Below are 559,637 nucleotides of genomic sequence, written 5' to 3'. Positions count from 1 at the left end.
AAACCTGGCCACAGAGATGGCTCAGAGCTTGGCGGAGGGAGGTACTCCTTAGTAAAATGGACCTTACTGTGATGTGAGTTATGTTCGTCCCTCTACCACAATGCCGAAAATATATCTCCCATAACTATCAGATCGATGCAAACCCCAATATTCATCACTGGCCAGTGGCTGCGTCTCAGACAAGCCTTTTGAACAGAGGAAGCTCTTGCATTGGAAGTGTACGTCTCCACCTCTGTGCAATTAAATCCCAGTCTAGGTGGCTGGTTCCCAGAACAGATTCCTGTTGTAACTACCTGGTCCCCACAGGAGGTCCTTACTTCAATAAAGGCTGAAGTGTCAGCTCTCTCTCACTTCCCCAGTTACAGTTTCTCACTTCCCCAAATCTAATTAGTCTCATATGTTCCATGTGACGGTGATTTGTCTCCTCTCCAGAGATTTCTTTATGAATTTTTACATTTTCTCTACGACATTTAGGATTCGGCATCTCAACGTCAACTTTCAGAATTGCACACAGGGGACACCGGTCAGTGTAGGGCAGCAGAGGAGGGAGAAGCTGCTGGGGATGGACACTTGGGCTAGTCATCCTGGTCACATCTTCCCCAGCCGGATATTAAATGTAGGTTTCCTCTGAAATGTCACAATGTCGGAGTAAATCATCCACGGCTGTCAGATCCCTACTCTTGTGGCAAAACAACACTGGAAGCCGTATACGTTACACGCCGCCACTGCTCTCTGCACATCACACGTCAGTGATCAACGCGGAAATAGAAGCCATTCTGTCAATGTAAGGCAACGATAGCAGCTGAGATATATTATGATGTTCTGCAGCAGCTGAGGTATATTATGAGGTTCTGCAGCAGCTGAGGTGTGTATGATGATCTGCAGCAGCTGAGATATATTATGAGGTTCTGCAGCAGCTGAGGTGTGTATGATGATGTTCTACAGCAGCTGAGATACATTATAAGATTCTGCAGAAGTTGAGGTGTGTATTATCAGGTTCTGCAGCAGCTGAGGTGTGTATGATGATGTGCTGCAGCAGCTGAGATACATTTTGAGGTTCTGCAGCAGTTGAGGTGTGTATGATGATGTTCTGCAGCAGCTGAGGTGTGTATTATCAGGTTCTGCAGCAGCTGAAGAGTGTATTTGGTTCTGCAGCAGCTGAGATACATTATGAGGTTCTGCAGCAGGAGAGGTGTGTATGATGATGTTCTGCAGCAGCTGAGGTGTGTCTTATGAGGTTCAGCAGCAGCTGAGATACATTATGAGGTTCTGCAGCAGCTGAGAAGTTTTATAAGGTTCTGCAGGAGTTGAAGTGTGTATTATTAAGTTCGGCAGCAGCTGAGGTGTATGATGAGGTTCTGCAGCAGCTGAGGTGTATTATGAGGTTCCGCAGTAGATGAGGTGTGTATGATGAGGTTCTGCAGCAGCTGAGGTGTGTATAATGAGGTTCTGCAGCAGCTGAGGTGTATATTATCAGGTTCTGCAGCAGCTGAGGTGTATTGTGAGGTTCTGCAGCAGCTGAGGTGTATAATGAGGTTCTGCAGCAGCTGAGGTGTATTAAGAGGTTCTGTAGCAGCTGAGGTGTGTATAATGAGGTTCTGCAGCAGCTGAGGTGTATTATGAGGTTCTGCAGCAGCTGAGGTGTGTATGATGATGTTCTGCAGCAGCTGAGGTGTATTAAGAGGTTCTGTAGCAGCTGAGGTGTGTATAATGAGGTATTGCAGCAGCTGAGGTGTATTATGAGGTTCTGCAGCAGCTGAGGTGTGTATGATGATGTTCTACAGCAGCTGAGGTGTATTATGAGGTTCTGCAGTAGATGAGGTGTGTGTGATGAGGTTCTGCAGCAGCTGAGGTGTGTATAATGAGGTTCTGCAGCAGCTGAGGTGTATATTATCAGGTTCTGCAGGAGCTGAGGTGTATTGTGAGGTTCTGCAGCAGCTGAGGTGTATATTATCAGGTTCTGCAGCAGCTGAGGTTATTATTATTATTTATTTATATAGCACCATTGTGTATCGTGAGGTTCTTTAGCAGTTGAGGTGTATTGTGAGGTTCTGCAGCAGCTGAGGTGTATTATGATGTTCCGCAGTAGATGAGGTGTGTATGATGAGGTTCTGCAGCAGCTGAGGTGTATTATGAGGTTCTGCAGCAGGTAAGGTGTGTATTATGTCCGGTGAATGAGAAAATCATGACTCTTCTTTGTATTATTTAGTGGTAGTTCCTCACCGGGCCGGTTACTTGTAGAGACGTCCTCTGAGCATCGCTCACCACCCCGGACATCACTTTCTTCTTCCATTATGGCGGCAGCAATAAGGTTCCTCAGATCTTTACCCGGATTTCAGAGCTCTGAAAGAAATAATGATAGAAGGAAAAGTCAGGAGGAAAGTTGTAGCGGAGCGGAGGAGATGAGCACAGAGGAGCCGTCCGCTCTCCGGACAATATTTATATCCCGCCTGATCTCTGGTTCTGGAGCTTCTCTCCTGACATCTCTGCGCTGCCCCGTTCCTCTTCTGTTCCTCCTGATAATGTATGACTATAGAGACAGCTGGGTGGTACCGGGGGTCACGGCACGGCCCCTCTGATAATGGGAATGGACAGCCCAGCTGCCAGTGGATTCAGAGCTGAGGACCCCGTGGATGTGGCGTTAGGTCGGGCATTTTGTCATTGTACGGTAAATATGATCTGGAATCATGATCGGTCACGACAATCCCATTACCGCGATGACAAACATGAATCTTTTTTATTATGTGATGAAGAAAATTCAGAATATTCCAGAAATGTCTCCAGGTTTGTGTAGGAACCTTCTGAGAACAGGAGAACCTTCTTTTCTGTTGCTGGGGCTGAGCGGGGGCTTGTTTTTTGGTTTCCCGGCAGTGACGCCAATTCAGCACATACAAAGCTTTGTTGCTCATTTTACACTTTTTTAGGATCGTGAGATAAATAAACAAAACATAATTCAAATGGGGCAAAACTAAATATGAATTTTTATTTTTCTTTACTTTTAACGAGGAAAAACTTCGGTGACCTCCACCTGCAATGCTCCTGAGGGACATAGTGAAGATGTCCGCCTACGGCTGAGGTTCACAGGAGGACGGGATGACAGTGACAGGACTAGGACAGTGGCGGTGGTCTTCAGCAGAGCCCCGACTGTCACAGTAACCCACAGGTCCCCAGTGATCGCACTGCAGGGGGTTGATGGGGGCTCCTCCACGTGGGCACCACCATGCATTTCATTTACATGCTGCTGTCCTAGACTGAGACAGATGGCGGCTTTATAATACAGCTGGTATCTGCCTCGTGTGGACGGAGCTCAGCTCCTGAGCCCCCTCCACCACCGACGACAAATTCCCGGGATGTGAATACTAATACTAGAGAAGAGAGAGAGAGGATTCAAAAAGATTTAAATAAACTGGAGAAGTGGGCAGCAACAAACAGAATGGTTTTTAACAGGGAGAAATGCAAAGTACTACATCTGGGCAATAAAAATGGAAAAAGCATATATAGAATGGGAGGAATAGGGCTAAGTGACAGCACATGTGAAAAAGACTTGGGTATACTAATAGATCACAGACTGAATATGAGTCAACAGTGTGATGCAGCAGCAAAAAAGGCAAATGCAATTCTAGGATGTATTAACAGAAGCATACAGTCTAGATCACGTGAAGTCATTATTTCCCTCTACTCCTCTTTGGTCAGACCTCATCTGGAATATTGTGTCCAGTTTTGGGCACCACATTTTAAAAAAGACATCAACAAACTGGAGCAAGTTCAGAAAAGAGCGACCAGAATGGTGACCGGTCTGCAAACCCTGTCTTATGAGGAAAGGTTGCAGGATTTGGGAATGTTTAGTTTGCAAAAGAGAAGACTGAGAGGAGACTTAATAGCTGTCTACAAATATCTAAAGGGCTGTCACATTGTAGAAGGATCAACTTTATTCTCATTTGCACAAGGAAAGACTAGAAGCAATGGGATGAAACTGAATGGGAGGAGACACAGATTAGATATTAGAAAAAACTTTTTGACAGTTAGAGTGATCAATGAGTGGAACAGGCTGCCACGAGAAGTGGTGAGTTCTCCTTCAATGGAAGTCTTCAAACAGAGGCTGGACAGACATCTGACTGGGATGATTTAGCGAATCCTGCTTTGAGCAGGGGGTTGGACCAGATGGCCCAGGAGGTCCCTTCCAACTCTACGATTCTATGATTCTATGATTCTATGTCTTTTTGGTGGAAGGCGTTAATATAATTTTTTGCGCTTTCTTCTATTGTTGCCTACCTAGCAATCATTGTGGCAACCCCTATACTCTCCTTTCCTGGTTAAATGAATGATTGCTTGCTGCACTTATCCAGGGATATCTAGGAGATTTAGGGAACAGCCGTCGTGGAGCGCGGGCGCCAATCTCGTATATGTTTAGGGCGCCAACCTCCGCTGCTAGGCAGTTTTGATATTAGGACCCCTATTTGCAGGGTCCAGTAGGTGACACGGTTATTTGTATTTCTGTGTGGTAGTGGTGTCTTTTATCAAGACTTTAATAAAGGTTTAGTTTTATATCCTATATTCTTAGTTATGTAAGGCTCCTCGATAATACTATTGATGTTTTTGACCTTACTGGTTATACATTTTTTCAAAAAGGAGTTAATATCTCCATCATTTCCTTCCAATTTGTCTGATAATTTGTAATAAATGTGATTTTTTTCTTGAGATTTCATATTTGTCAGACTGGGAGTCTGGAGGTTGTTTGGCAGTGATAGAACATGCACCAGACCGTAGATACCTCTCTTGTGCTGGTTCCGGAACTGTCGGGGCTGTCACCATTGTTGTCCGGGGGATAGCTTTCCAACCCGAACCGACCTTTGCACTTGACAGCAGGGGGCGTGTCTAAGATAAAAAAGCCTGGGCGCGGGAGAGGTTTGGCGGGAAGACAGCGCGCGCAGCAGGGGATGTTTGGTGCTCCGTCCTCTGAGCGACGTGACAGCGCAGGCCGGCGCTATAGATCCCCTTCTGCTAAGGACAGTGACTGTGACCAGCGACTTGCTGTATGCCCATTGGCTCCTGCAACCGAAGATGCCAAAACGCTCTGGGTCGGTTTTTGCTGCGCGCGTGCCGCCTAAGACAGACCGGGTGACTATTATAGAACTGTGTCCTTCCTCACCCGAGGGTTATTGCCAAGCGAAGTTACGGTTCTAGCAGTGTCACAGACTACTCTTCACTCCGCACGACGAATCCAGATACAGGACCCCGCACAAGTCAGCGAATCAGGGGGATGATGAAAATGCACCCCATGACCCCTGCATTAGAAGCAGAGGTTGCTATGATGGCTTTAGATGCAGAGGACAGGGATTCTGTCATGCTACGACCCCTCGGGAATGAGACTCTTTTAGTAAGGTGTTACAAATATTGGAGGAAACCTGTCAGGAACAAAGCACTGCACTTGCTCACTGAGCCAGTGCGTGTGTCCTGAGTAGAACAAACTATGCTCAAAGATACCTGTGGAGCGGGGTGGCAGCAGTGGAGATGCGTGATTCAGACAAACAGAACCTGAAGCACATGACTGCCAAGGAGTGGAGCCGGCGACAGGTCTCACAGAGGGAGCAGAAGCAGAGAGAGATGCCGGCTCAAAATAAAGATCCTACCAGCAGGTATAGCTCAAAGAGAAGCACCGATGAGCGCTAGACAGGAGGGATGTCAGGGACAGGCTAAGGGTCAAACCGTATGGACAGCAGAAGTATCAGGGGTGTAGACAGGAGAATAACCAGAGACTTAGCCGAACTTAGAAACCAGGAGAACAGACACACAGTACCGACTCAGCAGGCAAGAACACAACAGGCAACAGACCGGGTCAAAAACAGGTAATCAGGCAGAAAAGCAGGCACACAGCACTAACACAAACGCACAGGGGTCACTTAACTAAGCCGAGGGCTAAAGTATAACTGACAAGGATGGAGCTCCACAGTGGCTATAAAAACTCTCCCCATGCCCAAAATGAGGCCACAGAGTTAACCCCTGAAGCTCCAGGTCAAACTTCACCACAGGATCATGACAGTACCCCCTTCTCAACTGGTGACCACTGGACCTCCAGGCTTCCCCGGATACGTGGCATGAAAAGCTCGAACTAGATGGTCAGCGTGCACCAAGCGAGCAGGAACCCACGAGCGATCCTCCGGCCCATACCCCTTCCAGTGCACCAGGTACTGCAAAGAGCAGCGCACCAGCCGAGAATCGATGATGTGCGCAACAATAAATTCGCCATGACCCTCTACCAACAACGGAGCGGGCACTGACCCTGAACTCTCTTTGACAGACTCCAACGGTTTTAACATGGATCTATGATACACATTGGACAAATTGAATGAGTCTGGAAAACGCAACCTATAGGCTACCGGATTGATTATCTCATTAATCTACGCCCCGATGAATTTTGGACCCAATTTGGCCGAAGGGACCTTCAGACTGATATTCCGAGTGGTGAGCCAAACCTTCTCCCCCACCTAAAACATGTGACCCGGTGCTCCCTTTCTATCGGCAAACAGCTTATACCTCCCCTGGGCTCTGGAAATATTACGCCGCACCTCAGCCCACAGATCCTTCAACCGCTGAACAGACCCCTCTGCCCCCGGACAACCAGAATCTAACCATGAGCATTCCCCAAAATGAAGACTAAAGCTGTAATTTACCAGGAATGGGGACATACTAGTGGACTGACATACTCGGTTGTTGAAGGTGACTTCAGCCAATGGTAATGCGTCATACCAGTCATCTTGTCTAACAGAGGTCAAACACCTAAGAATCTGGTCCAAGGATTGATTGGTGCGTTCTGTTTGCCCATTACTTTCCAGATGGTATGCGGAAGAAAACGACAAAGAAATAGACAATTTCTTACAGAACGCCCTCCACAACTTGGCCACAAACTGCACACCTCTGTCAGACACAACATTCAGGGGTACCCCATGCAATCGGACCACATGCTGCACGAACACCCTGGACAATGTCTCTGCTGAGGGTAAAGATGCCAAAGGGATAAAGTGAGCTTGTTTGGAAAACCTGTCCAACACTACACAAATCACAGTATTCCCCCTGGATGAAGGGAGACCGGTAATTTAGTCCATGGACAGGTGAGTCCAAGGCCTCTCAGGAACCAGTAAAGGCATCAATTCCCCCGCCGACCGGCTATGAGAACTCTTGGAACGGGCACAAACCCCACAGGCAGAAATTAAATTTTTGACATCAGAACTTGCCACCGCCTCCTGTGTAGCCTCGATCCCTGGATGGGTACTCAGACTGGCCTCATGGAACTCCTGAAGGAGTTTATCCCGAAATTGGACAAGTACAAACAGTTTATTTCCTGGCTTGGAGGCAGGAGCTAAAGACTGAGCCCCCACAATCTCTCGTTCCAACTCAGATGAGATCTCTGCTACCACCACTCCGGGAAGAAGAATGGAGGATGGCGGATCGCGGGGAGACACAGGCTCAAAACTACGGGACAAGGCATCAGCCTTGATGTTCTTAGAACCCGGACGGAAAGTGATACTAAACTGAAATCGGGAAAAAAAAGTGACCAACGAGCTTGCCTAGGAGTCAGTCTTTTCGCTGATTCGATATATGCCGAATTTTTATGATCTGTGATCACAGTAACAGGGTGAGCTGCCCCTTCCAAAAAGTGCCTCCATTCTTCGAATGCCAATTTGACCGCAAGAAGTTCTCTATTGCTCACGTCATTGTTTCGCTCGGCGGGAGAGAACTTCTAGGATAAGAAAGCACAGTTGTAATAGTTTTAATAAAGGGCGCACTACTATCATTAAATAATAAACAAAATATCAATGGGGTGCAAAACCTAGTCAGTATATCAACACGGAAACATGGAAAAGACTAGACTAATAATGTATGCACAACCACGAGAGTAAAGCTATGAAAAAGCTTCATTACACCTCAGACAAAACAAACAATAAAATCAATTAAAATGGATACATAACAAGAGAGCAACATCCCCTTGTGAAAAGTCAATAGATGTAATACTGTACATACATGAAAGGCATATACTAATAGCAATGCATAATATATCCGAACAATAATTGTTATTATTAGAAAAATATATTGCTCAACCCTTAAATGTGCAGACCTAACAATAGTTCCAGGAGCATAAAAACCGCATGAAAAGTGCTATAAGCCCCAGATTCAATGATCGTAATCCCTAAATACAGGCTAGAGACTGGTCAATGTCTATACATAATGAGGATAAATAAATCACCAAAAACCAGAGATATCTGATAACCACCAGAAAAAGTAGACACACAACCTGATGAAAGGCAGCCTAGTACGGGTGGAGAAAGGAGGCATGATAGCCAAAAAGGAATGCAAGCAATGCCAGTCACAATGCCAGCTCAGAAAGGCTTATAATAAAGCCATATAGATGCAGATGTGCAGAGAGGAAGGGAAAGGGGGGTGGGGAGAAGACCCCACGCGTATCGCTGCTCTCAGGAGCTTTGTCAGGGGAAGTGAGTATGAAGTGATTATATTGCATATAAATACATGAACCAATCAAATTAAAGACATACTGGTGTGGTGTCATGGTGTCACGCTCACCTGTTGTAGCTGTCAGGAGTGGCGTGACAGGCGAGCGTCAGCGGGCCCTGAAGATGCTGAGACTCCAGGGGAAGGTAACTCTTGGTGGCCGGGCAGGGGCGCAGTATCTGAGATCAGGAAAACGGTCACAGGACCTGCGGGAGGGGAGGAGCGATGGAGAGGCACTCAGTACCCGCAGGACCTTCCACCATGTGACCGCTTGTCAGAGGAAGGGGCGGGGCTTACCCCCCCCCCCCCCGGGATGCAGCAGTGACAGGCAGGAGACTAAGTCACACAGGGGATGAGCAGCAGCGATAGTCAGATAAAACAGGGGGACATACGCAAATCTAGCAACGCAGTACAGACTCAGAATGGCAGAGGATCGTCAGGTGCAGCAGAGGGTCAGACACGGGTCGGGCAACGCAGTAAAGAATCAGGATGATAGAGAGCATTCAGGGGAAGCAGAGGGTCATACACGGGTTGAGCAGTAGAGTACCAAATCGGAAACCAAGAGACGTAAACCAAGTCCAGAACAGATCATACACCAAACAACGTACGAGAACAGGCGAGAGGCACTAGCGATGCAGGGTCGGGCACACTCTAGTTAGGAGTATAAACGACAGGGAGGGGTGCTCACCTAAGGCTATAAGAACCCTCCCTGGCGTCAAAGAGAGGCTCTCCCTATTAACCCCTGCACCATCTGTCCAGAATCCTGAATAACTCATGACACATGGTCCGAAAAGGGTGGATACGGAGGGTAGCCATGAGGAGGCGATCAATGCAAAAGCGTAGTGGCTGATGATAGCCGGAAGCCGACAGGAGCGCGTCCCGCGCTTGCGCAGTAAAGCCGTCGAAAAAGCTGTATTTAGGCTCAATCGCTGGTACCAGCAAAAGAATACTGCAAGACGGAGAGATGTAAGTGTACGAGCGTAATGAATTCACGTCCCAAGGAAAGCGCTACATGTGGTGAAGGGGATTATTAACCAACAATGAAAAACCAAGTGTTTTATTTTATTGTATGGATCATTTAGATTGCACAACAAATGCTCCCCCATCAGAATAGAATGGGGCGCATTGTTCGGATGGGTAAAGTAAAGCGCATTATTTTGCAGGAACCAGACAATGATGGTAAATTACAGCCCCAAGTGACCATCCAAATAAGTACTAGATGTAACAAAGGTGATCTTACAAAGCACTAGTAATATAATGCAAAATGGAAGAATTTATTGTATTTCATAGGGTATTTAGATACAGCCAGAAATACACCCCATATGACAATGGGATAACACACATGATATTGAACAATAATATACCAAAAAAGGGGGGAAGGGGGAAAAAAGGGTGGGGAAAGGCAGGGGGAAGGGGAGGAAGGGAAAGAGGAAAAGGTGCCGGACCAGGTTAGAGAGGCCCAGCGCCCGCGCACTGCAGTACTCTGCTCTGACCTCAACAGGACAGATAATGTGTGCCTGCGCCGGAGCCGCGACGGAAGCAAAGAAGAAGCCTTCATCGCTAGAAGATGGGAGGCGCCGGACCAGAATGCATTACAGTATATATATACTGCTTGTTAAATATTAATAATCCGTTAATTTCTTATAAGACCCAGTTCTGTAGAATGCTTTAGCTTACATGACATAGGCTATTTTTAAGCTTGGCTCATGGTAGAAAGACAGCTCCATATATGTAGAGACCACGTGCTTTAGGAGACGTATATAATTCATGGCTAACTGTAGAGGTCGCTCTCTTCTTCCCTCACCATCATGAGAGACAGACGCAAGATGACATGACATAACAGCTGGTATATTACTTGACGGCGATGTGAGAAGCCGAACTGAGACACAGCAGCCATTTGCTATTCAGGATCTCGGAGAGAAGAAGAATACATGTTGCTTTTGCCATGTGGGATCTCAGAACGTGATCTAATGGACAATTTCTCTTTCACCTATTTTTATTCACCTGTTTTTCTGTAATAACCTTTCTTTGATGGAAGAAACCAAATAAACCACTATATTTTTATCTGGTAACTAGTCCTGAGTATTTTACAGGATATGCATTATTTTACACTGCTCAAAAAGATAAAGTGAACACTACAATAACACATCCTAGATATCACTGAATGATAAGGGAGCAATTACAAAATGCAAAAGTGACCAAAATTACAGCCAAAAAGGATGAGAACAAAGAAAAGGTTTGTGGTCACCCCCTGCAGTACTACTCTTTTATAGGGGTTGCATTGTGTTGTTTAAATGTTCCCTTTATTTTTCTGAGCAGTATATATATATAGTTTGGGCACCTTTGGAGATTTGTGTGATCACATAACTTTGATGAAGGTTCCAGACCTTACTTAGCCTGTGGTTCTGACTTGTTCACTATCATCGTTAGGAACGGCCCGGTGATGAAATTTCCCAGCTTTACAGAATCCCATCCTCCTCTAATCCAGAGTTTTGCATCTATTATCAAACTGCCAAAGACAAAAAATCCCGAACCAAAGACTATTAAAAGGTAACTTTTATTTACACTATTAAAAGGAACTCACGATTACAATTTGCAGAGGTCGGTGTCCCCTGATGACGCCAGCTGGTCTGGTGAAACGTGATGGGGGCTCAGGACGGTGTCTTATTAGCATTAGTCGGTTATATGGATAATGAATATAGTAGTATAGGATAGAGTAGGTCCGCGGTGACACGGATAATGAGTATAGTAGTATAGGATAGTGTAGGTCCGCGGAGACACAGATAATGAGTATAGTAGTATAGGATAGTGTAGGTCAGTGGTGACACGGATAATGAGTATAGCAGTATAGGATAGTGTAGGTCCGTGGTGACACGGATAATGAGTATAGTAGTATAGGATAGTGTAGATCCGCGGTGACACGGATAATGAGTATAGCAGTATAGGATAGTGTAGATCCGCGGTGACACGGATAATGAGTATAGTAGTATAGGATAGTGTAGGTCCGCGGTGACACGGATAATGAGTATAGTAGTATAAGATAGTGTAGGTCCGCGGTGACACGGATAATGAGTATAGTAGTATAGGATAGTGTAGGTGAGCGGTGATACGGATAATGAATATAGTAGTATAGGATAGTGTAGGTCCGTGGTGATACGGATAATGAATATAGTAGTATAGGATAGTGCAGGTCCGCGGGGACACGGATAATGAGTATAGTAGTATAGGATAGTGTAGGTGAGCGGTGACACGGATAATGAGTATAGTAGTATAGGATAGTGTAGGTGAGCGGTGATACGGATAATGAGTATAGCAGTATAGGATAGTGTAGGTGAGCGGTGACACGGATAATGAGTATAGTAGTATAGGATAGTGTAGGTGAGCGGCAACACGGATAATGAGTATAGTAGTATAGGATAGTGTAGGTCCGCGGTGACACGGATAATGAGTACAGCAGTATAGGATAGTGTAGGTCCGTGGTGATACGGATAATGAATATAGTAGTATAGGATAGTGCAGGTCCGCGGGGACACGGATAATGAGTATAGTAGTATAGGATAGTGTAGGTGAGCGGTGACACGGATAATGAGTATAGTAGTATAGGATAGTGTAGGTGAGCGGTGACACGGATAATGAGTATAGTAGTATAGGATAGTGTAGGTCCGCGGGGACACGGATAATGAATATAGCAGTATAGGATAGTATAGGTCCGTGGTGACACGGATAATGAATATAGTAGTATAGGATAGTGTAGGTCCACGGTGACACGGATAATGAGTATAGTAGTATAGGATAGTGTAGGTCCGCGGCGATACGGATAATGAGTATAGTAGTATAGAATAGTGTAGGTCCGCGGGGACACGGATAATGAATATAGCAGTATAGGATAGTGTAGGTCCACGGTGACACGGATAATGAATATAGTAGTATAGGATAGTGTAGGTCCACGGTGATACGGATAATGAGTATAGTAGTATAGGATAGTGTAGGTCCGCGGTGACACGGATAATGAATATAGCAGTATAGGATAGTGTAGGTCCGCGGCGATACGGATAATGAATATAGTAGTATAGGATAGTATAGGTCCACGGTGACACGGATAATGAATATAGCAGTATAGGATAGTATAGGTCCACGGTGACACGGATAATGAATATAGCAGTATAGGATAGTGTAGGTCCGCGGTGACACGGATAATGAGTATAGTAGTATAGGATAGTGTAGGTCCGCGGGGACACGGATAATGAATATAGCAGTATAGGATAGCATAGGTCCACGGTGACACGGATAATGAATATAGTAGTATAGGATAGTGTAGGTCCACGGTGACACGGATAATGAATATAGCAGTATAGGATAGTGTAGGTCCACGGTGACACGGATAATGAGTATAGTAGTATAGGATAGTATAGGTCCACGGTGACACGGATAATGAGTATAGTAGTATAGGATAGTGTAGGTCCGCGGCGATACGGATAATGAGTATAGTAGTATAGAATAGTGTAGGTCCGCGGGGACACGGATAATGAATATAGCAGTATAGGATAGCATAGGTCCACGGTGACACGGATAATGAGTATAGCAGTATAGGATAGTATAGGTCCGTGGTGACACGGATAATGAATATAGTAGTATAGGATAGTATAGGTCCACGGTGACACGGATAATGAGTATAGTAGTATAGAATAGTGTAGGTCCGCGGCGACACGGATAATGAATATAGTAGTATAGGATAGTATAGGTCCACGGTGACACGGATAATGAGTATAGCAGTATAGGATAGTGTAGGTCCGCGGCGACACGGATAATGAATATAGTAGTATAGGATAGCATAGGTCCACGGTGACACGGATAATGAGTATAGCAGTATAGGATAGTGTAGGTCCGCGGCGACACGGATAATGAATATAGTAGTATAGGATAGTATAGGTCCACGGTGACACGGATAATGAGTATAGTAGTATAGGATAGTATAGGTCCGTGGTGACACGGATAATGAATATAGTAGTATAGGATAGTATAGGTCCACGGTGACACGGATAATGAGTATAGTAGTATAGGATAGTGTAGGTCCGCGGCGACACGGATAATGAATATAGTAGTATAGGATAGTATAGGTCCACGGTGACACGGATAATGAGTATAGTAGTATAGAATAGTGTAGGTCCGCGGGGACACGGATAATGAATATAGCAGTATAGGATAGTATAGGTCCACGGTGACACGGATAATGAATATAGTAGTATAGGATAGTGTAGGTCCACGGTGACACGGATAATGAATATAGCAGTATAGGATAGTGTAGGTCCGCGGTGACACGGATAATGAATATAGTAGTATAGGATAGTATAGGTCCACGGTGACACGGATAATGAATATAGCAGTATAGGATAGTATAGGTCCACGGTGACACGGATAATGAATATAGTAGTATAGGATAGTATAGGTCCACGGTGACACGGATAATGAGTATAGCAGTATAGGATAGTGTAGGTCCGCGGCGACACGGATAATGAATATAGTAGTATAGGATAGCATAGGTCCACGGTGACACGGATAATGAGTATAGCAGTATAGGATAGTGTAGGTCCGCGGCGACACGGATAATGAATATAGTAGTATAGGATAGTATAGGTCCACGGTGACACGGATAATGAGTATAGTAGTATAGGATAGTATAGGTCCGTGGTGACACGGATAATGAATATAGTAGTATAGGATAGTATAGGTCCACGGTGACACGGATAATGAGTATAGTAGTATAGAATAGTGTAGGTCCGCGGGGACACGGATAATGAATATAGCAGTATAGGATAGTATAGGTCCACGGTGACACGGATAATGAGTATAGTAGTATAGAATAGTGTAGGTCCGCGGGGACACGGATAATGAATATAGTAGTATAGGATAGCATAGGTCCACGGTGACACGGATAATGAGTATAGCAGTATAGGATAGTGTAGGTCCGCGGCGACACGGATAATGAATATAGTAGTATAGGATAGTATAGGTCCACGGTGACACGGATAATGAGTATAGTAGTATAGGATAGTATAGGTCCGTGGTGACACGGATAATGAATATAGTAGTATAGGATAGTATAGGTCCACGGTGACACGGATAATGAGTATAGTAGTATAGAATAGTGTAGGTCCGCGGCGACACGGATAATGAATATAGTAGTATAGGATAGTATAGGTCCACGGTGACACGGATAATGAGTATAGTAGTATAGAATAGTGTAGGTCCGCGGGGACACGGATAATGAATATAGCAGTATAGGATAGTATAAGTCCACGGTGACACGGATAATGAATATAGCAGTATAGGATAGTGTAGGTCCGCGGTGACACGGATAATGAGTATAGTAGTATAGGATAGTGTAGGTCCGCGGGGACACGGATAATGAATATAGCAGTATAGGATAGCATAGGTCCACGGTGACACGGATAATGAATATAGTAGTATAGGATAGTGTAGGTCCACGGTGACACGGATAATGAATATAGCAGTATAGGATAGTGTAGGTCCACGGTGACACGGATAATGAGTATAGTAGTATAGGATAGTATAGGTCCACGGTGACACGGATAATGAGTATAGTAGTATAGGATAGTGTAGGTCCGCGGCGATACGGATAATGAGTATAGTAGTATAGAATAGTGTAGGTCCGCGGGGACACGGATAATGAATATAGCAGTATAGGATAGCATAGGTCCACGGTGACACGGATAATGAGTATAGCAGTATAGGATAGTGTAGGTCCGCGGCGACACGGATAATGAATATAGTAGTATAGGATAGTATAGGTCCACGGTGACACGGATAATGAGTATAGTAGTATAGGATAGTATAGGTCCGCGGTGACACGGATAATGAGTATAGTAGTATAGGATAGTGTAGGTCCGCGGTGACACGGATAATGAGTATAGTAGTATAAGATAGTGTAGGTCCGCGGGGACACGGATAATGAGTATAGTAGTATAAGATAGTGTAGGTCCGCGGGGACACGGATAATGAGTATAGCAGTATAGGATAGTGTAGGTCCGCGGTGACACGGATAATGAGTATAGCAGTATAAGATAGTGTAGGTCCGTGGTGACACGGATAATGAGTATAGTAGTATAGGATAGTATAGGTCCGTGGTGACACGGATAATGAGTATAGTAGTATAAGATAGTGTAGGTCCGTGGTGACACGGATAATGAGTATAGTAGTATAGGATAGTGTAGGTCCGCGGTGACACGGATAATGAGTATAGCAGTATAAGATAGTGTAGGTCCGTGGTGACACGGATAATGAGTATAGTAGTATAGGATAGTGTAGGTCCGTGGTGACACGGATAATGAGTATAGTAGTATAGGATAGTATAGGTCCGTGGTGACACGGATAATGAGTATAGTAGTATAGGATAGTGTAGGTCCGTGGTGACACGGATAATGAGTATAGTAGTATAGGATAGTGTAGGTCCGCGGTGACACGGATAATGAGTATAGCAGTATAAGATAGTGTAGGTCCGTGGTGACACGGATAATGAGTATAGTAGTATAGGATAGTGTAGGTCCGTGGTGACACGGATAATGAGTATAGTAGTATAGGATAGTATAGGTCCGTGGTGACACGGATAATGAGTATAGTAGTATAGGATAGTGTAGGTCCGTGGTGACACGGATAATGAGTATAGTAGTATAGGATAGTATAGGTCCGTGGTGACACGGATAATGAGTATAGTAGTATAAGATAGTGTAGGTCCGTGGTGACACGGATAATGAGTATAGTAGTATAAGATAGTGTAGGTCCGTGGTGACACGGATAATGAATTTAGCAGTATAGGATAGTATAGGTCCGTGGTGACACGGATAATGAGTATAGTAGTATAGGATAGTGTAGGTCCGTGGTGACACGGATAATGAGTATAGTAGTATAAGATAGTGTAGGTCCGTGGTGACACGGATAATGAATATAGCAGTATAGGATAGTATAGGTCCGTGGTGACACGGATAATGAGTATAGTAGTATAGGATAGTGTAGGTCCGTGGTGACACGGATAATGAGTATAGTAGTATAAGATAGTGTAGGTCCGTGGTGACACGGATAATGAATATAGCAGTATAGGATAGTATAGGTCCGTGGTGACACGGATAATGAGTATAGTAGTATAAGATAGTGTAGGTCCGTGGTGACACGGATAATGAGTATAGTAGTATAAGATAGTGTAGGTCCGTGGTGACACGGATAATGAATATAGCAGTATAGGATAGTATAGGTCCGTGGTGACACGGATAATGAGTATAGTAGTATAGGATAGTGTAGGTCCGTGGTGACACGGATAATGAGTATAGTAGTATAGGATAGTGTAGGTCCGTGGTGACACGGATAATGAGTATAGTAGTATAGGATAGTATAGGTCCGTGGTGACACGGATAATGAGTATAGTAGTATAAGATAGTATAGGTCCGTGGTGACACGGATAATGAGTATAGTAGTATAGGATAGTGTAGGTCCGTGGTGACACGGATAATGAGTATAGTAGTATAGGATAGTATAGGTCCGTGGTGACACGGATAATGAGTATAGTAGTATAAGATAGTGTAGGTCCGTGGTGACACGGATAATGAGTATAGCAGTATAGGATAGTGTAGGTCCGCGGTGACACGGATAATGAGTATAGCAGTATAAGATAGTGTAGGTCCGTGGTGACACGGATAATGAGTATAGTAGTATAGGATAGTGTAGGTCCGCGGCGATACGGATAATGAGTATAGTAGTATAGGATAGTATAGGTCCGTGGTGACACGGATAATGAGTATAGCAGTATAGGATAGTGTAGGTCCGCGGTGACACGGATAATGAGTATAGTAGTATAGGATAGTGTAGGTCTGTGGTGACACGGATAATGAGTATAGTAGTATAAGATAGTGTAGGTCCGCGGCGATACGGATAATGAGTATAGTAGTATAGGATAGTGTAGGTCCGTGGTGACACGGATAATGAGTATAGTAGTATAGGATAGGAGCACTCCAAAGACAGGTTCCAAAAATCAAAATAGTTGCTGGACAGCTTGTCCAGAGGGTCAAAATATCACAGCGTGCTAGGCCGCAAAATGTCTGCCAAAGTAGGAAGAGTGCAGTGTGGCACTTTTTTGAACAAAATCCTCATGATCAGGCCAAGGTTATCTGTAAGAAGTGCGCAAAGACCTTTAGCCGAGGGAAAAATCTGAAAAATTTGAATACCAGTTGCATGCTTAGACATTTAACCACCATGCACTTGCAAGCGTGGACACAACACCAAACCTCAAGTACCACATGTGCAACTGATCACAAAGAAGGTAGTCAGCAATGCTACATTGTTTCCCCCACTGTAAGCCCACCGGTCAGCACAGCAGCAAATGTTGAGGTGTCGTTGCAAGGCCACAGCAGTCAGGGAATCCCACTGTTATATCAACGAAATACTGAATCTAGGCCATCAGAAAGAACACCAACTCCATCACCATCATCAACCCTCTCTCAGTCCGCCCTGTCCACCGCTACTTCCACCATATGCAGCTCTCAAGTCCAGCTCACCCTCCCAGACACTATAAGTAGGTCAAGAAAGTACTCAGTCTCTCATCCGCGTACACTGGGTTTGAACGCCCACATTGCCAAACTAATCTCGTTTGAGATGATGCCCTATCGGTTGGTGGAAAGCGCAGCTTTCCGCGAACTCATGGCCTATGCAGTACCACGCTATGACCTACCCAGTCGCCACTTCTCTCGCAAAGCCATCCCAGCCCTCCACCATCATGTGAAAGACCGCATTGTCCATGCACTCAAGCAGTCAGTGAGCGGAAAGGTGCACCTCACAACTGATGCATGGTCCAGTCGGCATGGCCAGGGCCGTTACGTGTCCATCACTGCGCACTGGGTTAATGTGGTGGATGCAGGGTCCACAGGGGACAGCGGTGGTGGGACAGTGCTGCCTAGCCCACGGTATAGGAAACAGTTGGCTGTAGGCGTTCGACCCTCCTCCTCCTCCTTCTCCTCCAGAAGCGAAAGCTCGTCCACAGAGCGCAGTCGTACGAGCACTCCATCTGCAGCTGCCACTGTTGCACACGAGGTGTCCCCCTATCGAGCAGCTAGTGGAAAGCGTCAGCAGGCTGTGTTGCAGATGATGTGTTTGGGCGACAGACACACCGCCGAGGTGCTGGCCGAGTACTTTCAGCGACAAACTGAGTCATGGCTGGGCAGTGTACATCTTGAGGCAGGCAAGGTAGTTAGTGATAACGGCCGTAATTTTGTGGCAGCCATAGCCCTTTCAAAACTCAGCCACATACCTTGCTTGGCTCACACCTTGAACCTGGTGGTGCAGTGCTTCCTCAAAAATTATCCGGAGTTAACAGCCCTGTTCCAGAAGGTGCGAAGACTGTGCGCACACATCCGCCGGTCGCCTGTACACTCCACTCGTATGCAGAAGCTGCAGCGATTACTCCACCTTCCCAACCACCGCCTCATTATCGACATTGCAACAAGGTGGAACTCCACCCTGCACATGGTTGAGCGGCTGTGCGAACAAAGGCAGGCCATAATGCATTTGTGGGAGGATACACGGCCAGGCACTTTGAGAGCAGACATGGAGTTGACAGGTGTGCAGTGGTCAAAGCTGAAAGACCTCTGTAAAGTCCTTCAGTGTTTTGAGGAATGCACACGGCTGGTAAGCGCAGTCGACGCCATCATAAGCATGAGCATCCCACTTATGCGTCTGCTCATGCAAACTTTGACGCACCTTAAGGAGCAGGCGTCTGCAGCCAATGTTGACGAGGAGGAAGAGGAGGAGGGAATCCTTGATGACATTCAGCCATTGTCTGCTCAGGGACCTCTCCTGGACGAGGTGGAGGAAGAAGAGGAGGAGGAGGATGATGATGGGGATGATTACTTAGGGGAGGAGGATGCATCTCATGGGGAAAGTGAAAATGTTGGCGTGGCAAGGTCTGGTACAGGGTTTGTGCGTGACTGGAGGGATGTGGATTTGCCAGAAAGTGCTCCTCCAACCAGCACTCGCAGTGCATCATTGACACCGGGAACATTGGCCCACATGTCAGATTATGCCTTGCAGATCCTAAAAAGGGACCCCCGCATTGCCAAAATGATGAACGATGACGACTACTGGTTGGCCAGCATCCTGGATCCACGCTATAAAGGCAAATTACAAAACATCATGCCACAGGAGAACCTTGACCTAATATTGGCTCATAAACAAGCAACTCTGGTAAATCGGTTGCTTGATGCATTCCCAGCACACAGCAGCGGTGATGGTTCTCACACGAAGCGTACGGGCCGGGGGCAGCTTGGCAGAGGTGTTCGTGGTGCACACAGCAGAAGTGGCGTTGGAGACAGGGGTTTCATGACAATGTTGTGGACTGATTTTTCAAGTACCGCTCACACAACTGGTAATACTGCATCGATGGAAAGTGACAGGAGACAGCAGTTGTCAACTATGGTTACAAACTACTTTTCCTCCCATATCGATGTTCTCCCACACAGGTCATTCCCCTTTGACTGTTGGGCCGCTAAACTGGGCACCTGGCCTGAACTGGCACAATATGCCTTACAGGAGCTCGCTTGCCCAGCTGCAAGTGTGCTATCGGAAAGAGTCTTCAGTGCAGCTGGATCAATCTTGACAGAAAAAAGGACCCGTCTGTCGACCGAAAATGTGGATGATCTAACCTTCATTAAAATGAACCACGCATGGGTTTCCAAGGATTTTGTCCCACCTTCCCCTGATGACACATAGGGTGACAGAAAAATGGCTTGTTTTTGTCCACCTCTTCCTGGGACATGACCTATTTCGCCTTTTGCATCAGCTGAATGTCCAACATCAACATATGCCACTTTCTAAAACTCCCTAACTGTGCTGCCTCCCCCCCCCATGGCCGGGGTCACCACCTAGCGCACGACACCGTGCGAGTGCGTTGCCCTGGACAGGTGGGTAGGCCGACTCTTGGGCGCGGGCACTGGCACAGGGTCCCTCATAGTGCAATCAAGTGTCTCTGACGGTGGTGGTGCACACCCACTGTCAGACACACCACCGTGCTATCAGGGGCCCTGTGCCAGTGCCGTCACCAACGAATGGGCCCCCACTGCTGCCTCAGGATCACAGCACTTGCAAGGTTGAAATACTGTGCAGTGAGATGGAAGATGGGAACGACGAGGAGTCCAGACTAGTACAGGGATTCCCTAGCGAGGAGACTTATTTCATTGTTTTCAATGTTGGGACAGCAATTTTTGGGGAGCACTATACTCTGGAGAATGATAGATGGGGCCCACCATACACTGGAACATTCCAAAGGTGGACATCAGACACTGGAGCAGCATTTACAGGGCCCATTATACACTAGAGCATTAGAAATGGGGCCCATTATGTTTGGAGCATTATTTGGGCCCATAAGACAGTGGAGCTTCATCCATGTGGACCAACATATACTGTAGCATTATGTGGACCTCATCATATACTGTTTCAAACATTATATGGGACCAATGATTCTTTATGGAGAAATAGATGGGCCTTGTCATGAGATGTAAAAAGTGAAGTATTTTTCATTGTACTATACTGCTATTTCTCTGCCGTATCGGAGCATGATGAGTTGTGGTATGTGTTAAAGGGGCGCTCTTTGGCCCAGGGCACATGAAAACCTGGAGCCAGCCCTACCCTCCCACAACTTTAGCCAAATAACCCCCATTTTTCAGTGCGTAACTTGTATTATGAAGTTAATTAAGGTTGACAAGCTTAAGTAAGAAGAATTGATGCTTTTGGCATTCAAATGAGCACTGTTGGTGTATTTCCTGTCCTCCTCTCACTGCCGACTTTTATTCCCCATTGACTTACATTGGGTTTCGTGTTTCGGGACGACCCCGACTTTTCCCTATAGTCGGCCGATCTTGCTCGACCCGACTTTTGGAAAAGTCGGGTTTCACGAAACGAAACTTGACCCTAAAAAACCAAAAGTCGCTCAACTCTAATAATGAGTATAGCAGTATAGGATAGTGTAGGTCCACGGTGATACGGATAATGAGTATAGTAGTATAGGATAGTGTAGGTCCGCGGTGACACGGATAATGAGTATAGTAGTATAGGATAGTATAGGTCCGCGGTGACAAGGATAATGAGTATAGTAGTATAGGATAGTGTAGGTCCGCGGTGACACGGATAATGAGTATAGTAGTATAGGATAGTGTAGGTCCGCGGTGACACGGATAATGAGTATAGTAGTATAGGATAGTGTAGGTCCGCGGTGACAAGGATAATGAGTATAGTAGTATAGGATAGTGTAGGTCCGCGGCGACACGGATAATGAGTATAGTAGTATAGGATAGTGTAGGTCCGCGGCGACACGGATAATGAGTAGAGTTGAGCGAAACGGGTTGAACAATTTCAAAAGTCCCCGACTTTTGGCAAAGTCGGGTTTCATGAAACGAAACCCGACCCTAGGATGAGGTCGGCCACGAGGTCGGCGACTTACGCGCCAAAGTCGCGTTTCAAAAGCTTGTTTTGCGCTCTTTTACAGCCAATCAGGATCCACGGACACTGTGGGCAACGTGATGACATAGGCAGGGGTCACCACCATCTTGGAGAAGGGCATGCAAGTGATTGGCTTGCTTTGTGGGGCGTCACAGGGGGTATAAAAGGGCGGGGACGCCGACCGCCATGTTACTCCTGCTGATCTCAGAATAGGGAGAGCTGCTGCTGAGGAAGATTCTGTAGGGAGAGCGTTAGGCAGGGAAGAAGATACCAAAAACTGATTCGGCTGCTAGCGATTTTGCCTGTACAACACACCAGTCACTGTGCAGTGCAAGGGGAGGCTATATCTTGGTGCATCAGCTCTGTTGGTTATTAGGCTGCCTTTTAAGGCTACCTGGTAGCTGCATTGCTGTGTGCACACTGCTGAGCAAACTGCTTTTTGCAAAGCAATCCAGATTTTATTGTTTTGTCCTGCTGAGGTACTGAGCGTGCATTTTTCACACCATACAGCGGTGCACACTCCTCACACAGTACCGTGTAACGGCTGTTATCACAGCCACAGTGAAGCCATCTGTGTGTCACTCTGTGAGAATAAGTCGAGGACATGTTCCGTTCTTACAGACCTGCACTTTCTAGTTTTGTCTAGCTTTCAAGCAGTTAAATATATTTGCTGTTTGATCACATTCAAAACTATAGAGAGACAGCGTGTGTCAGTCCGTATACTTAAAAAACACGGAGCTTGACAATTTTACGTACACCGGACAGCCGTGTACGTGCATGCTCCTCTCAGTACCGTGTAACGGCTGTTATCACGGCCACAGTGAAGCTATCTGTGTGTCACTCTGTGAGAATAAGTCGAGGACATGTTCCGTTCTTACAGACCTGCACTTTCTAGTTTTGTCTAGCTTTCAAACAGTTAAATATATTTGCTGTTTGATCACATTCAAAACTATAGAGAGACAGCGTGTGTCAGTCCGTATACTTAAAAAACACGGAGCTTGACAATTTTACGTACACCGGACAGCCGTGTACGTGCACGCTCCTCTCAGTACCGTGTAACGGCTGTTATCACAGCCACAGTGAAGCTATCTGTGTGTCACTCTGGAAGGATAAGTGGAGGACTTGTTCCGTTCTTACAGACCTACACTCTAGGGAGATTCCTATTCTGCCCAATTCTATATACACCTTGTAGTTTGTGATACACTAGCCAATTTCTGTCTGTGACATAGCACTGTGATATTCAGTGGGCCTCACACAATCCATAAGTGTCCAGTGTCCACAAGTGTGTGCAGAAATTCAAAATCTCCCTTATCCTGTAGTCACTTTTTTCACACCTGTGCCATCGAGCCTGTGACATAGTGCTCTGATATTCAGTGGGCCTCACACAATCCATAAGTGTTCAGTGTCCACAAGTGTGTGCAGAAATTCAAAATCTCCCTTATCCTGTAGTGACTTTTTTCACACCTGTGCCATCGAGCCTGTGACATAGTGCTCTGATATTCAGTGGGCCTCACACAATCCATAAGTGTTCAGTGTCCACAAGTGTGTGCAGAAATTCAAAATCTCCCTTATCCTGTAGTGACTTTTTTCACACCTGTGCCATCGAGCCTGTGACATAGCGCTGTGATATTCAGTGGGCCTCACACAATCTATAAGTGTCCAGTGTCCACAAGTGTGGGCAGAAATTCAAAATCTCCCCTGTCCTATAGACACCTTGTACCTTGTTTTACATTACTATATAGTTTGTTGGATTTTGTCTACATTTCTACCAAAAATAAGGAAGGCTGGTGGAAGAGGCCGTGGAATTGGGCGGGGGTTGGCAGCAGGTAATGATGGTGTTGGTGGTGGATCTGATGGTAGTGGCAAAAGCAAAATAGGACCGAATGCAGGAGGTGTTGAGCCTGCGTCATCGTCTGCCTCCACAATGCCTCGAAGGCTTACTTTTCTAGGAGTTGGCAAACCGCTTTTAAAGCCAGAGCTGCAGGAAAAAGTTTTGGCTTACATTGCTGACTCAGCCTCCAGCTCTATCGCCTCCTCTTATGAAGTTGTAAAAAGTAAAAGCACTGAGTCGTCATTGGAGGCTCATGTTCATGAACCACACCTTTCCTTGTGTCCTTCACCCCAACCAAGATTGAAGGATGACGCAGTTCATACTACTGATTACTCCATGGAGCTGTTTTCACATACCATGCCTGGATTATCAAGTGAAATGGTGAATTACCCAGGCCAAGATGAATCTGACATGGAGTGCACTGATGCACAGCCACTGATAGATGATTCTGCTGGTACATTCACTCAGAGCACTACATTGTCCTCCCAGTGTAAAGAGCCAGATTCTGACCCTGATGAGACTCAGGTGCCCCTTCCCGCACACTATACCACCATACACGGGGACACAGAGGAAGGTGCACATGACATTGAAGAGGAGGTGATGGATGACCCAGTTGTTGACCCAGATTGGCATCCATTGGGGGAAGAGGGTGCTGCTTCCAATAGCTCAGATGAGGAGCATCCACAGCAGACATCGACATCGCAACAGCTGTTATCTGGCAGGCCCGTAGCACTCCAAAGACAGGTTCCAAAAATCAAAATAGTTGCTGGACAGCTTGTCCAGAGGGTCAAAAGATCACAGCGTGCTAGGCCGCAAAATGTCTGCCAAAGTAGGAAGAGTGCAGTGTGGCACTTTTTTGAACAAAATCCTCATGATCAGGCCAAGGTTATCTGTAAGAAGTGCGCAAAGACCTTTAGCGGTGACACGGATAATGAGTATAGTAGTATAGGATAGTGTAGGTCCGCGGCGACACGGATAATGAGTATAGTAGTATAGGATAGTGTAGGTCCGCGGCGACACGGATAATGAGTATAGTAGTATAGGATAGTGTAGGTCCGCGGTGACACGGATAATGAGTATAGTAGTATAGGATAGTGTAGGTCCGCGGTGACACGGATAATGAGTATAGCAGTATAGGATAGTGTAGGTCCGCGGCGACACGGATAATGAGTATAGTAGTATAGGATAGTGTAGGTCCGCGGTGACACGGATAATGAGTATAGCAGTATAGGATAGTGTAGGTCCGCAGTGACACGGATAATGAGTATAGTAGTATAGGATAGTGTAGGTCCGTGGTGACACGGATAATGAGTATAGTAGTATAGGATAGTGTAGGTCCGCAGTGACATGGATAATGAGTATAGTAGTATAGGATAGTGTAGGTCCGCGGTGACACGGATAATGAGTATAGCAGTATAGGATAGTGTAGGTCAGCAGTGACACGGATAATGAGTATAGTAGTATAGGATAGTGTAGGTCCGTGGTGACACGGATAATGAGTATAGTAGTATAGGATAGTGTAGGCCCACGGCGACACGGATGAGTATAGCAGTATAGGATAGCGTAGGTCCGCAGTGAGACGGATAATGAGTATAGTAGTATAGGATAGTGTAGGTCCACGGTGACACGGATAATGAGTATAGTAGTATAGGATAGTGTAGGTCCGCGGTGACACGGATAATGAGTATAGTAGTATAGGATAGTGTAGGTCCGCAGTGACACGGATAATGAGTATAGTAGTATAGGATAGTGTAGGTCCACAGTGACACGGATAATGAATATAGCAGTATAGGATAGTGTAGGTCCGCGGTGACACGGATAATGAGTATAGCAGTATAGGATAGCGTAGGTCCGCGGTGACACGGATAATGAGTATAGTAGTATAGGATAGCGTAGGTCCGCAGTGACACGGATAATGAGTATAGTAGTATAGGATAGTGTAGGTCCGCAGTGACACGGATAATGAGTATAGCAGTATAGGATAGCGTAGGTCCGCGGTGACACGGATAATGAGTATAGCAGTATAGGATAGTGTAGGTCCGCGGTGACACGGATAATGAATATAGCAGTATAGGATAGTGTAGGTCCGCGGTGACACGGATAATGAGTATAGCAGTATAGGATAGTGTAGGTCCGCGGTGACACGGATAATGAGTATAGTAGTATAGGATAGTGTAGGTCCGCGGTGACACGGATAATGAGTATAGCAGTATAGGATAGTGTAGGTCCGCGGTGACACGGATAATGAGTATAGCAGTATAGGATAGCGTAGGTCCGCGGTGACACGGATAATGAGTATAGTAGTATAGGATAGTGTAGGTCCGCGGTGACACGGATAATGAGTATAGCAGTATAGGATAGTGTAGGTCCGCGGTGACACGGATAATGAGTATAGCAGTATAGGATAGTGTAGGTCCGCGGTGACACGGATAATGAGTATAGCAGTATAGGATAGTGTAGGTCCGCGGTGACACGGATAATGAGTATAGCAGTATAGGATAGTGTAGGTCCGCGGTGACACGGATAATGAGTATAGCAGTATAGGATAGTGTAGGTCCGCGGTGACACGGATAATGAGTATAGCAGTATAGGATAGTGTAGGTCCGCGGTGACACGGATAATGAGTATAGCAGTATAGGATAGCGTAGGTCCGCGGTGACACGGATAATGAGTATAGCAGTATAGGATAGTGTAGGTCCGCAGTGACACGGATAATGAGTATAGTAGTATAGGATAGTGTAGGTCCGCGGTGACACGGATAATGAATATAGCAGTATAGGATAGTGTAGGTCCGCGGTGACACGGATAATGAGTATAGCAGTATAGGATAGTGTAGGTCCGCGGTGACACGGATAATGAGTATAGCAGTATAGGATAGCGTAGGTCCGCGGTGACACGGATAATGAGTATAGTAGTATAGGATAGTGTAGGTCCACGGCGACATGGATGAGTATAGCAGTATAGAATAGTGTAGGTCCGTGGCGACACGGATAATGAGTATAGTAGTATAGGATAGTGTAGGTCCGTGGTGACACGGATAATGAGTATAGTAGTATAGGATAGTGTAGGTCCACGGCGACATGGATGAGTATAGCAGTATAGAATAGTGTAGGTCCGTGGCGACACGGATAATGAGTATAGTAGTATAGGATAGTGTAGGTCCGCGGTGACACGGATAATGAGTATAGTAGTATAGGATAGTGTAGGTCCGTGGCGACACGGATAATGAGTATAGCAGTATAGGATAGTGTAGGTCCGCGGCGACACGGATAATGAGTATAGTAGTATAGGATAGTGTAGGTCCGTGGCGACACGGATAATGAGTATAGCAGTATAGGATAGTGTAGGTCCGCGGTGACACGGATAATGAGTATAGTAGTATAGGATAGTGTAGGTCCGTGGTGACATGGATGAGTATAGCAGTATAGAATAGTGTAGGTCCGTGGCGACACAGATAATGAGTATAGTAATATAGGATAGTGTAGGTCCGCGGTGACACGGATAATGAGTATAGTAGTATAGGATAGTGTAGGTCCACGGCGACATGGATGAGTATAGCAGTATAGAATAGTGTAGGTCCGTGGCGACACGGATAATGAGTATAGTAGTATAGGATAGTGTAGGTCCGTGGTGACACGGATAATGAGTATAGTAGTATAGGATAGTGTAGGTCCGCGGTGACACGGATAATAAGTATAGTAGTATAGGATAGTGTAGGTCCGCGGTGACACGGATAATGAGTATAGTAGTATAGGATAGTGTAGGTCCGCGGTGATACGGATAATGAGTATAGTAGTATAGGATAGTGTAGGTCCGCGGCAACACGGATAATGAGTATAGTAGTATAGGATTGTGTAGGTCCGCGGTGACACGGATAATGAGTATAGTAGTATAGGATAGTGTAGGTCCGCGGTGATACGGATAATGAGTATAGTAGTATAGGATAGTGTAGGTCCGCGGCAACACGGATAATGAGTATAGTAGTATAGGATTGTGTAGGTCCGCGGCGACACGGATAATGAATATAGTAGTATAGGATAGTGTAGGTCCATGGTGACACGGATAATGAATATAGTAGTATAGGATAGTGTAGGTCCGTGGTGACACGGATAATGAGTATAGTAGTATAGGATAGTGTAGGTCCGTGGTGACACGGATAATGAGTATAGTAGTATAGGATAGTGTAGGTCCGTGGTGACACGGATAATGAATATAGCATTATAGGATAGTGTAGCTCCGCGGTGACACAGATAATGAGTATAGTAGTATAGGATAGTGTAGGTCCGCGGTGACACGGATAATGATTATAGAAGTATAGGATAGTGTAGGTCCGCGGCGACACGGATAATGAGTATAGTAGTATAGGATAGTGTAGGTCCACGGTGACACGGATAATGAGTATAGTAGTATAGGATAGTGTAGGTCCGTGGTGACACGGATAATGAGTATAGTAGTATAGGATAGTGTAGTTCCGCGGCGACACGGATAATGAATATAGTAGTATAGGATAGTGTAGGTCCATGGCGACACGGATAATGAATATAGTAGTATAGGATAGTGTAGTTCCGCGGCGACACGGATAATGAATATAGTAGTATAGGATAGTGTAGGTCCGTGGTGACACGGATAATGAATATAGTAGTATAGGATAGTGTAGTTCCGCGGCGACACGGATAATGAATATAGTAGTATAGGATAGTGTAGGTCCACGGTGACACGGATAATGAGTATAGTAGTATAGGATAGTGTAGTTCCGCGGCGACACGGATAATGAATATAGTAGTATAGGATAGTGTAGGTCCATGGTGACACGGATAATGAATATAGTAGTATAGGATAGTGTAGGTCCGTGGTGACACGGATAATGAGTATAGTAGTATAGGATAGTGTAGGTCCGTGGTGACACGGATAATGAGTATAGTAGTATAGGATAGTGTAGGTCCGTGGTGACACGGATAATGAATATAGCATTATAGGATAGTGTAGCTCCGCGGTGACACAGATAATGAGTATAGTAGTATAGGATAGTGTAGGTCCGCGGTGACACGGATAATGATTATAGAAGTATAGGATAGTGTAGGTCCGCGGCGACACGGATAATGAGTATAGTAGTATAGGATAGTGTAGGTCCACGGTGACACGGATAATGAGTATAGTAGTATAGGATAGTGTAGGTCCGTGGTGACACGGATAATGAGTATAGTAGTATAGGATAGTGTAGTTCCGCGGCGACACGGATAATGAATATAGTAGTATAGGATAGTGTAGGTCCATGGCGACACGGATAATGAATATAGTAGTATAGGATAGTGTAGTTCCGCGGCGACACGGATAATGAATATAGTAGTATAGGATAGTGTAGGTCCGTGGTGACACGGATAATGAATATAGTAGTATAGGATAGTGTAGTTCCGCGGCGACACGGATAATGAATATAGTAGTATAGGATAGTGTAGGTCCACGGTGACACGGATAATGAGTATAGTAGTATAGGATAGTGTAGTTCCGCGGCGACACGGATAATGAATATAGTAGTATAGGATAGTGTAGGTCCATGGCGACACGGATAATGAATATAGTAGTATAGGATAGTGTAGTTCCGCGGCGACACGGATAATGAATATAGTAGTATAGGATAGTGTAGGTCCGTGGTGACACGGATAATGAGTATAGTAGTATAGGATAGTGTAGGTCCGCGGCAACACGGATAATGAATATAGTAGTATAGGATAGTGTAGGTCCGCGGCAACACGGATAATGAATATAGTAGTATAGGATAGTGTAGGTCCGTGGTGACACGGATAATGAGTATAGTAGTATAGGATAGTGTAGGTCCATGGCGACACGGATAATGAGTATAGTAGTATAGGATAGTGTAGTTCCGCGGCGACACGGATAATGAATATAGTAGTATAGGATAGTGTAGGTCTGTGGTGACACGGATAATGAGTATAGTAGTATAGGATAGTGTAGGTCCATGGCGACACGGATAATGAGTATAGTAGTATAGGATAGTGTAGGTCCGCGGCGACACGGATAATGAATATAGTAGTATAGGATAGTGTAGGTCTGTGGTGACACGGATAATGAGTATAGTAGTATAGGATAGTGTAGGTCCATGGCGACACGGATAATGAATATAGTAGTATAGGATAGTGTAGTTCCGCGGCGACACGGATAATGAATATAGTAGTATAGGATAGTGTAGGTCCGTGGTGACACGGATAATGAGTATAGTAGTATAGGATAGTGTAGGTCCACGGTGACACGGATAATGAGTATAGTAGTATAGGATAGTGTAGTTCCGCGGCGACACGGATAATGAATATAGTAGTATAGGATAGTGTAGGTCCATGGTGACACGGATAATGAGTATAGTAGTATAGGATAGTGTAGGTCCGTGGTGACACGGATAATGAGTATAGTAGTATAGGATAGTGTAGGTCCATGGCGACACGGATAATGAATATAGTAGTATAGGATAGTGTAGGTCCGTGGTGACACGGATAATGAGTATAGTAGTATAGGATAGTGTAGGTCCGTGGTGACACGGATAATGAGTATAGTAGTATAGGATAGTGTAGATCCGCGGTGACACGGATAATGAGTATAGTAGTATAGGATAGTGTAGGTCCATGGCGACACGGATAATGAATATAGTAGTATAGGATAGTGTAGGTCCGTGGTGACACGGATAATGAGTATAGTAGTATAGGATAGTGTAGGTCCGTGGTGACACGGATAATGAGTATAGTAGTATAGGATAGTGTAGGTCCGTGGTGACACGGATAATGAGTATAGTAGTATAGGATAGTGTAGGTCCGTGGTGACACGGATAATGAATATAGCATTATAGGATAGTGTAGGTCCGCGGTGACACGGATAATGAATATAGTAGTATAGGATAGTGTAGGTCCGTGGTGACACGGATAATGAGTATAGTAGTATAGGATAGTGTAGGTCCGCGGTGACACGGATAATGAATATAGAAGTATAGGATAGTGGAGGTCCGTGGTGACACGGATAATGAGTATAGTAGTATAGGATAGTGTAGGTCCGCGGCGACACGGATAATGAATATAGTAGTATAGGATAGTGGAGGTCCGTGGTGACACGGATAATGAGTATAGTAGTATAAGATAGTGTAGTTCCGCGGCGACACGGATAATGAATATAGTAGTATAGGATAGTGTAGGTCCGTGGTGACACGGATAATGAATATAGTAGTATAGGATAGTGTAGGTCCGTGGTGACTCGGATAATGAGTATAGTAGTATAGGATAGTGTAGGTCCATGGTGACACGGATAATGAATATAGTAGTTTAGGATAGTGTAGGTCCGTGGTGACACGGATAATGAGTATAGTAGTAGAGGATAGTGTAGGTCCGTGGTGACACGGATAATGAGTATAGTAGTATAGGATAGTGTAGGTCCGCGGTGACACGGATAATGAATATAGAAGTATAGGATAGTGTAGGTCCGCGGTGACACGGATAATGAATATAGTAGTTTAGGATAGTGTAGGTCCGTGGTGATACGGATAATGAGTATAGTAGTATAGGATAGTGTAGGTCCGTGGTGACACGGATAATGAGTATAGTAGTAGAGGATAGTGTAGGTCCGTGGTGACACGGATAATGAGTATAGTAGTATAGGATAGTGTAGGTCCGCGGTGACACGGATAATGAGTATAGTAGTATAGGATAGTGTAGATCCGCGGTGACACGGATAATGAGTATAGTAGTATAGGATAGTGTAGGTCCGTGGTGACACGGATAATGAGTATAGTAGTAGAGGATAGTGTAGGTCCGTGGTGACACGGATAATGAATATAGTAGTATAGGATAGTGTAGGTCCGCGGTGACACGGATAATGAATATAGAAGTATAGGATAGTGTAGGTCCGCGGCGACACGGATAATGAGTATAGTAGTATAGGATAGTGTAGGTCCGTGGTGACACGGATAATGAGTATAGTAGTATAGGATAGTGTAGTTCCGCGGCGACACGGATAATGAATATAGTAGTATAGGATAGTGTAGGTCCATGGTGACACGGATAATGAGTATAGTAGTATAGGATAGTGTAGGTCCGTGGTGACACGGATAATGAGTATAGTAGTAGAGGATAGTGTAGGTCCGTGGTGACACGGATAATGAGTATAGTAGTATAGGATAGTGTAGGTCCGCGGTGACACGGATAATGAGTATAGTAGTATAGGATTGTGTAGGTCCGCGGTGACACGGATAATGAGTATAGTAGTATAGGATTGTGTAGGTCCGCGGTGACACGGATAATGAGTATAGTAGTATAGGATAGTGTAGGTCCGCGGTGACACGGATAATGAGTATAGTAGTATAGGATAGTGTAGGTCAGTGGTGACACGGATAATGAGTATAGTAGTATAGGATAGTGTAGGTCCGCGGTGACACGGATAATGAGTATAGTATTATAGGATAGCGTAGGTCCGCGGCAACACGGATAATGAATATAGTAGTATAGGATAGTGTAGGTCCGCGGTGACACGGATAATGAGTATAGTAGTATAGAATAGTGTAGGTCCGTGGTGACACGGATAATGAGTATAGTAGTATAGAATAGTGTAGGTCCGCGGCAACACGGATAATGAGTATAGTAGTATAGGATAGTGTAGGTCCGCGGTGACACGGATAATGAGTATAGTAGTATAGAATAGTGTAGGTCCGCGGCAACACGGATAATGAGTATAGTAGTATAGGATAGTGTAGATCCGCGGTGACACGGATAATGAGTATAGTAGTATAGAATAGTGTAGGTCCGCGGTGACACGGATAATGAGTATAGTAGTATAGAATAGTGTAGGTCCGTGGTGACACGGATAATGAGTATAGTAGTATAGAATAGTGTAGGTCCGCGGCAACACGGATAATGAGTATAGTAGTATAGGATAGTGTAGATCCGCGGTGACACGGATAATGAGTATAGTAGTATAGAATAGTGTAGGTCCGCGGTGACACGGATAATGAGTATAGTAGTATAGGATAGTGTAGGTCCGCGGCAACACGGATAATGAGTATAGTAGTATAGGATAGTGTAGGTCCGTGGTGACACGGATAATGAGTATAGTATTATAGGATAGTGTAGGTCCGTGGTGACACGGATAATGAGTATAGTAGTATAGGATAGTGTAGGTCCGCGGCAACACGGATAATGAGTATAGTAGTATAGGATAGTGTAGGTCCGCGGCAACACGGATAATGAGTATAGTAGTATAGGATAGTGTAGGTCCGTGGTGACACGGATAATGAGTATAGTATTATAGGATAGTGTAGGTCCGCGGCAACACGGATAATGAGTATAGTATTATAGGATAGTGTAGGTCCGTGGTGACACGGATAATGAGTATAGTAGTATAGAATAGTGTAGGTCCGTGGTGACACGGATAATGAGTATAGTATTATAGGATAGTGTAGATCCGCGGCAACACGGATAATGAGTATAGTATTATAGGATAGTGTAGGTCCGTGGTGACACGGATAATGAGTATAGTAGTATAGAATAGTGTAGGTCCGTGGTGACACGGATAATGAGTATAGCAGTATAGGATAGTGTAGGTCCGTGGTGACACGGATAATGAGTATAGTAGTATAGGATAGTGTAGGTCCGTGGTGACACGGATAATGAGTATAGTATTATAGGATAGTGTAGGTCCGTGGTGACACGGATAATGAGTATAGTAGTATAGGATAGTGTAGGTCCGCGGTGACACGGATAATGAGTATAGTATTATAGGATAGTGTAGGTCCGCGGCAACACGGATAATGAATATAGTAGTATAGGATAGTGTAGGTCCGTGGTGACACGGATAATGAGTATAGTAGTATAGGATAGTGTAGGTCCGTGGTGACACGGATAATGAGTATAGTAGTATAGGATAGTGTAGGTCCGCGGTGACACGGATAATGAGTATAGTATTATAGGATAGTGTAGGTCCGCGGCAACACGGATAATGAATATAGTAGTATAGGATAGTGTAGGTCCGCGGCAACACGGATAATGAGTATAGTAGTATAGGATAGTGTAGGTCCGTGGTGACACGGATAATGAGTATAGTATTATAGGATAGTGTAGGTCCGTGGTGACACGGATAATGAGTATAGCAGTATAGGATAGTGTAGGTCCGCGGTGACACGGATAATGAGTATAGTAGTATAGGATAGTGTAGGTCCGCGGTGACACGGATAATGAGTATAGCAGTATAGGATAGTGTAGGTCCGCGGTGACACGGATAATGAGTATAGTATTATAGGATAGTGTAGGTCCGTGGTGACACGGATAATGAGTATAGTATTATAGGATAGTGTAGGTCCGTGGTGACACGGATAATGAGTATAGTAGTATAGGATAGTGTAGGTCCGCGGTGACACGGATAATGAGTATAGTATTATAGGATAGTGTAGGTCCGCGGCAACACGGATAATGAATATAGTAGTATAGGATAGTGTAGGTCCGCGGCAACACGGATAATGAGTATAGTAGTATAGGATAGTGTAGGTCCGTGGTGACACGGATAATGAGTATAGTATTATAGGATAGTGTAGGTCCGTGGTGACACGGATAATGAGTATAGCAGTATAGGATAGTGTAGGTCCGCGGTGACACGGATAATGAGTATAGTAGTATAGGATAGTGTAGGTCCGCGGTGACACGGATAATGAGTATAGCAGTATAGGATAGTGTAGGTCCGCGGTGACACGGATAATGAGTATAGTATTATAGGATAGTGTAGGTCCGTGGTGACACGGATAATGAGTATAGCAGTATAGGATAGTGTAGGTCCGTGGTGACACGGATAATGAGTATAGTATTATAGGATAGTGTAGGTCCGTGGTGACACGGATAATGAGTATAGCAGTATAGGATAGTGTAGGTCCGCGGTGACACGGATAATGAGTATAGTAGTATAGGATAGTGTAGGTCCGCGGTGACACGGATAATGAGTATAGTAGTATAGAATAGTGTAGGTCCGTGGTGACACGGATAATGAGTATAGTAGTATAGAATAGTGTAGGTCCGTGGTGACACGGATAATGAGTATAGTAGTATAGGATAGTGTAGGTCCGCGGCAACACGGATAATGAGTATAGTAGTATAGGATAGTGTAGGTCCGTGGTGACACGGATAATGAGTATAGTAGTATAGAATAGTGTAGGTCCGCGGTGACACGGATAATGAGTATAGTAGTATAGGATAGTGTAGGTCCGCGGTGACACGGATAATGAGTATAGTAGTATAGGATAGTGTAGGTCCGTGGTGACACGGATAATGAGTATAGTAGTATAGAATAGTGTAGGTCCGTGGTGACACGGATAATGATTATAGTAGTATAGGATAGTGTAGGTCCGCGGCAACACGGATAATGAGTATAGTAGTATAGGATAGTGTAGGTCCGTGGTGACACGGATAATGAGTATAGTAGTATAGAATAGTGTAGGTCCGTGGTGACACGGATAATGAGTATAGTAGTATAGGATAGTGTAGGTCCGCGGGGACACGGATAATGAGTATAGTAGTATAGAATAGTGTAGGTCCGCGGTGACACGGATAATGAGTATAGTAGTATAGGATAGTGTAGGTCCGCGGGGACACGGATAATGAGTATAGTAGTATAGAATAGTGTAGGTCCGTGGTGACACGGATAATGAGTATAGTAGTATAGAATAGTGTAGGTCCGCGGTGACACGGATAATGAGTATAGTAGTATAGGATAGTGTAGGTCCGCGGGGACACGGATAATGAGTATAGTAGTATAGAATAGCGTAGGTCCGTGGAGACACGGATAATGAGTATAGTAGTATAGGATAGTGTAGGTCCGCGGTGACATGGATAATGAGTATAGTAGTATAGGATAGTGTAGGTCCGCGGCAACACGGATAATGAATATAGTAGTATAGGATAGTGTAGGTCCGTGGTGACACGGATGATGAGTATAGTAGTATAGAATAGTGTAGGTCCGTGGTGACACGGATAATGAGTATAGTAGTATAGAATAGTGTAGGTCCGTGGTGACACGGATAATGAGTATAGTAGTATAGAATAGTGTAGGTCCGCGGCAACACGGATAATGAGTATAGTAGTATAGGATAGTGTAGGTCCGTGGTGACACGGATAATGAGTATAGTAGTATAGGATAGTGTAGGTCCGTGGTGACACGGATAATGAGTATAGTAGTATAGGATAGTGTAGGTCCGCGGGGACACGGATAATGAGTATAGTAGTATAGAATAGCGTAGGTCCGTGGAGAAACGGATAATGAGTATAGTAGTATAGGATAGTGTAGGTCCGCGGTGACATGGATAATGAGTATAGTAGTATAGGATAGTGTAGGTCCGTGGTGACACGGATGATGAGTATAGTAGTATAGAATAGTGTAGGTCCGTGGTGACACGGATAATGAGTATAGTAGTATAGAATAGTGTAGGTCCGTGGTGACACGGATAATGAGTATAGTAGTATAGAATAGTGTAGGTCCGTGGTGACACGGATAATGAGTATAGTAGTATAGAATAGTGTAGGTCCGCGGCAACACGGATAATGAGTATAGTAGTATAGAATAGTGTAGGTCCGCGGTGACACGGATAATGAGTATAGTAGTATAGGATAGTGTAGGTCCGCGGTGACACGGATAATGAGTATAGTAGTATAGGATAGTGTAGGTCCGCGGTGACACGGATAATGAGTATAGCAGTATAGGATAGTGTAGGTCCGCGGTGACACGGATAATGAGTATAGTAGTATAGGATAGTGTAGGTCCGCGGTGACACGGATAATGAGTATAGTAGTATAGGATAGTGTAGGTCCGTGGTGACACGGATAATGAGTATAGCAGTATAGGATAGTGTAGGTCCGCGGTGACACGGATAATGAATATAGCAGTATAGGATAGTGTAGGTCCGCAGTGACACGGATAATGAGTATAGTAGTATAGGATAGTGTAGGTCCGTGGTGACACGGATAATGAGTATAGTAGTATAGGATAGTGTAGGTCCAGGGTGACACGGATAATGAGTAAAGTAGTATAGGATAGTGTAGGTCCGTGGTGACACGGATAATGAGTATAGTAGTATAGGATAGTGTAGGTCCAGGGTGACACGGATAATGAGTATAGTAGTATAGGATAGTGTAGGTCCGCAGTGACACGGATAATGAATATAGTAGTATAGGATAGTGTAGATCCTCGGTGACACGGATAATGAGTATAGCAGTATAGGATAGTGTAGGTCCGTGGCGACACAGATAATGAGTATAGTAGTATAGGATAGTGTAGGTCCGCGGTGACACGGATAATGAGTATAGTAGTATAGGATAGTGTAGGTCCACGGCGACATGGATGAGTATAGCAGTATAGAATAGTGTAGGTCCGTGGCGACACGGATAATGAGTATAGTAGTATAGGATAGTGTAGGTCCGTGGTGACACGGATAATGAGTATAGTAGTATAGGATAGTGTAGGTCCGCGGTGACACGGATAATAAGTATAGTAGTATAGGATAGTGTAGGTCCGCGGTGACACGGATAATGAGTATAGTAGTATAGGATAGTGTAGGTCCGCGGTGATACGGATAATGAGTATAGTAGTATAGGATAGTGTAGGTCAGTGGTGACACGGATAATGAGTATAGTAGTATAGGATAGTGTAGGTCCGCGGTGATACGGATAATGAGTATAGTAGTATAGGATTGTGTAGGTCCGCGGTGACACGGATAATGAGTATAGTAGTATAGGATAGTGTAGGTCCGCGGTGATACGGATAATGAGTATAGTAGTATAGGATAGTGTAGGTCCGCGGCAACACGGATAATGAGTATAGTAGTATAGGATTGTGTAGGTCCGCGGCGACACGGATAATGAATATAGTAGTATAGGATAGTGTAGGTCCATGGTGACACGGATAATGAATATAGTAGTATAGGATAGTGTAGGTCCGTGGTGACACGGATAATGAGTATAGTAGTATAGGATAGTGTAGGTCCGTGGTGACACGGATAATGAGTATAGTAGTATAGGATAGTGTAGGTCCGTGGTGACACGGATAATGAGTATAGTAGTATAGGATAGTGTAGGTCCGTGGTGACACGGATAATGAGTATAGTAGTATAGGATAGTGTAGGTCCGTGGTGACACGGATAATGAATATAGCATTATAGGATAGTGTAGCTCCGCGGTGACACAGATAATGAGTATAGTAGTATAGGATAGTGTAGGTCCGCGGTGACACGGATAATGATTATAGAAGTATAGGATAGTGTAGGTCCGCGGTGACACGGATAATGAGTATAGTAGTATAGGATAGTGTAGGTCCGTGGTGACACGGATAATGAGTATAGTAGTATAGGATAGTGTAGTTCCGCGGCGACACGGATAATGAATATAGTAGTATAGGATAGTGTAGGTCCATGGCGACACGGATAATGAATATAGTAGTATAGGATAGTGTAGTTCCGCGGCGACACGGATAATGAATATAGTAGTATAGGATAGTGTAGGTCCGTGGTGACACGGATAATGAGTATAGTAGTATAGGATAGTGTAGTTCCGCGGCGACACGGATAATGAATATAGTAGTATAGGATAGTGTAGGTCCACGGTGACACGGATAATGAGTATAGTAGTATAGGATAGTGTAGTTCCGCGGCGACACGGATAATGAATATAGTAGTATAGGATAGTGTAGGTCCATGGCGACACGGATAATGAATATAGTAGTATAGGATAGTGTAGTTCCGCGGCGACACGGATAATGAATATAGTAGTATAGGATAGTGTAGGTCCGTGGTGACACGGATAATGAGTATAGTAGTATAGGATAGTGTAGGTCCATGGCGACACGGATAATGAATATAGTAGTATAGGATAGTGTAGGTCCGCGGCAACACGGATAATGAATATAGTAGTATAGGATAGTGTAGGTCCGCGGCAACACGGATAATGAATATAGTAGTATAGGATAGTGTAGGTCCGTGGTGACACGGATAATGAGTATAGTAGTATAGGATAGTGTAGGTCCATGGCGACACGGATAATGAGTATAGTAGTATAGGATAGTGTAGTTCCGCGGCGACACGGATAATGAATATAGTAGTATAGGATAGTGTAGGTCCGTGGTGACACGGATAATGAGTATAGTAGTATAGGATAGTGTAGGTCCGCGGCGACACGGATAATGAATATAGTAGTATAGGATAGTGTAGGTCCGTGGTGACACGGATAATGAGTATAGTAGTATAGGATAGTGTAGGTCCATGGCGACACGGATAATGAATATAGTAGTATAGGATAGTGTAGTTCCGCGGCGACACGGATAATGAATATAGTAGTATAGGATAGTGTAGGTCCATGGCGACACGGATAATGAATATAGTAGTATAGGATAGTGTAGGTCCGTGGTGACACGGATAATGAGTATAGTAGTATAGGATAGTGTAGGTCCGTGGTGACACGGATAATGAGTATAGTAGTATAGGATAGTGTAGGTCCGTGGTGACACGGATAATGAGTATAGTAGTATAGGATAGTGTAGGTCCGTGGTGACACGGATAATGAGTATAGTAGTATAGGATAGTGTAGGTCCGTGGTGACACGGATAATGAATATAGCATTATAGGATAGTGTAGGTCCGCGGTGACACGGATAATGAATATAGTAGTATAGGATAGTGTAGGTCCGTGGTGACACGGATAATGAGTATAGTAGTATAGGATAGTGTAGGTCCGCGGTGACACGGATAATGAATATAGAAGTATAGGATAGTGTAGGTCCGCGGCGACACGGATAATGAATATAGTAGTATAGGATAGTGGAGGTCCGTGGTGACACGGATAATGAGTATAGTAGTATAAGATAGTGTAGTTCCGCGGCGACACGGATAATGAATATAGTAGTATAGGATAGTGTAGGTCCGTGGTGACACGGATAATGAATATAGTAGTATAGGATAGTGTAGGTCCATGGTGACACGGATAATGAATATAGTAGTTTAGGATAGTGTAGGTCCGTGGTGACACGGATAATGAGTATAGTAGTAGAGGATAGTGTAGGTCCGTGGTGACACGGATAATGAGTATAGTAGTATAGGATAGTGTAGGTCCGCGGTGACACGGATAATGAATATAGAAGTATAGGATAGTGTAGGTCCGTGGTGATACGGATAATGAGTATAGTAGTATAGGATAGTGTAGGTCCGTGGTGACACGGATAATGAGTATAGTAGTAGAGGATAGTGTAGGTCCGTGGTGACACGGATAATGAGTATAGTAGTATAGGATAGTGTAGGTCCGCGGTGACACGGATAATGAGTATAGTAGTAGAGGATAGTGTAGGTCCGTGGTGACACGGATAATGAGTATAGTAGTATAGGATAGTGTAGGTCCGCGGTGACACGGATAATGAATATAGTAGTTTAGGATAGTGTAGGTCCGTGGTGATACGGATAATGAGTATAGTAGTATAGGATAGTGTAGGTCCGTGGTGACACGGATAATGAGTATAGTAGTAGAGGATAGTGTAGGTCCGTGGTGACACGGATAATGAGTATAGTAGTATAGGATAGTGTAGGTCCGCGGTGACACGGATAATGAGTATAGTAGTATAGGATAGTGTAGATCCGCGGTGACACGGATAATGAGTATAGTAGTATAGGATAGTGTAGGTCCGTGGTGACACGGATAATGAGTATAGTAGTAGAGGATAGTGTAGGTCCGTGGTGACACGGATAATGAATATAGTAGTATAGGATAGTGTAGGTCCGCGGTGACACGGATAATGAATATAGAAGTATAGGATAGTGTAGGTCCGCGGCGACACGGATAATGAGTATAGTAGTATAGGATAGTGTAGGTCCGTGGTGACACGGATAATGAGTATAGTAGTATAGGATAGTGTAGTTCCGCGGCGACACGGATAATGAATATAGTAGTATAGGATAGTGTAGGTCCATGGTGACACGGATAATGAGTATAGTAGTATAGGATAGTGTAGGTCCGTGGTGACACGGATAATGAGTATAGTAGTAGAGGATAGTGTAGGTCCGTGGTGACACGGATAATGAGTATAGTAGTATAGGATAGTGTAGGTCCGCGGTGACACGGATAATGAGTATAGTAGTATAGGATTGTGTAGGTCCGCGGTGACACGGATAATGAGTATAGTAGTATAGGATAGTGTAGGTCCGCGGTGACACGGATAATGAGTATAGTAGTATAGGATAGTGTAGGTCAGTGGTGACACGGATAATGAGTATAGTAGTATAGGATAGTGTAGGTCCGCGGTGACACGGATAATGAGTATAGTATTATAGGATAGCGTAGGTCCGCGGCAACACGGATAATGAATATAGTAGTATAGGATAGTGTAGGTCCGCGGTGACACGGATAATGAGTATAGTAGTATAGAATAGTGTAGGTCCGTGGTGACACGGATAATGAGTATAGTAGTATAGAATAGTGTAGGTCCGCGGCAACACGGATAATGAGTATAGTAGTATAGAATAGTGTAGGTCCGCGGAGACACGGATAATGAGTATAGTATTATAGGATAGTGTAGGTCCGTGGTGACACGGATAATGAGTATAGTATTATAGGATAGTGTAGGTCCGCGGCAACACGGATAATGAATATAGTAGTATAGGATAGTGTAGGTCCGTGGTGACACGGATAATGAGTATAGTAGTATAGAATAGTGTAGGTCCGTGGTGACACGGATAATGAGTATAGTATTATAGGATAGTGTAGGTCCGCGGCAACACGGATAATGAGTATAGTAGTATAGGATAGTGTAGGTCCGCGGCAACACGGATAATGAGTATAGTAGTATAGGATAGTGTAGGTCCGTGGTGACACGGATAATGAGTATAGTATTATAGGATAGTGTAGGTCCGCGGCAACACGGATAATGAGTATAGTATTATAGGATAGTGTAGGTCCGTGGTGACACGGATAATGAGTATAGTAGTATAGAATAGTGTAGGTCCGTGGTGACACGGATAATGAGTATAGTATTATAGGATAGTGTAGGTCCGCGGCAACATGGATAATGAGTATAGTATTATAGGATAGTGTAGGTCCGTGGTGACACGGATAATGAGTATAGTAGTATAGAATAGTGTAGGTCCGTGGTGACACGGATAATGAGTATAGTATTATAGGATAGTGTAGGTCCGCGGCAACACGGATAATGAGTATAGTAGTATAGGATAGAGTAGGTCCGTGGTGACACGGATAATGAGTATAGTATTATAGGATAGTGTAGGTCCGTGGTGACACGGATAATGAGTATAGTAGTATAGGATAGTGTAGGTCCGCGGTGACACGGATAATGAGTATAGTATTATAGGATAGTGTAGGTCCGCGGCAACACGGATAATGAATATAGTAGTATAGGATAGTGTAGGTCCGCGGTGACACGGATAATGAGTATAGTAGTATAGAATAGTGTAGGTCCGTGGTGACACGGATAATGAGTATAGTAGTATAGAATAGTGTAGGTCCGTGGTGACACGGATAATGAGTATAGTAGTATAGGATAGTGTAGGTCCGCGGCAACACGGATAATGAGTATAGTAGTATAGGATAGTGTAGGTCAGTGGTGACACGGATAATGAGTATAGTAGTATAGAATAGTGTAGGTCCGTGGTGACACGGATAATGAGTATAGTAGTATAGGATAGTGTAGGTCCGCGGGGACACGGATAATGAGTATAGTAGTATAGAATAGTGTAGGTCCGTGGTGACACGGATAATGAGTATAGTAGTATAGGATAGTGTAGGTCCGCGGGGACACGGATAATGAGTATAGTAGTATAGGATAGTGTAGGTCCGTGGTGACACGGATAATGAGTATAGTAGTATAGAATAGTGTAGGTCCGTGGTGACACGGATAATGAGTATAGTAGTATAGGATAGTGTAGGTCCGCGGGGACACGGATAATGAGTATAGTAGTATAGAATAGTGTAGGTCCGCGGTGACACGGATAATGAGTATAGTAGTATAGGATAGTGTAGGTCCGCGGGGACACGGATAATGAGTATAGTAGTATAGAATAGTGTAGGTCCGTGGTGACACGGATAATGAGTATAGTAGTATAGAATAGTGTAGGTCCGCGGTGACACGGATAATGAGTATAGTAGTATAGGATAGTGTAGGTCCGCGGGGACACGGATAATGAGTATAGTAGTATAGAATAGCGTAGGTCCGTGGAGACACGGATAATGAGTATAGTAGTATAGGATAGTGTAGGTCCGCGGTGACATGGATAATGAGTATAGTAGTATAGGATAGTGTAGGTCCGCGGCAACACGGATAATGAATATAGTAGTATAGGATAGTGTAGGTCCGTGGTGACACGGATGATGAGTATAGTAGTATAGAATAGTGTAGGTCCGTGGTGACACGGATAATGAGTATAGTAGTATAGAATAGTGTAGGTCCGTGGTGACACGGATAATGAGTATAGTAGTATAGAATAGTGTAGGTCCGTGGTGACACGGATAATGAGTATAGTAGTATAGAATAGTGTAGGTCCGCGGCAACACGGATAATGAGTATAGTAGTATAGGATAGTGTAGGTCCGTGGTGACACGGATAATGAGTATAGTAGTATAGGATAGTGTAGGTCCGTGGTGACACGGATAATGAGTATAGTAGTATAGGATAGTGTAGGTCCGCGGCAACACGGATAATGAATATAGTAGTATAGGATAGTGTAGGTCCGTGGTGACACGGATAATGAGTATAGTAGTATAGGATAGTGTAGGTCCGTGGTGACACGGATGATGAGTATAGTAGTATAGAATAGTGTAGGTCCGTGGTGACACGGATAATGAGTATAGTAGTATAGAATAGTGTAGGTCCGTGGAGACACGGATAATGAGTATAGTAGTATAGAATAGTGTAGGTCCGTGGAGACACGGATAATGAGTATAGTAGTATAGAATAGTGTAGGTCCGTGGAGACACGGATAATGAATATAGTAGTATAGGATAGTGTAGGTCCGTGGTGACACGGATAATGAGTATAGTAGTATAGGATAGTGTAGGTCCGTGGTGACACGGATGATGAGTATAGTAGTATAGAATAGTGTAGGTCCGTGGTGACACGGATAATGAGTATAGTAGTATAGAATAGCGTAGGTCCGTGGAGACACGGATAATGAGTATAGTAGTATAGGATAGTGTAGGTCCGCGGCAAAACGGATAATGAGTATAGTAGTATAGGATAGTGTAGGTCCGTGGTGACACGGATAATGAGTATAGTAGTATAGGATAGTGTAGGTCCGTGGTGACACGGATGATGAGTATAGTAGTATAGAATAGTGTAGGTCCGTGGTGACACGGATAATGAGTATAGTAGTATAGAATAGTGTAGGTCCGTGGTGACACGGATAATGAGTATAGTAGTATAGAATAGTGTAGGTCCGTGGTGACACGGATAATGAGTATAGTAGTATAGGATAGTGTAGGTCCGCGGTGACACGGATAATGAGTATAGTAGTATAGAATAGTGTAGGTCCGTGGTGACACGGATAATGAGTATAGTAGTATAGAATAGTGTAGGTCCGCGGCAACACGGATAATGAGTATAGTAGTATAGGATAGTGTAGGTCCGTGGTGACACGGATAATGAGTATAGTAGTATAGGATAGTGTAGGTCCGTGGTGACACGGATAATGAGTATAGTAGTATAGGATAGTGTAGGTCCGCGGTGACACGGATAATGAGTATAGTAGTATAGAATAGTGTAGGTCCGTGGTGACACGGATAATGAGTATAGTAGTATAGAATAGTGTAGGTCCGCGGTGACACGGATAATGAGTATAGTAGTATAGGATAGTGTAGGTCCGCGGCAACACGGATAATGAGTATAGTAGTATAGGATAGTGTAGGTCCGTGGTGACACGGATAATGAGTATAGTATTATAGGATAGTGTAGGTCCGTGGTGACACGGATAATGAGTATAGTAGTATAGAATAGTGTAGGTCCGTGGTGACACGGATAATGAGTATAGTATTATAGGATAGTGTAGGTCCGTGGTGACACGGATAATGAGTATAGTAGTATAGAATAGTGTAGGTCCGTGGTGACACGGATAATGAGTATAGTATTATAGGATAGTGTAGGTCCGCGGCAACACGGATAATGAGTATAGTAGTATAGGATAGTGTAGGTCCGCGGCAACACGGATAATGAGTATAGTAGTATAGGATAGTGTAGGTCCGTGGTGACACGGATAATGAGTATAGTATTATAGGATAGTGTAGGTCCGTGGTGACACGGATAATGAGTATAGTAGTATAGAATAGTGTAGGTCCGTGGTGACACGGATAATGAGTATAGTATTATAGGATAGTGTAGGTCCGCGGCAACACGGATAATGAGTATAGTAGTATAGGATAGTGTAGGTCCGTGGTGACACGGATAATGAGTATAGTAGTATAGGATAGTGTAGGTCCGCAGTGACACGGATAATGAGTATAGTAGTATAGGATAGTGTAGGTCCGCGGTGACACGGATAATGAGTATAGTATTATAGGATAGTGTAGGTCCGCGGCAACACGGATAATGAATATAGTAGTATAGGATAGTGTAGGTCCGCGGTGACACGGATAATGAGTATAGTAGTATAGAATAGTGTAGGTCCGTGGTGACACGGATAATGAGTATAGTAGTATAGAATAGTGTAGGTCCGTGGTGACACGGATAATGAGTATAGTAGTATAGGATAGTGTAGGTCCGCGGCAACACGGATAATGAGTATAGTAGTATAGGATAGTGTAGGTCCGTGGTGACACGGATAATGAGTATAGTAGTATAGAATAGTGTAGGTCCGTGGTGACACGGATAATGAGTATAGTAGTATAGAATAGTGTAGGTCCGTGGTGACACGGATAATGAGTATAGTAGTATAGAATAGTGTAGGTCCGCGGTGACACGGATAATGAGTATAGTAGTATAGGATAGTGTAGGTCCGCGGGGACACGGATAATGAGTATAGTAGTATAGAATAGTGTAGGTCCGTGGTGACACGGATAATGAGTATAGTAGTATAGAATAGTGTAGGTCCGCGGTGACACGGATAATGAGTATAGTAGTATAGGATAGTGTAGGTCCGCGGGGACACGGATAATGAGTATAGTAGTATAGAATAGCGTAGGTCCGTGGAGACACGGATAATGAGTATAGTAGTATAGAATAGTGTAGGTCCGCGGTGACACGGATAATGAGTATAGTAGTATAGGAGAGTGTAGGTCCGTGGTGACACGGATAATGAGTATAGTAGTATAGGAGAGTGTAGGTCCGCGGTGACATGGATAATGAGTATAGTAGTATAGGATAGTGTAGGTCCGCGGCAACACGGATAATGAATATAGTAGTATAGGATAGTGTAGGTCCGTGGTGACACGGATGATGAGTATAGTAGTATAGAATAGTGTAGGTCCGTGGTGACACGGATAATGAGTATAGTAGTATAGAATAGTGTAGGTCCGCGGTGACACGGATAATGAGTATAGTAGTATAGGATAGTGTAGGTCCGTGGAGACACGGATAATGAGTATAGTAGTATAGAATAGTGTAGGTCCGTGGTGACACGGATAATGAGTATAGTAGTATAGAATAGTGTAGGTCCGTGGTGACACGGATAATGAGTATAGTAGTATAGAATAGTGTAGGTCCGTGGTGACACGGATAATGAGTATAGTAGTATAGAATAGTGTAGGTCCGTGGTGACACGGATAATGAGTATAGTAGTATAGGAGAGTGTAGGTCCGCGGTGACACGGATAATGAGTATAGTAGTATAGGATAGTGTAGGTCCGTGGAGACACGGATAATGAGTATAGTAGTATAGGATAGTGTAGGTCCGTGGTGACACGGATAATGAGTATAGTAGTATAGAATAGTGTAGGTCCGTGGTGACACGGATAATGAGTATAGTAGTATAGAATAGTGTAGGTCCGTGGTGACACGGATAATGAGTATAGTAGTATAGGAGAGTGTAGGTCCGCGGTGACATGGATAATGAGTATAGTAGTATAGGATAGTGTAGGTCCGCGGCAACACGGATAATGAATATAGTAGTATAGGATAGTGTAGGTCCGTGGTGACACGGATGATGAGTATAGTAGTATAGAATAGTGTAGGTCCGTGGTGACACGGATAATGAGTATAGTAGTATAGAATAGTGTAGGTCCGTGGTGACACGGATAATGAGTATAGTAGTATAGGAGAGTGTAGGTCCGCGGTGACACGGATAATGAGTATAGTAGTATAGGATAGTGTAGGTCCGTGGTGACACGGATGATGAGTATAGTAGTATAGAATAGTGTAGGTCCGTGGTGACACGGATAATGAGTATAGTAGTATAGGATAGTGTAGGTCCGCGGTGACACGGATAATGAATATAGTAGTATAGGATAGTGTAGGTCCGTGGTGACACGGATGATGAGTATAGTAGTATAGAATAGTGTAGGTCCGTGGTGACACGGATAATGAGTATAGTAGTATAGAATAGTGTAGGTCCGTGGTGACACGGATAATGAGTATAGTAGTATAGGAGAGTGTAGGTCCGCGGTGACACGGATAATGAGTATAGTAGTATAGGATAGTGTAGGTCCGTGGTGACACGGATGATGAGTATAGTAGTATAGAATAGTGTAGGTCCGTGGTGACACGGATAATGAGTATAGTAGTATAGGATAGTGTAGGTCCGTGGAGACACGGATAATGAGTATAGTAGTATAGGATAGTGTAGGTCCGTGGTGACACGGATGATGAGTATAGTAGTATAGAATAGTGTAGGTCCGTGGTGACACGGATAATGAGTATAGTAGTATAGGATAGTGTAGGTCCGCGGTGACACGGATGATGAGTATAGTAGTATAGAATAGTGTAGGTCCGTGGTGACACGGATAATGAGTATAGTAGTATAGGAGAGTGTAGGTCCGCGGTGACACGGATAATGAGTATAGTAGTATAGGAGAGTGTAGGTCCGTGGAGACACGGATAATGAGTATAGTAGTATAGAATAGTGTAGGTCCGTGGTGACACGGATAATGAGTATAGTAGTATAGGATAGTGTAGGTCCGCGGTGACATGGATAATGAGTATAGTAGTATAGGATAGTGTAGGTCCGCGGCAACACGGATAATGAATATAGTAGTATAGGATAGTGTAGGTCCGTGGTGACACGGATGATGAGTATAGTAGTATAGAATAGTGTAGGTCCGTGGTGACACGGATAATGAGTATAGTAGTATAGAATAGTGTAGGTCCGTGGTGACACGGATAATGAGTATAGTAGTATAGGAGAGTGTAGGTCCGCGGTGACACGGATAATGAGTATAGTAGTATAGAATAGTGTAGGTCCGCGGTGACACGGATAATGAGTATAGTAGTATAGGATAGTGTAGGTCCGTGGTGACATGGATAATGAGTATAGTAGTATAGGATAGTGTAGGTCCGTGGTGACACGGATAATGAGTATAGTAGTATAGGATAGTGTAGGTCCGCGGGGACACGGATAATGAGTATAGTAGTATAGGATAGTGTAGGTCCGTGGTGACATGGATAATGAGTATAGTAGTATAGGATAGTGTAGGTCCGTGGTGACATGGATAATGAGTATAGTAGTATAGGATAGTGTAGGTCCGTGGTGACATGGATAATGAGTATAGTAGTATAGGATAGTGTAGGTCCGCGGTGACACGGATAATGAGTATAGTATTATAGGATAGTGTAGGTCCGCGGCAACACGGATAATGAGTATAGTAGTATAGGATAGTGTAGGTCCGCGGTGACACGGATAATGAGTATAGTAGTATAGGATAGTGTAGGTCCGTGGTGACATGGATAATGAGTATAGTAGTATAGGATAGTGTAGGTCCGCGGTGACACGGATAATGAGTATAGTATTATAGGATAGTGTAGGTCCGCGGCAACACGGATAATGAGTATAGTATTATAGGATAGTGTAGGTCCGCGGGGACACGGATAATTATAGCAGTATAGGATAGTGTAGGTCCGTGGTGACATGGATAATGAGTATAGTAGTATAGGATAGTGTAGGTCCGTGGTGACATGGATAATGAGTATAGTAGTATAGGATAGTGTAGATCCGCAGTGACACGGATAATGATTATAGTAGTATAGGATAGTGTAGGTCCGCGGTGACACGGATAATGAGTATAGTATTATAGGATAGTGTAGGTCCGCGGCAACACGGATAATGAGTATAGTATTATAGGATAGTGTAGGTCCGTGGTGACACGGATAATGAGTATAGTAGTATAGAATAGTGTAGGTCCGTGGTGACACGGATAATGAGTATAGTATTATAGGATAGTGTAGGTCCGCGGCAACACGGATAATGAGTATAGTAGTATAGGATAGTGTAGGTCCGTGGTGACACGGATAATGAGTATAGTATTATAGGATAGTGTAGGTCCGTGGTGACACGGATAATGAGTATAGTAGTATAGGATAGTGTAGATCCGCAGTGACACGGATAATGATTATAGTAGTATAGGATAGTGTAGGTCCGCGGTGACACGGATAATGAGTATAGTATTATAGGATAGTGTAGGTCCGCGGCAACACGGATAATGAGTATAGTATTATAGGATAGTGTAGGTCCGTGGTGACACGGATAATGAGTATAGTAGTATAGAATAGTGTAGGTCCGTGGTGACACGGATAATGAGTATAGTATTATAGGATAGTGTAGGTCCGCGGCAACACGGATAATGAGTATAGTAGTATAGGATAGTGTAGGTCCGTGGTGACACGGATAATGAGTATAGTATTATAGGATAGTGTAGGTCCGTGGTGACACGGATAATGAGTATAGTAGTATAGGATAGTGTAGGTCCGCGGTGACACGGATAATGAGTATAGTATTATAGGATAGTGTAGGTCCGCGGCAACACGGATAATGAATATAGTAGTATAGGATAGTGTAGGTCCGCGGTGACACGGATAATGAGTATAGTAGTATAGAATAGTGTAGGTCCGTGGTGACACGGATAATGAGTATAGTAGTATAGAATAGTGTAGGTCCGTGGTGACACGGATAATGAGTATAGTAGTATAGGATAGTGTAGGTCCGCGGCAACACGGATAATGAGTATAGTAGTATAGGATAGTGTAGGTCCGTGGTGACACGGATAATGAGTATAGTAGTATAGAATAGTGTAGGTCCGTGGTGACACGGATAATGAGTATAGTAGTATAGAATAGTGTAGGTCCGTGGTGACACGGATAATGAGTATAGTAGTATAGAATAGTGTAGGTCCGCGGTGACACGGATAATGAGTATAGTAGTATAGGATAGTGTAGGTCCGCGGGGACACGGATAATGAGTATAGTAGTATAGAATAGTGTAGGTCCGTGGTGACACGGATAATGAGTATAGTAGTATAGAATAGTGTAGGTCCGCGGTGACACGGATAATGAGTATAGTAGTATAGGATAGTGTAGGTCCGCGGGGACACGGATAATGAGTATAGTAGTATAGAATAGCGTAGGTCCGTGGAGACACGGATAATGAGTATAGTAGTATAGGATAGTGTAGGTCCGCGGTGACATGGATAATGAGTATAGTAGTATAGGATAGTGTAGGTCCGCGGCAACACGGATAATGAATATAGTAGTATAGGATAGTGTAGGTCCGTGGTGACACGGATGATGAGTATAGTAGTATAGAATAGTGTAGGTCCGTGGTGACACGGATAATGAGTATAGTAGTATAGAATAGTGTAGGTCCGTGGTGACACGGATAATGAGTATAGTAGTATAGGAGAGTGTAGGTCCGCGGTGACACGGATAATGAGTATAGTAGTATAGAATAGTGTAGGTCCGCGGTGACACGGATAATGAGTATAGTAGTATAGGATAGTGTAGGTCCGCGGGGACACGGATAATGAGTATAGCAGTATAGGATAGTGTAGGTCCGTGGTGACATGGATAATGAGTATAGTAGTATAGAATAGTGTAGGTCCGTGGTGACACGGACAATGAGTATAGTAGTATAGAATAGTGTAGGTCCGCGGTGACACGGATAATGAGTATAGTAGTATAGGATAGTGTAGGTCCGCGGTGACACGGATAATGAGTATAGCAGTATAGGATAGTGTAGGTCCGTGGTGACATGGATAATGAGTATAGTAGTATAGGATAGTGTAGGTCCGCGGTGACACGGATAATGAGTATAGCAGTATAGGATAGTGTAGGTCCGCGGTGACACGGATAATGAGTATAGTAGTATAGGATTGTGTAGGTCCGCGGTGACACGGATAATGAGTATAGTAGTATAGGATAGTGTAGGTCCGTGGTGACACGGATAATGAGTATAGTAGTATAGGATAGTGTAGGTCCGCGGTGACACGGATAATGAGTATAGCAGTATAGGATAGTGTAGGTCCGCGGTGACACGGATAATGAGTATAGTAGTATAGGATAGTGTAGGTCCGCGGTGACACGGATAATGAGTATAGCAGTATAGGATAGTGTAGGTCCGTGGTGACACGGATAATGAGTATAGTAGTATAGAATAGTGTAGGTCCGCGGTGACACGGATAATGAGTATAGTAGTATAGGATAGTGTAGGTCCGCGGTGACACGGATAATGAGTATAGCAGTATAGGATAGTGTAGGTCCGCGGTGACACGGATAATGAGTATAGTAGTATAGGATAGTGTAGGTCCGCGGTGACACGGATAATGAGTATAGCAGTATAGGATAGTGTAGGTCCGTGGTGACACGGATAATGAGTATAGTAGTATAGGATAGTGTAGGTCCGCGGTGACACGGATAATGAGTATAGTAGTATAGGATAGTGTAGGTCCGCGGTGACACGGATAATGAGTATAGTAGTATAGGATAGTGTAGGTCCGCGGTGACACGGATAATGAGTATAGTAGTATAGAATAGTGTAGGTCCGCGGTGACACGGATAATGAGTATAGTAGTATAGGATAGTGTAGGTCCGCGGTGACACGGATAATGAATATAGTAGTATAGGATAGTGTAGGTCCGCGGTGACACGGATAATGAGTATAGTAGTATAGGATAGTGTAGGTCCGCGGGGACACGGATAATGAGTATAGTAGTATAGGATAGTGTAGGTCCGCGGTGACACGGATAATGAGTATAGTAGTATAGGATAGTGTAGGTCCGCGGTGACACGGATAATGAGTATAGTAGTATAGGATAGTGTAGGTCCGCGGGGACACGGATAATGAGTATAGTAGTATAGGATAGTGTAGGTCCGCGGTGACACGGATAATGAGTATAGCAGTATAGGATAGTGTAGGTCCGCGGTGACACGGATAATGAGTATAGTAGTATAGGATAGTCTAGGTCCGCGGGGACACGGATAATGAGTATAGTAGTATAGGATAGTGGAGGTCCGCGGTGACACGAATAATGAGTATAGCAGTATAGGATAGTGTAGGTCCGCGGTGACATGGATAATGAGTATAGTATTATAGGATAGTGTAGGTCCGCGGCAACACGGATAATGAATATAGCAGTATAGGATAGTGTAGGTCCGCGGCGACACGGATCTCCATTTAAACCCAAGTGTGTATGACGGGTATATGATACAGACTGCAGACGATGGAATAGATTATTATCCTCCTCTTGGTGGACACCACACACCGACCGCTGCACACTGAAATCGTGGATTCCTCCTAATTGTGTAAGTTACATTTTCGTCTTTAGTTTGGGATTTTTGGCCTCTGGCAATTTGACAATGATTGCACTTATCCTTCGTTGACTTTTTAGAACCTTATGTTCAAACTTTTATATCGGCCCATTTTCCTTTTAGTAATTTTTTAAAATGTAAAATTGACAATTTATATTTGTTTTGTCTAAAATACAAAGGAGACGTGTGACCTGTATCTTCAGGCCTATTACACATCATCTCATCATCAACTTGCTTAACTGTTTACAATAACAATAATTGGAGCAGGGGTGGCCAAACTTTTACATTCCACTGGTTATAGGTGCATATATATATATATACTGTACTAACGTGTCATAATCAATACTTCCCAACTTTTGAAGAAGGGAAAGAGAGACAAAGGATGGCCACACCCCTGACCACACCCATTTCACAATTAGTCACACTCATGTCCACGCCCAGCCGCACCAATTTAGCACTGCTGATCACACTGACTGGTACTGGGGGCACAGTGGTGGGAATTATGGGCACAGTGGCTGGTACTGTGGGCACACTGACAGGTGCTGAGGAAAAAAAGAAAAAGAAAACAGAGAGAGAGAAAAATGAAAACAAAGAGAGAAAAAGAAAGGAGAGCAAGAGAGAAAGAAAGAACACAGAGAGGAGAATGGACAGAGAGAAAGAAGAACAGAGAGAGAGAAAGAAAGAGGGGAAAGAAAGCTAGAACAGAGAGTGAAAGAAAGAACAGAGAGGGAAAGAAAGAAAGAACAGATAAAGAAAGAGGAGAAAGAAAGAACAGAGAGAAAAAGAAAGAAAAAACACAGACAGAAAGAAAGAGGCGACAGAAAAAAGAACAGAGAGAGAGAGAAAGAAAGGGGAAAGAAAGAACAAAGAAAGAACAGATAAAAAGAAAGAACAGAGACAGGAAGAAAGAACAGAGCCAGAAAGAGAAAGGAAGAACAGAGAGAGAGAGAGAAAGAGGAGAAAGAAAAAAAGAACAGAGAGAGAAAGAAAGAAGTGGCAGAAAGAAGAACAGAGGGAGAGCGAAAGAAAGAAGAGAAAGAAAGAACAGAGAAAGAATGAAAAAAGAAAGATTAGAGAGGGAAAGAAAGAAAGAACAGAGAAAAAGAAATAAAGAAAAAGAAAGAAAGAACAGAGAGAAAGAAAGAGGGGACAGAAAAAAAGAACAGAGAGAGAGAAAGAAAGAGGGGAAAGAAAGTAAGAAAGAGGGGAAAGAAAAAACACAGAGAGAGAACAGATAGAAAGAACAGAGAGAGAGTCAAAGAAAGAACAGAGAGAGAGAAAAAAAGAGGGGACAGAAAAAAAAGAACAGAGGGAGAGCGAAAGAAAGAGGGGAAAGAAAGAAAGAAAGAACAGAGAGAAAGAAAGGGGAAAGAAAGAATAGAGAGAGAAAGAAAAAGAAAGAACAGAGCGATAGAGAGAAAGAAAGGGAAAAGAAAGAACAAGAAAGAAAGAGAAAAAAAGAAAGAACAGAGAGTGAAAGAAAGAACAAAGAGAGGGAAAGAAAGAAAGAATGAAGATAAAGAAAGTGGAGAAAGAAAGAACAGAGAGAGAAAAAGAAAGAAAAAACACAGAGAGAAAGAAAGAGGGGACTGAAAAAAAACAGAGAGAGAGAAAGAATGGGGAAAGAAAGAACAAAGAAAGAACAGATAAAAAGAAAGAACAGAGAGAAAGAAAGAAGAGTGACAGAAAGAGAAAGGAAGAACAGAAAGAGAGAAAGAAAGAGGGGAAAGAAAGAAAGAACAGAGAGAGAGAGAAAAAGAAAGGGGAAAGAAAGAACAGAAAGAAAGAGGGGAAAGAAAATAAAGAACAGAGAGAGAAAGAAAGAGGTGGCAGAAAAAAGAACAGAGGGAGAACGAAAGAAAGAAAGAAGGGAAAGAAAGAACAGAGAGAGAATGAAAAAACAGAGAAAAAGAAATAAAAAGAAAGAATGAAAGAACAGAGAAAGGGGACAGAAAAAAAGAATAGAGAGAGAAAGAAAGAGCGGAAAGAAAGAAAGAGAGGAAAGAAAGTAAGAAAGAGGGGAATGAAAGTACACAGAGAGAGAACAGATAGAAAAAACAGAGAGAGAGAAAGAACAGAGAGAGAAAGAAAGAGGGGACAGAAAAAAGAACAGAGGGAGAGCGAAAGAGGGGAAAGAAAGAACAGAGAGAGAAAGAAAGGAGAATGAAAGAAAGAAAGAATAGAGAGAGAGAAAGAAAGAACAGAGCGATAGAGATAAAAAGGGAAAAGAAAGAACAGAGAGAGAAAGAAAGAGAAAAAAGAAAGAAAGAACAGAGAGAGAATGAAAAAAGAAAGATTAGAGAGGGAAAGAAAGAACAGAGAGAGAAAGAACGAGGGGACAGAAAAAAGAACAGAGAGAGAGAAAGAAAGAGGGGAAAGAAAGAAAGAGAGGAAAGAAAGTAAGAAAGAGGGGAAAGAAGGAACACAGAGAGAGAACAGATAGAAAGAACAGAGAGAGAGAAAGAAAGAGGGAACAGAAAAAAGAACAGAGGGAGAGCGAAAGAAAGAGGAGAAAGAAAGAAAGAACAAAGAGAGAAAGAAAGGGGAAAGAAAGAAAGAATAGAGAGAGAGAGAGAAAGAAAGAAAGAAAGAAAGAAAGAAAGAACAGAGCGATAGAGAGAAAGAAAGGGAAAAGAAAGAACAGAGAGAGAGAAAAAAAGAGAAAAAAAGAAAGAAAGAACAGAGAGGGAAAGAAAGAACAGAGAGAGAATGAAAAAAGAAAGATTAGAGAGGGAAAGAAAGAAAGAACAGAGAGAGAAAGAAAGAGGGGACAGAAAAAAGAACAGAGAGACAGTAAGAAAGAGGGGAAAGAAAGAACACAGAGAGAGAACAGATAGAAAGAACAGAGAGAGAGAGAAAGAGGGGACAGAAAAAAGAACAGAGGGAGAGTGAAATAAAGAGGGGAAAGAAAGAAAGAACAAAGAAAGAAAGAAAGGGGAAAGAAAGAATAGAGAGAGAAAGAAAGAACAGACAGAGAAAGAAAGAGGGGACAGAAAAAAGAACAGAGGGAGAGCGAAAGAAAGAAAGAACAGAGAGAAAGAAAGGGGAAAGAAAGAAAGAATAGAGAGAGAAAGAAAGAACAGAGCGATAGAGAGAAAGAAAGGGAAAAGAAAGAACAGAGAGAGAGAGGGAAAAGAAAGAACAGAGAAAGAAAGAACAGAGAGAGAAAGAAAGAGGAAAAAAAGAAAGAACAGAGAGTGAAAGAAAGAACAGAGAGAGGGAAAGAAAGAAAGAACAGAGATAAAGAAAGAGGAGAAAGAAAGAACAAAGAGAGAAAAGGAAAGAACAGAGAAAGAAACAGAGAGAGAAAGAAAGAAATAAAGAAAGATTCTATAAAGATACTATAGCAACCCGGTTCCCTTTGTAATGCCCACCTGAGCCTCCCAGTGCAGGACATATCAAGATCCGCTCACATGGCCGGCATCCCAGAATTCCAAGGTGATCCCGCTGTCCACGCTGTCGGAGGAGGACACAGTGATGGATCTGAAGCATTCCTTGGAGTGCCTCCATGGTTCCGTCACAATCTCCTCATGAAATTACCTAATTTCTGGTCATCTTCCAGCACATCACTTCCGGTGGAACGTCATGTGCGAGTTTTAAAGTGCTCCTCAGGGCTCCGCCGTGTACTCCTGTGTCCGCGGGAAAAGCCCGCTTTGTATGCCTCGTACACACTTGGCTCTGCTCCGTACATCCCGTACACACATGACTACACTCCGTACACCCCATAAACACATGGCTCCGATTGGCATACCCCATACACACGCGGCTCCGCTCTGTACACCAAATACACACACTCCTCTCCGCACACCTCGTACACACACGGCTCCGCTACGTACACCAAATACACACACTCCGCTCACCTCGTACACACACGGCTCCACTCCGCACACCTCATACACACGTGGCTCTGTACACCTCGAACAGATGTGGATTCGCTCCGCACACGCAGCTCCGCTCTGTACACCTCATACACACACAGCTCCGCACACCTAGTACACACGCGGCTCCGCTCTGTACACCTCCTACACACGCAGCTTTGCTCCGTACACCTCGTACACACGTGGCTCTGCTTTATACACCTCGCACCCATGCGGCTCCGCTCCGTACACCTCGTATACACGGCTCCGCTCTGTACACCAAGTACACACGGGGCTCTGCTTTGTACACCTCGAACATGCGCGGCTCTACTCCGTACACCTTGTACACACAGGGCTCCACTTCGTACACCTCATACACACACGGCTCCGCTCTGTACACCAAGCACACACACGGCTCTGCTCTGTACACCTCGTACACATGCGGCTCTGCTCTGTACACCTCGTACTCATGCGGCTCTGCGCCGTACACCTCGTACACACACGGTTCTGCTCTGTACACCAAGTACACACGGGGGTCTGCTCTGTACACCTCGCACCCACGCGGCTCTGCTCCGTACAACTTGTACACACAGGGCTCCGCTTCGTACACCTCATACACGCAGGGCTCCGTACACCTCGTACACACGGCTCTGCTCCGTACACCTCGTACACACGCGGCTCTGCTCTGTACACCTCGTACACACATGGCTCCACTCTGTACACCTCGTACACATGGCTCCGCTCTGTACACCAAGTGCACACGCGGCTCTGCTCTGTACACCTCGTACACACGCGGCTCCGCTTTGTACACCTCGTACACACGCGGCTCCGTACACCTCGAACATGTGCGGCTCCACTCCGTACAACTCGTACACACGCGGCTTCGCTCCGTACACCTCGTAGACACACGGCTACGCTCTGCACACCAAGTACATATGCGGCTCTGCTCTGTACACCTCGTACACACACGGCTCCGCTCCGTACACGCAGGGCCGGTTTTAGGCAAAGTGGGGTCCTAGGCAAAGTTTAAAATGGGGCCCCAAATGCTAACATATTGCACCTCACACAGAAGCATTTCGGCTGTACAGTAGTTATATGCGCTGAGTTCAGGCTGCTAAATGAGTGTGATCGACAATATTGAAATCATTCAACACTTGTTTCCCGGCCTCTTTCCACCGTCTGAGAAAGAATGATGGAGACAGACCAATAACTAATGGATCACTAACAGATCACCATACAGTATCATGTTATCAGCAGCACATCTACAGTTTACACCCCATAGTCCTCCATAATGTATAATACACTCCTCATAGTCCTACATATATTAAAATACACTGCTCAGTCCTCCATAAAGTATAATACTCTCCTCATAGTGCTCCATATAGTGTATCGCCATAGTCATCCATGTAGTACAATTCACTTCCCATAGTATAATGCACCGCATAGTTCTTCATATAAAGTATTCCCCATAGTCCTCGATACAGTATAATGTAGCCCACATATAGTATAATGCAGCCACCCCGTAGAGCATAATACAGCTCCCCACAGAGTATAATGTAACCCCCCATAGACTATAATGCAGCCCCCCTCTTATAGTATAACGCAGCCACCCCTTAGAGAATAAAGCAGCTACCCCACAGAGTATAATGCAGCCACTCCACAGAATATAATATAACCCCCCATAGAATATAATGCAGCCCCCCTCATATAGCATAATGCCGCCCCTCCATAGAATACAATGTAGCCGTCCTCATATAGTAAAATGCAGCCCCCATAGAATATAATATAATACAGCCCCCCCATAGAATATAATGTAGCCCCCATATTATATAACACAGCCTTCCTCATAGAATATAATGTAAAATGTATCCCCCATGGTATATAGCAGCACAGCCCACCATGGTATATAGCAACACAGCCCACCATGGTATATAGCAACACAGCCCACCATGGTTTACAGCAGCACAGCCCAACATGGTAAATAGCAGCACAGCCCACCATGGTATATAGCAGCACAGCCCACCATGGTATATAGCAGCACAGCCCACCATGGTATATAGCAGCACAGCCCACCATGGTATATAGCAGCACAGCCCACCATGGTATATAGCAGCACAGCCCACCATGGTATAAAGCAACACAGCACACCATGGTATATAGCAGCACAGCCTACCATGGTATATAGCAGCACAGCCCACCATGGTATATAGCAGCACAGCCCACCATGGTATATAGCAGCACCACCCACCATAGTATATAGCAGCACCGCCCACCATGGAATATAGCTGGACAGCCCCACCATGGTATAAAGCAGGACAGCCCCACCATGGTATATAGCAGGACAGCCCCACCATGGTATATAGCAGCACAGCCCACCATGATATATAGCAACACAGCCCACCATGGTATATAGCAACACAGCCCACCATGGTATATAGCAGAACCACCCACCATAGCATATAGCAGCACCACCCACCATGGAATATAGCTGGACAGCCCCACCATGGTATATAGCAGGACAGCCCCACCATGTTATATAGCAGGACAGCCCCACCATGGTATATAGCAACACAGCCCACCATGGTATATAGCAGCACAGACCACCATGGTATATAGCAACACAGCCCACCATGGTATATAGCAGCACAGCCCACCATGGTATATAGCAACACAGCCCACCATGGTATATAGCAGGACAGCCCCACCATGGTATATAGCAACACAGCCCACCATGGTATATAGCAACACAGACCACCATGGTATATAGCAACACAGCCCACCATGGTATATAGCAGCACAGCCCACCATGGTATATAGCAACACAGCCCACCATGGTATATAGCAACACAGCCCACCATGGTATATAGCAGCACAGCCCACCATGGTATATAGCAACACAGCCCACCATGGTATATAGCAACACAGCCCACCATGGTATATAGCAGCACAGCCCCACCATGGTATATAGCAACACAGCCCACCATGGTATATAGCAACACAGCCCACCATGGTATATAGCAACACAGCCCACCATGGTATATAGCAGCACAGCCCCACCATGGTATATAGCAACACAGCCCACCATGGTATATAGCAACACAGCCCACCATGGTATATAGCAACACAGCCCACCATGGTATATAGCAGCACAGCCCACCATGGTATATAGCAACACAGCCCACCATGGTATATAGCAACACAGCCCACCATGGTATATAGCAGCACAGCCCCACCATGGTATATAGCACCACAGCCCACCATGGTATATAGCAACACAGCCCACCATGGTATATAGCAACACAGCCCACCATGGTATATAGCAGCACAGCCCCACCATGGTATATAGCAACACAGCCCACCATGGTATATAGCAACACAGCCCACCATGGTATATAGCAACACAGCCCACCATGGTATATAGCAGCACAGCCCACCATGGTATATAGCAACACAGCCCACCATGGTATATAGCAGCACAGCCCACCATGGTATATAGCAACACAGCCCACCATGGTATATAGCAACACAGCCCACCATGGTATATAGCAGCACAGCCCACCATGGTATATAGCAACACAGCCCACCATGGTATATAGCAACACAGCCCACCATGGTAAATAGCACCACAGCCCACCATGGTATATAGCAACACAGCCCACCATGGTATATAGCAACACAGCCCACCATGGTATATAGCAGCACAGCCCCACCATGGTATATAGCAACACAGCCCACCATGGTATATAGCAACACAGCCCACCATGGTATATAGCAACACAGCCCACCATGGTATATAGCAGCACAGCCCACCATGGTATATAGCAACACAGCCCACCATGGTATATAGCACCCCCCCTGAGAATGGCCCCACAGTCCAGTACTCACACTGATATATTTAAATAAAAAAGAAAAACACACTCCTCACCTTCACCTCGTGCCCGCACTGCAGGCTCCTGCTCTGTCCTGGCACACCGTGAGAGTGACGATGACGTCATCGCACACCCACTGCGTCAGAGGCAGAGCGGGGAATGATGGGAGAGGGAGCGTCAGCTGACGCTCTCTCCTCCATTATTGCGGCGGTGGGGGGAGTCGGCACTGGGGGCAGGCGGCGCCCCATAGCAGCGGTGTGATGTGACACTAGCTGGGAGCCCAGGGGGAGCGGGGGCCCTAGGCAGCTGCCTGGTTTTCCTGCCCCTAACGCCAGCCCTGCGTACACCTCGTACACACGTGGCTCCGTATACCTCGTACAAGCGCAGCTCCGCTCTGTACACCTCGAAAAAAAGGCTCTGCTCCATACAGCTCATACAGATGTGGCTCCGTACACCTCGTACACACGTGGCTCTGTACACCTTGTACACACGGGGGGTGTGGCTCAGTGCAGTGCGGGAAAAATAGAGTCCCGGGCGGGACGCGGGTGAGGGGGGTCAAAAACGGGACTGTCCCCCGAGAATCGGGATGGTCGGGAGCTATGCATAATCCTGTGTGTATATACATATATACAGTATGTGGGGGCTCCGGCAATGATGGACTCAGTTATTTATAAGGAGCTTGTTATGTGGCGGCCCCATATACCGGGGAGGAGACATCTGTCGGGGTCTGTTAGACATTTTCTGGGGTGATTTTCCTCTGATGTATCCGAACACATCTCTCCACCTCCTGTTCTCCTTAGAGATAATCGGCACTAGAGACGCTTTCCCACTGCTTGATCCCACCCCATACAGAACATGTGCCCATGTGTATGGGGTCCGGAGAGATGCCCGCACCTGCTGGATTCTACTAATCCTTTACCTCTGGTGTCTCCTCAGACACCATAGACCCCCAACCAACTGTGTGAGCTCTGGAGCCCCCTGCACATAAAAGAGGGCACAGCACCATAATAAGAAAGGGCTCAGCGGCCACAATATGAATAAGTCCTCACCCCCAATCTCACATATTACTCACAATCCCAAGAGCCGACAATTCAGGAGCTGGAGAATGGAGACCTGGACGGCAGACAGCGGGATCCTGGAGAGGCTACTTAGTGCTGGAGGATAGCAGACAGCGGGGTCCTGGAGAGGCTGCTTAGTGCTGGAGGACCGTAGGCAGCGGGGTCCTGGAGAGGCTGCTTAGTGCTGGAGGACGGCAGACAGCGGGGTCCTGGAGAGGCTGCTTAGTGCTGGAGGACGGCAGACAGCGGGGTCCTGGAGAGGCTGCTTAGTGCTGGAGGACGGTAGGCAGCGGGGTCCTGGAGAGGCTGCTTTGTGCTGGAGGACGGCAGACAGCGGGGTCCTGGAGAGGCTGCTTAGTGCTGGAGGATGGTAGACAGCGGGGTCCTGGAGAGGCTGCTTAGTGCTGGAGGACGGTAGACAGCGGGGTCCTTGAGAGGCTGCTTAGTGCTGGAGGACGGCAGACAGCGGGGTCCTGGAGAGGCTGCTTAGTGCTGGAGGACGGCAGACAGCGGGGTCCTGGAGAGGCTGCTTAGTGCTGGAGGACGGTAGACAGCGGGGTCCTGGAGAGGCTGCTTAGTGCTGGAGGACGGCAGACAGGGGGATCCTGGAGAGGCTGCTTAATGCTGAAGGACGGCAGACAGCGGGGTCCTGGAGAGGCTGCTTAGTGCTGGAGGACGGCAGACAGCGGGGTTCTGGAGAGGCTGCTTCGTGCTGGAGGACGGTAGACAGCGGGGTCCTGGAGAGGCTGCTTAGTGCTGGAGGATGGTTGAAAGCGGGGTCCAGGAGAGGCTGCTTAGTGCTGGAGCACTGCAGACAGCGGGGTCCTCGAGAGGCTGCTTAGTGCTGGAGGACGGCAGACAGCGGGGTCCTGGAGAGGCTGCTTAGTGCTGGAGGACGGCAGACAGGGGGATCCTGGAGAGGCTGCTTAGTGCTGGAGGACGGTAGACAGCGGGGTCCTGGAGAGGCTGCTTAGTTCTGGAGGATGGTTGAAAGCGGGGTCCAGGAGAGGCTGCTTAGTGCTGGAGCACTGCAGACAGCGGGGTCCTCGAGAGGCTGCTTAGTGCTGGAGGACGGCAGACAGCGGGGTCCTGGAGAGGCTGCTTCGTGCTGGAGGACGGTTGAAAGTGGGGTCCCGGGAGGCTGCTTAGTGCTGGAGGACTGCAGACAGCGCGGTCCTGAAGAGGCTGCTTAGTGCTGGAGGACGGTAGACAGCGGGGTCCTGGAGAGGCTGCTTCGTGCTGGAGGACGGTTGAAAGTGGGGTCCTGGAGAGTCTGCTTAATGCTGGAGGACGGCAGACAGCGGGGTCCTGGAGAGGCTGCTTAGTGCTGGAGGACGGCAGACAGCGGGGTCCTGGAGAGGCTGCTTAGTGCTGGAGGATGGCAGACAGCGGCACTGACTGCTCCTGAGTTCAGAGAAACCTCCTGAAGATTGGAGGGACGCTCCTCTTCTTGATTGACTCCTGACAGCTGCACAGGAATGGAGTCATATCGAGTATCCTGACAGCCATTGAGGATGATGAGGGTCATGGTGCAGCTGTCTGGAGCCATCGGGGGGGTGGAGGTGGGGAGGGATATTGTCAGCTCTGTGCAGGGGGCGAGAAATTAAGAGAGAAGGATCCCTTGTGACATGGAGACCATCCCCAACCATAGGTCACCAGCCCCCCAGTACTACAGAGAGAGATCATTAGCCCCCAAGTACTACAGAGAGGTCACCTGCCCCCGTACCATAGAGATGTCATCTGCCCCCCCTGTACTATAGAGAGTGGTCACCTGCCCCCAGTACTATAGAGAGAGGTCACCTGCCCCCCAGTACTATAGAGAGAGGTCACCTGCCCCCCAGTACTATAGAGAGGTCACCATCCCCCCAGTACTATAGAGAGAGGTCACCTGCTCCCCAGTACTATAGAGAGGTCACCATCCCCCCAGTACTATAGTGAGAGGCCACCATCCCCCCAGTACTATAGAGAGAGGTCATCATCCCCTCAGTACTATAGAGAGAGGTCACTAGCTCCCAGTACTATAGAGAGCGGTCACAAGCCCCCTAGTACTATATAGAGGACACCATCCCCCCAGTACTATAGAGAGAGGTCATCATCCCCCCAGTACTATAGAGAGAGGTCACCAGCTCCCAGTACTATAGAGAGAGGTCACCAGCCCCCTAGTACTATATAGAGGACACCATCCCCCCAGTACTATAGAGAGAGGTCACCAGCCCCCCAGTACTATATAGAGGACACCATGACCCCGGTGTTATGGACGGCGGAACGCACCAAATATAAATAGGAGGTGCGTTCGCCGCCCGGGGTCCACCGTGCGGTAGGTGACAAGACTGCTGCTGGACAATGGCAAACTAGCTAGGAGGCGGCGCACTACACTCGGGTTAGAGTCACCCGAGGTGCTAGGCGCGGCTTTGTTACAGGCACAGAGACACTCTAGAGGAAATAAGGCGTAAGCGCTGGACCTGTTAATCTCACAGGCTGCCGGCGTGTGGAGTCGCAGCCGCGAACGCCAAGAGATACTGCTGACTGCAGCGCAGCGTAAACTGAGGACGCTTAACGTCAGTGCCGGGGAAGCGGTCACTGACGGATGCTAGTGTAAGGTATGGTAGCTCAGTGGCGCATAGCTAGCCACTACCTGGTGCTGACTAAACCAACACTCTGTCACCATTCGTAATATCCAAGGGTAGGGGTTTCAAATAAGTCAGTCACAAGACACATGCATCCATCACCATTCACACATAGCATAATAAGTCTACACTAGCGCATGGCCGAGGCACCATGCGGGCTTTTTATAGCCATGCGCTTCTGGGACCTTCCAGTACTTTGGGAAGGACCAATCAGATCTGACACAGGACCTGAGCATGTGACCCCTGTTCTCCACTGAGAGGTCATCTTGCGGGCATGCCCAGTAGCACGGCGAGAGGACTTAGCCTCTGGAGCGGTTCCCTGCAAAGCAGGTTGCGCTACCATTGCTGCACCAGAGGTGGCAGCAACATCCAGACTCACAGAGCGGGTCTGAGCAGGACGCCTGGATCACTGAGATTGCTGAGTAGAACCCTGAGCGGTCGGAGGGAAATGGGAGACCGCTGTATGTACGGCTCTGGATTCCTGCTGTGCAGAGTCAGAAATCCGACGCCTAACACCTGGTACTATAAAGAGAGGTCACCAGCCCTCCAGTAGTATAGAGAGAGGTCACCAGCCCCCTAGTAGTATAGAGATACGTTACCAGCCCCCCCAGTACAATAGAGAGAGGCAGGGCCATCTCCAGGTTTTCATGGGCTCCGGGAGAAAGGGTCTCAGTGGGCTCCTTTAACACATACCATGATTCATGAGAAACAGTTATGGCAGAAAAATCTAGGTTATAGTACAAGATTTCACTTACTTATATTACATAAGCGATATCTATTGTAAATTATACAATCGCTCAGAAACCGGACAGTATAGTCCTCCATACAGAATAATGAGCTCCATACAGTATTATGGGCACCGCATAGCGCTCCATACAGAATAATATGCCACATATGTTGCTCCATACAGAAAAATGAGCCCAATATATTGCTCAATATTATTATTTATTTATACAGCACAATTAATTACATGGTGCTGTACATGAGAAGGGAGGTTACATACAGTATTATGGGCTCTACATAGTCATCCATGCAGTATTATGGGCACCGCATAGTCCTCTGTTATGAATGAGTCACCGGAGGAGGAGAAAACAAAAATACAAGCTAAGTCCAGAAAACCGGAGAAGTTGGTAACTAGCGCATTGCAGACCCCTGATCCTATTCACACAACTAACAGTAGCAGTGGGGGGTTCCTACGGTGGTCCTAGACCCCTCGTCACAGCCGGAGAACTAAATAAGCCTAAAGAAAGAAAGGGGAAATCTAAACTGCCCCAGAGCAGACCCCAAAGCAATAGACAGCCCCCAACATGTATTGTCGGTGAAAAACAGATGAAACACAAACGCAGACTGAAGACAGGCTGAGCAAACGATGGGGCCCAACTAACTAGATAGGACAGGACAGAAAAGATGCTGGCTGCAATCCGCAAAAACCCTACCAAAAATGTCCCAACAGTCTGATAGGAAAAAAGGCCCTGAAGTCGCTAGGCTTCAAAAACTCTATATCAGCACTCAGGTATATTCTGAAAACAGAGCAAAGAGATCAACTGATCAGAGACAAAAATGGAATTCAGCCAGTCCCAGCAAGGACTGGCTGAATGCAAACACTAAGTAAACCAGACAAAATCTCATGGAATAATAGCAGGGCAAAAACTTAGCTTTTAGTAGACAGGAACTAAACTGGATGCCAGAGCTCAGAGCAGAAAGGATCACCAGCAACAAAGCAGGGTGTCGGCTGCCTTATATCCACTCAGAGGTTCCGGATGTCCAATCACACTCCACCTGTTCAGATGACAGGTTCTTCCCATCCGAATCAATTTCACTACTTCCCTTCACCAGCAGAGGGAGTTCATCAGACATCACAGGTGAAGGGGAAAATGAACTCACAACAGTCCTCCATACAGAATAATGAGTCCCATATATTGCTCCATACAGAATTATGGACCACATAGTGCTCCATATAGAATAATGATTCACATATTAACATAGCAACATAGTTAGCAAGGCCGAAAAAAGCCATGTGTCCATCCAATTCAGCCTAAATTCCGTCAGAATAAATCCCCAGATCTCCGTCCTTCTAAAGAACCTAATCACTGTAAGATACAATATTGTTATGCTCCAGGAAGACATCCAGGCCTCTCTTGAACCCCTCGGCTGAGTTCACCATCACCAACTCCTCAGGCAGGGAATTCCAGATTCTCACTGCCCTAACTCTAAAGGTTCCTCTCCTATGTTCGTGGAGAAACCTTCTCTCCTCCTGCTTTACATAGTTTTGTATTGTTTGCAAATATCGATATTTTACTGTGTAAACCTTCTACCAGATCGTTAATTAATATGTTGAAGAGAAGAGGTTCTAACACCGACCCCTGCGGTACCCCACTGGTCACAGCGATCCAGTTAGAGAATATACCATTTATGAGAATTTTGTTACTATTTTTCCCTCCATGTATTTCGACCCATATGGACTCGACATCCTCATTCCCTTCGCTAATATCCTCCCTTAAAGTGGACTTTAGACAAGACTTTACATAAAGACAAACCCCTCCTCCTCTCCGAATTTACGATCCTTTCTAAGCAGACTGTAACCCTGTAAGGTAACTGCCCGGTCATAGCTTTCATCTCACCATGTCTCGGTTATTCCCACTATGTCATAGTTACCTGTAGATGTTTCTGCTTCTAGTTCTTCCATCTTGTTTGTCAGGCTTCTGGCGTTTGTGAGCATGCAGTTTAGAGGATTTTGTTTTGTTCCAATCTCCTTCCTGTGGATTGTTTTAGACATTTTCTTACCTCCCTTCATAGTTTGTTGTCTTGGGTCTTCTTTGCCACACCTCATATCATTCATCAGTATATTTTCTGGCTTCATGTTCGAGTCTGTTATTTTTCCCGTCCCCTCTTCTTCAAGTTTAACGCCCTCCTGATGAGTGTAGAAAGTCTTCTGGCGAATGTGTGTTTCCCAAGTTTGTTGAGGTGTAGTCCGTCTCTGGTGAGGAGTCCGTCATACAGATAATTCACACCGTGGTCCTGGAATCCAAATCCTTGTTGTCTGCACCATCGTCTTAGCCAGTTGTTCGCATCAAGGATCCTGTCCCATCTCCTGGTGCCATGCCCGTCTACTGGAAGGATAGAAGAAAAAACTACCTGTGCATCCAGTTCCTTTAGGCTATGTGCACACGGTGCGGATTCTGCTGTGGAACTTTCCACGCAGATTTTGCTAAATCTGCAGGTAAAATGACCTGCACTTTACCTGCAGTTTTAGTGCAGTTTTTGTGCGGATTTCCCCTGCAGTTTTCACCTGCAGATTTCTATAAGGCTAAGTGCTCACGTAGATTTTCCTCCTGCGGATTTTTCCGCGCAGATTTGAAGAAATCCGCAGGTCAAATGACCTGCATTTTTCCTGCGGATTTCTTCCTGTTTTTGTGCGGTTTTCCACTGCGGTTTCCCCCCTGCGGATTTGGAGAATGGAGCAGGTGGAAAACCGCACAAAAGAAGTGACATGCTGCATTTTTTGTACAGCACAAAAACCGCGTGGAAAAAACCGCAGCGTCTGCACAGCATTTTTTTTTTTAATTGATTTACATTGTACACTTTGTGGATCCGCAGCGTTTCTGCGCGGCAAAATCCGCTGCGGATCCGCAGGAAAAATGCATCGTGTGCACATGGCCTAATGAAGCAGGTGGAAAACTGCAGCAAAACTGCACAGAGGAAGCGACGTGCTGCTTCTTTTATTTCGCACCAAATCTGCGCAGAAGAATCTGCAGCATGTGCACAGCGCTTTTTGTTTTACATAGCCTTAAATGGTACTGTACATCACGTGCAGTTCTGCAGGGCCAAATCTGCTGCAGAACTGCACAGAATCTGCACCGAGTGCACAGGGCCTTACTTTCTTCCCCAACTCTTCAAAATCATTGCAGATTGTTGGTAGGTCCTTCCTTGCCGTGTCATTGGTGCCAACATTTATCAGAAGAAATGGATCGACGTCCTTGGAACTGATGAGCTTTGGTATCCTATCAGTCACATCCATGATCTTCGCACCTGGGAGGCAGCATACTTCTCTTGTGGCTATGTTCGATCTGCAGATGGCTGCTTCTGTGCCTGTCAATAGTGAGTCTCCCACCACCACCTTTCTTCTTCACTTCTTGGCTGTACCTTTTGTTGTCACTTCTGGGTGTTGCTCTGTGCCCTTTTCTTGTGTGTTTGCTGGTAATGCCTCATCCTTAGGTGTGCCATCTTCGTCCTCCACAAGGCCTTGGTATCAGTTTCTCAGTTGTGTGGTTGGTGATGTCTCTATGATCTCCTTGCTTATTTTGGTCACATGCTTCCACTCATCTGCTTTTGGAGGTTCTCTGACACTTTCCTCACCTTCTGTGACCAGTAGAGATGCTTCTATTCTGTGTCATGGTCATGCGTGGCTGGACACAGCGCCTCCAACAGGGCGGATTTAGATGACACTCATGACCCTGGATACGCCGCCTCCAGTTGGGCGAATTTAAATAATAAAACGTGCAGCTAGATACGCTGCCTCCAACAGGCGAATTTCGGTAATACACGTATGTCTGGAAACCCCGCCGCCAGTAAGGCGAATTTAAACAATAAAAGGGAAAACCTGGGTAACAATAGCAATGGCGCCCTGCGATAGGGAACGGGGACGTGAAGACCTCCTGCACTCCCCTGAGTCAGTGTCTCTACACTCCTAACATTCCCTAGGCCGGTTCTGCACCAGGCGCCGATCAGGAACCTCAGAACCCTGACTCGACCTGCACCTAAACCCTCACTAGTGAAGTGGACGGTACGGAAACTAATCCCACCACTGCACTAAAACACACATAAGGAAAAGAGACAAAACAGGGAAACACCACTTAGCTTTGCTCTGTTGCTTACGCTCCCAACAACAGAGCCCACCACCTGCGTGCATCTTTTCCTCCGACCGGATCCAACACCATAGTGCAGTTTTGGAGCAAACAGAGTCCACCACCTGCGTGCAGCTGTCCAGAAACAGAGTCCAGCATATGAGTCCAGCTTTCCAGCAACCGAATCCAGCATCATGAGTGCAGCTCTACACCATAGCTGCCACTCCACCAAGCCATGCAAGAACTCCTTGCTAACACCATAGCTGCAACTCCACCAAGCCATGCCAGCCCTCCTCGCATACACCATAACTGCCACTCCAGGACTCTCACTGAGCTGCCTGGATTCTCCTTCAGCTCCATCCTTCACCCAGGCATGCTTGTAACTGAGGACTATCACCAACAGTGATTACCACACCTGACACTCTTTTATAGAGCAATCACACCTGTTTTATAATAACGTGCGCAAACTAAGGTAACCAGAGCGCAATGACCTTAATGGCCACCGGGGGGGAACTAGAACTGAAACCACCACAGTGCAATGACTCTAATGGCCACCAGGGCCAAACACCAAACTTTAGCACACAGCTAAAGGAAAAAAAAGGTTACTTGTGCATTTTCTCTGTCATATCCAACCTGGATCATGACATTCTGTCTAGGAAGTGTTCATTTTCTTTGCTGAGTTTCAAAGTTGCAATTCTTTCTTCTAGACCCCGCACCTTTTTTCTAAAAGGGCGAGTAGTCTACACTATTGGCAGGTGAAGTAGGGTTCTTCACATCTGCCATGTTGCTCCTAGATCCTGCTGACTTGGTGTGTGTGTCTTCCTTCTTCTGTAATCTGCTGTCTTTTCCTTATTGTGTAATCTACTCAATCAGCCAAGCTTTCTTGCAATAATGTCCTATAGGCAAAAATTCATGTGCCGTAAGGAATGTGCAAATTGTCCTCCTCAAGCTTCAATCCCTGGTTAGGTGCTGTTGCATTTTGCTGTTGCATTCCCACACCCTGGCACGACACAAAGGAAAGACAAAGTCCCCGTCTGTTGTGTGTGATGTGTACCAAATAGAACACTCACTCACATTAGAATCCAGGGTTTCTTCTGATTCTGTAATCTCAGCTTCAGTTCCACAGTTCACACAAAAAGTCCAGACTCCATGTTCATACTCAACAGTTCATCTTCACTTGAAAGCAGGGTTCTTGATACAGCCATAGCACAGAACACATACATTGGCATTCCTTGAGCTTTTCCTGCCTTCTCTGACAACTTCCTTCCTGAAGATACTTGTATCCCTGTCTCTTCCGACAATCTCTGTCCCACAGATACTCCTTTCCCTTTTGCGGCATCCATGCCCCTAGGTTCACCATCTTCCTCCCATTCCCCTTGTCTGGTTTTCATTGGAAAAAGGTAAGAGGCGCGCTCAGCTCTGCCTAGTTCCGTCAATTAGCCCCTGATCTCCTTTGGAATGGTTACTTCAATAGATGGTGACCACTCTCATGCTGCTCAGCCTGGGGTCCCTCATTGCCTCAGCAATCTTCACCCCCAGGGCTATCCATCTGCCCTCTCTCACTGCTACATCATTAGTCCTCACTAAACAGGAATTCTCACACTATCATTCACTGCTCTGTAAAACACCCATCTCTAACTCCTCCCAACCTGGAACCCCTTATTCAACTAAGGTTATCCTGGCATTTCCGTTTCCTACCTCTATTGTGCCCCACTAATCTATTCCCAATATTATCCTATCCTACTGCTACCCTTCTATTCTACCTTCTATATCTTTCCCTACTCCTATACCAAGTAAATGTAAAGTACATACACAATATAATAACGTAAACATTCATAAAACTCTATGAAGCAGCTCATATTCCATGCCAATGCTGTTTATAGGGGGAGGCATATGGCGGCCTCTGTCACCCCCTTACAGTTGGACAACACAGCAGAAAATATAAAAAACAATTGTGTTGTTCCTCTAAATGTATCAATAAGGTGCAATGTGCCAGCAGCATATGGAACTACACAATGAATCTGGGGTAAACAATAGAACACCGGAACCAACCACACATCTGCTGTTTGATCCCCATCCACAGCTCCTGCACGGTGTGGGATTTGTCCCCCAAACAGGAGTTTAAGAATAGCTTGCTGCTGTTTCCCCCTGGCTGTGCTGAAGATGGTGGTGCAGGTCTTCCTGTGACCAAATGAGGAGGCGGTGGAGGAAGTGAAGGTATGAGTAGGAGGCAACCTGGAGAGATAAACATCCAGCAATACTAGGTGGTGGTAGGATGTCAGGTAGAACGCCTTCCGCCTCTGTCCCAGCCACCACTACATTTACCTAGTAGGCAGTTAGGGAGATGTAACGTCCCTGGTCGAGCTTACTGGTCCACGTATCGGTGCAGAGTACACACAGAAGCGTAATGGAATGCACTCCCACAGACAGGGGAATGTAGAGTACACAGAGCAGTTTAAAGGACAGTACTCCCACAGGCGGGAGGGTGAAGAGTACACACAGCGTCTTAAATAACAGAGCTCTCATAGGAAGGGAGTTGCAGAGTACACATGGCAGCATAAAGGACAGTGATCCCATAGATATGGGTGCAGAGTACACATGACAGCATAAGGGTATGTGCACACGCTGCGGATTCTGCTGCGGTTCCGCAGCGGATTTGGCCTCTGCGGATCCGCAGCAGTTTTTGCTGCGGTGTACAGTACCATAATATCCTATGGATATTGAAATCCGCAGTGCAGGCGGTGCGGATTTTTCCGCACGGTTTTCCTGCGGTTTCTAAACCGCAGAAAGAATTGACATGTCAATTCTTTCTGCGGATTCCGCTGCGGTTTGCCATCTCCTCCATTGTGGAGATGAAAAACCACAGGGCAAAACCGCAGGCTAATCCACAGGTAAAACCACAGGTCTTTTGACCTGCAGATTTACCTGCGGATTTTACAAAATCTGCGCCGCCAAATCCGCACCCCATTCAGCAGCGTGTGCACGTACCCTAAAGGACAGTACTCCCACAGACAGGGGAGTGTAGAGTGCACACAGCAGCTTAAAGAACAGTACTCTCAGAGACAGGAGATTTCAGAGTACACACAGGGGCTTAAAGGACAGTACTCCCACAGATATAGGTGCAGACTACACACAGCAGCTTATGGTGCAATAGTCCAACAGGCAATGTGTGCAGAGTACACAGAGTGGCTTTTAGCACAGTACTCCCACAGGCCGGGTGTGCAGAGTACACAGAGCGGCTTTTAGCACAGTACTCCCACAGGCGGGGGGTGCAGAGTACACAGAGCGGCTTTTAGCACTGTACTCCACAGGCCGGGGGTGCAGAGTACACAGAGCGGCTTTTAGCACAGTACTCCCACAGGCGGGGGGTGCACAGTACACAGAGCGGTTTTTAGCACAATACTCCCACAGGTGGGGGGTGCAGGGTACACAGAGTGGCTTTTAGCACAGTACTCCTACAGGCGGGGGGTGCAGAGTACACAGAGCGGCTTTTAACACAGTACTACCCCAGATAAGGGTTCCAGAGTACACAGAGTGGCTTTTAATACAGTACTACCCCAGATATGGGATGCAGAGTATACAGAGTGTTGTTTGCAGAGTGCACAGTCACTATCTGTCCCTCACTCCAGCTGCATCCTATCTCTACACTAATCAGAACAGACTGACTTGTGATCTGGCTGTTAGTGGAGTTTTAGTCTTCCAATTAGAAATTGTCCAGACCTGAATAAGTAAGATTCTTTATTGGTCATGCCGGCATGGAGAGAGAATGACAACCACACCATATGTGAGCAGTCATCTGTCTGACTCCATGCAGATTCTTAGAGTTTAAGTAGAAGAATAATAGGGCGTTTAAAATACTGCATTTGCAAAAATAGTACATACAATTGGAATATGCTTAGCTGTTAGCAATCCTTATCTACGTTACCAGAGTACAAAAAGTGATGATTCTTTATTTAGGAAAGCCAGCTAGCAGTAACACCCAAAAGTAACACCCATATATTACATCAGCTGAAAAGAGTTTCAGTCTAAGCATAATAATGGCCTATATGCAATCATGATATATATACATACTTACACACATGCACATAAAAGAAAGAACATTATTACAATTATTATAACATTCCCTCATCTTGTAATAAAATCATTTATCTGTACACATTGGGGACAGATTTCTTTTTGTCAGATTTCACAGAAGATCTTCATATAATCTGAGGAAGAGTAATATGTTCAGTATATTTATCATTGAGTCCCAAAATTTTCATTGTTTCATTGGATTCCAAGGTCTCTGCTCCTTGATACATAGTTGTTGTTATGGCAGAGTCAATCAGTCTTTGAACAAGTCCTCTAATGCATAGAATAGCACAGCGTCCACAAACAATCAGCACTAAGGCCACGATGGTAAGAGATGTCAACGCAGAAGTGAATACTCCGGACCATTTCCCAAACCATCCTTCAGTCCAGGAATATGTCGTCATATCCAGAGTTCTCAGCTAATTCATTAGACAGGGCAGTCAGTCCATCAAGAGCTTTGGAGATACTCCCATCAGGATCTGTATTAGGGATAAAGGTGCAACAAAATCCTCCAAACATTTTATATACACCTCCCTTTTCTGCTAAGAGCTTGTCTAATGCCATCCTATTCTGCCATGCCATGAGAGGAGTTGGTCCTAATTCCTCAGCTATTCCTTTACCTGCATCTCGGGTATAATTAACAAATCTCTGCTGGTTATAGTATAAGTAGTTTATCCAATCTACATTTTTATTTATAGTCACCCACCAAATTATGGATTCCCACCCGGCTGCCACCTGGTTCCTAGCCTTGTACTCGGTGGTCACTCCCCTGGGAACTCCAATGTCATCTCTGTAGATACTAGAATGGAAGGATCCTTGTGGAGTTTCACACTTCTGTCTCTTCCCACTACATACCTTTGGCCATATCCCTGTTGACAACAGGTGGAACGGCATGATTAGCTGGACCACCGCACAGTCCCTTCGGGAACCATGTGGTAGTCAGGCTCTTATCCTTTTATCACCGCATAACCCCCATACATCCGCTCTCAGGGTAGTGTGGTCTGACCATATGGCTGAGTACTTGGCCCTGTGGGAGACAATGTTCCGTTCTCTACAAGAGTCGCCTTGGAGCTCTCCGACGTCGTGCCCATGCCCTGGGAGACTAAAACAAGTATAATTACCAGGATTAGCAACCACCTGTAGTGGGATATCCGGATTCTCTAGTGGGGGATATAAAAATGATAACATTTTACATTTTCCTCCCCTTTCTGAGCAGACATAAGTTTTACTATATAACTTAATTTTTCTTAAGCTTTCTGCAATGTATTTAAGCCATTCTAACCATTCATTCTTCTCCTCACAGCCTCTCTCTAGAGCTAGTTTATCTTCATAAGTTAGGTTAGACAATCTAACTATGAGCCCTATGGACTCTGTTATGGTTCTCTCTGGCATAACTTCCTTGGGTCTATGTATGCTATTATTCTGAACTTCTATGTAGAGATGTCCTATTGGGTCTGTTCCTGACATATCAGCTCCTATAACCTTTGATCCCTCATCTTAAGGTTTTTTAAAGTTCTCAGTAGCTGATTACAATTATTCTTATTTGTGTAATGGGATCTCCTTTTTTCTAATGGAGAATCAGGCATTAAAATCTATGTAGTCATAAGGCGTATACCTATAGTCTCGGGATACAATTGTCCATGCTGCTTTACGTCAGTCACACACATTCATCCCCTCTGCTATTAGAGCTCATAACACAAACATACTTATCAGACTCGGCTAGTTTCACAACTTGTTCCCTATCTCTGCATCATTTATACAACAGACAGAAATCCACTAACATGGCGGCCTCCTGCCCGATTTCAAAAGTAAGATTTAAAGTCTTAAATCTGAAATCATTCTACCACCCTGGACTTTCCTCTCCTGCTGGGTCTATTACTGTCCAATTTCCCATCACTATGGTCACGAAGAATATACATGTGACTAACCCTGATGTACACATCCTAGATCTGACCGTCTTGTCCGGGCAGGGGAATGAATGGGAGACTTCACCAGTTTGAGACAAGCTTTCCCTTGTGGAAAACCTCCCTTTGTAGCTGGACTATGACAAGCAGGTCAGATCCTACTCTGTCCCTACCTGTCTGACAAGTTCACAGTGTGAGAGATGGATCCAGGAGGTGCGCTCAGCAGTAGGAGTAGTCCACAGGACGTGGTAAGGACTTTCTCACTTAGGATGGTGCTGGTGTCTTTTCTTTATCAGTTTCACAAGGACTCAGTCTGCAGGTTTCATAATCTCAGGTTTTGTTAGTGGGTTTCCTGGAACAAAACTACGAGTAGAAACTTCTTCGTGAGTTAATACCTTAGCCATATATTCTGCTAATGTACAATCAACTTCCTCATCTATCCTTCTAAAGAGTTTTAGCTGAGGTAACAGAAAAGGTCTCCCTCTCCCATATATGATTTCAAAGGCTGTCAGCTGTTATGAGCTCATTTTCTGCTCCACCAGTTGAGAGTTCTCCTTCCGTTCTCCCTCTGGTGGTGACAGGAGGTAGTGAGGTTGGTTTAATTGGTGGTGATCTGCCACCTGATGAGGAAGATAATGATTGGATCTCTGGAGTATCAGACTGGATATAAGACAGCCGACGCCCTATCCTGTTGCTGGTGATTCAGTCTGCTTCTCAGGTCTTGGACTCAGCTCTGTCCAGTCTTCTCAAGTTAAGTTTGTTTTTGCTAATGTTCACACTTGCTCTTGTTGGTCAATTCAGTTTTTTGTGTGGTCAGCCAGCCCGGCTGGGCTGTGCTGAATTTCCACTTTTATTTATCTGTATTTGCCAATTTGCCTTTTTTTGTCCCTTATTAGATTGGCCTCTTTTTGATTTGTCTCAGAATATTTCAGAGTGCTGATATACTGGGAGAAGTCTAGTGACTTCAGGGTTAATTTTGCTATCAGTTGTGTTGGATATTATTTTTGGCAGGGTTTTTGGCAGATTGCAGACAGTGGCTTTCCTTTCCTGTCCTTTCTAGTTAGTCGGGCCCCATCGTTTGCTCAGCCTATTTTCCTGCCTTTGTGTGTGTTTTCATCTTGTTTCACCGTCAATACATGTGGGGGGCTGTCTTTCCTTTGGGGTCTGCTCTGGGGCAATTAGTTTTCCTCTTTTCCTGCTTTAGGCTTATGTAGCTCTCCGGTTGTGATGAGGCGTCTAGGACCAACGTAGGAACGCTCCACGACTGCTTCTAGTTGTGTGGTTAGAATCAGGGATCTGCAGTCTGCATAGTTACCAACTTCTCTGGTTTTCTGAGACTTAGCCTTTGTTGTTTTTTTTTCCCTCGGTGACCCATTCATAACAGTCAGCACTACAGATGTCCATGTGACATACATATTTAGTACAACCCATAGGAGACAGTGCAACCAATTTTTCCTGTTTCCTGCATGGTCTTTGTCAACATATTTTTCAAGATCCCACTGTCTCTCAACCAGTCTGGCTGACTGAGGATGACAGGCACAGTGGTTTCCTAACTCAACTGACAATGTTTTTGCTAATAATGACATTATTTAGTTTACTATATTTTTTCTGGAACCCCAAATCTGGGTATGATTTCCTTTAGAAGGGCCTTCGGTACCATTAAAGCATCAGGGTGGACAGCTTCAATCCACCTGCTGAAAGCATCCATAATAACAAGGCCGGACTTTTTCCCTCACACTTGTTCAGTTCAATAAAATCCATACAAATGTGTTGGAATAAGTATTCAGGGTGAGGACATTGTCCTCTCTTTGGTCTCAGGTTCCCTTAGGAATTATTTTTGCACAAGTAATGCAGATTAAACAAATTTTTTTAATAGTTAGTAAAGCCATACATCCTAAATACCTAAGATATGATCTCTACCATCCCTCCTGTTGAGACATAGCTTATGCCATGGCTCAATACTGTGACATATCTCAGGAGGTTACTGGGCAGTTTATACATATAGGGCATCTTTAAAGATAAACCCCTTTGGTTACCAATTTTTTTTGTTTTTGTTTTTAATGCCAATAGCATGTCATCCACATATAAGAGTATCTGGCTCCCTTCTGGTGTCTCACATTGATCTAGGTTAGCCGATTTTACCTGGGAAGCAATAGTAGGTAATTCACAGTACCCTTGTGGGATTCTGGTGAACGTATATGGATCGCCCCCTGCGGTCGGCAGGGGCAGGACCGTGGGATACTCGGTACCGGGCCCGTTGGTTTCAATGGGAGATGTCACGGTAGCTGAAACCCGGTCCGTGGCCTTGGGCGTCACTTATAAAAGGGGAATGTTGGAATGTTGAGCGTGTGGATGATGATTTAAAGTTTATGAGTGAATAATTCATGACGCCACCTGTGGTGTTCGGCAATGAAGATGTTAAACCGACGCTGCAGACAGATCCTCTGGGACAGATGGTGTGGTGCAGCAATGATGTTGTGGCCTTCCACAGGTAGGGCTGTAGTCCCAGGGCAGAGTAGAAGAAGAGGTAGTGAAGAAACGTAGATGGTGCAGTATTAGGCACAGAGATGTAGCAGTGCTGAGTGTGTTGGCACAGGAATAAGTGGAGGACACCAGGGCATGTAGTTCCAAAGCTTTACTCACAGTCTGTTGTGCGTACAGGTGCCCACATCCGTGCCATGTCCTCCAGGTCAGGAGCTCAGCCAACTTCCAGGCAAGATGAAGTACTCCGTTCCAACACTTTGCCAACATGTGCCTTTCCTGAACGTCTCCCTTCTAGCGCCTATTTGAAGTACTCACAGTACTGAGTTACACTGGAGTTCCTCCTTTCAGATTTTCTTAGAACTCTACTTGTATGGCAGACAGCTGTAGCCTGCTTTGGGGACTCCTTGCTACTAAGTCCCGGCTCACTCACGTTGCTGTTGTGCCCCCCAAGTCTTGTGTGGGAATAAAGTGATGACAACTTCTATTCCTCCAGTGTCTGCTGCAGGACCATTAGTATCCATACTACCTCAGGGACCGGACCCCGGCCATGCGCTGAGAACTTGAGGAAGGGCTCTGCTCTAACCCTAGTCCTTAGTTCTCTTCTTCTCCTTACGTTCCATACAAAACTATCTTTCTTATGGAGAATTAGGCTTTCTGAATATCTCTTTCCTGTGCCAGCAGACCCAGGTCACTGAGGTCTGCTGCAGCACTTCCTTCATCCATCCCACTCTGGGGATCTCCTCAGACCAACTACCCTCAATCCTAATGATCTCCCGCTCTTTTGTGCAGACTAAGCTCCACCCACCTCCCAGCATTCTTCGTGTTCCAAGCAGGGAGCCACCAAAGGTGCTTTGCTACATTACTATGTTGTGTGGGATGTAGGTGTTGGAGTGTGGTCAGGTGTCTCCACCTTACCTGGATGGTGGGGTACCACACCTCATGAGGAGGTGCAGTACCTCTGTGGCAACTGAACCCTCAGGGGCGCCACATATACCTGCTCCCCTTATATGTGAATGCAAAACCAAATCTGGCTATCTGGATGTACCAGGATGCTGAAAAAGACATTACTGATATCTATCACTGTAAAGACCTTATTTTCCGGCCTCCAGTCATTCAGCAGAGTATGGGGGTCTGGCAGTGTGGGGGCTCTTGGAATCACAGCCTTGCTTACAGATGGGGGCGCCCTCCCTACTGGAAACAAGGCTGTGTTACAAGGTGAGCTGAACAGGATATAATCACCTCTTTTATCAATCCCACGTCTGCAGGTCATGTGGACCACAAAGATTCTGGGTATGTGGTCAATTCTTCCTCTAATTCTGGGAAAGGATCAGCATTTCTCACTCGCTCCCCTGCCTCGCTGCAGGTGGACACTGGGTTTAGAACTGGTGTTCCACTTCAGTACTTGTGAACATGCCTGCAGTCTGGCATTGTAAAATGAGCCATCACCCAAATCCTCCCATCGTTACTTTCCTTACACTCCAACAAAATCACCAAGGAATTTCCATGATCTACCTTTACATCTGGAGAGGGAGACATGTGGCACAGTGCCTCTAAAAAGCAAAAAACAATTTAATTCTGTTCTGACAGTTTACAACTGATATCACAGTTCCCTTTATAATCCCAGTATACGGTGTGCAAAGAACAATCTAGAGCATGAAAATTCTCATATTTTACATCAGGACCCCTAAATACCTGTAGTACATGGTGCAGTGCAGTTCTTCAGGTGTGTGAACATCTACACTTGTGTACCTTTATCTACTGCTTCCTTGATGAAGAACTCAGTAACTGAGGATGGTCCTGCAGTTATTAGATCTAGACTATAATAATATCTGGATTCTCCATACCCCTGGATCACTATTGTCTCAGCCATGGATTTTACCTGAAGTCCTGCAGCAGCAGTGGATGGCCATGGAACAAAGAGGTGGAATAAGATTCTGCAGGTGAACATCTGGCTACGTCGATGGTGCCATCAGCAAGGATTTGGATTTCTGGATCACGGAGTGAATTACCTATACGATGGACTACTTGCTAGAGATGGGGTGCACCTTACGAAGACTGGAAAACATGTATTTGGAAGTCGCCTTGCTACACTCCTCAGGAGAGCTTTAACCTAGAACAATGTGGGAAAGGAAGTAAAAGACCAGAAAAAGCCATACACCTGACAAATGCTATTGAGAACTCTGATATTAGAAGTGGGAAGGAAGAACAAAGACAAAAGAATCTAAATAACAAAAATATTGGAGAAAGAGAAACCAATCACAAACTAAAATGTTTCTATACTAATGCACAAAGCATGGGCAACAAACAAGAATTGGAACTACTAACACAGGAAAAGAAATATGATGTCATTGGAATCACAAACTTGGTGGGACAATACACATGATTGGAATACAAGGCTAGAAGGATACAACTTATTTGTAAGAAACAGACTTGATAAACGAGGAGGGGGTGTCGCATTGTATGTTAGAAACGTGTATATCTGCACAGAGATTGAAGCTTCAGAGACTGGGAGTTCTGTGGAAACTGTTTTGGTAAAAATACAAGGTCAGAACAATGGAAAGGACACCATTGTAGGCATTTACTACAGGCCGCCTGTGCAAGCCGAAGATATGGATGAACTCTTTATGCATCAGATGGCCAAGTTCTCCAAAAAATATGACATAGTTGTCATGGGAGATTTCAACTATCCAGACATTTGTTGGGAATCTCTCTCAGGCAAAACTAACAGGTCAAGGAAATTCTTATCCTCTCTTGCTGACAATTTTATCTTCCAAAAGGTAGGGGAGAAAACAAGGGGAACTGCTACCTTGGATCTAATCCCTATAAACAGGGAGGAAATGGTTGAGGAGGTAAAAGTGGCTGGGACCCTAGGAGGTAGCGACCATGCTATGTTAGAATTTTGGATAACTAGAGGAGGAAGACCTGTGAAGACTCAGACGTCAAGGTTAGATTTCAGAAAGGCAGATTTTAAGGGATTCAGAAAGAGAATTGGAGGGATCCAATGGCTGGATATCCTTAAAGACAAAAATGTCCAGGAAGGATGGGAAATCTTGAAAAATTAAATTCTCAAAGCACAATTGTTAACAATTCCGAAAAGAGGGAAGAATAGGAAGCATTTAAGGAAGCCAGGATGGATGAACACAGAACTTAAGCACATGCTAAAAAGTAAGAAAGAAATATTTTTAAAATGGAAAGAGGGAGGCATATCTAAAGAAGAATATAATGCTATCTGCAGGACCCGCAGGGCACAAATCAGATTACTAAAGCTGACAATGAATTGAGGCTTGCAAGAGACGTCAAAACCAATAATAAAGGATTTTGGGGATATGTCAAAAGAAAAAGAAAAGTCAAAGATGCTATAGGATTTTTACAGGATGAAAATGATGAAATGGTAAGACAGGATGTTGAGAAGGCTGAACTTTTAAATTCTTATTTTGCATCTGTTTTCTCTCAGAAAGGAAATGTAAGCTCAACTGTTCTTCACTGTCCTATTAAGGGAATAGAAGAATCCAGGATATCTATAAACAGAAAGATAGTGAGGAAACACTTAGCTAACCTAAATGAATTCAAGTCTCCAGGTCCAGATGAATTACACCCCAGAGTGCTGAAGGAGATAGCAGAAGAAATTTTTGAACCCCTCTCCATAATCTTTGAAAATTCTTGGAGAACAGGAGAAGTCCCAGAAGACTAGAGAGGAGCAAATGTTGTTCCTATCTTCAAAAAGGGGAAGAAGGTGGACCCAGGCAACTATAGGCCGGTGAGTCTGACTTCTATACCAGGAATGATCTTTGAACAAATTGATAGGGAATCCTATAAGTTCTCTATCATTTTATGTACTTCTGGGGTCTCATATGCACACACTGTATATGAAAATGCTGTCTCACGATGATTCTCCATTATAATTACCTATAACTTTATTTTCATGAAGAAACTTACATGATGGATGAACAACTTGCTGCAACCAGTTGTCCCAATAGGGGATAGAGTCCACATACTAGATAGATAACGAGGATGTAGCACTCAGTAACCCTCAATAACACTTATGATTCATGTGACTGGAGGATATATCACAAGTTCCATGTAGGCCTAATAAGTACATAATGTTAGGAATAGATGAATCACTATAGATAAAGGGGCTATGAACCCTTGGTAGGACAGGTTAATTAGCGTATTGTATAACCAACACCTGTTTCCACCTTTTTTCTGGAAATTCCCGAAAGTATCTAATAATTAACAGCTAAGTACAATCTGATTGGTTATAGAATATGAATATGATTGGTTAAAACCATTTCCAAACCAGATCCAAAGTTGTGATTGCCCGGTTACTTTTTTTTTTTTTTTTTCCTATATGTACCTATCTACTGTCAATGTAATGCCTTTATGCATCTGTATCTGTACTTGTTCCTGCCTTGCTGCTGTAATGCTCTGAATTTCTTCAATGCTTACTGTTGAATAATCAATTGTCCAATGAAATACGATGATGTAATGTAACCGCCTACTCAAATGAGTATTTAAGATACCTCATTAAATTGGCAGTTAGACATTCCTGCAGATATGTGCCCTGTCTTTGTGTGTGTTTGTCCACTACTCGAGTAGGCCTCAAACCAATAATCTGGCAACCCTCCAGTATATTGATCTCCCATTGAGAGATAAAAGGTCAAAAGGTCAAACCCATCAAAATTATTAAACAACATGTATGTCAGTACCTGGATAAGAATGAAGTGATTAAACAGAGTCAGCATGGGTTTGTAACTAATAAGTCATGTCAGATTAACTTAATTTCCTTCTATGACGGAATCACTGATTGGGTGGATCAGGGAAATGCTGTAGATATAGTATATCTTGACTTCAGCAAAGCATTTGACAAAGTAGCTCACACAATCCTTATTGAAAAAATGACTAAGTATGAAATGGACAAGGCAACTGTAAGGTGGATTCATAAATGGTTTAGTGTTCGGACCCAAAGAGTAGTCGTAAATGGCTGCACATCCAGTTGGAAGAATGTCTCAAGTGGGGTACCACAGGGCTCTGTCCTGGGCCCTGTATTGTTCAACATCTTTATCAACGATTTAGATGAAGGAATTGAGGGTAAACTGATTAAATTTGCTGATGACACAAAGCTAGGAGGGATAGCTAATACTAGAGAAGAGAGAGAGAGAGGATTCAAAAAGATATAAATAAACTGGAGCAGTGGGCAGCAACTAACAGGGAAAAATGCAAAGTACTACATCTGGGCAATAAAAATGAAAAAAGCATATACAGAATGGGAGGAATAGGGCTAAGCAACAGCACATGTGAAAAAGACAGGTAGACTAATAGATCACAGTCTGAATATGAGTCAACAGTGTGATGCAGCAGCAAAAAAGGCAAATGCAATTCTAGGATGTCATAACAGAAGCATACAGTCTAGATCACGTGAAGTCATTATTGCCCTCTACTCCTCTTTGGTTACACCTCATCTGGAATATTGTGTCCAGTTTTGGGCACCACATTTTAAAAAAGACATCAACAAACTGGAGCAAGCTCAAAAAAGAGCGACCAGAATGGTGACCGGTCTGCAAACCCTGTCTTATGAGGAAAGGTTGCATGATTTGGGAATGTTTAGCTTGCAAAAGAGAAGACTGAGAGGAGACTTAATAGCTGTCTACAAATATCTCAAGGGCTGTCACATTGTAGAAGGATCATCTTTATTCTCATTTGCACAAGGAAAGACTAGAAGCAATGGGATGAAACTGGGAGGAGACACAGATTAGATATTAGAAAAAACTTTTTGACAGTTAGAGTGATCAATGAGTGGAACAAGCTGCCACGAGAAGTGGTGAGTTCTCATTCAATGGAAGTCTTCAAACAGAGGCTGGACAGACATCTGTCTGGGATGATTTAGGGAATGCGGCTTTGAGCAGGGGGTTGGACCAGATGGCCCAGGAGGTCCCTTCCAACTCTACGATTCTATCATTCTAACAGGAATTATTCCCTGGCTCAGGGCTTGCATCATATCCCTCCCAAGAAGATTACAGGGACACAGTTGATAATTTAATTTGTATAAATACACTTTTACCTGTGCCGAGGGTCCGGTATCTCCACAGGCGTAGACAATGGTTCTCTGTGTCTTACCACTTGCTCCTTTTACCACTATGCAGGGAGCAGACAGTCCAATAATGGGTCTCTCTTGTATTACTAAGGTCCTAGTGGCTCCTGAATCAACAAGAAAAGTGACCTCATGGCTTCCCACAAGGAGCGTTACTTCTGGAAATACAGTGTTTTATAAATGTATTTCTACTTTAGCCAAATTAAATTTTTCCTCTCTACACTTTTCCATTTCAAGTACCCAATTTTTACATTTTATCAAAGTAAGTTTTATCATCAAATACAACCCATCTGTCCAGGGACACCCTCAGCTCCTCTAGTGGTCCCTTCTTATCTTAGAACCACAACCACATTCCATAGCAATCCTCATGCTCACAGCTTATCTCCCCACCTCAGGACTGTTTGCTCTGGGTGGTGCCTTCTCCTAGTTGCTCAAGATTGTAAAGACAATGTCAGGGATCTACAATGTTTACTCTCTATTTGTTATAACATATATGAGTTAGGCCTATAAGTTAAGCCCCCGTTACAGACTGCGATATCGCTAGCAATATCGCTGTAAAGTCACCGATTTTGTGACGTTGCAGCGATATCGCTGCATGAGATACTTACCTCCGACGCGCTCCCCCGCTGCTCATCGTTGGTGACGCGAGAACTCCCTGGACCATTCCTCGTCGGCCACTTCCTGCTGCGCTTCCTGTGACGCCGACGAGCGAGGCGTGGAGCCGGGCGGGAGGACGCCAGGATCGCCGCGTCTGACAGGTAAGTAGCGACCCCCGACCCCTGCGATGTCGCTGGTGAGATCTGCCTGTGTGGCAGCTCACTAGCGACCACTTAGCGATGCACCAGCGATCCATATCGTTGTCGGGATCGCTGGTGCATCGCTAAGTGTAACGGTACCCTTACACATTGCACATCTGATCTGAAGACTGTTCTCTCTGGGTACCTGATGAGAAAGGACCATATCCAGTTTCATTCCATGGATACCCTCTTGGTACAATCTTAATAACTTTCCAGCCATCAGATAAAATGGTCAATAACAATTCTGCCTTATAATGAGGACAAGATCTTAAAATATAAATATCTATGGGATAAAGTCCCATAATGTTACATGAAATTCTTAAAGACAAACAAAATGAGGACTATTCAATATAAATCCTGGAGCACAATGGATTTCTACCCACTTATAAGAAGTCTGACAAATATCAGTGAAATTCATATGTCAACAAGAAGATAAGAAACCAATAGTAACAATTCAATTACTGCTACTAATATCCAGGATCTAAATAATCCTCCCTGATTACACTATGTCCTGGGTATCTCTATATCCTGCCACCTCCGTCCGATGAAGGCCTGTAAGGGGCGAGTGTGACAACACAGTGTAACAAACATGAAAGTCACCAAGGGCTATGGTCACTGATTTGACAAAGATACATATGCTCACAAGCACTTCTGACTAGTGTAACAAAGAAAAATAAAGGGAGAACACAATAGCAAATGTTTACAATAAATCAGTTGCCCTGATCCAATATTAATAATTAACTAAAAAATAGTGTGCCCCTTTCAAAATTGGATAGCAGACCATCCGGTATACAATACAAAAAACCAACTGATGACGGTAACAAAGAACCTGGAGTTGGACATACGTGTAAATCAAAAAATGCAAAGTTTTAATAAATAGGCCTTTATTAATAAAAAATTTGACCAAACAGCATACAATAATAATGTAAAATTGATACTAGAGGCAAAGCCGCACAGAATAATAGCACAATATTATGAAAAGTCATATAATGAAAATCTCCCTACCACTCAGACAAATCAAGTAGAAAGAATGAGCCCACATTGTTGATCCCTATATTTCACAGCAAAAATGTGCAAAAATAAGTGCAAGACAATCGGTGCAAAAATGATCACTGTATGAAAATATACCAGAAAAAATAATAAAATGACCCAAAATCAAAAGACACACATTACAATAACAGTGCACTATATAGTAAACATGGGCCTAAACAATAATAAAATAACCCAAAATCAAAAAACATTACAATAAGAGTGCACTATATAGTAAACATGGGCCTAAAAAAGCAACACCTTGAGGTGGTGAAGGTGCACTATTTAGAAAAAATGGGCCTGAAAAAAACACAATGTAAGGTGTAATTGATTGCTGCTAAAGAAACAATGGGCCAAAAAGTAAAGCTCATTAAATAGACTAATGCACTACTTGTAAAAATAATGGAGCCCAAAATAAGAGAGCACACATTGCAATGAAAGTGCGCTATGTAGTAGAAATGGGCCAAAAATTGCAGCGTAGTGTAATACCTAGGAGTCGGAACCAAGTGGAAGAGGCGGTGGGAGAAGCGGTATGCCAATTGAATGCGCCCCGACGCACGTTTCGAAAAGCTCCTTCGTTAGGGCGATGGTACACACTCAGTTAAGAAGTTTATTTATAGTGCAATAGATCTGGTGCATAAAGCAATGCGGCGCATGTGCGGTCACCATTAACCTGAGACTGACAAGGTAATTGATGTCATGCAAGTAGGTGCCGCCCAGAGGGGCGTGCTTATAAATACATAAAGACGCCATCACCTTGTAGCCTACCAAAACGTCAGGCCGCTCATGCGCTCTGCTGTATACAAAGCCAGACTATAGTGCTTTTGGATACAGGATTATACAAAAAACTGAATTTGTTAGATTTGGAAAATAAGGAGACCTCTCTTGAACTTAGTTCTAATCCTACTGATGAGTATAATTCATTGCTTCATAATTTGTTGTTGGAAGGGGTTCATATGAATGTTTTGGATGACAGATTGGCAGAATTTTTTAAAAATGATCATCCTGTCACTCCAATCTATCATTCATTTCCTAAAATTCATAAAGATGTATTCCCTCCCCCTATGAGACCAATAGTTGCAGGTATTGGTTCCATAGGGGAAAGATTGGGATCTTGGGTGGACCATTGCCTGCAACCTTTGGTGCAGAATACACCGAGCTATATACGTGATTCCAAATATGTAACTGCAGTTTTTGATCAATTCCACTGGAAGGAGGAATATGCATGGCTAACATGCGATGTAGTGAGTCTATACCCATCAATCCCTCACTCTGTGGCATTATCCAGTTTGACATATTATCTGGATACATATTCTACCTACAGTAATGAGTGACATAAAAAATCTTCTGATATCCGCTGTGGATTTTTTGTTAAACCATAACTATTTTAGTTTTCATAACAGATTTTTCAAACAGCTGAAAGGCGTCAGTATGGGTGTGAAATTCTCACCTTCCTTAGCCAATATTGTCAAGCTCAAATGGGAAGAAAGTCATATTTATGACGATAATAATGATATAGGCAGACATATTGTTTGGTACGGTCGTTACATAGACGATCATGTATCCCATGCCATATATATATTTTTTGTCTTATATCCTATTATTGTTTGTATATGCATGTACCCCAAGTCCATTCATTTGCAGCCTATTTATATGTATATTTTTCTCCCATATCCCTTTATTATATTATGATATATTATATATTATATATTGTGTCATGCCCCTTTGCTTGCCACTACTAGACATGGCTGTTCCGGTGCCTCCCTGCCACACTTGCGCGCCCCAGCCTTGCCGGTACCCTGCCTCCATTGGTCGCCGCTGGGTCACATGGGGCCCCATGTGTTCTTAGTGGCGTCATGTGGGGGGGTGGCCTGCTCGGCGCTATGTGTGGACCGCGCGTGCGCGGGAGCACGGCACTTCCTGCAGCGCCACATATATATGGGCGCTTGTATACTGCCAGATCGTGCCCCCTGAGGAAGGAGCGTGTGTGCTTCGAAACTCGCTTCAGGGAGGGCTGACGACCCCTTCCTCTGCAGTATCTCTTTACCAATCAGGTAATGTCCATGGTATATGGCTGCTTTGCAGGAATGTTGATTGATTATATGGCGTCACAGTGAATCTCTACTTATGAGCTGATTTTATTGAGACTGCATGGCTGCTGACTTCCAATATGCAAATATTGTTGCTATTTTATGAGCACTGTCGCTAATTATATTGCAGCCTATATGCAGAGTTCTGTGATAGTATATAAACTGTCCATTGTATCTTGCGCCATATATTTTTTATTCTTCAATCATATGATTGACAGATATGCCTTTAATAGTTATCATTGCCCATACCATGGTCTGAGTAATTTGGGATTTACATATATCTGCTGAGGTTCTGGTCCTCATGCCCATTATTTGTGTGTTTAATGGTAGTGCATAGTATTTTTCCCTTACCCTTGCCATTGTACTGTGTGTACTTTTAAATTCTATATAATAAAATATTCTTTTTATGGGATCCCATGGCTGCCCCCCTTCTTTCAGTTTCTCTTAGCATTTTTCCCAACAGAGGCGGAACAAGAGGCGCTAGCCATCTTAGAACAACTGGCAAAAGAACACACTGACACTAGTGAAGGTGAGATTCCTGAGACGATTAAAAAATCATCAACCAAATTTCCTTCATTATCCGCATGTCCAAGCATTGATACTTATGTAAAAACTGTCAGTAAAGAGTTTGAAAAAATTGATGTCTATTCTCATGTTAGTAATCTAACCAATGAGGAAAAATGGGTCTTCGAAGGTTATCTGACCTACAAGATATTGTTTTTAAACCGGCGGATAAGGGTGGGAATGTTGTGGTGTGGCCTAAAACCATGTATGAATCTGAAGTTTTCAGGCAGCTGAATAATCCAGCGTGTTATAAAAAATTGACATTCAACCCTCTGTCCAAATTTAATATGGAGCTTAAAACCTTATTATGTGAGGCTAAGAATGAGGGTATTATCTCTAATGACTTATTCCTTAATCTTCAGATTCAAGAACCCACTATTCCCACCCTTTATCTTTTACCTAAAGTACATAAAAATATCGAGGTCCCGCCTGGAAGACCAATTATCTCCGGGAAAGGTAACTTCCTCGAAAATGTGAACAAATATATAGACTTTATCTTGCAACCATTTGTCACGTCTCTCCCTTCGTACACTAAGGATACCGGGGATTTTCTCAGGAAAATTGACAGTATGCATATTGACAGAGACTCCATGTTAGTCACCTGTGACGTGGAGTCTTTGTATACTAATATCAGGCATTCTGATGGCATCATGGCGGTTAATTATTTTTTACAGCATTCTTCATTTTCTAGAGCATTTATTGTTTTTTTCACTAATTTGCTAGAATTTGCTCTATCTCATAACTTTTTTGTTTTAAGGGGTCCTTTTTCCTAATGACAAAGGGAACAGCCATGGGTGCTTCATTTGCACCTTTGTACGCCAATCTGTTCCTGGGTCTGTGGGGAAAGGGACCTCTTTTTGTCCGGTGATTTTGACCAAGTGGAACGTGTTCCATTTTGTACACGTTACATAGACAATGTGTTTTTCATTTGGCAGGATGCATATGATGCTCTGTCAGAATTTATTTTGAAGTTAATCTCTAATGCTATCAACATGCATTTTACCTATCACTGTCACACTGAGACTATTGAGTTCCTTGATGTGCGGATCATAAAGGATTCTGAAGATTGTCTTCAAATGGATCTGTGTTATGAATGGGTCACCGAGGAGAAAAAGACTAAACAAGCTAAGTCACAGAAAACCAGAGAGGTTGGTAACTATGCAGATCCCTGATCCTAACCACAACAACTAGCAGCAGCCGTGGAGCATACCTACGATGGTCCTAGACGCTTCGTCACAGCCGGAGGACTAAATAAGCCTAAGGCAAGAAAAGGGGAAAACTAACTGCCCCAGAGCAGACCCCAAAGGAAAGACAGCCCCCTCACATGTATTGATGGTGAAACAAGATGAAAGCACAAACACAGGCAGGAAATAGGCTAAGCAAATGATGAGGCCCAAACTAACTAGAAAGGATAGGAAAGGAAAGACACTGTCTGCAATCTGCCAAAAGCCCTACAAAAATAATGTCCAACACTTCTGATAGCAAAATTAACCGTGAAGTCACTAGACTTCTCCCACTATATCAGCACTCTGAAATATTCTGAGACAGAGCAAAAAGAGGCCAATCTAATAAGGGACAAAAAAGCAAATTGGCAAATACAAATGTCACGGTCACGTGTGTCTGGTCGCAGATGATGCCGCAAGGCGAACCCACAACACACGTGACCCTGGATACACCACCTCCAGTGGGGCGAATTTAAATAATAGCACGTGCAGGTGGATACGCTGCCACCACCTGGCGAATTTAGGAATTACACGTTAACAAATACATTTCTGGAAACCGCCTCCAGTACGGCGAATTTAAATAATAAAGGGGGAACCTGGGAAACTTTAACAATGGTGGGCCCTGCGATAGGGAATGGGGACATGGAGACCTCCTAAGCTCCCCTGAGCCAGTGTCCCTGCACTCCTAACATTCCCTATACAGGCTCCGAACCTGTCGCCGCACGCGTGCCTCAAAACCCTGGCTCGCCCTGCGCCTAAACCCTCACTAGGGAATAGGCCGGTGCGGAGACTAATCCCACCACTGCACTAATAACACACATGAGGAAAGAGACAATACAGGGGAAACACCACTTATCTTTGCTCTGTTGCGTACGCTCCCAGCAACAGAGCCCACCACCTGCGTGCATCTTCTCCTCCACCTGGATCCATCACCATAACAGGATCCTTCACCTTAGTGCATCCTCGGAGCAGAGTCCACCACCAGTTGCAGCTGCTTAGTACCAGAGTCCCAAGGATGAGTTCAGCTTCTGACACGAAGTCAAGCATGCTTGAGTCCAGCTCAGCAGCCAAGTCGAACATGCTGAGTGCAACTCTCTTCCAAGTCGCCACTCCTCTAAGCCATGCCCGCACCTCCCGCCGACACCATAAACTGCGACTCCACCAGGCCATGCCAGTCCTTCCTGCAGACACCATTAGCTGGCACTCGTTCTCTCTGGCTGACTGCGCAGGACTCCTATCCAGCTCCATCCTTCCACCAGGCTCTCCAACAACTACGCAAGGAATATCACCAGCAGTGAGTGAACACCCTGAGACCCATTTATAGAGTCCAACACCTGAACCATAATTAAGTGCAACCTAACCTAAGGTGCAATACCACTAACCACCACCGGGGACAGTCAAAACACCTTTGAACTTACCAAAAGTAAAAAAAAGTTCACTTTGTGCTTTTAATACCGCCAGATCCAACACTGGATCATGACAGTACTCCCTCCTTAATGAGGGGCCTCTGGACCCTCAAGACCACCCCCATTAGGGAAACACCTACAGCGGGGACGCCCAGACCCCGAGTTCACCCCACCATTACCTGACACTTCAGGTTTATGACAAACACCGCTGATATTGGCAATATGTGTTCCTTTTGGAGGCACCAATCATCTCCACAGCGCCGACCTGGGGAATGAGTTTATGTATGTATATGTTTGCTCAGAGCTGATCAGACTCCACAATACATTTCCACAAGATGTTTTTTAGTGGGCACCCATACATGCTCGTTCACACACAGGTCAGGACCTGAACGTTTATTGCACACATACATTTGTCATAACTTGGTGAACTCACTCTGGACTTGACAGAGGCGTCCCCCTGAGTCACCACACTCACACCCCCACTATTCACCAAGGGACACCACCCTCCAACCCTTTCACCATGAGGACTGCGCCTCCAGGGTTGGTTAATGGCGAGGGTAGAGATTTGTCCCTACTCCCCCGCAGCACACCTGCTGCACACACCAGGAGGAGAAGGGGACCGGGAAATGGAGGAAATATACTCTCGCTGGTCGCCTCCACACGACCAGGAGGGCGGCTTCTTCGATGGTATGAAGATTTGGCGTTAAACCCCGCGGACTCTCACACCAGTCAGCTCACCACAGGGGCGTACCCCTTCACCTCGGGGAATACCAGGCAGCTCCGTGGGGCACCATTCCTCCCACCTGCCTGGGTGCGCCCGCCTGCATGAACCAGTCCTGCTCCCCAGCAGCGACTCTAGGGGGTATTAGTACCATAGCCGCAGGAATATGGAGGAAAATATATATACTCGCTGGTCGCCTCCACACGACCAGGAGGGGTGGCATCGAAGATTTGGCATGAGCCCCGCAGACTATTCACCAATCTGCTCACTACAGGGACGTACCACGTCACCTCGGGGAATACCAGGCAGCTCCGTGGGGCACCATTACTCCCACCTGCCTGGGTGCATCCCCTGTAAGAGCAAGTCCCACTCCCCAGCAGCGACTCTAGGGGCTTTTGCCAGACCGCAGCCGCCATTTTTGTTTCTCTGGTTATCTGAGCAGAGGCCTCAGACCCTGATAACTGCTGCTGCAGCGGCTTAAACACACCTTGCCGCTCCCCACTGCACCTCAGTGAGGCCCGGCAGCAATTACCACAGGTCTCCACATGGCCAAAGCTCACCAGAAAAAAAAGTAAGGGCTGGTGATAATGTCACGGTCACGTGTGTCTGGTCGCAGATGATGCCGCAAGGCGAACCCACAACACACGTGACCCTGGATACACCGCCTCCAGTGGGGCGAATTTAAATAATAGCACGTGCAGGTGGATACGCCGCCACCACCTGGCGAATTTAGGAATTACACGTTAACAAATACATTTCTGGAAACACCGCCTCCAGTACGGCGAATTTAAATAATAAAGTGGGAACCTGGGAAACTTTAACAATGGTGGTCCCTGCGATAGGGAATGGGGACATGGAGACCTCCTAAGCTCCCCTGAGCCAGTGTCCCTGCACTCCTAACATTCCCTATACAGGCTCCGAACCTGTCGCCGCACGCGTGCCTCAAAACCCTGGCTCGCCCTGCGCCTAAACCCTCACTAGGGAATAGGTCGGTGCGGAGACTAATCCCACCACTGCACTAATAACACACATGAGGAAAGAGACAATACAGGGGAAACACCACTTATCTTTGCTCTGTTGCGAACGCTCCCAGCAACAGAGCCCACCACCTGCGTGCATCTTCTCCTCCACCTGGATCCATCACCATAACAGGATCCTTCACCTTAGTGCAGCCTCGGAGCAGAGTCCACCACCAGTTGCAGCTGCTTAGTACCAGAGTCCCAAGGATGAGTTCAGCTTCTGACACGAAGTCAAGCATGCTTGAGTCCAGCTCAGCAGCCAAGTCGAACATGCTGAGTGCAACTCTCTTCCAAGTCGCCACTCCTCTAAGCCATGCCCGCACCTCCCGCCGACACCATAAACTGCGACTCCACCAGGCCATGCCAGTCCTTCCTGCAGACACCATTAGCTGGCACTCGTTCTCTCTGGCTGACTGCGCAGGACTCCTATCCAGCTCCATCCTTCCACCAGGCTCTCCAACAACTAAGCAAGGAATATCACCAGCAGTGAGTGAACACCCTGAGACCCATTTATAGAGTCCAACACCTGAACCATAATTAAGTGCAACCTAACCTAAGGTGCAATACCACTAACCACCACCGGGGACAGTCAAAACACCTTTGAACTTAACAAAAGTAAAAAAAGTTCACTTTGTGCTTTTAATACCGCCAGATCCAACACTGGATCATGACAACAGATAAATAAGAGTGAAAATTTAGCACAGTCCCAGCCGGGGCTGGCTGACCACACAAAAAACTGAATAGATCAACAAAATCAAGTGTGAACATTAGCAGAAAAACTTAGCTTGAAATGACTGGAACAGAGCTGAAAACGAAGACCTGACAAGCCAGAAGGAATCACCAGCACCAGACTAGGGCGTCGGCTGTCTTAAATCCAGTCTGAGATCCCTGAGGTCCAATCGTCATCCTCATTATCAGGTGGCAGATCTCTACTGATTAAATCAGCCTCATTACCTCCAGTTACCACCAGAGGGAGCCTGGAAGGGGAACTCACAACTGGTGGACCGGAAAATGAACTCACAACAGTACCCCCCCCCTGAGGAGGGGTCACCGAACCCTCATCCATGCCACCAGGCCGATCAGGATGGGCCCGGTGAAAAGCACGAACCAATCTATTGGCATGAATATCAGAGGCAGAGACCCAAGAATTATCCTCCTGGCCATAACCCTTCCATTTGACCAAATACTGGAGTCTCCGTCTAACCAAATGAGAATCCAATATTTTCTCTACCTCATATTCCACATTGCCTTCAACCAACACAGGGTCAGGAGGTGCTGCCATAGGAACCACTGGCTCAACAAACCTCTTCAACAGTGACTTGTGAAATACGTTATGGATATTGAACGTAACTGAAAGAGCCAATCGAATAGAAACAGGATTAAGAATCTCCAAAATCTTATAAGGTCCAATAAATCATGGCTTAAATTTTGAAGATGCAACCTTCATAGGAATATTCTTAGATGACAACCAAACCATATCACCCACTTTAAACCGGGGACCAATGGTCCTATGCCAGTTGGAAAATCACTGGGCCTTTTCCTAAGAGAGTGACAACTTATCCACCACTTGGTCCCATATCTGCTGCATTCTCTCAACCAGAGTGTCCTCACCTGGGCAGGATGAAGATTCCACTTGCCCTGAAAAGAATCAAGGATGAAACCCAAAATTACAGAAAAAGGGTGACATCAAAGTGGCAGAGCTAGCTCTATTGTTCAGAGTGAATTCGGCCAAGGGCAAAAATGAGACCCAATCATACTGATCAGCAGATATAAAACATCTTAAATGAGACTCCAAGGTCTGGTTTGTTCTCTCAGTCTGTCCATTGGTCTGGGGATGAAACGCAGAGGAGAAGGATAACTGAATTCCCAGATTGGAACAAAAGGCTTTCCAGAATCTGGAAACAAACTGGACTCCTCTGTAGGGCACAATGTTCTCAGGAATCCCATGTAACCGAACCACCTGTTGTAAAAACAAGGGCACCAACTCAGTGGAAGATGGCAATTTTGGGAGTGGTACAAGATGGACCATCTTCGAAAATCTATCACAAATCACCCAGATAACAGTCATTCTCTGAGAGACAGGAAGATCAGAAATAAAATCCATTGAGATATGGGTCCATGGCCTCTTGGGCACTGGCTGGGGCATCAGCAACCCACTAGAACGAGAACAGGGTTTAGACTGAGAACAAGTCCCACAGGACTGTACAAAATTCCTGACGTCACGAGATAAGGCAGGCCACCAAAAAGACCGACTCACCAAATCTCTGGTACCAAAAATACCTGGATGACCAGCCAATGCGGAGAAATGAATTTCAGACATTACTCTCTTTCTCCACTGGTCAGGAACATAGAATTTTCCCATGGGGCAACGCTCAGGTTTATCCTCCTGAAATTCCTCCAGGGCGTGTCTCAAATCGGGGGAAATGGCAGAAAGAACTACCCCCTCACCTAGGATGGTAGTAGGCTCGGTCACATTAAGAGAATCTGCAAAGAATCTCCTAAAAAGGGCGTCTGCCTTAACATTCTTAGTGCCCGGAAGAAAAGAGACCACAAAATTAAAACGCGTGGAAAACAAGGCCCATCTAGCCTGTCTAGGATTCAAGCGTTTGGCCGTCTCCAGATAAATCAAATTTTTGTGATCGGTGAGGACCACAACTTGATGTCTAGCTCCCTCAACCAATGTCTCTACTCCTCAAATGCCCATTTCATGGCCAACAATGCTGATTCCCCACGTCATAGTTGCGTTCAGATGGGGAGAACTTTCGAGAAAAGAAGGCACAGGGATTCATCTTTGAAGAAACAGGGTCTTTTTGGGACAAAACAGCTCCTGCACCAATCTCAGAAGCATCTACCTCCAACTGAAATGGAAGTGAGACATCAGGTTGCCGTAAAACTGGAGCTGAAGTAAATCTCCGCTTAAGCTCCTGAAATGCTGAGACAGCCTCAGGAGACCAATTCAGCACATCAGCTCCCTTTTTGGTCAGATCAGTTAGTGGTTTGACAATACCAGAAAAATTAACAATAAATTTATGATAGAAATTAGCAAAACCCAAAAACTTCTGGAGGGCCTCCAAAGAAGTAGGCTGAACCCAATCAAAAATGGCCTGTACCTTGGCCGGGTCCATTTCAATAGTTGATGGAGACACGACAAATCCCAAAAATGAAATCATCTGTACACCAAAGAGGCATTTCGATCCCTTAACAAACAGGGAATTCTCCCTCAAAATCCGGAACACAGTCCGGACGTGTTCCACATGAGAATCCCAATCACTAGAAAAGATCAAAATATCATCCAGATAGATGATCAAAAACTTATCCACAAAGTCACAGAAAATATCATTCATAAAGGACTGGAAGACAGAAGGGGCATTAGTGAGCCCAAAAGGCATCACCAGGTACTCAAAATGCCCCTCCGGAGTATTAAACGCCATCTTCCATTCATCCCCGTGCTTGATGCGAATAAGATTATACGCCCCCTGAGGTCAAGCTTAGTAAACCAGCAGGCACTCAACTCTGGAGAATAAATCAGACATCAGGGGTAACGGGTACTGATATTTAACAGTCATCATGTTAAGGGAACGATAATCAATACACGGTCTTAATGAACCATCTTTCTTGGCCACAAAAAAATACCCAGCACCTAAAGGTGACGAGGATGGTCTAATATGACCCTTCTCCAATGACTCCTTAATATAGGACCGCATAGCATCATGCTCGGGTGCTGATAAGTTGAAAAGCCGACCCTTGGGAAATTTACACCCAGGCATCAACTCAATTGCACAGTCATAACTCCTATGAGGAGGCAAAGACGCAGACTTACTCTCACTAAATACATCAGAAAAATCGGCTAGATAATCAGGAATATCATGAGACTGAGGAGAAGTGGAGAAAACAGGAGCGTCCCTAAGAACACACTGACAACCCCAACTCACCACAGACCCAGACTTCCAATCCAAAACTGGATTATGAGTTTGCAACCAGGGAAAACCCAGAACAATAGTATCATGCAAATTATGCAGCACCAAAAATTTACAATTTTCTTGGTGGTCTGTGGCAACTCGCATTATCACCTGGGTCCAAAATTGAGGTTTATTCTCCGCCAAAGGAGTAGCATCAATACCCCTCAAAGGAATAAGCGTCTGCAGAGGCGTCATGGAAAAACCACAATGTTTAGCAAAGTCCAAATCCTTCAGATTCAACGCTGCTCCTGAATCCACGAAAGCCTTAGTAGAAAACGTGGATAAGGAGCAGATCAGAGTAATTGCCAAAAGAAACTTAGGTTGTACACTGTCCACAGCAAATGTGTGTGCAAAACCTTTCTCTCGTTTAGGGCAGACAGAAATAGTATGAGAGGCGTCTCCACAGACAAAACACAGCTTATTATGCCTTCTAAACTCCTGACGTTGCGCCCTAGACAAAATCCCATCACATTGCATAGGTTCAGACGTTTGTTCAAAAGGTGGCAGCGCCTCCCGTGTAGTCTTACGTTCACGTAAACGCCGATCAACTTGAATAGCTAATGACATAGAATCATCCAGACCAGAGAGAACTGGAAATCCCACCATAACATCTTTTACTGTATCTGATAAACCCTTCCGAAAGAGAGCTGCCAATGCACTATCATTCCATGTAGTAAGGACCGCCCATTTTCGGAATTTTTGACAGTATAACTCTGCAGAATCCTGACCCTGGTTTAATGCCAACAGGGTTCTCTCAGCTTGATCAACAGCATTAGGTTCATCATACAACAACCCCAAGGCCTGAAAAAATGCATCCACATTAGTCAGAACAGGATTTTCAGGTGTCAGAGAAAAATCCCAATTCTGGGGATCGCCGTGCAGCAAGGAGATGACAATTTTAACCTGCTGCACAGAGCTCCCGGATGAGATAGGCTTCAAGACAAGAAATAATTTACATTCAGAAATTTAGACCGATCCCCAGAAAACACATCAGGAGCAGGGATCTTAGGTTCAGCAGCATGTGCCTGAATGAGGTAGGTGGAAATTCCCTGTACTTCAGCAGCAAGCTGCTCCACACGATCAGACAATTGCTTAATCTCCATTAGGAAAAAAAAAAATCCTTCCACGGCCACAGAAAAAATAAATTAAAAAAAAAAATTCTGACACTTTTTTTTTTCTTTTTTTAACAACTTTTTCCTGCTTTTGAGTACCCTAAATCTGCGGTATGGCTGGTGATTCTGTTATGAATGGGTCACCAAGGAGAAAAAGACTAAACAAGCTAAGTCACAGAAAACCAGAGAGGTTGGTAACTATGCAGATTGCAAATCCCTGATCCTAACCACAACAACTAGCAGCAGCCATGGAGCGTACCTACGATGGTCCTAGATGCTTCGTCACAGCCGGAGGACTAAATAAGCCTAAGGCAAGAAAAGGGGAAAACTAACTGCCCCAGAGCAGACCCCAAAGGAAATACAGCCCCCACACATGTATTGACGGTGAAACAAGATGAAAGCACAAACACAGGCAGGAAAATAGGCTGAGCAAATGATGGGGCCCAAACTAACTAGAAAGGATACGAAAGGAAAGACACTGTCTGCAATCTGCCAAAAGCCCTACAAAAATAATGTCCAACACTTCTGATAGCAAAATTAACCCTGAAGTCACTAGACTTCTCCCACTATATCAGCACTCTGAAATATTCTGAGACAGAGCAAAAAGAGGCCAATCTAATAAGGGACAAAAAAGCAAATTGGCAAATACAGATAAATAAGAGTGAAAATTCAGCACAGTCCCAGCCGGGGCTGGCTGACCACACAAAAAACTGAATAGATCAACAAAATCAAGTGTGAACATTAGCAGAAAAACTTAGCTTGAAATGACTGGAACAGAGCTGAAAACCAAGACCTGACAAGCCAGAAGGAATCACCAGCACCAGACTAGGGCGTCGGCTGTCTTAAATCCAGTCTGAGATTCCTGAGGTCCAATCGTCATCCTCATTATCAGGTGGCAGATCTCTACTGATTAAATCAGCCTCACTACCTCCAGTTACCACCAGAGGGAGCCTGGAAGGAGAACTCACAACTGGTGGACCAGAAAATGAACTCACAGCAGATCTGTATAGAAAAGAAACGGCCATCAATTCATTACTTCATGCCTCATCTTCTCATCCCAAAGCTTTGATTCGCTCAATTCCGATTGGGCAATTTTTATGTCTTAGGCTGGTTTCACATTTGCGTTTTTTTGCGCTGGAAAAAAATGCATATGTGCGCATGCATTTTTTCCCCTATATTTAACATGGGTGCGCATACCTGCGCGCTGGCATGCGCACATATGCGATTTTCATGCGCTGCGTTTTTTTGGGGTGTGCGTTGGTATTTTCCAGACGCAGCATGTTGCATTTTTTGGCCCTGCAAAAAAGCGCATGCGCACATATGCGCACGTTTTGCGCTAAAAATGGCCATTATAGCCTATGGGTGCGCATATGTGCGCATTGGCATGCTTATGTATGCGTTTTTTTGCACAAGCGTTTTTTTTTTTTAACCATGGAATTTAGGGGTTTGGGTTAGAGTTAGGGTTAGTTAAAGGGGTTTAGGGTTAGGGTTAGGGTCAGGGTTAGGGTTAAGTATGGTTTGGTTAAGGGTTAGGGTCAGGGTCAGGGTTAGGGTTAGGGTTAGGGTCAGGGTTAGGGTTAAGTATGGTTTGGTTAAGGGTTAGGGTCAGGGTCAGGGTTAGGGTTAGGGTTAGGGTCAGGGTTAGGGTTAAGTATGGTTTGGTTAAGGGTTAGGGTCAGGGTCAGGGTCAGGGTTAGGGTTAGGGTTAGTTAGGGTTTAGGGTTTGGGTTAGGGTTAAGTATGGTTTGGTTAAGGGTTAGGGTCAGGGTCAGGGTCAGGGTTAGGGTTAGGGTTAGTTAGGGTTTAGGGTTTGGGTTAGGGTTAAGTATGGTTTGGTTAAGGGTTAGGGTCAGGGTTAGGGTTAGGGTTAGTTAGGGTTAGGGTTAGGGTTAGGGTCAGGGTTAGGGTTAGTTAGGGTTTAGGGTTTGGGTTAGGGTTAAGTATGGTTTGGTTAAGGGTTAGGGTCAGGGTTAGGGTCAGGGTTAGGGTTAGGGTTAGTTAGGGTTTAGGGTTTGGGTTAGGGTTAAGTATGGTTTGGTTAAGGGTTAGGGTCAGGGTTAGGGTTAGGGTTAGGGTTAGTTAGGGTTAGGGTTAGGGTCAGGGTTAGGGTTAGGGTTAGTTAGGGTTTAGGGTTTGGGTTAGGGTTAAGTATGGTTTGGTTAAGGGTTAGGGTCAGGGTTAGGGTTAGGGTTAGGGTTAGTTAGGGTTAGGGTTAGGGTTAGGGTTAGGGTCAGGGTTAGGGTTAGTAAAGTCATGGTTTGGGTTAGTGTGAGGGGCCACCTAATGTTGGAAAAAAACGCAAACGCGGTAAAAACGCACTAAAAACGCATACAAACGCATAAAAATGCTGCGTTTTTTTCATGCATGCTCATAAAAATGCTTGAAAAAAACGCAGCAGTTGTATGCTTTTGTATGCGTTTTTTTAATGCGTTTTTTTGCGGGAAAAACGCGCTGCAAAAAAAAGCAAGTGTGAAACTAGCCTTAGACGTATTTGTTCCACTGAGGATGATTTCTATATACAGACTGCCCTTTTGAGGGACAGGTTTATGGAAAGGGGGTATAGTAAACGTTCAATAAAAAGAGCTTTTAATAGAGCTAGATCTTTGTCACGTCATGACGTTTTGTGTTGTGAATTCGTTTTCCCCTTCGCCATTGAGGTCTGATGAAATCCCTCTTCTGGTGAAGGAAGGTAGTGAGACTGATTACAAAGCACCTGAGCAGAATCATGATGACTGGGTGCCTGGGATCGCTGACTGGATATAAGACAGCCGACGCCCGTCTGCCTTGCGGGTTATTCCTCTGAGGGATTCTTGGAGACCAGTCTGATTCCTGCTCATCTAAAGCTAAGTTTTCTGCTCTACTTTTTGCATTTGTGTTTTTGTTTTGTTTTTGCCTTGTTGGTCTGGATTTCTGCCTCACCCTGCTGGGTGAGCTGAATTCCTTTTTGCTCTGTCTTCAGATAATACCAGAGCACTGATATAGTCTTTTGAAGCCTAGCGTCTTCAGGGCTTTTTTCCTATCAGTCTGTTGGCTCTTGTTTTTGAGAGGGTTTTGGCGGATTGCAGACAGCAGCTGTCCTATCCTATCCTATTTAGTTAGCTTGGGCCCCAACATTTGCTCAGCCTATCTTTCTGTCTGTGTAAGTGTTTTTCCATCTCGCTTCACCATCATTATATGTTGGGGGCTGCCTTCTGCTTTGGGGTCTGCTCTGGGGCAGTTTAGATTTCCCTTTTCTGTCTTTAGGCTATTTAGTTCTTCGGCTGTGATCGAGGGGTCTAGGGCACCGTAGGAACCCCCCACGGCTACTGCTAGTTGTTGTTAGATTCAGGGGTCTGCAATCCGATAGTTGCCAACTTCTCTGGGTTTCTGGACTTAGCTAGTAACTCTGTTTTTGCCTCCTACGGTTACTCATTCATAACAGAATAACCCGCCATACTGACCGCTGATCCTAGGGTACTCAATAGCAGGAAAGAATTGTAAAAAAAAAAAAAAAGTGTGTATATTTTTTCCTCTATATCTCTGAGGCCGTAGGTGGATTTTTTTCTCTCAATGGAGATAAAGCAATTGTCTGATCGTGTGGAGCAGCTTGCTGCGGAAGTGTGGGGAATTTCCGCCTACCTTGCTCATTCACATGCTGCTGAACCAAAGATCCCTACTCCGGATGTGTTTTTTGGGGATCGGTCTAAATTTCTGAATTTCAAAAATAATTGTAAATTATTTTTTGCCTTGAAGCCTAACTCGTCAGGGAGCTCCGCGCAGCAGGTTAAAATTGTCATCTTGTTGCTGCGTGGCGATCCCCAGGATTGGGCGTTTTCTTTGAATCCAGATGATCCTATTCTGACTAATGTGAATGCATTTTTTCAAGCCTTGGGGTTGTTGTATGACGAACCTAATGCTATTGATCAGGCTGAAAAGACCCTGTTGGCACTGAGCCAGGGTCGAGATTCTGCAGAATTGTATTGTCAAAAATTCCGAAAGTGGGCGGTCCTTACTACCTGGAATGATAATGCCTTGGCAGCTCTCTTTCGGAAAGGGTTGTCAGAAGCCGTAAAAGATACTATGGTGGGATTTCCTGTTCCCTCTGGTCTTGACGATTCTATGTCATTAGCCATTCAGGTTGATCGGCGTTTACGTGAACGCAGGATTGCACGGGAGGTGTTGCCACCTGTTGAACAAGTGTCGGAACCTATGCAATGTGATAGAGTTTTGTCCAGGGAGCAACGTCAGGAGTTCAGAAGGCGTAATAAACTGTGTTTTTTCTGTGGAGATGCTTTGTATATTATTTCTGTCTGTCCTAAACGAGAGAGACGTTTTGTACACACGTTTTCTGTGGGTGGTGTTCAACCTAAGTTTCTTCTGGCAATTACTCTGATCTGCTCCCTGTCCACATTTTCCTCCAAGGCTTTTGTGGATTCGGGAGCAGCCCTGAATTTGATGGACTTGGATTTTGCTAAACGTTGTGGATTTCCTATGACACCTCTGCGGACGCCTATCCCTTTGAGCGGGATTGATGCTACTCCTTTGGCGAAAGATAAACCTCAGTTTTGGACCCAGGTGGTGATGCGGGTCGCCCCAGACCATCAAGAAAATTGCAGGTTTTTGGTGTTGCATAATTTGCATGATACCATTGTTCTGGGGTTTCCCTGGTTGCAAATTCATAACCCAGTTTTGGATTGGAAATCTGTATCTGTGGTGAGCTGGGGTTGTCGGTGTGCCCTTAGTGAGGTTCCGTTTTTTTCCACCTCTCCTCAGTCGCATGATGTTCCTGACTATTTGGCGGACTTTTATGATGTATTTAGTGAGAGTGAGTCTGCGTCTTTGCCTCCTCATAGGAGTTATGACTGTGCAATTGAACTGAGTCCGGGGTGTAAATTTCCTAAGGGTCGTCTCTTCAATTTATCTGTACCCGAGCACGAGGCTATGCTATCCTATATTAAGGAGGCGTTGGAGAAGGGTCATATTAGACCATCCTCTTCGCCCTTAGGTGCCGTTTTCTTTTTCGTGGGCAAAAAGGATGGTTCATTAAGGCCTTGTATTGATTATCGTGCCCTCAACAAAATTACTATTAAATATCAGTATCCGTTACCTCTGATTTCGGATCTATTCTCCAGAGTTAAAGGTGCTTGCTGGTTTACCAAGCTTGACCTCAGGGGGGCGTATAATCTTATCCGCATTAAGCATGGGGATGAATGGAAGACGGCGTTTAATACTCCGGAGGGACATTTTGAGTACCTGGTGATGCCTTTTGGGCTCACTAATGCCCCTTCTGTCTTCCAGTGCTTCATGAATGACATTTTCCGAGACTTCGTGGATACATTTTTGATTATCTATCTGGATGATATTTTGATCTTCTCCAAGGATTGGGATTCTCATGTGGAACATGTTCGGACTGTGTTCCGGATCTTGAGGGAGAATTCTCTGTATGTCAAGGGATCGAAATGCCTTTTTGGGGTACAGAGGATTTCTTTTCTGGGATTTATTTTGTCTCCGTCAACTATTGAAATGGACCCGGCCAAGGTACAGGCCATTCATGATTGGGTTCAGCCCACTTCTTTGAAGGCCCTCCAGAAGTTTTTGGGTTTTGCTAATTTTTATCGGAAATTTATAGCAAAATTTTCTAGTATTGCCAAGCCATTGACTGATCTGACTAAAAAGGGTGCTGATGTGTTGAATTGGTCTCTGGAGGCTGTTTCTTCCTTTCAGGAGCTGAAGCGAAGATTCACTTCTGCCCCGGTTTTGCGGCAACCTGATGTCTCACTCCCGTTCCAGGTAGAGGTGGACGCTTCTGAGATTGGTGCTGGAGCGGTTTTGTCCCAAAAGGATCCTGTAACATCTAAGATGAATCCCTTTGCTTTCTTTTCCCGAAAGTTCTCTCCATCTGAACGTAACTATGATGTGGGGAATCGGGAACTGTTAGCCATGAAATGGGCACTTGAGGAGTGGAGACATTGGTTGGAGGGAGCTAAACACCAAGTTGTGGTCCTCACTGACCACAAGAATTTGATTTACCTGGAATCGGCCAAACGCTTGAACCCTAGACAGGCTAGGTGGGCCTTGTTTTTTACACGTTTTGATTTTGTGGTCTCTTTTCTTCCTGGCACTAAGAATGTCAAGGCAGACGCCATATCTAGGAGCTTCCTTGCTGATTCTCCTGTAGTGACCAAGCCTGCTACCATCTTAGGCGAAGGGGTAGTTCTTTCTGCTATCTCGCCCGATCTGAGACGTGCTCTGGAAGAGTTCCAGGAGGACAAACCTGAGCGTTGTCCCAGTGGAAAGTTGTATGTTCTTGACCAGTGGAAGAAGAGAGTGATGTCTGAAGTTCATTGCTCTGCATTGGCTGGTCATCCAGGTATTTTTGGTACTAGAGATCTGGTGAGTCGGTCTTTTTGGTGGCCCGCCTTGTCTTGTGATGTCAGGAATTTTGTGTAGTCCTGTGGGACTTGCTCCCGGTCTAAACCTTGTTCTCGCTCTAGTGGGTTGTTGATGCCTTTGCCGGTCCCCAGGAGGCCATGGACCCATATTTCTATGGATTTCATCTCTGATATGCCTGTCTCCCAGAGAATGACTGTTATTTGGGTGATTTGTGATAGGTTCTCTAAGATGGTTCATCTTGTACCACTCCCTAAGTTGCCATCTTCCTCTGAGTTGGTGCCCCTGTTTTTGCAACAGGTGGTTCGCTTGCATGGGATTCCTGAGGACATTGTGTCTGACGGAGGAGTTCAATTTGTGTCTAGATTTTGGAGGACTTTCTGTTCCAAGCTGGGAATTCAGTTGTCCTTCTCCTCTGCTTTTCACCCTCAGACCAATGGGCAGACGGAGAGAACAAACCAGACCTTGGAGTCATATTTGAGATGTTTTATTTCCACTGATCAGGATGATTGGGTTTCATTTTTGCCCTTGGCCGAATTTGCTTTAAATAATAGAGCTAGTTCTGCCACTTTGATGTCACCTTTTTTTTGTAACTTTGGGTTTCATCCTCGATTTTCTTCAGGGCAGGTGGAGCCTTCTGCCTGCCCAGGTGTTGACACTGTGGTGGAGAGAATGCACCAGATCTGGGACCAAGTGGTGGATAAGTTATCTCTCTCCCAGGAAAAGGCCCAGCGGTTTTCCAACTGACATAGGACCATCGGTCCCCAGTTTAAGGTTGGTGATATGGTTTGGTTATCATCAAAAAATATCGCTATGAAGGTGGCTTCTCCTAAGTTTAAGCCTAGATTTATTGGACCTTACAAAATTTTGGAGATTTTTAATCCGGTCTCTTTTCGTTTGGCTCTTCCTGTCACATTTAAAATTCAAAATGTGTTTCATAAGTCCTTGTTGAAGAGGTTTGTTGAACCAGTTGTTCCTGGGGTGGCACCTCCTGACCCTGTATTAGTTGAAGGTAACATGGAATATGAGGTAGAGAAGATACTGGATTCCCGTCTGGCTAGACGAAGACTCCAGTATTTGGTTAAGTGGAAGGGTTATGGTCAGGAGGATAATTCCTGGGTCTCTGCCTCTGATATTCATGCCAAAAGATTGGTGCGTGCCTTTCATCGGGCTCACCCTGATCACCCTGGTGGCGTGAATGAGGGTTCGGTGACCCCTCCTCAAGGGGGGTACTGTTGTGAATTCGTTTTCCCCTTCTCCATTGAGGTCTGATGAAATCCCTCTTCTGGTGAAGGAAGGTAGTGAGGCTGATTACAAAGCACCTGAGCAGAATCATGATGACTGGGTGCCTGGGATCGCTGACTGGATATAAGACAGCCGACGCCCGTCTGCCTTACGGGCGTCGGCTAAGTTTTCTGCTCTACTTTTTGCATTTGTGTTTTTGTTTTGTTTTTGTTTTGTTTTTGCCTTGTTGGTCTGGATTTCTGCCTCACCCTGCTGGGTGAGCTGAATTCCTTTTTGCTCTGTCTTCAGATAATACCAGAGCACTGATATAGTTTTTGAAGCCTAGCGTCTTCAGGGCTTTTTTCCTATCAGTCTGTTGGCTCTTGTTTTTGAGAGGGTTTTGGCGGATTGCAGACAGCAGCTGTCCTATCCTATCCTATTTAGTTAGCTTGGGCCCCAACATTTGCTCAGCCTATCTTTCTGTCTGTGTAAGTGTTTTTCCATCTCGCTTCACCGTCATTATATGTTGGGGGCTGCCTTCTGCTTTGGGGTCTGCTCTGGGGCAGTTTAGATTTCCCTTTTCTGTCTTTAGGCTATTTAGTTCTCCGGCTGTGATCGAGGGGTCTAGGGCACCATAGGAACCCCCCACGGCTACTGCTAGTTGTTGTTGTTAGATTCAGGGGTCTGCAATCCGATAGTTGCCAACTTCTCTGGGTTTCTGGACTTAGCTAGTAATTCTGTTTTTGCCTCCTACGGTTACTCATTCATAACAGTTTTGTATAATACAAAGATTTCTAGACCCGATAATGTGGTCCGTTTTATCACAGAATTCAATGGACAACATGAATGTCTTAGATTCTATTTAAGCAAATTTTGGCCCATTTTAAAATCTGATCCCATAATTTCCAAGTTTACAGGTGACCGTCCTAATATCACATTTAGGAGATCAACTAATTTAGGTGATAAGTTAGTTAAAAGCCACTACGTCCAAGATACTATTGGTGGCAGTTTTGTTCCTAAACAAACTTCTACCATGGGTTGTAGACCCTGTGGGTCTTGTGTGGCTTGTCCAAACATTATCAGGGCTTGTAATTTTACTATTTCTGATAAATCCCGCACTTTTAATATCACCAAAAACATTACCTGTTCCTCAACGGCAGTAGTCTATTGTGCCACGTGTCCATGCTCCCTCATCTATGTTGGGCTTACCACCCGACAACTCAAGGTGAGGGTGCGTGAGCACGTATTGGGCATAAAGGCAGCCAAGGACATAGAAGATATTTCCTTACTCAAGACACTGCCTAAACATTTTAAAATGTACCACAATAGTGACTCGACTTTGCATAGAGTGATTGGGATTGATATGGTACATGGTGGTATCAGAGGTGGCAATATTAGCAAAAAACTTGCCCAACTTGAGACCCAGTGGATTTGGACGCTTCGTACTGTGTCCCCACTGGGTCTCAATGAGACTCTGTCTTTTATACCATTTTTATAGCATTTTAATTTTCTTTCTATTATTCCTTTTTCTCAGTTTATTTGGTTTGTGACCAGCTCTATGGATCTTCATGAACACTTATGGACCTATTGAAGGCACAAGAGATGGATTTTTTGTATCCTGACTAGAGTTGAGCGATACCGTCCGATACTTCAAAGTATCGTATCGGATGGTATCGGCCGATCTTTAAAAAAAGTATCGGTATCGCCGATTCCGATACCGGAAGTCCCATTCAAGTCTATGGGACTTCCGGTATCGGAATAAGAAAAACCCTTTCCTGCCCTTGTACAGCCTCTCTGGGGTCTGTACGGGCCTTTCGGGGGGCTGTGCCGGCCTGCCAGGGGGTCTGTGCAGGCTCCGGTGGTCTGTGCCGGCCTGCCGGTGGTCTGTGCAGGCTCCGGGGGGCTGTGCCGGCCTGCCGGGGGGCTGTGCAGGCTCCGGGGGGCTGTGCCGGCCTGCCGGGGGGCTGTGCCGGCCTGCCGGTGGTCTGTGCAGGCTCCGGGGGTCTGTGCAGGCATCATCCGATGGGACTACAAGTCCCATCGGGCGATGCCTGCTACCATGACAGTGATTGACACATTAGCCAATGATGGGACAGTAGTAGTCCCATCATCCGGCTAATGTGTTAAATGTAAAAAAAAAAAAAAAAAAATTACATGCTACATACATACAACATGCATACTACATACATGCTACATTCATACTACATACTACATACATGCTACATTCATACTACATAAATACTACATGCAACATACATACTACATATATACTACATGCATGCTACATACATACTGCATGCTACATACATACCACATATATACTACATACATACTACATGCATGCTACATGCATGCTACATGCTACATACATAACACATATATACTACATGCATGCTACATACATACTACATGCTACATACTACATATATACTACATGCATGCTACATACTACATGCTACATACATACTACATATATACTACATACATACTGCATGCTACATGCATGCTACATACATACTACATACATGCTACATACATACTACATATATACTACATACATACTACATACATACTACATGCATGCTACATGCATGCTACATACATACCACATATATACTACATGCATGCTACATACATACTACATGCATGCTACATACATACTACATGCTACATACATACTACATATATACTACATGCATGCTACATACATACTACATGCTACATACATACTACATATATACTACATGCATGCTACATACATACTACATGCTACATACATACTACATATATACTACATGCATGCTACATACTACATGCTACATACATACTACATATATACTACATGCATGCTACATACATACTACATGCATGCTACATACATACTACATGCTACATACATACCACATATATACTACATACATACAATACATTCATACAATACATACATAGACATACAGTACATATAACATAGAGTAACATACTTACCAATACTTGTCACATTGTTCCCCGAAGCCATTGTCTTTTCCGGGATAAATATTAACATAACAAACCACAAAAATACTCACCCACGATCCGAAGCAGTCCACGAGTGTGTCCCACGACGATCTTGGGTAGAGAACTGCAGCATCAGATGATGCTGCCGTTCTCTACGGGCTGCAGGAATCCAATGACGGAAGGTAGGTATCCTTCCGCACTGTATTCCTCCGCCACTTAAAAAAAAAAAAGTCCCTAGTCTCACTTTATGCCATTGCTGTGTGGGAAATTCCCACACAGCAATGGCATAAAGTGAGACTAGGGACTTTTTTTTTTTAAGTGGCGGAGGAATACAGTGCGGAAGGATACCTACCTTCCGTCATTGGATTCCTGCAGCCCGTAGAGAACGGCAGCATCATCTGATGCTGCAGTTCTCTACCCAAGATCGTCGTGGGACACACTCGTGGACTGCTTCGGATCGTGGGTGAGTATTTTTGTGGTTTGTTATGTTAATATTTATCCCGGAAAAGACAATGGCTTCGGGGAACAATGTGACAAGTATTGGTAAGTATGTTACTCTATGTTATATGTACTGTATGTCTATGTATGTATTGTATGAATGTATTGTATGTATGTAGTATATATGTGGTATGTATGTAGCATGTAGTATGTATGTAGCATGCATGTAGCATGCATGTAGTATGTATGTAGCATGCATGTAGTATGTATGTAGCATGCATGTAGTATGTATGTAGTATGTATGTAGTATGTATGTAGCATGCAGTATGTATGTAGCATGTATGTAGTATGTATGTAGTATATATGTAGTATGTATGTAGCATGTAGTATGTATGTAGCATGCATGTAGTATACATGTAGTATGTATGTAGCATGCATGTAGTATGTATGTAGTATGTATGTAGTATGTATGTAGCATGCAGTATGTATGTAGTATGTATGTAGTATGTATGTAGCATGCATGTAGTATGTATGTAGTATGTATGTAGCATGCAGTATGTATGTAGTATGTATGTAGTATGTATGTAGCATGCATGTAGTATGTATGTAGCATGCATGTAGTATGTATGTAGTATGTATGTAGCATGCAGTATGTATGTAGCATGTATGTAGTATGTATGTAGTATATATGTAGTATGTATGTAGCATGCATGTAGTATGTATGTAGTATGTATGTAGCATGCAGTATGTATGTAGCATGTATGTAGCATGTATGTAGTATATATGTAGTATGTATGTAGCATGCATGTAGCATGTATGTAGCATGCATGTAGTATGTATGTAGTATTTTTTTTTTTTTTTTTTTTTAACATTTAACACATTAGCCGGATGATGGGACTACTACTGTCCCATCATTGGCTAATGTGTCAATCACTGTCATGGTAGCAGGCATTGCCCGATGGGACTTGTAGTCCCATCGGACGATGCTTGCACAGACCCCCGGACATCAGCACAGCCCCCCGGCAGGCCGGCACAGCCCCCCGGCAGGCCGGTACAGACCCCCACAGGGTGCACAGACCACCGGCAGGCCGGCACAGCCCCCCGGCAGGCCGGTACAGACCCCGGGCAGTCCACACAGCCCCCCGGCAGGCCGGCACAGCCCCCCGGCAGGCCGGCAGAGACCCCCGGAAGGCCCGAAATGACGGCGCATCATGATGCGCACACACCGCGCATCATGATGACGTCAGGCCGTCAATCAACTGAACTTCCGATTCCGATGCCGAATTCCGATATTGAAAAAATATCGGAAGTCGGTATCGGAATTCCGATACAGCAAGTATCGGCCGATACCCGATACTTGCGGTATCGGAATGCTCAACACTAATCCTGACAAAAGATTATTTGTTGGAATTCTGATATTGTGTCGTAATTTTCTATTCATAAGCCATGATTCATGTATTTATTTATTCATTTCCCATCTATAAATTGCTCTCTGATACATATGAATGTCTTTAACACGTTTTGTCTTAATTCTTTAATCACACATCATGATTCATGTATTTATTTACCCATTTACTATCTATATATTGCTCTTTTATGCATATGAATGTCTTTAATATATTTTGTCAATATAATATTCTAAGTGGCATTATCTGTTCATTTTATATTTCATTACATAGTTCCACGCATTTATTAGATTGCTGGGAGCGCTGTTTTTTGTTCATGTAAACAGTCTGGCTTTGCATACAGCAGAGCTCATGAGCGGCCTGACATTCTGGTAGGCTACAAGGTGATGGCGTCTTTATGTATTTATAAGCACGCCCCTCTGGGCGGCAGCTACTTGCATGACGTCAATCGCCTTGTCAGTCTCAGGATAACGGTGACCGCGCATGCGCCGCACTGCTTTATGCACCGGATCTATTGCACTATAAATAAACCTCTTACCTGAGTGTGTACCATCTCCCTGATGAAGGAGCTTTCCGAAACGTGCGTCGGGGCGCGTTCTATTGGCATACCGCTTCTCCCACCGCCTCTTTATATCCAGAGATGTTCCCGTTCTTAATATCAGGTATTCAGAGCACCACCGGCGCGGACTCTCCTCAGTGATAATTATAAGATCTTAATCTGACTTTGTGTCCACTTTTTAAACAAGGAGGGTTCAGTCACTCTGTGTTATTAAAAGAAAAACATATAACAAAACATAGAATATTCTCTATGGGGGTCAGGTGGCGTGTACCTAGGTGATTTATACCACTATAATAACCTATGATTTGTCTCCAGTCCACAGGTGACTGTTAACCACGCCTACTGGACTCCCTTACACACTCAGGATTTTGTATTCCAATCCTCATACATTCACTCAAGAGAACATTCAAGGAGTCTCGTATGTAACATAAAACATATATTTATGGCGTTTTAGTTCTATAATTTTAAAAGACAGACAAAACAGCACACTTACCAGGAAACAACATTCAACAAAGTACAGAAGACAAAACAAAATACCTGCAAAAATTCATCTTATACCGGATTCCTTAACCCCTTAGTGACGGAGCCCATTTTTAAAAACAGCACCCCCTGACATATTGAAAACCTCTGTCAGGTAGTTTATTAACCCTGCAGGTGATTTTCAGGAATCAATGCAAAGTGGTATAGCAGGATACAGCAAGTTGTCAGCTATAGTGGACAGCCGACAGCTGCTGGATCGTCACCTGTACGGGGATGGTACTCTCTTATAGCTCAGGTCAGTAAAAAGTCGTATTGGCTGTCATTAAGGGGTTAATCTAGCGAGAATCACCCTTGATTCTCCCATCTAGATAAATTTAACGTGCACACGGAGTTTTTTATTCCACAGTAGCCTTCTCACACTGGCTTTGTACCCATTCAAAAATAAAAATAAATACAAAAAATAAAGATTATTGTTATTCAGCGGAATATCTTAAAAGAACAAACAAACCCCAAATCTATGGAGCTTCGCAACTTACAGGAGTTATTATAACTCCAATTGCATGTAAACTTCCAACTTACAGGAGCCTCTCACAAACCCCAACTGGAAAAGTCCACAATCACAGTCCCCATTCAATTCCTAGAATAACATTCATACTGGATTAACAAGGTTACCGAATATAATAAAAATTATTAAATGTTCTTACCTGTATTCAGATACTGACGATTCCCAGAGATCCTTAGACTATACGAAATCCGTCACTTCCCCTCTGCCCGGGATAACTGATAATGCCCCTGGTGACGCCTAATGTCAAGGCGGAGGACTTACTTAAGGAGTTCCAGACTCCCCCGTGCACGGTTTACAGTCCTCACCGGTGAGGTAAAGGTGCTGGATTCCCGGCCAACGCACCAAATGTCAGTGGAGTTTTCATGTTCCAATTAGAAATCGTCCAGACCTGAATAAGTAAGATGTTTCTTTATTTGGTCATGCCGGCATGGAGAGAGAATGACAACCACTCCAGGTGTGGGCCGTCCTCTGTCTGACTCCATACAGATTCTTAGATTTTAAGTAGAAGAATAATAGGGCGTTTAAAATACTGCATTTGCAAAAATAGTACATACAATTGGAATATGCTTAGCTGTTAGCAATCCTTATCTACGTTACCAGAGTACAAAAAGTGATGATTCTTTATTTAGGAATGCCAGCTAGCAGTAACACCCAAAAGTAACACCCATATATTACATCAGCTGAAAAGAGTTTCAGTCTAAGCATAATAATTATGCATGCAAAGAGAAAGATTGAGTAACTAGGTGAATATAATAAAAATACGTCTTTATTGGTTAACATGTATATCATTCAATACAAAAATACAAAGATTAAAATGACACCACAAGATGAAAGAACAGAATAACCCGGGAAAAACACCCAGCCACAGGATATCAAGTAATATAACAATATATATAGAGAATAACCACATCTATATAGATAACAAATGTCTGCTAGTTCCCCATCCCCCCAATTGGGGGTCACTGCGCCACATTATCAGTCCATTGTGACCACCTAGTGTGCATAGGTAAATTTAGAGTGGCCAGTTTAAGGAGATATCTTACCAGATATGCATGGAGGCTGAGTGAGCCCAGGACCAGGTAGGACAAACGCCCGACGCGCGTTTCGCGTGACTACAAGCACGCTTTCTCAAGGGCAGTATACCGGGGAGTGCGCACAGGACCTTCTTAAGCCCATGTGACAAGTCACATGGTTTCCAATCGGCCAATCAGAGCGGTTTGGCGCGGCGCATGCGCACTGTCCACCCAAAGGAGTGCGCACAGGACCTGCTTAAACCCATGTGATAAGTCACATGGTTTCCAATCGGCCAATCAGAGCGGTTTGGCGCGGCGCATGCGCACTGTCCACCCGAAGGGCAGACAATGCAGAGAGAGCGTCATGCGTTGCCCTGGGCATCAGGGGAGAGGAAGTCCCCGGAAGCCCGGAGGAAGGCAAAGAGACACTCCTCCACATATCGGCCACAAACAGGAACAGTGGGCATGCGCACAACCACTGACACCAATGGATGTAAATATACATCATATGAAACAAGGAACACTGGGCATAGGTCAAAAATGAACAAAGATGTAAAAAAGCAACTAAAAATAGAGAATACTCAGAAATTCAGAATATGACATCACAATACATGTTGCTCTCTTCAAATTAAAGCGTCCCAGAATCGTCCATAAACACCGATGTCTGAAATTGATGAACATCCAATGTAGATATTGAAATTAGGGCCAGTGGGATCGCCACATATAATGGAACAGATAAATCCAATTGATGAGTAGAGAAGAGGTCTCACATAGACTAAGAGGGGAAATAAGTGAAACATATATCAAAAATACACATATACAATACAAAATAAAAATTAAAAAAATTAAATAAAACACACCCCACTACCTGGGATATGAGGGAACAAGTAAGAAAAAGGGGTAAAAGGATAAATAACTAAAAAGACCAAAAGAGGCTCAGTATGTACTTTTCAGGATATCCTACAGGAAAGAGGCAAAGGATAAAGATTCGTTAAGTCCTTTAGGGGCCATTGTATCAAGTGTAATAATCCATTTGGTCTCAATTTGAGCCAACCTGCGTTTATAGTTCCCCCCCCTTAACCCTAGATGTACTTGATCAATCCCTCTAATTTTAAGGGAAGTTGATTCCCCATTGTGATATTGTCGAAAATGGCGGGGCAGAGTTTTCAGGAGGGACATATCGGCCACTGTCTTGGATGCACAAATGTCCCGCACATGTTCACGCACCCTCATCCTCAGCTCCCTCGATGTTAGTCCAATATAGATTTTTGGACAGTCGCATGTAGCATAATAGATCACGTTCATACTGCCACAAGAAATTCGATGGCGTATATTGAACTGTCTCCTTCCATCTGTGGTCTTAAAGGTGGTGCAGCGCAGGACATTTGTGCATGCAAGACAGTGGCCGCAAGGTATGGAGCCAGGTGTAGGGCCCCTAGAGCCAAATGGATTGACTTGTACATGTCGATAATGACTCTGCACAAGGAGATCTTTAAGATTTTTAGATCTTCTTGGGGTCATTGACGGATATGAACCCAGAGCAGCTCCCAGGGAGGGTTCGGTACCCAAAACAGGCCAGTGTTTCATAAGGATCTGTCTCATATCCTCCCATTGATGGTTAAAAGTAGATATAAATCTAATAGGTGCCTCCTTATTTGGGTAAGGGGACCTCTTCGAGGATCCCAAAAGACTGCCGCGTGGTGTTGCCCTTGCTCTTAAATAACCTTTTTTAATGCTTCTATTTGAATATCCACGGTTAAGGAATCGCTCCTTCAAATCAGCAGATTGGATCTCAAATCTAGTATCCGAAGAACAAATCCGCCTCGCCCGTAGGAACTGTCCGACCGGAACAGCTCCTATGGTGGAAGGATTGTGGGCAGAGGACGCATGAACCAAAGAGTTAACGGATGTCGGTTTACGATAGACATCCGTCTGGATATAGCCAGAGTGATCAACACTCATGGCAATATCCAGAAAACTGATTTCAGTGGCATCATAGGAATAAGTCAGATGGATGTTAAATTCATTATGGTTCAGCGTCCTCATGAACTCCCCGAGCTGCTGCACCGATCCATCCCACAAAAAGAAAATATCATCTATATATCTATACCAACACAGCACATGGGAGGCGGCCTGTACGCCTGCATCGCCAAAAATCAATCTCTCCCACGAACCGAGGAAGAGATTAGCATACGCAGGCGCACAGGCCGCGCCCATGGCTGTGCCGCGCTTCTGTAGAAAAAACTTATCTTTAAAAGTAAAAAAATTGTGGGTAAGGATAAAGCGCAGCAGCTCGAGGATGAGCCCACACAAGGGGCCACCCAGATCGGAAGCGCCCAGGAAGAGGCGGACTGCCTCCAAACCGTGAGAATGTTCAATACACGTGTAAAGACTTTCCACATCGGCAGTCACTAATAAAGTCCCTTGGTCTACAAAAACACCATCGACCCTAGCCAGGGCGTCCGTAGTGTCACGTATGTATGATGGTAAAGTTTCCACCAAAGGTTTTAAATAAAAGTCAATAAATTGACAAATAGGATCACAGAGTCCATCAATGCCTGACACTATAGGGCGCCCTGGCGGGTCAAGGGCGTTCTTATGGACCTTGGGCAACAGGTAAAAAGTTGGGATCCTCGGATACTTAATCACAAGACCATCAAAGACCTGCCTTGAGATGACATTGTTATCCAGTGCCTCCAGGAGGATGCCCTGGAGGTCGAGAGAGAAGGTCACAAGTGGGTTGGACGGCAGACATGAGTAGGTATTTAAATCTCTTAGTTGACGAAAAGCCTCACACTCATATTTATCGTGAGGCCAGACAACAATATTCCCCCCCTTGTCCGCCGGTTTAAAGACCACATCAGTAAGCTTTTGTAGCTCTTGTATAGCAATACGCTGAGCATGCGTCAGATTATCATATCGACGCTTGGTCGATAGTTCTTTGAAGTCCTCATAAACCAATTTAGTAAAGACTTCAATAGCTGGACATAGCGACAAAGGGGGGAATTTAGTTGACTTTGGAAGAATAGACGTTGGAAACCTACTTGTTGACGGAGCTGCTTGCTCATCCAATAGTTCCTCCAAATTGCGAAGAGCCTCTCTCTCGACCTCACTGATCATCTCCCTGGAGGTCCTCCTGGCGTGTAATTTACGCAATAAAAGTTTGCGTGAAAATAAATGCAGGTCCTTTATGGCTGTGAAGAAGTGGAAAGAGTTAGTTGGACAAAATGACAATCCTCTAGACAACACTTCCAATTGTACTTTGGACAACACATGTGTAGATAGATTAAGTACCTGTACACCTCCCTGGGATTGAGGCACCTTTCCTGTATTAGACTTGTTCTTAGTGATTTGTCTTGTCATGATACGTTTAGTTGTAGAGACAAAACCTGAAGAGCCCGTATTGGAAGAATTTTTTGAACCATACTCATTCTCTCCAGAAGTATTTGACCTCATGGAAGCAGACCTTGATCGAGAGCGTGAAAAACTCCTAAATTGCGATCTAGAACGGTCTTGAGGATTCCGCCATTTATACATTCGTGCTAATTTTTTATCCTCCACATCTCTCTGAAATTTTTTTGCTTTAGTGGACTGAATTTCTTGAGCCCACTTCTGTGAAAGGTCATCCATTTCCTCATTAAATTTTTTTAGGAGATCACTAGACATATCTCTACGAAGAATAACCTGTAGGGCTTCCATCTCAGTTTCAAGTGACACCAAAGAATCCTGGTTCATTTGTTTCAAAAGTTCCATAAAGCCTCTAGAGCATGTGTTAATCAGGGTTTCCCATTTATTCATGAAATCATCATCCTGAATGGGGAACGATGGAAAGACCTGTATACGTAGACCACGTGGTATTAGGTCTTTATGTAAATATTTTTCTAAAAAAGCATGGTTCCACCAAATACGGGTTCGTCTACGAAGTAGATCCTTAAACTGTTTTGTGGTCTCCTGAATTGCCCCACTAGTCCCGCCCCCATCTGTATCATCCTGTAATGTGTCATTAATAAGTGCACGCCATGTCTGGTCACGAGCACGAAAGTCCATATTAGGGCTGAGGTAGGCTGTGAAAAACACAGAAACAATTATTAAATGCAAAAACCTCAGTGACATTATCACTATGTCAAAGAATAGGGTTTTAAGGCTATAAATAGCCACCCTAAATCAGGAAGAACACCTGAAACACCCACTCCAATAGGTATGCATGCAAAGAGAAAGATTGAGTAACTAGGTGAATATAATAAAAATACGTCTTTATTGGTTAACATGTATATCATTCAATACAAAAATACAAAGATTAAAATGACACCACAAGATGAAAGAACAGAATAACCCGGGAAAAACACCCAGCCACGGGATATCAAGTAATATAACAATATATAGAGAGAATAACCACATCTATATAGATAACAAATGTCTGCTAGTTCCCCATCCCCCCAATTGGGGGTCACTGCGCCACATTATCAGTCCATTGTGACCACCTAGTGTGCATAGGTAAATTTAGAGTGGCCAGTTTAAGGAGATATCTTACCAGATATGCATGGAGGCTGAGTGAGCCCAGGACCAGGTAGGACAAGCATAATAATTGCCTATATGCAATCATGTGTGTATATATATATATATATATATATATATATACATACTGACACACATACACATATATACAGTTAGGTCCATATATATTTGGACAGAGACAACATTTTTCTAATTTTGGTTCTAGACATTACCACAATGAATTTTAAACAAAACAATTCCGATGCAGGTGAAGTTCAGACTTTCAGCTTTCATTTGAGGGTGTCCACATTAACATTGGATGAAGGGTTTAGGAGTTTCAGCTCCTTAATATGTGCCACGCTGTTTTTAAAGGGACCAAAAGTAATTGGACAATTGACTCCAAGGCCATTTCATGGACAGGTGTGGGCAATCCCTTCGTTATGTCATTCTCAATTAAGAACATAAAAGGCCTGAAGTTGATTTGAGGTGTGGTTCTTGCATTTGGAAGGTTTTGCTGTGAAGGAAACATGTGGTCAAAGGAGCTCTCCATGCAGGTGAAACAAGCCATCCTTAAGCTGCAAAAACAGAAAAAACCCATCCGACAAATTGCTTCAACACATTAGGAGGGGCAAAATCTACAGTTTGGTGCATCCTGAGAAAGAAAGAAAGCACTGGTGAACTCATCAATGCAAAAAGACCTGGGCGCCCACGGAAGACAACAGTGGTGGATGATCGCAGAATAGTCTCCATGGTGAAGATAAACCCCTTCACAACAGCCAACCAAGTGATCAACACTCTCCAGGAGGCAGGCGTATCAATATCCAAATCTACCATAAAGAGAAGACTGCATGAAAGTAAATACAGAGGGGTCACTGCACGGTGCAAGCCACTCATAAGCATCAAGAATCAAAAGGCTAGACTGGACTTGGCTAAAAACATCTAAAAAAGCCAGCACAGTTCTGGAAGAACATTCTTTGGACAGATGAAACCAAGATCAACCTCTACCAGACTGATGGAAAGAGAAAAGTATGGCGAAGGCGTGGTACAGCTCATGATCCAAAGCATACCACATCATCTGTAACACACGGCGGAGGCAGTGTGATGGCTTGGGCATGCATGGCTGCCAGTGGCACTGGGTCACTAGTGTTTATTGATGATGGGACACAGGACAGAAGCAGGCGAATGAATTCTGAGGTATTCAGAGCCATACTGTGTGCTCAGATCCTGCCAAATGCAGCCACATTGATTGGTCGCCGTTTCATACTACAGATGGACAATGACCCAAAACATAAAGCCAAAGCAACCCAGGAGTTTATTAAAGCAAAGAAGTGGAATATTCTGGAATGGCCAAGTCAGTCACCTGATCTCAACCCAATTGAGCATGCATTTCACTTGTTAAAGACTATACTTCAGACAGAAAGGCCCACAAGCAAACAGCAACTGAAAACCACCGCAGTGAAGGCCTGGCAGAGCATCAAAAAGGAGGAAACACAGCGTCTGGTGATGTCCATGAGCTCAAGACTTCAGGCAGTCATTGCCAACAAAGGGTTTTCAACCAAGTACTAGAATTGAACATTTTATTTACAATTATTTAATCTGTCCAATTACTTTTGGTCCCTTTAAAAACAGGGTGGCACATGTTAAGGAGCCGAAACTCCTAAACCCTTCATCCAATTTTAATGTGGATACCCTCAAATGAAAGCTGAAAGTCTGAACTTCAACTGCATCTGAATTGTTTTGTTTAAAATTCCTTGTGGTAATGTCTAGAACCAAAATTAGAAAAATGTGGTCTCTGTCCAAATATATATGGACCTAACTGTATGTGTATATATATATATATATATATTTATATACACACATGCACATAAAAGGACTTTATTACAATTATTACAACAAGTACTACAGAGAGAGGTCACCATCCCCCCAGTACTGTAGAAAGAGGTCACCTGCTCCCCATACTATAGAGAGAGGTCACCTGCCCCCCCGTACGATAGAGGTCACCAGCCCTCCAGTACTATAGAGAGGTCACCTGCCCCCCATTACTATAGAGAGAGGTCACCATCCCCCCAGTACTATAGAGAGAGGTCACCTGCCCTCCATACTATAGAGAGAGAGGCACTGACTGCTCCTGAGTCCAGAGAAACTTCCTGAAGATTGGAGGGACGCTCCTCTTCTTGATTGACTCCTGACAGCTGCACAGGAATGGAGACATATTGAGTATCCTGACAGCATTGAGGACGATGAGGGTGATGGTGCAGCTGTCTGGAGTCATCAGGTGGGGGCGGGGGGTGGAGGTGGGGAGGGATATTGTCAGCTCTGTGCACGGGATGAGAAATTAGGAGAGAAGGATCCCTTGTGACAAGGAGACCATCCCCGACCAAAGGTCATCAGCCCCCAAGTACTATAGAGAGAGGTCACCAGCTCCCCATACTATAGAGAGAGGTCACCATCCTCACCAGTACTATAGAGAGAGGTCACCATCCTCCCCAGTACTACAGAGAGAGGTCACCATCCCCCAATACTATAGAGAGAGGTCACCATCCTCCCCAGTACTATAGAGAGAGGTCACCAGCCCCCCAGTACTATAGAGAGGTTACCAGACCCCTAGTACTATAGACAGAGGACACCAGCCCCCCAGTACTATAGAGAGAGGACACCATCCTCCCCAGTACTATAGAGAGAGGACACCGGCCCCCAGTATTATAGAGAGGGGTCACCATCCTCCCCAGTACTATAGAGAGAGGTCACCAGCCCCCCAGTACTATAGAGAGATCACCATCCACCCAGTACTATAGACAGAGGACACCAGCCCCCCAGTACTATAGAGAGGGGTCACCAGCCCCCCAGTACTATAGAGAGAGGACACCGGCCCCCAGTATTATAGAGAGGGGTCACCATCCTCCCCAGTACTATAGAGAGAGGTCACCAGCCCACCAGTACTATAGAGAGGTCACCATCCCTCCAGTACTATAGACAGAGGACACCAGCCCCCCAGTACTATAGAGAGGGGTCACCAGCCCCCCAGTACTATAGAGAGAGGTCACCATCCTCCCCAGTACTATAGAGAGAGGACACCGGCCCCCAGTATTATAGAGAGGGGTCACCATCCTCCCCAGTACTATAGAGAGAGGTCACCATCCCCCCAATACTATAGAGAGAGGTCACCAGCCCACCAGTACTATAGATAGGTCACCATCCCTCCAGTACTATAGACAGAGGACACCAGCCCCCCAGTACTATAGAGAGAGGTCACCATCCCTCCAGTGCTATAGAGAGAGGTCACCATCCCCCCAGTAGTATAGAGAGAGGTCACCAGACCCCTAGTACTATAGACAGAGGACACCAGCCCCCCAGTACTATAAAGAGAGGACACCATCCCCCCAATACTATAGAGAGAGGTCACCAGCCCACCAGTACTATAGATAGGTCACCATCCCTCCAGTACTATAGACAGAGGACACCAGCCCCCCAGTACTATAGAGAGAGGTCACCATCCCTCCAGTGCTATAGAGAGAGGTCACCATCCCCCCAGTAGTATAGAGAGAGGTCACCAGCCCCCCAGTACTATAGAGAGAGGACACCGGCCCCCAGTATTATAGAGAGGGGTCACCATCCTCCCCAGTACTATAGAGAGAGGTCACCAGCCCCCCCCAGTACTATAGAGAGGTCACCATCCACCCAGTACTATAGACAGAGGACACCAGCCCCCCAGTACTATAGAGAGGGGTCACCAGCCCCCCAGTACTATAGAGAGAGGACACCGGCCCCCAGTATTATAGAGAGGGGTCACCATCCTCCCCAGTACTATAGAGAGAGGTCACCATCCCCCCAATACTATAGAGAGAGGTCACCAGCCCACCAGTACTATAGATAGGTCACCATCCCTCCAGTACTATAGACAGAGGACACCAGCCCCCCAGTACTATAGAGAGGGGTCACCAGACCCCCAGTACTATAGAGAGAGGACACCGGCCCCCAGTATTATAGAGAGGGGTCACCATCCTCCCCAGTACTATAGAGAGAGGTCACCAGCCCCCCAGTACTATAGAGAGGTCACCATCCACCCAGTACTATAGACAGAGGACACCAGCCCCCCAGTACTATAGAGAGGGGTCACCAGCCCCCCAGTACTATAGAGAGAGGACACCGGCCCCCAGTATTATAGAGAGGGGTCACCATCCTCCCCAGTACTATAGAGAGAGGTCACATCCCCCCAATACTATAGAGAGAGGTCACCAGCCCACCAGTACTATAGATAGGTCACCATCCCTCCAGTACTATAGACAGAGGACACCAGCCCCCCAGTACTATAGAGAGGGGTCACCAGCCCCCCAGTACTATAGACAGAGGTCAACATCCCCCCAGTACTATAGAGAGAGGTCACCATCCCCCCAATACTATAGAGAGAGGTCACCAGCCCACCAGTACTATAGAGAGGTCACCATCCCTCCAGTACTATAGACAGAGGACACCAGCCCCCCAGTACTATAGAGAGGGGTCACCAGCCCCCCAGTACTATAGAGAGAGGTCACCATCCTCCCCAGTACTATAGAGAGAGGACACCGGCCCCTGAGCACATTCCATCCTTTCAACAATCTTGTGAATCGCTGTATACTTAAATATTGGGATGTTCTTACAAACTCGTTTCCCTCTATTCCTGAATTTCTTTCTAAACCCATTATGTGCTTTAGGAGATCAAATAATATTAGGAATTTTGTAATGAGAGCTGATGTTGGCTCTGGTAAGAAGGAACTCACTCAAAAGACATTGACCACATCTCGGAAGGGGACGTTTCCTTGTTTGGGGTGCTTACAATGCTCTAGCGTTACCAAAGGAGACTCTTTTTCGCATCCCCGTACCGGACGACGATATCCGATTAACGGATATTTCACTTGTGATTCGTCCTTTGTTGTGTACCTTGTAAAATGCCCTTGCGGTCTCGGATATGTTGGAGAGACCACCCAGCATGTCCGAGACCGCATCTCAAAACACAAATCAACCCTTAGGTGTGGACGTACATTATTACCCATTCCAGCCCATTTTTTGTCATGTGGCCACTCGGTAGCACAATTGAGATATCAGGTCATCGATCGTGTACCCATGGCTAGGAGAGGTGGTGATAGGGTTAAAAGGTTAAAGGAGCGCAAGTCCTTTGGGATACATACATTACAGACCCTAATGCCACTAGGGTTGAATAGAGAATATGATATAACAAGTTAGTCATATCTTTAATCCTGCTATATATGACGATTTCTTTAATTAATATGGACACATAATACCCATTGCTGAATTTTTCCTTTGTTTTTTGTATGTCTAATAGGTATTGTCCTTTTTACAGTTTTTACAAGTAATTGTAAAAGTATCTTTGTTCCAGTTTTAGGTAACCTACTAGCGCGTGCTTTGGTACATTATCCATGAGTGGTTACGATATTTAAGGAAATATAATACTATTTCTTGGTTAATCTGGGTTACCTTTTTACTAATATTATTTTTTTCCTTCCCCCCTCCCTTCTTTTTTCCCCCAGTTACAAACAGATAGTACCCGCGATAAACAAGTTATTTGATTGTCACATTGACGTTCACGTCTCCGGACATTGGCAGCGTCTCCAATTGAGTTTCGGGACTTTCCGGTGATCTTCGGGTGTGCGGCGCTCTTACATCCGGGAGTGCTTTGGTCTTTTTCGTCAGCCTTCGGCCGCACATGTGCAGTTTGCCATCCTGGATGCTGACATCTATCGCGGAACTGATTTTCTGCCATGACAATTAAGGTGCGCCTCCCTCTACGGCGTTCACAGAGCACACCGCATCACTCACTGGCGCTTCCCGATACGCTTCCTGGACTGTCACTTTGGTGGTAGGTTGGAGCGGGTTTAACCCTCTTTTTTATATGAGACTCTTGCACTTTTTTGGGGCATTGATTTGTGTTACTCTTTAATATAAGGTAATCCACAAGCCACTTGCGTGAAATGAACATAGGAGGAATCCATGTTGTGACATGTGTGGACCTTTACTTATACAGGTATTAGAACCTTTTCCACTAGATGGCGATGTATTGATGCTCTGTAGATGATGGGGACGTATATTTACCTTACCTTATAAAATGGTGGTACTCGATGAATAATAATTTTTCTCATATATGAATGCCTATTAAAAAATGCTATTAATTTTGAGTGCATGTCTTTCATTTTTGAAGGCTAAATATTGTAATGGATATGAGACCTGTATGTAATGTATACATTTATCTCTTTGTTATTTGGGAAATGATTTTCCTCTTATTTGTTGTCATTTGAATTTTTTGCTTTAGATAAAATCTTGAAAAAGGCTGAATATGCCGAAACGTCGATGATTATTTATCTGTACCACATATTTTTGGTCCAATAATATCTGTTTTTCTGGATGAATAAATATTGGATTCATGCAATACTGTGTGCCGACGGTTTTTCTATGATATATTGTATTTTTTCCTCTGAGCACCGGATTAAAAGCAGTGAGCACCACGTTATCTATTATTATAGAGAGACGTCACCACCCCTCCAGTGCTATAGAGAGAGGTCACCATCCCCCCAGTAGTATAGAGAGAGGTCACCAGCCCCCCAGTACTATAGAGAGAGGACACCGGCCCCCCCAGTAATATAGAGAGACGTCACCATCCCCCCAGTAGTATAGAGAGAGGTCACCAGTCCTCCAGTACAATAGAGAGAGGCAGGGCCGTCTCCAGGTCTTCATGGGCTCCGGGCGAAAGAGTCTCAGTGGCCCCTTTAACACATACCACGATTTATGAGGCACAGATATGGCAGAGAAATCTAGGTATAGCACAATGCCAAAGATTTCACTTATATTACATGAGCGATATTTATTGTAAATTATACAATCGCTCAGAAACCAGACAGTATGGTCCTCCACACAGAATAATGAGCCCCATATATTGCTCCATACAGAATAATGAGCCCCATATATTGCTCCATACAGAATAATGAGCCCCATATAGTGCTCCATACAGTATTATGGGCACCACATAGTGCTCCATACAGAATAATGAGGCCCATATAGTGCTCCATACAGTATTATGGGCACCACATAGTGCTCCATACAGAATAATGAGCCCCATATATTGCTCCATATAGTATTATGGGCACCACATAGTGCTCCATACAGCATAATGAGCCCCATATATTGCTCCATACAGAATAATGAGCCCCATATATTGCTCCATACAGAATAATGAGCCCAATATATTGCTCCATACAGTATTATGGGCACCACATAGCACTCTATACAGAATAATGAGTCACATATATTGCTCCATAGAGTAATATGGGCACCACATAGTCCTCCATACAGAATAATGAGCCCCATATATTGCTCCATACAGTATTATGGGCACCACATAGTCCTCCATACAGAATAATGAGCCCCATATATTGCTCCATACAGTATTATGGGCACCACATAGTGCTCCATATAGAATAATGATTCACATATTGACATAGTAACATAGTTAGCAAGGACGAAAAGACATTTGTCCATCCAGTTCAGCCTATATTCCGTCAGAATAAATCCCCAGATCTACATCCTTCTAAAAAACCTAATCACTGTAAGATACAATATTGTTACGCTCCAGGAAGACATCCAGGCCTCTCTTGAACCCCTCGACTGAGTTCGCCATCACCACCTCCTCAGGCAGGGAATTCCAGATTCTCACTGCCCTAACAGTAAAGAATCCTCTTCTATGTTGGTGGAGAAACCTTCTCTCCTCCAGACGCAGAGAATGCCCCCTTGTGACCGTCACCTTCCTTGGTATAAACAGATCCTCGGAGAGATATTTGTATTGCCCCCTTATATACTGTACTTATACATGGTTATTAGATCTCCAGTCAGTCGTCTTTTTTCTAGACTAAATAATCCTAATTTTGCTAGTCTCTCTAGGTATTGTAGTTCCCCCATCCCCTTTATTAATTTTGTTGCCCTCCTTTGTACTCACTTTAGTTCCATTATATCCTTCCTGAGCACCAGTGCCCAAAACTGTCATTTTGTGTACCAACCTCTTGTGTGGCACGGTATCAAAAACTTTGGGAAAATCAAGATCTACCACGTCCAATGACTCACCTTGGTCCAGTCTATAGCTTACTGTACCTCTTCATAAAAGCTGATTAGATTGGTGTGACAGGAGCGATTCCTCATAAACCCATGCTGATAGGGCGTTACACAGTTATTCTCATTGAGATAATCCAGAATAACGTCCCTCAGAATCCCTTCACATATTTTACCAACAATAGAGGTTAGACTTACTGGCCTATAATTTTCAGGTCACTTTTAGAGCCTTTTTGAATATTGGTACCACATTTGCTATGCGCCAGTCCTGTGGAACAGACCCGTCGCTATAGAGTCCCTAAATATAAGAAGTAATGGCTTGTCTATTACATTACTTAGTTCTCTTAGTACTCGTGGGTGTATGCCATCCAGACCCGGAGATTTATCTATTTTACTCTTATTTAGCCGGTTTCGCACCTCTTCCTGGGTTAGATTGGTGACCCTTAATATCGGGTTTTCGTTTTCTCTCGGCATTTCATTTTCCACCGTGAATACTGTGGAGAAGAAGGTGTATAATATATTCGCTTTTTCCTCGTCATCTACAACCATACTTTCTGCACAGTTTTATAAGGCTCCTGTCAGGAACACCGCACTGCACTCGCTCACTGAGTCAGTGCGTGTGTACTAAGTACAAAAACAGAGCTCAAAGATACCTGTGGAGCGGGGCAGCAGCGGTGACGATACATGCTTCAGACTATCAGGACCTGAAGCATGTGACTGCTGGGGGCGTGGCCTAAGTGCAGGGAAACTCCTAGAAAGGTAACTACAGGACAAGTTACCAAGGGGCATAGACAGGAATGTAAACCAGATCAAGCCGGGTTGAAGCACGAGATAGCAAAAGGGTTAGACAGAGCGAATAGTCAGGACATAGCAATAGATCAGAAAACCAGAATGGGCAATGGACGATACAATAGGGACAAACTGTAACGGAGTAACAATAGCCAAGCCAGGAGGTCAGAACCGGAGAAGACAATAGTACCAAAACGAGAGACGGAGAACAGAGTGAGGGGACAGACCGGGTCATACACGGGAAGCAAACAAGAAACGCAGAATACACGCACACCAGGGGGGTCAGACACACCAGAACAACAGTATAGCTGACAGAGAATGCTAGTCTGGAGTGAGTATAAATACCCCTCCCAGATCCAAAGGGAGGCCAGCAAAAGTTAACCCTGTGAGAACAGGACATTAACCATGTCCTAACCATGACAGCTCCTACACTGTCACTTATGATTCTTTTACTATTGATACAGGTGAAGAACAGCTTGGGATTAGTGTTACTCTCCTTTGTGCTCCTCTGTTTCCTTTTTGGAAGCTTTAGTTTTTTAGATATAGTATCTTTCTCCCTATAGTCTTTAGATCTTCAGCGGTGCCTCCTGCTTTAGTAGTGTAAATGCTTTCTTGTTACTGGTAATCGCCCCTCTTACTTCTTTGTTTAGCCACATTGGGTTTTTCCTATTTCTTGTCCTTTTATTCCCACAAGGTATAAACCGCTTACAGCGCCTATTTAGGATGTTCTTACACATTTCCCATTTATTATCTGTATTCTTATTTCTGAGGACATTGTCCCAGTCACACAGATTAAGGGCATCTCTACACTGGTCAGACTTTGCCTTCCTAAAGTTCAGTGTTTTTGTGACTCCCTGACAAATCCCCCTAGCGAAACACAAGTGACACTGTACAATATGGTGGTCGCTATTTCCTAGATGCCGACAACCTGCAGATCTGTTATTCTGTCAGGTCAGTTAGATAGTATTAGGTGTGAAGTGCTGCTCCTCTGGTCGGATTCAGCACCAATAGTGAAAGATAATTCTTCTTGGTTATTAGCAGAAACCTGTCACATTTATGGGTTTTGCAGGTCTCTGTTTCCCAGTTAATATCCGGGTAGTTAACCCCTTTCTGCCATATGACGTACTATCCCGTCCATGTGCTCTGGGACTTAATTCCCAGGGACGGGATAGTATGTCATAAAGATAAGCGGCGCCCACGGGGGGGCGCCACCTATCGCAGCCGGGTGGCAGCTAATTATCATAGCTGACACCTGGCACAATGTGTCAGGGGTGGTCACGGACCGCCCCCGACACATTAACCCCTTGCACACCGAGATCAAACATGATCGCGGTGTACCGGGGGTTAAAGGGAAGCATCGGCAGGAAGCGGGCTCCCTGCGTGCTTCCCTGAGCCCCCCACGGCAGCACAATGTGCAGGGCTGCTGCGGGGGGCTCTTTCCCTGCAGGCCCTCGAATCCAAGATGGCGACGGGGGCCTGTAGGGAGCTGACTTCCTCAGTGCCTGCAAAGCACAGGCAAGAGGAAGTCTGCAGCACTGCCTGTGACAGATCGCTGATCTGTCACAGTGATCTGTGATGTCCCACCTGGGACTATTTAATAAAGATAAAAAAAAAAAAAAAAAAAAAAAAAGTGTTAAAATAATTAAAGAAAAAATCGCCAAATAAATTAGAAAAAAAAAAATATTCCCCCAATAAATCCATTTTTTGGAAATAAAAAAAACAAACCAATAAAAGTATACATATTTGGTATCACCGCGTCCGTAACAACCTGCCCTATAAAACTGTCCCATTAGTTAATCCCTTTAACGAACCTCTTAAAAAATAAAAAACAAAGCAAAAAATAATGATTTATTTTCATACCGCCAAACAAAAAGTGCAATAACGCGCGATCAAAAAGACGCATATAAATATCCATGGTACCGCTGAAAACGTCATCTTATCCCACAAAAAATGAGCCACCATACAGAATTATCAGAGAAAAACTAAAAAAGTTATAGCTCGCAGAATAAAGCGATGCAAAAATAATTATTTTTTATATAAAATTGTTTTCATTGCATAAAACCGACAAAACATAAAAAAAGACCTAAATGAGGTATCGCTGTAACCGTACTGACCCGAAGAATAAAACCGCTTTATCAATTTTACCACATGCCGAACGGTGTAAACGCACCCCCCCAAAAGAAATTCATGAAACGCTGGTTTTTGTTCATTCTGTGTCCCAAAAATCGGATTAAAAAGCGATCAAAAAATGTCACGTGCCCGAACATGGTACCAATAAAAATGTCAACTCGTCCCGCAAAGAATAAGACCTCACATGACTCAGTGGGTCAAAATACGGAAAAATTATAGCTCTCAATATGCGGTGATGCAAAAACTATTTTACAATAAAAAGCGTCTTTTAGCGTGTGACAGCTGCCAAAAATAAAAACCGCCATAAATAGTAAATCAAACCCCCCGCTATCACCCCCTTAGTTAGGGAAAAATAATAAAACTAAAATAAAATGTATTTATTTCCATTTTCCCATTAGGGTTAGGGCTAGGGCTAAGGTTAGAGCTAGGGCTAGGGTTAGGGCTAGGGTTAGGGCTGAGATTAGGGTTAGGGGTGTGTTGGGGTTAGGGTTGGAGTAAGAATTGGGGGTTTCCACTGTTTGGGCACATCAGGTGCTCTCCAAATGCAACATGGCGTCTGATCTCAATTCCAGCCAATTCTGCGTTGAAAAACTCAAATGGTGCTCCTTCCCTTCCAAGCTCTGCCATGCGCCCAAACAGTGTTTTACCCCCACAAATAGGGTATCAGCCTACTCAGGACAAATTGCAAAACAACTTTTGAGGTCCAATTTCTCCTGTTCCCCTTAGGAAAATAAAAAATTGGGGGCAAAAATACAATTTTTGTGGAAAAAATTATTTTTTTATTTTCACGCCCGGGCGTTATAAACTTCTGTGAATCACTTGGGGGTTCAAAGTGCTCACCACACATCTAGATAAGTTCCATGGGGGTCTAGTTTCCAAAATGGGGTCACTTGTGGGGAGTTTCAATAGTTTAGGTACATCAGGGGCTCTCCAAACGCACATGACACCCGCAGACCATTCCATCAAAGTCTGCATTCCAAAACGTCACTACTTCCCTTCCGAGCCCTGACGTGTGCCCATACAGTAGTTTTCTCCCACATAAGGGGTATCAGCGTACTCAGGACAAATTGGACAACAACGATTGCGGTCCAATTTCTCCTGGTACCCTTGGGAAAATAAAAAAATTGGTGACTACAAGATCATGTTTGTGGAAAAAATACGATTTTTTTACTTTCACGCCCGGGCGTTATAAACTTCTGTGAAGCACTGGAGGGGTCAAAGTGCTCACCACATATCTAGATAAGTTCCTTGGGGGGTCTAGTTTCCAAAATGGTGTCATTTATGGGGGCTTTCCACTGTTTTGGTACATCAGGGACTTTCCAAACGCTACATGGTGTCCGATCTCAGTTCCAGCCAAAAACGTCAAATGGCGCTGCTTCCCTTCCGAGCTCTGTCATGCGCCCAAATAGTGGTTTACCCCCACATGTGGGGTATCAGCGTACTCAGGACAAATTGCACAATAACTTTTAGGGTCCTGTTACCCTTGGAAAAATAAGAGTTGAGGGTGAAAAGATCATTTTTGTGGAAAAAATATGATTTTTTAATTGTACGGCTGTATGTTATAAACTTCCGTGAAGCCCTTGGGGGTTCAAAGTTCTCACCACACATCTAGATAAGTTCCTTGGGGGGGTCTAGTTTCCAAAATCGTGTCATTTGTGGGTGGTTTCCACTGTTTTGGTACATCAGGGGTTTTCCAATTGCGACATGGTGTCCGATCTCAATTCCAGCCAAAAACGTCAAATGGTGCTGCTTCCCTTCAGAGCTCTACCATGCACCCAAATAGTGGTTTACCCCCACATGTGGGGTATCAGCGTACTCAGGACAAATTGCACAATAACTTTTAGGGTCCTGTTACCCTTGGGAAAATCAAAATTGGGGGTGAAAAGATCATTTTTGTGGAAAAAATATGATTTTTCAATTGTACCGCTGTACGTTATAAACTTCTGTGAAGCCCTTGTGTGTTCAAAGTTCTCACCACATATCTAGATAAGTTCCTTGGGGGGTTCTAGTTTCCAAAATGGGGTCTCTTGTGGGGGGTTTCCATTGTTTAGGTACATCAGGGGCTCTCCAAACGTGACATGGCATCTGATCTGAATTCCAGCCAATTTTGCACTGAAAAAGTCAAACGGTGCTCCTTCCCTACTGAGCTCTGCCATGCACCGAAACAGTGGTTCCCCCCCACATATCAGGTATCAGCGTACTCAGGACAAATTGCACAATAACTTTTGCAGTCCAATTTCTCCTGTTACCTTTGGTAAAATAAAAAAAATTGAACCTGAACTATTTTTTGTGTGAAAAAATGTTAAATGTTGATTTTTTTTAAATATTCAAAAAATTCCTGTGATGCACCTAAAGGGTTAATAAACTTCTTGAATGTGGTTTTGAGCACCTTAAGGGGTGCAGTTTTTAGAATGGTGTCACTTTTGGGTATTTTCTATCATATAGACCCCACAAAGTGGCTTCAAATGTGATGTGGTCCGTAAAAATAAAATGGTGTTGCAAAAATGAGAAATCGCTGGTCAATTTTTAACCCTTATAACTTCCTAACAAAATAAATTTTGGTTCCAAAATTTTGCTGATGTAAAGTAAACATGTGGGAAATGTTACTTATCAAGTTTTTTGTGTGCCATATCTCTGTGATTTAAGGGCATAAAAATTCAAAGTTGGAAAATTGTGAAATTTTCAAAATTTTCGCCAAATTTCCGCTTTTTTCACAAATAAATGCAAGTTATATGAATTAAATTTTACCACTATCATGAAGTACAATATGTCACGAGAAAACAATGTCAGAATCACCAGGATCCATGGAAGCTCCAGAGTTATGGCCTCATAAAGGGACAGTGGTCAGAATTGTAAAAATTGGCCCGGTCATGAACGTGCAAACCACCCTTGGGGCTTAAGGGGTTAAAGTCCCCCATAACAAGAACCTCATTATGGGTTGCAGCTTCATCTATCTGCCTTAGTAGTAAACTCTCCATGATTTCTGTTATATTTGGGGGTTTGTAACAGACCCCCAAAAGAATGTTGTTACTAATTTTCCCTCCATGTATTTCGCCCCATATGCAGGGCTGCCACTAGGAATTTCGGGGCCCCATACTGTCAAAATTTTCGGGGCCCCCTTGAGACTCTGCCCAGGCTCCACCCCTTGAACTGTCCACAGTCCCACTGCTCTCTTTTGGAAAAACTCCACTTCTCACCTATCACACATTAACAGTTCCCATCACCAGATCACACATATAGCCGGCAGCTTTTGCTTTGGCCAAAAGATTTTTTTAAGCCGCCACCATAACAGGGTAGACACTTTTGGCCGAGCTCTACTCTACTGTAACCTATTAAATATTTGTTAAAATATGCAATACACTTTAGGTATATTTTTATTTATTTTTCAATTTTTAAAATGACCAATAATATCACATACAAGGAACAAATACCGCTACACCATGTCCAGACCACATATTACCACCACATAGTGACCTATAATACCACATACAAGGAACAAATACTGCCACACCATGACTAGACCACATATTACTACCATAGTGACCAAATAATATCACATACAAGGAACAAATACCACCACACCATGACCAGACCACATATTACCACCACAAAATGACCAATAATAGCACATAAAAGGGACAAATACCACTGCACCATGTCCAGACCACATATGACCACCACATGGTGACTGAACACTACAATACTGATCATTAATAAAAAAACATAATACTATCACCATAAGTGGCATTATACACAGGAGATCTGTACTTAGTATGCAGTGTCTGTGTACAAGTAATTCAGTGATCAATGACATTATACACAGGAGCTCTGTATATAGTGTACAGGTAACACAGTCATCACTGGTGACATTATACACAGGAGTTCTGTATATAGTATACAATGTATAGTGTCAGTGTACAGGTAACACACTAACTCACCAGTGATGTCTGTAGGAGAAGTCCTTCATCCTTGCTTTTCATCTTTCATTCTGCGGAATATGTTGGCGCTATATAAATAAAGATTATTATTATTATTATTTCATCCAGCACAGATCGCCATCACGTCTTCCAGCCAGGACTCGTCTCTGCAGGAAATAACACAGCTATCTAGAGCTCGGCTTGCAGAACACATTACTTATTTTTTCCCAACATCTACATTACACCACATGAAGAAAAAAAGGTGATATAGTGTCGCTCTGCACAGTAACAGGACCGCCCCCCCATTTAAAACAGTATCCTCAAAAAATTAAATACATCACTGCAGTAATAATATCCCTTAATTAGCCCCTATGGTAATAATATCCCCCATTCTGACTCCCGTGTATCTTATTCCTGGCTTCAGCCATATGTTCTTCCATCCCACCCTCATGAGTATCCATTCTGCCCCATAAGCTCTCCCCATCCTGCTCCATTTGTCTCCATCGTATCCATCCTGCCCCATGATCCTGTGTGATCTGTCTCCAACCCTGCCCCATCTGTCTCCAATCATGCCCTGTATCTCTAATCTGCCTCGTGTCTCCAATCATGCCCCGTGTCTCACATTCTGCCCCATGCCTCACATTCTGCCCCCTCCTGTGTCTTACTGTCACATTCTGCCCCCTCCTGTGTCTCATTGTCACATTCTGCCCCAGCGTCCAGCATTCTGCCCCGTCTCCCAGTCTGCCCCATGTCCAGCATTCTGCCCCAGCGTCCAGCATTCTGCCCCAGTCTCCAGCATTCTGCCACATGTCCAGTATTCTGTCCCATGTCCAGCATTCTGCCCCATGTCCAGCATTCTGCCCCAGCGTTCAGCATTCTGCCCCAGTCTCCAGCATTCTGCCCCATGTCCAACATTCTGCCACATGTCCAGCATTCTGCCCCAGTCTCCAGCATTCTGCCCCATGTCCAGCATTCTGACCCATGTCCAGCATTCTGCCCAGTCCAGCATTCTGCCCCAGTGTCCAGCATCACTGCCCCATGTCCAGCATTCTGCCCCAGTCTCCAGCATTCTGCCCCATGTCCAGCATTCTGACCCATGTCCAGCATTCTGCCCAGTCCAGCATTCTGCCCCAGTGTCCAGCATCACTGCCCCATGTCCAGCATTCTGCCCCAGTCTCCAGCATTCTGCCCCATGTCCAGCATTCAGCCCCAGTCCAGCATTCTGCCCCAGCATCCAGCATCACTGCCCCAGCGTCCAGCATTCTGCCCCAGCGTCCAGCATTCTGCCCCATGTCCAGCATTCTGCCCCAGCATCCAGCATCACTGCCCCATGTCCAGCATTCTGCCCCAGCGTCCAGCATTTTGCCCCAGCGTCCAGCATTCTGCCCCATGTCCAGCATTCTGCCCCAGCATCCAGCATCACTGCCCCAGCGTCCAGCATTCTGCCCCAGCGTCCAACATTCTGCCCCATGTCCAGCATTCTGCCCCAGTGTCCAGCATTCTGTCCCGTGTCTGCATTCTGCCCCATGTCCAACATTCTGCCCCAGCGTTCAGCATTCTGCCCCATGTCTAGCATTCTGCCCCAGCATCTAGCATTCTGCCCCAGCGTCTAGCATTCTGCCACATGTCCAGTATTCTGTCCCATGTCCAGCATTCTGCCCCATGTCCAGCATTCTGCCCCAGCGTTCAGCATTCTGCCCCAGTCTCCAGCATTCTGCCCCATGTCCAACATTCTGCCACATGTCCAGCATTCTGCCCCAGTCTCCAGCATTCTGCCCCATGTCCAGCATTTTGACCCATGTCCAGCATTCTGCCCAGTCCAGCATTCTGCCCCAGTGTCCAGCATCACTGCCCCATGTCCAGCATTCTGCCCCAGTCTCCAGCATTCTGCCCCATGTCCAGCATTCAGCCCCAGTCCAGCATTCTGCCCCAGCATCCAGCATCACTGCCCCAGCGTCCAGCATTCTGCCCCAGCGTCCAGCATTCTGCCCCATGTCCAGCATTCTGCCCCAGCATCCAGCATCACTGCCCCATGTCCAGCATTCTGCCCCAGCGTCCAGCATTTTGCCCCAGCGTCCAGCATTCTGCCCCATGTCCAGCATTCTGCCCCAGCATCCAGCATCACTGCCCCAGCGTCCAGCATTCTGCCCCAGCGTCCAGCATTCTGCCCCATGTCCAGCATTCTGCCCCAGTGTCCAGCATTCTGTCCCGTGTCTGCATTCTGCCCCATGTCCAACATTCTGCCCCAGCGTTCAGCATTCTGCCCCATGTCTAGCATTCTGCCCCAGCATCTAGCATTCTGCCCCAGCGTCTAGCATTCTGCCCCAGTGTCTAGCATTCTGCCCCCGTCTCCCAGTCTGCCCCGGGCCGCCCGGATCGCCGCGCTCAAAAAAAACCAAACAAACAAAAAAAGCCAAGTTCTTCTTCCTTGGCCACGCTTCAGCGGTGGGCGAGGCTCCGTCCCTCCAGGTAGCTGAAGCGTGTACTCGCCGGCGACTGATAGTGACGTCAGACGCCGGCGAAGTGCGCGCTGCAGCTGACGTCAGCCGCCAGCCTCCGATTGGCTGGCGGCTGTTAACTATTGACGTGCAGGCCGGCGGGCCCACATGTCAATAACATTTAGCCACCGCAGCACCGCGCTAAGGGCCCAGTTTACCTGCCGGTAGGGGCCCGGTGAGCAGAGGAGGCCAGGCTCGATGTGGGCCCCCTCTGCCCACCGGGCCCCATACGCCAGTCAGGGCAGTAATACCCTGATGGCAGCCCTGTCCATATGGACTCGACATCCTCATTCCCTTCGCTAATATCCTCCCTTAAAGTGGACTTTAGACAAGACTTTACATAAAGACAAACCCCTCCTCCTCTCCGATTTTTATGATCCTTTCTAAGCAGACTGTAACCCTGTAAGTTAACTGCCCAGTCATAGCTTTCATCTCACCATGTCTTGGTTATTCCCACTATGTCATAGTTACCTTTAGATGTTTCTGCTTCTAGTTCTTCCATCTTGTTTGTCAGGCTTCTGCTGTTTGCGAGCATGCAGTTTAGAGGATTTTGTTTTGTTCCAATCTCCTTCCTGTGGATTGACTTAGAAATTTTCTTACCTCCCTTCGGAGTATGTTGTCTCTTGGGTCTTCTTTGCCGCACCTCATATCCTTCATCAGTATATTTTCTGGCTTCATGTTCATGTCTAATGTTTTTCTTCCCATCCCCTCTTCTTCTAGTTTAAATCCCACCAGATGAGTGTAGTGAGTCTTCTGGCGAATGTGTGTTACTCAGGTTTGTTGCGGTGTAGTCCATCTCTGGTGAGGAGTCCGTCTTAAAGGTAATTCACACCGTGGTCCAGGAATCCAAATCCTTGTCTGCACCATCTTAGCCAGTTGTTCACATCAAGTTGTTCCTTCTCCTGGTGCCATGCCAGTCACTAGTAATTTCAGGGCCCCATACTGGCAAAATTTTTGGGGCACGCCTTGAGACTCCACCCAGGCTCCACCCCAGCTCCGCCTCCACATTTCAAACTGTCCACAGTCCCACTGCTCTCTCTTGGAAAAACTCCTCTTCTCACCAATCACACATTAACAGTTCCCATCACCAGATCACACACATAGCCAGCAGCTCTTGTTCTGGCCAAAAGATATTTTACATCCACCACCACAAGGTAGATTCTTTTGGCCGTGCCCTACTCTACTCTACTCTACTTTAACCATTAAACATTTGTTACAATATCCAATACAATTTATGTATATTTTTATTTATTTTTCAATTTTTAAAATGACCAATGATATCACATCCAAAAGGGACAAATACCATCGCACCATGTCCAGACCACATATTACCACCACATGGTGACTGAATGCTATAATACTGATCATTAATAAAAAAAACAATACTATCACTATAAGTGCTATTATACACGAGATCTGTACTTAGTATGCAGTGTCTGTGTAGAGGAAATACAGTGATCACTGATAACATTATACACAGGCGCTCTGTATATAGTGTCAGTGTACAGGTAATACAGTGATCACCGGTGACATTATACACAGGGCCTCTGTATATAGTATACAGTGTATAGTGGCAGTGTACAGGTAATACAGTGATCACTGGTGACATTGTACACAGGACCGCTGTATATAGTATACAGTGTATAGTGTCAGTGTACAGGTAACACACTGACTCACCAGTGACATCTCTAGGTAAAGTCCTTTATCTTCGCTTTTCATCTTTCATCCAGCACAGAACGCCATCACATCTTCCAGCCAGGACCCGTCTCTGCAGGAAATAGCACAGTTATCTAGAGCTCCGCTTGCAGAACACATTGCCTAATTTTTTCCCAATTTCTACACTACTCCAAGATGAAAAAAAAGGTGACAGTGTTGCTCTGCACATTAACAGGTCCACTCCCATTTAAAACAGCATCCTCAAAAAAATAAAATAAATACATCACTGCAGTAATAATATCCCTTAATTAGCCCCTATGGTACTAATATACCCCACCCTGGCCCTGTGTATCTCATTTCTGGCTCCAGCCATGTTTTACCGTCCTGCCCTCATGAGTATCCATTATGTCACATATGATCTCCCGATCCTGCCCCATCTGTCCCATGATTCTGCCGCCCCATCTGTCTCCATTCTGCCCCATGATTTTGCACCATGTGTCTCTCATCCTGCCCCCTCTTGTGTCAGGCATTCTGCCCCGTGCCTCCATTTTGCCCCCTGTGTTATCCATTCTGCCCCGTGTCCATTCTGCCCTCTTGTGTCCATTCTGCACTCCATTGTCCATTCTGCCCCCTGTGTCCATTCTGCCCTCATGTGTCCATTCTGCACTCCATTGTCCATTCTGCCATCCTGTGTCCATACTGTCCTCCTGTGTCCATTCTGCCCCGTGCCTCCATTTTTCCCCGTGTCGTCTATTCTGCCCCGTGTGTCCATTCTGCCCGTGTCCATTTTGTCCTCCTGTGTCCATTCTGCCCAAGTGCCTCCATTTTGCCCCCTGTGTCATCCATTCTGCCCTCCAGTGTCCTTTCTGCCCTCCTATGTCCATTCTGCCCAATGTGTCTGTGATGAACGGGGGTAGTTATCCCACCTCTGCCACCAATATGTGATGAACAGCCCACCGCTGTTCGCCCAATATGGTGACTAACGGGGGGACCCACTGCCACAAAAACGTGCGACGGACAGCGGACCCTGTGTCACCACTATGTCACAATCCCACCACTGACACGGGGGTATCAGCGGACGGAGGGACGCGACACACTGCCGGCACACGGCTAACACAGACGCAGTGGGGGCTTATCTTAGTTATCCCACCACTGGCACCATGTGACCAAAAATATCCAGCAAGCTAATCTCGCTCTACAATTTGCCACAGGGGGGGTTATTTTGGATACCCCACCACTGCTATAACCTTCCAAGTACTGTGGGGATTTATGGATATCCCACTTGCTCAGTTCCACTTTGGAACTCGCAGCTCTCCTGCGCCCTCCTTACCCTCAGGTCAGTCAGGGAACTGCACCTAGGATAATTAGTCGCCGGACGGGCTGCCTGCTGTGAACCAGCAATTAGGCTTCTGCTGTAAGGGAATTATCAATGCTGTGGCTGCAGCCCCTCACTCAGCAATATAAGACCCTTCTGGACTGCCAGCAAGCTGCAATAGCCGTACACAACGTGCTGCCACCAGCTCCTGGTTTCTCCGCTTAAGTTATAGACTCAAGAGAGGAGTTCGAAGCCAACCCACAAATTAGTAGCGATTATCTAACAAAGGCGTATAGTTCGATTCTTAGAGCATGGAGACAAACTGATAACTTTATGATTTATTTCCAAAATGGCAGTGGTTATACAGATAAAAAGTTGCTATACAATTGAGACATAAAATATGTACATTAGACAAGTATAAAATAAAAGATGGATGAACATAGAAAGTAACACTCACATGTGGTCAGTTGGTGGTAGGCATCCCATGTGGCTTTAAGGGGGTGGAGGTGGAGCTGCACGACTCCGCTCATCTGCAGTCTCTCTAGCACGAGGACTGGAGCTCTTCTGAGCTGGTTTTGCCAAGGGAATGCCTTATAGACTCTGCTATGTGACATCACGGAGAGATGCATTCTGGGTTAATCCCACCTCTCCCTTTCCAAGGTAGAAATCTTACTAAAAACTTATAATTATCATAACTCATTGGGGGGGCCCGCACAGACATATATATGGGGTCATTGTTTGTGGGTTGTGGAGTCTAATAATTCAAGACCAAACAAGCAGTAGTTCTGACCCATAGTTTAGGAGGGACCCGTATCTCAGGTTCTGGACTTGTTAGAACTTCGAAAGAGACACTGTATCGAAGCAGGGACTGCTCAGATTACAAAAATATGATTTTTATATCTCTACTTTGTATGGTTTTCGCAGTGCAGGCTCTTAAAGGTTTACTTCTTTACATGTCTTAACAAAGGGTTACTTTTCCCTCACTTTTTTTTTCTTTCAGCTGCGCAGGGGGGGCCAAATTGTGTAACAGGCAGTGTCCTAGTTAATTAACATTCCTGCCTCTCCAGAGGAAATGGCCGGGTTGATAACACTTGGGGAAAGGGATAGTGTACTACTGACAGTTTACAATGTAACTCAGACACTGGCAGGCAGCTTCTCATAAAATGGAGGATTTTTTAGCACATTCCAACAGAAAACATATTTTGCAGACATTGTACATCAGTGTCCATTCTGCCCCATGTGTCCATTCTGCCCTCCTGTGTCCATTCTGCCCTCCTGTGCCCATTCTACCCCATGTCCATTCTGCCCTCATGTGTCCATTCTGCCCCCTGTGTCCATTCTCCCCTCCTGTGTCCATTCTTCCCCCTTGCCTCCATTTTGCCCGTGTCCATTCTGCCTCCCTGTGTCCATTCTGCCCCCCTGTGTCCTTTCTGCCCTCCTGTTTCCATTCTGCCCTCCCTCCTGTGTCCATTTCCCCCCCCGTGTCCATTCTACCCCCGTGTCCATTCTGCCCTCCTGTGTCCATTCTGCCCCCCTGTGTCCATTCTGCCCTCCTGTTTCCATTTTGCCCCCCTGTGTCCATTCTGCCCTCCTGTGTCCATTCTGAACCCGTGTCCATTCTGTCCTCCTGTTTCCATTCTGCCCCCAGTATCCATTCTGCCCTCCTGTGTCCATTCTGCCCCCTGTGTCCATTCTTCCCTCCTGTGTCCATTCTGCCCTCCTGTGTCCATTCTGCCCCGTGTCCATTCTGCCCCCCTGTGTCCATTCTGCCCCCCTGTGTCCATTCTGCCCCCCTGTGTCCATTCTTCCCTCCTGTGTCCATTCTGCCCTCCTGTGTCCATTCTGCCCCGTGTCCATTCTGCCCTCCTGTGTCCATTCTGCCCCGTGTCCATTCTGCCCCCCTGTGTCCATTCTGCCCCCCTGTGTCCATTCTGCCCCCCTGTGTCCATTCTGCCCCCGTGTCCATTCTGCCCCCCTGTGTCCATTCTGCCCTCCTGTGTCCATTCTGCCCCCCTGTGTCCGTTCTGTCCTCCTGTGTCCATTCTGCCCCCGTGTGGTCCATTCTTCCCCCGGCTTGCCGCATTCAATAAAAACAAAAAAATTAAAAGACAAACACTTTCTCCTTACCTGGCCTTGGTCCTGCGGCAAAGATCCATCAACTCCATTGTATCGCCCACTGCCATCTACTGACAATGACGCAGACGCTGGCGCGTGCACACTGACGTCAGCTGCCAGCCTCCGATTTCCTGGCAGATTTAACTATTATTATTATTATTATTTATTGTTATAGCGCAATTTATTCCATGGTGCTTTACATTTAAGGAGGGGTATACATAATAAAAACAAGTACAATAATCTTAAACAATACAAGTCATAACTGGTACAGGAGGAGAGAGGACCCTGCCCGCGAAGGCTCACAATCTACAAGGGATGGGTGATAATACAGTAGGCAAGGGTAGAGCTGGTTGTGCAGCGGTTTGGTCGATTGGTGGTTACTGCAGGTTATAGGCTTGTCGGAAGAGGTGGGTCTTCAGGCTCTTTTTGAAGGTTTCGATGGTAATTGAGAGTCTGATATGTTGTGGTAGAGAGTTCCAGAGTAGGGGTGATGCGTGAGAGAAATCTTGTATGCGATTGTGGGAAGAGGAGATAAGAGGGGAGTAGAGAAGGAGATCTTGTGAGGATCGGAGGTTGCGTGCGGGAAAGTACCGGGAGACGAGGTCCCAGATGTATGGAGGAGACAGGTTGTGGATGGCTTTGTATGTCATGGTTAGGGTTTTGTAAAGGAGTCTCTGGGCAATGGGGAGCCAGTGAAGGGATTGACAGAAGGGAGAAGCTGGGGAATAGCGGGGGGACAGGTGGATTAGTGGATTAGTATTGCCATGCACAGGACCACGCACGGCAATAGATAACTGAGCCTGCGTCTCGGACGTAGGTTCAGTTATTTGATGGGCAGTGGGGCCCGACCGGGGAAAGTGACGGGGCCCGATGCGGCCCCTGTGCCCACCGAGTCCATTACGCCAGTCAGGGCAGTAATGCCCTGATGGCGGCCCTGGCCATGCCCGTCTACTGGAAGGATAGAAGAAAAAACTACCTGTGCATCCAGTTCCTTTACTTTCTTCACCAACTCTTCAAAGTCCTTGCAGATTGTCGGTAGGTCCTTCCTTGCCATGTCATTGGTGCCAACATGTATCAGAAGAAATGGGTGGACGTCCTTTGAACTGATAAGCTTTGGTATCCTACCGGTCACATCTTTGATCTTCGCACCTCGGAGGCAGCATGCTTCTCTTGCGGCTATGTTCGATCTGCAGATGGCTGCTTCTGTGCCTCTCAGTAGTGAGTCTCCCACCACCACCTTTCTTCTTCGCTTCTTGGCTGTACTTTTTGTTGTCACTTCTGGGTATTGCTCTGTGCCCTTTTCTTGTTTGTTTGCTGGTAATGCCTCAGCCTTAGGTGAGCCATCTTCGTCTTCCACAAGGCCTTGGTATCAGTTTCTCAGTTGTGTGGTTGGTGATGTCTCCATGGACTTCTTGCTTCTTTTGGTCACGTTTCCACGTATCTGCTTTTGGAGGTTCTCTGACACGTTCTTCACCTTCTGTGACCAGTAGAGATACTTCTATTCTGTCTAGGAAGTCTTCATTTTCTTTGATGAGATTCAAAGTTGCAATTCTTTCTTCCAGACCCCGCACCTTTTCTTCTAAAAGGGCCAGTAGTCTACACTTCTCACAGGTGAAGTTGGATTCGTCTTCTGGTTGAACTGTGAACATGTAGCTCATGTTGCAGCTCACCATGTGGGTTGTCACATCAGCCTTGTTGCTCCTTGATCCTGCTGACTTGCTGTGTGTCTTCCTCCTTGTGTAATCTGCTGTGTTATTTCCTTCTTGTATAATCTACTCAATCAGCCAAGCTTTCTTGCAATGTCCTAGAGGCAAAAATTTGTGCACTGTAAGCAGCTGGTCCCGGCTGTACCCAACGAGCTTCTTGCTGAGGAAAACTCTTCTTTTTCCCAGAAGGCACCTGGAATATGCAAATTGTCCTCCTCAAGCTTCAATTCCCGGTTTGGCTATGCTTTCTAAGCAGCTGGTCCCGGCTGTGCCCAATGTTCTTCTGGCTGAGGAAGACTCTTCGCTTTTCCCAGAAGGCACATGGAATGTGCAAATTGTTCTCCTCAAGCTTCAATCCCCGATTAGATGCTGCTGCATTCCCACACCCTGTCACCCTACAAAGGACACAACACGAAATCCCTTCTGTTGTGTGTGATATGTACCAAGTAGAACACTCACATTAGACCCCAGGGTTTCTTCTGATTGTGTAATCTCAGCTTCAGTTCCACGGTTCACACAAAAATCTCCAGACTCAATGTTCATACTCAACAGTTCATCTTTACTTGAAAGCAGGGTTCTTGATACAGCCATAGCACAGAACACATATATTGGCATTCCTTGAGCTTTTCCTGCATTCTCTGACAACTTCCTTCCTGAAGACATTTGTATCCCTGTCTCTTCCAACAATCTCTGTCCCGCAGATACTCCTTTCTCTTTTGCGGCGTCCGTGCCCCTAGGTCCACCATCTTCCTCCCATTCCCCTTGTCTGGTTTTCATTGGAAAAAGGTAAGAGGCGCGCTTAGCTCTGCCTAGTTCCAGCCATTAGCCCCTGATCTCCTTTGGAATGGTTACTTCAATAGATGGTGACCACTCGCACGCTGCTCAGCCTGGGGTCCCTCATTGCCTCAGCAATCTTCACCCCCAGGGCTATCCATCTGCTCTCTCTCACTACTACATCATTAGTCCTCAATAAATAGGAAGTCTCACACTATAACTCACTGCTCTGTAAAACACCCATCTCTAACTCCTCCTAACCTGGAACCACTTATTCAACTAAGCTTATCCTGGCATTTCCATTTACTACCTCTATTGTGCCCCACTAATCTATTCCCAATATTGTCCTATCCTACTGCTACCCTTCTCTTCTACCTTCTATATCTTTCCCTACTCCTATACCAAGTAAATGTAAAGTGCATTCACAATATAACGTAAACATTCATAAAACTCTATGAAGCAGCTCATATTCCATGTCAACGCTGTTTATAGGGGGAGGCATATGGCGGCCTCTGTCACCCCCTTACAGTCGGACAACACAGCAGCAAATATAAAAAATAAAAAACAATTGTGTTGTTCCTCTAAATGTATCAATAAGGTGCAATGTGCCAGCAGAATATGGAAGTACACAATGAATCAGGGGTAAACAATAGAACACCGGCACCAACCACACATCTGCTGTTTGATCCCCATCCACAGCTCCTGCGTGGTGTGGGATTTCTCCCCCAAACAAGAGTTTAAGAATAGCTTGCTGCTGTTTCCCCTCCTGGCTGTGCTGAAGATGGTGGTGCAGGTCTTCCTGTGACCAACTGAGGAGGCGGTGGAGGAAGTGAAGGTATGAGTAGGAGGCAACCCGGACAGAACATCCAGCAATACTAGGTGGTGGTAGAGCGTCAGGTAGAACGCCTTCCGCCTCTGTCTCAGCCACCACTATATTTACCCAGTGGGCAGTTAGGGAGATGTAACGTCCCTGGTCGAGCTTACTGGTCCACGTATCGGTGCAGAGTACACACAGAAGCTTAATGGAATGCACTCCCAGAGACAGGGGAATGTAGAGTACACAGAGCAGTTTAAAGGACAGTACTCCCACAGGCGGGAGGGTGAAGAGTACACACAGCGTCTTAAATAACAGAGCTCTCATAGGAAGGGAGTTGCAGAGTACACATGGCAGCATAAAGGACGGTGATCCCACAGAAATGGGTGCAGAGTACACATGGCATCTTAAAGGACAGTACTCCCACAGATATGGGTGTAGAGTACACACGGCAGCTTAAAGGACAGTACTCCCACAGACAGGGGAGTGTAGAGTGCACACAGCAGCTTAATGAACAGGACTCTCACAGACAGATTTCAGACTACACACAGGGGCTTAAAGGACAGAACTCCCACAGATATGGGTGCAGAGTACACACGGCGGCTTAAAGGACAGTACTTTCACAGACAGAGAAGTGTAGAGTGCACTCAGCAGAGTAAAGAACAGGACTCTCACAGACAGGAGATTTTAGAGTACACACAGGGCAGCAGCTTTTAGCACAGTACTCCCACAGGTGGGGGGGTGCAGAGTACAGAGTGGCTTTTAGCACAGTACTCCCACAGGCAGGGGTGCAGAGTTCACAGAGCAGCTTTTAGTAGAGTACTACCCAATATATGGGTTGCAGAGTACACAGAGCAGCTTTTAGCACAGTACTCCCATAGGCGGGGGGGGGGGTTCAGAGTACGCAGAGCGGCTTTTAGCACAGTACTCCCACAGGCAGGGGGGGTGAAGAATTTACAGAGCAGTTTTTAGCAGAGTACTCCAACAGGCGGAGGGTGCATAGTACACAGAGCGGCTTTTAGCACAGTACTCCCACAGGCAGGGGGTGCAGAATTTATAGAGCGGTTTTTAGCACAGTACTCCCACAGGCGGAGAGTGCACAGTACTCCCACAGGCGGGGGGGTTCAGAGTACACAGAGCGGCTTTTAGCACAGTACTCACACAGGCAGGGGGGTGCATAGTACACAGAGCGGCTTTTAGCACAGTACTCCCACAGGCGGGGGGGGTGCAGAATTTACAGATCAGTTTTTAGCTGAGTACTCCAACAGGCGGAGGGTGCATAGTACACAGAATGGCTTTTAGCATTGTACTCCCACAGGCGGGGGGTGCAGAATTTACAGAGCAGTTTTTAGCACAGTACTCCCACAGGCAGAGGGTGCATAGTACACAGAGCGGCTTTTAGCACAGTACTCCCACAGGCGGGGGGGTTCAGAGTACGCAGAGCGGCTTTTAGCACAGTACTCCCACAGGCGGGGGGGGGTGCAGAATTTACAGAGCAGTTTTTAGCAGAGTACCCCAACAGGCGGAGGGTGCATAGTACACAGAGCGACTATTAGCACAGTACTCCCACAGGCGGGGGGATGCAGAATTTACAGAGCAGTTTTTAGCACAGTACTCCAACAGGCGGAGGGTGCATAGTACACAGAGCGGCATTTAGCACAGTACTCCCACAGGCAGGGGGGTGCATAGTACACAGAGCGGCTTTTAGCACAGTACTCCCACAGGCGGGGGGTGCAGAATTTACAGAGCAGTTTTTAGCTGAGTACTCCAACAGGCGGAGGGTGCATAGTACACAGAATGGCTTTTAGCATTGTACTCCCACAGGCGGGGGGTGCAGAATTTACAGAGCAGTTTTTAGCACAGTACTCCCACAGGCAGAGGGTGCATAGTACACAGAGCGGCTTTTAGCACAGTACTCCCACAGGCGGGGGGGTTCAGAGTACGCAGAGCGGCTTTTAGCACAGTACTCCCACATGCAGGGGGGTGCATAGTACACAGAGCGGCTTTTAGCACAGTACTCCCACAGGCGGGGGGGGTGCAGAATTTACAGAGCAGTTTTTAGCAGAGTACCCCAACAGGCGGAGGGTGCATAGTACACAGAGCGACTATTAGCACAGTACTCCCACAGGCGGGGGGATGCAGAATTTACAGAGCAGTTTTTAGCACAGTACTCCAACAGGCGGAGGGTGCATAGTACACAGAGCGGCATTTAGCACAGTACTCCCACAGGCAGGGGGGTGCATAGTACACAGAGCGGCTTTTAGCACAGTACTCCCACAGGCGGGGGGGGGTCACAATTCACAGAGCAGTTTTTAGCAGAGTACTCCAACAGGCGGAGGGTGCAGAGTACACAGAGTGGCTTTTAGCACAGTACTACCCCAGATATGGGTTGCAGAGTACAGTGTTGTTTGCAGAGTGCACAGTCACTGTCTGTCCCTCACTCCAGCTGCATCCTATCTCTACACTAATCAGAACAGAATGGCGGCTGACTCGTGATCTGGCCTTTATAAAGGCCTGGTCACATGCTACGCCAACCAATTACAGCTATGTCAATACTTGGAATTGCTGTGATGGCTCTGTAAGTGCCCACAGTCTAAAGGCTTGCTGATTGGCTGGGCTATAGCCTTTCAACAAGCTTTATTAGACTGGCAAACCCAAACAGGAAACTGGACAGACAGTAAAAACACCATGTTCGGCATTCGGTACCGCACACTAGGTGTCCAATACGAACCTCAGACTTTCCAGTTCGGGTTCGCTCATCTCTAATGTCCAAGTCACTTTCATAGTATATGGGGGGAACGGTGCATTCCTTGCTCAGGGGTCATGTGTAGTCTGTGTCCTCCCATGATCCAGCCTACTGACAGCCCACTCGATGGCATGCAGAGGCCGGATGCATTGGCACATCTCAGGGACATATGCTTCACCATCTAGAAATCCATAGAAAATCCAGGATGCGGGCACATCTGACAAGGACAATTCAAACCACTGTGAGACAGTAAAGCTTCCTTTATTGCAAGTAGGTGGCTACAAGATTCATTATATATCATATTGGTATCTTCCCCTGAGCCACAATGACTAACAAATAGGGGAAAAGGACATCAGGAAGAGAAGCCTTCTATGTAACGTGCACATAATCAATAATGATGAAGACAGAAGAGCAGAACACAGAAAAGCAACACAAATTGTAAGTTCTCAGTCACAGGAACGAGATTTCATGAGAACAATTATCAATAGTGAGAAAGTGAAATGTGAGTAATGTGTCTGCTGTCTGGAGGTTACATGAGATGGACGGGACTTCTGTTCATGAGAAGAGGCGCCATCACTCTCCTGCTTATGGTGGATTACTACCAGTGTGGAGCCGCGACCAAAGAGATATTCAAACTATGGTGGAAAGCAGAATAATGAAATATAGGCACGTTCCCCATATTATATGTTATCATAGTGACCACCGCTTGTGTAACTATGATGGACAGCTTGTCGCCAAAGGGTTTAAGAGCAAGAGCATCACTCCAGGAAGGTAATAGGACAATAGGAACCCAAGGTCTCAAGAAGCCATGTTTGTTTGTTATAATGTGACTATAAAATGGCTACTTCTGTGTGAATGTTCTTATGTTTGTAAAGAGATGATCTCCAAGTTAAACATTTCCCACATTCTGATTATGAGTACGGCTTTTCTCCCGTGTGACACCTTTGATGATTAGTAAGAGCTGATTTATGTGAAAACCATTTCCCACATTCTGAACATGAATATGGCTTCTCTCCTGTGTGAATTTTCTCGTGATGATTAAGCTGTGATTTCTGTGCAAAACATTTCCCACATTCTGAACATGAATATGGCTTCTCTCCTGTGTGAATTTTCTCATGACTATTAAGATGTGATTTATATGCAAAACATTTCCCACATTCTGAACATGAATATGGCTTTTCTCCTGTGTGAATTCTCTCATGACTATTAAGAGGTGATTTCTGTGAAAAACATTTCCCACATTCTGAACATGAATATGGCTTCTCTCCTGTGTGAATTTTCTCATGACTATTAAGATGTGATTTATATGCAAAACATTTCCCACATTCTGAACATGAATATGGCTTCTCTCCTGTGTGAAATTTCTCGTGACGATTAAGCTGTGATTTCTGTGCAAAACATTTCCCACATTCTGAACATGAATATGGCTTCTCTCCTGTGTGAATTTTCTCATGATAATTAAGATGTGATTTCCGGGAAAAACATTTCCCACATTCTGAACATGAATATAGCTTCTCTCCTGTGTGAAATTTCTCATGACTATTAAGATGTGATTTCTGTGCAAAACATTTCCCACATTCTGAACATGAATATGGCTTCTCTCCTGTGTGAAATTTCTCATGACAATTAAGCTGTGATTTCTGTGCAAAACATTTCCCACATTCTGAACATGAATATGGCTTCTCTCCTGTGTGAAATTTCTCGTGACGATTAAGCTGTGATTTCTGTGCAAAACATTTCCCACATTCTGAACATGAATATAGCTTCTCTCCTGTGTGAAATTTCTCATGATAATTAAGCTGTGATTTATGTGCAAAACATTTCCCACATTCTGAACATGAATATGGCTTCTCTCCTGTGTGAAATTTCTCATGACAATTAAGCTGTGATTTCTGTGCAAAACATTTCCCACATTCTGAACATGAATATGGCTTCTCTCCTGTGTGAATTTTCTCATGACTATTAAGATGTGATTTCTGTGCAAAACATTTCCCACATTCTGAACATGAATATGGCTTCTCTCCTGTGTGAATTTTCTCATGATTATTAAGAAGTGATTTCTGTGCAAAACATTTCCCACATTCTGAACATGAATATGGCTTCTCTCCTGTATGAATTCTCTCATGTGCAACAAGATTTGATTTAATTGAAAAACATTTCCCACATTCTGAACATGAATATGGCTTCTCTCCTGTGTGAATTTTCTCATGATTATTAAGACGTGATTTCCGTGAAAAACATTTCCCACATTCTGAACATGAATATGGCTTCTCTCCTGTGTGAAATCTCTCATGTATAACAAGATATGATTTATGTATAAAGCATTTCCCACATTCTGAACAGGAGTATGGCTTCTCCCCTGTTAGAGGGCTTTTATCTTCAGGATTTCTTCTGTGACTTTTGTTTTGTTTAACAGTCTGTGATGAATTTGGAGATAATTGTTCATTAAAATAAGAGGATCGGTCTCTGCTGTGAACAGCTGGGAGTATATCTGAGATGTCTTCATGCTGTGTACAAGTATCTTGTGTGATACTCGAATCTTCTGCATTAAACTCTAAAGATATCAGATGTCCCTTGAAGCTCCTGGTACAGTCATCTGTCAAGAATAAAATGTATGTTATTATTTTTAAATAACATGACCTAAAATATTATATTTGCATTTCCTGATGAAGATGAAGAGAATTTTCAACTTTCACCACGACAACGACCATAAGCATCCTCGAAGTCCCCATAAGAACGGCTTCACCAGGAGAAGATGGATGTTCTGGAATGGCCAAACCCCAGCCCAAAACTGAATGCAAATTCTGTGGGGACCTGAAGAAGGCACTGTACACAGGAGACACCCCAGCAATCTGACAGATATGGAGTGTTTGCACGGAAGAGCAGGCAAAGATCGCCAATTGTAGATGTCTCTTGAGATAGATCCAGACCCATATAGACTGAATTCTGCCAGAAATTCAAATTAGACTGCAACAAAGTATCAGTGTAAGGCATCTTTCACATTTTCACTTGTCCTGACTCTTGATAGTTCTGAAACGGGAAAAAACAGTACCGGTGCTATCAGTGTCCACATGTAAAAACCGTGTGGCATCCTTGTGCACCATCAGTGTGACACGTACTGGAATAGAATGCAGAACAGAAATGACAAATGTTTAGGTGTTAGATGTGCAAACAGAGGATAGACAGCTAGAGAAATAGATAAAAGCTATATAATAGAAAGATACAGTTGAAACCAGAAGTTTCCATCCACTATATATAAAAAGACTAGTGTTGAGCTTTCCGATACCGCAAGTATCGGGTATCGGCCGATATTAGCTGTATCGGAATTCTGATACTTAGTTCTGATACTTTTTTCATATCGAATACCGGAATCGGAAGTTCCCATAATGCTAGGAGCCCGCTCGATTTGATTCAGCCAATGGGGATCCTCAGAAATGTGGGCACATCCTGTTAGGCATGTTAACTACTGGCATGGCTGTGATTGGCTGCTGAAATGATGTCATGATGCACTATAAAACCCGCCGCCGCCATTTCTGGTTCACTCTGCTGTGAATTCAGTTAGGGACAGGCTGCTGTTGAAGACTGTGAGGGACAGTTAGAAATAGTGATCATAAAAAATATCTATTGCTTTACCCAGGCTACATAATCCACCACTGTAGCATTTTGTTAGCCCAGCAGCGCTGTTTTAATAGCTGTCTGCAAGGGCTGTGTGAGTGCAGACCCACGCTGTGTAGTGTGTCCTGCAGGCACGTCTGCTTGTAGGCCGCCCAGCGTGTGTCTCTGCCTCATACACATTTTTCTTTTATTGCTGCTTTTTTTTTTCTCCTGTATAGTGTGCTTCCATACGTATCCATATACTTTGGTTGCAAACACTAAAGGAGTGGACAGCGGAGCCTTTCTGCAGCCTTTCAGTGCTATAGCCCATTTCTCTGCACTGTTCTTCACTGTCTGATAGGTCTCTCTGTGTGTGAGTGCAGCTCACATTGCAGTGTGTTCTACAGCCACCGCTGGTTGTAGTCCGCTCAGCGTGCGTCACTGCCTCATACACAGTCCTTTTTTTGCAGCTAATTTGTCCAGATTTTTGCTCATATATTAGTGTGCTTCCATCCGCATCTATTGTCATTGGTTGGTTGCAAACACTATATAGGATTAGATAGAGGAGCCTTTTTGCTGGCTTGTGCCCTTCAGGGCCAGCCAGACTAGTATCACCCTATTTTTTGGAGCCTCATCGATTACATTGTAGGTTAGCTTCCTGCATTGTAATAGCTCCAAAAAGTTTGTGATACTATAGCTCTCAAGCTTTGGTCACATCCTTTTATTTTTCCCCCCAAAAAAAAAAAATGGAAATAAAGTTCACCAAACACTCCACTTTACAGTTGTGTAGGCCACATTAGATCATATTAAAGTGTAGTACACACACTCTTGTCAAAATTAGTGTTTCTTATACTGGTTAGCAGGTGTTCAGGAATAAGAACACTAAGCCCCCCTTTTTCACTTTTCTGCCTATCTTTATCAGTCTACCAAGATGAAGAAGGCAGGGAGTAAGGCACATGGTCGTGGGCGTGGAGTTTCAGGAGGGAGAAGACGTGGGGATTCAGCAGGGAGAGGACGTGGGGATTCGGTGCCTGCTGCGGCCACCAGTGACCCAGCATCCCCCACTTTTACCAGGCAACAGTCCTTTGTGCGCAGCTTTGTAGGACCTCGCCGTACCCCACTGCTGCGAGACGAACAAATTGAAGCAGTTGTTGGATGGATGGCAGCTAACGCATCCACTTCAATGACTTCCGCATCCTCCCAGGGCCAGAGCACTGAAGAGCAACCATCTCTCTCTTCACCACCTGCCAAATTGCCCAGGCAGTCTGAGAGCCCTGGACAGGAGCCATCTCAATCTTTACTTCTGTTCTCAGAATCTGTTGGCTTGGAAAGAGGTGGCCAGCCAAGCAGCAGTCTAGAGCGTGAAGAGGGAGTATGCAGTGATGCGCAACTGCTTTGTCCCTCTGAATCTGAAGAGGCGGGTGGGCCTGTGCCTATTGTCAGCACACCTCAGTACGCATCTGATGATGATGAGACTCAGTTGCCAATTTCTGGTGCGTACGGTGCTGGCGAGACAACCCAGGAGAAGCCGGTGCTTGAAGAGGGTAGTGGAGATGATGAGGTCCTTGACCCATCATGGCGTCAGCCACAGGAAGGTGGTGGGAGCAGTTCTGAGGAAGAGATTCCCCGAACGGCCAAAACAGGAGGGAGAGGGCGGGGGCAGACTTGGTTGCCTGTATCCTCCACTTTGGCACCCGTGAGGAGCAATCCTCTTCCAAAAAACAAAACGGGCACTCCCAGGACTTGCAGTGCGTGGTCTTTTTTTGACACCGTTGCAGATGACATTTGCTTTGTCAAATGCAAGCTGTGTCATCAGAAAGTTAAACGAGGGAAAAATGTGAGCAACCTCAATACCACAAATGTGTGGAAACATGTGCGTACCAAGCACGAGGTGGAGTTACACAGACACACTGAAGATGTAGGCCAACCTTCAGCAGCACCTACCACCTCTTCAGCTCATGTTGGGGGCTCTTCCTCCAGCTCACACACAGCTGGTTCGGCTTCCTCACTGGAACACCATGGAAGAACCTCTGCCACTGTTGTCCAGAGACCCAGTGAAATTCCACCCACTGAACCACGTTCTCAGTCATCATCACACTCCCAGGGCAGTCACCAGCAATCGGTAGCACAGGCATGGGAGAAAAATCGTCCATACTCGGCAAACCATCCCCAAGCACTGGCTCTGAATGCCGGCATTGCCAAACTACTGGCCCTTGAAATGCTGTCATTCAGGCTGGTGGAGACTGACACCTTCTGGAACTTGATGTCATTGGCAGTTCCACAATACAATTTCAGCAGGCAAGCCGTCCCTGCCCTGCAAGAGCATGTGGAGGGAAAAATTAAAAATGCGCTACAAAACGCCGTCAGTAGCAAGGTCCACCTGACCACCGATGCGTGGACCAGTAGCCATGGACAAGGACGATACCTTTCCCTCACTGCCCATTGGGTCAATGTTGTGTAGCCGGGTACAGATCTGGAGAGTGGCTCTGTACGTATTCTGCCAACTCCAAGGATTGCAGGAATGCAGTCTGTACATATTGAGTCCTACTCTAGTTCCTCGGAATCAGCACTGCATGAGCCTGTTAGGACAGATATGAGCACAGGTGTGGCCAAACGTCAACAGGCCATCCTTAAATTAATTTCTTTGGGGAATCGGAGCCACACAGCACAGGAGCTCTGGAATGCCATCAAGCAGGAGAGCGATGTGTGGTTTGTGCCAGCGAATCTCCGGCCAGGTTTGGTAGCGAGTGACAATGGCCGAAATCTAGTGGCAGCTCTGGGCCTAGGCAACCTCACTCACATACCATGTCTGGCACACGTGCTCAATTTGGTCATGCAGAGCTTTCTGAGGGACTATCCGGATCTTGATGCACTGCTGCACAAGGTTCGCCTAGAGTGTGCTCACTTGCGGCGTTCCAGCATGGCAAGATCGCGCATTGCATCTCTGCAACGCCGATTCCGCCTGCCAGAACATCACATCATATGTGACCTCCCCACCAGGTGGAATTCTACGTTACATATGTTTGGAGCGTTTGTGTGAGCAGCAGGCAGCAGTAATGGAGTACCAGCTGCATAAGGCGCAAACAAGTCGCACTGTGCGCCGATAACACTTCACCACCACTGAGTGGGCCACTATGAGGGACATCTGCCAAGTTTTGCGTGCCTTCGAATACTCCACGCGGATGGCCAGTGCAGATGACGCACTAGTCAGCATGACTGTCCCCCTTATCTGTCTGCTTCAAAAAACCTTACAAGCACTAAGTGAGGAGGTTTTTGAAGAGGAGTCACAAATGCCATCTGCTTCTGGAAAGTCTGCGCAACATGGTTCCCCACAAAGGCCTAGGCAGGGGACACTTTGTGAGGAGGATGACGAGGAGTCAATGGAGGAGGAGGAAGACATCTCTCCAGCGGAGGGAGGTACACAAGGCTCTAGTAGTCAGTGTGTACAGTGAGGGTGGGGTGATGCTGAGCAGGCTGAGATGCTGCCTCAAGATGGGGACAGCGTTTCCGGTCCAGTTGGCAGTCTGCAGCACATAGTTGATTTCATGCTGCAGTGCTTGGTAAATGACCGCCGCTTCGCCAACATTCTCCACATGGCTGATTATTGGGTGTACACCCTCCTAGATCCTCGCTACCGGGACAACTTACAAAGCCTCATACCACAGTTGAACCGGGAGCGTAAAATGCGGGAGTACCAAGAAACACTGGTGCAGGCCATCATGTTCTGCATTCCCCCCGTGAGTGTTGCTGGTAGTGCTTTTCAAAGCAGCCATGTGGGTAGAGGCAGTGGAGGAAGCTCTGCACAAAGAGGTAGCAGAGGCAGTGCCGCAGGACAAGGCAAGGCCAGTATGGCACAAATGTGGAAAAGTTTTGTGGGCCCGCCACAAACGGCTACACCATCACAGACGGCTCCAGTCAGCAGGAGGCAACGTTTCCGTCAGATGGTGACAGACTACTTGTCTTGCCCTGTTAGTGTACTCCCAGACGGCTCTTCCCCGTTCAAGTTTTGGGTCTCTAAGCTGGATACATGGCCAGAGCTTAGCCAGTATGCATTGGAGGTGCTGGCTTGCCCTGCTGCCAGTGTATTATCGGAACGTGTCTTTAGTGCTGCAGGTGGTGTGCTAACAGACCGTCGCACGCGACTATCCGCCGATAATGTTGACTGGCTTACTTTTGTGAAAATGAACAAGGCCTGGATCTCACCAGAATTTGCCAGTCCTCTTCCAGAATAAATAATTGGCTGGCAACAGGATCTAGGTCTCTTGTTGTGTTCATATTTCTATGACCTGAACTGTAATTCCTGGGCTACAACAACGCCCATTGTTGCTCAGAAGTGCTGTCCACACAGACAAAATACTCGCTCATGTGTAAGTGGGGTTCGGTAACGTCAGCTGATCCCCTGCTGTGTGTACGGCAAACTGTCCTGCTGCCTCCAACTTCTGACTACCTCTGATTTAAAATGTTCTCTAATTTGCCCTGTATCCACTCTGTTTTGATTATTTCCTCAGGCCTCCAACGACGCCAGTTGCTGCTCTCAAGTGCCGTCTGCACAATCAACACTTGTTCCTGTGTTACCGGGGTCCTGTAACATCTGCTCATCTCCAGAGGTGAGTCCGGCAATGTCTCTTGCTTTGTCTACATTCCCACTACTTGTAGTGGAAAAGTGGACAAAGCAGGAGACATTGCCTGACTCACCTCTAGGGATAAGCTGATGTTACAGAACCCCAGTAAGACAGGAACAAGTGTTGGTTGTGCAGACGGCATTTCAGAGCAGCAACTGGCGTGGTTGGAGGCCAGAGGAAATACTCGAAACAGAGTGGAGACAGAGGCCTAATTGGAGTATGTTGACAGTTAGTAGTAGTCTAGAAACAATCTAAAACTGCCAACAAGTAGGCCTAAACCTACTACCTGATTTTCCCTGGGCTTCGACACCGCCAGTTGTTGCTCAGAAGTGTTATCCACACAGAAAAAACTCTCGCTCATTTGTAAGTGGGGTTCGGTAACGTCAGCTGATCCCCTGCTGTGTGTATGGCAAAGTGTCCTGCTCCCTCCAAAGTCAAACTACCTCTGATTTAAACCTGGCTCCAAGTAGGCCTCAACCTACTACCTGATTTTCCCTGGGCTTCGACACTGCCAGTTGTTGCTCAGAAGTGCTGTCCACACAGAAAAAACACTCGCTCATGTGTAAGTGGGGTTCGGTAACGTCAGCTGATCCCCTGCTGTGTGTATGGCAAAGTGTCCTGCTCCCTCCAAAGTCAAACTACCTCTGATTTAAACCTGGCTCCAAGTAGGCCTCAACCTACTACCTGATTTTCCCTGGGCTTCGACACCGCCAGTTGTTGCTCAGAAGTGCTGTCCACACAGAAAAAACACTCGCTCATGTGTAAGTGGGGTTCGGTAACGTCAGCTGATCCCCTGCTGTGTGTATGGCAAAGTGTCCTGCTCCCTCCAAAGTCAAACTACCTCTGATTTAAACCTGGCTCCAAGTAGGCCTCAACCTACTACCTGATTTTCCCTGGGCTCCGACACCGCCAGTTGGTGCTCAGAAGTGCTGTACGCACAGAAAAAACACTCGCTCATGTGAAAGTGGGGTTCGGTAACGTCAGCTGATCCCCTGCTGTGTGTACGGCAAAGTCTCCTGCTGCCTACAACTTCTGACTACCTCTGATTTAATATGTTCTCTGATTTGCCCTCTGTCTCCACTATGTTTTGAGTATTTCCTCAGGCGGCCAATAACGCCAGTTGCTGCTCTCAAGTGCCGTCTGCACAATCAACACTTGTTCCTGTGTTACCGGGGTCCTGTAACATCAGCTGATCCCCAGAGGTGAGTCCGACAATGTCTCCTGCTTTGTCTACATTCCCACTACTTGCAGTGGAAAAGTGGACAGAGCAGGAGACATTGCCTGACTCACCTCTAGGGATAAGCTGATGTTACAGAACCCCAGTAAGACAGGAACAAGTGTTGGTTGTGCAGACGGCATTTCAGAGCAGCAACTGGCGTGGTTGGAGGCCAGAGGAAATACTCAAAACAGAGTGGAGACAGAGGCCTAATTGGAGTACATTGACAGTTAGTAGTAGTCTAGAAACAATCTAAAACTGCCAACAAGTAGGCCTAAACCTACTACCTGATTTTCCCTAGGCTTCGACACCGCCAGTTGTTGCTCAGAAGTGCTGTCCACACAGAAAAAGCACTCGCTAATATGTAAGTGGGGTTCGGTAACGTCAGCTGATCCCCTGCTGTGTGTATGGCAAAGTGTCCTGCTCCCTCCAAAGTCAAACTACCTCGGATTTAAACCTGGCTCCAAGTAGGCCTCAACCTACTACCTGATTTTCCCTGGGCTCCGACAACGCCAATTGGTGCTCAGAAGTGCTGTCCACACAGAAAAAACACTCGTTCATGTGAAAGTGGGGTTCAGTAACGTCAGCTGATCCCCTGCTGTGTGGATGGCAAACTCCTGCTGCCTCCAAATTCTAACTACTTCTGATTTAAACATTCTCTGATTTGGCCTCTGTCTCCACTCTGTCTATAGTATTTCCCCTGACCTCCAACACCGCCAGTTCCTGCTCACAGTTGCCGTCCACACATTCCACACTTGTTCCTGGTGTTCTGTAACGTGAGCGGATCCCCCAATGTGTGTCCGGCGCTGTCTCCTGCGCTGTCCACCTTCCCACTACAAGTGGTGGGAATGTGGACAGAGCAGGAGACATTGCCAGACACACATCAGGGGATCTGCTGACATTACAGAACCCCAGTAACACAGGAACACGTGTGGATTGGGCAGACGGCTACTGTACGCATAAACTGGCGGTGTTGGCGGTCAGGTGAAATCCTGGAAACAGATGCCTAATTGGAGCACGTTGACAGTCAGTTGTAGTCTACAACCGATATAACACTGCCACCAAGTAGGCCTCGGCCTACACCATGATTGTCCCTGGGCTCCAACATCACCAGTTGCTGCTCAGAAGTGTCGTTGGCACGGGTACTCCCTCCTGCCCAGCCTGGTTCCAGCACGCCAGCTGTTTCCGGGTAGTGTCAAGGTCACTTTGCCACCAATCCGTTGTCCTGTCGTCTTGCAGCCGGGCTAGCCGACTCTACGGTGCCTGCAGTTTAGGGGACTCCTATGTGGACTGCGGGATCTGGCACTGAAGGCTGGATCCGTAGTGCCAATCGGACATGGATCCCCTGTAGGACTGTGGGTTTTGGTAACTGCGGCCGGCTTGCGGCCTGGCTACTTTGCTTTTGATGGGTACCTTCTGCTACCCACCCGGGTTCCAGCACTGTCAGCTGGTTCTCGCCAGAGCCTTTGGCCTAGGTGCCTCCATCTCGGTATCTGAGGTCCAGCAACGTCTGCTAGTCCTTGGTAGTGCTTTCTAGCACAGGTACCTTCTGCTTAGTAACCGTGGTCCAGCACCGTCAGTTTGTCCTCGGTAGTGCCATTGGCTCTTGTTCCTTCTGCTACCCATCCGGGTTCCAGCACTGTCAGCTGGTTCTCACCAGAGCCTTTGGCCTAGGTGCCTCCATCTCAGTATCCGAGGTCCAGCAACGTCAGCTGGTCCTTGGTAGTGCTTTCTAGCACAGGTACCTCCTGCATAGTAACCTGGGTCCAGCACCGTCAGCTGTTCCTCAGTAGTGCCATTGGATCTTGTTCCTTCTGCTGCCACTACGGGTTCCAGTACTGTCAGCTGGTTCTCTCCAGTTTCTCAGCCTTCTTGTACCTTCTGCTACATTTCCAAAATCAAGCTTTTTGAAATTGTCTTTGGTAATCCTTATTGATCTCCATGACAACGACCCTGATGACGACGACCCTGAAGACCACACCAAAGAAGACCAGAAATATGACCCAAAATAATATGACCAAGAGGACAAAGAACATGAAGACAACCACCAAGATACAGAACAAAAGACAGAAGAACAAGAAGCAGAAGAAGCAAAAGCAGAAGAACAGAAAGCAGAAGAACATTAAGCATAAGACTAAAAATCAGAATAGAAGATATCAAAATTATAAGCAGAAAAAGACTAAGCAGTAAATGGGGGTGAGTCCGTTCCTCCTCGTGGAGCCCCTGGAAAATGCCTGCTGCTGCAGGCCAAACTGAACGCGGATAAATCCTGTTGTAAATCTTTTGTGACAGGCAGAACGTAAGGTGTAATCTTATAACTTTTATAGATAAGTACTACAGGAATGCCTGTCACCATAAGAAAATGAAGAAAAAGATGAATAGGAAGAAGATGAAGAAATAGCATATGAAAATTAATAATAGGTGAATAAGAAGAATATGAAGAATGGAAAAAAAAGAATAATGGGAAGAAGGTGAAGAAGAAGAAGATGAATAAGGTGAAGAATAAGTTGATGAAAAAAATGCTACTGCTGTGGATCATGAAGGAGAAAGTGTGGGAGAAGTACAAAATAAGGTGAAGAGCATGGAAGTTGTGAAACATACATATCTGACAAAATATAAAAAAGGATAACATAGTCAATATCTTTTTAACTCCGAACATCTTACAAAAAAAAATTTTGAATTAATGCTATGCCATTTGATTGGACCAAACCTCTATGCCTTTAATGTCTCCTCCACCTCCCACAATACATTCTACATGATTCTTATTTGTTTTAAATCATGTAGAATTAGCCAACAAGGAAATAAAGGGCTTTTTAAAATTCCGATACCGGAAGCCCATTGACTTGAATGGGACTTCCGGTATCGGCGATACCCGATATTTTTTTCGTATCGGGCGATACCATCCGATACGATATTTTTGGGTATCGAATGGTATCGCTCAACACTAATAAAGACACATCTGCATGTGCTTCTCAATATCTGACATTAAATCAGAATAAACCTTTCACATTTTAGGACAATTAGGATTACCATAATTATTAATATTTCCAGAATAACGAGAGAGAATGTTTTAAGGCATTTTTAATACTGCAAAGTCAAAAGTTTCAATCCATTTCATTAGTACTTGGTACCATTGCCCTTATCCTGAATGACTTGGGTTAGACATTTAGGATCTCTTTCCACAAGCTTCTCACAATAGTTGTGGGGGAAACTACCTAGAGTGTGTTAATCGTTGGATAGATTCTATGCTACAACCATTGGTTGAGGACCTCCCTTCTTACCTGAAGGATACGAACCAACTACTTCGCAGGATGGATGGGCTTTCATTAGATCCAGGGACGTTGTTTGTTACAGCGGACATTGAGTCCCTGTATACGAACATACGACACAGTGATGGGTTGTATGCTACGAGGTATTTTCTTGAAATGTCCAATCTAAGTATAGGTATGAGGACCCTCATACTCGAACTCCTGGAATTTACCTTGACTCATAATTTTTTTACGTTTAAGGGGTCCTTCTTCCTACAGCTCCAGGGGACTGCGATGGGCGCGGCCTTTGCGCCCACCAACGCAAATCTCTTCCTGGGGCTGTGGGAGAGGGACCTCTTCCTCTCAGATCAGGAGATGTCAATGGAGCGCGTCCTTTTGTGGACGCGCTACATTGATGATGTGCTCCTGATCTGGCAGGATTCTGCCTTGTCCCTTGAACAATTTATTCTGAAGCTTAATGACAATGACCGTAATATTCATCTTACTGTTAAATACGATCCTGACCACATTGAATTCTTGGATGTCAACTTAAGGAGAGATGCCTTAGGAAATATACAAACTGATATCTTTAGGAAGCCGACATCAACTAATATGTTGCTTCATGCGGATTCCTCTCATCCTGCTCATATGATTCGTGCAGTAGCAACTGGCCAATTTTTTCGCCTTAGGCGAATGTGCTCTACAGATGACTTTGAATTACGGGCAAACGAACTCAAAACACGTCTTCTTGATCGGGGGTATAGCCATCGGGTAGTAAAAATGGCCTACCACAAGGCTAAATTTAATTCTAGAAATATGCTCTTATATAAACACTCCGAACAGTCTACTACTTCACAACCTATCAGGTTTATAACCAACTTCCATAGTCAGGCGGATGAATTACGTATGGTCCTGTCTAAATCTTGGCCGATTTTGTTGGCTGATCCGATTCTTTCTAAAATCTTACCAAATCAACCACTTATTACTTTTCGCAGAGCCAGGAATCTGCGTGATCAACTGGTGCATAGTCACTATGCTCCAGCTCCTCAATCGCATTTTTTTAGTCACATCGCCCCCAGGCATGGATGCGTCCCCTGTGTAGCATGTGCAAACATCGAACGAAGTACCACATTCACTGATTCCTCTGGGTCAAGGGAATTTAAAACACGTAAACTTATTACGTGTACCACCAAGAATGTGATTTACTTTGCTACCTGCCCCTGCTCCCTGATATATGTTGGCTTGACCACCAGACAGTTTAAGATACGTGTCAGGGATCATGTGCTAGGTATATAGGCTGCTGTGGGACACGAGGACGTGTCCACGCTTAAGACCCTACCCCGCCACTTCAAAATCCATCATCAATGTGAAGCAGGTGGTTTGAGGATTAGGGGGATTGATGTATTGGAGGTGGGTATCCGTGGAGGTAGAGTCTCACAACGCCTGGCACAAATGGAGACCCAATGGATTTGGAGATTGAATACAGTGCACCCCAATGGCCTGAATGAGAGTCTCAGTTTTGCTCCCTTCTTGTGATTGTCTTTCTTGCTGCACACTTGTGTCATGTTCTATCACCAATGGTGTATTTTTATTAATTGTTTTTATTCTTTTATCTTTAGTTTGTCGCACTTTGATATCGCTGCTACTGTACCGGTTACCTGGTGGATTCATATGATTCGATTCTGAAGTTGGACGGCATCTCTTTTTCTCATACATTATAAATGTTTATATGACTCCTTATTTTTTATTTATTTTTTATTTTCTATTTTTCATTTGTTATTTTTCATTATTTTTGAGTATATAATCAACATTGTCATATATATATACTTTTTGTATAATTTCTGTATATATATTGTATATTATGGGATTTATATCTATGAGGATTGGTATTAAATGTATTGTTATTCCATAATATACTGGTTATATATTCACTATTATATGTATGACACACTTTTGTAATTCTTCATGTTTGTCTATTACATGTAAAAAAATTTTGGACACATGGGGAGTTGTTTATATGTACACCATGTATATTTATTACTTTGATGTCATGTCCATTACGCGATCGCTTTATAATGTGAACTTCCTGCACTCTGTGCAGTTGTTACCATTTCCTTACATGCCGCATTACCTCATTTTGATTCCTAAGTGGTTCCTCCGCTGACGTGACCCTCACTGTCGCGCGGCTCTCGGCGTCTCCATGCTTCAGGGGTTGCCTTGGTGATTCCCTGCTGCATGACGTCGATGCCGCTCGCCATGGTGGGAGCTGGGATGGCGGATGCGTCACTTCCGGTCAGACGGCGACGCCACTTCCGGTTTTTACCGGTACATATACAGCGCTTGTTTTGCTCTCCGTCACGCACCTTGATGAAGGACTGACCCTCCGAAACACGCGTCGGGGTGGGTGTCTGGATGTTGGTAGCCGCTGGCAATTATCCCCAGGTACACTCTATTTACTTGTTTTTCATCATGACGCTCTTTGGTGGCTTCTTGGTAACTTGCAAGAAATGAGCACAGTTTAGTGATTATTACATCTTCCTGTGGATTCTCATGATATCTACTTTTTATATGAGTATATTATAATATTATCTGCCAGTTGGGCTATCTTATTCCAGCCCCCTTTTTGTTACCCATGTGGTTTTGGATGTGACAGTATCCCTGTCTCCCCTTCCTTTGCTATATGTCCTTGTATGCATTAAATTATTATTATATATGCCAATAAATTCATATATTTTATTACATCAATTTGTGGACCTGGTCTGTTGCGTTTTTGGAGCTTTTGCTCATGTTGTGTTTCAGGTTGCGATAGGTCCACTTTTTGCCATATGTCTTAAATACTCTTTGAGCTATTAGGCTATACATTATTTATGATGACAATTTGTCATGAGCACATTATTAATCATTAGTACTTGGTACCATTGCCCTTATCCTGAATGACTTGGGTTAGACATTTGGGATCTCTTTCCACAAGCTTCTCACAATAGTTGGTTGGAATTTGGGCCCATTCCTCCTGATAAAACTGGTGTAACTGATCCAGGTTTAGTAACATAGTTTGTAAGGCTGAAAAAAACACATTAGTCCATCCAGTTCAGCCTATAAAATTCTGTCAGAATAAATCTCCAGATCTACGTCCTTCTAAAGAACCAAACAATAACTGTAAGATACAATATTGTTGCGCTCCAGGAAGACATCCAGGCCTCTCTTTAACCCCTCGGCTGAGTTCGCCATCACCACCTCCTCAGGCAGGGAATTCCAGATTCTCACTGCCCTAACAGTAAAGAATCCTCTTCTATGTTGGTGGAGAAACCTTTTCTCCTCCAGACGCAGAGAATGCCCCCTTGTGACAGTCACCTTCCTTGCTGTAAACAGGTCCTCTGAGAGATATTTGTATTGTCCCCTTATATACTTATACATGGTTATTAGATCGCTCCTCAGTCGTCTTTTTTCTAGACTAAGTAATCCTAATTTTGCTAATCTCTCTGGGTATTGCAGTTCCCCCATCCCCTTTATTAATTTTGTTGCCCTCCTTTGTACTCACTCTAGTTCCATTATATCCTTCCTGAGCATCGGTGCCCAAAACTGTACCCAGTACTCCATGTGCGGTCTAACCAGAGATTTGTACAGAGGCAGTATAATGCTCTCATCATGTGTATCCAGACCTCTTTTAATGCACCCCATGTTCCTGTTTGCCTTGGCAGCTGCTGTCTGGCACTGGCTGCTCCAGGTAAGTTTATCATTAACTAGGATGCCCAAGTCCTTCTCCATGTCAGATTTACCCAGTGGTTTCCCATTCAGTGTGTAATGGTGATATTGATTCATTCTTCCCATGTGTATAACCTTACATTTATCATTGTTAAACTGCATCTGCCACCTTTCGGCCCAAGTTCCCAACTTATCCAGATCCATGTGTAGCAGAATACTATATTCTCTTGTATTGACTGCTTTACATAGTTTTGTATCATCTGGAAATATCGATATTTTACTGTGCAAACCTTCTACCAGATCGTTAATAAATATGTTGAAGAGAAGAGGTCCCAACACCAACCCCTGCGGTCCCCACTGGTCATAGCGGCCCAGTTAGAGAATATACCATTTATAACCCCTCTCTGCTTTCTATCACTCAGCCAGTTACTTACCCATTTACACACATTTTCCCCCAGACCCGGCATTCTCATTCTGTGCACCAACCTCTTGTGTGGCACGGTATCAAACGCTTTGGAAAAATCAAGATATACCACATCCAATGACTCACCTTGGTTCAGTCTATAGCTTACCTCTTCATAAAAGCTGATTAGATTGGTGTGACAGGAGCGATTCCTCATAATCCCATGCTGATATGGAGTCACACAGTTATTCTCAGTGAAATCATCCAGAATAACATCCCTCAGAAGCCCTTCACATATCACCAACAATAGAGGTTAGACTTACTGGCCTATAATTTCCAGGTCACTTTTAGAGCCTTTTTGAATATTGGTACCACATTTGCTATGCGCCAGTCTTGTGGAACAGACCTCGTCACTATAGAGTCTCTAAATATAAGAAATAATGGTTTGTCTGTTACATTACTTAGTTCTCTTAGTACTCGTGGGTGTATGCCATCCAGACCCGGAGAGTTATCTATTTTAATCTTATTTATGACGAGTTTTCTTCGTCTCTTGACATTTCATTTTCCACCGTGAATACCGTGGAGAAGGTGTTTAATATATTCGCTTTTTCCTAGTCATCTACAACCATTCTTTCCTCACAATTTTTTAATGGGCCTACACTGTCACTTTTGATTCTTTTACTATTGATATAGATAAAGAACAGTTTGGGATTAGTGTTACTCTCCTTAGCAATGTGCTTCTCTGTTTCCTTTATGGCAGCTTTAATTATTTTTAAAGATAAAGTATTTTTCTCCCTATAGTCTTTAGATCTTCAGCGGGGCCATCCTGCTTTAGTAGTGTAAATGCTTTCTTGTTACTGGTAATCGCCCCTCTTACTTCTTTGTTTAGCCACATTGGGTTTTTCCTATTTCTTGTCCTTTTATTCCCACAAGGTATAAACCGCTTACAGCGCCTATTTAGGATGTTCTTACACATTTCCCATTTATTATCTGTATTCTTACTGTATTTCTGAGGACATTATCCCAGTCACCCAGATTATGGGCATCTCTAAGCTGGTCAGACTTTGCCTTCCTAAAGTTCAGTGTTTGTGACGTCCTGACAAGTCCCCCTAGCGAAACACACGTGACACTGTACTATATGGTGGTCGCTATTTCCTAGATGCCGACGACCTGCAGATCTGTTATTCTGTCAGCTCTATTAGATAGTATTAGGTGTAAAGTGCTGCTCCTCCGGTTGGATTCTGCACCAATTGTGAAAGATAATTCTTCTTGGTTATTAGCAGAAACCTGTCACCTTTATGGGTTTCCCAGGTCTCTGTTTCCTAGTTAATATCCGGGTAGTTAAAGTCCCTCATAACAAGGACCTCATTATGGGTTGCAGCTTCATCTATCTGCCCTAGTAGTAGACTCCAACATCCTCATTCCCTTCGCTAATATCCTCCCTTATAGTGGACTTTAGCCAAGACTTTACATAAAGACAAACCCCTCCTCCACTCCGATTTTTACGCTCCTTTCTAAACAGACTGTAACCCTGTAAGGTAACTGCCCGGTCATAGCTTTCATCTCACCATGTCTTGGTTATTCTCACTATGTCATAGTTCCCTGTAGATGTTTCTGCTTCTAGTTCTTCCATCTTGTTTGTCAGGCTTCTGGCGTTTGCGAGCATGCAGTTTAGAGGATTTTGCTTTGTTCCAATCTCCTCCCTGTTGATTGTTTTAGAAATTTTCTTACCTCCCTTCTGAGTATGTTGTCTTGCATCTTCTTTGCCTCACCTCATATCATTCATCAGTATAATATCTGGCTTCATGTTTGTGTCTAACGTTTTTCTTCCCATCCCCTCTTCTTCTAGTTTAACGCCCTGCTGATGAGTGTAGCGAGTCTTCTGGCAAATGTGTGTTTCCCAGGTTTGTTGAGGTGTAGTAGGATTGTAGGTTTGTAGGTCGCCTTGCTCAAACCGGCCTTTTCAGCTTTAATCATAAATTTTCAATAGGATTGAGACCAGGTTTTTGTGATGACCGCTCCAAAACATTGACTTTGTTATCATTAAGCCACTTTGTTCCCAATTTGGCAGTATGCTTCAGGTCATTGTCCATTTGGAAACCCATTTCCAATTGAATTTTTGGAGACGTCGAGTCTTCTTTAGTGGCTTTGCTATTTAGTTTAGTGCATTGACCCGTAAGCGTGGGGACCTTTGGCGCAGGTTATGGGCTCACGTATTTTGGCCAAAATATCAACTAATACCTCACTATTTCTGTATTTTTTGCACTATACTTTTCAGGGTGCAGCCAAGCCCAGACATGTCTGGTCTCGCATGAGGGGTGTTCAAAAGGCTATGAATTGAGAGTGTGCTGGCCAGCCCGCCTAGTCGAAAAGTAGGGGCTTGACTAATAGGCTGTGAACCAGGCACTGTGCGGTACCTTTGTGTGAACAACGCCCTATGCGGGCCTCTATTGTGCAATTGTACACTGGGCAGTCACCCCCTCCAGGATTGGGTAGGTGGAGAGTGTCTGTTGATCTGGTATTTTGCACCTGTGTTGCTGACATCTTGCTATATGGGCTGGCTGCACCCTGTAGTGCATTTGTTTCAAGATCTAGGCAGATATCCAAGGAGCATCATTTCTCCTTGCGGAAAATGACATGCTAAGCATGTCGAGATGAGGAGACTTAAAGCCGCAATGCTCCTCTGGGAAATATGCTAATTATGCAAATTGTCTCTTCAGAGAGGAAAATGACTAGAACTCGAGTCGACACTGACTTTTAGGATTGCTACTTCCAATAGGTGGCACTAGAGTTCTAGTCCTCTTCCTCTCTGAAGAGACAATTTGCATAATTAGCATATTTCCCAGAGGAGCATTGCGGCTTTAAGGCTACTTTCACACATCAGTTTTTTGCCGTCAGGCAGGATCCGGCTATTTTTAGAAAAAACTGATCCGGCATAAATTTTGGAGAACTGTAGAAACGGATCCGTTTTTCTGCCGGATCCGTCTAGCAGGTTATATCTGTTTCCTGGGGGCTGACCAATTGGATCTGAGCATGCGCAGACTTAAAAAAAAACGGATCGGGTGGCTGGATCCGTCTTTTTCTGGATCCGGCGCATTCCGGCGCCCATAGACTTTCATTGTGGCAAAAAGCCGGACGCGTCGGATATGGCGCTTCCAGCTTTTTCGCCGGAGACAAAAAACGTTACAGTAGCCGTTTTTTCCAGACGAGGGAATGAGACAAGTAGCTGGATCTGGCAAAAAATGGACGAAACGCAATGCCATCCGGCGCTAATGCAAGTCAATGGGGAAAAACTGGATCCGGCATTGCATTTTGCCGGATCCGGTTTTACAAAAAAAAAGCCGGATCGCGCCTGACGGCGAAAAACTGATGTATGAAAGAGGCCTAAGTCTCCTCATCTCGACATGCTTAGCATGTCATTCTCCACAAGGAGAAATTATACTTCTTGGATATTGGTCAGACGCCTCTCTCACAGCCAAGCCAGATCTCACACTTTGCACTGACGAGGGGCAGTACCCCGAAACACAGTGTCTGCAAATTGAGATTCTGGCTTGGCTTTTATCCTAAGTCATGTAACAAGGCTCGTTAAAGAGTCGACATTGACTTTTAGGATTGCTAATTCCAATAGGTGGCACTAGAGTTCTAGTCCTCTTCCTCTCTGAAGAGACAATTTGCATAATTAAGATCTAGGCAGGTAAGTGTTGCTGCCTTTTTGTCTGCTGTTTAAAAAAGGCCCATTTCCGCCCAAGCTTTAACTTCCTGGATGATATCTTGAGATGTTGCTTCAGTATTGCCACATAATCTTCTTTTCTCATGGTGCCACCTATTTTGTGAAGTGCACCAGTCTCTCCTGCAGCAACACAACTCAACAACATGATACTGTTACCCCCATGTTTCACAAAGGGGATGGTGTTCTTAGGCTTCCAAGATTCTCCCTTTTTCATCCAAAAGTAACGATGGTCATTATATCTAAAAAGTTCAATTTTAGTTTGATCAGACCACAGGACATGTCTTTCATCCCATGGAGATATAGTACTCGTTACATTGTGGATATTGACACAATCTTACCAGCTTCCACAATCATCTTCACGAGGTCTTTTGCTTTTGTCCTTGGGTTGATATGCACATGTCGGACCAAAGCACGTTCTTCTCTGGGACACAGAACCCATCTCCTTCCTGGGCAGTATGATGGCTGCACATTCCCATCTTGTTTGTACTTGTGTATAATTGTTTGTAGAGATGAACAAGGCACCTTCAGGTATCTGTAAATTGTACCCAAAGATGAGCCAGACTTGTGCAAGTCCACAATTCTCTTCCTAATATCTTGGCTGATTTCTTTACATTTTCCCATGATGTTACACATAGAAGCAGTGTGTTTCAGGAGTGAGTTAAAATACATTCACAGGTGTGTCTCTAATTAACTAAGATGTTGCCCCAAAAAAAAACTATCAAAAGCTTCCAAACACATGACATCATCATGTGGGCAGTCCAGAATTGTTTAAAGGCAGAGTAATTTTAGTGTATGTAAACTTTTGACTTTGCACTACATAATAAAAATGCCTTAAAACATTTACTCTCTCATTATTCTCGCATTTGTAATTTATGTAATAAACTCTCCTTCATCCATGACTTCTTCCTTTCTGATTCTCTTAACCTTCATACGGTGGACTACACTTCTCTCATACCCCAAGATCAGACAATAGAGCAGGTAGAGGCGTTGGTCTGCTCCTATCACCCAAATGTACCTTTCAGGTTGTCCCTCAAGTACCCTCACTTATCTTTCCTTCTTTTGAGGTTGATGTCGTCAGACGCTACATCCCCTTCTCCATGCGACTGGCAGTGGTGTATCGTCCTTCGGGCCCCTCGCATCAATTCCTGGATCACTTTGCCACGTGGCTTCCACATTTTCTCTCCTTTAACTACCTCATCCTCATGAGAGACTTCAACATCCCTATTGCTCTCCCCCTCTCCACATCTGTTACTCACCTTTTATCTTTAACCTCCTCCTTCAGCCTTTTTGCAGCTTACTAGCTCTCCTAAGCATGAAGATGGAAACTCCCTCACCTTGGTTTTCTCCCAGCTTTGCTCAATGGTTGATTTCACAAACTCCCCTCTCCCACTCTCTGACCACAACCTTCTTTCATTCTCACCTTAAAACTGCCATTCCGCTAAGGTCACCCCCACTTATAGAAATATACAGGCCAACACCCAGAAACTTATGAAGAACTTGCAGTCATCATTGGCCCCTATCTCCTCCCTCTCTTGTCCTGATTCTGCACTGAAGCATTATAATGAGACACTGCCTGAATGAAGCTGCACCTCCTATAAAATAGAACAACTCAGCACAGATGGTGACAACCCTGGCACACGCTGCAAACATGTTTCCTACAGCGGTGCTCCAGGTGTGCCATACATCTGTGGAGAAATTCCAATCTACCCAAAGATTTCATCCATTATAAGTTTATGCTTAAAATATACAGCACTGCCCTTCACCTATTTGAACACCCTCATCATCTCACTATCAGTAACCCGAAACATCTTTGATACTTTTCATTCCCTATTCAACCCAAAAGTGCTGGACCCAACCACGGATCTTTGCACTGACGATCTGGCCAAATACTTCAAAGAAAAAATTGACCAAATCCGACAGGAAATTTTCTCCCAACCCCCTCACACCATGCACTGTCCTTCCTCCCCTTCTCGCCCTACTACTTGTACCAGTGACCCTATTTTGTCACATCTCCTCCAGTCCCTTTCCCCTGCTGTCACCACTCACCTAACTAAAATATTCAACCTCTCTCTCTCTTCCGGTATCTTTCCCTCCTCATTTAAGCATACCATCATATATCCACTACTTAAAAAACTATCCCTTGACCAAATCTGTGCTGCTAACTATAGACCCGTCTCTAATTTTCCCTTCATCTCTAAACTCCTGGAACGCCTGGTCGACTCCCATGTTATCCACTATTTCTCAGATAACTCTCTTCTCGACCCTCTACAATCCGGTTTTCGCTCTTTATACTCTACTGACACTGCCTTCACTAAAGTCTCTAATGATCTACTAACCGCTAAACCTAATGGTCACTACTCTGTGCTAATTCTCCAGGACCTCTCTGCAGCATTCAACACTGTGGATCATCAGCTCCTCCTCACTATGCTCCGCTCCATCGGCCTCAAGCACACCGTTCTCTCCAGGTTCTCCTCCAATCTCTCTGACCGCTCCTTTACTGTATCTTTTGCTGGTTCCTCCTCCACTCATCTTCCCCTTACTGTTGGGGTTCCTCAATGATCAGTCCTAGACCCCCTCCTCTTCTCTTTGTATACTGCCCCTATTGGATAAACAATCAGTAGATTTGGTTTCCAGTACCATCTCTATGCTGATGACAACCAAATATACACCTCCTCTCCTGACAGCACACCTGCCTTTTTAGAAAACACCAGCGATTGTCTTACCACTGTCTCTAATATCATGTCCTCCGTCTATCTGAAACTGAACCTGTCAAAAACTGAACTCATGTTTTCTCCGTCTACTAACCTACCTATGCCCGACATTGCCATTTCCGTGTGTGGTTCTACCATTATTTCCCAGCAACATGTCCGCTGTCTTGGGGTCATGATTGATTCAGATCTTTCATTCACCCCCCACATCCGATCACTGGCTATTATTTGTTATCTGCACCTCAAAAACATTTCTAGAATTCAACCCTTTCTTACTTTCGACTCTGCAAAAACTCTTACTGTTTCTCTTATTCATTCTCGTTTGGACTATTTTAACTCTCTACTAATCGGTCTCCCTCTTACCAAGCTCTCGCCCTCCAATCTGTATTGAATGCTGCAGCTAGGATCATATTCCTCACCAACCATTACACCGTTGCCTCTACCTTGTGCAGTCCTTACACTGGCTACCCATCCACTCCAGAATTCAGTATAAACTTATTACCCTCACCCACAAAGCACTCCATGGCTCAGCACCACCCTACATCTCCTCACTTATCTCAGTCTACCCTACCCTTGCCCTCCATTCTGCTAATGATCTGAGGTTAATATCCTCAATAACCAGAACCTCCCACTCCTGTCTCAAAGACTTTTCACGTGCTGCGCCAATTTTTTGTAATACATTACCCAGCTTAATTCGATTAATCCCCAATACCCACAGTTTTAAGCGTGCCCTGAAAACACATTTCTTCAAACTGGCCTACCGCCTCAATACATTAATCTAACTATCCCTGTGTGGCCCATTCAATATTTTTACCATAACCAGGTTCTTCATATCATGTTCTCACACGCTTTATGCATTTAATAGCCCTCTGTGTATATACTGCTACATAGTCTGGCTGATAACTGGTTCATGCAGCATTACATGAACACCCGATTTCTTAAATTAAGGCTGGTCCGAACAATGAAGGCAATTGTTGACATCGACTTTTCGTGTCTCCCCTATTTCCTCATAGACTGTAAGCTTGCGAGCAGCGGGGCCCTTATTCCTCTTGGTATCTGTTGATTTATGTGATTATTGTTATGCTGTAATGTCTTTTGTCTGTGGAATATGTTGGGGCTATAGAAATAATAATAATAATAATAATAATAATTATAATAATAAAAATAATAATAATAATAATAATTAATTTTGGTAATCCTAATTGACCTAAAATGGGAAAAGTTTATTCTGATTTCATGTCAGAAACTGAAAAAACATGTAGATGTGTCTTTTTATTATGTGTCTTTTATATTTAAAACCAGGGGAAGAGTCCTGAGGAGAGAATTTGTATATTCCCAGTACCTTCTGGGATAAGTGAAGAGTCTACGCGAGCTCAACGATCACTGGATTTTGGCCGTTGCAGCTGAAAAGAGGAAATCGGTAAACCGCGCGCCTATTGGATTTTGGCTCATTTTTCATCGCTTTGAAATCTCTTTCACAATAACAATATGGAAGAGGCCAGGAGCCATTTGCTGAGTAGAATTTCTTGCTACATGTTCACAGATTTACCAGTAGAAAAGCCAAACTTCACATGCCACAAATGCTGCTTGTGTCCCTGTTAGAGGAAAAGTTGCAAAATCTTGGAGAGATTAGCAACATTGAAGATCATTAAGGAAGGTGAAGAGTTCTTAGACAGAGCAGAATTATCTCTTCATGTTACAGAAAGAGAAGAAATTCGAAGTGCACCTGAAGAAACAGAGGAATGGAGACATGTGACCCAGAGAAGCAGGAGGATCAGGAGGCAGTCAGCACCCATACTGCTAAGGAACCAGTACCAGGCTCTCACGCAGGAGAACGATGAAGAAATACATCAGGCTAAGACTTTATCCACAAAGAACAACCTTGTACACCTTCAAAATCATCCTGGATGGAGAAAGAAAAATGTTGTGAAGAGGAAACGGAGAGTGGTGGTCATGGGGGATTCCCTGTTGAGAGGAACAGAGGCCGCTATCTGCAGACCGGATATAACTTCAAGAGAAATGTGCTGTCTTCCAGGTGCAAAAATTAAAGATGTGTCTGACAGGATATCAGGACTCTTCAGACCTACAGATGACCACCCATTCCTGCTAATACATGTGGGGACAAATGACACCGCAATAAACGACCTGGAAACCATGTGCAGTGACTTTGAAAACTTAGGTAAGAAAGTGAAAGAACTGGGAGCGCAGGTGGTCTTCTCTTCCATCCTCCCAGTGGATGGCCATGGAACAAGGAGGTGGAATAAGATTCTGCAGGTGAACAACTGGCTACGTCGATGGTGCCGTCAGCAAGGATTTGGATTTCTGGATCACGGAGTGAATTACCTATACTATGGACTACTTGCTAGAGATGGGGTGCACCTTACAAAGACTGGAAAACATGTATTTGGAATTCACCTTGCTACACTTGTAAGGAGAGCTTTACACTAGAACAATGTGGGAAGGGAAGCAAAAGACCAGAAAAAGCCATACACCTGACAAATGCTATTGAGAACTCTGCTATTAGAAGTGGAAACGAAGAAACAAAGACAAAAGAATCTAAATAAAAATATTGGAGGAAGAGAAACCAATCACAAACTAAAATGTTTCTATACTAATGCACAAAGCATGGGCAACAAACAAGGAGAATTGGAACTACTAACACAGGAGAAGAAATATGATGTCATTGGAATCACTGAGACTTGGTGGGACAATACACATGATTGGAATACAAGGCTAGAAGGATACAACTTCTTTGCTAGAAACAAACTTGATAAACGAGGAGGAGGTGTCGCATTGTATGTTAGAAATGCGTATATCTGCACAGTGATCCAAGCTTCAGAGACTGGGAGTTCTGTGGAAACTGTGTGGGTAAGAATACAAGGACAGAACAATGGAAAGGACACCATTGTAGGCATTTACTACAGGCTGCCTGTGCAAGCTGAAGATATGGATGAACTCTTTATGCATCAAATGGCCAAGTTCTCCAAACAATATGACATAGTTGTCATGGGAGATTTCAACTATCCTGACATTTGTTGGGAATCTCTCTCAGGCAAAACTAACAGGTCAAGGAAATTCTAATCCTTATAAACAGGGAGGAAATGGTTGAGGAGGTAAAAGTGGCTGGGACCCTAGGAGGTGCAACCATGCTAATTTAGAGTTTTGGATAACTAGAGGAGGAAGACCTGTGAAAACTCAGATGTCAAGGTAAGATTTCAGAAAGGCAGATTTTAAGGGATTCAAAGAGAATTGGAGGGATCCAATGGCTGGATATCCTTAAAGACAAAAATGTCCAGGAAGGATGGGAAATCTTGAAAAATGAAATTCGCAAAGCACAGTTGTTAACAATTCCAAAAAGAGGGAAGAATTCTGGCTGGGATAGCACGCGTGCGGGCTTACGCGTGCAACAGATTAAGTGCAACAGGATAAAGTGTTTTGCAGTTAGACAATGCATTGAAGCTGATGTTCCTCTCTTCTCTTCTTCACACAGGTATTTCATTCCATCATCCATGTATGCTGTCTGACAAGTGTGAACTGCATCATATAGTGCCAGATATTTTTATGGTATTTCATTCCATCATCCATGTATGCTGTCTGACAAGTGTGAACTGCATCATATAGTGCCAGATATTTTTATGGTATTTCATTCCATCATCCATGTATGCTGTCTGACAAGTGTGAACTGCATCATATAGTGCCAGATATTTTTATGGTATTTCATTCCATCACTCCTGTGGTGGGTCTTTATTTTTTATCTATTTGGTTTCTGCTTTGAAGTGTAGAAAGGTGTTGTGTTTTTTTTTTTTTTTTTTCCCTTTCTCTGTTTGATGGCCTTGTCCAGCGTTAGTTATTTACCCTGCATAGTAATGCCTGCTCTGGCCTTGTGCTAATTGGTTAATTACTGATTGTGGCCTTTTGGTGGCTGAAGCTAGCAGACATTTCATTTCATATATATTTAGCTCTGGCTGGGATAGCACGAGTGCGGGCTTACGCGTGCAACAGATTAAGTGCAACAGGATAAAGTGTTTTGCAGTTAGACAATGCAGTTGGACAGGGCAGGAAACAGGTAAGGTGCATAAGTTTTTCATGCACGCTAGCTTCTTGGTCAGTCGTACTACGTATGCATTGATCATATTAACCTGCTGCTTATTTGTCTTCACTTCTGCTTTTTAACAACTCGCCTGCCCTTTTACACATTCTGTGCACTCTCTGCATATCCACCCCTCCCTTTTCCCCTCTCCGATGTTTAACTCTGAGGCTCTATTGACATTTCTTACCCACACCAAACCATCCAAAACCTCCATGCAGCACTCAAAACGTTCATACAAATCATCCCACCACCTGCTTTTTCTGTTTTTTCTCCTTTTAATAGTTGCAGGTGACATCTCCCCCAACCCTGGGCCTCCCTCCACCAGCATACATTACTCTCCTCCAGCTGCATATAGAAACCCTGCTAATCTTATTAACATTCAGTGCATTCCTTCTCCTCTCACTTTCCAATGTGCTCTCTGGAATGCACGGTCTGTGTGTAACAAACTGACTTACATTCACAATCTTTTTCTCTCTAATTCCCTTAACCTTCTGGCTATTACAGAAACCTGGATCCAGCATTCAGGCACCACCGCTGCTGCCGCTCTCTCGTTTGGTGGGCTGAAATTTTCACATACCCCCAGACCTGAGAACAGACAGGGTGGAGGTGTTGGTTTGCTCCTTTCATCACAATGTGCTTTCCAGGTCATCCCCCCGGTTCCCTCACTTACATTTCCTTCCTTTGAAGTCCACGCCGTCAGACTCTTTAAGCCCTTCTCCTTACGAGTGGCGGTCGTTTATCGCCCTCCAGGCTCCTCCCGCCAGTTTCTAGACCACTTCACCACCTGGCTTACTCACTTTCTATCCTGTGACATCCCCACCCTCATCATGGGAGACTTTAACATCCCCATCAATGATCCGCTCTCCCAGTCTGCCTCTCATCTTCTTTCTCTAACTTCTTCATTCGGCCTCTCACAGTTTACTAATTCTCCTACACATGAGGACGGGAATACTCTGGACCTGGTTTTCTCCCGTCCCGGCTCGCTGCACGACTTTACTAATTCACCTCTCCCGCTCTCGGACCACAACCTTCTTTCCTTCTCTGTCAAGAATTGTCTCCTCACCCGGGACACCCCCACTTACCACACTTATCGGAATACACGTACCATTAATACCCAACAGCTTAGGGACAATCTCCACACATCTTTAGCCCCCATCTCCACCCTCTCCTGTCCAGACATAGCATTGTCACACTTCAATAATACACTGAAGAATGCCCTAGATGAAGCAGCACCTTCTATACGCAGAAAGACCCGACACAGACAAAGGCAGCCCTGGCACACAACGCAAACACGCTCTCTTCAGCGCTGCTCGAGGTGTGCAGAGCGGCAGTGGAGAAAATCTCTCTTAGCAGAAGACTTCATCCACTATAAGTTCATGCTCAAAACCTATAACTCTGCCCTTCATCTGGCCAAACAATCCTACTTCACCACCCTCATCACCTCACTATCCAACAACCCAAGACGACTTTTTGAAACCTTAAACTCCCTCCTGAAACCTAAAGTACAGGCCCCCATCACCAACCTCAGCGGTGAGGATCTGGCCACTTATTTCCTAGAAAAAATCAACCACATCCATCAGGATATCTCTGCCCTATCTCCTCAGTGCCTGGATCCCCTTCCCTGCCGCACCTCAAGCTCACTAGACATCTTTGAGCCTGTTTCAGAAGAAGAAGTTTCCAAGCTCCTCGCTTCTGCTCGGCCTACAACCTGCAACAGTGACCCTATTCCTTCACAGCTCCTGCAGTCTCTCTCACCAGTGGTCACCACTCACCTGACTAAAATATTTAACCTCTCTCTTTCTTCAGGTATATTTCCCTCCTCATTTAAACATGCCATCATAACCCCTTTACTTAAAAAGCCATCCCTGGACCAGAACTGCACTGCTAACTACAGACCTGTCTCTAACCTTCCCTTCATCTCTAAACTCCTGGAACGCCTGGTCCACTCCCGTCTAATCCGCTATCTCTCGGATAACTCTCTTCTCGACCCCTTACAATCTGGTTTCCGCTCTTTACACTCTACTGAAACTGCCCTCACTAAAGTCTCTAATGATTTAATAACAGCTAAATCGAAAGGTCATTGCTCCCTGCTGATTCTCCTGGATCTCTCTGCCGCATTTGACACTGTGGATCACCAGCTCCTCCTCACTATGCTCCGCTCTATAGGCCTCAAGGACACAGCCCTCTCCTGGTTCTCCTCCTACCTCTCTGACCGCTCCTTCACTGTATCTTTTTCCGGCTCCTCTTCCTCTTCTCGTCCCCTTACTATCGGGGTCCCGCAGGGCTCAGTCCTAGGCCCCCTCCTCTTCTCTTTATACACTGCCCCTATTGGACAAACAATCAGCAGATTTGGGTTCCAGTATCATCTCTATGCTGATGACACCCAATTATACACTTCTTCCCCTGACATCACCCCTACCCTAATTCAAAATACCAAGGATTGTCTGTCTGCTGTCTCTAGCATCATGTCCTCCCTCTATCTGAAACTAAATCTCTCTAAAACTGAACTTCTTGTGTTTCTCCCCTCTACTAACCTCACTCTACCTAACATCGAAATAACCCTGGAGGGTTCAACCATAACTCCCAAGCAGCATGCCCGCTGTCTTGGGGTCATATTCGACACTGAACTTTCCTTTACTCCGTACATCCGATCACTCAGTCGCTCTTGTCACCTGCATCTTAAAAACATCTCCAGAATCCGACCTTTTCTCACCTTTGAAACTGCTAAGACTCTTACTGTCGCTCTTATTCATTCTCGTCTGGACTACTGCAACTCTCTTCTGATCGGTCTCCCTCTTACCAAACTTTCTCCTCTCCAATCCATCTTGAATGCGGCAGCCAGGGTCATATTTCTGTCCAGCCGCTTCACCGATGCCTCCATCTTGTGCCAGTCATTACACTGGCTACCTATTCGCTACAGGGTCCAGTATAAACTCATCTCTCTCACCCACAAAGCTCTCCACTGTTCTGCACCGCCTTATATCTCCTCTCTCATCTCTGTCTATCGCCCTACACGTGCCCTCCGTTCTACAAATGACCTAAGACTAACATCCCCCGTAATCCGAACCTCGCACCTCCGTCTCCAAGACTTCTCTCGTGCTGCTCCAGCTCTCTGGAATGCACTTCCCCAGACGATCAGACTGATACCTAGCCCTGACCTATTCAAGCGCGCTTTGAAAACCCATCTCTTCAAAGAAGCCTATCACATCAACAACTCAGCAAGCTAACTTTGCCCTGTTCCCTCCTTCCAAATATTATTCTGAATCTGCACCCTACTGTTCATCTGTCTCCACACCCTTCATGCACATGATAACTGCACTTGATACTTGTCTATTGCACTTAAACACACGGGCTGATGACCGGATCATGCAGCTTTATATGAAAATCCCTATTATAATTGCCAGACCTGAATTAACAAGCATTTCTCACCTACTGTGTCCCCCCATTTCCTTGTAGATTGTAAGCTTGCGAGCAGGGACCTCACTCCTAATGTTATTGTTTGAATTGTCTTAACTTGTATTGAATTTAGTGTCTGTACATGTCCCCGCTTAATTGTAAAGTGCTGCGGAATATGTTGGCGCTATATAAATAAAAATTATTATTATTATTATTATTATTATAAGAATAGGAAGCATTTAAGGAAACCAGGATGAATGAACACAGAACTTAAACACTTGCTAAAAAGGAAGAAAGAAATGTTTATAAAATGGAAAGAGGGAGGCATATCTAAAGAAGAATATAATGCTGTCTGCAGAACCTGCAGGGCACAAATCAGATTATCTAAAGCTGACAATAAATTGAGGCTTGAAAGAGACGTCAAAAGCAATAATAAAGGATTTTGGGGATATGTCAAAAGTAAAAGAAAAGTCAAAGATGCTATAGGATTTTTACAGGATGAAAATGATGAAATGGTAAGACAGGATGTTGAGAAGGCTGAACTTTTAAATTCCTATTTTGCATCTGTTTTCTCTCAGAAAGGAAATGTATCATCAACTGTTCTTCACTGTCCTATTAACGGAATAGAAGAATTCAGGACATCTATAAGCAGAGAGATAGTGAGGAAACACTTAGCTAAACTAAATGAATTCAAGTCTCCAGGTCCAGATGAATTACACCCCAGAGTACTGAAGAAGAAAGCAGAAGAAATTGTTGAACCCCTCTCCATAATCTTTGAAAATTCTTGGAGAACAGGAGAAGTCCCAGAAGACTAGAGAAGAGCAAATGTTGTTCCTATTGTAAGCGTTCCGCTAGGCAAGGCGGAATTCCAAGAGTGGATCCTCTGGACCGTGGCACTGAGGGGCCCCTGGGCGAGTTACCAGGTTGAACCGACCACTATACAGGGACCGTTAGGAGCAGGCCCAAGGGTTCGAATTCCATGGCAGCCGGTACCAAGAGGGGTGGCTCGGATGGACTGGAGTGAGAGTACCTGGTACCACGAGCACGAGAAGCATGCAAGGAAGTCGCAGGCCGCGGACTGGACACAGGATGCCGTGGCTGAGGAAAGGAGCCAGGCTGCGGTGCGGGATCGGCCGGGTGACTACAGCGGGAAGCAATGGGGGCTGTAACAGTACCCCCCTTAAGCCGCCCCCCACTCCGACTGGCAAAAAACTTATTAGAATACGAGGAGCGTTAATGTTCCCCCAGGGCTCCCAGGACCTCTCCTCGGGACCAAAACCCTTCCAGTCAATAAGAAAAAAGGGTTTTCCCCTGATTCTTTTCATAGCGAGGATATCTCTTACCTCGAAGGTGTCGTCGGTACCAACTGGCCGAAGAGTGGAGCAGGGTGAGGAGTGAAACTGATTAAATACTACAAGTTTCAGGAGAGAGACGTGGAAGGTGTTCGGGACTCAAAGTGAAGCAGGCAACCTCAACTTGTAGGTGACTTCGTTGACACGATCCAGAATTTCAAAGGAACCGATGTATTGGGGACCCAACTTGTACAAGGGTACCTTCAGCCGGATGTATTTAGATGAGAGCCAGACTTTATCCTCGATATGAAATGGCGGAGGATCCAATCTCCTCTTGTTGGCGTGATGCTTCATTTGCTCGCTGGCTTTCTTCATGGCTGCGTTGGTCTCGGCCCAGATCTCGGAGAATTCCAGGGACACAGAGTTGGCCGCAGGTACTTCGGAAATTGGAGCTACAGGGAGAGGAAGACCAGGATGTCTGACAAACACCACAAAAAACGGAGATTTGATTGAGGATTCACCGGTATGGTTGTTGTAAGCGAACTCTGCCCATAGAAGCAGGCCAACCCAGTCATCTTGGCGGACGTTGGAAAAATGACGGAGATATCCAGTTAACGTCTGGTCGGTTCGTTCTACTTGCCCGTTGGTCTGCGGATGGTAGGCAGAGGAAAAATCTAAGGATATGTCCAAGAGTTTGCAAAGTGCCCTCCAGAACTTGGAAGTAAACTGGACCCCCCGGTCGGACACAATGCGTCGAGGTAGACCATGGAGCCTAAAAAATCTGGTGGATGAAGATTTTGGCTATTTCAGGCGCAGAGGGAAGTCCAGTCAAAGGGATAAAATGTGCCATCTTGGAAAAATGGTCTACCACCACTAGAACCAGAGTACAGACCGATGAGCGGGGCAGGTCGGGGATAAAATCCATGGCAATGTGTTCCCAAGGGACCATAGGAACGGGCAGGAGGAGGAGCAAGCTGGCTGGGGACCGTCGTGGTACCTTGTTTCTAGCGCAAGAGGGACAAGAGGCCACGAAGTCCGCCACATCTTGGAGGAGGGTAGGCCACCAGTAGTGCTGAGAGATGAGAGCGAGAGTCTTCTTGGTCCCGGCATGGCCTGCCAGTTTGGAGAAATGATCCCAGAGTAGGACTCTTCTCTTGCCATCCTCGGGCACGAGGGTCTTGCCTGGGGGGTGGAGAAAGTACAGTTAGGTCCATATATATTTGGACAGAGACAACATTTTTCTAATTTTGGTTCTAGACATTGCCACAATGAATTTTAAACAAAACAATGCAGATGCAGTTGAAGTTCAGATTTTCAGCTTTCATTTGAGGGTATCCACATTAAAATTGGATGAAGGGTTTAGGAGTTTCAGCTCCTTAACATGTGCCACCCTGTTTTTAAAGGGACCAAAAGTAATTGGACAGATTAAATAATTGTAAATAAAATGTTCATTTCTAGTACTTGGTTGAAAACCCTTTGTTGGCAATGACTGCCTGAAGTCTTGAACTCATGGACATCACCAGACACTGTGTTTCCTCCTTTTTGATGCTCTGCCAGGCCTTCACTGCGGTGGTTTTCAGTTGCTGTTTGTTTGTGGGCTTTTCTGTCTGAAGTTTAGTCTTTAACAAGTGAAATGCATGCTCAAATGGGTTGCGATCAGGTGACTGACTTGGCCATTCAAGAATATTCCACTTCTTTGCTTTAATAAACTCCTGGGTTGCTTTGGCTTTATGTTTTGGGTCATTGTCCATCTGTAGTGTGAAACGACGACCAATCAGTTTAGCTGCATTTGGCTGGATCTGAGCACACAGTATGGCTCTGAATACCTCAGAATTCATTCGGCTGCTTCTGTCCTGTGTCACATCATCAATAAACACTAGTGACCCAGTGCCACTGGCAGCCATGCATGCCCAAGCCATCACACTGCCTCTGCCGTGTTTTACAGATGATGTGGTATGATTTGGATCATGAGCTGTGCCACGCCTTCGCCATACTTTTCTCTTTCCATCATTCTGGTAGAGGTTGATCTTGGTTTCATCTGTCCAAAGAATGTTCTTCCAGAACTGTGCTGGCTATTTTAGATGTTTTTTTAGCAAAGTCCAGTCTAGCCTTTTGATTCTTGATGCTTATGAGTGGCTTGCACTGTGCAGTGAACCCTCTGTATTTACTTTCATGCAGTCTTCTCTTTATGGTAGATTTGGATATTGATACGCCTACCTCCTGAAGAGTGTTGTTCACTTGGTTGGCTGTTGTGAAGGGGTTTCTCTTCACCATGGAGATTATTCTGCGATCATCCACCACTGTTGTCTTCCGTGGGCGCCCAGGTCTTTTTGCATTGATGAGTTCACCAGTCCTTTCTTTCTCAGGATGTACCAAACTGTAGATTTTGTCACTCCTAATGTTGTAGCAATTGCTCGGATGGGTTTTTTCTGTTTTTGCAGCTTTAGGATGGCTTGTTTCACCTGCATGGAGAGCTCCTTTGACCCCATGTTTCCATTACAGCAAAACCTTCCAAATGCAAGCACCACACCTCAAATCAACTCCAGGCCTTTTATCTGCTTAATTGAGAATGACATAGCGAAGGGATTGCCCACACCTGTCCATGAAATAGCCTTGGAGTCAATTGTCCAATTACTTTTGGTCCCTTTAAAAACAGGGTGGCACATGTTAAGGAGCTGAAACTCCTAAACCCTTCATCCAATGTTAATGTGGATACCCTCAAATGAAAGCTGAAAGTCTGAACTTCAAATTATTTTGTTTAAAATTCATTGTGGTAATGTCTAGAACCAAAATTAGAAAAATGTTGTCTCTGTCCAAATATATATGGACCTACCTGTATATTCACAGGAGCCACGGTGATTATCCTAAAGGGCTCAATGATGTGAGCAGGTTCGTCTCCATCCTCGGACAGCTGGAAGACTCTGGATAGGGTGTCAGCTTTAGTGTTCTTGTCACCCAGGTGGAAATGGAGCTCAAAATTGAAACGAGCAAAAAACAAGGACCATCTAGCCTGTCGAGGATTGAGTCTCTGGGCGTAGTGCAAATAGGCCAAATTCTTGTGGTCTGAGTAAATCACAAAAGGGTGGACGGCCCCCTCCAGAAGGTGACGCCATTCCTCCAAAGCCAATTTTATGGCCAATAGTTCACGATCGCCAATTGAGTAATTGCACTCGGACGGCGAAAAGGCCTTGGAAAAGAACCCGCAGGGGCGTAGGCGACCGGAGATGGTTTTCTGAGATAGCACAGCCCTGGCTCCTGTTGAGGAGGCATCCACCTCTAGTACAAAGGGTTTGCAGCTCACGGGGCGGGACAAGACTGGAGCTGTGGAGAATGCCCGTTTTAGTGTGAGAAAGGCCTCTTCAGCCTCCGTGGTCCAAGAGTTGGGACCCGTCCCCTTTCAGGTAAGGGCGGAAATGGGTTTGGTAATGGACGAAAAGTGCGGAATAAATTGCCTGCAATAGTTAGCGAATCCGAGAAACCGTTGGATGGCGCTTACGCCGACGGGACGGGGCCACTTGAGAATAGCGGACAGTTTCTCCAGATGCATCTTCTGGCCGGCGTCAGAGATGATGTAGCCCAAAAACGGCAATGAGGTCTGCTCAAAGAGGCATTTCTCCATCTTAGCATACAGGCGGTTTTCTTGAAGTCGTTGAAGAACCAAGCGGACACTCCTCCTATGAGACGAGAGATCTGGCGAGAAGACAAGAATGTCGTCCAAGTAAACTACCACACAGGTGTACAGGAGGTCCCGGAAGATCTCGTTGACGAATTCTTGAAACACAATGGGAGCATTGCACAGACCAAAGGGCATGACAAGGTACTCATAGTGCCCATCTCGAGTGTTAAAAGCAGTCTTCATTTCATCGCCTGCGCGGATGCGGATCAGATTGTAGGCTCCTCTGAGATCTAACTTGGAAAAGACCCATGCTCCTCTGAGGCGATTAATCAGCTCCGGGATGAGAGGAAGGGGGTACCTGTTCTTGATGGTGATGTTATTCAGACCCCTATAATCAATGCACGGGCGCAGAGACCCGTCTTTCTTTTTGACGAAGAAAAAGCTGGCTCCTGCGGGAAAAGAGGATTTCCGTATGAAGCCTCTGGCGAGGTTCTCCCGGACGTATTCGGACATGGCCAAGGTCTCCGCAGGAGACAGTGGGTAGATCCTGCCCCGCGGAGGGGTGGAACCAGGAACTAGCTCGATGGGACAGTCAAACGGCCGGTGCGAGGGAAGGCTCTCTGCCTCCTTCTTATCAAAGACGTCTGCGTAGGACCGATAGGCTGAGGGTAGCCCTGAGAGGTCAGGAGGTGGACGTAAAGGAGCAGCCGGACAAATAGAGTTCAGGCACCGATCATGGCAAAGGTGTCCCCAGCGAAGAACCTCCCCAGATGACTAGTCGAGCACGGGTTGATGCGCCTGTAGCCAAGGAAGTCCCAGGATGATCGCGTAGGAAAGACTAGGCAACACATAGAAGGCTATACTTTCCCGGTGTAGAGCACCGACTTGCAAGTCTACCTCCTCGGTGACCATGGTGACGGATTCCGGTAGCGGTCGGCCATCCACCGACGCAATGAACCGAGGGTTCTTCAGAGAGACTACGGGAATCTGATACTTCTCCACCTCTTCACGCCGGATGAAGTTACCTGCTGCGCCCGAATCCACGTAAGCCACCTCGGAGCCACGCCTCTGCCCCGAAAACAAAAGAACGGAGATAGTGAGTGGTTGAGAGGAATCATGGATGCCGAGGGAGGCCTCTCTTATCTGGCCTAGGCGGACGAGTTTCCCGGTCTCTCAGGACAGGAGCGGATGAAATGCGAAGCTCCACAACAATAGAGACACAGACCTTGTGCCCGCCTCTCCTTTTGCCGGACCTTGGCCAACTTGACTCGGTCAACCTGCATCTGTTCGGATGGAGGAATATGGGGAACTCCGGCAGGACAAGGGCTAGAGGGCCGGTTGACGGAAAGGGGTGGTCTAGTGGATCTCCTGTCTCTAGCTGACTCCCTGGCACGCTCCTGAAACCGGAGACCTATGTGGGTGGCCAGGGAAATTAGGTCCTTGAGAGTGGTGGGGGTATCTCGACCTGCCAACTCATCTTTTACCCTGCCCGAAAGGCCACGCCAGAATGCCCCTACCAGTGCCGCATTACTCCATCCCAAATCCGAGGAAAGTGTGCCGAACTGGATAGCGTACTGTCCGACGGTGAGGGCGCCCCGGGTGAGGTTGGAAAGGGACTCAGTAAGAGAGGCTAGCCGACCTGGCTCATCAAAGACCCTCCTGAATGTATCCAAGAAGAGCGGAAGATTCGAGACCACGGTATAGTCCCTCTTCCAGAGTGGATTTACCCAAGACAGGGCCTCCCTCTCCAAGTGGGACATAATAAAGGCCACCTTGGCCCTATCAGAGGGATACTGATGCGGTAGTAGCTCGAAGTGAAGGCTACATTGGTTCAAGAACCCTCTGCAATGTATGGGGTCGCCTTTGAACTGGGGTGGTTTGGCGAGGCGGGGAGAAGGAAAAGAAACAGGACCGGGAGCAGCCGCAGATGCTGCGGCGGCAGTTTGGAGAGCCACCAAATGATTGTCAACTGAGGCCATATAATTTAAGATATGGGACTGAGCGTCACGCTATTGACCCAGCTCCTGTTGGAGACTGGCCAGCTGAGCAGCATTCCCCAGATCGGCGGCCTAAAGAGCCGACAAATAGGAGTCCATTGATTTCACTATGGACATGATGCGCCCCTGGTTCTCCCGCAAAAAGAGCAACTCCTTTTGAGCGGGTGCAGAAGCACCGGCGGAGTCCATGGCCTGATCGTACTTTAAGCATTCCGCTAGGCAAGGTGGAATTCGAAGAGTGGACCCTCTGGACCGTGGCACTGAGGGGCCCCTGGGTGAGCTACCAGGTGGAACCGACCCCTATACAGGGATTGTTAGGAGCAGGCCCAAGGGTTCGAATGCCGCGGCAGCCGGTACCAAGAGGGGCGGCTCGGATGTACTGGAGCGAGAGAGAGTATCTGGTACCACGAGCACGGGAAGAGGCGTGGAGCTCGGGTGGAGAGGCTGGAGCAGGACAGCAGGAACCAGGCACGGCAGGCAGGACCGGAGTAGGACTGCAAGAACAAGGCACAGGCAGGCAGGACCGGAGTAGGACTGCGGGAATCAGGCACAGGCAGGCAGGACCGGAGTAAGACTGTAGGAATCAGGCACTGGCAGGCGGGACCAGAGTAGGACTACAGGAATCTGGCACGGACGGGCTGGACCGGAGTAAGACTGTAGGACGGAGCAGGACACAGGCACAGGCAGACAGGACCGGAGTAGGACAGCGGGAATCAGGCACGGACAGGCAGGACCGGAGTAGGACTGCAGGACGGAATAGGACACAGGCAGACCGGACCAGGGTCGGACTGCAGGACGGAATAGGACACAGTCACAGGCAGACAGGACCGGAGTCGGACTGCAGGACGGAATAGGACACAGGCAGGCTGCAAGGAAGCACAGACAATGAGAGGACCGGCACAGTGCATGGGGGACGGGGGCCTAACATGCGGTCGAAGAATGACGATCAGGCACCTCCGTTACAGGAGGGCAGCCTGAAATATCCTGGAAGTAGCCCCCATTGGTCCGGCGGTGCTTCCGGGTCAGGGCACCGCCGGAGCATAAGAGAAGGGAGAAGGATGCGGCCGCGGCCTACGGCGCATGCGCAAAGCATGCAAGGACGTCGCAGGCCGCGGACCGGACACAGGACGCCGTGGCTGAGGGAAGGAGCCAGGCTGCGGCGCAGGATCGGCTGGGTGAGTACAACGGGGGCCATAACACCCATCTTCAAAAAGGGGAAGGTGGACCCAGGCAACTATAAGCCGGTGAGTCTGACTTCTATACCAGGAAAGATCTTTGAACAAATTATTAAACAACATGTATGTCAGTACCTGGATAAGAATGAAGTGATTAAACAGAGTCAGCATGGGTTTGTAACTAATAAGTCATGTCAGACTAACTTAATTTCCTTCCATGACAGAATAACTGATTGGGTGGATCAGGGAAATGCTGTAGATATAGTATATCTTGACTTCAGCAAAGCATTTGACAAAGTATCTCACACAATCTTTATTGAAAAAATGGCTAAGTATGGAATGGACAAGACAACTGTTAGGTGGATTCATAACTGGCTTAGTGATAGGACCCAAAGAGTGGTCGTAAATGGCTGCACATCCAGTTGGAAGAATGTCTCAAGTGGGGTACCACAGGGCTCTGTCCTGAGCCCTGTATTGTTCAACATCTTTATCAACGATTTAGCTGAAGGAATTGAGGGTAAACTGATTAAATTTGCTGATGACACAAAGCTAGGAGGGATAGCTAATACTAGAGAAGAGAGAGAGAGGATTCAAACAGATATAAATAAACTGGAGCAGTGGGCAGCAACTAACAGAATGGTTTTTAACAGGGAAAAATGCAAAGTACTACATCTGGGCAATAAAAATGAAAAAAGCATATACAGAATGGGAGGAATAGGACTAAGCAACAGCACATGTGAAAAAGACTTGAGTATACGAACAGATCACAGACTGAATATGAGTCAACAGTGTGATGCAGCAGCAAAAAAGGCAAATGCAATTCTAGGATGTACTAACAGAAGCATACAGTCTAGATCACGTGAAGTCATTATTGCCCTCTACTCCTCTTTGGTCAGGCCTCATCTGGAATACTGTGTCCAGTTTTGGGCGCCACATGTTAAAAAAGACATCAACAAACTGGAGCAAGTTCAGAAAAGAGCGACCAGAATGGTGACAGGTCTGCAATCCCTGTCTTATGAGGAAAGGTTGCAGGATTTGGGAATGTTTAGCTTGCAGAAGAGAAGTCTGAGAGGAGACTTAATAGCTGTCTACAAATATCTCAAGGGCTGTCACATTGTAGAAGGATCATCTTTATTCTCATTTGCACAAGGAAAGACTAGAAGCTATGGGATGGAACTGAATGGGAGGAGACACAGATTAGATATTACAAAAATTTTTTGACAGTTAGAGTGATCAATGAGTGGAACAGGCTGCCACGGGAGTTGGTGAGTTCTCCTTCAATAGAAGTCTTCAAACAGAGGCTGGACAGACATCTGTCTGGAATGTTTTAGCGAATCCTGCTTTGAGCAGGGGGTTTGACCAGATCGTCCAGGAAGTCCCTTCCAACTCTACCATTCTAGGATTCTATAGTGGATGGAAACATCAGGTTTCAACTGTAGATAGATAGATACAGTAGATAGATAGAAATATGTTGGTGAGATATATAATCAGTGCCTTATGTGTGTAGCTTTTTTATTTGCATTTCGCTAATAAATAAGGTAAGGTTACTGCAGTTCAAAACCTCCGGGTCACATGAGAGCAGCACTGGCAGTTGTGTACTGAGATAACCTTACAGACCTCACCGCTCGTCACAGCAGCCGGGTTCTCGCGGAGTGCGGCGTTACAACCAGCAGCAACTGTTGCTCCAGTCTATTGATCTTTGTTCGCTGAATGGGGCACCATACACTGGACAAAGAAGACATGGATCGCCGTGAGACTTCCATTTGTGTTATGACGGACTGGTGTGGATTATTTTTTATTAAATAAATGTACTAAAGAGGGAATTTGTCAGAATGATTTTTACAAATCAAACACTTTTTTGTGTGTGTTTATTAGCTTAGACTTAGGGGTTAGTAATGGGGGTGTCTGACAGATGCCTCTCCGTTACTAACCCATAGGTTTGATGTCACCTGACATTACAAAGCTGACATCAACCCCATAAACCATAACCTTGATTGCCACCTCACAATGGCAGCTGGGAAGAGACGAACTTAAGCGTCAGAATTGGTGTATCTAATGATTTACCATTTCTGCTGCGACTGTTAGGGTCTTCCTAGAAATCATGGGGTACTCCAAACTTTGCCACGGTGGCCAAACCCGTGATCAACCTCACTAAGGGGATAAAAGTAGTCATGGCCAAATGGACATCGGAGGCGGAAAAGGCCTTTCAAAAACTGAAAGTGGCTCTGTTTAGGCAACTGGTCTTGAATAAATTTGATGGATGGATGCCCAAGAAGTCAGATTAGGAGAGTTCCTCTCAGGAGATACACGGAGAGGAGAATCCTGTTCTCTACCTGAGTTGTAATCTGTAAGCATGTGAGAAAAATGATTCCACTGGAGAAAAGGAATGCCTGTCCATAAAGTGGGTGATGGACACATTGCGATACTATCTCTTAGGGTGAGAATTTAAATTAGTGTCAGACCATGGTCCACGCAGGTGGATGAGAAAGAAAAAGGGGAAAAATGCTTGTGCTACCCACTAATTTCTAGCCCTGCAGGATGTCTGCTTCCAAGAAAAACAGAGTCGGGAGTTACATGGTAATGCCATTGCCCTCTCGAGAATCCTGCGTCTGCAAGATGCCAAGCCCATGGCTTTAGGCTGAGAGGGGAGGTATGTAAGGATGCTTGTTAACCCCTTCACCCCCAAGGGTGGTTTGCACGTTCATGACCGGGCCAATTTTTACAATTCTGACCACTGTACCTTTATGAGGTCATAACTCTGGAACGCTTCCATGGTTCCCAGTGATTCTGACATTGTTTTCTCGTGACATATTGTACTTCATGTTAGTGGTAAAATTTCATTCAAATAACTTGCGTTTATTTGTGAGAAAAACGGAAATTTGGCAAAAATTTTGAAAATTTCGCGATTTTCCAACTTTGAATTTTTATGCCCTTAAATCACAGAGATACAGCACACAAAAAACTTGATAACTAACATTTCCCACATGTTTACTTTACATCAGCACAATTTTGGAACCAAAATTTTTTTTTGTTAGGAAGTTATAAGGGTTAAAAGTTGACCAGCGATTTCTCATTTTTACAACACCATTTTATTTTTAGGACCACATCACATTTGAAGCCACTTTGAGGGGTCTATATGATAGAAAATACCCAAAAGTGACACCATTCTAAAAACTGCACCCCTTAAGGTGCTCAAAACCACATTCAAGAAGTTTATTAACCCTTTAGGTGCGTCACAGGAATTTTTTTGAATATTTAAAAAAAAATGAACATCTAACTTTTTCATAAAAAAAATAATTCAGGTTCAATTTTTTTTATTTTACCAAGGGTAACAGGAGAAATTGGACTGCAAAAGTTATTGTGCAATTTGTCCTGAGTACGCAGATACCTGATATGTCGGGGGGAACGACTGTTTCGGCGCATGGCAGAGCTCAGAATGGAAGGAGCGCCGTTTGACTTTTTCAATGCAAAATTGGCTGGAATTCAGATTGGACGCCATGTCACGTTTGGAGAGTCCCTGATGTACCTAAACAGTGGAAACCCCCTACAAGTGACCCCATTTTGGAAACTAGACCCCCCAAGGAACTTATCTAGATATGTGGTGAGAACTTTGAACCCACAAGGGCTTTACAAAAGTTTATAACGTACAGCGGTACAATTAAAAAAATCATATTTTTTCCACAAAATTGATCTTTTCACCCCAATTTTTATTTTCCCAAGGGTAACAGGACCCTAAAAGTTATTGTGCAATTTGTCCTGATTACGCTGATACCCCACATGTGGGGGTAAACCACTATTTGGGCGCATGGCAGAGCTCGGAAGGGAAGCAGCGCCATTTGACGTTTTTGGCTGGAATTGAGATCGGACACCATGTCGCGTTTGGAAAACCCCTGATGTACCAAAACAGTGGAAACCCCCCACAAATGACACCATTTTGGAAACTAGACCCCCTAAGGAACTTATCTAGATGTGAGGTGAGCACTTTGACCCCCCCAGTGCTTCACAGAAGTTTATAACGCCCGGGCGTGAAAATAAAAAATTCGTATTTTTTCCACAAACATGATCTTTTAGTCACCATTTTTTTATTTTCCCAAGGGTACCAGGAGAAATTGGACCCCAAAAGTTGTTGTCCAATTTGTCCTGAGTATGCTGATACCCCATATGTGGGAGAAAACTACTGTATGGGCACACGTCGGGGCTCGGAAGGGAAGTAGTGACGTTTTGGAATGCAGACTTTGATGGAATGGTCTGCGGGTGTCATGTTGCCTTTGGAGAGCCCCTAATGTACCTAAACAGTGGAAACCCCCCACAAATGACACCATTTTGTAAACTAGACCCCCCAAGGAATTTATCTAGATGTGTGGTGAGCACTTTGAACCCCCCAGTGCTTCACAGAAGTTTATAACGCCCGGGCGTGAAAATAAAAAATTCGTATTTTTTCCACAAACATGATCTTTTAGTCACCATTTTTTTATTTTCCCAAGGGTACCAGGAGAAATTGGACCTTAAAAGTTGTTGTCCAATTTGTCCTGAGTATGCTGATACCCCATATGTGGGAGAAAACTACTGTATGGGCACACGTCGGGGCTCGGAAGGGAAGTAGTGACGTTTTGGAATGCAGACTTTGATGGAATGGTCTGCGGGTGTCATGTTGCCTTTGGAGAGCCCCTAATGTACCTAAACAGTGGAAACCCCCCACAAATGACACCATTTTGTAAACTAGACCCCCCAAGGAACTTATCTAGATGTGTGGTGAGCACTTTGAACCCCCAAGTGCTTCACAGAAGTTTATAACACTCGGACGTGAAAATAAAAAAATCATTTTTAACCCTAACCCTACCCTAACCCTAGCCCTAACCCTACCCCAACACACCCCTAGCCCTAACCCTAATGGAAAAATGGAAATAAATAAATTTTTTTTATTTTATTATTTTTCCCTAACTAAGGGGGTGATAACGGGGGGTTTGATTTACTATTTATGGCGGTTTTTATTTTTGGCAGCTGTCGCACGCTAAAAGACGCTTTTTATTGTAAAAATAGTTTTTGCATCACCACATATTGAGAGCCATAATTTTTCCGTATTTTGACCCACCGGGTCATGTGAGGTCTTATTTTTTGCGGGACGAGTTGACGTTTTTATTGGTACCATTTTTGGGCACGTGAAATTTTTTGATCGCTTTTTATTCCGATTTTTGGGACGCAGAATGAAGAAAAACCAGCGTTTCATGAATTTCTTTTGGGGGGGTGCGTTTACACCGTTCCAGGTGCGATAAAATTGATAAAGCGGTTTTATTCTTCGGGTCGGTACGGTTACAGCGATACCTCATTTAGGTCGTTTTTTTATGTTTTTGTCGGTTTTATGCAATGAAAACTATTTTATATAAAAAATAATTATTTTTGCATCGCTTTATTCTGCGAGCTATAACTTTTTTATTTTTTCGCTGATGATGCTGTGTGGCGGCTCGTTTTTTGTGGGACAAGATGACGTTTTCTGCGGTACCATGGATATTTATATGCGTCTTTTTGATCGCGCGTTATTACACTTTTTGTTTGGCAGTATGATAATAAATCATTATTTTTTGCTTCGTTTTTTATTTTTATTTTTTAAGGGGTTCGCTAAAGGGGTTAACTAATGGGACAGTTTTATAGGGCGGGTCGTTACGGACGCGGCGATGCCTAATATGTGTACTTTTATTGTTTTTTTTTTTTATTATTTCCAAAAAATGGATTTATTGGGGGAATATTTTTTTTTTTTTCTAATTTATTTGGCGATTTTTTTTAAATTATTTTTACACTTTTTTTTATTTTTTTTTTCACTTTATTAAATAGTCCCAGGTGGGACATCACTGTCCTGTGACAGATCGCTGATCTGTCACATCACAGATCACTGTGACAGATCAGCGATCTGTCACAGGCAGTGCAGAAGGCTTCCTCATGCCTGCGCTTTGCAGGCACTGAGGAAGCCAGCTTCATCAGGCCCCCGAAGGCCCCGTCGCCATCTTGGATTCGGGGGCCTGGAGGAAAAGAGGCCCCCGCAGCAGCGCTGCACATTGCGCTGCCGTGGGGGGCTCAGGGAAGCACGGAGGGAGCCCCCTCCCTGCCTATGCTTCCCTTTAACTCCCGGTACACCGCGATCATGTTTGATCGCGGTGTGCAAGGGGTTAACGTGTCGGGGGCGGTCCGTGACCGCCCCTGACACATTGTGCCAGGTGTCAGCTGTGATAATCAGCTGACACCCGGCCGCGATCAGCGGCGCTCACCACGTGGGCGCCGCTGATCGCGCCTGACGTACTATCCCGTCCATGGGCATAGGGGCCCAGGTCCCATGGACGGGATATACCGTCGGATGTCAGGAAGGGGTTAAACACAGTGGATGGGAGATGAACCTGGAGTAACCTGGCCATGTAAGGTTCATTATGAGGTGAACGGCTGCTCACCATATCGCAACCCCTGGGAGTGGTTCACTTGGTAAAATGAGACCTGTTTGCCTCACACATGTAGCATGTGTGGAGGTGTGTAGACTGAGTGCCTCTGCTGAAAGACTAAGAAGCTAGACTATTGTATGGATGGACTCTTTGCTTTATCTCGTACTTTGAGCCGGACAAGGGCTGTATTTGAGTTTCCTGTGATGTGGTTTATGAGACTTTTAAATAGAAACATTTCCTGTGATACCTCATATCACTCCTGAGTAGCACTGGTATATTTGGTGCTATAAATGTGGGCAGTGTTCCCAGGGAACATGTCTGACTGCTACAGCGGTAAAAAAAGAATATTTACATTTTTAAGACGAAAATGTTGTTTACCCCATGGTTTTAATTTTTATCAGGGAAAAAACGGGCCTCACAGTTTATTCTTTTCTCCTGGGGGCACCAATACCCTATATTTAATTGGAAAATACTTTTCAGACACAGAGATAAGCTCAGAAGGGAAGGAGCGCCATATGTAAAGTGCAGATTTTGATGTTATGGCTTGCAAGTGCCATGTTACATTGGCAGAGCCCCTGCGGTGCCAGAAAAGCAGAAACCCCCATAAGTGACCCCATTTTACTAACTACACCTCTCAAATTCATATGAGGGTGCAGAGATCACAGTGACACTATGGGTGTGTCACAGAATTTTATACCATTGGGCAATGAAAAAGCAACAATAATAATGTTGTTACAGCCCCAGATTTTACATTTTTACAGTGGGAAAGTGAGAAAAATGGCAACAAGATTTGTCATACAATTTCTGCTGAATGTGGCAATACCCTGTATGTGGCTGTACAGTACGGCTTAGGCATATGGTTAAACTGAGGAGGGATGGAGCACTAATTGACTCTCAAAGAACAAATAATCGTGGAATAGCTTACGGACTCCATATACAGAGCCCCTAAGTGCCAGAAGAGCAGAATCCCCCTTCAAGTAAACCCATTATGGAAATTACACCCCTCTGGGAATTTATCTATAGGCTGTGAGGCAGTGACCCCTATTACAGCTAGGGGGTGCTGTATGTTCTCCCCAGGATACACACGGAGGCATATTGAGGCTATGGTAATGCATTGCGGTCACAGGCGTAGCTGGGATTGCAATGGTGAAGCAGTGACCGTTATCACAGTTAGGGGTCGCTGGAGATGCACGGAGGTGTATGAAGGCCATAAGTGTGCATGGGAGTCACGGGCGTAGCTGTGACTGCAATACAGACTGATAATAAAAGTCTTAGTCTTGGACATGTTAGTGTCCAAGGTGGATGTAGGGAAAACCTGCTTTGAATGTGTGTGTGAAGCAGACTGCAGGATAGTAGTTTGTGCAGTCTGTTCCATTCTGGACCCAGGTTTTCCATGTGGCTGGTAGCCACACGTTGCCATGTTAAAAACCCTGAAGGAAAGTGTTAGGTGTTGCTTAGTGAGTCTTCCCCAGCCGGATATTAAATGTAGGTTTTCTCTGAAACGTTGCAATGTCAGAGTAAATCATCCACGGCTGTCAGATCCCTACTCTTGTGGCAAAACAACACTGGAAGCCGTATACGTTACACGCCGTCACTGCTCTCTGCACATCACACGTCAGTGTTCAACGCGGAAATAGAAGCCATTCTGTCAATGTAAGGCAACGATAGCAGCTGAGATATATTATGAGGTTCTGCAGCAGCTGAGGTGTACATTATCAGGTTCTGCAGCAGCTGAGGTGTGTATGATGATGTTCTGCAGCAGCAGAGATATATTATGAGGTTCTGCAGCAGCTGAGGTGTATATTATCAGGTTCTGCAGGAGCTGAGGTGTGTATGATGATGTTCTGCAGCAGCTGAGATATATTATGAGGTTCTGCAGCAGCTGAGATACATTATGAGGTTCTTCTGCAGCTGAGGTGTATTATGAGGTTCCGCAGTAGATGAAGTGTGTATGATGATGTTCTGCAGCAGCTGAGGTGTATTATGAGGTTCCGCAGTAGATGAGGTATGTATGATGAGGTTCTGCAGCAGCTGAGGTGTATTATGAGGTTCTGCAGCAGGTAAGGTGTGTATTATGTCTGGTGAATGAGAAAATCATGACTCTTCTTTGTATTATTTAGTGGTAGTTCCTCACCGGGCCGGTTACTTGTAGAGACGTCCTCCGTGCATCGCTCACCACCCCGGACATCACTTTCTTCTTCCATTATGGTGGCAGCAATAAGGTTCCTCAGATCTTTACCCGGATTTCAGAGCTCTGAAAGAAATAATGGAAACGTCACAGATAGAAGGAAAAGTCAGGAGGAAAGTTGTAGCGGAGCGGAGGAGATGAGCACAGAGGAGCCGTCTGCTCTCCGGACAATATTTATATCCCGCCTGATCTCTGGTTCTGGAGCTTCTCTCCTGACATCTCTACGCTGCTCCGTTCCTCTGCTGTTCCTCCTGATAATGTATGACTATAGAGACAGCTGGGTGGTACCGGGGGTCACGGCACGGCCCCTCTGATAATGGGAATGGACAGCCCAGCTGCCAGTGGATTCAGAGCTGAGGACCCCGTGGATGTGGCGTTAGGTCGGGCATTTTGGCATTGTGCGGTAAATATGATCTGGAATCATGATCGGCCACGACAATCCCATTACCGCGATGACAAACATGAATCTTTTTTATTTTTTTTGATGAAGAAAATTCAGAATATTCCAGAAATGTCTCCAGGTTTGTGTAGGAACCTCCTGAGAACAGGAGAACCTTCTTTTCTGTTGCTGGGGCTGAGCGGGGGCTTGTTTTTTGGTTTCCCGGCAGTGACGCCAATTCAGCACATACAAAGCTTTGTTGCTCATTTTACACTTTAGGATCGTGAGATAAATAAACAAAACATAATTCAAATGGGGCAAAACTAAATATGAATTTTTATTTTTCTTTACTTTTAACGAGGAAAAACTTCGGTGACCTCCACCTGCAATGCTCCTGAGGGACATAGTGAAGATGTCCGCCTACGGCTGAGGTCCACAGGAGGACGGGGTGATAGTGACAGGACTAGGACAGTGGCGGTGGTCTTCAGCAGAGCCCTGACTGTCACAGTAACCCACAGGTCCCCAGTGATCGCACTGCAGGGGGCTGATGGGGGCTCCTCCACGTGGGCACCACCATGCATTTCATTTACATGCTGCTGTCCTAGACTGAGACAGATGGCGGCTATATAATACAGCTGGTATCTGCCTCGTGTGGACGGAGCTCAGCTCCTGAGCCCCCTCCACCACCGACGACAAATTCCCGGGATGTGAATACTATGTCTTTTTGGTGGAAGGCGTTAATATAATTTTTTGCGCTTTCTTCTATTGTTGCCTACCTAGCAATCATTGTGGCAACCCCTATACTCTCCTTTCCTGGTTAAATGAATGATTGCTTGCTGCACTTATCCAGGGATATCTAGGAGATTTAGGGTACAGTAGTCGTGTAGCGGGGGCGCCAATCTCGTATATGTTTAGGGTGCCAACCTCCGCTGCTAGGCAGTTTTGATATTAGGACCCCTATTTGCAGGGTCCAGTAGGTGACACGGTTATTTGTATTTCTGTGTGGTAGTGGTGTCTTTTATCAAGACTTTAATAAAGGTTTAGATTTATATCCTATATTCTTAGTTATGTAAGGCTCCTTGATAATACTATTGATGTTTTTGACCTTACTGGTTATACATTTTTTCAAAAAGGAGTTAATCTCTCCATAATTTCCTTCCAATTTGTCTGATAATTTGTAATAAATGTGATTTTTTTCTTGAGATTTCATGTTTTTCAGACTGGGAGTCTGGAGGTTGTTTGGCAGTGATAGAACATGCACCAGACCGTAGATACCTCTCTTGTGCTGGTTCCGGAACTGTCGGGGCTGTCACCATTGTTGTCCGGGGGATAGCTTTCCAACCTGGACCGACCTTTGCACTTCACAGCAAGGGGCGTGTCTAAGATAAAAAAGCCTGGGCGCGGGAGGTTTGGCGGGAAGACAGCGCGCGCAGCAGGGGAAGATTGGTGCTCCGTCCTCTGAGCGACGTGACAGCGCAGGCCGGCGCTATAGATCCCCTTCTGCTAAGGACAGTGACTGTGACCAGCGACTTGCTGTATGCCCATTGGCTCCTGCAACCGAAGATGCCAAAACGCTCTGGGTCGGTTTTTGCTGCGCGCGTGCCGCCTAAGACAGACCGGGTGACTATTATAGAACTGTGTCCTTCCTCACCCGAGGGTTATTGCCAAGCGAAGTTACGGTTCTAGCAGTGTCACAGACTACTCTTCACTCCGCACGACGAATCCAGATACAGGACCCCGCACAAGTCAGCGAATCAGGGGGATGATGAAAATGCACCCCATGACCCCTGCATTAGAAGCAGAGGTTGCTATGATGGCTTTAGATGCAGAGGACAGGGATTCTGTCATGCTACGACCCCTCGGGAATGAGACTCTTTTAGTAAGGTGTTACAAATATTGGAGGAAACCTGTCAGGAACAAAGCACTGCACTTGCTCACTGAGCCAGTGCGTGTGTCCTGAGTAGAACAAACTATGCTCAAAGATACCTGTGGAGCGGGGTGGCAGCAGTGGAGATGCGTGATTCAGACAAACAGAACCTGAAGCACATGACTGCCAAGGAGTGGAGCCGGCGACAGGTCTCACAGAAGGAGCAGAAGCAGAGAGAGATGCCGGCTCAAAATAAAGATCCTACCAGCAGGTATAGCTCAAAGAGAAGCACCGATGAGCGCTAGACAGGAGGGATGTCAGGGACAGGCTAAGGGTCAAACCGTATGGACAGCAGAAGTACCAGGGGTGTAGACAGGAGAATAACCAGAGACTTAGCCGAAGTCAGAAACCAGCAGAACAGACACACAGTACCGACTCAGCAGGCAAGAACACAACAGGCAACAGACCGGGTCAAAAACAGGTAATCAGGCAGAAAAGCAGGCACACAGCACTAACAGAAACGCACAGGGGTCACTTAACTAAGCCGAGGTGTTATGAATGAGTCACCGGAGGAGGAGAAAACAAAAATACAAGCTAAGTCCAGAAAACCTGAGAAGTTGGTACCTAGCGGATTGCAGACCTCTGATCCTATTCACCACAACTAACAGTAGCCGTGGGGGGTTCCTACGGTGGTCCTAGACCCCTCGACACAGCCAGAGAGCTAAATAAGCCTAAAGAAAGAAAGGGGAAATCTAAACTGCCCCAGAGCAGACCCCAAAGCAATAGACAGCCCCCCAACATGTATTGTCGGTGAAAAACAGATGAAAACACAAACGCAGACAGAAAGACAGACTGAGCAAACGATGGGGCCCAACTAACTAGATAGGAAAGGACAGAAAAGATGCTGGCTGCAATCCGCAAAAACCCTACCAAAAATGTCCCAACAGTCTGATAGGGGAAAAGGCCCTGAAGTCGCTAGACTTCAAAAACTCTATATCAGCACTCAGGAATATTCTGAAAACAGAGAAAAGAGATCAACTGATCAGAGACAAAAATGGAATTCAGCCAGTCCCAGCAAGGGCTGGCTGAACGCAAACACTAAGTAAACCAGACAAAATCTCATGGAATAATAGCAGGGCAAAAACTTAGCTTTTAGTAGACAGGAACTAAACTTGATGCCAGAGCTCAGAGCAGAAAGGATCACCAGCAACAAAGCAGGGCGTCGGCTGCCTTATATCCACTCAGAGATTCCGGATGTCCAATCACACTCCACCTGTTCAGATGACAGGTTCTTCCCATCCACATCAATTTCACTACTTCCCTTCACCAGCAGAGGGAGTTCATCAGACATCACAGGTGAAGGGGAAAATGAACTCACAACAGTACCTCCCCCTTGAGGGGTCACCGAACCCTCATCCATGCCACCAGGTCGATCAGGATGGGCCCGATGAAAAGCACGAACCAACCTTTCGGCATGAATATCGGATGCAGGGACCCAAGAATTATCCTCCTGGCCATAACCCTTCCACTTAACCAAATACTGGAGTCTCCGTCTAGCCAGACGAGAATCCAGTATCTTCTCAACCTCATATTCCACATTACCTTCAACCAATACAGGGTCAGGAGGTGCCACCACAGGAACTAATGGCTCAACAAACCTCTTCAACAGAGACTTATGAAACACGTTATGGATCTTGAATGTAAGGCTGAGTTCACACGTGGCGTTTTTTTCGAGTTTCCGCAGCAGTTTTAACCGCGCGATTTTGCCGCGAAAACTAAGCATCCCATGCATTCCTATGGGATTCCGCAATGCTGTGCTAATGCTGCGGTTTTTACCGCGGCGGAATCGCTTCGTGGTAAAAACCGCAGCATGCTCATTATTTTGCGGAATCGCGGCGATCCCGCACCCATAGGAATGCATTGTTCCGCTTATTTCCCGCATGTGGCTGTGCACACCATGCGGAAAGTAAGCAGAACAATTGCGGATGGTACCCATGGTCCGGAGGAGAGGAGACTGTCCTCCGGGCTTTGGGTACCATATCCCTGTAAAAAATAGAATTTAAAATAAAAAATATTGTTATTCTCACCCTCCGACGTCCCGCGCAGCCTTCCCGCTTCTCTTCACGCTCCGGTCCCAGTAGTCCTTTGCGAAAATGCCCGCGATGGCGTCCGATCTCGCGGGATCGCGAAGTCTCGCGGTAATTCGCGCGACGTCATAGCGAATTACCGCGAGACGTCGCGATCCCGCGAGAACTGACGTCATCGCGGGCATTTTCGCAAAGGATTACTGGGAACGGATGCGCGGGACGTCGGAGGGTGAGAATAACACCGTTTATTTTTTTTTTTTACATTCTATCTTTTACTACTGATGCCGCATAGGCGGCCTCAGTAGTAAAAAGTTGGTCATACTCGTCAAACACTATGTTTGACGAGTGTGACCAACCTGTCAATCAGTTCTCCAAGCGATGCTACAGATCGCTTGCAGGACGCTAGCATTTTGCGAGCTAATTACGCTTGCAAAATGCTAGTTTTTCCGCGGGAAAATCGCGGGAATTTAAAATGCGATTTTCCCGCGGACTGTAATTACGGAATTCTAGCGGTAATTTCCGCGAGAGTTCCGGTACGTGTGCACTTAGCCTAACAGGAAGAGCCAATCGAAAAGAGACCGGATTAAGAATCTCCAAAATCTTGTAACGTCCAATAAATCTAGGTTTAAACTTTGGAGAAGCCACCTTCATAGCGATATTCTTTGATGATAACCAAACCATATCACCCACCTTAAACCGGGGACCAATGGTCCTATGCCGGTCGGAAAACCGCTGGGCCTTTTCCTGGGAGAGAGACAACTTATCCACCACTTGGTCCCAGACCTGGTGCATTCTCTCCACCACAGTGTCAACACCTGGGCAGGCAGAAGACTCCACCTGCCCTGAAGAAAATCGAGGATGAAACCCAAAGTTACAAAAAAAAGGTGACATCAAAGTGGCAGAACTAGCTCTATTATTTAAAGCAAATTCGGCCAAGGGCAAAAATGAAACCCAATCATCCTGATCAGCGGAAATAAAACATCTCAAATAAGACTCCATAGTCTGGTTTGTTCTCTCCATCTGCCCATTGGTCTGAGGATGAAACGCAGAGGAGAAGGACAACTGAATACCCAGCTTGGAACAGAAAGTCCTCCAAAATCTAAAAACAAACTGAACTCCTCTGTCAGACACAATGTTCTCAGGAATCCCATGCAAGCGAACCACCTGTTGCAAAAACAAGGGCACCAACTCTGAGGAAGATGGCAACTTAGGGAGTGGTACAAGATGGACCATCTTAGAGAATATCACAAATCACCCAAATAACAGTCATTCTCTGAGAGACAGGCATATCAGAGATAAAATCCATTGAAATATGGGTCCATGGCCTCCTGGGCACCGGCAAAGGCATCAACAACCCACTAGAGCGAGAACAAGGTTTAGACCGGGAGCAAGTCCCACAGGACTGCACAAAATTCCTGACATCCTGACATCACGAGACAAGGCGGGCCACCAAAAAGACCGACTCACCAAATCTCTAGTACCAAAAATACCTGGATGACCAGCCAATGCAGAGCAATGAACTTCAGACATTACTCTCTTCCTCCACTGGTCAGGAACATACAATTTTCCAATGGGACAACGCTCAGGTTTGTCCTCCTGAAACTCTTCCAGAGCACGTCTCAAATCGGGCGAGATGGCAGAAAGAACTACCCCCTCACCTAAGATGGTAGCAGGCTTGGTCACAATAGGGGAATCAGCAAAGAAACTCCTAGAGAGGGCGTCTGCCTTGACATTCTTAGTGCCCGGAAGAAAAGAGACCACAAAATCAAAACGTGTGAAAAACAAGGCCCACCTAGCCTGTCTAGGATTCAAGCGTTTGGCCGACTCAAGGTAAATCAAATTCTTGTGGTCAGTAAGGACCACGACTTGATGTCTAGCTCCCTCCAACCAATGTCTCCACTCCTCAAATGCCCATTTCATGGCCACGAAAAAAAACCCAGCACCTAAGGGTGAAGAAGATGGTCTAATATGACCCTTCTCCAATGACTCCTTAATATAGGATCGCATAGCCTCACGCTCTGGTACAGATAAATTGAAAAGACGACCCTTGGGAAATTTACACCCAGGGCTCAGCTCAATTGCACAGTCATAACTCCTATGAGGAGGCAAAGACGCAGACTCATTCTCACTAAATACATCATAAAAATCAGCCAAATAGTCAGGAACATCATGCGACTGGGAAGAGGTGGAGAAAACAGGAGCGTCACTAAGGGCACACTGACAACCCCAACTCACCACAGACACAGATTTCCAATCCAAAACTGGATTATGGATTTGCAACCAGGGAAAACCGAGAACAATGGTATCATGCAAATTATGCAACACCAAAAATCTGCAATTTTCTTGATGGTCTGGGGTGACCCGCATTACCACCTGGGTCCAAAACTGAGGTTTATTCTTCGCCAAAGGAGTAGCATCAATACCCCTCAAAGTGATAGGTGTCCGCAGAGGTGTCATAGGAAACTCACAACGTTTAGCAAAATCCAAGTCCATCAGGTTCAGAGCCGCTCCCGAATCCACAAAAGCCTTAGCGGAAAATGTGGACAGGGAGCAGATCAGATTAACTGCCAGAAGAAACTTAGGTTGAACACCACCCACAGCAAATGTGTGTGCAAAACGTTTCTCTCGTTTAGGGCAGACAGAAATAATATGAGAGGCATCTCCACAGAAAAAACACAGCTTATTACGCCTTCTGAACTCCTGACGCTGCGCCCGAGACAAAACTCCATTACATTGCATAGGTTCAGACATTTGTTCAACAGGTGGCAACACCTCTCGTGTAGTTTTGCGTTCACGTAAACGCCGATCAACCTGAATGGCTAATGACATAGAATCGTCAAGACCAGAGGGAACAGGAAATCCCACCATAGTATCTTTTACGGTTTCTGACAAACCCTTCCGAAAGAGAGCCGCCAAAGCACCATCATTCCAGGTAGTAAGGACCGCCCACTTTCGGAATTTTTGACAGTACAACTCTGTAGAATCCTGACCCTGGCTCAATGCCAACAGGGCCTTTTCAGCTTGATCAATAGCATTAGGTTCATCATACAACAACCCTAAGGCTCGAAAAAATGCGTCCACATTAGCCAGAATAGGATCATCAGGTGTCAAAGAAAACCCCCAATCCTGGGGATCGCCGCGCAGCAAAGAGATGACAATTTTAACCTGCTGCGCACAGCTCCCCGATGAGTTAGGCTTCAAGGCAAGAAATAATTTAAAATTCAATTTAGACCGATCCCCAAAAAACACATCAGGAGTAGGGATCTTTGGTTCAGCAGCATGTGAATGAGCAAGATAGGCGGAAATTCCCCGCACTTCAGCAGCGAGCTGCTCCACACGGTCAGACAATTGATTAATCTCCATTAAGGAAAAATTCCCCCTACGGCCTCAGAGAAATAGAGGAAAAAATATACACAAAAAAAAAATTCTGACACTTTTTTTTTTTTTTAACAATCCTTTCCTGCTATTGAGTACCCTAGAATCTGCGGTATGGCTAGTGATTCTGCTATGAATGAGTCACCGGAGGAGGAGAAAACAAAAATACAAGCTAAGTCCAGAAAACCTGAGAAGTTGGTAACTAGCGGATTGCAGACCCCTGATCCTATTCACCACAACTAACAGTAGCCGTGGGGGGTTCCTACGGTGGTCCTAGACCCCTCGACACAGCCGGAGAGCTAAATAAGCCTGAAGAAAGAAAGGGGAAATCTAAACTGACCCAGAGCAGACCCCAAAGCAATAGACAGCCCCCAACATGTATTGTCGGTGAAAAACAGATGAAAACACAAACGCAGACAGAAAGACAGACTGAGCAAACGATGGGGCCCAACTAACTAGATAGGAAAGGACAGAAAAGATGCTGGCTGCAATCCGCAAAAACCCTACCAAAAATGTCCCAACAGTCTGATAGGGAAAAAGGCCCTGAAGTCGCTAGACTTCAAAAACTCTATATCAGCACTCAGGTATATTCTGAAAACAGAGAAAAGAGATCAACTGATCAGAGACAAAAATGGAATTCAGCCAGTCCCAGCAAGGGCTGTCTGAACGCAAACACTAAGTAAACCAGACAAAATCTCATGGAATAATAGCACGGCAAAAACTTAGCTTTTAGTAGACAGGAACTAAACTGGATGCCAGAGCTCAGAGCAGAAAGGATCACCAGCAACAAAGCAGGGCGTCGGCTGCCTTATATCCACTCAGAGATTCCGGATGTCCAATCACACTCCACCTGTTCAGATGACAGGTTCTTCCCATCCACATCAATTTCACTACTTCCCTTCACCAGCAGAGGGAGTTCATCAGACATCACAGGTGAAGGGGAAAATGAACTCACAACACCGAGGGCTAATATATAACTGACAAGGATGGAGGCCCACAGTGGCTATAAAAACCCTCCCCATGCCCAAAATGAGGCCACAGAGTTAACCCCTGAGGCTCCAGGGGTCAAACTTCACCACAAAATCATGACAGTACCCCCCTCTCAACAGGTGGCCACTGGACCTCCAGGCTTCCCCGGATACTTGGCATGAAAAGCTCGAACTAGACAATCAGCGTGCACCAAGCGAGCAGGAACCCACGAGCGATCCTCCGGCCCATACTCCTTCCAGTGCACCAGGTACTGCAAAGAGCGGTGCACCAGCCGAGAATCGATGATGTGCGCAACCATATATTCGCCATGACCCTCTACCAACACCGGAGGGGGCACTGACCCTGAACTCTTTTTGACAGACTCCAACGGTTTTAACAGGGATCTATGAAACACATTGGACAATTTGAATGAGGCTGGAAAACACAACCTATAGGCTACCAGATTGATTATCTCATTCATCTCGTACGCTCCGATGAATTTTGGACCCAATTTGGCCGAAGGGACCTTCAGACTGATATTCCGAGTGGTGAGCCAAACCTTCTCCCCCACCTAAAACATGTGACCCGGTGCTCTCTTTCTATCGGCAAACAGCTTATACCTCCCCTGGGCTCTGGAAATATTACGCCGCACCTCAGCCCACAGATTCTTCAACCGCTGAACAGACCCCTCTGCCCCCGGACAACCGGAATCTAGCCATGAGCATTCCCCAAAATGAAGACTAAAGCCATAATTTACCAGGAATGGGGACATACTAGTGGACTGACATACGCGGTTGTTGAAGGTGACTTCAGCCAATGGTAATGCGTCATACCAGTCATCTTGTCTAACAGAGGTCAAACACCTAAGAATCTGTTCCAAGGATTGATTGGTGCGTTCTGTTTGCCCATTACTTTCTGGATGGTATGCGGAAGAAAACAACAAAGAAATAGATAATTTCTTACAGAACACCCTCCACAACTTGGCCACAAACTGCACACCTCTGTCAGACACAACATTCAGGGGTACCCCATGCAATCAGACCACATGCCGCACGAACAACCTGGACAATGTCTCTGCTGAGGGTAAAGATGCCAATAGGATAAAGTGAGCTTGTTTGGAAAACCTGTCCACCACTACACAAATCACAGTATTCCCCCTGGATGAAGGTAGGCGGGTAATGAAGGGCATGGACAGGTGAGTCCAAGGCCTCTCAGGAACCAGTAAAGGCATCAATTCCCCCGCCGACCGGCTATGAGAACTCTTGGAACAGACCAAACCCCACAGGCAGAAATGAATTTTTTGACATCAGAACTTAGAGAGGTCCACCAGAAAACCCTTGCCACCGCCTCCAGTGTAGCCTCAGTCCCTGGATGGGCACTCAGACTGGCCTCATGGAACTCCTGAAGGAGTTTATCCTGAAATTGGACAAGTACAAACAGTTTATTTCCTGGCTTGGAGGCAGGAGCTAAAGACTGAGCCCCCACAATCTCTCGTTCCAACTCAGACGAGATCTCTGCTACCACCACCCCGGGAAAAAGAATGGAGGATGGCGGATCGGGGGAGACACAGGCTCAAAACTACGGGACAAGGCATCAGCCTTGATGTTCTTAGAACCCGGACGGAAAGTGATACTAAACTGAAATCGGAAAAAAAAGTGACCAACGAGCTTGCCTAGGAGTCAATCTTTTCGCTGATTCGATATATGTCGAATTTTCGTGATCTGTGATCACAGTAACAGGGTCAGCTGCCCCTTCCAAAAAGTGCCTCCATTCTTCGAATGCCAACTTGACCGCAAGAAGTTCTCTACTGCCCACGTCATTGTTTCGCTCGGCGGGAGAGAACTTCTAGGATAAGAAAGCACAGTTGTAATAGTTTTAATAAAGGGTGCACTACTATCATTAAATAATAAACAAAATATCAATGGGGTGCAAAACCTAGTCAGTATATCAACATGGAAGAGAAAGACTAGACTAATAATGGTATGCTCAACCACGAGAGTAAAGCTATGAAAAAGCTTCATTACACCTCAGACAAAACAAACATTAAAATCAATTAAAATGGATACATAACAAGAGAGCAACATCCCCTTGTGAAAAGTCAATAGATTTAATACTGTACATACATGAAAGGCATATACCAATAGCAATGCATAATATATCCTAACAATAATTGTTATAATTAGAAAAATATATTGCTCAACCCTTAAATGTGCAGACCTAACAATAGTTCCAGGAGCATAAAAACCTGTGCTGACAGAGGAGTAGTGAGTTCTCTATATGGACTCTCTGTTGGTGAAGGGAAGTAATGAAGCTGAAATAAATGGCAGAGACCGGCCACCTGAAGAAGAGGACTGCGATTGGACATCAGGAGTTTCTGATTGGATTTAAGGCAGCCGACTCCCTAGTTTCTTGCTGGTGATTTTTCCTGACTGTGGCTTCTGGTTTCCAGTTTGGTTCCTGCCTTCCTAAAGCTAAGTTTTCTCTGCTATTGTTCATATGAGTTTTTGTCTGGTTTACTTAGTTTTTTTGTTCAGCCATCCCTGGCTGGGACTGGGCTAAATCCCCATTTTGTCTCTGATCAGTTGATCTCTTTTGCTCTGTCTTCAGAATATACCTGAGTGCTGATATAGTGATTTGAAGTCTAGCGACTTCAGGGCTTTTTCTATCAGACGTGTTGGAAATTTTTTTTGGCAGGGTTTTCTGCGTGATTGCAGACAGCAGCTTGTCTTTCCTGTCCTTTCTAGTTAGTGAGGGCCCCATAGTTTGCTTAGCCTATCTTTCTATCTGTGTCTGTGTTTTCATCTTGTTTCACCGACAATACATGTTGGGGGCTGACTATTGCTTTGGGGCAGTTTAGATTTTCCCTTTCTTTCTTTAGGGCTTATTTAGTTCTCCGGCCGTGACGAGGCATCTAGGACCACCGTAGGCACGCTCCACGGCTACTACTAGTTGTTGTGGATAGGATCAGGGGTCTGCAATCCGCTAGTTACCAACCTCTCCGGTTTTCTGGGCCTAGCTTGCTTTTTGTTTTTTCCTCCTCGGTGACCCATTCATAACAGAATCACCAGCCATACCGCAGATTCTAGGGTACTCAAAAGCAGGAGAGAATTGTTAAAAAAAAAAATAAAAAAAAAGTGTCAGAATTTTTTTTTATATATATGTATATTTTCTCCTCTTTTTCTCTGGGGCCGTAGGAGGATTCCTTTCTTTTTTTTTCTCCTTGATGGAGATTAAGCAATTGTTTGATCGTGTGGAGCAGCTCACTGCTGAAGTGCGGGGAATTTCCGCCTATCTCACTCATTCACATGCTGTTGAACCAAGGATCTCTGCTCCTGATGTGTTTTCTGGGGATCGGTCTAAATTTTTGAATTTTAAGAATAATTGTAAATTATTTCTTGCCTTGAAGCCTAACTCATCGGGGAGCTCTGCGCAGCAGGTTAAAATTGTCATCTCCTTGCTGCGCGGCGATCCCCAGGATTGGGCGTTTTCTTTGACACCTGAAGATCCTGTTTTGACTAATGTGGATGAATTTTTTCAAGCCTTGGGGTTGTTATATGATGAACCTAATGCTATTGATCAAGCTGAGAGAGCCCTATTGGCATTGAACCAGGGTCAGGATCCTGCAGAGTTATACTGTCAGAAATTCCGAAAGTGGGCGGTCCTTACTACATGGAATGATAGTGCATTGGCAGCTCTCTTTCGGAAGGGTTTGTCTGAGACTTTAAAAGATACTATGGTGGGATTTCCTGTTCCCTCTGGTCTTGACGATTCTATGTCATTAGCCATTCAAGTTGATCGGCGTTTACGTGAATGCAAGACTACACGGGAGGCGCTGCCAAATTTTGAACAAATGTCTGAACGCATGCAATGTGATGGAGTTTTGTCTACGGCACAACGTCAGGAGTTTAGAAGGAGTAATAAGCTGTGTTTTTTCTGTGGAGATGCCTCTCTTGTTATTTCTGTCTGCCCTAAACGAGAGAAACGTTTTGCACACACATTTGCTGTGGGTGGTGTTCAACCTAAGTTTCTTTTGGCAATTACTCTGATCTGCTCCTTAACCACATTTTCCGCGAAGGCTTTTGTGGATTCAAGAGCGGCCTTGAATCTAATGGACTTGGATTTTGCTTAACGTTGTGGTTTTCCTATGACACCTCTGCGGACGCCTATTCCTTTGAGGGGTATTGATGCTACCCCTTTGGCGAAAAATAAACCTCAGTTTTGGACCCAGGTGATAATGCAGCATTGCAGATTTTTGGTGTTGCATAATTTACATGATACCATTGTTCTGGGTTTTCCCTGGTTGCAAATCCATAATCCGGCTTTGGATTGGAAACCTGTGTCTGTGGTGAGTTGGGGTTGTCGGTGTGCTCTTGGCGACGCTCCTGTTTTCTCCACCTCTCCCCAGTCGCATGATGTTCCTGACCCTGTAACCCTGTATTGGTTGAAGGTAATGTGGAATATGAGGTAGAGATAATACTGGATTCTCCTCTGGCTAGACGGAGACTCCAGTATTTGGTCAAGTGGAAGGGTTATGGCCAGGAGGACAATTCTTGGGTCTCTGCCTGATATTCATGCCGATAAATTGGTTCGTGCTTTTCATCGGGCCCATCCTGATCGGCCTGGTGGTGTGGATGAGGGTTCGGTGACCCCTCCTCAAGGGGGGGGTACTGTTGTGAGCTCATTTTCGGGTTTGCCTCTGGCTTCTAGTGAGGGTTATGGAGCTGGCTGTGCTGACAGAGGAGTAGTGAGTTCTCTATCTGGACTCCCTCTGTTGGTGAAGGGAGGTAATGAAGCTGATCTAAATGGCAGAGACCGGCCACCTGAGGAAGAGGACTGCGATTGGACATCAGGAGTTTCTGATTGGATTTAAGGCAGCCGACTCCCTAGTTTCTTGCTGGTGATTTTTCCTGACTGTGGCTTCTGGTTTCCAGTTTGGTTCCTGCCTTCCTAAAGCTAAGTTTTCTCTGCTATTGTTCATATGAGCTTAGTTTTTGTGTTCAGCCAGCCCTGGCTGGGACTGGGCTGAATCCCCATTTTGTCTCTGATCAGTTGATCTCTTTTGCTGTGTCTTCAGAATATACCTGAGTGCTGATATAGTGATTTGAAGTCTAGCGACTTCAGGGTCTTTTTCTATCAGACGTGTTGGACATTTTTTTGTCAGGGTTTTTTGCGTGATTGCAGACAGCAGCTTTTCTTTCCTGTCCTTTCTAGTTAGTGAGGGCCCCATCGCTTGCTCAGCCTATCTTTCTATCTGTGTCTGTGTTTTCATCTTGTTTCACCGACAATACATGTTGGGGGCTGACTATTGCTTTGGGGTCTGCTATGGGGCAGTTTAGATTTTCCCTTTCTTTCTTTAGGCTTATTTAGTTCTCCGGCCGTGACGAGGCATCTAGGACCATCGTAGGCACGCTCCACGGCTACTGCTAGTTGTTGTGGATAGGATCAGGGGTCTGCAATCCGCTAGTTACCAACCTCTCCGGTTTTCTGGGCTTAGCTTGCTTTTTGTTTTTTCCTCCTCGGTGACTTATTCATAACAGGTGTGGTGTCATGGTCCGAAAAGGGTGGATACAGAGGGTAGCCATGAGGACGCGGTCAATGCAAAAGCGTAGTGGCTGATGATAGCCGAAAGCCGACAGGAGCGTGTCGCGCGCTTGCGCAGTAAAGTCGTTGAAAAAGCTGTATTTAGGCGCAAGCGCTGGTACCAGCAAAAGCATACCGCAAGACGGAGAGATGTAAGTGTACGAGCGTAATTAATTCACGTCCCAAGGAAAGATCAAGATAAGCGCTACATGTGGCGAAGGGGATTATTAACCAACAATGAAAAACCAAGTGTTTTATTTTATTGTATGGATCATTTAGATTGCACAACAAATGTGCCCCCATCAGAATAGAATGGAGCGCATTGTTCGGAAGCAGGGCTGTGGAGTCGGTAAGCCAAACCTGCGACTCCGACTCCTCAATTTCCCTTACACCGACTCCGACTCCAACTCCGACTCCGACTCCACGACTCCGACTGCCACACATATTGCTTATATTTAAATGAAAAATTTATTGTAGTACAATGTGAACCTCAGACATTTAATCATTTTTATGATCCAATAATCAAGATATTTAGATAGAACAGAATATATATTGGTGTACTACCCGGTTTTCATTCTTTTTGGTACAGATACGATATGGATAGACAGATATGGATAAATGGATAGATAGAGCAGATTTCTAATCTGCTTTTGCTATTGAAAACATTATCTATGAGCTCAAAAACCTTTCAGGTGATGCAGTTTTTTAAAAAGATGATCAGCTTTTGCAGCTGAAAAACGTATCCTCAAAAAACACAGGAAAAACGCTGTGTGTGAATGTAGCCTTAGATCAGGAATAGAACAGCCATTTATAGGACATTTCATAACTTTCCCAAACTCCTATGAAAAAATATTCAGCACATCCTGCATTGAATTACTGTACCCAATTTATTATATATTTTAGGAGTCGGAGTCGGTCCATTTTATACCGACTCCAACTCCGACTCCACCAAAATGAGCACCGACTCCGACTCCGACTCCACAGCCCTGTTCGGAAGGGTAAAGTAAAGCGCATTATTTTGCAGAAACCAATGATGGTAAATTACAGCCCCAAGGGAACATCCAAATATGTACTAGATGTAACAAAGGTGATCTTCTTACACAGCACTAGTAATATAATGCAAAATGGAAGAATTTATTGTATTTCATATGGTATTTAGATACAGCCAGAAATACACCCCATATGAAAATGGGATAACACACATGATATTGAACAATAATATACCAAAATAGGGGGGAAGGGGGAAAAAGGGAGATGAAAGGCAGGGGGAAGGGGAGGAAGGGAAAAGGGAAAAGGCGCAGGACCAGGTTAGAGAGGCCCAGCGCACGCGCACTGCAGTACTCTGCTCTGACCTCAACAGGGCAGAGCAGTGCGCCTGTGCCGCAGCCACGACGGAAGCAAAGAGGAGGACGTCATCGTTAGAAGATGGGAGGCGCCGGACCTGGACCGCGACACCCATCGGACCCAGACCGCCCCTGGGTGAGTATAATATAACTCGTTTTTCTTCTCTTTCAGGTTACATCGGAGGCTTATCTACAGCATTACAGAATGCTGGAGATAAGCCCCTGATTGCGGTGGCCACATCTTATAGGCCAAAAAATAGGTGACAGATTCCCTTTGACTGCGTTCAAAAGCCGGCAGCGCTCTGGATGGAGCGGACATGTGCTGCATCCAAAGCGCTGCTGGATACTGACCGTGTGGACGCAGCCCAATTAATTAGAAAATAATTAGCATGCACACTGTAAAATTACGAGATGCAGGTGTAACAGGCCGTAAAGATCCAATCACCAATAGGATTAGACTTCACCGCCCACTCTTAGTGGAATATCTTTCAGAAAATGTCAAAAATTATTATAAACAATATATATAGTGCTCATAATACACTGGAAATAGAGGATGATTGCGACACAGTTTTTAATGTTTCGACCCCACCAGGGTCTTAATCATAAGTCGCTTAACCAGCTGTACTGTATAGGTGAAATACCGATATAGTAAAGAGAGGAATCCCTGCAGAGTCCAGGGTCTACGATCCAAGAATTGCTGCAATCAGGTATGAAATGCCTATAGCGATGGGGGACCTCAATGTATGGTCCAAAGGGTAAAAGGATAACCAATGCGGCTTAGCCCTGTAGCGTAGCCGAGCTGATTGTGGAAACTTCACACTAGGCCTTGGAAATCGCGGTCCCAGAGTCTGGAGGAAGAGTGGAGAGGCCACAATCCAAGCTGCTGGAGGTCTGGTGTGAGGTGTCCACCATCAGTGATGGTTTGGGGAGCCATGTCATCTGCTGGTGTAGGTCCACTGGGTTTTATCAAGACCAAAGTCAGCGCAGCCGTCTACCAGGACATTTTAGAGCTCTTCATGCTCCCCTCAGCCGACAAGCTTTATGGAGATGGAAATGTCATTCTCCAGCAGGACTTGGCCCCTGTCCACACTGCCAAAAGCACCAATACATGGTGTACACACAACAGTATCACTGTGCTTGATTGGCAGCAAACGCGCCTGACCTTAACCCCATAGAGAATCTATGGAGTATTGTCAAGAGGAAGATGAGAGACACCAGACCCAACAATACAGACTAGCTGAAGGCTGCTATCAAAGCAACCTGGGCTTCCATAACCCCTCAGCAGTGCCACAGGATGATCGCCTCCATGCCACGCCGCATTGATGCAGGAACTGATGCAAAAGGAGCCGCGACCAAGTACTGAGTGCATTTACTGATCATACATTTCAGGAGGACAACATTTCAGATTTAACAATCATTTTTTAAGCTGGTGTTATAAAGAATTCTAATTTACTGAGATAATGACTTTTGGGTTTTCACTGGCTGTAAGCCATAATCATCAACATTACCAGAAATAAACCCGTGGAATAGATCACTCTGTGGTAATAACTCTATAGAATAGAGGAGAGTCACTGTTTGTGTTGAAGAAATGAAATAAATTCACTTTTTGATGATATTCTAATTTTCTGAGATGCATCTGTATATACCGGGTGAGTCATAAAGGACGGATGTATTTGAAGTGGCTATAACTCACCACCAGGTGGAGGTAGAGATGTGCGGGAGGCGGGGTTATGTTTGTGAGGTGAAAGCATTGTTTTTATTTTAGTTTCAGTTTAAGCTATGGTGCCGTGGACGATAGATCATCGCGTTTTTGCGTACGACAGTTTTGTCAAGAATAATGAGTGTATCACAGCCGTTCAGCGTGAGTTTCGGCGTCATTTCAATATTCACAGAAATCAAGCTGTTCCCGCTCGTAACACTATCCTACGTTGGGTTGAAGCACTCCGTACACGAGGTACACTAATGAACAAACGACCACCGGGGGCTCCACGAACGGCACGTACCCCTGAAAATGTGGAACGCGTCAGGCAAGCCATGCTGCTCAGTCCGAGTCGATCTGCTCGGAAACATTCTTTAGAACTTGCCCTCAGTAATCGTACAGTAAGGCGTATTTTGCATTTAGACCTGCATTTCCACCCCTATAAATTGGCCATTGTGCAACAGTTGGAGCGCGGGGATTACGCAGCGCGACTGAAGTTCGCACATGAGATGGAAGCAATTATTGAGCAAAACGACAACCTTATTTTATTCATGAGTGATGAAGCTCATTTCCATGTCAATGGCATGGTTAATCAGCAGAACTGCCGTTATTGGGCCTATGAAAATCCGAAAGAATTACATGAACGACCGCTGCACAGCCCTAAGGTAACGGTGTGGTGCGCTATGGGCAAATATGGCGTGATCGGTCCGTACTTTTTCGAAGGCGATAATGGCAATACTGTTACCGTGAACTCACAACGTTATATCGCCATGATAAATAACTTCTTTGTTCCTGAGTTACGACGGCAACATATCCCCATCTCTAGTGTGTGGTTTCAACAAGATGGGGCAACGGCCCACACAGCCGGAGCAACAATGAACGTTCTTCGCCCTCTCTTCCCTGGTCGCATCATTTCCAGGTTTGGCGATATTAATTGGCCTCCTAGGTCCCCAGACCTGTCCATGTGCGATTATTACTTATGGGGTCACCTCAAATCACGTGTATACAAGCTTAAGCCTCGATCATTACAAGAGCTGAAGGAAGCTATTCGAGTGGAAGTTGCCCAAATCGACAGAGTTGTGTTGGAACGTGTTGATGCCAACTTCCAAGAACGCCTTTGGAAATGCATCACTGATAATGGCCACCACATGGCAGATGTTGTTTTCCACACTTGAATTTGTCAAATGCTATTAGTATACGTAACCAAATCTGTGAATACATTTATATTTAATAAATATTTAACGATTTTATGATTAGTTTAAAAACGTCCGTCCTTTATGACTCACCCGGTATATATATATATATATATATATATATATATATATATATATATATATATATATATAGTTTGGGCACCATTGGAGATTTGTGTGCTCACATAACTTTGATGAAGGTTCCAGACCTTATTTAGCCTGTGGTTCTGACTTGTTCACTATCATCGTGTAGATCCTCGGCGATACGGATAATGAGTATAGTAGTATAGGATAGTGTAGATCCGCGGTGACACGGATAATGAGTATAGTAGTATAGGATAGTGTAGGTCCGCGGGGACACGGATAATGAGTATAGTAGTATAGGATAGTGTAGGTCCACGGCGATACGGATGAGTATAGTAGTATAGGATAGTGTAGGTCCACGGAGACACGGATAATGAGTATAGTAGTATAGGATAGTGTAGGTCCACGGAGACACGGATAATGAGTATAGTAGTATAGGATAGTGTAGGTCCGCGGTGACACGGATAATGAGTATAGTAGTATAGGATAGTGTAGGTCCACGGAGACACGGATAATGAGTATAGCAGTATAGGATAGTGTAGGTCCGTGGTGACACGGATAATGAGTATAGTAGTATAGGATAGTGTAGGTCCGCGGTGACACGGATAATGAGTATAGTAGTATAAGATAGTGTAGGTCCGTGGTGACACGGATAATGAGTATAGTAGTATAGGATAGTGTAGGTCCACGGTGACACGGATAATGAGTATAGTAGTATAGGATAGTGTAGGTCCGCGGTGACACGGATAATGAGTATAGTAGTATAGGATAGCGTAGATCCGCAGGGACACGGATAATGAGTATAGTAGTATAGGATAGTGTAGGTCCACGGTGACACGGATAATGAGTATAGTAGTATAGGATAGTGTAGGTCCGCGGGGACACGGATTATGAGTATAGTAGTATAGTATAGTGTAGGTCCACGGCGATACGGATAATGAGTATAGTAGTATAGGATAGTGTAGGTCCACAGAGACACGGATAATGAGTATAGTAGTATAGGATAGTGTAGGTCCACGGAGACACGGATAATGAGTATAGTAGTATAGGATAGTGTAGGTCCGCGGTGACACGGATAATGAGTATAGTAGTATAGGATAGTGTAGGTCCACGGAGACACGGATAATGAGTATAGCAGTATAGGATAGTGTAGGTCCGTGGTGACACGGATAATGAGTATAGTAGTATAGGATAGTGTAGGTCCGCGGTGACACGGATAATGAGTATAGTAGTATAGGATAGTGTAGGTCCGTGGTGACACGGATAATGAGTATAGTAGTATAGGATAGTGTAGGTCCACGGTGACACGGATAATGAGTATAGTAGTATAGGATAGTGTAGGTCCGCGGTGACACGGATAATGAGTATAGTAGTATAGGATAGTGTAGGTCCGCGGTGACACGGATAATGAGTATAGTAGTATAGGATAGTGTAGGTCCGCGGTGACACAGATAATGAGTATAGTAGTATAGGATAGTGTAGGTCCACGGAGACACGGATAATGAGTATAGCAGTATAGGATAGTGTAGGTCCGTGGTGACACGGATAATGAGTATAGTAGTATAGGATAGTGTAGGTCCGCGGTGACACGGATAATGAGTATAGTAGTATAAGATAGTGTAGGTCCGTGGTGACACGGATAATGAGTATAGTAGTATAGGATAGTGTAGGTCCACGGTGACACGGATAATGAGTATAGTAGTATAGGATAGTGTAGGTCCGCGGTGACACGGATAATGAGTATAGTAGTATAGGATAGTGTAGGTCCACGGTGACACGGATAATGAGTATAGTAGTATAGGATAGCGTAGATCCGCAGGGACACGGATAATGAGTATAGTAGTATAGGATAGTGTAGGTCCACGGTGACACGGATAATGAGTATAGCAGTATAGGATAGTGTAGGTCCGCGGTGACACGGATAATGAGTATAGTAGTATAGGATAGTGTAGGTCCGCGGGGACACGGATAATGAGTATAGTAGTATAGGATAGTGTAGGTCCACGGTGACACGGATAATGAGTATAGTAGTATAGGATAGTGTAGGTCCGCGGGGACACGGATAATGAGTATAGTAGTATAGGATAGTGTAGGTCCACGGTGACACGGATAATGAGTATAGTAGTATAGGATAGTGTAGGTCCGCGGGGACACGGATAATGAGTATAGTAGTATAGGATAGTGTAGGTCCACGGAGACACGGATAATGAGTATAGTAGTATAGGATAGCGTAGATCCGCAGGGACACGGATAATGAGTATAGTAGTATAGGATAGTGTAGGTCCGCGGTGACACGGATAATGAGTATAGTAGTATAGGATAGTGTAGGTCCGCGGGGACACGGATAATGAGTATAGTAGTATAGGATAGTGTAGGTCCACGGTGACACGGATAATGAGTATAGTAGTATAGGATAGTGTAGGTCCGCGGGGACACGGATAATGAGAATAGTAGTATAGGATAGTGTAGGTCCACGGTGACACGGATAATGAGTATAGTAGTATAGGATAGTGTAGGTCCGCGGGGACACGGATAATGAGTATAGTAGTATAGGATAGTGTAGGTCCACGGTGACACGGATAATGAATATAGCAGTATAGGATAGCGTAGATCCGCAGGGACACGGATAATGAGTATAGTAGTATAGGATAGTGTAGGTCCGCAGTGACACGGATAATGAGTATAGTATGTAGGGATTCGACTCGCTTAGGTGCAGCGGGAGACAAACATGAGGCACGTTCTTTTAAAATTTCACCAGGTTTATTACTCCATAAACCATAGACAGCATAACACTGAAATGTAACCTTCACTTCAGGCAAAGGAACAGAAATGTCCGTGGCTTCAGACTCGGACTGAGAGTCTCAGCACATGCTGGGAGCTGTAGTCCTCCCCATATACACTCTCTGTAGTGTCCCACCTGGACACATGGAAGTCTGTCCACACTCAGACAGACTCACTCTCACACATGTGCCAAACACCTCAATTACATAGCCCTGTAACCACACCCACAGGTGATCACATGGCTATGACATCACTAAAGGTTGTATAGACACACACAGGCTTCCCTGACACAGTGTAACAGAAAGATCAGCAGTACCTCTGCTGATCAATACACCCTGGAGCCTGCATCCCAAGGCCACCCACCTTGAGACCCATAATGGTCATTTAGGACTCTGCTCCTGTTACCACACTGAATGTGCCTGTACACCCGTCCTGGGACACCCACACAGCGCCCCCTAGCTGACATAGTGGTAACTACACCACAAGTAGTATAGGATAGAGTAGGTCCGCGGTGATACGGATAATGAGTATAGTTGTATAGGATAGTGTAGGTCCGCGGCGACACAGATAATGAGTATAGTAGTATAGGATAGTGTAGGTGAGCGGTGACACGGATAATGAGTATAGTAGTATAGGATAGTGTAGGTCCGCGGCGACACGGATAATGAGTATAGTAGTATAGGATAGTGTAGGTCTGCAGCGACACGGATAATGAGTATAGTAGTATAGGATAGTGTAGGTCCGCGGGGACACGGATAATGAGTATAGTAGTATAGGATAGTGTAGGTCCGTGGTGACACGGATAATGAGTATAGTAGTATAGGATAGTGTAGGTCCGCGGCGACACGGATAATGAGTATAGTAGTATAGGATAGTGTAGGTCCGTGGTGACACGGATAATGAGTATAGTAGTATAGGATAGTGTAGGTCCGCGGCGACACGGATAATGAGTATAGTAGTATAGGATAGTGTAGGTCCGCGGCGACACGGATAATGAGTAAAGCACTATAGGATAGTGTAGGTCCGCGGGGACACGGATAATGAGTATAGTAGTATAGGATAGTGTAGGTCCGCGGGGACACGGATAATGAGTATAGTAGTATAGGATAGTGTAGGTCCGCGGCGACACGGATAATGAATATAGTAGTATAGGATAGTGTAGGTCTGCGGCGACACGGATAATGAGTAAAGCACTATAGGATAGTTTAGGTCCGCGGGGACACGGATAATGAGTATAGTAGTATAGGATAGTGTAGGTCCACGGTGACACGGATAATGAATATAGCAGTATAGGATAGTTTAGGTCCGCGGCGATACGGATGAGTATAGTAGTATAGGAGAGTGTAGGTCCACGGTGACACGGATAATGAGTATAGTGGTATAGGATAGTGTAGGTCCACGGCGACACGGATAATGAATATAGCATTAAAGGATAGTGTAAGTCCGCGGCGATACGGATAATGAGTATAGTAGTATAGGATTGTAACGGGGTCTACCCAAGCTGAGGAACCTCTTTCAGTACCACCCCGTGTTTTCGGAGGTCCGCTCTGCGTTGGCTGGAGTCTGAATGAATGACGCTGGCTGGAATTCCTTGATTAAATGGGCGCATATAAAAGATCACTTCTTCTCCACGTATTTCCAGTCTGACAACACTTTACTCACAGGACACAGAATATATCACACAGATACAGAGGGCAGACCAATAGAAAAGCGGCAGGCCAGACATGCATTACAAAAGCCGCAGGTGGCCGCAACCTGCAGATGTTTACTGTGGGAATTACAAAGGTGAGGGCGGACAAAATGAGAATATTGTGTCCCCTCTGCCCAGGGGAGCAGCGTGTGGGCTGATGCATTAGGGACATGCCTCTCACATAGAACCTATTATACATACATATAACTGCACAACATATTCTGGGTGCTGAGTGGTTCTTTAACACGGCTCCCCCTTTTCAGCAACGCGATCGGCATACACAGTCTGATCCTCAACGGATCGGTTTGGGGATGACTGAAGCTTATGGGGTTGGTACAAGTTCCGTTTGTCGACTTAGTCCATCAGCGTTACCATTTTGTTTGCCGGGTCTGTGGTGGATGGTGAAGTCCAGAGGTTGTAGGGCTAAACTCCACCGCAGCAATCTGGCGTTGTCTCCGGAGACCCGATTAAGCCAGACTAGGGGATTATGGTCCGTTAGGAGGGAAAACTGTCTTCCATACAAATATGGTTGCAACTTCCTGAGTGCCCATACTACCGCCAGGCACTCCTTTTCGATGGCCGCATAGCTTACTTCACGGGGCAGTAGTTTCCGACTCAGGTAAGCTACCGGGTGTTCTTGGCCGTCCGAGCCCGACTTGGCTCAGTACTGCCCCCAATCCAAACATAGAAGCGTCTGTGTGAACAAGGAAACGTTTAGTTGGATCGGGTGCGGCCAATACAGGGGTATTGGTGAGGGCGTCCTTTAGTTGGCGGAAGGCTTCCTCACAATCTGAGGTCTAGGTTACCTGGCGGGGTTGGTTCTTACGGGTCAAATCAGTGAGGGGCTTGGCTACGCTGCTGAAATTGGGAACGAATTTCCTGTAATACCCCGCTGTCCCTAGAAACGCCATGACCTGGGTTTTAGTGCGTGGGATGGGCCATTTGGCTATGGCCTCAATCTTGGCTGGTTCTGGTCGCTGTTTCCCACCCAATGCCCTAAATACTGAACCTCTGCTTTGCCCACGTGACACTTGTTTGGGTTCAGGGTGATTCCGGCCTGGTGGATCCTGTCCAATACTGTCTCTAGGTGATTTAGATGCTCTTCCCATGTCGCACTGTAGATGGCGATGTCGCCCAGATAGGCACAAGCATAGTCTTGGAGACCATCCAGAAGCCGGTCAGCCAGCCTTTGGAAGGTCGCCGGGGCATTCTTCATCCCGAATGGCATAACTCAAAAATGGAATAAGCCGAACGGGGTGAAAAATGCCGACTTGGGAATAGCGTCAGGACTAAGGGGAATCTGCCAGTAGCCTTTGCATAGATCGATGGTGGTCAAATACTTTGCCCCCGCCAGCCAGTCTAACAACTCATCCACACGCGGCATGGGGTATGCATCCGTCACTGTTTTCTCATTGAGCTTACGATAGTCTACACAAAACCGTGTAGTCCCATCCTTCTTGGGCACTAACACTACGGGGGATGCCCAGGGACTGACTCTTCAATGACCCCTAAACGCAACATCTCTTGTATCTCTTGTCGCATCCCCTCTCGTACATACTCAGGGACGCGGAAGGGGTTTTGTCGCAGGGGGGTCTGATCCTGGGTCTCAACCTTGTGTTGTGCCAGGCGAGTGTACCCCAGTCTCTCTGAAAACATCCTCTGTCGCAGCCTCAACAACGCCTCCGCCTGCTGTCTCTCCCGGGGGCCTAGGTCTTCACCCAAGTGTACCTGGTCCCATGTTTTAGACTGAGTCCTTTCCCCTAAGACATCCGGCAAGGGAAGTCCGGCTAAATCCTCTGCTTCAGGTGCACAGATGGCCACTACCTCTTCAGGGCGCTCCCGGTAGGGCTTCAGCATATTCACGTGGAACATGCGGATAACCCTGGGGTCGTCACAATCGGCGACATTATAGGTTGTGTCGGCTATTTTCCCCACTACCTGGTAGGGCCCCTGCCATGCAGCTTGAAACTTATTCTGCTTAGTGGGCTCTAACACTAGGACCTTCTGTCCAATTTCCAAAGTGCGCTCTCTGGCCCTCCGATCGTACCATACGCGCTGGCGCCGCTGTGTCGCCTGCAGGTTCTCACGTACAACCTGGGTCAGCTCCTGTAGGCGGTCCCAGAATTCCAGCACATAGGGTACAATAGGTACCCCTTCTATGAGGCCCTCCCCTTCCCAGTGTTCCAGCACTAAGTCTAGGGATCCCCATACCCGTCTCCCGTATACCAGCTCGAACGGGGAGAACCCCGTGGATTCTTGGGGCACCTCCCGATAGGCAAACAGGAGGTGTGGCAAGAATTTCTCCCAGTCCCTGTAGGTCCTGGTAAAAGTCCCAATGAGCTGTTTTAATGTCCCGTTAAAGCGTTCACACAACCCATTGGTTTGCGGGTGGTACGGGGCACTTCTAATGAACTTTACGCCGCACAGCTTCCACAGTTGGTTGGTCACTTCTGTTGTAAACTGGGTACCCTGGTCCGAGATAATCTCCCGGGGAAATCCAACCCGTGAGAAAACCTGGAGCATGGCGGCCGCCACCGTCTCTGCCAGTATGTTAGGTTACGCAACCGCCTCTGGATACCGTGTGGCATAATCTACCACTGTAAATATATACTTTTTCCCGGACGGACTGGGTTTGGCTAACGGCCTTATCAGATCGACCGCTACTCGGCTAAATGGTTCCTCCACAATGGGGAGGGGGCGTAATTTGGCCTTGCATCGATCCCCCCTCTTGCCAATGCGCTGACAACTGTCACAGGTCTGGCAGTACTGACGAACATCATAGGTTACCCCCGGCCAAAAGAAGTTGTGTGTCAGACGATGCCTGGTGCGACTGACGCCGAAGTGCCCGGCCAAGGGTATATCATGAGAGATTCGCAGTAACTCCTGCCTATACTTCTTGGGAACTACCAGCTGTTGTTTTATAGTGGGGCTTGTCCATGTGTGGTGCTGCTCTGTGATCCGGTAGAGGAGTCCCTGCTTCCATACAAACTGTTCCCCTTCCAGTACTCCTCTCCCCTCCTGTGCCTTCCCACGATATCCCTCTAATGAAGGATCCTCAAGTAACTCCCTCTTAAATTCATCTGGGGTGGCCCAAGAAATGTGTCTGGCTATAGGAATACGTGCAGGGCTGGGATGTCTTACCTGGGCCTCCTCTGAGTGTGATTCCGCCTTCGCAGCTCGAGCTTGTCTCCGGGTGGTCACAGAATAGGTCTCAGCCAGAGGGGCCACCGAGAATGCAGACAACATGGGCCCCAAGTCATTTCCCAGCAAGACGTCTGCAGGCAAATCCTCCATCAAGCCGACCTCAACACGGCCATCCCCGACTCCCCAGTTCAGGTGAATCCTGGCAGTGGGTAGTCGATGTATAGCTCCCCCTGCTACACGGACTGCCACTGTCCGGTCCGTCTTCTCTTGGTCCCGGACGAGATGAGGCTTCACAAGGGTCAAAGTTGCCCCGGAATCTTAGTCCCTTGCATACGTTTCCCATTAACCCACACGACCTGTCGATACTGTTGTCGATTATCTGCCCGGGCTGCCTGCACGGGGTCTACTTCATGCAGCACTTACTCCATCTCTTCCACCCCTTGGTTAATCGCAGCCCCCAATGCCGGGTCAGCTTCGCCTTGGTAGTAGTGTACAGCAGCCCGGCTGAAGGTAGCTGTTCCCGCCTTTGGCCACTGGGTATGCCGAGTCCGGTTGGGGCATTGTCTTTGCAGGTGGCCCAGCTGACGACAGGTGTGGCTTCGCGCCCCAGGGGGACTGTGGTAGGCCGTGTTTTTAGCTGGTCCCCCTACAATCTTCGGTGGTTTGGGGCCCTCCAGGTCCATGGGTGGGCCCCTAGTGACCACCTTTGATCCGGACAACTGCGGCCTCCCGGCATCATGATGTTCATCGGCCATACGAGCGGCTTCCTCTTGAGTCGTTGGCCGCATGTCCCGAAGCCATTCCTGTGTCTCGGGGTTTAGTCCATTAAAGAATCGTTCTAACAGGAAGAGCTGGAGGACGTCCTCCTTAGTGGTTGCTTGGCTCCCTTGTACCCACTGTAGCAGTGACCGCCGTAATTTACAGGCCCATTCAGCGTGGGTATCGGTTATGCGTTTTATAAGTCCGCGGAACTTTTGGCGGTAGGCCTCTGGTGTCAGCGCATACCGGGCCAAGATCACTTCTTTGATCCGCTCATAGTCCATACAGTCCTCATCAGGTACCGTGCTATAGGCGTCCGCTGCCCGGCCTGTCAGCTTGCTGGCCAGAATCGGAACCCGTTCCTACGGCTTCACTTGATGAAGGGCACACTGCCGCTCAAAGTCCTGCAGAAAGCCATCAATGTCTTCCTCTGCCTCCCCCAACTGTCGGAAGGCATTATATTGGACCTTTTTGTGGCTTACTGTTGAAGGTACCTGGTCGAAGGCCAGAGCTCCCCCTGCTCGCTGACACTCCTATCTCCGCTCTGCCATCTCCATCTTGGCCAGCTCCACTTTGGTCCGCTCTGCCATCTCCATCTTGGCTAGCTCTATCCTGGTCTGCTCGGCCATCTTTTCCTTCAGATCAGTACACACATCAGCGATCACATCTCGTATGATCTCTACTGCAGGGTTTAGGCCATAGAACGCCAGTCTGTTCTTTACCTCCCTCTGGAATTCGGGTTCCTCCACATTCACATTGGGGGGCCCTGCACTGTCGTGTTCCATGATGGCTGCTTTCAAATCCGCTTTTGTTTTGTTGCTGGAGATCAACCCTCGGGCTTCCAAGAGATCTTTTAATGTAGTCCTCTTTAACTTCTGGTAGTTATTTTCCATTCATTCCTTTCCTCCTGTAGAAGGGGTATCAAATCCCGCTGTCTGCCACCAGTGTAACGGGGTCTACCCAAGCTGGGGTACCTCTTTCAGTACCACCCCGTGTTTTCGGAGGTCCGCTCTGCGTTGGCTGGAGTCTGAATGAATGACGCTGGCTGGAATTCCTTGATTACATGGGCGCATATAAAAGATCACTGCTTCTCCACGTACTTCCAGTCTGACAACACTTTACTCACAGGACACAGAATAGATCACACAGATGCAGAGGGCCGGCCAATAGAAAAGCGGCAGGCCAGACATGCATTACAAAAGCCGCAGGTGGCCGGAGCCTGCCGATGTTTACTGTGGGAATTACAAAGGTGGGGGGGGAGGGTGGACAAAAGGAGAATATTGTGTCCCCTCTGCCCAGGGACGCAGCCTGTGGGCTGATGCATTAGGGACATGCATCTCACATAGAACCTATTATACATACATATAACTGCACAACATATTCTGGGTGCTGAGTGATTCTGTAACAAGGATAGTGTAGGTCCGCGGCGACACGGATAATGTATAGCAGTATAGGATAGTGTAGGTCCGCGGTGACACGGATAATGAGTATAGCAGTATAGGATAGTGTAGGTCCACGGCAACACGGATAATGAATACAGCAGAATAGGATAGTGTAGGTCCGCGGTGACACGGATAATGAGTATAGTAGTATAGGATAGTGTAGGTCCGTGGTGACACGGATAATGAATATAGTAGTATAGGAGAGTGTAGGTCCGTGGCGACACGGATAATGAGTATAGTAGTATAGGATAGTGTATGTCCGCGGTGACACGGATAATGGGTATAGTAGTATAGGATAGTGTAGGTCCACAGTGACACGGATAATGAATATAGTAGTATAGGATAGTGTAGGTCCGCGGTGACACGGATAATGAGTATAGTAGTATAGGATAGTGTAGGTCCGCGGAGACACGGATAATGAGTATAGTAGTATAGGATAGTGTAGGTCCACGGTGACACGGATAATGAATATAGCAGTATAGGATAGTGTAGGTTCGCGGCGACACGGATAATGAATATAGTAGTATAGGATAGTGTAGGTCCGCGGCGATACGGATAATGAGTATAGTAGTATAGGATAGTGTAGGTCCGCGGTGACACGGATAATGAGTATAGTAGTATAGGATAGTGTAGGTCCACGGCGACACAGATAATGAATATAGTAGTATAGGATAGTGTAGGTCCGCGGTGACACGGATAATGAGTATAGTAGTATAGGATAGTGTAGGTCCGCGGAGACACGGATAATGAGTATAGTAGTATAGGATAGTGTAGGTCCGTGGTGACACGGATAATGAGTATAGTAGTATAGGATAGTGTAGGTCCGCGGTGACACGGATAATGAATATAGTAGTATAGGATAGTGTAGCTCCGTGGAGAATGATTATAGTATAGTGTAGGTCCGTGGTGACACGGATAATGAGTATAGTAGTATAGGATAGTGTAGGTCCACGGTGACACGGATAATGAGTATAGTAGTATAGGATAGTGTAGGTCCGTGGTGACACGGATAATGAGTATAGTAGTATAGGATAGTGTAGGTCCGCGGAGACACGGATAATGAGTATAGTAGTATAGGATAGTGTAGGTCCGCGGTGACACGGATAATGAATATAGTAGTATAGGATAGTGTAGCTCCGTGGAGAATGAGTATAGTATAGTGTAGGTCCGTGGTGACACGGATAATGAGTATAGTAGTATAGGATAGTGTAGGTCCGCGGTGACACGGATAATGAATATAGTAGTATAGGATAGTGTAGGTCCGCGGAGACACGGATAATGAGTATAGTAGTATAGGATAGTGTAGGTCCGTGGTGACACGGATAATGAGTATAGTAGTATAGGATAGTGTAGGTCCGCGGTGACACGGATAATGAGTATAGTAGTATAGGATAGTGTAGGTCCGCGGAGACACGGATAATGAGTATAGTAGTATAGGATAGTGTAGGTCCGCGGTGACACGGATAATGAATATAGTAGTATAGGATAGTGTAGCTCCGTGGAGAATGAGTATAGTATAGTGTAGGTCCGTGGTGACACGGATAATGAGTATAGTAGTATAGGATAGTGTAGGTCCGCGGTGACACGGATAATGAATATAGTAGTATAGGATAGTGTAGCTCCGTGGAGAATGAGTATAGTATAGTGTAGGTCCGCGGTGACACGGATAATGAGTATAGTAGTATAGGATAGTGTAGGTCCGCGGAGACACGGATAATGAGTATAGTAGTATAGGATAGTGTAGGTCCGTGGTGACACGGATAATGAGTATAGTAGTATAGGATAGTGTAGGTCCGTGGTGACACGGATAATGAGTATAGTAGTATAGGATAGTGTAGGTCCGTGGTGACACGGATAATGAGTATAGTAGTATAGGATAGTGTAGGTCCGCGGTGACACGGATAATGAGTATAGTAGTATAGGATAGTGTAGGTCCGCGGAGACACGGATAATGAGTATAGTAGTATAGGATAGTGTAGCTCCGTGGAGAATGAGTATAGTATAGTGTAGGTCCGTGGTGACACGGATAATGAGTATAGTAGTATAGGATAGTGTAGGTCCGCGGTGACACGGATAATGAATATAGTAGTATAGGATAGTGTAGCTCCGTGGAGAATGAGTATAGTATAGTGTAGGTCCGTGGTGACACGGATAATGAGTATAGTAGTATAGGATAGTGTAGGTCCACGGTGACACGGATAATGAGTATAGTAGTATAGGATAGTGTAGGTCCGTGGTGACACGGATAATGAGTATAGTAGTATAGGATAGTGTAGGTCCGCGGAGACACGGATAATGAGTATAGTAGTATAGGATAGTGTAGGTCCGCGGTGACACGGATAATGAGTATAGTAGTATAGGATAGTGTAGGTCCGCGGAGACACGGATAATGAGTATAGTAGTATAGGATAGTGTAGGTCCGTGGTGACACGGATAATGAGTATAGTAGTATAGGATAGTGTAGGTCCGCGGTGACACGGATAATGAATATAGTAGTATAGGATAGTGTAGCTCCGTGGAGAATGAGTATAGTATAGTGTAGGTCCGTGGTGACACGGATAATGAGTATAGTAGTATAGGATAGTGTAGGTCCGTGGTGACACGGATAATGAATATAGCAGTAAAGGATAGTGTAGGTCCGTGGAGAATGAGTATAGTATAGTGTAGGTCCGTGGTGACACGGATAATGAATATAGTAGTATAGGATAGTGTAGGTCCGTGGTGACACGGATAATGAGTATAGTAGTATAGGATAGTGTAGGTCCGTGGTGACACGGATAATGAGTATAGGATAGTGTAGGTCCGCTGTGACACGGATAATGAGTATAGCAGTATAGGATAGTGTAGGTCCGCGGCGACACGGATAATGAGTATAGTAGTATAGGATAGTGTAGGTCCGCTGTGAGACGGATAATGAGTATAGAAGTATAGGATAGTGTAGGTCCGCGGTGACACGGATAATGAGTATAGTAGTATAGGATAGTGTAGGTCCGTGGTGACACGGATAATGAGTATAGGATAGTGTAGGTCCGCTGTGACACGGATAATGAGTATAGCAGTATAGGATAGTGTAGGTCCGCGGCGACACGGATAATGAGTATAGTAGTATAGGATAGTGTAGGTCCGCGGCGACACGGATAATGAGTATAGTAGTATAGGATAGTGTAGGTCCGTGGTGACACGGATAATGAGTATAGTAGTATAGGATAGTGTAGGTCCGTGGTGACACGGATAATGAATATAGTAGTATAGGATAGTGTAGGTCCGCGGGGACACGGATAATGAGTATAGTAGTATAGTATAGTGTAGGTCCGCGGTGACACGGATAATGAGTATAGTAGTATAGGATAGTGTAGGTCCGCGGTGACATGGATAATGAGTATAGTAGTATTGGATAGTGTAGGTCCGCGGTGACACAGATAATGAGTATAGTAGTATAGGATAGTGTAGGTCCGCGGTGACATGGATAATGAGTATAGTAGTATAGGATAGTGTAGGTCCGCGGTGACACGGATAATGAGTATAGCAGTATAGGATAGTGTAGGTCCATGGTGACACAGATAATGAGTATAGCAGTATAGGATAGTGTAGGTCCATGGTGACACGGATAATGAGTATAGCAGTATAGGATAGTGTAGGTCCGCGGTGACACGGATAATGAGTATAGTAGTATAGGATAGTGTAGGTCCGCGGTGACATGGATAATGAGTATAGTAGTATAGGATAGTGTAGGTCCGCGGTGACACGGATAATGAGTATAGCATAGTGTAGGTCCATGGTGACACAGATAATGAGTATAGCAGTATAGGATAGTGTAGGTCCATGGTGACACGGATAATGAGTATAGCAGTATAGGATAGTGTAGGTCCGCGGTGACACGGATAATGAGTATAGTAGTATAGGATAGTGTAGGTCCGTGGTGACACGGATAATGAGTATAGTAGTATAGGATAGTGTAGGTCCGCGGTGACACAGATAATGAGTATAGTAGTATAGGATAGTGTAGGTCCATGGTGACACAGATAATGAGTATAGCAGTATAGGATAGTGTAGGTCCATGGTGACACGGATAATGAGTATAGTAGTATAGGATAGTGTAGGTCCGCGGTGACACGGATAATGAGTATAGTAGTATAGGATAGTGTAGGTCCGTGGTGACACGGATAATGAGTATAGTAGTATAGGATAGTGTAGGTCCGCGGTGACACGGATAATGAGTATAGCAGTATAGGATAGTGTAGGTCCATGGTGACACAGATAATGAGTATAGTAGTATAGGATAGTGTAGGTCCGCGGTGACACGGATAATGAGTATAGTAGTATAGGATAGTGTAGGTCAGTGGTGACACGGATAATGAATATAGTAGTATAGGATAGTGTAGGTCCGTGGTAACACGGATAATGAGTATAGTAGTATAGGTCAGTGGTGACACGGATAATGAGTATAGTATGTTAGGCGTCGGATTCCTGGCACTGCACAGCGGGAATCCAGAGCCAGACATCCTGCGGTCTCCCATTCTTCCCCGACCGCTCGGACTCCTGCTCAGCAATCTCGGCGAGCCAGGCATTTCCCTCGTTCTGTGAGCCTGGATGTTGCTGCCACCTCTGGTGCAGCAATGGTAACGCAACCTGCTTCGCAGGGAACTGCTCCAGAGGCTAAGTCCTCGTGCCGTGCTACTGGGCATGCCCGCAACTTGTCCTCTCAGTGGAGAGCAGGGGTCACATGTGCAGGTCCCATGTCGGATCTGATTGGTCCTTCCTATAGTACTGGAAGGTCCCAGAAGCTCATGGCTATAAAAAGCCGGCATGGCGGCTCGGCCATGCGCTAGTGTAGCATATTATGCTGTGTGTGTATGGTGATGGATGCATGGACTGGTGACAGACTTATTATGAAACCCCTTCCCTTGGATATTACGATTGGCGACCGTGTGTTAGGTTAGTCAGCTCCAGGTTGTGGCAAGCTACACGCCAAGTGCGATCCACGCCTACACTAGCGTCCGTCGGTGCCCGGTTCTCGGTGCCGACGCTTGCAGCATTAGTTGCCGCTGCGCTGCATTACCAGCAGCTATTGGTGTTCGCGGCTGCGACGCCACACGCCGGCTCCTGTGACATTAACAGGGCCAGCGCCTTAGCATATATTTCTCCTAAGCGACTCTGTGTCTGAACAGAGCCGCTCCTAGCGTTCGGGTGACGTTAACCCGTGCGCACTATGGCACCTTCTGGTGCATCTGCCATCGTCCAGCAGCGGTCTAGTCACCTACCGCACGGTGGACCCCGGGCGGCGAACGCACCTCCTATTTATATTTGGTGCGTTCCGCTGTCCGTAACATTACACTAGCGCCAGGGTCTGGCTGGCAATGGCAGACGTGCAGCAGTTGCAGCGCTATATTCGGCAGCTGGAGAGCAGGTTGGCGGCTATTGAGAGCGCCAACTCAGCAGCGAATACCGCGCTAGCTGCTGTCCAGACAGTCGCCGAGGCTGTCTCACGTGCGCCCGCTCTTTTGCCCATGCCGACACTTTCTCGCCTCCCGCTTCCCGACAAATTTTCGGGTGACAGCGCCACCTGTAGGGGATTCGTCAGTCAGTGCTCAATTCAGCTCGAGTTACTGGCTGCACGGTTTCATACAGAGCGGGCTAAAGTGGGGTTTATTGTGTCACTTTTGTCTGGCAGAGCATTACAGTGGACCACGCCATTGTGGGAACATGATGATCCCGTGGTTCAGGGTGCTGCGCAGTTTCTCGCGGCCCTGAGGCAGGTCTTTTTGGGACCACGGATCACGCACGACACCTCTCTACAATTACTCTCCCTAACACAGGGGTCACTCTCGGTCAGCCACTATGCCGTCCGGTTTCGGAAATTGGCTTCCGAGTTAGAGTGGCCGGACAAAGTCTTAGTCACGGTGTTTTGGAGAGGGTTGGCTGAGCACGTTAAAGACGCTCTAGCTACCAGAGAGGTTTCCACAAGTCTGGAAGATTTGATTGCCGTTTCCACCCGCATTAACCTCCGGTTTACGGAGCGCGGGTTGGAACGGGCACAATCCAGACGCAGGGTGAACTTGGCTCCCACATTTACCGAACCACTGATAAACCCCGCACAGGAGCTTTCACCTCCTGAACCTATGGAGGTGTCTCGCACCGGCTCAAAGCCACGACCGATGCGAAGCTCTGCACGTTGCTATCACTGCCGACAGTTTGGTCACCTGGCTAGCACGTGTCCTCTGCGGGCGAAAAAGCGTCCACGCCCAGTGGTCGTAGGTAGTGGGCAGGCCAATATGAAACTCTTCTCACCCAAACCGGTGTTCCGGGGCCTCTTAGACAATGGGTCATCCACCTGGGAGGCAGAGGTTACCGTGGACTCTGGGGCCGAGGGAAACTTTATGTCTTCTACCTTCGCCCAGAAACACACCGTTCCCCTGGTACTATTACCTCAGCCTCTGACCATCAGGGTGGTTAACGGAGCACCGTTACCCTCTCAGGTGACCCACCAGACAGCTCCACTAGGGCTCACTATCTCACCATCTCATCATGAGACTCTGTCCCTGCTAATCCTGCCAGACGGCATCGATCAGGTGCTGCTCGGGGTTCCCTGGCTTCGGTGCCACTCTCCTCATATCGAGTGGGCGACAGGGAAGATACTGGCCTGGAGCAGGGACTTGTGAGGGGAGATGTCTGAGAGGCAGTCTTCAGGTGGCTTCAACTGAAGTGCCGGTGGATCTCTCCACACTACCTAAACCTTACCACCAATACGCGGACGTCTTCTCCAAAAAATCTGCAGAGACGCTCCCGCCGCACCGTCCCTACGACTGCCCGATAGACCTCATGCCAGGCACAGAACCTCCTAGAGGCTGTGTGTATCCACTATCTCTCCCTGAGACAGAAGCTATGTCACAGTACATCCGGGAGAACCTGGCTAGAGGCTTTATCAGAAAGTCAGTGTCACCGGCTGGTGCAGGGTTCTTCTTCGTTCAGAAGAAGGGCGGAGAGTTACGCCCCTGCATAGACTACAGAGGTCTCATTGCGATCACGGTTAAAAACAAATACCCTCTACCGTTGATCTCTGAGTTGTTTGACAGGTTGCGAGGGGCCCGGATCTTTACTAAGTTGGATCTGCGAGGGGCATACAACCTGATCCGCATTGGCGAAGGAGACGAATGGAAGACAGCCTTTAATACCAGGGATGGCCATTACGAATATCTAGTTACGCCTTTTGGCCTTTGTAATGCGCCAGCTGTCTTCCAGGATTTTGTCAACGACGTCTTCCGCAACATGCTTTCTACCTCGGTAGTGGTATATCTGGATGATATACTCATCTTTTCGCCAGATTTGACCACCCACCGGAGGGACGTCTGCAGGGTCTTCGACCGTCTGAGGGCGAATTCCCTCTTTGCCAAGCTGGAGAAGTGCCAGTTTGAGCAGGAGTCCTTGCCGTTCCTGGGCTATATCATCTCGGCCCAGGGGCTGGCCATGGATCCTGCCAAACTGCAAGCGGTAATGGACTGGCAAGAACCTCATTCACTTAAAGCGGTGCAGCGCTTTCTGGGGTTCGTGAACTATTACCGCCAGTTCATACCACACTTTTCCACCCTGGTAGCTCCTTTGGTTGCTCTCACCAAAAAAGGAGCTAACCCCAACGCTTGGTCTGAACAGGTCTCCAAGGCCTTCTCGGCTATAAAATCTCATTTTTCTGGCGCTCCCATACTACATCGTCCCGATGTGAACAAGCCATTTATACTAGAGGTAGATGCCTCTTCTGTCGGTGCAGGAGTTCTTTTCCAAAAGGATGCTCAAGCTCGGAAGCATCCCTGCTTCTTCTTCTCAAAGACCTTCTCACCGGCAGAGAAGAATTACTCCATCGGTGACAGGGAGCTGCTAGCTATGAAGTTGGCCTTTTCAGAATGGAGACATCTAATGGAGGGGGCTCGGTTTCCCTTCCAGGTATATACGGACCATAAAAATCTGGTCTATTTACAGTCTGCCCAGCGCCTGAACTCCCGTCTGGCAAGGTGGTCGCTCTTCTTTTCCCGCTTCACCTTGCACTACCTTTCTGGAGAGAAGAACGTCCGTGCGGATGCTCTCTCACGTTCGGTGGTCTCGGCGGAAGAAGGAGAGGCTGAGCCTCGGTTAATTCTCCCGCCGGAGAGTTTTACGACCGTGACTCCAGTCGCTCTCGAGTCAGTGCCACCAGGCAAGACCTTGGTGCCTCCGCAGCTACGGCCGGAGGTCCTCGCCTGGGCACATGACTCCAGGGTGGGTGGCCATTTTGGCAATAAACGGACCACCAAACTCCTGGCAAAGTCATATTGGTGGCCACATATGGCTCGAGATATCAAGGAATACGTGCAAGCATGCATCTCGTGTGCTCGAAACAGACCCTCTAGACAGAGGCCGGCGGGGCTGTTGTATCCCCTGCCAGTGGCGGATAGACCGTGGGAGATAGTTGGCATGGACTTCATAGCTGGCCTGCCCAAGTCTGGTGGCAGTACGGTCATCTGGGTGGTCACCGACCATTTTTCCAAAATGGTGCACCTGGTGCCACTCGCACGCCTGCCTTCCGCTCGAGGTCTGGCCACTTTGTTTATTAAGCACGTATTCCGTTTGCATGGCATGCCGGACAAAATAGTGAGTGACCGAGGTCCCCAGTTTGCGTCTCGGTTCTGGAGGCAGCTCTGCAGCCTACTCAGCATCGAGCTAAATCTGTCCTCCGCCTACCATCCCGAGACGAATGGCTTGGTTGAGAGAGCCAATCAGACCTTGGTCACCTATTTACGGCATTTTGTCTCTGCCAGGCAGGATGACTGGGCATCCTTGCTACCTTGGGCTGAATTTGCCCTAAACAATGCGGTGGCCGATGCCACTGGTCAGACGCCCTTCCTCTTAAACAATGGCCAACATCCACGCGTCCCTGTCCCGATGCCAGTGTCCTCCACCGACTCCAGGGTGGCAGACTGGGCAGTAGAGGCCCGGGACATTTGGGATCGCACTCAGGATGCTATCAGGGCATCGAAAGAAAGGATGAGGCCGTCCGCCGACACGCATCGGCGGCCCGCGCCAAGCTTCTCCCCTGGCGACATGGTATGGCTCTCCACCCGAAACATTAAACTGCGGGTTGAGTCTCCCAAGTTCGCACCACGATACATTGGACCATTCAAGGTCCTCGAGCGACTTAGCTCGGTGGTCTACCGCCTGGCTCTTCCTCCACATTTGGCCATTTCGGACGTGATCCATGTGTCCCTCCTCAAACCAGTTCACATGGTCCGGTTTTCTGAGTCATCTGCCGGGTCATCAGACTTATCGTCTGATGAGTTTGAGGTCAACGCCATCGTGGGGCGCAGGTTTGTCCGTGGCAAAAAATTTTATTTGGTGGACTGAAAGGGTCATGGGCCCGAGGCTCGGACCTGGGAGCCGGTGGAAAACATTCATGCACCGCTCCTGATCGCAGCCTTTGAGCGCAGTGAGGCTCAGGGGGGGGGCCCTAGGAGGGGGGGTAATGTTAGGCGTCTGATTCCTGGCACTGCACAGCGGGAATCCAGAGCCAGACATCCTGCGGTCTCCCATTCTTCCCCGACCGCTCGGACTCCTGCTCAGCAATCTCGGCGAGCCAGGCATTTCCCTGACTCGTTCTGTGAGCCTGGATGTTGCTGCCACCTCTGGAGTAATGGAACGCAACCTGCTTTGCGGGGAACTGCTCCAGAGGCTAAGTCCTCGTGCCGTGCTACTGGGCATGCCCGCAACTTGTCCTCTCAGTGGAGAGCAGGGGGTCACATGTGCAGGTCCTATGTCGGATCTGATTGGTCCTTCCTATAGTACTGGAAGGTCCCGGAAGCGCATGGCTATAAAATGCCCGCATGGCGGCTCGGCCATGCGCTAGTGTAGCATATTATGCTGTGTGTGTGTATGGTGATGGATGCATGGACTGGTGACAGACTTATTATGAAACCCCTTCCCTTGGATATTACGATTGGTGACCGTGTGTTGGGTTAGTCAGCTCCAGGTTGTGGCAAGCTACACGCCAAGTGCGATCCACGCCTACACTAGCGTCCGTCGGTGCCCGGTTCTCGGTGCCGACGCTTGCAGCATTAGTTGCCGCTGCACTGCATTACCAGCAGCTATTGGTGTTCGCGGCTGCGACGCCACACGCCGGCTCCTGTGACATTAACAGGGCCAGAGCCTTAGCATATATTTCTCCTAAGCGACTCTGTGTCTGAACAGAGCCGCTCCTAGCGTTCGGGTGACGTTAACCCGTGCGCACTACAGCACCTTCTGGTGCATCCGCTATCGTCCAGCAGCGGTCTAGTCACCTACCGCACGGTGGACCCAGGGCGGCGAACGCACCTCCTATTATTTATATTTGGTGCGTTCCGCTGTCCGTAACATAGTATTATAGGATAGTGTAGGTCCGCGGCGACACGGATAATGAGTATAGCAGTATAGGATAGTGTAGGTCCGCGGGGACACAGATAATGAGTATAGTAGTATAGGAAAGTGTAGGTCAGCGGTGATACGGATAATGAGTATAGTAGTATAGGATAGTGGAAGTCCGCGGTGACACGGATAATGAATATAGTAGTATAGGATAGTGTTGGTCGGCGGTGACACGGATAATGAATATACAGTGGGGCAAAAAAGTATTTAGTCAGTCAGCAATAGTGCAAGTTCCACCACTTAAAAAGATGAGAGGCGTCTGTAATTTACATCATAGGTAGACCTCAACTATGGGAGACAAACTGAGAAAAAAAAATCCAGAAAATCACATTCTGTTTTTTTTTCATTTTATTTGCATATTATGGTGGAAAATAAGTATTTGGTCAGAAACAAAATTTCATCTCAATACTTTGTGATATATCCTTTGTTGGCAATGACAGAGGTCAAACGTTTTCTGTAAGTCTTCACAAGGTTGCCACACACTGTTGTTGGTATGTTGGCCCATTCCTCCATGCAGATCTCCTCTAGAGCAGTGATGTTTTTGGCTTTTCGCTTGGCAACACGGACTTTCAACTCCCTCCAAAGGTTTTCTATAGGGTTGAGATCTGGAGACTGGCTAGGCCACTCCAGGACCTTGAAATGCTTCTTACGAAGCCACTCCTTCGTTGCCCTGGCGGTGTGCTTTGGATCATTGTCATGTTGAAAGACCCAGCCACGTTTCATCTTCAATGCCCTTGCTGATGGAAGGAGGTTTGCACTCAAAATCTCACGATACATGGCCCCATTCATTCTTTCATGTACCCGGATCAGTCGTCCTGGCCCCTTTGCAGAGAAACAGCCCCAAAGCATGATGTTTCCACCACCATGCTTTACAGTAGGTATGGTGTTTGATGGATGCAACTCAGTATTCTTTTTCCTCCAAACACGACAAGTTGTGTTTCTACCAAACAGTTCCAGTTTGGTTTCATCAGACCATAGGACATTCTCCCAAAACTCCTCTGGATCATCCAAATGCTCTCTAGCAAACTTCAGACGGGCCTGGACATGTACAGGCTTAAGCAGTGGGCCACGTCTGGCACTGCAGGATCTGAGTCCATGGTGGCGTAGTGTGTTACTTATGGTAGGCCTTGTTACATTGGTCCCAGCTCTCTGCAGTTCATTCACTAGGTCCCCCTGCGTGGTTCAGGGATTTTTGCTCACCGTTCTTGTGATCATTCTGACCCCACGGGGTGGGATTTTGCGTGGAGCACCAGATCGAGGGAGATTATCAGTGGTCTTGTATGTCTTCCATTTTCTAATTATTGCTCCCACAGTTGATTTCTTCACTCCAAGCTGGTTGGCTATTGCAGATTCAGTCTTCCCAGCCTGGTGCAGGGCTACAATTTTGTTTCTGGTGTCCTTTGACAGCTCTTTGGTCTTCACCATAGTGGAGTTTGGAGTCAGACTGTTTGAGGGTGTGCACAGGTGTCTTTTTATACTGATAACAAGTTTAAACAGGAGCCATTACTACAGGTAATGAGTGGAGGAAAGAGGAGACTCTTAAAGAAGAAGTTACAGGTCTGTGAGAGCCAGAAATCTTGATTGCTTATTTCTGACCAAATACTTATATTCCACCATAATATGCAAATAAAATGAAAAAAAAAAACAGACAATGTGATTTTCTGGATTTTTTTTTCTCAGTTTGTCTCCCATAGTTGAGGTCTACCTATGATGTAAATTACAGACGCCTCTCATCTTTTCAAGTGGTGGAACTTGCACTATTGCTGACTGACTAAATACTTTTTTGCCCCACTGTAGCAGTATAGGATAGTGTAAGTCCGCTGTGACACGGATAATGAGTATAGTAGTATAGGATAGTGTAGGTCCGCGGTGACACGGATAATGAGTATAGTAGTATAGGATAGTGTAAGTCCGCTGTGACACGGATAATGAGTATAGTAGTATAGGATAGTGTAGGTCCGTGGTGACACGGATAATGAGTATAGCAGTATAGGATAGTGTAAGTCCGCGGTGACACGGATAATGAATATAGCAGTATAGGATAGTGTAAGTCCGCTGTGACACGGATAATGAGTATAGTAGTATAGGATAGTGTAGGTCCGCGGTGACACGGATAATGAGTATAGTAGTATAGGATAGTGTAGGTCCGTGGTGACACGGATAATGAGTATAGCAGTATAGGATAGTGTAGGTCCGCGGTGATACGGATAATGAGTATAGTAGTATAGGATAGTGTAGTTCAGTGGTGACACGGATAATGAGTATAGTAGTATAGGATAGTGTAGGTCCGCGGTGACACGGATAATGAGTATAGTAGTATAGGATAGTGTAGGTCCGCGGTGACACGGATAATGAATATAGTAGTATAGGATAGTGTAGGTCCACGGTGACACGGATAATGAGTATAGTAGTATAGGATAGTGTAGGTCCGTGGTGACACGGATAATGAGTATAGTAGTATAGGATAGTGTAGGTCCACTGTGAGACGGATAATGAGTATAGTAGTATAGGATAGTGTAGGTCCGCGGTGACACGGATAATGAGTATAGTAGTATAGGATAGTGTAGGTCCGCGGTGACACGGATAATGAGTATAGTAGTATAGGATAGTGTAGGTCCGCGGTGACACGGATAATGAGTATAGTAGTATAGGATAGTGTAGGTCCGCGGTGACACGGATAATGAGTATAGTAGTATAGGATAGTGTAGGTCCGCTGTGAGACGGATAATGAGTATAGTAGTATAGGATAGTGTAGGTCCGTGGTGACACGGTTAATGAATATAGTAGTATAGGATAGTGTAGGTCCGTGGTGACACGGATAATGAATATAGTAGTATAGGATAGCGTAGGTCCGTGGTGACACGGATAATGAGTATAGTAGTATAGGATAGCGTAGGTCCGTGGTGACACGGATAATGAGTATAGTAGTATAGGATAGCGTAGGTCCGTGGTGACACGGATAATGAGTATAGTAGTATAGGATAGTGTAGGTCCGCAGTGACACGGATAATGAATATAGGATAGCGTAGGTCCGCTGTGAGACGGATAATGATTATAGCAGTATAGGATAGTGTAGGTCCGTGGTGACACGGATAATGAGTATAGTAGTATAGGATAGTGTAGGTCCGCGGTGACACGGATAATGAGTATAGTAGTATAGGATAGTGTAGGTCCGCGGTGACACGGATAATGAGTATAGTAGTATAGGATAGTGTAGGTCCGCGGTGACACGGATAATGAGTATAGTAGTATAGGATAGTGTAGGTCCGCAGTGACACGGATAATGAATATAGGATAGCGTAGGTCCGCTGTGAGACGGATAATGAATATAGTAGTATAGGATAGCGTAGGTCCGTGGTGACACAGATAATGAGTATAGTAGTATAGGATAGTGTAGGTCCGTGGTGACACAGATAATGAGTATAGTAGTATAGGATAGTGTAGGTCCGCGGTGACACGGATAATGAGTATAGTAGTATAGGATAGTGTAGGTCCGCGGTGACACGGATAATGAGTATAGTAGTATAGGATAGTGTAGGTCCGCGGTGACACGGATAATGAGTATAGTAGTATAGGATAGTGTAGGTCCGTGGTGACACGGATAATGAGTATAGTAGTATAGGATAGTGTAGGTCCGCGGTGACACGGATAATGAGTATAGTAGTATAGGATAGTGTAGGTCCGTGGTGACACGGATAATGAGTATAGTAGTATAGGATAGTGTAGGTCCGCGGTGACACGGATAATGAGTATAGTAGTATAGGATAGCGTAGGTCCGCGGTGACACGGATAATGAGTATAGTAGTATAGGATAGCGTAGGTCCGTGGTGACACGGATAATGAGTATAGTAGTATAGGATAGCGTAGGTCCGCGGTGACACGGATAATGAGTATAGTAGTATAGGATAGTGTAGGTCCGCGGGGACACGGATAATGAGTATAGTAGTATAGGATAGTGTAGGTCCGTGGTGACACGGATAATGAGTATAGTAGTATAGGATAGCGTAGGTCCGCGGTGACACGGATAATGAGTATAGTAGTATAGGATAGTGTAGGTCCGTGGTGACACAGATAATGAGTATAGTAGTATAGGATAGTGTAGGTCCGCGGTGACACGGATAATGAGTATAGTAGTATAGGATAGTGTAGGTCCACGGTGACACGGATAATGAGTATAGTAGTATAAGATAGTGTAGGTCCGCGGTGACACGGATAATGAGTATAGCAGTATAGGATAGTGTAGGTCCACGGTGACACGGATAATGAGTATAGCAGTATAGGATAGTGTAGGTCCATGGTGACACAGATAATGAGTATAGTAGTATAGGATAGTGTAGGTCCGCGGTGACACGGATAATGAGTATAGTAGTATAGGATAGTGTAGGTCCATGGTGACACAGATAATGAGTATAGCAGTATAGGATAGTGTAGGTCCGCGGTGACATGGATAATGAGTATAGTAGTATAGGATAGTGTAGGTCCATGGTGACACAGATAATGAGTATAGCAGTATAGGATAGTGTAGGTCCGCGGGGACACGGATAATGAATATAGCAGTATAGGATAGTGTAGGTCCGCGGTGACACGGATAATGAGTATAGTAGTATAGGATAGTGTAGGTCCACGGTGACACGGATAATGAGTATAGTAGTATAGGATAGTGTAGGTCCGCGGTGACACGGATAATGAGTATAGTAGTATAGGATAGTGTAGGTCCGCGGTGACACGGATAATGAATATAGTAGTATAGGATAGTGTAGGTCCGCGGTGACACGGATAATGAGTATAGTAGTATAGGATAGTGTAGGTCCACGGTGACACGGATAATGAATATAGTAGTATAGGATAGTGTAGGTCCGCGGGGACACGGATAATGAGTATAGTATAGTGTAGGTCCGCGGTGACACGGATAATGAGTATAGTAGTATAGGATAGTGTAGGTACGCGGTGACACGGATAATGAGTATAGTAGTATAGGATAGTGTAGGTCCGCGGTGACACGGATAATGAGTATAGTAGTATAGGATAGTGTAGGTCCGCGGTGACACGGATAATGAGTATAGTAGTGTAGGTCCGCGGTGACACGGATAATGAGTATAGTATAGGATAGTGTAGGTCCGTGGTGACACGGATAATGAGTATAGTAGTATAGGATAGTGTAGGTCCGTGGTGACACGGATAATGAGTATAGTAGTATAGGATAGTGTAGGTCCGTGGTGACACGGATAATGAGTATAGTAGTATAGGATAGTGTAGGTCCGTGGTGACACGGATAATGAGTATAGTAGTATAGGATAGTGTAGGTCCGTGGTGACACGGATAATGAGTATAGTAGTATAGGATAGTGTAGGTCCGCGGTGACACGGATAATGAGTATAGTAGTATAGGATAGTGTAGGTCCGCGGTGACACGGATAATGAATATAGTAGTATAGGATAGTGTAGGTCCGCGGTGACACGGATAATGAGTATAGTAGTATAGGATAGTGTAGGTCCGCGGGGACACGGATAATGAATATAGTAGTATAGGATAGTGTAGGTCCGCGGTGACACGGATAATGAGTATAGTAGTATAGGATAGTGTAGGTCCGCGGTGACACGGATAATGAGTATAGTAGTATAGGATAGTGTAGGTCCGCGGTGACACGGATAATGAGTATAGTAGTATAGGATAGTGTAGGTCCGCGGTGACACGGATAATGAGTATAGTAGTATAGGATAGTGTAGGTCCGCGGTGACACGGATAATGAGTATAGTAGTATAGGATAGTGTAGGTCCGCGGTGACACGGATAATGAGTATAGTAGTATAGGATAGTGTAGGTCCGCGGTGACACGGATAATGAGTATAGTAGTATAGGATAGTGTAGGTCCGCGGTGACACGGATAATGAGTATAGTAGTATAGGATAGTGTAGGTCCGCGGTGACACGGATAATGAGTATAGTAGTATAGGATAGTGTAGGTCCGCGGTGACACGGATAATGAGTATAGTAGTATAGGATAGTGTAGGTCCGCGGTGACACGGATAATGAATATAGTAGTATAGGATAGTGTAGGTCCGCGGTGACACGGATAATGAATATAGTAGTATAGGATAGTGTAGATCCGCGGTGACACGGATAATGAGTATAGTAGTATAGGATAGTGTAGGTCCGCGGTGACACGGATAATGAATATAGTAGTATAGGATAGTGTAGGTCCGCGGTGACACGGATAATGAGTATAGTAGTATAGGATAGTGTAGGTCCGCGGTGACACGGATAATGAGTATAGTAGTATAGGATAGTGTAGGTCCACGGTGACACGGATAATGAGTATAGTAGTATAGGATAGTGTAGGTCCGCGGTGACACAGATAATGAGTATAGTAGTATAGGATAGTTTAGGTCCGCGGTGACACGGATAATGAGTATAGTAGTATAGGATAGTGTAGGTCCGCGGTGACACGGATAATGAGTATAGTAGTATAGGATAGTGTAGGTCCGCGGTGACACGGATAATGAGTATAGTAGTATAGGATAGTGTAGGTCCACGGTGACACGGATAATGAGTATAGTAGTATAGGATAGTGTAGGTCCGCGGTGACACGGATAATGAATATAGTAGTATAGGATAGTGTAGGTCCGCGGTGACACGGATAATGAGTATAGTAGTATAGGATAGTGTAGGTCCACGGTGACACGGATAATGAGTATAGTAGTATAGGATAGTGTAGGTCCACGGTGACACGGATAATGAGTATAGTAGTATAGGATAGTGTAGGTCCGCGGGGACACGGATAATGAATATAGTAGTATAGGATAGTGTAGGTCCGCGGTGACACGGATAATGAGTATAGTAGTGTAGGTCCGCGGTGACACGGATAATGAGTATAGTAGTATAGGATAGTGTAGGTCCGCGGTGACACGGATAATGAGTATAGTAGTATAGGATAGTGTAGGTCCGCGGTGACACGGATAATGAGTATAGTAGTGTAGGTCCGCGGTGACACGGATAATGAGTATAGTATAGGATAGTGTAGGTCCGCGGTGACACGGATAATGAGTATAGTAGTGTAGGTCCGCGGTGACACGGATAATGAGTATAGTAGTATAGGATAGTGTAGGTCCGCGGTGACACGGATAAAGAGTATAGTAGTATAGGATAGTGTAGGTCCGCGGTGACACGGATAATGAATATAGTAGTATAGGATAGTGTAGGTCCGCGGTGACACGGATAATGAGTATAGTAGTGTAGGTCCGCGGTGACACGGATAATGAGTATAGTAGTATAGGATAGTGTAGGTCAGTGGTGACACGGATAATGAGTATAGTAGTATAGGATAGTGGAGGTCCGCGGTGACACGGATAATGAGTATAGTAGTATAGGATAGTGTAGGTCCGCGGTGACACGGATAATGAATATAGTAGTATAGGATAGTGTAGGTCCGCGGTGACACGGATAATGAATATAGTAGTATAGGATAGTGTAGGTCCGCGGTGACACGGATAATGGGTATAGTAGTATAGGATAGTGTAGGTCCGCGGTGACACGGATAAAGAGTATAGTAGTATAGGATAGTGTAGGTCCGCGGTGACACGGATAATGAATATAGTAGTATAGGATAGTGTAGGTCCGCGGTGACACGGATAATGGGTATAGTAGTATAGGATAGTGTAGGTCCGCGGTGACATGGATAATGAGTATAGTAGTATAGGATAGTGTAGGTCCGCGGTGACACGGATAAAGAGTATAGTAGTGTAGGTCCGCGGTGACACGGATAATGAGTATAGTAGTATAGGATAGTGTAGGTCCGCGGTGACACGGATAAAGAGTATAGTAGTGTAGGTCCGCGGTGACACGGATAATGAGTATAGTAGTATAGGATAGTGTAGGTCCGCGGTGACACGGATAATGAATATAGTAGTATAGGATAGTGTAGGTCCGCGGTGACACGGATAAAGAGTATAGTAGTGTAGGTCCGCGGTGACACGGATAATGAGTATAGTAGTATAGGATAGTGTAGGTCCGCGGTGACACGGATAATGAGTATAGTAGTATAGGATAGTGTAGGTCCGCGGTGACACGGATAATGAATATAGTAGTATAGGATAGTGTAGGTCCGTGGTGACACGGATAATGAATATAGTAGTATAGGATAGTGTAGATCCGTGGTGACACGGATAATGAGTATAGTAGTATAGGATAGTGTAGGTCCGCGGTGACACGGATAATGAGTATAGTAGTATAGGATAGTGTAGGTCCGCGGTGACACGGATAATGAGTATAGCAGTATAGGATAGTGTAGGTCCGCGGGGACACGGATAATGAATATAGTAGTATAGGATAGTGTAGGTCCGCGGTGACACGGATAAAGAGTATAGTAGTGTAGGTCCGCGGTGACACGGATAATGAGTATAGTAGTATAGGATAGTGTAGGTCCGCGGTGACACGGATAATGAGTATAGTAGTATAGGATAGTGTAGGTCCGTGGTGACACGGATAATGAGTATAGTAGTATAGGATAGTGTAGGTCCGTGGTGACACGGATAATGAGTATAGTAGTATAGGATAGTGTAGGTCCGTGGTGACACGGATAATGAGTATAGTAGTATAGGATAGTGTAGGTCCGTGGTGACACGGATAATGAGTATAGTAGTATACGATAGTATAGGTCCGTGGTGACACGGATAATGAGTATAGTAGTATAGGATAGTGTAGGTCCGCGGTGACACGGATAATGAGTATAGTAGTATAGGATAGTGTAGGTCCGCGGGGACACGGATAAAGAGTATAGTAGTGTAGGTCCGCGGTGACACGGATAATGAGTATAGTAGTATAGGATAGTGTAGGTCCGCGGTGACACGGATAATGGAGTATAGTAGTATAGGATAGTGTAGGTCCGCGGTGACAGATAATGAGTATAGCAGTATAGGATAGTGTAGGTCCGTGGTGACACGGATAATGAGTATAGTAGTATAGGATAGTGTAGGTCCGTGGTGACAGATAATGAGTATAGCAGTATAGGATAGTGTAGGTCCGCGGGGACACGGATAATGAGTATAGTAGTATAGGATAGTGTAGGTCCGTGGTGACACGGATAATGAGTATAGCAGTATAGGATAGTGTAGGTCCGCGGTGACACGGATAAAGAGTATAGTAGTGTAGGTCCGCGGTGACACGGATAATGAGTATAGTAGTATAGGTTAGTGTAGGTCCGCGGTGACACGGATAATGAGTATAGTAGTATAGGATAGTGTAGGTCCGTGGTGACACGGATAATGAGTATAGCAGTATAGGATAGTGTAGGTCCGTGGTGACACGGATAATGAGTATAGCAGTATAGGATAGTGTAGGTCCGCGGTGACACGGATAAAGAGTATAGTAGTGTAGGTCCGCGGTGACACGGATAATGAGTATAGTAGTATAGGATAGTGTAGGTCCGCGGTGACAGATAATGAGTATAGCAGTATAGGATAGTGTAGGTCCGTGGTGACACGGATAATGAGTATAGTAGTATAGGATAGTGTAGGTCCGTGGTGACACGGATAATGAGTATAGCAGTATAGGATAGTGTAGGTCCGCGGGGACACGGATAATGAGTATAGTAGTATAGGATAGTGTAGGTCCATGGTGACACGGATAATGAGTATAGTAGTATAGGATAGTGTAGGTCCGTGGTGACACAGATAATGAGTATAGTAGTATAGGATAGTGTAGGTCCGCGGTGACACAGATAATGAGTACAGCAGTATAGGATAGTGTAGGTCCGCGGTGACACGGATAATGAGTATAGCAGTATAGGATAGTGTAGGTCCGCGGTGACACGGATAATGAGTATAGTAGTATAGGATAGTGTAGGTCCGTGGTGACACGGATAATGAGTATAGCAGTATAGGATAGTGTAGGTCCGCGGGGACACGGATAATGAGTATAGTAGTATAGGATAGTGTAGGTCCGTGGTGACACAGATAATGAGTATAGCAGTATAGGATAGTGTAGGTCCGTGGTGACACAGATAATGAGTATAGTAGTATAGGATAGTGTAGGTCCGTGGTGACAGATAATGAGTATAGCAGTATAGGATAGTGTAGGTCCGCGGGGACACGGATAATGAGTATAGTAGTATAGGATAGTGTAGGTCCGTGGTGACACGGATAATGAGTATAGCAGTATAGGATAGTGTAGGTCCGCGGTGACACAGATAATGAGTATAGTAGTATAGGATAGTGTAGGTCCGTGGTGACAGATAATGAGTATAGCAGTATAGGATAGTGTAGGTCCGCGGGGACACGGATAATGAGTATAGTAGTATAGGATAGTGTAGGTCCATGGTGACACGGATAATGAGTATAGTAGTATAGGATAGTGTAGGTCCGTGGTGACACAGATAATGAGTATAGTAGTATAGGATAGTGTAGGTCCGTGGTGACAGATAATGAGTATAGCAGTATAGGATAGTGTAGGTCCGCGGGGACACGGATAATGAGTATAGTAGTATAGGATAGTGTAGGTCCATGGTGACACGGATAATGAGTATAGTAGTATAGGATAGTGTAGGTCCGTGGTGACACAGATAATGAGTATAGCAGTATAGGATAGTGTAGGTCCGCGGGGACACGGATAATGAGTATAGTAGTATAGGATAGTGTAGGTCCATGGTGACACGGATAATGAGTATAGTAGTATAGGATAGTGTAGGTCCGTGGTGACACGGATAATGAGTATAGTAGTATAGGATAGTGTAGGTCCGCGGTGACACAGATAATGAGTATAGCAGTATAGGATAGTGTAGGTCCGCGGTGACACGGATAATGAGTATAGCAGTATAGGATAGTGTAGGTCCGCGGTGACACGGATAATGAGTATAGTAGTATAGGATAGTGTAGGTCCGTGGTGACACAGATAATGAGTATAGCAGTATAGGATAGTGTAGGTCCGTGGTGACACAGATAATGAGTATAGTAGTATAGGATAGTGTAGGTCCGTGGTGACACAGATAATGAGTATAGTAGTATAGGATAGTGTAGGTCCGCGGGGACACGGATAATGAGTATAGTAGTATAGGATAGTGTAGGTCCGCGGGGACACGGATAATGAGTATAGCAGTATAGGATAGTGTAGGTCCGTGGTGACACAGATAATGAGTATAGTAGTATAGGATAGTGTAGGTCCGCGGTGACACGGATAATGAGTATAGTAGTATACGATAGTATAGGTCCGTGGTGACACGGATAATGAGTATAGTAGTATAGGATAGTGTAGGTCCGCGGTGACACGGATAATGAGTATAGTAGTATAGGATAGTGTAGGTCCGCGGTGACACGGATAATGAGTATAGTAGTATAGGATAGTGTAGGTCCGCGGTGACACGGATAATGAGTATAGCAGTATAGGATAGTGTAGGTCCGCGGTGACACGGATAATGAGTATAGTAGTATAGGATAGTGTAGGTCCACGGTGACACGGATAATGAGTATAGCAGTATAGAATAGTGTAGGTCCACGGTGACACGGATAATGAGTATAGTAGTATAGGATAGTGTAGGTCCGCGGTGACACGGATAATGAGTATAGCAGTATAGGATAGTGTAGGTCCGCGGTGACACGGATAATGAGTATAGTAGTATAGGATAGTGTAGGTCCGCGGTGACACGGATAATGAGTATAGTAGTATAGGATAGTGTAGGTCCGCGGGGACACGGATAATGAATATAGTAGTATAGGATAGTGTAGGTCCGCGGTGACACGGATAATGAGTATAGTAGTATAGGATAGTGTAGGTCCACGGTGACACGGATAATGAGTATAGTAGTATAGGATAGTGTAGGTCCACGGTGACACGGATAATGAGTATAGTAGTATAGGATAGTGTAGGTCCGCAGTGACACGGATAATGAGTATAGTAGTATAGGATAGTGTAGGTCCGCGGGGACACGGATAATGAATATAGTAGTATAGGATAGTGTAGGTCCGCGGTGACACGGATAATGAGTATAGTAGTGTAGGTCCGCGGTGACACGGATAATGAGTATAGTAGTATAGGATAGTGTAGGTCCGCGGTGACACGGATAATGAGTATAGTAGTATAGGATAGTGTAGGTCCGCGGTGACACGGATAATGAGTATAGTAGTATAGGATAGTGTAGGTCCGCGGTGACACGGATAATGAGTATAGTAGTGTAGGTCCGCGGTGACACGGATAATGAGTATAGTATAGGATAGTGTAGGTCCGCGGTGACACGGATAATGAGTATAGTAGTGTAGGTCCGCGGTGACACGGATAATGAGTATAGTAGTATAGGATAGTGTAGGTCCGCGGTGACACGGATAAAGAGTATAGTAGTATAGGATAGTGTAGGTCCGCGGTGACACGGATAATGAGTATAGTATAGGATAGTGTAGGTCCGCGGTGACACGGATAATGAATATAGTAGTATAGGATAGTGTAGGTCCGCGGTGACACGGATAATGAGTATAGTAGTGTAGGTCCGCGGTGACACGGATAATGAGTATAGTAGTATAGGATAGTGTAGGTCCGCGGGGACACGGATAATGAATATAGTAGTATAGGATAGTGTAGGTCCGCGGTGACACGGATAATGAATATAGTAGTATAGGATAGTGTAGGTCCGCGGTGACACGGATAATGAGTATAGTAGTGTAGGTCCGCGGTGACACGGATAATGAGTATAGTAGTATAGGATAGTGTAGGTCCGCGGGGACACGGATAATGAATATAGTAGTATAGGATAGTGTAGGTCCGCGGTGACACGGATAAAGAGTATAGTAGTGTAGGTCCGCGGTGACACGGATAATGAGTATAGTAGTATAGGATAGTGTAGGTCCGCGGTGACACGGATAATGAGTATAGTAGTGTAGGTCCGCGGTGACACGGATAATGAGTATAGTAGTATAGGATAGTGTAGGTCCGCGGGGACACGGATAATGAATATAGTAGTATAGGATAGTGTAGGTCCGCGGTGACACGGATAAAGAGTATAGTAGTGTAGGTCCGCGGTGACACGGATAATGAGTATAGTAGTATAGGATAGTGTAGGTCCGCGGTGACACGGATAATGAATATAGTAGTATAGGATAGTGTAGGTCCGTGGTGACACGGATAATGAATATAGTAGTATAGGATAGTGTAGATCCGTGGTAACACGGATAATGAGTATAGTAGTATAGGATAGTGTAGGTCCGTGGTGACACGGATAATGAATATAGTAGTATAGGATAGTGTAGGTCCGTGGTGACACGGATAATGAGTATAGTAGTATAGGATAGTGTAGGTCCGTGGTGACACGGATAAAGAGTATAGTAGTATAGGATAGTGTAGGTCCGCGGTGACACGGATAATGAGTATAGTAGTATAGGATAGTGTAGGTCCGCGGTGACACGGATAATGAGTATAGTAGTATAGGATAGTGTAGGTCCGCGGTGACACGGATAATGAATATAGTAGTATAGGATAGTGTAGGTCCGCGGTGACACGGATAATGAGTATAGTAGTATAGGATAGTGTAGGTCCGCGGTGACACGGATAATGAGTATAGTAGTATAGGATAGTGTAGGTCCGCGGTGACACGGATAATGAATATAGTAGTATAGGATAGTGTAGGTCCGCGGTGACACGGATAATGAGTATAGTAGTATAGGATAGTGTAGGTCCGTGGTGACACGGATAATGAGTATAGTAGTATAGGATAGTGTAGGTCCGTGGTGACACGGATAATGAGTATAGTAGTATAGGATAGTGTAGGTCCGCGGTGACACAGATAATGAGTATAGTAGTATAGGATAGTGTAGGTCCGCGGTGACACGGATAATGAGTATAGTATAGGATAGTGTAGGTCCGCGGTGACACGGATAATGAGTATAGTAGTATAGGATAGTGTAGGTCCGCGGTGACACGGATAATGAATATAGTAGTATAGGATAGTGTAGGTCCGCGGTGACACGGATAATGGGTATAGTAGTGTAGGTCCGCGGTGACATGGATAATGAGTATAGTAGTATAGGATAGTGTAGGTCCGCGGTGACACGGATAATGAATATAGTAGTATAGGATAGTGTAGGTCCGCGGTGACACGGATAAAGAGTATAGTAGTGTAGGTCCGCGGTGACACGGATAATGAGTATAGTAGTATAGGATAGTGTAGGTCCGCGGTGACACGGATAATGAGTATAGTAGTATAGGATAGTGTAGGTCCGCGGTGACACGGATAATGAATATAGTAGTATAGGATAGTGTAGGTCCGTGGTGACACGGATAATGAATATAGTAGTATAGGATAGTGTAGATCCGTGGTGACACGGATAATGAGTATAGTAGTATAGGATAGTGTAGGTCCGCGGTGACACGGATAATGAGTATAGTAGTATAGGATAGTGTAGGTCCGCGGTGACACGGATAATGAGTATAGCAGTATAGGATAGTGTAGGTCCGCGGGGACACGGATAATGAATATAGTAGTATAGGATAGTGTAGGTCCGCGGTGACACGGATAAAGAGTATAGTAGTATAGGATAGTGTAGGTCCGCGGTGACACGGATAATGAGTATAGTAGTATAGGATAGTGTAGGTCCGCGGTGACACGGATAATGAGTATAGCAGTATAGGATAGTGTAGGTCCGCGGGGACACGGATAATGAATATAGTAGTATAGGATAGTGTAGGTCCGCGGTGACACGGATAATGAGTATAGTAGTATAGGATAGTGTAGGTCCGCGGTGACACGGATAATGAGTATAGTAGTATAGGATAGTGTAGGTCCGTGGTGACACGGATAATGAGTATAGTAGTATAGGATAGTGTAGGTCCGTGGTGACACGGATAATGAGTATAGTAGTATAGGATAGTGTAGGTCCGTGGTGACACGGATAATGAGTATAGTAGTATAGGATAGTGTAGGTCCGTGGTGACACGGATAATGAGTATAGTAGTATACGATAGTATAGGTCCGTGGTGACACGGATAATGAGTATAGTAGTATAGGATAGTGTAGGTCCGCGGTGACACGGATAATGAGTATAGTAGTATAGGATAGTGTAGGTCCGCGGGGACACGGATAAAGAGTATAGTAGTGTAGGTCCGCGGTGACACGGATAATGAGTATAGTAGTATAGGATAGTGTAGGTCCGCGGTGACACGGATAATGGAGTATAGTAGTATAGGATAGTGTAGGTCCGCGGTGACAGATAATGAGTATAGCAGTATAGGATAGTGTAGGTCCGTGGTGACACGGATAATGAGTATAGTAGTATAGGATAGTGTAGGTCCGTGGTGACAGATAATGAGTATAGCAGTATAGGATAGTGTAGGTCCGCGGGGACACGGATAATGAGTATAGTAGTATAGGATAGTGTAGGTCCGTGGTGACACGGATAATGAGTATAGCAGTATAGGATAGTGTAGGTCCGCGGTGACACGGATAAAGAGTATAGTAGTGTAGGTCCGCGGTGACACGGATAATGAGTATAGTAGTATAGGATAGTGTAGGTCCGTGGTGACACGGATAATGAGTATAGTAGTATAGGATAGTGTAGGTCCGCGGTGACAGATAATGAGTATAGCAGTATAGGATAGTGTAGGTCCGTGGTGACACGGATAATGAGTATAGTAGTATAGGATAGTGTAGGTCCGTGGTGACACGGATAATGAGTATAGCAGTATAGGATAGTGTAGGTCCGCGGGGACACGGATAATGAGTATAGTAGTATAGGATAGTGTAGGTCCATGGTGACACGGATAATGAGTATAGTAGTATAGGATAGTGTAGGTCCGCGGTGACACAGATAATGAGTATAGTAGTATAGGATAGTGTAGGTCCGCGGTGACACAGATAATGAGTATAGCAGTATAGGATAGTGTAGGTCCGCGGTGACACGGATAATGAGTATAGCAGTATAGGATAGTGTTGGTCCGCGGTGACACGGATAATGAGTATAGTAGTATAGGATAGTGTAGGTCCGTGGTGACACGGATAATGAGTATAGCAGTATAGGATAGTGTAGGTCCGCGGGGACACGGATAATGAGTATAGTAGTATAGGATAGTGTAGGTCCGTGGTGACACAGATAATGAGTATAGCAGTATAGGATAGTGTAGGTCCGTGGTGACACAGATAATGAGTATAGTAGTATAGGATAGTGTAGGTCCGTGGTGACAGATAATGAGTATAGCAGTATAGGATAGTGTAGGTCCGCGGGGACACGGATAATGAGTATAGTAGTATAGGATAGTGTAGGTCCGTGGTGACACGGATAATGAGTATAGCAGTATAGGATAGTGTAGGTCCGCGGTGACACAGATAATGAGTATAGTAGTATAGGATAGTGTAGGTCCGTGGTGACAGATAATGAGTATAGCAGTATAGGATAGTGTAGGTCCGCGGGGACACGGATAATGAGTATAGTAGTATAGGATAGTGTAGGTCCATGGTGACACGGATAATGAGTATAGTAGTATAGGATAGTGTAGGTCCGCGGTGACACAGATAATGAGTATAGCAGTATAGGATAGTGTAGGTCCGCGGTGACACGGATAATGAGTATAGCAGTATAGGATAGTGTAGGTCCGCGGTGACACGGATAATGAGTATAGTAGTATAGGATAGTGTAGGTCCGTGGTGACACGGATAATGAGTATAGCAGTATAGGATAGTGTAGGTCCGCGGTGACACGGATAATGAGTATAGTAGTATAGGATAGTGTAGGTCCGCGGGGACACGGATAATGAATATAGTAGTATAGGATAGTGTAGGTCCGCGGTGACACGGATAATGAGTATAGTAGTATAGGATAGTGTAGGTCCACGGTGACACGGATAATGAGTATAGTAGTATAGGATAGTGTAGGTCCACGGTGACACGGATAATGAGTATAGTAGTATAGGATAGTGTAGGTCCGCAGTGACACGGATAATGAGTATAGTAGTATAGGATAGTGTAGGTCCGCGGGGACACGGATAATGAATATAGTAGTATAGGATAGTGTAGGTCCGCGGTGACACGGATAATGAGTATAGTAGTGTAGGTCCGCGGTGACACGGATAATGAGTATAGTAGTATAGGATAGTGTAGGTCCGCGGTGACACGGATAATGAGTATAGTAGTATAGGATAGTGTAGGTCCGCGGTGACACGGATAATGAGTATAGTAGTATAGGATAGTGTAGGTCCGCAGTGACACGGATAATGAGTATAGTAGTGTAGGTCCGCGGTGACACGGATAATGAGTATAGTATAGGATAGTGTAGGTCCGCGGTGACACGGATAATGAGTATAGTAGTGTAGGTCCGCGGTGACACGGATAATGAGTATAGTAGTATAGGATAGTGTAGGTCCGCGGTGACACGGATAAAGAGTATAGTAGTATAGGATAGTGTAGGTCCGCGGTGACACGGATAATGAGTATAGTATAGGATAGTGTAGGTCCGCGGTGACACGGATAATGAATATAGTAGTATAGGATAGTGTAGGTCCGCGGTGACACGGATAATGAGTATAGTAGTGTAGGTCCGCGGTGACACGGATAATGAGTATAGTAGTATAGGATAGTGTAGGTCCGCGGGGACACGGATAATGAATATAGTAGTATAGGATAGTGTAGGTCCGCGGTGACACGGATAATGAATATAGTAGTATAGGATAGTGTAGGTCCGCGGTGACACGGATAATGAGTATAGTAGTGTAGGTCCGCGGTGACACGGATAATGAGTATAGTAGTATAGGATAGTGTAGGTCCGCGGGGACACGGATAATGAATATAGTAGTATAGGATAGTGTAGGTCCGCGGTGACACGGATAAAGAGTATAGTAGTGTAGGTCCGCGGTGACACGGATAATGAGTATAGTAGTATAGGATAGTGTAGGTCCGCGGTGACACGGATAATGAGTATAGTAGTGTAGGTCCGCGGTGACACGGATAATGAGTATAGTAGTATAGGATAGTGTAGGTCCGCGGGGACACGGATAATGAATATAGTAGTATAGGATAGTGTAGGTCCGCGGTGACACGGATAAAGAGTATAGTAGTGTAGGTCCGCGGTGACACGGATAATGAGTATAGTAGTATAGGATAGTGTAGGTCCGCGGTGACACGGATAATGACTATAGTAGTGTAGGTCCGCGGTGACACGGATAATGAGTATAGTAGTATAGGATAGTGTAGGTCCGCGGTGACACGGATAATGAGTATAGTAGTATAGGATAGTGTAGGTCCGCGGTGACACGGATAAAGAGTATAGTAGTGTAGGTCCGCGGTGACACGGATAATGAGTATAGTAGTATAGGATAGTGTAGGTCCGCGGTGACACGGATAATGAATATAGTAGTATAGGATAGTGTAGGTCCGTGGTGACACGGATAATGAATATAGTAGTATAGGATAGTGTAGATCCGTGGTGACACGGATAATGAGTATAGTAGTATAGGATAGTGTAGGTCCGTGGTGACACGGATAATGAATATAGTAGTATAGGATAGTGTAGGTCCGCGGTGACACGGATAATGAGTATAGTAGTATAGGATAGTGTAGGTCCGTGGTGACACGGATAATGAATATAGTAGTATAGGATAGTGTAGATCCGTGGTGACACGGATAATGAGTATAGTAGTATAGGATAGTGTAGGTCCGTGGTGACACGGATAATGAATATAGTAGTATAGGATAGTGTAGATCCGTGGTGACACGGATAATGAGTATAGTAGTATAGGATAGTGTAGGTCCGCGGTGACACGGATAATGAGTATAGTAGTATAGGATAGTGTAGGTCCGCGGGGACACGGATAATGAGTATAGTAGTATAGGATAGTGTAGGTCCGCGGTGACACGGATAATGAATATAGTAGTATAGGATAGTGTAGGTCCGCGGTGACACGGATAATGAATATAGTAGTATAGGATAGTGTAGGTCCGTGGTGACACGGATAATGAGTATAGTAGTATAGGATAGTGTAGGTCCGCGGTGACACGGATAATGAGTATAGTAGTATAGGATAGTGTAGGTCCGCGGTGACACGGATAATGAGTATAGTAGTATAGGATAGTGTAGGTCCGCAGTGACATGGATAATGAGTATAGTAGTATAGGATAGTGTAGGTCCGCGGTGACACGGATAATGAGTATAGTAGTATAGGATAGTGTAGGTCCGCGGTGACACGGATAATGAGTATAGTAGTATAGGATAGTGTAGGTCCGCGGTGACACGGATAATGAGTATAGTAGTATAGGATAGTGTAGGTCCGCGGTGACACGGATAATGAGTATAGTAGTATAGGATAGTATAGGTCCGTGGTGACACGGATAATGAGTATAGCAGTATAGGATAGTGTAGGTCCGTGGTGACACGGATAATGAGTATAGTAGTATAGGATAGTGTAGGTCCGTGGTGACACGGATAATGAGTATAGTAGTATAGGATAGTGTAGGTCCGCGGTGACACAGATAATGAGTATAGTAGTATAGAATAGTGTAGGTCAGTGGTGACACGGATAATGAGTATAGTAGTATAGGATAGTGTAGGTCCGCGGTGACACGGATAATGAGTATAGTAGTATAGGATAGTGTAGGTCCGCGGTGACACAGATAATGAGTATAGTAGTATAGGATAGTGTAGGTCCGTGGTGACACGGATAATGAGTATAGTAGTATAGGATAGTGTAGGTCCGCGGTGACACAGATAATGAGTATAGTAGTATAGAATAGTGTAGGTCAGTGGTGACACGGATAATGAGTATAGTAGTATAGGATAGTGTAGGTCCGCGGTGACACGGATAATGAGTATAGTAGTATAGGATAGTGTAGGTCCGCGGTGACACAGATAATGAGTATAGTAGTATAGGATAGTGTAGGTCCTCGGTGACATGGATAATGAATATAGTAGTATAGGATAGTGTAGGTCCGTGGTGACACGGATAATGAATATAGTAGTATAGGATAGTGTAGGTCAGTGGTGACATGGATAATGAGTATAGCAGTATAGGATAGTGTAGGTCCGTGGTGACACGGATAATGAATATAGTAGTATAGGATAGTGTAGGTCAGTGGTGACACGGATAATGAGTATAGCAGTATAGGATAGTGTAGGTCCAGGGTGACACGGATAATGAGTATAGTAGTATAGGATAGTGTAGGTCCGTGGTGACACGGATAATGAGTATAGTAGTATAGGATAGTGTAGGTCCAGGGTGACACGGATAATGAGTATAGTAGTATAGGATAGTGTAGGTCCATGGTGACACGGATAATGAGTATAGTAGTATAGGATAGTGTAGGTCAGTGGTGACACGGATAATGAATATAGTAGTATAGGATAGTGTAGGTCAGTGGTGACATGGATAATGAGTATAGTAGTATAGGATAGTGTAGGTCCGTGGTGACACGGATAATGAATATAGTAGTATAGGATAGTGTAGGTCAGTGGTGACACGGATAATGAGTATAGTAGTATAGGATAGTGTAGGTCCGCGGTGACACGGATAATGAGTATAGTAGTATAGGATAGTGTAGGTCCGCGGTGACACGGAAAATGAGTATAGTAGTATAGGATAGTGTAGGTCAGTGGTGACACGGATAATGAGTATAGTAGTATAGGATAGTGTAGGTCCGCGGTGACACGGAAAATGAGTATAGTAGTATAGGATAGTGTAGGTCCGCGGTGACACGGATAATGAGTATAGTAGTATAGGATAGTGTAGGTCAGTGGTGACACGGATAATGAGTATAGTAGTATAGGATAGTGTAGGTCCGCGGTGACACGGAAAATGAGTATAGTAGTATAGGATAGTGTAGGTCCGCGGTGACACGGATAATGAGTATAGTAGTATAGGACAGGGTGGATTGATTTAAATCACGCCGATTTAAATCATGATTTAAATCACGATTTAAATCAAAAGATTTTTTTCTATTTAAATCGGATCGATTTAAATCATAGAATCATAGAATCATAGAATCGTAGAGTTGGAAGGGACCTCCTGGGCCATCTGGTCCAACCCCCTGCTCAAAGCAGGATTCGCTAAATCATCCCAGTTAGATGTCTGTCCAGCCTCTGTTTGAAGACTTCCATTGAAGGAGAACTCACCACTTCTCGTGGCAGCCTGTTCCACTCATTGATCACTCTAACTGTCAAAAAGTTTTTTCTAATATCTAATCTGTGTTTCCTCCCATTCAGCTTCATCCCATTGCTTCTAGTCTTTCCTTGTGCAAATGAGAATAAAGTTGATCCTTCTACAATGTGACAGCCCTTTAGATATTTGTAGACAGCTATTAAGTCTCCTCTCAGTCTTCTCTTTTGCAAACTAAACATTCCCAAATCCTGCAACCTTTCCTCATAAGACAGGGTTTGCAGACCGGTCACCATTCTGGTCGCTCTTTTCTGAACTTGCTCCAGTTTGTTGATGTCTTTTTTAAAATGTGGTGCCCAAAATTGGACACAATATTCCAGATGAGGTCTGACCAAAGAGGAGTAGAGGGAAATAATTACTTCACGTGATCTAGACTGTATGCTTCTGTTAATACATCCTAGAATTGCATTTGCCTTTTTTGCTGCTGCATCACACTGTTGACTCATATTCAGTCTGTGATCTATTAGTATACCCAAGTCTTTTTCACATGTGCTGTCACTTAGCCCTATTCCTCCCATTCTATATATGCTTTTTTCATTTTTATTGCCCAGATGTAGTACTTTGCATTTCTCCCTGTTAAAAACCATTCTGTTAGTTGCTGCCCACTTCTCCAGTTTATTTAAATCTTTTTGAATCCTCTCTCTCTCTTCTCTAGTATTAGCTATCCCTCCTAGCTTTGTGTCATCAGCAAATTTAATCAGTTTACCCTCAATTCCTTCATCTAAATCGTTGATAAAGATGTTGAACAATACAGGGCCCAGGACAGAGCCCATGATGTAGTAACAATCAAACTTCATAAGTGATCTGTGTGAGCCATGGCAGCAGGTCGTAAGAGAGACCCTATTTGGGTTCATTTTGTTGAGATGCCAGCAGCAGATCTTGGAAAGAAAGGTGCAAGAGCAAAGTGCAAATACTGTCAAAAGGATATCCAAGGACTTGTTTGCCGTTTGAAATCACATTATGAAAACTGCAACCAGAAGGGAAATGAAGATGTTGATAGTGATACAACTAATGTCAATGAACCCCCACAGCTTCTTATGCACCAGGAGCCTAGTACTAGTGGTAAGTCTGGCAATTAATTTACAACCTATTTTTTTAACAGACATATTACTGGGATGGTTAAAGTCTATGAAAAGAAAAATTTCTAGCACTGGTAGTTCTGGAGTATAGAATTTAAATTTATGTTAAGGCAATATTTCACAGAAAATTAACGCTAAAGGACATGTGCACCTTTATTTTTTTAAGGTGCACATGTCCTCCCCCCGCAGCGCTCTTACCTCCGATCCCCGCAGCGCTGAGATCCGTGGCTTCGTTTTGACCGTCCGCCTCCCGTCCTCCGGTTGCGGCCTCCTCGCAGTGATCCAGCGGCGTGACGTCAGCGGGCCGCACGCTCCATTGAAATGAATGGAGGCGCGCTCGCGGAAGGGCAGAACGAAGCCACGGATCCCCGCAGCGCTGACATCGGAGGTAAGAGAGCTGCGGGGGGAGGACATGTGCACACTGTGACTGGCTGCACCTTAAAAAATAAAGGTGCACATGTCCTTTAAGTAAAAATAAAGTGTGTATACGCTTATTTTTTTTTTATTGTAGGCTGCAATTCACTTTTGAAGTCTGCCAAATTGACCATTTTAAAAAAAAAACATTTTTAAAACTTTTGTGACATAATTTTTTTCAGTTGCTGAGGCTCTGATATTAGTTACCAGTATTACAGCAACCTCACCGGAAAACTTGAGTAGCATAACTTTTGAGACAGCCCTTATAGGACGAGGACCATTACATTGTTCAAAAAGTTTGTTTCAATATTTTCGTTATATTTCTTCAAATACGCAGTCGATTTATATTTTTAATTTCTGTGCTTTCAGGGTCAAATATGGCTTGTGCTGCACGTGACAATCAATATCTGGGTACAACTTCAACAAAGCAGCCCAAAAGAAAACTTTGCGTGCAAAGTGTAGAAAAATTCATCTTAAAGACTACGACGAGCCAGAAAGAACATTTTGATGAATTAATTGCTAAATTCATATTTGCAACCAATTCTTCTTTCCGACTAGTTGAGCACCCATTGTTTGTACAAATGATCGAAGGAATTAGACCAGGCTACAAACCACCAAGTAGATTTGATATCTCAGGAAAACCTCTTCAGGCTGTATACGACATAGAAAGAGCGGCTTGTACAAAATATTTGAAAGACAAGGTTGTTAACATGAGCTTGGATGGTTGGAGCAACATCCACAACGACCCCATAATTTGCACTTGTGTCACAACAGAAGATGGTGAAACTTACCTTACAGACACAATCGACACATCTGGAAATTCACATACTGCTGAATATTTACTTGAAATTGCTAAGAACTCAATTCACCAATGCCAAGAACAGTTTGGATGTAAAGTAAGGAGCTTAGTTACTGATAACGCAAGCAATGTGGCAAAAATGCGAGCGGAACTGGCACAGGATGACACAAATGTCATTACATACGGTTGTTCTGCCCATTTGTTGCATCTTTTGGCAAAAGACCTGCATATTTTGGGTGTCAAGGAACATGTTGTAGAAATTGTTAAATATTTCCGCAATAATCATTTTGCACATGCAACCTACAAGGAAATGGGAGGACTGAAGTTGGTTCTACCACAAGATGTTAGATGGAATACCTTGGCTGACTGCTTGGAACTGTTTATTAACAACTGGTCAAAATTACTGTCCATTTGCGAAACACATCGGGATAAAATTGATGCTAATATACGAAGCAAAGTATTAAATCTTGGTGTGAAGAGAAATGCCGAGGACCTTTTGGAAAGGTTAAAGCCAATATCGATTGCGTTGGATAAAATGCAGAAAGATACTGCAACCATAGCTGATGCCACAGAAGTTTGGAAAGATTTAGAAGGTTCTCTAGATCTCTTGAACCTCTCAAACAATGTAAAGGTTGCAATACAGCACCGCAAGGACCAAGCATTAAAAGAAGAACACTATTTAGCCAATATCTTGCATCCCATCTACAGAGGGAAAAAATTATCTGAGGCGGAAATCAACTCTGCAATGGAGTGGCTCGCCAATACTAACCATGACATTGTGGCAACTGTGCTGAAATTGAAGTGTGAATCTGCACCATTTCAAAAATACATGTTTGCAGATAACGTCGTTAATGAACTAAAACCACTGGACTGGTGGAAGTCGCAATCACTTGTTCTTCCAGCAAAGATAATAAATCTAGCTACTCAGCTACTGACTGCATCGGCTTCATCCGCAGGAGTAGAGAGATTGTTTTCTTCATTTGGTTTGTGCACACAACAGTCCGAAACCGCTTAGGAACTGCTAAAGCAGGACAACTGGTTTTCCTATTAAAAGTCCTAAATAAACAGTAGGCTTAAAGGACTGATGTATTCACTGAAGATGTTTGCTTACTTCAAACGTTAGAGATAGGCTATTGTTAAAAAGTACTTACTCTCTGTAGTTCAATTCTGAGTGTTTAATAGTGCAAATAAAAATTATTAGGTTTCATAATCAACTGTTTTAATATTTTTATTTGTGTAAAACAATTAGATTTGCAAAGACAAAGTTTTGCTTGTGTACAACTTGATTAAAAAATCTGATTTAAATCAAATGATTTAAATCAAAAAAATCTGATTTAAATCAAAAAAATCTGATTTTTTTGATTTTTTAAAAAAAAATCAAGATTTTTATCCACCCTGGTATAGGATAGTGTAGGTCCGCAGTGACACGGATAATGAGTATAGTAGTATAGGATAGTGTAGGTCCACGGTGACACGGATAATGAGTATAATAGTATAGGATAGAGTAGGTCCGTGGTGACACGGATAATGAGTATAGTAGTATAGGATAGTGTAGGTCCGCGGTGACACGGATAATGAGTATAGTAGTATAGGATAGTGTAGGTCCGCGGTGACACGGATAATGAGTATAGTAGTATAGGATAGAGTAGGTCCGTGGTGACACGGATAATGAGTATAGTAGTATAGGATAGTGTAGGTGAGCGGTGACACGGATAATGAGTATAGTAGTATAGGATAGTGTAGGTCCGCGGTGACACGGATAATGAGTATAGTAGTATAGGATAGAGTAGGTCCGTGGTGACACGGATAATGAGTATAGTAGTATAGGATAGTGTAGGTCCGCGGTGACACGGATAATGAGTATAGTAGTATAGGATAGTGTAGGTGAGCGGTGACACGGATAATGAGTATAGTAGTATAGGATAGTGTAGGTCCGCGGTGACACAGATAATGAGTATAGTAGTATAGGATAGTGTAGGTCCGCGGTGACACGGATAATGAGTATAGTAGTATAGGATAGTGTAGCTCCGCGGTGACACGGATAATGAGTATAGTAGTATAGGATAGTGTAGGTCCGTGGTGACACGGATAATGAGTATAGTAGTATAGGATAGTGTAGGTCCGCGGTGACACGGATAATGAGTATAGTAGTATAGGATAGTGTAGGTGAGCGGTGACACGGATAATGAGTATAGTAGTATAGGATAGTGTAGGTCCGCGGTGACACAGATAATGAGTATAGTAGTATAGGATAGTGTAGGTCCGTGGTGACACGGATAATGAGTATAGTAGTATAGGATAGTGTAGGTCCGCGGTGACACGGATAATGAGTATAGCAGTATAGGATAGTGTAGGTGAGCGGTGACACGGATAATGAGTATAGTAGTATAGGATAGTGTAGGTCAGTGGTGACACGGATAATGAGTATAGTAGTATAGGATAGTGTAGGTCCGCGGTGACACGGATAATGAGTATAGTAGTATAGGATAGTGTAGGTCCGTGGTGACACGGATAATGAGTATAGTAGTATAGGATAGTGTAGGTCCGTGGTGACACGGATAATGAGTATAGTAGTATAGGATAGTGTAGGTGAGCGGTGACACGGATAATGAGTATAGCAGTATAGGATAGTGTAGGTCCATGGTGACACGGATAATGAGTATAGTAGTATAGGATAGTGTAGGTGAGCGGTGACACGGATAATGAGTATAGTAGTATAGGATAGTGTAGGTCCGTGGTGACACGGATAATGAGTATAGTAGTATAGGATAGTGTAGGTGAGCGGTGACACGGATAATGAGTATAGCAGTATAGGATAGTGTAGGTCCATGGTGACACGGATAATGAGTATAGTAGTATAGGATAGTGTAGGTGAGCGGTGACACGGATAATGAGTATAGTAGTATAGGATAGTGTAGGTCCGTGGTGACACGGATAATGAGTATAGTAGTATAGGATAGTGTAGGTCCGTGGTGACACGGATAATGAGTATAGTAGTATAGGATAGTGTAGGTCCGTGGTGACACGGATAATGAGTATAGTAGTATAGGATAGTGTAGGTGAGCGGTGACACGGATAATGAGTATAGTAGTATAGGATAGTGTAGGTCCGTGGTGACACGGATAATGAGTATAGTAGTATAGGATAGTGTAGGTCCGTGGTGACACGGATAATGAGTATAGTAGTATAGGATAGTGTAGGTCCGCGGTGACACAGATAATGAGTATAGTAGTATAGGATAGTGTAGGTCCGCGGCGATACGGATAATGAGTATAGCAGTATAGGATAGTGTAGGTCCGTGGTGACACGGATAATGAATATAGCAGTATAGGATAGTGTTGGTCCGCGGTGACACGGATAATGAGTATAGCAGTATAGGATAGTGTAGGTCCGCGGTGACACGGATAATGAATATAGCAGTATAGGATAGTGTAGGTCCGCAGTGACACGGATAATGAATATAGCAGTATAGGATAGTGTTGGTCCGCGGTGATACGGATAATGAGTATAGTAGTATAGGATAGTGTAGGTCCGCGGTGATACGGATAATGAGTATAGTAGTATAGGATAGTGTAGGTCCGCGGTGATACGGATAATGAGTATAGTAGTATAGGATAGTGTAGGTCCGCGGTGACACGGATAATGAGTATAGTAGTATAGGATAGTGTAGGTGAGCGGTGACACGGATAATGAATATAGTAGTATAGGATAGTGTAGGTCCGCGGTGATACGGATAATGAGTATAGTAGTATAGGATAGTGTAGGTCCGCGGTGATACGGATAATGAGTATAGTAGTATAGGATAGTGTAGGTCCGCGGTGACACGGATAATGAGTATAGTAGTATAGGATAGTGTAGGTGAGCGGTGACACGGATAATGAATATAGTAGTATAGGATAGTGTAGGTCCGCGGTGATACGGATAATGAGTATAGTAGTATAGGATAGTGTAGGTCCGCGGTGATACGGATAATGAGTATAGTAGTATAGGATAGTGTAGGTCCGCGGTGATACGGATAATGAGTATAGTAGTATAGGATAGTGTAGGTCCGTGGTGACACGGATAATGAGTATAGCAGTATAGGATAGTGTTGGTCCGTGGTGACACGGATAATGAGTATAGTAGTATAGGATAGTGTAGGTCCGCGGTGACACGGATAATGAGTATAGTAGTATAGGATAGTGTAGGTCCGTGGTGACACGAATAATGAGTATAGTAGTATAGGATAGTGTAGGTCCGCGGTGATACGGATAATGAGTATAGCAGTATAGGATAGTGTAGGTGAGCGGTGACACGGATAATGAATATAGTAGTATAGGATAGTGTAGGTCCGCGGTGATACGGATAATGAGTATAGTAGTATAGGATAGTGTAGGTCCGCGGTGATACGGATAATGAGTATAGTAGTATAGGATAGTGTAGGTCCGCGGTGACACGGATAATGAGTATAGCAGTATAGGATAGTGTTGGTCCATGGTGACACGGATAATGAGTATAGTAGTATAGGATAGTGTAGGTCCGCGGTGACACGGATAATGAGTATAGTAGTATAGGATAGTGTAGGTCCGTGGTGACACGAATAATGAGCATAGTAGTATAGGATAGTGTAGGTCCGCGGTGATACGGATAATGAGTATAGCAGTATAGGATAGTGTAGGTCCGCGGTGACACGGATAATGAATATAGTAGTATAGGATAGTGTAGGTGAGCGGTGATACGGATAATGAGTATAGCAGTATAGGATAGTGTAGGTCCGCGGTGACACGGATAATGAATATAGTAGTATAGGATAGTGTAGGTGAGCGGTGATACGGATAATGAGTATAGCAGTATAGGATAGTGTAGGTCCGCAGTGACACGGATAATGAGCATAGTAGTATAGGATAGTGTAGGTCCGCGGTGACACGAATAATGAGTATAGTAGTATAGGATAGTGTAGGTCCGCTGTGAGACAGATAATGAGTATAGTAGTATAGGATAGTGTAGGTCCGCGGTGACACGGATAATGAGTATAGTAGTATAGGATAGTGTAGGTCCGCGGTGACACAGATAATGAGTATAGTAGTATAGGATAGTGTAGGTCCGCGGTGACACGGATAATGAGTATAGTAGTATAGGATAGTGTAGGTGAGCGGTGATACGGATAATGAGTATAGCAGTATAGGATAGTGTAGGTCCGCAGTGACACGAATAATGAGTATAGCAGTATAGGATAGTGTAGGTCCATGGTGACACGGATAATGAGTATAGTAGTATAGGATAGTGTAGGTCCATGGTGACACGGATAATGAGTATAGTAGTATAGGATAGTGTAGGTCCGTGGTGACACGGATAATGAGTATAGTAGTATAGGATAGTGTAGGTCCGCGGTGACACGGATAATGAGTATAGTAGTATAGGATAGTGTAGGTCAGTGGTGACACGGATAATGAGTATAGTAGTATAGGAGAGTGTAGGTCCGCAGTGACACAGATAATGAGTATAGTAGTATAGGATAGTGTAGGTCAGTGGTGACACAGATAATGAGTATAGTAGTATAGGATAGTGTAGGTCCACGGTGACACGGATAATGAGTATAGTAGTATAGGAGAGTGTAGGTCAGTGGTGACACGGATAATGAGTATAGTAGTATAGGATAGTGTAGGTCCGCGGTGACACAGATAATGAGTATAGTAGTATAGGATAGTGTAGGTCAGTGGTGACACAGATAATGAGTATAGTAGTATAGGATAGTGTAGGTCAGTGGTGACACAGATAATGAGTATAGTAGTATAGGAGAGTGTAGGTCCGCAGTGACACAGATAATGAGTATAGTAGTATAGGATAGTGTAGGTCAGTGGTGACACGGATAATGAGTATAGTAGTATAGGATAGTGTAGGTCCGCGGTGACACGGATAATGAGTATAGTAGTATAGGATAGTGTAGGTCCGCGGTGACACGGATAATGAGTATAGTAGTATAGGAGAGTGTAGGTCAGTGGTGACACGGATAATGAGTATAGTAGTATAGGAGAGTGTAGGTCCGCAGTGACACAGATAATGAGTATAGTAGTATAGGATAGTGTAGGTCCGCGGTGACACGGATAATGAGTATAGTAGTATAGGAGAGTGTAGGTCAGTGGTGACACAGATAATGAGTATAGTAGTATAGGAGAGTGTAGGTCCGCAGTGACACAGATAATGAGTATAGTAGTATAGGATAGTGTAGGTCAGTGGTGACACGGATAATGAGTATAGTAGTATAGGATAGTGTAGGTCCGCGGTGACACGGATAATGAGTATAGTAGTATAGGATAGTGTAGGTCCGCAGTGACACAGATAATGAGTATAGTAGTATAGGATAGTGTAGGTCAGTGGTGACACAGATAATGAGTATAGTAGTATAGGATAGTGTAGGTCAGTGGTGACACAGATAATGAGTATAGTAGTATAGGAGAGTGTAGGTCCGCAGTGACACAGATAATGAGTATAGTAGTATAGGATAGTGTAGGTCAGTGGTGACACGGATAATGAGTATAGTAGTATAGGATAGTGTAGGTCCGCGGTGACACGGATAATGAGTATAGTAGTATAGGATAGTGTAGGTCCGCGGTGACACGGATAATGAGTATAGCAGTATAGGATAGTGTAGGTCCGCGGTGACACGGATAATGAGTATAGTAGTATAGGATAGTGTAGCTCCGTGGTGACACGGATAATGAGTATAGTAGTATAGGATAGTGTAGGTCCGCGGTGACACGGATAATGAGTATAGTAGTATAGGATAGTGTAGGTCCGCGGTGACACGGATAATGAGTATAGTAGTATAGGATAGTGTAGGTCCGCGGTGACACGGATAATGAGTATAGTAGTATAGGATAGTGTAGGTCCGCGGTGACACGGATAATGAGTATAGTAGTATAGGATAGTGTAGGTCCGCGGTGACACGGATAATGAGTATAGTAGTATAGGATAGTGTAGGTCCGCGGGGACACGGATAATGAGTATAGTAGTATAGGATAGTGTAGGTCCGTGGTGACACGGATAATGAGTATAGTAGTATAGGATAGTGTAGGTCCGCGGGGACACGGATAATGAGTATAGTAGTATAGGATAGTGTAGGTCCGTGGTGACACGGATAATGAGTATAGTAGTATAGGATAGTGTAGGTCCGTGGTGACACGGATAATGAGTATAGTAGTATAGGATAGTGTAGGTCAGTGGTGACACGGATAATGAGTATAGTAGTATAGGATAGTGTAGGTCAGTGGTGACACGGATAATGAGTATAGTAGTATAGGATAGTGTAGGTCCGCGGGGACACGGATAATGAGTATAGTAGTATAGGATAGTGTAGGTCCGCGGGGACACGGATAATGAGTATAGTAGTATAGGATAGTGTAGGTCCGTGGTGACACGGATAATGAGTATAGTAGTATAGGATAGTGTAGGTCCGTGGTGACACGGATAATGAGTATAGTAGTATAGGATAGTGTAGGTCCGCGGTGACACGGATAATGAGTATAGTAGTATAGGATAGTGTAGGTCAGTGGTGACACGGATAATGAGTATAGTAGTATAGGATAGTGTAGGTCAGTGGTGACACGGATAATGAGTATAGTAGTATAGGATAGTGTAGGTCCGTGGTGACACGGATAATGAGTATAGTAGTATAGGATAGTGTAGGTCCGTGGTGACACGGATAATGAGTATAGTAGTATAGGATAGTGTAGGTCCGCGGTGACACGGATAATGAGTATAGTAGTATAGGATAGAGTAGGTCCGCGGTGACACGGATAATGAGTATAGTAGTATAGAATAGTGTAGGTCAGTGGTGACACGGATAATGAGTATAGTAGTATAGGATAGTGTAGGTCCATGGTGACACGGATAATGAGTATAGTAGTATAGGATAGTGTAGGTCCGTGGTGACACGGATAATGAGTATAGTAGTATAGGATAGTGTAGGTCCGTGGTGACACGGATAATGAGTATAGCAGTATAGGATAGTGTAGGTCCGTGGTGACACGGATAATGAGTATAGTAGTATAGGATAGTGTAGGTCAGTGGTGACACGGATAATGAGTATAGTAGTATAGGATAGTGTAGGTCCGTGGTGACACGGATAATGAGTATAGCAGTATAGGATAGTGTAGGTCCGTGGTGACACGGATAATGAGTATAGCAGTATAGGATAGTGTAGGTCCGTGGTGACACGGATAATGAGTATAGTAGTATAGGATAGTGTAGGTCCGCGGTGACACGGATAATGAGTATAGTAGTATAGGATAGTGTAGGTCAGTGGTGACACGGATAATGAGTATAGTAGTATAGGATAGTGTAGGTCAGTGGTGACACGGATAATGAGTATAGTAGTATAGGATAGTGTAGGTCCGTGGTGACACGGATAATGAGTATAGCAGTATAGGATAGTGTAGGTCCGTGGTGACACGGATAATGAATATAGTAGTATAGGATAGTGTAGGTCAGTGGTGACACGGATAATGAGTATAGCAGTATAGGATAGTGTAGGTCAGTGGTGACACGGATAATGAGTATAGTAGTATAGGATAGTGTAGGTCAGTGGTGACACGGATAATGAGTATAGTAGTATAGGATAGTGTAGGTCCGTGGTGACACAGATAATGAATATAGCAGTATAGGATAGTGTAGGTGAGTGGTGACACGGATAATGAGTATAGTAGTATAGGATAGTGTAGGTCCGTGGTGACACGGATAATGAGTATAGCAGTATAGGATAGTGTAGGTCCGTGGTGACACGGATAATGAGTATAGCAGTATAGGATAGTGTAGGTCCGTGGTGACACGGATAATGAGTATAGTAGTATAGGATAGTGTAGGTCCGCGGTGACACGGATAATGAGTATAGTAGTATAGGATAGTGTAGGTCAGTGGTGACACGGATAATGAGTATAGTAGTATAGGATAGTGTAGGTCCGCGGTGACACGGATAATGAGTATAGTAGTATAGGATAGTGTAGGTCAGTGGTGACACGGATAATGAGTATAGTAGTATAGGATAGTGTAGGTCAGTGGTGACACGGATAATGAGTATAGTAGTATAGGATAGTGTAGGTCCGTGGTGACACGGATAATGATTATAGTAGTATAGGATAGTGTAGGTCCGTGGTGACACAGATAATGAGTATAGTAGTATAGGATAGTGTAGGTCCGTGGTGACACGGATAATGAGTATAGCAGTATAGGATAGTGTAGGTCCGCGGGGACACGGATAATGAGTATAGTAGTATAGGATAGTGTAGGTCCGTGGTGACACGGATAATGAGTATAGTAGTATAGGATAGTGTAGGTCCGCGGGGACACGGATCTCTATCTAAACCCAAGTGTGTATGACGGGTATATGATACAGACTGCAGACGATGGAATAGATTATTATCCTCCTCTTGGTGGACACCACACACCGACCGCTGCACACTGGAATCGTGGATTCCTCCTAATAGTGTAAATACAAGTTACATTTTCGTCTTTAGTTTGGGATTTTTGGCCTCTGGCAATTTGACAATGATTGCACTTATCCTTTGTTGACTTTTTAGAACCTTATGTTCAAACTTTTACATCGGCCCATTTTCCTTTTTGTAATTTTTAAAATGTAAAATTGACAATTTATATATGTTTTGTCTAAAATACAAAGGAGACGTGTGACCTGTATCTTCAGGCCTATTACACATCATCTCATCATCAACTTGCTTAACTGTTTATGATAACAATAATTGGAGCAGGGGTGCACAAACTTTTACATTCCACTGGTTATAGGTGTATATATATATATATATATATATATACACACACACACTGTACTAACGTGTCATAATCCTGTGTGTATAGATATATATGTGGGGGCTCCGGCAGTGACAGGTGCAGTTATTTATAAGGAGCTTGTTATGTGTCGGCCCCATATACCGGGGAGGAGACATCTGTCGGGGTCTATTGGACATTTTCTGGGGTGATTTTCCTCTGACGTCTCCTGACACAACTCTCCACCTCCTGCTCTCCTCGGAGATAAGCCGCACTAGAGACGCTTTCCCACCGCTTCTCCCCTCCCCATACAGACAATGTGCCAATGTGTATGGGGGTCCGGAGAGATGCCCGCACCTTAACCCTAGAACTGCTGGATTCTAATAATCCTTTACCTCTGGTGTCTCCTCAGACACCATAGACCCCCAACCCACCGTGTGAGCTCTGGAGCCCCCTGCACATAAAAGAGGGCACAGCGGCCACCATATAAATAAGTCCTCACGCCCCTAGCTACCCAGTTTAGTAGTCACGCCCCAACCGCACCCATTTAGCACTGCTGATCACACTGTTTCATAAACAATAACTATAAACAGAAAAAAAAAATTATTTAAAAGTAATGAATTAAAGTATTAATGCAAACTTGGTAATGATACCCTACAGGAGCCTAGAGGAACAGAAGAGGAGTAAAGAGCCGCATACATTCTCCACATTCTCTCTGTATATGGCTTGGGTGTGTTTGAACATATTGTGTGCATTAACCCCCCCTGGGATGCCAAGCAGCCCCCACAAGTGTGCATTAACCCCCCCTGGGATGCCAAGCAGCCCCCACAAGTGTGCATTAACCCCCCCTGGGATGCCAAGCAGTCCCCACAAGTGTGCATTAACCCCCCCTGGGATGCCAAGCAGCCCCCACAAGTGCATTAACCCCCCCTGGGATGCCAAGCAGCCCCCACAAGTGTGCATTAACCCCCCCTGCAATGGCAAGCAGCCCCCACAAGTGTGCATTAACCCCCCCTGGGATGCCAAGCAGCCCCAACAAGTGTGCATTAACCCCCCCTGGGATGCCAAGCAGCCCCCACAAGTGTGCATTAACCCCCCCTGGGATGCCAAGCAGCCCCCACAAGTGTGCATTAACCCCCCCTGGGATGGCAAGCAGCCCCCACAAGTGTGCATTAACCCCTCCTGGGATGCCAAGCAGTCCCCACAAGTGTGCATTAACCCCTCCTGGGATGCCAAGCAGCCCCCTCAAGTGTGCATTAACCCCCCCTGCAATGGCAAGCAGCCCCCACAAGTGTGCATTAACCCCCCCTGGGATGCCAAGCAGCCCCCACAAGTGTGCATTAACCCCCCCTGGGATGCCAAGCAGCCCCCACAAGTGTGCATTAACCCCCCCTGGGATGCCAAGCAGCCCCCACAAGTGTGCATTAACCCCCCCTGGGATGCCAAGCAGCCCCCACAAGTGTGCATTAACCCCCCCTGGGATGCCAAGCAGCCCCCACAAGTGTGCATTAACCCCCCCTGGGATGGCAAGCAGCCCCCACAAGTGTGCATTAACCCCTCCTGGGATGCCAAGCAGTCCCCACAAGTGTGCATTAACCCCTCCTGGGATGCCAAGCAGCCCCCACAAGTGTGCATTAACCCCCCCTGCAATGGCAAGCAGCCCCCACAAGTGTGCATTAACCCCCCCTGGGATGCCAAGCAGCCCCCACAAGTGTGCATTAACCCCCCCTGGGATGCCAAGCAGCCCCCACAAGTGTGCATTAACCCCCCCTGGGATGGCAAGCAGCCCCCACAAGTGTGCATTAACCCCCCCTGGGATGGCAAGCAGCCCCCACAAGTGTGCATTAACCCCTCCTGGGATGCCAAGCAGCCCCCTCAAGTGTGCATTAACCCCTCCTGGGATGCCAAGCAGCCCCCACAAGTGTGCATTAACCCCCCCTGGGATGCCAAGCAGCCCCCACAAGTGCATTAACCCCCCCTGGGATGCCAAGCAGCCCCCACAAGTGTGCATTAACCCCCCCTGGGATGGCAAGCAGCCCCCACAAGTGTGCATTAACCCCCCCTGGGATGCCAAGCAGTCCCCTCAAGTGTGCATTAACCCCTCCTGGGATGCCAAGCAGTCCCCACAAGTGTGCATTAACCCCCCCTGGGATGCCAAGCAGCCCCCACAAGTGTGCATTAACCCCTCCTGGGATGCCAAGCAGTCCCCACAAGTGTGCATTAACCCCCCCTGGGATGCCAAGCAGCCCCCACAAGTGTGCATTAACCCCTCCTGGGATGCCAAGCAGTCCCCACAAGTGTGCATTAACCCCTCCTGGGATGCCAAGCAGCCCCCACAAGTGTGCATTAACCCCCCCTGCAATGCCAAGCAGTCCCCACAAGTGTGCATTAACCCCTCCTGGGATGCCAAGCAGCCCCCACAAGTGTGCATTAACCCCCCCTGCAATGGCAAGCAGCCCCCACAAGTGTGCATTAACCCCCCCTGGGATGCCAAGCAGCCCCCACAAGTGTGCATTAACCCCCCCTGGGATGGCAAGCAGCCCCCACAAGTGTGCATTAACCCCCCCTGGGATGGCAAGCAGCCCCCACAAGTGTGCATTAACCCCCCCTGGGATGGCAAGCAGCCCCCACAAGTGTGCATTAACCCCTCCTGGGATGCCAAGCAGCCCCCTCAAGTGTGCATTAACCCCTCCTGGGATGCCAAGCAGCCCCCACAAGTGTGCATTAACCCCCCCTGGGATGCCAAGCAGCCCCCACAAGTGCATTAACCCCCCCTGGGATGGCAAGCAGCCCCCACAAGTGTGCATTAACCCCCCCTGGGATGCCAAGCAGTCCCCTCAAGTGTGCATTAACCCCTCCTGGGATGCCAAGCAGTCCCCACAAGTGTGCATTAACCCCCCCTGGGATGCCAAGCAGCCCCCACAAGTGTGCATTAACCCCTCCTGGGATGCCAAGCAGCCCCCACAAGTGTGCATTAACCCCTCAGGAGCCCAACAAGCTCCCAGATGACCCAAACATTAAGCCCCCAAATCCCACTAGTTAGCCCCAAGTATCAGCCCCCAACAACTAAACATGTAAGAAGACCCCAACCTGTTACTTACTAAACCCTCCTGTTCCTCACTGACCTCCTCCCTGCTGCTCACAGACGCCGGCACCACATGAAATAGTGATGTGTCGTTCGTGAACAATCCGATACAAAGAGCCGGCTCCCTGCTGTGAACGAAATGAGCCGGCTCTGCAGGGAGAACGAGCCGATTCTTTTTTTTTTTTTTTCCTGGCGCCTCAGCAGCTTTATCAGCCCCAGCTTAGTGAAGCCTGACTGTGACTCATCTGGGGGAGGAGCGGTCAGGAGAGGAGGAGCTGTGGATAAATGCAGGGGAGTTAACCCTTCAGTCCCAAACATACACTGCCAGTTCCTCCATGGCATATATGGCGTGTGACTGTGTGTAACCGGCTCATTTCGTTCACAGCAGGGAGCCGGCTCTTTGTATTGGATCGTTCACGAACGACACATCACTATTTCATGTGGTGCCGGCGTCTGTGAGCAGCAGGGAGGAGGTCAGTGAGGAACAGGAGGGTTTAGTAAGTAACAGGTTGGGGTCTTCTTACATGTTTAGTTGTTGGGGGCTGATACTTGGGGCTAACTAGTGGGATTTGGGGGCTTAATGTTTGGGTCATCTGGGAGCTTGTTGGGCTCCTGAGGGGTTAATGCACACTTGTGGGGGCTGCTTGGCATCCCAGGGGGGGGTTAATGCACCCTTGTGGGGGCTGCTTGGCATCCCAGGGGGGGTTAATGCACACTTGTGGGGGCTGCTTGGCATCCCAGGGGGGGTTAATGCACACTTGAGGGGGCTGCTTGGCATCCCAGGAGGGGTTAATGCACACTTGAGGGGGCTGCTTGGCATCCCAGGGGGGGTTAATGCACACTTGTGGGGACTGCTTGGCATCCCAGGGGGGGTTAATGCACACTTGTGGGGGCTGCTTGGCATCCCAGGGGGGGTTAATGCACACTTGTGGGGGCTGCTTGGCATCCCAGGGGGGGTTAATGCACACTTGTGGGGGCTGCTTGGCATCCCAGGGGGGGTTAATGCACACTTGTGGGGGCTGCTTGGCATCCCAGGGGGGGTTAATGCACACTTGTGGGGGCTGCTTGGCATCCCAGGGGGGGTTAATGCACACCTGTGGGGGCTGCTTGGCATCCCAGGGGGGGTTAATGCACACTTGTGCGGGCTGCTTGGCATCCCAGGAGGGGATTAATGCACTTGTGGGGGCTGCTTGGCATCCCAGGGGGGGATTAATGCACACTTGTGGGGGCTGCTTGGCATCCCAGGGGGGGTTAATGCACACTTGTGGGGGCTGCTTGGCATCCCAGGGGGGGATTAATGCACACTTGTGGGGACTGCTTGGCATCCCAGGGGGGGTTAATGCACACTTGTGGGGGCTGCTTGGCATCCCAGGGGGGGTTAATGCACACTTGTGGGGGCTGCTTGGCATCCCAGGGGGGGTTAATGCACACTTGTGGGGGCTGCTTGGCATCCCAGGGGGGGGTTAATGCACAATTGTGGGGGCTGCTTGGCATCCCAGGGGGGGTTAATGCACACTTGTGGGGGCTGCTTGGCATCCCAGGGGGGGTTAATGCACACTTGTGGGGGCTGCTTGGCATCCCAGGGGGGGTTAATGCACACTTGTGCGGGCTGCTTGGCATCCCAGGGGGGGTTAATGCACACTTGTGGGGGCTGCTTGCCATCCCAGGGGGGGTTAATGCACACTTGTGGGGGCTGCTTGGCATCCCAGGGGGGGTTAATGCACACTTGTGCGGGCTGCTTGGCATCCCAGGGGGGGTTAATGCACACTTGAGGGGGCTGCTTGGCATCCCAGGGGGGGTTAATGCACACTTGTGGGAAAGCGTCTCTAGTGCGGCTTATCTCCGAGGAGAGCAGGAGGTGGAGAGTTGTGTCAGGAGACGTCAGAGGAAAATCACCCCAGAAAATGTCCAATAGACCCCGACAGATGTCCCCTCCCCGATATATGGGGCCGACACATAACAAGCTCCTTATAAATAACTGAGTCCATCACTGCCGGAGCCCCCACATCTATATCTATACACACAGGATTATGACACGTTAGTACAGTGTGTGTGTGTATATATATATATATATATATATATATATATATATATATATACACCTATAACCAGTGGAATGTAAAAGTTTGTGCACCCCTGCTCCAATTATTGTTATCATAAACAGTTAAGCAAGTTGATGATGAGATGATGTGTAATAGGCCGGAAGATACAGGTCACACGTCTCCTTTGTATTTTAGACAAAACATATATAAATTGTCAATTTTACATTTTAAAAATTACAAAAAGGAAAATGGGCCGATGTAAAAGTTTGAACATAAGGTTCTAAAAAGTCAACGAAGGATAAGTGCAATCATTGTCAAATTGCCAGAGGCCAAAAATCCCAAACTAAAGACGAAAATGTAACTTGTATTTACACTATTAGGAGGAATCCACGATTCCAGTGTGCAGCGGTCGGTGTGTGGTGTCCACCAAGAGGAAGATAATAATCTATTCCATCGTCTGCAGTCTGTATCATATACCCGTCATACACACTTGGGTTTAGATAGAGATCCGTGTCCCCGCGGACCTACACTATCCTATACTACTATACTCATTATCCGTGTCACCGCGGATCTACACTATCCTATACTACTATACTCATTGTCCGTGTCCCCGCGGACCTACACTATCCTATACTACTATACTCATTATCCGTGTCACCGCGGACCTACACTATCCTATACTACTATACTCATTATCCGTGTCACCGCGGACCTACTCTATCCTATACTACTATACTCATTATCCGTGTCACCGCGGACCTACACTATCCTATACTACTATACTCATTATCCGTGTCACCGCGGATCTACACTATCCTATACTACTATACTCATTATCCGTGTCCCCGCGGACCTACACTATCCTATACTACTATACTCATTATCCGTGTCACCGCGGAGCTACACTATCCTATACTACTATACTCATTATCCGTGTCACCGCGGACCTACACTATCCTATACTACTATACTCATTATCTGTGTCACCGCGGAGCTACACTATCCTATACTACTATACTCATTATCCGTGTCACCGCGGAGCTACACTATCCTATACTACTATACTCATTATCTGTGTCACCGCGGAGCTACACTATCCTATACTACTATACTCATTATCCGTGTCACCGCGGACCTACACTATCCTATACTACTATACTCATTATCTGTGTCACCGCGGAGCTACACTATCCTATACTACTATACTCATTGTCCGTGTCCCCGCGGACCTACACTATCCTATACTACTATACTCATTATCCGTGTCACCGCGGAGCTACACTATCCTATACTACTATACTCATTATCCGTGTCACCACGGACCTACACTATCCTATACTACTATACTCATTATCCGTGTCACCGCGGACCTACACTATCCTATACTACTATACTCATTATCCGTGTCACCGCGGACCTACACTATCCTATACTACTATACTCATTATTCGTGTCACCGCGGACCTACACTATCCTATACTACTATACTCATTATCCGTGTCACCACGGACCTACACTATCCTATACTACTATACTCATTATCCGTGTCCCCGCGGACCTACACTATCCTATACTACTATACTCATTATCCGTGTCACCACGGACCTACACTATCCTATACTACTATACTCATTATCCGTGTCACCACGGACCTACACTATCCTATACTGCTATACTCATTATCCGTGTCACCACGGACCTACACTATCCTATACTACTATACTCATTATCCGTGTCACCACGGACCTACACTATCCTATACTGCTATACTCATTATCCGTGTCACCACGGACCTACACTATCCTATACTACTATACTCATTATCCGTGTCACCGCGGACCTACACTATCCTATACTACTATACTCATTATCCGTGTCACCACGGACCTACACTATCCTATACTACTATACTCATTATCCGTGTCACCACGGACCTACACTATCCTATACTACTATACTCATTATCCGTGTCCCCACGGACCTACACTATCCTATACTACTATACTCATTATCCGTGTCCCCGCGGACCTACACTATCCTATACTACTATACTCATTATCCGTGTCACCACGGACCTACACTATCCTATACTGCTATACTCATTATCCGTGTCACCACGGACCTACACTATCCTATACTACTATACTCATTATCCGTGTCACCACGGACCTACACTATCCTATACTACTATACTCATTATCCGTGTCCCCGCGGACCTACACTATCCTATACTACTATACTCATTATCCGTGTCACCACGGACCTACACTATCCTATACTACTATACTCATTATCCGTGTCACCACGGACCTACACTATCCTATACTGCTATACTCATTATCCGTGTCACCACGGACCTACACTATCCTATACTACTATACTCATTATCCGTGTCACCACGGACCTACACTATCCTATACTGCTATACTCATTATCCGTGTCACCACGGACCTACACTATCCTATACTACTATACTCATTATCCGTGTCACCACGGACCTACACTATCCTATACTACTATACTCATTATCCGTGTCACCACGGACCTACACTATCCTATACTGCTATACTCATTATCCGTGTCACCGCGGACCTACACTATCCTATACTACTATACTCATTGTCCGTGTCACCACGGACCTACACTATCCTATACTGCTATACTCATTATCTGTGTCACTGTGTCACCACGGACCTACACTATCCTATACTACTATACTCATTATCTGTGTCCCCGCGGACCTACACTATCCTATACTACTATACTCATTATCCGTGTCCCCGCGGACCTACACTATCCTATACTACTATACTCATTATCTGTGTCACTGTGTCACCACGGACCTACACTATCCTATACTACTATACTCATTATCCGTGTCACCACGGACCTACACTATCCCATACTACTATACTCATTATCCGTGTCACCACGGACCTACACTATCCTATACTACTATACTCATTATCCGTGTCACCGCGGACCTACACTATCCTATACTGCTATATTCATTATCCGTGTCGCCGCGGACCTACACTATCCTATACTGCTATATTCATTATCCGTATCGCCGTGGACCTACACTATCCTATACTACTTTATTCATTATCCGTATCGCCGTGGACCTACACTATCCTATACTACTTTATTCATTATCCGTATCGCCGTGGACCTACACTATCCTATACTACTTTATTCATTATCCGTGTCGCCGCGGACCTACACTATCCTATACTACTATATTCATTATCCGTATCGCCGCGGACCTACACTATCCTATACTACTATACTCATTATCCGTGTCACCGCGGACCTACACTATCCTATACTACTATACTCATTATCCGTGTCCCCGCGGACCTACACTATCCTATACTGCTATACTCATTATCCGTGTCACCACGGACCTACACTATCCTATACTACTATACTCATTATCTGTGTCACTGTGTCACCACGGACCTATACTATCCTATACTGCTATATTCATTATCCGTGTCGCCGCGGACCTATACTATCCTATACTGCTATATTCATTATCCGTGTCGCCGCGGACCTACACTATCCTATACTACTTTATTCATTATCCATATCGCCGTGGACCTACACTATCCTATACTACTTTATTCATTATCCGTGTCGCCGCGGACCTACACTATCCTATACTACTATATTCATTATCCGTATCGCCGCGGATCTACACTATCCTATACTACTATATTCATTATCCGTATCACCGCGGACCTACACTATCCTATACTGCTATACATTATCCGTGTCGCCGCGGACCTACACTATCCTTGTTACAGAACCACTCAGCACCCAGAATATGTTGTGCAGTTATATGTATGTATAATAGGTTCTATCTGAGATGCATGTCCCTAATGCATCAGCCCACAGGCTGCGTCCCTGGGCAGAGGGGACACAATATTCTCCTTTTGTCCGCCCTCCCCCCACCTTTGTAATTCCCACAGTAAACATCGGCAGGCTCCGGCCACCTGCGGCTTTTGTAATGCATGTCTGGTCTGCCGCTTTTCTATTGGCCTGCCCTCTGTATCTGTGTGATATATTCTGTGTCCTGTGAGTAAAGTGTTGTCAGACTGGAAATATGTGGAGAAGCAGTGATCTTTTATATGCGCCCATGTAATCAAGGAATTCCAGCCAGCGTCATTCATTCAGACTCCAGCCAACGCAGAGCGGACCTCCGAAAACACGGGGTGGTACTGAAAGAGGTACCCCAGCTTGGGTAGACCCCGTTACACTGGTGGCAGACAGCGGGATTTGATACCCCTTCTACAGGAGGAAAGGAATGAATGGAAAATAACTACCAGAAGTTAAAGAGGACTACATTAAAAGATCTCTTGGAATCCCGAGGGTTGATCTCCAGCAACAAAACAAAAGCGGATTTGAAAGCAGCCATCATGGAACACGACAGTGCAGAGCCCCCAATGTGAATGTGGAGGAAACCGAATTCCAGAGGGAGGTAAAGAACAGACTGGCGTTCTATGGCCTAAACCCTGCAGTAGAGATCATACGAGAGGTGATCGCTGATGTGTGTACTGATCTGAAGGAAAAGATGGCCGAGCAGACCAGGATAGAGCTAGCCAAGATGGAGATGGCAGAGCGGACCAAAGTGGAGCTGGCCAAGATGGAGATGGCAGGCGGAGAGAGGAGAGTCAGCGAGCAGGGGGAGCTCTGGCCTTCGACCAGGTACCTTCAACAGTAAGCCACAAAAAGATCCAATATAATGCCTTCCGACAGTTGGGGGGAGGCAGAGGAAGACATTGATGGCTTTCTGCAGGACTTTGAGCGGCAGTGTGCCCTTCATCAAGTGAAGCCGTAGGAACGGGTTCCGATTCTGGCCAGCAAGCTGACAGGCCGGGCAGCGGACGCCTATAGCACGGTACCTGATGAGGACTGTATGGACTATGAGTGGATCAAAGAAGTGATCTTGGCCCGGTATGCGCTGACACCAGAGGCCTACCGCCAAAAGTTCCGCGGACTTATAAAACGCATAACCGATACCCACGCTGAATGGGCCTGTAAATTACGGCAGTCACTGCTACAGTGGGTACAAGGGAGCCAAGCAACCACTAAGGAGGACGTCCTCCAGCTCTTCCTGTTAGAACGATTCTTTAATGGACTAAACCCCGAGACACAGGAATGGCTTCGGGACATGCGGCCAACGACTCAAGAGGAAGCCGCTCGTATGGCCGATGAACATCATGATGCCGGGAGGCCGCAGTTGTCCGCATCAAAGGTGGTCACTAGGGGCCCGCCCATGGACCTGGAGGGCCCCAAACCACCGAAGATTGTAGGGGGACCAGCTAAAAACCCGGCCTACCACAGTCCCCCTGGGGCTCGAAGCCACACCTGTTGTCAGCTGGGCCACCTGCAAAGACAATGCCCCAACCGGACTCGGCATACCCAGTGGCCAAAGGCGGGAACAGCTACCTTCAGCCGGGCTGCTGTACACTGCTACCAAGGCGAAGCTGACCCGGCATTGGGGGCTACGATTAACCAAGGGGTGGAAGAGATGGAGGAAGTGCTTCATGAAGTAGACTCCGTGCAGGCAGCCCTGGCAGATAATCGACAACAGCATCGACAGGTCGTGTGGGTTAATGGGAAACGTATGCAAGGGACTAAGAGATTCCGGGGCAACTTTGATCCTTGTGAAGCCTCATCTCGTCCGGGACCAAGAGAAGACGGACCGGACAGTGGCAGTCCGTGTAGCAGGGAGAGCTATACATCGACTACCCACTGGCAGGATTCACCTGAACTGGGGAGTCGGGGATGGCCTTGTTGAGGTCGGCTTGATGGAGGATTTGCCTGCAGACGTCTTGCTGGGAAATGACTTGGGGCCCATGTTGTCTGCATTCTCGGTGGCCCCTCTGGCTGAGACCTATCCTGTGACCACCCGGAGACAAGCTCGAGCTGCGAAGGCGGAATCACACTCAGAGGAGGCCCAGGTAAGACATCCCAGCCCTGCACGTATTCCTATAGCCAGACACATTTCTTGGGCCACCCCAGATGAATTTAAGAGGGAGTTACTTGAGGATCCTTCATTAGAGGGATATCGTGGGAAGGCACAGGAGGGGAGAGGAGTACTGGAAGGGGAACAGTTTGTATGGAAGCAGGGACTCCTCTACCGGATCACAGAGCAGCACCACACATGGACAAGCCCCACTATAAAACAACAGCTGGTAGTTCCCAAGAAGTATAGGCAGGAGTTACTGCGAATCTCTCATGATATACCCTTGGCCGGGCACTTCGGCGTCAGTCGCACCAGGCATCGTCTGACACACAACTTCTTTTGGCCGGGGGTAACCTATGATGTTCGTCAGTACTGCCAGACCTGTGACAGTTGTCAGCGCATTGGCAAGAGGGGGGATCGATGCAAGGCCAAATTACGCCCCCTCCCCATTGTGGAGGAACCATTTAGCCGAGTAGCGGTCGATCTGATAAGGCCGTTAGCCAAACCCAGTCCGTCCGGGAAAAAGTATATATTTACAGTGGTAGATTATGCCACACGGTATCCAGAGGCGGTTGCGTAACCTAACATACTGGCAGAGACAGTGGCGGCCGCCATGCTCCAGGTTTTCTCACGGGTTGGATTTCCCCGGGAGATTATCTCGGACCAGGGTGTTAAGGGGAGAATATATGGCACATGAATATATACAAGAATCAAAATTGTACCACTATATAGACGCTTTGCTAAATATTAGGATCATGTTGCTTTAAGATACTTCTGATTTTCTGCTGAATTATTTCTGTGCATGACCCACCTAGGCTTCATGTAAAACCGCAATACTGGGTGGATTAGGGTGGATCGGGCTAAAGAACAATACTTATGTACACGGTGATTATGTAGCATATGGGAACAGTAAACAGTAACTCAGAAACGTACATATGATATGGGAACAGTGATATGTAGCGACATGGGAACGGTAAATAGTAACTTAGAAATGTACCCATGATGTAACACGATGAGATAACACAATATCTGTATAAAAGCTGCTCACTTTGGATTAAAGACAGAGAAGAATCATATTGACATGATACACCTTGTCTTGTGTATTCTTTTCTCCGTGCACGTAAAATCTCTACCAAAGATCCAATTTGGCCATAGACAATTAAGACGGGCCACACCCTAGTGCGGCAGAATCCATAGGAATCAACAGTTGGCGCTCAAACAGTGGGGCTCAGGACCATACCAGATGATCACAGCCGCAACAAAATCTCCCCCAGGACGGACGTCTTTCCAGCAGGACGAGGCTGCAGCTCGAGACCTGGTGAGAAAATATATCATCTTACCTACCCTTCTGTATTCACGTCCGGCTGGGAGGAGATAGTTGGCTGTCTTCTCTGAACCCTTAAACTGACCACGTTTGAAAGTCCTGAGCCTACGGACCCGGTCAGGTATATAATTCCTTAATTGTCTGTGTGTATTGTCCTGTCTAACCAATTCGGAGGGTGTATCTAGAATCCATCTAGTATCTGATAAAAACTATTTCATACTGCACTAGCGCTACTAGAAACAAAACAGAGCAGATTACAAAGGGGGTGTTCACACTGGGTTATCACCCTGGTTCCGACCTTAGACGGTCGAAGAAGTTATATATATAGGTATATACAGTCATGGCCAAATGTATTGACACCCCTGCAATTCTGTCAGATAATATTCAGTTTCTTCCTGAAAATGATTGCAAACACAAATCCTTTGGTATTATTATCTTCATTTAATTTGTCTTAAATGAAAAAACACAAAAAGAATGGTCCTAAAGCCAAATTGGACATAATTCCACACCAAACAAAACAAAGAGGGTGGACAAAAGTATTGGCACTGTTCGAAAAATCATGTGATGCTTCTCTAATTTGTGTAATTAACAGCACCTGTAACTTACCTGTGGCACCTAACAGGTGTTGGCAATAACTAAATCACACTTGCAGCCAGTTGACATGGATTAAAGTTGACTCAGCCTCTGTCCTGTGTCCTTGTGTGTACCACATTGAGCATGGAGAAAAGAAATAAGACCAAAGAACTGTCTGAGGACTTGAGAAACCAAATTGTGAGGAAGCATGAGCAATCTCAAGGCTACAAGTCCATCTCCAAAGACCAGAATGTTCCTGTGTCTACCGTGCGCAGTGTCATCAAGAAGTGTAAAGCCCATGGCACTGTGGCTAACCTCCCTAGATGTGGACGGAAAAGAAAAATTGACAAGAGATTTCAATGCAAGATTGTGCGGATGTTGGATAAAGAACCTCGACTAACATCCAAACAAGTTCAAGCTGCCCTGCAGTCCGAGAGTACAACGGTGTCAACCCGTACTATCCGTCGGCATCTGAATGAAAAGGGACTGTATGGTAGGAGACCCAGGAAGACTTCACTTCTTACCCCGAGACATAAAAAAGCCAGGCTGGAGTTTGCCAAAACTTACCTGAAAAAGCCTAAAACATTTTGGAAGAATGTTCTCTGGTCAGATGAGACAAAAGTAGAGCTTTTAGGGCAAAAGCATCAACATAGAGTTTACAGGAGAAAAAAGAGGCATTCAAAGAAAAGTACACGGTCCCTACAGTCAAACATGGCGGAGGTTCCCTGATGTTTTGGGGTTGCTTTGCTGCCTCTGGCACTGGACTGCTTGACCGTGTGCATGGCATTATGAAGTCAGAAGACTACCAACAAATTTTGCAGCATAATTTAGGGCCCAGTGTGAGAAAGCTGGGTCTACCTCAGAGGTCATGGGTCTTCCAGCAGGACAATAACCCAAAACACACTTCAAAAAGCACTAGAAAATGGTTTGAGAGAAAGCACTGGAGACTTCTAAGGTGGCCAGCAATGAGTCCAGACCTGAATCCCATAGAACACCTGTGGAGAGATCTAAAAATGGCAGTTTGGAGAAGGCATCCTTCAAATATCAGGGACCTGGGGCAGTTTGCCAAAGAAGAATGGTCTAAAATTCCAGCAGAGCAGTGTAAGAAACTCATTGATGGTTACCGGAAGCGGTTGGTCGCAGTTATTTTGGCTAAAGGTTGTGCAACCAAGTATTAGGCTGAGGGTGCCAATACTTTTGTCTGGCCCATTTTTGGAGTTTTGTGTGAAATGATCAATGTTTTGCTTTTTGCTTCATTCTCTTTTGTGTTTTTTCATTTAAGACAAATTAATTGAAGATAATAATACCAAAGAATTTGTGTTTGCAATCATTTTCAGGAAGAAACTGAGTATTATCTGACAGAATTGCAGGGGTGTCAATACTTTTGGCCATGACTGTATATCAGATATATACATATAGGTGCTCACGTCCGGCCATACGCCCACGGTATAAACTGGGCCCGGTGACGTGAATGACACGGTATATACATTTTTAAGGAAAGAGGTGATTACTAATTTTTCCCCCTCTGCTGAAATATCAACCACCTATCTAGAGGTGATTACCACTATTTACTACACCTAAAGTGACAAAAAGCCCAGCCCTAGTTGCCTTGGTAACAAAGAACAGTGAAAGGGATAATGAATACATTCATAATAGTTTTTATGTTTTGAAGTATTGATGCATTGTTGAGACACGCCTGTCCGCAGCTCTCATATTGAATATCCTGCCATACTGGTTAGACTGCTATTTCAGCTGCATTTCCTGAATCCAAAGTGTTTAACAATCCCGCTACATTATCTGTATTCAGTCCGGAGGATATAAAATATAGAGTGTAATGAGTTGTTTTAAAGTATACACACAGTAACCCTTCAAGCATATTTATAATTACGGTAATCTAAAAGTTTAATTGTCTGCCTTATCTGCTTTGCCTGTCTGCTTTGCTGTTTTGGTTGTTTGCATACGTGATTGTTACCTCAGCCAGCCTGAAAAGGGAAAAAAAATATAGATAGGGAGACGTACTGAGCAAATTCACTGTCACTCTGGTTCCGGTCCTGATCTCGGCTTGACCGATGATCGCAGAAGTCTGAACTGTGTCTCTCCCAGTGGGCAAGTGGGAGTAGGGGCTTGATTACTCTGAGTGATTTTCCAACCTCTAAGTGGTTGGTGACTTCTTGCGTTGTTCCCACCGGACATCACCTGGCTAAGGTGATGGTGTTTTAGCTGCAGCATAGGTTCATAAGTTATATGGGTGGAAGGGTAATTTCAATTACCGTGTTGATGTGACTGAGTGATTGCTCTCTCCCTGAAAAGTATGGTTTGCCCAGGTGTAGATTTTTCACCTCTACAAATCAGGCTGGCCTATGGATAGGTAAATTGCGAATTGTTTTGGTGTCAAGGATTCGCAGCATTTGATGTCAGTACCAGTTTTAAATTTATTGTCTTTTGTCTTTTGTAGTGTGTATGATTTGCCGGCAGGAGGCGTACTAGCATGTGGTTAAAATTTTTGAATGCATTCTATGTGTGTGTGTGTATATATATATATATATATATGTTGTGAAATTAGAGAATTGGTAAACTAGTTTTGTTCTGCATACTATAATTATAAGGTTAGTTCTTTCAGGTAGAAAGAGAATTACTTGAATGGTAATTGCTTGATTTGTACAGATATCTCTGTGAGATCCGAGGTCTATTGTTACTTTTTAGTTATTGTTTTACTAATGTCACTACATTTCTCTATGAGATGTTTTCTTTGCAATGTTTTAGAGCGAATGTTTTGAGGAAACAGAAATTTCAACAATTTATTTAGTATTTTTATACTACGCAGTTTCTGGATACACAAGATTTGTGAAATACTCTGGTGTTAGTTGTTGGTTAATTCCCTATATTACTGTGTTCAAGATAGCTAGACATCACTATGTTCACTGAAGACCCCTTTACTCGGACATAAGGAGTACATACAGCTTTTACAGTCACATATCCCACTGTTCATAACCCCGTGAGAATTTGTTTCAAGACGCACACATACATATGTTTTTTCAGATATACTCAGAATTCAGATGATAGAATGGGTGGGAGCGGTCAGTCGATATCTATAAGACAGATATGACCCATAGTGGAGTGAGGAAGAAAATGTACGTTAAGAAACCCTCCGATCACGAGGGGAGGAGCATTAGATAAGAAGGGATAGAAGAATGTGTTACTGAGTGGAGAGCAGCGTCCCAGCCTCAGGTATTATGAGGTGTTACAGGACCCTGAAGCATTTTATAAGAAGGCAGAGGAAGTTAGGAAAAAAGGGATGAGGAGAGGAATCATATTGACGTGGTACACCTTGTCTTGTGTATTCTTTTCTCCGTGCACGTAAAATCTCTACCAAAGATCCAATTTGGCCACAGACAATTAAGACGGGCCACACCATAGTGTGGCAGAATCCATAGGGATCAACATACCTTTTGTTGTGGAGGTCGATGCTTCCAAGGTGGGGGTGGGGGCTGTTTTGTCTCAGTGACCAGCTACTCTGACTAATCTCAGACCCTGTGCATTTTTCTCCAAAAAATTCTCTCCGGTGGAGAGAAATTACGATGTGGGAAATAGGGAGCTCCTGGCAATAAAGCTGGCGTTTGAAGAATGGAGGCATTTTTTGGAGGGGGCAGAACATCCAATTACGGTCATCACTGACCACAAAAATCTGGAATACATTAAAACAGCGAAAAGATTGACTCTCAGACAGGCCCGGTGGTCACTTTTTTTTTCTCGGTTTCAGTTCTCTATTACCTTCCGGCCTGGATCTAAGAACGTAAAAGCGGATGCTTTGTCACGAAGTTTTGAACCAGTGTCTGCCCCCGAGCCACCGTCATCCATTCTTCAACCCGGGGTGGTTATAGCAGAGCTATCGTCAGAATTGGAGCGAGAGATTGTGGGGGCTCAATCTTTAGCTCCAAGGGCCAAGCCTCCTCATAGATTGTTTGTACCACATCATCTACGTTCTGAGTTGTTACGGGAGTTTCATGACTCTAAGTTGGGTGCTCACCCAGGTATTGCGGCCACATGTGAGGCAGTAAAAAGAGTGTTTTGGTGGCCATCTATGTCTGCAGAAATTAAGGAGCATGTCACAGCCTGTGGGGTTTGCGCCCGTTCTAAGAGCTCTCATTTCCGGCCGGCCGGGGAATTGGTACCTTTACCAATTCCGAGAAAACCATGGACTCATCTGTCCATGGACTTCATCACCAATCTCCCTCCATCCCGGGGTAACACGGTGATCTGTGTAGTCGTGGATAGATTCTCAAAAATGGCACATTTCGTACCCATGGCCAAACTACCCTCAGCCGAGGTTCTTTCTAAGCATTTTCTTTCCCAAATCATTCGTCTCCATGGGGTACCTACTAATATTGTGTCCGATAGGGGGACACAATTTATAGCAAAATTTTGGCAAGCTTTTTGTAGGAAGTTGGGGATTTCTCTGTCTTTCTCCTCAGCATACCACCCGGAGAGCAATGGACAAACGGAGCGCACCAATCAGTCATTGGAACAAATCCTCCGGTGTTTGACTTCAACATTGCAAGATGACTGGTGTGACGCATTGCCCTTGGTGGAGTTCGCTTTTAATAATCGGATTAATCAATCCACTGGTAGGTCATCTTTTTTTCATTAATCTGGGATTAAACCCGCATTTTGGTGAGATTTCACGTTTGGATTCAAACTATCCGGGGGCCGAAGATTCGGTCAGACAGATTGGTGATCTGTGGGCTAAGGTTCGAGCAAGTATTGGGAAGGCGCAGGAAAAGTACAAACACTTTGCTGATAATAAGAGGGATCCGGGTCAGACCCTACACTGTGGGGATAAGGTATGGCTCTCGACATGAAGCATAACTTTAAAACTGCCGTCCGCGAAGTTGGGCCCCAAATTCCTTGGTCCCTATGTGATTAACCCGGTGGCTTATCGCTTGCTCCTTCCGTCTTCTTTGAAATTGCATAACGTTTTTCATAGATCCTTACTCAAACCGGTAGGGTCAGTGAGGGAAGAACCCACACCGTTACCGCCCCCGGTATTGGTGGAAGGTCATCTGGAATTTGAGGTACAAAACATTGTGCAGTCTCGATGGGTTCGTGGTTCTCTGCAGTATCTCGTCCATTGGAAGGGGTATGGTCCAGAGGATCGATCATGGGTACCGGCCAGGTCAGTGCACGCAGATCGTCTGGTCAGGGCGTATCATGCGCGATACCCAGGGAGGCCTGGGGTCCGGAGGCCCCCCGTTGAAAGAGGGGTACTGTCATGAGTTATTCTGGACAGATGGTGCAGGGGTTAATAGGGAGAGCCTCTCTTTGATGCCAGGGAGGGTTTTTATAGCCTTAGGTGAGCACCCCTCCCTGTCGTTTATACTCCTAACTAGAGTGTGCCCGACCCTGCATCGCTAGTGCCTCTCGCCTGTTCTCATACGTTGTTTGGTGTATGATCTGTTCTGGACTTGGTTTACATCTCTTGGTTTCCGATTTGGTACTCTACTGCTCGACCCGTGTATGACCCTCTGCTTCCCCTGAATGCTCTCTATCATCCTGATTCTTTACTGCGTTGCCCGACCCGTGTCTGACCCTCTGCTGCACCTGACGATCCTCTGCCATTCTGAGTCTGTACTGCGTTGCTAGATTTGTGTATGTCCCCCTGCTTTATCTGACTATCACCGTTGCTCAGCCCCTGTGTGACTTAGTCTTCTGCCTGTCACCACTGCTTCCCGGGGGTAAGCCTCCTCTGACAAGCGGTCACATGGTGGAAGGTCCTGCGGGTACTGAGTGCCTCTCCATCGCTCCTCCCCTCCCGCAGGTCCTGTGACCGTTTTTGCGCCCCTGCCCGGCCACCAAGACTTAGCTTCCCCTGGAGTCTCAGCATCTTCAGGGCCCGCTGACGCTCGCCTGTCACGCCACTCCTGACAGCTACAACAGGTGAGCGTGACACCATGACACCACACCGGTATGTCTTTAATTTGATTGGTTCATGTATTTATATGCAATATAATCACTTCATACTCACTTCCCCTGACGAAGCTCCTGAGAGCAGCGATACGCGTGGGGTCTTCTCCCCACCCCCCTTTCCCTTCCTCTCTGCACATCTACATTTATATGGCTTTATTATAAGCCTTTTTGAGCTGGCATTGTGACTGGCATTGCTTGTATTCCTTTTTGGCTATCATGCCTCCTTTCTCCACCCGTACTAGGCTGCCTTTCATCAGGTTGTGTGTCTACTTTTTCTGGTGGTTATCAGATATCTCTGGTTTTTGGTGATTTATTTATCCTCATTATGTATAGACATTGACCAGTCTCTAGCCTGTATTTAGGGATTACGATCATTGAATCTGGGGCTTATAGCACTTTTCATGCGGTTTTTATGCTCCTGGAACTATTGTTAGGTCTGCACATTTAAGGGTTGAGCAATATATTTTTCTAATTATAACAATTATTGTTCGGATATATTATGCATTGCTATTAGTATATGCCTTTCATGTATGTACAGTATTACATCTATTGACTTTTCACAAGGGGATGTTGCTCTCTTGTTATGTATCCATTTTAATTGATTTTAATGTTTGTTTTGTCTGAGGTGTAATGAAGCTTTTTCATAGCTTTACTCTCGTGGTTGTGCATACCATTATTAGTCTAGTCTTTTCTCTTCCATTTTTCCGTGTTGATATACTGACTAGGTTTTGCACCCCATTGATATTTTGTTTATTATTTAATGATAGTACTGCGCCCTTTATTAAAACTATTACAACAATGCTTTCTTATCCTAGAAGTTCTCTCCCGCCGAGCGAAACAATGACGTGGGCAATAGAGAACTTCTTGCGGTCAAGTTGGCATTCGAAGAATGGAGGCACTTTTTGGAAGGGGCAGCTCACCCTGTTACTGTGATCACAGATCACAAAAATTCGGCATATATCGAATCAGCGAAAAGACTGACTCCTAGGCAAGCTCGATGTGTTGATTCTGCCGCACTAGGGTGTGGCCCGTCTTAATTGTCTGTGGCCAAATTGGATCTTTGGTAGAGATTTTACGTGCACGGAGAAAAGAATACACAAGACAAGGTGTATCATGTCAATATGATTCTTCTCTGTCTTTAATCCAAAAATGAACAGCTTTTATACAGAGTTTGTGTTATTACATCATGGGTACATTTCTAAGTTAGTATTTACCGTTCCCATGCCGCTACATATCACTATGTACGTTTCTGAGTTACTGTTTACTGTTCCCATATGCTACATAATCACCGTGTACATAAGTATTGTTCTTTAGCCCGATCCACCCAGTATTGCGGTATTATATGAAGCCTAGGTGGGTCATGCACAGAAATAATTCAGCAGAAAGCCAGAAGTATCTTAAAGCAACATGATCCTAATATTCTACAAAGCCACTATATAGTGATACAGTTTTGATTCTTGTATATATTCATGTGCCATATATTCACCCCTTAACAGTCCCTCCTTTGGAGATATGCAAAATCAAAATCCTAATCTCGTCGAACCTATCGATCTGTCCTCCCGGCCTACCTATCTCAACAATGCTGGAACCTAGCTAACTAATCTTCACCGTATATACGAGACGACCCATCTCTAGTAGATGGACCCCCTCCTAACGGACTTTGCACAGGAGGAAGTCAGATCCTGGACTTTCCCTCGTTGGTTTGCTTCAAGCAGGCATATTCCGGAGGTGGTGCTTGCATGTTTTCATTGGGACATCTTTCATACAGGGGATCTTCGAAATCGGCATGCATGGTCATCACTGTGGTTTCCATAGTTTTCATCATCATTTTCTTAAGGCATGGCACTATGCAGCATAGAATTAAAGAAAATATGATCAAAGGACATAAAATAACTTTTGCAAACTTAATGGGTCAATAATTGCCTTTATGGCATCCCCAGTGTATTTTATAAACCGTTGTTGATTATTGTATAAATAGTTTATCCGCTTTGCATTCTTATTTACGGGGATGGTGGGTTTAAACACAACTATTGTCTCGTTCTCGACTTTGAATTTGTCAGGTGCTCCCTGTGTGCCCCCACTGGTATCTATGCTTCTTAGCCAAAATTTACCTTTTGTGTCACCATTTTCCCTCCCAAGTTTAGTACTTGAGCCTAGTACATATAACCCTTGCTCATACTCTGAAGGGTTGTCAATAGTAAGGTACAGAACTATGCATCCCTCCTTGGGGCAGTGAGTGGCAGTGACAGGGAGTATTGAATCTGGAAGGCCACTCTGACCCTTAAAATGGGCTTTGGACAGGGTCATGCGACTTAATAGGCTTATTCCCCATTTGTCCCTTCGCTGTAGGGCCTGGGCTGGTTGATGTCTCCAGTCACTTTCACCAGTGTGCCACCCAACAAGAGACTAATCCTCCCAGTTTGAACCTTCCCCTATTTCAGCAGTAGTGACACAGATGAATTGTGTATTAAACCTGATATGAAACTGTGCCATGGGGCCTGGACATTCTTATTGTGAGACAGTAGTCAAATTGATATGTTACTCTTGGGGTGGAGACATTATACCAGAAAGTCAGTATGCCCTTCTCATGAGTGACTACCCCTTGGTGACTGACTACCCCTTGAGCTAGGAAAAAGGATAAGTGCCAGATGGATGAAGAGTGGCAGCCGCTACTGGACTCTGGATCCGGCATCTCCTTGCAGTGGGAAGCGAGGACCCATGGACTGCTGCGATAGTTGACAGGACTTGGAACAGGCTGTCATCTCTAGGTTCAAGGGTACGTCTGTTGAACCTCTTGGTGATGAGGACTCAGTCACCGGGCAGGATCTGGTGGGCTCCTATGTCCTCAGGTTCTGGGATGGATGAAAAGACTCGAAAATGCATTTTAGTCACATGTTTTTAAACTTAGTCTACATATAGGCAATTATACTTGTGCGTGTATGTGACCCAAGGGAAAGACTAAACTCTTATGCTATGACTTCCCTGTTTCCTGTATAGCATCAAATATGTAGAGTTTTGTTCGAGGCCTTAAATTTTCCTTGTTCATCCTTAGGCATATTTCATCCTGTATAACTTCATCTTAGGTCCATTTCTTCTTTTCTTCCTTGGATACTTGTTTCTGGAGTGTCAGAACATCTTTTTCCAGGGTTATTCCTTTTCCTCTGTTTCCGTGTCAACCGGTATTACTGCTGCTTCTTTTGCTGTTACTTCAGCTAGTCTGTTGCCCACTGCTTCCCTTGAAGTGTCTCCAGTGTGTGTGCTTTTACTTTTACCACCACAACTCTTCCTGGCATCAACAAGGACTCCATTAATTCTTGTATGGCTTTGTGGTGTCAGACTGGCGTTCCGTTAGCCGTGATGAAGCCTCTTTCCCTCCAGATTGATCTTGACAGCTTCATGTTGAGTGGACCTCTCGTATGCTTCTGTCAAGGCGCGCAGTCCTGCCTTTGGATGTAGGCAGTGGTTTTGCTGGCAGCAAGTTACTTCTGTGGCTACTGCTATACCAGTGTGCGAACGGCCTTCTTGGTCTGCATACCTTGGTCTATCCACAAAGAGCATCAGGTCAGGATCTTCCAGGTGTTCTCTTGCCTCATGACAGCAAGACAATCGCGTTCAGCCATTTCAGAGTCGACTACCTCTTCCACTAATGTGTCAGAGATGTGGCTTTCATCCTCCATCTTCCTCCCCCCTTTGGCAGAGGTAGAAGAGTAGCTGGATTATGGACAGCACATCTGGAGATGGTGACGTTGTCTGGGAGCAGAGTAGGGCATTGCAGACAGAAATATCAGAAGCTTTATCCAGCACAGGTGGGTTGCAAACACGGTTCTCATGCAGGTTTGGACTTCACGAGTCACTTGGTCAGGTTTTGGAGAGTAGAAGCCAGGAGGGCATTGTCTTCCTCCGGGAAGCTGTGTTAGGACTCCATTTACATGGTCAGGCTTCTTCATGACAAACAGACAAAACAGTTCAGTATAGCGTGGCAGTCCTAGAGCTGTGAAAATGTGATTGCAATTTAGCATATAAAACACACTGATACCTTCTTGGAAAGTCTTGAAATAATTATAAAAAGGTTGTATGTGTAGAAGAGCAGTATTGGTTTGGCTGTCTTCAGTCAGGGTCGGAGGTCATCCATATGTATTGTAAAAAAAAAGTGGCTGTGGGATGTATCCTCTTCCAGGGCTGCAGGACCGTGGTCATGGCTCGGGTGAACATAGAGAGGCTATACTGTGCCCCTTGAGACATCATAGTCCAAATATATTGCTGGCCCTCATGTGAAAACAAACAGGTACTGGCTTGCAGCATGTAGAAATAAACTGAAGAAAGCATTGGCCAGGTCAATCACCGTGAACCATAGAAAAATAAATAGAATTGATAAAAACAAAACATAGTGTGTGGGTTTGGTACCATAGATGTGTTCAGTACTATAACTTCATTGACAGCACATAAGTCATGTATTATCCATAACATCATAGAAATAATTGCAAATTATGAAATGGAGGGTAAATATTGCAATTTCCTTGGCAGCTGGGCTACTGGCTTCTGCCCCACCTTTACAAACTGGATTTTCAGCCTGCCAATATTGAGTCTGGGATCAGTGCCATTAGTTCAACGCCCACATGATCTACAGATGTGTCCTGTAAAAAAAAAAGAAAAGACTACATACTTCTTCAGCAAGTAGATCAATGTCCCTGATCAATCTTCTGATTGCATCGGGACCCACCAGGAATTTGAGAGGAGTATCCTCAACCTCTGTCTGGGTGAGAGATGTTGTTTCTCCATTGTATTTTTGTGGGGGGGGCGAGCTGTAAGAGAATACGTACTTTCATGGGTTGTGGACTCAGTATGCCATTACCCTATTAAAATCTGGAGCTCGATGTTGGTGGGTGTCAAGCTTCTTCCAACTGGGAACTAATTTGCATTTCAAATCTGAGATCCAGAAACTTTTTGTTACATCGGTGGAAGAAACTATCCACAGGTTCTCCTTTTCCCTGCATGACATCCTGGAGAATGGGGGGTCTGGCAAGCTGCTTACTAGGGTATCTGTCTCCTGGTATTTCCAGGAGTCCTTGTGTGGAGTAGATTGTGTACAAAAGAATGAGCTTTGAGGCTTAAAAGATGATGATGATGATGATAATTATGTCCCCTCACCATATAACGATAAATACTGTAGATTATCAGTCTGAGCTATTTATTTCCTGTCTCTTCCTGTTCTGTTTAATTATATACCTCCATGTCATATTCATCTTTTTCTTCATTATTCTTTTCATAAACTACATTAATTAATAAAACTATAATGGATGCTGGACAGGATGTAGCATAAGACGTGCCGTCTATATAAATAGTTGGAAAGAAGGTACGGCTCTTTGGGTTGCTCATCTGACAGTCAGAACAAGTCTCACGATATTCTGCGTTTGACAGCTGGCACACGTCCAGTCATCGGGAATGTATATAGAAGTATAAATGAATGTAATGCAGATATTGCAACTGACATCTTCCTGTGTAAATATTTGTTTTGCACAAAATTCAGCAATCTTGTTATATTCCTCTCCTCATCCCTTTTTTCCTAACTTCCTCTGCCATCTTATAAAATTCTTCAGGGTCCTGTAACACCTCATAATACCTGAGGCTGGGACGCTGCTCTCCACTCAGTAACACATTCTTCTATCCCTTCTTATCTAATGCTCCTCCCCTCGTGATCGGAGGGTTTCTTAACGTACATTTTCTTTCTCACTCCACTATGGGTCATATCTGTCTTATAGATATTGACTGACTGCTCCCACCCATTCAATCATCTGAATTCTGAGTATATCTGAAAAACATATGTATGTGTGCGTCTTAAAACAAATTCTCACGGGGTTATGAACAGTGGGATATGTGACTGTAAAAGCTGTATGTACTCCTTATGTCCGAGTAAAGGGGTCTTCAGTGAACATAGTGATGTCTAGCTATCTTGAACACAGTAATATAGGGAATTAACCAACAACTAACACCAGAGTATTTCACAAATCTCGTGTATCCAGAAACTGCGTAGTATAAAAATACCTTATAAATTGTTAAAATTTCTGTTTCCTCAAAACTTTCGCTCTAAAACCTTTCAAAGAAAACCATCTCATAGAGAAATGTAGTGACATTAGTAAAACAATAACTAAAAAGTAACAATAGACCTCGGATCTCACAGAGATATCTGTACAAATCAAGCAATTACCATTCAAGTAATTCTCTTTCTACCTGAACAAATTTTTTTAACAACTAACCTTATAATTATAGTATGCAGAACAAAACCAGTTTATCCAATTCTCTAATTTCACAACATACAGTATATAGAGAGAGGCAAAGCAGATAAGGCAGACAATTAAACTTTTAGATTACCGTAATTATAAATATGCTTGAAGGGATATATATGTATACTATAAAACAACTTATTACACTCTATATTTTATATCCTCCGGACTGAATACAGATAATGTAGCGGGATTGTTAAACACTTTGGATTCAGGAAATGCAGCTGAAATAGCAGTCTAACCAGTATGGCAGGATATTCAATATGAGAGCTGCGGACAGGCGTGTCTCAACAATGCATCAATACTTCAAACATTAGAAAAAAAATCTATTATGAATGTATTCCTTATCCCTTTCACTGTTCTTTTGTTACCAAGGCAACTAGGGCTGGGCTTTTTGTCACTTTAGGTATAGTAAATAGTGGTAATCACCTCTAGATAGGTGGTTGATATTTCAGCAGAGGGGGGAAAAATTAGTAATCACCTCTTTCCTTAAAAATATGTATATGCCGTGTCATTCACGTCACCGGGCCCAGTTTATACTGTGGGCGTATGGCCGGACGTGAGCACCTATATGTGTGTATATATATAATATATACATAACTTCTTCGACCTTCTAAGGTCGGAACCAGGGTGATAACCCAGTGTGAACACCCCCTTTGTACTCTGCTCTGTATGCTTCTAGTAGCCCTAGTGCAGTATGAAATAGTTTTTATCAGATACTAGATGGATTCTAGATACACCCTCCGAATTGGTTAGACCGGATAATACACACAGACAATTAAGGAATTATATACCTGACCGGGTCCGTAGGCTCAGGACTTTCAAACGTGGTCAGTTTAAGGGTTCAGAGAAGACAGCCAACTATCTCCTCCCAGCCGGACGTGAATACAGAAGGGTAGGTAAGATGTTATATTTTCTCACCAGGTCTCGAGCTGCAGTCTCGTCCCGCTGGAAAGACGTCCGTCCTGGGGGGAGATTTTGTTGCGGCTGTGATCGTCTGGTATCGTCCTGAGCCCCACTGTTTGAGCGCCAACTGTTGATTCTGCCGCACTAAGGTGTGGCCCGTCTTAATTGTCTGTGGCCAAATTGGATCTTTGGTAGAGATTTTACGTGCACGGAGAAAAGAATACACAAGACAAGGTGTATCGTGTCAGTATGATTCTTCTCTGTCTTTAATCCAAAAATGAACAGCTTTTATACAGAGTTTGTGTTATTACATCATGGGTACGTTTCCAGGTTACTATTTGTCGTTCCCATACCGCTACACAATCATTATGTACGTTTCCACGTTAATATTTACTGTTCTCATACTGTTCTCATATCGCTACACAATACTTATGTACATAAGTATTGTTTTCTAGCCCGATCCACCCTAATCCACCCAGTTCATTAAATATTAAATGAAGCTTAGGTGGGTGATATCATACAGAAACAATTAACAGAAAATCAGAAATATCTTAGAGAATCAGAAATATCTTAAAGCAACATGATCAGCAAAGCGTCCATATAGTGGTACAGTTTTGATTCTTGTATATATTCATATGCCGTATATTTTCCCCTTAACACTGTGATCCAGGAGACAACTCTCCTCACGGGACCTTCCGCTCTGGACCAACCAGGTCCCTGCATTCACCCTTGTGACCTACCCTGGCTACGTTATATGGTCCGTAGCCACGCCCACTGGGTCACATGGCTATGACCTCATCACAGGTCCTTCACACACATAGCTTTTTCCTATAGGTGTTATCAGACACACCCCTGGGTGGATTTGTAGGCAGCTAGAACCCGCCCATCTCTCCAGCTGCCTGAAGGCTTCTCCCTAACACAAAGGCACGAGAGATCAGCTCTGCTGATCAGCATATGACCAAGCCTTCATCTCAAAGCCACCCACTTTGAGATACACAATGGCCACTCAGTATTCTGCCACTCATCCTCTCTCTTGGGACATCCACACAGCGCCCCCTAGCGGACACAGTAGTCATTACACCACAATACATACTACATATATACCACATGCATGCAACATGCATACTACATATACACTACATATATACTACATGCATGCAACATACATATATACTACATACAATACATTCATACAATACATACATATAGACATAGAGTACATACTCACCATCACTTGTCACTTTGATCCCCGAAGCCATCTGTGGAATAAATATTAAAATAACAAACCACCAATATACTTACCCCTGATCTGCAGAAGTCCACAAGTGTCCCACGATGATCTTGCGTGGAGAACAGCAGCATCAGCTGATGCTACCATTCTCTACGGGCTCCAGGAATCCAAAGACAGGAGGTAGGTATCCTTCCGCACTGTATTCCTCCGCCACTGTAAAAAAAAAAGTCCCTAGTCTCACTTCATGGCAAAAGCTGCGTGGGAAATTTCTCACATATATGTAGTATATATGTAGTATGCATGTTGCATGCATGTGGTATACATGTAGTATATATGTATGTTGCATGCATGTAGTATATATGTAGTATATATGTTGTATGCATGTTGCATGCATGTAGTATATATGTTGTAATATGTATGTATGTTGCATACATGTAGTATATATGTAGTATGCATGTTGCATGCATGTGGTATATATGTAGTATGCATGTTGCATGCATGTGGTATATATGTAGTATATATGAATGTTGCATGCATGTAGTATATATGTAGTATATATGTAGTATGCATGTCGCATGCATGTGGTATATATGTAGTATGTATGTTGCATGTAGTATATATGTAGTATATATGTATGATGCATGCATGTAGTATATATGGTATATATGTAGTATGCATGTTGCATGCATGTAGTATATATGTTGTATATATGTATGTTGCATGCATGTAGTATATATGTATGTTGCATGCATGTGGTATATATGTAGTATGCATGTAGTATATATGTGGTATATGTAGTATGCATGTTGCATGCATGTAGTATATATGTTGTATGTATGTTGCATGCATGTAGTATATATGTAGTATATATGTTGCATGCATGTAGTATATATATGTATATATGTTGTATGTATGTAGCATGTATGTAGTATGTATGTTGCATGTATGTAGCATGTATGTAGTATGTAATTTATTTATTTTTTTTTACATTCAACACATTAGCCGGATGATGGGACTACTACTGTCCCATCATTGTCAATCACCGTCATGGTAGCAGGCATCGCCCGATGGGACTTGTAGTCCCATCGGATGATGCCTGCACAGACCCCTGGACAGTCGGCACAGACCCCTGGACAGTCGGCACAGACCACCCGGCAGGCCGGTACAGACCCCCGCAGCCTGCACAGAGCCCCGGACAGTCGGCACAGACCACTGGCAGGCCGGCACAGCCCCCCGGCAGGCCGGTACAGACCCCTGGGCAGGCCGGTACAGACCCCCGGGCAGTCGGCACAGACCCCCCGGAAGGCCCGAACTGATGGCGCATCATGATGCGCACAGACTGCGCATCATGATGACGTCATTTCGGCAGCCAATCAGAGCCTCTTTGCATTATGGCAACTTCCGATTCCAATATCCGATATTGAAAAAATATCGGTACTCGGTATCGGAATTCCGATACAGAGAATATCGGCCGATATCCGATATTTGCAGTATCGGAATGCTCAACACTACTACAGGGTTCTCAACGCCATCACCACCTCTGATGCCCACCCGATGCTGCGCATCGAGGATCTGTCTGAGCGGCTGGCAAAAGCAAGGTACATATCCATCATGGATTTGAGTCGGGGATACTGGCAGATTCCCCTGAGCCCTGAGGCGCAGGAGAAATCCTCCTTTATCACCCCCTTTGGACTGTACGAGTCCACAGTCATGCCCTTCGGCATGAAGAATGCCCCTGCCACTTTCCAGCGGCTGGTCAACCACCTGCTTCGGGGACTGGAGGAGTACGCGGTGGCATACTTAGACGATATTGCCATCTTCAGCTCCAGCTGGGAGGAACACCTTCAGCATCTCCAGGAGGTGCTCAAGCGTCTTCACCAGGCAGGCCTGACTATCAAGCCGGGAAAATGCCAGATGGGCATGCGCGAGGTCCACTGCCTGGGGCACCGGGTAGGTGGGGGTTTCATGAGTCTGGAGCCAGGAAAAGTGGACGCAATCGTGTCCTGGCCCACCCCCAGGACCAAGAAACAGGTGAAGTCCTTCTTGGGCACTGCAGGTACTATAGGCAGTTCGTACAGGACTATAGCAACCTTGCAAAACCCTTGACTGACCTCACCAAGCAGAGGCTACCCCAAACAGTCAACTGGACAGATGACTGTGAGGCAGCTTTCCAAGCTTTGAAAGCAGCCCTGTGCAGCTCTCCAGTGTTGAGAGCAGTCGACAGTAGTCACCCATTTCTGGTACAGACCGACACCAGCGAGTTTGGCCTTGGTGCTGTGCTCAGCCAGGTCGACTCGGGAAACCAGGAACACCCCGTGTTGTACCTGAGCCGGAAACTTTTGCCGAGGGAAGTGGCATACTCCACCATCGAGAAGGAGTGTCTGGCCATGGTGTGGGCACTGTCTGGCCATGGTGTGGGCACTGCAACGTTTGCAGCCCTACCTGTAAGGGCGCGCTATCACGGTGGTAACCGACCAAAACCCTCTGAGCTGGTTACACACAGTGTCTGGAACCAATGGAAGATTGCTCCGCTGGAGCCTTGCCCTTCAACAGTACCACTTTACTGTAAACACAGGAAGGGCAGTGAAAACGGCAATGCTGATGGTTTGTCCCGCTGGTGCGAACCCGCTGAGGTGCGCATGGCCGATTACGGACAGGTAATTCTTCCGTAGCGCCCTCTTAAGGGGGGAGGTGTGATATACTATGTCTGAGACGTATGAGGGTTTTTCTGTAAAAGATGTTTCTAGAACGCTAAAAAATCCTCCATTCATGACAATGTAGACTGCCAGCTTCGCAGCAGCACCAGCAAACCCCCCTTCTCTTCACATACACCAGTGTCTTTACATGAAGCTCTGTGAAACCTGAAACCGGCAACTTCCTCTCGAAGTAAGTGTGGAATTTTCCCTCCCCCTGCCTGCACAGCACAGGAAATCTTTTGTTCAGGACATGTGAATGAGTAAAACTTTAAGAGACTGCACTGCGAAAACCATACATAGCAGAGACAGAACAATCATATTTTTGTGATCTGAGCGGTCCCAGCTTCGCTGCGGTGGCTTTTGCGAGGTCCTCGGGCCTTTAAAACCTGAGATATGGGTTCCTTCTAAACGGTGTATCAGAACTACTGCATATTTGGGCTTGAATTATTGTACTCAACAAACCACAAACAATGATGCCATATATCTGTTTGTGCGGGCTTCCCTCGCTAAGTTATGATTATTATAAGTTTTAGTAAGATTTTTACCTAGAGAGTAAGGGAGGTGGGACTTTCCCAGACCGCCCATTTCGTGAGGTCACAAGACCCTGGACAATAGGTGCTCCCTGTGATATCCCAGTTAGTTGGAGCTACAGCATCCGAGCTGACAGAACCAAGATGAGTGGAGACGTGTGGCTCCGCCTTCTCCCTCCCACACACCGCATGGGCTGCCTAAGGAACAATATGCAACTGTGAGTGTAATTTCTTTTTGTTTCATCCACTTTGTTTTATACTTGTCTATTGTACATATTTTATGTCTCAATTGTATAGCACCTTTTATCTGTATAACCACTGCCCTACTTTTTTCGGGGAATAAATGATTTAATATTTAGTCTCTCTCTATGCTCTAAGAAACGAACTAAGCGCCTCTTTTAGATAATCGCTACTAATTCAAGGGGTTTGCCACGGGCCATCTTAATTAACTCTGTGAATTAAGTAAACCGTGACTGGTGGCAGCGCGTTGTGTACGGCTGTGAGGCTAGTTGGCAGTCCAGAAGGGTCTTATATTGCTGAATGAGGGGCTGCGGCCACAGCATTGATAATTCCCTTACTGCAGTAGCCTAACCGATGGTCCACAACAAGCAGCCCGTCCGGCGACTAATTAATTGAGTGTGAGTGTAAAAAGCAATATATTGGGAGAACTACACAGCCACTACACCTAAGGGTTAACTCATATAGACATAATATTAAAAAAGGCTTTTTGCAGCATGATCTTTCTAGACACTTTGCTATGAAGCATAATAAAAATTACAATGGGTTTAAAATAAGCCCAATTGAACATTTTCCTAGTGACCATCCTGACAGAATAGGGCAACTAAATCGGAAAGAGGTCTTCTGGATATATAGATTAAATGCTCTCAAACCTAATGGACTAAACGAAATCACTGAGGTCTTTTTATAATTGGATATATAATCAATATATTTAGTTTCTAATAATTTTTTAGTATATGTCCAGATGGATCATATTTTAATTTCTTTTGCATTTTTATTCAAGCAATTTTATAATATTGTGTGATAATTAATGTTTATCATTTCTGATTTTTTAGTGATTTTTTTATTGGTTATTTCCTAAAAAAATGTGTTGGTGTTGAATTGTGGTTTCTTCTTTTTCACTTGATGCGGGAGGCGATCTTGTCCTTCTCCGATATTGCTGAGATGGTCCTGTTGTGGGGCCGTGTCTTTAGACTGATACCTATAACTGTGCCTGATACTTTCACTTTTTAGATACTGAAAAAACCTCCGATTGATTATCAAATGATTAAATGATAAAATGACAAGTACATTTTTTATATACATATATTTTATTTTTTCATCATCCATTTTAAACATTTTTATTAAAAGATACATTTTTATTATAACCATATTTTTTATATACTGCATGACTTTTTTAAGAAAAAATTCTTTCTTTCCAATATAAATTATCTTCTGGCGTGGTGGTATAGATGTTGGACCTCAGATCCTTTCTTTTCCAAAAATGTGAGTTCGTTTTTCTTTTTACATATATATATTTTTTTCTTTCCTTTTTAATATAACTTCTTTTTTTCCTGTAATAAAATTTAAAAGGAAAAGTGATTTTACTAAATGAGGATAAAATAACATGTTTTTTATAGTTCTAATTATATGAACTTTGACATTTTCGTTGCATCACATGTTACTATTGGCGCCAAATTTTAAACACTGGATGTATATAACTGGAGATAGTTGTATTTGTTCACTTATGTCATCCCCTGAGGAAGAAGTATGATGTACTTCGAAACGCATCAGGTGTTGGCGATAGCAGATCCTTTGTGGATTCCAACCGCGGTGAAGTGAGCAGCAGGCTGTGAGGTGTCGAGCCACTGCTGAAAGTTAATCCGGTGATGCACTCTGCTGCCTGGTGACTGCAGCAGAGAAAGATAAGTGTTTTGGTGTTTTCCCCTTTTTCCTTCGTGTGTGTTAGTACAGCGGTGGGACCAGTGTTCACATCACCGAGCTCCCTAGAAAGGGATAGGTGCAGGGTGAGTTAGGGACTCAGGTATCCTGCTCGGCGACAGGTGAGAAGCCTGTATAGGGAACGCTAGGAGTGCTTAGGGACACTGCCTCAGGGGAGTGCAGGAGGTCTCCATGTCACCGTCCCCTATTGCAGGGCCCACCGTTGAAACTGTTTCCCCTTCCCCATTGTCTTGTTATTTCAGTTACCGATCTGAGGGTCGGGTCACACAGGACAGGTACACATGCCAGGTTATCACCAACCTATTCATTTCCTCTGGTGAGCCATGGGCCAAGTGCAGACCTGTGATCAATTGCTGCTGGTCCTCACTGAGGAGAGTGAGGAGCTGAATGGTGAGTTGGAGCAGCAGTAGTTATGGTTACTGGTCTGGGGCCTCCCTTCTGGCTCAACCAGAACCCCAATGTGCGGCTTTGGCGAATGTGCCCCCTGTAGTCCCTGCAGGGGAGCGGGACTTGCTCATACACGCGGACGCACCCAGGCAGGTGGGAGGAGTTGGTGTCCCCATGGTGCTGCCTGGTATTCCCCGAGGTAAAGGGGTACGTCCCTGTAGTGAGCAGACTGATGATTTAGTTCGCTGGGCTCACGCCGAAACTTCTACACCGTCGAAGAAGCCGCCCCCTCCTGATCGTGTGGAGGAAGACGACCAGGGAGATTATATTTGCTCCATTTTCCCGTCCCCTTCTCCAGTAGTGGCATCAGGGGTGCTGCCAGGGAGTAGGGGTAAGTCGCAACCCTCACCACAAGCTACCCCTCAGAGTCGGAGTCCTCTTAGGAGGGGGGGTCAGAGAGGAGTGGTTACCTCTGACCCTTGTGGGGGTGTGAGTGTTACGACACGGGGGACGCCTCTGTTGTCGGTTCTGTGAGTTCACCATCTAGTGGCAAGAGAGTAAATGACAATAAACGTTCAGGTCCGGACCTGGGTGTGTACGTGTTTGTATGAGTGTCTGAGTTACCCTTTGTTATACCCAGGCCTAGCTCATTCCCCAGTTCGGCACTCTGGAGATTTGTGGTACCTCTGGAGCATACATCGTCACCTCCATCTGCCCTCTCTTGCCATGACCCGGAGTGTCAGATGATGGCTGAAGTGAACTCTGGTGGAACAAGGCGTCTGCACTCTAGGTGGTATGCAGTGTCGTGTTGAGGGTCCAGAGGCCCCTCATTGAGGGAGGGGTACGGTCACAGTCTAATTCTTGGATCTGTGTCAGATTCTGGGTTCCCTCATTAAAACCTTTATTTTCAGGCTTCTGGGGGCTTAACATGGGTTTTTGCCCCCAGTGGCCAGAAGTGTCATTACATTATGATAGTTTTTTTGCTTACCTTTTGCCCCCGGTGGTCACTGGGGTTATTACATGTTTTTGGCCCCTGCTGATGTGACCGCTCATCCTTTGTTATTTAAAGGGACCCTGTCACCCCCCGCAGGCGTTTTTATTTAGCGTCAATTCCACCGCCAAAATAATCGTTTTTAAAATTGGTCAGACATGCCTGATATTTGTCAGGGGGGCAGGGCTTTCCACCCTGGACACATAGCCTCACACATGTCAGTCATGTCCAGCTTCTGAATTTGGCGCCGCCTCCTCAGCGTTCATTTCTTTTTCTCGTGCCTCTGGTCACATATCTCCAACATTTTGTCTCGGTCAGGCAGGCTGACTGGACACCCTTGTTGCCGTGGGCAGAGTTCGCCTTGAACAACACTGTGGCCGATTCCACCGGCCAGACCCTATTCCTCCTTAACTATGGCCAACATCCTCGTGTCCCTGTGCCCATGACCGTGTCATCCACCAACTCTAGGGTAGCAGACTGGGTGGTGGAGACACGTGATATTTGAGACCGCACCCAGGATGCTATTCGGGCCTCTAAGGAGAGAATGAGGGTCTCCGCGGACGCACACTGGTGTCCCACCTTCTCCCCTGGCGACTTAGTGTGGCTCTCCGCCCGTAACATCAGGCTGCGAGTCGAGTCCACTTAGTTCGCTCCTCGTTACATTGGTCACTTTAAGGTCCTCGAACAGATCAGCTCAGTGGTCTATCGTCTGGCCCTTCCACCACACTTGGCTATCTCTGACACCTTCCACGTGTCCCTCCTTAAACCTGTTCACATGTCCCGGTTCTCCGAGTCATCTGCCGGGACATCAGACCTGTCTTCGGACGAGTTTGAGGTCAATGCCATTGTGGGATGCAGGGTGGTGCGTGGTAAAAAGGTTTATTTGGTGGACTGGAAGAGTCATGGTCCAGAGGCTTGGACCTGGGAGCCAGTGGAGAACATCCATGCTCCGCTCCTTATTGCGGCATTTGAGCATAGTGAGGCTCAGAGGGGAGGGGGCCCTAGGAGGGGGGTAATGTTAGGCGTCGGGTTCCTGTCGCTGCACAGCAAGAATCCCGAGCCTTGCATCTAGCAGTCTCCCATTCCACAAAATTACCTTCCATAAAGCCTTTGAACAACACATAGTGATGGTGAACGGCAATCTCAATAAATTTGCAAAAAATGGTCCAGATGGATATCTCTATTTCCCTAAAGTTTTCTTAAGTCATTATATTTGATGAGTTGCATTTAGTGCCTTTGTAGTTATGGAATTTATTGAAATGTTTTTAAAATCTGACCTGTTATTTTCCTACCATTTGGGTTTCAAGGACTACATGGTCCTCTCTCCCGCTATGTCTTTTCCCTCCCCCTTTCCCCCTTTATTTTTATAAAACACTAATAAAAGTTTTGGAAAAGGAAAAATCAAGATGTACCACGTCCAGTGACTCACCTTGGCCCAGTCTATAGCTTACCTCTTCATAAAAGCTGATTAGATTGGTGTGACAGGAGCGATTCCTCATAAACCCATGCTGATGTGTAGTTACACAGTTATTCTCATTGAGATAATCCAGAAAAAAATCCCTCAGGAACCCTTCAGATATTTTACCAACAATAGAGGTTAGACTAAGGGTATGTGTCCAGGGGGCATATTGGCAGTGCTTTGGACACAGCGGATACCCTGCTCTGCCCAAAGCGCTGCCCCCATTGATATGCGCGGTGATTCCGCATGTGTTCTTTGAACACATGTTGAATCACCGCATCCTATTCACAGACTGAGTTATTTATCTTGCGGAGTCTGAGCGTCTCCGCAAGATAGACATGCTGCGGTCTATAAAGACGCGCCGCATGTCCGGTTACGCAGGTCTGCCACCTGCGTCTTTGTACGCATAGTGGAGATGGGATTTCATAAAATTCGCTCCACTATGCTGTAACATCTGGTTGCTGCGGATTGGATGCTGCAGCTGTATGCAGCGTCCAATCCGCAGCAAACACTGATGGAATACGCCCCGTAGGAACATGCCCTTACTGGCCTATAATTTTCTGGTTCACTTTTAGAGCCTTTTTGAATATTGGTACCACGTCATTATAGAGTCCCTAAATATAAGAAATAATGGTTTGTCTATTACATTACTTAGTTCTGTTAGTACTCATGGGTAGAGTTGAGCGAAACGGGTCGACAAATTTCAAAAGTCGCCGACTTTTGGCAAAGTCGGGTTTCATGAAACGAAACCCGACCCTAGGATGAGGTCGGCCACGAGGTCGGCGACTTACGCGCCAAAGTCGCGTTTCAAAAGCTTGTTTTGCGCTCTTTTTCAGCCAATCAGGATCCACAGACACTGTGGGCAACGTGATGACGTAGGCAGGGGTCACCACCATCTTGGAGAAGGGCATGCAAGTGATTGGCTTGCTTTGTGGGGCGTCACAGGGGGTATAAAAGGGCGGGGGCGCCGACCGCCATGTTACTCATGCTGATCTCAGACTAGGGAGAGCTGCTGCTGAGGAAGATTCTGTAGGGAGAGCGTTAGGCAGGGAAGAAGATACCAAAAACTGCTTCTACTGCTAGCGATTTTGCCTGTACAACACACCAGTCACTGTGCAGTGCAAGGGGAGGCTATATTTTGGTGGATCAGCGGTGTTGGTTGTTAGGCTGCCTTCTAAGGCTTCCTGACGGCTGCATTGCTGTTTACCCACTGCTCTGCAAACTGCTTTTTTAAAAGCAATCCCAATTTTTTTTTTTGTCCTGCTGAGGTACTGAGCGTGCATTTTTCACACCATACAGTGGTGCACACTCCTCACACAGTACCGTGTAACGGCTGTTATCACAGCCACAGTGAAGCTATCTGTGTGTCACTCTGTGAGAATAAGTCGAGGACATGTTCCGTTCTTACAGACCTGCACCTTCTAGTTTTGTCTAGCTTTCAAACAGTTAAATATATTTGCTGTTTGATCACATTCAAAACTATAGAGAGACAGCGTGTGTCAGTCCGTATACTTAAAAAACACGGAGCTTGACAATTTTACGTACACCGGACAGCCGTGTACGTGCACGCTCCTCTCAGTACCGTGTAACGGCTGTTATCACGGCCACAGTGAAGCTATCTGTGTGTCACTGTGGAAGGATAAGTGGAGGACTTGTTCCGTTCTTACAGACCTACACTCTAGGGAGATTCCTATTCTGCCCAATTCTATATACACCTTGTAGTTTGTGATACACTAGCCAATTTCTGCCTGTGACAAAGCGCTCTGATATTCAGTGGGCCTCACACAATCCATAAGTGTCCAGTGTCCACAAGTGTGTGCAGAAATTCAAAATCTCCGTGATCCTGTAGTCACTTTTTTCACACCTGTGCCATCGAGCCTGTGACATAGAGCTCTGATATTCAGTGGGCCTCACACAATCCATAAGTGTCCAGTGTCCACAAGTGTGTGCAGAAATTCAAAATCTCCCCTGTCCTATAGACACCTTGTACCTTGTTTTACATTACTATATAGTTTGTTGGATTTTGTCTACATTTCTACCAAAAATGAGGAAGGCTGGTGGAAGAGGCCGTGGAATTGGGCAGGGGTTGGCAGCTGGTAATGATGGTGTTGGTGGTGGATCTGATGGTAGTGGCAAAAGCAAAATAGGACCGAATGCAGGAGGTGTTGAGCCTGCGTCATCATCTGGCTCCACAAGGCCTTGAAGGCTTACTTTTCTAGGAGTTGGCAAACCGCTTTTAAAGCCAGAGCTGCAGGAAAAAGTTTTGGCTTACATTGCTGACTCAGCCTCCAGCTCTATCGCCTCCTCTTCTGAAGTTGTAAAAAGTAAAAGCACTGAGTCATCATTGGAGGCTCATGTTCATGAACCACACCTTTCCTTGTGTCCTTCACCCCAACCAAGATTGAAGGATGACGCAGGCCATACTACTGATTACTCCATGGAGCTGTTTTCACATACCATGCCTGGATTATCAAGTGAAATGGTGAATTACCCAGGCCAAGATGAATCTGACATGTAGTGCACTGATGCACAGCCACTGATAGATGATTCTGCTGGTACATTCACTCAGAGCACTACATTGTCCTCGCAGTGTAAAGAGTCTGATTCTGACCCTGATGAGACTCAGAGGAAGGTGCACATGACATTGAAGAGGAGGTGATGGATGACCCAGTTGTTGACCCAGATTGGCATCCATTGGGGGATGAGGGTGCTGCTTCCAATAGCTCAGATGAGGAGCATCCACAGCAGACATCGACATCGCAACAGCTGTTATCTGGCAGGCACGGAGCACTCCAAAGACAGTTTCCAAAAATCAAAAGAGTTGCTGGACAGCTTGTCCAGAGGGTCAAAATATCACAGCGTGCTAGGCCGCAAAATGTCTGCCAAAGTAGGAAGAGTGCAGTGTGGCACTTTTTTGAACAAAATCCTCATGATCAGGCCAAGGTTATCTGTAAGAAGTGCGCAAAGACCTTTAGCCGAGGGAAAAATCTGAAAAATTTGAATACCAGTTGCATGCTTAGACATTTAACCACCATGCACTTGCAAGCGTGGACACAACACCAAATCTCAAGTACCACATGTGCAACTGATCACAACGAAGGTAGTCAGCAACGCTACATTGTTTCCCCCACTGTAAGCCCACCGGTCAGCACAGCAGCAAATGTTGAGGTGTCGTTGCAAGGCCACAGCAGTCAGGGAATCCCACTGTTATATCAACGAAATACTGAATCTAGGCCATCAGAAAGAACACCAACTCCATCACCATCATCAACCCTCTCTCAGTCCGCCCTGTCCACCGCTACTTCCACCATATGCAGCTCTCAAGTCCAGCTCACCCTCCCAGACACTATGAGTAGGTCAAGAAAGTACTCAGTCTCTCATCCGCGTACACTGGGTTTGAACGCCCACATTGCCAAACTAATCTCGTTTGAGATGATGCCCTATCGGTTGGTGGAAAGCGCAGCTTTCCGCGAACTCCTGGCCTATGCAGTACCACGCTATGACCTAACCAGTCGCCACTTCTTCTCTCGCAAAGCCATCCCAGCCCTCCACCATCATGTGAAAGACCGCATTGTCCATGCACTCAAGCAGTCAGTGAGTGGAAAGGTGCACCTCACAACTGATGCATGGTCCAGTCGGCATGGCCAGGGCCGTTACGTGTCTATCACTGCGCACTGGGTTAATGTGGTGGATGCAGGGCCCACAGGGGACAGCGGTGGTGGGACAGTGCTGCCTAGCCCACGGTATAGGAAACAGTTGGCTGTAGGCGTTCGACCCTCCTCCTCCTCCTCCTCCTCCTCCAGAAGCGAAAGCTCGTCCACAGAGCGCAGTCGTACGAGCACTCCATCTGCAGCTGCCACTGTTGCACACGAGGTGTCCCCCTATCGAGCAGCTAGTGGAAAGCGTCAGCAGGCTGTGTTGCAGATGATGTGTTTGGGCGACAGACACACCGCCGAGGTGCTGGCCGAGTACTTTCAGCGACAAACTGAGTCATGGCTGGGCAGTGTACATCTTGAGGTAAGCAAGTTAGTTAGTGATAACGGCCGTAATTTTGTGGCAGCCATAGCCCTTCCAAAACTCAGCCACATACCTTGCTTGGCTCACACCTTGAACCTGGTGGTGCAGTGCTTCCTCAAAAATTATCCGGAGTTAACAGCCCTGCTCCAGAAGGTGCGAAGACTGTGCGCGCACATCCGCCGGTCGCCTGTACACTCCATTCGTATGCAGAAGCTGCAGCGATTGCTCCACCTTCCCAACCACCGCCTCATTATCGACATTGCAACAAGGTGGAACTCCACCCTGCACATGGTTGAGCGGCTGTGCGAGCAGAGGCAGGCCATAATGCATTTGTGGGAGGATACACGGCCAGGCACTTTGAGAGCAGACATGGAGTTGACAGGTGTGCAGTGGTCGAAGCTGAAAGACCTCTGTTAAGTCCTTCAGTGTTTTGAGGAATGCACACGGCTGGTAAGCGCAGACGACGCCATCATAAGCATGAGCATCCCACTTATGCGTCTGCTCATGCAAACTTTGACGCACCTTAAGGAGCAGACGTCTGCAGCCAATGTTGACGAGGAGGGAATCCTTGATGACATTCAGCCATTGTCTGCTCAGGGACCTCTTCTGGACGAGGTGGAGGAAGAAGAGGAGGAGGAGGATGATTATGGGGATGATTACTTTGGGGAGGAGGATGTATCTCGTGGGGCAAGTGAAAATGTTGGCATGGCAAGGTCTGGTACAGGGTTTGTGCGTGACTGGAGGGATGTGGATTTGCCAGAAAGTGCTCCTCCAACCAGCACTCGCAGTGCATCATTGACACCGGGAACATTGGCCCACATGTCAGATTATGCCTTGCAGATCCTAAAAAGGGCCCCCCGCATTCCCAAAATGATGAACGATGACGACTACTGGTTGGCCAGCATCCTGGATCCACGCTATAAAGGCAAATTACAAAACATCATGCCACAGGAGAACCTTGACCTAATATTGGCTAATAAACAAGCAACTCTGGTAAATCGGTTGCTTGAGGCATTCCCAGCACACAGCAGCGGTGATGGTTCTCACACGAGCCGTACGGGCCGGGGGCAGCTTGGCAGAGTTGTTCGTGGTGCACACAGCAGAAGTGGCATTGGAGACAGGGGTTTCATGACAATGTTGTGGACTGATTTTTCAAGTACCGCTCACACAACTGGTAATACTGCATCGATGGAAAGTGACAGGAGACAGTAGTTGTCAACTATGGTTACAAACTACTTTTCCTCCCATATCGATGTTCTCCCACACAGGTCATTCCCCTTTGACTATTGGGCCGCTAAACTGGACACCTGGCCTGAATTGGCACAATATGCCTTACAGGAGCTCGCTTGCCCAGCTGCAAGTGTGCTATCGGAAAGAGTCTTCAGTGCTGCTGGTTCAACACTGACAGAAAAAAGGACCCGTCTGTCGACCCAAAATGTGGATGATCTAACCTTCATTAAAATGAACCATGCATGGGTTTCCAAGGATTTTGTCCCACCTTCCCCTGATGACACATAGGTTGACAGAAAGATGGCTTGCTTTGGTCCTCCGCTTCCTGGGACTTGACCAATTTCGCCTTTTGCATCAGCTGAATGTCCAACATCAACATATGCCCTTGTGTAAACCTCCCTAACTGGGCTGCCCCCCCCCATGGTCGGGTTCACCAGCTAGCGCACGCAACCGTGCGAGTGCCGTTGCCCTTGACAGGTGGGTAGGCCGACTCTTGGGCGCGGGCACTGGCACAGGGTCCCTCATAGTGCAATCAAGTGTCTCTGACGGTGGTGGTGCACACCCACCGTCAGACACACCGCCGTACTATGAGGGGCCCAGTGCCAGTACCGACGCCCACGAGTGGGCCACCCGTGCTTGGCCAGGGCCCCAGCATTTGCAATCTTTACCTCTCCCTGCTCCTCCGCTGTGTAGTCTGGGCTGTCAAATCCATACTGGGCCTGACACCGTCTGAGCCTGCCTCCTGATGTATAGACATATATTTTTAATGTGTAAACTATGCTATCCATACATGTTATCCGGTGATATGGGTACCCTTTCTCACCTTTGTACAATCACGTGTAATCCATACTGTGCCTGAGAACGGCTGGCGAGCTGTTATGCAAGCTACAGCACCTGTGGTTTGCACACATAAGTTTTTCCCTTTTTCAGGAATGACGGTTAGGCCTAATTCCGGAACAGCGGTTGACCTGCACTTACTGGGAAATCATCGTTCGCGGGTAATAATTGTAATCCCAGATCCCCATCACTAACGATGTTCAGCGGCTTATCTGCACCTGTAAGCGACACACGCTGGCCCTTTCGGTGTAGCGCGCATGCAGCCACGGACATGTAAGGCCTTGACACACCAGTTATTGGCCAATCTCGCGTGCCAGAGCCTCGCGTGTCCCTCTAGTAAGCTGGACACGGACCGCGTGGGCAGGACGGAGTCTCGTTCGTTAACAGAATTAAGCTTGCAATGCGTGCATCTTTTCGGTTGCTGGATGGTTGAGGTTGCCCGTGTTGAGTCCAATTACGCCGCAGGCTCCACTCCTGGTGGTGCCCTTCTGGACATTCCTTTAAGGTTCAGCTTTGCAACCATACTGCCCACGTCAAACTACAATTTTGCCTTCATGGACGCTGTTTGGAGGGTCGTGAGTCGTGGGAATCATGCCGCCCAATCAGTTAACCTGCTAGAGACATCCTTCGTTCGTTGCTCCCAAGCATGACATCACACTCCCTAGTAGGAAGGTAATGCCAGTGTGGCGACCATACTCCTGTGGGCGCCACAAGTGCACTGATGCCCAGCCACTGCTCAATGATTCTGCTGGTACATTGACCCAGACCACTACATTCCCCTCCCACTCTACACAGCCTGAATCTGACCCTGATGAAACTCAGGTTACCCTTGACATATAATTTTCCACCTTACACGCTGACAAAGAGGACGCTGCAGTACAGGTTCGGCCCACCTGCCGTCAGACACACCGCCGTACTATGAGGGGCCCTGTGCCAGTGCCGTCGCCAACGAGTGGGCCCCCCCTGCTTGCTCAGGATCACAGCACTTGCAAGGTTGAAATACTTACCTCTCCCTGCTCCACCGCCATGACGTCTTCCGCGTTTCCTGACACTGATATTCTGATCAGAGAGCGCAATGACATCACGTCTGTACGTCCTCTGCCTAAACAGCCAAGTGCAGTGGGATGGAAGATGGGGACGACAAGGAGTCCTGACTAGTACAGGGATTCCATAGCGAGGAGACTTATTTCATTGTTTTCAATGTTGGGACTGCTATTTTTGGGGAGCACTATACTCTGGAGAATGATAGATGGGGCCCACCATACACTGGAACATTCCAAAGGTGGACATCAGACACTGGAGCAGCATGTACAGGGCCCATTATACACTAGAGCATTAGAAATAGGGTCCATTATGTATGGAGCATTATTTGGGCCCATAAGACAGTGGAGCTTCATCCATGGGGACCAACATATACTGTAGCATTATGTGGAGCTCATCATATACAGTTTCAAACATTATATGGGAATGGGATCAATGATTCTGTAGGGAGAAATAGATGGGCCTCATTACGCTGTATAGCGCACTATGCGGTGGCCATAATACTGTATGGAGTAATATACTGTCCGTTTTTGGAGCTATTGGAGAATTTTAAATGGATATCAGTCATGAGATGTAAAAAGTGAAGTATTTTTCATTGTACTATACCACTATTTCTCTGCCGTATCAGAGCATCATGAGTTGTGGTATGTGTTAAAGGGGCGCTCTTTGGCCCAGGGCACATGAAAACCTGGAGCCAGCCCTCCCCCACGCAAATTTAGCCAAATAACCCCCATTTTTCAATGCGTAGCTTGTATTATTAAGTAAATAAAGGGTGACAAGCTTCAGGAATAAGAATTTATGGTTTTGGCATTCAAATGGGCACTGTAAGTGTGTTTCCTGTCCTCTTCTCACTCCCGACTTTTCTTCCCCATTGACTTACATTGGGTTTCGTGTTTCGGTCTGAACGAAACCTGACTTTTTCCGTTAGTCGGAAGATCTCACTCGACCCGACTTTTGAGAAAGTCGGGTTTCGCGAAACCTGACTCGACCCGAAAAAAGGCAAAGTCGCTCAGCTCTACTCGTGGGTGTATGCCATCCAGATCCGGAGATTTATCTATTTTAATCTCGGTTTCCTTTTTGGCAGCTATAATTAGTTTTTTAGATAAAGTATTTTTCTCCCTATAGTTGTTAGATCTTCAGCGGGGCCGTCCTGCTTTAGTAGTGTAAATGCTTTCTTGTTACTTGTAATCGCCCCTCTTACTTCTTTGTTTGGCCACATTGGGTTTTTCCTATTTCTCGTCCTTTTATTCCCACAAGGTATAAACCGCTTACAGCGCCTATTTAGGATGTTCTTACACATTTCCCATTTATTATCTGTATTCTTATTTCTGAGAACATTGTCCCAGTCACCCAGATTAAGGCATCTCTAAGCTGGTCAGACTTTGCCTTCCTAAAGTTCAGTGTTTTTGTGACATCCTGACAAGTCCCCCTAGCGAAACACAAGTGACACTGTACAATATGGTGGTCGCTATTTCCTAGATGCCGACGACCTGCAGATCTGTTATTCTGTCAGGTCTATTAGATATGAAGCAACAAAAAAAGCAGTCTATAGGAGCGCTAAAGGAGAGGCAGAAATCAGAAAAAAAGTTATAAAAACTCAGCTTCTATTCTTCCTCCAATACCCACAACGCGTTTCTACGGTCACAGCCGTCTTCCTCAGGTGGAATGCAGGTGTGACGGCTGTGACCGTAGAAACGCCTTGTGGGTATTGGAGGAAGAATAAAAGCTGAGTTTTTTCTGGTTTCTGCCTCTCCTTTAGCGCTCCTATAGACCGCTTTTTTTGTTGCTTCACATGGAATTTTCCTCTCTGAGGATTAGCGGCAGGAGCAGCTTGGAGGGCAGCTGTTTGTGGGAGAACCTGCGATTGCTGGGCGGTGCTGGGAAGCTCTGGGACCCTTGGTGTTCACTTACGGCTGGCATTGGTCTCAACATCACGTCCGGAAGCCTGTGAGAGATGGACTGACCAGGAGGGCAGAGATTGCTGACAGCCACGTGCAGTGCCCTTCTGGGCTGCGAGGATACACTCCCCAACTACCATTCACGTTCACACCGTGGTTGTGCCAGGGTGGCACAACCCTGTAAGGTGAGCACCCTGTTGATTCAGTTAGGGAATTTAATTCTAACACAGGTACACTCATTGCGCCTCTCTTTGCATTTTATTTTTCAGGTCTATTAGATAGTATTAGGTGTAAAGTGCTGCTCCTCTGGTTGGATTCTGCACCAATAGTGAGAGATAATTCTTCTTGGTTATTAGCAGAAACCTGTCACCTTTATGGGTTTCGCTGGTCTCTGTTTCCCAGTTAATATCCGGGTAGTTAAAGTCGCCCATAACAAGGACCTCATTATGGGTTGCAGCTTCATCTATCTGCCTTAGTAACACAGATAATATCTATCTGCCTTAGTAGTAGACTTTCCATGATTTATGTTATATTTGGGGGGGTGTAACAGACCCCAATGAAAATGTTGTTACTATTTTTCCCTCCATGTATTTTGACCCATATGGACTCGACTTCCTCATTCCCTTCGCTAATATCCTCCCTTACAGTGGACTTTAGATAAGACTTTACATAAAGTCAAACCCCTCCTCCTCTCCAATTTTTCCAATCCTTTCTAAACAGACTGTACCCCTGTAAGGTAACTGCCCAGTCATAGCTTTCATCTCACCATGTCTCTGTTATTCCCACTATGTCATAGTTACCTGTAGATGTTTCTGCTTCTAGTTCTTCCATCTTGTTTGTCAGGCTTCTGGCGTTTGCGAGCATGCAGTTTAGAGGATTTTGTTTTGTTCCAATCTAATACCCTGTAGAGTGTTTTAGAAATTTTCTTTCCTCCCTACGGACTATGTTGTCTTGCATCTTCTTTGCCACACCTCATATCCTTCATTAGTATATTTTCTGGCTTCATGTTCGTGTCTAACGCTTTTCTTCCCGTCCTCTCTTCTTCAAGTTTAACGCCCTCCTGATGAGTGTAGCGTGTCTTCTGGCGAATGTGTGTTTCCTAGGTTTCTTGAGGTGTAGTCCGTCTCTGGTGAGGAGTCCGTCATACAGATAATTCACACCGTGGTCCAGGAATCCAAATCCTTGTTGTCTGCACCATCGTCTTAGCCAGTTGTTCGCATCAAAATCATTGCAGATTGTTGGTAGGTCCTTCCTTGCCGTGTCATTGGTGCCAACATGTATCAGAAGATATGGGTGGATGTCCTTGGAACTGATGAGCTTTGGTATCCTATCAGTCACATCCTTGGATCTTTAAACCTGGGAGGCAGCATAATTTTCTTGCGGCTATGTTCGATCTGCAGATGGCTGCTTCTGTGACTCAGTAGTGAGTCTTCCACCACCACCTTTCTTCTTCGCTTCTTGGCTGTACTTTTTGTTGTCACTTCTGGGTGTTGCTGTGTGCCCTTTTCTTCTTTGCTTCACCCTTGGTTTGCCATCTTCATCCTCAACAAGGCCTTGGTATCAGTTTCTCAGTTGTGTGGTTGGTGATGTCTCTATGATCTTCTTGCTTATTTTGGTCACATGCTTCCACTCATCTGCTTTTGGAGGTTCTCTGACACTTTCCTCACCTTCTGTCTCCAGTAGAGCTGCTTCTGTTCTGTCTAGGAAGTCTTCATTTTCTTTGCTGAGTTTCAAAGTTGCAATTCTTTTTTCTAGACCCCACACCTTTTCTTCTAAAAGGGCCAGTAGTGTACACTACTGGCAGGTGAAGTTGGATTCTTCTTTTGGTCCATCTGTGAACATGTACCACATGTTATAGCTCGCCATGTAGGTTGTCACATCTGCCATGCTGCTCCTAGATCCTGCTGACTTGCTGTGTGTCTTCCTTCTTGTGTAATCTATTCAACCATGTGAGGAACAGCTCGCCGCTGTTCGCCAAAGCGCGACGGACAGCGGACCCTGTGTCACCACTATGTCACAATCCCACCACTGACACGGGTGTATCAGCGGATGGAGGGACGCGACACACTGCCGGCACACGGCTATCACAGGCACATTGGGGGCTTATCTTAGTTTTCCCACCACTGGCACCATGTGACAAAAATATCCAGCAAGCTAATCTCGCTCTAACAATTTGCCGCAGGGGGGTATTTTGGTGCCCCACCACTGCTATCAATCTTCTATGAACTGCGGGGATTTATGTATATCCCACTTTCTCAGTTCCACTTTGGAACTCGCAGCTCTCCGGCACCCCCCTTACCCTCAGGTCAGTCAGGGAACTGCACCTAGGATAATTAGTCACCGGACGGGCTGCTTGTTGTGGACCGGCGGTTAGGCTACTGCAGTGAGGGAATTATCAATGCTGTGGCCGCAGCCCCTCATTCAGCAATATAAGACCCTTCTGGACTGCCAACTAGCCACAACAACCATACACAACGCGCTGCCATCAGTCACGGTTTACTTAATTCACAGAGTTAATTAAGAGGGTCTGTGGCAAACCCGTTGAATTAGTAGCGATTATCTAAAAGAGGCGCTTAGTTCGTTTCTTAGAGCATGGAGACAAACTGAATAATTTTATCATTTATTTCCCAAAAGGGGCAGTGATTACAGATAAAAGTTACTATAAAGTTGAGACATTACATATGTACAGTTACAAATATGAAACAAAAGAATGGATGAAAGCAAAAAGTACACTCACGGTTGTTCATGACTAGAGTTGAGCAATACCGTCCGATACTTCAAAATATCGGATCGGAATGGATCGGCCGATCTTTAAAAAAAGTATCGGTATCGCCGATGCCAATACCGGAAGTCCCATTCAAGTCTATGAGACTTCCGGTATCGGAATTGGAAAAATGATGATGGGACAGTAGTAGTCCCATCATCCAGCTAATGTGTTAAATGTAAAAAAAAAAAAAAAAAATACTACATACATACTACATGCTACATACATAGTACATATATACTACATGCATGCTACATACATACTACATGCTACATACATACTACATACTTACTACATGCATGCTACATACATACTACATGCATGCTACATACATACTACATGCATGCTACATACATACTACATGCATGCTACATACATACTACATGCATGCTACATGCATGCTACATACATACTACATGCTACATACATACTACATGCATGCTACATACATACTACATGCATGCTACATACATACTACATACATACTACATAAATGCATCATACATACTACATGCTACATACATACTACATACTACATATATGCATCATACATACTACATACATACTACATATATACTACATGCATGCTACATACATACTGCATGCATGCTACATACATACTACATGCATGCTATATACATACTACATGCTACATACATACTACATATATACTACATGCATGCTACATACATACTGCATGCATGCTACATACATACTACATGCTACATACATGCTACATACATACTACATATATACTACATGCATGCTACATACATACTACATGCTACATACATACTACATACATACTACATGCATGCTACATACATACTACATACTACATATATACTACATGCATGCTACATACATACTACATGCTACATACATACTACATATATACTACATGCATGCTACATACATACTACATGCATGCTATATACATACTACATGCTACATACATACTACATACATACTACATATATACTACATGCATGCTACATACATACTGCATGCATGCTACATACATACTACATGCTACATACATACTACATACATACTACATATATACTACATGCATGCTACATACATACTACATGCTACATACATACTACATACATACTACATGCATGCTACATACATACTACATACTACATATATACTACATGCATGCTACATACATACTACATGCTACATACATACTACATATATACTACATGCATGCTACATACATACTACATGCTACATACATACTACATACATACTACATGCATGCTACATACATACTACATGCTACATACATGCTACATACATACTACATACATACTACATGCATGCTACATACAATACATTCATACAATACATACATAGACATACAGTACATATAACATAGAGTAACATACTTACCAATACTTGTCACATTGTTCCCCGAAGCCATTGTCTTTTACGGAATAAATATTAACATAACAAACCACAAAAATACTCACCCATGATCCGAAGCAGTCCACGAGTGTGTCCCACGATGATCTTGGGTAGAGAACTGCAGCATCAGCTGATGCTGCCTCTCTCTACGGGATGCAGGAATCCAATGACGGAAGGTAGGTATCCTTCCGCACTGTATTCCTCCGCCACTTAAAAAAAAAAGTCCCTAGTCTCACTTTATGGTAAAAGCTGTGTGGGATAAAGTGAGACTAGGGACATGATGCGCCGTCATTTCGGGCCTTCCGGGGGTCTCTGCCGGCCTGCCGGGGGGCTGTGTGGACTGCCCGGGGTCTGTACCGGCCTGCCGGGGGGCTGTGCCGGCCTGCCGGTGGTCTGTGCACCCTGTGGGGGTCTGTACCGGCCTGCCGGGGGGTTGTGCCGGCCTGCCGGGGGGCTGTGCCGGCCTGCCGGGGGGCTGTGCTGATGTCCGGGGGTCTGTGCAGGCATCGTCCGATGGGGCTACAAGTCCCATCTGGCGATGCCTGCTACCATGACAGTGGTTGACACATTAGCCAATGATGGGACAGTAGTAGTCCCATCATCCGGCTAATGTGTTAAATGTTAAAAAAAAAAAAAAATACTACATACATACTACATACATACTACATGCATACTACATGCATGCTACATGCTACATACATACATACCACATATATAATACATGCATGCTACATACATACTACATGCTACATACATACTACATGCATACTACATGCATACTACATACATACTACATGCATGCTACATACATACTACATGCTACATACATACTACATATATACTGCATGCATGCTACATACATACTACATGCTACATACATACTACATACATACTACATGCATGCTACATACTTACTACATGCTACATACATACTACATACATACTACATGCATCCTACATACATACTACATACATACTACATGCATGCTACATACATACGCCACCACGTACTCCTCCAGGCCCCAAAGCAGGTGGTTGACCATCCGCTGGAAAGTGGCAGGGGCATTTTTCATGCCGAAGGGCATGACTGTGGACTCGTACAGTCCAAAGGGGGTGATAAAGGCGGATTTCTCCTGCGCCTCAGGGCTCAGGGGAATCTGCCAGTATCCCCGACTCAAATCCATGATGGATATGTACCTTGCTTTTGCCAGCCGCTCAAGCAGATCCTCGATGCGCAGCATCGGGTGGGCATCAGAGGTTGTGATGGAGTTGAGCCCCCTGTAGTCCATGCAGAACCAGGTGGTTCGATCCTTTTTAGGCACGAGGACTACAGGTGAAGCCCACGTGCTTTTTGACCGTCGAATCACCCCCAGCCCTAACATCTCATCCATCTATTGGCGCATGACCTGTTGCACCGCCTCAGAGATCCGATAAGGTGTTTGCCGTAATGCGGCATGATTCCCGGTGTCCACCTCATGAACCGCTAACTCTGTCCTCCCAGGTCGGTTGGTGAACACGTCCCGGAAGGGTTCCAGGATTTCCATCAACTGCGACCGCTGGGATACGGTTAGCAAACCACTTATCTCCATGTCCTCAAGGGACCCATTGGCCTTGGCTTGGGCCAGCATGTCCAGCAGGGGATCTTCCTCCCCATCTTCGGGCAGGTTGCAGACCGGTAGGATGCAAGCTTCACGTTCGTAGTGCGCCTTCAGCATACTGATGTGAAAGGCCATGCGCCTACCCCGAGCATGGTCAAGCGTGACCACGTAGGTGACCGGGTTGAGCTGTTGGTGGACGACGTATGGGCCTTCCCAGGCTGCCTGAAGCTTATCCGTTGGTATGGGGATCAGCACCCACACCTTTTGACCCACCTGGTAGGTCCACTCCCGGGCGTTCTGGTCATACCAGTGATTCTGGTCAGCCTGAGCCTGCGTCATTTTGTCATGCACCAACTGCGTCAAGGTCTGCATCTTGTCACGGAAGCGCATGACATAATCCACGATGGACACTTCTGTAGGGTTTGGCTCATCTTCCCAGGATTCTCTTATCAACCTAAGGGGTCCCTGGACTAGCCTGCCGTACAGGAGCTCGAAGGGGGAGAACCCGGTCGAGGCCTGCGGAACTTAAGCGAACAGCAGGTGTGGGAGGTACCGCTCCCAGTCGCGCCCTTGGGTCTCAACCAGCATGCTGAGCATCTGCGTTCACACAAACCATTAGTCTGTGGGTGATACGCACTCGATACCAGGTGCTTCTCCTGCATTTTCTCACAGAGAGCCTCCATTAGGCGAGACATGAATTGGGTCCCTTGATCGGTAAGCATCTCCCTGGGAAATCCTACCCTTGAAAAGATGGTCACCAGTGCGTCAGCCACCTTATCTGCCCTGGTTGAAGACAGAGCTACTGCCTCTGGGTACCGGGTAGCGTAGTCTACCACGGTGAGAATGTATTGCTTTCCAGAGCTGCTGGGGACAGCCAGCGGGCCTACAATGTCCACCGCAATCCTCTGGAAAGGCTCCTCTATCACCGGCAAAGGAATAAGGGGAGCCTTAAGAGCAGGCCCCGCCTTACCCACTTTTTGACAGGTGTTATAGGAACGGCAGTATTGTGTCACATCTGTCCCCATCTTGGGCCAATAGAAGTGTTGAGACAGCCGAGCCTTTGTTTTGCTGATCCCCAAGTGTCCAGCGAGTGGAATCTCATGGGCAATCCGCAACAACTCAGTTCTGAACTGTAGGGGAATGACTAGCTGTCTTTCCCTCAACCACTCCTTTTGGGAATCTCCGGGTACTGTCTCCTGGTACAACCTTCCTCGTTCCCAGAACATACTCTCCTTATCAGATTCGGAGGTGGGCATCTTGGCGAGACCTCTCAATTTCTCCAGACTCGCATCTGAGTGCAGATCAGCCTGGAACTCCTTGCTGGAGGCTGCCAGAAGTGATGTCAGGGTACCTTCCTTACTGGGACCCTCTGGAACCAGCTCTGGGTTCACCTCTGGTTCAGTCTCTCCTGTAGCAGAAGAGGGTCCAGAAGACAGTGCGCTACCTGCGATCTGGGCATTCTGACTGCGTGTGACAGCTGCTATGTATGCTGCCTCCCTGGGGATTTTTACAGACCCACCAATCGGTGCTGCCATGGGCCCTACCTCCCCATCCACCCCCAACACTTCAGGAGCAGTGCTACTTATGGGCCAGTTACCTTCCTCGGTGGCACTGGTCAGCTGCATGGCATTACCTTCCTCATGGTCCCCATGCACCTCTTTTATGAATGAGTCACCGGAGGAGGAGAAAACAAAAATACAAGCTAAGTCCAGAAAACCTGAGAAGTTGGTAACTAGCGGATTGCAGACCCCTGATCCTATTCACCACAACTAGCAGTAGCCGTGGGGGGTTCCTACGGTGGTCCTAGACCCCTCGTCACAGCCGGAGAGCTAAATAAGCCTAAAGAAAGAAAGGGGGAATCTAAACTTCCCCAGAGCAGACCCCAAAGCAATAGACAGCCCAACATGTATTGTTGGTGAAAAACAGATAAAAGCACAAACGCAGACAGAAAGACAGACTGAGCAAACGATGGGGCCCAACTAACTAGATAGGACAGGACAGAAAAGATGCTGGCTGCAATCCGCAAAAACCCTACAAAAAATGTCCCAACAGTCTGATAGGAAAAAAGTCCCTGAAGTCGCTAGACTTCAAAAACTCTATATCAGCACTCAGGTATATTCTGAAAACAGCGCAAAGAGATAAACTGATCAGAGACAAAAATGGAATTCAGCCAGTCCCAGCAAGGGCTGGCTGAACGCAAACACTAAGTAAACCAGACAAAATCTCATGGAATAGTAGCAGGGCAATAACTTAGCTTTTAGTAGACAGGAACTAAACTGGATGCCAGAGCTCTGAGCAGAAAGGATCACCAGCAAAAAAGCAGGGCGTCGGCTGCCTTATATCCACTCAGAGATTCCGGATGTCCAATCACACTCCACCTGTTCAGATGACAGGTTCTTCCCATTCAACTCAATTTCACTACCTCCCTTCACCAGCAGAGGGAGCTCATCAGACATCACAAGTGAAGGGGAAAATGAACTCACAACACACCTCCCCATTTCCTTGAGCACCGTTGCTTGCTCCTGCCAGGGGTTCCTCAGCCGTCTCACTCCGCAGAGTGACGTGGCTGAGCACTTCGGTACCTGTGGACACATCTATCGTTTCAAAGAAATGGTTAACAGGTTCAGTCGGCACAGATACATCATCATCATCATCATCATTATCACCATTCCTAGGACAAGAATGGATATCAGATTGCTTTGGTACATTCACATCACCATCAGCATCATACCTGGGGAAAGAATGGTTGTTAGTTGCATCACTACTCATCAAGGCATTAGCAGGTAACACATTCAGTTTCCCATCATCATCATCAGGGTTAATGTTACCCTTATTATCAGATTGGGGAAGGGTGTCAGGGACATAATATGCAACCATCCGCCCCAAGTCAGTCCCCAATAAAACATCAGTGGGCAGGTTTTCAGACACTCCCACCTCCCTCAACCCGCTCTCAGCACCCCAATCAAGAAAAACCTGGGCCACTGGCAAGGGACAACGGGTGCCTCCAATCCCGGTGACAGTCAGGGTTTTCCCCTCAACAAACTCTTCAGGGGCCACCAGTCCAGGACAGATGAGGGTTCGTTCAGCCCCGGTGTCCTTGAGGCCTGTAGCAAGACGGGCCCCCACCTGAACAGGTTGAACGTTTTCGTCAGCCCTCCCAACCACACCTCGCACCAAAAGAACAGAGGCGTTGGGCCCAGAGGCCTTGGCTGGGGGGTTCTTCAGCCTATCCAGACAGCTGTAGAAGAGGTGACCAGGCTGCTGGCAGTGGTGACACAGGCGACGGTCAGTAGTAGGCCTGGTGTTGGCAACAGGGACAGGGCCTCTGGAGAGACAGCTATCTGGGGCACTGGGGTTGGTTGCAGGCTTACCCCCTCTCCAGCTGGTGGTGACTGGCCTCTCCGTCTCTGGCTTCCGGTTGGCCTCGTAGTTGTCGGCGATCTGCGCCGCTTTGTCCGCATTTGTTGGTTCACGGTCCAGGATGAACTGTCGGACCTCAGCTGGGCAGAGATGCAGGAACTGGTCTTTGATCATCAGGTCGCGTAGCTGCTCAAAGGATTCAACGGACAGTCCATGGATCCACTGGTCAAAGTGGGTCCTGAGTCCTTGCATCACATCGCTATAGCTATCGTGTGGGCCACGTTGGAGGTGCTGGAACTTCTTTCGGTATACCTCAGGTGTCAGCCGATATTTGGCGATCAGAGCCTGCTTTATGGCATCATAGTCGTCATCGGCTTCTGGTGGAAGAGAAGCAAACGCCTCCAGGGCTTTGCCTTTTAGCCCTGTGGTCAAGTACCTGGCCCATTGTTCAGGGGGCAGCCGGTACTGTCTGCAGGCTTTCTCAAAGGCTCGCAGAAACGTGTCCAAGTCCCCGTCCTTTTCCATCATGGGAAAATGCTCTGGCCGGGGTTTAGGAGTCTGGACGCTGCTGGGCTCACTGCTCCGGGCTATGGAGGACGTTCCCCCTTGTCGGAGCATCTTTAGTTCATGGGCCCTCTGAGCCTGGCGCTCGGCTCTCAGCCTCTGCTTGACGCTCAGCTCTCTCCTGTGCATGCTGGATCAGCTTCACCCGTGCCTCACAGTCTTCGGCAGGGATTGCGTCCAAGGCCATTTGCAGATAGGGGTCCACCACGCTCTGGTTGAATGTGGGGCCAGCGCTCATGAGTGGAGCCTCTGCTGCAGCCCCATTGTCACTTGGGCCAATTTCTGCGTCCGCTGAACCCTGGGTGTTGTCCAGCTGCACCAGAGCCGTGATCATTTGATCTCTGGTTCTGCTTGCGGCGTCAATGCCTCGGTACGTGCATACTGCAGCAAGGGCTTCCTTCTTCTGATGCTTATACCACTCCACTCTCACTGCCGCCATGGTTGCCAAATAAAAAATAGAAAAGAAAAATGAAGAAACGGGAGGGGATACTTGCACGTACACACAAATGTCTCAGGACTAGTAACCACTGAGTCTGTTTTCCAAAACCTATGATGCAGGATTCCCACAGGACCGTGCAGGTTTTTAGTGAGAGGAATGATTGCTCAAACCAAATCACTAATGCTCTAGGATTATCCCACCGCTCTGCCAATATGTGAGGAACAGCCCGCCGCTGTTCGCCAATATGTGACGAACGGGGGTCCCGCTGCCACCAAAATGCGACGGACAGCGGACCCTGTGTCACCACTATGTCACAATCCCACCACTGACACGGGTGTATCAGCGGACGGAGGGACGCAGCACACTGCCGGCACACGGCTATCACAGGCACAGTGGGGGCTTATCTTAGTTATCCCACCACTGGCACCATGTGACAAAAATATCCAGCAAGCTAATCTCGCTCTAACAATTTGCCGCAGGGGGGTATTTTGGGTGCCCCACCACTGCTATCAATCTTCTACGAACTGCGGGGATTTATGTATATCCCACTTTCTCAGTTCCACTTTGGAACTCGCAGCTCTCCGGCGCCCCCCTTACCTTCAGGTCAGTCAGGGAACTGCACCTAGGATAATTGGTCACCGGATGGGCTGCTTGTTGTGGACCGGCGGTTAGGCTACTGCAGTGAGGGAATTATCAATGCTGTGGCCGCAGCCCCTCATTCAGCAATATAAGACCCTTCTGGACTGCCAACTAGCCACAACAACCGTACACAATGCGCTGCCACCAGTTTACTTAATTCACAGAGTTAATTAAGAGGGTCCTTGGCAAACCCGTTGAATTAGTAGCGATTATCTAAAAGAGGCGCTTAGTTCGTTTCTTAGAGCATGGAGACAAACTGAATAATTTTATCATTTATTTCCCAAAAGGGGCAGTGATTACAGATAAAAGTTACTATAAAGTTGAGACATTACATATGTACAGTTACAAATATGAAACAAAAGAATGTATGAAAGCAGAAAGTACACTCATGGTTGTTCATGACTCTTTAGGCAAAACCATGTGGCTGAGTGGGGGAGGGGCGGCTTACCAAACGTCACCGCTCATCTGCATGTCTCTTTGGCACCAGGATTTGAGCTGCTCTGCCCTCCCTGTACGGGAGCAGTACCTTATAGCCCCTGGTGTGTGACATCACCGAAAGGGGCAGTCTGGAGAGAGCCCACCTCTCCCTCTTCAAGTTATGATTTGGCTACCAACTTTAGAATAACCATAACTTAGTGAGAGGAGCTTGCACAAACAAATATTTGGTATCATTGGTTGTAATTAACCGAATAGAATCCGAAAACACCAAACATGCCATAACTGGGACATTCTATTTGGGTGCAATCCATATCTCAGTCTCTGGACGTCCGAGGACTACGCAAAAGGCACCGTAGCGAAGCTGGGACTGCTCAGATCACAAAAATATGATTATTCTGTCTCTGCTTTGTATGGTTTTTGCAATGTGGTCTCTTAAAGTTCTACTCCTACACATGTCTTAAACAAAGGGACATCTTTTCCACTCAGCTAATTAACATTCCTAGCTCACAGGAAATGCTGGTTTCAAGTTTCACAGGGCTCTGCACATGAAGACACTGGTGTGTGTGAAGAGAAGGGGGGTGCTGCAAAGCTGGCAGTCTACATTGTCATAGGATGGAGGATTTCTAGGGTTCTAGAAACATCTTTTACAGAAAAAAAACTCATAATTCTCAGACATTGTATCTCACAAACCAGCCAAGCTTTCTTGCAATAATGCCCGCAAGGTGCGCGGTTTGGCGATGCTTTCCAAGCAGCTGGTCCCGGCTGTACCCAACGATCTTCTTGCTGAGGGAGACTCTTCGCTTTTCCCAGAGGGCACCTGGAATATGCAAATTGACCTCCTCAAGCTTCAATCCCCAATTTGGTGATGCTTTCCAAGCAGCTGGTCCTGGCTGTACCCAACAATCTTCTTGCTGAGGGAGACTCTTCGTTTTTCCCAGAAGGCACATGGAATATGCAAATTGTCCTCAAACGTCAATCCCCGTTTAGGTGCTGTTGCATTCCCACACCCTGGCACGCCACAAAGGAAAGACAAAGTCCCGTCTGTTGTGTGTGATATGTACCAAATAGAACACTCATATTAGACCCCAGGGTTTCTTTTGATTCTGTAATCTCAGCTTCAGTTAAACGGTTCACACAAAAAAGTCCAGACTCCATGTTCATACTCAACAGTTCAACTTTACTTGAAAGCAGGGTTCTTGATACAGCCATAACACAGTTCACATACATTGGCATTCCTTGAGCTTTTCCTGCCTTCTCTGACAACTTCCTTCCTGAAGACACTTGTATCCCTGTCTCTTCCAACAATCTCTGTCCCGCATATACTTCTTTCTCGTTTGCAGCGTCCGTGCCCCTAGGTCCACCATCTTGCTCCCATTCCCTTTTCTGAGGTACACTCAGCTCTGCCTAGTCCCGGCCATTAGCCCCTGATCCCCTTTGGAATGGTTGCTTCAATAGATGCTGACCACTCGCACGCTGCTCAGCCTGGGGTCCCTCATTGCCTCAGCAATCTTCACCCCCAGGGCTATCTATTTGCCCTCTCTCACTGCTACATCAGTAGTCCTCACTAAATACGAAGTTTCACACTATCATTCACTGCTCTTTATTACACCCATCTCTAACTCCTCCTAAACTGGAACCCCTTATTCAACTAAGCTTATCCTGGCATTTCCATTTCCTACCTTTATTGTGCCCCACTAATCTGTTCCCAATATTGTCCTATCCTACTGCTACCCTTCTATTCTATCTTTTATATCTTTCACTACTCCTATACCAAGTAAATGTAAAGTACATACACAATATAATAACGTAAACATTCATAAAACTCTAGGAAGCAGCTCATATTCCATTTTCCAAATAACTTTATTAAAATTTTAAGAAATAACAGTAATATTTCACATTGATCATTAAATGCAGAAGTTACATTTTTATGTAAGACAAGGGGAAGGGAAGGATAAGTGGTTCGGAATAGGTTTTTAAGTTGCTTTATTAAGACATACAAAGGGCAAAACAAAAGGAAGGGAAGGGGAAATATAAACTAAACTAACAATGTCATGTCTCTTCGATATATTTGGGGATTGAATAACCCCATAAGGAAAAGACAAGACACTAAACTAACAATATTATTTATCTGCAATATTTGCCAACACTGTGTTACGGTACTGCGGCACAGGACTAGGGTAGGAAGGGGAGAACTGACCCTGCACTGCGACTAGGCTTACACCCTACGATGGAGTGGGCGACCCATTCCTTGTGAATAGACCCACCGACGATCCTAGGCTAATCTTAAGAGAAGACAAATAGATCGGGGGAAGGGGGTCTCTGAAATATCTAAGGACTGGGTACAAAAATGGGTCACCTCCTAATAGAAAACAAAGAGGAGACTGCAGAAACAAACTGAAAACGGAAACTAAGACTAGCAGAACCAGAGGTCCCAGAACTGCACTAATTAAACACACAGAGAGCAAGGCTCCAAGCCAGACTTCAAGGAGATTAACACTGATTTCCAGCAAGGAATGGGAGACAGGTGCAGGTTAATAAAGGGTGATACAATCACCTGACTCAAGACAAACTCAGCACCAGGGAAAAAAGACCAGCAGCCAGAACACTACAAGAAAATGGCGGATAGTCACAAACTGAACAGATTCTAACACACTGTATATAGGCGGGAGGCATATGGCGGCCTCTGTCACCCCCTTAAAGTCGGACAACACAGCAGCAAATATAAAAAATAAAAAAACAATTGTGTTGTTCCTCTAAATGTATCAATAAGGCGCAATGTGCCAGCAGCATATGGAAGTACACAATGAATCAGGGGTAAATAATAGAATAGAACACCGGCACCAACCACACATCTGCTGTTTGATCCCCATCCACAGCTCCTGTGCGGTGTGGGATTAGTCCCCCAAGCAGGAGTTTAAGAATAGCTTGCTGCTGTTTCCCCCTGACTGTGCTGAAGATGGTGGTGCAGGTCTTCCTGTGACCAAATGAGGAGGCGGTGGAGGAAGTGAAGGTATGAGTAGGAGGCAACCTGGAGAGATAAACATCCAGCAATACTGGGTGGTGATAGGATGTCAGGTAGAATGCCTTCCGCCTCTGTCCCAGCCACCACTACATTTACCTAGTAGGCAGTTAGGGAGATGTAACATCCCTGACTGAGCTTACTGGTCCACGTATCAGTGCAGAGTACACACAGAAGCTTAATGGAATGCACTCCCACAGACAGGGGAATGTACAGTACACAGAGCAGGTTAAGGCTGTGTGCCCACGTTGCATTTTTGTAAGCGTTTCCGCAGCGCTTGAGCCGGATCAGACGCTGCAGAAATGCTTAAAAGAAGCTTCTCATTAAATTTAATGCATTTTTGGCTTTTTATGCCAATGCATGCGTTTTTTTCCGCTGAGGAAATACTTAGCGGCTAAAAATGCAGCATGCTCATTAATTTCCGCATTGCTCCATGTTTTTAGCTTTTTTCAATGTTCCCAGAAAACGCGCAGAAAAAAATGCATCAAAAACGCGCGTTTTCTGGGAAGGAGTCCTGGTTTCTGAGCGTTTAAAAATGCTAACGTGGGCACATGGCCTAAAGGACAGTACTCCCAAAGGCAGGAGGGTGAAGAGTACACACAGCGTCTTAAATAACAGAGCTCTCATAGGAAGGGAGTTGCAGAGTACACATGACAGCATAAAGGACAGTGATCCCACAGATATGGGTGCAGAGTACACACGGCGGCTTAAAGGACAGTACTCTCACAGATAGGAGAGTGTAGAGTGCACACAGCAGCTTAAAGAACAGGACTCTCACAGACAGGAGATTTCAGAGTACACACAGGGGCTTAAAGGACAGTACTCCCACAGATATAGGTGCAGAGTACGCAGAGCAGCTTTTAGCACAATATTCCCACAGGCAATGGGTGCAGAGTACACAGAGCGGCTTTTAGCACAGTACTCCCACAGGTGGGGGATGCAGGGTACACAGAGTGGCTTTTAGCACAGTACTCCCAGAGGCGGGGGTGCAGAGTTCACAGAGAAGCTTTTAGTACAGTATTACCCCAGATATGGGTGCAGAGTACACAGAGTGGCTTTTAGCACAGTACTCCCAGAGGCGGGGGTGCAGAGTTCACAGAGAAGCTTTTAGTACAGTATTACCCCAGATATGGGTGCAGAGTACACAGAGTGGCTTTTAGTACAGTACTACCCCAGATATGGGTGCAGAGTGCACAGAGCGGCTTTTAGCACAGTACTCCCAGAGGTGGGGGTGCAGAGTTCACAGAGAAGCTTTTAGTACAGTATTACCCCAGATATGGGTGCAGAGTACACAGAGTGGCTTTTAGTACAGTATTACCCCAGATATGGGTGCAGAGTACACAGAGTGGCTTTTAGTACAGTGCTACCCCAGATATGGGTTGCAGAGTACACAGAGTGTTGTTGCAGAGTGCGCAGTCACTATCTGTCCCTCACTCCAGCTGCATCCTATCTCTACACTAATCAGAACAGAATGGCGGCTGACTCGTGATCTGGCCTTTATACAGGCCTGGTCACATGCTACGCCAGCAAATTACAGCTATGTCAATACTTGTAATTGCTGTGATGGCTTTGGAAGTGCCCACAGTCTAAAGGCTTGCTGATTGGCTGTGCTATAGCCTTTCAACAAGCTTTATTAGACAAAAAGAGTAGTATACAGAGGTATGGATGTCAAATGGGATACTATAAATAATAACATACCAAGCAAATTGTAGATATTATCCCACATTAATAAAAATACCATAGACTGTAAAGGGACCAATTGTCAAAATTCACAAAGGGGAGGAAGAAAAACTTCCAAGACAACTCAAGGTCATAATATAAAATTGCTTTATTGGATTACAGGGGAAGGAACAATAAAACATGCTAAAATGCTGATAACTTATCAAAAAACATAAGGACACGATGGACCCTGTACTTGCTTGCTTGCACTTGCGCTCATCAGGTAATTTGGGACACGTGTTGTTACTGTGCGGGTATATGTGCCTTCTTTTTCTATGGCCTATGTGCAGGATTTGGTTACCGGTTTAATTATTTGGTCAGTGACATGGCAGTTTACCGCTTACCTACTTGTGTCCTTCTCATATCTTCTATGATTATTATAACATAAGCAGCAATTATGGTCCATCGTGTCCTTATGTTTTTAGACAAGTTATCAGCTTTTTAGTATGTTTTATTGTTCCTTGCCCTATAATCCAATAATGCAATTTTATATTATGACCTTGAGTTGATTTCTTGGAAGTTTTTCTTCCTCCCCTTTCTTCAATAAGCTTTATTAGACTGGCAAACCCAAACAGGAAACTGGACAGACAGTAAAAACACCGTGTTCGGCATTCGGTACCGCACACTAGGTGCCCAATACGAACCTCAGACTTTCCAGTTCGGGTTCACTCATCTCTAATGTCCAAGTCACTTTCATAGTATATGGGGGGAACGGTGCATTCCTTGCTCAGGGGTCATGTGCAGTCTGTGTCCTCCCATGATCCAGCCTACTGACAGCCCACTCGATGGCATGTAGAGGCCGGATGCATTGGCACATCTCAGGGACATATGCTTCACCATCTAGAAATCCACAGAAAATCCAGGATGTGGGCACGTCTGACAAGGACAATTCAAACCACTGTGAGACAGTAAAGCTTCCTTTATTGGCAGTAAGTGGCTACAAGATTCAGTATATATCGTGTTGGTGTCTTCCCCGAGCCACAAAGAGTAACAAATAGGGGAAAAGGACATCAGGAAGAGAAGCCTCCTATGTAACGTGCACATAATCAATAATGATGAAGACAGAAGAGCAGAACACAGAAAAGCAACACAAATTGTAAGTTCTCAGTCACAGGAACGAGATTTCATGAGAACAATTATCAATAGTGAGAAAGTGAAATGTGAGTAATGTGTCTGGTGCCTGGAGGTTACATGAGATGGACGGGACTTCTGTACATGAGAAGAGGTGCCATCACCCTCCTGCTTATGGTGGATTACTACCAGTGTGGAGCCGCGACCAAAGAGATATTCAAACTATGGGGGAAAGCAGAATAATGAAATATAGGCACGTTCCCCATATTATATTTTATGATAGTGACCACCACTTGTGTAACTATGATGGGCAGCTTGTCGCCAAAGGGTTTAAGAGCAAGAGCATCGCTCCAGGAAGGTAGTAGGACAATAGGAACCCAAGGTCTCAAGACGCCATGTTTGTTTGTAATAATGTGACTATAAAATGGCTACTTCTGTGTGAATGTTCTTATGTTTGTAAAGAGATGATCTCTAAGTAAAACATTTCCCACATTCTGAACATGAGTACGGATTTTCTCCCGTGTGACACCTTTGATGATTAGTAAGAGCTGATTTATGTGCAAAACATTCCCCTCATTCTGAACATGAATATGGCTTCTCTCTTGTGTGAATTCTCTCATGTATTAGAAGATAAGATTTAGTTGTAAAGCATTTCCCACATTCTGAACATGAATATGGCTTCTCTCCTGTGTGAACTTTTTCATGTGCAAGAAGATTTGATTTCTTTGAAAAACATTTCCCACATTCTGAACATGAATATGGCTTCTCTCCTGTGTGAACTTTTTCATGTGGAACAAGATTTGATTTATTTGCAAAACATTTCCCACATTCTGAACATGAATATGGCTTCTCTCTTGTGTGAATTCTCTCATGTATTAGAAGATATGATTTAGTTGTAAAGCATTTCCCACATTCTGAACATGAATATGGCTTCTCTCCTGTGTGAACTTTTTCATGTGCAAGAAGATTTGATTTCTTTGAAAAACATTTCCCACATTCTGAACATGAATATGGCTTCTCTCCGGTGTGAACTTTTTCATGTGCAACAAGATTTATTTTCTGTGAAAAACATTTCCCACATTCTGAACATGAATATGGCTTCTCTCCTGTGTGAACTTTTTCATGTGCAACAAGACTTGATTTCATTGAAAAACATTTCCCACATTCTGAACATGAATATGGCTTCTCTCCTGTGTGAACTTTTTCATGTGCAACAAGACTTGATTTCATTGAAAAACATTTCCCACATTCTAAACATGAATATGGCTTCTCTCCTGTGTGAATTCTTTCATGACGACTAAGCTCTGATTTATTTACAAAACATTTCCCACATTCTGAACATGAATATGGCTTCTCTCCTGTGTGAACTCTTTCATGACGACTAAGCTCTGATTTATTTACAAAACATTTCCCACATTCTGAACATGAATATGGCTTCTCTCCTGTGTGAACTTTTTCATGTGCAAGAAGATGTGATTTCTGTGAAAAACATTTCCCACATTCTGAACATGAATATGGCTTCTCTCCTGTGTGAATTCTCTCATGTGCAACAAGACTCGATTTCATTGAAAAACATTTCCCACATTCTGAACATGAATATGGCTTCTCTTCTGTGTGAACTTTTTCATGTGCAACAAGACTTGATTTCATTGAAAAACATTTCCCACATTCTGAACATGAATATGGCTTCTCTCCTGTGTGAACTTTTTCATGTGCAACAAGATTTATTTTCTGTGAAAAACATTTCCCACATTCTGAACATGAATATGGCTTCTCTCCTGTGTGAACTTTTTCATGTGCAACAAGACTTGATTTCATTGAAAAACATTTCCCACATTCTGAACATGAATATGGCTTCTCTCCTGTGTGAACTTTTTCATGTGCAACAAGACTTGATTTCATTGAAAAACATTTCCCACATTCTAAACATGAATATGGCTTCTCTCCTGTGTGCATTCTTTCATGACGACTAAGCTCTGATTTATTTACAAAACATTTCCCACATTCTGAACATGAATATGGCGTCTCTCCTGTGTGAACTTTTTCATGTGCAACAAGATGTGATTTCCTTGAAAAACATTTCCCACATTCTGAACATGAATATGGCTTCTCTCCTGTGTGAACTTTTTCATGTGCAACAAGACTTGATTTCATTGAAAAACATTTCCCACATTCTGAACATGAATATGGCTTCTCTCCTGTGTGAACTTTTTCATGTGCAACAAGACTTGATTTCCTTGAAAAACATTTCCCACATTCTGAACATGAATATGGCTTCTCTCCTGTGTGAACTTTTTCATGTGCAACAAGACTTGATTTCATTGAAAAACATTTCCCACATTCTGAACATGAATATGGCTTCTCTCCTGTGTGAACTTTTTCATGTGCAACAAGACTTGATTTCTGTGAAAAACATTTCCCACATTCTGAACATGAATATGGCTTCTCTCCTGTGTGAACTTTTTCATGTGCAACAAGATTTGATTTCTGTGAAAAACATTTCCCACATTCTGAACATGAATATGGCTTCTCTCCTGTGTGCATTCTTTCATGACAACTAAGCTGTGATTTATTTACAAAACATTTCCCACATTCTGAACATGAATATGGCGTCTCTCCTGTGTGAACTTTTTCATGTGCAACAAGATTTGATTTCTGTGAAAAACATTTCCCACATTCTGAACATGAATATGGCTTCTCTCCTGTGTGCATTCTTTCATGACGACTAAGCTGTGATTTATTTACAAAACATTTCCCACATTCTGAACATGAATATGGCTTCTCCCCTGTTAGTGGGCTTTTATCTTCAGCATTTCTTCTGTGACTTTTGTTTTGTTTAACAGTCTGTGATGAATTTGGAGATAATTGTTCATTAAAATAAGATGATCGTTCTCTGCTGTGAACAGCTGGGGGTATATCTGAGATGTCTTCATGCTGTGTACAAGTATCTTGTGTGATACTAGAATCTTCTGAATTAAACTCTAAAGATATCAGATGTCCCTTGAAGCTCCTGGTACAGTCATCTGTCAAGAATAAAATGCATGTTATTATTTTTAAATAACATAACCTAAAATATTATGTTTGCATTTCCTGATGAAGATGAAGAGAATTTTCAACTTTCATCACGACAACGACCCTAAGCAACCTTGAAGTCACCATAAGAACGGCTTCACCACGAGAAGATGAAAGTTTTGGAATAGCCAAACCACAGCCCAAAACTGAATGCAAATTCTGTGGGGACCTGAAGAAGGCACTGTACACAGGAGACACCCCAGCAATCTGACAGATATGGAGCGTTTGCACGGAAGAGCGGGCAAAGATCGCCAATTGTAGATGTCTCTTGAGATAGACCCAGACCCATATAGACTGAATTCTGCCAGAAATTCAAAGTTGACTGCAACAAATTATCAGTGTAAGGCATCTTTCACATTTTCACATGTCCTGGACTCCTGATAGTTCCGAAACGGGAAAAAACAGTACCGGTGCCATCAGTGTCCACATGTAAAATCCGTGTGGCATCCTTGTGCACCATCAGTGTGACACGTACTGGAATAGAATGCAGAACAGAAATGACAAACGTTTAGGTGTTAGATGTGCAAACAGAGGATAGACAGCTAGAGAAATAGATAAAAGCTATATAATAGATACAGTTGAAACCAGAAGTTTCCATCCACTATATATAAAGACACATCTGCATGTGTTTCTCAATATCTGACATTAAATCAGAATAAACCTTTCCCATCTTAAGACAATTAGGATTACCATAATTATTAATATTTGCCAGAATAATGAGAGAATATTTTAAAGGGAATCTGTCAGTCTATTTTCCACCTATCAGGTGCCGGCACCGCCATCAGGGGCTTATCTACAGCATTTTTTAATGCTGTAGATAAGCCCCCGATGAAGCCTCATACCCCAAGATCGGACAACAGAGAAGGTGGAGGTGTTGGTCTGCTCCTATCACCCAAATGTACCTTTCAGGTTATCCCTCAAGTACCCCTCACTTGTCTTCCCTTCTTTTGAGGGCCATGCTGTCAGACTCTACATCCCCTTCTCCATGCAACTGGCGGTGGTGTATCATCCTCCGGGCCCCTCGCATCAATTCCTGGATCACTTTGCCACGTGGTTTCCACATTTTTTTCTCATTTGATTTCCTCATCCTCATGAGAGACTTCAACATCCCTATTGCTCTCCCCCTCTCCATATCGGTTACTCACCTTTTATCTTTAACCTCCTTCTTTGGCCTTTCTGCAGCTTACTAGCTCTAATACGCATGAAGACGGAAACTCCCTCGACTTGGTCTTCTCCCAGCATTGCTCTATGGTTGATTTCACAAACTCCCCTCTCCCACTCTGTGACCACAACCTTCTTTCATTCTCGGCTTATAACTGCCATTCCGCTCAGGTCACCCCCCGCTTTCCACACTTCTAGAAATATACAGGCCAACACCCAGAAACATATGAAGAACTTGCAGTCATCATTGGCTCCTATCTCCTCCCTCTCTTGTCCTGATTCTTCACTGAAGCATTATAATGAGACATTGCCTGGATGAAGCTGCACCTCCTATAAATAGAACAACTCAGCACAGATGGCGACAACCCTGGCACATGCTGCAAACATGTTTCCTACATTGGTGCTCCAGGTGTGCCGTACGTCTGTGGAGAAAATCCAATCTACCTGAAGATTTCATCCATTATAAGTTTATGCTTAAAACATACAACACTTCCCTTCACCTATTTGAGCACCCTCATCACCTCACTATCAATAACCTGAAACATCTCTTTAATACTTTTCATTCCCTATTCAACCCAAAAGTGCAAGCCCCAACCACGGATCTCCGTGTTGATGATCTGGCCAATTACTTCAAAGAAAAAATTTACCATATCCGACAGGAAATTTTCTCTCAACCCCCTCACACCATGCGCTGTCCTTCATCCCCCACTGCATCTATCTCACTCTCTTATTTTGAACCAGTCAGAGAAGAAAAAGTGATCAGGTTCCTTGTATCTTCTCGGCCTTCTACTTGCACCAGTGACCCTATTCCGTCACATCTCCTCCAGTCCCTTTCCCCTGCTGTCACCACTCACCTAACTAAAATATTCAACCTCTCTCTCTTCCGGTATCTTTCCCTCCTCATTTAAGCATGCCATCTTATATCCACTGCTTAAAAAACTATCCCTTGACCAAAATTGTACTGCTAACTATAGACCTGTCTCTAATCTTCCCTTCATCTCTAAACTCCTGGAACGCCTGATCCACTCCCATGTTATCCGCTATTTCTCAGATAACTCTCTTCTCGACCCTCTACAATCTGGTTTTCGCTCTTTATACTCTACTGAAGCTGCCCTCACTAAAGTCTCTAATGATCTACTAACAGCTAAATCTAATGGTCACTGCTCCATGCTAATTCTCCTGGACCTCTCTGCAGCATTCAACACTGTGGATCATCAGCTCCTCCTCACTATGCTCCGCTCCATTGGCCTCAAGGACACCGTTCTCTCCTGGTTCTCCTTCTATCTCTCTGACCGCTCCTTTACTGTATCTTTTACTGGTTCCTCCTCCACTCATCTTCCCCTTACTGTTGGGGTTCCTCAATGATCGGTCCTAGACCCCCTCCTCTTCTCTTTGTATACAATCAGTAGATTTGGTTTCCAGTACCATCTCTATGCTGATGAAACCCAATTATCCACCTCCTCTCCTGACAGCACACCTGCCTCTTTAGAAAACACCAGTGATTGTCTTACCGCTGTCTCCACCATCATGTCCTCCCGCTATCTGAAACTGAACCTGTCAAAAACTGAACTCCTTGTGTTTCCTCCCTCTACTAACCTACCTATGCCTGACATTGCCATTTCCGTGTGTGGTTCTACCATTATTTCCCAGCAACATGCCTGCTGTCTTGGGGTCATGATTGATTCAGATCTTTCATTCATCCCCCACATCCGATCACTGGCTAGAACTTGTTATCTGCACCTCAAAAACATTTCTAGAATTCAACCCTTTCTTACTTTCGACTCTGCAAAAACTCTTATTGTTTCTCTTATTCATTCTCGTTTGGACTATTGTAACTCTCTTCTAATCGGTCTCCCTCTTACCAAACTCTCCCCTCTCCAATCCGTCCTTAATGCTGCAGCCAGGATCATATTCCTCACCAACCATTACACCGATACCACTACCTTGTGCCAGTCATTACACTGGTTACCCATCCACTCCAGAACTCAGTATAAACTTATTACCCTCACCCACAAAGTGCTCCATGGCTCAGCACCACCCTACATCTTCTCCCTCATCTCAGTTTACCCTACCCATGCCCTCCATTCTGCTAATGATCTGAAGTTAATGTCCTCAATCAGAACCTCCCACTCCTGTCTCCAAGACTTTTCACGTGCTGCACCAATTTTTTGGAATGCACTACCCAGGTTAAGTCAATTAATCCGTAATACCCACAGTTTTAAGCGTGCCCTAAAAACACATTTCTACAGTCTCGCCTATCGTCTCAGTACATTAATCTAATTATCCCTGTGTGGCCCATTCAATATTTTTACCATAACCAGGTTCTTCATATCATGTTCTCACACGCTTTATGCATTTAATAGCCCTCTGTGTATATACTGCTACTTATTCTGGCTGATAACTGGTTCATGCAGCATTACATGAACACCTGATTTCTTAAATTATGGCTGGTCTGAACAATGAAGGCAATTGTTGACATCCACTTTTCGTGTCTCCCCTATTTCCTCATAGACTGTAAGCTTGCGAGCAGCGGGGCCCTCATTCCTCTTGGAATCTGTTGATTTATGTGATTATTGTAATGCTGTAATGTCTTTTGTCTGTGGAATATGTTGGCGCTATAGGAATAAAGTATTATTATTCCTAATAATAATAAATAATAATTATGGTAATCCTAATTTACTTAAAATGGGAAAAGTTTATTTTGATTTCGTGTCAGATATTGAGAAAAACATGTAGATCTGTCTTTTTATATAGTGGATGGAAACATCAAGTTTCAACTGTAGATAGATAGATAGATAGAAATATGTCAGTGAGATATATAATCAGTGCCTTGTGTGTGTAGTTTTCTGAATTGTATTTCACTAATAAATAAGGTAAGGTTACTGCAGTTGAAAGCCTCCAGGTCACATGGGGGCAGCACTGGCAGTTGTGTACTGGGATAACCTTACTGACCTCACCGCTCGTCACGGCAGCCGGGTTCTCCCGGAGTGCAGCGTTACAACCAGTAGCGACTGTTGCGCCAGTCTATTGAGCTTTGTTCTCTGAACGGGGCTCCATACACTGGACAAAGAAGACATGGATCGTCATGGGACTTCCATTTGTGTTATGACAGACTGGTGTGGATTATTTTTTATTAAATAAATGTGCTAAAGAGGGAATTTGTCAGAGAGTGATTTTTACAAATGAAACACTTTTTTGTGTGTGTTAAATAGTTTAGACTTAGGGGTCAGTAATGGGGGTGTCTGACAGATGCCTCTCCGTTACTAACCCATAGGTTTGATGTCACCTGACATTACACAGCTGACATCAACCCCATAAACCATTACCCCGATTACCACCTCACAATGGCAGCTGGAAAGAGCTGATCTTAAGCGTCAGAATTGGCATATCTAATGGATGTGCCATTTCTGGTGCGGCTGTTATGGCCTTCCTGGAAATCATGGGGTACTACATTAGGCTAATTCCAAACTTTGCCACGGTGGCCAAACCCGTGATCAACCTCACTAAGGGGATAAAATTAGGCGTGGCCAAATGGACATCGGAGGCGGAAAAGGCCTTTCAAAAACTGAAAGTGGCTCTGTGTCGTGAAGAAATTTGTATTCCAAAAGGATGTTAGATTAGGAGAGTTCCTCTCAGGAGATACACGGAGAGGAGAATCCTGTTCTCTAGCTGAGTAGGAATCTGTAAGCATGTGAGAAAAATGATTCCATTGGAGAAAAGGAATGCCTGTCCATAAAGTGGGCGATGGACACATTGCGATACTATCTCTTAGGGTGAGAATTTAAATTAGTGTCAGACCATGGTCCACTCAGGTGGATGAGAAAGAATAAGAGGAAAAATGCTTGTGCTACCCACTAATTTCTAGCCCTGCAGGATGTCCGCTTTCAAGTAAAACATAGAGTCGGGAGTTACATGGTAATGCCAATGCCCTCTTGAGAATCCTGTGTCTGAAAGATGTCAAGCCCATGGCTTTAGGCAGAGGGGGAGGTATGTAAGGATGCTTGTTAAACACAGTGGATGGGAGATAAACCTGGAGTAACCTGGCCATGAAAGGTTCATTATGAGCAGGTGAACGGCTGCTCACCATATCGCAACCCCTGGGTGTGGTTCACTTGGTAAAATGACACCTGTTTGCCTCACACATTGTAGCATGTGTGGAGGTGTGTAGATTGAGTGCCTCTGCTGAAAGACTATGAAGCTAGACTATTGTATGGATGGACTGTTTGCTTTATCTTGTACTTTGAGCCGGACAAGGGCTGTATTTGAGTTTCCTGTGATGTGGTTTATGAGACTTTTAAATAGAAACATTTCCTGTGATACCTCATATCACTCCCAAGTGAGTAGCACTGTTATATTTGGTGTTATAAATGTGGGCAGTGTTCCCAGGGAACATGTGTGACTGCTACAGCGGTAGCTGTGACTGCAATACAGACTGATAATAAAAGTGTTAGTCTTGGACATGTTAGTGTCCAAGGTGGATGTAGGGAAAACCTGCTTTGAATGTTGTGTGTGAAGCAGACTGCAAGATAGTAGTTTGTATAAAAAAACTGGAGTCTGTAATGAGAAAGTAAGTTAATGTGTATGCACAATGTAAATGCATATTAGCACACGACTTTTACACAGAGAAAACAAAAGCAAAAACACAAATATCCTAAAATAAAAAAATAAACTGCAAAAAATGCATGAAGGTAGTAATAATAATAAAGGTACTTAGAAAACATAGTTTTGATCAAAGGAATGTACAAGCCATCCCGCCACATCAAGCCTTGTGGGACAGTCCTAATTCTTGTATTAAAACCTTTCCACTTGTCAAGTGACGTAAATGTGAACAAAGATCGTGGGACTGAACCACCAGTAAAAGCATAGGCCAGACAGGATGGATTTTCCAGCTCAGAAACAGGGTGTTCACATCCTTATATGCACAGGATGCACATTGAACTGAATAAAAAACTGGAGTCTGAACTGAAAAAGTAAGTTAATGTGTATGCACAATGTAAATGCATATTAACACACGACTTTTGATCAAAACTATGTTTACTAAAAACCCTTTCTACCTTCATGCATTTTTCTTTTAGGATATTTGTGTTTTGTTTTCTCTGTGTAATGGTCGTGTGTCGTGACTGCAGACAAAAGGGGGCTGTAAGTGAGAGACATTGGCATGGCATGCAGTCACCCATGGAAACTGGAAAAGGTGAAGTCCGGCATGTTTAGGGGACTGTGATACAAAGCTGTGTCCTATGAAGTGATATTGACTGGTGTGAACTGAACACTAATATTATTTGCACTTGTGTAAATTGGACTTTAATGCTGTTAGGAAACACATCAAAGGGACTTTGTGTTTGAACTTTGTGGGTCACTGCCTCTTCACTGCGTAATGCTGCTACCGCTGCCTTACATATGGTGGAGAATACAGGCAGTGTGAACTGAGGCATACCCCAGAGAGTGCTGCAGATCATTGTACAGGTCTGCTGGAGAAATAGAGGAACTTTTAGAGCATTTTGCGCTCAGTCAGCATTCGCAGCAAGAGGCTCTGAAGTTTTAGCGGTCACAGCAAAAGGTTCTGCAGCAGCAGGTGCTGCAGTTGCAGCTGGAGCAGCAAGAGGCACTGCAATGGAATCTCCCACAGCTTCAGCTGAGTAAAAAGGAGAACCCTAAGGTAAGGGGTGATCATTGGGTGTACCAGTGGTCCTATGTAGTCTCGGCCCGCCAGGTCTCATGCAAATGACTTACTGCAGTTGGTGGAGGAGTGGCTCCAGTCTGAGTTTTTTTTCTCCAATCGAGATGGAGAGTTGTGGTTGACCGGATTGTGCGGGCTCTGCCAGCCGCCATACATCATTGGGTTGGGCAAAGGGACCTGGGCAATCTGGACCTGCTGGTAGGATTGATTGAGCGCTATAAATCCACTCAGGACGGGGTACCAGAGCCTGGAAATGGGGCTAGTAACTGTTCTGTGCCATCTGAGCCCATTGACTGCAGGTATACGCACCATGTCTCGATATATGCCCAGCCAGTCTGTAACACCACTGCAAGCACTGCCAGCAGCGTGCAGCGACTGTGCCAGGTGCTTGTGAATGGGTGCCGCACAGATGCTCTCCTGGACACGGGGAGCAGAGTGACTTTGGTCCATAGGTCCCTTGCTGCTGGGGACAACTCCAAAGGATGGAAGGTGAAGGTGGTGGATATCCATGGGGAAATCCGGGAGTACCCAACCGCTGAGGTCAATTTTTCTACACAATGTGGGGACATTAAACATGTGGTGGGAGTGACGAAGAGTCTTCCATATGGGACTGTGTTGGGTTGAGACTTGCCCCTATTTTGGTCACTGTGGGAGACCAGGGTCAACCCTCTCATGGTAAAGGTTGTGCCAGGAATAGAACCCGGAGATGTTGAGATACCTGCCATAGGGATCGCAAACCTAGGGACAGAGTGTAATCACGATAGGCTCCCCCAAAGGTATTGGCAGGGCAGGATGAAAATGTTTCGGGTGCAGAACCTGAAGATGTCAAGTCAGAGATATCTGCCACAGGGGTCACCAACTTAGGGTCAGAGTGTAACCCCAACAAGCTTCCCCTAGAGCAAGGATCCCCAACCTGTAGCTCGGGAGCCACATGTGGCTCGCGGTCCCATGAATTGTAGCTCGCGACTGTCTGCCAGCTTGGTGCATTAGGTCCAGGTCTAGCAAACAGGTGTGAAGAGTAGATCTCAAAATGGTGAATGTTGTGAATAGCCCTGCACAGAAGAGCAGATGTGGATGCACATTTACTGGTCTTAGGGGTTTAGAGATGTTTTAAGTATGGTACGCTGGAGGATGGTAACACCTGTTAGAGGAGGTGCTCAAAGCTGGATGTGACTGTGTTGGGAGTCCTTGATGAGAGAATACTGAAAGGGGGTATTGTGGGAACCCCTGGATCTCAGTGTACTGCTTTGGAGTGATTTCTGTGGAAAAGCTTTGGTTATCATTATACCTGTAATGGGGGCTTTGGTTGACACTACTTTGAAGGAGATGGGAGCTGGATGTGGGTCACGCCCCTCTCTCAGTGCTGAATGTGGCTCGAGACCCCCTCTCTAAGGTGAATGTGGCTCTCAAGGTCAGAAAGGTTGGGGACCACTGCCCTAGAGGTTGTGTCAGTAGAGGGCATGGAGACTCCACTGAACCCAGAGCTGGAAATGTCCCCTGGTAAGTTCGGGGCAGCTCAGTTCCAGGGTCCCACGCAGAGAAACTGGTGTGTGTAAAAACTGCAGGTTTAAAAAGAACGCCGGGAAGAACCGGGAGTGTGTGGTCGCAGAGGCGAATGGGGACGTGCGCACGAGGAATCTTCTTACAACGGCCAATGATGTGGCCTCGGGTCAGAGTGAAATAGATAGAGTGCTCGTTAGACAGCAGTGTCGGGAAACTCAGGTTTGGGTGCGACGTAATAAAGATGGATGCTCGGATTTGATGGGTCAAACCACGGCGTTTCAGCATGATATAGTCACCGAGGCATGGGTAAGGGTACGGAAGAAACGATAGCAAAGGCCCGAAGGTGAGTACTTAGGTGACAGGATGAGATGCGGGGTTACTGAATCCAAAATAAACACGGTCGAGGCCACCCAAAACCGGTCCAAATATACAGTTAAACGTGAAAGTGAGCGTGGCATCTGCATAGGAGAATGGAAAAGTGGGTCGTCCCATAATGAAGTATGGAAGAGAAATGCAAAGGGGAGGGATGCATGTATTGTTCGACTGTTCCGGACCCTACTTTGGTTTCAAAGTGCAGTGCCGGGCGGGGATGTCACAGGGGCATGCGGATGCCCTGGCTCGTGCCCATGTGGGGTGTCAAGTATTCAACCTCAAAGGTTTGAACAGTAGAGGGGTATATGTGAGGCAGTGACCCCTGTTACAGCTAGGGGGTGCTGTATGTTCTCCCCAGGATACGCACGGAGGCATATTGAGGCTATGGGAATGCATTGCGGTCACAGGCGTAGCTGGGATTGCAATAGTGAAGCAGTGACTGATGTCACAGGTAGGGGTCACTGTGCAGTCTCCTCAGGATATGCACGGAGGTGTATGAAGGCCATAGGTGTCCATGGCAGTCACAGGCATAGCTGTGACTGCAATACAGACTGATAACAGAAGTGTTAGTCTTGAACATGTTAGTGTCCAAGGTGGATGTAGGGAAAACCTGCTCTGGATGCTGTGTGTGAAACAGACTGCAAGATAGTAGTTTGTGCAGTGTTTTTATTCCGGACCCAGGTTTTCCATGTGGCTGGTAGCCACACTTTGCTATGTTAAAAACCCTGAAGGAAAGGGTTAGGTGTTGCTTAGTGAGTCTCAGGTGTGTCAGGGCCAGAGAGAGGCCTGACAACCCACAGCATACACAGTGGTTCTGCCGTCCATGATGACTGGTCACAGATGTGGACAGGTCTTGTGCCCAGATGTGAACCGGAGGTAGACTTCCTGTGCCTGAAGGAAGGACTGGCGTGTGTCACAGCTACAGACAGGAGGATGTCAAGGTCTGTGTATGGCTGTGAAGAGAGACTGTGATAGTGGTGCACGACACCCATGTGAACTAGTCAGAGGTGGGGTAGCGGGTGTCGTGACTGCAGACCAAAGGGGGCTGTAAGTGAGAGACATGGCATGGCAAGCAGTCACCCATGGAAACTGGACAAGGTGAAATCCAGCATGTTTAGGGACTGTGATACAAAGCCGTGTCCTATGAAGTGCTATTGACTGGTGTGAACTGAACACTAATATTATTTGCACTTGTGTAAATTGGACTTTAATGCTGTGAGGAAACACATCAAAGGGACTTTTGTGTTTGTAGGTCACTGCCTCTTCACTGCGTACCATGCTACCGCTGTCTCACAAGGTGTAGTGATGATTTTGACTCCATGGGTGTTTTCCAGAAACAAGCAGCAGTGTATGTTGCTGATTGAAAATAGCATATCTTCCATTGTAGTGCCCATTAAATTGTAGTGCCCAGACATTGTGCCCAGATAATACTTCTGGACACATGTACCCTCATTGCTATAGAAATGCTAAACATGTGGACACTAAATGTGGTTTAGACACACTGTGGGGCTCAGAAGGGAATGGGACATTTGGATTTAGGAGCTCAGAATTTGCTGGATTTTTGGGGAGAGGTGAGGAGCCATAGTGCTTTTCCAGATCCTTTGTGCTACCTGTAATGTGGAAGCCCCCTATATTTAAGGACACTGCCCTCTCCTGGTTCTCACTATCTTTCTGACCACTCCTTCAGTGTTTTGTTCATTGGTTCCACTTCATCTCCTCTTCCTCTCACTGTTGGGGTACCTCAGGGCTCAGTCCTTGGCCTCCTTCTCTTATATCTCTACACGGCCCCAATTGGACAGACCATCAGCAGATTTGGCTTTCAGTACCATCTTTATGCTGATGGCACACAACTATACACGTCATCCCCTGACCTTACCCCCGCTGTACTACAATGCCAGTGACTTTCTGTCCGCAGTCTCCAACATCATGTCCATCTGGCTAATCATTACTCGACGCGTCCGCTCTTTGCCAGTCCTTACACTGGCTGCCCATTCATTATAGGATCCAATTCAAAGTACTTGTTCTCACCCACAAAGCTCTTCACAGTGCGGCACCTGCTCCCTCTTTTCTGTTTATCGGCCTAGCCAGTCGCTGCGCTCTGCAAACGACTTTTGACTAACCTCTACACTAATCTGTACCTCCCACTCCCGACTCCCAAGACTTCACCCACGCTGCGCCAATCATCTGAAATGCTCTATCCGGACTATCCACAATTTGCATAGTTTTAGGCACTCCCTCAAAACACATTTGATCAGAGCAGCCTATCATGTTGCCTAATCAAAGTAATTTTATGTGTAAGTGAGCATATGTAGCCCATTCAATATCTCCATCCATCCCTCACTCCCTCAAGACGGCTGGACCATCATTGTATATACACCATTGTAAATACTCACTTGTACTCTGTATCTCCCCCACCTCATTGTAGAGTGTAAGCTCTCACCAGCAGGGTCGTCTTATTTTGCTTTAATTATTGTATTGTTAACGTTGTTACTTATTACTTGTGTTTTGAAATTTTTAAACTGTAAAGCGCTGCGGAATATGTTGGCGCTATATATATAAAAAGATTATTATTATATTTCCGTTAAAAGATGACAAACCTTAGTAAGGGTTTTTTTTGCGGATTGAGTTGAAGCTTTTATCAGGAACATTTTATATTACATTTTGGATCACCTTAATCCTGCGCTCTACGCTGAACACTTACTTTGGGGTTTCTATCTAAATCACTGAGTGACGTGATTCAGATGAAACTCCAGAGGGATTTATTCACTATAATTCAGCAGCAGATTACTCTGGACTCCGTATCGCCAAAGTTCAGCAGTGTCCTTCTTTTCAGAGGTGCACAAAACTGTGGCCGACCGTGATTTTTTACACGCTTAAAAAACCAGACACTGCCAGATCACAGGTCAAACTGCGTCCACAGTGTTTCCATCTGCCTCATTACAGGGAATCTTCCACCAAAGATTTAGACAAAAACTCTGATGTAAGTGCTCAGCACAGAGCACAGGATAAATGTGTGCCGAGCCTTACTACATGTAAGGATTCCGGACTTTCCTTTGTGCCTGTTTGCCCTCATCCGAGTTGGAGTCTTGTCTCTCACCCTGTCATGGAACTTCCTGTCTGTCCTGTTATTTAAGTCAGGGTCGTGTGTTCCTCCTTGCCTTAGTATTTTGTGCTGTTGGTTCCAGAGCTCCTGCCCGTTGTGCTGGTGAACTCCCTGCTACTTCTGCTGGTTAATTGGTGGTCTGCCTCGCCTCATTCAGCTGCCTTCCATTTTCTGTGTGCTCCTGGATCCTGATCGGGGTTGCCTATTGATCGGAATACTTGGGTGCTGCCCTTCGCCTCAGAAGCTGCTGCGCTCAGTAAGAAGTGCAACTTCATATCTTCTGGACTACGTCTGTTGGGCTGTGGTGCGGGACTTGAGCGGGACTTGACAGCCCTTCAAGGTACCTTTAGAGACATTCCCCTGTCTAAGCTTCTTCTATGTATTGTTGGACTCTCACAAGCAAGTGCCGTACGGACGTGTGATCAAGATATTGCTGGGAGACTCCCTTGTTTAAGTACTGTGTGCATTGAACGACCCCCTTGCTGGATAACCACGTTTAAGTACTGTATGCATACCCACTGATATCTTTAATGGTCTTCCTTATTTAAGTGTCTTGCGCACTCCTGCATCATATCCTTGCTGGACTGGTTCGTATTAGCGGTCGCATCCTGCTATTCAGCTTGCTGTGATTTACTATATTGTGCTGAGCACCTCGTTTCAATTGCAAGAATATCTGTTAGTTCTGTTTACATTCCTGTTTTATTTAAATACATCTTTTTGCTGCAGCTTTGTTCTCAGACTGATTTTATCCCACGCTATCAGATTCCTTAGTACCTACATAATTGTTACAGGATACTCAGGCCAATTAGGAATCTGCTGGGATAATGTCGACTGAGTCAAAGTTGGATCATTTGTTTTCTATGATCAACTCCTTACAAGGGGACGTAGTAGCTCTGAAAAACAAGGTGGCTAGCTGGGAGGCCCATTTCAGGCAGGCGCTGCAGGATTTAAGTAATCAAATAACAGCATGGGCGCCTCCACCCCTGGGGCAGCTACTGCCAACTAGTCCTCCCAAGTTACCGCCGATTAGATTTAATGGTGAACGCTACAAATTTTGTGGGTTTATAAATCAATGCATTTTGTATTTTGATGTACATGCTGCCCATTTGTCTTGTGTATAATCATGTTACTTACCTCCCGAGCTCTCGCGTGGGCAAATCTGCTGATTGAGACTCGTGACCCTCACTTGAATAACCTTGATGATTTTCTGCAATGTCTATGATGTTTGATGATACAAATCGTCGCACTACAGCTGAAACTGCACTGTTGTCATTACGTCAGGGTAAGCGCTCTGTTGTTGAATACGCCACTGAATATAGACGGTTGGCGGTGGATACGGTTTGGGATTGTTATGCTCAATTACCCATTTTTAAGAGGGGACTTTCTAGTAAGATTAAGGACAAATTAGCCCAAGCAGATTCTCCTCAGGAGTTGGAGGCGTTCATACAGCACTGCGTGCGCATTGACATACGTATTACTGAACGTAGACAGGGGAAATTTGCAGCCTTTAGCCGTGTCTCTAACTCTCCCCTTCCTTCTAAAGAACTTGCAGGCAAAGACTCTTGGGAAGCAGAACCAGTCCCTATGCAAGTGGATGCTTTACAGCGGCGTGAGAGAGTAACGAGCGCAGGGAGCATCACTTTCATGAAAGTTTATGTTTTTACTGCGGTCAGTCTGACCATTTCCTTATAAACTGTTCTAAGCGGCCTCGCAAGGTACTAGCCGCTGTAGGGGAACATAATAATCAGGATGAATCTGTTACTTCTGAGTCCAGCTTTGCTGTGAATGCTGTGTTTCATTCCCTAGCAATGACTGCTGCTCCCAAGACACGGAAGGATAAGGATGCACATTGTTCCTCATTAAGATCTTATTGTCGGGCCAATGGATCTCATGGGTGGCTATGGGGGATTCTAGAGTTGGGGGTAACTTTATGGACATCACTTTTGTCAAGGAACATGGCATACAGATTCCACAGAGAACCACCCCAGTAGGCATGGAAACGGTGGATGGTTCTCCCCTTGTTTCTAGACTGGTGGATCAGGAGACGGCACCCCTGGAGATTTACATGGAACCCAATCGTCGAAAAGTGCTTTCATTTATGCTAATTTCTTCACCACATTTTCCTTTAATTCTAGGAATTCCCTGGCTTCAGGCACAGAACCCAATCATCAACTGGGAGACCAAGGAGATCACCTTTCCACCAAGGGATACACCAGTAACAGGTCAGGTAAATTCTCGGGATGCGGAATGTATCACTGGAGTATCAATGTTACCACCCATTTACAACGAATTTTCTGATGTCTGTGACAAGAAAATGGCAGATCAGCTTCCTCCTCATAGACCCTATGGTTGTCCTACCAAGCTCCTTCCGGTGGAGGCTATTCCATTTAAAAATTGTTTACCCACTAGCAGCTCCCACAAGCCTTGAAAGAATACATTGATGAGAATCTGTCTAAGGGTTTCATTCACCCCTCCTCATCACTGGCAGGAGCACCCATCTTTTTCGGAAAAAAGAAGGAACTCTTAGACCCTGTATTGACTACCGGGAGCTCAACAAGGTAACCATTTGGAACCATTATCCTTTATCATTAATCCCCGAATTGCTGGAGTACGACACGCCGACATTTTTTCTAAGTTGGATCTTCGAGGAGCTTATAACCTAGCTCGGATCCGCTCTGGGGATGAATGGAAGATGGCATTTAGATGTCGTTATGGGCACTTTGATTACCTTGTGATGCCTTTTGGACTCTGCAACGCTCCGGCAACCTTTCAACATTTGGCTAATGACGTCTTTAGAGATTTGCTAGATCATTTTGTTGCAATCTATCTGGATGATATTTTGATTTTCTCCGATTCTTTGCAGGAGCATCAAGAACATGTTAAGACAGTTTTAAGACGTCTGAAAGAGAATCATCCCTACATCTAGCTTGAGAATTGTGCGTTCCACTGCACTAAGATTCAATTTTTAGGCTACGTCATCTCGCCACAGTGGCTTAACATGGAGGTAAGATTCTGGCTATTCTTGATTGGCCCGCACCAAAAAATGTTAAGGAGGTACAACGCTTTATCTGGTTCACTAACATTTATAGACGGTTCATCCGTAATTTCTCTGAGATTGTGCGACTTATTTCGCAACTAACCAAGAAGGAAAAAACTTTCTTGTGGTCTACACAGGCTCATGAGGCTTTTGACTGTCTTAAGTCCCATATTACATCTGCTCCGCTGTTGATCCATCCTAACCCAGCTGTTAGGGACAGCGGAACGCAACAAATATAAATAATAGGAGGTGCGTTCGCCGCCCGGGGTCCACCGTGCGGTAGGTGACAAGACCGCTGCTGGACAATGGCAGACTCGCTAGCTGGCGAAGTGCTGCACTCGGGTTAACGTCACCCGAGGAGTGAAGGCGGACTCTGTTAAGCCACAGAGATGCCCTAATATAAATTAGAAATGAGAACTGGGCCTGTTATCTCCACAGGACCAACTGGCGTGTGGCACCGCAGCCGCGAACGCCAATAAATGCTGCTACAGCAGCGCGGCGGTAACTATAGCCGCTAGACGACGGCGCCGGGAAGCCGGACACCGTTGGACGCTAGTGTACAGTGCGGGAAGTACAGTGGCGCATATCTTGCCACTAACTGGAGCTGACTATAACCAACACTCTGTCACCATTCGTATTATCAGAGGGAAGGGGGTTTCAAATAAGTCAGTCACCAGACACATGCATCCATCACCTTTCACACACAGCATAATAGTCTACACTAGCGCATGGCCGAGCCGCCATGCGGGCTTTTTATAGCCATGCGCTTCCGGGACCTTCCAGTACTCTGTGAAGGACGAATCAGATCTGACGCAGGACCTGAGCATGTGGCCCCTGCTCTCCACTGAGAGGTCAACTTGCTGGCATGCCCAGTAGCGCGGCAAGAGGACTTAGCCTCTGGAGCGGTTCCCTGCAAAGCAGGTTGCGCTACCATTGCTGCACCAGAGGTGGCAGCAACATCCAGAGTGACAGAGCGAGTCTGAGCAGCATGCCTGGATCGCCGGGATTGCTGAGCAGGTCCCTGAGCGGTCGGGGAGGAATGGGAGACCGCTGGATGTACAGCTCTGGATTCCTGCTGTGCAGTGTCAGGAATCCGACGCCTAACACCAGCATGGGGAAGAGTCTTGAGGAGATCATTTGCATATTCCCAGTGCCTTCTGGGATAAGTGAAGAGTCTCTGCGAGCGCAACGATCACTGGGCTTTGGCCGTTGCAGCTGAAAAGAGGAAATCGGAAAACCAGGGGAAGAGTCTTGAGGAGATCATTTGCATATTCCCAGTGCATTCTGGGATAAGAGTCTCCGCGAGCTCAACGATCACTGGGTTTTGGCCGTTGCAGCTGAAAAGAGGAAATCGGAAAACCAGGGGAAGAGTCTTGAGGAGATCATTTGCATATTCCCAGTGCATTCTGGGATAAGTGAAGAGTCTCCGCGAGGTCAACGATCACTGGGTTTTGGCCGTTGCAGCTGAAAAGAGGAAATCGGAAAACTGCGCGCTGATAATTTTGGCTCATCTTTCATAGTTTTTAAGAAATCTCAATATGGAAGAGGCCAGGAGCCATTTGGTGAGCTGCATTTCTTGCTACATGTTCACAGACTTACCAGTGGAAAAGCCAAACTTCACATGCCACAAATGCAAGCTTGTGTCCCTGTTGGAGGAAAAGTTGCAAAATCTCGAAGAGAGGTTAGCTACATTGAAGATCATTAAGGAAGGTGAAGAGTTCTTAGACAGAGCAGAATTATCTCTTCATGTTACAAAAAGAGAAGAAATTCGAAGTGCACCTGAAGAAACAAAGGAATGGAAGCATGTGACCCAGAGAAGCAGGAGGATCGGGAGGCAGTCAGCACCCATACTTCTCAGGAACCAGTACCAGGCTCTCACGCAGGAAAACGATGAAGAAATACATCAGGATAAGACTTTGCCCACAAACAGCAACCCTGTACGCCTTCAGAGTCCTCCTGGATGGAGAAAGAAAAATGTTGTAAATAAGAAACGGAGAGTGGTGGTCATGGGGGATTCCCTGTTGACAGGAACAGAGGCCGCTATCTGCAGACCGGATATAGCTTCAAGAGAAATGTGCTGTCTTCCAGGTGCAAAAATTAAAGATGTGTCTGACAGGATATCAGGATTCTTCAGACCTACAGATGACCACCCATTCCTGCTACTACATGTGGGGACAAATGACACCACAAGAAACGACCTGGAAACCATCTGCAGAGACTTTGAAGACTTAGGCAAGAAAGTGAAAGAACTGGGAGCACAGGTGGTCTTCCATCCTCCCAGTGGATGGCCATGGAACAAGGAGGTGGAATAAGATTCTGCAGGTGAACAACTGGCTACGTCGATGGTGCCGTCAGCAACGATTTGGATTTATGGATCACGGAGTGAATTACCTTTACGATGGACTACTTGCTAGAGATGGGGTGCACCTTACGAAGACTGGAAAGCATGTATTTGGAAGTCGCCTTGCTACCCTTGTAAGGAGAGCTTTAAACTAGAACAACATGGGAAGGGAAGCAAAAGACCAGAAAAAGCCATACACCTGACAAATGCTATTGAGAACTCTGCTATTAGAAGTGGAAAGGAAGAACAAAGACAAAAGAATCTAATTAATAAAAATATTGGAGAAAGAGAAACCAATCACAAACTAAAATGTTTCTATACTAATGCACAAAGCATGGGCAACAAACAAGGAGAATTGGAACTACTAACACAGGAAAAGAAATATGATGTCATTGGAATCACTGAAACTTGGTGGGACAATACACATGATTGGAATACAAGACTAAAAGGATACAACTTATTTGCAAGAAACAGACTTGATAAACGAGGAGGAGGTGTCGCATTGTACGTTAGAAACGCTTATATCTGCACAGAGATTGAAGCTTCAGAGACTGGGAGTTCTGTGGAAACTGTTTGGGTAAGAATACAAGGACAGAACAATGGAAAGGACACCATTGTAGGCATTTACTACAGGCCGCCTGTGCAAGCTGAAGATATGGATGAACTCTTTATGCATCAAATGGCCAAGTTCTCCAAAAATATGACATAGTTGTCATGGGAGATTTCAACTATCCAGACATTTGTTGGGGATCTCTCTCAGGCAAAACTAACAGGTCAAGGAAATTCTTATCCTCTCTTGCTGACAACTTTATCTTCCAAAAGGTAGGGGAGAAAACAAGCGGAACTGCTACCTTGGATCTAATCCTTATAAACAGGGAGGAAATGGTTGAGGAGGTAGCGACCATGCTATTTTAGAATTTTGGATAACTAGAGGAGGAAGACCTGTGAAGACTCAGACGTCAAGGTTAGATTTCAGAAAGGCAGATTTTAAGGGATTCAGAAAGAGAATTGGTGGGATCCAATGGCTGGATATCCTTAAAGACAAAAATGTCCAGGAAGGATGGGAAACCTTGAAAAATGAAATTCTCAAAAGCACAATTGTTAACAATTCCGAAAAGAGGGAAGAATAGGAAGCATTTAAGGAAGAACACAGAATGGATGGATGAACACAGAACTTAAGCACATGCTAAAAAGGAAGAAAAAAATGTTTATAAAATGGAAAGAGGGAGGCATATCTAAAGCAGAATATAATGCTGTCTGCAGAACCTGCAGGGCACAAATCAGATTATCTAAAGCTGACAATGAATTGAGGCTTGCAAGAGATGTCAAAAGAAATAATAAAGGATTTTGGGGATATGTCAAAAGTAAAAGAAAAGTCAAAGATGCTATAGGATTTTTACAGGATGAAAATGATGAAATGGTAAGACAGGATGTTGAGAAGACCGAACTTTTAAATTCCTATTTTGCATCTGTTTTCTCTCAGAAAGGAAATGTAACATCAACTGTTCTTCACTGTCCTATTAAGGGAATAGAAGAATCCAGGATATCTATAAACAGAAAGATAGTGAGGAAACACTTAGCTAACCTAAATGAATTCAAGTCTTCAGGTCCAGATGAATTACACCCCAGAGTACTGAAGGAGATAGCAGAAGAAATTTTTGAACCCCTCTCCATAATCTTTGAAAATTCTTGGAGAACAGGAGAAGTCCCAGAAGACTGGAGAAAAGCAAATGTTGTTCCTATCTTCAAAAAGGGGAAGGTGGTGGACCCAGGCAACTATAGGCCGGTGAGTCTGACTTCTATACCAGGAAAGATCTTTGAACAAATTATTAAACAACATGTATGTCAGTATCTGGATAAGAATGAAGTGATTAAACAGAGTCAGCATGGGTTTGTAACTAATAAGTCATGTCAGACTAACTTAGTTTCCTTCTATGATGGAATCACTGACTGGGTGGATCAATGAAATGCTGTAGATATAGTATATCTTGACTTCAGCAAAGCATTTGACAAAGTATCTCATACAATCCTTATTGAAAACATGACTAAGTATGGAATGGACAAGGCAACTGTTAGGTGGATTCATAACTGGCTTAGTGATCAGACCCAAAGAGTGGTCGTAAATGGCTGCACATCCAGTTGGAAGAATGTCTCAAGTGGGGTACCACAGGGCTCTGTCCTGGGCCCTGTATTGTTCAACATCTTTATCAACGATTTAGATGAAGGAATTGAGGGTAAACTGATTAAATTTGCTGATGACACAAAGCTAGGAGGGATAGCTAATACTAGAGAAGAGAGAGAGAGGATTCAAAAAGATATAAATAAACTGGAGAAGTGAGCAGCATCTAACAGAATGGTTTTTAACAGGGAAAAATGCAAAGTACTACATCTGGGCAATAAAAAGGAAAAAAGACTTCAAACCCTATATCAGCACTCAGAATATTCTGAAAGCAGAGCAAAAGAGAACACTGATCAAGGAATAAGAATCCAGCCTACCCCCGGCCAGGGATGGCTGAACTCAAAAAACAAGGTAAACAAAACCAAAACTAATAAGTTCAATAGCAGAGCAAAAGCTTATCTTTGGGAAGCAGGAACCAGACTGGTCTCCAAGAATCCAGCAGAGAAATCACCAGCCACTCAGAAGGGCGTCGGCTGCCTTATATCCAGTCTGCAGTTCCTGTTACCCAGTCACAATCTACCAGATCAGGTGTTTGGTTTCTTTCATCCAAATCAACCTCACTACCTTCCTTCACCAGAAGAGGGAGATCCTCGGACACAAAAGGTGAATGAACACATGAGCTCACAACAGACACCCCTGAGGACGCCTATTCCTTTGAGGGGTATTGATGCTACTCCTTTGGCGAAGAATAAACCTCAGTTTTGGACCCAGGTGATAATGCGGGTCACCCCAGACCTTCAAGAAAATTGCAGATTTTTGGTGTTGCATAATTTGCATGATACCATCGTGCTGGGGTTCCCCTGGTTGCAAATCCATAATCCAGTTTTGGATTGGAAATCTGTGTCTGTGTTGAGTTGGGGTTGTCGGTGTGCTCTTAGTGACACTCCTATTTTCTCCACCTCTCCCCAGTCGCATGAGGTTCCTGACTATTTGGCTGATTTTTATGATGTGTTTAGTGAGAGTAAGTCTGCGTCTTTGCCTCCTCATAGGAGTTATGACTGTGCAATTGAGCTAAGTCCGGGGTGTAAATTTCCCAAGGGTCGACTTTTTAATTTATCTGTACCCGAACATGAGGCTATGTGTTCTTATATTAAGGAGTCGTTGGAGAAGGGTCATATTAGATCATCCTCTTCACCCTTGGGTGCTGGGTTTTTTTTTGTGGCCAAGAAGGATGGTTCATTAAGGCCCTGTATTGACTATCGCTCCCTTAACAAAATTACTGTTAAATATCAGTATCCGTTACCCCTGATTTCTGACCTATTTTCTAGAGTTGAAGGTGCTTGCTGGTTTACCAAGCTTGACCTCAGGGGGGCGTATAATCTTATTCGCATTAAGCATGGGGATGAATGGAAGACAGCGTTTAATACTCCGGAGGGACATTTTGAGTACCTGGTGATGCCTTTTGGGCTCACTAACGCCCCTTCTGTCTTCCAGTTCTTCATGAATGATATTTTCCAGGACTTTGTGGATAAGTTTCTGATCTTCTATTTGGATGATATTTTGATCTTTTCCAGGCATTGGGACTCTCATGTGGAACATGTTCGGACTGTGTTCTGGATTTTGAGGGAAATCTCCCTGTATGTTAAGGGATCGAAATGTCTTTTTGGTGTACAGAGGATTTCATTTTTGGGATTTATTTTGTCTCCGTCAACTATTGAAATGGACCCGGCCAAGATACAGGCCATTTGTGATTGGGTTCAGCCCACTTCTTTGAAGGCTCTCCAGAAGTTTTTGGGTTTTGCTAATTTTTATCGTAAGTTTATAGCCAATTTTTCTGTTATTGCCAAACCATTGACTGATTTGACTAAGAAGGGCGCTGATTTGCTGAATTGGTCTCCAGAGGCTGTTTCTTCTTTTCAGGAGCTGAAGCGGAGGTTCACTTCTCTGGTTTTGCGACAACCCAATGTCTCACTTCCATTTCAGGTGGAGGTGGATGCTTCAGAGACTGGTGCAGGAGCTGTTTTGTCCCCAAAAGATCATGTAACATCTAAAATGAACCCCTGTGCCTTCTTTTCCCGAAAGTTCTCTCCTTCGGAATGCAACTATGATGTGGGGAATCGAGAACTGTTGGCCATGAAGTGGGCATTTGAGGAGTGGAGACATTGGTTGGAGGGAGCTAGACATCAAGTTGTGGTCCTCACTGACCACAAGAATTTGATCTACCTTGAGTCGGCTAAACGCTTGAATCCGAGACAGGCCAGGTGGGCCTTGTTTTTCACACGTTTTGATTTTGTGGTCTCCTTTCTTCCGGGCACTAAGAACATTAAGGCTGATGCCCTCGCTAGGAGTTTTTTGGCTGATTCTCCTATTGTGACCAAGCCTGCTACCATCTTAGGTGAGGGGGTGGTTCTTTCTGCCACCTCGCCTGATTTGAGACATGCTCTGGAGAAGTTTCAGGAGGATAAGCCTGAGCGTTGTCCCAGTGGTAGGTTGTATGTTCCTGACCAGTGGAGGAGGAAAGTGATGTCTGAGGTTCATTGCTCCACGCTGGCTGGTCATCCAGGTATTTTTGGTACTAGAGATTTGGTGAGTCTGTCTTTTTGGTGGCCTGCCTTGTCTTGTGATGTCAGAAATTTTGTGCAGTCCTGTAGGACTTGCTCCCGATCTAAGCCTTGTTCTCATTCTAGTGGGTTGTTGATGCCTTTGCCGGTGCCCAGGAGGCCATGGACCCATATTTCAATGGATTTTATTTCTGATCTGCCTGTCTCTCAGAGGATGACTGTTATCTGGGTGATTTGTGATAGATTCTCTAAGATGGTCCATCTTGTACCACTCCCTAAGTTGCCATCTTCCTCAGAGTTGGTGCCCTTGTTTTTGCAACAGGTGGTTTGCTTGCACGGGATTCCTGAGAACATTGTATCGGACAGAGGAGTTCAGTTTGTCTCTAGATTCTGGAGGACCTTTTGTTCCAAGTTGGGAATTCAGTTGTCCTCCTCTGCATTTCACCCTCAGACCAATGGGCAGACGGAGAGAACAAACCAGACTTTGGAGGCTTATTTGAGATGTTTTATATCTGCTAATCAGGATGATTGGGTCTCATTTTTACCCTTGGCCGAATTTCCTTTAAATAATAGAACTAGTTCTGCCACTTGGATGTCACCCTTTTTCTGTAACTTTGGGTTTCATCCTCGATTTTCTTCAGGGCAGGTGGAGTCTTCTGCCTGTCAAGGGGTTGACACTGTGGTGGAAAGAATGCAGCAGATTTGGGACCAAGTGGTGGATAAGTTGTCTCTTTCCCAGGAAAAGGCCCAGCGGTTTTCTAAGCGGCATAGGACCATTGGTCCCCGGTTTAAGGTGGGTGATATGGTCTGGTTGTCATCAAAGAATATCTCTATAAAAGTGGCTTCTCCAAAGTTTAAACCTAGATTTATTGGACCTCACAAGATTTTGGAGATTATTAATCCGGTCTCTTTTCTGTTGGCTCTTCCTGTCACATTTAAGATTCATAATGTGTTTCATAAGTCCTTGTTGAAGAGGTTTGTTGAACCAGTGGTTCCTATGGCGGCACCTCCTGACCCTGTGTTGGTTGAAGGTAACATGGAATATGAGGTAGAGAAGATACTGGATTCCCATCTAGCTAGAAGGAGACTCCAGTATTTGGTTAAGTGGAAGGGTTATGGTCAGGAGGATAATTCCTGGGTCTCTGCCTCTGATATTCATGCCGAAAGATTGGTGCATGCTTTTCATCGGGCTCATCCTGATTGTCCTGGAGGCTTGGATGAGGGTTCGGTGACCCCTCCTCAAGGGGGAGGTACTGTTGTGAGCTCATCTGTTCACGTTTTGTGTCCGAGGATCTCCCTCTTCTGGTGAAGGAAGGTACTGAGGCTGATTTGGATGAAAGAAACCAAACACCTGACCAGGTGGATTGTGACTGGGAAACGGAAACTTCAGACTGGATATAAGGCAGCCGACGCCTTGCTGAGTTGCTGGTGATTTCTCTGCTGGATTCTTGGAGACTAGACTGATTCCTGCTTCCCAAAGATAAGTTTTTGTTCTGCTATAGAACTTATTAGTTTTGGTTTTGTTTACCTTGTTTTTTGAGTTCAGCCATCCCCGGCCGGGGATGTGCTTGATTCTTATTCCTTGATCAGTGTTCTCTTTTGCTCTGCTTTCAGAATATTCTGAGTGCTGATATAGGGTTTGAAGTCTAGTGACTTCAGGGTCCTTTTTGCTTATCAGTTGTGTTGGGAAAATTTTTAGCAGGGTTTTCTCGGATTGCAGACAGCAGCTTTTCTGTCCTGTCATTTTTAGTTAGCTTGGGCCCCATCGTTGGCTCAACCTATCTTTCTATCTGTGTTAGTGTTTTCATCTTGTTTCACCATTATTATATGTTGGGGGCTGCCTATTGCTTTGGGGTCTGCACTGGGGCAGTCAGTTTTCCTTTTTCTCTCTTTAGGCTTATTTAGATCTCCGGCTGTGACGAGGTGTCAAGGATCACCGTAGGAACACTCCACGGCTACTGCTAGTTGTGTGATAGGATTAGGGGTCTGCAATCCGCTAGTTTCAAACCTCTCTGATTTTCTGGGCTGATCTTGTGTTTTGTTTTTTCCTCCTCGGTGACTCAATCATAACATGCACCCTTGCCGCTCCGTCTGTACATCTGCACCATTGCTTCTCTGTCTGTGCATCTGCACCCTTGCCGCTCTGTCTGTGCATCTGCACCCTTGCCGCTCTGTCTTCTCTGTTGTTGCAGAACTTCTTGCTGCAGTTTCTCCACAGACCTTGTGGTTCAGCTCTACTCCGCAGTCCTGCAGCTCCGCCTACTCCGCACTCCTGCGGCTCCACCTACTCCGCACTCCTGCCTATAACCATACCTGCACCTCCTGTGTGAACAGGTCCAAATCCTGTTCCAACATACACCACTCCCTCCTGCCTACACCTGCACCTGCTGTGTGAACAGGTCCCTACCTGTCCCTTCTCATATCACGCCAGTCTGTCATGTGCCTCAAGCCGTGCCCACCTGTCCTGTGTCTCAAAGCTGTGCCCGCTTGCCCTGTGTCTCCAAGCCGTTCCCGCTTGCCTGTGTCTCCAAGCTGTGCCCGCTTGCCCTGTGTCTCCAAGCCGTACCTGCTTGCCCAGTGTCTCAGCCGTGCCTGTCGTGTCTACCTGCCTGCCTGTCTATAGCTTCTGTCAAGGTGACTTGCCCCGAGTGGGACCAGCAGCCATAGCCAGACACCACCCTGGAGTGGCACCCGACAGCTATCTGCCGCACAAGCCTGACCTCACCATCAGAGGCTCCAGTGAAGACCGAGGTAGCTGTCGTAGTCACGCCCCTTCCAGGGTAGTCTGCTTTGTGGCACAGTGGGGTCACAAACCCCCTGGCTCGTGCCATTCAGCCAAGGCGCAAGCGTGACAACCATTTTGTCTGAGTCAACTTTGTCAGAGTCATCCAGAAAAAGGACTTATGGAAGACTATTAAGGAGGACTATGACGCAGATCCATTCCTTGCTAACCCTACTGATGATGTTAACCTGGTTCTCAAGAACTATATGTGGGTTCGGGATCAACATTTATACATTCCAGAGTTCGTAAGGCTGCTGTTCCTCAAGTTTGTCCATGACTCTAAGTTGGCTGGTATTTTTTGGTGGCCTACCTATCTGAAGGACATGAAGAGCTACGTTCTCTCTTGTGAAGTATGTGCAAGCTTTAAGACTCCTCGTGTATCACCTACGGGATTGCTGCAACCACTACCCGTTCCCTCTCACCCTTGGGGGTCTATTTCGATGGACTTTATAGTGGAATTACCCACCTATGGGGGAAAGAATTTTGTTTTGGAGGTGGTAGATCGCCTTACAAAGGCTGCTCACTTCATTCTTTGCACTGGTCTTCCCTCTTAGCTAAGGAGATGATTGAGCTAGTCATTCAGAATGTGTTCCACCTGCATGGAGTTCCAGACAAGATCTCTGATCGGGGAGTGCAGTTTACCTCCAGATTCTGGAAAGGATTCTGTTCTGCACTTGGTATCAACGTCTGTCTGTCCTCAGCATATTACCTGCAGACCAATGGGCAGACGGAGTGGACTAATCAGACTTTGGAGCAGTACCTTCGGTGTTATATCAACCAAACGCAGGATGACTGAAGTTGCTTCCTTTAGCAGAGTTGTCCTATAATAACTCGCAGAATGCATCCACTAAGGTTACACCCTTCTTTGCCAATTTGGGTTTTCATCCTAGTATTCTTCCCAGACCCTGATTGATGCTCCAGTGCCTGCAGTAGAGGAGAGGGTGGCAAGGATGAGACAAAATCTGGAAACTCTGATAGAATCGCTATCTACAGCACAGGAGCGATACAGGAGATCTGCCGATAAGTTCCGGAGACCTGCACCTATGTTTAATGTAGGAGACTCTGTGTGGTTATCCACAAAGAATTTAAAACTGAATGTTCCGTCACAGAAGCTGGGACAAAAATTCATTGGTCCTTTCAAGATCTCTGGGATCGTGAGCTCTGTTGCCTGCCGTCTGAAGTTGCTAAGGACTATGAAGGTACATCCTGTGTTCTATGTCTCCTTATTAAAACCTGTGTCTCTGTGACGGGGTATACGACAGAGCAAGAAGGGCCAACAGGCCGAGGGACGATCCAACGAGATTTATTAAGGCAGGGAGCATACAACATCAAATATCCATAATGTCCTTGGAGTCCATGAGAAGTCCACAATATGTCCACACAATGGAAACAAATCCGGTCACCTCACGATAGTCCTTGTGCCAGATACGATGACAATAATCCTTGCAATAGTCCACAGGATTCCACCCAATCCCACGGACGTCACGAGCTGGCCTCAACTCAGTTCGTGATTTCTTCGATGTCCGCACTCAAATCACAACTGATCTTAAAACAAGAGTGTATTGTCAGGGCTCTTGGGATCAGCCCATCTGAAGGGGGGTAGGAGTCACACCTACTATTCAATGGTTTGGTCCATCAGAAGATTCTAGAAATGTAAGGGCTCCACTTAGTCTACAGGATGTGTATTGTAGGTTATCTTCTGCTTAGCAAAACAATAGCCAAAGTTCCACTAGCTGTTGACACAAGCCTAAATTAGATTATGGTCCAGATACATCACAAGACATTGCAAAGTATTGGGGGAAGGAGACATGGTTAATTTACAGCAAATACAACCAGAGAAAATTTAAATGACATATTATACAAAATACAGGACAGGGCAAAACTACAAATCATGACAGTCTCCCTGTATCAGGGTCTTATTGCACCTCCTCCTCAGCCTATGTTAATGGATGGACATGAACAATTTGTTTTGGAGAAGATCCTGGACTCCAGGATCCGCAGGAATCAGCTGCAGTACCTCATCAAGTGGCAAGGAAATCCACGAGAGAGCGTGACGTCATCTCAGGCCATTCGCACAAAGCATCAATGGGACCGGAAGATGCTGGCAGTGTGGTGAGAGGCGGGAAGGACTCCGTGGGCAGCCGGAGGGTAAGAATTAAAATAAAAAATAGGGATATACTATTTTTTACAGGATTATGGTACCCAGGGCATGGAGGAGAGTCTCCTCTCCTCCAGACCCTGGTACCATCCGCACATGAAGCGCTCACTTTACGCATCGTGGGCATAGCCACATGTGCAAAGTGAGCATTTCAATGCAATCCTATGGGTGCTGAATCGCCAAGATTCTGCACAAAGAATGAACATGCTGCGTATTTTTCCGCTATGCGATTCCGCAGCGGAAAAATCCGCAGCATTAGCACATCAATGCGGAATCCCATAGGATTGCATGGGGTGCATTTTCATAGTGTCTTTGCGGTGTTTCCGCAGTGGAAAAACGCTGCGAAAACGCTAAAAAGATGCAACGTGTGCACACAGCCTAACACTACGTTCTTTGGGAAGCAGAATTAACAAATCAACAGCAGGTGAAGAATTGGTTTTATTTAATTTTTTTTCATGCCTTTCCTCGTGTGGTATAAGTGATTATACTACTTTATTCTTCGGGTCGGTGCGTTTACAGCGATACCAGATTTAGACTTTTTTTTATGTTTGGCTGTTGTCACACTAAAAGATACTTATTTTGCAAAGCAAGTTTTTGCATCACAACATTTTGAGAGCTATAATTTTTCTATATTTCTGCTGACAAAGTCATGTGAGGACTTGTGTTTTGCAAGACGAGTTGACGTTTTTATTGGTACCATTTTCGGGCGAATTACATTTTTGACCACTTTCTATTCTGATTTTTGTTAGGCAGAATGTACAAAAAAAGAGGTATACCGGAATTGTTTTTTTGTCAGTACGATTACAGCGATACCACATTTATATATTGTTTTATGTTTTGCCGCTTTTACACAATATAAATTATTTTATAGAAAATGGTGGGTAAACAACTCTTCGTTTCAAGTATGTGATGCTCGTTCAAACTCACCAGTGGAAAGTGACAGGTGAGGGCAATATGAAAATCACACCTGAAAGCAGCTAAAAAGGGGAAAAATTGACACAATCTTTGCATTGTGTGTCTGTGTGTGCCACACTGAGCATGAAGAACAGTTAGAGAACTGTCTGAGGACTTGAGAACCAAAATTGTTGTACAATATCAACAATCTCAAGGTTACACGTCCATCTGCAGAGATCTTCATGTTCCTTTGTCCACAGTGCGTAACATAATCAAGAAGTTTACAACCCATGGCACTGTAGCTAATATCCCTGCATGTGGACGGCAGAGAGAGATTGATGAAAGGTTTTAATGCAGTAAATAGTCCGGATGGTGGAAAACCTCCAATCAAGGTCAAAAGTAGTTCAAGCTTTCCTGCAGGCTCAAGGTCTCAATGTGCACATGTGCCGCCTTCGGCGACCATTTTCCCAAAGCCCACATCAAGTTAATTTGGAAACAAAATGGGGGCCATATAGGGGTGGGGGGGTGGATTGCATGAAAGGGGTTGTCCAGGCTTGACACAAAAGTCTGCAGTCAGTCATTCTATAGTCTCTAGTCTGCTGAATTGTGACGGCATGCAGTGTGCATGATTAGAGATGAGCGACTTTGCCTTTTTTCGGGTCGAGTCGGGTTTCATGAAACCCGACTTTCTAAAAAGTCGGGTCGAACTAAATCGGCCGACTATAGGGAAAAGTCGGGGTCCAACTGAAACACGAAACCCAATGCAAGTCAATGGGGAAGCAAAGTTAGCAGGGATTGGAGGACGGTAAACACACCTACAGTGCCCATTTCAATGCCAACGACATCAATTCTTATTACTTAAGCTTGTCAACCTTAATTTACTTTATAATAATAGTTATGCATCGAAAACTGTTGGTTATTTGGCTAAAGTTGTGGGGGGTTGGGCTGGCTCCAGGTTTTTGTGTGCCCAGGGCCAAAGAGTGTCAGTGCGCCCTTTAAGACATACCACAATTCATGATGCTCCGATACAGCACAGAAATATAGGTATAGTACAATGAAAAATACTTCACTGCTTACATGACATGACTGATATCTATTTTAAATTCTACAATAGCTCAAAAAACGGACAGTATATTACTCCATACAGTATTATGGCCACCACATTGTGCGCCATACAGAATAATGAGCCCCATATATTTCTCCATACAGAATAATTGGTTCCATACAGCATATGAGGAGCTCCACATAATGCTACAGTATATGTTGGTCCCCATGGATGATGCTCCGTCTTATGGGCCCAAATAATGCTCCATAGAGTCCATATATAATGGGCCCCATTTCTAATGCTCCAGTGTATAATGGGCCACGTAAATGCTGCTCCAGTGTCTGATGTCCCACATTTGGAATACTCCAGTATATGATGGGCCAAATGGATGATGCTCCAGTGTATGATGGGCCCCATAAAGAATTCTCCAGTGTGTATTGCTCCCCAAAAAATGCTCCGAACATTTTAAAAAATTAAATACCTCTCCTCGCTGGGCACTGCTCTACTCTGGATTCCTCAGCATTGCCATTTTAAAGCTCTCTGCACTTGTACTGTTTCGGTAGAGGGCATACAGATGTGATGTCATTACGCTCTGTAACCTGAATGTCACTGTCAGGAAAGGCGGAAGACATCATGGCAGTGGAGCAGGGAGAGGTAAGTATTGCAAGTGCTGTGCCCCTGAGCAAGCAGGGGGGACCCACTCGTGGGCGCCGGTACTGGCACAGGGCCCCTCATAGTACGCCAGTGTTCCTGACGGCGAGTGGGCCCCCCACCATCAGAGACACTTTATTGTACTATGAGAGGCCCTGTGCCAGTCCTGTCGCCCAAGGGTGGGGCCACATACCTGTTCAGGGCAACAGCACTTGCCCGGGTGCGGCAGGTGTTGACCCCGGGCCTGGGGTAGGGGGGGGGCAGCCCATTTCGGGTGGTTTAAAAAATGGCATATGTTGATGTGTAGGCTGGACTTTCAGCTGCTGCAAATGGAGGAATTGGAGAAGTCAGAGGAAGAGGAGGACAAAAGCGAGCCTTTTTTCTGGCAACCTATGTGTTATCAGGGGAAGGTGGGACAAAATCTTTTAAACCCATGCATGGTTCATTTTAATGAAGGTTAGATCATCATTTTGGGTTGACAGACAGGTCCTTTTTTCTGTCAGGATTGAGCCAGCAGCACTGAAGACTCTTTCAGATAACACACTACCAGCAGGGCAAGCGAGCTCCTGTAAGGCATATTGTGCCAATTAAGGCCAGGTGTCCAGTTTAGCGGCCCAATAGTCAAATGGGAATGACCTGTGAGGGAGAACCTCGATATGGGAGGTGAAGTAGTTTGTAACCATAGTTGACAACTGCTGTCTCCTGTCACTTGCAATAGATTCTGTATTAGCTGTCGTGTGCACGGGACTTGAGAAATCATTCCACAACATGGTCAGGAAACCCCTGTCTCCAATGCCAGTTTGGCTGGGTGCACCACGAACACCTCTTCTATTTTGCCCACTACGGCTCGTGGGAGAACCAGCTCCGCTGCTGTGTGCTGGGAATGCCTCAAACAACTTGTTTACCAGAGCTGCTTGTTTCTTAGCCAATATTAGCTCTAAGTTCTCCTGTGGCATGATGTTGTGTAATTTGCCTTTATAGTGTGGATCGAGGATGCTGGCCAACCAGTAGTCGTCATCCCTCATCTGTAACGTCCGTCTGCAGTCTGGCCTGCAGCCAGACAACACCCCGAGAAACACTGATACCCTTTACCCCTATACAGGAATCTGGATTTATAGCAGAGCCCAGGAGGTGCTGTCTGAATAGGAGCAGTGGCCAGAGCAGGACGGTCGCCAGAAAGGGAGTTCCAATACAGGACAAAAACGTGGTAGTATCCGGGTCTAAACCAGTCGGGCAGCAAGGTATAAAAACGTTAGGCAGAAGCAGAGTCAGAAGTCCAGGCCAAGGTCAGAGTCATAAACCAGGAGGGCAGCAGAAGTACAGAATCGTTAGGCAGAAGCAGAGTCAAAGTCAGAATCAACTATAGTATCACAAAGTAGCATGCAGGGGAACCAAGACTATATCCGGCGGCTTGCAAGACCAGTCCCAAGGTATTTGAGGGATCAGGTCACCCCTCACAGGTTCCTGGGCTGATGATGTCATCAGTACCGCCCCCAGGACCAGGCCAGATGATGATGTAGTAACCTTCTGATGACTGACAGAGGGGCGGAGCGTGAGTCCACCAGATGCCTGCGCAGGTGCCCTTATTCTGTCAGCACCATAACTCACGGGTGAGCCATGGCGCCTCCTAGTGACCGCAACCGGAACAGCAGACCACAAATTTAAAGGCAACGTGACAGACCGGCGCCCCCTAGAGGCTAAAGCCGGGACAGTAGGCCCTGAGTCTGATGTGACGGAACCACGGCCCCTCCCAGTGGCCAAGACAGGAACAGCCGTCCCTGAGTCTGACGACGAAGTGGCGGTCCGGCGCCTCTTAGTGGCCGCGACCAGAACAGCAGGCCCCAAGTCTGGCGGCGACGTGACAGTACCCCCCCTCCAAGAGGGGCCTCCGGACCCTCAAAACCCGGTTTGTCAGGGTGAAGGAGGTGAAACCTTCTAATCAACCCTTTTCCATGGATGTCACTAGCGGGGACCCAGGACCTCTCCTCTGGGCCGTAGCCCTTCCAATGCACCAAATATTGTACAGACTTTCTTACTAAACGGGAATCAAGGATACCCTGGACTTCGTACTCCAAGGCACCCTTGACCAAAACTGGAGGAGGAGGGGACTGGATAGGATGAATTGGGGAGCGGTACACCTTGAGGAGGGATTTATGGAAAACATTAGGTATTTTAAACGACTGCGGGAGCTTTAAACGAAAGGCTACCGGATTAATTACCTCTAAAATCTCTTACGGACCAATAAACCTGGGGCCCAGTTTGGCAGATGGCACCTTAAGCTTAATGTTTTTGGTAGACAGCCAAACTCTGTCCCCAACTCCTAGGTGCGGCCCCGTGGACCTCCGTTTATTTGTGGCCGAAGCCTTCCCTCTCCTGGGACCCTTTCAAGTTAGTGTTCACCTCTGACCAGATTGTCCTTAAGTGACGTATGGAATTCTCTACTCCCGGGAGCTCCGACATCTTGGCCGAAAATGAACCAAAACGTGGGTGCAAACCATGATTGCAGAAGAATGGGGTGGTTTTGATAGATTCCTGGTATTGGTTGTTTAGAGCGAATTCAGCTAATGGGAGATGTTCCGCCCAATCGGACTGATGTTCCGAGACATAGCAGCGAAGATATTGCTCTAGAGCCTGGTTGATACGCTCCGTTTGACCATTGGTCTCAGGGTGGTAAGCGGAGGAGAAGGATAATTCAATACCAATCCGTTTGCAGAATGCCCTCCAGAATTTAGAAACAAACTGGGCACCTCGGTCGGACACGATATTCTCTGGAGTGCCATGCAGTCGTATTACATGAACAATAAACAGCTTACTCACGGTTTCTGAATTAGGTAAACCAGAGAGGGGAACGAAATGACATTGCTTACTGAACCTGTCCACCACAACCCAGATACATGTCTTCCCTTCTGAGGGTGGTAAGTCGGTAATGAAGTCCATGGAGATGTGGGTCCATGGACTTTCTGGAGCGGGCAAGGACTGGAGCCAGCCGGCAGGCCGATTATGAGGGGACTTGGCGCGAGCACAGATTTCACAAGCTAGTACATAATCCTTACAGTCCTTAACTACCGTTGGCCACCAAAAATTCCTAGTCACAAGTCTGGCGGTATTATTGACCCCAGGATGGCCTGCCAGGACAGAGTCGTGCGGCTCTTTCAAAACTTGTAGGCGAAATGGCGCTGGGACAAACAATTTCTGGGGGGGGCGTCGAATCAGGGGCTGGTTCTGGGGATCTACGGATCTCCTCCAGAAGGTCCAGAGACACGGCCGACACAACAATCCCATTGGCCAGTATTGGAACTGGCTCCGAGTCCTCAGCCTGTGAGGGGCAGAAACTTCGAGAGAGGGCATCAGCCCTCACATTTTTAGTACCAGGACGAAAGGTGATTAAAAAATTAAACCTAGAGAAGAACAAGGCCCACCTCGCTTGTCTAGGATTTAATCTTTTAGCTGACTCCAGGTAAGTCAGATTCTTGTGATCTGTAATCACAGTGACCTTATGTTTTGCGCCTTCAAGGAAGTGGCACCATTCCTCGAAGGCCCATTTGATCGCCAATAATTCCCGATTACCTATATCGTAATTTTTCTCAGTGGCAGAGAATTTGCGGGAGAAAAAGGCACATGGGGGAAGCTGAGTGAGTGATGCAGTGCCTTGCAACAGCACTGCTCCCACTCCGACCTCAGAGGCATCCACCTCTACGATAAACGGGCGGTCCAGATCAGGTTGAACCAAAACTGGGTTGGCTACAAAGCACTCTTTTAACGTAGCAAAAGCCTGAATGCCTCTGGGTTCCAATTGGTCACGTTTGCCCCTTTTCGGGTCAAATCCGTGAGTGGTTTAGCAATTTCAGAGAAACCCCTGATAAATTTTCGGTAATAGTTTGCAAACCCTAAAAATCGCTGCAGCGCTTTTAGCGACTTGGGTTGCACCCAAGCTTTAATAGGTTGGATCTTGGCAGGATCCATACGGAAGCCTTTGCTTGAAACCATGTATCCTAAAAATTGTACCTCCTCTGCAAAAAAAACACATTTCTCCAGTTTAGCAAACAGGGAGTGTTCTCGCAGTCTCTGCAGTACAGAGCGAACATGCTGAGCATGTGTCACAGGGTCAGCAGAGTAAATCAAAATGTCATCTAAATACATGACGACATACACCCCACAAATGTCCCTGCAAATGTCATTTACAAAGTGCTGGAACACGGCAGGTGTGTTACTGAGTCCGAACGGCATTACAAGGTACTCAAAGTGGCCAAGAGGTGTATTAAAGGCCGTTTTCCACTCATCACCGTTTCTTATGCGGACTAGATTGTATGCTCCCTGGAGGTCAAGCTTAGTAAACCATCGGGCTCCCATTAACTGATTAAAAAGATCAGGGATGAGTGGAAGCGGGTACTGGTTCTTTATGGTGATTGCATTCAACTCCCGGTAATCAATGCAGGGTCTGAGACCACCATCTTTCTTTTCTACAAAGAAGAACCCAGCTCCAACTGGTGAAATGGACGGTCTAATAAACCCTTTTTTTAAGCTGTCCGCTATATACTCATTCATAGCCTGACGCGCTGGACCTGAGAGATTAAATATTCTCCCTTTCGGGAGACGGGCATCTGAAATCAGGTCTATAGGGCAATCATACTCTCTGTGAGGGGGTAGCTTTTCAGATTCTGCAATAGAAAAGACATCCTCAAAATCTCTGAAGGCAAATGGTATGTGGGGGGTTTTAACCTTAACTTGGTTTACTGCTAAGGATATGCAATTTTCCTGACACTGTGGACTCCAGCGTACAACGTCACCCAAGTGCCAGTCGATGACAGGATTATGCTGGCGTAGCCACGGCATACCCAGAATAACTGCAGAGGATAAATTGTCCATCACAAAAAATGACAAGCTCAGTGTGTAAGGCTCCCACAGACATAGCAACTTGTGCAGTAACAAACTTAACCCCCTCCTGAATGATAGATGTGCCATTAATTGCCGTGGTTTTAATAGGGGCATTAAGTTTTAGTAATGGTACACCCAGATCCCTAGCAGTCAAAGAATCCATAAAATTTCCTTCTGAGCCACTATCCACATACGCGTTTAAACAGAGAGTTTTCTGACCATATAAAACTGAGATAGGTAATAAAACTTTCGCTGCATCTGCGGGCAATACCTGAGCCTCTGGACAACCATAGCCAGAGTGGTTGCCCAGAGGGCGACGTCCCAGGAGCATGGATCTCTGACGTATAGCTCTCTCCCTGAAGATTCCAGACAGCAGCATGCTTGTGCAGGAGAATGAGAGTGATCTTCCAAGCAGTGCAGTGCAACAGGTGTTCAGGCCAACAATCAGCTCAGTCAGGAGAAAGGAAAAAAAAAGTTCAGGGAAACTGCCTTCACATATGTTAGAAATATACATAAGAAGCAGTTTTATTTTTGGGCCGGATATAATGTAACGTCCGTCTGCGGTCTGGGCTGCAGCCAGACAACACCCCGAGAAACACTGATACCCTTTACCCCTATACAGGGATCTGGATTTATAGCAGAGCCCAGGACGTGCTGTCTAAATAGGAGCAGTGGCCAGAGCAGGACGGTCGCCAGAAAGGGAGTTCCAATACAGGACAAAAACGTGGTAGTATCCGGGTCTAAACCAGTCGGGCAGCAAGGTAAAAAAACGTTAGGCAGAAGCAGAGTCAGAAGTCCAGGCCAAGGTCAGAGTCATAAACCAGGAGGGCAGCAGAGGTACAGAATCGTTAGGCAGAAGCAGAGTCAAAGTCAGAATCAACTATAGTATCACAAAGTAGCATGCAGGGGAACCAAGACTATATCCGGCGGCTTGCAAGACCAGTCCCAAGGTATTTGAGGGATCAGGTCACCCCTCACAGGTTCCTGGGCTGATGATGTCATCAGTACCGCCCCCAGGACCAGGCCGGATGGTGATGTAGTAACATTCTGATGACTGACAGAGGGGCGGAGCTTGCATCCACCAGATGCCTGCGCAGGTGCCCTTACTCTGTCAGCACCATAACTCACGGGCGAGCCATGGCGCCTCCTAGTGACCGCAACCAGAACAGCAGACCCCGAATTTAAAGGCGTGACAGACCGGCGCCCCCTAGAGGCTAAAGCCGGGACAGTAGGCCCTGAGTCTGATGTGACGGAACCACGGCCCCTCCCAGTGGCCAAGGCAGGAACAGCCGTCCCTGAGTCTGACGATGAAGTGGCGGTCTGGCGCCTCCTAGTGGCCGCGACCGGAACAGCAGGCCCCAAGTCTGGCGGCGACGTGACATCATCATTTTGGCAATGCGGGGGTCCCTTTTTAGGATCCGCAAGGCATAGTCACACATGTGGGCCAATGTTCCAGGTGTCAATGCTGCACTGCCAGTGGTGGGTGAAGGAGCACTTTCTGGCAAATCCACATCCCTCCAGTCACGCACAAACCCTGTACCTGACCTTGGCACGCCCACATGTTCTCTTGCCCCCTGAGAAGCATCCTCCTCCCCAAAATAATCATCCCCCTCATCCTCCTCCTCATCTTCCTCCACCTCGTTCATGCCAGTTCCCTGACCAGACAATGGCTGACTGTCATCGAGGCTTCCATCCTCCTCCTCCTGTTGCTCCTCAGCTGCGGACACCTGATCCTTAATGTGTGTCAAAGTCTGCATGAGCAGACGCATAAGTGGTATGCTCATGCTTATGATGGCATCGTCTGCGCTTACCAGCCATGTGCATTACTCAAAACACTGAAGGACTTTACAGAGGTCTTTCAGCTTTGACCACTGCACACCCGACAATTCCATGGCTGCCCTCAAACTGCCTGCCCGTGTATCCTTCCACAAATGCATTACAGCCTTCCTCTGTTCGCACAGCCTCTCAACCATGTGCATGGTGGAGTTCCATCTTGTAGCAAGGTCTATGATAAGGGGGTGCTTGGGGAGGTTGAGTGATCGCTGCAGCTTCTGCATACGACTGGAGTAGACGTTTGAGCGACGGATGTGCGAGCACAGTCTTCGCACCTTATGGAGCAGGGCTGTTAACTCCGGATAATTATTTAGGAAGCACTGCACCACCAGGTTCAAGGTGTGAGCCAGGCAAGGTATGTGTGTGAGTTTTGAAAGGGCTATGGCTACCACAGAATTCCGCCCATTATCACTGACTACCTTGCCTGGATCAAGATGTAGACTGCCCAGCAATGACTCAGTTTGTCGATGCAAGTAGTCGGCCAGTACCTCCGCGGTGTGTCTACTGTCGCCCAAAGACATCATTTTTAAAACAGCCTGCTACCGCTTACCACTAGCTGTTCGATAGTGGGACACCTCGTGTGCAACACTGACAGATGTGGATGGAGTGCTCATGGGACTGCGCTCTGTCAACGAGCTTTCGCTTCTGGAGAAGGAGGAGGGTCGAACACCTACAGCCAACTGTTTCCTATACCATGGGCTAGGCAGCACTGTTCCACCGCCGCTGTCCCCTGTGGAGCCTGCATCCACCACATTAACCCAGTGCGCAGTGATGGACACGTAACGGCCCTGGCCATGCCTACTGGTCCATGCATCCATTGTGAGGTGCACCTTTCCACTCACTGATTGTTTTAGTGCATGAACAATGTGGTCTTTCACATGTCAGTGGAGGGCAGGGATGGCTTTTCGAGAAAAGTGCCGACTGGGTACGTCATAGCATGGGACAGTGTAGGCCATGAGCTCTCGGGAAAGCTTCACTTTCTACCAGGCGGAAGGGCATCATCTCTAATGAGATCAGTTTGGCAATGTAGGCGTTCAAAGCCAGTGTACGCGGATGAGAGGATGAGTACTTTCTTGTCCTACTCAGAGTGTCTGGTAGGGTGAGCTGGACTTGAGAGCTGCATATGGGGGAACTAGCATTGGACATGATGGAGTGAGAAGGGGTTTGTGATGGTGAGGGTGTTGATGGCCTAGATTCAGTGTTTCCTCACGAAAATATTGTGATTGCCTGACTGGTTTGGCCTAGCGACGACACCTCAACATTTCATGATGGTGGTGTGCTTAGCGGTGGCCTTACAGTGGGGGAAGCGTTGGAGCTTTGCCGGCTAACTTGTCGGAGCAGGTGCACATGTGCTACCTGAGCTTTTGTAGTCCGTCCACGCTTGCAAGTGCATGTTGGTTAAATGTCTAAGCATGCAACTGGTATTCAAATTTCTTAGATTTTTCCCTCTGCTAAAGGTCCTTCGGCACTTCTTACAGATAACCTTTGCGTCATCAGTAGGATTTTGTTCAAAAAAGTGCAACACTGCACTCTTCCTACTATGGTACAAATTTTCAGGGCTTGCACGCTGTGCTAATTTGACCGTCTAGCCAAGCTGTCCTGCAACTCTTTTAGTTTTCTTGCCAAGTGTTTTGACAGCTACGGGCCTGCCAGATAACCGCTGCTGCGATGACGATGCCTATTGTGGATCCTTCTCCTGTTCTGACCTATTGTCACCAGCACCCTCTTCCCCCAATGGACGCCAATCCGGGTCAACAACTGGGTCATCCATGACCTTGTCTTCAATGTCATCTGCACCTTCCTCTGTGTCACCGTGTAAGCTGGCAGAGTATGCGGGAAGGGGCACCTGAGTTTCATCAGGGTCTGATTCGGGCTCAGTAGACTGCGAGGGCAATGTAGTGCTGTGGGTGAATGTACCAGCAGATTCATCTAGCAGTGGCTGTGCATCAGTGCACTCCATGTCAGATTCATCTTGTACTGGGGAATTCAGGATTTGACTTCATAACCTAGGCATGGTATGTGAAAAGAGCTCCATAGAGTAATCTGAAGAGTGTGCTGCAGCATCCTTCACTTTTGGTGTTGGTGAAGGACACAACGAAAGGTGTTGTTACTGACCAGAGGCCTGCACTGACTCTGTGCTAGCAGTTTTTGTAACTTCAGAAGAGGAGGCAATAGAGTTGGAGGCTGTTTCGGCAATGTAAGCCAAAACCTGTTCCTGATGCTCCGGCTTTAAAAGCAGTTTACCTACTCACAGAAAAGGGAACCTTAAAGGCCTTCTTGGGCCAGACGATGACGCAGGCTCAACACCTCCTGCCTTAGCTGCTAATGTGCTTTTGCCAGAACCAGCCGATGCACCACCACCATCAGTACCAGCTGCGCCCCCCTGCCCACGTCCGTGGCCTCTTCCACCATACTACCTCATGTTTGGGAAAATGTACCAAAAATACCAGAAGAGAGATGGTACTGTATGAGGAGCGTACAGCTGTGTAAGATGTATTAAAAAAATTAAATCTCCATATATATTTTGTTAGTCACAGACGCTCTACCAGTATGTATTTGACCGTAATCCAACAAGCAGCTATATGGTATCAGAAGTGTACAGCTGTATACGTTTTTAGTGAAACTAACAATCTCCGTATATGTATTTACGGAGTGTCATACACACACGCTGACTCTGTATAGATGTGACTAATGCGAACAGCAGATATACAATACTGTTTGAGAATCGGACAGCTCAATACGGTGTATGGAGAAATGGAAATGTCCGTATATGTATTTACGGAGTGTCACACACACGCTGACTCTGTATAGATGTGACCGTAATGCGAACGGCAGATATACACAATACTGTTTGAAAAGCAGACAGCTCTATACTGTGTAGGTCTGGAAAAATGGAAAATCTCTTTTTTTTTTAACAGAGTCACACACAGATAGCTGGTATTTGTCCGTGATACCATCCGGTACATGGTAGTGTGTGAAAAAATGAACGCTCGGTAACTGAGCAGAACAAAATAATAAAAGTTATGGGTGGCACGGTTGCTCAGTGGTTAGCGCTGCAGCCTTGCAGCGCTGGGGTCCTGGGTTCGAATCCCACCAAGGACTACATCTGCAAGGAGTTTGTATGTTCTCCCCGTGTTTGCGTGGGTTTCCTCCGGGTACTCTGGTTTCCTCCCACATTTTAAAGACATACTGATAGGGAATTTAGATTGTGAGCCCCATCGGGGACAGTGATGATAATATGTGCAAATTGTAAAGTTCTGCGGAATATGTTAGCGCTATATAAAAATAAAGATTATTATTATAATAAAAGTTGGAGTGCTTTGAAAAAAGCAGTTTGAACAGCAGTGTGCACACAGCAATGCAGCTAGCAGGTAGCCTTATAAGGCAGCCTAATCACCACCAGCGCTGCTGCACACAACAAAAATCCTCCCCTTTCACTGCACACTAACTTAGAGTGAAAAGCGCTATCAGCAGAAGCTATTTTTTTTCTTCTTCCCTGCCTAACGCTGTTCAGAATCAGCAGCAGCACCTCTCCCTGTTCTAAGATCGGCAGAAGTAAGATGGCGGTCGGCGGTGACGGCCTTTTTGTAGGCACTGTGATGCCACACAAAGCCAGCCAATCACTTGCATGCCCTTATCTAAGGGCAGTTTCACACGTCAGTGGCTCCGGTACGTGCAGTGACAGTTTTCTCACGTACCGGAGACACTGACACACTCTAATGAATGTGTCTATGCAGATGTCAGCATGTTTTCATGGACCGTGTGTCCGTGTGTAAAACACGCTGACATGTCCGTTTTTGTGCAACAGCACGGATCACACAGACCCATACAAGTCAATGGGTCCGTGTAAACACGTACCGCACACGGATGCTGTCCGTGTGCTGTTCGTGTGCGATCCATGTGCGTTTTTAAAAGTCAAAGGGTTAACATTGAAACTAATTTTTCCAATACACGGACACACGGACAGCACACGGATGGTACACACGGACATAGGGATAGCACACAGATGTCACACGGATAGCCTACATATCCACACGGACACGGATAGCTCCGGTACCGGTTTTTCCGGTACCGGAATTATCTGGATGTGTGAAACTACCCTAACATGGTGGGGGCCGCTGCCGACGTAATCGCGTTGCCCACAGTGTGCGTCCTTGATGATTGGCAGAGAAAAGGCACTGGAAGCATTATTTGAAACGCGATTTTGGCGCTCAAGTCGGCGACCTCATGGCCGACCTCACGCTATGATCGGGTTTCGATCGGTGAAACCCGACTTTAGCAAAAGTCAGCGGATTCTGAATTTGGCCGACCCGTTTCGCTCAACTCTATGCATGATGTCAGTGTTTCCTAGAAGTCACAGAGCAAACGGACGCTCATGCGCTGACTAGACAAGCTCCGCTTCTCTCATCAGAAGTGCAGTCAGGGAAGCTAGATATATTTAGTCAGCACAAGACAGCAAGTATGTGGATCACCCTCCCAGGGCTGTGGGGTACTCGGTACCGGGCCGGTGTCAGGGGGATGTCACAGCGGTGGCGGTGACCCGGTCCGTGGCCCTGGGCGCCCAAATATCAATGGTGGTTTGTGGTTAATAGTTCGTGACGCCACCTGTGGTGCTTAGCAAGTAAGATGGTAAGCCAACGCTGCTTGCAGATCCGCTGGGACTGATGGTGTGGTGCAGCAAAGATGGTGTAGCTCCCCACAGGTGGAGCTGTAGTCCCAGGGCAGTGTAGGTGCAATGGATGAGGAGAGGCACAGAATGGTGGGGATGTTGGTACCCAGATGTAGCGGTGCTGAAGGTGTTAGCGATGAATGAATGGAGGACACCAGGGCTTGCAGTTTAAAAGCTTTACTCACAGTTCGTGGTACCCACTGGTGCTTGCCTCCGTGCCGTGTCCTCCGGGGTAGAGACTCAATCAACCTCCCGGGCAAGTCAGGGCTCTCCTCTCCAACACTCCGCCAACATGTACCTTCCTGAACGACTCCGCCAATGCGCCTTGTGGTGTGAAGCACTCCAGTACTTAGTTACCCTGGAATACCTCCTTACTAGATGTTCCTAGAACTCTACTTGTATGACAGACAGCTGTAGCCTGCTCGGGGATGCTCCTGGATCCCGGCTCTCTATCCGTGTTGCTGTTGTGTCCCAAGTCTTGGATGGGAGTAGTGCATTTACAGCCAACTACTCCACCGGTGTCTGCTGCAGAACCATAAGTGTCCAACCAACCTTGGGGACCAGGCCCCGGCCTTGCGCTGAGAAACCTATAGGCAGGGTTCCTATCCAACCCACTCCTCCTCTCTGTTCTCTTTACTCCTTCGTTCCGTACTTGTCTTTCTTTCCTATGGAAGCTTTAGGTTTCAGTTCTACGTCTTTCTCCTTTTTTCCATTCCTGTGCCAGCTGGCTCAGGTCACTGAGGCAGCTGCAGCACTCCTTCTTCCATCCCTTCTTCCAGGGACCTCTGGGACTCACCCCAGACTGACCTCCCGTCAGACTGACCTCTCTGGGACTCACCCCAGACTGATCTCCTGTCAGACTGACCTCTCTGGGACTCACCCCAGACTGATCTCCTGTCAGACTGACCTCTCTGGGACTCACCCCAGACTGATCTCCTGTCAGACTGACCTCTCTGGGACTCACCCCAGACTGATCTGTAATTCTAAACCTTCCCTTTCTTTTATATGAATCTAAACTCCACCCACCTCCCAGCACATCTCGTGTTACGAAGCAAGGACCCACGAAAGGTGCTCTGCTACCCTCTAAGCATGGAGCTGCAATCTGGTCCTTTGCTGAACTATCCTGTGTGTGGGTGCAGGTGTTGAAGTGTGGAAAGGAGTTCCCAACTTACCAGGATGGTGGGGTACCACACCTCAAGAGGAAAAGGTGCAGTAACTATGTGGCGACTGAGCCTCAGGGGCGCCACATATGCGCGTCGTGTGATATATAGGATATAATATTATGTGTAGGTGTCATTTACATGTCTGTAATTCTGCAAGTTGACACGGACATGATGAATCCTAAAGGTGTGTAACATGCGCTATGCCAGGATTTTGCGGCCGTCAGGTGATGGTTCGATTTGCAGACTTGTGCTCCGGCTGACGTCTCCTCCTGCTTCTCTTATTGTTCTGTTTTTCATTTGACAGAAGCCGGAGACGCTCGATCCAGCAGCATTACACACCGACCTCAGTGTCATGGATGACATCGAAGAAATCACGCAGATCGCACCGCTGCCACCAGTTTGTCAGAGGAATTCTGCTGCCTCCAATCACCAGGACAAAACGCAGCTGTCTGACGAGTGATGGACGAGGCCACCGCTGCCTCCACTACTGCGCCGGATATTGGGACCTCACAGTGACGGTACGGTATATACACTTCCGATTCCAGCGCCTAGAATATATATATATATGTGTGTATGTGTGTACATAAATATATCTACTATATAACTGCCAATCGGCTCTGTCACAGCTTCCGGCGATTGCGTCGCTATCCCACAATCCACCACGGCCGGAAGCAGTGACAGAGCCGACCGCCATATTGCAACACCCAAGCAGGGGCCATCTACCGCGGAGCTGCAGCCGCTGCCAGGCTGCTATTGGCTTGAAGCGATGGCTGCTCTGTGTGCACAGGGCCTGTGATGAGGTCACAGGAGGGGAGGAGTCAGGGGTCACATGATCAGGGGCCTCAGTGTGTGGAGGACTCTGCTGTGCTGGTTGTCATGCTGCTGGATGAGGGGAAGTTTGTGTGCACGTTGAGGAGGGGTTTACAGGGTGTACGGAGCGGAGCCGTGTGTGTACCAGTTGTACGTAGCAGAGCCGCGTGTGTATGGGGTGTGCGGAGCAGAGTTGTGCATGTACGACGTGTACGGAGCGCAGCCGCGTGTGTACGAAATGTACGGAGCGGAGCCGCGTGTGTATGGGGTGTGCAGAGCAGAGTTGTTCATGTACGAAATGTACGGAGCGGAGCCGCGCGTGTACGAGGTGTACGGAGCGGAGCCGCGCGTGTACGAGGTGTACGGAGCGGAGCCGCGCGTGTACGAGGTGTACGGAGCGGAGCCGCGCGTGTACGAGGTGTACGGAGCGGAGCCGCGCGTGTACGAGGTGTACGGAGCGGAGCCGCGCGTGTACGACGTGTACGGAGCGGAGCCGCGCGTGTACGACGTGTACGGAGCGGAGCCGCGCGTGTACGACGTGTACGGAGCGGAGCCGCGCGTGTACGACGTGTACGGAGCGGAGCCGCGCGTGTACGACGTGTACGGAGCGGAGCCGCGCGTGTACGACGTGTACGGAGCGGAGCCGCGCGTGTACGAGGTGTACGGAGCGGAGCCGCGCGTGTACGAGGTGTACGGAGCGGAGCCGCGCATGTTCGAAGAGAATGCCAAGAGTGTGCAAAGCAGTAATCAAAGCAAAAGGTGGCTACTTTGAAGAACCTAGAATATAAGACATATTTTCAGTTGTTTCACACTTTTTTGCTAATTATATAATTCCACATGTGATAATTCATAGTTTTGATGCCTTCAGGGTGAATCTACAATCTTCATAATCATGAAAATAAAGAAAACTCTTTGAATGAGAAGGTGTGTCCAAACTTTTGGTTTGTACTGTATATATATATATCTAATATATAAAGCTCAAAGTGTGTATGTATGTATGTGTGTCCGGGATAGGCATCCGCACCGTCGCAGCTACAGCCACAAAATTTGGCACAGTCACACGTCTGAACCCCGAGAGCGTCCTAAGCTATGTTGTGAGGCGAAGTTTTAACTCCGCGCGTTCCAATTCACCAAGCAATTTTGCCCCTATCTACATACTGGGGAAAAAGTGTGTGCGCGTCAAGCCCCGCCCCTCATTATGATGTCATAATGGTTGACTATGGGATGGAGGATGTGTGATGGGTATATGGGCACTGGACTATGGGATGGAGGATATGTATGACAGGCATATGGGCACGGGACTATGGGATGGCAGATATGTATGACGGGTATATGGGCACAGGACTGTGGGATGGCGGATATGTATGATGGGTATATGGGCACGGGACTATGGGATGGAGGATATGTATGATGGGTATATGGGCACCGGACTATGAGATGAAGGATGTGTGATGGGTATATGGGCACTCGACTATGGGATGGCGGATATGTATGATGGGTATATGGGCACGGGACTATGGGATGGAGGATATGTATGATGGGTATATGGGCATGGGACTATGAGATGAATGATGTGATGGGTATATGGGCATGGGACTATGGGATGGAGGATGTGTGATGGGTATATGGGCAATCGACTATGGGATGGAGGATATGTATGATGGGTATATGGGCATGGGACTATGAGATGAAGGATGTGTGATGGGTATATGGGCACTCGACTATGGGATGGCGGATATGTATGATGGGAATATGGGCACGGGACTATGGGATGGAGGATATGTATGATGGGTATATGGGCATGGGACTATGAGATGAAGGATGTGTGATGGGTATATGGGCATGGGACTATGGGATGGAGGATATGCATGATGGGTATATGGGCACGGGCCTATGGGATGGTGGATATGTATGATGGGTATATGGGCACGGGACTATGGGATGGAGGATAATTATAATTTGTTATAACTATCCACAGTTATTTACTATGCCCGGGCAGCGCCGGGCTCTTCAGCTAGTATATATATACACACACACCTCGGTATAGTCACTGCTCAACAGAAAACAAAAAGAACAACTAGCTTCCATCACCAATCACTTATACAGGCTGATTGGACGCCCGTTATAGGTTGCGTATGGCTTCAGGGTGTGGTTTACAGAGGGAAAGGAACAAAGCTATTACATTTTATATACCGTATATACTCAAGTATAAGCCGACCCGAGTATAAGTCGAGGCACCTAATTTTGCCACGAAAAACGGGGTAAGCTTATTGACTCGAGCTGGGTATGCATTGTCCCCTCATCCCTGTCCTGCTATGTGTGGCTCCCCCTGTCCTGTCCTGCTCTGTGTGGGTCCCCCTGTTGTATGCTTGGCTCCCCTCCTGTTGTATGCATGGCTCCCCCAGTCCCCTCGTTGTATGCATGGCTCCCCCGGTCCCCTGTCCCATCTTGTATGCGTAGCTTGGCTTCCCCATCCCATCCTTTTATGCATGGTTTCGCTCAGCTAGCCCCGTACTCCCCCGTCCTCCTCCATCCTCCCCAGTCCTCCTTGCGCCGTTGCTGCATGTCCATGCATCTTCGTTGTCCCGGCGCGGCAGCTCTTCCTGTGTTCATTGGTCACGTGGTACCGCTCATTAAAGTAATGAATATGTGCTCCACGCCTATGGGAGTGGAGACGCATGCATATTCATTACCTTAATGAGCGGAACCACGTGACCGCTGAACACAGGAAGAGCTGCTGTGCCGGGACAACAGAGATGCAAGGAGTTCAGCGAGGGCGGGAGGAAGGCGAGTATGATGTCACAGCCGCCAGCTCCTGCCGCTGCTCCACCGCTACCCTCCTCCTCCACCGCTGGCTTTCTGGACAATGACTCATGTATAAGCCAAGGGGGGTGTTTTCAGCACAAATACATGTGCTGAAAATCTTGGCTTGTACACGAGTATATACGGTATTTAATCTGGAAATATAGGCAGTGTTTATAAAAATATACAAAATGTGAGCAAAACAATATATATACAATTGCATAAAATGAAAAGGCATAACGAAAGAATAAGTACTAAACCTGGCCACAGAGATGGCTCAGAGCTTGGCGGAGGGAGGTACTCTGTAGGAAAATGGACCTTACTGTGATGTGAGTTATATTCGTCCCTCTACCACAATGCCGAAAATATATCTCCCATAACTATCAGATCGATGCAAACCTCAATATTCATCACTGGCTAGTGGCTGCGTCTCAGACAAGCCTTTTGAACAGAGGAAGCTCTTGCATTGGAAGTGTACGTCTCCACCTCTGTGCAATTAAATCCCAGTCTAGGCGGCTGGTTCCCAGAACAGATTCCTGTTTAACTACCTGGTCCCCACAGGAGGTCCTTACTTCAATAAAGGCTGAAGTGTCAGCTCTCTCTCACTTCCCCAATTCTAATTAATCTCATATGTTCAATGTGACAGTGATATGTCTCCTCTCCAGAGATTTCTTTATGGATTTTTACATTTTCTCTACGACATTTAGGATGCGGCATCTCAACGTCAACTTTCAGAACTGCACACAGGGGACACCTGTCAGTGTAGGGCAGCAGAGCAGAGAGAAGCCGCTGGGGATGGACACTTGGGCTAGTCATCCTGGTCACATCTTCCCCAGCCGGATATTAAATGTAGGTTTCCTCTGAAATGTCGCAATGTCGGAGTAAATCATCCACGGCTGTCAGATCCCTACTCTTGTGGCAAAACAACACTGGAAGCCGTATACATTACACGCCGTCACTGCTCTCTGCACATCACACGTCAGTGATCAATGCGGAAATAGAAGCCGTTCTGTCAATGTAAGGCAACGATAGCAGCTGAGGTATATTATGAGGTTCTGCAGCAGCTGAGATACATTATGAGGTTCTGCAGCAGCTGAGGTGTGTATGATGATGTTCTGCAGCAGCTGAGATACATTATGAGGTTCTGCTGCAGTTGAGGTGTGTATGATGATGTTCTGCAGCAGCTGAGATACATTATGAGGTTCTGCAGCAGCTGAGGTGTTTATTATCAGGTTCTGCAGCAGCTGAGGTGAGTATGATGACGTTCAGTAGCAACTGAGATATATTATGAGGTTCTGCAGCAGCTGAGGTGTGTATGATGATGTGCTGCAGCAGCTGGGATATATTTTGAAATTCTGCAGCAGAAGAGGTGTGTATGATGATGTTCTGCAGCAGCTGAGATATATTAAGAGGTTCTGCAGCAGTTGAGCTGTGTTTTAGCAGGTTCTGCAGCAGCTGAAGTGTGTATTAGGTTCTGCAGCAGCTGAGATACATTATGAGGTTCTGCAGCAGGATAGGTGTGTATGATGATGTTCTGCAGCAGCTGAGGTGTATAATGAGGTATTGCAGCAGCTGAGGTGTATATTATCAGGTTCTGCAGCAGCTGAGGTGTATATTATTAGGTCCTGCAGCAGCTGAGGTGTATTGTGAGGTTCTGCAGCAGATAAGGTGTGTATGATGATGTTCTGCAGCAGTTGAGGTGTATCATGAGGTTCCACAGTAGATGAAGTGTGTATGATGATGTTCTGCAGCAGCTGAGGTGTATTATGAGGTTCTGCAGCAGGTAAGGTGTGTATTATGTCCGGTGAATGAGAAAATCATGACTCTTCTTTGTATTATTTAGTGGTAGTTCCTCACCGGGCCGGTTACTTGTAGAGACGTCCTCCGTGCACCGCTCACCACCCCGGACATCACTTTCTTCTTCCATTATGGCGGCAGCAATAAGGTTCCTCAGATCTTTACCCGGATTTCAGAGCTCTGAAAGAAATAATGGAAATGTCACAGATAGAAGGAAAAGTCAGGAGGAAAGTTGTAGCGGAGCGGAGGAGATGAGCACAGAGGAGCCGTCCGCTCTCCGGACAATATTTATATCCCGCCTGATCTCTGGTTCTGGAGCTTCTCTCCTGACATCTCTGCGCTGCACCGTTCCTCTGCTGTTCCTCCTGATAATGTATGACTATAGAGACAGCTGGGTGTTACCGGGGGTCACGGCACGGACCCTCTGATAATGGGAATGGACAGCCCAGCTGTCAGTGGATTCAGAGCAGAGGACCCCGTGGATGTGCCGTTAGGTCGGGCATTTTGGCATTGTGCGGTAAATATGATCTGGAATCATGATCGGCCACGACAATCCCATTACCGCGATGACAAACATGAATCTTTTTTTATTTATATGATGAAGAAAATTCAGAATATTCCAGAAATGTCTCCAGGTTTGTGCAGCAACCTCCTGAGAACAGGAGAACCTTCTTTTTCTGTTGCTGGGGCTGAGCGGGGGGGCTTGTTTTTTGGTTTCCCGGCAGTGACGCCAATTCAGCACATACAAAGCTTTGTTGATTATTTTACACTTTAGGATCGTGAGATAAATAAACAAAAAAAAATTCAAATGGGGCAAAACTAAATATGAATTTTTATTTTTCTTTACTTTTAACTACATAAATTGTAATAAATTAAAAAATTATAGAGTTGGCCCCCTTAAAAATAGTCTGGGCGAAATGGTGGATGAGGAAAAAGCCAATATGCTAAATGACTTTATCAACAGTATTTACACAAGAAAATCCCATGACGGATAACATGATCAGGGATAAAAATTCTCCTTTAAATGTCACCTGCTTAATCCAGCAGGAAGTACGACGGCGTCTAAAAATCACTAAAATTGACAAATCCCCGGGCCCGGATGGGATACACCCCCGAGGACTGCAGGAATTAAGCACAGTCATAGATAGACCATTATTTTTAATTTTTAAAGATTCCATAATAACAGGGTCTGTACCACAGGACTGGCGCACAGCAAATGTGGTGCCAATATTCAAAACTTGGAAATTATAGGCCAGTGAGCTTAACCTCAACTGTGGGTAAAATCCTGGAGGGTTTTCTAAGAGATACTATACTGGAGTGTAACGGGGTCTAATCAAGCTGGGGTACCTCTTTCAGTACTACCCCGTGTTTTCGGAGGTCCGCTCTGCGTTGGCTGGAGTCTGAATGAATGACGCTGGCTGGAATTCCTTGGTTACATGGGCGCATATAAAAGATCACTGCTTCTCCACGTATTTCCAGTCTGACAACACTTTACTCACAGGACACAGAATATATCACACAGATACAGAGGGCAGGCCAATAGAAAAGCGGCAGGCCAGACATGCATTACAAAAGCCGCAGGTGGCCGGAGCCTGCCGAAGTTTACTGTGGGAATTACAAAGGAGGGGGGAGGGCGGATAAAAGGAGAATATCGTGTCCCCTCTGCCCAGGGGCGCAGCCTGTGGGCTGATGCATTAGGGACATGCATCTCACATAGAACCTATTATACATACATATAACTGCACAACATATTCTGGGTGCTGAGTGGTTCTGTAACACGGCTCCCCTTTTCAGCGACGCGATCGGCATACACAGTCTGATCCTCAACGGATCGGTTTAGGGATGACCGAAGTTTATGGGGTTGGTACAAGTTCCGTTTGTCGACTTAGTCCATCGGTGTTACCATTTTGTTTGCCGGGTCTGTGGTGGATGGTGAAGTCCAGAGGTTGTAGGGCTAAACTCCACCGCAACAATCTGGCGTTGTCTCCGGAGACCCGATTAAACCAGACTAGGGGATTATGGTCCGTTAGGAGGGAAAACTATCGTCCATACAAATATGGTTGCAACTTCTTGAGTGCCCATACTACCGCCAGGCACTCCTTCTCAATGGCCGCATAGCTTACTTCACGGGGCAGTAGTTTCCGACTCAGGTAAGCTACCGGGTGTTCTTGGCCGTCCGGCCTGACTTGGCTCAGCACTGCCCCCAATCCAAACATAGAAGCGTCTGTGTGAACCAGGAAACGTTTAGTTGGATCAGGTGCGGCCAATACCGGGGTATTTGTGAGGCCGTCCTTTAGCTGGCGGAAGGCTTACTCACACTCGGGGGGTCCAGGTTACCTGGCGGGGAGGTTCTTACGAGTCACATCAGTGAGGGGCTTGGCTACGCTGCTGTAATTGGGGACAAATTTCCTATAATACCCTGCTGTCCCTAGAAACGCCATGACCTGGGTTTTAGTGCGTGGGGTGGGCCATTTGGCTATGGCCTCAATCTTGGCTGGTTCTGGTCACTGTTTCCCACTTCCCACCCAATGCCCTAAATACTGAACCTCTGCTTTGCCCACGTGACACTTGTTTGGGTTCAGGGTGATTCCGGCCTGGTGGATCCTGTCCAATACTGTCTCTAGGTGATTTAGATGCTCTTCCCATGTCGCACTGTAGATGGCGATGTCGTCCAGGTAGGCACAAGCATAGTCCTGGAGACCATCCAGAAGCCGGTCAGCCAGCCTCTGGAACGTCGCCGGGGCATTCTTCATCCCGAATGGCATAACTCGGAACTGGAATAAGCCGAACGGGGTGACAAATGCCGACTTGGGAATAGCGTCAGGACTAAGGGGAATCTGCCAGTAGCCTTTGCATAGATCGATGATGGTCAAATACTTTGCCCCCGCCAGCCGGTCTAACAACTCATCCACACGCGGCATGGGGTATGCATCCGTCACTGTTTTCTCATTGAGCTTACGATAGTCTACACAAAACCGTGTAGTCCCATCCTTCTTGGGCACTAACACTACGGGGGATGCCCAGGGACTGACTCTTCATGACCCCTAAACGCAACATCTCTTGTATCTCTTGTCGCATCCCCTCTCGTACAGACTCAGGGACGCGGAAAGGGTTTTGTCACAGGGGGGTCTGATCCTGGGTCTCAACCTTGTGTTGTGCCAGGTGAGTGTACCCCGGTCTGTCTGAAAACATCCTATGTCGCAGCCTCAACAACGCCTCCGCCTGCTGTCTCTCCCGGGGGCCTAGGTCTTCACCCAAGTGTACCTGGTCCCATGTTTCAGACTGAGTCCTTTCCCCTAAGACATCTGGCAAGGGAAGTCCGGCTACATGCTCTGCTTCAGGTGCACAGACGGCCACTACCTCTTCAGGGTGCTCCCGGTAGGGCTACAGCATATTCACGTGGAACATGCGGATAACCCTGGGGTCGTCACAATTGGCGACATTATAGGTTGTGCCGGCTATTTTCCCCATTACCTGGTAGGGCCCCTGCCATGCAGCTTGAAACTTATTCTGCTTAGTGGGCTCTAACACCAGGACCTTCTGTCCTAATTCCAAAGTGCACTCTCTGGCCCTCCGATCGTACCATATGCGCTGGCGCCGCTGTGTCGCCTGCAGGTTCTCACGTACAACCTGGGTCAGCTCCTGTAGGCGGTCCCGGAATTCCAGCACATAGGGTACAATAGGTACCCCTTCTATGAGGCCCTCCCCTTCCCAGTGTTCCAGAACTAAGTCTAGGGGTCCCCTTACCCGTCTCCCGTATACCAGCTCGAACGGGAAGAACCCCGTGGATTCTTGGGGCACCTCCCGATAGGCAAACAGGAGGTGTGGCAAGAATTTCTCCCAGTCCCTGTAGGTCCTGGTAAAAGTCCCAATGAGCTGTTTTAATGTCCCGTTAAAGCGTTCACACAACCCATTGGTTTGCGGGTGGTACGGGGTGCTTCTAATGGACTTTACGCCGCACAGCTTCCACAGTTGGTTGGTCACCTCTGCTGTAAACTGGGTACCCTGGTCCGAGATAATCTCCCGGGGAAATCCAACCCGTGAGAAAACCTGGAGCAGGGCGGCCGCCACCGTCTCTGCGAGTATGTTAGGTAACGCAACCGCCTCTGGATACCGTGTGGCATAATCTACCACTGTCAATATATACTTTTTCCCGGACGGACTGGGTTTGGCTAACGGCCCTATCAGATCAACCGCTACTTGGTTAAATGGTTCCTCCACAATGGGGAGGGGGCGTAATTTGGCCTTGCATCGATCCCCACTCTTGCCAATGCGCTGACAACTGTCACAGGTCTGGCAGTACTGACGAACATCATAGGTTACCCCCGGCCAAAAGAAGTTGTGTGTCAGACGATGCCTGGTGCGACTGACGCCGAAGTGCCCGGCCAAGGGTATATCATGAGAGAATCGCAGTAACTCCTGCCTATACTTCTTGGGAACTACCAGCTGTTTTTTTATAGTGGGGCTCGTCCCTGTGTGGTGCTGCTCTGTGATCCGGTAGAGGAGTCCCTGCTTCCATACAAACTGTTCCCCTTCCAGTACTCCTCTCCCCTCCTGTGCATTCCCACGATATCCCTCTAATGAAGGATCCTTAAGTAACTCCCTCTTAAATTCATCTGGGGTGGCCCAAGAAATGTGTCTGGCTATGGGGATACATACAGGGCTGGGATGTCTTACCTGGGACTCCTCTGAGTATGATTCCGCCTCCGCAGCTCGAGCTCGTCTCCGGGTGGTCACAGGATAGGTCTCAGCCAGAGGGGCCACCGAGAATGCAGACAACATGGGCCCCAAGTCATTTCCCAGCAAGACGTCTGCAGGCAAATCCTCCATCAAGCCGACCTCAACAAGGCCATCCCCGACTCCCCAGTTCAGGTGAATCCTGGCAGTGGGTAGTCGATGTATAGCTCCCCCTGCTACACGGACTGCCACTGTCCGGTGTGTCTTCTCTTGGTCCCGGACGAGATGAGGCTTCACAAGGGTCAAAGTTGCCCAGGAATCTCTTAGTCCCTGCATACGTTTCCCATTAACCCACACGACCTGTCGATGCTGCTGTCGATTATCTGCCCGGGCTGCCTGCACGGGGTCTACTTCATGCAGCACTTCCTCCATCTCTTCCACCCATTGGTTAGTCGTAGCCCCCAATGCCGGGTCAGCTTCGCCTTGGTAGCAGTGTACAGTAGCCCGGCTGAAGGTAGCTGTTCCCGCCTTTGGCCACTGGGTATGCTGAGTCCGGTTGGGGCATTGTCTTTGCAGGTGGCCCAGCTGACGACAGGTGTGGCATCGCGCCCCAGGGGGACTGTGGTAGGCCGGGTTTCTAGCTGGTCCCCCTACAATCTTCGGTGGTTTGGGGCCCTCCAGGTCCATGGGCGGGCCCCTAGTGACCACCTTTGATCCGGACAACTGCGGCCTCCTGGCATCATGATGTTCATCGGCCAGACGAGCGGCTTCCTCAAGAGTCGTTGGCCGCCTGTTCCGAAGCCATTCCTGTGTCTCGGGGTTTAGTCCATTAAAGAATCGTTCTAACAGGAAGAGCTGGAGGACGTCCTCCTTAGTAGTTGCTTGGCTCCCTTGTACCCACTGTAGCAGTGACCGCCGTAATTTACAGGCCCATTCAGCGTGGGTATCGGTTACGCGTTTTATAAGTCCGCGGAACTTTTGGCGGTAGGCCTCTGGTGTCAGAGCATACCGGGCCAAGATCACTTCTTTGATCCGCTCATAGTCCATACAGTCCTCATCAGGTACCGTGCGATAGGTGTCCGCTGCCCGGCCTGTCAGCTTGCTGGCCAGAATCTGAACCCGTTCCTCCGGCTTCACTTGATGAAGGGCACACTGCAGCTCAAAGTCCTGCAGAAAGCCATCAATGTCTTCCTCTGCCTCCTCAAACTGTCGGAAGGCATTATACTGGATCTTTTTGCGGCTTACTGTTGAAGGTACCTAGTCGAAGGCCAGAGCTCCCCCTGCTCGCTGACTCTCCTCTCTCCGCTCTGCCATCTCCATCTTGGCCAGCTCCACTTTGGTTCGCTCGGCCATCTTTTCCTTCAGATCAGTACACACATCAGCCATCACCTCTCGTATGATCTCTACTGCAGGGTTTAGGCCATAGAACGCCAGTCTGCTCTTTACCTCCCTCTGGAATTCGGTCTCCTCCACATTCACATTGGGGGGGCGCTGCACTGTCGTGTTCCATGATGGCTGCTATCAAATCCGCTTTTGTTTTGTTGCTGGCGATCAACCCTCGGGCTTCCACCAGATCTTTTAATGTAGTCCTCTTTAACTTCTGTTGGTTATTTTCCATTCATTCCTTTCCTCCTGTAGAAGGGGTATCAAATCCCGTTGTCTGCCACCAGTGTAATGGGGTCTAACCAAGCTGGGGTACCTCTTTCAGTACCACCCCGTGTTTTCGGAGGTCCGCTCTGCGTTGGCTGAAGTCTGAATGAATGACGCTGGCTGGAATTCCTTGGTTACATGGGCGCATATAAAAGATCACTGCTTCTCCACGTATTTCCAGTCTGACAACACTTTACTCACAGGACACAGAATATATCACACAGATACAGAGGGCAGGCCAATAGAAAAGCGGCAGGCCAGACATGCATTACAAAAGCCGCAGGTGGCCGGAGCCTGCCGAACTTTACTGTGGGAATTACAAAGGTGGGTGGAAGGGCGGACAAAAGGAGAATATCGTGGCCCCTCTGCCCAGGGGCGCAGCCTGTGAGCTGATGCATTAGGGACATGCATCTCACATAGAACCTATTATACATACATATAACTGCACAACATATTCTGGGTGCTGAGTGGTTCTGTAACACGTAACATGGAGTATATGAAGAAGAACCTCATGACCCAATATCAACATGGGTTTATGAGGGACCGTTCCTGTCAGACTAATCTGGTGAGCTTTTATGAAGAGGTAAGTTCCGGACTGGACCAAGGGAATGCAGTGGACGTGGTATACATGGACTGTTCAAAAGCTTTTGATACGGTGCCACACAAAAGGTTGATACATAAAATGAGAACAATGGGGATAGGGGAAAATATGTGTAAGTGGGTAAAGAGCTGGCTCAAGGATAGGAAACAAAGGGTGGTTATTAATGGAGCACACTCGGACTGGGTCACGGTTAGCAGTGGGGTACCACAGGGGTCAGTATAGGGGTACCACAGGGGTCACTATTGGGTACCGCAGGGGTCAGTATTGTGCCCGCTTCTTTTCAACATATTCATTGATGACCTTGTAGGGGGCATAGAGAGTAGAATTTCAATATTTGCAGATGACACTAAACTCTGCAGGGTAATCAATACAGAGGAGGACAATTTTATATTACAGGAGGATTTAAGTAAACTAGAAGCTTGGGCTGATAAATGGCAAATGAGCTTTAATGGGAATAAATGTAAGGTTATGCACTTGGGTAGAACAAACAAAATGTATAATTATGTGCTTAATTGTAAAACATTGGGCAAAACTGTCACTGAAAAAGACCTGGGTGTATGGGTGGACGACAAACTCACATTTAGTGGCCAGGGTCAGGAAGCTGCTGCAAAGGCAAATAAAATAATGGGATGCATTAAAAGAGGCATAGATGCTCATGAGGAGAACATAATTTTACCTCTATATAAGTCACTAGTGCGACCACACTTAGAATACTGCGTACAGTTCTGGTCTCTGGTGTAGAAGAAAGACATAGCTGAACTGGAGCGGGTGCAGAGAAGAGCGACCAAGGTTATTAGGGAACTGGGGGGGTCTGCAATACCAAGACAGGTTATTACACTTGGGGTTATTTAGTTTGGAGAATCGAAGGCTTAGGGGTGATCTTATTACAATGTATAAATATATGTGGGGACAATACAAAGACCTTTCTAATGATCTTTTTACTCTTAGACCTGTGACGGGGACAAGGGGGCATCCTCTACGTCTGGAGGAAAGAAGGTTTAAGCATACTCACAGACGCGGATTCTTTACTGTAAGAGCAGTGAGACTATGGAACTCTCTGCCGTATGATGTTGTAATGAGCGATTCCCTACTAAAATTTAGGAAGGGCCTGGATGCCTTTCCTGAAAAGTATAATATTACAGGGTATATACACTAGTTTCCTTAATATTGCGTTGATCCAGGGAGCTAGTCTGATTGCCGTATGTCAAGTCGGGAGGGAATTTTTTTCCCCAATGTGAAGCTTACTGTTTGCCACATGGGTTTTTTTTTGCCATCCCCGGATCAACATGTTAGGGCAAGTTAGGATAGGATATGGGTTGAACGAGATGGACTTAAAGTCTCCCTTCAACCTTAATAACTATGTTACTAGGTTTAACGAGGAAAAGCTTCGGTGACCTCCACCTGCAATGCTCCTGAGGGACATAGTGAAGATGTCCACCTACGGCTGAGGTTCACAGGAGGACGGGATGACAGTGACAGGACTAGGACAGTGGCGGTGGTCTTCAGCAGAGCCCCGACTGTCACAGTAACCCACAGGTCCCCAGTGATCGCACTGCAGGGGGCTGATGGGGGCTCCTCCACGTGGACACCACCATGCATTTCATTTACATGCTGCTGTCCTAGACTGAGACAGATGGCGGCTATATAATACAGCTGGTATCTGCCTCGTGTGGACGGAGCTCAGCTCCTGAGCCGCCTCCACCACCGACGACAAATTCCCAGGATGTGAATACTATGTCTTTTTGTAGGAAGGAGTTAATATCTCCATAATTTCCTTCCTATTTGTCTGATAATTTGTAATAAATGTGATTTTTTTCCTTGAGATTTCATGTTTTTCAAACTGGGAGTCTGAAGGTTGTTTTACAGTGTAAGAAGATGCACCGGACAGTAGGTAGCTCTCTTGTGCTGGTTCCGGGACTATGGGATGGAGGATATGTATGACGGGTATATGGGCACGGGACTATGGGATGGAGGATATGTATGACGGGTATATGGGCACGGGACTATGGGATGGCGGATATGCATGATGGGTATATGGGCACGGGACTATGGGATGGAGGATGTATGATGGGTATATGGGCACTGGACTTTGGGATGGAGGATGTGTATGATGGGTATATGGGCACGGGACTATGGGATGGAGGATATGTATGATGGGTATATGGGCACTGGACTATGGGATGGAGGATATGTATGATGGGTATATGGGCACTGGACTATGGGATGGAGGATGTGTGATGGGTATATGGGCACGGGACTATGGAATGGAGGATATGTATGACGAGTATATGGGCACGGGACTATGGGATGGAGGATGTGTATGATGGGTATATGGGCACGGGACTATGGGATGGAGGATATGTATGATGGGTATATGGGCACTGGACTATGGGATGGCGGATATGTATGATGGGTATATGGGCACTGGACTATGGGATGGAGGATGTGTGATGGGTATATGGGCACGGGACTATGGAATGGAGGATATGTATGACGAGTATATGGGCACGGGACTATGGGATGGAGGATGTGTATGATGGGTATATGGGCACGGGACTATGGGATGGAGGATATGTATGATGGGTATATGGGCACTGGACTATGGGATGGCGGATATGTATGATGGGTATATGGGCACGGGACTATGGGATGGAGGATGTGTGATGGGTATATGGGCACGGGACTATGGAATGGAGGATATGTATGACGAGTATATGGGCACGGGACTATGGGATGGAGGATGTGTGATGGGTATATGGGCACGGGACTATGGGATGGAGGATATGTATGACGGGTATATGGGCACGGGACTATGGGATGGAGGATATGTATGACGGGTATATGGGCACGGGACTATGGGATGGAGGATATGTATGATGGGTATATGGGCACGGGACTATGGGATGGAGGATATGTATGATGGGTATATGGGCACCGGACTATGGGATGCAAGATATGTATGATGGGTATATGGGCACGGGACTATGGGATGGAGGATATGTATGACGGGTTTATGGGCACGGGACTATGGGATGGAGGATATGTATGATGGGTATATGGGCACCGGACTATGGGATGGAGGACATGTATGACGGGTATATGGGCACGGGACTATGGGATGGAGGATATGTATGATGGGTACATGGGCATGGGACTATGACATGAAGGATATGTATGATGGGTATATGGGCACGGGACTATGGGATAGAGGGTATGTATGATGGGTATATGGGCACGGGACTATGGGATGGAGGATATGTATGATGAGTATATGGGTACGGGACTATGGTGATTATGTATGATGAGTATATGGGCACGGGACTATGGGATGGAGGGTATGTATGATGGGTATATGGGCACTCGACTATGGGATGGCAGATATGTGTGATGGGTATATGGGCATGGGACTATGGGATGGAGGACATGTATGATGAGTATATGGGCACGGGACTGTGGGATGACGGATATGTATGATGGGTGTTAGGGCTAGCGGAATGCACCAAATAATAAAATAACAGTAAGGTGCGTTCGCAGCCCGGGGTCCACCGTGCAGGGATGGTAAACTGCTGCTATATATATATACACATACATACTGCTTTGTGATTGGGGGCATAGTAATTAACTACGGTTAGTTATAACAATTTATAACGAATATCTCTCTCTCTCTATATATATATATATATATATATATATATATATATATATATATATATATAAATTAGCTGAGTGTAGAGCCCCGCCCACTCCGCATAGCCACACCCACTGTACTATCCCACATCACCCCATCAGAGCCGCCAGACTACTACCACTAATATCCCACATCATCCCATCAGCCAGAGCCACCGGACTACTACCCCTAAAATCTCACATCATCCCATCAGTCAGAGCCACCGGACTACTACCCCTAATATCCCACATCATCCCATCAGCCAGAGCCACCGGACTACTACCCCTAATATCCCACATCATCCCGTCAGCCAGAGCCACCGGACTACTACCCCTAATATCCCACATCATCCCATCAGCCAGAGCCACCGGACTACTACCCCTAATATCCCACATCATCCCGTCAGCCAGAGCCACTGGACTACTACCACTAATCTCCCACATCATCCCATCAGCCAGAGCCACCGGACTACTACCACTAATATCCCACATCATCCCATCAGCCAGAGCCACCGGACTACTACCACTAATATCCCACATCATCCCGTCAGCCAGAGCTACCAGACTACTACCTCTAATATCCCACATCAACCCATCAGCCAGAGCCACCGGACTACTACCCCTAATATCACACATCATCCCATCAGCCAGAGCCACCGGACTACTACCCCTAATATCCCACATCATCCCGTCAGCCATAGCCACCGGACTACTACCACTAATATCCCACATCATCCCGTCAGCCAGAGCCACCGGACTACTACCCCTAATATCCCACATCATCTCGTCAGCCAGAGCCACCGGACTACTACCCCTAATATCCCACATCATCCCATCAGCCAGAGACACCGGACTACTACCACTAATATCCCACATCATCCCGTCAGCCAGAGCCACCGGACTACTACCCCTAATATTCCACTTCAACCCGTCAGCCAGAGCCACCGGACTACTACCCCTAATATCCCACATCATCCCGTCAGCCAGAGCCACCGGACAACTACCCCTAATATCCCACATCATCCAGTCAGCCAGAGCCACCGGACTACTACCCCTAATATCCCACATCATCCCGTCAGCCAGAGCCACTGGACTACTGCCCCTAATATCCCACATCATCCCATCAGCCAGAGCCACTGGACTACTACCCCTAATATCCCACATCATCCCGTCAGCCAGAGCCACCGGACAACTACCCTTAATATCCAACATCATCCAGTCAGCCAGAGCCACCGGACTACTACCCCTAATATCCCACATCATCCCGTCAGCCAGAGCTGCCGGACTACTACCCCTAATATCCCACATCATCCCGTCAGCCAGAGCCACCGGACTACTACCCCTAATATCCCACATCATCCCGTCAGCCAGAGCCACCGGACTACTACCCCTAATATCCCACATCATCCCGTCAGCCAGAGCTACCTGACTACTACCCCTAATATCCCACATCATCCCGTCAGAGCCACAGGACTATTAACCCTAATATCCCACATCATCCCATCAGCCAGAGCCACCGGACTACTACCCCTAATATCCCACATCATCCCATCAGCCAGAGCCACCTGACAACTACCCCTAATATCCCACATCATCCAGTCAGCCAGAGCCACCGGACTACTACCCCTAATATCCCACATCATCCCGTCAGCCAGAGCTACCGGACAACTACCCCTAATATCCCACATCATCCCATCAGCCAGAGCCACCGGACTACTACCCCTAATATCCCACATCATCCCATCAGCCAGAGCCACCGGACTACTACCCCTAATATCCCACATCATCCCATCAGCCAGAGCCACCTGACAACTACCCCTCATATCCCACATCATCCCATCAGCCATCGCCACCAGACTACTACCCCTAATATCACACATCATCCCGTCAGCCAGAGCTACCGGACTACTACCACTAATATCCCACATCATCCCGTCAGCCAGAGCCACCGGACTACTACCACTAATATCCCACATCATCCCGTCAGCCAGAGCCACCGGTCTACTACCGCTAATATCCCACATCATCCCATCAGCCAGAGCCACCGGACAACTACCCCTAATATCCCACATCATCCCGTCAGCCAGAGCCACCGGACTACTACCACTAATATCCCACATCATCACGTCAGCCTGGCGTCAGAACCAGAGCGCTGAGTGGATTTGCCATGACTTCCATACCGGGGATCCCTTTAAGAAAGGCCTTGGGTCAGTACCAAAGCGCGGAGTGGTTTTGCCCTAACTTCCATACCAGTAATCCCTTTAAGAGACCCTGGGGTCAGAACCACAGAGCTGAGTGGAACGGTCCTAATTTCCATACCGGGGATCCCTTTAAGAGAGGCCTGGGGTCAAAACCAAAGCGCTGGATGGATTTGCCCTGACTTCCATACCAATGATCCCTTTAATAGAATCTTGGTCAGTATCAGAGCGCTGAGGGATTTTCCCTGACTTCCATATTATTATTATTATTATTTATTTATATAGCACCATTGATTCCATGGTGCTGTACATTATTATTATTATTATTTATTGTTATAGCGCCATTTATTCCATGGCGCTTTACATGTGAGGGGGGTATACATAAAAACAAGTACAATAATCTTAAACAATACAAGTCATAACTGGTACAGGAGGAGAGAGGACCCTGCCCGCGAGGGCTCACAATCTTCAAGGGATGGGTGATAATACAGTAGGCGAGGGTAGAGCTGGTCGTGCAGCGGTTTGGTCGATCGGTGGTTACTGCAGGTTATAGGCTTGTCGGAAGAGGTGGGTCTTCAGGCTCTTTTTGAAGGTTTCGATGGTAGGTGAGAGTCTGATATGTTGTGGTAGAGAGTTCCAGAGTAGGGGTGATGCGCGAGAGAAATCTTGTATGCGATTGTGGGAAGAGGAGATAAGAGGGGAGTAGAGAAGGAGATCTTGTGAGGATCGGAGGTTGCGTGCAGGAAAGTACCGGGAGACGAGGTCACAGATGTATGGAGGAGACAAGTTGTGGATGGCTTTGTATGTCATGGTTAGGGTTTTGTAATGGAGTCTCTGGGCAATTGGGAGCCAGTGAAGGGATTGACAGAGGGGAGAAGCTGGGGAATAGCGGGGGGACAGGTGGATTAGTCGGGCAGCAGAGTTTAGAATAGATTGGAGGGGTGCGAGAGTGTTTGAGGGGAGGCCGCAGAGCATGAGGTTGCAGTAGTCAAGGCGAGAGATGATGAGGGCATGGACTAGGGTTTTTGCAGATTCTTGGGTGAGGAATGAACGGATGCGTGAAATATTTTTGAGTTGAAGTCGGCAGGAAGTGGAAAGGGTTTGGATATGTGGTTTGAAGGAGAGATCAGCATCAAGGATTACTCCGAGGCAGCGAGCTTGTGGGACTGGGGAGAGTGGGCAGTCATTTACTGTAATTGATAGGTTCGTAGGGGGGGTCACGTGAGATGGGGGAAAGATGATGAATTCTGTTTTGTCCATGTTGAGTTTCAGATATCTAGTGGAGAAGAAGGATGAAATAGTGGACAGACATTGAGGGATTCTGGTTAGTAGGGAGGTGATATCTGGTCCAGAGATGTAGATCTGTGTGTCATCAGCATAAAGATGATACTGAAAGCCATGAGATTCTATGAGCTGTCCCAGGCCAAAGGTGTAAATAGAGAACAGCAGGGGCCCTAGGACTGAACCTTGTGGGACTCCGACAGATAGGGGGCGAGGTGAGGAGGTGGTGTGTGAGTGGGAGACGCTGAATGTCCGGTCTGTTAGGTATGATGAGATCCAGGAGAGGGCCAAGTCTGTGATGCCGAGGGATGAGAGGGTCTGTAATAATAGGGAATGGTCCACTGTGTCAAAGGCAGCCGACAGGTCCAGGAGGAGGAGGACAGAGTAGTGTAGCTTGCTCTTGGCAGTTAAGAGGTCATTGGTGACCTTAGTAAGGGCAGTTTCAGTGGAGTGGTGTGACCGGAAGCCAGATTGTAAGCGGTCGAAGAGGGAGCAAGAAGAGAGATGGGAGGACAGTTCAAGGTAGACGTGTTGTTCCAGTAGCTTGGAGGCGTATGGGAGAAGTGATATAGGGCGATAGCTAGATACAGAGGATGGGTCAAGAGAGGGCTTTTTGAGGATAGGTGTGATGGAGGCATGTTTAAAGCTTGAGGGGAAAACACCAGTTGTTAGTGATAGGTTGAAGAGATGGGTTAGGGTTGGGATGAAGACTGTGGTGAGGTTTGGGATGAAGTGGGATGGGATCGGGTCGAGTGCACAGGTGGTGAGATGTGATCTTGAGAGTAGAGTGGAGAGTCGATCTTCTGTAATGGTGGAGAAGTTGGTTTTGAAGGTGGAGGGCTGGGAAGTCGGGAGGAAGGGCTCTGGGGGTTGTTGACCAAAACTGTCCCTGATGTTATCAATTTTCTGCTTGAAAAATGAGGCAAAGTCTTCAGCTGAGATGAGTGGGGAGGGAGGAGGTGCTGGGGGGCGGAGGAGAGAATTGAAGGTGTTGAATAACTGTTTAGGGTTGTGAGACAGGGAGGATATGAGAGATGAGAAGTAGGTTTGTTTAGCTGTGGCGAGTGTGGTCTTGAAAGTAGTGAGGGACTGTTTGAATGCGATGAAATGCTCGTTGGAGTGGGATCTTTTCCATCTGCGCTCAGCAGCCCTGGAAGCTCGCCTCAGCTCTTTGGTCAGGCTGGTGTGCCAGGGCTGTCTGTTGATTTTGCGAGTTTTGGTATGTGTAAGTGGGGCAGCGGATTCCAAAGCTACAGCTATTGTGGTGTTATATAGAGCGGCAGCGTCATCCGCATTGTGTAAGGAACTTATATCTGTAAGAGGGAGGAGGGATTCGGAGAATGAGTGTAGGTCAAGGTGTTTAAGATTCCTGCGAGGGTGTGAAAGTTTGTGGGGTGGGGATTGTAGACATGGAGTGAAGAGGGAAGAGAATGTGAGCAGGTTGTGGTCAGAGAGAGGAAGAGGTGAGTTAGAGAGGTTAGATAGGGAGCAGAGGCGGGTGAAGATGAGGTCCAGTGTGTGGCCATCTTTGTGGGTGGCTGTAGAAGACCATTGAGTGAGGCCGAAGGAGGAAGTGAGAGATAGAAGTTTAGTGGCAGCTGAGAGGGAAGTGTCAATGGGGATGTTGAAGTCGCCCATGATGATAGTAGGGATGTCCGCGGAAAGGAAATGAAGTAACCAGGTGGTGAAGTGGTCAAAGAAGGTGGTGGCTGGCCCTGGGGGGCGGTAGATGACAGCCAGTTGGAGGTTGGAGGGGGAGTAGATGCGCACAGAGTGCACCTCAAAGGAAGGGAGGGTAACAGAGGGTGGCAGTGGGATTGGGGTGAAGGAGCAGGTATCTGACAGGAGAAAACCAACTCCTCCACCATGTTTGCTGCTGGGGCGGGGGGTGTGAGAAAGGTGGAAGCCGCCATACGAAAGTGCAGCAGGAGAGGCTGTGTCAGAAGGGGTGAGCCAGGTTTCGGTGATGGCGAGGAAGGAGAGTTTGGTAGTAACAAAAAGATCATGGATGTAGGAAAGCTTGTTGCAGACAGAGCGAGCGTTCCACAGAGCTCCTGTTAGTGGGACTGGGGAAGCGGGGGCTGGGTGAATGGGTATAAGGTTGGAGAGGTTACGGAAGGTTGTGATAGAGCGTGGATGGGAGGTAGAAATGACTGTGGGAATGTGGTGAGGAGGACCAGGATTTGGAGAGATATCACCAGCAGTGAGAAGGAGCAGAGAAAGTGTTAGCAGGTGGGAGCAGGAGAGGGCATGAGGGGGCTGTCTGTGTTTGGAGACAGAGGATTGTATGTTAAGGAACAGTTTTGAGGCGGAGGTGAGGTGGATGGGGAGGATTGAAGAAGAGATGAACAGTTTCTTACTAGGAGTAGGGATTAGGGGAATTAGCAGAAAGTGAAGGATTATTGGGGTGAAAGTGAAAACAAACAGAAACATTGTTTACAGTGACTGTGTCCAATTACCTTCAGTTCCCTTCTGGTTCAATTCTGGTTTTAATTCTTAAATTAATCTTCACACTTCTAGCACACACTTATAGGAATCACAATGCAGACTGAAGTCTATGCAGACTTGTACTCTGCAATATATGTACAACTAAGTGCAGTCAGGTGTGAAGCAGAGAGGAGTGGTCTCTGCTCATCTTGGCCAGACAATTAAGAGTGGACCAGATGTATATGATCAAGCCAGAGTAAACAAGGTCATAAATAACACTGGGGTAAGCTGGGGTTAGCTGAAAGGCATACCATGTGAATGCTAGGTGCAGAGGCAAGTCTATGTGCAAAGCTGGGTGACGCACTGTGTGTCCTTCATAGACAGACAGACAGCAGGAGAGCAGGAGAGCTGGGTGGATGGACATACCATGTGAATGCTAGGTGCAGAGGCAAGTCTATGTGCAAAGCTGGGTGACGCACTGTGTGTCCTTCATAGACAGACAGACAGCAGGAGAGCAGGAGAGCTGGGTGGATGGACATACCATGTGAATGCTAGGTGCAGAGGCAAGTCTATGTGCAAAGCTGGGTGACGCACTGTGTGTCCTTCATAGACAGACAGACAGCAGGAGAGCAGGAGAGCTGGGTGGATGGACATACCTGTCGGAAGAATAGAGATGCTTGTTAGAGTGCGATGGTGGCAGGTAGCAGGGCACAGTCTGTATTCATCCTTCTGGTTTTAATTCTTAAATTAATCTTCACACTTCTAGCACACACTTATAGCAATCACAATGCAGACTGAAGTCTATGCAGACTTGTACTCTGCAATATATGTACAACTAAGTGCAGTCAGGTGTGAAGCAGAGAGGAGTGGTCTCTGCTCACCTTGGCCAGACAATTAAGAGTGGACCAGATGTATATGATCAAGCCAGAGTAAACAAGGTCATAAATAACACTGGGGTAAGCTGGGGTTAGCTGAAAGGCATACCATGTGAATGCTAGGTGCAGAGGCAAGTGAGAAGGGGTTACATACAAATTACAAATATCACTTACAGTAAACAAACTAACAATCACAGACTGATACAGAGGGGAGAGAGGACCCTGCCCTTTCGGGCTTACATGCTACAGTATGGTGGGGAAGGAGACAGTAGGTTGGTGGGTTGCAGCAGTTCCGGTGTTGGTTGAGGTGATATCACCGGTAGTGGTGAGAGAGAAGGAGGTAGCGGGGTCATTGCAGGTTGTAGGCTTTCTTGAAGAGGCGGATTTTCAGGTTCCGTCTGAAGGATCCAAATGTGGTTTATAGTCGGACTTGTTGGGGCAAAGAATTCCAGAAAATAGGGGCTATTCGGGTGAAGTCTTGGAGGCGGTTGGGTGAGGAGCGAATAAGTGTGGAGGAGAGAAGGAGGTCTTGGGAGGACCGGAGATTACGTGAGGGAAGGTATCGGGAGATTAGATCAGAGACATATGGGGGAGACAGGTTATAGATGGCCTTGTAGGTCAGTATTAGTAATTTGATCTGGATACGCTGAGGGAATGGGAGCCAGTGAAGAGATCTGCAGAGGGGAGAAGCGGAGGAGTAGCGAGGAGAGAGATGAATTAGTCGGGCGGCAGAGTTAAGGATGGACTGGAGAGGTGCGAGGGTGTTAGCAAGGAGACCACAGAAAAGGATGTTGCAGTAGTCGAGGCGGGAGATGATGAGGGCGTGCACAAGCATTTTAGTAGATTGGGGGTTGAGGAAAGGACGGATTCTGGAAATATTTTTGAGCTGGAGGCGACAGGAGGTAGAAAGGGCTTGGATGTGCAGTTTGAAGGACAGGGCAGAGTCAAAGATTACTCCGAGGCATCGGACTTCCAGTACTGGGGAAAGCGTGATGTCATTAATTGTTATAGCTAGGTCGGGTAAGGAAGATCTGTGAGATGGAGGAAAGATGATGAGTTCAGATTTGTCTACATTGAGTTTGAGGAAGCAAGAGGAGAAGAAGGAGGATATGGCTGATAGACACACTGGGATTCTGGACAGAAGAGCGGTGACGTCTGGGCCAGAGAGGTAGATCTGAGTGTCATCAGCATAAAGGTGGTAGTGGAATCCGTGGGACTTTATGAGTTGCCCCAGACCAAGTGTATAGATTGAGAAGAGTAGGGGTCCTAAAACAGAGCCTTGGGGGACTCCAACAGAGAGCGGGTGGGATGAGGAGGTGGTGTGGGAGTGGGAGACGCTGAATGTGCGGTTGGAAAGGTATGTGGAGATCCAGGATAGGGCAAGGCCTTTGATGCCGAAGGAGGAGAGGATCTGTAGTAGGAGGCAGTGGTCAACTGTGTCAAATGCAGAGGACAGGTCTAGAAGCAGGAGTATAGAGTATTGTCCTTTTGCTTTGGCTGTAAGTAGGTCGTTAGTAATTTTGGTCAGGGCTGTCTCAGTGGAGTGATGGGGACGGAAACCAGATTGTAGATTGTCAAAGAGCAAGTTAGATGATAGGTGGGAGGAAAGTTCAGCGTGGACGTGCTGTTCCAGGAGTTTGGAAGCGAATGGAAGCAACGATATTGGGCGATAGCTGGACATAGCGGTTGGGTCGAGGGTTGGTTTTTTAAAGGATAGGCGTGATTGTGGCATGTTTGAAAGCAGAAGGGAAGGTACCAGATGTTAGAGATAGGTTGAAGAGGTGGGTTAGGGATGGGATAAGTGTGGTGGTGAGGTTGGAGAGGAGGTGGGATGGGATGGGGTCGAGTGCACAGGTTGTGAGGTGCGATTTTGAGAAGAGACGATTAAGCTCCCCTTCAGTGATGTTGGAGAGTGAGGTTATGGGGTTTGGGCATTGGTCTGGTATACAATGGGGTTGTGGTGGTTGAGTGATGAAGACTTGCCTTGTTTGGTCAATCTTGTTTTTGAAGTGTGTGGCAAAGTCCTCGGCAGAGATGAGGGAGGTTGGAGGAGGCAGTGGTGGGCGGAGGAGGGAGCTAAAAGTTTTGAATAACTGTTTTTGGTTGTAAGATAGGGAAGATACGAGGGTTGTGAAGTAGGCCTGTTTAGCAGAGGTGAGGGCAGATTTGAAATTGAGTGTTGCCTGTTTGAATGTGATGAAGTCATCTTGCGAATTTGTTTTCTTCCAGCGCCTCTCTGCAATCCTGGACACTTGCCGGAGCTTTTTAGTGGTGTTATTGTGCCAGGGTTGTCTGTTGATACGTCGCATTCTGCCATGAACGAGAGAGGCAACCGCGTCAATAGCTGATGCGAGAGTGGCATTGTAGAAAGCAGTGGCACCGTCTGTGTCATGGAGTGAGGATATGGATGCCAGTGGTAGAATAGAGTCAGTGAGCGCGTGGGTGTCTAGGTGTGCATGGTTTCTGCGGGGGTGTGCGTGCTGCTGGACATGGGAGCCAGGTGAGGAGGACAGGGATGAGAAAGTGAGTAGATGATGGTCAGATGGTTCCATACCAATGATCCCTTTAAGAGGGAAGATGTGCCTCTGGGATGGAGGATGTGTGATGGGGATATGGGCAGGGAGGGGGGATTCATTTCTGTCATGTACACTCTGCTCCTTTCTGGGGGCAGACAATGGCTGGGAGCTTATGTTCCCGGGGATGCTAGATTTCTCCCACCGTGACAGTGTCTGCTCAGGTGTAGTCAAGTGGGAAAACTTGCTCATAGCAACCAATCACAGCTCAGCTTCTTTTGAACAGCTCTGGTGAAATGAAAGATGCTTCGTGATTGGTTGGTGATACACACACACAAACACACATTCAGTTTTATATATATAGAGATATACATAAATATATATATGTGGGGTCTCCGGCAGTGACAGGTGCAGTTATTTATAAGTAGCTTGTTATGTGGCGGCCCCATATATCGGGGAGGGGACATCTGTCGGGGTCTATTGGACATTTTCTGGGGTGATTTTCCTCTGATGTCTCCTGACACAACTCTCCACCTCCTGCTCTCCTCGGAGATAATCGGCACTAGAGACGCTTTCCCACCGCTTCTCCCCTCCCCATACAGAACATGTGCCCATGTGTATGGGGGTCCGGAGAGATGCCCGCACTTTAACCCTAGAACTGCTGGATTCTACTAATCCTTTACCTCTGGTGTCTCCTCAGACACCATAGACCCCCCAACCCATCGTGTGAGCTCTGTAGCCCCCCGCACATAAAAGAGGGCACAGCACCATAATAAGAAAGGGCTCAGCGGCCACAATATGAATAAGTCCTCACCCCCAATCTCACATATTACTCACAATCCCAGGAGCCGGCAACTCTGGAGGTGGAAGAATGGAGACTTACCTGGACGGCAGACAGCGGGGTCCTGGAGAGGCTGCTTAGTGCTGGAGGACGGCAGACAGCGGGGTCCTGGAGAGGCTGCTTAGTGCCGGAGGACGGCAGACAGCGGGGTCCTGGAGAGGCTGCTTAGTGCCGAAGGACGGCAGACAGCGGGGTCCTGGAGAGGCTGCTTAGTGCTGGAGGACGACAGACAGCAGGGTCCTGGAGAGGCTGCTTAGTGCTGGAGGATGGCAGACAGCGGGGTCCTGGAGAGGCTGCTTAGAGCTGTAGGACGGCAGACAGCGGGGTCCTGGAGAGGCTGCTTAGTGCTGGAGGACGGCAGACAGCGGGGTCCTGGAGAGGATGCTTAGTGCTGGAGGACGGCTTAGTGCTGGAGGACGGCAGACAGCGGGGTCCTGGAGAGGATGCTTAGTGCTGGAGGACGGCAGACAGCGGGGTCCTGGAGAGGCTGCTTAGTGCTGGAGGACGGCAGACAGCGGGGTCCTGGAGAGGCTGCTTAGTGCTGGAGGATGGCAGACAGCGGAACTGACTGCTTCTGAGTCCAGAGAAACCTCCTGAAGATTGGAGGGACGCTCCTCTTCTTGATTGACTCCTGACAGCTGCACAGGAATGAAGTCATATCGAGTATCCTGACAGCCACTGAGGACGATGAGGGTGATGGTGCAGCTGTCTGGAGCCGTCAGGTGGGGGCAGGGGGGATATTGTCAGTTGTGTGCAGGGGGCGAGAAATTAGGAGAGAAGGAACCCTTGTGACATGGAGACCATCCTCGTCCAGAAGTCAACGGTCCCCCAGTACAACAGAGAAAGGTCACCTGCCCCCCAGTACTATAGAGAGAGGTTACCTTCCCCCCAGTACTATAGAGAGATGTCACCAGCCCCCCAGTACTATAGAGAGAGGTCAACTGCCCTCCGTACTATAGAGGTCACCTGCTCCCCAGTACTAGAGCAGTCACCAGCTCCCCAGTACTATAGAGAGAGGTTACCAGCCCCCCAGTACTATAGAGAGAGGTCAAATGCCCTCCGTACTATAGAGGTCACCTGCTCCCCAGTACTAGAGCAGTCACCAGCTCCCCAGTACTATAGAGAGAGGTTACCTGCCCCCCAGTACTATAGAGAGAGGTCAAATGCCCTCCGTACTATAGAGGTCACCTGCTCCCCAGTACTAGAGCAGTCACCAGCTCCCCAGTACTATAGAGAGAGGTTACCTGCCCCCCAGTACTATAGAGAGAGGTCACCTGCTCGCTCCCCAGTACTATAGAGAGAGGTCACCTGCCCCCCAGTACTATAGAGAGAGGTCAACTGCCCCCCAGTACTATAGAGAGGTCACCTGCCCCCCAGTACTATAGAGGGAGGTCACCTGCCCCCCAGTACTATAGAGGTCACCTGCTCCCCAGTACTAGGGCAGTCACCAGCTCCCCAGTACCATAGAGAGAGGTTACCTGCCCCCCAGTACTATAGAGAGGTCACCAGCCCCCCAGTACTATAGAGAGAGGTCAACTGCCCTCCGTACTATAGAGAGAGGTCGCCTGCCCCCCCGTACTATAGAGGTCACCTGCTCCCCAGTACTAGAGCAGTCACCAGCTCCCCAGTACTATAGAGAGAGGTTACCTGCCCCCCAGTACTATAGAGAGAGGTCACCTGCTCCCCAGTACTATAGAGAGAGGTCACCTGCCCCCCAGTACTATAGAGAGAGGTCACCTGCTCCCCAGTACTATAGAGCGGTCACCAGCTCCCCAGTACTATAGAGAGCGGTCACCTGCCCTCCGTACTATAGAGAGAGGTCACCAGCCCCCCAGTACTATAGAGAGAGGTTACCTTCCCCCCAGTACTATAGAGAGAGGTCACCTGCTCCCCAGTACTATAGAGAGAGGTCACCATCCTCCAGTACTATAGAGAGGTCACCTGCCCCCCAGTACTATAGAGATAGGTCACTTGCTCCCCAGTACTAAAGAGAGGTCACCATCCTCCAGTACTATAGAGAGGTCACCATCCCCCAGTACTATAGAGACAGGTCACCTGCCCTCCGTACTATAGAGAGAGGTCGCCTGCCCCCCCGTACTATAGAGGTCACCTGCTCCCCAGTACTATAGAGAGAGGTTACCTGCCCCCCAGTACTATAGAGAGAGGTCACCTGCTCCCCAGTACTATAGAGAGAGGTCACCTGCCCCCCAGTACTATAGAGAGAGGTCACCTGCTCCCCAGTACTATAGAGCGGTCACCAGCTCCCCAGTACTATAGAGAGCGGTCACCTGCCCTCCGTACTATAGAGAGAGGTCACCAGCCCCCCAGTACTATAGAGAGAGGTTACCTTCCCCCCAGTACTATAGAGAGAGGTCACCTGCTCCCCAGTACTATAGAGAGAGGTCACCATCCTCCAGTACTATAGAGAGGTCACCTGCCTCCCAGTACTATAGAGATAGGTCACTTGCTCCCCAGTACTATAGAGATAGGTCACTTGCTCCCCAGTACTATAGAGAGGTCACCATCCTCCAGTACTATAGAGAGGTCACCATCCCCCAGTACTATAGAGACAGGTCACCTGCCCTCCGTACTATAGAGAGAGGTCACCTGCTCCCCAGTACTATAGAGAGAGGTCACCATCCCCCCAGGACTATAGAGAGGTCACCTGCCCCCCAGTACTATAGAGAGAGGTCACCTACCCCCCAGTACTATAGATAGGTCACCTACCCCCCAGTACTATAGAGAGGTCACCTGCCCCCCAGTACTATAGAGAGGTCACCTGCCCCCCAGTACTATAGAGAGAGGTCACCTGCCCCCCAGTACTATAGAGAGGTCACCTGCCCCCCAGTACTATAGAGAGGTCACCTGCCCCCCAGTACTATAGAGAGGTCACCTCCCCCCAGTACTATAGAGAGAGGTCACCTGCCCCCAGTACTATAGAGAGAGGTCACCTGCCCCCCAGTACTATAGAGAGGTCACCTGCCCCCCAGTACTATAGAGAGAGGTCACCAGCCCCCCAGTACTATAGAGAGAGGTCAGGAGAGGGAGGACTGGGAGCTTGCATGGCATCCAAATGAAAAACCACCCTGGGCTGAGTTCATTAATCCACAGATGGGTGCACGAATTCGCTGGTGAGCACAGCAGATATCCAAAAAGAGAAGAAAGTTTGTTCGGCACACCAGCATAAATGAAAAAACTTTATTAGGCTAATATGCCATATTTAAAATGCAGAAAATCACCTTAGCCTAATAAAGTTTTTTCATTTATGCTGGTGTGCCGAACGAACTTTCTTCTCTTTATAGAAAGAGGTCACCTGTGCTATAACTTGTGTTTATTTATGAAAAAAACAGAAATATGGCAAAAATTTTGAAAATTTTGCAATTTTCAAACTTTGAATTTGTATGCCCTTAAAACAGAGATATATGTGACACAAAATAGTTACTAAATAACATTTCCCACATGTCTACTTTACATCAGCACAATTTGGGAAACAACATTTTTTTTGTTAGGAAGTTATAAGGGTTAAAATTTGACCAGCGATTTCTAATTTTTACAACAAAACTTACAAAACCATTTTTTTTAGGGACCACCTCACATTTGAAGTCACTTTGAGGGGTCTATATGGCAGAAAATACCCAAAAGTGACACCATTCTAAAAACTGCACCCCTGAAGCTACTCAAAACTACATTCAAGAAGATTATTAACCCTTCAGGTGCTTCACAGGAGCAGAAGCAACGTGGAAGGAAAAAATGAACATTTAACTTTTTAGTCACAAAAATAATATTTTAGCAACAATTTTTTTATTTTCCCAAGGGTAAAAGGAGAAATTGGACTCCAAAGGTTGTTGTCAAATTTGTCCTCAGTACGCTGATACCCAATATATGGGGGGGAACCACTGTTTGGGCACATGGCAGGGCTCAGAAGGGAAGGAGCCCCGTTTGACTTTTTCAACCTAAAACTGGCTGGAATTGAGATCGAACGCCATGTCGCGTTTGACGAGCGTCTGATGTGCCTAAACAGTGGAAACCCCCCACAAGTGACCCCATTTTGGAAACTAGACCCCCTAAGCAACTTATCTAGATGTGTGGTGACCACTTTGAACCCCCAAGGGCTTCACAGAAGTTTATAACACCCGGGCGTGAAAATAAAAAATCATATTTTTTCCACAAACATGATCATTTAGTCCCCAATATTTTGTTTTCCCAAGGGTAACAGGAGAAATTGGACCCCAAAGGTTGTTGTCAAATTTGTCCTGAGTACGCCGATACCCAATATGTGGGGGGGAACCACTGTTTAGGCACATGGCAGGGCTCAGAAGGGAAGGAGACCCGTTTGACTTTTTCAACCTAAAATTGGCTGGAATTGAGATCGGACGCCATGTCGCGTTTGATGAGCGTCTGATGTGCCTAAACAGTGGAAACCCCCCACAAGTGACCCCATTTTGGAAACTAGACCCCCTAAGGAACTTATTTAGATGTGTGGTGACCACTTTGAACCCCCAAGGGCTTCACAGAAGTTTATAACACCCGGGCGTGAAAATAAAAAATCATATTTTTTCTACAAACATGATCATTTAGTCCCCAATATTTTGTTTTCCCAAGGGTAACAGGAGAAATTGGACCCCAAAGGTTGTTGTCAAATTTGTGCTGAGTACGCCGATACCCAATATGTGGGGGGAACCACTGTTTAGGCACATGGCAGGGCTCAGAAGGAAAGGAGCCCCGTTTGACTTTTTCAACCTAAAATTGGCTGGAATTGAGATCGGACGCCATGTCACGTTTGACGAGCGTCTGATGTGCCTAAACAGTGGAAACCCCCACAAGTGACCCCATTTTGGAAACTAGACCCCTAAGGAACTTATCTAGATGTGTGGTGACCACTTTGAACCCCCAAGTGTTTCACTAAAGATTATAATGCCCAGGTGTGAAAATATAAAATCCTGTTTTGTTCCCACATAAATGATCATTTAGTCCCCAATATTTTGTTTTCCCAAGGGTTACAGGAGAAATTGGACCCCAAAGGTTGTTGTCAAATTTGTCCTGAGTACGCCGATACCCAATATGTGGGGGGGAACCACTGTTTAGGCACATGGCAGGGCTCAGAAGGGAAGGAGCCCCGTTTGACTTTTTCAACCTGAAATTGGCTGGAATTGAGATCGGACGCCATGTCATGTTTGACGAGCATCTGATGTGCCTAAACAGTGGAAACCCCCAACAAGTGACCCAATTTTGGAAACTAGACCCCCTAAGGAACTTATCTAGATGTGTGGTGAGCACTTTGAACCCCCAAGTGTTTCACTAAAGATTATAATGCCCTGGTGTGAAAATATAAAATCCTGTTTTGTTCCCACATAAATGATCATTTAGTCCCCAATTTTTAATTTTCCCAAGAGTAACAGGAGAAATTGGACCCCAAAAGTTGTTGTCCAATTTGTCCTGAGTACCCTGATACCCCACATGTGGGAGAAAACTACTGTTTGGGCACACGTCAGGGCTCGAAAGGGAAGTAATGACGTTTTGGAAAGCAGACTTTGATGGAATCGTCTGCGGGCGTCATGTTCCATTTGCAGAGCCCTTGATGTTCCTAAACAGTAGAAACCCCCCATAAGTGACCCCATTTTGGAAACTAGACCCCCTAAGGAACTTATCTAGATGTGTGGTGAGCACTTTGAACCCCCAAGTGTTTCACTAAAGATTATAATGCCCAGGTGTGAAAATATAAAATCCTGTTTTGTTCCCACATAAATGATCATTTAGTCCCCAATTTTTAATTTTCCCAAGAGTAACAGGAGAAATTGGACCCCAAAAGTCGTTGTCCAATTTGTCCTGGGTACTCTGGTACCCCACATGTGGGAAAAAACTGTTTAGGCACATGTCGGGGCTCGAAAGGGAAGTAGTGTTGTTTTGGAATGCAGACTTTGATGGTCTGCTGGCGTCATGTTCCATTTGCAGAGTCCCTGATGTGCCTAAACAGGAAAAAAACCCACATATGACATCATTTTGGATACTAGACCCCCAAAGAACAAATCTAGATGTGCCCCCAACTAATCTAATGTAAATTAGTAGTGCATGGAGGTGTGGTACAATTTGAAGCAATCCTTCATGCACAGGCCAGGTTTTTCGGGGCAGGTGTCGCATTGATAAATGGTGTCCCTGCGTATTCCTTTTTTGTAACACACTCGACACCTTTTTTGCGGCTTACCTTTTCTTGGGGTTGGCGGGACCACCCCCGGAAAATGCTGACCTGGGACAATATGACCACCTTCAGTTCCTGAAGTACTGGGGCCTGCTCCTTCCTGAGCGCCAAACATCAGGGCCTTAACCACTACCTCCTGGAACTGAAGGTACGTCGTATCGCTGGGGCATGCACATTGTGACAGCAGGAATGCGTTGAGCATTGCCATTTGGACGATGTGCACAGCCAGCTTTTTGTACCACACCTTGGCCTTCCTCAATGCATTGTACGGTTGGAGGAGTTGATCGGAGAGATCAACTCCCCCCATGTTTTTGTTGTACCCCACTACACGTCGGTTTGCGGACCTGTGTAGAGGTACCCCGTACAGTGCAGAGGGTACTGCCATCACCGTGTATGGTGGTCAAGAGATGGACATCTCTCTTGTCCTTGTACTTGACCACCAGCAGGTGATCGCTACATTGGGCTCTGCTCTCACCTTTTCGGAGCATCTGCCCAAGTAGCGTCTTCGGGAGGCCTCTCTGATTTTTGCGGACAGTACCGCAGGCTGCGGTACGTCGCTCAGAGAGGGATTTGTAGAGTGGGATGCTGGTGTAAAAGTTATCAGTGTAGAGGTGATAACCTTTATCCAACAGTGGGTGCACCAAATCCCACACAATTTTCCCACTCACTCCCAGGACAGGAGGACACTCAGGGGGTTCAATCCGGGTGTCCTTCCCTTCGTAAACTCTAAACTTGTGGGTGTACCCTGAGGTACTCTCACACAACTTATAGAGTTTGATTCCGTACCTGGCCCTCTTACTGGGCAGGTTTTGACGGAATCGCAGCCTTCCCTTGAAGTGAACCAAGGACTCATCCACGTAGATGTCCCTTTGGGGCACGTACACTTCAGCAAACTTTTTGTTGAAGTGTTTGATGACCGGCCGAACTTTGAACAGACGGTCAAAGTTGGGGTCATCTCGTGCGGGACACTCTGCATTATCAGTATAATGCAGAAACTTGTGGATGGCCTCAAAACGCGTCCGGGCCATGACCATTCGGAACACTGGAGTGTTGTATAAAATATCAACACTCCAATATTGCCGAATTTCCGGCTTCTTCAGTATCCCCATATGGAGGACCAGGCCCCAAAACTGCGTCATTTCAACTGCATCTACAGGAGACCAGTTTGAAAATGTTGAACGCGGGTTTTGCTCCAAAAATTGACGAGCGTACAAATTAGTTTGCCCCACCATGAGGTTAACAAAATCCTCAGAGAAAAAGACTTTGAAAAAGTCAATTTCTGTGAGGCCTGTGGTGTCAAACTTGATTCCTGATTCTGCCACAAAATCAGTAATCAGTGGCTCGTAATTTTCAGGGGGCGAGGTCCATACGGGGAGCACTGGGTCAGCTGCGGGCATGGTGGGCGCTGCCTCATCTTCTGTCCTGGAGCGTCTGCGTGGCGGTTCCACAGGACCCGAGGAGGAAGATGAGGAGGGGGAAGAGGAAGAAGAAGAGGATGAAGAATCCGAAAAATAAAGAAAAGTCGGATCGGCATCCAAATCGCTATCAGTGTCGGAGGCAAGTATAGCATATGCCTCCTCCATTGTATAGCTCTGTTGGGATGAATTTGATGACATTTTTGTGTAAATATGGTGCTTGGGTGTACACTTTATTGAAAACTGTATGTGTACGTGAGGGGGGGGAGTGATTGGTGTAAACTTTCTATAAATAAAAAGCTGTGGAAAAAAGTCTAAAACAGCAGGCCCTAGCTGATAAGTGTCACTTATCAAAACTGGGCTGCTGAATGTGCGCACGGGGTGGCGCAAGGGGGGGGGGGGTGGAAAAAAAAATGGAAAACGGCAGGCACAAACTCTGATAAGTGAACTGTGTCACTTATCCAAGTTTCGCAGCTGCGGGATGTGTGTACGGAGGGGCTAAGGAAAAAAAGTGAGCTCGAGTGTTGATCGGTGAACTGCGTCACCAATCAACGATCGGCGGCTGCGCACGGAGGTGGCGCAAAAGTGGGGTGGAGGGGGGTAAAAATAGGGGGAAGGGGGATTGGGGTGGATGAAGAGAGATTGGGCAGGGATCAACAGTTAGGGTTGTAGTTAGGTGGCACAAAGGGGGTGAAAAAAATGAAAAACGGCAGGCACAAGCTTGGATAAGTGACGTGTGTCACTTATCCAACTTTTGCGGCTGCGGGATGTGTGTACGGAAGTGGCGCAAAGGGGGCTAAGGAAAAAAAAGCGAGCTCAAGTGTTGATCGGTGAACTGCGTCACCAATCAACGCTTGGCGGCTGCGCACGGAGGTGGCGCACAAGTAGGGTGGAGGGGGGTAAAAATTGGGGGAAGGGGGGTAAGAGGGGGGGTGGAGGGGGGATGGGGGGATGAAGATAGATTGGGGGGGTGAAGATAGATTGGGCAGGGGATCAGGGATCAATTAACACTTACAATTGTAGTTTTCTTTCTTCTTCCTTCTTTCTTCTGCAGGGATTGTGATGCTACAAGCTGTGGCACCACAATACCCAGCACAGGAGCTCTTGCTGCGTCCGACCTCTCTGCAGGAATCCTCAGCTAGAGTGAGGACCCCTGCAGACAGGTCAGAGGCAGGTCAGGTGGCAGGTCACAGAGCGGTCACATTGCTGCTGTGACCTGTCATTGGTGGGATCGAATGATTACATCGATCCCACCAATCCGTGATCTGCCTGGTGACCATGGCAACTGCCTAGAATCGGAGCTCACAGCTCCGATTACTAGGCAGGTCATGCCCAGGTCACCAGCAGGGCACAGAGCGGTCACATGGTGACCGCAGCTGTGCCCTGTGGTTGGCGCGATCGCCGATCTAATCGATCGCGCCAGCCAACTCCTGCAGGCCTGCATCAGGCTCCAGCCTATGATCGGTGCTAATATAGCACCGATCCTGGCCGGTACTGGCAGGGCACAGCGGCGATATAGCGCCGCTGTGCACTGCGATTGGCGCGATCGATCAGATCGGCAATCGCGCCAATCCGGGTGCTTTTTGCCGGTGCCTGGCGTTGCCAGGCACCGGCTCTAGGGTCGAGTACATCGGTACTCGATCCCAGCCTAGGACCTCATTGTTTCAGCCAAGCTGATTGGCTGAACCAATGAGAAACGCTGCGATTGGCTGTTCAGAATTGAACAGCCAATCACAGCGATCTGGATGCCGGGGGGGTGGGATCGTAGCCCGGGATGCCGACGCCATCTTTTCTAAGGTGAGATGGCGTCGGAATTTTAATGCGATCACCGCGACTTCAGTCGCGGTACCGCATTAAAGGGCCCGACGTACTATCCCGTCCACGGTCATACGGGCCCGGGTACCGTGGACGGGATAGTACGTCGGATGTCAGGAAGGGGTTAAGCCGCCACCATAACAGGGTAGACACTTTTGGCCAGGCCCTACTCTACTGTAACCTATTAAATATTTATTAAAATATGCAATACACTTTAGGTATATTTTTATTTATTTTTCAATTTTTAAAATGACCAATAATATCACATACAAGGAACAAATACTGCTACACCATGTCCAGACCACATATTACCACCACATAGTGACCTATAATACCACATACAAGGAACAAATACCGCCACACCATGACCAGACCACATATTACTACCATAGTGACCGAATAATATCACATACAAGGAACAAATACCACCGCACCATGCCCACACCACATATTACCACCAAAGTGACCAAATAATTGTACACCCAAGGGACAAATACCACCGCACCATGCCCAGACCACATATTACCACCACATGGTGACTGAATACTACAATACTGATCATTAATAAAAAAATGTAATACTATGACCATAAGTGGCATTATACACAGGAGATTTGTATTTAGTATGCAGTGTCTGTGTACAGGTAATATAGTGATCAATGACATTATACACAGGAGCTCTGTATATAATGCACAGGTAACACAGTGATCACTGGTGACATTATACACAGGACCCCTGTATATAGAGTATACAATGTATAGTGTCAATGTACAGGTAAAACACTAACTCACCAGTGACGTCTCTAGGTGAAGTCCTTCATCCTTGCTTTTCATTCATCCAGCACAGACCGCCATCACGTCTTCCAGCCAGGGCTCGTCTCTGCAGGAAATAACACGGTTATCTAGAGCTCCGCTTGCAGAACACATTACTTATTTTTTCCCAACTTCTACATTACATCACATGAAGAAAAAAAGGCAACATAGTGTCGCTCTACACAGTAACAGGACTGCCCCCCCATTTAAAACAGTAACCTCAAAAAATTAAATACATCACTGCAGTAATAATATCCCTTAATTAGCCCCTATGGTAATAATATCCCCCATCCTGACCCCCGTGTGTCTCATTCCTGGCTTCAGCCATATGTTCTCCCATCCCGCCCTCATGAGTATCCATTCTGCCCCCATATGATCTCCATCGTATCCATTCTGCCCCATGATCCTGTGCGATCTGTCTCCAATCATGCCCCGTATCTCCACTCTGCCCCCATGTTCAGCACTCTGCCCCCATGTTCAGCATTCTGCCCCCATGTTCAGCATTCTGCCCCCATGTTCAGCATTCTGCTCCCATATCCAGCATTCTGTCCCAGAGCCAGCATTCTGCCCCAGAGCCAGCATTCTGCCCCCAGTCCAGCATTCTGCCCCCAGTCCAGCATTCTGCCCCCAGTCCAGCATTCTGCCCCGTGTCCAGCATTCTGCCCCGTGTCCAGCATTCTTCCCCATAGCCAGCATTCTGCCCCATAGACAGCATTCTGCCCCAGTCCAGCATTCTGCCCCAGTGCCCAGCATTCTGCCCCCAAGTCCAGCACTCGGCCCCTGGGCCCCCTGGATCGCCGCTCAAAAAAAAAAAAAAAAAGTTCTCCTTACCTGGCCGGCAGTGGCCGCGATCCAGCGGCAGGCAAGGCTCCCTCCACGCTGCAGCGCGCTCTAGCCGGCGACTGACACTGACGTCAGACACCGGCGAGGGGCGCGCTGCGGTGACATCAGCTGCCAGCCTCCGATTGGCTGGCAGATGTTAACTATTGACGTGCGGGCCGCCGGGCCAGCATGTCAATAACGTTTAGCTGCCGCCTGCAGCGCCGCTAGACAGGGCCCGGTTTACCTGCCGGTAGGGGCCCGGTGAGCAGAGAGGAGACCGGGCCCGATGCGGGCCCCATACGCCCGCCGGGCCCCATACGCCAGTCAGGGCAGTAATGCCCTGATGGCGGCCCTGCTCCCCATACTATAGAGAGATGACACCAGCCCCTGCGTACTATAGAGAGGACAACAGCCCACTAGTATTATATTATTATAGAGGGAGGTCACCATCCACCCAGTACTATAGAGAGGACAACAGCCCACCAGTATTATAGAGAGAGGTCAGTATCCCCCCAGTACTACAGAGAGAGGTCACCCCCTCAGTACTATAGAGACGTCACCAGCCACATTACTATAGGGAAGTCACCAGTCCTCCAGTACAATAGAGAGAGGCAGGGCCGTCTCCAGGTTTTCATGGGCCCCGGGCAAAAGAGTCTCAGTGGGCCCCATTAACACATACCACAATTCATGAGGCACAGATATGGCAGAGAAATCTAGGTATAGCACAATGCCAAAGATTTCACTTACTTATACTGTATTACATGAGTGATATCTATTGTAAATTATACAATCGCTCAGAAACCGGACAGTATAGTCCTCCATACAGAATGAGCCCCATATAGTGCTCCATACAGAATAATGTGTCACACATAGCTCTCCATACAGAATAATGATTCACATATTAACATAGTAACATAGTTAGCAAGGCCGAAAAAAGACTTTTTTCAGCCTACATTCCGTCAGAATAAATCCCCAGATCTACGCCCTTCTAAAGAACCTAATCACTGTAAAATACAATATTGTTACGCTCCAGGAAGACATCCAGGCCTCTCCTGAACCCCTCGACTGAGTTCGCCATCACCAACTCCTCAGGCAGGGAATTCCAGATTCTCACTGCCCTAACAGTAAAGAATCCTCTTCTATGTTGGTGGAGAAACCTTTTCTTCTCCAGACGCAGAGAATGCCCCCTTGTGACCATCACCTTCCTTGGTATAAACAGATCCCCGGAGAGATATTTGTATTGTCCTCTTATATACTTATACATGGTTATTAGATCGCCCCTCAGTCGTCTTTTTTCTAGAGTAAATAATCCTAATTTTGCTAATCTCTCTTGGTATTGTAGTTCCCCCATCCCCTTTATTAATTTTGTTGCCCTCCTTTGTGTGGCGCCCCTGAGGCTCAGTCGCCACAGAGGTACTGCACCTCCTCCTGAGGTGTGGTATCCCACCATCCAGGTAAGGTGGAGACTCCTGACCACGCTCCAACACCTGCACCCCCACACCAGAAAGTAGTGTAGCAAAGCACCTTCGGCGGCTCCCTGCTTGGAGTATAGCAAAGCACCCATTGGTGGCTCCCTGCTTGGAACACGAAACGTGCTGGGAGGTGGGTGGAGTTAGATGACATTTCAAGGAGCGGGAAGAGTTTAAGGCAGTCAGCAGTTGGAAGGAGAGAGAAGAAGATCCCTAGAAAGAAGGATAGATGGATGGAAGTGCTGCAGCAGATCCCAGTGACCTGGGTCTGCTGGCACGGGAAAGGGAGAACGAGAGCAACATAGACTGAAAGCCTGACTCTCCATAGAAAGCAAGGATTAGTACGGAACGTGAGGAGTAAAAGAACAGTGGACGTGGGTGAAAAGAGAACCCTTCCTAGAAGTTCTAAGTGCAAGGCCGGGGTCCGGTCCCCGAGCTTGTACGGATACTAACGGTCCTGCAGCAGACACCGGAGGAATAGGAAGCTGTAAATGCTTTATTCCCACACAAGACTTGGGGGCACAACAGCAACATATTAGTGAGCCGGGACTCAGCAGCAAGGAGTCCCCGAATCAGGCTACAGCTGTCTACCGTACAAGTAGAGATCATAGGAACATCAGACAAGAGGAACTCCAGTGTAACTCAGTACTAGGAGTACTTCATCTAAAGGCGCTGTAAGAGGAGACGTTCAGAAAGGCACAAGTTGGCGAAGTGTTGGAAAGGAGTATTCCATCTGGCCTGGGGGGGTTGACTGAGTCCCAGACCCGGAGGACACGGCACAGAAGCAGGCACCTGTGTGTACAACAGACTGTGAGTAAAGCTTTGGAACTACATGCCCTGGTGTCCTCCACTTATTCCTGCGTCAACCATCCCCTGCGCCTGACACTACACCATCTAAGTGTCACCATATCTACTCTGCCCTGGGACAACAGCCCTGCCTGTGGAGGGCTATACCATCACTGCTGCACCACACCATCTGTCCCAGAGGATCTGTCTGCGTCGGCCTAACATCTAGATTGCCGAACACCACAGGTGGCGTCACGAGTTATTCATTCACACTGAACATTTACAATAGGCGCCCAGGGCCACGGGCCGGGTCACAGCTACCGTGACAACTCCCATTGAGATCCACGGGCCCGGTACCGAGTACCGCACAGCCCTGGGTGTGAGGGCGACCCATTTGTACCTGCTCTAGTTCCATTATATCCTTCCTGAGCACCGGTGCCCAAAACTGCACACAGTACTCCCTGTGCGGTGTAACCACGGATTTGTACAGAGGCAGTATAATGGTCTCATCATGTGTATCCAGACTTCTTTTAATGCCCCCCATGATCCTGTTTGCCTTGGCAGCCGCTGCCTGGCACTGGCTGCTCCAGGTAAGTTTATCAGTAACTAGGATCCCCAAGTCCTTCTCCATGTCAGATTTACCCAGTGGTTTCGCGTTCAGTGTGTAATGGTGATATTGATTCCTTCCTCCCATGTGTATAACCTTACATTTATCATTGATAAACTGCATCTGCCACCTTTCCAGCCACCTTTCCGCCCAAGTTTCCAACTTATCCAGATCCATCTGTAGCAGAATACTATCTTCTCTTGTATTGACTGCTTTACATCGTTTTGTTTTGTGAGTTCGTTTTCCCCTTCACCATTGAGGTCTGATGAACTCCCTCTTCTAGTGAAGGAAGGTAGTGGTGCTGATTACAAAGCACCTGAGCAGAATGATGATGACTGGGTGACTGGGATTGCTGACTGCATATAAGGCTGCCGACGCCCTTCTGCCTTGCGGGTGATTCCTCTGAGGGATTCTTGGAGACAAGTCTGATTCCTGCTCCTCAAAAGCTAAGTTTTCTGCTCTACTTTTTGCCTTGTTTGTCTGGAATTCTGCCTCTCCCTGCTGGTGAGCTGAATTCCTTTTTGCTCTGTCTTCAGATAATACCAGAGTACTGATATAGTCTTTTTGAAGCCTAGCGTCTTCAGGGCTTTTTTCCCTATCAGTCTGTTGGCACCTGTTTTTGAGAGGGTTTTGGCGGATTGCAGACAGCAGCTTTCCTATTCTGTCCTGTTTAAGTTAGGCTGAGCAAAAGATGGGGCCCAAGCTATCTTTCTGTCAGTGTGAGTGTTTTTCCATCTCGCTTCACCGTCATTATATGTTGGGGGCTGCCTATTGCTTTGGGGTCTGCTCTGGGGCAGTTTAGATTTCCCTTTTCTGTCTTTAGGCTATGTAGTTCTCCGGCTGTGATCGAGGGGTCTAGGGCACCGTAGGAACCCCCCACAGCTACTGCTAGTTGTTGTTGTTAGCTTCAGGCGTCTGCAATCCGATAGCTGCCAACTTCTCTGGGTTTCTGGACTTAGCTATTATTTCTGTTTTTTGCCTCCTACGGTGACTCATTCATAACAGTTTTGTATCATCTGCAAATATTGATATTTTACTGTGCAAACCTTCTACCAGATCGTTAATAAATATGTTGAAGAGAAGAGGTCCCAACACCGACCCCTGCGGTCCCCACTGGTCACAGCGGCCCAGTTAGAGAATATACCATTTATAACCCCCCTCTGCTTTCTATCACTCAGCCAGTTACTTACCCATTTACACACATTTTCCCCCAGACCCAGCATTCTCATTTTGTGTACCAGCCTCTTGTGTGGCACGGGATCAAACGCTTTAGAAAAATCAAGATATGGGGAGTGGCTTAGGCAGCTGATGGAGTAGGTCACGCTGTCTGAGGGCTCTGAGGACTTCTCAATTAAATTGACGATAAAACCCGCTATTTAGCATATTTTTGGTGCCAAAACATTGGAGACTGTTCATAAGTGCATTACGGTCAACTTTTCTGTCAGTTTTCTGTCATAAAATCTTTTTTGGACCAATTTGGTCATTTTTCTTTTGAGGCCTGTCACAATCTGACTGGGCTGAAGCCTTGAGGCATTCACGCCTCGCCTATGCGGTGTTTCCCCGCAACACCTTTGGACCCACACAATCGGTCCTATTGCCTCCTACAAACTCAGTATCTCCACCAATTGTCCTCATTTTATTTTATTTCAGGTTAAGACTCCATTTTGGTTAATTACCAGAAGTGACCCCGGACAGTACCTGGTCACCGTCTGACGCCGATTAGGGATGAGCGAGTATACTAAAAGTGAACATATAATCCCTGTAAAAGCAACTTTTAATTCATAAAGTCCTAAAACCACCCGTTCCCAGTGAAATATTGGCAAATGCCACAATATAGACCTAAGCTGAGATGCTGCAAGGCCCTACAATAAACTCAACTGATACCTTCCTATCCGTGGAGGTTGGCACCCTAAGGATCCCGATTTTTTGGCGCCTCCACTCAGCGAGGACTGTCCCTTGCTGCCCTGTCAGTCCCTGGTAACACAGGTATGAAACCAATGACTGATAGTATAGAGATGAATAATAAGAGTGCCCTAGAGCTCATGCAAAAATCCCAGACAAATAAGCAAAAAAATACCACATCATGACATCAGGATCCACCATATTAGAAAACTGTGCCTTAGCAATGAGGCATAGATACAAGATAAGAAGTGGCCACTTATCATTGGTGGAGTCACCTCAACGCGTTTCCCCGCACCAGCGGTTCATCAGGAGGCAGAGCAGATGTAAAGAGTGTCCATCATGTCAGATACCAGGATGAGATGGCCCCGAGGGTCAGAGAGGCCAGCTTTATATCCCCAGATCACTGCTCAAATGAGTCACGCCCACACAATCGAGCGTTCACATCACAAGAAACTGTACATGTGGTTAATTCCACAGGTGTCGCAATTTATCACTCACATCTGCACACCAGACTTCCATGCCGTCGGGTCCCCGCGTGCGCTCCAGTGAGGAACGCAAACAAACATGGCCGCGACAGCGTCCGGTTTCAAATGAAAATCACCGGTCAATTGCGCATGTCCGGGAGCCAACCATGGAGTGTGAGGCCGGAAACCAAGATGGCCGCGATATACAGCCAATCAGGACTGCGCATGCTCCTATCTTAGCCACTGCGCGCGATACTCGCGCTAATCAAGTCCTGGAGCGCGTCATATATATACAGCGCAGTATGGTAAACAGAGACCAGTAACCAAAATGGCCACGATATAGCAGCTATAACGGCGCATGCTCATAATATCAAACGCCGTATTCACACACATTTCCTCTATATAGCGCAATATAGCACCTCCAAAGAAAACCATTCAATGTAACACATACATAGGACCTGTCATACAGATCCACATAATGAATTTCAAGAATGGAATATACGTGGAACATAGATAAAGTATAAATTAATAATAAAGAAAAACAAGATATATTAATCAAAACAACAATATGGTACACGTAACAAAACGTGTTAAGACACGCCATTATGCTCCCCCATATATACTGGAACCGGAACATTTAACAAACCAGATGATATTGTATATTGTATATTAAATGAAACAGGTATAAGACCTACACTCATTCATCCCATCTAGGGGTGAGCGCGTATACTCATTAGGATTCGGTACACGCCTCGCAATACTTGGCACAGCCCACACAGCCCAGCACAATCCCCGCACAGCCCGGCACAGTCCAGCACAGTCCCCGTACAGCCCGGCACAGCCCAGCACAGTCCCACACAGCCCAGCACAATCCCTGCACAGTCCCCGCACAGCCCAGCACAGTCCCACACAGCCCAGCACAGCCCAGCATAGTCCCCGCACAGCCCCACACAGCCCAGCACAGTCCCCGCACAGCCCCACACAGCCCAGCACAGTCCCCGTACAGCCCCACACAGCCCAGCACAGTCCCCGCACAATCCCCGCACAGCCCAGCAGTCCCCGCACAGCCCAGCACAGTCCCCACACAGCCCAGCACAGTCCCCACACAGCCCAGCACAGTCCCCGCACAGCACAGCACAGTCCCCGCACAGCACAGTCCCCGCACAGTCCTCGCACAGCCCAGCACAATGCCCGCACAGCCCAGCACAATCCCCGCACAGCCCAGCACAGTCCCCGCACAGCCCAGCACAGTCCCCGCACAACACAGCACAGTCCCCGCACAGCACAGTCCCCGCACAGCACAGCACAGTCCCCGCACAGCCCAGCACAATCCCCGCACAGTCCCCGCACAGCCCAGCACAGTCCCACACAGCCCAGCACAGCCGAGCATAGTCCCCGCACAGCCCCACACAGTCCCCGCACAGCCCCGTACAGCCCAGCACAATCCCCGCACAGCCCAGCACAGTCCCTGCACAGCCCAGCACAGTCCCCACAGCCCAGCACAGTCCCCACGCAGCCCAGCACAGTCCTCGCACAGCCCAGCACAGTCCCCGCACAGCACAGCACAGTCCCCGCACAGCACAGTCCCCGCACAGCCCGCACAGTCCTCGCACAGCCCAGCACAATCCCCGCACAGCCCAGCACAATCCCCGCACAGCCCAGCACAGTCCCCGCGCAACACAGCACGGTCCCCGCACAGCACAGTCCCCGCACAGCACAGTCCCCGCACAGCCCGCACAGTCCTCGCACAGCCCAGCACAATCCCCGCACAGCCCAGCACAATCCCCGCACAGGCCAGCACAGTCCCCGCACAGGCCAGCACAGTCCCCGCACAGCCCGGCACAATCCCCGCACAGCCCGGCACAATCCCCGCACAGCCCGGCACAATCCCCGCACAGCCCGGCACAGGCCAGCACAGTCCCCGCACAGACCAGCACAGTCCCCACACAGGCCAGCACAGTCCCCACACAGGCCAGCACAGTCCCCACACAGGCCAGCACAGTCCCCACACAGGCCAGCACAGTCCCCGCACAGGCCAGCACAGTCCCCGCACAGCCCAGCACAGTACCCGCACAGTACCGCACAGCCCAGCACAGTCCCACACAGCCCAGCACAGTCCCACACAGCCCAGCACAGTCCCACACAGCCCAGCACAGTCCCACACAGCCCAGCACAGTCCCACACAGCCCAGCACAGTCCCCGCACAGCGCAGCACAATCCACGCACAGCCCGGCACAGTCCCCGCACAGCCCCCACAGTCCTCGCACAGACGCGGCACAATCCCAGCACAGCCCGGCACAATCCCCGCACAGCCCGGCACAATCACCGCACAGCCCCCGCACAGCCCGGCACAGTCCCTGCACAGGCCAGCACAGTCCCCACACAGGCCAGCACAGTCCCCACACAGGCCAGCACAGTCCCACACAGCCCAGCACAGTCTTCGCACATGAAGGTACGTATACCGACTGGGGGGTGGTCCCAGGCCCGGATTGGTAATATACCAGGCCGCTTGCCAGCTGATGCAGCCACTGGCACTCCATTCTCGCCCTAGCATGAGACCTCCCCCGCCCCCCGCAGCCACTCACAGCGTCGCTTGCCTGATCTCTTCTCTGTACACAGGACCTTTGATGAGGTCACAAGAAGGGAGGAGTCAGGGATCATATGATCAGGAGCCATTGTCCAGACCCCTGATCATGTGACCCCGCTGACTCCGCCCCTCCTGTGACCTCATCACAGGTCCTGTGCGCACAGCCCTGCCTCTTGGTATCTGCAGGACTCGACTGTGCTGGTTGTCATGGTCCTGGGTGAGGTAAGTATGTGTGGGGTCAGGAGGGGTTTACAGGATAGATGTAGCAGAGCCGTGTGTGTACGAGGTGTACGGAGCGGAGCCGTGTGTGTACGAGGTGTACGGAGCGGAGCCGTGTGTGTACGAGGTGTACGGAGCGGAGCCGTGTGTGTACGAGGTGTACGGAGCGGAGCCGTGTGTGTACGAGGTGTACGGAGCGGAGCCGCGCGTGTATGAGGTGTACGGATCGGAGCCGTGTGTGTACGAGGTGTACGGATCGGAGCCGTGTGTGTACGAGGTGTACGGATCGGAGCCGTGTGTGTACGAGGTGTACGGAGCGGAGCCGTGTGTGTACGAGGTGTACGGAGCGGAGCCGTGTGTGTACGAGGTGTACGGAGCGGAGCCGTGTGTGTACGAGGTGTACGGAGCGGAGCCGTGTGTGTACGAGGTGTACGGAGTGAAGCCGTGTGTACGAGGTGTACGGATCGGAGCCGTGTGTGTACGAGGTGTGCGGAGCGGAGCCGTGTGTGTACGAGGTGTACGGAGCGGAGCCGTGTGTGTGTACGAGGTGTACGGAGCGGGCGGGCCGTGTGTGTACGAGGTGTACGGAGCGGAGCCGTGTGTGTACGAGGTGTACGGAGCGGAGCCGTGTGTGTACGAGGTGTACGGAGAGGAGCCACGTGTGTACGAGGTGTACGGAGCACTGTTATGGGGGATCTGTGGTGATGCACTGTTATGGGGGATCTGTGGATGACACACTGTTATGGGAGATCTGGGGATGACGCACTATTATGGGGGATCTGTGGATCACGCACTGTTATGGGGATCTGTGACTCACAGTACAGTGTGTGGTGTGTGTAGTACCATATATGACTACCACCCCCCTCATCAATAGGAATACACGCATGGACTGTATACATGGGTGTATTCTGAAAGATGAGGGAGGTGGTAGTCACAGTTGCAGTAAACACTTTGGGCACTATCCCTAATATGGCTACAACCCCCATCATCCATCAGAATACCCCCATTGATAGAGTATATGGTATTCTGAAGGATGATGGGGGTTGTACTTCCCTTCAATGTGTGCACTGCCTCACCTCTCCCAAGGATCTCGGAATAATGTGTGCACTGTGGTAAAGGAAATTGCTACTATACATTTTGCAGGGATAGATACCTGATTGGTGGAGGCAGCTCAGCAACAGTTCCCTCCACCAATCAATATCTATCCCTGCAAACGAGGAGGAGGAGAAACATGCTTCTCTCCCTCCTCTGCTTTAGGTCTCCGTGTGCAGCGGAGCCTCCTGTTCCTGCTGTCACAACTGCGGTGACTGAGCTCCATCTGTGCATGTGCCGGTTCGGCGGCCATTTTCTTGTAGTCCTGCAGACACAGGCTGTGATACCGGTATCTCATTGGAAACCGGAAACTCACAGCCTGTTCCCAGAAGTGTCATGGCGCCGCCCTGCACTATGCCGCCCGCGCACCGCCGGTTAACCGCAGCGATACCCCCAGCTCCAGGCCTGCTGCATTGCCCCACCGGAGACCCTGCCTTGTACCAGGCTGCTCAGCAGCCGCCGCCATCGCTACCGCTGCCGCCACTGCCACCGCAACAGTCACTGCCACCGCAAAAGTAATTTTTTTCCCCCGATTTTTTTCACTATACGATTGTAAGACGCACCCCCATTTTCCCCACAATTTTGGGGAAACAAAAGTGCGTCTTACAATCCGAAAAATACGGTAAATACTGACCTCAAAACTTATTCTAAAGTTTTAGCTAATCGTCTTAATCTTATTCTGCCTAAATTAATTTCCACAGACCAGATTGGCTTTATCAAACACCGGCAGTCCATTGAAGGGACCAGACGGCTGATAAATATTATAAAGTTAGACAATTCCCAAAAACTTCCTTCTGCTCTAATTCCATTAGATGCAGAAAAAGCGTTTGATCGCTTGAATTGGACCTTTCTCTGATGCTCCCTACTAAAATTTGGATTTAATTTAGACTTTATCATCAAAATGATGGTCTTATATTCTGACCCTCAAGCAAAGATTTACATTAACAATCACTTTTCCTCCCCATTGCCAATGGCACCCGGCAGGGTTGTCCCCTCTCCCCATTGCTTTTTGCCCTTGCAATAGAACCGCTAGCCCAATTAATCAGAGATCGTTCCTCCATAGAGGGTGTTCGAACAGATGGTCAGGCGTTTAAGATCAGTCTATATGCTGATGATGTCCTCCCGCCTCACTAATCCCTGCTCCTCTATTCCACACTTACAATCCCTTCTTCAAAAATTTTCCCCCCTTTCCTATTTTAAGATTAATGAGTCCAAATCCAAAATTTTCCAATTTAACCTCAGCACTGCTCAAATCAGGAGTGTAAAGGCTGTCTCTTCTTGGGGTTGGGCGGAGAGGGAAATTGTTTATTTAGGTCTGCGGTTTTCTAGAAACCTTGGATCTCTGATTTCCACTAGATTCCCTAATCGCCTCCATTCCTAAAGGCCTTAATTTTTACACGGACAAAGAATTATCCTGGTGGGGAAAATGTCTAGTAGCCAAATCAATATTGCTTCCCAAAATCCTCTATGTGTTCAGATCCCTTCCCCTGCTTGTTTCCACTTCTTATTTAACTAGTCTGCAGACATGCCTTAATTTATTTATTTGGGGAAATAAAAAGCCCCGCATTGCTTCCAATCAGTTATACACACATGCGTTAGGTGGAGGTCTGGGACTGCCGAACATCTCAGCTTACTATTACTCTAATCTTATTAAGCAAAGTCCATGTTGGTGGTCCACCGGCCATATACCTTCATGGGCGGACTTGGAATTTCATTTTAATAAAAACTCCCCTCCTTGTTCTTATTTTGAATCTATTGACATCTAAGCATTGATCTCAGTCTCATCATCCAGTTTTTATGGCTGCTATTGTGGCTTGGAGGAGGTTTTTTACATTTAAGAGTGGTTTTTCTAGGATTCAGCTCCTGTTGAGGCTTCCTCTCTCTTTTCTGGCCTCTGTTTATTCATTCGATTTGCATTCTACTTGGGCTGACTGGGGGATTTCTAAATTAAATGACATCTTTGATGGTGATAAATTTGTATCTTTTTCTCATCTTAAGAGTAGGTTTGGGGTTCCCTCCTCTGCTTTTCTACCCTTTACTATGTTGAAAGAATTTTTGTCTCCACCGGTGACTCGCTGCCCTCCGCTATTGGAGCCAGCGGTCAATATTTTATGTAACTCAGGCCATAACATTTTTTGGTCCACTCGTTATATCTACCAGTGGTTCAACAACGATTCTGCATTTATAAAATCCCCATATATGCAAAAATGGGAATCGGTTTTGAATCTTTCTGTTACCCCAGATGTTTGGGAACTGACCATGTCTCTAACCTATTCTGCTGCCATGTCTATGGCTCTCCATGAGTCCTACTTTAAAATCATATCGAGATGGTACTACTCGCCATCTCGTCTAGCTTTTATCAACCCTCCCCTCTCTGTTGGAGGGATTGCGGGCATCATGGTAGCCTTTCCCATTTATTTTGGCTTGGTCCACGTCTTCGGCATTTTTGGGACGACGTCTCCTCTCTTATTTCTCATATTTTAAATCAATCAGATTTTTCACTGGCTCCTCAGTTCGCCCTGCTCTCGTTGGATGCAAGTCGTTTGAATCCTTCTGTTAGGAAATTGGTTATTCATTTACTTTTGGTTTCTAAAAATGAAATTGCGTTTTATTGGAAATCCACTCGAGTGCCCTCTTCACTGAATATCATTGCAAAGCTGACTTTACATAAGTCATGTGAGCAAAAATTGGCGTTGCTGAATGGCTGTCTTCCTTCCTTTATAAGGAAATGGTCTCGCTGGCTGGAAAGGTTTCCAGGAGTTCTTCTTATTATTATTTATAGTCTGGTTGTGGTTTTTTCTTTCATGTGTCATGAATGCCTCATGATATTGCATTTATGTATGCTCTGATATAACATGTTAATAAAACTGTTTGGAAAAGGAATACACAAAGGAGCTGCACAGAGTAACCAGATGGTAATTAAAGTGCTTATATAAAAAACACAATCTGAAGATATACATTCTTCATATAGTACCCTGAGGATAGGGGATGTAATAGGGACAGCACCGCGCAGGATCTAAGTGCAATATTAAAAATGTCCCAAATAGAAATGCAAAGCCGATGCACTCACCAAGTTGAGACTGAAGGAACAACGTATTGACCCTGGGGGAATGTCCCAAACCAAGGTCCTAATTAATCGGTTGTCATCTGCTGAGGCATGCTGAACCTTGTAGTGACTAATTTGCATGTAAGAACCTTTTTGTATTTATACCTACCTATAGGGTTATTTATTGTTCCTTCATGTCCGTGTTTACTTTCTTTGCCGCAGCTTGTCCCCCTCTTTTTTGGAGGCCTGTTACCCTGTCTTATTAATGTTCTCATTTTTTAATATATTCAATAAAGAATAATTTTTTAACAATTTATATTTTCTGTTATCTTCACTTTCTTTCCACATGGCATATATCATTGTGGAGTATGCTGAGCTCAGTACTGAAGTGACTTTGCCTAAAAGAAAGGACTATGAGATTTATTAACATTTCTGTGTTTTGCAAACAGATTGTCCGCACCTATTATATAATGGATATAAAAGCCAGGGAAAAATCCTGGCAAAGTAAGGCTTCTGACCTATTCAGACAGGGGGGCTCCAATGCTACCCAGAACACAACAGCTATGAATAAGGACTTAATTAGACAATACAGGAATGCCCTGTATAAAAAAAAACAAGATTATGGTGGAATATTATTATTATTATGCATTTATATAGCGCCATTTATTCCATAGCGCTTTACATGTAAAAAGGGGAAATATAGACTGTTACATGTTACAGAACCACTCAGCCCCCAGAAAATGTTGTGCAGTTATATGTACACTCACTGGCCACTTTATTAGGTACACCTGTCCAACTGTGTGTTAAGACTTAATTTCTAATCAGCCAATCACATGGCGGCAACTCAGTGCATTTAGGCATGTAGACATGGTCAAGACAATCTCCTGCAGTTCAAACCGAGCATCAGTATGGGGAAGAAAGGTGATTTGAGTGCCTTTGAACATGGCATGATTGTTGGTGCCAGAAGGGCTGGTCTGAGAATTTCAGAAACTGCTGATCTACTGGGATTTTCACGCACAACCATCTCTAGGGTTTACAGAGAATGGTCCGAAAAAGAAAAAAAATCCAGTGAGCGGCAGTTCTGTGGCCGGAAATGCCATGTTGATGCCAGAGGTCAGAGGAGAATGGGCAGACTGGTTCGAGCTGATAGAAAGGCAACAGTGACTCAAATTGCCACCCGTTACAACCAAGGTAGGCAGAAGAGCATCTCTGAACGCACAGTGCGTCGAACTTTGAGGCAGATGGGCTACAGCAGCAGAAGACCACACTGGGTACCACTCCTCTCAGCTAAGAACAGGAAACTGAGGCTACAATTTGCACAAGCTCATCGAAATTGGACAGTAGAAGATTGGAAAAACGTTGCCTGGTCTGATGAGTCTCGATTTCTGCTGCGACATTCGGATGGTAGGGTCAGAATTTGGCGTAAACAACATGAAAGCATGGATCCATCCTGCCTTGTATCAACGGTTCAGGCTGGTGGTGGTGGTGTCATGGTGTGGGGAATTTTTTCTGGGCACTCTTTGGGCCCCTTGGTACCAATTGAGCATCGTTGCAACGCCACAGCCTACCTGAGTATTGTTGCTGACCATGTCCATCCCTTTATGACCACAATGTACCCAACATCTGATGGCTACTTTCAGCAGGATAATGCGCCATGTCATAAAGCTCAAATCATCTCAGATTGGTTTCTTGAACATGACAATGAGTTTACTGTACTCAAATGGCCTCCTCAGTCACCAGATCTCAATCCAATAGAGCATCTTTGGGATGTGGTGGAACGGGAGATTCGCATCAGGGATGTGCAGCCGACAAATCTGCGCCAACTGTGTGATGCCATCATGTCAATATGGTCCAAAATCTCTGAGGAATGCTTCCAGCACCTTGTTGAATCTCTGCCACGAAGAATTGAGGCAGTTCTGAAGGCAAAAGGGGGTCCAACCCCTTACTAGCATGGTGTACCTAATAAAGTGGCCAGTGAGTGTATATATAATAGGTTCCATGTGAGATGCATGTCCCTAATGTATCAGCAGTGTCCACCCTCCCCCCACCTTTGTAATTCCCACAGTAAACATCCACAGGCTCCGGCCACCTGCGGCTTTTGTAATGCATGTCTGGCCTGCCGCTTTTCTATTGGCCGGACCTCTGTATCTGTGTGATGTATTCTGTGTCCTGTGAGTAAAGTGATGTCAGACTGGAAATACGTGGAGAAGCAGTGATCTTTTATATGTGCCCATGTAACCAAGGAATTCCAGCCAGAGTCATTCATTCAGACTCCAGCCAACGCAGAGCGGACCTCCGAAAATACGGGGTGGTACTGAAAGAGGTACCCCAGCTTGGAAGACCCCGTTACACTGGTGGCAGCAGTGGGATTTGATACCCCTTCTACAGGAGGAAAGGAATGAATGGAAAATAACTACCAGAAGTTAAAGAGGACTACATTAAAAGATCTGGTGGAAGCCCGAGGGTTGATCGCCAGCAACAAAACAAAAGCGGATTTGATAGCAGCCATCATGGAACACGACAGTGCAGTGCCCCCCAATGTGAACGTGGAGGAGACCGAATTCCAGAGGGAGGTAAAGAGCAGACTGGCGTTCTATGGCCCAAACCTTGCAGTAGAGATCATACGAGAGGTGATGGCTGATGTGCGTACTGATCTGAAGGAAAAGATGGCCGAGCGGACCAGGATAGAGCTAGCCAAGATGGAGATGGCAGAGCGGACCAAAGTGGAGCTGGCCAAGATGGAGATGGCAGAGCGGAGAGAGGAGAGTCAGCAAGTAGGGGGAGCTCTGGCCTTCAACCAGGTACCTTCAACAGTAAGCCACAAAATGATCCAGTATAATGCCTTCCGACAGTTGGGGGAGGCAGAGGAAGACATTGATGGCTTTCTGCAGGACTTTGAGCGGCAGTGTGCCCTTCATCAAGTAAAGCCGGAGGAACGGGTTCAGATTCTGGCCAGCAAGCTGACAGGCCAAGCAGCGGACGCCTATCGCACGGTACCCGATGAGGACTGTATGGACTATGAGCAGATCAAAGAAGTGATCTTGGCCCGGTATGCGCTGACACCAGAGGCCTATCGCCAAAAGTTCCGCGGACTTATAAAACGCGTAACCGATACCCACGCTGAATGGGCCTGTAAATTACGGCGGTCACTGCTACAGTGGGTACAAGGGAGCCAAGCAACCACTAAGGAGGACGTCCTCCAGCTCTTCCTGTTAGAACGATTCTTTAATGGACTAAACCCCGAGACACAGGAATGGCTTCAGGACCGGCGGCCAACGACTCTTGAGGAAGCCGCTCGTCTGGCTGATGAACATCATGATGCCAGGAGGCCGCAGTTCTCCGGATCAAAGGTGGTCACTAGGGGCCCGCCCATGGACCTGGAGGGCCCGAAACCACCGAAGATTGTAGGGGGATCAGCTAGAAACCCGGCCTACCACAGTCCCCCTGGGGCGCGATGCCACACTTGCCATCAGCTGGGCCACCTGCAAAGACAATGCCCCAACCGGACTCAGCATACCCAGTGGCCAAAGGCAGGAACAGCTACCTTCAGCCAGGCTGCTGTTACCAAGGCGAAGCTGACCCGGCATTGGGGGCTACGACTAACCAAGGGGTGGAAGAGATGGAGGAAGTGCTGCATGAAGTAGTCCCCGGGCAGATAATCGACAACAGCATCGACAGGTCGTGTGGGTTAATGGGAAACGTATGCAGTGACTAAGAGATTCCGGGGCAACTTTGACCCTTGTGAAGCCTCATCTCGTCCGGGACCAAGAGAAGACGGACCGGACAGTGGCAGTCCGTGTAGCAGGGGGAGCCATACATCGACTACCCACTGCCAGGATTCACCTGAACTGGGGAGTCGGGGATGGCCTTGTTGAGGTCGGCTTGATGGAGGATTTGCCTGCAGTCGTCTTGCTGGGAAACGACTTGGGGCCCATGTTGTCTGCATTCTCAGTGGCCCCTCTGGCTGAGACATATCCTGTGACCACCCGGAGACAAGCTCGAGCTGCGGAGGAGGAATCACACTCAGAGGAGGCCCAGGTAAGACATTCCAGCCCTACACGTATTCCCATAGCCAGACACATTTCTTGGGCCACCCCAGATGAATTTAAGAGGGAGTTACTTGAGGATCCTTCATTAGAGGGATATCGTGGGAAGGCACAGGAGGGGAGCGGGGTACTGGAAGGGGAACAGTTTGTATGGAAGCAGGGACTCCTCTACCGGATCACAGAGCAGCACCACACAGGGACGAGCCCCACTATAAAACGACAGCTGGTAGTTCCCAAGAAGTATAGGCAGGAGTTACTGCGAATCTCTCATGATATACCCTTGGCCGGGCACTTCGGCGTCAGTCGTACCATGCATCATCTGACACAAAACTTCTTTTGGCTGGGGGTAACCTATGATGTTCGTCAGTACTGCCAGACCTGTGACAGTTGCCAGTGCATTGGCAAGAGGGGGGATCGACGCAGGGCCAAATTACGCCCCCTCCCCATTGTGGAGGAACCATTTAGCCGAGTAGCGGTCGATTTGATAGGGCCGTTAGCCAAACCCAGTCCGTCCGGGAAAAAGTATATATTGACAGTGGTAGATTATGCCACACGGTATCCAGAGGTGGTTGCGTTACCTAACATACTGGCAGAGACGGTGGCGGCCGCCCTGCTCCAGGTTTTCTCACGGGTTGGATTTCCCCGGGAGATTATCTCGAACCAGGGTACCCAGTTTACAGCAGAGGTGACCAACCAACGGTGGAAGCTGTGCGGCGTAAAGTCCATTAGAAGCGCCCCGTACCACCCGCAAACCAATGGGTTGTGCGAACGCTTTAACGGGACAATAAAACAGCTCATTGGGACTTTTACCAGGACCTACAGGGACTGGGAGAAATTCTTGCCACACCTCCTGTTTGCCTATCGGGAGGTGCCCCAAGAATCCACGGGGTTCTCCCCGTTCGAGCTGGTATACGGGAGACGGGTAAGGGGACCCCTAGACTTAGTGCTGGAACACTGGGAAGGGGAGGGCCTCATAGAAGGGGTACCTATTGTATCCTATGTGCTGGAATTCTGGGACCGCCTACAGGAGCTGACCCAGGTTGTACGTGAGAACCTGCAGGCGACCCAGCGGCGCCATCGCATATGGTACGATCGGAGGGCCAGAGAGCGCACCATGGAAATAAGACAGAAGGTCATGGTGTTAGAGCCCACTAAGAAGAATAAGTTTCAAGCTGCATGGCAGGGGCCCTACCAGGTAGTGGGGAAAATAGCCGACACAACCTATAATGTCGCCGATTGTGACGACCCCAGGGTTATCCGCATGTTCCATGTGAATATGCTGAAGCCCTACCGGGAGCGCCCTGAAGAGGTAGTGATCATGTGTGCACCTGAAGCAGAGGATTTAGCCAGACTTTCCTTGCCGGATGTCTTAGGGGAAAGGACTCCGTCTAAAACATGGGACCAGGTACACTTGGGTGAAGACCTAGGCCCCCGGGAGAGACAGCAGGAGGAGGCGTTGTTGAGGCTGCGACAGAGGATGTTTTCAGAGAGACCGGGGTACACTCGCCTGGCACAACACAAGGTTGAGACCCAGGATCAGACCCTCCCTGCGACAAAACCCCTTCCGCATTCCTAAGGGGACGAGAGGGGATGCGACAAGAGATACAAGAGATGTTGCGTTTAGGGGTCATTGAAGAGTCAGATAGTCCCTGGGCATCCCCCGTAGTGTTAGTGCCCAAGAAGGATGGGACTACACGGTTTTATGTAGACTATCGTAAGCTCAATGAGAAAACAGTGACGGATGCATACCCCATGCCGCGTGTGAATGAGTTGTTAGACCGGCTGGCGGGGGCAAAGTATTTGACCACCATCGATCTATGCAAAGGCTACTGGCAGATTCCCCTTAGTCCTGACGCTATTCCCAAGTCGGCATTTGTCACCCCGTTCGGCTTATTCCAGTTTCGAGTTATGCCATTCGGGATGAAGAATGCCTCGGCGACCTTCCAAAGGCTGGCTGACCGGCTTCTGGATGGTCTCCAGGACTATGCTTGTGCCTACCTGGACGACATCACCATCTACAGTGCGACATGGGAAGAGCATCTAAATCACCTAGAAACAGTATTGGACAGGATCCACCAGGCCAGAATCACCCTGAGCCCAAACAAGTGTCACGTGGGCAAAGCAGAGGTTCAGTATTTAGGGCATTGGGTGGGAAGTGGGAAACAGCGACCAGAACCAGCCAAGATTGAGGCCATAGCCAAATGGCCAATCCCACGCACTAAAACCCAGGTCATGGCGTTTCTAGGGACAGCGGGGTATTACAGGAAATTTGTTCCCAATTACAGCAGCGTAGCCAAGCCCCTCACTGATCTGACCCATAAGAACCAACCCCGCCAGGTAACCTGGACCTCAGAGTGTGAGGAAGCCTTCCGCCAACTAAAGGACGCCCTCCCCAATACCCCTGTATTGGCCGCACCCGATCCAACTACACGTTTCCTTGTTCATACAGACGTTTCTATGTTTGGATTGGGAGCAGTACTGAGCCAAGTCGGGCCGGACGGCCAAGAACACCCGGTAGCTTACCTGAGTCGGAAACTACTGCCCCGTGAAGTAAGCTATGCGGCCATCGAGAAGGAGTGCTTGGCGGTAGTATGGGAACTCAAGAAGTTGCAACCATATTTGTATGGACGACAGTTTTCCCTCCTAACGGACCATAATCCCCCAGTCTGGCTTAATTGGGTCTCTGGAGACAACGCCAGATTGCTGCGGTGGAGTTTAGCCCTACAACCTCTGGACTTCACCATCCACTACAGACCCGGCAAACAAAATGGTAACGCCGATGGACTAAGTCGACAAAAGGAACTTGTACCAACCCCATAAACTTCGGTCATCCCCAAACCGATCCGTTGAGGATCAGACTGTGTATGCCGATCGCGTCGCTGAAAAGGGGAGCTGTGTTACGTGTTACAGAACCACTCAGCACCCAGAATATGTTGTGCAGTTATATGTATATATAATAGGTTCCATGGGAGATGCATGTCCCTAATGTATCAGCAGTGTCCGCCCTCCCCCCACGTTTGTAATTCCCACAGTAAACATCCGCAGGCTCCGGCCACCTGCGGCTTTTGTAATGCATGTCTGGCCTGACGCTTGTCTATTGGCCGGCCCTCTGTATCTGTGTGATATATTCTGTGTCCTGTGAGTAAAGTGTTGTCAGACTGGAAATACATGGAGAAGTAGTGATCTTTTATATGCGCCCATGCACTCAGAGGAATTCCAGCCAGCGTCATTCATTCAGACTCCAGCCAACGCAGAGCGGACCTCCGAAAATACGGGGTGGTACTGAAAGAGGTACCCCAGCTTGGAAGTCCCCGTTACATAGACAAGTACAATAAACATGTGTAGGACAAGGGACACACAAGTACATAAAGAGAGAGGACCCTGCCCGCGAGGGCTCACAGTCTACAGGGATGGGTGAGGATACGGTAGGAGAGGGTAGAGCAGGTCGTGCGGTGGTTCAGTAGACCGAGGATCATTGCAGGCTGTAGGCTTGTGGGATCAGGTGGGTCTTCAGGTTCTTCTTGAAGGTTTCCGTTGATGGTGAGGGTCTGATGTGTTGCGCCAAGGAGTTCCAGAGTATGGGGGAAGCACGGGAGAAGTCTTGTATGCGGTTGTGGGAAGAAGTGATAAGGGGGGAGTAGAGAAGGAGATCTTGAGAGGATCGGAAAGATCAGCTCTAGAGAACTATATGGACCGTCAAATTATACCACGTGGGTTACGGGTACAACTATACCCATCATTTGAATTGGAGGATGATGTCTTAATCAAACGTTGGATTTCAGCAGCAACAACATGCTCTTTGGAATTTATCCAAATTGTCATCGATAAGAATACAGCATCTTTAAAAATTATCGATGATGACATTGAATTTCTCAAGCTCATCATACTAAAAGACATACTAGTAGAAAATTTTGACAATATTTTGGTTGACATCAATAAGGATGCTGACAAATGGGAGAACGAAGTGTGTCAGAATAAAATTAAGAAATTCCAAAGGGATCTTAATGATTATGACACCAATAAAATATATCGCTGGCAAAATAAAAAAACCAAGCAGCCCAACAACGGTAATGGAGGAAAAGACAACTCAAGATCCACTCGCTATAAAAGTCCTTCTGAGAGTTCAGCACCCTCAGTGTCAGACAACAACACATAAGCGATGGTGAAACCATCCATAGTGAGACATCCAGCATAAGACCTACACCACGGAATGACAAAAGACTTCCAGATATAGTTACAAGATCAAGTCATCATATACAAGGCAACCAATTTAAGGTAATCAATCTTTCTGAACATATATTAACTGATGTTCAGGTTGATCTCCTGGGGAAGGGTCTGACTTTCTCACCTTCATGTCGCTTAGACACATTCACGACGGTGAGGGATCTACACCTATTCACCAGGAAGCTCATTCTTAAAAAAACATCCACCACAAAAACTGCCTTGGGGAAATCACGGGTACAAAAGAGGAAGAAGAAGCCCTAAGGAACTTGGAAGATTTATTACAGGAAAACACCGAGTTTAAGGTAATTTTCCACATGAGATCTTTAACAAATCTAAAAAATTTCCTCCAATGGGCACATGTTCGGCTGTTGAAATTTTTTACTAAGGTCCTTACTACGGAAATAGAAGCCCTTCAGCCAAAACCTTCATGGTCTTCCAACTTGAATAGGGAATAAAAACAGGCTCTCATCAATCTACAATCGCTACAAAATGTAGTATTTAAGCCGGCAGACAAAGGGGCAATGTAGTTATATGGCCTACAGTACTATATGAAAAACAAGCACACAAACTACTTAACGCCCCTGTTGTGAGTTCATTCTCCCCTTCACTACTGAGGCCCGAGGAACTCCCTCTTGTGGTGAAGAAAGGTAGTGAGCCTGATTGTCAAACACCTGGGGCTGATGATGATGACTGGCTGAGTGGAGTTAATGACTGGATATAAGGCTGCCGACGCCCTTCTGGCCTGCGGGTGATTTCTCTGTGAACTTCTTGGAAACCAGTCTGATTCCTGCTCATCTAAAGCTAAGATTTCTGCTTTGCCTTTTTGCATTAGTGTTTTGTTTTCCTTGCTTTTCTGGATTCTGCCATTCCCTGCTGGGGTGAGCTGAATCTCCTTTTGCCTGTTGCTCTGTCTTCAGAATATTCCTGAGTACTGACATAGCTTTTTTGAAGCCTAGCGTCTTCAGGGCCTTTTTTACTGTCAGTTTGTTGGCTCTTATTTTCATAGGGGTTTTCATGGATTGCAGACAGCAGCCTTCCTGTCCTTTCCTATCTAAGCTAGCGTGGGCCCCATCTTTGCTCAGTCTATCTTTCTGTCTGTGTTTTGTTCTTTCTTCTTGCTTCACCGTCATTATATGTGGGGGGCTTCCTTTTACTTTGGGGTCTGCTCTGGGGCAGTTTAGATTTCCCTTTCTGTCTTTAGGCTATGTAGTCCTCCGGCTGTGATCGAGGGGCCTAGGGCATCGTAGGAGCCCCCCACGGCTACTGCTAGTTGTGTTGATAGGTTCAGGGGTCTGCAATCCGATAGCTGCCAACTTCTCTGGTTTTCTGGACTTAGCTAGCATTTCTATTTTTGCCTCCTATGGTGACTCAATCATAACAGCCCCCCCTATGCTATAGAAAACTTCCGTATAATCCTCTTTCAAAATATCAAGCTGAACTTCTCTCCATTGTGGAGAAAGCCTTTGAATCAGGTATTATACCCAAAAACATGGTTGAGACTATACGCAATCTTCGTCCAAAACTACTGACACTATATGTGCTTACCAAATTACACAAAGACCCGGTGAACCCTCCCGGAAGACCCATCATATCTGGAAATGGTAGCCTCTGTGAGATCGTTGCAAATTTTATTGACCATTACCTAAAGCCCTTGGTAGGCACACTTCCATCTAACATCCAGGACACAAAAACAGCCTTACAAAAACTAAACCATGTATACCTCGAAGAACACATGATAATGGTAACTGCTGATGTTGAGGCATTGTATACCTCCATCAGGCACGAGGATGGCATTAAAGCTGTGTCCTGGTTTCTTAGAAATAGCAACATTGAATTGGACATGATTGAATTGATTTTATGCCTCCTTGATTTTGTGCTCAATCATAATGTTTTTACATTTGATAAACAAATTTATCTACAAACACAAGGCACTGCAATGGAGGCTTCCTGTGCCCCATCATATGCTAACCTATTCTTAGGGGCATGGGAAAGGGACATTTTCTAAAGTGATTTGATTCCTGGAATACATAATGTACAAGGGTGGTTGAGGTACATCGATGATGTATGATTTATATGGGACGAAATAGCTGACACCCTCCATACCTTAATGAGCAAATTAAATGAAAACAGTCTTAACATCAAATTACTATATAAATTTGGCAGAGAATTGGATTTCCTGGACCTTAAACTGGGAGTGTCTGTTGATCGGATGATTAATACAAATTTATGTGGGAAACCCACAGCCACCAATTCCCTGCTACATGCCACATCATCCCACCCACCTGCAACAGTCAGGGGTATACCAACCGGTCAATTCCTAAGAGCCAAACGTATCTGCTCCAAACCGTCAGATTTTGAAGACCAAGCCGTGGATCTTACAAAAAGATTCCTAAACCGTGGTTATAGTAAAAGAAGCATTAAAGACGGATACAGGCGGGCAAAACAAGCGTCGAGGGAACATTTACTCTACTCAGCCTCAAAAGATTTCAATAAAAATGATAATCAAGTGAGATTCATCTCCACTTTCAACAATCAGTGGGAGGAAATCAAAACACTATTACAAAAACATTGGAATATTTTACTAACAGATCCAGATTTGCGCAAAATTCTTCCCTCTGGTCCTTCTGTCGTAGCCAGAAGAAGCCGTAATTTGGGAGACATTCTAGTTCATAGTCACTATGACCCCCACCCGCCAAGCCTCAAACGACCATTATCAAAAGGCTTCTTCCTGTGTGGCCTTTGCAAAGCCTGTGTTACTATGAAAAAAATCACATTCCTTCTCTAATGCTGATGGATCAAAAAATGTTGAAATTAGGAAACAACTCACCTGCGCATCCCAAGGTGTTATATATCACGCCACCTGCTCCTGTAATTTAATTTACATCGGTCTAACCACTCGGGAGCGAAAAATCCGGGTAAGAGAACACATTCGGGATATTGAGAAAGCCAAGTCAATAGATGATTATTCTCTCCTGAAAACTTTGCCCCGCCACTTTAAAAGTTACCACAATTCGAATCCCAAAAATCTTGTCTTTAAGGGTATTGATCAAATTAGTTTGGGAATATGTGGCGGTGATCTGGGCAAATCCCTGGCCCAGCTAGAAAGTGGATCTACCGGTCAGGCACCATCACCCCATATGGCCTTAATGAGAACTTTGGTTTTAATTCCTTCTTATTACCCAATAAAATATAGCATTTCTGGGTATGGAGCTTTTTAAGGTGTCTTTTTATGTCTTTTATGCATTTTTAGGTTTTTTCCTTCCCACTTTTTCTTTTGCTTTATCCAAAAAAATTGTGGTCTTACTCATTTTAATTCTTTATTTCATCCCAAGGTGCTCGGTTTCTGTGTTGCCTCCTGATGACACCTTTCACCTACTCTTCTAAAAGCCATCATTTCAGGAGAAGATCATGATCCGGGACAGAGTGATAAAGAAGATGAAAATAATAACTGATTGTGGAAGAAAAAATATGGACACTTTTCTCACTTTTTTTTCATTCATTGCACATGTTCCCTATTTTTTTTTTTTTATATTTAAATGTGTATTTTCAGCCCCATGTCTTTTGCGTAGTTTATGCTTTTCCTTCGGTATGTATCATGTATATACGTGTGTACATATATCATATTATTAATATTTATATGTTATCCTTGCCTTGTGTCCAGCATGTAATGTTTTATGTATACACAGCTTTGTGTTCACACTCGTTAGGTCTCCTTCACATTCACCTCATGCAGGTCATTTATGCTCATTTCCCTTTTTGGTATAGTAATATGCCTCTTCTATTCATAACTCGCCCCTAACAGGTCCTTCACGTACACACGCGGGTCCATTCCTCGTCATCCACACACACCGCCAGCTTCACTCCGCCTCAGTTCACTTCTCTCATTTACATATTTTTGTGTCCGGTCTCTTCCTACAAGTCCAGTCGAGTTTATATTTCTATTCCCAGTGTCTAATGCGCACACGTTAGCCCTGTATCCTCCTACTGACCACCGGAAGGGCTCTGAACAGTGACACGCAGTGTGCGTCACCTGCGCGCCACAGAGCGCATCTGCGGAAGTCCCCTTAGCAAAAGGAGGCGGGACTTCCTGACGTGCGCTACAACAGACCAATGGAAGCTCCTCCACACTCCTTCCCGGTATCTAGCACCTCGGCATAAATATTCCTCTGTCACCTCCTTATCTCCACGCCCCTGGAAGAAGCTACTTAGCGAAACGGCGCTTGTCAGGCGGGGGGAGATATCCTGCGGCAATTACCTTTCACTGGTGGATGCTGCACCTAACCCGGCCCACGTCTTACTATCCGGCACTAACCATCAGTCCTTTGCTTTATACATGAGCACATCCATTATAAACCTGTGACTCTGTGCGGCTCCATGGTGCATTCCTCCCCATTAACCCTACATTATACCCAGCTCTCTAACAGTCACATGGGCAATGCTGCTCCTTTTGCAGATACTCAGTAGTAATAAACAATGGTGATTATTGTCATCTGCTGAGGCATGCTGAACCTTGTAGTGACTAATTTGCATGTAAGAACCTTTTTGTATTTATACCTACCTATAGGGTTATTTATTGCTCCTTCATGTCCGTGTTTACTTTCTTTGCCGCAGCTTGTCCCCCTCTTTTTTGGAGGCCTGTTACCCTGTCTTTTTAATTTTCTCATTTTTTAATATATTCAATAAAGAATAATTTTTTAACAATTTATATTTTCTGTTATCTTCACTTTCTTTCCACATGGCATATATCATTGTGGAGTATGCTGAGCTCAGTACTGAAGTGACCTTGCTTCAAAGAAAGGACTAGGAGATTAAATTAATATTATGCAGAATTTAGGGTGATCCGAACCCAAAGGAGGAGACTTTCATACTAAAGTTAATTCATAATCTAATCCCTTTTCTAATATATTTCACCTTTCCCTCTTTCCTCTGACCTCCTGTCTTCTTGGGGTTTTTTTTTTTTTTACTTCGAAATGACATTTGTTTGAGAATCCCAGTGCATTTTGGGGCACTCACACGGGACATCATTAGGGGGCAGAGGATGTGGTCAGTGCCACTGCTAAAGAGTAATAATTGGATATGTGTTTATATTTCTTATTACACTCAGTTCCGTACTGAACATTGCCGTCTGCTGACACTACATAGGTTATTTTTCTAAGTAGCTCAGGGTAAATGTCAACTCCATATATAGAGACCACGTGCTTTGAGGGACGTATATTTAAGGTGGGGGCTTACTCTAGAACAGGGCTCTTCTCCACTTCCACACTCGAGGGGACATCTTACTCGGACACTACGGACAGCTGGTATGTAATCTAATCACCATCCAGAAAAGCTGCGTTACTACAAGACAGACGCCTTTTTCAGAGTTCCAGGAAAGAAGGATTAATGAACAAATGGACCAGCTCTCTTTATAATCATTCACCTATTTTTATGTTTTTCTGTAATAATCTTTTCTCTGATGGAAGAATCCAAATAAACCACCACATTTTTTTTATAAGAACATTGTCATATTTTAGTGTATCACATCTGGTAAGAAGTCCTGAATAATATACAAGAATATGCATTTTTAACAGCCACAGCTGCTTTCCGCATCATGAAAAGAAGCGTCATCTCTTTCAGAAACTGGACTGGTCCCTGCCGGGTCATCTCTTCTCCTTAGAGCCAGCAAGGGAGCGCACTGTCACTGTGCATTCAAAGGAATATAGCACAGGGAGCTCACTGTCACTGTGCATTCAAAGGAATATAGCACAGGGAGCGCACTGTCACTGTGCATTCAAAGGAATATAGCACAGGGAGCTCACACTGAGGATGAGTCAGAATTTACGTACGACGCATTATCAGGTGAGCAGGACTAGCCGAGCCTCCAAAACAGACGTCACTGATGGTGCCTCATTTCAGAGAGGGGCAGAGACTGCAGCAGTGACCACAGCTTCTGCCGCCTGATGACGGCTCATTCGGGTATCCCAGCATGCACTGGTGAATCTCAAACAAAATGTCATGGGACGTTTAAAAAAAAAAAAAAAAAGGCAGGAAGTCAGAATGTAGAGGGTACGTTAGGGAATTTTTCATTGAAGTATATTAGAAAACAAGATGAGATTATTACACTGAATAGATATACATTTAATATGAAATTCACCTTTAGTTCTGGACCGCCCCTTTAAGTTCAGCCGATTGGTTCGGCCCTCCACAGCAGTGCCTCTTTCTCATGTGGCCCCTTGGGAAAATTAATTGCCCACCCCTAGGGCATTGAGTATGGGTCTCAATGGGGCCAGTGAGGTCTCTGGGGGGGGGTTGACAATGGGCACAGGGAGTATGTGTCTCTATGGGGCAAGTGAGTGTGGGTCCCTGGGGGATGGCAATGGGGGCAGGGAGTATGTGTCTCTATGGGGCCAGTGAGTGTGCGTCCCTGGGGGGGTGACAATGGGCACAGGGAGACAGCTGGACTGCAGCTTCCTATGGAGGGGTCAGGATAGTAGCTGTTGGCTTTGTAGAATATTTGGCTGAAAACGCCCTTTTTGCCCACAGACCGCCATGCTACATTGCCGTAGTCGCCATTTCCCCCCCTCACTACCTCTTTCTTATGACACGATTTCTAGTTCGGCTCCCCGGGTTATTTCCTTTATGGCATATGGCGCCACTCCTGGTGACTGGAGCGCACTGCGGCTGGACTGTTCCACGGCCATTGAAGAAGCATTGCAAGGAATAGCGAGGGGGTCGCTCCCTTTCTGTAAAATGACTGACACCAGATCATCCCTTGTGGCCCGACACGCTTCTTGGACACCCTGGAGACAATCCAAATGTTACAGTGTTTTCCTGGGGGTCCGGGAGCTGGGTGAGAAGGGCAATGAGCTCATTGGGGGCACCAGGGCTGATATTTCTATACCTGGGGTGGGATCATGTACCAGCAGGCACCCATGCTGTTATTTCTGGGTGTGAGCATCCAAAACTTGCTTTTTTTTAAGTTAAAGCTTTTTATTGGTTTACAGAAACACAGCGGGACACGTTCTGTCCCTGAGTGAGAAACTCAAGAAATATTTTGTGTTACTTTTTCCACTCACACCCAGAGCTGCACTCACAATTCTGCTTGCCCGTCACCGTTCAGGTTACAAGACCTTAAGTCTCCTCGCTGCCCCCTGCTGGTTCAGTGTCTGAGCGGGGTAGAGGATTTCTGCATGCCGCACACGCTATAGCACTCAGAATGCAGTACGACCACGGTCACATTTTCATCCTCTGTGCTCCCGTCATTGTATCACTCTCTCCAGCTCCGTCAGTAAGTCTTCGGGGCGGGGTTGTAATGTTTCTGTGTCCAGATTTTGGAAATCTTGGTTGTCCATTAATAAAACCAGAGTATCAGCAATCTTCCTGAGATCAAACTGTACATGTCGGGGCCCCGGGGCCATCACCTGGGGGCTCTGCAGGACGTTGTTCTCATGTCCTTCCCGTAAGACCTGAATTCTGTGCTCAGCAATGATCCTCAGGAAGGTGAAAAACTCTTTATAATCAATCCCAGAGCAGGATTTCAGGATGATCTGTGCAAAATATGAAAAGTACAAATGATTCCCACAGCAAGAAAATAACAGGGACGGGGCTCAGCACCATCGGGGAGAAAATGAACGGGGCTCAGCACCACCGGGGAGAAAATGAACGGGGCTCAGCACCACCAGGGAGAAAATGAACGGGGCTCAGCACCACCGGGGAGAAAATGAACGGGGCTCAGCACCACCGGGGAGAAAATGAACGGGACTCAGCACCACCAGGGAGAAAATGAACGGGGCTCAGCACCACCAGGGAGAAAATGAACGGGGCTCAGCACCACCAGGGAGAAAATGAACGGGGCTCAGCACCACCGGGGAGAAAATGAACGGGGCTCAGCACCACCAGGGAGAAAATGAACAGGGCTCAGCACCATCAGGGAGAACACGGATGGGGCTCAGCACCACCAGGGAGAAAATAAACGGGGATCAGCACTATCCAGGAAAACATGGACAGGGCTCGGCATCACCCAAAGATCATGGATGGGGCTCAGCACCAATCCAGGAGAACAGGGGACAGGGCTCAGTACCACCTAGGAAACCATGAAGTGGCATGGTACCACAGGTAGAACAGAGATGGGGCTCGGTACGACAAGATACTCGGAACTGGGACAGGACTCAGCACAACATGGAAAACATGAACGGGGCTTGGCACCAGAGGGAGAATGGAGACGGGACTCGGCACCACCGAGGGCTAGGTATTATGAAGTGAAGGTCAGCGTTACAGGGTTTCCAGGATCTTAAATGATTAATGTTCTGTCACCTGACAGTGCTGCTCCCAGTCGTCCATCGTCTCCTTCCACTCACTGATCTCGCTCTTCACATCGCTCAGCTCCGCCTGCAGGAAGCTCCACATGACCAAGACGTTACACCCGTTCACCCAGTTATGGTTGATGGAGATGGTGTCCTCCTGGAAGATCAGATTCATAATTTTTGATGTCAGAACTGTATCCAGATTTTAATCCCTCCACCATATATGCTCTTATAGGGCTGTGACCTCGTCACCCGAGGGTCCTCTGACCACGTCACCCGGGGGTCCTCCGACCTCTCTCAGATCTCATATCCATTTGAAAACTGTGGACCTTTCATTATGTGAAATAAACGCATAACCCAATTACAGGTGAAGGGGAATGTGGCGCAGCCTCTCACCAAATTGTACACCTGATGGTGCCAACCACTGGGTACAAAGAGGATCTCCCCGGGCTCCTGTATGACCTCCAGGAATGGGGGGCAGACGTCGTGGAGCGAAGGTGCGGTCACATCGTATGGAAGGCGCCCGCTGCAATCACGAAGATGTTCCTCCTGGCCAGGCGGGAAGAGCAGCCACTTCTTACGACCACATATATTCGCTGACCAACTGTAGGATCGAAAGACGTCAGCGTGGAACGGAGTCCTGTCAGTGTGACATTATAGGAAAGGGATTATTATAATGTGGAGGGCATCCTGCAATCAAACACCACAGTAATGGTCGTCCGGCAGAATTAGCAGCAGTCGCCTCTTTGCCTTCCTCACATGCTAAACATTGCTGGAGAGCGACATGTCTACATAATTCAGTCAGGGGAAGGCTCTGCTCCATTGTACGACATCTGCTGCAGTGAGCGCTCTCAGCATAGCGACGTGCATGTGGGTGACAGCTGTGTGTACGGCTTGCCAGCTGCTGTGGGTCTTTACTGCAGGTCAGCACACTGGGTACCGTGACAGGCAACATAAAAAAAAAGCCAGACTTAATTATGACTTGCTTCTCACAGCATCCTACGGCGCCGCTGTGTGCCGCCATGCATCTGCATTGAGGTGTGATGTAGCAGCTGCACACAGCAATCCTTGGATGTGCCGCGGCCAAACACGCTGTGTAGCACCAGCGGAATGCTTCGCTCTGGCAGCCTAGGGAGACTGTGTATAGGGTAGTGTCCCTGATAGCAATGTGTCCCACCATGTCATCTTCATACTGATGGTGCAAGAGGACAGCGGCAGGCAAGGCAGTGTAGTCATTACACGGCGGCACGAGTCGCACTGTTCGCTCTCTTTCATGCTCAGCAGGTGCATAACGCTGGCGCGTCTTTCTGGGCCGGGTCCTCTCCTCCTCACTTCCGCTCATTGCCCTGACTGAGAATAAGTGACTGGAGCGCCGGAGTGGAGGCTGCAGCTGACCCCGAAAAAAGCGGAGCGGTCAGGACGAGGGCAACGGCAAGAGTGTCTCACAGTCCAGATACAAGAATGATAGAAGAAGAAACATGCAAAAAAAAAAAAAAAGCAAAACACGCCGACACCACCGAGCAAACGTCACCGACACTGCCGCACAAACGTCATCGCCGAGCAAACACCGCCGCCGAGCTAACATCACCAGCACTGCCGAGCAAACCCCACTGACATCGCCAAGCAAATGTCACTGATACCGCCGCACAAGCGTCATTGCCGAGCAAACACCGCCGAGCTAACACCGCCGAGCAAACGTCACCGACACTACCGAGCAAACACCACCGCTGAGCAAACCCCACCGACATTGCCAAGCAAACACCACCGCCGAGCTAACATCACCAGCACTGCCGAGTAAACCCCACCGACACCACCGAGCAAACGTCACCGACACTGCCGCACAAACGTCATCGCCGAGCTAACATCACCAGCACTGCCGAGCAAACCCCACTGACATCGCCGAGCAAATGTCACTGATACCGCCACACAAATGTCATTGCCGAGCAAACACCGCCGCCGCGCTAACACAGCCGAGCAAACGTCACCGACACTACCGAGCAAACCCCACCGCTGAGCAAACCCCACCGACATTGCCAAGCAAACACCGCCGCCGAGCTAACATCACCAGCACTGCCGAGTAAACCCCACCGACACCACCGAGCAAACGTCACCAACACTGCCACACAAACGTCATCACCGAGCAAACACCGCCGAGCAAACGTCACCGACACCACCGAGCAAACACCACCGCCGAGATAACATCACCAATGAGCAAACCCCACCAACATCGCCAAGCAAACCACCACCGCCGAGCAAACATCATCGACACCACCAAGCAAACGTTACCGATATCAGAACTTGCGGAGCAAAAACTGCGGTATTAAAATGAGGCGGAAGTGATACTGAGGCAGATATTATAAAGAGGTAAATATGATAATGAGGTAAATATAAAGAGGTAAATATTATAATGAGGTGATTACAGAAGCTTTTTTGGTCATTACTAGAACAAAATAATTGTGTTACACCTCACACTTCATGTCTGCTGTTAATGGAACAATGATGGGCGTACAGACACACACTGCTGCCGTACATACCAGGAGCCGGCGGGGCCCATGTACACAAAGCGGTAATCGTCCACGCCGATGGCTTCCCAGTATTCATTCAACCAGTCAGAGGAGAAATAAAGTGCCGCTGCCACCACCGCACCGCAGAGCCTCGCCCGCTGCCACCAGCGCACCAGGTACCGTGCATTGCGACCATAAGACGCATCCCCCACTTTCCCCAAAAATTTTGGGGGTAAAAAGTGCGTCTTATGGTCCGAAAGATACGGTACATATATACATACAAAAAATCCTAATATGAGGTGACTTGGAGGAAGAGGTTACAGCGTACTGGTTTGACATACTATAGGTAAAGAGACCAAAGAAAGATTTCAGATGAAACACCCAAAATTAATTTGATCATTCAAGCCTTTAGGCGCAACTGTGTCCAAATAAAAAATCCACTTTGCCTCTCGTTGAAGAAGTAACTGATCCCAGTTTTCCCCTCTTTTAGGTTTAAAGACCTTATCAATGGCCATGAATTTCAACAATCCAATTTGTCCATTGTGTATACTGTGGATATGTCTCGATATCGGGGTGTCCCTCTTATGCAACACATCCCCAACATGCTCACCAATTCGCGAATAAGACTATTCGCGAATTTAGGAGGAGAATTGGTGAGCATGTTGGGGATGTGTTGCATAAGAGGGACACCCCGATATCGAGACATATCCACAGTATACACAATGGACAAATTGGATTGTTGAAATTCATGGCCATGGATAAGGTCTTTAAATCTAAAAGAGGGGAAAACTGGGATCAGTTACTTCTTCAACGAGAGGCAAAGTGGATTTTTTATTTGGACACAGTTGCGCCTAAAGGCTTGAATGATCAAATTAATTTTGGGTGTTTCATCTGAAATCTTTCTTTGGTCTCTTTACCTATAGTATGTCAAACCAGTACGCTGTAACCTCTTCCTCCAAGTCACCTCATATTAGGATTTTTTGTATGTATATATGTACCGTATCTTTCGGACCATAAGACGCACTTTTTACCCCCAAAATTTTTGGGGAAAGTGGGGGGTGCGTCTTATGGTCGCAATGCACGGTACCTGGTGCGCTGGTGGCAGCGGGCGAGGCTCTGCGGTGCGGTGGTGGCAGCGGGCGGCGCTCTGCGGTGCGGAGGTGGCAGCGGGCTGTGCTCCGGTGCAGGGGTGGCGGCTCCGCCGGCGTTTCTTCGCAGCCCGGAGGCCCCCGCACACCGCTTGCTGGGCGCCGCTATGTTGCGGTGGCCTCCGGGAGCATGGACGCCGGCAAGATGGCCGCCGGTCCGGGGACGGCGCATGCGCAGCTTCAGATCTCGTCCCGAGATCTCGGAGGACGAGATCTTGTTGCCAAGATTTGAATCTCGTCCCCCGAGATCTCGGCACGAGATCTGAAGCTGCGTATTCGCCATCCCCGAACCGGCGGCCATCTTGCCGGGGTCCATGCTCCCGGAGGCCACCGCAACATGGCGGCACCCAGCAAGGAGTGTGCGGGGGCCTCCGGGCTGCGAAGAAACGCCGGCGGAGCCGCCCCTGCACCGTAGCACAGCCTGCTGCCACCACCGCACCGCAGAGCGCCGCCCGCTGCCACCACCGCAGAGCCCACCTGTCCCTGCCTCAGCTGCCCCTGCCACAGCTGCCACTGCCCCTGCCTCAGCTGCCCCTGCCTCAGCTGCCCCTGCCACAGCTGCCTCTGCCCAGCACAGCTGCCCCTGCCCACCTGCCCCTGCCCCAGCTGCCCCTGCCCCTGCCACAGCTGCCCCTGCCACAGCTGCTCCTGCCCCAGCACAGCTGCCCCTGCCCCAGCACAGCTGCCCCTGCCACAGCTGCCCCTGCCACAGCTGCCCCTGCCCCAGCACAGCTGCCCCTGCACAGCCCACCCGCCCCAGCCCCAGCGCAGCTGCCCCAGCACAGAGCCGCCGCCACCGCACGAGCCTGGACCACTGAATGACCCCTGTGACTACTTCTCCACCTGTGCCGGATCCCTTCCCAGGTAAGCTGAATTCGGACTGTAAGACGGACCCCATTTGACACATTATTATTTTTTTCCCTATTTTCCTTCTGAAAATAGGGGTGCGTCTTATGGTCCGGTGCGTCTTATAGTCTGAAAAATACGGTAATCATACTTTATTTACTATTAGTCACATCTTGTCGCCTCCTAATATAGATCCTTATATATACCGTTTTTATTCCATATGTGGGTGTTTTTTTGCCCTCCAATTGGTGTATGACGGCTGCGGCGCCGTTGGTTATAGCACATATGACACACTGAGAGTCCGGTGGGCGGAGTTATGTTTATTCCATGCTATATTTGGCTGCCTCTTAGGCTGAGTTCACACGTGGCTTTTTTTCGCGTTTCCGCGGCGGTTTTAACCGCGCGATTTTGCTGCGAAAACGCGAAAAATAAGCATCCCATGCATTCCTATGGGATTCCGCAATGCTGTGCTAATGCTGCGGTTTTTACCGCGGCGGAATCGCTTCGCAGTAAAAAACGCAGCATGCTTATTAATTTTGTGGAATCGCGGCGATCCTGCACCCATAGGAATGCATTGTTCCGCTTACTTTCCGCATGTGACTGTGCACAACATGCGGAAAGTAAGAACAATTGCGGATGGTACCCACGGTCCGGAGGAGAGGAGACTGTCCTCCGGGCTTTGGGTACCATATCCCTGTAAAAAATAGAATTTAAAATAAAAAATATTGTTATTCTCACCTTCCGACGTCCCGCGCAGCCTTCCCGCCTCTGTCCACGTTCTCGTTCCCAGTAATCCTTTGCGAAAATGCCCGCGATGGCGTCCGTTCTCGCGGGATCGCGAAGTCTCGCTGTCATTCGCGCGACGTTATCGCGAATAACCGCGAGACGTCGCAATCGCGCGAGAACGGACGCCATCGCGGGCATTTTCGCAAAGGATTACTGAAAACGGCTGCGCGGGACGTCGGAAGGTGAGAATAACAACTTTTTTTTTTACTTTCTATCTTTTACTATTGATGCTGCATAGGCAGCCTCAGTAGTAAAAAGTTGGTCACACTTGTCAAACACTGTGTTTGACGAGTGTGACCAACCTGTCAATCAGTTCTCCAAGCGATGCTACAGATCGCTTGGAAAACGCTAGCATTCTGCAATCTAATTACGCTTGCAAAATGCTAGTTTTTCCGCGGGAAAATCGCGGGAATTTAAAATGCGATTTTCCCGCGGAATGGAATTCCGGAATTTCCGCTACGTGTGAACTTAGCCTTACAGCGGGGGTCTCTCTATGATGGTTGACACCTGATGCACACAATTGATGGATGCTGCGAGTTGGGCCGCTCAGATAGTGTGCATATGTCACACTTGGAGTCTGGTGGGCGGAGTCTTGCCCGCCCTACGTATACATGGTGGACCCAAAATCGGCCGCTTCTTTACGATGTATATTGGTGCCGGAAACAGGGTCATTTGTGCCTGTGGAACGTTTCGTGTTACCACTTTGAACCAGAAGTCGGTCATTATCCCTGGGCGCACACGTGCCGCTGGAGAGGCGCGCATGATGCTTAATACCGGAAGTCGGTCATTATCCCTGGGCGCACACGCGCCGCTGGAGAGGCGCGCATGATGCTTAATACCGGAAGTCGGCGGCTTTCGCATAGGCTGCACCGGAGGCGGAGCAATGCTCCTGATGTCCTCACTCCGGCGTGCGTTCCATGACCGGAAATGGCATGAGCAATGGCTCTTGTCAGGGATCTATGGATGCGACACATGAGGTAATTAAATTCTTTGACAGATGTTACCAATTAGATGTGACTGCATATGAGGTCATCTATAAATATGCCCCCCTTCCTCCACCTCCCGTGGAGAGCATAGGGAGTGGAAGGTTTCCTCTCATCATCAGCACTATGGCACTTTACAAGTTTAGTCCCCGGATGATTGTACTTGGAGGAAACGCGTTGGGACATCGCCTCAGGGAAAGTGCAGGGCATGTGTTGTTAGGGTCAGCTGTGGACTGCCCTTGTTAGGGCAGGAGTCTGGGGTTTAGCCGATATCAGGTGTTAGGGATGTGACAGGGTATGGTCTCCCCCTATTGCATCCTCCAGTTGGATTGAACAGAGGATCCTCCCGGACTCCTGACCCATCTATCTATTTGGTGAGATTGTTCCTTTTTTATGATTATTCTCACCTGACTGTCAATTTTTGGTCCTTAGTGACCTTTTTGGCTAAATTGCATGATTTCTATATATATATGCAAATGGTTTATGGCATTTATGAGATAAGTGATCTCAATTGCTGTACCCTTTAGATGCTTTTGTTCACCCATATAGAAATTTCTGGGTGACCATCTATATTCTTATATTCAGGTTTGGCTTTTTCTCTTTTTCAAGTGAAGGCCTATACGCTTGATAAGCAGCTGTATGCTGCCTTTTATTTTCACAGGGTGACACATGATTAGTACTTTTAATTGATTGATTAAAGGTTATATTTTATATTTCACCTACTGCTTTATATCCCCGCAGTATATAGCAATGTCTTCAGGACTGTCCAGTCCCTATGTCCTCCAATCACTCCCCAGGCGCAAACTGCAATATAAAATGTACAAATTAAAAACAGTGAAGATAATCCTTCATATATAAACTTGATACTCTAAGAGAATGTCGACACCAATAGACAGAAAGTGGATTTTATCGAGTACAAATATGTAAATTATAGTCCACATTCAAACCCCTCGGTTGTAATGTGTCCAAAGTGGAAATCCATCTTAATTCTTTTTTCTTTAAAAGTTTAACTCTGTCACCACCACGTCTCAACACTGGAACCCCATCAATCACTCTAAACCTCAATTGGTTGACTGAATGCAATCAACAAAAAGCTTAGGTACAGGTAAATCTAAAAGTTTAGTCCTAATGGTACTCTTATGTTTACTGATCCTCGCCTTAAGGCGGTTTTACACATAGCGATATCGCTAGCAATATCGCTAAAACGTCACTGATTTTGTGATGTTATAGCGATATTGCTAGCGATATCGCTATGTGTGATACTTACCTCCGACCGGCTCCCCCGCTGTCTGTCGTTCATCGCGCGAGATCGGGCGGCTCCATTTCTCGTTGTCTGCTTCCTGATGGGCTTCCTGCTGTGTGAGACGAGCGACGCTGGACGCGGGCGGGAGGACGTCTGGATCGCTGTGTGTGAAAGGTGAGTATCGTCCGCTGCGTCGCTGCTGCATCGCTGTGAGATCTTCCTGTGTGGAAGCTCACTAGCGATCATTTAGCGATGCACCAGCGATCCTGACCGGGTCATATCGCTGGTCGGATCGCTAAATGTAAAAGGGCCTTTAATCTCCATGGACGTCTCTCCCACATACATAAGCCCACAGGGGCAAGTAATCAAATAGATAACAAAACTTGAGGAACATGTATATCTCTCTTTAATGTAAAACTTTTTACCCGACCGTGGGTGACTAAAGCTGTCACCCTTAATCATATTCCCACAGCTTGCACCTCCCAAACACGGGAAATTACCTAGTCTTGGTGGTCATAGTGTCGACTGGAGTAAACTTTTTTTCACAGATCCTATATCAGCCTTTACCAACTTGTCTTTCAAGTTGTAACCCCGTCTATACGATAGAATTGGTCTATTGGTAAATTCACTAATCTGTGGTAAACCCTTTTGCAGAAGGCTCCAGTGTCTATGTAAAATCCCCCCAAGTCTATTACTTACTGGGCAAAAGGTAGACATGAATGGAATATGTTTAGGGGCCCCCACATCCCCCTTATGTCTAATTGCATCAGGAGTCAAGGCTAAAGCTTTTTCTTTATAGCGTTTGACATCCTTTTTCGGGTAACCCCTCCTGACAAATTTGTCACACATTTCCTCAAGTCTAGTATCCATTAAAGTCTCATCTTTCACGATTCTCCTAACCCGCAACATCTGACTCAAAGGTAGTGATTCAACCATCCTCCTTGGATGATTGCTATTATATAAAAGAAGACTGTTCCTATCTGTTTCCTTTACAAAATGATCAGTGCATAAAGCACCATCGTGTTTGTACACTATAGTGTCAAGAAATTGAACTCGGTCAGTAGAGTACGTCAAGGTAAATTTCAATTCAGGAATGACACCGTTAAGTTCATCCTGAAACTTCAACAAATCATCAGAGCTGCCATCCCATAGGCAAAAAATGTCGTCGATGTAGCGTCACCAGGCCCGGACATGGCGCCAGTAGTTGGAACAGTACACATGCTGGTCCTCAAATACCGCCATATAGATGTTAGCATAAGTGGGGGCCACATTTGACCCCATGGCGGTACCCCTCACCTGCAGGTAAAAATCATCCCCAAAAAGAAAATAATTCTTCCTGAAGATGAAACCTAGCAGGGTGAGGACCAGCTGTGCACAACCCAAAGCCATGTCAGAGCCTGATAGCACCACATCGACGGCACTAAGTCCTCTGTCATGTTCAATTGATGTGTACAACGAGACCACATCAAAGGAGGCCAACACAGTATCAGAGTTCACCTGACAATTTTCGTCTGTTATGATTGGGTCACCAAGGAGGAGAGCAAGATCAAGCTAAGCCACAGAAAACCAGAGAGGTTGGTAACTAAGCGGATTGCAGAACCCTGATCCTATCCACACAACTAGCAGTAGCCGTGGAGCGTATCTACGATGATCCTAGACGCCTCAACACAGCCGGAGAGCTAAATAAGTCTAAAGCAAGAAAGGGGAAATCTAGACTGCCCCATAGCAGACCCCAAAGGAATAGATAGTCCCCAAACATATATTGTCGGTGAGACAAGATGAAAACACAAACGCAGGTAGGAAAATAGACTGAGCAAACGATGGGGCCCACACTAACTAGATAGGACAGGAAAGGAAAGACACTGTCAGCAATCACGCAAAAAACCTGCAAAAAATGTCCAATACGTCTGATAGAAAAAAACTGAAGTTGCACGACTTCGCCCACTATATCAGCACTCTGGTATATTCTGAAAGCAGAGCAAAAAGAGGCCAATCTAACAAGGGACAAAAATAAACTGGCACAAGCAGTAACATATGGATGGAGATTCAGCACAGCCCCAGCCGGAGCTGGCTGACCACACAAAATTGAAATAGACAAAACCAGATCAAATGTGAACAATAGCAAAAGAACACTTAGCTGAGCATGCAGGGACTGAGCTGGAAACTCCAGATCTCCAACCGTACTCCTCATTATCAGGTGGCAAGCCTCTGTTAATCAGATCAGCTCCATTACCTCCAGTAATCACCAGAGGGAGCCCAGAAAGAGAACTCGCAACCCCTCTGTCAATATAACCAGCTCCACTACCTTCACTAGTAACCAGAGGTAGGCCAGAAAGCGAATTCACAACAGATGTCTGTCCCAGCGTCTTGCCCAGGCGAATGCAAGGCATCTGGTTGCTACTCCAGGCTCCGCTATTCTACCATGCATGAGTCAGCGGAAAGCAGACGCTCCTGGGACCAAGTCCTGCTTTTCTCTCATACTGAGCATGCCCGTGGGACGAACTCTCATTGGAGGTCGGAGGTCACATGCTTAGGTCCTGCTGCTGGTTCGATTGGACCACCAGGAAGGTCCCGGAAGCCTGCAACTATAAAAGCTTAGGATGGCCGCTCGGCCATGCGCTAATATAGAGAAAGCTATAGACCATGTAGAGTGAGTGTTGTATGCATGTATGAATGTCTCTGGTGAATGACTCATTATGAAACCTCTACCTTTGGTACGCATGTGATGTGTTGTGTAGCCTAGTCTCCTAGCCCCCAGGCTGAGGTCCAGGTAGAGGCAGAGTCAGAGACTGCCATCAGCATCCACCGGTGGCTTTGTCTGTACGCCATGGTGCACATATTCTGCACTCCTCGGTGGTTAGCGTTCATTAGGGGCGTCCGCATGTGTGACGCCGCATGCTCTGTAGGTCTAGAGGGACTCAGTCCTCGTGTCCTTGGGGCTGAGTTCTGTGACCACATACTGAGCACTCTCTTGCCAAGTGCTGTGAGTTTTATCAGGCTCTGGCATTTATGTTCCGCGGTCCTGCGGCTCTGTGACGTAACAGAGTCCGCTTCTGTTCACACCGGGTGACGTTAACCCGCGTGTGACCTGTATACCGCTATATACATCTGCCATTACCAAGCAGTAGTTTACCACCTCTGCGCGGTGGACCCCGGGCTGAGAACGCACCTTACTATCATTTTATTATTTGGTGCATTCCGCCAGCTCCAACACATAGTATGTTAAAACCAATAGTGTTCAAAAGTACAACTCGTTCCACAAAAAACAAGGCCTCACATGGCCATATTGACGGAAAAATAAAAAAGTTATGGCTCTGGGAAAAAGGGAAGCAAAAAAAGAAAACGCAAAACCTAAAATACCTCTGGCGGTTAAAGGGACCCTGTCAGGTCCCCCCATGCTCTCCAACCCAGCAGCATTCAGCTGTTTGTGATTAGAATCCCGGCCTAACCAGCCCTGTATAATGTAATTCAGTTAAATGCTTTAAAAAAGCATTTATATTGCACCTGTTGCCTATGATAATGAGGGTTTTGACTAGTCAATGGGCAGTATTTGCCCCAGACTAGTCCTTCATTCCATGTTATCATGCCCCTGTGGGTGTGATGACATAATTTTCATGAGCCGGCCTTATCTCAAACTCATGCAAATCTAGCACATGTGCGCCCCTCATTTTGGCAGCGTCACAGCACCTCTGAAGCCGGCTGTACGCTTTCCTCTTCAGAGACATGCACAGGGGCGTGATAACAGGGAAAGAGTGCTGACTTGTCTGGGGCAACTGACGCCTCATCGACTAGTCAAAGCCCTCATTAGCATAGGTAATGGGGACAATATAAATGCTTTTTTAAAGCATTTTTTTAACCGAATAACGTTATACAGGGCTGGTTAGGCAAAGAGTTTAAAGGGGTTGTCCGGTCAAAGCCGATAAGTCTGCAGTCACTCTGTGTGACTGCAGACTTATGAATCCCCCAGTGCTAGCACTGTGTGCTGTGGATATTTGCTGGTTTCAGACTCTGTAACGGTGGGTACGTATGAGTTATACATACTCCTGGCCAGTGGACGTGGCCTCGCTCCATACACTTCTATTGCGTTCACCGAGGGAATTCTGCAGACTTATCAGTTTTGACCGGACAACCTCTTTAATAATACATAGATGAGTGCTGCTGGGTGTGAGGGCATAGGGGACCTGAATGCCTCAAAACTTTCCTCAGAAGAGCAAATGCTCCTCATTCACAGGAACCGATCAGTGGGAATGGCCTTCATATCTGATCTAATATGGGCTGTAGATGCGTGCAATAAGTCATTAATTGATATCTCCTTTCTGAAGACATCCATCTGTATTAGGACATCCCCTGATGTGAGTTGGATAGACAAAATATCAATATGTATATGAGACTTGTACATGACCTGGATATTAAGAGTTGTTGCGGTTCAACACAGTCATAACATTTTTCAGTTTGGTGCCCTGTCATCAATGTCCTTTTACCAGCAGTTCACATGGGAAGTGGGCTTGGGGGCCACTGTGAAAATGTTTTCTCTCCCATAGGCCGAGAAAGACATTTTGACACAATCACACACAGGTCATGCCCATGGCAGTGCCTTGCTTCTGTAAAAAGAATCTATCTTTGCATGTGTAAATAATTGTTTCCTCCTACCTCTCCTCCTATACACTAACGTACCTGCCCTCATCACTTTATAATTCTGTGTTTTTTTCAAAAGAATTAAACTTATTTGTCACCACCCGATAGTTTATATGAAAATAAATCAACGCTTAAGATGATACTGATTAGAGTTTGTAAATCTTAAAATTATTTAACTAAAAAAAAAATTATACTTACGCTTTTTCTTTATTATGCCATGGTGCTGCTGAAGCAGCAGAAAAAGGTTCTGAGGAGCCTAGTGTTTAGAATGGAGGAAAAAGGACAGGAAGGTTAGTGAGTTTGGAAAATGGGAACTGAAAAGGGAAATGCTTTTCTCTCACTATGGGACATATAGAGACACTTAAATATATTGGTTTCTTACATTAAAAATATACAATATAGTGTCAAGACATAAAGGGAAGACACAAAGTATATCTACCCCTGATATTATGAGCCTTAGTCTAACAATATGTCACATACAACAATGGGAGAAGTTCTTCCTTACTTTGGTGGACGGCTCTCTTTTTCTTTTTCATCTTTTTCTCTGCTGAAGAAGTAGAAGAAATGATCACAAATAAATAACATGTAAAATGTGAAGGTATTCACCCCCTTGGCAATTTTGTGGTTTGCTACCTCAAAATCTGGAATTTCAGTGTTTTTGTGAGGGTTCACATCAGTTCATGTAAAGAGCATGCCTAACAACTGTAAACATTTGGTTTTCTTTTTATTGTTAAGCAAACAACAAATGTGACAAAATAACTGTAAATGTCAGTGTGCATAACTACACCCTCCCTAAAATCAGTACTTTGTAGAGCCTCCTTTTGTGGCAATTGCAGCTGCAAGTCACTTTGGATAAGTCTCTATGAGCTTTCCACATATTGCCACTAAGAATTTTGCCCATGCCTCAAGGCAAAACTGCTCCAGCTCCTTCAAGTTAGATGGTTTCCTCTGGTGAACAGCAATGTTCAAGTCTGACCCAGATTCTCAATTGGATTAACGTCTGGGCTTTGACTTGACCGCTCCAAAACATTTACATGTTTCCTCTTAAACCACTTGAGTGTTGCTTTAGCAGTATGGATCGGGTCATCGTCCTGTTGGAAGCGAACCTTTTTACCAGGCTCCATTCACTGACAGGCTGAGCCAGGTTTTGCTCAAGAATATGCCTGTATTTCACACCATCCATCTTCCCCTTGATTCGGGCCATGTTCCCTGTCCCTGCTGCCGAAAAACATCTCCACATCATAATGCTGCCACCACATTTCACAGCGGTGTGCTCTGGGTGATGAGCTGTATTGGCTTGACGTAGACATAGACATAGCGTTTACCTTGGTAGCCAAAATGTAAAATTTTAGTCTGAGCTGACCACAGCACCTTCCTCCATACATTTGAGGTGTCTCCCATATGTCTTTTCGGAAACTCAAAACAAGACCATTTTTGTGTGTAATTAAACGCCTTTTTCTGCCCACTCTTCCATAAAGGCTACCATTATGGGGCGTACAGCTTATTGTGGTCGTATGGACAGATACTCCAGTGTTTGCTTGGGAACTCTGCAGCTCCTTCAGGGATACCTCTCTGATTAATGCCCTCCTTGCCCGAGCTGAGAGTTTTGGTGGGTAGCCCTCTCTTGGCAGGTTTGTTGTGGTACCATGATCTTTCCATTTGATGATGATGGATTTGATGGTGCTATGGGGGATCATCAGAGATTGGGATTTTTTTTTTTTTACAACCCAACCCGAACTTGTACTTCTCAAGAACTTTGTCCTTGACTTGTTTGGATAGCTCCTTGGTCTTCATGGCATTGTCTGGTTAGTGGTGCCTCTTGCTTAAAGAGATTTTCCCACAAACAAAGTTCATTTTCATCAATAGATCTTGGAAATAAAATACGTTACACAATTGGATGTAATTAAAAATAATGTCCCTCTGCTGAGATAATCTTATACATGTGCCCCTGCTGTGTACTGTGTAATTGCTATGTCTGACTGTGCAGGAACATGGTCTGATCATACCACAGCTCTTGAGCAGGGGAGGAAGGAAAAGAGTATACAGATAGTACAGCATGGGATCACAGCTGATTATTTTTGTGAGGTAAAACATTTTTATGACTAAAGTAAAACATTGTTTAACCCCTTTCTGACATATGACGTACTATCCTGTCCAGGTGCCCTGGACCTGAATGCCCATGGACGGGATAGTACGTCATACGTGATGAGCCACGCTCACAGGGGGAGCGCGGCTGATCGTGGCCGGGTGTCAGCTGATTATCACAGCTGACACCCGGAACTAAGTGCCAGGAGCGGTCACGGACCCCTCGCGGCACTTTAACCCCCGGCACACTGCGATCAAACAAGATTGCAGCGTGTTCTGGTGGCTTAGGGGAGCATTGCCATGCACTCAAACAGTGGTTTACCCCCACATATGGGGTACCAGCATACTCAGGACAAATTGCACAACAACTTTTGGGGTCCAATTTCTCCTGTTACCCTTGGGAAAGTGAAAAATTGGGGGCAGAAAGATAATTTTTGTGGAAAAAAATATGATTTTGTTAATTTTACGGCTCTACGTTATAAACTTCTATGAAGACGTTCAAAGTGCTCACCACACATCTAGATAAGTTACTTGGGGAGGTCTAGTTTCCAAAATGGTGTCATTTGTGGGGGGGGTTTCCACTGTTTAGGCACACCAGGGGCTCTCCAAACGTGACATGGCGTCCAGCCAATTCTGCGTTGAAAAAGTCAAACGGCGCTCCTTCCCTTCTGAGCTCTGCCATGCACCAAAACAGTAGTTCCCCCCCACATATGGGGGATCAGCGTACTCAGGAGAAATTGCACAATAACTTTTGCAGTCCAATTTCTCCTGTTACCCTTGTGAAAATAAAATAAATTGGACCTGAAGTAATTTTTTTGTGAAACATTCAAAAAATTCTTGTGAAGTACCTGAAGGCTTAATAAACTTTTTGAATGTGGTTTTGAGCACCATCAAGGGTTCAGTTTTTAGAATGGTGTCACTTTTGGGTATTTTCTATGATATAGACCCCTCAAAGTGACTTTAAGATGTGATGTGGTCCCTAAAAAAAAATGGTGTTGTAAAAAATGAGAAATCGCTGGTCAACTTTTAACCCTTATAACTTCCTAATAAAAAAAAATTTTGGTTCCAAAATTGTGCTGATGTAAAGTAAACATGTGGGAAATGTTACTTATTAAGTATTTTGTGTGCCGTATCTCTGTGATTTAAGGGCATGAAAATTCGAAGTTGGAAAATTGCGAAATTTTCAAAATTTTCGCCAAATTTCCGGGTTTTTTTCCACAAATAAACGCAAGTCATATCAAAGAAATTTAACCACTACCATGAAGTACAATATGTCACGAGAAAACAGTGTCAGAATCAGTGGGATCCATGGAAGCGTTCCAGAGTTATTACCTCAAAAAGGCACAGTGGTCAGAATTGTAAAAATTGGCCCGGTCATTAAAGTGCAAACTACCCTTGGTAAGGGGTTAAAAATAAAGAAACAATCATTTGCGATCCAGTATTGTGGTACTGTCTCGTGTCCTCCCCTGCCCAGGAGCTGTGGTATGATCAGACCATGTTCCTGTGCGGTCAGACACGGCCATTACACAGTAGGGGCACATTTATAAGATTATCTCAGCACAGGAAGAATACTTTGAAACACCTCCAATTGTGGAAATTATTATTATTATGAGATCTATTGATTAAAATGAACTTTGTTCGTGGGAAAACCCCTCTAATGGTGTTGCAGCCTCTGTGGCCTTTCAGAAAAGGTGTGTATATACTGACAGACCATGTAACACTTAGATTACACACAGGTGGGCTTCCTTTCACTAATTAACTTATAAAGGGAATTGCTTGCACCCGAAATGTTTAAGGGCTTCATCACAAAAGGTGTGAGTACATAAGCACGTGCCAATTTTAAGATATTTAATCCCATAAATTTAATTTATGTTTCAATATTCTCTCACGTCACCAGCTTCAGACTATTAAGAACTGATGCATCACACACAAATCGGATTACAAAAAGAATGCATGGAGAATGGGGGGCTCACTATGGAGAATGGGAGCTTACTATGGAGAATAGGGGGCTCACTATGGAGAATGGGAGCTTACTATGGAGAATGGGGGGCTCACTATGGAGAATGGGGGGCTCACTATGGAGAATGGGAGCTCACTATGGAGAATGGGGGGCTCACTATGGAGAATGGGGGGCTCACTATGGAGAATGGGTGTCTCACTATGGAGAATGGGTGTCTCACTATGGAGAATGGGTGTCTCACTATGGAGAATGGGGGGGCTCACTATGGAGAATGGGGATCTCACTATGGAGAATGGGGGACTCACTATGGAAAATAGGGGGGCTCACTATGGAGAATGGGGGCTCACTATGGAGAATGGGGGGGCTCACTATGGAGAAGGGGGATCTCACTATGGAGAAGGGGGATCTCACTATGGAGAATGGGGGGCTCACTATGGAGAATGGGGGGCTCACTATGGAGAAGGGGGATCTCACTATGGAGAAGGGGGATCTCACTATGGAGAAGGGGGATCTCACTATGGAGAATGGGTGTCTCACTATGGAGAATGGGGGGCTCACTATGGAGAATGGGGGGCTCACTATGGAGAATGGGAGCTTACTATGGAGAATGGGGGGCTCACTATGGAGAATGGGTGTCTCACTATGGAGAATGGGTGTCTCACTATGGAGAATGGGTGTCTCACTATGGAGAATGGGGGGGCTCACTATGGAGAATGGGGGGCTCACTATGGAGAATGGGGATCTCACTATGGAGAATGGGGGACTCACTATGGAAAATAGGGGGCTCACTATGGAGAATGGGGGGCTCACTATGGAGAATGGGGGGCTCACTATGGAGAAGGGGGATCTCACTATGGAGAATGGGGGGATCTCACTATGGAGAATGGGGGGCTCACTATGGAGAATGGGGGGCTCACTATGGAGAATGGGGGGCTCACTATGGAGAATGGGGGGCTCACTATGGAGAAGGGGGATCTCACTATGGAGAAGGGGGATCTCACTATGGAGAATGGGGGGCTCACTATGGAGAATGGGGGGCTCACTATGGAGAATGGGGGGGCTCACTATGGAGAATGGGGGGCTCACTATGGAGAATGGGGGGGCTCACTATGGAGAATGGGGGGCTCACTATGGAGAATGGAAGCTCACTATGGAGAATGGGGGGCTCACTATGGAGAAGGGGGATCTCACTATGGAGAATGGGGGGCTGACTATGGAGAATGGGGGGGCTCACTATGGAGAATGGGGGGCTCACTATGGAGAATGGGGGGCTCACTATGGAGAATGGGGCTCACTATCGAGAATGGGGGGCTCACTATGGAGAATGGGGGGCTCACTATGGAGAATGGGGGGGCTCACTATGGAGAATGGGGGGGCTCACTATGGAGAATGGGGGGCTCACTATGGAGAATGGGTGCTCACTATGGAGAATGGGGCTCACTATGGAGAAGGGGGCTCACTATGGAGAATTGTAAACATTGTAGTATGGAAAAAAGGTACCATAGAGGGGGTCTCTGTAGGGAGAATGGAGGTGGTCTCAGCATGGAGAAAGGTTAGCATGGGGGGGTCTCAATATGAGGAAAAAGCATGGGGGAATTCAAAATGGAGAAGGGGTAGTGTGTGGTAGCTCGGTATGAAGAATGAGGGGGTCTCTTTATGCAGAGTGTGCAGGGGACATTTTGGTGGACAGCTCAAGTATTTTTATCAATTCTGCTGTTGGAGAAATAGAGGAAATGATCACAAATAAATATCATGTAAAATAATAATCAGGAAGAAATCTTTGCAGCATGGGGACACAGACTATAAGCACATATGTGACCTGTCTCATATACTTCACCACATGATATAGATAGAGGTCATTGCTAATTATTAGCTGATTGTATAAATATCACATGCACTGGAAAGGGGACTGATGCTCTTCCTGTAACTACCAGGAGGAATCATTGTATAATATTGCATCTAGAAGACAGCAATTAGCACATAAGGGCACATCGATTTGTGGGAAGGGTTAAAACACTTACATGTTCTTTGCAGGGCTGCTGTTCTTTCCTCTCATGCACTTTGGCATCCACCATTTCCGTTTTTGTCTTAAAAAAAAAATCCAAAATAACAAATTAATACACAGTTCACATTATCATTCTGATCAGTCTGAGGATTTATACAGTGCTATTGTCCTGTGTAATGTCCTGTGCTTAGGTCACAATATGACGACATCGTTCGAAAGTTGGAGTAAATGCGGTCATGATTGCACTAATTACTTACAGGATTGGCTCTGTCTCGGTCCTTGTTGTCTTTTTTTCATATCTATAGTGAAAAATGAAGTTTTCATTAGAAACAAAGTGTCATAGATCGCAGCCTGGGAGGTCTCGCACGTCCCACCGCTGCCATCAATTGTATAACCCAACATGCAGCTGCAAGCTCACACTACTGACATCACGGCAGCACGAAGAGGTCATCTCATCACATTGCAGACGTCACTGCAGTACTGAAGATACAGGGAGGCAGCCGAAGGGGCTCAGTATGGAGAATGGGGGTTCTTGTTATGGAGAATAAGGGTATGTGCACACGCTGCGGATTCCGCTGTGTTTCCGCAGCGGTTTTGGCCGCTGCGGACCCGCAGCAGCTTTAGCTGCGGTGTACAGTACCATTCAAATGAATGGGAAAAAAAACCGCTGTGCCGACGCTGCGGAAAAAACCGCGTGGATTTGCTGCGGTTTTGAATCCGCAGAAAGAATTGCATGTCAATTCTTTCTGCGGAAACCGCTGCGGGTTCCTATCTCCACCATTGTGGAGATAGTGAATCCGCAGGACCAAACCGCAGGCAAAACCGCAGATAATCCGCAGGTCTTTTGACCTGCGGATTATCTGCGGTTTTTGCAAAATCCGTGCGGATTAATCCGCAGCGGATTCCGCAGCGTGTGCACACACCCTTAAGGGTTCTCAGTATGGAGAATAGGGGGCTTGAGATGGAGAATCTGAGTCGTCTAGATATGGAAAAGAGGTAGCGTGATGGGGCTCATTATTGAGAATGGAGGGATTTCGCTTTGGAGAATAGAGTAGATCTTTTTGTGGAGAAGGATTAGCATTGGGGGGCTCAGTATGGAGAATAAGTAGCATAGGGGGTTGAATATGAAGAATGGATGATCTCAGTGTGGAGAATGTAGGGGTATCGATATCGAAAAGGTGAAGCGTAAGGGGGCTTGTTATGTAGAAGGAGAAGTGTGGGTTTGCTCAGTATGGCGAATGGGGGACTTGGTATAGAGAATAGAAGGGTCCTCGGTATGTAGTATAGGGGGCTCGATATTGAGAATTGGGGGAGTCTCAGTATGGAGAAAAGGGGAGGCTTGATATGGAGAATCTGGGGTGTCTCGATATGGAACTGTGGTAGTGTGGAAGGGCTCATTATGGAGAATGTATTGCAAAAGGATAGCATGAGGAGACTCAGAAAGGAGAATGGAGATGGGACACTCAGGATGAAGAAGGGGTAGCATGGGAGGGTATTGGTACGGAGGAGGGACAAAATGAGGGTGACATTGAAGTGGAGGTTACATGAAGCCTACGGATAAAGTTGTCTGTATGCAACTGCTATAGATTTATCATTGAGTAACTTTTTCCAGGAGACTCTGATGTCCTGGGAGTGTTGGGGAGTATGTTATAATCTCATTATCTCTCTACTTACAAGATGATTTTCTCTTTGCTTCCTTCTGATGTGTTTATCACATCTTCCTCCTCCTCTTTCTCCTCCTCTTCCTCCTCCTCTTCCTCCTCCTCTTTCTCCTCCTCCTCCTCTTTCTCCTCCTCTTCCTCCTCCTCTTTCTCCTCCTCTTCTTTCTCCTCCTCCTCCTCCTCTTTCTCCTCCACCTCCTCTTCCTCCTCCTCTTTCTCCTCCTCTTCTTTCTCCTCCTCCTCCTCCTCTTCCTCTTCCTCCTCTTCCTCACTATTGGATATATAACATAGAGTATATTTAGCCATTCTCATAAGTTGTCATTGTTGTTACAATTACTCATTTTATACAATAAATTTTTCTAAAAACTTCTGATTTTCTATCCATTGTCACTGTTATCCTCCAGTTGCCAACCATGAGCAGAAGAATTGACGCTTAGGAAGCCTGCGGATAAAGTTATCTGACTATATACAGCTGCTATGGATGTATCCTTGAGTGACTTTTTCCAGGAGTCTCGGGGATGTATTGGAAAGTACGTTATAATCTCACTATCTGTCTTCTTACAAACTGATGTTCACATTGATGTCCTCTTCAGATGTTTTGTCCACCATGTCCTCCTCCTCTTCCTCATGATTGGATATATTAGGGTATGTGCACACTTTGCGGTTTCTGCTGCGTTGTACAGTACCTTTATTTCCTATGGAAATAAAAAAAAGCTGGGCACATGCTGCGTTTTTTTCCGCTCGGTTTTGCTGCGGTTTTCAAAACGCAGCATGTCAATTGTTTGGTGCAGAAACGCTGCAGTTTTACACCTCATCCATTATGAGGTGTAAAACCGCAGGGAAAAACCGCAGATAAAACGCAGGACTTTGTCCTGCGGATTTACCTGCGGTTTTCTCTGCAAAATCCGCAGAGACAAAAAACTATGTGTGCACATACCCTAACATAGATTCTATTTACTAACTTTCATGAACTACCATTGTTGCTTTAATCACTCATGTTATATGAGACATGGTTCTTAAAACTTCTGAATTTCCATCCATCTTCACTGTTATCCTCCAGTTGCCAACCATTAGCGGAGTGAAGTCTGCTATTTATGGTAGACTGTGTATGGAGGGTAGAAATGGTTTCATAAAGCTCCCAGGCCTAATCTGTGAAAATCGGTCTAAGAAAATGTGTCCGTGTTACTCACAGCAACCAACCAGATCTTTTCTCTCATTTTAAAGGAAACTGAGATGATGAAATCTGGATTCTGATTGGCTGTGATGGGCCACACTAATACTTTGTCTTAGTAGAGTTTTTATACATGAGCGTGCCTGTGTCTGCTGATGGTGGCACAGTGACAATGAGGGGATGTGAAATCCTCATGAATTTCCAACGCTTTCGTACATCATTCCCCTTATAGATACATTGGTTATGGCAATATAATATATGGGAGAACCGCTTACAAATATGACCCTGTTTATTACACCTACTTACAAGATGTTCTCCAAGGTTGGCCACCGGGATGTTCTTCCATATCTCTCTCTCCTGTAATAGAACATACAGCTCTGGTTAGAATCATTAACACATTGGTTCATCATCTGCGGCTTTTTTTTAAGTCACTTTCCTTTTTTGTCTTGTGGTATTAGTTTCAGTTTTGGCACAAAATTCATCAAAATGGTGAAAGTGATTCATTAATTTGTTACAAAGTCATAAATGTTTTTTTCTCCTCTTGTAATGCTTTTGTGACTTTTTGTCCCATATTTTGGTGTGCTCAAAAATACATCAGAGGGATGAGGGGGAAAATTAGAGTGAAATTGTGCCAAATTTTATAACTTTTTCAAAAGTTCCATTTGTTGAATCAGGTGAAAACATCTGGGGAATTGCCAAACTACGGCCACAAAGTGGAAAAAAAAGGTGCGCACATATAAAATAAACTTAAAAAAAGCGCAAATAGGGTTATGTATTAGGGTGAAAACAGCAGCAAATAAAAGTATAAAACACACAAAACTAGACATAAAGCAGACAAAAAGGTGGTGATGAATCGGGGCCACGATCTATATAACCTGTCCCTCAGCATGGGCATAACCTCCAGAATCTCTCCAGCTCTGCGATCACATAGATTGTGCTACACAGAAGGATGATCCTTTACTCTAGGGCTCCAAGACAACGTTTGGTCGGTCAAGAGTCCGGATAAATTTGGGGCATTACTTAGAGTTGAGCGACTTTGCCTTTTTTCGGGTCGAGTCGGGTTTCGCGAAACCCAACTTTCTCAAAAGTCGGGTCGAGTGAGATCGTCCGACTAACGGAAAAAGTCGGGTTTCGTTCAGACCGAAACACAAAACCCAATGTAAGTCAATGGGGAAGAAAAGTCGGGAGTGAGAAGAGGACAGGAAACACACTTACAGTGCCCATTTGAATGCCAAAACCATAAATTCTTATTCCTGAAGCTTGTCACCCTTTATTTACTTAATAATACAAGCTACGCATTGAAAAATGGGGGTTATTTGGCTAAAGTTGCGGGGGGGTAGGTCTGGCTCCAGGTTTTCATGTGCCCTGGGCCAAAGAGCGCCTCTTTAACACATACCACAACTCATGATGCTCTGATACGGCAGAGAAATAGTGGTATAGTGCAATGAAAAATACTTCACTTTTTACATCTCATGACTGATATCCATTTAAAATTCTCCAATAGCTCCAAAAACGGACAGTATATTACTCCATACAGTATTATGGCCACCGCATAGTGCGCTATACAGAGTAATGAGGCCCATCTATTTCTCCCTACAGAATCATTGATCCCATATAATGTTTGAAACTGTATATGATGAGCTCCACATAATGCTACAGTATATGTTGGTCCACATGGATGAAGCTCCACTGTCTTATGGGCCCAAATAATGCTCCATACATAATGGACCCTATTTCTAATGCTCTAGTGTATAATGGGCCCTGTACATGCTGCTCCAGTGTCTGATGTCCACCTTTGGAATGTTCCAGTGTATGGTGGGCCCCATCTATCATTCTCCAGAGTATAGTGCTCCCCAAAAATAGCAGTCCCAACATTGAAAACAATGAAATAATTCTCCTCGCTATGGAATCCCTGTACTAGTCAGAACTCCTTGTCGTCCCCATCTTCCATCCCACTGCACTTGGCTGTTTAGGCAGAGGGCGTACAGACGTGATGTCATTGCGCTCTCTGATCAGAATATCAGTGTCAGGAAACGCGGAAGACGTCATGGCGGTGGAGCAGGGAGAGGTAAGTATTTCAACCTTGCAAGTGCTGTGATCCTGAGCAAGCAGGGGGGGCCCACTCGTTGGCGACGGCACTGGCACAGGGCCCCTCATAGTACGGCGGTGTGTCTGACGGCAGGTGGGCCGAACCTGTACTTTCATCTGCAGCTTCCTCTTTGTCACCGTGTAAGGTAGAACATTATATCAGAAGGGTAACCTGAGTTTCATCAGGGTCAGATGCAGGCTGTGTAGAGTGCGAGGAGAATGTAGTGGTCTGAGTCAATGTACCAGCAGAATCATTGAGCAGTGGCTGGGCATCAGTGCACTTGTGGCGTCCCCAGGAGTATGGTCGCCACAGTGGCATTACCTTCCTCCTAGGGAGTGTGATGTCATGCTTGGGAGCAACGAAGGATGTCTCTAGCAGGTTAATTGATTGGGCGGCATGATTCCCATGACTCACGACCCTCCAAACAGCGCCCATGAAGGCAAAATTTTAGTTTGACGTGGGCAGTATGGTTGCAAAGCTGAACCTTAAAGGAACGTCCAGAAGGGCACCACCAGGAGTGGAGCCTGCGGCGTAATTGGACTCAACACGGGCAACCTGTTAGGTTCGGCGGAACGCACCAGATATAAATAATAGGAGGCGCGTTCACCGCCCGGGGTCCACCGTGCGGTAGATGACAAGACCGCTGCTGGACAATGGCAGATACGCTGGGAGTGCGAAACAGCGCTCGGGTTAACGTCACCCGAGAGCCTGAGGGCGGACTCTGTTGAGTCACAGAGACGCCTAAATAAGAAATAGACGTGAAGGCTGAACCTGTTAGCTGCACAGGACAGCCGGCGTGTTGCGTCGCAGCTGCGAACACCAAAAGCTGCTGCTACTGCAGCGCGGCCGTAACTGAAGCCGCTAAGCGACGGTGCCGGAGGAGCCGGGCGCCGACGGACGCTAGTGTAGGTGAGGAAGGCTCAGTGGCGTGTAGCTTGCCACAATCTGGAGCAGACTAACCCTACATACTGTCTCCATTCGTAATATCCAAGGGAAGGGGTTTCATAATAAGTCAGTCACCAGTCCATGCATCCATCACCATACACACACAGCATAATATGCTACACTAGCGCATGGCCGAGCCGCCATGCGGGCTTTTTATAGCCATGCGCTTCCGGGACCTTCCAGTACTTTAGGAAGGACCAATCAGATCCAACATAGGACCTGCACATGTGACCCCCTGTTCTCCACTGAGAGGACGAGTTGCGGGCATGCCCAGTAGCACGGCATGAGGACTTAGCCTCAGGAGCAGTTCCCTGCAAAGCAGGTTGCGCTATCATTGCTGCACCAGAGGTGGCAGCAACATCCAGGCTCACAGAACGAGTCTGCGGGGAATGCCTGGTTCGCCGAGATTGCTGAGCAGGAGTCCGAGCGGTCGGAGGAGAATGGGAGACCGCAGGATGTCTGGCTCTGGATTCCCGCTGTGCAGTGCCAGGAATCCGACGCCTAACATTGCCCCCCCCTTCTGAGCCTCACTGCGCTCAAAGGCCGCGATCAGGAGCGGTGCATGAATGTTTTCCACCGGCTCCCAGGTCCGAGCCTCGGGCCCATGACCCTTCCAGTCCACCAAATAAAATTTTTTGCCACGGACAAACCTGCGCCCCACGATGGCGTTAACCTCAAACTCATCAGACAATAAGTCTGATGACCCGGCAGATGACTCAGAAAACCGGACCATGTGAACTGGTTTGAGGAGGGACACATGGAACACGTCCGAAATGGCCAAATGTGGAGGAAGAGCCAGGCGGTAGACCACCGAGCTAAGTCGCTCGAGGACCTTGAATGGTCCAATGTATCGCGGTGCGAACTTGGGAGACTCGACCCGCAGTTTAATGTTTCGGGTGGAGAGCCATACCATGTCGCCAGGGGAGAAGCTTGGCGCGGGCCGCCGATGCGTGTCGGCGGACGCCCTCATCCTTTCTTTAGATGCCCGGATAGCATCCTGAGTGCGATCCCAAATGTCCCGGGCCTCCACTGCCCAGTCTGCCACCCTGGAGTCAGTGGAGGACACTGGCATCGGGACAGGGACACGTGGATGTTGACCATAGTTTAGAAGAAAGGGCGTCTGACCAGTGGAATCGGCCACCGCATTGTTTAGGGCAAATTCAGCCCAAGGTAGCAAGGATGCCCAGTCATCCTGCCTGGCAGAGACAAAATGCCGTAAATAGGTGACCAAGGTCTGATTGGCTCTCTCGACCAAGCCATTCGTCTCGGGATGGTAAGCGGAGGATAAATTTAGCTCGATGCTGAGTAAACTGCAGAGCTCTCTCCAAAAACGAGACGCAAACTGGGGACCGCAGTCACTCACGATTTTATCCGGCATGCCATGCAAACGGAATACGTGTTTAATGAACAAGGTGGCCAGACCTCGAGCGGAAGGCAGGCGTGCGAGTGGCACCAGATGCACCATTTTGGAAAAATGGTCGGTGACCACCCAGATAACCGTACTGCCACCAGACTTGGGCAGGCCAACTATGAAGTCCATGCCAACCATCTCCCAAGGTCTATCCGCCACTGGCAGGGGAAATAACAGCCCCGCCGGCCTCTGTCTAGAGGGTCTGTTCCGAGCACACGAAACACACGCTTGCACGTACTCCTTGACATCCCGAGCCATATGTGGCCACCAATATGACCTTGCCAGGAGTTCGGCGGTCCGTTTTTTACCAAAATGGCCACCCACTCTGGAGGCATGTGCCCAGGCAAGGACCTCCGGCCGTAGCTGAGGAGGCACCAAGGTCTTGCCCGGTGGTACCGCCTCGAGGGCAACTGGAGCCACGGTCGTAAAACTCTCCGGCGGGAGAATTAACCGAGGCTCCGCTTCTCCTTCTTCCGCTGAGACCACTGAACGTGAGAGAGCATCCGCACGGACGTTCTTCTTTCCAGAGAGGTAGTGGAGGGTGAAGCGGAATCGTGAGAAGAAGAGCGACCACCTGGCCTGACGGGAATTCAGGCGTTGGGCCGTCTGTAGATAGACCAGGTTTTTATGGTCCGTGTATACCAGAAAGGGAAACCGGGCTCCCTCCAAGAGATGTCTCCACTCAAAAAAGGCCAACTTCATGGCTAGCAGATCCCTGTCGCCGATGGAGTAATTTTTCTCCGCCGGTGAGAAGGTCTTGGAATAGAAGAAGCAGGGGTGCTTCCGACCTTGAGCATCCTTTTGATAAAGGACTGCTCCTGCACCGACGGAAGAAGCGTCTACCTCAAGGATAAACGGCTTATCCACATCGGGACGATGTAATATGGGAGCGCCAGCAAAATGTGATTTTATAGCCGAGAAGGCCTTGGAGACATGTTCTGACCAAGCATTGGGGTTAGCTCCTTTCTTGGTGAGAGCAACCAAAGGAGCCACCAGTGTGGAAAAGTGTGGTATGAACTGGCGGTAGTAATTTACGAACCCCAAAAAGCGCTGCACCGCTTTGAGGGAATGGGGTTCCTGCCAGTCCATTACCGCTTGTAGTTTGGCCGGATCCATGGCCAGCCCCTGGGCCGAGATGATATAGCCCAGGAACGGCAAGGACTCCTGCTCAAACTGGCACTTCTCCAGCTTGGCAAATAACGAGTTCGCCCGCAGACGGTCAAAGACCCTGCAGACGTCTCTCCGGTGGGTGGTCAAATCTGGCGAAAAGATGAGTATGTCATCCAGATAGACCACCACCGAGGTAGAGAACATGTCGCGGAAGACGTCGTTGACAAAATCTTGGAAGACAGCTGGCGCATTACAAAGGCCAAAGGGCATAACCAGGTATTCGTAATGGCCATCCCTGGTATTAAAAGCTGTCTTCCATTCGTCTCCCTCGCGAATGCGGATCAGGTTGTATGCACCCCGCAGATCTAATTTAGTAAAGATCCGGGCCCCCCGCAACCTGTCAAATAACTCCGAGATCAACGGTAGGGGGTATTTGTTTTTAACCGTGATGGCATTGAGATCTCGTTAGTCGATGCAGGGGCGTAGCTCTCCGTTCTTCTTCTGTACGAAGAAGAACCCGGCACCAGCTGGTGACACAGATTTTCTGATGAAACCCCTAGCCAGGTTCTCCCGGATATACTGGGACATAGCCTCCATCTCAGGGAGTGATAAGGGGTAAACACAGCCTCGGGGAGGCTCTGTGCCTGGCAGGAGATCAATCGGGCAATCATAGGAACGGTGCGGCGGGAGCGTCTCTGCAGACTCCTTAGAGAAGACGTCCACGTACTGGTGGTAGGGTTTGGGGAGCGCGGAGAGATCCGCAGGCACTTCTGTGGAAGCCACCTGAACGCTGCCCCTCAGGCACCTTCCCTCACAGTCCTTGCCCCAGCCCAGTATCCTCCCCGAAGCCCAGTCAATATGAGGGGAGTGGCAACGAAGCCAGGGAACTCCGAGGAGCACCTGATCGATGCCATTGGGCATAATTAGCAGGGACAGAGTCTCCTGGTGTGAGGGTGAAATAGAGAGTCCGAGTGGGACTGTCTGATGGGTCACCTGAGACGGTAACGGTGCCCCATTTACCACCCTGATGGTCAGAGGTTGGGAGAGTAACACCAGAGGGATAGCGTGTCTCTGGGCAAAAGTCGAGGACATAAAGTTCCCCTCGGCCCCGGAATCCAGGGTGACCTCTGCCTCCCAGGAGGAGGACCCACTATCTAATGTACCCCGGAACACCGGTTTGGGTGAAAAGGGTCCCACCTTGGACTGACCACCACCTACGGCTACTGAACGTGGTCGTCTTTTCGGCCGCTGAGGGCATGTGCCAGCCGAGTGGCCGAACTGTCGGCACTGATAACAGCGCACAGAGCTCCGCATCGGACGCGACTTAGTGCCGGTGCGAGACACCTCCATAGGCTCAGAGGCAGGGAGGTCCTGTGCGGGATATATCAGCGGCTCAGTAAAGGTGGGAGCCAAATTAACCCTGCGTCTGGATTGCGCTCGTTCCAACCCGCGCTCCGTGAAGCGGAGGTCAATGCGGGTGGAAACGGCGATCATCTCCTCCAGACTGGTGGGAATTTCCCTAGTAGCTAGAGCATCTTTTACGTGCTCAGCCAGGCCTCTTCAAAACACCGGGACAAACACTTTGTCCGGCCACTCTAACTCGGAAGCCAGTGTCCGAAACTGGACAGCATGATGGCTAACCGAAAGTGACCCTTGTGTTATGGATAACAGTTGGAGAGCCGTATCGTGTGTAACCCGTGGTCACAAGAAGACTTGCTTCAGAGCTGCGAGGAACTGAGCAGCCCCCTGTACCACGGGATCATCACGTTCCCACAATGGCGTGGCCCATTGTAGTGCCCGGCCAGACAACAGAGAGACAATAAATCCCACCTTAGCCCGCTCCGTAGGAAACCGTGCAGCCAGCAATTCCAGCTGAATGGAGCACTGACTAACGAATCCCCTACAGGAGGCACTATCACCCGAAAACTTATCGGGGAGTGGGAGGCGAGACATTGTCGGCAGGGGCAAAAGTGTGGGCGCACGTGAGACAGCCTCAGCGACTGTCTGAGCAGCAGCCAGCGCAGCATTCGCAGCTGAGTTGGTGCTCTCAATAGCCGCCAACCTGCTCTCCAGCTGCCGAATGTAGCGCTGCAGCTGCTGCACGTCTGCCATTGCCAGCCAGACCCTGGCGCTAGTGTAATGTTAGGGTCGGCGGAACGCACCAGATATAAATAATAGGAGGCGCGTTCGCCGCCCGGGGTCCACCGTGCGGTTGATGACAAGACCGCTGCTGGACAATGGCAGATACGCTGGGAGTGCGAAACAGCGCTCGGGTTAACGTCACCCAAGAGCCTGAGGGCGGACTCTGTTGAGTCACAGAGACGCCTAAATAAGAAATAGACGTGAAGGCTGAACCTGTTAGCTGCACAGGACAGCCGGCGTGTTGCGTCGCAGCCGCGAACACCAAAAGCTGCTGCTACCGCAGCGCGGCCGTAACTGAAGCCGCTAAGCGACGGTGCCGGAGGAGCCGGGCGCCGACGGACGCTAGTGTAGGTGAGGAAGCCTCAGTGGCGTGTAGCTTGCCACAGTCTGGAGAAGACTAACCCAACATACTGTCACCATTCGTAATATCCAAGGGAAGGGGTTTCATAATAAGTCAGTCACCAGTCCATGCATCCATCACCATACACACACAGCATAATATGCTACACTAGCGCATGGCCGAGCCGCCATGCGGGCTTTTTATAGCCATGCGCTTCCGGGACCTTCCAGTACTATAGGAAGGACCAATCAGATCCGACATAGGACCTTCACATGTGACCCCTGCTCTCGACTGAGAGGACGAGTTGCGGGCATGCCCAGTAGCACGGCATGGGGACAGCCTCAGGAGCAGTTCCCTGCAAAGCAGGTTGCGCTATCATTGCTGCACCAGAGGTGGCAGCAACATCCAGGCACACAGAACGAGTCTGCGGGGAATGCCTGGTTCGCTGAGCAGGAGTCTGAGCGGTTGGAGGAGAATGGGAGACCGCAGGATGTCTGGCTCTGGATTCCCGCTGTGCAGTGCCAGGAATCCGACGCCTAACACAACCTCAACCATCGAGCAACCGAAAAGAAGCACGCATTGCAAGCTTAATTCCGTTAACGAACGAGACTCAGTCCTGCCCACGTGGTCCGCGGCCAGCTTACTAGAGGGACACGCGAGGCTCTGGCACGCGAGATTGGCCAATAACTGGTGTGTCAAGGCCTTACATGTCCGTGGCTGCATGCGCGCTACACCGAAAAGGCCAGCGTGTGTCGCTTACAGGTGCAGATAAGCCGCTGAACACCGTTAGTGATGGGGATCTGGGATTACAATTATTACCTGCGAACGATGATTTCCCAGTAAGTGCAGGTCAACCGCTGTTCTGGAATTAGGCCTAACCGTCATTCCTGAAAAAGGGAAAAACTTATGTGTGCAAACCACAGGTGCTGTAGCTTGCCAGCCGTTCTCAGGCACAGTATGGATTACACGTGATTGCACAAAGGTGAGAAAGGGTACCGTATCACCGGATAACATGTATGGATAGCATAGTTTACACATTAAAAATATATGTCTATACATCAGGAGGCAGGCTCAGACGGTGTCAGGCCCAGTATGGATTTGACAGCCCAGACTACACAGCAGAGGAGCAGGGAGAGGTAAAGATTGCAAATGCTGGGGCCCTGGCCAAGCACGGGTGGCCCACTCGTGGGCGTCGGTACTGGCACTGGGCCCCTCATAGTACGGCGGTGTGTCTGACGGTGGGTGTGCACCACCACCGTCAGAGACACTTGATTGCACTATGAGGGACCCTGTGCCAGTGCCCGCGCCCAAGAGTCGGCCTACCCACCTGTCAAGGGTAACGGCACTCGCACGGTTACGTGCGCTAGCTAGTGAACCCGACCATGGGGGGGGGCAGCCCAGTTATGGAGGTTTACACAATGGCATATGTTGATGTTGGACATTCAGCTGATGCAAAAGGCGAAATTGGTCAAGTCCCAGGAAGAGGAGGACCAAAGCAAGCCATGTTTCTGTCAACCTATGTGTCATCAGGGGAAGGTGGGACAAAATCCTTGGAAACCCATGCATGGTTCATTTTAATGAAGGTTAGATCATCCACATTTTGGATCGACAGACAGGTCCTTTTTTCTGTCAGTATTGATCCAGCAGCACTGAAGACTCTTTCCGATAGCACACTTGCAGCTGGGCAAGTGAGCTCCTGTAACGCATATTGTGCCAATTCAGGCCAGGTCTGGGGACGAGCTTTCGCTTCTGGAGGAGTATGCACATGCCAATTTTAAGATATTTAATCCCATGAATTTAATTTATGTTTCTATATTCTCTCATGTCACCAGCTTCAGACTATTAAGAACTGATGCATCACACACAAATCGGATTACAAAAAGAATGCATGGAGAATGGGTGTCTCACTATGGAGAATGGGGGGGCTCACTATGGAGAATGGGAGCTTACTATGGAGAATAGGGGGCTCACTATGGAGAATGGGGGGCTCACTATGGAGAATGGGAGCTCACTATGGAGAATGGGTGTCTCACTATGGAGAATGGGGGGGCTCACTATGGAGAATGGGAGCTCACCATGGAGAATGGGTGTCTCACTATGGAGAATGGGGGGGCTCACTATGGAGAATGGGTGTCTCACTATGGAGAATGGGAGCTCACTATGGAGAATGGGGGGGCTCACTATGGAGAATGGGGGGCTCACTATGGAGAATGGAAGCTCACTATGGAGAATGGGGGATTCACTATGGAGAATGGGAGCTTACTATGGAGAATAGGGGGCTCACTATGGAGAATGGGGGGCTCACTATGGAGAATGCGAGCTCACTATGGAGAATGGGTGTCTCACTATGGAGAATGGGTGTCTCACTATGGAGAATGGGTGTCTCACTATGGAGAATGGGGGGGCTCACTATGGAGAATGGGAGCTCACTATGGAGAATGGGGGGGCTCACTATGGAGAATGGGGAGCTCACTATGGAGAATGGGGGGCTCACTATGGAGAATGGGTGTCTCAATATGGAGAATGGGGGGGCTCACTATGGAGAATGGGGGGGCTCACTATGGAGAATGGGAGCTCACTATGGAGAATGGGGGGCTCACTATGGAGAATGGGGGGCTCACTATGGAGAATGGGGGGCTCACTATGGAGAATGGGGGGCTCACTGTGGAGAATGGAAGCTCACTATGGAGAATGGGGGACTCACTATGGAAAATGGGAGCTCACTATGGAGAATGGGTGCTCACTATGGAGAATGGGGGGCTCACTATGGAGAATGGGGGGGGCTCACTATGGAGAATGGGGGGGCTCACTATGGAGAATGGGAGCTTACTATGGAGAATAGGGGGCTCACTATGGAGAATGGGGGGGCTCACTATGGAGAATGGGAGCTCACTATGGAGAATGGGGGGGCTCACTATGGAGAATGGGGAGCTCACTATGGAGAATGGGGGGCTCACTATGGAGAATGGGTGTCTCAATATGGAGAATGGGGGGGCTCACTATGGAGAATGGGGGGGCTCACTATGGAGAATGGGGGGGCTCACTATGGAGAATGGGAGCTCACTATGGAGAATGGGGGGGCTCACTATGGAGAATGGGGGGCTCACTATGGAGAATGGGGGGCTCACTATGGAGAATGGGGGGCTCACTGTGGAGAATGGAAGCTCACTATGGAGAATGGGGGACTCACTATGGAAAATGGGAGCTCACTATGGAGAATGGGTGCTCACTATGGAGAATGGGGGGCTCACTATGGAGAATGGGGGGGGCTCACTATGGAGAATGGGGGGGCTCACTATGGAGAATGGGAGCTTACTATGGAGAATAGGGGGCTCACTATGGAGAATAGGGGGCTCACTATGGAGAATGGGGGGCTCACTATGGAGAATGGGAGCTCACTATGGAGAATGGGTGTCTCACTATGGAGAATGGGAGCTCACTATGGAGAATGGGGGGCTCACTATGGAGAATGGGGGGCTCACTATGGAGAATGGGGGGGCTCACTATGGAGAATGGGGGGCTCACTATGGAGAATGGGGGGGGCTCACTATGGAGAATGGGAGCTCACTATGGAGAATGGGGGGCTCACTATGGAGAATGGGGGGCTCACTATCGAGAATGGGAGCTCACTATGGAGAATGGGGGGCTCACTATGGAGAATGGGTGTCTCACTATGGAGAATGGGGGGGCTCACTATGGAGAATGGGTGTCTCACTATGGAGAATGGGGGGGCTCACTATGGAGAATGGGAGCTCACTATGGAGAATGGGGGGGCTCACTATGGAGAATGGGAGCTCACTATGGAGAATGGGGGGCTCACTATGGAGAATGGGGGTCTTACTATGGAGAATGGAAGCTCACTATGGAGAATGGGGGACTCACTATGGAGAATGGGAGCTCACTATGGAGAATGGGAGCTCACTATGGAGAATGGGGGGCTCACTATGGAGAATGGGGGGCTCGCTATGGAGAATGGGGGGGCTCACTATGGAGAATGGGGGGGCTCACTATGGAGAATGGGGGACTCACTATGGAGAATGGGGGGCTCACTATGGAGAATGGGGGGCTCGCTATGGAGAATGGGGGGGCTCACTATGGAGAATGGGGGGGCTCACTATGGAGAATGGGGGGCTCACTATGGAGAATGGGTGTCTCACTATGGAGAATGGGAGCTCACTATGGAGAATGGGAGCTCACTATGGAGAATGGGTGTCTCACTATGGAGAATTGGTGTCTCACTATGGAGAATGGGTGTCTCACTATGGAGAATGGGGGGGCTCACTATGGAGAATGGGGGGGCTCACTATGGAGAATGGGAGCTTACTATGGAGAATGGGGAGCTCACTATGGAGAATGGGGGGCTCACTATGGAGAATGGGTGTCTCAATATGGAGAATGGGGGGGCTCACTATGGAGAATGGGGGGCTCACTATGGAGAATGGGAGCTTACTATGGAGAATAGGGGGCTCACTATGGAGAATGGGGGGCTCACTATGGAGAATAGGGGGCTCACTATGGAGAATGGGGGGCTCACTATGGAGAATGGGAGCTCACTATGGAGAATGGGTGTCCCACTATGGAGAATGGGAGCTCACTATGGAGAATGGGGGGCTCACTATGGAGAATGGGGGGCTCACTATGGAGAATGGGGGGGCTCACTATGGAGAATGGGGGGCTCACTATGGAGAATGGGGGGGCTCACTATGGAGAATGGGAGCTCACTATGGAGAATGGGGGGGCTCACTATGGAGAATGGGGGGCTCACTATCGAGAATGGGAGCTCACTATGGAGAATGGGGAGCTCACTATGGAGAATGGGGGGCTCACTATGGAGAATGGGTGTCTCAATATGGAGAATGGGGGGGCTCACTATGGAGAATGGGGGGGCTCACTATGGAGAATGGGAGCTCACTATGGAGAATGGGGGGGCTCACTATGGAGAATGGGAGCTCACTATGGAGAATGGGGGTCTCACTATGGAGAATGGGGGGCTCACTGTGGAGAATGGAAGCTCACTATGGAGAATGGGGGACTCACTATGGAGAATGGGAGCTCACTATGGAGAATGGGTGCTCACTATGGAGAATGGGGGGCTCACTATGGAGAATGGGGGGCTCACTATGGAGAATGGGGGGGCTCACTATGGAGAATGGGAGCTTACTATGGAGAATAGGGGGCTCACTATGGAGAATGGGGGGCTCACTATGGAGAATAGGGGGCTCACTATGGAGAATGGGGGGGGGCTCTGTAAAAGTTGTCTGTATGCAACTGCTATAGATTTATCATTGAGTAACTTTTTCCAGGAGACTCTGATGTCCTGGGAGTGTTGGGGAGTATGTTATAATCTCATTATCTCTCTACTTACAAGATGGTTTTCTCTTTGCTTCCTTCTGATTTGTTTATCACATCTTCCTCCTCCTCTTTCTCCTCCTCCTCCTCTTCCTCCTCCTCCTCCTCCTCTTCCTCACTATTGGATATATAACATAGACTATATTTAGCCATTCTCATAAGCTGTCATTGTTGTTACAATTACTCATTTTATACAATACATTTTTCCAAAAACTTCTGATTTTCTATCCATTGTCACTGTTATCCTCCAGTTGCCAACCATGAGCAGAAGAATTGACGCTTAGGAAGCCTGTGGATAAAGTTATCTGACTATATACAGCTGCTATGGATGTATCCTTGAGTGACTTTTTCCAGGAGTCTCGGGGATGTATTGGAAAGTACGTTATAATCTCACTATCTGTCTTCTTACAAACTGATGTTCACATTGATGTCCTCTTCAGATGTTTAGTCCACCACGTCCTCCTCTTCCTCATGATTGGATATATTAGGGTATGTGCACACTTTGCGGTTTCTGCTGCGTTGTACAGTACCTTTATTTCCTATGGAAATAAAAAAAAGCTGTGCACATGCTGCGTTTTTTTCCTCGCGGTTTTGCTGCGGTTTTCAAAACGCAGCATGTCAATTGTTTGGTGCAGAAACGCTGCAGTTTTACACCTCATCCATTATGAGGTGTAAAACCGCAGATAAACCGCAGATAAAACGCAGGACTTTGTCCTGCGGATTTACCTGCGGTTTTCTCTGCAAAATCCGCAGAGACAAAAAACTATGTGTGCACATACCCTAACATAGATTCTATTTACTAACTTTCATGAACTACCATTGTTGCTTTAATCACTCATTTTATATGAGACATGGTTCTTAAAACTTCTGAATTTCCATCCATCTTCACTGTTATCCTCCAGTTGCCAACCATTAGCGGAGTGAAGTCTGCTATTTATGGTAGACTGTGTATGGAGGGTAGAAATGGTTTCATAAAGCTCCCAGGCCTAATCTGTGAAAATCGGTCTAAGAAAATGTGTCCGTGTTACTCACAGCAACCAACCAGATCTTTTCTCTCATTTTAAAGGAAACTGAGATGATGAAATCTGGATTCTGATTGGCTGTGATGGGCCACACTAATACTTTGTCTTAGTAGAGTTTTTATACATGAGCGTGCCTGTGTCTGCTGATGGTGGCACAGTGACAATGAGGGGATGTGAAATCCTCATGAATTTCCAACGCTTTCTTACATCATTCCCCTTATAGATACATTGGTTATGGCAATATAATATATGGGAGAACCGCTTACAAATGTGACCCTGTTTATTACACCTACTTACAAGATGTTCTCCAAGGTTGGCCACCGGGATGTTCTTCCATATCTCTCTCTCCTGTAATAGAACATACAGCTCTGGTTAGAATCATTAACACATTGGTTCATCATCTGCGGCTTTTTTTTAAGTCACTTTCCTTTTTTGTCTTGTGGTATTAGTTTCATTTTTGGCACAAAATTCATCAAAATGGTGAAAGTGATTCATTAATTTGTTACAAAGTCATAAATGTTTTTTTCTCCTCTTGTAATGCTTTTGTGACTTTTTGTCCCATATTTTGGTGTGCTCAAAAATACATCAGAGGGATGAGGGGGAAAATTAGAGTGAAATTGTGCCAAATTTTATAACTTTTTCAAAAGTTCCATTTGTTGAATCAGGTGAAAACATCTGGGGAATTGCCAAACTACGGCCACAAAGTGGAAAAAAAAGGTGCGCACATATAAAATAAACTTAAAAAAAGCGCAAATAGGGTTATGTATTAGGGTGAAAACAGCAGCAAATAAAAGCATAAAACACACAAAACTAGACATAAAGCAGACAAAAAGGTGGTGATGAATCGGGGCCACGATCTATATAACCTGTCCCTCAGCATGGACATAACCTCCAGAATCTCTCCAGCTCTGCGATCACATAGATTGTGCTACACAGAAGGATGATCCTTTAATCTAGGGCTCCAAGACAACATTTGGTCGGTCAAGAGTCCGGATAAATTTGGGGCATTACTTAGAGTTGAGCGACTTTGCCTTTTTTCGGGTCGAGTCGGGTTTCGCGAAACCCGACTTTCTCAAAAGTCGGGTCGAGTGAGATCTTCCGACTAACGGAAAAAGTCAGGTTTCGTTCAGACCGAAACACGAAACCCAATGTAAGTCAATGGGGAAGAAAAGTCGGGAGTGAGAAGAGGACAGGAAACACACTTACAGTGCCCATTTGAATGCCAAAACCATAAATTCTTATTCCTGAAGCTTGTCACCCTTTATTTACTTAATAATACAAGCTACGCACTGAAAAATGGGGGTTATTTGGCTAAAGTTGCGGGGGGGTAGGTCTGGCTCCAGGTTTTCATGTGCCCTGGGCCAAAGAGCGCCTCTTTAACACATACCACAACTCATGATGCTCTGATACGGCAGAGAAATAGTGGTATAGTACAATGAAAAATACTTCACTTTTTACATCTCATGACTGATATCCATTTAAAATTCTCCAATAGCTCCAAAAACGGACAGTATATTACTCCATACAGTATTATGGCCACCGCATAGTGCGCTATACAGAGTAATGAGGCCCATCTATTTCTCCCTACAGAATCATTGATCCCATATAATGTTTGAAACTGTATATGATGAGCTCCACATAATGCTACAGTATATGTTGGTCCACATGGATGAAGCTCCACTGTCTTATGGGCCCAAATAATGCTCCATATATAATGGACCCTATTTCTAATGCTCTAGTGTATAATGGGCCCTGTACATGCTGCTCCAGTGTCTGATGTCCACCTTTGGAATGTTCCAGTGTATGGTGGGCCCCATCTATCATTCTCCAGAGTATAGTGCTCCCCAAAAATAGCAGTCCCAACATTGAAAACAATGAAATAATTCTCCTCGCTATGGAATCCCTGTACTAGTCAGGACTCCTTGTCGTCCCCATCTTCCATCCCACTGCACTTGGCTGTTTAGGCAGAGGGCGTACAGACGTGATGTCATTGCGCTCTCTGATCAGAATATCAGTGTCAGGAAACGCGGAAGACGTCATGGCGGTGGAGCAGGGAGAGGTAAGTATTTCAACCTTGCAAGTGCTGTGATCCTGAGCAAGCAGGGGGGGCCCACTCGTTGGCGACGGCACTGGCACAGGGCCCCTCATAGTACGGCGGTGTGTCTGACGGCAGGTGGGCCGAACCTGTACTTTCATCTGCAGCTTCCTCTTTGTCACCGTGTAAGGTAGAACATTATATGAGAAGGGTAACCTGAGTTTCATCAGGGTCAGATTCAGGCTGTGTAGAGTGCGAGGGGAATGTAGTGGTCTGGGTCAATGTACCAGCAGAATCATTGAGCAGTGGCTGGGCATCAGTGCACTTGTGGCGTCCCCAGGAGTATGGTCGCCACAGTGGCATTACCTTCCTCCTAGGGAGTGTGATGTCATGCTTGGGAGCAACGAAGGATGTCTCTAGCAGGTTAAGTGATTGGGCGGCATGATTCCCACGACTCATGACCCTCCAAACAGCGTCCATGAAGGCAAAATTTTAGTTTGACGTGGGCAGTATGGTTGCAAAGCTGAACCTTAAAGGAATGTCCAGAAGGGCACCACCAGGAGTGGAGCCTGCGGCGTAATTGGACTCAACACGGGCAACCTCAACCATCCAGCAACCGAAAAGATGCACGCATTGCAAGCTTAATTCCGTTAACGAACGAGACTCCGTCCTGCCCACGCGGTCCGCGGCCAGCTTACTAGAGGGACACGCGAGGCTCTGGCACGCGAGATTGGCCAATAACTGGTGTGTCAAGGCCTTACATGTCCGTGGCTGCATGCGCGCTACACCGAAAGGGCCAGCGTGTGTCGCTTACAGGTGCAGATAAGCCGCTGAACACCGTTAGTGATGGGTATCTGGGATTACAATTATTACCCGCGAACGATGATTTCCCAGTAAGTGCAGGTCAACCGCTGTTCCGGAATTAGGCCTAACCGTCATTCCTGAAAAAGGGAAAAACTTATGTGTGCAAACCACAGGTGCTGTAGTTTGCATAACAGCTCGCCAGCCGTTCTCAGGCACAGTATGGATTACACGTGATTGCACAAAGGTGAGAAAGGGTACCGTATCACCGGATAACATGTATGGATAGCATAGTTTACACATTAAAAATATATGTCTATACATCAGGAGGCAGGCTCAGACGGTGTCAGGCCCAGTATGGATTTGACAGCCCAGACTACACAGCAGAGGAGCAGGGAGAGGTAAAAATTGCAAATGCTGGGGCCCTGGCCAAGCACGGGTGGCCCACTCGTGGGCGTTGGTACTGGCACTGGGCCCCTCATAGTACGGCGGTGTGTCTGACGGTGGGTGTGCACCACCACCGTCAGAGACACTTGATTGCACTATGAGGGACCCTGTGCCAGTGCCCGCGCCCAAGAGTCGGCCTACCCACCTGTCAAGGGCAACGGCACTCACACGGTTACGTGCGCTAGCTGGTAAACCCGACCATGGGGGGGGGCAGCCCAGTTAGGGAGGTTTACACAATGGCATATGTTGATGTTGGACATTCAGCTGATGCAAAAGGCGAAATTGGTCAAGTCCCAGGAAGAGGAGGACCAAAGCAAGCCATGTTTCTGTCAACCTATGTGTCATCAGGGGAAGGTGGGACAAAATCCTTGGAAACCCATGCATGGTTCATTTTAATGAAGGTTAGATCATCCACATTTTGGATCGACAGACGGGTCCTTTTTTCTGTCAGTATTGATCCAGCAGCACTGAAGACTCTTTCCGATAGCACACTTGCAGCTGGGCAAGTGAGCTCCTGTAACGCATATTGTGCCAATTCAGGCCAGGTCTGGGGACGAGCTTTCGCTTCTGGAGGAGTATGCACATGACAATTTTAAGATATTTAATCCCATGAATTTAATTTATGTTTCTATATTCTCTCATGTCACCAGCTTCAGACTATTAAGAACTGATGCATCACACACAAATCGGATTACAAAAAGAATGCATGGAGAATGGGTGTCTCACTATGGAGAATGGGGGGGCTCACTATGGAGAATGGGAGCTTACTATGGAGAATAGGGGGCTCACTATGGAGAATGGGGGGCTCACTATGGAGAATGGGAGCTCACTATGGAGAATGGGTGTCTCACTATGGAGAATGGGAGCTCACCATGGAGAATGGGTGTCTCACTATGGAGAATGGGGGGGCTCACTATGGAGAATGGGAGCTTACTATGGAGAATAGGGGGCTCACTATGGAGAATGGGGGGCTCACTATGGAGAATGGGAGCTTACTATGGAGAATAGGGGGCTCACTATGGAGAATGGGGGGCTCACTATGGAGAATGGGAGCTCACTATGGAGAATGGGTGTCTCACTATGGAGAATGGGGGGGCTCACTATGGAGAATGGGAGCTCACCATGGAGAATGGGGGGGCTCACTATGGAGAATGGGTGTCTCACTATGGAGAATAGGGGGCTCACTATGGAGAATGGGAGCTCACTATGGAGAATGGGAGCTTACTATGGAGAATAGGGGGCTCACTATGGAGAATGGGGGGCTCACTATGGAGAATGGGAGCTCACTATGGAGAATGGGGGACTCACTATGGAGAATGGGGGGCTCACTATGGAGAATGGGGGGCTCACTATCGAGAATGGGAGCTCACTATGGAGAATGGAAGCTCACTATGGAGAATGGGGGGCTCACTATGGAGAATGGGTGTCTCACTATGGAGAATGGGGGGCTCGCTATGGAGAATGGGAGCTCACTATGGAGAATGGGAGCTCACTATGGAGAATGGGAGCTTACTATGGAGAATAGGGGGCTCACTATGGAGAATGGGAGCTCACTATGGAGAATGGGGGGCTCACTATGGAGAATGGGGGCTCACTATCGAGAATGGGAGCTCACTATGGAGAATGGGTGTCTCACTATGGAGAATGGGGGGCTCACTATGGAGAATGGAAGCTCACTATGGAGAATGGGGGGCTCACTATGGAGAATGAGTGTCTCACTATGGAGAATGGGGGGCTCATATGGAGAATGGGGGGCTCATTATGGAGAATGGGGGGCTCACTATGGAGAATGGGTGTCTCACTATCGAGAATGGGGGGCTCGCTATGGAGAATGGGGGGGCTCTGTAAAAGTTGTCTGTATGCAACTGCTATAGATTTATCATTGAGTAACTTTTTCCAGGAGACTCTGATGTCCTGGGAGTGTTGGGGAGTATGTTATAATCTCATTATGTCTCTACTTACAAGATGATTTTTTCTTTGCTTCCTTCTGATTTGTTTATCACATCTTCCTCCTCCTCTTTCTCCTCCTTCTCTTCCTCCTCCTCCTCCTCTTTCTCCTCCTCCTCCTCTTTCTCCTCCTCCTCCTCCTCCTCTTCCTCCTCCTCTTTCTCCTCCTCTTCTTTCTCCTCCTCCTCCTCCTCTTCCTCCTCCTCCTCCTCCTCACTATTGGATATATAACATAGACTATATTTAGCCATTCTCATAAGCTGTCATTGTTGTTACAATTACTCATTTTATACAATACATTTTTCTAAAAACTTCTGATTTTCTATCCATTGTCACTGTTATCCTCCAGTTGCCAACCATGAGCAGAAGAATTGACGCTTAGGAAGCCTGCGGATAAAGTTATCTGACTATATACAGCTGCTATGGATGTATCCTTGAGTAACTTTTTCCAGGAGTCTCGGGGATGTATTGGAAAGTACGTTATAATCTCACTATCTGTCTTCTTACAAACTGATGTTCACATTGATGTCCTCTTCAGATGTTTTGTCCACCATGAGGTGTAAAACCGCAGGGAAAAACCGCAGATAAACCGCAGATAAAACGCAGGACTTTGTCCTGCGGATTTACCTGCGGTTTTCTCTGCAAAATCCGCAGAGACAAAAAATTATGTGTGCACATACCCTAACATAGATTCTATTTACTAACTTTTATTAACTACCATTGTTGCTTTAATCACTCATTTTATATGAGACATGGTTCTTAAAACTTCTGAATTTCCATCCATCTTCACTGTTATCCTCCAGTTGCCAACCATTAGCGGAGTGAAGTCTGCTATTTATGGTAGACTGTGTATGGAGGGTAGAAATGGTTTCATAAAGCTCCCAGGCCTAATCTGTGAAAATCGGTCTAAGAAAATGTGTCCGTGTTACTCACAGCAACCAACCAGATCTTTTCTCTCATTTTACAGGAAACTGAGATGATGAAATCTGGATTCTGATTGGCTGTGATGGGCCACACTAATACTTTGTCTTAGTAGAGTTTTTATACATGAGCGTGCCTGTGTCTGCTGATGGTGGCACAGTGACAATGAGGGGATGTGAAATCCTCATGAATTTCCAACGCTTTCTTACATCATTCCCCTTATAGATACATTGGTTATGGCAATATAATATATGGGAGAACCGCTTACAAATATGACCCTGTTTATTACACCTACTTACAAGATGGTCTCCAGGGAAGGCACGCGGGATGTTCTTCCATATCTCTGTCTCCTGTAATAGAACATACAGCTCTGGTTAGAATCATTAACACATTGGTTCATCATCTGCGGCTTTTTTTTAAGTCACTTTCCTTTTTTGTCTTGTGGTATTAGTTTCAGTTTTGGCACAAAATTCATCAAAATGGTGAAAGTGATTCATTAATTTGTTACAAAGTCATAAATGTTTTTTTCTCCTCTTGTAATGCTTTTGTGACTCTTTGTCCCATATTTTGGTGTGCTCAAAAATACATCAGAGGGATGAGGGGGAAAATTAGAGTGAAATTGTGCCAAATTTTATAACTTTTTCAAAAGTTCCAATTGTTGAATCAGGTGAAAACATCTGGGGAATTGCCAAACTACGGCCACAAAGTGGAAAAAAAAGGTGCGCACATATAAAATAAACTTAAAAAAGCGCAAATAGGGTTATGTATTAGGGTGAAAACAGCAGCAAATAAAAGTATAAAACACACAAAACTAGACATAAAGCAGACAAAAAGGTGGTGATGAATCGGGGCCACGATCTATATAACCTGTCCCTCAGCATGGACATAACCTCCAGAATCTCTCCAGCTCTGCCATCACATAGATTGTGCTACACAGAAGGATGATCCTTTACTCTAGGGCTCCAAGACAACATTTGGTCGGTCAAGAGTCCGGATAAATTTGGGGCATTACTGTAATTGGCTCTTGACCTTATTGTTATTCTACGAATAAAAGGGATGAGGAACAGTATGAAGAATTAATTTGGGTCTAAATTCTTTATTATTGAAAGCAGTGTCATCCTTCTTATGGAAACAGTGTAAATGCCCATGAGTGGGAGCAGTAACGCCATGATACCACCACCATGGAGTCCTCCCCTTATGTAATAAGATGTAATAAGATACATACCCGGATTCTACCTCCCATTTCTTTACACTCAATATCCATCTATTAAAGAAAAAGCCAAGAAAAAAGAATTAATAATATTACACATGCACAGTCACCATGATGGTAGGAAGAGGAATGATACTATTGAGCCTTAATATAACCAATGCAGAATCATAGCGAACATCTCTGTGGTGGATGATTACAGGGAGAGTCTAGAAGGATCAATAATCTCCCAGTTATTTGATATACATACTGATCAAACAGGAGCTCCTCGTCCTCCTCCTCTACTAACTTCACCCTACTGAAGAGGAAGGAAAACAATTAGAAATGATTGTATCTGCTCCATACCTGATAACAGGAGATCATCAATGGGCTCTAAAATGTACAACTTTTGTATGCCAGAAAACTGGGGTACTGTAAGGCCCCCTTCACATGTACGTGTTTACACTGCGTCTGGCAGCCTTTCTTACCCATATTGGAGACACATATCCACGCGTACCCATTATAACCTATAGGGCTGCTCATATGTCAGTGTTTTACCAGCACAGGTCAATGGGTCTGTGTAAACACCTACCGCACACGGATGCTGTCCGTGTGCAATCCGTGTGCGTTTTTAAAAGTCAAAGGGTTAACATTGAAACTAATTTTTCCAATACACGGACACACGGGCATCATACGGACAGCACACGGATGGTACACACGGACATACGGATAGCACACGGATGTCACATGGATGGCCTACGTATTCACACGGACACACGGACAGCTCCGGTGCCGGAATTATCTGGACGTGTGAAACTGCCCTAACTGATGTCACACTAATGGCACACTGACACACTGATGGCACATTGATGACACACTGATGACACTGATGGAGCACTGATGGCTCAAAGATGGCTCACTGATGGCACATTGATGACACACTGATGGAGCACTGATGATACTGATGGAGCACTGATGGCTCACTGGTGACACACTGATGGCGCACTGATGGCTCACTGGTGACACACTGATGACACACTGATGACACTGATGGAGCACTGGTGTCACACTGATGGCACACTGATGACACACTGATGGAGCACTGATGGCTCACTGGTGTCACACTGATCGTACACTGATGACACTGATGGAGCACTGATGGCTCACTGGTGTCACACTGATGGCACACTGATGACACTGATGGAGCACTGATGGCTCACTGGTGTCGCACTGATGGCACACTGATGACACACTGATGGAGCACTGATGGCTCACTGGTGTCACACTGATCGTACACTGATGACACTGATGGAGCACTGATGGCTCACTGGTGTCACACTGATGGCACACTGATGACACACTGATGGAGCACTGATGGCTCACTGGTGTCACACTGATCGTACACTGATGACACTGATGGAGCACTGATGGCTCACTGGTGTCACACTGATCGTACACTGATGACACTGATGGAGCACTGATGGCTCACTGGTGTCACACTGATGGCACACTGATGGAGCACTGATGGCACACTGATGACACTGACGGAGCACTGAGGGCTCACTGGTGACACACTGATGGCACACTGATGGATCACTGATGGCACACTGATGACACTGACGGAGCACTGATGGCTCACTGGTGTCACACTGATGGCACACTGATGACACACTGATGACTCAAAGATGGCTCACTGATGGCACATTGATGACACACTGATGGAGCACTGATGGCTCACTGGTGACACACTGATGGCGCACTGATGGCTCACTGGTGACACACTGATGACACACTGATGACACTGATGGAGCACTGATGGCTCACTGGTGTCACACTGATCGTACACTGATGACACTGATGGAGCACTGATGGCTCACTGGTGTCACACTGATGGCACACTGATGGAGCACTGATGGCACACTGATGACACTGACGGAGCACTGATGGCTCACTGGTGACACACTGGTGGCACACTGATCTAAAACACTGTTAAGGCTGGGGTCACACTAGCGATAAAATCGGTTGAATGCAAGCCGGTAAAAAATTGCATTGCATTCGAACCCATTTTATTCAATGGGGCAGCTCACATCATGTGATTTTTTATCGCATCCGCTCGTCGGACCGATAAAATTGCAGCATGCTGCGATTGTCACCGATTTTCGGATCGGATGCCCCAATGCAAGTCTATGGATGCGATAAAAAATCGCATGGAAAACGCACCACATGTGTGACTTGCGATTAAATCGCAAGACTTCTCCCTGTCTACAGGATGGAGCATCAGGCTTTGGCATGGATGTCAATTTGATGCTTAGATGCGAATAAAATCGGTTCCTTGCCGGAAAATGGGATGACAGATGGATATGTGGCCAAGAATTCTTTGTGCGATTTCGTACCGTTAAAATGGGACCGATTTTTTAATGGTTGTGTGTGACTCCAGCCTTAACACTGGTATTGTTTTTTCCGGTGTTGATATTATACCGTGTGAAGGGGGCCTATGAATGAATTTCCATAAATTTGGACACTATAAATCTGCCACATCTGAACTTGCCCTTCAGCTAATGCTCGGCGGTAATAGAGTCACCGGCCATTCTCACATGGAGCTGCAATGTTTCCCTGTGGGAAGCAGAATTGCAGGAGATTATGGGTGACATGGAAGGCGCCTCTCCGCCATCCAGCGGCCCCAGTCTATCAGAGAAATTGCAGATTTAGGGTAAGTAAGCATTTACCTCATTCTCCTCGCTTGATTCTCGCTCATAAACTATAAAATGATAAAAAAGGAAGAATTATAGCAGACATTGTATTTCACTCCTGTATTGATAGCTGTGAAGAATAACAGGGGAAGGGTCGGGTACTGGCACCTCTGCTCATTATCTACAGAAAGATTCAATCTTTAAAGAGAATGGAAATCTATAGGGACGGGGAAATCACATCCTGACATTACAGGGTTAACACCTATAGAGGAGAAAATAACAGAACATAATAAAGGACATAAAAAGAGGCTAATACAACGTTTCCTTCCACTTTACTCCCGACTGCAGCCCTCTAGTGAGTGTCCCCTCGGCAGCACCATGATGTCACTGTGTGATGTCATCCCATTTCATGGATTACTAATCCCCAGTAACAGCAGTAACTGTCAGGAGTGACAAACACCTACAACCAATCCCATATCCATCAAATGCTGTTTTACGGGATTGTGTAAGGCTAGAAAAACATAATTGCTTTCTTCCAAAAACAGCGCCGCACCTGTCCACGGCTTGTGTTTGGCATTGTAACTCGGCTTCATAGAGATGAATAGAGCTGAACTGTAATACCGGACACAACCAACAGACAGGTGTGGCGCTGTTTTTTGAAGAAAAGAGACAGAATTTTTCGAATATTGTACAACCCTCTTAGATTCTTTACCTTAAATCAAAACTTTATCAATGTAATCACCTAAATATCAAGCACATAGCCTCTTCACAGAAGAAGAGGACAGGAGCTCTAGAGCCACCCATTAGATGAGGCAATACTAAAAGTCAATATTGACCCTTTAATGAGCCTTGGCACATGACTTTGGATAGGAAACCAAACCAGAAGCTGCATTTACAGACAATGGTTTTGTGCTTTTTGCTTCTTATAAGTGCAAAGTTACCACCAATAGGTGGCACTAGAGCTCCTGTCCTCTTCCTCTGAACAGGCACCCTGCATATTAAAATTCCCAGAGGAGCATTACTTGACCTATAAGTCTCCCCACACCAACTTGGTGCCTCCACAAGGAAAAACTTTTTACCCTTTAGACCCTCTAAATATTATGTAATAGGTAGAAAAAACGGTAAAAAATATTTATGGCAGTTATTTCTATTTTCCTAATTATACCTAATTTATACATTGCACTGTATTGTTCACAAGGATGGTGGTGGATACAAAAAGAGAAGGCCGGATGGATTGATGACACAGTTTGCTCATTAGCGAAACAAAAGTTGAGATATTATTAGAGAATGAGGGAAATGAGGAGTAAGAGTCACAGACACATGGGATATGCTAAGACAGGGGTGGCAAATTAATTTTCCCGAGGGGCCAAATGAGAGACTGTGAAATTAATTCTGCTCAATATTAATATCAATTTATTAATTATAATTATTATATTGTTGATAATTATATTCATTGTATCACTTAATATTGAGAAGAATTTAGTATGTGGCATCCCCTATATATCTTTTGAATCCCATTACTGCACCTTCCATATATCCGATGAGCCCCCATAGCCCCTTATATACTGTAAGAGCCCCACACAGCTTCCCTATATACACTGCATGAGCCCCACACAGCCTCCCTATATACACTGCATGAGCCCCCCACAGCCTCCCTATATATAGCATGAGCCCCACATAGCCTCCTTACATACAGCATGAGCCCCACACAGCCTCCCTATATACAGCATCAGCTTGACACAGCCTCCCTATATGCAGCTTGAGCCCCACATAGCCTCCCTATATACACTGCATGAGCCCAACACAGCCTCCCTATATACACTGCATGAGCCCAACACAGCCTCCATATATACACTGCATGAGCCCCACACAGCCTCCCTTTATACAGTATGAGCCCTACACAATCTCCCTATATACACTGCATGAGCCCCACACAGCCTCCCCATATACAGCATGAACCCCACACATCCTCGCTATATACAGCATGAGCCCCACACAGCCTCCCTATATACAGCATGAGCCCCACACAGCCTCCTTATATACAGCATGAGCCCCAAACAGCCTCCCCATATACAGCATGAACCCCACACAGCCTCCCCATATGCAGCTTGAGCCCCACACAGCCTCTCTACATACAGCATGAGCCCCACACAGCCTCCCTATGCACAGCATTAGCTTGACACAGCCTCCCTATATGCAGCTTGAGCCCCACATAGCCTCCCTATATACATTGCATGAGCCCCACACAGCCTCCATATATACACTGCATGAGCCCCACACAGCCTCCCTTTATACAGTATGAGCCCCACGCAGCCTCCCTTTATACAGTATGAGCCCTACACAACCTCCCTATATACACTGCATGAGCTCTACACAGCCTCCCCATATACAGCATGAACCCCACATAGCCTCCCTATATACAGCATGAGCCCCACACAGCCTCCCTATATACAGCATGAGCCCCACACAGCCTCCCTATACACAGCATGAGCCCCACACAGCCTCCTTATATACAGCATGAGCCCCAAACAGCCTCCCCATATACAGCATGAACCCCACACAGCCTCCCCATATGCAGCATGAGCCCCACACAGCCTCCCTACATACAGCATGAACCCCACACAGCCTCCCCATATGCAGCATGAGCCCCAAACAGCCTCCCCATATACAGCATGAACCCCACACAGCCTCCCCATATGCAGCATGAGCCCCACACAGCCTCCCTACATACAGCATGAACCCCACACAGCCTCCCCATATGAAGCATGAACCCCACACAGCCTCCCCATATGCAGCATGAGCCCCACACAGCCTCCCCATATGCAGCATGAGCCCCACACAGCCTCCCTATATACAGCATGAGCCCCACACAGCCTCCCTATATGCAGCATGAGCCCCACACAGCCTCCCTATATACAGCATGAGCCCCACACAGCCTCCCTATATACTGCATGAGCCTCACACAGCCTCCCTATATACTGCATGAGCCCCACACCTCCCTATATATTGCATGAGCCCCACAAAGCCAGAGGCCCCTCGTCCACCAATGAAGTCAGTGCAAATAGAGACAGCGAGTGGGTGGGCGGGCATGGTGCGGCTCGTGGGCCACTGTCTTCCAGGCCCTCAGCTGTCTCGATCCGTGAGCCAGACTGCGACAGCCAGAGGGCTGGATGTAGCCTGCGGGTCGCACTTTGCCCAGGTTTGCGGTAGAACATAAATCAGGAGCTAAAGTCACAGATTCATGGGATATAATAGGATATAAATCAGGAGCTAACATAAAAAGGTTACTTACACTCCACTAACTGAAACCCTCAGAGGAGTTCCGTTCCGCAGTTGATTCTATGTCATCGTGATGTCACAACATTCCGTGACCTCATAACCGGCAGCCACCTACAGCCAATGCTCTATACATGAAATAGGCTTCTGACTACTTATGGGCTCAACTGGTTTTGACCTTAAAGGGCCAAAATAAATAAATAAAATAAATAAATACACATTAAATATTAAACAGTTTTCTAAATACCTTTATTTATCAGCAAGCTATGCTTTATGTGCTGCACTCTGTCAGGATTTTTGCAAAAAAGACTGGTCCAAAATTCCAGTTGAGAGGTGTAAGAAGCTTGTTGACCGTGTGCAGCAAGCATTTCTACAACAAAACGTGTCTCTTGGCAAGAAAAACGCTGCTTTAAAAAATGTGTTTTTTTCCCGTGTTTTTGAGGAGTTCTTTCTTTCCTATTCATTAGAATGAGTAATAACACTGCAAAAATGCTGAAAGAATTGACCTGCTTTTGAACTGAGACTGCTTAAAATTTGCAAGAAAAAAAATAAGCAACATGTGCTTGAGGTTTCAGAAATCTCATTCACTTTGCTGGGACAGTAAAATGTTCAGGTTTTCATGGCAAAAGTGTGATGTGCACATTCCCTTACACTGTAACAAGTAGCGTGTAACTGTGTATGTGTGTACATAGTGTGTATCTACAACATTCACACTGTGAGCTATTTATACATACTGTATATGCAAATTACACTTCACTACTGCCATATACACCAATAATATTTCTTAACAACATTCAAGGTACGGTATGCTTTTTTTAAATTGTGACATTTATTCCTCTTTTATTTTCTTTTTTCTTGGACCTGAGTGAGGAGATATTATATTCATGCTGTATTTGTTTCATTGTTTATTTACCATTTTTTCACAATGACTGCAATATAACAATAACTTATATTTACACATAACTTAATTTATGGACAGCTTTGTTTTGATTTATTTGCCTGTGAGGATGTTACCAACATCTGGTGAGAATTTCATGTTAATGTCACCTCTAGAAATATGTTTATTTAGAAAATTAGTAGATACTTTATGTATTGTTTTGCAATGAGTTAACCCTTCACATCACTTTGAGAGCAGGCGATTATCTCTATTTAGAATTTTCCATATTTGGTTATTTGTGGTTTTGTCAGTGTTCTCAGTGTTTTTGGGATTTTTTTAATGTACAGTTGTGCTCCCCATCCTAATTTCACCTGTTGTTTTTTTATTATTATTTATGTCACTTTGCCTACATACAGTAGCATGTATTTTAGACCTTTTTGGTAAGCTTTTGTGGGAGGAGCAGATATAAACAGAGATATCGCTATTTTCTTTATTGTCTTGTTTTTATAGCGTTCATCATGCAGTATTAAATATTTACTGTATATACTCGCGTATAAGCCGAGATTTTCAGTCCATGTTTTTGGGCTGAAAGTCCCCCCTCTCGGCTTATATGCGAGTCATATACGCCAGGGGGTAGGAGGGGGAGCGGGGGTGTCAGATCATAGTGATCCCCCCCCCTGGCGCGTATCTGCAGCCCTCCTGCTAGTCCCATGGTCTCCTTTCCTTCCTACAACGGTCACATGGTACCGCTCATTAAAGTCATGAATATGCACATATTTTTGACTTTAATGAGCGGTACCACATGACCGCTGAAGGAAGTAAGGGAGACTGTGGGAGAACGGGGCTGCAGAGACTGCACCAGGGGGAGGTAAGTATAGCAATATTCACCTGTCCCGGTTCCAACGCTGCTCGCCGCTGTCTGCCCGCCGGGTCCCTCTGTCTGTGACATTCAGCCAGCAGAAGGCATGGTGACGTAGAAAGTGCATGCCCTCTGCTGCCTGACGTCACTGACAGAGGAACCCGGCTGGCAGACAGTGGCGAGCAGCGTTGGAACCAGGACAGGTGAATATCTCAGGTGCCGGGTCCTGAGCCAGCGGCGACACCTGTCCCCCATAGCGCGCCGGGGTCCGCCTGCTCAGCAAACTGGCACCTGGCCTTCAGGGACAAGAGGTGAGTATGTCTTTTTTTTTATACCTACAGTAGCGGCAGCATATGGGGGCATATTCAATGGAGCATATTATGGGGGCAGCCTATGGGGGCATATTCAATGGAGCATCTTATGGGAGCAGCATATGGGGGCATATTCAATGGAGCATCTTATGGGGGCAGCATATGGGGGCATATTTAATGGAGCATCTTACGGGGGTAGCATATGGGGGAATATTCTTTGGAGTATCTTATGGGCATCATATGGGGCATAACCTATGGAATGTCTTATGGGGCCAGGGCATATTATTCTATGGAGCATCTTATGAGTGCATTATTAACCTTTGTACAACATTATATGGGGTGTATTTTGTATCGAGCATCTTATGGGGCCATCATGAACTGTATGGAGCATTATATGGGGCTTCTGATTCAATATGGTTATTCAAAACCATTTAACCTACTGATGTCTCAATTAATTTTACTTTTATTGGTATCTATTTTTATTTTTTAAATTTACCAGTAGCTGCTGCATTTTCCACCCTAGGCTTATACGCGAGTCAATAAGTTTTCCCAGTTTTTTGTGGCAAAATTAAGGGGGTCAGCTTATACACGGGCCTGCTTATACACGAGTATATACGGTAAGCTTATTCCATACTTCCTAACTTTTGAAGAATAGAAAGAGCGACAAATAATACAGCACATGTAGCACGATGCGGCAAATTTTGACCACGCTCCTAGCCGCACTCCGAGGCACACCCATTTACCTTTTCTTTCTACTCTGGTAGGAGCAGATGTCAGAGGTGGAGGCAGTGAGGGACATTCAGCAGACACCCAAGTCTTCAGGGCACAGACCCAAATAGAGGACGGTCCCACTGTATCCAAGACAAATGGGACTAGAAACGCGCAAATTGATTCACGGGACTCCAGCCCAGTCTCCAGGTCATTAATACCAGGTGGCTGGACTATAGGCCGCAAAACTCTTATCTTCCCGCGTCCCTGGTGTGGCTTTTGATAGATGTTAGATGCTGCTGTTAGAGCTGAGTTACCTCTCTCACCAAGGCTCTTCTCCCACGATTGCTCAGTTTGGCTGGACTGCCAGGTCTAGGAAGACTTCTGGTGGTCCCAAACTTCTTCCATTTAAGGATTATGGAGGCCACTGTGCTCTTAGGAACCTTGAGTGCTGCAGAAATTCTTTTGTAACCTTTGCCAGATCTGTGTCTTGCCACAATTCTGTCTCTGAGCTCCTTGGCCAGTTCCTTTGACCTCATGATTCTCATTTGGTCTGACATGCACTGTAAGCTGTAAGGTGTTATATAGACAGGTGTGGGCCTTTACAAAACAAGTCCTATCAGTTTAAATAAACACAGCTGGACTCCAATGAAGGAGTAGAACCATCTCAAGGAGGATCACAAGAAATGGACAGCATGTGACTTAGGGCCCCGTCACACATAGCAACTCACCAGCGATCCTGACAATGATATGAACTTGTCAGGATCGCTGGTGTGTCACTATATGATCACTGGTGAACTGTCAAACAGGCAGCTTCACCAGCGGGTAACAAGCGATGCACGTCGCTTAGTTACCCGCAGTGTACGTTAGAGACCAGCGCGCTGGTGCAGGGAGTTGGTAACCAAGGTAAACATCGGGTTTCTAAGCGTCGCGCGGCGCTTAGAAACCCGATGTTTACCTTGGTCACCAGCTCGCTGATCGCTGGTCTCCCGCCTGCCACACGCAGCGATGCATGGTGGCCAGCGGGAGACCAACGATCAAAAAAATATCCAGGCCATTCGAGCACGATCAGCGATACCCGGCAGGGGGGCCGGTCGCTGGTAAGTGTCACACACAGCGATCTCGCTGGTGAGATCGCTGTTGCGTCACAAAACTTGTGACTCCGCAGCGAGTGATGATTTTTTTTTTTGTTAATTTACCAAATGGCTGCAATGAAGCAAAGAGTGAAAAATGTAAAGGGGCGGGAATACTTTCCGTTCGCACTGTATACTACAACTTTGGGACATTACATAAGTATTTAAGATATTTGGGGAGATATAAACTGGAAACCACAGAAAAGAGGAAAGAATCCTCCAATATTTGAGAAAAAAACCAAAACAGGCAGAGATGCTTACCTGTATAGGAATCTCAGGAGGTGAAACATTCCAAGGGGGAAGCAGGACCAGAAAGCATCCCAGGAGAGAGAAGTTCCAGGAAGAGCATGCCAACAGGGCATTGCAGGACCATGTCATGACCAGATGCCCGAGAATGTCACCAGGGGAATTAAAGCGAACCTGTCAGCAGTTCTGGCCCATATAAGATGCGGTCACTGCCTTTAAGGACTTATCTACAGCATTCTGTAATGCTGTACATAAGCCTCCGGTCCGACCTGAAAGATAAGAAAAATAAGTTTTATTATACTCACCCGGGGGGGGGGGTCCAATCCAATGGGCGTTGCAGGTCCGGGTCCAGCGCCTCCCATCTTGCGAGTAAAGTACTGCACTACACAGGCGCTGGGCCTCTCTGACCTTTCCCAGCAGGGCAGTTAAGTACGCCTGCGCAAGAGCGCGTTGCCGAGGAGCAATAAAGCATCAGGAGGGCGGCATCACAAGAAGATGGGAGGCGCCGGACCTGAGACACTCATTGGACCAGCGTGCCCCCCCGGTGAGTATAATTAAACTTATTATTCTTTCAGGTCACACCGGGGGCTTATCCACAGCATTGCAGAATGCTGTAGATAAGCCCTGAAAGGCAGTGGCCGCATCTTATATCGGCCAAAACAGCTGACAGGTTCACTTTTAGGGAACTAGATGAAGGAGGAGACGCAGACTGGAGATGGCTCCCTGATTCATCAGAGCAGTTTCAACAGAATTCTGGTGGGAATAGCTTTCAAAAAGTCATAACAGCGAAAACGGAAAAAAATTCTCCATTTTCTCCTCTTCCGAGAAAATCAGAGCACACTATGCTCACACACTGATCATAGGGTGATCTGATTCTCTTTGATGACGAGAAGATGTAGAAAAATATTTCTCCGTTCTCTCTGTCCATGGAAATCAGACTGCACTCTGATGTCATCCGAGCGCGCTGCAATGTTTTCCACGTACTCATTGACTTACATTGCCAAGTGCGATCTGAATATTTTAATAAAGTATTTTTCTCCAAGACCGACTCAGGCCAAGGAAACAATTGGACATGTGCACAGCCCCATAAAATGACACTGGTGGTCTGAGTTTCATCTGATGTGTTGTCACATCACACTCAGACTGATAATACGGTCATGTGCATGATCTGTAAAAGGTTATGTAATCTACTAAATTTCTTTTACAGGCAGCCCGGAATCACAGTAAAGCATAATCACCTGTTAATATGTTAGATTATTATATCTAAGGCTAGTTTCACACTAGCGTTTCTGCCGTCTGCGCATGGCCGCCGATAAGCCCCGCCCCCTGCAGCGCCCCCTCCTGACATCACCGCCTATTATCGCACATGGCCGCATGCGATCTGCGCACCCTATCTTTAATATAGGGTGTGCTGACCGTACACTAGTAGGATTTTTGAGTGCGCTGCGCACTTTTGAAGGTGCGCCGAGCACGCCAAAATGCAAAATGGTGCATTCGGCTCACACCGGCGCACCTTCAAAAGTGCGCAGCGCACTCAAAAATCCTACTAGCGCACGGCCAGCGCACGGTCTGCGCACCCTATATTAAAGATAGGGTGCGCAGATCGCATGCGACCATGTGTGATAATAGGCGGTGATGTCAGGAGGGGGCGCGGCAGGGGGCGGGGCTTATCGACTCCCGTGCGCAGACGGCAGAAACTCTAGTGTGAAACTAGCCTAAACTATGCAAATTGCCTCTTCAGAGAAATAGAGGACTTGAACTCTATAGCGCCACCTGTTGGTAGTAGTGATCCTACAAGTCACAATCAACCCTTTAACATGTCTTGCAATATGACTTAGGATAAAAGTCAAATCAGAATCTCAATTTGCAGACACGGTGTTTCGGGCTATTGGCCCTCGTCAGTGCAAAGCATGAGAACTGATTTGGTGGCTAGGTGGGAGGCTCTGGACTGAGGTCTAAGGGGTAAGGTCTCTCCTTGTGGAGAGTGACATACCAGCTCTGGCTTGTCAAGGTAAGGAGGCTTATTCGCCGTGCAATATATCTAAATTAATAACCATTACATGTAAAATTAAAATGACACACTCCCTTACCAGAATAAACAAATGTTAAAAAGGGTAAAAAAAATGCCTAAGATACGTAATTATTTGATTTTTTTTGTATTTCTAAAAATATATTTTTATCTTTTCAATGTAGTTAATTAAATGTGAAGAAATAGATTGTGATGAACAATGCCATGAAGACATTTATGTCCAAAATTAGACTTTTCAGGTAAGAATGTTGGGGGGGTCCGGTGTAATAGGCTGTAGTGTACCCCGAGTCCAGATTATACCCGGGGTTACAGCCGTCTAGGCTTGGTTATACTCTGGGGTATACATACCCCCTCATGCCAGATTATTCCCCCCTGATATCAGCAGCATGGAGTGATAGACACAAGAATTACTTACTTTTTCTACATCTGCTCAGAAGTAGGATTAAGACACTGCCATTAAATGGGTGGATAAAGCACCTACATCCGAGAGAGTGCACAGCACATGCGCAGATTACGGCGCCGCAACTGCACGTCACAGGTCAGTGGTGTGACATGCATGAGACGGGGGTGCTATTGTAATAAAGAGAGGACGCAAAGATATCTTTCAGGTACCGCACGCCCCGGAGCCTGGAAGAAATCATTAACATATAACACTAAAAGTGCATTTCTCAACTTCTAGACCAAAGGGAGGAGAGAGAACCAAAAGACAATCACAAGGTCATAGTATAGTGCATATAAAACTGTTTTATTAGAACAGGCAAGGATAAGTATGTACAAATACATATGAACCAACACACAATCTGCATGCTGGGGGCATGCCAGACCGTAATAAAACCCATAGAGCTTACTAGATATATATCAGATATGAGTACATGGATATCATCTAGACTGCTGCAGTGCCAGGCAGCTAATTATGCAGTATCAGGTAAACCTAAATATACAACAAAGTTTATATTATTTAACCCTAAATGCATCGCAGAGGCCTGGGGACACTGCGCAGGACGTCGGAAGGTGAATATAGCACGATGTTTTATTTTTTTTTTAATTCTTTTTAACATTAGATCTTTTTACTACTGATGATGCATAGGCAGCCTCAATAGTAAAAAGTTGGTCACACTAGTCAAACACCATATTTGACGTGTGACCAACCTGTCAATCAGTAATTCAAGCGATGCTACTTACGCTTGCAAATCGCTAGTTTTTCCGTGGGAAAATCGCGGGAATTTAAAATGCGATTTTCCCGCGGAATTCCGGAATTCTCGCAGTAACTTCCGCTGGAGTTCCTCTATGTGTGAACAAAGCCTAATAGTTTGCTACATTACCTGAACATATGCCTGAACAGGGGGATCAAATGGTCTGTACGCCCGCCCCAACGCGCGTTTCGGAACACCTTCGTCAGCGGGCATCTTTTAGACCGCATCTATGAGGCATACAGGTAGGACTGGTTTAACCATTCAGTTACCTTTATGCCCATAGTAATAGCTTAAAAGCATCCCAGGTGGTGACAGAGTCCCTTTAAGTTATTAAAAGATGGCATCTAATGTCTATCTCATTTATAAGGGCTCATAAAATAGAGCAGTATATTGTAACCTGGAGGGGTATAGTGTAGCCTAGGCTAAAACTATACCTAGGTTTAATCTAGGCAGGGGTTAATTTGGGCTGTTACACAGAGATGCACAGAATAAATGATATCACTATTTGATAAACCACCAAACATCTTTGGCCCTGATCAGCCTATGGCTTGCTGTGTTCTCCAATCTATATTTATTAATCCCATCAACCGCACATGGATAACCAACACTTCATTGAAATCAGGTGTTCTCCCAGAAATGCTTAGTCTTTATATATTCATGTCAACTAGGTCTCAGGGTAGCCGCACATCATGCAGCATCATAGCGATTTCTTTTTGTAATTTGCACAATGTGCTATGAGATAATTAGTTCATCAACATTAATAGGATTATTTAGAGGCATGCTAGAAAATACTGCCAAGTGATGTGTGCTCTCAGCTTATGTGCAGACGGCTTCCAGTTGTATTATTGAGCTCAAATGAGTTTGGATGTGACCCAGGACTTGGAGATCATTGGAAAGTTGGTTGCCAGATGCAATTTTCATGTTCTAACTTATTGCCAATATTGGCAGTCCCCAGATGTCAAAATCATAGCTGCTTTAAAACATCTTGATAAACATAAGATTGGCCTCTTTTTGCTCTGTTTCAGAATATTTCAGAGTGCTGATATAGTGGGAGAAGTCTAGTGACTTCAGGGTTAATTTTGCTATCAGACGTGTTGGACATTATTTTTGGTAGGGTTTTTTGGCAGATTGCAGACAGTGGCTTTCCTTTCCTGTCCTTTCTAGTTAGTCGGGCCCCATCGTTTGCTCAGCCTATTTTCCTGCCTGTGTATGTGTTTTCATCTTGCTTCACCGTCAATACATGTGTGGGGGCTGTCTTTTCCTTTGGGGTCTGCTTTGCTACAGTTAGTTTTCCCTTTTCTTGCTTTAGGTTTATGTAGTCCCCTGGCAGTGACGAGGCGTCTAGGAACAATGTTGGAACGCTCCACTGCTACTGTTAGTTGTGTGGTTAAGATCAGGGATCCTGCAATCTGCATAGTGACCAACCTCTCTGGTTTTCTGGGACTTAGCTTTTTGTTGTTCCTCCTCAGTGACCGATTCATAACAGGAGCCCCATTCTCTTAAAGCGGTGCAGCGCTTTTTTGGTTTCGCTAATTGCTACCATCAGTTCATTCCCCACTTCTCCACACTGGTAGCTCCTTTGGTGGCCCTCACCAAAAGGAGCTAATCCTAAGGTTTGGTCAGAACAGGTCTCCATGGCCTTCTCGTCTCTGAAAACCTATTTTGCTGACGCTACTATTCTACACCGTCCCGATGTGGATAAACCTTTTATCCTAGAGGTGGATGCCTCATCCATCGGTGCCGGAGCAGTCCTTTTTCAGAAGGATGCTCAAGGTCGGAAGCACCCCTGCTTTTTCTTCTCTAAGACCTTCTCACCGGCGGAGAAAAACTACTCCATCGGGGACAAGGAGTTGCTGGCAATGAAATTGGCCTTTTCCGAGAGGAGACATCTCCTGGAGGGAGCCCGGTTCCCTTTCAGGTGTACACTGACCATAAAAACTTGGTCTATATACAAACGGCCCAGCGCTTGAACTCTCGTCAAGCTAGTTGGTCGCTCTTCTTCTCCCGCTTCCGCTTCACCTTGCAATATCTGTCCGGTGAGAAGAACGTCTGATGCTCTCTCTCGCTCGGTGGTCTCAGCGAAGGAGGATGAGCCTCGGCTAATCGTCCCCACTGAGAGTCTGAGGACCGTGGCCCTGGTTGCTCTTGAGTCTGTGCCGCCGGGCAAGACCTTTGTCCCTCCTCACCTGCGGCCGGAGGTTCTCATGTGAACACACACATCCAGGGTAGGTGGTCACTTTGGCAATAAGCGGACCACAGAACTCCTGGCAAGGTCTTATTGGTGGCCGCACATGGCTCGGGACACGAAAGAATACATTCAGGCATGCGTCTCTTGTGCTCGGAACAGGTCCTCTAGGCAGAGGCCGGCTGGGTTATTGTATCCCCTGCCGGTGGCAGACAGACCCTGGGAGATGGTTGGCATGGATTTTGTGGTCGGCCTGCCCAAGTCTGGTGGCAGCACGGTCATCTGGGTGGTCATCGATCATTTTTCTAAAATGGTGCATCTGGTGCCACTCGCGCGGCTGCCTTCCGCTCGAGGTCTCGCCGCACTGTTTATAAAGCACGTATTTCATTTGCACGGTATGCCTGACAAAATAGTTAGTGATCGAGGTCCCCAATTTGCATCTCGGTTTTGGAGGGAGCTCTGCAGTCTACTCAGTATCGAGCTATACTTGTCCTCCGCCCATCATCCCGAGACAAACAGGTTGGTTGAGAGAGCCAACCAAACTCTGGTCACGTACCTGCGACATTTTGTCTCTGCCAGGCAGGATGACTGGGCATCCTTACTACTGTGGGCCGAATTTGCCCTGAATAATGCAGTAGATGATTCCACTGGTCAGACGCTGTTCCTTCTTAATTACGGCCAGCATCCGCGCGTCCCTGTCCCTATGCCAGTGTCTTCCACTAATTCCAGGGTGGCAGACTGGGCAGTGGAGGCTCGCGACATTTGGGATCACACCCAGGATGCCATTCGAGCCTCTAAGGAGAGAATGAGGGCGTCCGCCGACACACATCGGCGCCCCACTCCAACTTTTGCCCCTGGTGACTTGGTGTGGCTTTCTGCCCGAAATATCAGACTGCGGGCCGACTCCACCAAGTTTGCGCCGCGATACATTGGCCCTTTCAAAATCCTTGAGCGGATCAGCTCAGTGGTCTACCGTCTGGCTCTTCCACCACACTTGGCCATTTCTGACGTCTTCCACGTGTCCCTCCTCAAACCTGTCCACATGTCCCGGTTTTCCGAGTCATCTGCCGGGACATCAGACTTGTCTTCGGACGAGTTTGAGGTCAACTCCATTGTGGGAGGCAAGGTGGTGCGTGGCAAAAAAATTAATTTGGTGGATTGGAAGGGTCATGGTCATCCACACCCGCTCCTTATCGCGGCATTTGAGCGTAGCGAGGCTCAGAGGGGAGGGGGCCCTAGGAGGGGGAGTAATGTTAGGCATCGGGTTCCTGCAACTGCACAGCAGGGATCCAGAGCCTCACATTCAGCGGTCCCCCAGTCTCCATCGACCGCAGAGGAGCCTGTTCAGCAGTTCCGTCGTTCCTGACGCTATGCTCAGGCCAGCTCTGTAGGTCTGGTGTTGCTGCCACCTCTGGGCCAGCAATAGCAACGCAGGCTGCTCAGTTGCAAGCCGCTCCAGAGGCTAAGTCCTTCTGTCGCTCCACTGAGCATGCTCACGAGACGATCTCCCATTGGAGATCGGGAGTCACGTACAGGTCCTTCTCCAGATCTGATTGGTCCATCTCAGGGATCTGGAAGCTTCCGGAGGGTCCCGGCTATAAAAGGTTTGCATGGCCACTCGGCCATGCGCTAGTATAGACGCTAGTTGCTAACTGTGTGAATGGTGACGGATGCATGGACTTGCAAATGACTCATTAAGATTCCCCTCCCTCTGATATTATGTGTGTGGATAAAGAACTAGTGATAGAGTCAGCGCCAGTAAGTGGCAAGCTACAGGCCACAGTGCATAGCATCCACGGTACTAGCGTCCGACAGTGTGCCTGCTACCGGGCATTGTCGTCTTGCGGCAGTGTCTGTCGCCGCGCTGCAGTCAGCAGCACTTATCGGCGTCCGCAGTTGCGACGCCGTACGCAGGGTAGTTCTAGAAGGACGCTGACCCTGTGTCTTGGGCCCGAGTCCTGTGACCATATACCGTGCGTGCATTCCGCTGAGACCTGTGAGTTCAACAGGCTCAGCGTTTGTGTTTAACGCCTTGGCGTCTCTGTGAGTTAACAGAGTCCGCCCAGCGCACTCCGGGTGACGTTCAACCCGCGTGCGCAATACCGCCATATTGTGCGTCTGCCATTACATGGCAGCAGAGTAACACCTCTGCACGGTGGACCCTGGGCGGCGAACGCACTTTCTATTATTTATTATTTAGTGCGTTCCGCCGACCCTAGCAGTTTTGGCTGCATTGTAATTTTGACAGTTTTTCTAAATAATGTAAAAAATCTACACTACAGCCGCAACTAATGAATGCAGCTTAAAAGATCAGAGACATAAGTTTGACAAATATACCATAAGCAGGAACATATGGATATGGCAACTTTTAAAGGCCTTTTACGTGGATATTGAACGCAAGTTTAATTCCTTTCCTACTGAATCATTTGCCTTGGGGAATATGAGCTAAACACCGATACATGGGATGTTGCAGTGATAATAGATGTGTAGCCAGGTTCTTAGGCCTGCGGCAATACATAGTAGCAGCAGATGCATCGTGTTTTATGTCTGTCGTGATTTGCAATATTCTCGGGTGCGGGGCAAAACAGGAAAGAGGATTGAAAATTGACAAATTGTTATTGAAGTTTTCTAGAAATGAAAAACCAAGAATAGGATTCCTTGAAGGATTACAGAATTACCGTAAGTTTTATAGAAAACCCATATGAATTTACAAAGCATCGGCCTGATTTCACTATTTCCCCAGGACAAACTGGAGAGTACCTTTTATTACTAATTCTAATAGTAAGTTTTAGTAGAAATATTAGGAACTTTAAAATGTAAAGAAGTAAAGGAAAATGGATATTTTTTAATCATTTATATTTATTTAAGAGAAGCTCTACTTATAACACACATGTCAAACTCTGGCCAGAGGGCCCTGAGGGTGATTATATTTGGCCCACGACGCTGGGGATTATGTGGGGCTCACTATACTGTATGGAGTACTATGTGGGGCCCATTATACTGTATGGAGGACAATGTGGGGCTCACTATACTGTATGGAGCACTATGTGGGGCCCATTATACTGTATGGAGGACAATGTGGGGCCCATTATAATGTATGGAGGACAATGTGGGGCTCACTATACTGTATGGAGCACTATGTGGGGCCCATTATACTGTATGGAGGACAATGTGGGGCTCACTATACTGTATGGAGCACTATGTGGGGCCCATTATACTGTATGGAGGACAATGTGGGGCTCACTATACTGTATGGAGCACTATGTGGGGCTCACTATACTGTATGGAACACTATGTAGGTCCCATTATAATGTAGGGAGGACAATGTGTGGCTCACTATACTGTATGGAGCACTATGTGGGGCCCATTATACTGTATGGAGGACAATGTGGGGCCCATTATAATGTATGGAGGACAATGTGGGGCTCACTATACTGTATGGAGCACTATGTGGGGTCCATTATACTGTATGGAGGACAATGTGGGGCCCATTATACTGTATGGAGGACAATGTGGAACTCATTATACTGTTTGGGGACTATGTGGGGCCCATTGTACTATATGGAGGGCTGTATGGGGATCACAGTTGTGGCATCATAATCTGTTGGGGTCACCATACTTTGCTGGAGTGTACAGTAGGGTCATTATACCATGCGTGTGGGGAATGTAAAGTGCTGCGGAATATGTTGGCGCTATAGAGATAAAAATTATTATCATTATTAATTATTATTACTGTGGAGGATTTCACTGTGTGGGGGTTTCATACTATGTATTGGGGTACTTTTATTTGCATCATACTTTATTATCTGTATCAAGTATTTATTCAAGTTTTTTTATCCTTTGTTATTACATATTTAAATTAGGCCATTGGGCCATATGCTTTTTACTGCTCTTATATAACATCATATTATTCCAGTATCCCCCATTTGTTGTTATGTGTTTTATTTTATTCTAAGATTTAAATTAAAATGTACTTTGTTTGTGGGACAGCTCCTTCCTTTTCAACCCTAGTGACAGAAAAACAGAAAAACAACAGCCTACGTAAGACTAGCTCACTATAATGAAACAACAACCCCTTAACAACCAGGGGTATTTTTGGTTTTGCATTTTCATTTTTCCCTCCTCTTCTTTCCAGAGACATAACTTTTTTATTTTTCTGTCAATATGACCATGTGAGGTCTTGTTTTTTGCGGGACGAGTTGTACTTTTGAACTACACCGTTGGTTTTACCATGTCGTGTACTACAAAACGGGAAAAAAATTCCAAGTGCGGTGAAATTGAAAAACAATGTGCAATCCCACACTCATTTTTTGCTTGGCTTTTTTGCTAGGTTCACTAAATGCTAAAACTGACCTGCCATTATGATTCTCCCGGTCATTACGAGTTCATAGACACCAAACATGTCTAGGTTCTTTTTTATCTAAGTGGTGACAAAAAATTCCAAAATTTGTTAAAAAAAAAAAAAAAAATTGCACCATCTTCCGAGACCCGTAGCGTCTCCATCTTTCGTGATCTCTGGTTGGTTGAGGGTTTATTTTTTGCGCGCCGACCTGACATTTTTAATGATACCACATTTGTGCAGATATGTTCTTTTGATCGCCCGTTATTGCATTTTAATGCAGTGTCACAGCGACCAGAAAAACGTAATTCTGGCGTTTTGATTTTTTTTCTCGCTGCGCCATTTAGCGATCGGGTTAATGCTTTTTTTTATTGATAGATCAGGCGATTCTAAAAGCGGCGATACCTAATATGTGTATGTGTGATTTTTTTTTAATTGCTTTATTTTGAATGGGGCGAAAGGAGGGTGATTTAAACTTTTATATTTTTTTATTTTTTCCTTTTTTTTTTTTAAAACATTTTTTAAAAAGTTTTGGCATGCTTCAATAGTTTCCAAGGGAGACTAGAAGCATCCCATACTTGATTGGCTTTGCTACATATAGGCGATGAGCAGATCGCCTATATGTAGTAGCAATACTGCATTGCTATGAGCGCCGACCACCGGTTGGCACTCATAGCAATCAGGCAGCAACAACCATTGAGGTCTCTGAGACCACTGGTTGTTATGCCAATGCATCGCTGACCCCCGATCACGTGACGGGGGTCAGCGATGCGCGTATTTCCGGCCCGGTGGCCGGAAGCGCCGTTAAATGCCGCTGTCAGCGTTTGACAGCTGCGTTTAACTAGTTAATAGGCGCAGGTGGATCGCGATTCCACCTGTGCCTATTGTGGACACATGTTAGCTGTTCAAAACAGCTGACATGTCCCGCTTTGATCCGGGCTCACTGCTGGAGCCCTCATTAAAGCAGGGGAGACGCCCGATGACGGGCATAGCCTGTCATTGGACGTTAAGGAGTTAATTAAGGATATTTACAAAAACAATAATAAACCTACTCAGAATTAAGTGAATAAACCAAAAGAAAAAAATGATAAAATATATAAAATTTTATTAAATCATGATATTAAAAACATATAAAATAGGGGAACAACATCAAAAACCATAGTACAGAAAAAATCATAAGTGGGCATACTGACCAAATAACATGATTAGATATAATGAGAATCCCATTACATTTCAACATCCAACTACACGAGAGGTTTTTTCAATCCATCATCATCTTAGTTGCTCATCTGATTATGTAATATATCTGCTAGAGTGTCCATGTAACCTTTTATATGTAGGAGAGACGATGTGTGACCTCAAAATGAGAATAAACCAACATAGATACACTATCAGAAAGAAAAGATTAGATTTACCTGAACCCAAGCACTTTACTGAACTAAACATTCAGAGAGGGATTTAAGATTTAGGATTATTGACCATGTCCCCATTGAGGAGGGGTGGTAATAGAATTAAAATACTAAAAACTAAAGAATTGGGGTGGATTAGGAGCTTAAACACACTGAAGCCTAATGGGTTGAATGTGGATTTTAAACTTGGTGTGACATTATAATGAGATGTGGTTTGCCCTCTGTAACCGAAAATGTGATTTTTGAAACATTTCAGTGGTGTAGTTTTGGCAAATGACTATATATATTTCTTTCTTTTTCCTAGATCTTACTATACCAGAGGTTACTTGTGTGGACAAGACTTTTCCCATTAATAAGGTCATAATTATTGTTTTTCTGGTAACAATATATTTTTTATAACTTTTTTTTTTGTAATAGTCTTGGTACAATAAATACTCATATTTTTTTGCTTTCAGGGGTTAAAGATATGTGAACATTCTGGTAATTAATACAGCTGCTAAATACATTCATTTGGATTGATATGTGGAGAGTGTCCTCCATCAGGGGTGCACTCCTTCTCGTGTTTCCATTGGTTGAATAGGTTACCAACCCCAGGGTATGGGGGTGTTCCTATACCAATGACATGTGTGTGACATTGCTGTATTAATTATTGTTGCCAGTATATAATTTATTTTCGCCCCATTTCTTGGCATATAAATGGATCTATGTTTGGTCCGAAAGGGGTTCGGATGATTATCTAATATATAAAGCTCAATGTGTGTGTGTGTGTATGTATGTGTGTGTGTGTGTATGTCCGGGATTGGCATCCGCACCGTCGCAGCTACAGCCACAAAATTTGGCACAGTCACACGTCTGGACCCCGAGAGTGTCCTAGGCTATGATGTGAGGCGAAATTTTAACCCCGCGTGTTCCAATTCACCAAACAATTTTGCCCCATCTACATAATGGGGAAAAAGTGTGTGTATTAAGCCCCGCCCCTCATTATGATGTCATACTGGTTGACTATGGGATGGAGAATGTGTGATGGGTATATGGGCACAGGACTATGGGATGGAGGATAATTATAATTTGCTATAACTAACCACAGTTAGTTACTGTGCCCGGGCAGCGCCGGGCTCTTCAGCTAGTTATATATATTGTCCTACCTTATACTGTATATGTTAAATGTTTAGTATTTACCCAGACACGATTTATATACTAAAATGGTGCTGAATACCTCGCCTTTTTGTCTGAGCATGCGCGAATGGTTTAGTGACCTCATCAGTGACAGCAGTCTTTGACACGTGCGCGCTGGATTAGTTATCCTGTACCAAGATGGCACTCAACATACGTCTGGGCACAAATGCGCATTACCGGAACTAATCACCTCTCTTTGGATTTTCTCCCTGACATGCGCAGTTTTAATAATGAGACACCGTTTTTCGGTGCTATGTGTAATATACTGATGGGGTGAGTCATTATAACTAACTATGAACAGCTGGTTTTAATGATCAATTGCAGTTCTTTGCACATTATATTGTACTAGATGTGTGCCCGATGCTATCGCATTGGTAGTGCAGTATCATCATGATGGGGGGGCAGCTTTGTGTTGCTGGGGGTGGCGGCCCACCCACTTCTGTGCAGTCACAACCGGCAGGAAAGACGGTGTTTTGCTGTCTGTGCTGGAGATGGTGTGTGGCGCCACCAGAGGGTGGCCACACCCAATCTCCGGCACAGGCCTCAAGCTCAGGTCTCTTTCCTGCTGGCTGTGACTGCACGGAGGTGGGTGGGCAGACGGTGGCGGGATCCGGCGCGTGTAGTCAGGCAGTGGGTCCTAGCGGGGGTCCGGCGGCGGCATCCCTCTCATTACTCCCCCTCATTACACCCTCTCATTATACCCCCTTTATTACACCCCTCTCGTTATACCCCCTCGTTACACCCCTTTCACAACCTCATGATCGCAGTGGCGGCCTGAATCCGAGCTGCGGCTGGGATCCAAGCAGCGACTGGGATCCAAGCAGCGGCCGGGATCCCAGCGGTGGTCAGGATCGCAGCGGCAGCCTGGATCCGAGTGGCAGCTGGGATCCCAGGGGCGGTTGGGATCGCAGCGGTGGCCTGGATCCTAGCAGCAGCTGGGATCCCAGTGGCGGTTGGGATCACAGCGGTGGCCTGGATCCGAGTGGCAGTTGGGATCCCAGCGGCGGTTGGGATTGCAGCTGCGTCCTGGATGCGGGCGGCATCACTTGGGTGTACCAAAATGGCGGTCGGTGTACTTCCGGTGCGGCGCAGTGGATTGTGGGATTCGGGAACATCCAGACGGAAGTGGATGACAGACAATTTAAGGCAATCATATATATTAGATGATATACGATAACACCATTTTGCACTGTATCACTTTATGTAATAATTATGTTTTGATGTATTACTATGCAAATCATGATCACATCACTGTTACATTGTTATATATTTTGTATATTGCTGCTAAATGCTTTGTCAATTTGGTTGCCATAAATACCCTACACATGCACTTTACAACTGATTGAGAAAGGTTCACACCTAGGATCGAAACATTGCCATATGGGCTAATCTATCTATCTATCTATCTATCTATCTATCTATCTATCTATCTATCTATCTACCTCCAATCCATAGCAGTAAAATCTGGCGCTCCTAGCCTTCTGAGCTTTGCGCTGTGCCTGAAAAATATTTCCCGTTTACATGTAGGGTATTGGCGCACTCAGGAAAAAATGGACCTCAGTTTGTTGTAAAAAAAAAATTCCTATTAACCCTTAGAAAAATTAAAAACTTTGGGCTAAAACAACATTTTAGTGGTAAAAATGTAATTTATTCTTTCTTCACCGCTCAGTGGTATAAATCTCCGTGAGGTACATGAGGTGTCAATATGATCACTGCACCCCTCGATGAATTCACTGGAGAGTGCAGTTTGTAAAATGAGTTCACATATAGGGGGTTTCTGTTGTTCTGGCACCTCAGGGGCTCTGCCAATGTGACATGGCTCCCTCACACCCTTCCAGCAAAATCTGAACTCCAATATGGCGCCTCTTCCAATTGTCCAGGAAAAAATTGAATAGTAGGCTGGCAACCCTGGCAGAAAGAAAAGAGAAAATGAGAGTAAGAAATGGCCATTACAGCATTCAGAGAGTCATGCACTGTGGGACATAGGAAAGAGACAAAGAGGGGCTCCTGATATTCCACAAGTTCATTATCAGAGGAGCAGAGATAATTCTGAAGTAGCATCACTTCTCCGGATCCACCAGATTCTCAAGAGTCACTCATAGCAGCCTGACCTTGGAGGAGGATCCTGCATCTCACTCAATCTTTCTTCCATACCAGAAAACTGCGGCCCCAAGCTGGATCCTGGTAAATTCTAGAATTTCTGCAATATGGAATTAGTAAATATTTCTGGAAATTGTTGTTCTAAAGTCAACCAAGAGTTTCTGTAAGTATGGCAACATCCACAGCAACTGGGGCCCCAACATTAGAATTACTTTATTGCTTTGCTGTAGTCCTGGTATATGGCCCTATTTCTTGTCATATACCAGTTTGTCACCAAAATCAGGTTACTGCTAGAGTGCTGAGGACTCACTTGCATGGACATTTGCCAGGATTCACAGACCTTTAAATATTAAACTTAGAAAAAGTCCAGCAATGCAAAAGCCAGTCCATAAGACTTAATGTTTATTCCATAAAATAAGGTATAAAAAATACAGAAGCCCAAAGCTGGCCTACATGTTTTGCAGGTTATGCGTTATTTATTGCCAATAGCCATGACAGCCAGCACAGTGAGGTGTCAGATATAAGCCTATTATATTCTATGGAGAGGAGAGGAAAAAGTGAGAAACTATACGAGAGTCAGAGAAACAGATCATGCAAATTTTAGTTATTTTATCACAATGCTGGATTCACATCCACTCAGTATTGCTGTGAGAGTGGTTCATTAGCTAGTGCTCCCAAGATCCCAGCAATCATTTGCTAGAGCTCCCAAGATCCCAGCAATCATTAGCTAGTGCGCCCATGAGCCTAGCGATCATTTGCTAGTGCTCCCAAGATCCCAACAATCATTAGCCAGTGCTCCCAAGATCTCAGCAATCATTAGCTATTGCTCCCAAGATCCCAGCGATCATTTGCTAGTGCTCCCAAGATCCCAACAATCATTAGACAGTGCTCCCAAGATCTCAGCAATCATTTGCTAGTGCTTCCAAGATCCCAGCAATCATTAGCTAGTGCTCCTAAGATCCCAGCGATCGTTAGCTAGTGCGCCCATGATCCTAGCGATCATTAGCTAGTGCTCCCAAGATCCCAGCGATCATTAGCTAGTGCTCCCAAGATCTCAGCAATCATTTGCTAGTGCTCCCAAGATCGCAGCAATTATTTGCTACTGCTCTCATGATCCCAGCGATTATTTGCTAGTGCTCCCAAGATCCAAGCAATCATTAGCTAGTGCTCCCAAGATCCCAGCAATCATTAGCTAGTGCTCCCAAGATCTCAGCAATCATTTGCTAGTGCGCCCAATATCTCAGCAATCATTTGATAGTGCTCCCAAGATCTCAGCGATCATTAGCTATTGCTCCCAAGATCCCAGCAATCATTAACCAGTGCTCCCTAGATCTCAGCAATCATTTGCTAGTGCTCTCAAGATCTCAGCGATCATTAGCTATTGCTCCCAAGATCCCAGCAATCATTAACCAGTGCTCCCAAGATCTCAGCAATCATTTGCTAGAGCTCCCAAAATCCCAGCGATCATTAGCTAGTGTGCCCATTATCCTACCGAACATTAGCTAGTGCTCCCAAGATCCCAGCGATCATTAGCTAGTGCTCCCAAGTTCCCAGCGATCATTAGCCAGTGCTCCCAAGATCTCAGCAATCATTTGATAGTGCTCCCAAGATCCCAGCGATCATAAGCTATTGCTCCCAAGATCCCAGCAATCATTAGCCAGTGCTCCCAAGATCTCAGCAATAATTTGCTAGTGCTCTCAAGATCCCAGCGATCATTAGCCAGTGCTCCCAAAATCTCAGCAATCATTTGCTAGTGCTCTCAAGATCCCAGCGATCACTAGCCAGTGCTCCCAAAATCTCAGCAATCATTTGCTAGTGCTCCCAAGATCTCAGCAATCATTTGCTAGTGCTCCCAATATCCCAGCAATCATTAGCTAGTGCTCCTAAGATCCCAGCGATCATTAGCTAGTGCTCCCAAGATCCCAGCGATCGTTAGCTATTGCTCCCAAGATCCCAGCGATTGTTAGCTATTGCTCCTAAGATCTCAGCAATCATTTGCTAGTGCTCCCAAGATCTCAGCAATCATTTGTTACTGCTCTCATGATCCCAGCGATTATTTGCTAGTGCTCCCAAGATCCCAGCGATCATTAGCTAGTGCTCCCAAGATCTCAGCAATCATTTGCTAGTGCTCCCAAGATCCCAGAAATCATTAGCCAGTGCTCCCAAGATCTCAGCAATCATTTGCTTGTGCTCCCAAGATCCCAGCAATCATTAGCTATTGCTCCTAAGATCCCAGCGATCGTTAGCTAGTGCGCCCATGATCCTAGCGATCATTAGCTAGTGCTCCCAAGATCTCAGCAATCATTTGCTAGTGCTCCCAAGATCTCAGCAATCATTTGTTACTGCTCTCGTCATGATCCCAGCGATTATTTGCTAGTGCTCCCAAGATCCCAGCAATCATTAGCCAGTGCTCCCAAGATCTCAGCAATTATTTGCTAGTGCGCCCAATATCTCAGCAATCATTTGTTAGTGCTCCCAAGATCCCAGCGATCATAAGCTATTGCTCCCAAGATCCTAGCAATCATTAGCCAGTGCTCCCAAGATCTCAGCAATAATTTGCTAGTGCTCCCAAGATCCCAGAGATCATTAGCTATTGCTCCCAAGATCCCATCAATCATTAGCTAGTGCTCCCAAGATCTCAGCAATTATTTGCTAGTGCGCCCAATATCTCAGCAATCATTTGTTAGTGCTCCCAAGATCTCAGCAATAATTTGCTAGTGCTCCCAAGATCCCAGAGATCATTAGCTAGTGCTCCCAAGATCTCAGCAATCATTTGCTAGTGCTCCCAATATCTCAGCAATCATTTGCTAGTGCTCTCAAGATCACAGCGATCACTAGCTAGTGCTCCCAAGATCCCAGCGATCATTAACCAATGCTCCCTAGATCTCAGCAATCATTTGCTAGTGCTCTCAAGATCCCAGCGATCATTAGCCAGTGCTCCCAACAATCATTTGCTAGAGCTCCCAAGATCCCAGCGATCATTAGCTAGTGCTCCCCAGATCCCAGCAATCATTAGCCAGTGCTCCCAAGATCTCAGCAATCATTTGCTAGTGCTCCCAAGATCCCAGCAATCATTAGCTAATGCTCCTAAGATCCCAGCGATCGTTAGCTAGTGGTCCCAAGATCTCAGCAATCATTTGCTAGTGCTCCCAAGATCTCAGCAATCATTTGTTACTGCTCTCATGATTCTAGCGATTATTTGCTAGTGCTCCCAAGATCTCAGCAATCATTTGCTAGTGCTCCCAAGACCCCAGCAATCATTTGCCAGTGCTCCCAAGATCTCAGCATTCATTTGCTAGTGCTCCCAAGATCCCAGCAATCATTACCTAATGCTCCTAAGATCCCAGCGATCGTTAGCTAGTGCGCCCATGATCCTAGCGATCATTAACTAGTGCTCCCAAGATCCCAGCGATCGTTAGCTAGTGCTCCTAAGATCCCAGCGATCGTTATCTAGTGCTCCCAAGATCTCAGCAATCATTTGCTAGTGCTCCCAAGATCTCAGCAATCATTTGTTACTGCTCTCATGATCCCAGCGATTATTTGCTAGTGCTCCCAAGATCCAAGCGATCATTAGCTATTGCTCCCAAGATCCCAGCAATCATTAGCTAGTGCTCCCAATATCTCAGCAATTATTTGCTAGTGCGCCCAATATCTCAGCAATCATTTGTTAGTGCTCCAAAAATCCCAGCGATCATTAGCTATTGCTCCCAAGATCCCAGCAATCATTAGCCAGTGCTCCCAAGATCTCAGCAATCATTTGCTAGTGCTCTCAAGATCCCAGCGATCATTAGCCAGTGCTCCCAAGATCTTAGCAATCATTTGCTAGTGCTCCCAAGATCCCAGCGATCATTTGCTAGTGCTCCCAAGATCTCAGCAATCATTTACTAGTGCTCCCAAGATCTCAGCAATCATTAGCTAGTGCTCCCAAGATCTCAGCAATCATTTGCTAGTGCTCCCAAGATCCCAGCAATCATTAGCTAGTGCTCCTAAGATCCCAGCGATCGTTAGCTAGTGCGCCCATGATCCTAGCGATCATTAGCTAGTGCTCCCAAGATCCCAGCGATTGTTAGCTAGTGCTCCCAAGATCTCAGCAATCATTTGCTAGTGCTCCCAAGATCTCAGCAATCATTTGTTACTGCTCTCATGATCCCAGCGATTATTTGCTAGTGCTCCCAAGATCCCAGCGATCATTAGCTAGTGCTCCCAAGATCTCAGCAATCATTTGCTAGTGCTCCCAAGATCCCAGCAATCATTAGCTAGTGCTCCCAAGATCCCAGCGATTGTTAGCTAGTGCTCCCAAGATCTCAGCGCTCATAAGCTATTGCTCCCAAGATCCCAGCAATCATTAGCCAGTGCTCCCAAGATCTCATCAATAATTTGCTAGTGCTCTCAAGATCCCAGCGATCATTAGCCAGTGCTCCCAAGATCTCAGCAATAATTTGCTAGTGCTCTCAAGATCCCAACGATCATTAGCTAGTGCTCCTAAGATCCCAGCGATCGTTAGCTAGTGCGCCCATGATCCTAGCGATCATTAGCTAGTGCTCCCAAGATCCCAGCGATCGTTAGCTAGTGCTCCCAAAATCTCAGCAATCATTAGCCAGCGCTCTCAAGATCCCAGCGATCATTAGCCAGTGCTCCCAAAATCTCAGCAATCATTTGCTAGTGCTCCCAAGATCCCAGCGATCATTAGCTAGTGCTCCCAAAATCTCAGCAATCATTTGCTAGTGCTCCCAAGATCCCAGTGATCATTAGACAGTGCTCCCAAGATCTCAGCAATCATTTGCCAGTGCTCTCAAGATCCCAGCGATCCCTAGCTAGTGCTCCCAAGATCCCAGCAATCATTAGCTAGTGCTCCCAAGATCCCAGCGATCATAAGCTATTGCTCCCAAGATCCCAGCAATCATTAGCCAGTGCTCCCAAGATCTCAGCAATAATTTGCTAGTGCTCTCAAGATCCCAGCGATCATTAGCCAGTGCTCCCAAAATCTCAGCAATCATTTGCTAGTGCTCCCAAGATCTCAGCAATCATTTGCTAGTGCTCCCAAGATCCCAGCGATCATTAGCTAGTGCTCCCAAGATCTCAGCAATCATTTGCTAGTGCTCCCAAGATCTCAGCAATCATTTGCTAGTGCTCTCAAGATCCCAGCGATCCCTAGCTAGTGCTCCCAAGATCCCAGCAATCATTAGCTAGTGCTCCCAAGATCTCAGCAATCATTTGCTAGTGCTCCCAAGATCTCAGCAATCATTTGCTAGTGCTCTCAAGATCTCAGCAATCATTTGCTAGTGCTCTCAAGATCTCAGCAATCATTTGCTAGTGCTCCCACGATCTCAGCAATCATTTGCTAGTGCTCCCACGATCTCAGCAATCATTTGCTAGTGCTCCCACGATCTCAGCAATCATTTGCTAGTGCTCCCACGATCTCAGCAATCATTTGCTAGTGCTCCCACGATCTCAGCAATCATTTGCTAGTGCTCCCACGATCTCAGCAATCATTTGCTAGTGCTCTGAAGATCCCAGCGATCATTAGCTAGTTCTCCCAAGATCCCAGCTGGCCTCAGTGTAAAAGTGTACAGTATTACTAAATTATAGCAAATGTGCATGTTTGGCCATCGCCACCACTTTAGGTTAGTAGTGGTGGCCAGCGCCCTGGACAATGAGTTGCAGGCAATACAACAGTGCAACATAGAAAAAGAAAGTAAATTGCAAACTTGCTTATTTTAAAGGGAATCTGTCACCATTTTTTTGGCCTTGCAGCTGCCGGCATAGACATCGGGGGCTTATCTACAGCATTCTGTAATGCTGTAGATAAGCCCCCGATGTAACCTGAAAGAGAAGAAAAACACGTTATATTATACTCACCGAGGTGGGCGGTCCGGTCCGATGGGTGTCGCCGTCCCGTCCGGCGCCTCCCTTCTTCATGTGATGACTTCCTCTTCTCCCAGGTTACATCGGGGGCTTATCTACAGCATTACAGAATGCTATGCCGGCAGCTGCAAGGCCAAAAAAAGGGTGACCGATTCCCTTTACCAGCATCTTTCCCCCTATCCTAATTTTATAGCATGGGGATAACCCTGTAATAGATATACAAATCAGACAGCGGCTAATCATTGCTCAATGTGTCTTATCGTTTTTTGTAACTGAACCATTTTTCCTGAGAATAACTCTAATAATGAATAATAGTGAAACGCTTGACTGACGGTGGAAAACGTATCGTCTTTATGAACAGCTTTAGATGTATGTAGCTAAAACTCTCATCGATGTAAGCGGAATGGTGTTCCTTGGCTCTCGCCAACTTGTTGAGTGGCGTTCATTTGACCTCTCTTTGATATTTCTTGCGCTGCCGGTCATTTCATTTTGTTGTTCACTGCTCCAATGATTTTGTGGCTCATTGGTTGATCGCTCTCTTGGCCAGTTCATACAATGCTTAAGTGCTTTGCCGGCTTCTCATTTCATTTTCTTCTACAAGTACATCATTCTTTTATTTGTGCTGCACTTTTTCCTGTTAAATGACTTAAAGATTAAAAACAGCATCTATTTTAGGATATTAATCGATAGCTTTATTTTCCATATCAGTCTTTCTGTTCATTTTTTCCTGATTATTTCCCTTGTTATTTTTCTCTGGTCACAAGATGGCAGGATAACACCAGTAATAGGCGTACTATATTCTATAGCTTTAGGACAATTCAACACTGGAATTCATATAGATTACCAATAGGCAAATATTTGTGTGCATTATTAAAAGACCATCAAACCTAGCGATGGATTTAAAAAAAAGGCAAATAAAAATCCTGTTGGCTCCTGGAACAATCTGTGTAGTGATCTGGCAGATAAACAGGGTTTCCTCAGCAGTTGGCGCTATCCTCGTTTCAGCCGGCATGACGTAAGTGATGGTGCGTGCTGTAGCAATGGCTTCTTCCAGGAAAGTAGTTGGGGAAGTTACTTTTTTTTTGTGGACAGACGAGGCAGTGAAAGCCCACGATTTTTGCCTTTCTGATTATTCATGCTTTATAAATACAGAAAAGGGGAGCTACTGTATATAAAAGAAAAATACTTTTTTTCTAGTTTCGCTTTTTTTCAACCATATCGAGCACAAGTGGATAAATTTCCTACGATTGAACGGCTCTAGGTAATATTTCTGAAAATGAAAAAGTTATATATTTTGGAATTGTAAGTCAGAAATATATGATTTAAAAGGGTTTGCCAACACAATAGTTATCATCCAATGTTGAGTACCTCTCTGACGTGAGTCTTCGACGGTCACTGTCATTATTACAAACTTTATATAATATATCTTATAGAAATATGCTGTGTTTATTCTTCACTAATTAGCCACCTTTTTCCTCTCTTTAGCCCATGGTCAGTGTTTTACATAAGTATTTGTAAACCAAAATATCAGCCTGATGAAGGGACGTAAGCAGTCCCGAAAGCTTGCTTTGTAACAACATTCACTATTATTTGTTAGCCATTAAAAGGTATCATACCCACAAGATTCCTATTTTGTTTCTCTCACTGAGAGCACTTTATATATTTTTTTTAAATCAAAAGTATAAAAGAAACACATCACCACTTCTGTATTTATCACCCATTCCAGGATTTGTCTTTCAAATACTGATGTAAAACACTGACCAAATACTGAATGTGTGAATGTGGCCATAATCATACAATCTAGAAAACAGCAAAAATGTTGCTAAAAAAAGACTGGTGTATTAGAGTATAGCTGACTATTAAAATAAAAAAATCAATGGTGAGGGGAGGAATGAGAGCAGGCAGAGAGGCACAGATTTTATATTTCTACTTTTCATTGAGCATTTTATCTCATCTCAGTGCTGGATTCACAACTACACTGCTGAGTACTGCTGTATAAATGTCCCCCAGTACAGCTACTTCTAAATGTGATACATAGACACAGGAGAACAGGAATGCCTTATATATTTGTATACTATTCTGAAAATTAGAATTACAACCTACAGAAAACTGATGAAAAATTTAAGATGCAAGTCATATAATAGCAAGAAATAGTTATGTTCCTCATACCACTCTACTTGAAATCACTCCCCACTATTACATCAATATTCCTTAGAAGAGCAAAAAAAATTAAACTAGCCGCTGCAATGAAATGCAAATATGATTCAGATAATCTATTTACAGTGGTCGCTCAAAATACACCGACGCCAGACACAACTGTGTATTATATTGACAGGTACAGCCTCCTTATCTGGGGCAAGATAATCAAGCTCAACAATTTCTTTTTAGCATTTTTGTACTTTTTCATAGAGAATCACTACAAAGAATTAAACATAACTGGAGATGGGAGGCGTCGCGATTAACCCATGTGCCCTGTAAGAGCATATTGACAGCTCCTAATTTCCGTCTATTAGATGGCATGCATTTAATGGTTGCCTACTCATTAAAGTTGAATCTGACTTTGGAATTTCACCCCCCAAATTATTTATATGCGAATGTTCCTCTTTCAAAGACAAGTCCAGCAATACTTTTACAAGGACAGGACAGTCCTTTGCTCCACTACTGAGCAATCAATGTTTGAATTGATATACAAAAGGGCAATCCATAAACCTAGAGAAGGCAGTTCTGGATGTGGAATAGATCTGGAGTGACAAAGGATTCAGATCTACAAATAGCTCTTCAGCCTCACTTGCAAATCAATTCAAATGCTGATTTCTCAGTAATGGAGTAAGGGCCCCGTCACACATAGCGACTCACCAGCGATCCCGACAACGATATCAACTTGTCAGGATCACTGGTGAGTCGCTACATGATCGCTGGTGAGCTGTCAAACAGGCAGCTTCACCAGCGATCAGCACCAGCGACGCCGAGCGCGCTGCGTCGCTGTGTACTTTAGTTACCAGCGCGCTGATGCGGGGAGCTTGTAACTAAGGTACATATCGGGTTTCTAAGGGGCACGCATCACTTAGAAACCCAATGTGTACCTTGGTTACCAGCTCCCTGCATCAGCGCGCTGGTAACGAAGGTACACATCGGGTTTCTAAGCACCGCCCGGTGCCTAGAATCTCTGCGTTTACTTTAGTTACCAGCGCGCTGATCGCTGGTCTCCCGCTTGTCACACGCAGCGATCCGTGCTGGCCAGCGGGAGACCAGCAATCAAAAAATTGTCCTGGCTATTCCAGGACGATCAGCGATAACCGGCAGGGGGGTCGGTCGCTGGTCAGTGTCACACACAGCGATCTCGCTGGTGAGATCGCTGCTGCATCACAAAACTTGTGACTCAGCAGCGATCTCGCTGGTGAGATCGCTGTGTGTGACGGGGGCTTAACGGTTGGCCATGTAAAGTGATTCCTGGACTTGTCTTTGAAAGAGTTGCATGCTTTTAGAATTAGTCTGTGATGTGAAATCCTGCTGACTGATTTTCTTTTAAAGGGGTTTTCTACCTTTAAAAAAAATATGTAAAACCCCTTTAATCCACCTCTGTGGGTAGGATGTCCGGTAGTTCTCACAGCAATATGGCGCAGTGCCTCCAGGAGAATCTTGCTGGGAGTTGTAGTGGGATGTAAGAAGGTCTTTTTCAGCTAGGGGGCGACTTGGGAAACCCCTGTCCACACTCTATACACACTCACCAAAGATGACGTTGAAACAATTAACAGGTTTTTTATTCCAGAGGAATAAATAGTGCTAAATTCAGAGGGCATAACAAGGAACATTTACATATAATATCACACAATTTTTGATACAGGTTCAAAATGTTCTTTGCAGTAGGTCTGAACATTAATGATGACACGTCTTCTTTAAGTGACTGCAGAGACACTCCTTCCTAATAACACCCAACGATGGCTGCGGCAATGCCAGTAACACCGTCCAACGACACCGTCCAACGATGGGACCCAGTTGCCGCGGTTGTTGGCGCACTTTGCTGAAGCCATTGGTGCACATAATACAATAGGAACAAAATCCCCTCAACAACCGTTCTTTTATTAACTCCTCAACAGTGAAACCACAAGTCTCAATAATAGCTACTCCTTGATGAGGCAGGTTTGGGAGTCACACAGAGATCTAGTTTGGGGTTGCAGGGTCCAGACTCCTTAGATACAAGGGGTGGATTGTAGACTCGTTCCCTAAGTTAAGTCAGGCGGTGGTGGACATTTCCTGGTAACCTGACTGGTCTGCAGATGTGGTTCAGCTCATACAAATCAAAAAACTGACCGTCACATCCAAACATGAATTAGGTGTGAACAGGTGCCTACCTAGAGTCGCCAACTCATATACAATCAAACAAACAAGGCAGCACTCTGTAGCACTATAACATGCAAACATGAAAATTTAATTGCATTATTGCACTAGAAATATGAAAAATTGAGAATGCTTAGCACATAAATTGACCAACTCATGTGTACCTGGAAGCCACGGTAAGGCGATTCTCATATACCAGGACCTAACAAAGCCAATCCTCTCTTAGACAGTCTACAACTCTATAGGAACCTAATGTGAATTTTCTTCTAGACTAAAGTTTAATATTTCCGTGGAGGACATCTCCTGGTAACCTGACTGGTCTGCAGATGTGGTTCAGCTGCAGGATTATCTTCTCCCCTCACACATTGAGCAGTTGAGTGATTAGCACTCATTCTCTGCCTCTGTCTCCTTCTCTCCAGGATCAGACTCTCACATGTCTGACATGGAGGATTGCACACATTGCTCCCCCTGCTACTAGCTCAACCCTTCTTCGCCAACATGATGAAACAATCATTCCCTTCCTCTGCTGCTCCTCTTTCCCGATGATGCAGAGAAGAGCAATGTCTTCTGGGAGTCGTATTCCAGGGCAGTACAGCAAGAGAATCATTGTCTGCTGCTGTGAATGTTCAATCCCAGCAGCAGCAGCAGTCTCTGTACACATAGGACTCATTCTAGGTGTTACACACGCAACATAACAAACAGAGCAGATCCTCTCCCTCCACCATACCCAGCACCAGCTCAAATCATTGTTCCAACCTTAGTGCACTTGCTGCAGTGGTGATGTCACGTTGCTAACTCACACATCACCGCTGCAGTCACTCACTGAGCTCAGCAGCTCTGCTAATGTAGACGGCACAAGCGATCCAGCTCAGTGATTTTCCACAGCGGGTATTTGTGCTGTCGACATGACGTCACTGCTATAGTAAAAACACTGAGAAGGGCAACAGTGGGAGGCCAGCGCTATTTACTGGGGGATGGAGAACCTTCTCTGGTTGTTAAATTATGTAGATAAAAGCATTGGATGTACATTTTTATTTAAAAATGAAAACTGCCTTTAAATAGCTGCAACGTAACAGTACATTTTCCCTAATGTGTAGCTGCAAACAGGTTCTGCCATTATATTCACTGATGGCAAACTGCAAATCAAGGGATCAGATCATCAATACATTCGCCATGACTTAGAAAAGCGTTTACTCCAATGTGACAACCATTCAAAGAAAAAATAAATTCAATCATATAGATAATCAGCAGCACAAAAGTCTTTTATCGATGGGTCTAGCTTCTGCACTTTATGATTGCCAGTCTCACAATCGCAAGAAATATGAAATCTTGGGAAATAATAGGATGCGCTCTATAGATTTGCGTTCTTGCTGTTTTATTATTACACATTTTTTCATAAGGTTTATTGTAATAAGAACCAATTTGGATATCAAGGAACTGAGCCCTGGTGAGTGATCAATCCGGGAAAACCTTTGGGTTACAGCTTTACCACCCAAGTTCAGGGGGGCTTTATTTTACCCGGGTTATCATATAGTTGCTCAGGGTAGCATTTCTTGAAGCATGGCATTTAGAAATAATATGTTTTGTGCATTATATGATTTTCTAGACCAGCATAGAATAGAGCAAGGTTCCCCAACTCCAGTCCTCAAGGCCCACCAACAGGTCATGTGTTCAGGATTTCCTTACCATTGCTCAGGTGATAATTGCTTTACCTGTGCAATACAAAGGAAATCCTGAAAACATGACCTGTTGGTGGGCCTTGAGGACTGGAGTTGGGGAACCCTGGATTAGAGTAATCCTGTGTAAAGTGTATGTGTGCCTCTCTTTCCTAATTGTCTATGGCTTCAGGTCTTCAAAGATTGTATTACCTTGGCCATATTTTTATTGAAGGGATAACCGGATGTGTAGCGCGCTGAGCTCGTCCCGTTATGTGCTGATATGATCTGCATTACTCTATGTATTGATCGAAACACTAGGATATCGAGTCAGAGATATTTGCTTTGATGTCTGAAATAAATGAACGTCTGAGATACTTAAGGAATGTGTAAAATATCATATTTATCCAATTTCTATGATATTCATAGTAGTATAGATTTATTAGGTTCTTATGAAGTGACAATTATGAAATATGGCCTTGTAGCAATTCTGACTTCCAGGTGACGACTGTTTAATATCTGTGTATTGTATTGTTATAGCTGATATTTCACTCGATTCCTCCCATCATTTTGATTGAAATTGTCATCACTTTACAGTGATCGCAGTAGATGTCTTAATATTAGAATGATGGACTGTAGACGTGTATCACTTATAATCATAATGATTTATTCTGCTTTTCCAATGTGTCCTTAAAAATATAGCTGTCCTTGATTTTTTGAATAGCTGTTCAGAAAAACCAAAAAGTCAAGTTTGCAACTCTGCTCTGGAACCATACGTTCGATTTCATAAAAACATAAGTCAGCATACTCAAGGGGGCAGTGGGGATAAAGTAGAAGCAAAAACTAGCCACATTTGACCTGTTGACTTTCCTCCTTTAACCCATGTCCAGTGTAAGGGATCGGTAAACTGAGCAATATTATTGGGCAACTGCCTAACTGTAAAGAGAGATGCGCCTCTTATTAATATTATCTTTTCATGTCTCTTACTTGTAGTCTTGTCTAAGAGAAATGCCAAGGAAGAAAAGGAAGCTGAAGCTGAACATCTGGAGACAGCCTCTTATAATACTGAATTAATGAACAGGTGCACGTATGGAGTGGCCAATATACAAACATCCACATGGAAAGTTGAAGAAATGTCGGGCACATAAAGAGGTGAGTCCCTAGAGATTAGGGTCCGTCCTATGAGGTCACCTTGTCCCTGGTGAATGACTTACATGCGTTTTATACAGTTAGTGAAGTTGCTAATGTTTTACAGTGAAGGAAATAAGTATTTGATCCCTTGCTGATTTTGTAAGTTTACCCAGTGACAAAGACATGAACAGTCTATAATTTTAAGGGTAGGTTAATTTTAACATTGAGAGATAGAATATCAAAAATAAAATCCAAAAAATCACATTGTATAAATTGTATAAATTTATTTGCATTTTGCAGTGAGAAATAAGTATTTGATCCCCTACCAACCATTAAGAGTTCTGGCTCCTATAGACCAGTTAGACGCTGCTAATCAACTCGTTACCTGCATTAAAGACAGCTGTCTTACATAGTCCCCTTCATAAAAGACTCCTGTCCACAGACTCAATTAATCAGTCAGACTCTAACCTCTACAGCATGGGCAAGACCAAAGAGTTTTATAAGGATGACAGGGACAAGATCATAGACCTGCACAAAGCTGGAATGGGCTACAAAACCATAAGTAAGACGTTCGGTGAGAAGAAGGCAACTATTGGTGCAATAGTAAGAAAATGGAAGAAATACAAAATGACTGTCAATCGACATCAATCTGGATCTCTTACAAAAGCAGCAAGGAATCAAGTAATTATTTCCTTCACTGTATATGTGTGTATAAATAGTGAAATTTATGTATTCATTAATCACAGTGTGCTGATAGGATATATATATCCTATATATAGGAAAAAAAGTATTTAGTCAGCCACCAATTGTGCAAGTTCTCCCACTTAGAAAGATGAGAGAGGCCTGTAATTGACATCATAGGTAGACTACAACTATGAGAGACAAAATGAGAAAACAAATCCAGAAAATCACCTTTGTCTGATTTTGCAAAATTTATTTTGCAAATTATGGTGGAAAATAAGTATTTGGTCACCTAAAAATATGCAAGATTTCTGGCTCTCACAGACCTGCAACTTCTTTAAGAGCCTCCTCTGTCCCACACATTACCTGTAGTAATGGCACCTGTTTGAACTTATCAGTATAAAAGACACCTGTCCACAACCTCAAACAGTCACACTCCAAACTCCACTATGGTGAAGACCCAAAAGTGGTCGAAGGACACCAGAAACAAAATTGTAGCCCTGCACCAGGCTGGGAAGACTGAATCTGCAATAGCCAAGCAGCTTGGTGTGATTAAATCAACTGTGGGAGAAATAATAAGAAAATGGAAGACATAAAAGACCACTGATAATCTCCCTCAATCTGGGGCTCCACGCAAGATCTCACCATGTGGGGTCAAAATGATCACGTGAACGATGAACAAAAATCACAGACCCACACGAGGAGACCTAGTGAATGACCTGCATAGAGCTGGGACCACTGTAACAAAGGCTGCAATCAGTAACACACTTCGCCGCCAGGGACTCAGATGCTGCAGTGCCAGACGTGTCTCCCTGCTTAAGCCAGTACATGTCTGGGCCCATCTGAAGTTTGCTAGAGAGCATTTGGATTATCCAGAAGATTACTGGGAGAATGTCATATGGTCTGATGAAACCAAAGTAGAACTGTTTTTGGTAGAAACAAAACTCGTCGTGTTTGGAGGAGACAGATTGCTGAGTTGCATCCAAAGAACACCATACCTACTATGAAGCATGAGAGTGGAAACATCATGCTTTTGGGCTGTTTCTCTGGAAAGAGACCAGGACAACTGATCCGTGTACATGAAAGAATAATTAGGGCCATGTATCGTGAGATTTTGAGTGCAAACCTCCTTCTATCAGCAAGGGCATTGAAGATGAAATGTGGATGGGTCTTTCAGCATGATAATGATCCCAGGCACACCGCCAGGGCAATGAAGGAGTGACTTTGTAAGAAGCATATGAAGGTTCTGGAGTGCCCTAGCCAGTCTCCAGATCTCAGCCCCATAGAAAACCTTTGGAGGGATTTGAAAGTCCGTGTTGTCCAGCGACAGGCCCAAAACATCACTGCTCTAGAGATCTGCATGGAGGAATGGGCCAACATACAACCAACAGTGTGTGCCAACCTTGTGAAGACTTACAGAAAACATTTGACCTCTGTCATTGCCAGCAAAGGATATATAACAAAATATTGAGATGAACTTTTGTTAATGACCAAATACTTCTTTTCCACCATAATTTACAAAATAAATCTTTCCAAATCAGACAAGGTGATTTCCTGGATTTGTTTTCTATATATATATACTGATAGACTGATATAATACAGTGTTCTGCTTCCTGTTGGCCACCCTATTGATCAGTTCAACAAAATTGATCTGGCTCGCTAGACCTCAAGCAATCAACTCCTATGGATCAGATGGTAATGCTGGCTACTACTGTTTATTGATGTATAATTTGGGTACCGTATATAGGTAGCATAGTTTGTACAGTAAATATAGGTATTGTTTTATCACTGTTTAGCAGTATTGTGTGGGCACTATAAGGAAAGGCTTTTATGATTTTTTTTAGCTGAAAAATTTTGGACAAATAATTTTGACTGTAATTATCATCATTTTGCAGTTTCCAGTGAATGCAGCTGATATGTTCATAGCGGAATTATGGGCTGTAGAAATAGATCACTGATAATGTAATAATTTATAATGGTTTTCTGATATGCCCTGTGAGGCAGTGACCGGTGTAATATGTGAGGGTCGCTATGTGTTCTCCAGGATGTGCACAGAAGCGTATTGAGGCCGCGGGAGTGCATTGCAGTCATAGATGTGATTGCAATGCAAAATATAAATGTTGGTTTTGGAGCAAGCTGTTTGTCCAAGGCAGATTTAAGAAAACCTACTCTGGGCTTTTATTTTTGAAACGGACTACAGGATGGTAGTGAGATAGTCCATTTCCTACCCGGCCAGGTTTTCCATGTGGCCTATGGCCACAGGTTCCTTATAAAAGGCCCTGAAGCAGAGGGTTGGGTGTGTCTGTCTTGCAAGCGTGTAGAGCAGAAGGCTCTGCAGAGCCCAACCTGTGTGAAGCAACACAGAGTCAAGAGGAGCCAACAGGCTTGGCACCCCTCAGCGGTGCAGTCTCCTACAGCAACAGGTCCCGGTTACGGACTATCTTGTTTCCTGGCTATGATCCGGAGGATACCATTAAACTACGTCTACTTTGAACTTTCCTGGGTCACTGCCTGTCTATCACACTGCACCAACCCCGCTGCACTACAGCCCGTAAAAAAATATTGTCTACCTGTGATTTTTTGATAAGCTGTCCAGAAAAAATAAAAACACAAGTTCACAATCCTGAGCTCCATGTCCTCTAATACAGGCTTTGGCATCACTGCCACTAGGCTCTGTATTTCTCTGGAAGAAATAGAACAGATCCCAACATGTAAACAGATTTATTATAGTTGTATTTGCTTTCATATGAACAAATGATAATAGGGATTTGCCTTGAGACATAAGATGAGGCAAATGATCCCAGTATGACAAGATAACTCTTGTGTGGGGTACATATCTTTCTTTGTGTGAACTAAGTCATTGGAATCACTGAGACTTGGTGGGACAATACACATGATTGGAATACAAGACTAGAAGGATACAACTTATTTGCAAGAAACAGACTTGATAAACGAGGAGGAGGTGTCGCATTGTATGTTAGAAACGCGTATATCTGCACAGAGATTGAAGCTTCAGAGACTGGGAGTTCTGTGGAAACTGTTTGGGTAAGAATACAAGGACAGAACAATGGAAAGGACACCATTGTAGGCATTTACTACAGGCCGCCTGTGCAAGCTGAAGATATGGATGAACTCTTTATGCATCAAATGGCCAAGTTCTCCAAAAAATATGACATAGTTGTCATGGGAGATTTCAACTATCCAGACATTTGTTGGGAATCTCTCTCAGGCAAAACTAACAGATCAAGGAAATTCTTATCCTCTCTTGCTGACAACTTTATCTTCCAAAAGGTAGGGGAGAAAACAAGGGGAACTGCTACCTTGGATCTTATCCTTATAAACAGGGAGGAAATGGTTGAGGAGGTAAAAGTGGCTGGGACCCTAGGAGGTAGCGACCATGCTATTTTAGAATTTTGGATAACTAGAGGCGGAAGACCTGTGAAGACTCAGACGTCAAGGTTAGATTTCAGAAAGGCAGATTTTAAGGGATTCAGAAAGAGAATTGGAGGGATCCAATGGCTGGATATCCTTAAAGACAAAAATGTCCAGGAAGGATGGGAAATCTTGAAAAATGAAATTTTCAAAGCACAGTTGTTAACAATTCCGAAAAGAGGGAAGAATAGGAAGCATTTAAGGAAACCAGGATGGATGAACACAGAACTTAAGCACATGCTAAAAAGGAAGAAAAAAATGTTTATAAAATGGAAAGAGGGAGGCATATCTAAAGAAGAATATAATGCTGTCTGCAGAACCTGCAGGGCACAAATCAGATTAGCTAAAGCTGAAAATGAATTGAGGCTTGCAAGAGATGTCAAAAGCAATAATAAAGGATTTTGGGGATATGTCAAAAGTAAAAGAAAAGTCAAAGATGCTATAGGATTTTTACAGGATGAAAATGATGAAATGGTAAGCCCGGAAGTTGAGAAGGCTGAACTTTTAAATTCCTATTTTGCATCTGTTTTCTCTCAGAAAGGAAATGTAACATCAACTGTTATTCACTGTCCTATTAAGGGAATAGAAGAATCCAGGATATCTATAAACAGAAAGATAGTGAGGAAACACTTAGCTAACCTAAATGAATTCAAGTCTCCAGGTCCAGATGAATTACACCCCAGAGTACTGAAGGAGATAGCAGAAGAAATTTTTGAACCCCTCTCCATAATCTTTGAAAATTCTTGGAGAACAGGAGAAGTGCCAGAAGACTGGAGAAGAGCAAATGATGTTCCTATCTTCAAAAAGGGGAAGAAGGTGGACCCAGGCAACTATAGGCCGGTGAGTCTGACTTCTATACCAGGAAAGATCTTTGAACAAATTATTAAACAACATGTATGTCAGTACCTGGATAAGAATGAAGTGATTAAACAGAGTCAGCATGGGTTTGTAACTAATAAGTCATGTCAGACTAACTTAATTTCCTTCTATGACGGTATCACTGATTGGTTGGATCAAGGAAATGCTGTAGATATAGTATATCTTGACTTCAGCAAAGCATTTGACAAAGTATCTCACACAATCCTTATTGAAAAAATGACTAAGTATGGAATGGACAAGGCAACTGTTAGGTGGATTCATAACTGGCTTAGTGATCGGACCCAAAGAGTGATCGTAAATGGCTGCACATCCAGTTGGAAGAATGTCTCAAGTGGGGTACCACAGGGCTCTGTCCTGGGCCCTGTATTGTTCAACATCTTTATCAACGATTTAGATGAAGGAATTGAGGGTAAACTGATTAAATTTGCTGATGACACAAAGCTAGGAGGGATAGCTAATACTAGAGAAGAGAGAGAGAGGATTCAAAAAGATTTAAATAAACTGGAGCAGTGGGCAGCAACTAACAGAATGGTTTTTAACAGGGAGAAATGCAAAGTACTACATCTGGGCAATAAAAATGAAAAAAGCATATACAGAATGGGAGGAATAGGGCTAAGTGACAGCACATGTGAAAAAGACTTGGGTATACTAATAGATCACAGACTGAATATGAGTCAACAGTGTGATGCAGCAGCAAAAAAGGCAAATGCAATTCTAGGATGTATTAACAGAAGCATACAGTCTAGATCACGTGAAGTCATTATTTCACTCTACTCCTCTTTGGTCAGACCTCATCTGGAATATTGTGTCCAGTTTTGGGCACCACATTTTAAAAAAGACATCAACAAACTGGAGCAAGTTCAGAAAAGCGACCAGAATGGTGACCGGTCTGCAAACCCTGTCTTATGAGGAAAGGTTGCAGGATTTGGGAATGTTTAGTTTGCAAAAGAGAAGACTGAGAGGAGACTTAATAGCTGTCCAGAAATATCTAAAGGGCTGTCACATTGTAGAAGGATCATCTTTATTCTCATTTGCACAAGGAAAGACTAGAAGCAATGGGATGAAACTGAATGGGAGGAGACACAGATTAGATATTAGAAAAAACTTTTTGACAGAGTGATCAATGAGTGGAACAGGCTGCCACGAGAAGTGGTGAGTTCTCCTTCAATGGAAGTCTTCAAACAGAGGCTGGACAGACATCTGACTGGGATGATTTAGCGAATCCTGCTTTGAGCAGGGGGTTGGACCAGATGGCCCAGGAGGTCCCTTCCAACTCTACGATTCTATGATTCTATGATTTACTGAAAATTGCTCCACGCCACTTGCTGGATCTGCATTGACACTTCATCTTTCTGTAGCAGCAGGCAAAGGTGGCAGAGTGCCAGATAGAGAGAAAATCTTCACATTCCCAATGTTAACCCCTTCCTGACATCAGACGTACTATCCCGTCCATGGGACCCGGTCCCCTATGCCCATGGACGGGATAGTACGTCTTCCGCGATCAGCGGCGCCCACGTGGTGAGCGCCGCTGATCACGGCCGGGTGTCAGCTGATTATGACAGCTGACACCCGGCACAGTGTGTCAGGGGCGGTCACGGACCACCCCCAACACGTTAACCCCTTGCACACCGCGATCAAACATGATTGCGGTGTACTGGGGGTTAAAGGGAAGCATCGGCAGGGAGGGGGCTCCCTCCGTGCTTCCCTGAGCCCCCCACGGCAGCGCAATGTGCAGCGCTGCTGCGGGGGGCTCCTTTCCTGCAGGCCCCCGAATCCAAGATGGCGACGGGGGCCTGCAGGAAGCTGGCTTCCTCAGTGCCTGCAAAGCGCAGGCATGAGGAAGCCTTCTGCACTGCCTGTGACAGATCGCTGATCTCTCACAGTGATCTGTGATGTGACAGATCAGTGATCTGTCACAGGACAGTGATGTCCCACCTGGGACTATTTAATAAAGTTAAAAAAAAAATAAAAAAAAGTGTTAAAATAAATTAAAAAAAATCGCCAAATAAATTAGAAAAAAAAAAATATTCCCCCAAATAAATCCATTTTTTGCAAATAAAAAACCCCAAAAACAATAAAAGTACACATATTAGGTATCGCCGCATCCGTAACGACCCGCCCTATAAAACTGTCCCATTAGTTAACCCCTTTAGCGAACCCCTTAAAAAATAAAAATAAAAAACTAAGCAAAAAATAATGATTTATTATCATACCGCCAAACAAAAAGTGTAATAACGCGCGATCAAAAAGACGCATATTAGTATCCATGGTACCGCTGAAAACGTCATCTTGTCCCGCAAAAAACGAGCTGCCACACAGCATCATCAGCGAAAAAATAAAAAAGTTATAGGTCGCAGAATAAAGCGATACAAAAATAATTATTTTTTATATAAAATTGTTTTCATTGCATAAAACCGACAAAACATAAAAAAAGACCTAAATGAGGTATCGCTGTAACCGTACCGACCCGAAGAATAAAACCGCTTTATCAATTTTATCGCACCCGGAACGGTGTAAACGCACCCCCCCAAAAGAAATTCATGAAACGCTGGTTTTTGTTCATTCTGCGTCCCAAAAATCGGAATAAAAAGCGATCAAAAAATGTCACATGCCCGAAAATGGTACCAATAAAAATGTCAACTCGTCCCGCAAAAAATAAGACCTCACATGACTCGGTGGGTCAAAATACAGAAAAATTATAGCTCTCAATATGTGGTGATGCAAAAACTATTTTGACAATAAAAAGCGTCTTTTAGCGTGTGACAGCTGCCAAATATAAAAACCGCCATAAATAGTAAATCAAACCCCCCGTTATCACCCCCTTAGTTAGGGAAAAATAATAAAATAAAAAAAAGTATTTATTTCCATTTTTCCATTAGGGTTAGGGTTAGGGTAAGGTTAGGGCTAGGGTTAGGGCTAGGGTTAGGGTTAGGGCTGAGATGAGGGTTAGGGGTGTGTTGGGGTTCGGGTTGCAGTTAGAATTGGGGGTTTCCACTGTTTGGGCACATCAGGGGCTCTCCAAATGCAACATGGCATCTGATCTCAATTCCAGCCAATTCTGAGTTGAAAAAGTCAAATGGTGCTCCTTCCCTTCCAAGCTCTGCCATGCGCCCAAACAGTGTTTTACCCCCACATGTAGGGTATCAGCCTACTCAGGACAAATTGCAAAACAATTTTTGGGGTCCAATTTCTCCTGTTACCCTTAGGAAAATAAAAAATTGGGGGCAAAAATATCATTTTTGTGGAAAAAAATGATTTTTTTATTTTCACGTCCGAGCATTATAAACTTCTGTGAAGCACTTGGGGGTTCAAAGTGCTCACCACACATCTAGATAAGTTCCGTGGGGGGTCTAGTGTCCAAAATGGGGTCACTTGTGGGGAGTTTCAATAGTTTAGGTACATCAGGGGCTCTCCAAATGCACATGACACCCGCAAACCATTCCATCAAAGTCTGCATTCCAAAACGTCACTGCTTCCCTTCCGAGCCCCGACGTGTGTCCATACAGTAGTTTTCTCCCACATATGGGGCGTCAGCGTACTCATGACAAATTGGACAACAACTTTTGGGGTTCAATTTCTCCTGTTACCCTTGAGAAAATAAAAAAATTGGGGACTAATTGATCATGTTTGTGGAAAAAATACGATTTTTTTATTTTCATGCCCGGGCATTATAAACTTCTGTGAAGCCCTTGGGGGTTCAAAGTGCTCACCACACATCTAGATAAGTTCCTTAGGGGGTCTAGTTTTCAAAATGGAGTCATTTGTGGGGGGTTTCCACTGTTTAGGTACATTAGGGGCTCTCCAAAGGCAACATGACACCCGCAGACCATTCCATCAATGTCTGCATTCCAAAACGTCACTGCTTCCCTTCCGAGCCCCGACGTGTGTCCATACAGTAGTTTTCTCCCACATATGGGGCGTCAGCGTACTCAGGACAAATTGGACAACAACTTTTGGGGTTCAATTTCTCCTGTTACCCTTGAGAAAATAAAAAAATTGGGGACTAATTGATCATGTTTGTGGAAAAAATACGATTTTTTTATTTTCATGCCCGGGCATTATAAACTTCTGTGAATCCCTTGGGGGTTCAAAGTGCTCACCACACATCTAGATAAGTTCCTTAGGGGGTCTCGTTTCCAAAATGGGGTCATTTGTGGGTGTTTCCACTGTTTAGGTACATTAGGGGCTCTCCAAAGGCAACATGACACCCGCAGAACATTCCCTCAAAGTCTGCATTCCAAAACGTCACTACTTCCCTTCCGAGCCCTGACGTGTGTCCATACAGTAGTTTTCTCCCACATATGGGGTGTCAGCATACTCAGGACAAATTGGACAACAACTTTTGGGGTTCAATTTCTCCTGGTACCCTTGGGAAAATAAAAAAATGGTGACTAAAAGATCATGTTTGTGGAAAAAATACGATTTTTTTATTTTCATGCCCGGGCATTATAAACTTCTGTGAATCCCTTGGGGGTTCAAAGTGCTCACCACACATCTAGATAAGTTCCTTAGGGGGTCTCGTTTCCAAAATGGGGTCATTTGTGGGTGTTTCCACTGTTTAGGTACATTAGGGGCTCTCCAAAGGCAACATGACACCCGCAGAACATTCCCTCAAAGTCTGCATTCCAAAACGTCACTACTTCCCTTCCGAGCCCTGACGTGTGTCCATACAGTAGTTTTCTCCCACATATGGGGTGTCAGCATACTCAGGACAAATTGGACAACAACTTTTGGGGTCCAATTTCTCCTGGTACCCTTGGGAAAATAAAAAAATGGTGACTAAAAGATCATGTTTGTGGAAAAAATACGAATTTTTTATTTTCACGCCCGGGCGTTATAAACTTCTGTGAAGCACTGGGGTGGTTCAAAGTGCTCACCACACATCTAGATAAGTTCCTTGGGGGGTCTAGTTTACAAAATGGTGTCATTTGTGGGGGTTTCCACTGTTTAGGTACATCAGGGGTTTTCCAATCGCGACATGGTGTCCGATCTCAATTCCAGCCAAAAACGTCAAATGGCGCTGCTTCCCTTCCGAGCTCTGTCATGCGCCCAAATAGTGGTTAACCCCCACATGTGGGGTATCAGCATACTCAGGACAAATTGCACAATAACTTTTAGGGTGCTGTTACCATTGGAAAAATAAGAATTGAGGGTGAAAAGATCATTTTTGTGGAAAAAATATGATTTTTTAATTGTACGGCTTTATGCTATAAACTTCTGTGAAGCCCTTGGGGTTCAAAGTTCTCACTAAACATCTAGATAAGTTCCTTAGGGGGTCTAGTTTCCCAAATGGTGTCATTTGTGGGGGGTTTCCACAGTTTTGGTACATCAGGGGTTTTCCAATCGCGACATGGTGTCTGATCTCAATTCCAGCCAAAAACATCAAATGGCGCTGCTTCCCTTCCGAGCTCTGCCATGCGCCCAAATAGTGGTTAACCCCCACATGTGGGGTATCAGCGTACTCAGGACAAATTGCACAATAACTTTTAGGGTCCTGTTACCCTTGGGAAAATAAAAATTGGAGTGAAAAGATCATTTTTTGGAAAAAATATGATTTTTTAATTGTACCGCTGTACGTTATAAACTTCTGTAAAGCCCTTGTGGGTTCAAAGTTCTCACCACATATCTAGATAAGTTCCTTGGGGGGTCTAGTTTCCAAAATGGGGTCACTTGTAGGGGGTTTCCACTGTTTAGGTACATCATGGCGTCCGATCTGAATTCCAGCCAATTTTGCATTGAAAAAGTCAAACGGCGCCCCTTCCATTCTGAGCTCTGCCATGCGCCGAAACAGTCGTTCCCCCCCACAAGTCAGGTATCAGCGTACTCAGGACAAATTGCACAATAACTTTTGCAGTCCAATTTCTCCTGTTACCCTTGGTAAAATAAAAAAAATTGAACCTGAAGTATTTTTTTTGTGAAAAAAAGTTAGATGTTCATTTTTTTTTAAATATTCAAAAAAATTCCTGTGACGCACCTAAAGGGTTAATAAACTTCTTGAATGTGGTTTTGAGTACCTTAAGGGGTGCAGTTTTTAGAATGGTGTCACTTTTGGGTATTTTCTATCATATAGACCCCTCAAAGTGGCTTCAAATGTGATGTGGTCCTAAAAATAAAATGGTGTTGTAAAAATGAGAAATCGCTGGTCAACCTTTAACCCTTATAACTTCCTAACAAAAAAAATTTTGGTTCCAAAATGATGCTGATGTAAAGTAAACATGTGGGAAATGTTAGTTATCAAGTTTTTTGTGTGCCGTATCTCTGTGATTTAAGGGCATAAAAATTCAAAGTTGGAAAATTGCGAAATTTTCAAAATTTTTGCCAAATTTCCGTTTTTCTCTCAAATAAACGCAAGTTATTTGAATGAAATTTTACCACTAGCATGAAGTACAATATGTCACGAGAAAACAATGTCAGAATCACCGGGATCCATGGAAGCGTTCCAGAGTTATGACCTCATAAAGGTACAGTGGTCAGAATTGTAAAAATTGGCCCGGTCATGAACGTGCAAACCACCCTTGGGGGTGAAGGGGTTAAAGGACAGTACTCTCACAGATAGGAGATTTCAGAGTACAAACAGGGGCTTAAAGGACAGTACTCCCACAGGCAATGGGTGCAGAGTGCACAGAGCGGCTTTTAGCACAGTACTCCCAGAGGTGGGGGTGCAGAGTTCACAGAGAAGCTTTTAGTACAGTATTACCCCAGATATGGGTGCAGAGTACACAGAGTGGCTTTTAGTACAGTGCTACCCCAGATATGGGTTGCAGAGTATACAGAGTGTTGTTGCAGAGTGCGCAGTCACTATCTGTCCCTCACTCCAGCTGCATCCTATCTCTACACTAATCAGAACAGAATGGCGGCTGACTCGTGATCTGGCCTTTATACAGGCCTGGTCACATGCTACGCCAGCAAATTACAGCTATGTCAATACTTGTAATTGCTGTGATGGCTTTGGAAGTGCCCACCGTCTAAAGGCTTGCTGATTGGCTGCGCTATAGCCTTTCAACAAGCTTTATTAGACAAAAAGAGTAGTACACAGAGGTATGGATGTCAAATGAGATACTATAAATAATAACATACCAAGCAAATTGTAGATATTATCCCACATTAATAAAAATACCATGGACTGTAAAGGGACCAATTGTCAAAATTCACAAAGAAAGGGGAGGAAGAAAAACTTCCAAGACAACAACTCAAGGTCATAATATAAAATTGCTTTATTGGATTACAGGGGAAGGAACAATAAAACATGCTAAAATGCTGATAACTTGTCAGAAAACATTAGGACACGATGGACCCTGTACTTGCTTGCTTGCACTTGCGCTCATCAGGTAATTTGGGACACGTGTTGTTACTCTGCGGGTATATGTGCCTTCTTTTTCTACGGCCTATGTGCAGTCTTTGGGTACCGGTTTAATTATTTGTTCAGTGACATGGCAGTTTACCGCTTACCTACTTGTGTCCTTCTCATATCTTCTATGATTATTATAACATAAGCAGCAATTATGGTCCATCGTGTCCTTATGTTTTTTGACAAGTTATCAGCTTTTTAGCATGTTTTATTGTTCCTTGCCCTATAATCCAATAAAGCAATTTTATATTATGACCTTGAGTTGTTGTCTTGGAAGTTTTTCTTCCTCCCCTTTCTTTAACAAGCTTTATTAGACTGGCAAACCCAAACAGGAAACTGGACAGACAGTAAAAACACCGTGTTCGGCATTCGGTACCGCACACTAGGTGTCCAATACGAACCTCAGACTTTCCAGTTCGGGTTCACTCATCTCTAATGTCCAAGTCACTTTCATAGTATATGGGGGAACGGTGCATTCCTTGCTCAGGGGTCATGTGTAGTCTGTGTCCTCCCATGATCCAGCCTACTGACAGCCCACTCTATGGCATGTAGAGGCCGGATGCATTGGCACATCTCAGGGACATATGCTTCACCATCTAGAAATCCATAGAAAATCCAGGATGTGGGCACGTCTGACAAAGACTATTCAAACCACTGAGACAGTAAAGCTTCCTTTATTGGCAGCAAGTGGCTACAAGATTCAGTATATATCGTGTTGGTATCTTCCCCTGTGCCACAAAGGGTAACAAATAGGGGAAAAGGACATCAGGAAGAGAAGCCTCCTATGTAACGTGCACATAATCAATAATGATGAAGACAGAAGAGCAGAACACAGAAAAGCAACACAAATTGTAAGTTCTCAGTCACAGGAACGAGATTTCATGAGAACAATTATCAATAGTGAGAAAGTGAAATGTGAGTAATGTGTCTGGTGCCTGGAGGTTACATGAGATGGACGGGACTTCTGTACATGAGAAGAGGCGCCATCACCCTCCTGCTTATGGTGGATTACTACCAGTGTGGAGCCGCGACCAAAGAGATATTCAAACTATGGTGGAAAGCAGAATAATGAAATATAGGCACGTTCCCCATATTATATGTTATCATAGTGACCACCGCTTGTGTAACTAAGATGGGCAGCTTGTCGCCAAAGGGTTTAAGAGCAAGAGCATCACTCCAGGAAGGTAATAGGACCATAGGAACCCAAGGTCTCAAGAAGCCATGTTTGTTTGTTATGATGTGACTATAAAACGGCTACTTCTGTGTGAATGTTCTTATGCTTGTAAAGAGATGATCTCTAAATAAAACATTTCCCACATTCTGAACATGAGTACGGATTTTCTCCCGTGTGACACCTTTGATGATTAGTAAGAGCTGATTTATGAGAAAACCATTTCCCACATTCTACACATGAATATGGCTTCTCTCCAGGGGAAGAGTCTTGAGGAGATCATTTGCATATTCCCAGTGCCTTCTGGGATAAGTGAAGAGTCTCCGCAAGCTCAACGATCACTGGGTTTTGGCCGTTGCAGCTGAAAAAAGGAAATCGGAAAACCAGGGGAAGAGTCTTGAGGAGATCATTTGGGCTCATCTTTCATCGTTTTTAAGAAATCTCAAGATGGAAGAGGCCAGGAGCCATTTGGTGAGCTGCATTTCTTGCTACATGTTCACAGATTTACCAGTGGAAAAGCCAAACTTCACATGCCACAAATGCAAGCTTGTGTCCCTGTTGGAGGAAAAGTTGCAAAATCTCGAAGCGAGGTTAGCTACGTTGAAGATCATTAAGGAAGGTGAAGAGTTCTTGGACAGAGCGGAATTATCTCTTCATGTTACAGAAAGAGAAGAAATTCGAAGTGCACCTGAAGAAACAGAGGAATGGAGACATGTGACCCAGAGAAGCAGGAGGATCAGGAGGCAGTCAGCACCCATACTGCTCAGAAACCAGTACCAAGCTCTCACGCAGGAAAACGATGAAGAAATACATCAGGATAAGACTTTGCCAGCAAACAGCAACCTTGTACGCCTTCAGAGTCCTCCTGGATGGAGAAAGAAAAATGTTGTGAAGAAGAAACGGAGAGTGGTGGGCATGGGGGATTCCCTGTTGAGTGGAACAGAGGCCGCTATCTGCAGACCAGATATAACTTCAAGAGAAATGTGCTGTCTTCCAGGTGCAAAAATTAAAGATGTGTCTGACAGGATACCAGGACTCTTCAGACCTACAGATGACTACCCATTCCTGCTACTACATGTGGGGACAAATGACACCGCAAGAAACGACCTGGAAACCATCTGCAGAGACTTTGAAGACTTAGGCAAGAAAGTGAAAGAACTGGGAGCGCAGGTGGTCTTCTCTTCCATCCTCCCAGTGGATGGCCATGGAACAAGGAGGTGGAATAAGATTCTGCAGGTGAACAACTGGCTACGTCGATGGTGCCGTCAGCAACGATTTGGATTTCTGGATCACGGAGTGAACTACTTATACGATGGACTACTTGCTAGAGATGGGGTGCACCTTACGAAGACTGGAAAGCATGTATTTGGAAGTCGCCTTGCTACACTTGTATGGAGAGCTTTAAACTAGAACAACATGGGAAGGGAAGCAAAAGACCAGAAAAAGCCATACACCTGACAAATGCTATTGAGAACTCTGCTATTAGAAGTGGAAAGGAAGAACAAAGACGAAAGAATCTAATTAATAAAAATATTGGAGAAAGAGAAACCAATCACAAACTAAAATGTTTCTATACTAATGCACAAAGCATGGGCAACAAACAAGGAGAATTGGAACTACTAACACAGGAAAAGAAATATGATGTCATTGGAATCACTGAAACTTGGTGGGACAATACACATGATTGGAATACAAGACTAGAAGGATACAACTTATTTGCAAGAAACAGACTTGATAAACGAGGAGGGGGTGTCGCATTGTATGTTAGAAACGCGTATATCTGCACAGAGATTGAAGCTTCAGAGATTGGGAGTTCTGTGGAAACTGTTTGGGTAAGAATACAAGGACAGAACAATGGAAAGGACACCATTGTAGGCATTTACTACAGGCCGCCTGTGCAAGCTGAAGATATGGATGAACTCTTTATGCATCAAATGGCCAAGTTCTCCAAAAAATATGACATAGTTGTCATGGGAGATTTCAACTATCCAGACATTTGTTGGGAATCTCTCTCAGGCAAAACTAACAGGTCAAGGAAATTCTTATCCTCTCTTGCTGACAACTTTATCTTCCAAAAGGTAAGGGAGAAAACAAGGGGAACTGCTACCTTGGATCTAATCCTTATAAACAGGGAGGAAATGGTTGAGGAGGTAAAAGTGTCTGGGACCCTAGGAGGTAGCGACCATGCTATTTTAGAATTTTGGATAACTAGAGGCGGAAGACCTGTGAAGACTCAGACGTCAAGGTTAGATTTCAGAAAGGCAGATTTTAAAGGATTCAGAAAGAGAATTGGAGGGATCCAATGGCTGGATATCCTTAAAGACAAAAATGTCCAGGAAGGATGGGAAATCTTGAAAAATGAAATTCTCAAAGCACAGTTGTTAACAAATCCGAAAAGAGGGAAGAATAGGAAGCATTTAAGGAAACCAGGATGGATGAACACAGAACTTAAGCACATGCTAAAAAGGAAGAAAAAAATGTTTATAAAATGGAAAGAGGGAGGCATATCTAAAGAAGAATATAATGCTGTCTGCAGAACCTGCAGGGCACAAATCAGATTATCTAAAGCTGAAAATGAATTGAGGCTTGCAAGAGATGTCAAAAGCAATAATAAAGGATTTTGGGGATATGTCAAAAGTAAAAGAAAAGTCAAAGATGCTATAGGATTTTTACAGGATGAAAATGATGAAATGGTAAGACAGGATGTTGAGAAGGCTGAACTTTTAAATTCCTATTTTGCATCTGTTTTCTCTCAGAAAGGAAATGTAACATCAACTGTTATTCACTGTCCTATTAAGGGAATAGAAGAATCCAGGATATCTATAAACAGAAAGATAGTGAGGAAACACTTAGCTAACCTAAATAAATTCAAGTCTCCAGGTCCAGATGAATTACACCCCAGAGTACTGAAGGAGATAGCAGAAGAAATTTTTGAACCCCTCTCCATAATCTTTGAAAATTCTTGGAGAACAGGAGAAGTGCCAGAAGACTGGAGAAGAGCAAATGTTGTTCCTATCTTCAAAAAGGGGAAGAAGGTGGACCCAGGCAACTATAGGCCGGTGAGTCTGACTTCTATACCAGGAAAGATCTTTGAACAAATTATTAAACAACATGTATGTCAATACCTGGATAAGAATGAAGTGATTAAACAGAGTCAGCATGGGTTTGTAACTAATAAGTCATGTCAGACTAACTTAATTTCCTTCTATGATGGTATCACTGATTGGGTGGATCAAGGAAATGCTGTAGATATAGTATATCTTGACTTCAGCAAAGCATTTGACAAAGTCTCTCATACAATCCTTATTGAAAAAATGACTAAGTATGGAATGGACAAGGCAACTGTTAGGTGGATTCATAACTGGCTTAGTGATCGGACCCAAAGAGTGGTCGTAAATGGCTGCACATCCAGTTGGAAGAATGTCTCAAGTGGGGTACCACAGGGCTCTGTCTTGGGCCCTGTATTGTTCAACATCTTTATCAACGATTTAGATGAAGGAATTGAGGGTAAACTGATTAAATTTGCTGATGACACAAAGCTAGGAGGGATAGCTAATACTAGAGAAGAGAGAGAGAGGATTCAAAAAGATTTAAATAAACTGGAGAAGTGGGCAGCAACTAACAGAATGATTTTTAACAGGGAGAAATGCAAAGTACTACATCTGGGCAATAAAAATGAAAAAAGCATATACAGAATGGGAGGAATAGGGCTAAGTGACAGCACATGTGAAAAAGACTTGGGTATACTAATAGATCACAGACTGAATATGAGTCAACAGTGTGATGCAGCAGCAAAAAAGTCAAATGCAATTCTAGGATGTATTAACAGAAGCATACAGTCTAGATCACGTGAAGTCATTATTTCCCTCTACTCCTCTTTGGTCAGACCTCATCTGGAATATTGTGTCCAGTTTTGGGCACCACATTTTAAAAAAGACATCAACAAACTGGAGCAAGTTCAGAAAAGAGCGACCAGAATGGTGACCGGTCTGCAAACCCTGTCTTATGAGGAAAGGTTGCAGGATTTGGGAATGTTTAGTTTGCAAAAGAGAAGACTGAGAGGAGACTTAATAGCTGTCTACAAATATCTAAAGGGCTGTCACATTGTAGAAGGATCAACTTTATTCTCATTTGCTCAAGGTAAGACTAGAAGCAATGGGATGAAACTGAATGGGAGGAGACACAGATTAGATATTAGAAAAAACTTTTTGACAGTTAGAGTGATCAATGAGTGGAACAGGCTGCCACGAGAAGTGGTGAGTTCTCCTTCAATGGAAGTCTTCAAACAGAGGCTGGACAGACATCTGACTGGGATGATTTAGCGAATCCTGCTTTGAGAAGGGGGTTGGACCAGATGGCCCAGGAGGTCCCTTCCAACTCTACGATTCTATGATTCTATGATTCTCCTGTGTGAATTTTCTCATGTGCAACAAGACTATGTTTAAATGAAAAACATATTCCACATTTTGAACATGCAAATTGCTTCTCTCCTGTGTGAATTCCCTCATGTAAAACAAGACTTAATTTGTGTGCAAAACATTTCCCACATTCTGAACATGAATATGGCTTCTCTCCTGTATGAATTCTCTCATGTGCAACAAGACTTGATTTCAATGAAAAACATTTCCCACATTCTGAACATGAATATGGCTTCTCTCCTGTATGAACTTTTTCATGTGCAACAAGATTTGATTTCATTGAAAAACATTTCCCACATTCTGAACATGAATATGGCTTCTCTCCTGTATGAACTTTTTCATGTGCAACAAGAGTTGATTTCATTGAAAAACATTTCCCACATTCTGAACATGAATATGGCTTCTCTCCTGTGTGAATTCTCTGATGTGTAACAAGACTTGATTTAATTGAAAAACATTTCCCACATTCTGAACATGAATATGGCTTCTCTCCTGTGTGAACTTTTTCATGTGCAACAAGACTTGATTTCACTGAAAAACATTTCCCACATTCTGAACATGAATATGGCTTCTCTCCTGTGTGAATTCTCTCATGTGTAACAAGACTTGATTTCATTGAAAAACATTTCCCACATTCTGAACATGAATATGGCTTCTCCCCTGTATGAACTTTTTCATGTGCAACAAGACTTGATTTCACTGAAAAACATTTCCCACATTCTGAACATGAATATGGCTTCTCTCCTGTGTGAATTTTCTCATGTGCAACAAGACTATGTTTAAATGAAAAACATTTTCCACATTTTGAACATGCAAATGGCTTCTCTCCTGTGTGAATTCCCTCATGTAAAACAAGACTTAATTTGTGTGCAAAACATTTCCCACATTCTGAACATGAAAATGGCTTCTCTCCTGTATGAATTCTCTCATGTGCAACAAGACTTGATTTCAATGAAAAACATTTCCCACATTCTGAGCATGAATATGGCTTCTCTCCTGTGTGAAATCTCTCATGTATTAGAAGATATGATTTAGTTGTAAAACATTTCCCACATTCTGAACATGAATATGGCTTCTCTCCTGTATGAACTTTTTCATGTGCAACAAGACTTGATTTCACTGAAAAACATTTCCCACATTCTGAACATGAATATGGCTTCTCTCCTGTGTGAACTTTTTCATGTGCAGCAAGATTTGATTTAATTGAAAAACATTTCCCACATTCTGAACATGAATATGGCTTCTCTCCTGTGTGAACTTTTTCATGTGCAACACAATGTGATTTCATTGAAAAACATTTCCCACATTCTGAACATGAATATGGCTTCTCTCCTGTGTGAACTTTTTCATGTGCAGCACGATGTGATTTCATTGAAAAACATTTCCCACATTCTGAACATGAATATGGCTTCTCTCCTGTGTGAACTTTTTCATGTGCAACACAATGTGATTTCATTGAAAAACATTTCCCACATTCTGAACATGAATATGGCTTGTCTCCTGTGTGATTTCTTTCATGACGACTAAACAGTGATATACTTGCAAAACATTTCCCACATTCTGAACATGAATATGGCTTCTCTCCTGTGTGAATTCTCTCATGTACAACAAGATTGGATTTAATTGAAAAACATTTCCCACATTCTGAACATGAATATGGCTTCTCCCCTGTTAGAGGGCTTTTATCTTCAGCATTTCTTCTGTGACTTTTGTTTTGTTTAACAGTCTGTGATGAATTTGGAGATAATTGTTCATTAAAATAAGATGATCGGTCTCTGCTGTGAACAGCTGGGGGTATATCTGAGATGTCTTCATGCTGTGTAGAAGTATGTTGTGTGATACTAGAATCTTCTGAATTAAACTCTAAAGATATCAGATGTCCCTTGAAGCTCCTGGTACAGTCATCTGTCAAGAATAAAATGTATGTTATTATTTTTAAATAACATAACCTAAAATATTATATTTGCATTTCCTGATGAAGATGAAGAGAATTTTCAACTTTCACCATGACAACGACCCTAAGCAACCTCAAAGTCACCATAAGAACGGCTTCACCATGAGAAGATGAAAGTTTTGGAAAAGCCAAACCACAGCCCAAAACTGAGTGCAAATTCTGTGGGGACCTGAAGAAGGCACTGTACACAGGAGACACCCCAGCAATCTGACAGATATGGAGCTTTTGTGCGGAAGAGCGGGCAAAGATCGCCAATTGTAGATGTCTCTTGAGATAGATCCAGACCCATACAGACTGAATTCTGCCAGAAATTCAAAGTTGACTGCAACAAAGCCTCAGTGTAAGGCATCTTTCACATTTTCACCTGTCCTGATTCCTGATAGTTCCGAAACGGGAAAATACAGTACCGGTGCTATCAGTGTCCACATGTAAAATCCGTGTGGCGTCCTTGTGCACCATCAGTGTGACACGTACTGGAATAGAATGTAGAACAGAAATGACAAACGTTTAGGTGTTAGATGTGCAAACAGAGGATAGACAGCTAGAGAAATAGATAAAAGCTATATAATAGATACAGTTGAAACCAGAAATTTCCATCCACTATATATAAAGACACATCTGCATGTGTTTCTCAATATCTGACATTAAATCAGAATAAACCTTTCCCATTTTAAGACAATTAGGATTACCTTAATTATTAATATTTGCCAGAATAATGAGAGAATATTTTAAACGGAATCTGTCAGCCTATTTTCCGCCTATCAGGTGCCGGCACTGCCATCAGGGGCTTATATACAGCATTCTTTAATGCTGTAGATAAGCCCCCGATGAAACCTCATACCCCAAGATCGGACAACAGAGAAGGTGGAGGTGTTGGTCTGCTTCTATCACCCAAATGTACCTTTCAGGTTATCCCTCAAGTACCCCTCACTTGTCTTCCCTTCTTTTGAGGGCCATGCTGTCAGACTCTACATCCCCTTCTCCATGCAACTGGCGGTGGTGTATCATCCTCCGGGCCCCTTGCATCAATTCCTGGATCACTTTGCCACGTGGTTTCCACATTTTTTCTCCTTTGACTTCCTCATCCTCATGAGAAACTTCAACATCTCTATTGCTCTGCCCCCTCCATATCGGTTACTCACCTTTTATCTTTAACCTCCTTCTTTGGCCTTTTTGCAGCTTACTAGTTCTCCTACGCATGAAGACTGAAACTCCCTCGACTTGGTCTTCTCCCAGCTTTGCTCAATGGTTGATTTCACAAACTCCCCTCTCCCACTCTGTGACCACAACCTTCTTTCATTCTTGGCTTAAAACTGCCATTCCGCTCAGGTCACTCCCACTTTCCACACTTATAGAAATATATAGGCCAACACCCAGAAACTTATGAAGAACTTGCAGTCATCATTGGCCCCTATCTCCTCCCTCTCTTGTCCTGATTCTTCACTGAAGCATTATAATGAGACACTGCCTGGATGAAGCTGCACCTCCTATAAATAGAACAACTCAGCACAGATGGCGACAACCCTGGCACACGCTGCAAACATGTTTCCTACAGCGGTGCTCCAGGTGTGCCATACGTCTGTGGAGAAAATCCAATCTACCTGAAGATTTCATCCTTTATAAGTTTATGCTTAAAACATACAACGCTGCCTTTCACCTATTTGAACACCCTCATCACCTCACTATCAATAACCCGAAACATCTCTTTGATACTTTTCATTCCCTATTCACCCAAAAGTGCAGGCCCCAACCACGGATCTCCGCGTTGATGATCTGGCTAATTACTTCAAAGAAAAAATTGACCATATCCGACAGGAAATTTTCTCTCAACCCCCTCACACCATGAGCTGTCCTTCCTCCCCCCTGCATCTAGCTCACTTTCTTATTTTGAACCAGTCAGAGAAGAAAAAGTGATCAGGTTCCTTGTATCTTCTTGGCCTTCTACTTGCACAAGTGACTATTCCATCACATCTCCTCCAGTCCCTTTCCCCTTCTGTCACCACTCACCTAACTAAAATATTCAACCTCTCTCTCTCTTCCGGTATCTTCCCCTCCTCATTTAAGCATGCCATCATATATCCACTGCTTAAAAAACTATCCCTTGACCAAAATTGTGCTGCTAACTATAGACCTGTCTCTAATCTTCCCTTCATCTCTAAACTCCTGGAACACCTGATCCACTCCCGTGTTATCCGCTATTTCTCAGATAACTCTCTTCTCGACCCTCTACAATCCGGTTTTTGCTCTTTATACTCTACTGAAACTGCCCTCACTAAAGTCTCTAATGATCTACTAACAGCTAAATCTAATGGTCACTACTCCATGCTAATTCTCCTGGACCTCTCTGCAGCATTCAACACTGTGGATCATCAGCTCCTCCTCACTATGCTCCGCTCCATCAGCCTCAAGGACACCATTCTCTCCTGGTTCTCCTATCTCTCTGACTGCTCCTTTACTGTATCTTTTGCTGGTTCCTCCTCCACTCATCTTCCCCTTACTGTTGGGGTTCCTCAATGATCGGTCCTAGACCCCCTCCTCTTCTCTTTGTATACAATCAGTAGATTTGGTTTCCAGTACCATCTCTATGCTGATGAAACCCAATTATACACCTCCTCTCCTGACAGCACACCTGCCTCTTTAGAAAACACCAGTGATTGTCTTACCGCTGTCTCCACCATCATATTCTCCCGCTATCTGAAAGTGAACCTGTCAAAAACTGAACTCCTTGTTTCCTCCCTCTACTAACCTACCTATGCCCGACATTGCCATTTCCGTGTGTGGTTCTACCATTATTTCCCAGCAACATGCTCGCTGTCTTGGGATCATGATTGATTCAGATCTTTCATTCACCCCCCACATCCGATCACTGGCTAGAACTTATCTGCACCTCAAAAAATTTCTAGAATTCAACCCTTTCTTACTTTCGACTCCGCAAAAACTCTTATTGTTTCTCTTATTTATTCTCGTTTGGACTATTGTAACTCTCTTCTAATTGGTCTCCCTCTTACCAAACTCTCCCCTCTCCAATCCGTCCTTAATGCTGCAGCCAGGATCATATTCCTCACCATCCATTACACCGATACCGCTACCTTGTGCCAGTCATTACACTGGTTACCCCTCCACTCCAGAATTCAGTATAAACTTATTACCCTCACCCACAAAGTGCTCCATGGCTCAACATCACCCTACATCTCCTCCCTCATCTCAGTCTACCCTACCCATGCCCTCCATTCTGCTAATGATCCGAAGTTAATATCCTCAATCAGAACCTCCCACTCCTGTCTCCAAGACTTTTCACGTGCTGCGCCAATTTTTTGGAATGCACTACCCAGGTTAAGTCGATTAATCCGTAATACCCACAGTTTTAAGCAAGCCCTAAAAACACATTTCTTCAGTCTCGCCTACAGTCTCAGTAAATTAATCTAATTATCCCTGTGTGGCCCATTCAATATTTCTACCATAAACAGGTTCTTCATATCATGTTCTCACACGCTTTAAGCATTTAATAGCCCTGTGTATATACTGCTACGTATTCTGGCTGATAACCGGTTCATGCAGTATTACATGAACACCTGGTTTCTTAAATTATGGCTGGTCTGAACAATGAAGGCAATTGTTGACATCCACTTTTCGCGTCTCCCCTATTTCCTCATAGACTGTAAGCTTGCGAGCAGCAGGGCCCTCATTCCTCTTGGTATCTGTTGATTTATGTGATTATTGTAATGCTGTAATGTCTTTTGTCTGTGGAATATGTTGGCGCTATAGGAATAAAAGTATTATTAATAATAATAAATATTAATAATTATGATAATCCTAATTTACAGGAAATGGGGAAATTTTATTCTGATCTCATGTCAGATATTGAGAAAAACATGTAGATCTGTCTTTTTATATAGTGGATGGAAACATCAAGTTTCAACTGTAGATAGATAGATAGATAAAAATATGTCGGTGAGATATATAATCAGTGCCTTGTGTGTGTAGTTTTCTGAACTGTATTTTGCTAATAAATAAGGTTACTGCAGTTCAAAGCCTCCGGGTCACATGAGGGCAGCACTGGCAGTTGTGTACTGGGATAACCTTACTGACTTCACCGCTCGTCACGGCAGCTGGGTTCTCCCGGAGAGCAGTGTTAGAACCAGCAGCGACTGTTGCTCCAGTCTATTGAGCTTCGTTCTCTGAACGGGGCTCCATACACTGGACCAAGAAGACATGGATCATTGTGGGACTTCCATTTGTGTTATGGCAGACTGGTGTGGATTATTTTTTATTAAATAAATCTGCTAAAGAGGGAATTTGTCAGAGAGTGATTTTTACAAATTAAACACTTTGTGTGTGTTAAATAGTTTAGACATAGGGGTTAGTAATGGGGGTGTCTGACAGATGCCTCTACGTTACTAACCCATAGGTTTGATGTCACCTGACATTACACAGCTGACATCAACCCCATAAACCATTACCCCGATTGCCACCTCACAATGGCAGCTGGGAAGAGCCGATCTTAAGCGTCAGAATTGGCATATCTAATGGATGTGCCATTTCTGGTGCGGCTGTTATGGCCTTCCTGGAAATCATGGGGTACTACATGAGGCTAATTCCAAACTTTGCCACGGTGGCCAAACCCTTGATCAACCTCACTAAGGGGATAAAATTAGGTGTGGCCAAATGGACGTCGGAGGCGGAAAAGGCCTTTCAAAAACTGAAAGTGGCTCCGTGTCTTGAAGAAATTTGTACTCCAAATGGATGTTAGATTAGGAGAGTTCCTCTCTCAGGAGATACACGGAGAGGAGAATCCTGTTCTCTACCTGAGTAGGAATCTGTAAGCATGTGAGAAAAATGGTTCCATTGGAGAAAAGGAATGCCTGTCCATAAAGTGGGCGATGGACACATTGCGATACTATCTCTTAGGGTGAGAATTTAAATTAGTGTCAGACCATGGTCCATTCAGGTGGATGAGAAAGAAAAAGAGGAAAAATGCTTGTGCTACCCACTAATTTCTAGCCCTGCAGGATGTCCGCTTTCAAGTAAAACATAGAGTCAGGAGTTACATGGTAATGCCAATGCCCTCTCGAGAATCCTGTGTCTGCAAGATGTCAAGCCCATGGCTTTAGGTAGAGGGGGAGGTATGTAAGGATGCTTGTTAAACACAGTGGATGGGAGATGAACCTGGAGTAACCTGGCCATGAGAGGTTCATTATGAGCAGGTGAATGGCTGCTCACCATATCGCAACCCCTGGGTGTGGTTCACTTGGTAAAATGAGACCTGTTTGCCTCATACAGTGTAGCATGTGTAGAGGTGTGTAGACTGAGTGCCTCTGCTGAAAGACTAAGAAGCTAGACTATTGTATGGATGGACAAGGGCTGTATTTGAGTTTCCTGTGATGTGGTTTATGAGACTTTTAATTAGAAACATTTCCTGTGATACCTCATATCACTCCCAAGTGAGTAGCACTGTAATATTTGGTGTTATAAATGTGGGCAGTGTTCCCAGGTAACATGTGTGACTGCTACAGCAGTAGCTGTGACTGCAATACAGACTGATAATAAAAGTGTTAGTCTTGGACATATTAGTGTCCAAGGTGGATGTAGGGAAAACCTGCTTTGAATGTTGTGTGTGAAGCAGACTGCAAGATAGTACAGTAGTTTGTATAAAAAACTGGAGTCTGTAATGAGAAAGTAAGTTAATGTGTATGCACAATGTAAATGCATATTAACACACGACTATTACACAGAGAAAACAAAACACAAATATCCTAAAATAAAAAATAAACTGCAAAAAATGCATGAAGGTAGTAATAATAATAAAGGTATTTAGTAAACATAGTTATGATCAAAAGAATGTACAAGCCATTCCGCCACGTCAAGCCTTATGGGACAGTCCTAACTCTTGTATTAAAACCTTTCCACTTGTCAAGTGACGTAAATGTGAACAAGGATCGAGGGACTGAACCACCAGTAAAAGAATAGGCCAGACAGGATGGATTTTCCAGCTCAGAAACAAGGCGTTCACACCCTTATATGCACAGGATGCACATTGAACTGAATAAAAAACTGGAGTCTGAACTGAAAAAGTAAGTTAATGTGTATGCACAATGTAAATGCATATTAACACACGACTTTTGATCTAAACTTTGTTTACTAAAAACCTTTTCTACCTTCATGCATTTTTTGTATTTTACTTTTTTATTTTAGGATATTTGTGTTTTGTTTTTGTTTTCTCTGTGTAATGGTCGTGTGTCGTGACTGCAGACCAAAGGGGGCTGTAAGTGAGAGACATTGGCATGGCATGCAGTCGCCCATGGAAACTGGAAAAGGTGAAGTCCGGCATGTTTAGGGGACTGTGATACAAAGCCGTGTCCTATGAAGTGCTATTGACTGGTGTGAACTGAACACTAATATTATTTGCACTTGTGTAAATTGGACTTTAATACTGTTAGGAAACACATTAAAGGGACTTTTGTGTTTGAACTTTGTGGGTCACTGCCTCTTCACTGCGTAATGCTGCTACCGCTGCCTTACATATGGTGGAGAATACGGGCAGTGTCAACTGAGGCATACCCCAGAGAGTGCTGCAGATCGTTGTACAGGTCTGCTGGAGAAATGGAGGAACTTTTAGAGCATTTTGTGCTCAGTCAGCAGTCGCAGCAAGAGGTTCTGCAGCAGCAGCAAGAGACACTGCAGTTTCAGCAGTCGCAGCAAGAGGTTCTGCAGCAGCAGGTGCTGCAGTTGCAGCTGAAGCAGCAAGAGACGCTGCAATGGAAGCTCCCACAGCTTCAGCTGAGTAAAAAGGAGAACCCTAAGGTAAGGGGTGATCATTGGGTGTACCAGTGTTCCTATGTAGTCTCAGCCCACCAGGTCTCATGCAAATGACTTGCTGCAGTTGGTGGAGGAGTGGCTCCAGTCTGAGTTTTTTTCCCCAATCGAGATGATGGAGAGTTGTGGTTGATCGGATTGTGCGGCCTCTGCCGGCCGCCATTCAGCATTGGGTTGGGCAAAGGGAGCTGGGCAATCTGGACCTGCTGGTAGAATTGATTGAGCGGTATAAATCCACTCAGGACATGGTACCAGAGCCTGGAAATGGGGATAGTAACTGTTCTGTGCCATCTGAGCCCATTGACTGCAGATATACGCACCATGTCTCGATATATGCCCAGCCAGTCTGTATCATCACTGCAGGCACTGCCGACAGCGTGCAGCGACTGTGCCAGGTGCTTGTGAATGGGTGCCACACAGAGGCTCTCCTGGACACGGGGAGCAGAGTGACTTTGGTCCATAGGTCCCTTGCTGCTGGGGACAACTCCAAAGGATGGAAGGTGAAGGTGGTGGATATCCATGGGGAAATCCGGGAGTACCCGACGGCTGAGGTCAATTTTTCTACACAATGTGGGGACATTAAACATGTGGTGGGAGTGACGAAGATCCTTCCATATGGGACTGTGTTGGGGAGCGACTTGCCCCTGTTTTGGTCGCTGTGGGAGACCAGGGTCAACCCTCTCATGGTAATGGTTGTGCCAGGAATAGAACCCGGAGATGTTGAGATGCCTGCCATAGGGGTCGCCAACCTAGGGACAGAGTGTAATCACGATAGGCTCCCCCTAGAGGTGGTGGAAGGAGAGGATGAAAATGTTGTGCCGGGTGCAGAAACCGAAGATGTTGAGATACCTGCCATAGGGGTCGTCAACCTAGGGACAGAGTGTAATCACGATAGGCTCCCCCTAAAGGTATTGGCAGGGCAGGATGAAAATGTTGTTTCGGGTGCAGAACCCGAAGATATCAAGTCAGAGATATCTGCCACAGGGTTCGCCAACTTAGGGACAGAGTGTATCCCCAACAGGCTTCCCCTAGAGCAGGGATCCCTAACCTGTAGCTCGGGAGCCACATGTGGCTCGCTGTCCCATGAATTGTAGCTCGCGACTGTCTGCCAGCTTGGTGCATTAGGTCCAGGTCTATCAAACAGGTATGAAGAGTACATCTCAAAATGGTGAATGTTGTGAGTAGCCCTGCACAGAAGAGCAGATGTGGATGCACATTTACTGGTCTTAGGGGTTTAGAGATGTTTTAGGTATGGTACGCTGGAGGATGGTACTACCTGTTAGAGGAGGTGCTCAAAGCTGGATGTGACTATGTTGGGAGTCCTTGATGAGAGAATACTGAATGGGGGTATTGTGGGAACCCCTGGATCTCAGTGTACTGCTTTGGAGTGATTTCTGTGGAAAAGCTTTGATTATCATTATACCTGTAATGGGGGCTTTGGTTGACACTACTTTGAAGGAGATGGGAGCCGGATATGGCTCACGCACCTCTCTCAATGCTGAATGTGGCTCGAGACCCTCTCTCTAAGCTGAATTTGGCTCTCAAAGTCAGAAAGGTTGGGGACCACTGCCCTAGAGGTTGTGGCAGCAGAGGGCATGGAGACTCCACTGAACCCAGAGCTGGAAATGTCCCCTGGTAAGTTTGGGGCAGCTCAATTCCAGGGTCACACGCAGAGAAACTGGTGTGTGAAAAACTGCAGGTTTAAAAAGAACGCCGGGAAGAACCGGAAGTGTGTGGTCGCAGAGGCAACTGGGGACGTGCGCTCGAGGAATCTTCTGGCACCTGCCAACGATGTGGCCTGGGGTCAGAGTGAAATAGATAGAGTGCTCATTAGACAGCAGTGTCGGGAAGCTCAGGTTTGGGTGCGACGTAATAAAGATGGATGCTCGGATTTCATGGGTCGAACCACGGCGTTTCAGCATGATATAGTCACCGAGGCACGGGTAAGGGTACGGAAGAAATTATACCAAAGGCCCGAAGGTGAGTACTGATGAGATGCGGGGTTACTGAATCCAAAATAAACAAAGTCGAGGCCACCCACAACCGGTCCAAATCTTAATCGACTGTTCCGGACCCTACTTTAGTTTCAAAGTGCAGTGTCGGGCGGGGATGTCACAGAGGCATGAGGATGCCCTGTCTCGCGCCCATGTGGGGTGTCAAGTATTCAACCCCAAAGGTTTGAACAGTGGATGGGTATATGTGAGGTAGTGACCCCTATTACAGCTAGGGGGTGCTGTATGTTTTCCCCAGGATACGCACGGAGGCATATTGAGGCTATGGGACTGCATTGCGGTCACAGGCGTAGCTGGGATTGCAATGGTGAAGCAGTGACCAATGTCACAGGTAGGGGTTGCTGTGTAGTCTCCTCAGGATATACACGGAGGTGTATGAAGGCCATAGGTGTCCATGGCAGTCACAGGCGTAGCTGTGACGGCAATACAGACTGATAATAAAAGTGTTAGTCTTGAACATGTTAGTGTCCAAGGCGGATGTAGGGAAAACCTGCTCTGGATGTTGTGTGTGAAACAGACTGCAGGATAGTAGTTTGTGCAGTCTGTTCCATTCCGGACCCAGGTTTTCCATGTGGCTGGAAGCCACACTTTGCTATGTTAAAAACCCTGAAGGAAAGGGTTGTTGCTTAGTGAGTCTCAGGTGTGTCAGGGCCAGAGAGAGGCCTGACAACCCACAGCATACACAGTGGTTATGCCGTCCACGATGACTGGTCATGGATGTGGACAGGTCTTGTGCCCAGAACCGGAGGTAGACTTCCTGTGCCCGAAGGAAGGACTGTCATGTGTCACAGCTGCAGACACTAGGATGTCAAGGTCTGTGTACGGCTGTGAAGAGAGACTGTGATACAGTGGTGCACGACACCCATGTGAACTAGTCAGAGGTGAGGTAGCGGGTGTCATGACTGCAGACCAAAGGGAGCTGTAAGTTAGAGACATGGCATGGCAAGCAGTCACCCATGGAAACTGGACAAGGTGAAATCCGGCATGTTTAGGGACTGTGATACAAAGCCGTGTCCTATGAAGTGCTATTGACTGGTGTGAACTAAACACTAATATTATTTGCACTTGTGTAAATTGGACTTTAATGCTGTGAGGAAACACATCAAAGGGACTTTTGTGTTTGTAGGTCACTGCCTCTTCACTGCGTACCATGCTACCGCTGCCTCACAAGGTGTAGTGATGATTTTGACTCCATGGGTGTTTTCCAGAAACAAGCAGCAGGGTATGTTGCTGATTGAAAATAGCAAATCTGCCATTGAAGTGCCCATTAAATTGTAGTGCCCAGACATTGTGCCCAGATAATACTTCTGGACACATGCACCCTCATTGCTATAGAAATGCCAAATATGTGGACACTAAATGTGGTTTAGGCACACTGTGGGGCTCAGAAGGGAATGGGGCATTTGGATTTGGGAGCTCAGAATTTGCTGGATTTTTGGGGAGAGGTGAGGAGCCATAGTGCTTTTTCAGATCCTTTGAACTACCTGTATTGTGGAAGCCCCCTATATGTAAAGACACTGCCCTCTCCTGGTTCTCTTACTATCTTTCTGACCACTCCTTCAGTGTTTTGTTCATTGGTTCCACTTCATCTCCTCTTCCTCTCACATATGGAGTACCTCAGGGCTCAGTCCTTGGCCCCCTTCTCTTCTCTCTCTACACGGCCCCAAATGTACAGACCATCAGCAGATTTGGATTTCAGTACCATCTTTATGCTGATGGCACACAACTATACACGTCATCCCCTGACCTTACTCCCACTGTACTACAACGCCAGTGACTCTCTGTCCGCAGTCTCCAACATCATGTCCGCTCTCGGAAACTCAACTTCTCCAAAACGGAACTTCTTCTGCACTTGCAGTCTACTAACCTCCCTAAATCTGACATTTCCCTCTCCGTGGGTGGCACCATAATAACACCCCGGCAGAAGGGCCGCTATCTGGGTGTTACGTTTGACACCTGTAATAGGGTCTACCAAGCTGGGGTACCTCTTTCAGTACCACCCCGTGTTTTCGGAGGTCTGCCCTGCGTTGGCTGGAGTCTGAATGAATGACGCTGGCTGGAATTCCTTGGTTACATGGGCGCATATAAAAGATCACTGCTTCTCCATGTAGTTCCAGTCTGACAACACTTTACTCACAGGACACAGAATATATCACACAAATAGAGGGCCGGCCAATAGAAAAGCGGCAGGCCAGACATACATTACAAAAGCTGCAGGTGGCCAGAGCCTGCTGATGTTTACTGTGGGAATTACAAAGGTGGGGGGAGGGCGGACAAAAGGAGAATATCGTGTCCCCTCTGCCCAGAGGTGCAGCTTGTGAACTGATGCATTAGGGACATGCATCTCACATGGAACCTATTATACATACATATAACTGCACAACATATTCTGGGTGCTGAGTGGTTCTGTAACACGTAACACGGCTCCCCTTTTCAGCGACGCGATCGGCATACACAGTCTGATCCTCAATGGATCGGTTTGGGGATGACCGAAGTTTATGGGGTTGGTACAAGTTCCGTTTGTCGACTTAGTCCATCGGCGTTACCGTTTTGTTTGCCGGGTCTGTGATGGATGGTGAACTCCAGTGGTTGTAGGGCTAAACTCCACCGCAGCAATCTGGCGTTGTCTCCGGAGACCCGATTAAGCCAGGCTAGGGGATTATGGTCCATTAGGAGGGAAACCTGTCGTCCATGCAAATATGGTTGCAACTTCTTGAGTGCCCATACTACCGCCAGGCACTCCTCGATGGCCGCATAGCTTACTTCACGGGGCAGTAGTTTCCGACTCAGGTAAGCTACCGGGTGTTCTTGGCCGTCTGGCCCGACTTGGCTCAGTACTGCCCCCAATCCAAACATAGAAGCATCTGTGTGAACAAGGAAACGTTAAGTTGGATCAGGTGCAGCCAATACAGGGGTATTGGTGAGGGCATCCTTTAGTTGGCGGAAGGCTTCCTCACACTCTGAGGTCCAGGTTACCTGGCGGGGTTAGTTCTTACGGGTCAGATCAGTGAGGGGCTTGGTTACGCTGCTGTAATTGGGAACGAATTTCCTGTAATACCTCGCTGTCCCTAGAAACGCCATGACCTGGGTTTTAGTGCGTGGGGTGGGCCATTTGGCTGTGGCCTCAATCTTGGCTGGTTCTGGTCGCTGTTTCCCACTTCCCACCCAATGCCCTAAATACTGAACCTCTGCTTTGCCCACGTGACACTTGTTTGGGTTCAGGGTGATTCCGGCCTGGTGGATCCTGTCCAGTACTGTCTCTAGGTGATTTAGATGCTCTTCCCATGTCGCACTGTAGATGGCGATGTCGTCCAGGTAGGCACAAGCATAGTCCTGGAGACCATCCAGAAGCCGGTCAGCCAGCCATTGGAAGGTCGCCGGGGCATTCTTCATCCCGAATGGCCTAACTCGAAACTGGAATAAGCCAAACGGGGTGACAAATGCCGACTTGGGAATAGCGTCAGGACTAAGGGGAATCTGCCAGTAGCCTTTGCATAGATCGATGGTGGTCAAATACTTTGCCCCCGCCAGCCGGTCTAACAACTCATCCACACGCGGCATGGGTTAGCATCCGTCACTGTTTTCTCATTGATGCTACGATAGTCTACACAAAACCGTGTAGTCCTATCCTTCTTGGGCACTAACACTACAGGGGATGCCCAGGGACTATCTGACTCTTCAATGACCCCTAAACGCAGCATCTCTTGTATCTCTTGTCGCATCCCCTCTCGTACAGACTCAGGGACGCGGAAGGGGTTTTGTCGCTGGGGGGTCTGATCCTGGGTCTCAACCTTGTGTTGTGCCAGGCGAGTGTAAACTGGTCTCCCCGAAAACATCCTCTGTCGCTGCCTCAACAACTCCTCCGCTTGCTGTCTCTCCCGGGGGCCTAGGTCTTCACCCAAGTGTACCTGGTCCCATGTTTTAGACTGAGTCCTTTCCCCTAAGACATCCGGCAAGCGAAGTCCGGCTAAATCCTCTGCTTCAGGTGCACAGATGGCCACTACCTCTTCAGGGCACTCCCGGTAGGGCTTCAGCATATTCACGTGGAACATGCGGATAACCCTGGGGTCGTCAAAATCGGCGACATTACAGGTTGTGTCAGCTATTTTCCCCACTACCTGGTAGGGCCCCTGCCATGCAGCTTGAAACTTATTCTGCTTAGTGGGCTCTAACACCAGGACCTTCTGTCCTATTTCCAAGGTGCGCTCTCTGGCCCTCCGATCATACCATATGCGCTGGCGCCGCTGGGTCGCCTGCATGTTCTCACGTACAGCCTGAGTCAGCTCCTATAGGCGGTCCCGGAATTCCAGCACATAGGGTACAATAGGTACCCCTTCTATGAGGCCCTCCCCTTCCCAGTGTTCCAGCACTAAGTCTAGGGGTCCCCTTACCCGTCTCCCGTATACCAGCTCGAACGGGGAGAACCCCGTGGATTCTTGGGGCACTTCCCGATAGGCAAACAGGAGGTGTGGCAAGAATTTCTCCCAGTCCCTGTATGTCCTGGTAAAAGTACCAATGAGCTGTTTTAATGTCCCGTTAAAGCGTTCACACAACCCATTGGTTTGCGGGTGGTACGGGGTGCTTCTAATGGACTTTACGTCGCACAGCTTCCACAGTTGGTTGGTCACCTCTGCTGAAAACTGGGTACCCTCGTCCGAGATAATCTCCCGGGGAAATCCAACCCGTGAGAACACCTGGAGCAGGGCAGCCGCCACCGTCTCTGCCAGTATGTTAGGTAACGCAACCGCCTCTGGATACCGTGTGGCATAATCTACCACTGTCAATATATACTTTTTCCCTGACGGACTGGTTTTGGCTAACGGCCCTATCAAATCGACCGCTACTCGGCTAAATGGTTCCTCCACAATGAGGAGGGGGAGTAATTTGGCCTTGCATCGATCCCCCCTCTTGCCAATGCGCTTGCAACTGTCACAGGTCTGGCAGTACTGACGAACATCATAGGTTACCCCCGGCCAAAAGAAGTTTTGTGTCAGACGATGCCTGGTGCGACTGACGCTGAAGTGCCCGGCTAAGGGTATGTCATGAGAGATTCGTAGTAGCTCCTGCCTATACTTCTTAGGAACTACCAGCTGTCGTTTTATAGTGGGGCTCGTCCCTGTGTGGTGCTGCTCTGTGATCCGGTAGAGGAGTCCCTACTTCCATACAAACTGTTCCCCTTCCAGTACCCCTCTCCCCTCCTGTGCCTTCCCACGATATCCCTCTAATGAAGGATCCTCAAGTAACGCCCTCTTAAATTCATCTGGGGTGGCCCAAGAAATGTGTCTGGCTATGGGAATACATGTAGGGCTGGGATGTCTTACCTGGGCCTCCTCTGAGTGTGATTCCGCCTCCGCAGCTCGAGCTTGTCTACGGGTGGTCACAGGATATGTCTCAGCCAGAGGGGCCACCGAGAATGCAGACAACATGGGCCCCAAGTCATTTCCCAGCAAGACGTCTGCAGGCAAATCCTCCATCAAGCCGACCTCAACAAGGCCATCCCCGACTCCCCAGTTCAGGTGAATCCTGGCAGTGGGCAGTTGATGTATGGCTCCCCCTGCTACACGGACTGCCACTGTCCGGTCCATCTTTTCTTGGTCCCGGACAAGATGAGGCTTCACAAGGGTCAAAATTGCTCCGGAATCTCTTAGTCCCTGCATACGTTTCCCATTAACCCACACGACCTGTCGATGCTGTTGTCGATTATCTGCCCGGGCTGCCTGCACGGGGTCTACTTCATGCAGCACTTCCTCCATCTCTTCCACCCCTTGGTCAGTCGTAACCCCCAATGCCGGGTCAGCTTCGCCTTAGTAGCAGTGTACAGCATCCCGGCTGAAGGTAGCTGTTCCCGTCTTTGGCCACTGGGTATGCTGAGTCCGTTTGGAACATTGTCTTTGCAGGTGGCCCAGCTGGCGGCAGGTGTGGCATCGTGCCCCAGGGGGACTGTGGTAGGCCGAGTTTCTAGCTGGTCCCCCTACAATCTTCGGTGGTTTGGGGCCCTCCAGGTCCATGGGCGGTCCCCTAGTGACCATCATTGATCCGGACAACTGTGGCCTCCTGGCATCATGATCTTCATCGGCCAGACGAGCGGCTTCCTCAAGAGTCGTTGGCCGCCTGTCCCGAAGCCATTCCTGTGTCTCGGGGTTTAGTCCATTAAAGAATCGTTCTATTAAGAGCTGGAGGACGTCCTCCTTAGTGGTTGCTTGGCTCCCTTGTACCCACTGTAGCAGTGACCGCCGTAATTTACAGGCCCATTCAGCGTGGGTATCGGTTACGCGTTTTATAAGTCTGCGGAACTTTTGGAGGTATGCCTCTGGTGTCAGCGCATACCGGGCCAAGATCACTTCTTTGATCCACTCATAATCCATACAGTCCTCATTAGGTACCGTGTGATAGGCGTCCGCTGCCCGGCCTGTCAGCTTGCTGGCCAGAATCTGAACCCGTTCCTCCGGCTTCACTTGATGAAGGGCACACTGCCTCTCAAAGTCCTGCAGAAAGCCATCAATGTCTTCCTCTGCCTCCCCCAACTGTCGGAAGGCATTATACTGGATCTTTTTGTGGCTTACTGTTGAAGGTACCTGGTTGAAGGCCAGAGCTCCCCCTGCTCGCTGACTCTCCTCTCTCTGCTCTGCCATCTCCATCTTGGCCAGCTCCACTTTGGTCCGCTCTGCCATCTCCATCTTGGCTAGCTCTATCCTGGTCCGCTCGGCCATCTTTTCCTTCAGATCAGTACGCACATCAGCCATCACCTCTCGTATGATCTCTACCGCCAATCTGTTCTTTACCTCCCTCTGGAATTCGGTCTCCTCCACGTTCACATTGGGGGGCGCTGCCCTGTCGTGATCCATGATGGCTGCTATCAAATCCGCTTTTGTTTTGTTGATGGCGATCAACCCTCGGGCTTCCACCAGATCTTTTAATGTAATCCTCTTTAACTTCTGGTAGTTGTTTTCCATTCATTCCTTTCCTCCTGTAGAAGGGGTATCATATCCCGCCGCTGCCACCAGTGTATCGGGGTTTACCAAGCTGGGGTACCTCTTTCAGTGCCACCCCGTGTTTTCGGAGGTCCGCTCTGCGTTGGTTGGAGTCTGAATGAATGACGCTGGCTGGAATTCCTTGGTTACATGGGCACATATAAAAGATGACTGCTTCTCCATGTATTTCCAGTCTGACAACACTTTACTCACAGGACACAGAATATATCACACAGATACAGAGGGCCGGCCAATAGAAAAGCGGCAGGCCAGACATACATTACAAAAGTCGCAGGTGGCCGGAGCCTGCCGATGTTTACCGTGGGAATTACAAAGGTGGGGGGAGGGAGGACAAAAGGAGAATATCGTGTCTCCTCTGTCCAGGGGCACAACCTGTGAACTGATGCATTAGGGACATGCATCTCACATGGAACCTATTATACATACATATAGCTGCACAACATATTCTGGGTGCTGAGTGGTTCTGTAACACGTAACAACACCAATCTCTCCTTCACCTCCCATATACAATCTCTTGCCCGCTCTTGCCCTTTATACCTAAAGAACATCTCTAGAATCCGCCCTTTTCTCACCATGCAAACAGCAAAAACCCTCACTCTCGCCTTGATACACTCCCGCCTGGACTACTGCAGCACTCTATTAATTAGCCTTCCCCTCACTTGACTTTCCCCTCTCCAGTCCATCCTCAATGCAGCAGCCAGGGTCGTCCATCTGGCTAATCAGTACTCGGACGCGTCCGCTCTTTGCCAGTCCTTACACTGGCTGCCCATTCATTATAGGATACAATTCAAAGTACTTGTTCTCAGCCACAAAGCTCTTCACAGTGCGGCACCTCCTCCCTCTTTTCTGTTTATCGGCCTAGCCAATCGCTGTGCTCTGCAAATGACTTTCGACTAACCTCTACACTAATCTGTACCTCCCACTCCCGACTCCAAGACTTCTCCAATCCAATCCTCTGGAATTCTCTCCGGACTATCCACAATCTTCCAGGTCTAGATCAACCAAAGGCACGGAGACAACTAATGTTTCCTACTAGGGGAAATCAGGCGGTAAAACGGAAGTTCATACTCCCTAATAAACAAGATAAAAGGGATAGGAAGACTAACATTGAGGTAATTAACCTGTCAAAACATGTTCTTACAGTGGCTCAACTTGAGGTGCTCTCCAGGGACCTCACCTTCTCGCCCACTAACAACTATGACTCTTTTACAGCCATAAAAGATTTATATCTATTTTCTAGAAAGCTGATTCTTAAGAAGCTGTATGTGAAGGGAAACAGTGACGAACAGCAGACTGATGTTATGGAGGAGGAGGCATTGCATGCCCTGGAGGAGCTACTCAATGAACAAACTTTGGCATCACAAGGTATGTTCCCACAGTTCCTCTATCCACGTTCCACTCGCTTTCCCCCCTTGTCATTATGTCCGGCAGTTGACATCTTCATGAAACTAGTCATGGAAGACTTTAAATGTATCTCCCACAAACGGAGACTGGATAACCTCACGGCTGTACAGCTTGCAGCCTTGAGAGAATTACAGTCCCTTGAGGACGTTGTTATAAAACCGGCAGACAAGGGGGGAAACAGTGATTTGGCCACAAGAAATGTATGAGAGGGAGCCGTTTAGACAGTTGAAAGATAAAAAGATATACCTCAAGTTAGACTGCAATCCCCTGAGAGCCTTTTCGTCAGAGTTAGAAATGATCCTCAATCAAGCTTTCGAAAAGGGTGTGATCCCTAAAAAAATCTATGATGGACTGCTAACCAGCTGCCCCAAAATACCCACTATATATTTTATGCCAAAAATACACAAAAACACAGCTGAACCACCGGGGTGCCCTATTGTGGCGGGCATAGGAGGGCTATGCAAGCCGGTTTGCAAATTTATTATTATCTCAAACTTTTGGTTGAGGCTCTGCCCTCCTATGCCCATGACACAATGGACGTTTTTGCCAGAATTGATGGCATGACTCTGGACCATAATAGGTTACTAGTGACTGTGGATGTTGAATCGCTGTATACATGTATTCAGCATCAACACGGTCTGGAGGCATGCCGTTTGTTTTTGGATAACAGCAACTGGGATGGCCCTCTCTGTGAGCTCATTCTTGAACTTTTACAGTATATTTTGACTCACAATTTTTTTGTTTTTAGGGAACGTTTCTATTTGCAGCAGTGCGGCACTGCAATGGGGGCGGCCTGTGCGCCTTCCTTTGCCAACCTCTTCCTGGGTTACTGGGAGAGGGAGGTTTTTTGGGGGGAGGGCGCCCAGGCCGCCGATCATGTGCAGTGCTGGTTACGGTACATCGACGATGTACTTATCGTCTGGCAAGGTACCGAACAACAACTGCATGTTTATGGAGGGGTTAAATCGTAAACCCTACAATATTAGACTAACTTATTCCTTCAGCATAACGGAGGTGGACTTTCTGGATATTAAGTTTCTAGTAGACGAACATTTACAACTACAGATGGATATATACTGAAAGCCCACCTCAACAAATTCATTACTTCATGCAAGTTCGTGTCATCCAGGAGCCACGGTGAGGTCCATCCCAGTGGGACAATTTCTCAGATTGAGGAGAGTATGTTCATCGGATTCAAGATTTGAGGATCAAGCTGCTGATCTCCGAGAGAGATTTAAAATGCGGGGGTATGGTAATAGATGTGTAAGATTTGGCTAAACGAGAGCAAAGAGAAGTCAGCGTACATCTTTACTACACTCTCAAAGTAGAAAAAATAGGGAAGGACGGGACCAAATTAGGTTTATATCTACCTTCAAAGGCAAAAGGTCGACAATGAGGCAATGTCTCCAACATCACTGGAGTATTTTGAAAACTGAACCAACTTTAACAACATTTTTACCCGAACAACCACTCATGACAGCAAGGAGAGGCCAAAATTTGGCTGACCTCCTTGTACACAGCCACTATGCACCAGTAATAAAAAATCCCTTTAATTCAAGAGGACGTCCACAAGGATGTTACCCGTGTGGAAATTGTGTAGCGTGTAAAAACATCATGCAGGCTACTACTTTCACCTCAGCTGACGGACGTCAACAATTTTCAATACGGCAGTACATCACCTGTACCACAACACAGGTTGCGTACTATGCCACTTGCGGCTGCCAAAAGATATGTATTGGCTTGACGTCACGCCAACTTAAAATCTGTACAATGGAACATGTACGAGATATCTTGGCTGCTGCCTCTGTCACAGACCTCTCTGTCCTAAAAACTATACCAAAGCATTATAAACAGTTTCACCAGAGTAACCCAAAAACTTTTATGGTCAGAGGTATCCAACATATTCAAAGAATGTAGGTGGATTACCATCTTGGGGACAATGTCACCTCATGGTCTAAATGAGTCACAGGGGTTTGCTTCCTTCCTGTGATCGTTTTTGGATTCCCTAGTTCTTGTATATGGGGATGTTTTTATCCCCTGATTCCTAGTTCCACTATGATGGCTTTATCTTTAATTTTAACCTTTGTTTTTAAACAGTGTTGTTGGTTTTTAATTGTATTACTTTTCATTTCTTTAGTTCTACTCATTGACTAATTACACCAGCTCTGGTATAACGGTCCCATGATGTCTCACTATATCGGCAACTAATGCGGTCTTGGGAAGCTGATTTGTAACATTCTGACAGAAGATTACATCCGGAAAATTCCTAACTATAATTAATATCATGTGGAATTATTTGGATTTAGTTTAATAATGGACAAACTTTTTTCTTATCGGTGAACAATATGTCATGTCATGATTAATATTTGATGCAATGTGGTATTATATGAATTGAGTCTCTGTATTCTGCAATAATCTTTTTGCCCTTTTCCTAGCACAATGGATTTGATTAGCTCTTATTATGAAAAAATTTTTCTGACAAGGTATCGTTTTTAAAGTGCTTAGAATAGGTTCTCTTTCTAAGATTATTGATGCTATTTGAGACTTCATAGATGCAGTACATCAAAAGTTTTTTACTTGGTAGAACAGGGTATGCCTTAGGTACTAATGTGTGCCTTGTGGCACACTAAGAGTTAATTAGCAAAATGATGAAATGATTTCACTAATTTTTGGTGTCTGTATTTCAGTTACCTATTGCACATCTGTTTAGATACATGATTTATTTGTTTAGCGCATTTGCGCGCCCCCCCTTTTTCTATTTAATCTATATCTGTATAAGGCTTCCATAAAAGCGCTTCTATATAACTTGCTATTTAGCAGCTGATATCCGGCTCTGATTGCTTCATTGCCACTGCGCATGTGCGCTCTCCTCTGTGTGCTTCCCTCATGCGTCTCTTCATTACTCCCGGCTCTGCTGGGCTGCGTGGTGACGGCTTGGCGCCAGCCGCCCCACGTGGTCCAGATGACCGGGGGAAGTTGATATGCTATTGATTTAGAGCGTCCAGGGGAGGCGCATTGGTTCAGCTACTATTGGCTGCAGATTTACAGCGTTCAATCTTTATTGCGCTGTCATTGGCTGCAGACCTACTGACCCGGATATTTAAACGGGAGCCTGGGACCTATTAAGCCACGCCCCCTGAAGGAAATCCACACCGAAACGTGCGTTGGGGATCAGGCTGTCTGCTTCCACCTAAACATGACGGGTAATGATCTATTTTAGTCATTTTTTACATCTGAAACCTCACTATATGGCTATGTAGTTTCAGATTTAACTTATTCCCTGGGATAGGGGTTCTTCTTCTTATGACTACCTATGCTCTCTATGGGTCTGACCAATAACTGACGCTGCTTAGGATAATAATAATAATAATAATAATAATAATAATAATAATAATAATCTTTATTTATATAGCACCAACATATTCCGCAGCGCTTTACAGTTTAACAGTTTCAAAACACAAGTCATAAGTAACAACGTTAACAATACAATAATTGAAGCAAAATAAGACGAAATGAGATGACCCTGCTCGTGAGAGCTTACAATCTACAATGAGGTGGGGGAGATACAGAGCACAGGTGTGTATTTACAATTGTGTATTTACAATGAAGGTCCAGCCATCTTGAGGGAGTGAAGGATGGATGGAGATAATGAATGGGCTACACAAGCACACTTACACAGAGAATTACTTTGATCAGTGAACGTGATAGGCCGCTCTGAACAAGTGTGTTTTGAGGGATCGCCTAAAACTATGCAAATTGTGGATAGTCCTGATTTCTTGGGGTAGAGCATTCCAGAGGATAGGAGCAGCACGGGAGAAGTCTTGGAGTCTGGAGTGGGAGGTACGGATTAGTGCAGAGGTTAGTCGAAAGTCGTTTGCAGAGCGCAGCGATCGGCTAGGCCTGATAGACAGAAATGAGGGAAGAAATGTAAGGGGGTGCCGCACTGTGGAGAGCTTTGTGGGTGAGAACAAGTACTTTGAATTGGATCCTATAATGAATGGGCAGCCAATGTAAGGACTGGCGAAGAGCGGATGCGTCCGAGTACCGATTAGCCAGATGGACGATCCTGGCCGCTGCATTAAGTATGGACTGGAGGGGGGATAGTTGAGTGACGGGGAGGCCAATTAATAGAGCATTGCAGTAGTCCAGGCGGGAGTGGATCAATGCAACAGTGAGGGTTTTTGTTGTTTCCATAGTGAGAAAAGGGCAGATTCTAGAGATGTTCTTTAGGTGTAAGCGGCAAGAGCGGGCAAGAGATTGTACGTATATGGGATGTGAAGGAGAGATTGGTGTCAAACAAAACACCCAGACAGCGTGCCTGCTGCCGGGGTGTTATTGTGGTACCATCCACGGAGAGGGAAAAGTCAGATATAGGGAGGTTAGTAGACGGCGGGAGCAGAAGAAGTTCAGTTTTAGAGAGGTTGAGTTTCAGATAGAGAGTGGACATGATATTGGAGACTGCGGACAGACAGTCACTGGCGTTCTGTAGTACAGCGGGGGTGAGGTCGGGGGAAGATGTGTATAGTTGTGTGTCATCAGCATAAAGATGGTACTGAAAGCCAAATCTGCTGATGGTCTGTCCAATTGGGGCTGTGTAGAGAGAGAAAAGAAGGGGACCAAGGACTGAGCCCTGAGGTACCCCAACAGCAAGAGGAAGAGGAGATGACGTGGAGCCAAAGAACAAAACACCGAAGGAGCGGTCAGAGAGATAGGAAGAGAACCAGGAGAGAGCAGTGTCCTTAATGCCTAGTGATTGGAGCCTAGAGAGTAGGAGATGGTGGTCAACAGTATCGAAAGCTGCAGATAGGTCAAGAAGAATGAGCAGAGATTGGTCACCATTACGTTTTGCTGTCAGAAGGTCATTGGTCACTTTGATGAGTGCAGTTTCAGTCGAATGTAAGGGGCGGAAGCCAGACTGTGAAGGGTCTAGAAGGGAGTGAGTGGAGAGGTAACATAGTAACATAGTTATTAAGGTTGAAGGGAGACTTTAAGTCCATCTAGTTCAACCCATATCCTATCCTAACTTGCCCTAACATGTTGATCCAGAGGAATGCAAAAAAAACCCATGTGGCAACAGTAAGCTTCACATTGGGGAAAAAAATTC

General features: G+C 46.1%; 4 protein-coding genes, 2 long non-coding RNA genes and 1 pseudogene across 13 annotated transcripts; 1 reads left to right on the top strand and 6 right to left on the bottom strand.

Annotated features, from left to right (window-relative positions):
- Positions 1-63,049, bottom strand: part of LOC141053970 (uncharacterized) — a 122,906-nt pseudogene extending 59,857 nt beyond the window's left edge.
- An 82,573-nt stretch (positions 63,050-145,622) lies between these two features.
- Positions 145,623-267,980, bottom strand: LOC141053966 (uncharacterized). 2 transcript variants are annotated; one of them, XR_012221300.1, is made up of 4 exons: positions 267,873-267,980; positions 192,726-192,845; positions 160,189-160,554; positions 147,837-147,973 (listed from the first exon to the last, which is right to left on the bottom strand). XR_012221300.1 is itself a non-coding variant. In XM_073551121.1 (3 exons), exons 2-3 carry the CDS (start codon positions 192,793-192,795, stop codon positions 146,289-146,291), a joined length of 1,755 nt encoding a protein of 584 aa, XP_073407222.1. In that variant the 5' UTR covers positions 192,796-192,845; positions 267,849-267,980; the 3' UTR covers positions 145,623-146,288. The 2 variants fall into 2 exon arrangements, 1 of the variants encoding a protein (XP_073407222.1); XM_073551121.1 differs by lacking the exon at positions 160,189-160,554 and having other exon boundaries at positions 145,623-147,973; positions 267,849-267,980.
- Positions 267,981-268,157: 177 nt separating this feature from the next.
- On the top strand, positions 268,158-433,560 carry LOC141053973 (uncharacterized). 7 transcript variants are annotated; one of them, XR_012221303.1, is made up of 6 exons: positions 268,158-268,329; positions 341,170-343,309; positions 343,951-344,091; positions 371,520-371,733; positions 372,894-372,949; positions 432,188-433,560. It is a non-coding gene; the product is annotated as an uncharacterized lncRNA (long non-coding RNA). The 7 variants fall into 7 exon arrangements; XR_012221304.1 differs by lacking the exon at positions 432,188-433,560 and adding an exon at positions 376,671-376,793; XR_012221306.1 differs by lacking the exon at positions 372,894-372,949 and having other exon boundaries at positions 268,175-268,329; positions 341,170-341,427; positions 343,223-343,309.
- Positions 326,033-376,804, bottom strand: LOC141053958 (uncharacterized). The gene is made up of 2 exons (XM_073551115.1): positions 376,685-376,804; positions 326,033-329,222 (listed from the first exon to the last, which is right to left on the bottom strand). The coding sequence occupies exons 1-2, from the start codon at positions 376,752-376,754 to the stop codon at positions 326,773-326,775; spliced, it is 2,520 nt and encodes an 839-aa protein (XP_073407216.1). The 5' UTR covers positions 376,755-376,804; the 3' UTR covers positions 326,033-326,772.
- A 2,045-nt stretch (positions 433,561-435,605) lies between the features above and the next one.
- Positions 435,606-440,347, bottom strand: LOC141053992 (2-oxoglutarate and iron-dependent oxygenase JMJD4-like). The gene is made up of 5 exons (XM_073551134.1): positions 440,252-440,347; positions 439,672-439,799; positions 437,534-437,777; positions 437,148-437,294; positions 435,606-436,381 (listed from the first exon to the last, which is right to left on the bottom strand). The coding sequence occupies exons 1-5, from the start codon at positions 440,345-440,347 to the stop codon at positions 436,094-436,096; spliced, it is 903 nt and encodes a 300-aa protein (XP_073407235.1). The 3' UTR covers positions 435,606-436,093.
- Positions 440,348-444,114: 3,767 nt separating this feature from the next.
- On the bottom strand, positions 444,115-457,074 carry LOC141053978 (uncharacterized). The gene is made up of 6 exons (XR_012221320.1): positions 457,007-457,074; positions 455,590-455,631; positions 455,349-455,414; positions 449,788-449,829; positions 449,481-449,538; positions 444,115-444,208 (listed from the first exon to the last, which is right to left on the bottom strand). It is a non-coding gene; the product is annotated as an uncharacterized lncRNA (long non-coding RNA).
- A 77,938-nt stretch (positions 457,075-535,012) lies between these two features.
- Positions 535,013-536,941, bottom strand: LOC141053967 (uncharacterized). The gene has a single exon (XM_073551122.1). The coding sequence runs from the start codon at positions 536,812-536,814 to the stop codon at positions 535,336-535,338; it is 1,479 nt and encodes a 492-aa protein (XP_073407223.1). The 5' UTR covers positions 536,815-536,941; the 3' UTR covers positions 535,013-535,335.
- Positions 536,942-559,637: the final 22,696 nt, after the last annotated feature.

This window comes from Dendrobates tinctorius, unplaced genomic scaffold (assembly GCF_039654945.1).
Source record: "Dendrobates tinctorius isolate UK_male_01 unplaced genomic scaffold, ASM3965494v1 ptg000173l, whole genome shotgun sequence".
Lineage (NCBI taxonomy): Eukaryota > Metazoa > Chordata > Amphibia > Anura > Dendrobatidae > Dendrobates > Dendrobates tinctorius.
This window is presented reverse-complemented; position numbering and strand designations above follow the sequence as displayed.

Bases quoted from the DNA above. Each gene is read 5' to 3' on its own strand.
- LOC141053966 (XM_073551121.1), bottom strand. From the start codon at position 192,795: ATGGAAGAAGAAAGTGATGTCCGGGGTGGTGAGCGATGCACGGAGGAC. The intron at 147,974-192,725 runs GTGAGGAACTAC...TATTCTTGACAG, and splicing joins CTCTACAAGTAACCGGCCCG to ATGACTGTACCAGGAGCTTC.
- LOC141053958 (XM_073551115.1), bottom strand. From the start codon at position 376,754: ATGGAAGAAGAAAGTGATGTCCGGGGTGGTGAGCGGTGCACGGAGGAC. The intron at 329,223-376,684 runs GTGAGGAACTAC...TATTCTTGACAG, and splicing joins CTCTACAAGTAACCGGCCCG to ATGACTGTACCAGGAGCTTC.
- LOC141053992 (XM_073551134.1), bottom strand. From the start codon at position 440,347: ATGTCTCGATATCGGGGTGTCCCTCTTATGCAACACATCCCCAACATG. The intron at 439,800-440,251 runs GTGAGCATGTTG...CGCTGGTGGCAG, and splicing joins ATAGTCTTATTCGCGAATTG to CGGGCGAGGCTCTGCGGTGC. The intron at 436,382-437,147 runs GTGACAGAACAT...TATTTTGCACAG, and splicing joins ACTGGGAGCAGCACTGTCAG to ATCATCCTGAAATCCTGCTC.
- LOC141053967 (XM_073551122.1), bottom strand. From the start codon at position 536,814: ATGAAATCACATTGTGTTGCACATGAAAAAGTTCACACAGGAGAGAAG.